The sequence below is a fragment of the Geotrypetes seraphini genome, chromosome 7 (genome assembly GCF_902459505.1).
Source record: "Geotrypetes seraphini chromosome 7, aGeoSer1.1, whole genome shotgun sequence".
Classification (NCBI taxonomy): domain Eukaryota; kingdom Metazoa; phylum Chordata; class Amphibia; order Gymnophiona; family Dermophiidae; genus Geotrypetes; species Geotrypetes seraphini.
Window position 1 is genome coordinate 106,463,608 of NC_047090.1, and position 455,179 is coordinate 106,918,786.

The window sequence follows — 455,179 nt, forward strand, 5'->3', positions numbered from 1 at the left end:
CTTGGTTCCTCATTGAAGTCCTATCTTCCCATCAAAGTCCTAGCCCTCCGGTCTTGCACATGCATGACCTGGTTGGCTCTCTATACTTATTACCTGGTTAGCTTCTATACTTGTGTTACATCCCAGCACCTATCTCAGTATCCCACGATCCCTTTATCCCTCAGGAATCCGTCCAATCCCTGTTTGAATCCCTGTACCGTACTCTGCCTGATCACTTCCTCCGGTAGCGCATTCCAAGTGTCCACGACCCTTTGGGTGAAGAAGAACTTCCTTGCATTTGTTTTGAACCTATCTCCCTTCAGTTTCTCCGAATGTCCCCTCGTACCTGTTGTCCCCCTCAGTCTGAAGAATCTGTCCCTATCCACCCTCTCTATGCCCCTCATGATCTTGAAGGTCTCTATCATATCTCCCCTGAGCCTCCTTTCTTCCAGAGAGAAGAGCCCCAGCCTATCCAACCTCTCGGCATATGGGCAGTGTTCCAGCCCTCTTATCAGTTTCGTTGCTCTCCTTTGGACTCTCTCAAGTACCGCCATGTCCTTCTTGAGGTGCGGTGACCAATACTGAACGCAGTATTCCAGATGTGGACGCACCATCGCTCGATACAATGGTATGATGACTTCCCGCGTCCTGGTTGTTATGCCCCTCTTTATGATGCCCAGCATTCTGTTGGCTTTTTTCGAGGCTGCTGCGCACTGTGCAGATGGCTTCAGTGATGCATCCACCAGTACACCCAAGTCTCTCTCAAATCTGCTGTCTCCCAACAATGCCCCCCCCCAATTTGTAGTTGAACAACGGGTTCTTTTTCCCTATATGCATGACCTTGCATTTTTCCACGTTAAAGCGCGTTTGCCATTTGTTTGCCCAGTCTTCCAGCTTGTCCAGGTCCCTTTGCAGGTCCTCACACTCCTCCCTAGACCTAACTCTGCCGAACAGTTTGGTATCGTCTGCAAATTTTATAACCTCGCACTTTGCCTCCTTTTCCAGGTCATTGATAAATATGTTGAAGAGTAACGGCCCCAGCACCGATCCCTGTGGCACACCGCTCGTGACTCCCTGCCAGTCAGAATATTGGCCCTTTACTCCGACCCTCTGCAGTCTACCCGACAACCAGTGCTTGATCCATCTGTGCACATCCCCTCCCACCCCGTGGTTCCACAGCTTCTTAAGCAGCCTTTCATGTGGCACCTTGTCGAAAGCCTTTTGAAAATCGAGGTAAATGATGTCTATGGGTTCCCCATTGTCCACCCGACTGCTTATTCCCTCAAAGAAGTACAGAAGGTTCGTTAGGCACGACCTTCCCTTACAGAATCCGTGCTGGCTTGTTCTCAGTAGGCCATTCCTCTCGATGTGCTTGCAGATGCCGTCTTTGATCATAGCTTCCACCATCTTCCCTATAATTGAAGTCAGGCTCACCGGTCTGTAGTTCCCAGGGTCACCCCTCGATCCCTTCTTGAAGATAGGTGTGACATTCGCCAATTTCCAGTCCTCTGGTACTTCTCCAGATTTCAAGGATAGGTTGCAAACATGCTGGATTGTGCCCGCTATTTCTTGTCTTAGTTCCTTCAGAACCCTTGGGTGGATCCTGTCCGGGCCCGGTGATTTGCCGCATTTTAACCTGTCTATCTGTTTGAGGACATCCTCCTTACTTACCTCTATGTGCTCCAATTTTTCAGCCTGTTCCCCACTCATGAGCTCCTCTGAGTCCGGTATATTAGATGTGTCTTTGCTCGTGAAATCCGACGAGAAGAACGTGTTCAACCTCTCAGCTACCTCTTTATCCTCCTTAATCACTCCCTTCCTATCCCCATCGTCCAACGGCCCCACCTCCTCTCTCGCTGGTCGCTTCCCCTTTATGTAACTGAAAAATGTCTTGAAGTTTTTCGCCTCCCTGGCCAGCCCCTCTTCGTATTCCCCTTTTGCTTTTCTAACCTCTCGGTGGCATTCCTTTTGGCATTTCCTGTGCGCCTGGTGATTTTCCTCCGTTGGGTCCTTTTTCCATCTCCGGAAGGATACTTTTTTGTCATTTATTGCCCTCTTTACTTTAGTTGACATCCAAACCGGGTCCTTTGACCGCTTGTTCTTGCAGCCTTTCCTGAAACTGGGGACGTACATTCTTTGTGCTTCCTGCAGGGTGTCCCTGAATAGGGTCCAGGCGCTTCCTACAGTCTCCATCCTAAAGATGTTTCTGAGCTTCCTCCCCACCATTTCCCTCATAGCAACATAGTTCCCTTTCCTGAAGTTGAGCGCAGTTGTTGCGGTCCTCCTTACTATGGGTGTCCCCCTTTCTAATGTGAATCTGATTGCGTTGTGGTCACTGTTGCCTAGTGGTCCTCCCACTTCTACCCTTCTTGCAGGCCCCCCTAATCCGTTTAGGATGAGGTCAAGAGTAGCACCCCCTCGTGTTGGTTCCGTGACTAGTTGCTCCATGAAGCAGTCCCTCACAGCTTCTACAAATCCTGTTTCCCTAGTGCAGCCACTAGGTTGGAGAACCATATCGGCTTCCTTTTTCTCTTGTTTTTATTGATTTTCTTCACATAAAGGTCCGTAGCCATTTTTATCGCTCCTTTCAGCTTAGACCACTGTCTTTCCACTTCTCTTATGTCCTCCCATCCTAACAGCTCTTTCTTCAGGTACTTTCCCATTGCATTAAAGTCCGTACGTTTGAAATCTAGGACTTTAAGTATCGTGCGGCCGCTCTCCACTTTAGCCATTATATCAAACCAAACCGTTTGATGATCGCTACTTCCCAGGTGAGCACCCACTCGAACATTAGAGATACTCTCTCCATTTGTGAGGACCAGATCCAATATCGCTTTTTCCCTTGTGGGTTCCGTCACCATTTGTCTGAGCAGAGCCTCTTGAAAGGCATCCACAATCTCCCTACTTCTTTCCAATTCCGCAGACGGAACATTCCAGTCCGCATCCGGCAGGTTGAAATCTCCCAACAGCAGAACCTCCTCTTTCCTTCCAAACTTTTGGATATCCACAATCAGATCCTTATCAATTTGCTGCGATTGAGTCGAAGGTCTGTAGACTACACCCACGTAGATAGAAGTTCCATCTTCTCTTTTCAGAGCAATCCATATCGCTTCTTCCTCTCCCCAGGTCCCTTGCATTTCGGTTGCTTGGATATTGATCTTTACATAGAGAGCTACTCCTCCACCTTTATGACCATCTCTGTCTTTCCTAAAAAGATTATATCCCGGTATGTTTGCATCCCATCCATGTGATTCACTGAACCATGTCTCTGTGATAGCAACAATATCTAGATCTGCCTCTAACATCAGGGCTTGCAGATCATGAACTTTGTTGCTTAGACTGCGAGCATTTGTGGTCATCACTTTCCAGCTATTTTTCAGCGATAATCTCCTTTTTCGTAGGGGCATGTGTTTTATTTTGGGGAGGGAAAATGAAAATACAGTAAAACCTTGGAATGCAAGTAACTTGGTTTGCAAGTGTTTTGCAAGAGAAGCAAAACATTTTATTAAATTTTAACATAATATATACAAGCAAGGTCTTGCAGTACAAGTACATACAGTTTACACACATCACAACTGGTTCTTTCTCTGACGTTTCAAGAGTGTAGTGACTGTTCTAAACAAGCAAGGCCTTGCAATATGAGTACATGCCGTATACATGCGTCACATCACCACAACTGAGCCGATGGTTTTTCTCTCTCTGACGCTGCAAGAGTGTAGTGACTGTTCTAAACAAGCAAGGCCTTGCAATATGAGTACATGCCGTATACACACGTCACATCACAACAGAGCCGATGGTTCTTCTCTCTCTGACGCTGCAAGAGTGTAGTGACTGTTCTAAATGAGCGAGGGCTTGCAATACAAGTACGTATAGTATTTTGTATTAAAGTTTTTGGGTTGTGGAACGAATCATCTGAGTTTCCATTATTTCCTAGGGGAGAATTTGCTTTGACATACACAGTGCTTTGGTTTACAAACATGCTTCTGGAACGAATTATGCTTGCAAACCAAGGTTTTACTGTATGTAGATTTCATTTTCAACTCCATGTGTATTATTTTTCAGTGGAAGAAGTGCCTGCAGAAAAAGCATCCATGGCAGTTTTCAGAGTGAAAGAGCATGCATGCTTTCACTTTGAAAATTGGTACAGAGTCCACAGATATAAAGTATCTATTGCAATCAGGTTTTAAAATAAACTCCTATACTAATTGTCATGTCTGAATCATAGTTCCCCCTTATATGTCCACAAAATTCCACAGCTAAGCATATTCTTCCTAGAAGATGGGCATTGAGTTCTTGTTTTCCTCACAAACTCAGCCATGGGAATGTACTGTGAAGTACCACAAGGTGGCCTCAGAATTCAAGAGCACATGTTTGGCTTTTGGTCTATATGAAATGAGCTTCTTTGAGTTCCTTGTAAATGGGTATTCATACTACTAAAAATAAGTACAAATATGGTATTAATTAGCACCCTTATTGGCTGTTTAAAAAATAAATTTAAACCCAGGCTTAAAATTTGGTTATTTCAACAGATTTCACTGCCCAGTTTTCCCTTCCTTTTCCCTACTTATCTTTTTTTTTCTTTTTCTCTCCCTGATTTAATATTTGCTTTCCTATCATTTGGTTTGTACTAGAGAATGACACGGGGAAAAAATCTGTCCCCATCACCGCCCCATCTCCGGCCCACCATCCTCTGCACCGCCCCGTCACCGCCGTTCCCTTCACCGCCCCATCACCGTCACCGCCATCCCTTTCACCGCCCCGTCACCGCCACTGTCATCCCTTTCACCGCCCTGTCACCGCCACTGCCATCTCATTCACCGCCCCGTCACCGTCCCCGCTGAATCCATATAAGCCTTAGTACTGTAATATTTAGCTTATTCCTTCCTTATAAATCAAAGTTCTGGCTGCTGAACTAGAGAAAGAGATGTTCAGCTGGCAGGGCTTTGTTTATAAATTTTTATCAACACAACTAATATACTACTTTATCCTAAAGTAAAAAATAAATAAATAAATAGAATTTTTTTTTCTACCTTTGCTGTCTGGTTTCTGCTTTCCACATCTTCTCATTCAATTCCTTCCATCCACTGTGTGTCTTCTCTCTGCGTCTTCCATTTGCTGTTACTGAGCCTCTCCCTTCACACCCCCCCCCCCAATTGGTCTAGCACCCATCTTCTTCCCTCCGCTCCCCCATAGTCTGGCATCTGTCTTCTTCCCACTCTGTCTTCCACATTTCCCTTCAGGGTCTGTTCCTCTCCACCCTCCTTCAATGTCTGTCCTATTCCTTTCCACCACCCTTCCCTCCCTCCTTTACCATCTGTTCCTATCTACCACCCTTCAGCTCCTCTTGCGTGGCCTATCTATCTACCTTCCTCCTTATTTTCATGGCACGTTACAATGTAATTTGTGCAAGCCTGCAAGCCTGCGAGCTCGGTCCCTGTCCCATCCCCACAAACCATCTCGCTTCTGTGCTCCTATTTTCCCCATTTCTAATATCTCCCCTATGTATCTGCCATTGCCCCCCCCCCCTGTGTCCATATACCATCCCCATGGCATGTCCCCTTTATGTCTCTGTCCCTATGCCCCATGCACATAATTTTCCCTCTTTCTGTTACCTTCCTGTGTCCAGATTCCCCCTATCTTCCTCTTCCATACCAGTGTGTTTCTTCTTTTCAACCCCATCTAGCTTTTTTCCCTCTTTCTTCCCCCCCCCTGCTTCTAGTATCTGGCTCACCTGCCTGTCCTTCCCTTTCTTTCCTGCTGTGGGTTTTTCTTTCCATCTTCATCCCCTTGGCCCAGAATCCTTTTCCCTTTCACTCCCTCCTTCCAGTTTGAGCCAGGAACATGGGCGATCGCACGGTCCCCGCAGCCCCCACCCGCCTGCCCAATCGATCCTAGTGTATAGCCAGCTCTCTCCCTTCTCCTCACCTTAGTTTGCAGGCTTTCTTTTTCGGCGACCTGCACGCTTTCCCAAAGAGCCGCGCACGCGCGGTTTCTCAGTGTTCAATCTTCTGCTCTGCTGCAACTTCCTGTTTCCGGTTGCGTCAGAGCAGAAGATCGAAACTGAGCAGCAGCGGGTGCGCGGCTCTTTGATAGCGTGCGGGTCGCCGAAAAAGAAAGCCTACAAACTAAGGTGAGGAGAAGGGAGAGAGCTGGTAATCACTAGGATCGATTGGGCAGGCGGGTGTGGGCTGCGGGGACCGCGCGATCCTTCATGCCTCACTGCGGGGACAAGACCAATCAGCGCTCCACGGGGCGGTGAATGGCCTTGTCCCCGTTCCCGCAGCGACTGCTAGTTTTCGTTCCCCGTTTTGGCGGGTTACCCGCGGCTAAACGCGGTGGCCGCGGGTAAACCGCCACCGTGTCATTCTCTAGTTTGTACTTCATTTCCTGATCTTTATCATTATTTTTATTGCAATTATGAAATGCCTAGTAGCATTTATGTGCAATTAGCGGTATATAAAATTACTCCTCTCTGCAAATAAGAGGGAAATTGAGATAAATTAGCAGGGAGATTTGAGAAGCTTGTACTGTTGGTGCCTGTGCTCTTTATTTCCTGTCTGGTAAGCATAGCCTTCTTAATTGGGAGTCACTGAGCTTAGCTATTATCTTTTACTATTTGTAAGTAATTTTTTTTCTTGTTGATTTACTTTTGCAGCAATTTTAACAACGCACCATTGGTTCAGTTTTATCAGTTTTGATTTTGATCCTGTTCTAATCTTTGTGTCAATTAGAATTTATTCTTGACAGCTGATATTAAGATTTCAAGTTTATTTGGCATCCCATTTCTTATAATGGTTTGTTTTCATTTTATATTTAATTGGTGAGTATATATTCTATGATATGCTTTACATATTCATGTTAACGCTAATACAGTATATTTTATATTAGTTTCTCAGTTCTGTTGATACAGATTTTTTTAACCCACTTTTTTCTACGTTTGAATGAATTGTACATTGCACTTTACAGTGCTATATTTATTGTGATTGTTTACTGATTTGGAACAATTACAAAGGTGGAACACTTTTTTTCCTCCTTTTTGTTGTATTGTTTTATTTTATGCACAGGCACACTTTCCAACTTTCTAGTTTTTTTGTACATTAGCCCCATCCTTTTATCAAGTTGCGCTTATGAGCAGCGCGAGCTAAATGCTGAGCCTACCCATTCTAATCCTATAGGCGGCTTGGCATGTAGTTCATTTTGCTTGGCAGTGCAGTTTGTTAAAAGGGGGGTTATGTTTTGCACTTTAGCATATCTTATTTTAACTTTCATAAATTTTTTTTTTTTTTTTACACATTGCCTCATTAAATAGTAGACTAAAGTTTGTGTATTACCATTTTTGTACATTTAATTGTATGCTATATATTTTTCAGTATTTTTTAATACAATTTATTGTATACATGTTTGATTTCTGTTTTATATATAATTTGCTTTTGTTTCGAAAGTTTCATTTAAGGCTATACATTAATTGCAGCTAGTGTTAATTATTGCAATTAATAATTAATAACATGCAACTGACTTTTGCACGCCTGCCATCTCAGTCAGTCTGTCAGTCATCTCTCCTCTATCCTTCTTCCCCCCAACCCAATGCTACTTGGCCTATCTTTAAATGTAGTCTTCAGTCCTGCAGGCCTACAGAAGGATTGCTTTTGGTCTATACCGGACCTTTGCTTCTGACATGGAGCCCCTTCTGATGCAATTTCCTGTTCTCAGAAGGGGCTCCAGGTGAGAAGGAAAGGCCCAGTGCAGGCAACCTTTCTGAAGGTCTGCCACTGGCCTGCAGGATCAAAGACTGCATTTAAAGGTAGGTTGAGCAGTGCTGGGGGGGGAAGGGAATGGAGAAATAAGCAGCCAAATTGGGTCCTGGGGTGGGGGATGGCAGCTGCATTGGGTCCTGGAGGAGGGAGTGAAAGGGAAAGCAGCCATGGCAGGGGGGGAGTTGGACCAGGGAGATGGGAACAAAGGTGGGAGCATGGAGATAGGGAGAGAGTTGGATCTTGAGGATGGGCATTGGAGGGAAAGGAGATGGGGGTTGGGAGACAGAGTTGGACTTGGGGGGGAGGAGGGGTGTAGGGTAGGGGAGAGAGCATTGGACCTGTGGGTAGATGAAAATAAGATATTAGGGTTGTCCTCAGAAGCTTGGTCCCCTTCTTTTGTACTCAGGCACCCTCCAAAGCTACAGTACCTTTTAAGTGGCTGATGAGGTAGCTGAAGCCCCATCAGCCAAAGAAATTATGCCCGATTTGCCCCCTACATCATACTGCCTCAGGAGCGAGGAAATTGGTGGCATACCTCCAGCTACCATCACTTGCACTCCCTACTACTACTACTTATGAACTGAGCATGCTTGGAGAGTGCTGGCATCGATGGCTGCTGACTTCATCACTCTTGAGGCAGCAGGAGGGAGGAGGTGGCATTAGCACTGGAATTATTTGGTGAGGTTAGACTCAGAGCACTGGTCTTTGACCTAAGGGCTGCCGCGTGAGCGGACTGCTGGGCACAATGGACTACTGGTCTGACCCAGCAGCGGCAATTCTTATGTTCTACATCCCAACCAGCACAGGTATAATTCCTACTGTGGGGAGGAGGGAGAAGAAATGTGTGCCTCCCCCCCAGTCCTTTCCTTTCAGCCATGCCTTTTAATCATGTGATTAATCATGATTAAAATTTTTAATTGAAATGTAACCCTAGTGTTTTTTTTTGGGAGACCTCTTACATAGCCACAATGCTGAAACGCAGCCCATGTTAGGTCTGTTAATAAATTTTGGTTCCACTCCATTTTTTGAGGCCACTTGTGCTTTTCTTTTGCTGCCTGTGGTACACACATTCTGTGAATAAATGATTGCTGCAGGCCCCTAAGGAAGATGGTTACACGTGGATATGAGTTTAGGAAATAATACACAGGTGCTTTTCAATGTATATGCCCCTAATTCGAATCAAATTGAGTTTTTTACTACTACTGGCTGCTTCTAATATAGTAGTGGCAGGAGATTTTAATACTGTTATGGATCCATTGATGGATAAAAAACCTAGTAAGATTTTGAAGTCATTGGGATTACAAAATTTAATACAAGCTTGTGGTTTGAAAGATATATTTCGGATCCTTCATTTTAATGAACGGGAATTTTCTTTTTGCTCCCATGTTCATAAATCATTCTCATGAATAGATTATATTTTCATTTCAGATCAATTAGTTCAGCAGATAACAAATGCCATCATAGACACAATCATTTTATCAGATCATGATGGAGTTTGAATTGAATTTAAATTTGCTGAGCAAGATAGTAGTAGACCTGTATGAAGATTTAATAATACATTGCTTGCAGACTCAAACTTTCTTGAAGAATTTCAGTTAAAAATGAATAAATATTTTCAGATCAATACCTCAGAGGAAGTCTCCTTAGAAACCTTGTGGGATGCTTTCAAAGCAACCATGAGGGGACAAATCATTTCATATTCAGCATATATTAGGAAACAACTCAAAAGGGAATTTTCTAATTTGAAACAAGAAATTAAGGTCTTGGAGTTAAAATTGGCTGGAAAATGGGAACAAATTATCTTGTAGGCCCTTTTAAAAGCTTAATGTAAGTACAATGAGATTTCTTCTAAATTGGTCAGGAAAGATTTGTTTTCTCAGCAGGCCCTGTATTATGGAAACTCAAATAAAATGGGAAGATTATTGGCAAATTTTCTCAATGCAAAGAAAAAAAAGGTAAAAATTGTTGAAGTTAAAGATGAGACGGGAGATACCCATTCTCAAATTGGATCTATTTTAAAACAATTTTTGGAATTTTATAAAGCTTTATACTCTTCTGAGTCTTATTCAAACAAGGAATTAGAAGGTATAGGATTTTTTTAATTAATTAAGGGACCAAAAGTTCCTGAGCATATAAAAAGAAGTCTAGAGCAGCCTATATCAATGAAAGAACTACAAGCAATGTTGAAATCCCTTAGAGTTGGATTGTTGATGGTTTCACTGTAGAGTTTTATAAATCATTTCAAAATACCCTATTACCACATCTATTAAATTTATATCAGGTTCAACTAACTAAGGGTTGTATTACAAGGTACTATGGCAGAATTTTTAACTATAGTTTTGCCAAAGCCAAATAAAAGATCCCATGTTGGTTTCAAATTACAAGCCTATTTAATTAATGTAGATGGAAAACTTTTGGCTAAACTATTGGCTATACACTTGGCCAAGGCTCTCCCTCATATCATTGGTATGCACCAAACAGAGTTCGTTGCTCAGAGACATTCTTCTAATAACACCAGATTGGCTTTTCATATGTTGAATTTATCAAAAGATATGAATGATCCAGCCTTCTCATTATCTTTGGATGCAGAGAAGGCCTTTGATCAGGTAGAATGGACCTTTATGTATCAAGCAAAGGAATGGTTTGGTATTGGTTCAGGATTTTTTCAAATGATTCAAACCTTGTACAGTTCCCCTTCTGCCAGACTGTATATTAATAATAATTTCTCAGAATGTTTTTCTCTGAAACGGGGAGTTAGACAAGGATGTCCGTTATCTTCTTTGCATTTTGATATTGTATTGGAATCCTTGTTATTGGCTATTCAGCAAGTGGAGGAGATAACAGGGTATTCCTTATGCAGGTCGGGAATACAAAGTATCTGCATATGCAGATGATATTCTACTTCTTTTGAGGAATCCTGAAACTACTATTCACATTTGCTGGATTTTATAGAGAAATTTGGGAAATTTTCAGGATATAAGATAAATTGGAGTAAATCAGAGGTTCTTCCGCTTAATGTACACTGTACAAAAGGTTTAGATGATTCATTCCCCTTTCTTTGGAAGGAAGGGGGCATAAAATATTTAGGTATTTGGATAAAAAATACGCTGGAAGAGACAATGAAAGTAAATGAAAAATCTTTATTGCTAAAGGTCACAGAAATGTGTGAGCAATGGAACCCGTTACATCTTTCTTGGTAGAGGAGAGTTCAAATGATAAATATGATGATTCTGCCTGTGGTTTGTTACCAAATGGGTATGTTGCCAGTTCTTTTTCAGGGGTCCTTTTATAAAAAAAATTGAATAGTATGCTGACAAAATTTATTTGGCAGGGTAAAATTGCAAGAATTGCTTTAGTATCTTTACAAAGACCAATTGTGGAGGGTGGAGTAACTTTTCCTAATTTTTATAGGTACCATCAATCCTATATTATGCATCAGGGTATGTATTGGATACTAGGTCCAATACCTCTCTCAGAATCGTTTCAAAATCTTATCATAGACACTAATTCATTGAACATTTTTGCATCAATGATATTATTATAACTTGTATGCTACGAATTGTATTAAGGAGAGAGCCTCAGATCCCTGTGCATTGCTAATTGTTTCAACCGCACTGAAAAGGGAATAATTCCTCATCGGCTCTTTATCCCCCTCCTACCCGCAAGATTGCTCAAACTTAAAGTTTAAAATTTTGAACAAATCAAGCCACTTAGCTGCAGGTAGGGTGGTTTAATGTTTTTAGAATGTCACTGCATCCCCGCCAGTCCTTTTATGTATTGGATCCTCCCAGAACTCATGGAACATCTCCCAGATTGGCTAAGGTTAGAATGGCAACTCATGTCACCATTGAGATTGAGTCATGTGTTAAGTATCAAGATGCCCAGGTTATACAAGGACAATAGAATACTAGTTGACACATGGAAAACATTAAAATGTGTGAATAATTTAACACCTATTCAAATTAATAAATCAACTTATCAAACCATATGGCTGAACTTCAAGATTCAAATTGGCAGATTTAAAGTCATCTGGAAATATTGGATGAAGGTGGGTATATGTTGTAACCACCCTGTAGCCCTAGGCCAGGGCTCAGCAGCGCTCTCTGTGGTTACCAGTGAAAGCACAATAGCGTGTGACCCAGGATAGAGTCGCCCTGCAGGTTCTCCACAAATCCTAATTAATGATTCAGACACGGTGGGTTGAATGGCAAAAAGTGAAAACTTTTACTTGTTCAAAATAAAAAACAAGAATGGCATACAGATCAAAATAAACCATCAATGTCCCAACAGGAAAGAAAAGTCAGAGGAAAACTCTGATGGCCTTCAGGATTTGTATTTCCCCAAACAAACAATTCACTCTGTACTGCCTTCTCACAGAGCAGCTTTATTTCTCCACTTTCTTTTCCCAAAAATCTGCTCCTCAGCAGCACTCAGGTAAGTTCATAATTTCAAAGGTTCCCAGAGATATTCTTATTCATTCAAACTCTCTCTGGTCAAACACACACAAAAATCAAGCTTCCAGCCAAAAATCTGTAACAGGGCTGGGTGAAGAGGAGTCCATTAAACTTGCCATCAAAAGCACACAAAAGCTTTCAAACTTCCCTCCCAGGTCTTGGCAAGCTTCTCCCCACTCATTCTTAGCTTCACACAATAATTGTACAGGGTGTCAGGTCAAAAGCGCGCCGGGACAAAGGTGCGCTCAGACAATTGAGCGCAGCGTGCGCTGCTCTAAATTACTGTTTTTAGTGCTCCGACGGGGGGGGCCTGGGGGGGAACCCCCCCCCCACTTTACTTAATAGACATCGCGCTGCGTTGTGGGGGCATTGTGGGGGGTTGTAACCCCCCCACATTTTACTGAAAACTTCACTTTTTCCCTGTTTTTAGGGAAAAAGTTCAGTTTACAGTAAAATGTGGAGGGTTACAATCCCCCAAACCCCCCATAACGCCGGCGCGATGTCTATTAAGTAAACTGAGGGGGGGGTTCCCCAACAAAACCCCCCATCGGAGCCCCTAAAAACTGTAATTTAGAGTGGCGCGGTGGCGCGCACTGCGCTCAATTGTCAGCACGTGCTTTTGTCTTTCGCACCGTTGTCTATGAACCATTGTACAGTCCTGAAAAGTCTTTGCCAGTGACTAGGAGCAGAAAAGAACCTAGCCACAAAAATAAGGAAACCCCCCCCCCCCCAAACTCACAGTGACTCAGCACCGGCTCAGAAACAGGAGCTGCTAATCTTCTCTTGCAGCAGAAGGTGGTGTGGTCCTCAGCTTCTTCCACACCGGGGTTTAAGGCATTGCCCCACCTTGCCAGCCATGCCTAGCTTGGGAAACCTCTTAACTTCCTCTCACCTCCTTTACCAAGAGCAAACTAATGACTTTTAAACAAAAGAGGCCACGCCCTACTCTACCTGCACCTGATCTCCCTGGGCTCCTCTCTGGCTCTCCTCAGTGGGCTTTAATAAAACACCAGGACCAAGGCAGGCATGGAGCCTGACCGGTCACAATGTATTCGGGATGATGTATTTCTGATGGTAAGCTGCTTGAATTTTCACAATTGCAATACAAATTTGGTCTTAATAAATTACAAAATTATAGATGGTTGCTGTTGAAGCAGGCCATTCAGGTAGGGTTCCCTGAATGAAAAAATCTTATATCAGTATAGTTTGCCGTTCTTATGTTTTCAGGTAGACTTCCTGGGACACCAGGCCGCCCAGTGGTATAAATTAATATCTGGATTTTTAAATAAGAAACCGAAAACAGGTCTAAGAGACATTTGGAGCATTGAGATTAAACACCAAATTACTGTCTCTCAGTGGCCACAAATTTGGGCTTGGAGGATGAGATGTACAGTGTCTACATCTGAGACAAACTTGATTTATTCTTTTGCATAGAGCTTTTTGGACCCCAGTTCGTTTACAGAAGTTAGATAGCTCTAAATCTAATAGATGCTGGCACTGTCATCTTGAAGCTGGAACATTAGATCATTTACTATTCTATTGTTCATTGATTCTTTTTGGAAGTTAATTTGGGGGCAAATAATTTGCTGGAAAATCCGGTTGCATTAACTTATGATACTGTGTTATTTGGCACATCAATGAGGGCCAAGAGCCAATTATCTTCGAACAATAACAAGCTATTACTCATCATGACAGGGGTTGCCATATAACAGATCATGAGAAATTGGAAAAATTGGGATAGATTGAATTATATAGCTTTTGGTGGCACTCCCTATGTTATATATTTAAAATGGAAAGAGTAATTGCCATGCAGCAGGGGAATTTTAGGAAGTTTCAGGATATTTGGGAACCATTAACAAAATATTGTAATGAATGAATATCATTTTTTCCCCTTAAATATTCACATACAGGGTGGGGAGAGAAGAGTGTGTGTGGGGGGGGGGATTTTGGTTTTCTTATGAGTGCAAATAATGTGGAGAGGGGAGGGTTATTATATGTCTTATGTTTGAAAGTCATTGTATATGGGGGAGCGAGGGTTATGGGATCTGAATTAAATTTTAATAAGATTAAGTGATATATTTAAATATAAATTGATGTATGCTGTTGCATGTATTGTAAGTTTTAAAAATGAATAAAGAATATAAAAAAAATAAATGGAAGATTTTATTTTTTTCATATTTAATTCCCTTTCCAAACCTGAGCTCAAACCAAGTTACATTTACAGTATGATAGGTAGTTATTCAATTTCTAGTGTTTTCAGTCACTGTTCATGATCAGAAAATCATCAGAAATGGAAACTTTGAGTTAAAAAGGCAATTCATGCAACTGGAATGATCTTTTAATGTAACATAACATAAAAAAAATTATTTATATACCATAGTACCTTAGGAGTTCTATGCAATTTACAAAAGAAAATTGAAATTATGACAATAAAAACAAATGACCTAGAAATTACAAAAATATCTTAAATAAGTATGTTTTCAATCATTTTCTGAACTGCTGGTAAGAGAGAGAGCTAACAGATTAAAAACTATCACAAGAACCTGCCTGAAAAGATAGGAGTCTTTGAAAATAGCTCTTATTAAAACAACCCTTTAACAATGGAAAAGCAAACATAGAAACATGATGGCAGATAAAGGCCAAATAGCCCATCCAGTCTGCCCAGCCGCAGTAACAATTATCTCTTTCTCTCAGAGATCCCACATGCCTATCCCACACCTTCTTGAATTCAGACACAGTCTCTGTCTCCAGCACTTCTTCCAGGAGACTGTTCCATGCATCTACCACCCTTTCTGTAAAAAAAGCACAGGGAAAACCAAGGCTGGCGTGGCCAGCGAGGAGCAATCAGGATCAGGGTGGCTTTCACCGTTTTCAGGTGGACCAGCGTCAGCAGGATCAGAGGAAACGGCGGAAACGCGTACAGAAACCTTCCCTCCCAGTCGAGGAGGAAGGCGTCGGCCTCAAGTCGGTCCGGGGAGTGTATCCGGGAGCAGAAGAGGGGCAGTTTGTGATTGTGGGGGGATGCGAACAGATCTACTTAAGGCGTCCCCCACTTTCCGAACACCTGTCATAGGGTCTGAGAGTGCAGTGACCACTCGTGTAGCTGGAGGAGGCGGCTGAGTCTGTCCGCCAGACAGTTTTGTTCTCCTTGTATGTACACCGCTCGAAGGAAGGTGTTGTTGGAGATTGCCCATTTCCAGAGGCGCATGGCTTCCCGGCAGAGGGACCAAGACCCTGTCCCCCCTTGTTTGTTTACGTAGTACATTGCTACCTGGTTGTCGGTTCGGATGAGGACCACCCGGTCATGAAGCAGATGTTGAAAAGCTACAGCTGCGAGATAGATGGCCCGGAGCTCTAGCACGTTGATGTGACAGCGGCAGTCTTCTGCTGACCACATCCCCTGAGTGCGGAGGCCGTCCAGGTGGGCTCCCCAAGCGTACTCCAACGAGTCCGTGGTGAGTACCTTGCTGTGGGGAGGGGCGAGGAAGAGCAAACCTTTGGAAAGATTTGAAGAGTCGGCCCACCAGCGGAGCGATCGTTGCAAGGAAGGAGTCACTGTCACGGGACGATCGATCGGGTCCCGGTCTTGACGCCATTGAGAGGCCAGGGTCCATTGAGGGATTCTCAGATGGAGACGGGCGAAGGGTGTGACATGGACGGTGGAGGCCATGTGGCCCAGGAGAGTCATCATCTGTCGAGCTGATACCGAGGTCATCAGTGAGATCCTTCGGCTCAGACTTACTAACGCCTCTAGACGCGGAGGGGAGAGGAAGGAACGGAGGCGAACCGTGTCCAGCGTGGCCCCGATGAATTGTAGGGGCTGCGAGGGGCATAGTTGGGATTTTGGGAAGTTTATCTCGAACCCCAGACTCTGTAGGTAGGTAATAGTCTGTTGGGTCGCTGAGATAACCCCTTCCCTGGATGGGACTTTGATCAGCCAGTCGTCCAGGTAGGGGAAAACCTGAAGATCTTGGGAGCATAAGGTAGCTGTGACCACCACGAGGCACTTGGTGAAGACCCGAGGTGATGATGCTAGGCCGAAGGGTAGGACTCGGTATTGCAGGTGCAGGTCTCCCACCTGAAAACGCAAGAACTTGCGGTGAGCGGGGTGCACTGGAACATGTGTGTACGCCTCTTTCAGATCGAGGGAGCAGAGCCAGTCGCCCTCGTCGATCAGGGGGTAGAGGGTTGGCAGGGAAAGCATCCGAAATTTTTCCCGTACCAGAAATTTGTTGAGGCGTCTCAAGTCTAGTATTGGGCGAAGGTCTCCCGTTTTTTTCGGTACCAGGAAGTAACGGGAGTAGAAGCCCTTCCCCCGTTGGCCGGGGTGAACCTCCTCCACTGCTCTCAGGTGAAGCAGATCTCGAGCTTCGGAGAGGAGTAGGGGTAGCTGTGTCCGGTTGGGAGGGCACTTCCTTGGAGGGTTGTATGGAGGAATGGCCCGAAAGTTGAGAGAGTATCCTGATGAGATCACGCCAAGGACCCATGCGTCCGACGTGACTTGTTCCCAGTGAGGGTAAAAGGCTTTGAGGCGACCCCCGATGGGAAGGAGGCCTGGGACTACGGCGGAGGGGGCCCGCCCCCTTCCGCGTATCCCGTCAAAAGGACGGGGACGGTTTGGTAGTCGCAGGCGGTTGGGACTTGGGCAGGGCCCGATGGTGGGCTTGCGGGCGCCTGGGTGGAGGCCGCGAGAAGGCAGGAGTGGATTTTTGTGGGTAGCGGCGCGGAGGGGCCCTGAACGGCCTGGACGTGGGCGGTTTAGGCTTTTGCCGCACGAGGGAGGCAAACGAGCGTTCGTGTTCAGAGAGGCGTTTTGTAGCCGCTTCGATAGTGTCATCAAACAGTTCTTTACCCACGCAGGGGAGGTTAGCCAACCGGTCCTGTAAGTTGGGGTCCATGTCGACCAGGCGCAACCAAGCTAGTCGGCGCATGGCGATAGCAAAGGCTGCCTCTCTGGAGGAGAGTTCGAAGCCATCGTAGGCCGCGTGGAATAGATGGAGGCGTAGGTTGGAGAGGGACTCTGCAAGCAGGCTAAACGCTCCTTGGCGGGAGGCCGGTAAATCAGTCTCAAAGGCTCTCAGTAGTCCAATGAGGTGTTTGAGATAGGATGTGAAGGTGAAAGTGTAGCTTTGCACCCTAGAGGCCATCATCGCATTTTGATATAGTCTCCTGCCGAACTTGTCTAGGGTTCGGCCTTCTCGGCCTGGGGGGACCGCCGCTGAGACCCTGGAGGGGTGAGCCTTCTTCAAGGAGGATTCTACTAACAGTGACTGGTGGGAGAGCTGCGGTTGTTCAAATCCCGGGAATGTTACTGTACAGTACTTAGCCTCCATTTTGGAGGGTACTGCTGTGACCATATAAGGTGTCTCGAGGTTCCTGAAGAAAGCCTGTTGGAGTACCGGGTTAGGCGGTAAGCGAAGGGACTCTCTGGGCAGTGATGGCATATCCAGCTCCGCTAGGTACTCTTTAGAGTATCTGGAGTCGGACTGGAGGTCTAAGTCCAAAGCGTGGCCCATGTCCTGGACAAAGCGAGAGAAGGATGGGCGAGATGTTCCCGAGGCGGAGGCTTCCCTCGAGTAACGAGGCTCCTGTTCCGATCCACGCTCCGAGACCGGGGAAGCACTGTGAAAGTGTTCCGGGGTCGTGGATCTCCGACGTCTCGAGGAGCCCCTCGGAGACGATGCCGGGGTTCGGGGTACCGATCGATGTCGAATCGGTGACCTCGACCCGGACTCCCTCGGTGAAAGTCTGAAACCTCGGATCGGAGCCCCGGTCCGAGGGGGAGTTCGGAGGATGCGCGGGTTGGAGAGTGATAGTTCCGTCACCCTCAGCGGTCCCGTATGAGGTGTAGGTGAACGGCCTCGTAGAGTGGGGGAACCTCGGGCCTTCTTGGAGGTACGGCGGTTCGAGGTTTCTGTCGTTTTAGCACAACGTTTTGCCCCGCGGCGGTCTGTGGAGGGAGAGCGCCTCGGGTGTCTCGGCGAGGAGTCCGAGGAGGATGGGATGTGGCGAAGCTTGCGCGCTTTTCCTCGAGGTGGCTCGACGCGAGGCTCAGGCTGGTCTGGCACATGCGGGGTCGAGGTCGAGGCCGGTTGTAGATGGGCCATTGCAGCGGACAGCTCCGATGAGATCATCGCTCGGAGTAGGTCCTGGAAAACGGGCACGGACAGCATCGAGGGCATGTCCACTGCCTCGGTGCGCTCCACCGGGGGCGACCTCGTATCAGAGTATTCCCGTGTGGTGGAGGCACGGCCCGAAGGCTTGGAGGGCTTCGCCGGGGCTGTGAGCATGGGACTTCCGCCATGCGTCGCCGGTGTCCCCGAGGCTGGCTTCTTCGCTGTTGCGGAACCTGAAGAGGGAAGAGGGGACTTACCCGGAGCCGAGGCTTTCTGTTGTCCCGAGGACTTCGTATTCGAGTCTCGAGGCGATGCCGAGGTATTCGGGGCTGAGGTCAAGGCCGGGGCCGACCTCGAGGCCGAGGTAGAGGGTTGGTCGGCGGCGAAGAGATCCTCCATGCGGGCTTTTCTTCGGCGATGGGCCCGATTCTGGAAAGTAGCACACTGGGGGCAGGAGTCGGTTGGATGAGCGGCCCCCAGGCAGAGGATGCACCGGCGATGCGGGTCTGTGATGGAAAGAAGCCGCTCGCACCGGGTGCACTTTTTAAAGCCGGTCAAAGGCCGGGACATAGAATCGAAAGTGGCCGCGGCTCGGGTAGCCACGCGGCCATGGGGACCTGGAAGCCTCCGGGTCAGTCAAAAGCGAAGCAGGAACAAGTTGAACAAGAAAAAATTCGCGCACAGCCACTTAATTGAGAAAAAATAAGAAAATCGCGGTGCTAGAAGGCAGTTGGGGCAGAGCCTGAAAAAACACGACTTCTAGGCTCAGCGGAAAATTTTGAACTGGAGACCACGAGGGGATGCGCTCTCTAGTGGAGCAGGAAGGCACGCATGCGTGGAGCAGCAGAGCAAACTTAAATCTTCAATCAAGTTTGCTTGAAAATGCTTCCGCATCGGGGCTCCATAGATGACGTCACCCACATGTGAGAATATCATGCCTGCTTGTCCTGGGATAAAAGTATTTCCTTTGATTACTCCGGAGCCTATCACCTCTTAACCATCCTATACCCTCTCATTCCAGAGTTTCCTTTCAGATGAAAGAGACTCAACTCATGCGCATTTTCGCTACATAGGTATTTAAATGTCCTTCCTCTCCCTGGGATGCTCTCATCTCCTCCACTTCCAGGGCAGCATACCGGTTCTTTTGTTCAAGGGCGAGTGGAGTAACAGCACCAATCTTACAGGGTTCTTAGAGAAATCATTTCAGCTGTCTTCCCTCAGCACAGCCTCTTCTTCCCCACTGCTAGAAATATTTGACACCTCATGGACAATTTCATTGATGTACCTCTCATTCTCACAGATGCTTCTCAGTCTTGCCACCAACTTTCTGTTCCTTTACTTCCTTAATGAGGGATTCAAGCTGAAGACAGCTGGCACATGGAACCACTCCCTCTGCCCGGGCATTGTGAATTAATGAATAAAAAATGATCCACAAGATAATCAGGTGCTAAACCATGTAAGTGTTTATAGCATATACAACCAAACTTAAATCTGACTCTGGCAATGTAGTCTTTGGTAATAAGGTGTGACGTGATCTGCTGTATTTTGTATGATGCAGAGTCTAATGAAGATTTTTCTGATAACCTGCTAAGTAAACTGTAAAGTAAGTATACTCTTGAAGATTTAGTTATAGGATAATGCATTTATGTGAACGAAATGAGTATGTTTGCAGTGGAGGATGTAGGAGAGTTTATGGATCTTTTCTATCAAACTGCTCTAGCAGTTGTAGCATGGTGAGCCTCGCTGAATGGCCCGTGCTGCTCTCGACACTCATAGAGTTCCTATGTGCGCCGGGAGCAGTGCAGGCCATTCAGTGTGGCTTTCTGCGCTAAAAACTGCTAGCGCAGTTTGATAGAAGAGGCTATATTACATTACATTACATTAGGGATTTCTATTCCACCATTACCTTGCAGTTCAAGGCGGATTACAAAAGAATTATCCAAGATGTATTACAACAAGAACTTACAAAAAAAAAATTGGTCATTTTCAAAAGGAGTAAGAAATGGGTAAGGTTATTTGTTTGGGGTAGTTGGCTTTAGTGAGAGGTGGAGTTTGAGACTTGCGGTATTATTTCTTTTTTCAGAGTTTTCTTGAAGAGTATGGTCTTTATTTCTTTTCTAAAAGTCTTGTAGTCGAGGGATGCAGTCAGTAGATTGGCGATTTGGTTGTCTAGTTTGGCTGCTTGAGTGGCCAGGAGGCCATCATATAGTTTTTTCCGTTTGACCTCCTTAATTGGGGGGTATGAGAATGGGGTGTGAGTTTTCCTATGTCTGGTTGCAGTGTTGTGGATGAGGCGGTTATTCAAGTATTTTGGACTGTCTCCGTATAAAGTCTTAAATAGTAGGCAGTAGAATTTAAATTGTATTCTTGCTGGGATCGGAAGCCAGTGCGATTGGAGATATGCTTCTGTAATGTGATCATGTTTCTTTAATGAGTAGATGAGTCTTAGTGCTGTGTTTTGGATAGTTTGTAGTTGTTTTGTTATGGTTGTAGGGCATGGGAGGTAGAGGATTTTACAGTAGTCAAGTAGGCCTAGTATTAAGGACTGAACTATGAGCTGGAATTGAGTTTTCTCGAAGAATTTCCGAACTTGTCTTAAGTTTCTCATGACTAAGAATGACTTTTGTATTGTTTTATTGATTTGTGGTTGCATGGTGCAGCATCTGTCGATAGTTATTCCTAGCAGTTTTAGGGTGGTTTGTATGGGGTAGTTGATTGCGTTGATTTCAATGTTGGTTATGGTTGGTATTTTGTTGTTTTCTAGGAGGATGAATTTCATTTTATCTGGGTTCAATTTCAGTTTGTGATCTTTCATCCAGGTTGCTATTGATTTTAGTGTTTGGTATATTGTGTTCGTCATGGAGAGTTCAGGTTGATCGAAGGGTATGAGAATGGTAATGTCATTGGCATAGCTGTAGGAGGTTATGCCTTGTTTGTCCAGGTGAGAGCTGAGGGAGGCTGTATAGAGATTGAAGAGAGTCGGGGATAGAGGGGATCCTTGGGGAACTCCGCAGGGGTTTGACTAAGGTTCAGATTTTTGTTTGTCTGATTTTACTCTATAGGTTCTTGTTTTAAGGAATCCTTCAAACCATGTGTATACTTTATCTGTGATACCTATTGTATCCAGGATTTGTAGTAAAATGTTATGGTCCACCAAGTCGAATGCAGCGGTAAGGTCTAGTTGTATGAGCATCATTTTTTTTCCTGTGCTGAGATGTTGTCTGGCTGTGTCCAAGAAAGATCCTAGTAGTGTTTCCGTGCTGAAGTTTTTCTGAAGCCGGATTGTGTGGGATGGAGTATGTTATGGTTTTCTAGGTAATTGGAGAGGAATTTGGCAACTAATCCTTCTATTATTTTGACGTAGAGTGGAATAGAGGCAATGGGTCTGTAGTTGGCTGTTTGGTCTATCGGTCCTTTGGGGTCTTTGAGGATCGGGGTGATGATGATTTTGCTGAGGTTGGTAGGGTAGTGGCCATTTATTAGCGAGATTTGTATCCAGTTTAGAAGATGAGCGCGGAATTTTGTGCTGGATGTTTTTAGGAGATATGGTGGACAGTTGTTGAGGTCACAGGATGCATGGCTGTATTTTTTGTAGTATTTGTTGAATTCAGGCCATTGTATGTTGGGGAATTGAGACCATATTCTATCTGCTGCAGTAGAATCTCTATCTATGGGGAGAATTGTGAATTCGTTAGGATGGGTAGAGATGTCATTGAGGGTAGCTCTTGCATTGGTAATTTTATTTTGGAAGTGTTCTGCTAATAGAGTGGCTGAGGGGGGTAGTATTGTTAGTGGTCAGGTAGGGTTTGGTGTCGGTTAGGGTTTTTAGAATTTGGAATAGTTTTTTGGTGTCTTGGGTTTCAGTGCCTATTAGGTTGGTGTAGTGTGCTTTTCTCTTGTCCTTTAATTGTGATTTGTATTGTTTGTTGATTTTTTTTCCAGGCGGATTTTGTATGATCCGAGTTCAATTTTCTCCATTTTCTCTCTAGTCATCTACATTGTCTTTTGAGTTGTAGCAGTTCGGAGTCGAACCATTTATCTGATCTCCTGCTGGGTCTGGATTTGGTTTGCAGTGGGGCTAAATCATCAAGGGTGTTGGAGCAAAGTCTTTCCCAATGTAAGATGAAGTCCTCGAGGTTGTTTTCTAGAATAGTTTCATCTATTTTAGACCAGAATATGGAGGGTTCAATGTGTTTGCGTGAGGTGTATGTTGCTTTATTGAGTTTTGTTATAGTTTTTTTGTTGTTTTTGGTCCAGTTGATGTTGAAAGTGTAGGTGTAGTGGTCTGACCAGATGGATCTGGACCATGTTCCGTTAGATGTATGAATTTCTGTTAAGGATGGTTGGTGGGTCATGAAGGCTGCAATATCAAGTTGGGGCTATTCTCCCTTGAGAAGCGGAGACTTAGAGGAGACATGATAGAAACCTTCAAGATCCTGAAGGGCATAGAAAAAGTGGACAGGGACAGATTTTTCAGATTATGGGGAAGCACAAGTACAAGGGGGCACTCAGAGAAATTGAAAAGGGACAGGTTTAGAACAAACGCTAGGAAGTACTTTTTCACCCAGAGGGTGGTGGATATGTGGAACGCACTTCCAGAAGCTGTGATAGGCCAGAACAAGTTACATGGCTTCAAAGAAGGTTTGGATAGGTTCCTAGAGAACAAGGGAATTGAGGGGTACAGATAAGGATTAAGGATAGGGATAGGAGTAGAGATAGATTATAAAAATAGTCAAGGACCACTGCTCAGGCAATGGGCCTGATGGGCCGCCGCGGGAGCGGACCACTGGGCGCGATGGACCTCTGGTCTGACTCAGCGGAGGCAACTTCTTATGTTCTTATGTTCTTATGAAGAATCTTACTTCCTTTCAGTGTTAACAATCGTAAAAAGCCAACACTGATTTAAAATGTTAACTGACACCACATTGAACGAACGAGATGACGTGTGCAGGATGCAGCCATCTAACCCACTGTCAGGAAAGGGTGGGAGTTACAAAAATGCTTACCACTCTATTTTGCTATTTAAACCGTTTGGATAGAGGGTATTCAATTTATAGATCCACCGTTGTTCACAATTGTGGATTCGTGAACAACGGTAGATCTATAAATTGAATACCCTCTATTTGCCGAAAGGAAATAAGATTCTTCATGTGAGGATATTTCATCTGATAGGTACCCTCCTTATATACTTTTGCCAGCAGTGCTAAAATAATCTACTATATTTTGAAAGATGTATGTATTTACCGGTTTTTATTTTTATTTGTTATTAGAGTGGGCATTTTGAATGAGATTCACCCTACTCTTCAGAGCAAAGGACTTTAATTAAGGGTTCCTTGAGAAAGCGAAGAAACATGGTCCGTATCCATGTATAATATCAGATTTAGTACTTAGCTTAAAAAAGCTAAGTACTAAATCTCATATTGTATATAACTTTTGCACATAAGTTGATTCAGTTCAGTGAAGTCACTAATTTAAAATTTTTAAATGATTTAAAATATTTTCATTTGTATTTTCCATATATTCAATGATTGGGTGGTAGGTCTCGCTATAGGGACTTCTGGTCCTTGGCAAGATTACACAATTCTGAGCATTTTTAGTAAGTTTCATTGTGTGTATCACTGTATAGTGAATAGGGATCATTCTGGTTCACGTTGATTTAATACACAGGTAGCATGGCTTCTGGTTCCATTTTTCTGATTGTGGTTCTCCCTGAGTCTTAGTTAAATCACTCACTGTAATGATCAGGTAGGCTGATGTGACACCATGTGCCAATTTTAGAGCAACACTTCATGCTCTGATAACTACTAGAGTACAAAAAAAGATAATTTAATAGTTTTCAGAGCATGAAGTGTTGTTCTAATATTGGCACAAAGTCTTCAACAGCCCATCTAACTAATGTGTTATGACCGAGAGAAGTTAATGTGACGTACAGACCTGTACCAAATAGCGTATTTTATTTGGCCGAATATGGATATCAAATACAAAAAAATGAGCATTAAGCTTTAACATAAATGAAAAAAGAAGCAATGTATAATCCAAGATCAAGGGCTCCTTTTACTAAGGTGCGCTAACCCCAGCGCTATGCGGAAAATACTAACGCCAGCTCTATGGAGGCGTTAGCGTGTAGCGTGCGTTAAAACTGCTAGCACAGCTTAGTAAAAGGTGCCCCAAGTGTTTTTGGGTAGGGTTTAGCACAGTAGAGCCTTGAATTATTCGAATTTAAAACTGAATACAAATAATGTATTTGGGGCACTATTGGGGGATGAACTTGAAAAAAAATGCAACTTTTGCTTTTATTCTTTCCTATTTTTAAATGGAGTTCTTTTCTTAATGAATGTGAACTATACATTGTAAACCGCTTGGATCCTTTTTAGGCTATGTGGTATATAAAGTTTTTAATAAACATAAACACTATGGATATGCTTGAATATGCACATTACGCTTTGCCTCTAGATATTACTGTAGGCAATTTCCCTTCAGCACTTCCATCAAAATCCAAGGGGTATGGGCAGACATCAACCACTTCTTCCCTTTCTCCACTCTTTTGTTTTTATTGTAACCTACCCATTCTCTTCCTTTCCCTATGTTTTCAATTTTTTTTATTTTTATCTGTTTGTCTCCCTCCCCTTTCTCTTTTATTTTTTTATATACATTTTTATATTGTAAACTGCTGAGATTTTAACCTCAGTTTTATATTTGCAGTATATCAAATAAATTGAACTTGAATATTCGGTACAGCTCTATGTGTTATATTGTATAGCACTTACTGGAAGTTTAAGTATATTTTTGAGCATCTCTATTTGTGTTTTAGATATGCTTAAACCGGCATTTAGACGTTTATGTTGCATAAACATCTATGTTACATTTTTACAAAGCAGGGCTATGTACAACTAAAACTCAAAAATATGTTTATGGGTGTTTTGAACGGGTGAGCTATAAACATGTATGTTCCTCATTGTGGAAGGAAAATAGAAACATATAGAAACATAGAAGATGATGGCAGAAAAGGGCTACAGCCCATCAAGTCTGCCCACTCTGCTTATCCACCCCCTGTCTATGCCCTAATGACCCAATTTCCTTATCTTGACCCTCGTAGGGATCTCACATGGGTATCCCATTTATTCTTAAAGTCTGGCACGCTGTCTGCCTCGATCACCTGCACTGGAAGCTTGTTCCAATGATCAACCACTCTGTGAAGAAATACTTTCTGGTGTCGCCATGAAATTTTCCGCCCCTGAGTTTGAGCGGGTGCCCTCTTGTGGCCGAGGGTCCCTTGAGAAAGAAAATATCATCTTCCACTTCGACACATCCCGTGAGGTACTTAAATGTTTCTATCATGTCTCCCCTCTCCCTATGTTCCTCGAGAGTGTAGAGCTGCAATTTGTTCAGTCTCTCTTCGTATGAGAGACCCTTGAGCCCCGAGATCATCCTTGTGGCCGTCTGCTGAACCGATTCAATTCTGCGCACATCTTTACTGTAATGTGGCCTCCAGAATTGCACACAGTATTCCAGATGAGGTCTCACCATGGCCCTGTACAACGGCATTATGACTTCAGGCTTTCGGCTGACGAAACTTCTATGTTCAAGATCAGCACTGGGCAGTGGCGTACCAAAGGGGGGCGGGAGGGGTGGTCCGCCCCGGGTGCCAGCCCTGAAGGGGTGCTCCCGGCCTTGCCGTTCAGTCCCCCCACACCCCCGAAGGACCGCTCGCCCCACTGACCTTCCTGCACCACCTGTGAAGCAGCAAGCAGCAGGATCGCGAGGTCAGCTATCCCTGAGCTGCTTGGGCGCTGCTTCCTGTGCCGCGGTCCCGCCCCTCCTCTGACATCAGAGGAGGGGCGGGAATGCAGCGCAGGAAGCAGCGCCTAAGCAGCGCAGGGATAGCTGATGTCACGATCCTGCTGCTTGCTGCTTCACAGGTGGTGCAGGAAGGTCAGTGGGGTGAGCGGTCCTTCGGGGGTGGTGGTGGTGGTGGGGACTGAACGGCAAGGCCGGGAGCATAGGTAGTGCTGCTTCATAGGTGGTGCGGGGAGGCCAGGGGGGCGAGCGGTCCTTCGGGGTGGGGCAGGTGGGCAGGCAGGCAGGCAGGCATTCAAGGGGGAGGGGGGTGACAGGCAGGCAGGCCTTCAAGGGGGGGGACAGGCCTACAAGGGGGAGGGATAGGCCTTCAAGGGGGGGGACAGGCCTACAAGGGGGTGGGACAGGCCTTCAAGGGGGGTGCAGGCCTTCAAGGGGGTGCAGGCCTTCAAGGGGGGACAGGCAGACCTTTAAGGGGGGACAGGCCTTTGGGGGGGTCCCTGGTTTAGAAGTACACGGAGGGAAGGGGGTGTTCAAAGAGACGTGCATATGGCAAACTTTGGGGGGGGGATGAAGAAATAATGGGTCTGAAAATAGAGGAGAGGGAGAGAAATGATGGACCATGGGATTTAGGGAGGGAAGGAACTGAAAGGGAGAGAAATTGGACACAAGGGATGGTGTGGAGGAGGGATAGAGATACTGGATAGGACGGTAATTGGGAAAAGAAAGGGAGAGATGGTGGACTCTGGGGTGGTGGGGAAGGAGGGAGAGATGCCGGATGAAAGGGTAGTTAAGAAAAGGTGGATCTGTGGAGGGAGATGAAAAAAAGGAAAGATACCAGACTTCCTGGGGAAGGAAGGGAAATGGAAAGGGAGGACAGAGTTGGCAGATGGATGGTTAGCACGCAGAAAGAAGAAAGAAGGAGACCCTGGCAAGCAAGTTATCAGAAGAAAACCAGAGCCTTGGACCAACAAGATTTGAAATATAACCAGACAACAAAAGGTAGAAAAATTAATTTTATTTTCTGTTTTGTGATTATAATATGTCAGATTTGAAATGTGTATCCTGACAGAGCTGGTGTTGGACTGCAAACGTGAGCTAGGATTTAACAGAGAGAGGAAAAGTCCTTTTTGTTTCTTTATTTTATTTACACCACAGCGCCAGTGTGGTTAGGAGAAGCCAAAGGGGGTGAAAAAGCTATTAAACCCACCAGGAGTTTTGAAAAAAATCACCCAACTGGGCAGGAAAATCGAATTGAAAAACCAATTCAATAGGCTGAATCGAATCGAAATTTTTTTTCCTGAATCTGGCAGCATTAGTTTGCGCTACTGTCTTAGACTTTAGGACCTGGGATTGGGGAGAGATGGCATCCTCAGTACTTTATAATGCAAGTGAAACGAGGATTTGGTCAGACTTTTGAAGGGTCTGCAGAAAAAAAATATTGTATAGGCCGGGGACATGAAACAGCAGGAAATGGGAACTTTTCTTCCTTCTATTTTTATGAATGGAAAGGCTGAGGATGTCAGAGAGTTCAGTTAAAATATGTGCTTTATAAGAAAATATAATAATGTGTTTTATAAAGTTTATAGCATAGCTGGCCTACCCAGTGAGGTGTTTCTAGTGGTGGTGGTGGCAGCGTGTCAATGTGTTGAGAGGAAGAGGTGGTCTGGGAAATTCTGCTGAGCAAACTCCGGGCCCATTTCCACCCCCCAGTTAGTCCACTCCACTCAACTGGTTCACACACTGAGTGGGTCTTTGGGTGTTGTGTTGGGATCTCTTCCAGTGGTTTATCAGTATCTCCTTCTGGTCCAAGGAAGGAAACTTTGTTATCCTTAGCATTGACCTACAGAATATGTTTGTAACATCGCTGCTTGTGTGGCATTAGGCTATGTAGTGATCGAAAGAAAAAAACAGACCTTTGCACATTTTTGCACTATATGGTGGGTGTATGAGGAGATTCACATTTCCTGCACAGCTAAGTCCATGTGAAGTTACCTTGTGCTGTATTTAACATCTAGCAAGGTCTCTGTTTGAAAGGAAAGATCTAAACTTAAAAATGAAGTGGCCAGAAGTTATGGTAAAAGCAGATAGTGTAGCTGGTTTTAAGAAAGATTTGGACAAATTCCTGGAGGAAAAGTCCATAATCTGTTATTAAGACATGGGGGAAGTGTCTGCTTGCCCTGGATTGGTAGCATGGAATGTTGCTACTCTTTGGGTTTTGACCAGGTATTAGTATCCTGGATTGGCTACCATGAGAATGGGCTACTGGGCATGATGGACCATTGGTCTGACCCAGTTAGGCTATTCTTATGTTATGTTCTCATCTGTAGGGGCCTTTGTTTTCACTTCTTATTTTAATGTATTTTTTTTCTGGGAACTTATCAGTGTTTTTTATAATGGGAACAAAAATGGAAGAGAATTAATGTGTGTGGGATGAGGGGGTAACTAATTTCTTCAGCTAAATAATTCAATCCACTTCAAACAGACATAGGAGAACTCACGCACCATTCACACACCCTCCAACCAAAAACGTCAAAAGAAAAAAACTGTTTGACAACCTCCTAGCCATTCGAGCTGCAACACTCGACCCCCAACCCTACAACCAATTGACATCGACCACATACTGCAAAACCTTCAAAAAGAAATAAAAACCCTTCTATTCAAAAAACACATAAAACCGAACTAACACAATCAGAACTGTCCCAAGCATCACCTGCAACTACTCCATATGTACTTCTGATGTCATGACAATTCAGACATAATTTATGTTATGTTATGTTTGGAATATAAGAAAATTTTCACTGCCTGTTTCTATTCTGACCATTTATTCCGTTTCATGGTCATTACAAAAAAATATTTTTTTACATGGGGGGGGGGGGGTGTCAAAAAATGATGGGCCCCGGGTGCCACATACCCTAGGTACGCCACTGGCACTGGGCTTTATACTTGCTACCTGATTAGTGTGTGAGCCCTTCGGGCCGTGTTCTATAAATGGTATCGTAAGTTAAGCGACGGTAGGTGCCCTATCGCTGCCTAATTTAATTGTTTTAATTATCTTTAATCAGCGTCATAATTGACTTTCATTTAAAACTGATTCAAACTTGTAAAAAAAAAAAAAAAAAAAGGTGCCAGGAGGCATCTACAGTGAAGGCGGTGTAATCTACAGCAGGATACCTAATGGTTCCTTACATCTAAGAGGGTGTGGTTAGGGAGTGGAGCAGGATGTTAGCTGAAATTCACTAAAGAACTTCGGTGTCTGCAATGTAGGCCAATAAAACCCTGGCCTACATGCAGATGCCTACATTTTCTGGTAAGCACCGTTGGCTACGATTTTTTAAACAGTGCCTAAGTGTGATTGACAGTGGTCGGTGCTATTTTTTTGTAGGTAGCTGCCGATTTATGTGGCATTTACAGAATCTGGCCCTTACCACTACTTATTTTGTAGGCAATAAGTGCTTTCATGATAGCGGCACCATTTGTGGCCATTAATTTGGAAAAAGGAAAATTGGCTATTTTCTGGCATGCTAAGACCATTTTCTACAGCAGCTCTGTAAAAGAACTCCCTATATCTGAATTGACATGTATCTTGCACATACATTTGGAAAGGTGAAGCCCCGCCCCCTTCTTCCCAGAGCCAGCATTGCCTCTCTTCAGCCCTTTAAAAGTCTCTGGGCTCCAGTGGTTCAACTTCCACCTTCAGCACAGCCAGGCAGGCTGCTACTGAAAGCGGTATCCCATTTCGTAAAGCAAACTACATTCAAGAACTTCTATTGATTTCTCATACTCTAATCTAAGGGCTAACATGGCCGATGTAACAGGAAAGTTTTCAGCCTTTCTCATTCTCTACTTGCTAGGTACAAGATGTTGGATCTCAAGAGCTTTAGCATTTGAACCAATTACAACTCACCTTACATGGGATAGAATCACCAGGTCTGAAAAAAATCTGACCGCCCCTCTCGCTTCTTTCATGATTGTATGGAGACAGGTCCTTTTCCAATCCCTACGGTCAACCCCTCCCGCCATCCCTTAAGACCAACGCACAAAAGAAAACGATTCCTAAAAAACTTACGACGTTCAGAACCTTTGGCTCCTTTGGAACATTACAATCTCTCTGGAGCATACCTGAACATTCGTTCAGTCAGGAATAAAGCACAACTGGTGAATGACTGGCTGGAAGAAACCCACCTAGATATATTACTTTTAACTGAAACATGGTTAATTTCCGACCAGGATATTATCATAGGTGATATACTATCTTCAGATTATAAAATTATTCCTTTATCAAGAAACTCAAAAAGAGGAGGTGGTTTAGCAATAATTCTGTGAAATCATCTTGAGTTTCAAGTACTAGATTCTAAACTAACCAATGATCTTGAAATTCTCACTTGTAAAATAACCAAAGAGGATTGCAAAGACAACCTGATTGTCACTATATTTATATTCCCCCTAACAAATGGCACCTAGCATAAGAGGAATTCTATGAATTCCTCCTTGCAAACTCAGTAGCTGGTGCCTACAGCTTTTTAGCTGGTGATGCCAATTTACACCTTGAACAGGAAGATAACTCCAACGTAACTGATCTATTCTGCTTTCTTACATCATTGAGTTTTTCCAAACCATCTCCAACTAAAACCCATCAGAAAGGCCACCACTTAGATCTGATTACATTTCTCTCTAATGTTTCAGTCACTCCTAATATAAGTTTCAAAGGCGATGCTTGGACTAATACTCCTTGGCCGGACCATCTTCTATGCAATTTTGAATTATGCAAGATCAACAGACAACTAAAAATGAAACCTAGAAACAATTTTAAAGAAAAAACTATTTGCACAAGAGGACAACTAAACCCAGTAGAATTTTGGTCACATTATAGCTTAATATCTAACTCAGTTTTTGATCCAAACTTCATTTTAGGATGGAAAAATTTTAGCGATCAGGTTTTAAATGATATTGCACCTTTGAAAGAACATAAGAAAAGACAATGTTTATCTGACAGCTGGTATGATACTGATTTAACGGTTTTAAAGGAAGAACTGCGCAAATTTGAAAGAATATGGTGCAATTCAGGGAAAGATGAGGATAGACTTACTTGGCGACTAAAGGTTAAAGAATACAAAAGAATGATTAAAGAAAAGCGTTGCAAACACTATTCTCAAAAAATTAATTCTCCCACCTTAAATAGTGTAAAACTTTTCAGAATAGTCAATTCCTTCCTTGATATTGACTTACACCCCCTGCTGTGAACTTAGCTGACTTTTTTGCTACAAAAATCCACAACTTGAGATCATCTCTTGTAGGTTCAAGCACAGATTTACCAACCACTCTTAGTTGCTTAGAAAAAGAAGGTTCAGCTGCTGAGATGATCTGAAACCATTTTGAAAATCCAGATGGGAACCAATTTCTCAAGCTTTACTGAAAATATGTAAAATCCAATTGCCTATTGGACAACTGCCCACCAGCTATTATGAAATCTGCTCCTATCACCTGCAAGGCTGAATTATTTAATTGGGTTTCTTCATGTATGTGTACTGGCAAATTTCCGGTGGAACTTGGTCATATCCTTGTGACTCCCATTATCAAAAACTCTAAGGAGTCTGTTTCCTTGACTGCCAACTACAGACCTATTGCCAACATACCATTTTTTCTTAAACTAATGGAAGGACTGGCTAACATCGATCTCATGCAATACTTGGAGAAGTTCAGCATTCTTCATGATTCACAATCTGGCTTCCGTACAAATTACAGTACCAAAACAGTTTTAGCTTCCATGACTGATCATCTTTTCCATTTGTTTTCCCGAGGAAAAAGCGCACTGGTATTGCAGTTCAACTTGAGCAGTACCTTTGACCTTGTCAACCATGACACTTTGCTTAGTTGCCTTGATTCCATCGGCATTTCTGGACAGGTACTAAATTGGTTTATGGGTTTCCTAAAACACCGTACCTACCAGGTTTACAATGAAGGAACTTTCTTACAGGCCTGGTGTAATCCCTGCGGAGTGCTAAAGGGCTTCCCACTCTCCCCTTCACTTTTCAATATCTGTATGGCATCATTGGGAAATATGTTATCTGACTTAAAACTGAAATTGTACATATATGTGGATGACATTACAATTGTCATTCCCATAACCTCACTGACTCAAGAGACAGAACAATTCATTTCATCTGTCCTCACCAAGGTAGAACAGTGGACTACAAAATTCAAATTAAAACTAAATCCGGAAAAAACTAAGATTTTTCTGGCAAGCTCTAACAACAAGATCACGAATACCTCTGAAACTAAGGCCCTCTTTTACAAAGGTGCAATAAGTATTTTAGCACGGATTTAGTATGTGCTAAATCAACATGTGCGCTAACCGCTAATGCGTCCCTAGGATAACATGCATGCATTGGCAGTTAGCTCATGTTTAGTGTGTGCTAAAAAGCTTACCGCATCTTTGTAAAGAGGGGGGTAAATGGGTCAGATTACCCGATTAACTCTACAATCAAAATCCTTGGCGTCACCTTGAACCGAAGCTTGACTTTTGAAGCCCACACTGTTTTTTCACTCTGGAAACTTCGTACCATTAAATATTATTTTGATTTCTTCTCTTTTCAGTTGCTGGTCCAATCTCTGATCTTAAGTACCTTAGACCAGTGGTTCCCAACCCTGTCCTGGAGGAACACCAGGCCAATCGGGTTTTCAGGCTAGCCCTAATGAATATGCATGAAGCAAATTTGCATGCCTATCACTTCCATCATATGCAAATCTCTCTCATGCATATTCATTAGGGCTAGCCTGAAAACCCGATTGGCCTGGTGTTCCTCCAGGACAGGGTTGGGAATCACTGCCTTAGACTACTGCAATATTATATACTTGGGATCTTTCAAGAAAACCATCAAACGACTGAAAATCATTCAAAACGCTGCAGTTTGTCTCATTTATGGCCTCAAGAAATCGGACCATGGAAGCCCATATTACAAAAAACTACACTGGCTGCCTGTGGAAGCAAGGGCCATCTTTAAGTTTGCTTGCCTTGGCTTCAAAACCAGAACAGGTTCAACCCCAATCTATCTATCTCATCATTTCGCATTTCCAAGCACAACTTGTACACGTAGTGCCTACTTGTTCACTTTCCCATCCTTGAAGGGCTGTATCTACAAGAGATTCCTTGACAGAACATTATCATTCCAAGCAGGCAAATGGAACCAATGTTTAACCAACTTTATCTCAAACACACTTTCTTATCAAACTTTCAAGAAGTCAATCAAAACTTCTCTCTTTGATAAATTTCTCTGACCCCACTCCTGCTTTGATGTACTTTTAGACCACTTCCAGATAAATTTGACCCATCTTAACATTCTAACGTATCTTAACACACTAATGTAACCTTGAAAAGCTTTCTGTTATATTGCTGTTTGTATACAGTCTCTTCCTCTGTAAACTGTTTTGAACTGTTTGTGGTATAGCGGTGTATAAACATAAAGTTATTATTAAATCTACATTTAAAGTTTTCTGGGGCCAGTTTTCAAGTTGTCTAAATTGGGACAAAATCTGTGGATACTTTTTACCTATGTTTTTTGCACTAGTTTTCAAAGAGAATAGTAGCTCCAAATGCATTAACAGCGGGATATGTATTGGCCCGCTCTCTCTCCCCCACCCCACCCACCCCTAAACTCCCCTCATTAATCACACCACTCACGTATATGGATAAATAGCCGCAGCTCTGTTATCAGGAGGCAGCCCCGCGGCGGGAACTTCAAACCCGCCTATCGCTAAGCTGCCTCCTGCTCATCGACCTCCCCCCCCCCTCGCGCGGAGCGCTCGTCTCCATGGGAGGCTGCGTGGGCCCTCCATCCCCGCATTGCAGCCGCCCATCGAGACGAGACTCTCGGGCTCTCCTGTGCAAACTGAAACACCTGAAACTTCTGTTTCCAGTGGGTATTTTATTCCAAGCATCTGTACCCTTGAAATAGCCCTTATTTCTGCTAAGTGGACTAACTTTACTGATGGAATATGTAAGAATTGAATGCTTTCTGACTGAAAACAGTATATCAGTTTATAGATCTTTAAGACCCTATTAAAATACAAAGGAGCTTCTATACTGTAAATAAAGCATGGTGTATTGAAACTGATATTTTAAAATATACCCTTCACAAAACTGGTAGCTTATGAAAAGAAACCGAATAAGGGGTGATATCACAAAATAATGCTCCACATAACAAAATATTACCGTATATCAAACTAACTCAAATGTTTACATTTCTTCTAGGATCTCAGCGATGACAACCAATGGTGATCAAACCTTCATCTATCACCAGGGATTTACACATCAAATCTTCGATACACACACAAAATCTTTTTAATTGTCTTTTATTGCATTTGGCTCGTGTCTAAGCAATAGTACATCAAAAGCTTTTTTTGACTAGCAGCATTACTTTAAAAAATGTTTTTTGGCATGACATAAATGTCTTCTTTAATCTTTCATATTAGCTACTTAGCTTTTATATAGTCAAAGAGGGGCTGATTCTACCACATGGCTCATATTTCACTGGAGTAGCTGTATCAAGGTTCACCCCCTAGAAAACAAATGATCGCATGTAAACATTTATTTTACAGAGCTCATATGTTCAAAACTTATCTTCTTAATCATACTGTAAATATACTCAGAAAACCAATACCTCCAAATTTCTCTGCTGACATCTATTGCTCTTAAAACTTTCTAAGATGGCACTGGCATTTTTTAAAGTGCTATATATTTAAATTCTTCAAATCAGCTGATTTTTAACAATCACAGAGTTCTCTCATCAAAACAATGGAATGCATTCAATTTCTGCATTAAGCCCTGATGGAATGACTGAGTTAAATTTAAAAATCCAGTTCTGTTCCTACAGACCACCAACTCAAGCACAGCAAATCGATGAAGATCTTGTTACAGATATCCAAAAGCTGGGGAATAAATGAGGTGCTGTTACTGGGTAATTTCAACTACCTGATGTGGATTGAAATGTTCCAACTGCAGAATTGGAAAGAAGTAGAGAAATAGTGGATGCCATTCAAGGGGCTCTGCTCAGACAAATGGCGTTGGAACCAATAAAGGAAAATGTGATACTTGATCTGGGGCTCACAAATGGGGAAATTGTCTCTAATGTCCAAGTGGATGCCCACCTGGGTGGTAGTGATCATCAAACAGTTTGATTTGATATAACAACTATAGTGGAAGGCAACCACAGAAAACTCAAGGTCCTCGATTTCAAACAAGTGGACTTTAGTAAAATGGAGGAGTATCTGAAGAAAGAGCTAATACGATGGGAGGACATAAGAGAAGCAGAAAAAGCGGTCCAAGCTGAAAACAATAAAAATGGCTACCGACCTTTATGTGAGGAAAATAAATAAAAACAAGAGAAAAAGGAAACCGATATGATTCTCTAAACTAGTAGTGGAGAAAATAAAGGCAAAAGAGTTATAATTCATGAAATATAAAAATACTGAAAAACAGGCGCACAAAATGGAATACCAATTGAAAATTAAAGGAGCCAAGAGAGAGAGAGACATCTGATGAAAGCACAGGCAGAACAGCAAATGGCTAGAAATATAAAAAAAGGGAGACAAAATTTTTTTCAGGTATATTAGTGAAAGAAGGAAGATGAAAAATGGAATTGCAAGACCGAAATAAACTTATGAACTGCTATGTGAAGAGTGATGAGGAAAAAGCAAACATGCTAAACAAATATTTCTGTGTTTAAGAAAGAAGATGCTGGAGAAGGACCATGATTGGCAGGCAAAATTACATGTGAAAATGGAGTGGAGACCACGACATTTATAGAAGAAAGTTTTTATGAACAATTTGAAAAATTGAAGGTGGACAAAGCCTTGGAACTGGACAGGATTCATCCCAGGATATTGAGGGAGCTCAGAGAAGTTCTGGTGTATCCACTTAAAGATTTGTTCAATAAATCCCTGGAGGTGGGAGTGGTTCCATGAGATTGGAGAAGAGTAGATGTGGTTCCTCTTCACAAAAGTAGTAGCAGAGATGAAGCAGGAAACTACAGGCCAGTAAGCCTCACTTCAGTTATTGGAAACAATAAAAGCATTGCTGAAGTAGAGGATAATGAAATTCCTAAAATCTAATGGGTTACAAGATTTGAGACAACATGACTCTACTTAAGGTAAATCGTTCCAAACATATCTGATTGAATTGTTTGACTGGGTAACCAGAGAATTAGATTGAGGAAGTGTGTTAGGTCCTATATAATTTACTTAGATATCAGCAAAGCCTTTGACACGGTCCTTTATAGGAGGCTCTTCAACAAATTTGACCAGCATAAATTAGGACCCAAAGTGGTGAACTGGATTAGAAACTGGTTGACGGACAGATGCCAAAGGGTGGTGGTTAATGGAATTTGCTCGGAGAAAGGAAAGGTGAGTAGTGGAGTGTCTCAAGGATCGGTGCTGGTTCAATATGTTTGTGAGCAATATTGTTGAAGGGTTAGAAGGAAAGGTTTGCCTTTTTGCAGATACCAAGTGTAACAGAGTATGATAGGGAGGGAGAGAGAGAGAGTGGAAAACATGAAAAGGATCTATAAAAGTTGGAAGAATGATCTAATGCCTGGCAACTAAAATTCAATGCAAAGAAGTGCAGAGTGATGCTTTTAGGGGGTAGAATCCTGAGGGAGATGTATGTGCTGGGGGTGAAAGACTGATATTCATGGATGGGGAGAAGGACCTTGGGGTAATAGTGTCTGAGTATCTGAAGGCAATGAAACAGTGTGACAAGGTGGTGGCTATAGTCAGAAGGATGCTAGGTTGTATAGAGAAGCATAACCAGTAGAAAAAAAGGAGGTGTTGATGCCCTCATTGGTGAGGCCCCATTTGGAGTATTATGTTCTGTTTTGGAGGCCGTATCTGGCCAATGATATATAAAGATTTGAAGTGGTCCAGAGGAAAGCAGGAAAATGGTAGGGGATTTGTGCCAAAAGAAGTACAAGAAGAGACTAGAAAACCTCAATATGTATACTCTGGAGGAGAGGAGGGACAGGGGTGATATGATATAGACATTTAAATATTTGAAAGGGTGGGTGTTGGGGGGGGTTAGATTGTTGGAGATTCTTTTGCATTTCTTATGAAACTTGAGCTTCCAATTATCAGTTTGTTTTTTCTGTATCTTTGCTGTGTTGAGCTCAATAAAAATTATTTGACAATAAATATTTGAAAGGTGTTAATATAGGACCAAATATTTTCCAGAGAAGGGAAATTGGTAAAAGTAGAAGAAATAAATTGAGGTTGAGGGGTGGTAGACTTAAGAGTAATGTTAGGAAATTATTTTTCACGGAGAGGGTGGTGGATGCCTGGAATGCCCTCCAGGGAGGTGGTGGAGAGGAAAATTGTGATGGAGTTATAACAAGCATGGGATGAACATAGAGGATCTCTAATTAGAATATGAATTTTCATAGTCTAAATCCCACAAAGGAGATGGTTTGGATAAACTGGAGTGAGCTTCAAACGGCAACTCCAATAGTTGGAACTTAAGGAGAGTACCGGGTGGACATAATAAAGAAAAAAGACATTTTAATTTAATCATGCAATTGTAATGCATGTAATTACAGGGCAGACTGGATGGAACGTTCAGGTCTTTATCTGCTGTTCTTTACTATGTTACTAATATGCCAGATTATGTCATGTCCCCCCTCCCCCTCCCAAAAAAAAGCTTTTGATGTACTGTTGGTTAGATAAGAGCTAAATGCTAGAAGAGAGGATAAAAAAGTATTTTATGGTGTGGATCAGTGAAGATTTGATGTGTAAATCCCTGGTGATAGATGAATGTTTGATCACCATTGGGTGGAATTGTTGAGATCCCAGAATAAATGTAAACATTTATTTGCATTAGTATGAGATAGTAATTGGTGAAATATAACTGACTCTGGAAATTACATTGGAAGGCTTATAGCTAAAGCATAGAACTTCAAGATCGCAGCAAAGAATACGGTATGTCAATGATGGACATGGGGGAGAAAAAAAATATTTAAAAAATTGAGACTGTATACTCTTTTGGTGTAGTAGCAGGAACCATATGAAAAAATATACAATCTGCCCACAAGTTTCTCTGATGAATTCTAGGTAAAATAGTTTTATTATGCAAAAACATTAGCATTTAATACACAAAAATAATTCACATTTATGAATGTGCCACATAATTACCATAGAATTTCTGAAACGTTGCCACAAGATACTCTAACTCTTACTGCAGAATCAATTCCTAAGATGCCACAGGAAAATGGGGACAGTAATTAGGAAAGAGAATTAATGAAAGATCAATTTGTTCGGAATAAAGCCTGTGCTCACAGTCTGGTGAACTGCAATTGTATTCAGTGCTGCTTGGGTGTTGCTGATTTGTATAAGGTCACCTAAATAGAGAACATGTTGGTGGCAGTGTTGCTGTATGAGCATTGATGTGCAGAGACGTCGTTTACCAGACTGACAATGTATTGATTTTACATCCCTCTTTGTAAATAAGAGCTCGCCTTGCAAAGGGAAACAGTCCTCCAGGTAGCAGCTGATGCAGACAGTCCTGACAGCATTTATTACCAAGAATGACTTATGCAAGTGGGTTGGAGGAAGAAGAGGGAGGGGTAATTGAGGCTCACACACTCATACCAGTGTTCTGCTGTTCTTTCCACACTGCCTCCCAGGAGAGAGTATTACTGTGACAGACTGAAAGAAATATATCTATACCTATACATATCTAACGACAAAGAAATCTTTCTTTGCTATGTTGACCAGAAGGCAAAATCAGCTTGAAGGGTTTAAAAAAACCCAAAACAAACATTTCATTCATCTTTGTTCTGATAAAGGAAAATATTTTAAGTGAGTATATCCCCAGCATCCAGTGGATGGGATATGATGAGGCCTGCTGTCACTGGCAGTACATAAAAACTGGAAAAGGGTTGTAGGGGCTGAGCTGGCAATCAGGCCATGACCTAGTAATTAGTCTTTTTAGTGTTGTTAATACTGGTGTCATGTTGAAGGTGCTATGGCAGTCCTGCAGCTTTGAAAAGCAGGAAGAGGAGAAATGGCTGGACCATGGAGGGGGAAAACATTGAAATGGAGAAAATGAAGGCAGATAAAGACAATATGGCTTATCCAGTCTGCCTGTCCATACCATCTACTTTCCTGCCTCTCCTTTAGAGATCCTATATACTTGTCCCAAACTTTCTTGAATTCAGATACAATCTTCCGCACCATCACCTCCACCAGGAGGCCATTGTACAAATTCACCACTCTTTCCATGAAGAAGTATTTCCTTAGGTTACTCCTGAGTTTGTCTCCTTTCATCTTCATCCCATCCCCCTCCTTCCAGAGATTCCTTTCAAATAGAAACATAGAAACATGATGGCAGATAAAGGCCAAATGGCCCATCCAGTTTGCCCATCTGCAGTAACCATTATCTCTTTCGCTCTCAGAGATCCCACATGCCCATCGCAAGCCTTCTTGAATTCAGACAGTCTCTGTCTCCACCACTTCTGGGAATCTGTTCCACGCATCTACCACCTTTCTGTAAAAAAGTATTTCCTTAGATTACTCCTGAGCCTATCACCTCTTAACTTCATTCTATGCCCTCTCATTCCAGAGCTTCCTTTCAAATGAAAGAAACTCAACTCGTGCATTTATGCCACGTAGGTATTTAAACGTCTATCATATCTCCCCTCTCCCACCTTTCCTTCAAAGTATATATATATATATTGAGATCTTTAAGTCTGTCCCCATATGCCTTATGATGAAGACCACACATCATTTTAGTAGCCTTCCTCTGGACCGACTCCATCCTTTTTCTATCTTTTTCAAGGTGCAGTCTCCAGAATTGTACACAATATTCTAAATCAGGTCTCACCAGAGTCTTATACAGGGGCATCAATACCTCCTTTTTCCTCCTGGCCATACCTCTTCCTATGCACCCTAGCATCCTTCTAGCTTTCCCAGTCACCTTTTCAACCAGTTTGGCCACCATAAGATCATCACAATTACTGTGCATTTATGCCATGGAGGTGTGTGTATGTTCCTACTCTGTAAACTGCCTAGTTGTAGACGGTATAATAAATTTTTAAAATAAATAAAATATCTCCCCTCTTCCAGACTTCTTTAAAAGTATAAATATTGAGGCTCTTAAGTCTGTCCCCATATGCTTTAAGATGAAGATTACAGACCATTTTAGCAGCTGCCTTCTGGGCTAACACCATCTTGTTTAATTTTTTGAAGGTGAGGTCTCTGAATTATGCATAGTACTCTAAGGTCTCACCAGATAGTTACACAAAGGCATTATCACTTTTTTTTCCTGCTGACCATTCTGCTCCCTTTTCACCCAAGCATCCTTCTAGCTTTTGCCATTGCCTGTTCTACCTGTTTAGCCACCTTAAAATCATCACAAACAATTACACCCAAGTCCTGTTCCTCTTTTGTGCACAAAAGTACTTACCCACTCCTGGTTTAGATGTGTCAAATATGATGTGCCCTTGAATTTTATGCAGCCTATAAGACCATGGGAAGTGTAAACAGCAAATGTCATTAACCAGAGTTTGGATTATTTAAAATACTGTAAAAGTATAATCATTAGCAATTTGTTTACATCATTTCTAGTTAAATTTTTACTTATCTATGCACAAAAAATCTGTGAATATGTTTGAATTAAAGCAATTCTACAAAGAAGAGTGGGCTAAGTTTCTTCAACAGTGATATGAAAGACTGCTATAGGAAAGGTTTGGATGCAATCATTGTTACTTAAAGATAATGTAACCAGTTTTAAGTTTAGAGTGCAGCTACTATTTCATATGGGTATTGGATAAATTTGTTCCTTACATAAATGAAGTAATAATTTAAAAGCTGTGTTATTTACGAGTTATTTACTAAGAATCCATTTGTTTAAAGATCAGAAACCAATCCCTCCGACATACAATATATGCAATAATAAGGGAAATCAGGTGGCAGGTGAGAGAACTTTACTGTGAAAAAGCAAATAGGCATGAGGTGAATCTCTTTCAATTGAAAGGAAACTCCAGAATGAGAGGGGATGGGATGAAGTTAAGAGGTGATAAGCTTAGGAGTATGCTAGGGAAATACATTTTTTACAGAAAGGGTGGTAGATGCATGTAATAGTCTCCTGGTAGAGATGGTGGAGACATTGGGGCAAATTCTATTAATGGCGTCCTGATTTTAGGCAGTGGTAGGCGTCCTACCACTGTCTAACCAGCCAAGCGGGATGCACGTTTTTAGAAAAATCCTACCCAAGGCAGGCAACCTACACTGTAGGCATTTTCACAGGTCTAGGGAGCTGCATAGGAACACCTAAGCTCCCCCAAGGCTGCGCATCGGCGTGGCTTCAACCAGAAGTGGCTTTGGATATCTCCCTAGAACTGCGACAGACATCTGAAATGTAGGTCATTAAATGCTGGCCTACATTTCAAATTGACGTGGTCACTGAGCTGATCGTGGCAGGAAATCTACTTGCTGCAATCAGCTGAGTGGTCGTGGCAGGAACCCCCCAACCCTGCAAAGTCGGTTAGCAGGAAGGATGCCCACTCCCTCTTGCCGAACCCCCCCAAACCTCCATGCAAAATTGGTCAAAAGGAGGTTATACCCACTCCCTCCCGCTGGAATCCCCACCTGTGAAGCAAGTCAGGCAGGAGGGATGACCACTGCCTCCTGTTCTGAGCCACTCCTACCCCCTGAGGCAAGCCTGGCAGAAGGGATGCCCCCTGAACCCATGATCCCCCCGACCCAAACCCTCCACCTTGGCACCCCCCCCATACCTTTTATAATATGGTTGGCCGGAGGGATGCCTACTCCTGGCCACCAGGTCTGCCTCTTCACAATGGCAGGCCTTCCCCTTTCCAGTGCATCCCATAGGAGTCAATTCTCTTAGTCAGGCAGTGTCTTCATTCTTGTCATCCTGTACATGTTCCACATGTGGTGCAAAAGGAAGAGGAGACAAAGAGAATAAGTGAGCACCAGGTGTCTTCTCAGGATCTTTAGTGTCTTCAACCTCATCATCCTGTTCATGTTCAGTATGTAGTGCAGGAGGCAGAGAAGATGAAGGGGGTGCCTTCTCATGGGTGGTTGATGTGGAAGAGGTGAATTGAGAGGCAGGGACTCTGTATCTTCTGGAAATTCAGTCTGGCTCTTCTGCTTCATTTCTTTTTATATATATATATATACTGTGTGTGTATATATGTATTCATGTATGTAGACATTTTTGCTTTTGTTACCTCCTTCACCTTCAAGGCACATACCATGGATGGGTCCATGACAGCATTGAATCTATGTGTAGACCCTCTGCAATATTGTCCAATGTAAACTTGTCTTCTAGCACTTGTTCTTCTCCATCCTCTTCTTCATCTGGTTTTGCCTCTCCTTCAGGAACGGACAAGTCATTTAGGTCATCTTCTGTTAATTCATCGGCTCTGGTGTCTATTAGGTCTTGAATATTCCCCAGCTCCATATCTTGAAACCTTCCCCACCCACCTTCTTTGCCAAATCCACAATGTCTTTCATAATTTCTTTGACTGGCTCTGTGATAAAGGCATTGAACTCCTTTATACATTCAGGCCAAATATTCTTCTAGCACAAGTTCACTGTTTCTGGTTTGACAGCTTTCATCTCTCTTTCAATAACATTAATGGCATCAGCGCCAGTGAAGTTCTTCCATATTTTTATGATGTTCTCCATGTTGGGGTCTTCGTCCATTGCATGGACAGTTCTGTCTATTGAATACCGTGTGTAGTGTGCCTTGAATGTCCTTATTATCCTTTGGTCGGGAGGCTGGATGAAAGTTGTGTTGGGGTCATGTAGACAACCTGAATATCTGCATTGTGGAACTCATGTGGTTTTGGGTGTCCAGGGGCATTGTCCAATACCAGCAGAACCTTGAATTTATTTCCCTTACTGGCAAGATATTTTGTTACTTCAACAACAAAACACTGATTAAAACAATCAAGGAACAGTGCTCTCATTGTCCAAGACTTCTTGTTGTGCACCCAGTAAACAGGCAACTTTAACTTATCTTTTCCCTTCAAGGCTTGGTGGTTTGCGGCTTTATGAATCAATGTAGGCTTTATCATATGGCCTACTGCATTTGCACAAAGCAGCAGGGTTAGTCTATCCCTTGCAGCCTTGAAGCCTAGTGCTCGCTTATCCTCTTTGCTAATGAAAGTCCTCTGTGGCATTCTCTTCCAAAATAAAGCGGTTTCATCAGCATTGAATGCCTGTTCAGGTTCATATCCCTTCTCTTGGTTGGCAGATGCCGCTTCTCCTGTCACTTTCACATTATGTAGGCCACACCTGTGCCAGAATTTATCAAGATCCGCAGAAGGTTAATCTACTGAAACAACCAACCATCTAATTCAATGGTAATAATTCAAAATGAAGGAAAAGATCTCAGAATTGCCACTCCCAGGATAATAATGATATTGTCCAAAAGGGAATTGTGGCATGTGGTATCTTTCATTGATCAAAAAACCTTCATTATTATTTATATATATGTGTTTGACTTAATTCGTCACTAATCACAAAAATTTATTGAATGCTGCCACTCCAAAGATAGCAAATTTATATTTAAAATAGAAATAAATTATTTTTATATTTTTTAGTTATAAAGAACTGTGCAAAAAAGCCTAAAGTGCAAACATGCCTCACTCAAAATTATGCCAATAGCATTTATGCTAGTGCAAACCTAGCCTACTTATGCAAACAGGCTGTGCAAAAAATGCAAGATGAAACATCAAAGAAAGCCTAATAGTGGCACTTATCTTTTAAACTTGATGTAACATGCAACGGGATACCACGGCAAAATTTATCTGCCGTTGCATGTTACATCAAGTTTAAAAGATAAGTGCCACTATTAGGCTTTCTTTGATGTTTCATCTTGCATTTTTGCACAGCCTGTTTGCATAAGTAGGCTAGGTTTGCACTAGCCACTTTACATAAATGCTATTGGCATAGTTTTGAGTGAGGCATGTTTGCACTTTAGGCTTTTTTGCACAGTTCTTTATAACTAAAAAATATAAAAATAATTTATTTCTATTTTAAATATAAATTTGCTATCTTTGGAGTGGCAGCATTCAATACATTTTTGTGATTAGTGACGAATTAAGTCAAACACATATATATAAATAATAATGAATGTTTTTTGATCAATGAAAGATACCACATGCCACAATTCCCTTTTGGACAATATCATTATTATCCTGGGAGTGGCAATTCTGAGATCTTTTCCTTCATTTTGAATTATTACCATTGAATTAGATGGTTGTTTGTTTCAGTAGATTAACCTTCTGCGGATCTAGTTTATAGTGGTTAATCTTTTCTCCTGTTTTTGTACTATTTTTGATCCAGAATTTATCAGACCACCCATTATGGGTCTGAAAGCCCATAGATTGCAACAATTCCCCTTCCTTCAAGTTATCATACAAAGACTTTGCCTTTTCTCTTATCAAGACAGAGTCTACAGGAATTCTCTTAAAGCCATCCTGCACACACATAAATGTTGCAGTTTCCATACAAGAGAGATTGCTATCGCGCACATCAGTGGCGTACCTAGGGTATGTGGCACCCGGGGCCCAACATTTTTTGACACCCCCCCCCCCGTGTAAAAAAATATTTTTTTGTAATGACCATGAAACGGAATAAATGGTCAGAATAGAAACAGGCAGTGAAAATTTTCTTATATTCCAAACATAACATAACATAAATTATGTCTGAATTGTTATGACATCAGAAGTACATATGGAGTAGTTGCAGGTGATGCTTGGGACAGTTCTGATTGTGTTAGTTCGGTTTTATGTGTTTTTTGAATAGAAGGGTTTTTATTTCTTTTTGAAGGTTTTGCAGTATGTGGTCGATGTCAATTGGTTGTAGAGTTGGGGGTCGAGTGTTGCAGCTCGAATGGCTAGGAGGTTGTCGAACAGTTTTTTTCTTTTGACGTTTTTGGTTGGAGGGTGTGTGAATGGTGCGTGAGTTCTCCTATGTCTGGTTGAGGTGGATTAAATTATTTAGCTGAAGAAATTAGTTACCCCCTCATCCCACACACATTAATTCTCTTCCATTTTTGTTCCCATTATAAAAAACACTGATAAGTTCCCAGAAAAAAAATACATTAAAATAAGAAGTGAAAACAAAGGCCCCTACAGATGAGAACATAACATAAGAATAGCCTAACTGGGTCAGACCAATGGTCCATCATGCCCAGTAGCCCATTCTCATGGTAGCCAATCCAGGACACTAATACCTGGTCAAAACCCAAAGAGTAGCAACATTCCATGCTACCGATCCAGGGCAAGCAGACACTTCCCCCATGTCTTAATAACAGATTATGGACTTTTCCTCCAGGAATTTGTCCAAATCTTTCTTAAAACCAGCTACACTATCTGCTTTTACCATAACTTCTGGCCACTTCATTTTTAAGTTTAGATCTTTCCTTTCAAACAGAGACCTTGCTAGATGTCAAATACAGCACAAGGTAACTTCACATGGACTTAGCTGTGCAGGAAATGTGAATCTCCTCATACACCCACCATATAGTGCAAAAATGTGCAAAGGTCTGTTTTTTTCTTTCGATCACTACATAGCCTAATGCCACACAAGCAGCGCTGTTACAAACATATTCTGTAGGTCAATGCTAAGGATAACAAAGTTTCCTTCCTTGGACCAGAAGGAGATACTGCTAAACCACTGGAAGAGATCCCAAAACAACACCCAAAGACCCACTCAGTGTGTGAACCAGTTGAGTGGAGTGGACTAACTGGGGGGTGGAAATGGGCCCGGAGTTTGCTCAGCAGAATTTCCCAGACCACCTCTTCTTCTCAACACATTGACACGCTGCCACCACCACCACTAGGAACACCTCACTGGGTAGGCCAGCTATGCTATAAACTTTATAAAACACATTATTATATTTTCTTATAAAGCACATATTTTAACTGAACTCTCTGACATCCTCAGCCTTTCCATTCACAAAAATAGAAGGAAGAAAAGTTCCTATTTCCTGCTGTCTCATGTCCCCGGCCTATACAATATTTTTTTTCTGCAGACCCTTCAAAAGTCTGACCAAGTCCTCGTTTCACTTGCATTATAAAGTACTGAGGATGCCATCTCTCCCCAATCCCAGGTCCTAAAGTCTAAGACAGTAGCGCAAACTAATGCTGCCAGATTCAGGAAAAAAAATTTTGATTCGATTCAGCCTATTGAATTGGTTTTTCAATTCGATTTTCCTGCCCAGTTGGGTGATTTTTTTCAAAACTCCTGGTGGATTTTTCACCCCCTTTGGCTTCTCCTAATCACACTGGCGCTGTGGTGTAAATAAAATAAAGAAACAAAAAGGACTTTTCCTCTCTCTGTTAAATCCTAGCTCACGTTTGCAGTCCAACACCAGCTCTGGCAGGATACACATTTCAAATCTGACATATTATAATCACAAAACAGAAAATAAAATTAATTTTTCTACCTTTTGTTGTCTGGTTATATTTCAAATCTTGTTGGTCCAAGGCTCTGGTTTTCTTCTGATAACTTGGGGTCTCCTTCTTTCTTCTTTCTGCATGCTAACCATCCATCTGCCAACTCTGTCCTCCCTTTCCATTTCCCTTCCCTCCCCAGGAAGTCTGGTATCTTTCCTTTTTTTCATCTCCCTCCACAGATCCACCTTTTCTTAACTACCCTTTCATCCGGCATCTCTCCCTCCTTCCCCACCACCTGAGTCCACCATCTCTCCCTTTCTTTTCCCAATTACCCTCCTATCCAGTATCTCTATCCCTCCTCCACACCATCCCTTGTGTCCAATTTCTCTCCCTTTCTGTTCCTTCCCTCCCTAAATCCCATGGTCCATCATCTCTCTCCCTCTCCTCTATTTTCAGACCCATTATTTCTTCCTCCCCCCCAAAAGTTTGGCATATGCACGTCTCTTTGAACACCCCCTTCCCTCCGTGTACTTCTAAACCAGGGTCCCCCCCCAAAGGCCTGTCCCCCCTTAAAGGTCTGCCTGTCCCCCCTTGAAGGCCTGCACCCCCCTTGAAGGCCTGTCCCCCCCTTGAAAGCCTGCCTGCCTGTCCCCCCCCTTGAAGGTCTGCACCCCCCCCGAAGGCCTGCACCCCCCTGAAGGCCTGTCCTCCCCCCCCTTGTAGGCCTGTCCCCCCCTTGTAGGCCTGCCTTCCTGTCCCCCCCTTGAAGGCCTGTCCACCCCCCCTTGAAGGTCTGCACCCCCCCCCGAAGGCCTGCACCCCCCTGAAGGCCTGTCCCCCTTTGAAGGCCTGCACCCCCCCGAAGGCCTGCACCCCCCGAAGGCCTGCACCCCCCTTGAAGGCCTGTCCCACCCCCTTGTAGGCCTGTCCCCCCCTTGAAGGCCTGCACCCCCCCCAGGCCTGTTCCCCCCTTGAAGGCCTGTCCCACCCCCTTGTAGGCCTGTCCCACCCCCTTGTAGATCTGTCCCACCCCCTTGTAGGCCTGTCCCACCCCCTTGTAGACCTGTCCCCCCCTTGAAGGCCTGCCTGTCCCCCCTTGAAGGCCTGTCCCTCCCCCTTGAAGGTCTGCACACACCCCCAAAGGCCTGTTCCCCCCCTTGAAGGCCTGCCTGTCCCCCCCCTTGAAGGCCTTCCTGCCTGTCTGTCACCCCCCTCCTCCTTGAAAGCCTGCCTGCCTGCCCACCTGCCCCACCCCGAAGGACCGCTCGCCCCCCTGGCCTCCCCACACCACTATGAAGCAGCACTACCTATGCTCCCGGCCTTGCCGTTCAGTCCCCCCCCCACCACCCCCGAAGGACCGCTCGCCCCTCTGACCTTCCTGCACCACCTATGAAGCAGCCGCAGCAGGATCCCGACGTCAGCGATCTCTGCGCTGCTTAGGCGCTGCTTCCTGCGCCGCGTTCCCGCCCCTCCTCTGACGTCAGAGGAGGGGCGGGACCGCGGCGCAGGAAGCAGCGCCCAAGCAGCTCAGGTATCGCTGAAGTCGCGATCCTGCTGCGGGCTGCTTCACAGGTGGTGCAGGAAGGTCAGTGGGGCGAGCGGTCCTTCGGGGGTGGTGGTGGGGGGAATGAACGGCAAGGCCGGGAACACCCCCTCATGGCTGGCACCCGGGGCGGACCGCCCCTCCCGCCCCCCCCTTAGTACGCCACTGGCGCACATGCAATGTCTTTCACTCGCTGGTGTAGCTGCAGTGATGGCTTCACAGATTGGCTTTTCCTTCTTCATGTACCAAATGGTAGATTCATTAATGCCATAATGTTGAGCAACAGCGGAGGCTGACTTTACGAAGCATGTCCAATAAGTCAACTTTTTCTGGTAAGTTCTTCACTTTTTTTTCCCCTCGTGGGAGCACTTTCGGTAGCACTAGAAGCCTTACACTTTGTAGCCATACTGCGCATATGGAGGGGGACCTGACCTGTTCCTGAAGGAGAGGCAATACCAGATGTGTGAAATTTAGGCACCAGGGAGGAGGCTAGTATTGGACAATGCCCCCAGACTTAATACAGTATCTTTGGTGTAGCTGTAGCAAAACTCACAGTCATACACTTCTCCGATGCTGGTGTTTTGTCCAACCATGCTGAAGCAAAGGGCTGAACTTTTCTCTCTGCACCCCAGCAAAACACACAGTTCTCCAACGGTGCAGTTTGCTAGACCACACTGAAGCAAACACACTTTTCCAATGCTGGCGTTTACCTGATCATGCTGAAAAAAGTGCTAAACTTTTCTCTTGGCACTCCAGGATGATATCACTCGGGGGGGGGGGGGGGGGGGGGAAGGGGCAGAGTCAGCAAGATGAAAACTGCAAATAATCGAAGTCGCGAGTGCCGAATCCGCGAATATGGAGGGAGACTTGTACTGACTTTCTGTGGTTACAAACAAAGCAGTTAATATTCTATGTGTAAACTTTATTTTGGACCTGGAACAATGGAGGGTTAAGTGACTTGCCTGGAGTCACAAGGAGCTGTGGTAGGAGTTAAATCCAATTCCCCGGGTTCTCAGGCCACTGCACAAACCATTAGGTCACGCCTGCACTTATTGGTTTCTATAGGACTTTCAACTCCTGTGAGGCTTCTCTTTATATCTTTTACTTCTGTGCCTTCTCTGAGTTGGTTTACCCTAGATTCAAACACCACTGTCAGTTCCTTTTACTTTACAGGATTTGATTTCTTGCTTCCTCCTAGGTGGATTACAAAAACCATACTTGATAAAAATATATTAATAAAGACCATACAAACAGGTTTCTCACTTCCACCCATCTCCTTTGCTGCTGCCAAATTGTGTCTATTAAACAACATTTGAACATGAAATGTTAAAAGGGATACGAAAATTTTAAAATACCTGCATAAATATGTTTAAAAAATATTTCCTAAATTGTACAGTACCACAATAGGGTTGCAATGCTCCTGGTAGTACAGTCCACAAAAGTGGCCCAGCCATCAGCTCAAGTTTCAGCATAGAAAGTCATGGTTACACCAGGAATTGACAATTAACACAAGTAGTGCAAAAAGTGTAAAGATGCAAATCTCTGTGTTGATCATAGGGCGATCCTTTGTGTCCTCTCTTCCTTCTCCAGACCAGGATCCCCCATTGTTTCTCCTATTGCTCCACTCCTTCCTCCTCCTAAGAAGTTGTGGTAGTGGCGAACTGATTACAAGTCCCATCTTATGTTTCCAGGCAGTGCAGAATAGAAAGAAATAGTGAGCAGTGACAGGTTCACTGAGGCTTCTGCACTAGGGTTACCATAAGGCTCCAGAAAAAGGAGAACGGATTGAGACATCTGGATTTTATGTCCATTGAAAGCAATGGAAGTAAAGAGGATAGATTGAGACATCTGGGTTTTACTTCCATGGAAGTAAAACCCAGATGTCTCAATCCGTCCTCCTTTTTCTGGAGCCTTATGGTAACCCTAGTGCAGAAGCCTCAGTGAACCCGTCACTGTTCACTATTTCTTTCTTCCCTCTGATACAATGGCCGAGCCAGCCAAAGACCTTCTTCCCCTTGTTCAGAATCTAGGGACATTTACAAGTACAGTATTTTACTGGAATCACTTGAGGCTTCTACTATCCTCACAATATATAACCTTAAAGGTCTCTTCACTTGTATTCCTCAATTGCCAGAGTTTGCACAGGTTGTCATCTATATCAGAGAGCTAGTAGAAGAGACGCTATATTCTTCATGTCACTTTCTCTGTAGCTGTTATTCAACTCATATCTGTCTTACTCATGCTCTTCTTAAAAATAGCTTCACATCTTGTTCTGGGTGCCACAGGATATGACCGATATACATACCTTCTTATTCCAGTGCATCACTCTGGCATATCTGCAGAGAAGCATTTCAATGAGGCTAACCACTCTGCTTGTTCAATCACCAAGCACATTTTTGATGTTTTAAAAGTTGCTTCAGGTGACTGGTGGTGTCTTTTACTACGAGTTAGCTGAGATAGTGCTGGCCTGTTGTATCCTCCACATATCCTTTGAAGTCACTACTTCCTGGTCTCATGACCATGCAGTGTCTTCAGCGGGAGAGTCGAGGCTGGAGTGAGCAGGAGGTTGGTGATAATGCTTGCATCGGTGAAGAGCCAAAGAGGCATGGGAGGATGGAGAGAAGGAGCAGAGCAGGCATCTCCACCAAGGCAACACCCAGGGTGGGTGGTCCCCTCCCTCCTTGCTATGCCATTGGTGACTTATCTAGAGTCACAAGGAACTGCAGTGGGAATTGAACTCACAGCCTCAGGGTGCTGAGGTAGCTATTCTAACCTCTAGGCCACTCCTCCTGCATATAATATGTTCAGTGGGGGAGAATGTGGCGCAGTGGTTAAAGCTACAGTCTCTGCACCCTGAAGTTGTGGGTTCAAACCCATGCTGCTCCTCGTGACCCTGGGCAAGTCACTTAATCCCCTCATTGCCCCAGCTACATTTGATAGATTGGAGCCCACTGGGATAGACAGAATGTAAACTATTCTGAGCTCCCTTGGGAGAACAGTATAGAAAATTGAATGAATAAATAATCGCATTATAGAATAGCATTATAGAATTGATTAGTAGTAGTATTAGGGCACATACAGAAATAAAAATTGTATCACTGGAAAATTTGAGCTTCATAAAGAAGCTTAAGAATTATCTAGGTATCACTGTAAAATGTAACTTGAACCCAACAAAATTGTTTTTAATTTTCTGTTATTATTATTTTAAAATGAATACAACTTAAAAAAAAGAAGAAATAGTATTATGAAAAAAAATGTACATACTAAAGCAATTTTGCAATACTAACCAACTTTACAAGGAGATGAAAGAAAAAAAAAAAAAAAGAGTAAAACATAAACCAACTAACTACAATCAAAGGAAACTGTTAATCTCATTTCAGTGCCATCAATCCATAAAGGACCCCTATACACATCTCATCCAAAGAAAACTCCCAAGTTTTCATTTTTCTGTGTGTTGAATTCCCCCAGGAGTACGAGAAGCCACTGAAAAGTTCTCAGCCCAGCCAAGAGCAGAATGATGTGGAGCCATGAAATTTACGTTATTCCACACTTTTCATTTCAATGATAAGAAAAAGAAAGTGTGGAATAACTTGCAAGTTTCATGGCTTCACATCATTCTCTTCTTGGCTGAGAACTTTTCAGCGGCCCCTAGTAATTCTATCTAGGAGGTGATAGATGAGGTTCATTACCTTCCTTGGCTCCTAAATTGTGGAATGGACTGCCTCATTCAATCAGATGCCTTCCAACTTTTCCTTGTTTCAAAAAGGCTCTGAAGACTTTTTTTTAATTGAGCAAAGCTTTACTTACTCCCCCCCCCCCCTTTTTATGAACATTAGGCTATTTTTTTTATCGCCAGCCAGCTGCATCAGGCTTTTTTTATCGCCAGCTCCGACACTCATAGAATTTCTGGGGTGGTGGGGGTAATCTTCTGGGGCTACCTATCGGTCTCCTTTAAAGAGAGCACAGGACTTGATAAGGGTTGTTGTTTTTTTAAGGGATTTTATAAATTTTAAGGTTGTGAGTGTGTATCTTGATTGTTTGATTCTGTCCTTTAAATTAATGGTGCTCTTTTCTGTCCTAGATTGTACACCATTTTGACCTTCCTGGAATTGTGGTATAGCAAATGTTTTAATAAATAAAATAGGCAGGCACTCAGCATTCCATATCCCTAATGATATAATTTGTCTTGAGTGATTACTGGAGACATATCAGAGGTGTTTAGTACAGCAGAAGACCTTTCAGTGGTATTGGAAGATAATCCTTTATTCACCGTAATGGAAGAAAGAATAAAGAAAGAAATATGTTAGATACCAGGAGACTGGAATCCACTATTTTAGATGAATCTTGAATTAAGGTGTCAATCACCCAATGATATTGTACAAAAGCAGAAGCACAATGCCTTAGAATCATGTTTTCTTTGAAAAGAAGCTTTATCTATCACTACTGTGCCTGAAAAAAGTACTTGAGCCTGCATATGGTGTTAGTGTTTGAAATGAAAAGCTCTTCCAGATAGTTAGCTGTCAACGGAGAAAATATATAGTTTAAAAAATCTATTATGTCTCTGTGATTGTGCTGGTACAAGGGTGAGCTGTCCCTCAAGAGGAATAAGGTAAAAAATACAGCTTTCAATAATAAAGAGAATGTGGAGGAATGAAGAGAATAACCAGAAACTCATCATACTATAAGGAGCAGATTAATTAGATAGAAGGGTTTTCCTTCCTTCCAATGAATTTGAAAATTAAAACACAGGGCTCGAGCAACCATTAGGCAAGACCAGGCATTTACCTAAGGCAGCAGCTTGTGAGGGGTGGTAAAAACTAGTGCAGTCAAAGCAAATCTAAAGGTCCTGATGGCTCCATTAACTCAAAGAACCAGCAGCACATTCTTTTAACTGCAAGGAACTGCAAAGAACATACATACAAATCAGTGTTTAATATTTAGAAGTTTGATACCCAATTAGGCATTTTTATAGGATTGCTGTGGGAAGGGTGGTATTTGAATGATCATGATTGTTGAGTTAAATTATGAAAATCTCAGGAGTGGGAGAGTGGCATAAGGTTGAAATTTCACCTTGAATGCCCAATACCTTTGCACCAGCTTTACTATAATGGTAAAGGAAACTATATTCTTTCCCCCAGAATCCATTGAGACATCACCACTGCTGAAACACAACTGGATTTTCACAATGAATATGCATGAGATTGATTTGCACATAGGCCCGGATTGTCTAAACGGCATCGGGTTTTCAGGCGCCGGTAAGTGCCCAACTAAGTGAAAAACATTTTAAACTGATTATCAAGGTGACTACTGGCACCTTAAAAACCAGCACCAGAATCATGCCTCAAAGGTAGGTGCTAGAAATGTAGGCCTGGAAAACCCTGGCCTACATTTCTGGTGCCTACCTTTGCCGGAGGCAGGATTTTCTAAACGGTGCCATCGCATGATTGACACACGATTGGACAACGATGCTAGTTAGAGAATCTGGGTCATACTGCTTCCATTGTATGCAAACAGGTCTTATGGATATTCATTGATATCATTATGGATATTCATTGAAATCTTGAAAATCATTGTGGTCCTGGAGGACTGTGGTTGCCCACCATTGTGCTGGCCAGTTGGGATTTTAGGATTCCCACAAAGAATATTGTGACGGGGGAGGCGTCCTGTCACCAGAAATCCTGAAGTTCAGGACAACAACAAGGGTGCAAGAGTGGTCTATTTAGTCCAACTTCTACCTGGGGTGGTACAAGTCATTGTGGAAGACTAGGTGGGTGATGGTAGGATTAGACTACCCCTATTTCCCCGGGGTGTTGCTTTCCTCAGTAGCAGAAAAGACTGGATGATATCTACATTGGATTTGATGAACTGATTTGCATACATATTTGCAACATTTTACATCAGCTTCACTCAGGACACGACGCACTAAATTTCATAAGAATCGGCTGAGTTCTGTGGAAGATTTGACAAAAAACATTTTGGTGTGGTTTTTTTTGGTTCACAGTAATATATATATAGAAACAATCTGTTAATAATATTTTACAAAAAGCAAAGAAGACGGAAGCCAAAGTATAAAAATATAAAGATACATGGAAAGAAGTATGATGAATCTCCAAGGATCAGTGTGATCTAAAATTTAACACCCCCCCCCTTTTTTTTTTTAACTTAACTGCGGTAGAGGATTCTAAATTCTCCGACACTCATAGGAATTCTATGAGTGTCGGAGCATTTAGTGCTCCAGCCGCAGTAAAAAGGTATGTGTATGGAGGTGGGGGGTATTATTGAAGGACCCAACATCGGCCATGTTTTTGGCAAAGGCCTGTGTCAGGGGTTGTAGTTATGGAAGTCAAGTTCTCAAAGCTTATTCCTTATATAGCATTCAATATGAATACAATTACACTAGTTGTATGATGTGATACTGCAGTCAGCCCAAAGTATCAGACAACAACAACAATTAATTATTTCTATAGCGCTACCAGGCGCAAGCAGCGCTGGACATTGTACATGAGACGGTCCCTGCTCAGAAGAGCTTAGACTCTAATTATGACAGACACACAGAGGGGGGCTAAAAATTAGGAAGGGACTAGTACGGGAATGACAGACAGATATGTTGCTTGGCTCAGTGTTTAAACACAGCATCAAATAAGTGGGTTTTAGTCTGGCTTTGAATATTGCCAGAGACGGAGCCTTCAGCATCAAGCCAGGCAGGCTGTTCCAAGCATGCGGCGTAGCAAGGTCGAAGGTACAGAAACAGGAGTTGACGATAGACGAGACGGGCACAGAGAGCGGAGTTCCCGGGAGTATAGGGAGTAGCAAGAGAGGAGAGATACTGAAGAGGTGCAGAGCGAGTACACTTCAACTTCTGTACGAGGAGTTTGAATTGCATGAGGAGATGGACTTGGGAGCCAGTGAAGTGACCTGAGGAGAGGAGCAATGTGGGTATAATGACCCTGGCGGAATATGAGGCACAGCAGCGTTCTGAACAGATTGAATTGGAGAGATATGGCATTGCGACACCAACCAATGACACCAACATTTCATCTTTGAGTAAAACTCAGCAGTGAGGAAAAAACAGAACATTATTAACCAGCCAGTTTTTATTGATGTAACTGCTGTGATTAAACTTTTCATATTAGATTTTAGACTAAGACCCAGAGCTCAGTAAATGGAAGCAGAACGCCTCTGTTTTCTCTCACACTTTGCTTTGAGGCAAGCCATTACCAGAAATAATAAACTTCTAATCATTTTCCCATAATGAGTACAATTCAAATACATGAGAGAATATTTATTTCTGAATATATACATCTATGCAAAAGGGGGAAGCAAAGATAGCATAGAAATACAAATAAAATATGCAATTATATTTCAAATGTGCCTGGCTAGAGGATGTGTTTCTAGGAAGATAGCAAATCAGTTTGGGATGGTAATAAAGCTTTGGCGGTTTTTAGCTCTCTGTACTCAGAATCTAAGGATGTGATGTTGCTTTTGTCTGGCCCCTCTCTAAAGCAGGAGTGGGATGACAGTAGTCTGGGCCCCCAGGCAACAAGGTCATGGGTCCCTAACCACCTATCAAAAGTGATTAAACTAAATGGAGGCTAGGGTGACTTCACAATGGACTCTGATTTTAACATGGCGGTAACTTGCATGCTCATTGCTTGTAGCATGTTGTGGTTGTTTTCCAGCGACAGTTTCGCAGTAGAGTTGCGCACTGCGCTGGCTCCATCACGAGGCTTTTTGCCTTGGCCCCTTAGATTGTAAACCCTTTGAGGACAGGGAAATACCAATGGTACCTGATACCAGTGAAAAAGGTATGATCTCAATCCAATTTGTATAAGTACTAGGGGAATAACAAATAAATAAGACTCCCACATTTATGAGCCCCTTGCCCGAATAAATGCATGGAAAACTAGCACTGAAAATGCACAAGGAGAGGCGATGATCTGCAAGCACTTACACAGGTAGAAGACAGAAAGCCGATCAAGTGTATCAAGAAGTATACGATTTATTAATAAAAAGACCCAACGTGGCCATGTTTTGTCCTCAGGCTGTGTCAGGAGTAGATGTTAAAATGGGGTTACATATACACTTCCATTAAAAGCAAAAGCTCCGTACTGTACTGTATACACAAATCAAGTGGGCCAAGGACGACTGACTCATTTACATGCCCACAATTACACCAGGTCTATAGCTAGTGCCATTCAGATGTGTAAATTTAAGGCACACTAATACCAGGTTAGGCTACACCAGAATCTGGGCACTCAGATGTCATTCTAGAAAAGGCTCAGAGAATAGTTAAGCTCTGGAACACATTGCCAGAGATTGTGGTAAGAGCGGATAGCGTAGCTGGTTTTAAGAAAGGTTAATTGGTAAATATGAGGCAACCATAATGGAAAAGAGAGGCACGAAGGCTAAATTTAAAAAGTTGTGGTTACCTATACAAGAATATGTAGACAATGGTTGAGTATTATTAAAAAATGGATAAGTATGAATGTATGTATATATAGTTTTTGACTCTGCAAATGGGGTGGGATGGGAGAGTTTGGGGATAGTTCTTCTCAGAAATTTCATGAATACCCTTTGCATTGTTATGATATAGTTTATAAACAAGCTTTTCAGAATTTTTATTCTCTCCTGTTTGAATGTATGTTTATTATATAAAATTTCAATAAAAAGTTTTGGAACTAAAAAAAAGAAAGGTTTGGATAAGTTCCTGGAGGAAAATTCCATAATCTGTTATTGAGAAAGACATGGGGGAAGCCACTGATTGCCCTGGATCAGTAGTATGGAATATTGCTATTCCTTGGGTTTAGCCAGATACTAGTGACCTGGATTGGCCACCGTGAGAATGGGCTACTGGGCTTGATGGACCATTAGTCTGACCCAGTAAGGCTATTCTTATGTTCTTATGCTCCCACCGGGCATCCTCAGGGTACCTAAATGGAGGTGCCCAGTTGTAGAATTGTCCACAGAATGACTCAGGAATTCCAAACTTTCTTGAAACACTAAACCATCCAGTAACATTCCAGTTTCTAATATTAGTGAACTTGGTGTTTTAAAGACAATTTTGTTATTACTGTAGCCCCATTTTTCTCTCCCATCTTCATCTTTCATTCTTTTAGGAGTCACAGCCAGTCTAATCCCACTGATCACTATGCAGCTTTCTTGTGGACACAAACATCCTAATTCTATATAGTGTAATAAAAGCTATAACTTTAGGTGCAAAAATGGAATTGATTTGCTAAATAGAGGTAAATGGCAGCATGGATCTGATGAAATCACTTGTGTTCACTGGTGTGCCCCTTACATTTGGTTCTGAGAAGGGCACTGTTCCCAAAGATAAGTTAATCAATGCATTTTGTTCTGGACATTCTGATATCCAAAACCATAAGAATAAAAAGCCCGAGAGCTTGTCTCGACTGGCGGCTCTAACGCGGAGCTGGGAGGCCCGCGGAGCCGTCCGTCGGGTAAAAGTTAGGAATGGGCGGTTAGGCAGGCAGGGAAGCTAAATTGAGGGGAGGAGGTCTTTCCTGCCGTGGGAGGGACCTCCTAAAGGGTCGAGTCGGGGCCGCAGTGTAGGGTGGGGAGGGGGTATATAAGCAGGGCTCTCGGAGGACCGTAACGGTTTCCGGTCCTCCGAGGCTGCTTTGGTCGGCGGTTCGCGAAGTCCTGCGGCCTGCCACGTGGTCGGTTTCGATTTCGGGTGTCCGAACTGCGGAGGGTGTCGGCAGCAAGTGTCGGGTCGGGAGGATGGCGCGTGCACCCACCTCCGATGCTGCTGATCCCACGGAGCTGTCCCTGTTAGCCGGAGACTCGCTGGACGAAGAAGACCGGGAGCCGGTGAGTGCCTCTGCTGGGGGGGGGTGATCTTTACCTCCTCGGCGCTCGCGTTTGGCTGCCCGAACGGCGATAGCGCTGGAGGTAGGGGGGGAGGTGCTGTCTGCTAGTGGCTGCGCGGGGTCGGCCCGCAGGGGCAGAAGCAGGCTACAGGGAAGCCGTGGGAGGGGTAGAGACGTTCCTCGAGCAGGCTGTGTGCCTGTGGAGCCTTCAGCAGCTGCTCCTGATGGAGCTGGGAGGGCTTCTGCTACTGGGAGTGTGCCTTCTATTGAAGTGCCTTTAGAAGCTCCGGGTGGTTCCAGGGGAGTCTGGGCTGGGTTCGAGCCTGGCCAGCAGGGTGGGCCGGCTTATTCCTCTGGGGTGAGGGGTGAGGTTGGGGTGGATACCCCCGTGTTTCCCTCCACGTCCGGGTTGGGTCGTGGGTCACCGGCGACCTCTTGGTGGCCGCCGTGGGCGTTTGGGCCTTGGGGTTCTCCTTGGGGATCCGGCCCCTGGGCTATGGGTCCTCCTCCATTCCCTGGAGCTGTTCCATCGCTGTCTTGGGGCTCTAGCACCTCTTTTGGGGGCGGATCTCGGAGGTTGGAAGGGGGGGGGAGATCAGTTGGTGGGGGCTTGGACCCCAGGGTTAACTTCTACTCATACTGTGCAGGTTGCTGGCCCCTGTCTGGATTTTTTCCCCCAGGATCTCGCCGCTGGACGTGAGCGCTTCATGGAGCCTTGTTCTGCCGGAGTTTCGACTGGAGGTCGGATGGAAGCCCCGCGGACCGGAGTTGAGGAGCCAATGCAGGCGAGCCAGAGCCCTGTTATGGTGGTTGCTTCGGAGGGCGCCACTCCTGGAGCAGCAGGTGCGGGAAGCGGACCTGGAGGAGTCAGGACCACGGGTAACATGGCCTTAGCGGCTGGGGTTGGGGACAAGGGGGGGAAGCGGAAAGAGAAGAAAAAGGGTAGGAGGGGCCGTTGGAGTAGGGCTTCTTCTTCTTCGTCCTCTTCGTCTTCTTTAACCTCTTCTTCCTCTTCGACGTCGTCTTCCTCGGCAGGGTCACCTCGGCGGGGGGCGGGTGAGAAGCCAGCGCAGGAGGGGGATAGTCGGGGGGCTCTGGCTCTCGTGGCGCTGTCGGAACTGTGGGAGAAGGTTCCGCGGTCTCTCCGTCGTAAGATCCGGAAGTGTACGTGTGTTGATGTTTTTCGGCTTCTGGAGGGCAGAGTGCGTGGGCGGAAGAAGAAGAGTCAGAAGGAGGGGGGGAAGCAAAAGGTGGGCTTGGTGTCCCGCAATTTCGTGAATTGGACGCGTGCATTTTTGAGGTTGGTGAGTGTCTGGAGGCGGGAGCGTCCTCAGGACTACGGCCTGTTGCTGGCCTATGCTGATTCCATCCTCGACGCTTCTCAGCGGTTCGGCGGGTGGTCGTGGCTCAACTACGATGAAGCGTTCCGCGACAAGATGGAGGAAAACCGGCACAAGTCCTGGGGTACGCAGGACATCAATCTGTGGCTCACTCACATGTCGAAACCTGCGGGGTCGGGATTTAGTGCGTCGGGGAAGCCGGGGTCTCAAGTCTCAGGGGGGGCTCGTTCCTTTTGTCCCATTGGGGGCCCGGGGGCTGGGGGGGGTCCTGGCCTTTGCTGGCAGTTCAATAAATCTTCCTGTTCCTTTACGGACTGTCGTTTCCGTCATGCCTGCTCCTTGTGCGGGCAAGGGCACTCAGCGCTCAAGTGCCCCAAGAAGGGAGCTGGGCCACCTCCCACCCTGGCTAAGTGAGGTCGGGGTGCAGGGGTTGCCCACCCCGGTCCGGGTGGGTGCCATGAGGCCTTGGTTGGACCTCTACAGTGATGCGCGGGCCGCTGCAACGCTTGTCTGGGGCTTTAGTGAGGGTTTTGTTATTCAATATTCACTTCCTTTGGCTAATGTGCAGGCGTCCAACGCTTCTTCGGTGTCTCAGTTGCGGGTGGAGGTGCGACGTAAGTTGTGTGAAGAACTGGATCGGTCGCGAATTGCGGGGCCCTTTCAGGAGCGCCCGTTCCCTGTGATGGTATTGTCCCCTCTGGCGATTATCCCTAAGAAAGAGCCGGGCAAATATTGCCTGATCCATAATTTGTCCAGGCCCGTGGGGCGCTCGGTGAATGATGGTATTCCTCGCGATCTTTGCTCTGTCCGCTATGCCTCCTTCGACTGTGCCTTACATCTTGTTCGACAGGCGGGCGGTTGTGCTTTGCTGGCTAAAGTGGATATCGAGTCAGCCTTTAGGTTATTGCCGGTTCATCCGTCTTTGTATCCTCTGCTGGGTTTTCGGTTCGAGGGTGCCTTTTACTTTGATCGCTGTCTGCCGATGGGTTGTTCCGTCTCTTGCGCATTCTTTGAGTTGTTCAGCTCCTTTCTGCATTGGGTTACTGTTCGTCGAGCGGGGAGGGAGTCGGTGGTTCACTATCTGGATGATTTTCTTTTCGTTGGTGGGGCGGGTTCTGGTGATTGTAGTCTGTTGAAATCTACTTTCGAAGCCATGGCTGCTGAATTTGGGGTTCCGTTTTCTGCTGATAAATCTGAGGGGCCCACTACTTGTCTCACTTTCTTGGGGATCGAGATTGACTCGGTGGCTATGGTGACACGGCTCTCGTCGGGTAAAGTGTGACAGTTGTTAGCTTTGATTTCGCTTGTTCGGGACACCCGTAAACCTACTCTGAGGGTGGTTCAGTCTTTGTTGGGGTCCCTTAACTTTGCCTGTCGGGTACTGCCTATAGGCCGTGCTTTTTTTCGTCGTCTGGCGGTGGCGACGTCGGGTATACATGATCGTAGACACTTCGTACGGATTACAGCGGGGATTCGAGCGGACTTGCATATGTGGTCTTTATTCTTATCCCAGTTTAACGGGTCGCTCCCTATTCAGCGTCCCGACGTCTCTACCGTGGATCTCGAGCTGCAATCGGATGCTGCTGGCGGTGTGGGTTTTGGTCTTTATTGTCAGGGGGACTGGTGCGCGGCAGCATGGCCTGAGGGTTGGCGTCAGGCGGGTATTACTCGCAATGTGACCTTGCTGGAACTTTTCCCCTTGTTGGTGGCGTGTGAGTTGTGGCCGGAGAAGTTACGGAATCGGCGTTTTATTTTCTGGTGTGACAACATGGGGTTGGTGGAGGTGGTGAACCGGCAAGCTGCGAAATGCTTGAAGGTGAACGCGGTGATGCGGGAACTTGTCTTACGCTGTTTGCATCTTAATTTATACATTCGGGCTCGTCACGTCCCCGGGGTTCAGAACAAGCTTGCTGATGCCCTTTCTTGATTTCAATTTTTGCAGTTCCGGCAGCTGGCGCCGACAGCGAAGACGGACGGGTCACCGATGCCGGAGCACTTGTGGAACCTGGTGGTGAGTGGATCTGGAGCCTGTTGCAGCAGTCCGTAGCTCCTGCTACTTGGACTCGGTACAATCGGGGTTTTGTCACAGTGTTCAACTTTCTGCATCCGCGGGGTTGGGTCCCCGGCCCTGTCACTGAGGTCTTGTTAGCGGACTTCTTAGCTGATTCCCTGTCTGCGGGCTGTTCCCGTAGTGCAGCGGCGGGTCATCTGGCAGGCTTTGCTTTCTTTTGTAGGGCCTTCGGGTGGTTCTGCCCAGTGACAGGATTTTTGCCACGCAGGATGCTGGCGGCCTGGGATCGGGTGGCTCCCCGGATGCCTATCACGTATGCATTGTTATCCCGCATCTTAAGGGTTTTGCCTGGGATTGCACATTCGGGCTTTGAAGCTGGTTTATTTAGGGCGGCTTTTTCCTTGGCGTTCTTCGGGGCTTTACGAGTGGGTGAGTTGCTTGTTCACCCGTCCGACTTACGGGGCATGCGTGGTCTCCTGCATAGTCAAGTGCTCGTGGATGGGGATACAGTGCGGTTATTCATCGCCCGGTCTAAGTCGGGTCAGCTGGGCAGGGGGCGCACAATAGTATTGCACCGAGTGGAGGGCCGTACTTCGTGCCCCGTCCAATCTCTGGCTGCCTATATGGCGGTTCGACCTGATTCGGACTTGGCGTTGTTAATTCATGCCGATGGCACTCGCCTTACTCGTTTCCAATTTCTGGCAGTTTTGCGTCGGGCACTGGGTCGTTGCGGCGCTGAGCCGATGCGCTTCGGCACGCACTCCTTTCGCATAGGGGCTGCTACTAGTGCCTTTGAGGCGGGGGTGCCTGCGGAGGTTATTAGACGGTTGGGTCGTTGGTCCTCGGATGCCTATCGTGGCTACATCCGTTCTTCAGGAGCCGGGCGGGGGGGGGGGTTCTCCGTCGGGTCTGTCGAGTGGGTAAGGGTGCTCCTGAGCCGGTAGGGGGGGTCCAGGGCAGCTTGGTGGAGTGGCCAGTTTGGGAGAGGGGCTGTTTGCTTTTGGGGTCAGTTGGGTGGGTTCCCTGCATGGCCTCCTGTTACTAACTTTTAAGGTGTCTGGGGACATTGGCTTGACTGCTGGGCTTTGCTTTACAGGTGCCGCTCGACGGGTCCTGTCGGTTTGGATCATCGGGCACTCCTTCGTCCATTGGGCCGGGGAGCGTGCTGTGGTCCGACCGTGTGGTCAGCACTTGGGCCTTCGTCTTCGTGGAGTCTATGTCTCTTGGTGGGGACAGCGGGGTATGCGTTGGCACCAGCTGCTCCCTCTTATGGACGATCTTCGTCATCGTGCCCAGCGTCCGGTTCTTTTAATTTTTCACCTTGGGGGCAATGATGTTGATTCACTTAGTGGAAAATTTTTAATTGATATGGTCATAGGAGATCTTGGAGTGATTCAGGGTTGGTTTCCTGGTGCTCGGCTCGTTTGGTCCGACATTATTCCGTGACCGAAGCGGTTGGTGTCTCGTAGATGGACCAGGGGGCTTATCAAAGTGAATCGACAAATTGGGAGGTGGGTGGAAGCTCGGGGCGGGGTGCAGATCAGGCATGCTTGGGTTGATGTTTCTTGTTCAGGGTTGTTTTACAGGGATCAGGTACATTTGTCGGACATCGGGTGGGATCTCTTGCTCAATGATTTTGCTTCTTGTTGCGAATGCGTGTTAGACCTCTAGCCGCAGCTCTGTTCATTGTTGGGGGCGGGGCCTGTAACGAGTTTCAGGCCTGTGGCGGTATCCCGAGCTACTGGCGGCTGGTCTCATCATGGGATGAGTGGTGGGCCGGCTGGGAGCCGTGCCTGGTGGGTCTGATGACCCTGGACAAGGGGGCATGTGGGGTCATGCCACCCCTCGGACCCTTGCTTAGACGGCAGGGTCGGGGGCCATTTTCATCTAAGTCGGTAGCTCGGGATCAGGGTCACAATGGTGATACCATTGTGTGGGTTTAATCAGATAAACTGTTATATAATGCTGTTTGTATATGTTGTTTACTATATGTAAATGTTATTTAAATATGTTTATTTTACAATAAACAGGGCTGCGGCCAGGTTTCTCCACTCAGGTATACGTGTCTTTTTTTTGGGGGGGTTGGATTGGGTTTCAAGGTTAGGATGGGTATGCTTCAGGGAAGCGGGCCGCTCCAGCTTCCGCTGTTATGTCTATCTTACATCATCAAAGATGCAGTTCTTAGAACTCAGCAAAGTCTCTCTCAATCCAAACTCCAAAGTGGCTAGGGTAACTTGACCAAAAATCTGTTATGGCTGCACAAGAAGTCTGATGCAATGGTTGCAAAGTGATTGCATCAACTAGGAGGATCGCAGGCATCTTCTTTGCTGATGTGCAGGCCTTAGCAAATCTTGAGACAAAAAGATCACGCTGTTAGAAATTAGAGTCACGCAGCTAAGGCAGAAGGACTTTTTGGCCCTTAAGCCACAACTTGTGACAATAGGAGTGTCGTTTTTCCTCCAATTTTCATGTACATGTTTTGGTAAGATTGAAGCCAAATAAGTTTTTACATGACTAATTTAAGAATTTTCTAGAGGCTAGGAGGGAAATTCTATAAACAGCGCCAAAACCCTACCAGCATCTAAATTCATTGGGAAACACTGAAATGGCAAGCAACGTCAAATTTAAAGTGCCTACTGGCGCCTAAACAAAAAGCACCTACAGGTGCATAATGCCACTATAAGCGTGGCTAACACTTGAAGTGGTGTTAGGCGTTGTAAAGTGCCTACGTAGGTGTGATTCATGGCAAAGATAGGCACCAGAAATGTAGGTTTTGAAAACCCTGGCCTACACTTCTGGCGTCTATATTTCTCGAAGGCTTGATTCTCTAAACGGCACCGTCACATTAATGATAATGGCCACTTTTTAGGCAGCTGCTGATATCTGCACCATTTAGACAATCCAGCATTGATATTGCCATATTTTCCTCCCTCCCCAGCTCTCATCCCCACTTTACAGCTTCTCTCTTCCCTATCTTCAACAACCTCCCACCATCCTCTGTCAATTTCGGTTTTCACTTGTTACATAATTGTTTATTTGTTTGTAAATCTGCTTGAAAATGTAGATCCTAATCTAATTGATGTAAACCGCCTAGAACTCGCCGGGTATGGCGGTATATAAAAAAATTAAATTATTAAATTATTATTATATTGACCCCCCTGCCCCCTTTTATGAAGCTGCGTTAGCGTTTTTTTATCGCCAGCCTTGGTGGTAAAAGTTCTGATGCTCATAGGAATTCTATGAGCATTGGAGTTTTTATTGCCATGACCAGTGATAAAAAAACGCTAACGCAGTTTTATACATGAGGGAGAGGGAGGGGGAAGTTGTATTGTTATTTTCTTTATATAAGGAATAATTTTCTTGTGGTCAAAAAAATCTTGTTAATTAATTTGTAAAAGAAGAACATAAGAATAGCCTTACTGGGTCAGACCAATGGTCTATCCAGCCCAGTATCCCATCTTCATGAAGGCCAATCCAAGTCACAAGTACCTGGCAAAAACCCAAATAGTAGCAGCATTCCATGCTACCAATACAGGGCCAGCAGTGGATTCCCCCATGTCTGTCTCAACAACAGACTATGGACTTTTCTTCTAGAAACTTGTCCAAACCTTTTTTAAAACTAGCTACATTAACTGCTCTTACCATATCCTCTGGCAACGCGTTCTAGAGCTTAATTATTCTCTGAGTGAAAAAAATATTCCCTCCTATTGGTTTTAAAAGTATTTCCCTGTAAGGGAATAACAAGTCTTTGAAATTTTTGGCAAAGTATAAAAATCTATCCACTTGTACTCATTCTATACCACTCATCAGGATTTTGTAGACCTCAATCATATCTCCCCTTAGCTCTTTTCCAAGCTGAAGAGCCCTAACCTCTTTAGTCTTTCCTCATATGGTAGGAGTTCCACCTCTTTGTCATCTTGGTCGCTCTTCTTTTAACCTTTTCTAGTTCCACTATATCTTTCTTGAGATAAAGTGACCAGAACTGAATGTAATACTCAAGGTAAGGTTGCACCATGGAATGATACAGAGGTATTTTAACATTCTTAGTCCTGTTTATCATCCCTTTCTTAATAATTCCTAGCACCTTGTTTGCTTTTTTGGCCACTGCCACACATTGGACGGAAGGTTTCAATGTATTGTCTACGATGACACTAAGATCTTTTTCTTGAGCGCTGATCCCCCAAATATAAATATAAAATTTTTAAAAATGTCCTGGTAAAAACACAAAATGTCATGTTTTATCAGGGTTGTTAATAGAGTGCACACTTCTGAAAGAGTGTGTACTCTTTGAAAAATAGGTGAACTTTTTGTGAATAGTCCACACTTTTGAAAAAAGCACACACTCTTTCAGAAATAACACACACTATTTAGCTCCTGTAATGAAAGAAAGCCAGAAACCCCCAAACAAAATAAGGCATTCCTGTAAATGATACAACATGGGAAACGATACAACACAAAAATTTTCAAACTTTACACGTTTGTTGAACCATTCAAGATACAAAGACAGTGGTAATGAAAGGATTTACCCTAGGGCAATGGTCTTTACTAGTTTTTAAGTCAGGGCAACTTTGGATCCAAATGAGCTGAAGGAGAGCCACCAAAATATCTTCCCACATGAGGCCACAATAATTCAAGCCAGTGTGTGTCAATGACATCTATCCCTTCTATCCCACCTCTTCTGTAAGATGAAATATGGGACTTGATCTATAGTTTTTTGTTGTGAGGCGCTGGTAGCCTCTTTGTAATTTTAGGAGACTTTACATTATCATTATTATGTTTTATTGATGTTCTATTTGTTGTAATGTATGTGATTTTGTTGTAATGTATGTATTTTATTGTGACCTGCCTTGGGGAAAGTGGGGGTCTAAATAAATAAATAGAAATAGAAATACTTCAAGGAGGTGAGTGTTTCCAAATCTTCTGCTGAGAAATGCCTGACCTTCAAATAAGCGGCTCTTCCCCCAATCCACGTCACCATTTCTGTCACAAGTTTGGATAGAGGTAGAAAAAAATGAATGATGGGGACCACCCTAGGGTTCTCCAGATGTTGCTATTGGTCCCCAGGTCTTGCTTTGAAGAACACTGCCCGAGGGTATCCATGTCTTAAAGCTGCATATCTGCTAACAGGAAAACAATTGACATACTCTTAAGGGACTATCAGCTACCATCACTTATATTCACAGGAATTCAGGAACTGCCTAAAAACACATCTGTTCCTGAAGTATCTAGACACCTGACCCATACATCTCTTTCCCCTCAATATCGGTTCTCCTGCCCTATCAACCACTCGCTCTCACATCTTTTAAGTTCATTCAATTTGTACCTTCTTTTATTCTTTTGTAAACCGCATAGAACTTCACGGTAATGCGGTATATAAACTGTTATTATTATTATTATTATCGCGCGCCAATGGTAAAACCAGGCAGATCATCAGCCAGGTGGTTTATCTACTGTGATAGTAAACTGCTGCTCAACACTGAGACCTTCTTTGCTTCTCACGTTTAAAAAAGCTAATTTCTGCAAGGCGTCTAGTTTTGGTATATTAGTACTAGCATCGTTTCTGAATAGAAAATCAGAATTGAATTTAGTTTGTCCAAGATTTAGGGCTCCTTTTACGAAGGTGCGCTAGCGTTTATTAGCGCACGCACTGGATTAGTGCGCACTATAGCGCGGGCTAACCGATAAACTACCGCCTGATCAAGAGGAGTTGGTAGTGGCTAGCGCGCGTGCCATTTTAGCACACGCTATTCCGCGCGTTAAGGCCTTAATGCACCTTCGTAAAAGGAGCCCTTAGCTTTTTAGACCATAGGTTACTATAAATCAAACTACTCTTGCATCGTCCATTCCCTTGGGGAATCACTCACACTAGGCTCCTTTAAATTTATAATTTATTTTGATGTGCATTTATTGTTTGAACATTTGTCAACTATGGACTTTGTCTACCAAATACATTCAATTGTCTTTCAGCCAAAAGTGCTTTTTTTATTTTAAACACCTAGACAAAAAAAACCTAGACCAATCTCCAGAAAACACGAGTAAATCATTGCAACATGACCTGAATGACAATAGAGAGAAGATTTATATTCGACGGCAGCAACAAATGCAGGCAGTACCTCCTGCCAGGGATATATATATATATATATATGCTGCAAGACACAATGAAGATCATAAGTAACGACTGCAGTATTTACTGCAGACCTAAAGCTAAGCACAGCCCTTTCAACTCATCATAAATATAATAATTCTTCTATTTAATCAATGAGCTATTCATCAACAGCATTAAAGTAATTCTATTTTGTGTCTTTACAGTGCTTTTGGCCACTTTATAGGAAGGCTGATGCGCTGCCAAGGTCGTAGTTGACAAGTGTCTAAAACTGAAATTGTACAACAGCATCTGATAAAAGAGAACGAACATATGGCTGGAATCATCAAGGGTTTTCTCATGGGTACTGGAGAATGATGAATCATAGCCTTCATCTAGAAAATTCCCAAAGGTGCAAGCAGTACAGTAAGTTTTCTGTATTAATTACCATTTTAATTTCACACTTGTCACTAATGGACTAAGAAATTCAGTCAACAAGCAAGGCAGTATTGGATAATGCTTCCTAAAGGCTGTCTTAAGTAAAATACATAGGCGTAGCCAGCGGGGTGCAGTTGCACCCCCCTAAATGACCAAAGACAAATGCAATGCTAAATGTTTTTAGCCAGCCGCACCGGGGCCTTTCCTCTGCTACGTCAATTCTGACGCAGCAGAGGAAAGATCCTGCTGGGGCTGGCCACAAGCAACTTCTTTATAGTGTTTCCTTTGCTGGCCAGCTACCAATGCTGCTTTGGGAAGGCCTGTGGGTGATAAATATCAGCTCTACACGGGGAGAGGGATCAATTGTAGGCCAGATCCACACTGGGGAGGAAGGGGGTGGTCAAGTCAGGAGCAGGACGGCAGGAAGATGCCATGGGGAGGGGGGTAGTCAGTGAGAGAGGGCAGACCCGCAGGAGGAGGGGAGGGGGATGGGAAAGATAGTGAACCGCAATTAGGGGAGGGGGAGAGGAGGGGACATGGATGGTGAGCCCACAGGGTGAAGAGGATGGGAGAAGACAAAGATGGATGCTGGACTCATAAGTGTGTGTGTTGGGGGGGGGAAGAAAGTGACCCAGACCAGAAAGGAGGATGGGAAGGGAGGAAGAGATATGAGCGAGAGAGGTAGTGGGGTGGAGTGAGGGGACATGGATGCTTCTACACTGAAAACTTATATAAAATTAGTGCTTTCTGCTCCTGTTATTCAATTTCATTCCAACTTTGTGAAGTGACTTGCAGCAGTTTAGTGTAATTACTTGGCTTTTGGCATTGTAAGTGAAACAATGGATATAAGGCAGAGGATCGCTTGAATGTGCTGTGTATGTTGAGTGTGCAACTGTGACAGGGTGAAGCTCCTGTCACTGGCCAGCAGAGGGAGGCCTCAATAGTGGTAATGAAGTTCATTTGCAAATAAGATCCTGCAAAGGCACCTGGGAGCTGTCCATTCAACCTTAGTGGAAAAGGATGCTGAAAAGAACACTTCCAGCACAGAGAACTAGGAAAAGCAAGTGTTCTTTTGGGAAATTGGGTGACCCTTGAGAGTAAGAATGGTGGCTTTGGCATAACCCTTGGTAAGCCTGATTTAGACTGACCTGTCCATTAGAGCTTAGAATGATCAGAGAGGGTCAAGCTTGATGACCGGCAGAGGGCCTGATGGCGAGAGACTGAGCGACGAGGAGAATCCACTGGAAGTGAAGATTGAGCAACCAGGAGAGTCCTCAGTGAGAGTGTCTGATGGACTGGGAGAGTCCTCAGAGAGTGACCAGCGTACCAGTGGAGTCCTAATTGATAGTGGCTGGTGGATTGACCAAGGGTGACCAGAAGTGGAACCAGAGAGGCAGGCAACCAGAGAGACCAGTAGGGACCCAAGAGACCGGCAACCAGTGACCAGCAATGGCCCCAGAATGAGTGACTGGTGGTGAGCAGAGGGACTGGCTACCAGAATATCCAGGAATGATTGGTGGTGACCAGAGGTATCTGTGGAGGCTGAAGCAATCTTGGTAGCCAGAGAGACCAGGTCTCAAAATCTCTTAACCATTCCCTCTTTAAAGCACATCAATACTATTAGATCTAACAATTTTGCTGTAACCACCCCTTCTCTTTTTAACTCCATCCCTAACCATCTTTGTTTAGAAGTATCCCTTTCTCATTTTAAAAACAAGTTAAAACATTCTTATTTCAAGATACTTTTGATACCTAACTGCCCTTATTAGAGCTAAACTTTTTCTGATATTTATTCAGATCCCTCTCCTAACGTGTCTTTCCTTTCTTGTTCACTTTCCTCTGATTATTGTAGTTCTTCCCGTTTTTCTCTCTTGTTCCTGTTTGTCTAAAGTTTGTATATTATTGTCTTACTAACTCCCCATTTTTAAAATTATTTGAAGTTTGATTGAGCGGTATAAAATTTTTTTTAATATAACTTGAAACTTGTAAATGTGTGGATGAACCTGGTCATGTTTTTAGAAGTGTCTCAGTGAAGTTTTTGTAGAAGAACTGGAAGAAGGGAAGAAAAAGACCAGAGGAGCGATGGAGTGATGGGTGATGACCGCTCGGCCCATTCACATTTGTAGCAGTGGTGGGATTTTGAAACCGCCCATCACAGCATTAAAAGGTGGTTCGGGAAAGAAGGATAGAAATAGAAGAGCAAGTTCTGGGAAGTTTTAGCACAGATAGAAGAAAAATTGTTTTAGTGTAAGTAGCAGACTAAGGACTCCTTTTACTAAGGTGTGCTAGCCTTTTTAACGCATGCAGCAGATTAGCGCGTGCTATCCCCATGCTACGCGGCTAGAACTAATTCCAGCTCAATGCTGGTGTTAGCGTCTAGCGCGCGGGGCATTGTAGCGCACGCTATTCCACACGTCAATGCCCTAACACAGCTTAGTAAAAGGAGCCCTAAATTTAAAATAAAAAGTTTTTCAATATCATATTTTGTCATGTCCTCCAACCTTCAGCCTTTTTTATTTATTTATTTTTAGTTAAAAATTTCTTACTCACTACATCTACAATTCTGAGCGACTTACAAGTAAACACTCATAATTTAACAAATAAACAAACAGACAAAAACCATAATAGAAAACAGAAAACATTAAGGGATATTACCTAAACACCCGTTCCGTGAGAAACAAAGCCCACATAATAAATGATTGGATACTTCAAACAAAACCCGATCTCCTGTTTCTGACAGAAACATGGATGATCTCTGACACCGACACTATCATGAGAGAATTTCTACCTCAGGGATATAAAATTATCCCACTATCAAGAAACTGGAAAAAAGGAGGAGGACTAGCGATCATCCTAAAAGATCACTACAATTACACCATGACCGACTCCAAATCTTCAGATAACCTCGAAATACTAACTTGCATAATCACTAACGCACAGTTAGAAGAATCATTAACCACAACTCTATTCTACATCCCACCCAAAAAATGGTCAAGCGCGAAAGAGGAATTCGCCGAATTCCTTACCTTATCTAACCTAAAAGGCTCATACAACCTGCTTCTGGGTGACATAAACACTCACCTAGAACAAAAGACAAAACCAGAAATAACTGAAATCGCCAACCTCCTTATGTCACTGGACTTTCCATACCCAGACACAGAAATAACCCACGAAAAAGGACACAAACTAGACCTAATCACCTTCTCCCACAAAGAAATACTAACCCCCAAAATACAATACCACTCAGGTCCCTGGGAAAAATGTATCTGGTCAGACCATTTCATTGGCAAGTTCAATCTACATTGGCAGAAACAGAATACACATCAAAAACACAAAAACGCAAATTCGAACACAGTAACCACCCGTGGCAATATTAACCCAACCGAATTCTGGACCCATTACGAGTTACAACCCATAAACAATGAAATTCAAGACTTCCCCGCATCATGGGAAATCTACAGCAAAGAACTCTTAGACCTAATAGCACCATATAAAACATACAAAAAGAAAAATAGACCACCAAACGAATGGTTTGACTGTGAACTTCTAACCACCAAACAGGAACTAAGAAAATTGGAGAGAATCTGGCAAAAAACAAACAATGCCTCAGACAAGACAAACTGGAAACAAAAAATGAAAATATACAAAAATCTGATCAAAGAAAAACGTACTAAGCATTATGCAAATAAAATCGGTACATCAAAAATAAACAGCAAAGAATTATTCAAACTAGTAAAAACTATAACCGATACAACACAAATACTGAAAAAGGACACTGAGCAAACTCCATCAGCACAAACCCTAGCCAACTTCTTTCAAAACAAAATCACCGAATTAAGAGCAACTCTACCCACATCCACATCAAATGCTCTCCAATTCCTGGATCCCCATGACCAAGACACCAGAGTAGACATGTTATGGGCAGTGTTCCCTCTAAGCGGGCGGGTGTTGTGAGCAAACTTTTTTCACCGTGAGCCAAAAATATCGGGCGCCAGCAAGTTATGAGCCAACTCGCCCGATTCTCCTCTCGCCGCCCTGCCATCTGCCGTACGCCTCTTCCGATCGTGCGCTGTGACGAGAAACGTGTGCGCTGCGATGTAATATTTTGTGCGCCAGCGCACGCCAGCGCAGCTTAGCGGGAACACTGGTTCAAATGGTTTTATTTATTTCCCCAAATTTATTTTTGTTATACGCATTGAAAATATTTGATATTGCGTTTAAATCAAAATCTCAATAAACTTGAAACGAGTGCCCGTGAGATTGTGGGAGGGTTAAATACTCAAAACTTAGAAGTTTTTGCTACGCCAGCTTTCTGGTATCTTTACATACAGTGGCGTACCTAGCATATGTAACATCCGGGGCCCATCATTTTTTGGCACCCCCCCCCATCTGTAAGAAAAACATGATTTTTAGTAACAAACCACACGTCACACATGAGTACCTAGGAAAAGGCAGCATCTTACATATTGCAGTGAGCAGTACATCAATACACCCATTGTAAAACTAAACAAGCCAGACCAGCACAGATCAATCCTACACCGTCAATCCTAACAGAAAACCATGTCTTTCGAACACACAGAACACAGAAAACACCTTCGCCTAGTAAGGAATATGTAATCACAAACTAACCCCTCCCTCTTTTACAAAACTGTAGTGTGGATTTTAGCTAAGGAGGTAACAGCTCTGATGCTCATAAAATTCTGAGCATCAGAGCTGCTACCACCAAGGCTGGTGCTAAAAACGCTTCACAGTTTTGTAAAAGGGGGGATAAAATAAAAATACATAGACAAAGGTTAAATTGAACCAGCAAGAAGCTGGACTCTGCATACAATGCTTCACAGAAACAGTGACACATGTCTCCTAAAGCAATAAATAAATAGAAATTTTTTTCTACCTTTGTCTTCTGTGGTTTCTCCTTTCCTCATCTTCTTGTAACTCTCTTCCTTCCATCCACTGTCTGCCGTCTCTCTTCCCCTATATGGTATCTTCTCTCCTTCTATGCCCCTTCCAGAAACTGTATGCCTCCCCCTTCCATCTCTCCTTTCACCCCATTGGTCTGGCATCTCTCTCCTCGCCTTCCCTCTCCCACACCTCTCCTCATAGTCTGGTATCTCCCCTTCCCTGATTCTCTGGCATCTCTCTCCTTTCCTTTTCTTCCATCTTTCGCTCCCCCTCCATGCTCTCACATCTCCCCCTTCCTTTTCCCTTAGACTGGCATACCTTCCTCCTACGCTCCAAGCCCTGGCATCTCCTTTAATTCCCTCCCTCATCTTCCTTCTCCCTCCAGCTGGGTACCGCAACACTCTTCCCTGCAGCTCTGCACTTCCCCACAATTGCCATGCTTCGGTTCCTCTTCTTCCTCCCCCCCCCCCCCGCGGGACCCTGCGGCACCATCAACTCTTACTCCCTCTAATGTCGGCCCTGCAGCTCCAGACTTCCTCGCACCTTCTCCCCTCCCCCTTTGGATCGCTATTATTTTAAATGTTATAGCCGCGGAGCTGTATCCATCAGTGGAGATGTCTAACCTCGGCCTGCCCCGGAACTCTTACTGCAGCAGCCGCCCGTCTAGGCAGGAACAGGAAGTCACTGTTGCAGTAAGAGTTCCGGGGCAGGCCGAGGTTAGACATCTCCACTGATGGATACAGCTCCGCGGCTATAACATTTAAAATAATAGCGATCCAAAGGGGGAGGGGAGAAGGTGCGAGGAAGTCTGGAGCTGCAGGGCCGACATTAGAGGGAGTAAGAGTTGATGGTGCCGCAGGGTCCCGCGGGGGGGGGGGGGGGGGAGGAAGGAAGGAAGAAGAGGAACCGAAGCATGGCAATTGTGGGGAAGTGCAATCCCCCCAATGCGTCCCCTTACCTTACCGACGCGTGTGTGCGCTGTGAAGAGAAACTTTGCGCTGCGATGTAATATTTTGTGCGCGAGCGCAGGCCAACGCAGCTTAGCGGGAACACTGGTTATGGGACCACCTCGAATACCCTAACTGGCAGCAATTCCTAAATTTATTTAACAAGTACACCAAATCTAACTGCCTACTTGATACATGTCCCTCTAAAATCATGACAACTGCCCCCCTAGAATTTAAAAAGGAACTTTTTGCATGGCTAACATCCGCCCTTGCAAACGGAACACTAAACAAAAAAATGGGACATATACTAATCACTCCAATCCCCAAAGATCAGAAAGCCTCCCCAGCACTGACACCCAATTTCAGACCCATAGCAAGCATTCCCCTCTTCACAAAGATACAGGAAGGATTGGTCAACCTTCAACTAGTCAATTACCTAGACAAATTTAACCTCCTTAACGATCACCAATCAGGATTCAGAAAAGGATACAACACAGAAACTGTCCTAGCCTCCTTGCTGAACCACCTTTATGATCTCTTTAGCAAGGGCAAAAGCGCACTGATCCTACAACTAGATCTCAGCAGCGCGTTCGACCTGGTAGACCACGAAATCATGCTACTGTGCCTTGAAGCAATGGGAATCTCGGGAAAGGCAAAGAAATGGTTCCAAGAGTTCCTAACAAATAGATCCTACCGAGTAATCAGCAATGGAAACTACTCTAAACCATGGAAAAACCCTTCAGGCGTACCTCAAGGTTCCCCCCTATCCCCCACACTTTTCAATATCTATATCGCCTCCTTAGGTCACCTACTACAAAAACTAAATTTAATATACTACATTTATGCGGATGACATATCCATCCTCATACCCTTAAACGACATCACAAAAGAAATTGTAGATAATCTCTCAAACACAATGACCGAAATCGATAAATGGACCACTAATTTCAAACTAAAACTAAACGCAGAAAAAACAAAAGTCTTTCTGGCTAGTCCCAATGACAAAATTACGAGAACATCGATAAAAATAAATAATCACGAATACGCAATTTCCAAAAACATAAAAATACTGGGCATCACTCTTGACACTCACCTTACTATGACCGACCACACAAACTCACTAGTGAAAAAATGCTTTTACACGCTATGGAAACTAAGAACCATAAAAAAATACTTTGACCCTTCTTCATTCAGGTTGCTGGTACAAGCACTGATCCTATCCCTCCTTGACTACTGCAACATCATCTACCTAGGCATCCCACAAAAAACAATAATAAAACTGAGACTAATACAAAACACCGCCGTTCGCCTAATTTTTGGACTAAGAAAAAACGATCACATCAGCCCCTACTACAAAAAACTACACTGGCTTCCAATAGAAGCGCGAATTCTATTCAAATTCGCTTGCACCTGTTTCAAACAAGCCTGGGGACTAGCACCTTCATACCTACAAACTCACTTCACCCTATACAACCCCACAAGAACGACCAGAAACAAAAACATCTTTGCATACCCAAAGATTACAGGCTGCAGATACAAATCCTTCTTGGACAGAACCTTCCAGTTCCAAGCGAACAGACAGCAAACCTGGCTGAAAAACCACATAAACGAACCAAACATGACTTATAATACTTTCCGCAAATCGATCAAAACCACCCTATTCGCTAAATTCATTGGCTAAAACGGTCCCCTCCCCACTAAGACCCCTCTCACGGATGTTCTAAATCTTTCAGACACTCATTACCCTTAGATCTCCAATTAATATGTAAGTTACCATTTAGACTATTGTACTGCATCTAGACTCTTTATTCGGTACTGTATTTAAACTTATTGTATGTTTTGAATTTGGACTCACTCTACTGTATTATATGTGGATTTACTGTATTGTATTAGCATTGTACTGTACTTGTTATTCGCTGAATGTCCAGCCTTCTTACAATGTAAACCGCCTAGAAGTCGCCTGACTATGGCGGTATAGAAAAATAAAGTTATTATTATTATTATTATTATTATTATAAACTTTCAAAGAATCTAAAAACCAGCCTCAATACAACAGGCTTGAACAAAAAAGTCTGCTTACTTAGCTTATACCCATGTATTCAAGCTCAAGTCCAATCCCAGTGTAGGTCTCAGTCTAAGATTGTTTGCACCCTTTGGTCGGATCCTGGTGCATGAGGAAAAGATATCGGTCACCCAGCAGTGGACTATTCAAGATAAACTTTATTTGGTTGCAGCACAGTGTTTCAGCAATTATGCCTTTATCAAGAGTCTAACCATAAAAATACACATAATAAAATAGAATTTATACTTTAAAAATAAATTAAAATGAGACATGAAAAGGACAACAATAGTATACAAAACAAATAAGCTAAAGCCAAACCATAAACAAAGAGAATAGATAAGATAAAAATTGGACCATAAATCCCAGATGTAAGTTTTATGAAAAAACTTTGGTGCAAGTGGTATATGAAGAACCTCCCCTCCCCAAATGCCAGTGTAGACACTTATTTATTTAACAAACTTATACCCCACTTAAACCTAAGTGCTTCACAGTTTTGAAAAACACAGTTTTGAAAAACAATACAATGAATATTTTTTTAAAAAAATTCTCCAACAGTATTATTAAAGTGTGCAGCTTTCAAGGAAAGGCCTCTATAAATAAAGTAATTTTTAACACTTTTTAAAAATCTCTGATTGTCAGAGAGCATCCTAAGTGACCTGTCAGATTATTCCATAGTAGCACTCCTGCCACTACGATTACCGAAGCCTTCATTTTTACATAATGCACACTTGTCAGCCCTTCACTATCTACCTGTAATATCCCCTCTGACCTCAGGGCTTGACCTGGTTGATATACTTCCAGCACCTGAGTCGGGTACCAGGAGATATGAAAGTGTACCACTTCAAAAATCATCAAAAAAACTTTATAAACAATCCGATATTTCACTGGTATTCAATGAAGTTGTTTCAGTAAAGGTGAGATATAATCAAATCTGCTTCCTCCACAGATCATCTGAGCTGCTGCATTTTGAACAACTTGCAAAGCTTTACATTTGGCAGCTATAATCCCCAGATACAACAAATTACAGTAATCTAATTGTTGAACGATAATAGTTTGCACAACGATCCTAAAATCACAATGTAGCAACATCACTTTTAATCTACTAAGCACGTGCATCTGGAAGAAAGCAGACCTGATCACAGCCAAACCCTGTGCCTGCATACTCAAGGTGGCATCTATCCAAACCTCCAGTATCTTAAGTTACTCTTGTATTGGAATTCTCATATTAATGATTTCAATATATTGTGGCCATCTAGTCTTCCTCCTTCCCAATCAACATCACATCAGTCTTTGTAAGACTGAGTGCTAACTTGTGATCCATCATCCATGTATTGACAGCTTGTAAAACACATAGACACACATAGACAATTTTGGCTGTAGCTCCATTGTCTAGTCATCCATTGCAAAAAAACAAAAACAAAAAAAACCCCAACCCCATAACACCTGAATATCATCTGAATAGAAGCGATAGCTCACTTTTAAACGTTGAAATACATTTCCCAATGAGACCAAATACAAGTTAAACATTAATGCCTACAATGCAGAATCCTGAGGAACCCCCTTGCAAATGGGCACAACTTCAGATACTTGGTCATTACTCTGTACGCGAATTGAGCATTGTTGGAAATAAGGAGTTAGGCGCCTACCAAAAATTATTTTTTTTTTACATTGGTTTTTAATGGCAATGTTCAATTAACAGTGCCAATTGAACCAATTAAAAAATTAAGTTAGACATCTAGATTGGCTAGGCACGTTTTTTATAGAATCAGGGCCAGTGCTTTTTTTTTTTTTTTTTCAACAATTATGCAGTAGGGAGACCAAGTTCCTGGATGTTGTAGGTGATTGCTTCCTGGAACAACTTGTCAAGGAAAATACGAGAGGAAATGCAATTCTGGACTTAATTCTAAATGGACTACGAGGACTGGCGAAAGGTATAGAAGTAGTAGGGACGCTGGGAAGCAGTGATCACATTATGATCCACTTCAACCTGGACACAGGAGCAAAACATCGATCTAGAACTGAACCTCTGAAAAGGGAATTACGAAGGGATGAGATTCATGGTGGGGAAGAAGATTAAGAAGAGGATAAGCAATGTAAAAACACTAGAGCAAGCATGGTCCCCTTTTAAGGACACAGTCACCGAGGCGCAAAATCTATATATACCGCGTATCAACAAGGGATCCAAGAGGAAAAAGAACAAGGAACCAGCGTGGCTCACTGTAGTGGTGAAGGAAGCAATCAAAGACAAGAAGACTTCGTTTAAAGAATGGAAAAGGTCAAAAAAGGACAAAAACTGGAAAAAGCACAAACAATATCAAAGCAGGTGCCATAAGGTGGTAAGAGGGGCCAAAAGAGACTACGAGGAAAAAAATAGCCAAGGAGGCAAAAAACTTCAAGCCGTTCTTTCGATATATTAAGGGGAAATGACTCACGAAGGAAGGGGTGGGGCCGTTGGATGATCATGGAATAAAGGGAGTGCTAAAGGAGAACAAAGCCATTGCTGACAAACTGAACACATTTTTTGCGTCTGTATTTACCAAAGAGGATATACACAACATACTGGAAGCCGACAGGCTATAAGCAGGAAACAAAAATGGGAAACTGACAGGGTCGATGATCAGTCTAGAAGAGGTATGCAGGCAGACTAATAGGCTTAAAAATGATAAATCTCCAGAACTGGATGGCATCCATCCGAGGGTAATCAAGGAATTGAAAGGGGCATATAGCTGAACTGCTTCAACTAATAGCCAATATGTCAATCAAATCAGGAAGGATTCCGGAAGACTGGAAAGTGGCGAATGTTACGCCGATCTTCAAGAAAGATTTGAGGGTGAGATCTGGGAAACTACAGATCGGTGAGTCTGACCTCGGTATAGGGAAAGATGGTAGACGCGCTGATAAAGGACCACATCACTGATCACCTTGACGGACACAATCTGATGAGGACCAGCCAGCACGGCTTCAGCAAAGGAAGATTTTTCTTGACGAATAAACAGGCAAATAGACAAGGGTGACCCGGTCGACATTGTATATCTGGATTTTCAGAAGGCATTCAACAAGGTTCCACATGAATGACTACTTCGAAAAATTGCGAGCCATGGAATTGAGGGTGAAATACTCACATGGATTAAAAACTGGCTGGCGGAAAGGAAACAGAGAGTGGGGGTAAATGGACAATACTCGGACTGGAAAAGCATCATGAATGGAATGTCGCAGGGTTTGGTGCTTTGACCTGTGCTCTTCAACATATTTATAAATGACCTGGAAATTAGTATGACGAGTGAGGTGATTAAATTTGCAGATGATACAAAGTTATTCAGAGTAGTGAAGACGCAGGAGGATTGTGAAGACCTGCAACGTGACATAAACACGCTTGAGAAATGCGCTGTGACATGGCAAATGAGGTTTAATGTGGATAAGTGTAAGGTGAAGTATGTCGGTAACAAAAATCTTATACACAAATACAGGATGTCCGGTGCAGTACTTGGAGTGACCCCCCCAGGAAAGAGACTTGGGAGTACTGGTCGACAAGTCAATGAAGCCATCTGTGCAATGTGGGGCAGCAGCAAAAAGGGCAAACATAATGCTAGGAATGATTAAGAAGGAGATCACGAACAGATTGGAGAACGTTATCATGCTGCTGTACAGGGCCATGGCACGCCCTCACCTGGAATACTGCATCCAGCATTGGTCGCCGTACATGAAGAAGGACACAGTACTACTCAAAAGGGTCCAGAGAAGAGCGCTAAAATTGTTAAGGGGCTGGAGGAGTTGCCGTATAGTGACAGATTAGAGAAACTGGGCCTCTTCTTCCTTGAAAAGAAAAGACTGAGAGGGGACATGATTGAAACATTCAAGATAATGAAGGGAATAGACTTAGTAGATAAAGACAGGTTGTTCACCTTCTCCAAGGTAGGGAGAACCAGAGGCCACTCTCTAAAGTTAAAAGGGGATAGATTCCGTACAAACGTAAGGAAGTTCTTCTTCACCCAGAGTGGTAGAAAACTTGAACGTTCTTCCAGAGGCTGTTACAGGGGAAAACACCCTCCAGGGATTCAAGACAAAGTTAGACAAGTTACTGCTGAACCAGAATGTACGCAGGTAAGGCTAATCTCAGTTAGGGCACTGGTCTTTGACCTAAGGGCTGTCACGTGAGCGGAATGCTGGGCACGATGGATCACTGGTCTGACCCAGCAGCGGCAATTCTTATGTTCAGTGCCATAAATAGAATTTGTCCCACAGTGAATAATTAAACCACTGAGGGCTAGATGCACTAAACACGGTCGTTAAGACTGTGCGAGTCGCTGTTGGCCAATTTTTGGGCCAATTGTAGAAGAGCGATTGATGTTCCAACAAGTTGCTATGCAAATGATTTGCATGGAGGTTTGCCATAATCCCCTTGGACCAGTCACTCTGAGAGCGACTGACACATGTGCAGAACCGGTTTGGGGAAGCTTGAATAACTGAGCGGCAGGGGAAGTCCCAAAGCAGCCTCCTGCCACTCAGCTGTTGGGGCTTATTTTCTTTTTTAATGGCATATGCCTCATTTTTTAAAAATGCCTGTGTCAGACCACCCCCTCCACCAATAATAGCCCCCTCCGATGACCCACCCTGGAACCAGAATGGAGGCAGGAGGGATGCACACTCTCTCCTGCCCACTGCAAACCCCGCTCACAAGACCCTCCTTGAATTGACCCCTTCCCTCCCCTGCTCCCCTTCCTAAAAAAAAAAAAGAAAATTGGTAGGAGAGATGCCCACTGCCCAGTCCCTCCTGCCACCGGCTGCTTCCTGAACCCCCACCACCACCCTGAATCCCCCGTATCTGTAAATTAGTTGACAGTAGGAGGGATGCCCAATCCCTCCTGCTCCTCAGGCCTGTCACTGTAAAATGGTGGGCCTTCACCTTCCCGCGAGAGTGGTGTGGTGAGGCGGAGAGGTGCCAGTGCCCCTACCGACATGGCACCTTGGGTGGTCCGCCCCCCCACCCCCCTCTTACTACGCCACTGATCCCAGCTCTAATCTATCCTTGAACTGGCAACTTATGCCCAATGGCCTGCAGAAGGCATTTCTGTGGGAGGTGAATGAGGGCATAGATTAGCTGCTGTCTTCAGTTTTATTTTACGAAACAGCAATTAATAAATGTAAAAGGCCTTTTCAATATTGCTTATACTGACCTGCATGCTGCTAAACCTGACAGCCCTCATGTGACTTATTTTTCATTCAAAAGCAGTTGGATTAAGGCAAGGTGAACTGCTTTGTACAAGTCGTTTAGGCAGCATAAAGGTAGTTAGGTCTGTGCACTGCATTTCAAATTCTGCTGGCTTTATATACAAGGTTTTTATAAAATGCACAATGCTGCCGAAGACTCATGTATTTTATATTTGGTGCCATGCACACAAGGGAAAGCCATTTTATAAATGAACATGTTCAAAAAGTGCCGTCACTAGGGGATTTATAGAGGCTGTGATGGAAGATGCTAACTTGGATTTAGTGCCAGTCACTGAGATGTGATTCATAAAGAACCATGCCTGGCATACCATTATACCATATTATAATCTATTGAAAAAGGACAGGGTAGGAACAAAGGGAGGAGGACTAGAACTATATGTTAAAGATAATAGTAAAGGAAGGACAAGGACAGTGAAGCAAACAACAGAAGGAACAAACGGGTGAAGCCAAATATGGGAGGAAGCAGCTTTTACTGCACCAGACATGACCTGTGTTTCAGCAAGTGTTTACATCAGGGGTCAAAGTAATGTTAAGCCTGTGTCAGGCTGTGTTGGGTCCAATATAAGCTGTTTCCTCCCATATATAGCTTCACCCAGGCTTACTAGACTTCCGGATTTCTCCAGACATGTCCTCCTTTTGAAGACATGTTCGGGGGTCTGGATGGCTTTTTAAAACCTGGCACTTTGTCCGGGATTTTTTTTTTTGGGGGGGCAAGGGCAGGGCGTAATGGGGCATAGATGAGCAGACTAGAGTTAACCCATATGGTCTTTATCTGCCATCATTTTCTGTATCACTGTGTTTCTATGAGGATAATTTTATAATGGGCTGCCTATGTGTAAAGAGCATGTAGACAGGGCAGGATTAACCAATAGGCCAAGTAAGCACGTGCCTAGGGCCCGAAAAGGTCAGGGGGCCCCGATGAAGGAGGGCATCAACATTGTTTTTTCCAAATGGCGATGGGCCCCTCCAGTATCGATTGGCAATGTGGCTCCCCCCATCGGCAATGTGCCCCCCCCCCCCCATCGACGGAAAGTATGATAAGCAAGCAATGCGGGTAAGAAAGGCAACGGGAACTGTAATTGTGCAAGCGGTGCTGCTTGCCCAAAGCTTCCCTCTGACGCAGCTTCCTGTTTCCGCCTGGGCACATGGTGGGGTGGGGCGGTGCAGGGGGCCCAGTGTACTTGTGTGCCTAGGAGCGCTTGACGAATTAATCCTGCCCTGCATGTAGACACCAATTTTAAACTTATTTTATAAAGACACTTGGGTTCCTATATGTCTTTATAAAATGACAGAACAAAACCTGCAAAAATCAAAAGTAATATCAACCCACACCTGTCACATATAAAAACTAGCATTCTAATCAAGTATGCTGAATATGAATGTCTATGGAAGAGAAGGTAGATCAGCAACCACAAGGTGGCAGCAGTCACAGGGGAAATCAAGCTTAAACCATAACTCCTGAAATAATAGTCAAGCCCCTATTGCCTATCCCACAGGCCTAGTTCCTATTGTTGGGGCATTGTGAGAGAGTCATTCTGAAGAGACTGCAACACTCAATTACTCCTTTTCTCATACACTGGAGGAGCATTGATATTCAGTTTTGAGATATTTAGACTGATCCTTATGAAAATGCATTGAGGATTTTGTTAAACTGTTTTTCCATAAAAATAAAACAGAATGAGAGTGAATTGGGATGATTATAATTAAAACAACAACAACAAACAAACACCACATGATCAGTCTGAGGTAATATGATAAGACAGAGTTAGTCTGCTAAACCTGCAGATCTCCAAATTCAAAAGATCCTCATTGGGTAGCATTCAAAATACCAATCTGGTGGCCTGTCTAGCTCTAACACCAGTAGAGAAATCCCTTCTTGTTGGAAGTAACAGGGTCACCTTCATTAGCATATATCCTCTGATTGACATGTCTCATTTCTCATTTGGGAAAAAAAAAAAGAAACTTTAGTTTTTTCCCTCCACAAGAAAATTCACTGCCAAAGACTATGGCAGGAATAATATTTCAGAGCATAGCAGACCGAGAAATCATAGAATGCCTGCCATTAGCTAACCAGTCAAGTGTGACAGCTGCTACCTTTCTTTCCCCTTCCCCATAAGAAATCTGAGAAAATCAAATTTTGGTGACAGGGACTCATTTTCATTAGCAAGTGTAATTCTAGCTGAGAAGGCATGTGTGACGCCAGCCTTTGTTCAAGGCACACAGTAGTCTGATAGCAGGAGAGCTCCCAGGGCTGAGACGCCAGATACAGATGACTGCGCTCAGAGCATAGCCCGGAGCTCTGCCTCTAGACCTTGAGAGAACACCTATTAACGTAAAACACTTGTTGAAGTAACATACATTTATGTAGCATATATTTTTATCCTTGGTCCCTAGTCTATGCTCACATTGGTAAATGTAAGTGATAATTCTTTAAGAATTGTGAAAAAGGCAGTCCTGCCTGGGAATCATTAGGAATGGAGAATTTAGCATTTCTGAGTACTATCTAGGGGCAGAAGCAAAGCTAAGCTTTGACATCAGGGAGGGATGATTGTGTAAAAAGTAGGCACCAGTGTGAATAGGTTTTTTTTTTTTTTTAATTCTTTATTTATAATTTCAACATTTTTACAAGAAAGCATAATGTTACTTCACATTAGATACATTTTAAATAGAAGTGTAACTTTTAATCTTTCCTTAGACCACCATATCAGGGGAGATTACGGCTGAAAACTGAAAAGTTACTTTAAACAATAAAGAAAATTTTTGGAGGAACAAGCTTAGCACTAAAATTCTGCTCTATACTTTTCACTCGTTCATTTTGGGGCAATTCTCTTTAGCTCCAAAAAAAGCCTTCAACTGCTCTGGCTGGAAAAACACATATTTTACTTGATACTTTACAATGCGCTTGCACAGATACACTAATAAAAACAAAGCGCTCAGGGATTTAGTTTCTTGTCTTAAAGATAAGAATTGTTTCCTCCTTTCTTGAGTGGATTTGGTAACATCCTGATAGGCCAGGGATCTCAAAGTCCCTCCTTGAGGGCCGCAATCCAGTCGGGTTTTCTGGATTTCCCCAATGAATATGCAGTGCATGCACATAGATCTCATGCATATTCATTGGGGAAATCGTGAAAACCCGACTGGATTGCAGCCTTCAAGGAGGGACTTTGAGATCCTTGTGATGGGCCTATATCTTTTTACCAAAGAATAATTTTTTGAGGAGCAAAAGTACTGCTTCATGAATGCCTCTAGGTCTTGCTGGAAGACAAAGGATACCAGGAGTGTTGCCCTTCTAGAAGTATCTGTAATGGACTCTTCCAGGATGGCAGATATATTTTGTATGTCACGTTGAGGAGTTTGACTATTTTCTCTTTCCAAAACTTCTTGGGGTTGCTTAATTGGAAGGTAGTATATCTTATAAGTGAGTAGGTTTTTAAAACTGCATAGGTGCTGTTTTTGTTGGAAGTCCATTTAGGAAAGCAGATGCTCCCATTATGTGTCGTCCCCCCCCCCCCCCCAGCTACGCCTATGTATATGAGACTTATGAGTAGTGGGATGCTAGTAAAGCAGGGGTGTCCAATGTCGGTCCTCGAGGGCCGCAATCCAGTCGGGTTTTCAGGATTTCCCCAATGAATATGCATGAGATCTATTAGCATACAATGAAAGCAGTGCATGCAAATAGACCTCATGTATATTCATTGGGGAAATCCTGAAAATCCGACTGGACTGCGGCCCTCGAGGACCGACATTGGACACCCCTGTAGTAAAGGATTCAGCCAAACCCCGTTTACATGCTGGTTTTCAACCCATTGAGATGTTCTGCATTTTCTTTCAGGTTCCATCTCTGGCAGTACTTAAATCTATGCTAAAAGCCCACTTTTTTTTTTAAAGCTGATTTTAAGTCCTAACTCCTACCCATTTGTAAAGCACCGATCTGTTTATCATTCCCTCTATAGTCCCCTTATCATGCCCTCTGTAATTCCCTACCCGAGCAGGGTGTATAGATTCATTCTTTTTATCCTTTTTGTTATCATTAGACTGAAAGCTCTTTCGAGCAGGGACTGTCTCTTAATGTACTGCGCTGTGTGTGGCTGGTAGCGCTATAGAAATGATAAGCAGTAGTAAAATGGACATTTATGCCAAATGCACTCAGCTCATAAACATCCATTTCTTCTGTATTTCAGAACAGCCTGTACGTCAGCAAGTTTTGTTCTAAAATACTACTCCTATTAATTATTTCTATAGCACTACCAGATGCACGCAATGCTGCACAGAGTCACAAAGAAGAAGAAAACAGTCCCTGCTTACAATCTGAACAGACAAGACAGACAAACAGGATGTCATGGATACAGTTAAGGGGGAACGGTTAATCAGCTGGCTGGGTTGGAGGGCAGTAGGGAGCATAGGACAATCGAACCATTGTGACATCACTGATGAGGTTGGCTCGTAGGCATTGGTGGAATGAGGCATTATGACATCACAATCTCAGCTCTGCTTCCCAAAGACTGAAATTCTTCACACTACTACTATTACTATTAATTATTTCTATAGTGCTACCAGATGGATGCAGTGCTGTACAGAGTCACAAAGAAGAAGAAAACAGTCCCTTCTCGAAAGAGCGTACAATCTAAACAGCCAAGACAGACAAACAGGATGTCATGGATATAGTTAAGGGGAACGTTTAATCAGCTGGCTGGGTTGGAGAGCAGAGGAGTAGGGTTAAGGATTGAAAGCTAGTGAAACTTGAGACATCCTGATCTGAACATCTCAATTCTGACTTCTTTGTCCTTTCTAAAATGGGGCTGTTCATGTTTTACTTATTTCTTTAAATCTATATTTTATGAATTTTTATGTGTCTTTTTGTAAACTGTCTAGAATGGAATACAATGTTCTTGAATTTATTGTAGGATAACGTCAAATACATTCACAGTGTTGAACAGCTGACCCCGTTGGTGGCAACGGACCCGACACAGTCCATGTTTTGGCTCGAACAAGCCTTACTCGGGGGTCCAAAGCAGTCGTAAAACAGTCAAAAAGAAGAGTGGATGTGTGTGCAAAATCAAAAACCTCCTTACGCGAAGGAGAAGTCTCGAAATGGGACAGGGAGCAGCTGTGGCACAGTGGCTATAGTGCAAATAAATGTTGCATTCTTCTGACTCCAAAACAGGGACTTTACTTCCTAATTATAGGAGCGGTCTAAGTACTGAACCCTTGATCTAGGCCAGGGGTGGGCAACTCCGATCCTTTAGGGCCGGAATCCAGTCGGGTTTTCAGGATTTCCCCAATGAACATGCATGAGATCTATTTGCATGCACTGCTTTCAATTCATATTCAATGGGGAAATCCTGAAAACCCGACTGGATTCCGGCCCTCGAGGACCAGAGTTGCCCACCCCTGATCTAGGCAGATGGACAGTGAATCAAGCCACACCCTGGGCTGCTGTGTGATCCAAATCGTCTCAAAAATCTAGAAGATGAGCCCAAGTAATAGGATCCTAGAGGAGGGCTATACAGAAACCTGGCTCTCGACCATCAAGAGTCATATTCCCTCACTCCTCTATAGCCAATATTGCGCAGAGTTACAGAATGCTTTAATTACTGTGACTAACTGACAATAGTTAGGCACAAACATTTATACCAGCTTTTGACAGGCATAAAAGATAGTGCCTAAAGTTAGGGCTTCTCAACACCCACACCATCAGATTTTCAGGATATTCACAGTGAGCTAGATACTAGAGAATGACACAGGGACAAATTTTTCCCCTCTCCAGGGGGATCTCTCCAGCCCAGGGGTGGGCAACTCCGGTCCTCAAGGGCCGGAATCCAGTTGGGTTTTCAGGATTTCTGCATATTCCAATGAATATGCAGATCTATTTACATGTCCTGCTTTCAATGCATATTCATTGGGGAAATCTTGAAAACCCGACTGGATTCTGGCCCTCAAGGGCCAGAGTTGCCCACCCCTGCTCTAGCCCAATCCTGTCTCCGTGAGCTCTATCCCTGTCCCTGCCCTATCCCTGCAAGCTCTGTTCTCATCTGCACAAGCCTTAAGCACTTTAAAATCATAAGTGTGTGGAACTGTGGTTAGAGCTACAGCTTCAGCACCCTGAAATTGTGGGTTCAAACCCCACGCTGCTCCTTGTGATGTTGGGCAAGTCACTTAATCCCCCATTGTCCAAGGTACATTAGATAGAGTATGAGCCCACTGGGAAAGAGGGAAAAATGCTTGAGTACCTGAATATAAAAACCACATAGGCTATAAGTGGTATATAAATACTTAAATTTAGCAAAAATAAAAAAATGTATTTGAGGCTTGTGCAGTTAAAGCAAAGCTTGCAGGAATGGGACAGGGACAGAACTCACGGGGACAGGATGAATATTGAGATCCCGCAGGGACAGGGACAAATTTGTCGCCGTGTCATTCTCTAGTACAGGGCTGCCCAAGTCCGGTCCTTGAGATCTACTGGCAGGCCAGGTTTTCTGGATATCCGCAATGAACATGCATGAGAGAGCTTTGCCTGCACTGCCTTCTTGGTATGCAAATCTCTCTCATGCATGTTCATTGTGGCTATCCAGAAAACCTGGCTGCCAGTAGATCTCAAGGACTGGACTTGGGCAGCCCTGCTCTATTAGATATGCATGCACTTCCTCCTTGGTATGCAATCTATCACATAGTTACTATGGATGGGTAGACTAGATGGGCCATTTGGCCTTTATCTGTCATCATGTTTCTATGTTTCTATATCCAGAAAATCCAATGGGACTTAGTGTACTCTGAGGACTGGGTTGAGAAGGCCTGAATAAGCTAGCAGCTAGCATTCTATACAGACTAGGGCAGTGGTTCCCAAACCTGTCCTGGGGGACCCCCAGCCAGTCAGGTTTTGAAGATATCCCTAATGAATATGCATGAGAGATATTTGCATACCTGTCACTTCCATTATATACAAATCTCTCTCATGCATATTCATTAGGGATATCTTGAAAACCTGACTGGCTGGGGGTCTCCCAGGACAGGTTTGGGAACCACTGGACTAGGGTTACCAGACATCCGGATTTCCCCGGACATCCTCCTTTTAGAGCAGGGGTGTCAAAGTCCCTCCTCGAGAGCCGCAATCCAGTCGGGTTTTCAGGATTTCCCCAACGAATATGCATGAGATCTATTTGCACGCATTGCTTTTATTGTATGCTAATAGAGCACATGCATATTCATTGGGGAAATCCTGAAAACCCCGACTGGATTGCGGCCCTCGAGGAGGGATTTGACACCCCTGTTTTAGAGGATATGTCTGGATGGCTTTTTAAAACCCGGCACTTTGTCTGGGTTTTGAAAAGCTTCCAGCTAGGAGAGACGTCAGGACGTCATCTGCGCATGCGCGGATACAACACGGTGATGTCACGCGCATGTGTGGAACGGGCCATGACTCAGGTGGAACTGGGAGGGGCTCGGCGGGGCCACAGGTTTGGATTTTAGTTCCAGAAAATCTGGTAACCATAATAAAGATGGCTCCACATGGAATGGTCTTCATAGAATTCACACTTTCCCCAAGGATTGGCTTAGTGATTAGAGGTGCTATCTCAGCATTCAGAGGCTGTGTGTTTAATCCCAGTGCTGCACCTTGTGATTTAAATCTTTATTGCCCTAGGCACCATAGTTAGATTGTGAGCCCACTGGGACAAAAAGGAAAGATACTTAGAGTACCTGTCTGTTATTCTGTCTGTAAATGGTATATAAGAAAAATACTGTATGGTGCCCAAAAGGAGAAGTGGGTCAGGCACTGGCATACCTAGCATATGTGACACCCGGGGGCCCATCATTTTTTGACCCCTCCCCCCCATCTGTATGAAAAACATGATTTTTAGTAACAATCCACATGTCACACATGAGTACCTAGGAAAAGGCATCATCTTACATACTGCAGTGAGTAGTACATCAATACACTCATTGTAAAACTAAACAAGCCAGACTAGTACAGATCAATCCTACACCATCAATCCTAACAGAAAACCATGTCTTTCAAACACACAGAACACAGAAAACACCTTCGCCTAGTATGGAATATGCAGTCACAAACTAATCCCTCCTCTTTTTACAAAACTGTAGGGCGGTTTTTAGCCACGGTGGTAACAGCTCAGATTCTTTTTTATTATTATTATTTATCACTTTTCTTATTTACAATCAAGTATAATATAAAACTACTTGAATTAGATCAGTAATTTCCACAGAGAAAGAAAAAAAACAAGAAAGAAAAGTTTCTGTTCAATTATATCGACCACAATACTTTGAGAATGGACTTCAGGAAATAAACAAAAAATTATACAATATCAAGTGAGAAAACAGCAATACTCAGCACAACAGCCGGATTTATATCTTAAAAAATGCTCTACAGTTTTGTATAAGAGGGGATAAAATAGAAATACGTAGACAAAGGTTAAATTGAACCACAAAGAAGCTGGCCTCTGCATACAATGCAACACCACAGAAACAGCGATGCATCTCCCCTAAAGCACACACAAAAAAAAAATAGAATTTTTTTTTCTACCTTGCTTTCTCTGGTTTCTGCTTTCCTCATCTTCTTGTCATTCTCTTCCTTTCATCCACTGTCTACCCTCTCTCTTCCCCTTCTATAGGGCAACTTCTCTCCTTCTATTCCCCTTCCAGAAACTTTATGATTCCCTTCCATCTCTCCCTTCATCCCCATTGGTCTGGTATCCATCTTCTTCCCTTTCTTCCTCCAATGGTCTGGCATTTCACTCTCTCCTTTCCCTTCCCCCACTTCTATCAGCATCTGTCCCCTTTCTTTCCCTCTGACCCAATTCCCTCCAGTATACTTTCCCCACACATCAATTCCATCAGCATCCCCCTTTCTTTCCCTCCCATCCAAGTCCATCCAGTATCCTTCTCCCTTATGTCTCTCTCTCCTTTCCCTGCACACCAATTTCATCAGCATCTGCCCCCTTTCTCTCCCTCCACCACCCTTCTATGCTCTTCTCTCCCTCCAAACCAGCAAGGTCCTGCAATGACTGCTTTTGCTGCCTTTGCCTCCGGAAGATGTAAGTGACGTCGGAGGGGGTGGGCCGGAAGACGCAGGGAGTTGCGGCAAGGTCCACCAATGACTGCGGCTGCTGGTCCACCCCCTCCGATGTCACTTACGTCTTCCAGAGGCAGAGGCAGCAGAAGCAGTCATCGTGGGACCTTCCTGTACTTCAGTGCGGCTGCCAACTCTGCTTCAGAATAAGTACGGCAGCCGCGCTGAGGTACAGGTCCTGTTGAAGAGCAGTGCGGGAGGTTCCGGATCAGGCTGGCACCCGGGGTGGTTCCGCACCCCCCCTCTCTGCCCTTGGTACGCCACTGTGGTCAGGTGTGTTCCTAAAACCTGTGTGCGTTGTTATAAAAACTGGGGATGTGCACATAAATAGGGTTACCATAAGGCTCCAGATAAAGGAAGACGGATTGAGATATCCTGGTTTTACTTCCATTGCTTTCAATGGAAATAAAACCCAGATGCCTCTATCTATCCTCCTTATTTCCATTGCTTTCAGTGGAAGTAAAATCCAGATGTCTCAATCCGTCCTTCCTTTTCTGGAACCATATGGTAGACCTAACACAAACTGAGTAATGAGAATTACACCTGGTTTTAGCAAGTGTAAGTTCTAACTCCCAAATCTGGGTACCGATATTGGCATGCGGTGCTATTCTATAAGAGTCTTTGAGTGCCCATTATAGAATAGCATTGAGTGCTTTTTTTGTGCTGATTTTTGAACGTTATTCGCTGAATCTGTCCCCATGTACCTTATCAACTCTTCTTTCCTCCTTGCCCTGTACACTTCTCAAGAGTAAACAGCTCTACTTCAGTTGCATTTCCTGCCCTCACAAGCCTAAGGATGAAACACATAAAGCCTCTGGTTAACATGTGGTCAATATTGATTCTGGAAGACTCAAGTGACATTACAAATCTCAAAACAATGAACCTACTAATATAATTTGCTATATACTGTGGAGTCTATTAAAGATCTATACCCTTATCCATTCTGCTTTTGACACATCCCTGAATTACCAAAGAACCAGATAATCTTCTGTGCTAGAAATTAGTGCAGGCTTAGATAAAAGTTTTCACCTGGGGCAGTGGTAAAAATTCTCAGGCTGGATTAAAGTACCTGTTTCATTTGGTTAGCTGATTTTGGTTTTTATTTAATCAAGTTATGACCGGTGTATGCTGTTAGCAGGTACAAAGAAAGGATTAATTTTTTTTGGCCTGGCTCATCTTCCTTCCTAATAAAGCTTTCAGTCATGTCAGAACCAGTCCATTCACTGACATTTTTAATAGGAGGAGACTGAAGGTGAGACGCCTTGGATCTTTTTTTTGTTTTTACCCACCAGGAATTTTCCTCATTTGGGCTCAGTGGCAATTTTCTGCCAGATCAATGATCTAGAGCAGGGGTGTCCAACCTTTTGGCTTCCCTGGGCCGCATTGGCCGAAAAAATGTTTCTGGGGCCACACAAATGCACAAACTTTGCCGCAAGACAGAGGAGGGAGCTGGCAAGATGGTAAACACCCGGGGAGCAGCAGAGGAAAACACTGCATCGCCCTCGACCAAAATACTTCACGGGGCCGCACAAAATACTTCACGGGGCCGCAGGTTGGACACCCCTGATCTAGAGCCATCCTGATCTTGCTTCCTTTTCCCTTAAGGTATAGAGGAGTGACCTAGTGGTTAGCGCAGCAGATCTTGGTCCTACCAAACTGGGTTCAATATCCAGTGCTACTCTTTGTGATCTTGGGTACGTCACCCAAGCCCCATTTCCCCAGGTCCAAACCCCCCCCCCACCTTAGATTACAAGCCCACATAATCTGTAGTACTATATAAATGTTTATTATATGTAGTACTATTTCTGGTGAAAGGGCTGTTAGCCCTAACATGGGCCCAAAAGCATAGCTAGGTTTTGATGTCAGGGGGAACATACCTTTGGCAGGCCCAATATGCATAGCTGCACAACTGGATTAAGGCACAGGCAAACTAAGCATGTGCCTTGGCATCTGGAAAAAGAGGATACGTGGACCCACCCCATTCTGCCCTAACCCGATCCTGTTCCACCCCCCACCCCCAGCCCCACGCAAACCTTGTCTCTTTGGGCTGAGTCTGGAATGCATCTGCACGTGTGTCAATGCGACTTCATGATGTCGCACGCATGCATGTGATGTCACTGCATCGCATCCGCACATGCGCAGACGCACTCCAGACTCGGCCCTGGTCGCAACAGATTTTCAAAACCAGGAAAAAGCGCCGGGTTTTGAAAAGCCTCTAAAAAGAGGACATGTCCAGGTAAACCCGGACAGTCTGGTAACCCTATGTCTTGGGCTCAAATGTTCAGGGGGGACTCTGTCAGATGTGCTCATGATTCAGGAGGCTGGATTGTAAACTGTCTGGATTTTTTCAGGATTCTAAAAAGTTGTAAATTATCGGGCTCAAAACCAGGATGGCTAAGTGTATGGATATTTTTCAGACTTTAGCCCACTAAAGCTTTCCATGCTCCCCCCCCCCCCTTCCACTGCATAGACTGTGGTAGACGCCAACCAATAAGAAGTCTGCTCTATTCATAGGAAGGAGGGGCTGGGCTGCAAGGTCTGTGGTGGGGAAACAGAGTTTTTTTCAGAGGGTCTTTGAGGGAATCAGTGGAACTAGTAAGTGATCTGGGGGTAGGGAGTAGGAATGTGAAGGGTTTGCTGTCAGCTGAGGGAAAGAATTGGCCAATTGGTGGGCAGACCAGATGGGGGTACTGCCTGAAGGAGCATATGAGCAATAGGACAGAACTGAAAAAGAGAGCCAGAGTGCATGCACTTGTTTTTGTTTCTATCTTTGGAGAGGATTGTCTCATAATGAAGATTCCCTTTGAAAATCTGGGCTGGAATGGAGAGGTTCATTTGGTATATGTGCATATACTAAGTGAAGGGAAGGCTTCAGCCCAAGGAATTTATCTGTTAACTATTAAGAGCCCTCTTTACAAAACCATGGTAGCAAGTCCACCATGCCAAATGCATTAAAGCCCATAGGAATTGAGTGGGCTTCAGTGGATTTGCTGCAAAAAGAATCGGTACTGAAGATTTGTAAAAGGAGCCCTAAATTATGTGGGCAAATTCCTTGACCAGTCTCCTAATATTGTCTCCATTCTGCCTATATTCTTTTAGAAACATAACAAAACAAGTAAATATGTTATTTTCCTGTTTCTATTTGTGAACCTTTGTTTCACTTAGAAACATAAATTTATATCTTGTACACACCGCCTTCAAATTTCACTCTTTTGAGAAGTCTACCCTTGGGAATCTCTGGTTTGCATTAGAAGCAATGGAGATTGAAAATGACTTGCCCAGCTTCCCCAATTTTCAGCCCACAGCTGCAGCTGTCAAGTTACTCAGCTCCAGGAGGGAGACTTTTTAGTCGGTCCTATTTTTTAATTTATATCCCAATTCAGTGTTTTATTTGTAAAACCTGATGCCACCAATTGAAATCGGCACTACAGTTTCCATAATGTACTAGGATGGGGTTGCAGAAATCCAGGACTGGAGTTTCCCCTTTTTTGCCTAAGGCCCAATATAGATAAACTGGCCCTGCATATGTTTATTGTATATTTGATACCCCCCTGAATGTCGAGTCACAGCAGGGTGCAATTTCATTCAAAATCCACTTGGGTAACTATGCCTTTGCATGGCACCTTTAGTCCCTTCTCCTGCCTTGGAAGCTAGATATTTCAGTGATAGATCCTTAGTCAGGGGCCACAATGTTGAACTGCTAGAACTTTCACCCAAGAAATGAGGACAACCTCAGAAATAAATTATCTCAGAGCATGACAAAGGAGATTTAAAAATCAGACTGAAAACAAGAGCCAAGGAGCAGGACTGCAGATACTTTTAAAAAGTCTAATAATTTATTCAAAGAATAGAGAAGGCACAGGACACATAGAATGCACATGGTAACCATTTTGTAGCTGGTCCCCTGTGAACCCCCATGCTTGGCAAGGCAGCTTACGGGGTTACAGAACAGATTTGTGTGTTTCTGGGTCCTGATGATATGGAAGGTAGGGGGCATCTATCTCCAAGGATCTTCAAACTATCTGTTCCACGTTCAGATTCTCCTGCTGCCATTAGTCATTTGCCAGGGTAGTCTGAAATAAGTTCAAAGCTCATACACTCTGGAACTGGAACTAAAAGTCCCCCATACTAAGCAAATCCCCCAAATCATAACTAATGAGGTAGGTAGCTTTCTGTAAACTTTAGCTCAAATTCCCGGTTTTTTTTTTTTTCCCAGAGGGGTAAAGTCACACATTTTCCGGCGCTATTTGACCACTTTCACACACCTGGAACTCCACTGGTTCTCTACTATCCACAGTTATCCTACATCTGTTTTCCAAGGCTCCTCTGAACTTCTGCCTTGCTAGCATTAGACAGATTCCCCCCCTCTCCTTCAGTATTAGTCCCATACCACTGTACTAGGTGGTAGGAACACCTCTGGGACAACTCTTGATTAAACATTAAGCAAAATAAGCACATGCTTAGGGCACCAAGGGATAAGCAAAATAAGCACATGCTTAGGGCACCAAGGGAAGGGGAGCACCACAAAGTTTTGCTTCCTGGCTATCATGCCTTTAACTCTTTCACTGCTGTCTGCTATGCACATTATCCAACATGAATTTCAGTGTTTCCCTAACCCCTGTCTGCTTTAATTAGATTGTAAGCTCTATTGAGCAGGAATTGTCTTTTACATGTTAATGTACAGTGCTGTGTACATCTAACAGCGCTATAGAAATGATAATTAGTAGTGTTTTTCTAATCATTATATATATGCTATGCTTTGTACAGTTGTACAATAATATAATTATCAGCACTTCCCGAGTCTTATGTCTCATTGGTTAAGGAATAGAAGGGCTGAGGGGCACCATTGGGCTGTTCTTTGGGCAACAGTTGGCTCTGGGGAAAGCATATAGACCCTCTCTTGGATTCTCTTGAATTGTGAGGTCTGGGAAACACCCCCAATAATTTACTTTTATTTGTCTAGCCTAGCCCAGAGCCAGAGAGCCCACTCAGCTGGGCAAAAATGAGTCTCCATGAATCAAAACGGGCTGGTACATGGAGCCAAGATCCTACATGGTTATCAAGAGGCTGTATCAAGACTATGCATAGGGGAGCAAAGACCCTATTCCCTCCAAAACAACCTCTTTGGTTTCTCCCTTAAGCTCTCTCCATATTGGGAGTCCACCTAGAAAATTCTTAAGGCCATAGTCCCTTGGACTGCCTCTATGGCAGATCCTCCAGGGCTGGCATTATTGGAGGGGGGGGGGGGGGACGGGGAGGTGTGAAAACAGGGCAATTGCCCTGGACTTCCATACTTTATGAGGCCCCAAGTGTTCCTGAATGAAGAAGACAGTTTGCTAGTGAACCTTGGGTCCACTTCCAAATTTCTGCTGTGGCCTCAGCATGTTTAACACTGGCCCGGTGGTCCCCCCCGCCCCCTCTCAAAAGGAAAGATTAACCTCTAGCCCAGCTGCAAAGGGTTAGATCACATTTTTGTGGGTATCTGACCCTGCAATGTGGGGGATGGGGGGTAATTCTCAAAAAGTCCCTAAGGTTAGAAGCCAGGATGTTGCGTGCATAATTGTTGTTACAGAATACTAGAGGAAGTTCACAGTTGTATGCCAAACTTTAAACCAAGCACTTATACTAGCTCAATGGCTGATGTAAATCATTGCACCTAACTGCTGCCAGGTGGGTAACTGATAGAATTCTATAACCAGGGCAGGATTAACCAATAGGCCCAGTAGGCACGTGCCTAGGGCCCGAAATGGTCAGTGGGGTCCGATGAAGGAGGGTATCAACATTGTTTTTTCCAAACGGCAATGGGTCCCTCCAGCATTGATCGGCAATGCGGGCCCCCCCCCCCTGATCGGCAATGTAGCCCCACCCCCCATCGACAGAAAGTAAGACAAGCAAGCAACGCGGGTAAGAAAGGCAACAGGGACTGTAATTGTGCAAGTGGTGCTGCTTGCCCAAAGCTTCCCTCTGACGCAGCTTCCTGTTTCCACCTGGGCGCATGGTGGGGTGGGGCAGGACAGGGGGCCCAGTGTACTTGTGTGCCTAGGGGCCCTCGACGAATTAATCCTGCCCTGTCTATAACCTGTGTATTTAACTATTGGGCATGCCCCTGACCTGCATAGGTCCATGCCCTCCTTGTAGCACATTATGGATTTTGTATGCACAATTTGTAGAATTCTGACTGAAGTAGTTAATGTGTGAATATGCAAATTAGTGCCAAGTAACACAAATTATAGCCAAGTATTGGTTGTTAATGCCAGCTAGTAGCTAATTTAGCAATTAAGTTACACACATAACTGGCACTCTTCTATTACTTGTGCATGCAAGTTTGTGGGCTAAGCCTCAACTTGTGTGAATTAGGGGGGAGGTGGCTGAAAGATACCCCTTTTGAAGTCAAGACAGCATGGTCAAAGAATGGATTGTAGAACATTAGGCAGTTGCCTAGGGTGGCAGCTTTTGGGGTGCAGCAAAGAGCAATTGCAGTCAAAGTTAAAAATAAGTTTGGCTGCCACAAAAACTCAAAGAACCAATGAGTAGTTGGGGGTGGGGAGGGTTAGGACATTTGCAAATAGCCTTTATCTGGGTATATGAATTATGGAAATGGCTGTCATAATGTATGTACACAGGAAGCAAAGTTTAATATTTATAAGTATGATGTCTAATTAAGCATTTTTAAGGAATGGTTTGGGAGGGAAAGTGTTGGGGTTGTCATGATTGCTGAATTTAATTTTTAAGGAGTGAGGAGGGGGCGGCCTTGAGGACTGAAAGAGGCACAGGTTTAAAGGTTTGCTTAGGACTTTTAATACACTTGCAGCAGCCCCGTCTGGATGGGCACACTAGATCCTGAAGTTGTATTTGCCATTTTTCATCATCGGCAAAGCAGTTTAAGAAAGCCAACATGCTTTGATTGCACTGCAGTGCCTGCTTTAATGTTCTAGTCTGAAATGGACTTTGTTTTTTGCCTTTGGCAAGCCATTATCTCAGGAACTTAATTAATAGAGTGGTGACTTCTCCTGCACCTCCCCATGCTTTGCAATGCAGTTCCATTCTGCTGCATTGTTTAACAATGATGGAAGGACCAGGCTATAACAAAAATGAGAAAGCCAGGGTTGACTTATTAGTCTGCTGGAGGTGCTATTTCTGGACTAGCTGTAAAACCAAAGCTCTTTCTCATAGAACACTTCAGATTTTATGACAACCTATAAAAGAGAAATGATGTGTATCCTGCCACATCTCTGTTTGGGCTCATGAATAGTTTGTGGAGACATAAATAATTGCCTGGTTTCCAGTAAGCTTCCTCTCATAAAAGCAACAAACAGAGACAAAACAAAACACAAAATCCAATGGAACGAAGATAACAGGAAAGGGGAGTAAAATAAAAGGGCTTGCTTTTGACATATAGAGCCTTAAGCTTTGCGATTCTTACTTATTACCTTTAATCAGGTAAGAAAAAGATTGATTTGTATGTATTCTAAAAAGATTTTTCCTTATGCTACCAAGTCATTGAGTTCTTCATGGATTTTCCACTTGAAGGGCTAATGAACAAGGGTCAAAAATGATCAAATCTACTTTATATTTGAAGGATCTGAGTCGCAAGATGTCCACATCTTCTGCTATAGAAGGGACTGCGGTCAGTTTGGCCTGTCACTTGAAATCTCAAAGGGAATGCTGCTGAAGATCATGAAATAAAACACTGAACAGCAATAGAATGGATTGGACATCCCCTTTATCAATGACTGGAATCTTTGGGGCTTTAGGACCCTGCAGATTTTCATGTCTCTTTTTCTGCTCTGCAGGACTAAGCAGTGAGACAAGAGCTAAAACAAACAGCTGTGACTAGAAGAGGCAGCCAAGAGAGAGAGAGAGAGAGAGGAAATCTTAACACCGTCCCACTTTTTCTCACTGCATTCTCTAAAAATCCCATCCTCTGGCTATTGGAGGGGTTCAGTCTTCACTGGAGCTCTCAGGATGAGGCGGATTAGGGCTAATGCCATTGCAATCTTGACTGTAGCCTGGATTCTAGGGACTTTTTATTACTTATGGCAGGACAACAAACCTCATTCAACAGCATCTAGCCGCTATCCGGGCAAGAATGGACAGAGGTCAGCTGGGAGGCTGGAAATCCACAGAGAAGACAGGACCATCCCGCTAATTGTGAGTAGAGGAAGAGAACGGGCATGCAGAATATATGTTTCATTCCGGAGGAAATCATATAGGTTTTGGATGAAGGTGATGGTATTACTGTGTACCAGAGCGCGATGGAGCAGGACTGGGGGGGGGGGGGGGGGGGGAGACAGGCTAGGAAATGGTGTGCAAGGATTACAGAGGAAATGATGACCTGAGACAGAGTGATAGGCGCAGTTAGCCTTACATTGATTGTTTTGTATATATTTTAGAATTCTTGCTGGTAACCATGGCAACGTTTACAATAGGGCAACCAAAACGGGGAGGGGGAGGCGGCTTAGGCAAGAGAAATGGTCGGATGGGAAGTATTTTAAGTTTTGCCACTGAATTTCAGAGTCTCTGTCGTAGTAACATTGGGCTTTGCAGTTTCGTCTTAGTAGAAAAATGTGAAATCAAGTCTGCCATGTCATTTATTTATTTATTTATTTATTTGTTTATTTGGGTGGGGGGGGGAGAGGAGAAGGAGATTTTCTTGCCACACATGATCGCACCAGAGCAACCTCCTTCTCCTAGGAAAATTAAATTCTTATGCAAAGGTCTTGAGAAAAAAAAAAATCTCTTTCCTTGGAAAATATGACAGTGATTTGGGTGATGTCAGCTGAGAGGTGCCCCAAGAGAATAACACACTAGGGACGGGCTGTCACTTGCAACCACATGGGAAATGTCAATATCCCATGTGGTCGCATGTTATTAACAAATGAAAATGAGCAGATAGAGTGTGCAGTATTTGCAAAGAGGGTGCCCTCTTCTCCTGATAGTGCGTCCTTTTGAACCATCATGCATGTATGAACCACCACACATGCGCGAATAGTGCACACATGCACACACCGTCGGGAAAAGAGTTCACTGTTTGTAAAGCTGGCTCACTCTTAAAAGAAGAAAAACCAAACAAAAACTGCAGACAATGTACACGATGCAGGCAAGAATTTATTGTACCAAAGTTAAAATGCAGTAATAAAAAACCTTTTTACCAACCAAGAGACCCAACACGGTCCGTGTTTTGGACAACATGCCTTCGTCAGGAGTCCATGGTAAATAAGGTATACAATGTACCGCAAAAAATGAAGGTAACACCAAGAGCCGCTGCCAAAAACCAAATCACTCAAAAGCAGAAAATTGAGTGATTTGGTTTTTGGCAGCAGCTCTTGGTGTCATACACAGGCATTTGTTGTTACCTTCATTTTTTGCGGTACATTGTATACCTTATTTACCATGGACCCCTGACGAAGGCATGTTGTCCGAAACACGGACCGTGTTGGGTCTCTTGGTTGGTAAAAAGGTTTTTTATTACTGCATTTTAACTTTGGTACAATAAATTCTTGCCTGCATCGTGTACATTGTCTGCAGTTTTTGTTTGGTTTTCCTGTTTTGGTGGTTTTTCTGCAGATTCGGCTGGATTTCTTTTTTTGTTGTTGTTGCTCTTTTTTTTTTTACTCTTAAAAGAATACACACCTAATTACTTTGCTCCCATAATGACAAAATGGCCAAGCAAAAACAAATAACGATCCTTTCCGGAACAACATGAAATTAAAATTTTTCTGGCTGCCCATCCCTATCACACGTATATCTGGGGAGTAAATGCTCCATATGTTCCATTTCAAAAGCATGATCCAACAGAGAGGCAGAGACCCCCCACTGTCCCCCTTCCCTACACTCCCTCACTCTTGTTCTCCCAAGGAAGATCTCTTCAGATATAAGTGGAAAAAAAAGCAGTATAAGCTGGGGATGAAAGGTTAAGAAGAGAATCTTTTTTTTTTTTTTTTTTGCTTCTGCATATCTTCAGGTTCGGATTAACTTTTCAGATTCTCTTTGAAATTCCAGACCCACCCTTAAAGAAAAAGTGCATTTTGGGGTGGAGCGGTAAGAAGAGATGTCCATTTTCTACAGACATGTTTATTGGGTGATATAGAATAAACTATCTATGTTCTGAGAGCAGATCCAGGTTTTCTTGGGAATGAATATTGGATTTAGCTTACACCTTTTTCAGTTGTAGCTCTAAATGAGTTACATTCAATTATACTAGGTATTTCCCTGTCTATGGAGGCTTACAATCTAAGGGGCCCTTTTACTAAGCTGCACTAAAAAATGGCCTGTGGTATTAATAGAACAGAGTTTTTTGTGCACTGAGGCTTCTTTTAGTGCTGCTGTAAAATTCTCCCATTAATGGCCGCACACTGATAGTGTGGAAGCCCTTACAACACTTATTTTCTAGGTTGTAAGGGCTGTCTTGCTAACCATGCACTAATTGATTAGCAAGTGGTGATGCAGTTGCCCTAACCAATTAGCGCTGGGCACACCTACTCTTCTTCCCAAATATATCCAAGTTTATTTTGAGTTTACTATCTTGCCTAGTGTTTCCCCGAAAATAAGACAGGGTCATATTAATTTGTGCTCATAAAAACGCACTAGGGCTTATTTTCAGAGAATGTCTTATTTTCGGGGAAACAAGGTATCTACCCTTGACACTTGCCTTGTTATACCTATCCCTCCTATCCCTTTGTGCACTGAAACACCACCAACATCACTGATGACATCATCAGTGATGCAGCAGAGGGAAGGCCCTGGCAGGGAAGGCCGTGAAGCAGCCTGTTCAGATCGCTGCCACCGGTTTTGAGGGTTCAGAGGCGGTCGATGGTGTTCCGGTGCACAAGGGGATGGGAAGGAGGGATCATAACTAGGGCTTATATTGGGACCTACCCCGAAAATCATGCTAGGGCTTATTTTCGGGGCAGGTCTTATTTTCAGGGAAACAGGGTAGAATCTAAATCAGGGTATAGGGAAAGAAGAGTTGTGAGGGGTAGACATAGATATGAGTGTGGTGCAATGGTTAAAAAGCTACAGCCTTAGCACTTTGCAGTTTTGGGTTCAAGCCCATGCTACTCCTTGTGATCCTTGGAAGGTCACCTAATACTTTCCCCCCTCCCCCTTTTGCTCCAGGTATATTAGTTAGATTGTGAGCCCACTGGGACAGACAAGGAAAAATGCTCGAGTGCCTGAATAAATTAATTTTATACTGTTCTGAGCAACCCTGGGAGAACAGTATAGAAAACTACATAAGGAAGGAAGATAGAACTACAAATGCATAATAGGAAGATAATAGGGGAAGCAATCCAGTCCTTATAAGCTCACCCCTGGGACCACAAAGAAAATGCCAACAGAGGGAGCAATTTATGAATAAACATCTTTGAATAGGAGAGTTTTAAAATCTGACTTGAACTTATTGAATGATGCTTGATGTCAAAGAGATAATGGAAGGGAGTTCCAGAGCTCTGGGCCATGAACGGAGAAAATAGATTCACAGATATACTCATGTATCGTGTCTCGATAGGTGGGAACCGTGAGTTGATTTTGATGGGCAAATCTGAGGGTTCTTGATGGGTCATAAGTTTCAAGTTTAATAAAAATTTTGATTAAAAGGCATTAACATATGTTCAATGCGAGGTACAAAATATAAAATAGGGTATGACAAACATAGTATTTTTTTTGGGGGGGGAATACTGGAACGTCGACTAATACACTAACAGGGACAAAGGAAAGAGTGTGGAAGTACAATTCTTGACGAAAAGAAAACATATAGGGAAATAACGATAGGTGAAAGCACGTGTAACTTGTTGACCTTGTAACTTAACTGTTCTAATGCATCTTTAAAAAGAAAGCATTGGACCCAACACGGGCCATGTTTCAGTAAAACACCTTCCTCAGGGGTCCAAAATGAAGGTTGTAGCTGACCAAATGTGGAGAAAATGCTGGCACTGCTCCGCATCGACTTACATTGAGAACACCGAAACACGACTCGTGTTGGGTCCGTTCCATACCAATGTGGACAGTGGTTTTAGTCTTTATGAGGAAACTCGCAAACAGGACCCCTGAGGAAGGCTTAATTTGCTGAAACACGGCCTGTGTTGGGTCTAGGCTCAGTGTTCGTTGGTGTAGTTTTATATTTGAAATAAAACATTTGAACCTTATACTCCTGTGTCCAGGAACTGGCTCCAAGTGGTGCGCTCTGTGGACGTCTTTTGTAGACTTCAATCATATCTCCCCTCAGCCATCTCTTTTCCAAGCTGAGGAGCCCTAACCTTGTTAGTCTTTCCTCTTACGAGAGGAGTTAAATCCCCTTTATCATTTTGGTTGCTCTTCTTTGAACCTTTTCTAGTGCCGCTATATCTTTTTTGAGATAGGGAGACTAGAATTGAATGCAATACTCCAGATGAGGTTGCATCATGGAGCGATACAAGGGTATTATAGCATTTCTAGGCTTCTTTACCATCCATTTTTTAATAATTCCTAGCATCTTATTTGATTTTTTGGCCACTGCTACACATTGGGCAGAAGGTTTCAGCATATTGTCCACGATGACACCCAGATCTTTTTCTGGGTGGATCCTAGCATCCGGTAACTATGATTTGAATTATTCTTCCCAATCTGTATCACTTTGCATTTGTCCACATTAAATTTCATCTGGCATTTGGACGCCCAGTCTTCCGATTTCCTAAGGTCTTCCTGCAGTTTTTTGCAGTCCGCATATGTTTTGACAACTTTGAACAGTTTAGTGTCATCTGCAAATTTAATCACCTCACTCATAGTTCCAATTTCCAGATCATTCTCTATAATAAACCCCTAAGCGCGCATGCGCACTTACAACGCCGTGATCCCTGACAGCGTGATGTGTGACTCTGTGGCCGTGTTTGCTTTTCAGTGCACGTGTCAGCTTGCGGGACATGCTTTGGCTTGTGGCACGTGCGGAGGTTTGAGCGGTGGCGAGAGCAATGGTAGGAGGGTGTCCTTCGGCCTGGACGAAGCCGACAGAGTTCGGGTGCTGCAAGGCGTCCGGCTGTTATTGCTGCACAGGAAAGTGGAGGGGGAGAGGGAAAAGGGGCTGCTTTGGGGAGAGGGGTGTGCTGGGAGGCAGGCAGCAATCTTGGTTTGCTCGGGGGCCAGAGAGAGATAGGCAGGGGGCCAGGGAGAGAGACAGAGAGACAGACAGAAAGAAAGACAGACAAGGGGCCAGGGAGAGACACAGACAGAAAGAATTACAGACAGACAGGGGGCCAGAGAGAAAGACAGAAAGACAGATAGTGGCCAAGGAGAGAGAGAGACAGAAAGAAAGACAGACAGACATACAGACAGCGGCTAAGGAGTCAGAGAGACAGAAAGAAAGACAGACAGACACATCTATTCTAGTACCCGTTAATGTAACGGGCTTAAAAATTAGTTTATAAATAACTTAAATAGCCCCAATCCCAGTACACATCCCTGTAGCACACCACTATTTATCCTCCTCCATTGAGAAAAATGGCCATTTAACCCTACTCTTTGTTTTCTGTCTGATAAGCAATTCTTAATCCACAATTGAACATTGCCTCCTATTACTCTTTAAGTTTATCAGGAGCCTCTCATGAGGAATGTTTTCAAAAGATTTCTGGAAATCTAGATACACTACTCACCTTTATACTCAACTGGCTCACCTTTATCCACATGTTTATTCATACCTTCAAAGAATCCCTTGGCTGAATCCATGCTGACTGTTTCATTAAATTATGTTTGTTTACATGTTCCACAATTTTATTTTTTATAATTGTTTTCACTATTTTGCCTGGCACTGAGGTCAGGCATACTGGTCTGTAATTCCCTGGAACCCTTTTCTTTTAAAAAACAAAACAAAACCAGTGTAACATTGGCCACCCTCCAATCTTCAGGCAGTACAGTTGATTTTAGCGACAGGTTACAGATCTCTAACAACAGATCAGCAATTTCATTTTTTAGTTATTTCAGAACCCTGGGATGTATACCATCTGGTCCAGGTAATTTATCACTCTAACTTTTTTTTTTGTTTAATTCAATAATCTTTATTAAAATTTTTAACAACATACAGAGGTATACTGACCATTTTCAATAATATGTAACAGGAAAGAATATAAAGGATCAATATACTATGGTTAACAAATCCAAAAATTAAAACAACAATAAACCTTTAACTAATATCCCGATCAGTCGTGAGTGTGTACAAAGTGAAACAGTACCATGATAACATAGCTTACATTCTGAGAGCAGAATGTTATATTATAGCTCTCTAAAAACTATAGGCTAGATTCACTAAGCCCACCGATCGTGTTTGCGATCGTGTACTTACCCGATTTTCCTCCTACCCGATTCACTAACCTCCGATCTTATCCGTGCATGCAAATGAGGGGGCATGGAAGCAAAGTAGGAGGGAGACGATTCACAAAACAATTTCAAAAAACAAGCGATTGCTGAGGACCAGTCACTTGTTTAAAAACCCCTGCTCTCTACCGTGATTCTCCTGCTCTCTGCTCCAATTCTCCTGCTCTCTGCTCCAATCTCCTTCTCTCTGCCCCGACTCTGGTTTTAACCCACAGTGCAGCTCTGCTTTCAACCTACAGGTTAAAACCATGAGCTTGTGAAAGTTTCCAGCTCTGTGATAACAACAACAAAAAAGTTTCAAGCTCTATCTTCACGGTGAGCATGCGCAGACTATCTCCAGGCAAAGGAGATGATCTGCGCATATGTCAGGATTGCTGGAGAGCGATCAGTGTGGTCGGTGGGGGGCGTCCCTACGATCGCCCCCATTTGCATAAGGACATGTTGAGAATTTGTCTGCCTGCCACAGATCGGACACGATCGAGAAGGTAAGTGAATCTAGCCCTATATGCCCTTATTGGTGTTAATGATAATCTAGCTAAAGGAGCCTACATTCTTTCCAAAGATCGGAGTGAATTTTTCCGTTCAGCAGCAATTCTTTCGTATTTTGCGGTCAGGCAAACCACACTCCACCATTCATTATAGTTGATATTAGTAAAATCTTTCCAATTTGTTAAAATTATACAGATTGCTATTAACATTAGCAAGTGCACCAGTTTTAATATTTTTGGAGTCAAGGACAGTTGAGTGTTGGTTATACTAGTAAGCAGCACAGAATAGGAAATTCCATCCATAGAACCCAGATCTATTTGAAGCCCAAACTAAGCTCAAAAGTAGACCTGGTTTTCATTTGCCTAAATATAGCCATGATATGGACACCCTAGGTCGCTCAGTGTTATGTAAATGAATCAAAGGGCACCCAAATTGAGTCACTGCCCATACCACGCCCATTCCACGCCCACACCTATTGAGTTAGGCATGAGTTTTAAACATGGACGTCCATGAAATTGTGGCTGCGTCTACAAAGTGGCATCTACGTCCTTTGGATGCTTAAGTACCAATTATCGCTTGTTAAAGACCCTTAATTGGATCATTAACTACTTGGATTGGATGCCTAAAGCATGCCTAACTTTAGGCATGACTTAGACGCCCTTTATAGAATCAGGGCCCAGGGCCTTAATGCGTCCCATAAGCATATCCATCCCGTATCTTCTGGTCTGTTAAAGTCAAAGTATTCTTTGATTGTAGGGTTACGTGTTCAACAAACTGTGAGTCTGATAGTAGTGAATTATTGAATCTCCAAGTTGAAAGTTGCAATACGTGTTAGAAAAAGTTCAATAGATGCATGGTCTGATATAGCGATTTCATTTATTTTAGTGTCCATTATGTTTTTTTACCATATTTTTGTTTATCAAGAGAAAATCAATTCGGGAGTAAGAATTGTGTGGCGTCAGGTGAAATGTGTATTGTGACTGAGAATTGTGTTTAAATCTCCACGCATCTACTAGATTCAATTGAGAAATCATATTATGGAGGGAGTGCCAATGCTAATGCTGTATTGTAGTTAGCTGAAGATTTTTCTGTCTATTGATGGTTCCAGTACTAAATTAAAATCTCCTGCTATTATGTGGGACTGAGAATTGTCATTGATAGCTGTCGACAAAACTTCACTGAAGAACTCTGGATCATCAATACTGGGTGCATAAATGCAAATTAAAGTTAATGTATTATCCCCTATTGATGATTTAACTGCCACCCGCTTACCATTTGTGTCACATTTTTGAGTGAGTATCTTAATATCTGCTCTATTTCTAATTAATATGGCTGTACCATTTTTGCTTTTGTTTGATGGTGAAAAAAATACTGGTAATGACCAATTAGTTTTCAATTTGACAGATTCTGTAGCCATAAAGTGTGTTTCTTGAAATAGTATAATGTCAGGGGATTTCCTTGAAGCATAACTCAAAATCTTTTTCCTTTTGATTGGATTGTTAAATCCCTTGACATTTAGCGATAACAATTTCAATGGCATAGTGATAAAGAGAAAGTGAGATCTAACATATTATGTTTCCAGACAGCTAATTGTGATAACAAGAAGTTATCTCCATTTTTAACTGAATATATAATATTATGCAATACACTCACGACTGATGAACCAGACTTCCTACTGGCCATTTACACAACTAAGGACTCCTTTTACAAAGGCGCGCTAGCGGTTTAACATGCGTAATAGGGCGCACTAAACCACTGGCTGCACTAGCCACTACTGCCTCCTCTTGAGCAGGTGGTAGTTTTTCGGCCAGCGCGGGGGGTTAGCGTGTAATTAAAAGTCCGCTAGCAGGGCTTTGTATAAGGAGCCCTAAGTTGAGGCCGGAGGAAAAAAATAAATAAAAGTGTCTGTGGAAAGCGAGAGAATAGGAACAGTATATCTGCATCTACAGCGGTTATGCCTAAAAGGAGAATCACTAATTCTTATGTTTTTCCCTCTTTTTAAATTTCCTGTAAACTGTGCCGAGCTCTTTCTTTATAGAGAAGATGCAGTATATAAGCTTAATCAAAAAAAGGGGCATAATCAAAAAAAGCGTCTAAGTCCCCTTTTGGCCTAAGTCCCTAAACGTTCAACCCAGAAGCAGGGAAAGTGTCCATAACCAAAACAAACGTCCATGTTTTGATTATGGCCTTCCTCTGCCTAAACGCCCAATCTCCACTACGTCTACAAGTACCCCCACAGCACGTCTACACTTTTTAGCCATAATGAAACAAAAACACGCCTAGGCCACAAACGTCCAACAGAAGGGCTTTTAGGCGAAGGAGGAGCTAGTCCTTCGCCCAAAAGCTGGATTCTGTAACCGGTGCCTGTCAAAAACAACACCGGTTACAGAATCCCCCCCCAACGATCCAGGCAGGAGGGTGCCCAAGCCCCCCTGCCATGTCAAATCGCGACCCCCCCCCTCCCGACAACATCGGGGCAAGAGGGAGCTCAAGGCCTCTTGCCCCCCCGACTCCCCGACTCCCCGACACAATCGGGGCAAGAGGGAGCTCAAGCCCTCTTACCCCCCAGACTCCCCGACACAATCGGGGCAAGAGGGAGCCCAAGCCCTCTTGTCCCGCTGACTCCCCAACTCCCCAACAATATCGGGCCAGGAGGGAGCCCAAGCCCTCCTGGCCCTGGTGACCCCCCCCGCTAGTTGTTCGGGCCAGAAGGGAGCCCAAACCCTACTGGCCACGGGGACCCCCTACCCCCACCCTGCACTACATTACGGGCAGGAGCGATCCCAGGCCCTTCTGCCCTCGACGCAAACCCCCCTCCCCCCAATGACCGCCCCCCCCCAGAACCTCGGGTTGGGCCCATGTGCCTCAGGCCCCACCCCCAGGAGGGGCCTAAGGCTCCCGGGCCTATTCTGATTGGCCCAGGCGCCTTAGGCCCCACCAGTAGGCAGGGCTTAGGGACGGATGGGCCAATCCGGCCTCATTCCGTCGTTGGATGCCTGCCGGACAGGCGGGTTTGGCTCCCGTCTGTCCGGCCAACTAAACCAAAGGTACGGGGAAGGGGGGTGGGGGGTGTCGTGGGGGTTGGCCAGGGGGGTTGCGGGTCGGCTGGGGGGGCGGTCGGAGGTTCTTGGGGGGGGCGGTCATTGGGGGGAGGGGGGTTTGCGTCGAGGGAAGGAGGGCCTGGGATCCCTCCTGCCCGTAATGTAGTGCGGGGTGGGGGTAGGGGGTCGCCGTGGCCAGGAGGGTTTGGGCTCCCTCCTGGCCCGATGTTGTCGGGGGGGGGGGGTAGGATCGGCTGGGCCAGGAGGGTTTGGGCTCCCTCCTGGCCCGAACAACTAGCGGGGGGGAGGGTCGCCAGGGCCAGGAGGGCTTGTGCTCCCTCCTGGCCTGATATTGTTGGGGAGTCGGCGGGGCAAGTGGGCTTGGGCTCCCTCTTGCCCCGATCGTGTCGGGGGTGCCGCAGTTGGCTGGGGCAAGAGGGCTTGAGCTCCCTCTTGCCCCGATATTGTGTGTGGGGGGGAGTGATGCATCGCGGCAGGAGAGATGCCTCATCTCCCCTACCGCGATGCCATCACTCTTCTACCTGAACTGCCGCGGGTCGTGGCAGTTCGGGTAGAAGAGTGATGGCATCGCGGTAGGGAAGATGAGGCATCTCTCCTTCCACGATGGTTAGGTTGCTGGGCCGCTGAACTGATGGCGCCAGCAGCCATCAGCTCAGCGGCCCGTTTTTCGGCACTTAGACCTGGTTTTATTTCATCTAAGTGAAAAAGATCTAAGTGCCAACTAAACTGTATTGGTTATACCTGTTGTACGGCTAGGTGTAGGTCGGCCCACCTCCCGCCCTCTGCCCGCCCTTTCCCCTCCTCTAAACACACCTCTTATCTCTCTGTGCGTTTAGAGGCAGGGGAAAGGCCTAAGTTGGTTTTAGATACGTCTAAAAACCAGCTTTGGTTATGGGTACTTGGACGATCAGGCTTTTTGATCGTCCAAGTAGCCATTTAGGACACTTTTTTAGACTTTTTTTATTATTATTATTACCCCCTTAAGGTTTAGTTTAGTTTAAATTTGCTTTGTGAACTTTTAGAGTTAAACAGACCGTTTTAAAATGATGCAACATAAATTCTGGTCTGTTTGTTTTCTTTGTGGAGATGGGGGTGGGGCATGGGGGGGGGTTGGAATTCCAGTTTGGGTGAAGTGTATGCAATCGGGAGTGGGCAGAGTGGGGGACGGGGGTCTATTTCCAAAACTTGTCTTGTACTTTTGGTTTTCTCGACCTTGTTATGCTTTTGCTTTCTTCTGTGTGTTTGCTGATTGTACAACAATAAAACACGATTTACACTAAAATAATCCAGCATAAAGATACAAGAAACTGTATAATTATCTATATAAACAACTTGAGACAAGAGAGGTAAATAATGATAACATTTGGTATCATGCATTGCAAAAGGAAACATTTCATGAGTGGTACAGTAGATATTTGTTATTAGAATGACCAGCAATAATGCATACTGATAATAGACCCTAGTCATTGCCTCTGTGAGGGGGTGATAATTATTACATACATGTAAAAAAGATGGGCTTATAAACTTAAAAGACAAGTAAAAGCAACTGATACATGACACTTAATATCTTGAGATGATAGGACCCCTAATGAAAAATCAATGAGGTTAAGCATGTATGCCACCACCTCATTAATAGAAAGAAGTACTATGCGTAGGTTAGTATATGCTAAGACAAAATGAAGCATGTTATTTGCAGTTATATGGACTTAGTATAGCCTCCATTTAACATGTAACAATTAGGTATTCAGAATAGTAACAGCAATGATATATTATTAACCCAAATGTCTCCCATTATGCAGTATACAATGCAACACACAATATTGCTTTTATCCTGATTGTCACGGTATATGTGATAGACATAGAGATGGAAATACTTAGCAGTTAAAGAATCCCTTTGCAAGGGTAGATTCTATTATCATACATTGCAAAATATACATTACTTATATATGTATATGCAGCGAAGATAAAAGAATTGAGGTACCAGGTCTTCTAATCAGAGATAGGAACATATAGATGTGCACTTGATACTGCCATGTGCACGAAACATATGCATCTGCAAAACTTTAGAACTAAGACATCAAGGCAAAAGAGGCCAGAAAGTAACCGTAAGTAATTATATTACGTGTCAACAGCATACAGTATTAGTAATCTTGCATATTATATTTTTATGACAAACCTACTGTCCACACAACATGACTACGTTAAAAGATACAGCTTAATGAGCTAGCAAACTGTGAAAGCTAGCGGTTCCTGCCAACAATAACAGTACGCAGGCCTTGCACACATCAAGAAATAAAATAAATAGCATGGTGGCTTGATCTTAATAATATGGCTATGAAAGAGGCTGTTTATTATGCTTTGGTTACTCGACAGACACATATCTGTCAAGACTAAGTGAATAAAATATATAAAACTGTTGACAAACAATCGGTACAAACCAAACATCCAAGAATATAATTGCCTAGTGAGGCATAAATTGCAGCGAGATCAGCGATTAGGGAATCCGTCCAAGACTTAACTCCAAGCCAGAGACAGCGGACCAGTCAGTATAAAATATTGATGAAGCAGGAATAACATTTCGTACATTGCGAAGTTAACGGTTATTAGCTCAGACCACATCAATGTTAGATGGCTGTATTTATATTGACTCGCATTCTTGCTGGGTACATCATTCCATATTTTGCCTCTAAATCTTTCAGCTTTGGTCTATATCCAAGTAACTGCTTTCTCAGATTTGCTGTGTTTCTGCTCAAATCAGGTACAAATAGAATATTGTAACCCTTAAATTTCAGAGGCGACTTTATCTTAGCTCTCGCCATGATTTCAAGAATTTGGCTGTACCAAAGCAGACACACTACAATTGGCTTTGGATATCGTGAGTTAGTGGTTTTGTGCTATGACACCCTGTGTGCCCTATCTGTTTTGAATTCTTTGGTGAATTTTAAGTCCAGAATCTTTGGGATGAAGGATTCAAAAAATTTGACCATATCCGGGCCTTCTTGACCCTCCGGTATACGCAAGATTCTGAAGTTATTCTGCCGTGACCTCATGACCTTCATGATCTTTTACAAATTGTGTAACATGCTTTAACTGAATTTGTATTTTCTGGATATTTTCTTGGGCTGCAATCTTGTCATACTTTCATATTTTCCATGTGTGATTGAAATTGTAAAATATCTTCTTTCATTTCGGTAAGTAGAGCCCTGCGTTCCGCCATGATGTTCTGGGAGCTCTCTTCTTTGGAATCAAAAGCTGATTTTTTACACTCTGGTTTATGGCACTTTCTAACTTTGGCATTAGCCATGAAGTTACTGCTTCAGCTGAATATTTTTCTAGGTGAAATCAGATATTAATCAGCGAATGTTGATTTGAGAATTATAACCGCTGGAGCTCCGCAGTTATGCTGCCATTTCCTAAGCTGTTCACTAGCGCCCCACTCTAACTTGTTAATTTGGCTTAGTATGTCTTCAAGGTTCACTGAGATTTCTTTCAATTCCTTTGCCTCATCACCCTTGAAAACCATTTCTGGTTCAGGAAGATTTCTTACATCCACTTCCGTAAAGACCGAAGCAAAGAATTCATTCAGTTTCTCTGCAATGGCCTTATCCTTTCTGAACGCACCTTTTGCTCCTTGATAATCCAACGGTCCCATGGATTCCCTCACAGGTTTTCTGCTTTTGATGTACCTAAATAAATTGTCACTATGAGTTTTTGCCTCTTTGGCAAGTTGTTCTTCGTATTCTTATTTAGTTTTCTTTATCAACACTTTGCACCTAACTTGTCAGTGCTTATGTCTCCTCTTATTTTCTTTATTCTTTAAAGGATATTTTCTTGGCTGTAACAGCCTCTTTTACTTCATCTTTTAACCACGCTGGCTCTTGTTTCCTCTTCCTTCCACCTTTTTTAATATGTGGAATACATCTAGTCTGGGCTTCCATGATGATATTCTTAAACAACATCCATGTCTGGTTTACACTTCTGACCCTTGCCAAAGACCCTAGTAGCTTCTTTTTATCAATTTTCCTCATTTTGTCGTAGTTGCATTTGCGAAAATTAAATGCCGCTACAGTAGATTTCTTTAGCAACATCAATCCAGTTATCAGCTCAAATTTGATCATGCTATGATCACTGTTTCTCAGCAGATCCATCACAGCTACCTCTCTCTCATGCCCTTCTCTGCTTTGCAACTCTGGATCACCAACAGATGCTATTTGAAACATGCCCAGGGTAAGCCAAAAGTGTTGCAGGAAAGAGAGCTGTCAGGTCCCGATGCTCAAAAGCTTTCTGTGCACATAAGACTGTTAAAGCCAGTCTTACATGCAAGGAAACTCAGTCTCCAGTGCTCAAAAGGGGTTTGTTTGTTTGTTTGTTTTTTGTTGGGGGGGGGGATTTTAACTGATCCTGATAGCAGCCACTGAGAACCCTATGTAAAGGAGCTCATTAGTATTAAAATGAGCACACCATGTAATGCTCAAAAGGGAATACCCACTTTTTAAGGGCAAAATTTTACAGCAGGTCTGGAGCTGCTGATAGCCGTTTGTGCGTGTGTGTTGTGCCTCCATATCCAGTGCACACAACAACTTTGCCAATTTTAGGTTAAAAAAAACAACAACAACAAAAAAATCCCAAGCTCGCAGTTGAGCCAGCAGCCGCTGAGCTCCATCTACCAGCTCAGCTGATTGTGGCTCCACGCTCCCTGTGCTGGCTCAGCTGATCAGCTCAGAAAAGCTGTGCTTAACTCCCACTCCCTGTCGGATATCTATGTCCATCTTATCATTCTCTCTGCAAGAATCTCCTCAACCCCTATCTATCCCATTTGTCCTGTCTGTTCTAATTAGATTATAAGCTCTTCTAGGCAGGGAGAGAGAAAGAGATAATGGTTACTGTGGATGGGCAGACTAGATGGGCCATTTGGCCTTTATCTACCATCATGTTTCTATGTTTCTGTGTTAAATGGACAGCATTGCAAATGCTTTTCAGCACTATAGAAATTATAAATAGTAGCAATAGTAGTTCCTCTCCCCCTCCCCCCACCTTTTACTGGGCTACTCCACATATATAGCACACATATGATTTGCAAGCAATTTTTGCTGAGCATAACCCGGCAAAACCAAATCGCTCCTAACCTGTTTTTGGTTTGTTTGTTTTTTACCAGATTGCCAGAGTTTTGTGCATCCGGGCCTTCAGTTTGACTCCTTGTTAATTCCCTCAGGAAATGCATCTTTTTTTAATATGATGGGACCATTTAAGTCATCTTTTCCCCTTACTGTACAGCTGTCCTCCTACCCGAGGGGAATTTGAGTCCAGCTGTACATAGAGGACATTACTGTTGAATCTCTCTTTCACACATGTCCATGTCTGAGCACTCCTAAAGTAGAACTTCAATGAGGCTGAATAGCATTATTAAAATATACTTTTTACTAAAATGAAAGAACTCCAGCCTTCATCAGAGATCCTTGTGTATCTGGCCTGATCTATGATAATTCCTGCAAAAGATCAAAGAGTAGCAAGACCTGTATTAATGCCATGAAATGACAAACTATTTATAAAGGTGTTTAGTTGGGATTTAAAAAAAAAAACAAAAAACTTTAGCACTAAAGGATAATTCTATAAGGAGGACTGAAAGCATTACAGGTTCTGATGAATTTAGCATCTAGACTGATTAGTGGAGTTACAAGAACATCACACATAACTCCCATATTGAAAAGCCTTCATTGGCTGCCAATTGAACAAAGAATTCACTTTAAAGTGTTATCTTTTGGTGCATCAGATTCTGTATCAATCTGCACCTTGTTGGTTTCAGTTTCTCTGGAAGGTATACAGACCAAACAGAGCCCTGCGATCAGAGGGAGAGGGGGGCAATGTGAATATAAGGTATGTGGCTACAAAATTGAAAATGTTTTCATTATGGGTATATCTCTTTGGAATAAGTTGATTGGCCAATTTAGGCTTTGCACTGATCATTACAGCTTTAAAAAATCGATAAAAACCAAACTGTTTGTAGATGCTTAATTGTGAACTACTTCCTTAGAAGTTGCTTTGGTTCCTCTGCAATATTATATTATCTATAAAATTGACGTTTTTTTAGATTGCACTTTTATCACTTGTAGGAAGTGTACGGAGCAATTGTTTTAGGGCTATGTGTAATTATTAATTGTAAGATCTAAGTCTATTATGTGTGTTTATTATATGGAAACCGCTGAAATTCCAGGCGGTATATAAATTTTTTAAATAAATAAAATAAATAGCGGTCTGGTTTCGGTGCCTGAACTGAAATGGAAACCAGAATACGGTTGCTCTCTAGGTTGCACTTACAATGCAGATGCCTTCTGGGCATGCTATGCTTATATTCTCAAAAAATGTAGGTGCCTATTTGTCTTTATAGAACAGGGACCAAGTTGGCATAGTGTAGGCCAGTGTCTCTCAAACTGTGTGCCATGGCACAGTGGTGTGCCCTGAAGAGATTCTGAGTGTGCCATGAGTGATTCTGGGGTAGGGGCAAGTTTTCAGTGGGGGTTCTGGCAGGAGGGACTGAGCATCCCTCCTGTCGTTGACCTTTGCAGCAAATATGATGCAGCCCATTCAGTTCCTATGGGCTGTGTTTGCATTTGCCGCGCTGGTACTCACTAGTGCGGCTTTGTATGAGCACTGATTGAAGAGTAATGAGACTAGGTTTTTTTTTAAATTCAAAATCGGATGACTCCAGAGGATCTGAACATTTTTTTTTTCTTTCAAAGTAGCATCCTTCACATTCAATACATTTTTTGCAGCATTTCAAAAACGATTCAAAGAAGTGCAGTAGACTGTTTTGTGACATCACTTTTAGTGCTATGGGTGTGGCGTTTTTCATTTCATCATCTGAAGAGAATGTCTTTCTGTGCAGTTCGTTTTGCTTTCTGTAACATTTTAAGAGTTCCATTACCGCTCTTTTCAAGTTTAACACAAAATTCAATCATACACCTCTGATGTACTTTCACCGGCACAGCTTCCTCTTCTGCCAAGATGAAACGCACAAAGTTCTTCCACTAACTGTGACCCCCAACAATGAAGACTATAGCAGTCCAACTGCAGGTTCAGAAATGTTGATGTATGAGCTTCACAAGAACCAGCACAGCATTGCCATGTCTTCTTTTTGGAAAGTAGACCAGAAGCAGTCTCATTACTTTTCAATTAGCCCTCGTAAAAGGGGTCCTTAGTGGCCATTATGCATACTCAGAGCTACCAGTACGTGTACATACCAGCACTTACAAGTTCAAAACCCCAACTGATGCCACTCTGCCTTTAAATTCTTTTCAACCCAATAGAAACTGGAAAGAATTAAATAAAAAGGATCAAGAATGTCTGTCTGCCTGCCTAGGGGCAAAATAATTCTCTGAAAATGTAATAAATTTGGCATGTGGAGAAAAATGATAAATGGATCAAATTGGATTGGAGATTCCAGAGAAACAAGTCCAAGGGTACTTAAAGAATTCAGACTTGAAATTGCTGATCTGTTAGTAGTGATCTGTAACCTGTCCCAAAAATCGTATAATACCTCAGGATTGGAGAGTGGCCAATGTAATGCTGATTTTTAAAAAGGGTGATTCTGGAAATTCTGACCTTGGTGCCAGGGCAAAATAGTAGAAACTATTATAAAGAATACATTTCTGTTCATGAATTAATTTGTACCACACAAGCTTTCTGTCGCTGGTATATTTTTGTTTAAGATTTTTATTTTAGCACTGTCTGTTGATAATTTTTAAAAGTTTAATTTTGATATGTCTTATGTATATATTCATGTACACTGCCTAGAATTGACAGACTGTGCAGTTTATAAATTTTTTAAATACATAAAGTGGTTCAGTGTATTTCTATGTTAGGAGTTTCACATTCTGTAGCATAGAAATTTATATAGTAAAATATAGCAGTTAGGAGATTCTTCCTTTCAAACTGCCTCTCTCTACCCCCAAACTGTCCTAACCTGAAAAACTAATCCCCCCCCCCCCACCGCAACTAGTCTGCTCCTCTGCAAACTACCCCATGCCTTAAAACTATCTAATAACTGCTCTAACATCCAGCAAATTGCTCCATTCCCCCAAAAAAAACATATTTGCAACTGTCCCATCCCCAAATCACACACACAGGAGTTGGAACGAATTCTATTAGCCAAGCTCTGCATGCTTTCCCTACTTTTTTTCACGTTTCTTTGTAAAATGATTGATCCCACTGTTTGTGCTACAAACTACACATGTATTTTCCACATCCGTAAAGGTAATTTACAAAAGGATCTGTGTTCAGCAGACATTTGGTAAAATACTTTGAAAATTGTGCACAACATGATTTGGGACATCATTAAATGTACGTATTTTTAGAAATGCTTTCCGTTACATGTGCAGGATCCAAAAGGTAGACAAATCTCCAAAGTCTCAATGCATGGCGAATACAGTGCTATAGGGATGAAGTATTTAGATCTGTTAGAAATTGGGCAACATTCTGGGAAAGAGAGAGCCTACTCTGAAAGGATGAACTCTACCTTAACTGGGTGGAACCAGGCTTCTGGCACTAATATTTAATAAGGAGATAGATCAGCTTTTAAACTAAAATGGTAGGGGGGGGGGGAGCCAACAGTTACCTAGGAATATATGGTTTGATATGGCATATCCTTGAAGGATACTATTGAAACAGAACATTTAGGGAAATCCAATAGAGAGATTTTAACAATGGTGAAAGGAAACCAGGAGTGCTGAAGGAGAAAGAATACAAATTATCCCTGTCAACTTCTAAGCAGCCTGTAGATGCAGGGAAAAAACACATTTTGAAGTGTCTGTATAAAAACACTAGAAGTCTAAAAAATAAGATGGGAGAGTTAGAATATATAGCAACAAATAGAAGAGGTAGATATTTATAATAGGTATCTCAGAGATCTGGTGGAAGGTGAACAATCAATAGGACACTATGTTATCAGGGTACAAATTATTCTGTAATGATAGAGTGGATTAAACTGGAGTGGGGGTTGTGTAAAATGTTAAAGAGGGAATTGAGTCAAACAAAATAAACATTGTACCTGAAACAGATAGTAGCATAGAATCTTTATGGACAGAATGAATACACAGATGAAGAAATGTTTACAAAAATTAGGAAAGCTAGCAAATAGGCCAGAGCACAGTACAGGGGTTCAAGGAAGGTTTAGATAGGTTCCTAAAGGATAAGGGGATTGAGAGGTACAGATAGAAGCAGAGGTAGGTTATAGAAATGGTCAGGAACCACTTCACAGGTCATAGACCTGATGGGCCGCCGCGGGAGCGGACCGCTGGGCGCGATGGGCCTCTGGTCTGACCCAGTGGAGGCAACTTCTTATGTTCTTATGTTCTTAATATAATGGTGATTTCAAATACCCCAATATTGACTGGATAAATGTTTCATCAGGGAGTGTTAGGGAGGTAAAATTTCTAGATGTAATAAAGGATTGCTTTTTGGAGCAATTGGTCCAGAACTCAATAAGTGGGAGAGCTATTTTAGATTTAGTCCTTGGTGGAATTCAAGGCATTGTACAAGAAGTAATGGTGTTGGGTCCTCTTGGAAACAGTGATCATAACATGATCAAACTTGAGCTAAGTCACTAAGTAAATCTACTGTAGCAGCATTTAATTTTCAAAAGGGTAACTATGAAATGAGGAAATTTGTTAAAAAGAAACTCAAAGGATCAACTGCAAAAGTTAGGACTTTAAATCAGGCATGGACATTGTTTAAAAATGCTATTTTGGAGGTGGGGGCGGAGAAGAGGGTGGGGAGGGGCACATCTCACCCTCGCTATGCCACTGATGGCCATTTTTCTCAATGGAGGAGGGTGAATAGTGGAATGGGACCAGTGCTTTTTAACATATTTATAAATGATTAGATATGCATTTGTTTCTGAGCTAGAGCAACTGATATGAGGGGTACTCTTGTCAGTCTGTGCGTGACCGGAACCAAAGTGGCCACTTTCAGTATCTAAAGTACTAAACTGGTAGAAAATTTAAATTTGGCTTATCTCTATAGTTTTTGATGTTGAATTCAGATACAGTATACTGATGGAATTACCTAAATTAGATAACTTTTCTCATTATTGTCCAGCAAAATGGGCCAAATAATTCATCACATAAAATGAGGCTCATACTTTGGTCATCAATAACTGAAAATATTTTATCAAATGCCTCATAATTTTACAAGTATATTAACAATACTGGTTTCTATGCATATATAAATTATGAGTTGTCCAATAAGATTCCCTGCAAAAATATGGCATGTTAAATATGTCCTCATAAACCTGTGCTTTAATTTTGCCTTGTTTTCAGGGCAAAATATCTCCATGTGGGAGCATCTTTTCTTCTATAAAAGACAATGGTCAGCATCTTGCTCCCAGCCATTCTATGGCTTTTAAAACTGCTTGAAACAAGCATATTCCATGATGAATTGCATATTTAATGCTGTGTCTAGAACTTTGGCTAGTGTGGAATAGAAATATAGAAAATAAAATGAATAAAATATATATTGGATTACTGTTACAGGTTCTCATCATCCTTGCATTGGTTTATGGTGGCTTTTGCCATTGTCAATTCAATGACCCGGTAACCCCATTGCCTAAGGGTCACACCTGATGGCCAGGCAAAGCCATCCACGGATCAGGGATCAGTATTCACCAAATGAATGGAAGATGAATTGAATCATCATCTCCCTAAAAGGATATTTAATGTGGGTTCCTAAGCCCAGTAAGTTATTGCTAGTGGTTTCCAAGTCAGTAAATGTGGGTTTCTTACTCAAGGTTCTCAGAAGGAATGATTTAGCAAGGGTCATATAGTGGCAGGGACAAGGGAAAGTCACTACTTTAAGCCTGTTGTTCCCAGCAGCATTGAAGTAAGTAGCTTGTCTGGTGGTGATGTGTCCTTTGTAGCCAGTCTCTTTGAAACATAACATGATGTACCATGCTTGAGCGTATTAGATTTGCAACCTGGACAGTCCATTGCCTGCATGTATGACAAAAATTGATGGATTGCTAATATTTATGAAATTTCTTTTCAGGAATGTGATATCTTGGTCAGGGCAGGATTAATTCATCGAGGGCCCCTAGGTACACAAGTGCACTGGGCCCCCCTGCCCCGCCCCACCCCATCATGCTCCCAGGCGGAAACAGAAAGCTGCGTCAGAGGGAAGCTTTGGGCAAGCAGCACCGCTTGCACAATTACAGTTCTCGTTGCCTTTCTTACCCGCGTTGCTTGCTTGTCTTACTCTCTGTTGATGGGGGGGGGCCATGTTGCCGATCGGGGGGGGGGTCCCATGTTGCCGTTCGGGGAGTGGGGGTGGGGGGAGGCGGGGGTCCGCATTGCCGATCGATGCTGGAGAGGCCCATTGCCGTTTGGAAAAAACAATGTTGATGCCCTCCTTCATCGGGCTCCCCTGACCATTTTGGGCCCTAAGCACGTGCCTACTTGGCCTATTGGTTAATCCTGCCCTGATCTTGGTGAGTTTTATGCATCTAAATGGACTTGCTACATTGTTCCACTGGCCTGTTAGGGCAGATACATTCTGGGTGCCAGAGCAGCATATTATTGCAACTCTTCCAGCTCTTACAGCCAGAACAATGGAGAGTCTGTACAGCTATCCAGATGCAATAATGACAAGAGTAGAAGAAATATTTCATTTAAAAAATTGTAACACGAAAAAGACAAGCAATAGAAAACGTTTAAAAAATTTTTAAAAATTGAAAAGATATTTTTTGTGATTTAATTTTTATAGGACTTTGGTTTGGGAACCATAAAGAAACCTATCTGAGACTTGGGGACCTTGAGTAAGAAACCCACATTTACTGCCTTGGGAACCACTGACAAGAACCCACTGTGCTTAGGAACCCACATTAAAGATTCTTTAGGGAATGATGATTCAATTTGCCTTCCAATCATTTGGTGAATACTGATCCTTGGCACATGGCTGGCCTTGCCTGGCTATTGGGCAGGGGTGTCAAAGTCCCTCCTCGAGGGCCGCAATCCAGTCAGGTTTTCAGTATTTCCCCAATGAATATGCATGAGATCTATTTGCATGCACTGCTTTCATTGTATGCTAATAGATCTCATGCATATTCATTGGGGAAATCCTAAAAACCCGACTGACTTACGGCCCATGAGGAGGGACTTTGACACCCCTGTTATTGGGTGTGACCCCTAGGCAATAGGTTACCAGTTCATTGAACTGGTTGTGGTAAAGCCACCATGGACCAACACAAAGATGATGAGAACCTGTAACAATAATTCAACGTATATTCAAACTGTGCAGTTCATCATGGAACATGTTTGTGTGTCAAGCAATTTCAAAGGCCATATAGAAAGTCTGGGAGCAAGATGCCAACCATTGTCCTTTGTAGGAGAAAAGATGCTCTTTCTTGTGATATAAAAAAGATAAAAAAATCTAAGATGGCCTACATAGAGATATGTTGCCCTGAAAACAAGGCAAAATTAAATCACAAGTTCACAAGGCCATATTTTTGAAAGAACTTTTGCAGGCTCATAAGCACAGAAACCAGCAGTGTTAATATACTTGTAAAGTTATGAATGAAGCATTTGACAAAATATTTTCAAAGTTATTGATCTCCAAAGTAAGAGCCTTGTTTTGTGCAATGAATTTTTTGGCCTATTTTACTGGGTAATAATGAAAAAAGTAATTCCATCGGTATATCTGAATTCAGCATAAGAAAACTGTATAGATAAGCCAGATTTGAGCTCTCTACCATTTAAGCACTATAGATATTGTAGATACTGTAGATCAGGGGTGTCCAATGTCGGTCCTCGAGGGCCGCAATCCAGTCGGGTTTTCAGGATTTCCCCAATAAATATGCATGAGATCTCTATATATGCTAATAGATCTCATGCATATTCATTGGGGAAATCCTAAAAACCCGACTGGATTGCGGCCCTCAAGGACCGACATTGGACAACCCTGCTGTAGATACTTTGGTTCGAGTTGTTCATAGACTGACAAGAGTACCCTTCACATCGAATGCTCTAGGGAACAACTGTATATCTGAGTCTAATATTTTGCACAGCTTAGTTTAAGACCTTAGGCTACTCATGTTTCAAAATTGACATGGAATGAAACAAAAATATTCTAGCTGGCCTGTCAATGAGGCAGTTCAGCATAAAGGGGTCCTTTAGTGAGGTGTGTTAACCGATTTAGTGCACGCTAAAGATTAGCGCACGCTAAATGCTAAGGTGCCTATAGAATATAATAGATGCCTTAGCATTTAGCGTGCGCTAAATTGGTTAGCGTACCTTAATAAAAGTACCCCAAAGTTACAACTGTCACTAAAATGGTTCAAAATAATGCCCCAGCTTGGAGAAATTTAAATTCCCTGACAGATCTGTGCCGAGGGACAGTATCTATAATGCTTTGCCACAAATCAGTGCATGCATATAAAATGCTCTGTGTCTTCAGATTTTCTTCCATTCAGCTGAAGGGGATATTCTGCAGGGAGCTGTTATATAAATTTTCCGGACATTAGGTGTTGTACTGTAGTATAGTTCTTCAATGTTTGAATGGAAAACCCAATTGTGTGTTCCAGCGCCTTCAGTAATTTATCTACATGCAAACGGGTAGATTTACAGTTGAGCTGGTTAAAGTGCTTTACTGTTAATAGGGTTTTTGTTTTTGTTTTTATACATTCATTAGCATTGATTAGTAAACGTGAGAGAGAATAGTGGAGTTAAAATACTCTGACTTTTTAAAGGTCATTGAACAGTGAAATGGAGAAGAAATTCAAGCTGAATAAAAGACTGGGCACCTCTGTGGAATCATACAGCCTGAAGCCTCCAGATTTACACGGTACAGAGAGAGAGCTTTTTGATGTTACTGAGAAAGAAAAAGCTTTGGGGAGTTTAGATTTGTATCAGATGTGGAAGGGCCTAAAATCAGACAGTTGTAATTAATTTTTCCTTGTGCCTTTTAATGATTTGTCAATTATAACATCTTCCTCCATATAAGAAAAATACATGCTACTGTATATTTTATGGAACAAATCGTTGCACTCCTTGAATAGACACATAGAAACATAGAAACATAGAAATAGACGGCAGATAAGGGCCCACGGCCCATCTAGTCTGCCCACCTTAATGTCCCTCCCCTACCTTTGCCCTGTGAATAGATCCCATGTGCCGATCCCATTTGGCCTTAAAATCAGGCACGCTGCTGGCCTCAGTCACCTGTAGTGGAAGACTATTCCAGCGATCAACCACTCTTTCAGTGAAAAAGAATTTCCTGGTGTCACCTCGTAGTTTCCCGCCCCTGATTTTCAACGGATGCCCTCTTGTTGTCGTGGGACCCTTGAAAAAGAAGATATCTTCCTCCGCCTCGATGCGGCCCGTAAGATACTTGAACGTCTCGATCATGTCCCCCCTCTCTCTGCGCTCCTCGAGCGAGTATAGCTGTAATTTGTCAAGCCGTTTTTCGTATGGTAGATCCTTGAGTCCCGAGACCATCCGGGTGGCCATTCTTTGCACCGACTCCAGTCTCAGCACATCCTTGCGATAATGCGGCCTCCAGAATTGCACACAGTATTCCAGGTGGGGCCTCACCATGGATCTGAACATAACTCGAGCTCCAGCTAAGAAAGGAGAGAGTGAAATCCAAATAAATGAAAAAATAAATAGATATAGGGCTCCTTTTACAAAGGTGCGTTAGGGCCTTAACGCGCGGAATAGCACGCGCTAAATTGCCGTGCGTGCTGGACCTTAACGCCAGCATTGAGCTGGTGTTAGTTCTAGAAGCGTAGCGCAGGTTTAGCACGCATTAAAATGCTGCTTGCGCTAAAAATGCTAGCGCACCTTGGTAAAAGGAGCCCAAAGTTTTGCATTAAACAATACACTAAAGTCCTCCTTTACAAAGCAGCGCCAGGATTTTTAGCGCCGGCTGCTGCGGTACGAACTCCGATGCTCATAGGAATTCTATGAGCATGAGCATCGAGTTCTTTTCTGCCGTGGACGGCGCTAAAAATACTAGCGTGGCTTTCCCCCCTCTTCTACGAAACCGCGCTAGTGTTTTTTTAGCGCAGGGAGCCACGCTAAATGACCCGCGCTGCTCCTGACGCTTAAAGAAACTCAAAGAATTTTATTCATTGTTGCTCTCAGCTGATTCCTATAAACATTTTAGGAAAAAGTTGAAAACTTAGACTTTCTCTAAATACTTGACTACTTAATCCATTCTATTGCATGGATCATGTTCATAATTAATAATCTTTTGTAAACCGCATAGAACTTTTTGGTGACACGGTTAATAAGCACAATGTAATGTAATGTAATGAGCAGCATGGGCCATTCAGCATGGCTCTCTGCGCTAAAAACCGCTAGCGTGGTTTCATAGAAGAAGGAGTAAACTATTTCTCTGCCCATGGTGGCATCCACAGGCAGGACTGGAGAGCTGGGGTGAGAGAAGGCTACTCCCGTAGAGATCATGCAACACTGTCCCAAAGCAAGCCAAATCCAGCTCTTTTTTAGCACTGCTATTCCTTCAAATTGTGGCATCCTAGGCAATTGCCTATTTTGCCTGCACCTATATCTGGACCTGTGACTACTTGATACATTTTATAAAGAAGTCATAATAAATACAAAAATTTTATCTGTGTATCAAACCTTAGGATGTAGGGTTTGTAGATTACGGTCGTTCTTGCTTGTAAAACTGCACTACTGAAACATAGAAATATGACAGAAACATGACGGCAGACAAAGGCCAAATGGCCCATCTAATCTGCCCATCCGCAGTAACCATTATCTCTTTCTCTCTCTGAGAGATCCCACGTGCCTCTCCCAGGCCCTCTTGAATTCAGACACAGTCTCTGTCTGTTGCTTCCTCACATACCTTAGACTCTAGCTTGGCTCGAGATTTGCATGTTTGACCTGCAGCAGAACTCTGTTCGCAGCAGCAGAACTGAGCATCTAAAGATAACACACACACCGGCCCTGATTTAATGTATTTTAATCCGAAACTCTGATCTTGCTGCGTTGCGCTTTCTGCGGAAGGTCAGGAGGAGGTTAACTGATAAAGCTGTAATGCAAAACTAATTACATTAAAAAATGATATAATCAAGTTCGCGTCTTTTGAATTCTCTGAAAGATATCATCGTGCTCCTTTTATTTCTTCTGTGCATACTGCATTGATGCTACAGAGTCTGTGCAGATGTGGACAGGCGATACAAATTCTGGAAGGCTTTTCGTATAGTTGGGGGGGGGGAGGGGGAGGAGGAGGGATGGCCGAGAAAGGAAAGCACACCATTCCCTTTCTTTATGCAGTTAGAACAAGAAGTAATGTTATTCTCTACCAATATTTATTGTCAAGATAATCTATTTTTTTTTTTTATAAATCTTTATTCATTTTCAAAATTACAATAAGTGTTATATATGTTCAATCACATTAACAATAAATACATCACTTAAAAACTATCATTGGTATCTTACATAAACTCTAATCCCTCCCCCTCCCCATCCCTCCCTACCATATATTCCATTATCTTATCAATTAAACTAATAAATTAAGGGAAACAATGCCAACTAATCCGTACAATATTTTGTAAATGGTTTCCACACATCCTGAAATTTCCTGAAATATTCCCGCTGCGTTGCAATAAATCTTTCCATTTTATAGATATGACATAAAGAGTTCCACCAAAAATTATAATTTAATCTTCTCCAATCCAATTATATGTAATTTGTTGAATGGCAACACCAGTCATTATAAGTAATAATTTATTGTTGTTCGCAGAAATCTGACTTTTTGCTCTCATTTCCATACCAAATATCACAGTATCATATGATAATGCCACTGGGTTATCTAATAAATTATTAATTTGGTCCCAAATTGATTTCCAGAAATTCATAATAAATGGGCAATAAAATAATAAATGATCTAAAGTTCCTGCTTCTAGATGACAGTGCCAACATTTATTAGACAAAGAGCTATCTAATTTTTGCAACCAAACAGGGGTCCATAACGCTCTATGTAACAGAAAAAAACAAGTTTGTCTCATAGATGCCGATAATCTAATTTTCTATTTTTGCGTCGCTCATACCTAGGTAGGCTCAAGGCGACTTAAAGAGGGGGGTGAGGAAGGAGAAGGGGGAGCAGTGGTGGGAGAAGAGAAGAGGAGGGGAGGAGGGGCAAGGGAGAAGGGCGGAGGGAGGAGGAGAGGATACAGGTGATTAAGTATCAAATAGATGAGTTTTCAGTTTCTTCCGGAATATGGTGTAGTTAGGTAGTTTTCATTGGTGGATTGTTTTCACTGTGGATCATCGAGTCTCCCCATTTTTCGTAGTTAGGTTCCGTCCTGGTCATTTCAGTAAGGTCATTCCAAGTTTTTACACCTAGAAAGGTGAACATGGAGTGGAAAACACGTTTGTATTGCTGATTTTTTTGTGGAAGGGAGATTTAGAAGTATTCTGTTGCCTTTTACTAAGCTGCGTTAGGGCATTAACGCATAGAATAGCGCGCGCTACATGCTAACGCCAACATTGAGAAGGCGTTAGTTCTAGCCACGTAGCGCGCGCTAATCTGTTGTGTGCACTAAAAACGCTAGCGCACCTTAGTAAAAGGAGCCCAGTGTTTACTACTACTGTTACTACTAAGTTAAGTTAACGGAGCCACATTGCCATAACCAGACTGTAGAGTTGATGCTCTAGACTCCTACCCTATATGCGCTTCTATTGATTCTCCACTACCTGACGATGTAAAAAAAAAAAAAGAATTGGTTGCTTACCACAGTAAGGATGAAATACAGCTGTAGCCAACTGCAGAAAGGAAAATGGATGATGAATGAATGTTCATACTGTGCTTTAGGTCCCTCTAGGCAGAGAAAGGAGATATGTGACCTGAAAGGGAGATGTTTCTAGTATGTAACATAGAAACATAGAAACATAGAAAGTGACGGCAGAAAAAGGCCGAGGCCCATCGAGTTGCCAAACTTGCCACTCCTACTAAGAAGCAGGACTGAATATGGAAAATTTATAAAAACGACCAGCACAGAACAACGCACACCAAACACAATACAGCAAAAAATAAAATAAAATAAAAAAAGCACAAAGGGCCTCATTGAACAGGGATTTGTCTTTATTGACACAACACAAACTGTGTTTTGGCGTACAATGTGTGCATCAGGGGTCGGCCAATGAGCAAAATACAATTACCAAACTTCGGGGATCAGAATCAGTACTAAAGTCCGAGCACAGAGAGCAATCTCTTAGTCCTGTTTTGTTTCAGCAGGAAAGTGAAAGTGAAATTTCACATAAACACAGGAACGATGTTCGTTTATCCATACGTTCAAACATCTTGTGGTCTTGCCAACATACAATTTATTGCATGTAAACTTATAGTTTTTCATTGACTGGATTCACAAAACAATCAAGTTCATCCATCATATCACAGGACATGCAGGATCCACATATATGGTGGCCCTTAACATCAGTGACCACTAGTGCTGCCCGATTCAGGAAAAAATATTTTGATTCGATTCAGCCTATTGAATCGATTTTTTGATTCGATTTTCCTGCCCGATTGGGTATTTTTTTCAAACAAACTGGTGAGTTTATTTTATAGCCTCTTCATCCATTTCATAGTCTCTTCACTCCTCTTTATAGCCTCTTCACCCCTTCTTCACCCCCCTCTCCTATCCACACTGGCGCTGTGGTGTAAACAAAACAAACAAAAAATACTTTTCCTCTCTCTTTTAGGTCCTAGTTCACACTTGCTGTCTAACACCAGCTCTGTTAGGATACATTACATTAGTGGTTTCTATTCTGCCTTTACCTTACGGTTCAAGGCGGATTACATAAGAATTGTTAAGATATTAAGAAGTACTTAGGGAATAGTTTGAACATTTTCTGGTTTGCTAAGGAGTAGTTGGTATTGCAGGAGGAGTTCGGAGTATGTTTGGTTGTGTTATGTTGGTTTTATGTATTTTTTTGAAGAGTAGGGTTTTTGCTTCTTTTTTGAAGGTTTTGTAGTCTGTGGTCAAAGTCAGCAGATTGGTGAGTTGTGATACACATTTCAAATCTGACATATTGTAATCACACTCTGGTTGTCTTCTGATAACTTGCTTGCCAGGGTCTCCTGCCCATTTGTCGTTTTCTTCTTTCTCGGTGCTAGCCATCCATCTTCCATCTCTGTCCTCCCCTTACGTTTCTCTTCCTTCCCCTGGAGGTCTGGCATCTTTCCTTTTTTTTTGTCTCCATCCCCGCAGCTGCAGCGATGAACCCCCACCATCCCCAGATCCACCATCTCTCCTTTTCTTAACTACTCTTTCATCCAGCATCTCTCCCTCTTTCCCCACCACCCCAGGATTCACCATCTCTCCCATTCTCTTCCCAACTACCCTCCTATCCAGTATCTCTATCCTCGCCCCCCTACACCATCTCTTGTGTCAAACTTCTCTCCCTTTCTGTTCCTTCCCTCCCTAAATCGCATTGTCCACTTTCTCTCTCTCTCTCCTCTGTTTTTAGACCCATTATTTCTTCCCTCCCCCAGTCCGGCATATGCACGTCTCTTTGAAACCCCCTCCCTCTGTTTACTTCTATACCAGGGACCCCCTCCCATGAAGGCCTGTCCTCCCGAAGGCCTGACCCCCCTGAAGGTCTGTCCCCCTGAAGGCCTGCCCCCCGAAGGCCTGCACCCTCCCGAAGGCCTGACCCCCCCGAAGGCCCGCCCTCCTGAAGTCCTGCCCCTCCTGAAGGCCTGCACCCCCCAAAGGCCTGCATGTTCCCCACCCCCTGGCCTCCTGATCTTACCTTTACTTAATTACAGTAGCGGAGCAGCCTGCAGAGAGGATCACCGGTGCTGTAGCAATCCATGCAGGCTGCCGTTGTCCTCAGGAGCACGTTCCCTCTGCCGCAGTCCCACCCCTCCTCTGACATCATGGGCAGGATCGTGGCAGATTGAATGTGCTCCTGAGGATGACAGCAGCCTGCAAGGATAGCTACAGCACCGGCAATCCTCTCTGCAGGCTGCCATATTATCTGAAGGTAAGAGCGGGAGGCCAGGGGTACTTCACCAGACACTGCAGTACTTCCTGACTGACCCTCCCCTTCCTCGCCCCCTAAAGCAGGAGCGGCAGTGGCAGTGGATGGCCAGCAAGAGGCAGCACTGCTTTAGGAGACCTGAAGGTATGGGGAGGAGAGGCCGATTTTTATAAAATACAAATCAATTCGAATTGATTCACCCAAAGTGAATCGGTTCGAATCGGGAATCGGGCAGCACTAGTGACCACATTGATGTCCTGGAGAATAGTGGCTTCTGAAAGCATTGCTGGCCTGAGAAGCCTTTTCAGATTTTTCTGCCTAAAGAAAGCTATCCTCAGTTGATGTCCATTAAAAATGGAATGTGTTTTCATAATGTCCCAAATTTTTAAAGATCCTATAGATGGGCTAAGTTTTCACCTAAGGAGTGGTTGAATCTTTGTTTCTTCCAAGAGGACAATGTGAGTATGACTGACACATGTGTGATGTGGTATTTGACAGGTGGGGAAGGGGTGGCAAGGATCTTAAGAAAAAACTTTGATATTATGAAAACATACAGTACTCCATTTTTAGTGGACACCAACTGCGAATAGCTTTCTCTAGGCTGAAAAAACTGAAAGAGTTTCTCCACAATGCTATTAGTCTGTGTGGGAATATTAAGCTGTAAATTATTGGACATTTAGGGGAAAATTCTATAAGGTGCCCAACTTACCCCCTCCCCTCTTTATCAAGCTGTATTAGGGTTGTTGTTTTTTATCACAGGCCACAATGGTAAAACCTCTGATGCTCATAGGAATTCTATGAGCATTGGAGTTTGTATCACTGTGGTCTGCGATAAAAAAAAACCCTAATGTGGCTTGATAAAAGGGGGAGTTAATTAGTAAAATGGTAGTGATAGGTTCCTATATTCTTAGGCAGAATTCTAGTAAAGGTAGGGTACCTATCACAAGGTACCTAGTGGCGCGTAAGTCCAAATTGTTTAGGGGCAGAGAAGGCACCGCTAGGCATAATTCTCTAAAGGACTTAGGCGCCTATAATGTAGGCTTTTAAAACCCTTGCCTACATTACAGGCGTGATTCTGTAATAGGCACCTAAGTGTGATTGACAAGAGAAAGGCGCCTATCTTTTTAGATGTCATTTATAGAATTTCTCCCTTAAGGTCTTTCCTCCATTCCAGTTTTGGGTTAAGTTCATATAGTAAATGGTGAATTTAGATTTCAATATTTATGGGTGGTTTTCAATATTTATCCATAGACACAACATGGCATATGAGCCCATGCACTGAACCAGTCCTTGATTTTTAACTCTCCTTGAAAGATTTTGTGTCCTCTGTAATCCTATGTGATCAGCAGGAAAACAGGACTAGAAATTGCAAGATTCTCACTTTCGCAAATTGCTGGGTTTGTAAGATAGAAAGAGTACAAACCTATGCACAATAGAATTCAAACTTGCCATTATATCCTTGTCTTTGATTTTTCCAAGACTGTGAACATCTTACAAATATGTAGCCCCTTTCTTGTGATTAAAACCCCTCTGGGGGGGGGGGCCATTGCCGATCTTGAGTGCTGGGGGGAGGGCGTTGCCGATCTTGAGTTGCATTGCGGGTGGGGGAGGGCATTGCCGATCTTGATGCCAAAATCGGAAAAAAAGGTGAGAGGAAGGGACAGTGGCGTACCAAGGGGGGCAGCAGGGGGGGGGGAGGTCCGCCCCAGGTGCAAGGACCGAGGGGGTGTACAGCTGGCCACTTACCGGGGAATAGGCTGCCGCCGGGGAAAGGCTGCCATTGCCATCATCAGAAAGAAGCCGGCGCCAAATTCTCCCTCCCTGCTTCTCTTCCCCGAGCCGAGCAACTCTAGCCATCCAACGTCAATTCTGACGTCGGAGAGGACAATCTGGGCCAGCCAATCGCTGCCTGGCTGGCCCGGAACGTCCTCTCCAATGTTAGAATTGACGTCGGGCAGCCAGAGTTGGTCGGCCCGCGGGAAAAGAAGGAGGGCGAATTCGTCGCCGGCCTGTTTCCGATGGCCAGTGGCAGCCTTTCCCCGGCAGTGGTGGCAGCATGGTGGTGCTAGCGGCGGTGGCATGGGGGAGGGAAGGGAGAAAGAAAGAAAGGGAGGGAGCCAGGGAGCCAGAAAGAAAGCAATGGGGGGGGGGGGGGGGCAGGGATCCAGAAAGAAAGAAAGGGGGCAGGGTGAAAGAAAGAAAAAAAAATGGGGCATGGGGAAAGAGAGAGAAAGACAGACATAGAGAAAGAAAGGGGGCACGGAGAGAGAAAGAAAGAAGGGGACAGGATGAAACAAAGAAAAAGTTGGGGGAGGGAATGAGGTCTGGAGGAGAGGAAGCATACAGGAGGCTGAAAGAAGGGAAGAAATATTGGATGCACAGTCAGAAGAATAAAGTGCAACCAGAGACTGATGAAATTACCAAACAAAGGTAGGAAAAATGATTTTATTTTCAATTTAGTGATCAAAATGTGTCCGTTTTGAGAATTTATATATGCTGTCTATATTTTGCACTATGGGGCCCTTTTACTAAACTGCAATAGCAGTTTTTAGCGCAGGGAGCCTCGAGAGCAGCGTGGGGCAATCAGCGTAGCTCCCTGCGCTAAAAAACGCTATCGCGGTTTAATAAAAAGGGAGGGGGTATATTTGTCTATTTTTGTATAGTTACTGAGGTGACATTGCATAAAGTCATCTGTCTTGACCTCTTTGAAAACCCGCGGAATATAAATGATAATTAACATTTTCTCTGCGTACAATGTGCTTTGTGTTTTTAAAATTTTATTGTTGGTAGATCATTTTGACTTGACCACGAAGGTAACGGGGAGGGAGGGAGGGGAGCTGCAGAAAGACATCTAGTAATCCTTGCAGGCTTGACTGCAGGGAATTATTTTTGTAAAATCATGTTTTTTTATGTGACTGCCATTATTTAGACTTTAATTTCTATGAATGAATAGAATGAAAATGATATAAAATTACTTGCTTGTTTTTATGTGCGTGCGCTGAAGGAAAGTGGAGAGAGAGTGGGCTGAGGACGCTGAAGGGAAATGGGGAAGATAGAGTGGGGAGAAGACGCTGATTTATAAATTGACAATTGTACAGAATATTGGTTCTTTTTATACTTTAATATAAATAATTCAAGGCTTGTGTGGATGGAATCAGGTGGTTTGCGGGGATGGGGACCGAGCTTACGGGGATTAGTCCAATAAAATGGTATTTTTTTATTTCTCATTATTTGTTTTATTTTTATTTGTTAATTTGTAAAGTGCTGATTATTATGTATCAGTTTTTTCAAATTTACATCTACTATCTTTATATTTTGCACTGTATTAAAGGACATGTATTACTGTTTTTGTGGTGTTGCATTGTATCCAGGGTCTGGTTTCTTGGCGGTTCAGTTTAACTTTTGTCTACATATTTCTATTTTTAGTTTGTGATTATTCCATATTGGGCGAGGGTGAAGAATATAGTTTTCAGTTGGCATTGACTACAGGATCAATTGACTGTGCGGGATCTGGCTTGTTTAGTTTTACAATGTATGTGTTGGTGTTCTAGTGCTCACTGCAGTGTTTAAGATGCTGCCTTTTCCTAGGTACACTCTTGTGCGATATGTGGATTGTTACTAAAAATCATATTTTTCATATAGATGGGGGGGTGTCAAAAAATGATGGCCCCCGGGTGCCACATACCCTAGGTACGCCACTGGGAAGGGAGAGAGATGGGCCTGTGGTGGATGGAGAGATTGAGAAAAGGGGGCAGATGATGGAAGTGGCGAGAAGGGGGAGAGAGAAGAGGGCAGATGATGGAAGTGGGGAGAAGGGAAAGCAAATGCTGAATGTAAGTGGAAAAAGAGAACACATACTGGATGGAAGGAGGGATAAAGAAAAAGGACATATGCTGGATGGGAAAGAAGATAGAGTTAGTGAGATAGGGGGGTGAAGGAAAGGGGTGTCATGCTGTGGGTAGACAGTGAAAAGAGGGAAACTGAGGACTGCATAGCAAGAAAGAATTTAATTTAGATGGAGGCAGAAAATAAAGAAGGAAGACCAGAGAAGGAAAGGGAAGAGAGAGATGCCAGAGAACAGGGAAGGAGACAGAGATATCAGATCTGAGTGGAGGAAATGAGAAGAGAGAGATGCTGAAAACCACAGGGGGGGGGAAGAAAGATGAAAGGAAAGAGATGCCAGACCTTGAGGGAACAGAGGGAAGATGATGGATGCCAGACCAAAGGGGTGGGGGGTCAAGAGGAGAGATGGCAGGGGGAGACAGACAGTTTCTGGAAGGAGCCAACAGTGGATGGAAGAAAGAGAATGACAAGAAGATGAGGAAAGCAGAAACCACATGACAAAGGTAGAAAAAATTCTATTTTTTTGCTTTAGCATAAAGTAGTATTATAGCTGTGTTGATAAATGTTTAGAAATAGAAAATGGAAATACGGTGATCATTTTATTGGACTAATTTTAATACATTTTTGACTAACTTTCAGAGACCAAATTCTCCTTCCTCAGGTTAGGACAGGATATTGTAACAGTAGTATATTTTACTGACCTAAGGAAAGAGGGTTTGATCTCTGAAAGCTAATTAAAAAATGTATTAGTCCAATAAAATGGTATTATCTTATTTTCCATTTTTTGTTTCATTTTTAGTTACATTACATTACATTAGGGACTTCTATTCCGCCTATACCTTGCAGTTCAAGGTAGATTACAAACGAGCTAACTGGACATTTCCAGTGAAGTTAATTTGTAAAGTGATTTGTTATTTCTCTTTTTTTCAAATTTACATCTGCTATCTTTATATTTTGTTCTGTATTGGAGGGTATGCACCACTGTTTCTTCATCCCTTAAACTGTACCATTTCTTCGGTTTGTAACACAAACCAGAATGCTGAATGCTCTGCACTGCTCCGATGGCCACAAAATTCCTATGATCATCAGAACAGCGCAGAACATTCAGCCCGCCAGGCCGTGCTAAAAACCTCTTCTGTGTTTTTGTAAAAAGGGGAGGGGGGGTTAGTTTGTGATTACTTATCCATACTGGGTGAGGGTGGTTCTGTGTCCAGTGTGTATGAAAGACATGGTTTTCTGTAAACATTGACCAGACGTGTTTGGCATGGTTTCTGGGAGCTCCTTAAATAAACCTGATTTGAATCTCCTTATTGTCTGCCAATCTTCTTTTCTTCCACGTTGGATTCTTTGGTGGACCGCTTACCTTGTTGTTTTGTTTCAAATTAACATACATGGAGTGGAACGTACCAGAGGAGTTACAGATTTGGTTGTTTATACATACATATGGGTTAAAATTGGACAACAGAGTGAGGCAGTTGAGAGGAGTTGCAAACTTGGTTATTAATATAGACTTATGTTTTGGATAGTATTACTGCTGCAAATGCATTTGAACACTTTTATATACGTATGGAAAGGGTTCAGAGTTAAAGTCTTGGGCAAGTAGGTGGGAAGGGAAGGAAAGGGGGATTTGTTCAGAGATGTTTGGGGCTTGCATTAAACTAAAACTACACTGGCACTGGTATGGTAATCTTTGTTGTTTTGAATTTTAAAATAAAAGAAATGCAAGTGGAAATAAAGAAGTGAATAAGAAAACAGGTAAAATGAATGGGGGGGGGGGGGGGGCAGGGGGGTTGGGATGTGGGCAGGGCAGGGCCATGGGGGGCCCAGTGTACTTGTGTGCCTAGGGGCCCTCGAAGAATTAATCCTGCCCTGGTTATGGTGACATGTTTACCTGTTACCCTTTATGTGAAGTTCACAGCAGTGCCCCCTAAGGTGTCCCACTGTTCTGTTGGCATGTCTGTGTGGTCAGTCCATTAAAATGCTAGTCCTTCTCACATCCAAATGGACTTGTTTGGGACATTTTGATTTTCAAAAATTGCTGAAAAAGATAGACATCCTAAATGCCAGGTTGTCTAGATGGGTCATGTTCAGGAATAAAAAAAAGTCGGATGACTTGTGGTTTTGAAAATGGTCATTTTGATACCTCGATTTTTGGACGTCTTGCAGGAGATGTCCAAAGTTGGACTTAGATGTCCTATCAAAAATGGCCCTCTCTATTAGAGAATGACATGGTGACAAAATTCATCACCGTTCCCGTCCCCGCGGATAACCGCGGGAAACCATCTTCATGTCATTCTTTAAGGAGAGAGAGAAGAATCAGAGTATGAATGGCCACAACCACTGACCCGCAAGCTTTGCTTTGAAGAATGCTGGGGTAGAAGGATTGAAGTTGAGATAGACACTACAGAATGACAGTCTCTGGTATCCAGAGCAGATATTGTGATGTCATAATGCCTCATTCCACCAGTGCCTAAGAGCCAATCACATCAGTGATGTCACAATGGCTTCATTATCCTTGGCTCACATAAGAATCAGAGTATGAATGGCCACAACCACTGACCCGCAAGCTTTGCTTTGAAGAATACTGGTGTAGAAGGATTGAGATTGAAATAGACACTAGAAAATGACATGGGATTATTTCCCGCGGTTATCCGCGGGGACGGGAACGGTGATGAATTTTGTCACCGTGTCATTCTCTACTCTATATCACTTAGGTCCCATTTTTTCAAGCCGTGTTAGGGTTTTTTTAAATTGCCGGCTGCTATGGTAAAAGCTCCGAAGCTCATAAAAAACCCTAATGTGGCATGATAAATGGGGGCCTAAGGGTTATATATGCTAAGTACATTATTGCATACGTTAGAAAAGGCAGTTTCCTGCAGCCTTCTCCCCCAAATACGAGCAGAGATTTCAAACATCAGGGCACCAATTCCTGCTGCCAGGAGTTCAAAGAAAAGACCCTCAAGCAAAATATCAGGTTTACCTCAGAAAAAATGGGTTCCTCTGCAAGGACTGCTTAGGTAGAATTTATAACACTACCTGCCATTTCTCCTGCTCCCCCCAGCAATGCCCACTTTACCTTCTTCTCTCTGGCTCAGCAGCAGGATGAATTGATGGGGTGGGGGGGGGGAGAGGGAGGCAGACAGTCATGTTCTCCTCCTCCCCATAAGCTGCTCTTACCATAATGAAATTGTCTAAAAAATAGGAGAAATCCTTTGGTACAGATGTTCTTAGTCCCACAGACATTTTTATTTGCATTTTCCCTTGACAAAAAAAACTTGTACTATCTTAAGCTTGTGCAGGCTAAATGAATTGAAGCATTAATCTCTTTCAGCAAGATCTATGTTAAGCGGTGTGCTGCTTCAAGAAGGCATGTTTCTGGCACCATGCTGCTGGAGCAAATGTTTAAATGAGATAAGCCATGGGCGAAAAGCTGAGATACTTGGGTTTTTGCCAACTAATTCTATTTTTGGAAAGAGGGTGCAAGCTGACATCTCTTTGAGAGAACCCATGAATTACCAGGGAGTTATGTACAGGTGTGGAGAAGAGGTTATGCAATTGTTATTCTTTTTGCTTAAATGTGATTCCTCTGATGCATAGTTTTAGTTGAACTGGAAACTTTCCCAAAAAAAATTCAATGAATAATTTGATGTATCTGCTTAATTAGGTAAAATCTGGTACAGCAGGTATTTTCCTGTTTCAGAGGGCTTCCACTCTGAGGTGATAGAGCAATGTCTCTCAAACCTTTTTAGCTCTGGCACATTAAATGGAGCAAATGTTTTTTCACAATTGAATTTTAAAGATCGCAAAACCAACAAAAAATTAAATTTGAGAGTTACCGTATTTAGTTAATGTTTCTTTAAGCTATGCATGGGTAATTGTAACAATGGTGAAACTAAAGGTAGATAGAATAGAATTGCTAATCAAATGCAATGGATGTGCTTGTTTTGAGTGCAGATTACTCAAAATGCAGCTCAATAGTCGACAAGCAAACCATATTTTCATCATCCACCATCTGCAATCATTCTATTTTTTGGATGTAATCTCTGTCGGAGCTGAAAATCCAAGTTTACAAAGATAAGATTGAAACGGTAACAAAGCCTGCTTTCTAGCCCATTACCGTACTTTAAATACAAGGCCATTCCTTCATTGACAAACAATATCTTGGTCATCCCTTATCCTTCACTCCTACAGCAAATGTGTTTTTATTTTATATTTATTTCTGAGCAGGAGATATAATTCTCCCGCTTTGGTAATAGTTCACATCAACATATCTTTAAAGCAAGCGTTCTCAGCCTATTCCTTAGGACACACCCAGAGTCAGGCTTTCAGGATATACACAATGAATATACATGAGATAGATTTGCATACAATGGAGATAGTGCATGCCAATTTATCTTATACATATTGATTGTGGAAATCCTGAAAACCTGACTGACTGCATGTGTCCCAAGGACTGAGTTGAAACCCACAGTGGGTTGGGGTAGTTGGATGTTAACTCTTGTATTGGTTCTCAGCTCTAGCCAAAGGACCAAGCAGCGACTGTTTTCAAGACATGATTCAGGGCTGTGCTTGGATCTTTACCAAAAGGCCAAGAAAGAATGACAATCAGTGTGTAAGACAGAGGACTCCCTAATCAAATATTCAGGATACCCACAAACGAGATGACGTTAAATAGATTGTGAGCCCACCGGGACAGATAGGGAAAATGCTTGAGTACCTGATTGTAAATCCGCTTAGATAACCTTGATAGGCGGTATATAAAATCCTAATAAACTTGAAAGGCAGTTATGCAGTCCATTTGATTCAAGGCGCTCTTTAACGTATCATTCTATGCCTCCACAATTCAATCCACCCTATCACTACAATGTAGCTTGTACCCTGGTATGACAGTATCCATTGGTTATCTTCCTTCTACCAGGTCTCAGAAATGCCTATTATATCTATCTTTTCAATTAGTACAATATATTCTAACTCTCCCAACATGTTTCTTAGGCTTCTGGCATTTGCATACAGGTATTTCAAATAATGTTTGTCATATCTATTTACAATTTGCTCAGCAGTTGGCATGGATAATTTGCAATCTTTAAAATCAGCCTGGCTTACTATGGCCTGTATTGCAATCTCACTATTGGGATGCTCTATCTCCCCTTTTATGATGATATATTTTAAAGATACCTAGTCCTGAACCATGCTGTTATGAGTGACTATTGGCCTTCCTGTATAGTTATGCACTGGAACACTTAGGGGCTCATTTTCAAAACAGAAAAATATCTAAAAACCAGCACAAATAGGCAGATGGCTGTATTTTTTATTTTTTTTTTTTGAAAAATGTCCATATTTCAATTTTTGAAAATAATTTTTAAGATGTTTATATATGCAGTTTGTCTAAATCTCAAGGAGACATGTTGGAAGTATGTTTTGGGTAGGACTAGGGTGGGCATACAATGTAGACATTGTTCTGCGATAATGGAACACTGTAAAAATAGCCAGGGTACAAAGTAGGATATTTTTGGCTAGACCTGTTTCAGTAACAACTAAGCACCAAAAAGGTGCCCAAGCTGATAAAGGCATGACCCTCCCCCTTAATTTCCCAGAGGTCATTGACCCCCTCCCCTCCTAAGAAATGAAAGTGACAGAACATATCAGGCTCTATGACAGATTTAATAGCCCTTCCTCAGAACAGCAAGCAGGTCCCTGGAGTAGCCTAGTGACCAGTGCAGTGAACTGTAGAGAAGGGGACCCAGACCCATATCCCACGATAACTGGTACACTTGTGGTGGAAAGTGTAAGCACCCCAAAACCCACCAAAAGCCTACTGAAAACTAATATAGGTGACACCTGCAGGCATAAGGGCTATTGAATTGGTGTAAAGGTGGGTACAGGATATATGTTGCTATTCCTGGAGGGCCCACCATACAATATAAGGGGGTTATGATATGATGTGTACTGGGACCTTTTATGTGATGTTCACTGCAGTGTCTCTTAGGCTGTCTCACTGCTCTGCTGGAATGTCTGTATGGCCAGCCTAGTAAGATTGCTGGCCCCCAGACTAGAGAATGACATGGGGACAAATTTATTTCCGTCCCTGCAGGAACTCAATTTCCCCATCCTGTCCCCAGGAGTTTTGTTGCTATCCCTGTCCCATTCCTGTAAGCTCTGTCTTAACTACACAAGCCTTGAACACATGATTTTAAAGTGTTTGAGGCTTATGCAATGAGGACCAGAGCTTGTAGGAATGGGAAGGACAAGAAAAGAACTCGCCGGAATGGGACGGAAAAATAAGTTCCCGTGGGGATAGGGAAAAATTTGTCCCCGTGTCATTCTCTACCCCAGACATTTGGCTTGTTTGTGCATTTTTTCTTGGACATATTTTTGTTTGAAATGGCCCTTAAGGAAAGTCGCCGCATTGAGCACAAAACCTAAAATAAAGCATTGCCTAAAATAGGGTCATTTTTCAAATCAAAAACATACATGTTTGTCTGGTTGAAAAATTACCATGTTTGGCAATGGATTTTTGGACATTTTTGCAAAATATTCAAAACTGGATTGAAATGTCCTTTTGGAAATGCCCCTCTTAGATGCACAGTTATAGAATAGCTCCTAAGTGTACTTAGCTGCCTGAGTACTGGTTTCCTCTCAGTTGGTGCTTAACTTCCATCTGGTGCCTAACTTAGTGCAGAGACTACAACTCCCAGGATGCTCCGGGTTCAGCAGTCCTGCTGAGTCACAGGGACGGTCCTCAGGTGAGAGAACTCCCGATTTTCCGTAGACATTATCTGAGGGCAGAGGCTGTGGGGAAAGGACTGATGCCTGTACTGTTTGGCTAAGGCAAGTCAAGCTAACTTTCTGTAAAGTGTGAGGCAAACTAAAAAGAATATAAAGTGTTTTGTTCGTATGAACTGGTATTTGGTCCCAACCTTTCCTGGGTGTACAGGCTAGCCTGCCACATGAGGTTAGCAGTATCAACATCACAGGCACACAAGTACCTTGTATGTCTAGAGTAGTGGTTCCCAAACCTGTCCTGGGGGACCCCCAGCCAGTCAGGTTTTCCAGATATCCCTAATGAATAATGCATGAGAGAGATTTGCATATAATGGAAGTGACAGGTATGCAAATTTCTCTCATGCATATTCATTAGGGATATCTGGAAAACCTGACTGGCTGGGGGTCCCCCAGGAAAGGTTTGGGAACCACTGGTCTAGAGCCATCTCCTTGCAACCCATTTTCACTCTAAATAATGTTATCGTCTAAAAGTTGATTTTCTTTCTTCAAATAGTTTTTCCTTACTCTTTAGCTGGAAAAGGCCTGCATATAGCAATTTAAACAATGTGCCAAAAGTCCATTATTTTATACTGTATTATATACAGTATATAATTTGTAAAAATTACATGAATGCATGCCAGAAATGTTAGTTCTAACAACTGTACTAATTGTTCACTCATCCTGCTGTTACTGTTGTGTATTTTCTCTATACTGAGGCTATTTTTGATGGATAACAACCACTTGCAAGCCAGAGAAAGTTATTTTATTATCTAGATCAAAATCTGTTCTGCTTTATTGCAAATTTTGCATTGTGTGACTGTGTATTCTGCCAATATTTACCCTGGCATAAAGTCAACTAACTTTCAGAATGTGCAATGAATTTTCATGAGATTGGCAAAATGAAAACCCACAGGACCATCTTTAGGGAGGCGTGAATGAGTGGAGGATCCTGTAGCAGTCATACCATCTGCAGAGATATAAAGACAGGAGGCCTCAGCATGGCCTCCAGTAGGTGCCAGCAGAGGGTTAAAATCGATTCTTTAGGACAGCAGTGGGCAACCTTGGTCTTCAGGGGCCGCAAGCCAGTTTTCAGGATGTCCCCAATAAATACGCATCGGATCTACCTGCATGCAAATCACTCTCATGCATATTCATTGAAGAAATCTTGAAAACCTGACTGTGTTACTATTACATATCATTTCTATAGTGCTACTAGATGTATGCAGCGCTGTACATTAGACATTATCAAAGAAGAACGACCAAGATGATAAAGGGGATGGAACTCCTCTCATATAAGGAAAGACTAAAAAGGTTAGGGCTCTTTAGCTTGGAAAAGAGATGGCTGAGGGGAGATATGATTGAAGTCTACAAAATCCTGAGTGGAGTAGAATGGGTACAAGTGGATCGATTTTTCATGCCGTCAAAAATTACAAAGACTAGTGGACACTCGATGAAGTTACAGGGAAATACTCTTAAAACCAATAGGAGGAAATATTTTTTCACTCAGAATAGTTAAGCTTTGGAATGCGTTGCCAGAGGTTGTGGTAAAAGCGGATAGCGTAGCTGGTTTTAAGAAAGGTTTGGACAAATACCTGGAGGAAAAGTCCATAGTCTGTTATTAAGACTTAGAGGAAGCCTTTGCTTGCCCTAGAATGGTAGCATGGAATGTTGCTACACAGTGGCCAGGTACTAGTGACCTGGATTGGCCACTGTGAGAATGGGCTACAGGGCTTGATGGACCACTGGTCTGACCCAGTAAGGCTATTCTTATGTTCGTAAGAAACAGTCCCTGCTCAGTAGGGGTTAGGGAGTTTCTCAGAGAGGGAATGATAAAACGGGCTTTAGAAGCGGGTGGGAGATAGGAGTCAAAAATAATCTCAAAAAAGTGGTCTTTTAGCCTAGATTTGAATACTACCAGAGACAGAGCTTGATGTACCAACTCAGGCAGTCTGTTCCAGGCATATCCAGTGGCGTACCAAGGGGGGGTGAGGGTGGGGGCAGTTTGCTCCGGGTGCACACCCCAAGGAGGTGCACAGCTGGCCACCCAGCGGGGAATAGGCTGCCGCCAGGGAAAGGCTGCCACTGGCTGGCCCGGAACATCCTCTCCAATGTTAGAATTGACGTCGGGCGACGAGAGTTGGTTGGCCCCGTGGGGAAGAGAAGCAGGGCAAACTCGGCGCTGGCCTGTTGCCGATGGCCAGTGGCAGCCTTTCCTTGGCGGTGGTGGCAGCAGCATGTTTCCCAATGGCGGTGGCATGGGGGAAGGCAGGGAGAAAGAAAGAAAGAAAAACAGGGGGGGGGAGACAGGGAGCCAGAAAGAAAGAAAGGTGGGGGGGACAGGGAGCCAGAAAGAAAGAAAGGGGGCATGGTGAAACAAAGAAAGAAAGAAAAAAATGGGGCATGGGGAGAGAGAGAGAAAGACAGACATAGAGAAAGAAAGGGGGCATGGAGAGAGAAAGAACGAAGGGGAGAGGGTGAAAGAAAGAAATGGGGCATGGAGAGAGAGAAAGAAAGAAGGGGGCAGGGTGAAAGAAAGAAAGAAATGGGGCACAGAGATAGAGAGAAAGAAAGACAGAGAAAGAAAGGGGGCATGGAGAGAGAAAGAAGGGGGCAGGGTGAAAGAAAGAAAGAAAGAAAGGGTGCACGGAGAGAGAGAGAGAGAGAGAGAGAGAGAGAGACAAACAGAGAAAGAAAGGGGCATTGGGAGAGAGAAAGAAAGAAGGGGGCAGGGTGAAAGAAAGAAAGAAATGGGGCATGGAGAGAGAGAGAAAGACAGACAGAGAAAGAAAGGGGCATGGAGAGAGAAAGAAGGGGGCAGGGTGAAAGAAAGAAAGAAAGAAAGAAATGGGGCACGGAGAGAGAGAGAGAGAAAGACAAACATAGAGAAATAAAAGGGGGCATGGGGAGAGAGAAAGAAAGAAGGGACAGGGTGAATGAAAAGAAAGAAATGGGGCATGGAGAGAGAAAGAAAGAATGGGGCAGGATGAAACAAAGAAAAAGTTGGGAGAGGGAATGAGGTCTGGTGGAGAGGAAGTATACAGGAGGCTGAAAAAAGGGAAGAAATATTGGATGCACAGTCAGAAGAATAAATTGCAACCAAAGACTGATGAAGATTACCAAACAAAGGTAGAAAAATGATTTTATTTCAATGTGTCCATTTTGAGAATTTATATATGCTGTTTATATTTTGCACTATGGCCCCCTTTTACTAAACCACAATAGCGGTTTTTGAGCGCAGGGAGCCTATGAGCGTGGAGAGCAGCGTGGGGCATTCAGCGCAGCTCCTGCACTAAAAAACGCTATCGCGGTTTAGTAAAAAGGGAGGGGGTAATTTGTCTATTTTTGTATAGTTGTTACTGAGGTGACATTGCATAAAGTCATCTGCCTTGACCTCTTTTGAAAACCTCTTTGAAAACATTTTCTCTGTGTATAGTGTGCTTTGTGTTTTTAAAATTTTATTGTTGGTAGATCATTTTGACTTGGCCACGAAGGTAAGGGGGAGGGAGGGAGGGAGGGGAGCTGCTGAAAGACATCTAGTAATCCTTGCAGGCTTGACTGTGCAGGGAATTATTTTTGTAAAATCATGTTTTGTTATGTGACTGGCATTATTTAGACTTTAATGTCTATGAATGAATAGAATGAAAATTATATAAAATTAGTTGCTTGTTGAAGGAAAGTGGAGAGAGAGTGGGCTGAGGACGCTGAAGGGAAATGGGGAAGAGAGAGTGGGGAGAAGATGCTGATTTATAAATTGACAATTGTACAGAATATTGTTTCTTTTTATACTTTAATATAATAAGTTCAATATAAAACAATTCAAGGCTTGTGTGGATGGAATCAGGTGGTTTGTGGGGATGGGGACAGAGCTTATGGGGATTAGTCCAATAAAATGGTATTTTCTTATTTCTCATTATTTGTTTTATTTTTATTTGTTAATTTGTAAAGTGGTGATTGTTGTGTATTAGTTTTTTCAAATTTATATCTACTGTCTATATTTTGCACAGTATTAGAGGATATGTATTACTGTTTTTGTGGTGTTGTGGTGTTGTATTGTATGCAGAGTCTGGTTTCTTGGCAGTTCAGTTTAACTTTTGTCTACATATTTCTATTTTTAGTTTGTGATTATTCCATATTGGGCGAGGGTGTATCTGTCTGTGTGTATGAAAGGAACATGGCTTTCTGAAGCATCGAGTGTACAGGATCAATTGACTGTGCAAGATTTGGCTTGTTTAGTTTTACAATGTATGTGTTACTGTTCTAGTGCTCACTGCAGTGTTTAAGATGCTGCCTTTTCCTAGGTACACTCTTGTGCGATATGTGGATTGTTACTAAAAATCATTTTTTTCATATAGATGGGGGGGGGGGAGAAATATAAAAAAATGATGGGCCCCGGGTGTCACATATGCTAGGTACACCACTGGGCATATCCAAAACTTTTTTAAAACACTGCTAAGCTGCTTTCACCACATTCTCTGGCAATGAATTCCAGAGTTTAATTATACATTGAGTGAAGAAATATTTTCCTTGGTTTGTTTTAAATTTACTGTTTAGTAGGTTTATCACATGCCTCCTAGTCCTTTTTGGAAAGAGTAAACAAGTGATTCATATCTACCCATCCCACTCCACTCAGTATTTTATAAATTTCTATAATATCTCCCCTGAGCTGTCTCTTCTCCAGGCTGAAGAGCCTAAGCCACGTTAGCCTTTCCTCATAGGGAAGTTGTCCCATCCCTTTTATAATTTTCATTGCTCTTCTGTGTACCTTTTCTAATTCCACTACTGTATATCTTTTTTAGAGATGCAGCGATCAGAATTTCACACAGTATTCGAGGAGCGGTCGCACCATGGAGCAATACAAAAGCATTATAACATTCTCATATTTCTTTTCCATTCTTTTTCTGATAATTTCTAACATTCTTTTTTCTTTTTTAAATCTTTATTGATTTCCCAAACTACAACTGTGCAAAACAAATATATATATATACGTATAATAGTACAAGAAAAGCACATTGATCTTGCAAACATAAATAAGCAACTATTTTAACCCTCCCTCCCACCCAATAATCAAGAAAAACAAATACATAGAATCAATCAATAACTTTCCCATTTTAAGATTGCAATGCAAATCCCACCCCTCCCACCCTGGATGTGTATGTGTATATTAAAAGGGCTATAAAATAAAATCAGTTATCAGTCTTTACAGAATTTTGTCAATGGTTTCCAAACATCCAGAAATTTCCTATACTGTCCCTGTTATATGGCCATCATACATTCCATTTTAAAAATATGACACAGAGATTCCCACCAGAAAGTGTAATCCCAGTTTTTCCAATTCCTCAAAATAAGTTGTATGGCAACCCCTGTCATTATAAAGAGAAGTTTGTTACTGCAAGAAGATATTTGACTTTTAGCTCTCATTAACATACCAATTAAGATGGTATCGTACGTCAATGCCACTGAATTTTCCAATAATTTGTTCACTTGATCCCAAATAGATCTCCAAAATTTAAATATTAAGGGACAAAGTACAATAGATGATCCAATGTCCCAACTTTGAGATTACAGTGGCAGCATCTATTAGACTTGGAACTATCTAATTTCTGTAAACAAACAGGTGTCCGAAATACTCTATGTAACAAGAAAAACCATGTTTGTCTCATAGATGCAGATGCCGTACATCTCATCCTCCAAGTCCAAATTCGTGGCCATTGAGACGCAGTAATCCGGTGCTTTATCTCAATGCTCCAAATGTCATGAAGACCAGTCTTTGGTTTCTTATTCATTAATTCAGATATTAATTTATACCACTGAGTGGCCTGATGTCCCAGGAAACCTGTCTAGAAGCATAGGACCAACAACAACACACTCCTGATTTGCCAAACAAATCCTAAACTAGAAAAAACAAGGAAGGCAACCAAGTCACATCAAGGTCTGCGTGGGGGAAGCTCAAAGTGCCAAACTTGGCTCACAACTTACAAGCCAAATACAGTGTAACATGTCAAAAAGCATGTCACACTGTATAATGTTGTAGGGCGCTCTCAGTGTGAACCCTCAGTGATAGGAGCGCAGCTCCGACACTTCACTTCTGGGTCAAGGCAATAAGCCTCCACCCGCACACCATCATCGAGCGCCCTGTGTGTGCAAGAATCAAACCAATCAACAATCAAAGTGAGTAAATGAAACTCAACACAAACAACCTGAGCGACCCCCACACAAACCCTGCCAGCCAAACCCCCTCAAAAAGCACGCACAAAATCACAAACAAAATCAAGAACCATACCAAAAAGTGAAAAACATATCCAAAAATAAGCAGTACTTATCCAAAACTGTCACACAAACGGAAAAACCGCGTCAGGAGGAAAGGTTCAACCGCGCTGGTTTCGGGAGGAGCCCTTCTTCAGGAACCTGGCTCCAACAGAACACGAGCAGAGAGGACGGCTGGAGGGCGGGGTGCCCGGGAGGGAGAGCACACCGGCTAAAACAGATCAACAGGTGACATCATGCACGAACCAACCAATCATGCTGTGCCAGCACTCAACACAATCAGAACCACAAAACAGGAAGAAAAGAAAAAGAAAGAGGGAGGGAACAAGGAACACCCACCAATAGGAACACCACAATCAAAAAAGTTCCCCCCCCCCCCACACACACACACAAGCACACCTCACACTGCATCCAAAATCCATTATCCAAAGGGAGCCAAAACCCTATTAAACAATGGTATTCCATTCCACACTTTCGTTAAGGCCATTCGGCTGAACAGATTGTAATTGAAAAATCCAATATTGTTCCCTGAGATTCAGATGAGCCTGTCGATCCCCCCTGAAGTCCCAAGGGACTTGCTCAAGCACGAACCAAGATAGGTCAGTAAAACAGTAACCAAAATCAACACAGTGGGGTACCAGAGGGGCAGACTGAGATCCAGTACGGATCCGGCTTCTATGTTCTTGCAGTTTGACCCTAACACTTCTGCTGGTACGTCCCACATAGCACAAACCGCACGGGCAGATGATAACATAAACTACCCATTTAGAATCACACGAAGTTTGCGCTCTGAGGTGGTAAGTGCGTTGAGTCCGGGGATGTTGCTAGGTAGAAATTGACAGAGATAAATGACACATATCACAGTGTCCACATGGTTGATGGCTGCCCCCACTGTGGGCCCGACTCCTGGTAGCCAGAAGGTCCTTCAAGTTCTTAGAACGAGCGAAAGCAATACACGGGGTCTCCTTAAAAATAGTATGGTGTCCCAAAACATGCCAGTGCTTCCTCACAATATTGGCTATCTGGTGGGCTTGATTGGAAAATGATATGACACACACTTGTTGCTCTAAAGGCTCGTGGCTATCCTGAATGGATCATCAGAAGAGCGTACCGTAGAGCCCGCTATGCTAACCCTGAATTGTTAAGGGCTCCTGCCATACGGCCACCTTTAGAGCAACAGGTGTGTGTCATATCATTTTCCAATCAAGCCCACCAGATAGCCAATATTGTGAGGAAGCACTGGCATGTTTTGGGACACCATACTATTTTTAAGGAGACCCCGTGTATTGCTTTCGCTCATTCTAAGAACTTGAAGGACCTTCTGGCTACCAGGAGTCGGGCCCACAGTGGGGGCAGCCATCAACCATGTGGACACTGTGATATGTGTCATTTATCTCTGTCAATTTCTACCTGGCAACATCCCCGGACTCAACGCACTTACCACCTCAGAGCGCAAACTTCGTGTGATTCTAAATGGGTAGTTTATGTTATCATCTGCCCGTGCGGTTTGTGCTATGTGGAACGTACCAGCAGAAGTGTTAGGGTCAAACTGCAAGAACATAGAAGCCGGATCCGTACTGGATCTCAGTCTGCCCCTCTGGTACCCCACTGTGCTGATTTTGGTCACTGTTTTACTGACCTATCTTGGTTCGTGCTTGAGCAAGTCTCTTGGGACTTCAGGGGGGATCGACAGGCTCATCTGAATCTCAGGGAACAATATTGGATTTTTCAATTACAATCCGTTCAGCCGAATGGCCTTAACGAAAGTGTGGAATGGAATACCATTGTTTAATAGGGTTTTGGCTCTCTTTGGATAATGGATTTTGGATGCAGTGTGAGGTGTGCATGTGTGTGTGTGTGTGTGTGGGGGGGGGGGGGGGAACTTTTTTGATTGTGGTGTTCCTATTGGTGGGTGTTCCTTGTTCCCTCCCTCTTTCTTTTTCTTTTCTTCCTGTTTTGTGGTTCTGATTGTGTTGAGTGCTGGCACAGCATGATTGGTTGGTTCGTGCATGATGTCACCTGTTGATCTGTTTTAGCCGGTGTGCTCTCCCTCCCGGGCACCCCGCCCTCCAGCCGTCCTCTCTGCTAGTGTTCTGTTGGAGGCCAGGTTCCTGAAGAAGGGCTCCTCCCGAAACCAGCGCGGTTGAACCTTTCCTCCTGGCGCAGTTTTTCCATTTGTGTGACAGTTTTGGATAAGTACTGCTTATTTTTGGATATGTTTTTCACTTTTTGGTATGGTTCTTGATTTTGTTTGTGATTTTGTGTGTGCTTTTTGAGGGGGTTTGGCTGGCAGGGTTTGTGTGGGGGTCGCTCAGGTTGTTTGTGTTGAGTTTCATTTACTCACTTTGATTGTTGATTGGTTTGATTCTTGCACACACAGGGCGCTCGATGATGGTGTGCGGGTGGAGGCTTATCGCCTTGACCCAGAAGTGAAGTGTCGGAGCTGTGCTCCTATCACTGAGGGTTCACACTGAGAGCACCCTACAACATTATACAGTTGGAAGCATAGGACCGGCAGACTATAGTGATTTTTAACATTTTGCCAATCAGAGAACCCCTTCTGAATGACTTACTTCAACTGCAACCATTTATTACTTTGAGACTTAGCAATGCCAAATGTGTGTTGCAATCATGAAAAGTCAAGCAATTTTCCATCTGATATTACATCATCCAGGGTACGTATGCCCGCCTGCATCCAATGCTTCCAGATGACTTTAAACCCGCCAATTTGAATCTTGGAATTATGAATCGGAATAGGTGTTAAATTAGTAATAAATTTTAATGTCTTCCAAGTGTCTAATAAAATTCTATTGTCTTTATATAAAGATAGCAGATGTAAATTTGGTAAAGCTGAAAAATACCAATTATCACTTTACAAATTAACTAATATTGTAGGAATAAAACAAAAAATGGCAAATAGGAAAATACCATTTTATTGAATTAATCTGTTTTTCAGTTAGCTTTCAGAGGCCAAAACCTCTTTCCTCAGGTCAGTACAGTATGCTGCTGTTACGGTATCGTTAGCGGCACTAAACTTAAGTAAAAAGGATCCATGGGGTAAATTCTATATATGACACCTATAAAATCGGCGCTGAAAAAAAATGCTCAGCACTATTCTATAAATGGCACTTAGACACAATTTATAGAATAGTGCATATGCCTAGGAATTGCTTAACTTTAGGTATGTCCATTTGCACCAGCTGAAATGTTGTGCAAATCCTCGCATCTAAATTTGGCACAGATCCCCCTTATTCTACAATTATGCACATAAATCCAAGGAACACCCCCAATATGCACATGACCCTCCCATTTCCACTCTCCTTTTTTGGGTATTGTCCTAGACTCATCACTCACATTTCATGAACAGATAAACTCTTTGGTAAAAAAGTGTTTTTTTAGTTTATGTATGTTAAGAAAAGTTATATCGTTATTTCATCAAGATCATTTTTCAGTGCTGGTTTAGTCTATTGTACTTGCTTAGTTGGATTATTGTAATTCTGTATATCTAGGTATCAAACAGGGTAGTTTAAGAAGACTTCAGTTAATACAAAATTTGGCAGCTAAATTCTTTTTTGGGAAGAGAAAGTGCCATCATGTCTCCCCTCTATTGAGAGAGCTTCATTGGCTCCCAATCCATTTTAGGATCCACTTTAAATGCGCCTGCGTCATTATTAAGCTTCTCTATGGAATATTTAGTCCTTTGGTTCCTTTATATTGGAATACCCTTAGATCAGGGGTAGGGAACTCCGGTCCTCGAGAGCCGTATTCCAGTCGGGTTTTCAGGATTTCCCCAATGAATATGCATTGAAAGCAGTGCATGCAAATAGATCTCATGCATATTCATTGGGAAAATCCTGAAAACCCGACTGGAATACGGCTCTCGAGGACCGGAGTTCCCTACCCCTGCCTTAGATATTGCCATTCAAGAAATACACAGAGATACAAATTACTGTTCCCTTCCTTCAGAGGAATTAAATTGGCAGGGAAACTCAGCCAATCTTTCGCTTATAAATTGGTAGAAATGTGGAATGGGTTTTCTGACTCTGTCAGATTGATAGGTCAGGTACAACAATTTCGTAAAGTCCTAAAAACTTTATTATTTACACAATACTTGAACAGTTTACCTAAAGATTCAATGAATTGATTGCTGTACAGCACTTATTTTCTCTTATGCTCTTGTTTGCTTTTTTTGCTGATCTTTAATTACTTGTAAACCGAGTTGAGCTCCGCTGGTAGATGACCCGGTGTATAAATCGAAGATTAGATTAGATTAAAATCTAGGTGCGTTTCCCGTGCCTAAATCTAGGCATATAACTTTTAATTAAATCCAATTAGTATTAATAATTGTGTGTTAGGATGTCAATTATCAGAGCTATTTGGTCCATTCAATTAAGTATCATATGCAAATTGGGTGCATGCCCATATTTGTGAGTTTAGTTCAAAGCGCCTTATATAGAATTTACCACTTAGTGTTCACTAAAATTTTAAGGCATACTAGTGAACCAAATTCACACTAACAAAAAGGACTAGACCTCTTTTTTCTTTGTTCTTTAGTTTGGTATTCAGGACTCAACTGTCATTAAGCTACTACTACTTATCACTTCTATAGCGCTGAAGGACATATGCAGCGCTGTACATTTTGACATTCAATAGACGATTCCTGCTCAGAAGAACTTATAATCTAACTTGACAGAAAGACATGACATATAGGGTTGGGGATATAGAACCCAAGGTGAGAGGAGTTAGAAGTTGAAAGTAGTCTCAAAGAGGTGGGCTTTTATCTTGGACTTGAACACTGACAGAGGCAGAGCCCACAGTCGGGATTTGGGCAGTTTGTTTCAGACATATGGCACAGCGAGACAGAAGGGACAGAGTTTGGAGTTGGCAGAGGAGGAAATTCATGGAATCTCTTACCCCAATATATAAGAGATCTAAAAGATTTAACTTTATTTTAAAAAACGGTAAAAACATTTCTTTTTAAGGACGCTTACGACTCCTAGTATATTAAATATCAATTTTTTAAAGCAGCTAACATTTCCCTCCTTTTTGTTTTTCCCTTTTATGTTTTTTCCTTTCATCTATCCAAACATTGTAACTTTTTCCCCTCTCACCCTCACAATTCCTGTTAGTCTTAACCCATAAACATTATTTTAAATGTACGTGTTTAGTATGTTAAGTTTTATCTCATAACAAAAGTTATTTTACATGTTAATACTAACATTTTTCACTTGTATTTTTACTTGTATATGTTTTTAAGTTGTACATCGCCTAGCAATTTAAATAGGCAATTCATCAAGAACAAATAAACTTGAACTTGAACTTGAACTTGAAAAGAGCACATATATGAGGGACTTACCAGGTGAGTGGAGACAAAGAAAGAAAGGGGGCAGGGAGACAGAAAAAAAGACAGCAAAGAGAAAGAAAGTAAGAAAGGGGGCAGTGAGACAGAAAGGAAGAAAGGGAGAGGGCAGGGAGAGAGGAAGGAAAAGGGGGAGGGAATGGAGTGTGTCAGGTGACAGGGGGCAGGTAGGGAGAGAGGAAGAAAAAGTTGGACTCATGGAAGGACAGAGATGTTGTTTGCGGAATGGAATAGGGTCTGGAGGAGACGAAGCATGCAGGAGGCAGAAAGGAGGGAAGAAATATTGCATGCACAGTCAGAAGAAGAAAGTGCAACCAGAAACTCATGAAGTCACCAGACAACAAAGGTAGGAAAAATGATTTTATTTTCAATTTAGTGATCCAAATGTGTCAATTTTGAGAATTTATATCTGCTGTCTATATTTTGCACTATGGCCCCTTTATACTAAACCGCAGTAGTGGATTTTAGCGCAGGGAGCCTATGAGCATCGAGAGCAGCGCGGGGCATTCAGTGTAGCTCCCTGCACTAAAAACTGCTATCGCGGTTTAGTAAAAAGGGAGGAGGTATATTTGTCTATTTTTGTATAGTTGTTACTGAGGTGACATTGCATTGACCTCTTTGAAACCCCCCCCCCCCCCAAATATAAATGATAATTAACATTTTCTGTGCGCACAGTGTGCTTTGTGTTTTTTAAAATTTTATTGTTGGTAGATCATTTTGACTTGGTCATTTTAAAAGTAGCTCGCAAGCCAAAAAAGTGTGGGCACCCCTGGTTTACATGAATTTATTCAGGTACACAAATATTGTTCCCTGTCTGTCCCTGCGGGCTCACAATCTATCTAATGTACCTGGGGCAATGGGAGGATTAAGGCCCAAATTCTGTAACCAGCGCCTAATGTTAGGCACCTATTTTGGAGGCGTGCATCTAGATAGGTGCCTATCTAAATCGAGTAACAAGCTCGATTAAGCTTTTTAAATCATCAATAATTGAAATGTAGGCGCCTATCAAGAAAGAGCGATTCTGCAACAAGGTGCATCTAAAAATTTAAGCGGCCTTAAAAAGAATAGGCGTTATGCATGTTAGGAGTGGGCGTGGATACATGTTAGGCGCCTTGTTACAGAATCACTGCTCTTAAGTGTGCTTAAGCGCTCAGCTAAGCACCTAACTTTTAGTTTTGCCTAGAGCTGGCCTATTTCTTGGGCGCCTCCAAAATAGGTTCCGCTCAGCGTGATTCATTAAACAGCATCCAATTTTACTGGAATCGCGCTGAATAGTGCCTAATTAGGCACCTAACTTTTGGGCGCTTCTTATAAAATTTGCCCTTAAGTGACTTACCCAGGGTCACAAGGAGCAGTGTGGGTTTGAACCCACAACCTTGGGGTGCTGAGATTATAGCTTTAACCACTGCACCACACCCTCCCAAAAATTTCATCTAAACTATTGCTTTTTATGCCAGTTAATGACCTACTCAAATCTCCATATTTCCTCTCCTGGGTTTCTAGGAAGGGGATGTGTCTACAAATCTACTCCTTCCTATGACATCCCAAGCTACCAGGGACAAGTGGTACCTCTGTAGCACTCATTTACCCTCAGATCTTCAGATGATGAATTAATCTCAGAAGTCACATGCTCTGCTTACGTCTTCTTACACTGGAAATATTTTCAGAGCCCTGAAGGCTCTCTGTGAAAGGGTTCATTTATCACAGGGGTACTCAAACCAGTCCTAGGGGTCCACAGGCCAGTTGGATTTTCAGTCTATCCCTAATGAGTATGCATGAGAGAGAGATTTGCATTCTTGTCACTTTCATTATCCCCTGAATTCTATAAAAAGTGTTAAAAATTGCATACACAAATTTTGGCCGTGTGCCTAATTTGCACAATAAATTGAATAATAAGCCAATTATCAGCAATAATTGGGATCTTAACAAGCAATTATTGGCGCTAATTAGTTTTAATTAAAAGTTACCTGCATAAATTTAGGCACAGGATCCGTGCCTAATTTTTACGTGCGACTCAAAGAAGGGGTTTGGAAATGAGAGAATCATGGGTGAATTGGGGACATTCCTTGGATTTACATGCATAGATATAGAATAAGGGGGATCTGCACCTAGTTTAAGTGTGATAATTTATACCACATTTCAGCTGGTGGAAATGGATGTGTCTAAATTTAGTCACAGTTCCGGGCATAAGTCTATTCTATAAACCGTGCCTACCTTTGAGCGCCATCGATAGAATTGCACTCAGTTTTGTTTTCAGCACTGATCTTTTAAGGCGCCATATAGAGAATGTAGCCCTAAATGCAAATCTTTCTCATGCAAATCTTTCTCATGCATATTCACTAGGGATAGCCTGAAAACCTGATTGGCTTATGGACCCCTTTGAATACCCCTGATTTATCACATTGTTTCAGAAAGTTATATGTGTTTTTTCTGCATTTGAGGCTATTGTACAACTGGAATGTGTTTTCACTTGAAATGGATGTTATTAACATTTTATTTATTTCGTTTTCTATCCCGTTCCCCCCAAACAGCTCAGAATGGGTTACAGTCATATATAATATACAGTTAACAGGTTACAATTTGCCACAGTTTCAGGATAAATTTTTTTGATATAAGTTTTATCCTAATTCGACACATACTAATGGATCTAATACCAATATGCATAATATACAGTTTACAGGATAAATTTGACATAGTTGCAGTGTAAGATTTATCAATATAAGTTTTTATCCTGTGTGATTCCATGCCATTTCATGTTCTTTTAAACAGATATGAGAAGAATAAATCTGAAGTGTGGTTTTTTCCTGTGTCACCAGTAGGGCACGCTATCGCTCAGCAATATGCAGTAATTATCAATAAGTGCACTAATGAAAAATAGTGCTCACTAGTGCACTATACTGTGTATAATTGAGTAATGGAGTGTTCTATTGAGTAAGTGAACGCACTGGCATTGCAAGGGAGCGTGGGGGGCAGTCCGCCCTGGGTGCAGTCTTTATAAAGGGCGAAGTCACCCGCTTCCTCTCTGCCCCCTTCTTTCCGACCCCCACCCCTCGCCGGGGGCCACTTCCCTTCCCTTGTACCTCATTCATTTTTCCTGCGTGAGCAGCCTTACAAACGTGCTGCCTGTGTCAGTGTCGCCTCTTTGAGTTAACTTGTAGGAAGTGACATCAGAGGGCTAGCCGACGCGATGCAGGCAGCAAGTTCATGCTGTTGCTCTTGCCTGGAAAATTAAAAAGGTATGGAGGAAGTGAAAGGGGGGCACGTGCAGCAGGGAGGGGTGGTCGGGAAGGAGTGGGGGGTGGAGATGAGATGCGGGAGGGGCACCACTTACCCTCGATGCGCTACTGAATGCTATTTGAGCAACAGGTCACATTATTGATGACCGCCTCTGAAAAGAAAAAGTTTAAAAACAGCCAAAACTGAAAAATCCTGCAAACAACACAGGAAACTAAACAAGACACACAGTACTGGCCTGCCCAAGCTGCCTCATGTACAAAACAGTAAACAGCATTGTGGAAATGGGCTGCCAACTTGTGAAATTTTTGCGCAGCACTGGCTCATTTAAATACTATGCGGTAGATATTTAGGGTAGTGAGTGCGTTTTAGGCACCAAGAGGGAAATTCTAAACTTAGGCCTAAGTTCATTAGCAAATGCCTTTGAAACGGCGATTAATGTAACATTTAAAGCGTCTTCCAGCGCCTAAACAAAAGGCACCAGAATCATGCCTCCAGAAATGCCTACCAGCGCCTAGCGCTACTAAAGGCGTGGCTAGTGCCGGAAGTGGCATTAGGCGTTGGTAGATGCCTCCAGAGATGCGATTCATGTAAAAAAAATAGGGGCTAGAAATGTGGGCCTGGAAACCCCTTGCCTATATTTCTGGCGCCTATCTTTGCTAGAGGCATGGTTCTCTAACCAGCGCCATCACGTGATCGACATATGGTCGGAGGAAACTTTTAAGGCGGCTGCCTTCATGGGCATCAGTTACAGAATCCAGGCCTGACGGCATAATACTTGGATATTCAGTGCTGGGCCAAATCCAAGCACCGGCATTAAATATCTTTTATGCAGTTGGCTCTCTCTTATACTGTTAAGTGTGAAGTGTGATATTTAGTATAAAGCAGTGGTCTCAAACTTGCAGCCTGGGGGGCCACATGTGGCCTGCCAAGTAATGTAATGTAATGTAATTTATTTCTTATATACCGCTACATCCGTTAGGTTCTAAGCGGTTTGTAGAAAATATACATTAAGATTATAAATGAGAAGTAAGAAGGTACTTAAAAAATTCCCTTACTGTCCCGAAGGCTCACAATCTAACTAAAGTACCTGGAAATTAATAAAGAAGAGAAAATAAAGATGGTTGAAAAAAGAAAAATTCTATGTGAACTTATAGGATGGAAATTAAACTGACAGTGAAGAACTGTATGAAAAATACATATGGAATGCAGTTAGAGAGGGTAGGTTACAATCTATTTATGGTATTTGTTTAATTGGAAGGTGTTAAGGTGGGTAATTTGTATATCTATCATAATCACAAAAGTAAAATAAAACAGTTTCTTGATCATATGTCTCTTTAGCTATATAAATTACAATATTATTATTAAGACTTAGCCTAAAAGAAAGATTTATACTTAGCCTAAAAGAAAGATTAAGACTTAGCCTAAAAGAAAGATTAAGACTTAGCCTAAAAGAAAGATTTATAAGCTATAAAGAGTTTTACCTCATGCAAAATTGTCATTTCTTTAATAAGACACTATTTTTTTCTGCGGCCCTCCAAGTACCTACAAATCCAAAATGTGGCCCTGCAAAGGGTTTCAGTTTGAGACCACTGGTCTAAAGGTAGGAATGGAGGAGCAGAGAATGTGGTGTAGTGGATAGAGCTGCTGCCTTAGCACCCTGCGGTTGCAAGTTCAATTCTAGCCTGCTCCCCGTGACTCTGGGCAAGTCACTTAACCATTCATTGCCCCAGGTAACACAGTAACATTGTGAGCCTGCCAGGAAAGAGAGGGGAAATACTGCAGAATACCTGCTTGCTATTCAGGGTATTATAAACCAATTTGGGTGAATCTCTTCATGAAAAAGCAGTTAATATATCTAAAATAAATTGTTTATATGCAGCTCAATTTAAGTGCTAATCTTAGGCGGTTAGTGCTGAATATTGGCATTTAACTATATACCGTAATTGCTGACTCTGTCCCTAGACTGCCCCCCAAATAGCCAGCTTTCAGTTTAGTAGTCTGTGGTGTTATCCAGCGACACTAACCCTTGAAGTGCCACTGGAGTATCAGTAGATAGCCCCAAACAAGCAGGACCTGTTTTTGGCCAGTTAAATGGCTTTGAATATTTGGCCTTTATGCAAATTACTTCACAGTCCAAAAGTCTGCAAAACACTTCCTTGAGATATAGTCAGACAGCATACTAAATTTCAGTTTTGCTCATGCATAATTGCTTATGAGCTGATTTGCATGATTTTTCAGCTCATTAGATAATTGTGTATAAATTATCCTAATCCTCTTGAGCTGTAGCTGGTGAATTAGTTATCTCGTTGGTGAAGGGGAAAGGTGAGGCTTTTAAAAAAATATTTGCAGCATGTCATGAAAGCATACCGAAAAGACTGTCAGTTATTAAAAGCCTTTTTTTCTTGTTTTATTTTTGTACAATATTCCAAGCCATGTTATTTCTCTCCTGGGATTACTGTAATGTACTATTTATTTGTCTTCCTTCTGCCACACTGAAATCTTTAGAGTTTGCTCAAAATATATCAATACATATATTATCAGGCTTGGTTAGATGGGAACATAGCATGTCCTGGAAGCCACAATTATAACTGCTACCCATTAGCATAAGAACAGAAAAATAGCCATACAAATACAGGGTCAGACCAATGGTCCATCTAGCCCAGTACCCTGTTTCCACAGTGGCAAATCCAGGTCACAAGTACAGTCATAGAAACATAGAAAAATGACGGCAGAAAAGGGCCACAGCCCATCCAGTCTGCCCACACCAAAGACCCACCCCCTATCTACCTCCATAAAGAGATCCGACATGCTAATCCCATCTTTTCTTAAAATCTGGCACGCTGCTGGCCTCAATTACCTGCTGTGGAAGATTATTCCAACGGTCAACCACCCTTTCGGTGAAGAAATATTTTCTGGTATCGCCATGAAATTTCCCACCCTTGATTTTCCATGGATGCCCCCTTGTCGCCGAGGGTCCTTTAAGAAAAAAGAGATCTTCTTCCCCCTCGATACGGCCCGTGACATATTTGAACGTCTCGATCATGTCTCCTCTCTCTCTGCGTTCTTCGAGTGAGTTTAGCTGCAACTTATCCAGCCGTTCCTCATACGGGAGATCCTTGAGTCCTGAAACCATTCTGGTGGCCATTCGCTGAACCGACTCAACTCTCTGCACATCCTTTTGATAATGCGGCCTCCAGATGGGGTTTCACCATGGATCTGTACAATAGCATAATAACCTGGGGCTTACGGCTGACGAAGCTTCTGCGGATACAACCCATGATTTGCCTAGCCCTGGAGGAAGCTTTCTCCACCTGATTGGCAGTCTTCATGTCTTCGCTAATGATCACGCGCTGAATGCCCCACGCTGCTCTTGAAGCTCAAAGGCTCCCTGCGCTAAAAAACGCTATTGCGGTTTAGTAAAAGGGGGCCATAGTGCAAAATATAGACAGCATATATAAAATCTCAAAACGGACACATTTTGATCACTAAATTGAAAATAAAATCATTTTCCTACCTTTGGTAATTTCATCAGTCTCTGGTTGCACTTTATTCTTCTGACTGTGCATCCAATATTTCTTCCCTTTTTTCAGCCTCCTGTATGCTTCCTCTCCTCCAGACCTCATTCCCTCCCCAAACTTTTTCTTTGTTTCACCCTGCCCCCTTATTTCTTTTTCTCTCTCTCCATACCCCCTTTCATTCTGTATGTCTGTCTTTCTCTCTCTCTCCGTGCCCCATTTTTCTTTGTTTCACCCTGCCCCCTTTCTTTCTTTCTGGCTTCCTGTCCCCCCCCCCCCTTTCTCTCTTTCTCCCTGCCCTCCCCTATGCCACCACCATTGGGAAAATGCTGCCACCGCCACTGGGGAATAGGCTGCCACTGCCGCCTTCGGGAACAGGCCGGCGCCGAGTTCGCCCTGCTTCTCTTCCCCGCGGGGCCGACCAACTCTCGCCACTCGATGTCAATTCTAACGTCGGAGAGGATGTTCTGGGCCAGCCAGGCAGCGAGTGGCTGGCCCAGAACGTCCTCTCCGACGTCAGAAATGACGCGGGTGGCGAGAGTTGGTCGGCCCCACAGGGAAAAGCAGGGAGAACTGGGCACCGGCCTGTTCCCAATGGTGGCGGTGGCACTCAAGTGGCTAAAGAGACGCAGTTTGCCAGCCTAGGGAGAACACTGGAGGGTGGCCAGCTGTGCACCCCCTTGGGGCGTATACCCGGGGCAGAACACCCCCACCCCCACCTTGGTATGCCACTGTCTGTACCTCACTCCCTCCCTATGACCAAAAATTCTCCTTTCTTCTATTCCCCGTGTACACAACCATCTCTTTCCCTCCCTTCCTCTCTCCCAAGTCCTTGCCTTCTGAGTCCAAAAACACATTCCCTCCCCACCTCAGCATCTGTTTCCCTCCCTTCCTCTCTCCCAAGTCCATGCCTTCTGAGTCCAAAAATGCATTCCCTCCCCCACCTCAGCATCTCTTTCACTCCCTTCCTCTCTCCCAAGTCCATGCCTTCTGTGTCCAAAAACCCATTCCCTCCCCCACCTTTCCCTCCCTTCCTCTCTCCCAAGTCCATGCCTTCTGTGTCCAAAAACCCATTCCCTCCCCCACCTCAGCATCTCTTTCCCTCTCTTCCTCTCTCCCAAGATCATGCCTTCTGTGTCCAAAAATGCATTCCCTCCCCCACCTCAGCATCTCTTTCCCTCCCTTCCTCTCTCCCAAGTCCATGCCTTCTGTGTCCAAAAACACATTCCCTCCCCCACCTCAGCATCTCTTTCCCTCCCTTCCTCTCTCCCAAGTCCATGCATTCTGTGTCCAAAAATGCATTCCCTCCCCCACCTCAGCATCTCTTTCCCTCCCTTCCTCTCTCCCGTCCATGCCTTCTGTGTCCAAAAACCATTCCCTCCCCCCACCTCAGCATCTCTTTCCCTCCCTTCCTCTCTCCCAAGTCCATGCCTTCTGTGTCCAAAAACCCATTCCCTCCCCCAACTCAGCATCTCTTTCCCTCCCTTCTTCTCTCCCAAGTCCATGCCTTCTGTGTCCAAAAACCCATTCCCTCCCCCACCTCAGCATCTCTTTCCCTCCCTTCCTCTCTCCCAAGTTCATGCCTTGTGTCCAAAACGCACTCCCTCCCCCTTTTGTGTTCCCCATTTGCCTCCCAGCCCATCTTAGCAACTTTCTCAGCAAAATGTAGCTCGAGCCGCGTAGGCTTGTCTTCTATTTCCTGCCTGTCCCGCCGCACACACATAGCCGACCAGAAGTCTTCCCCGACTTCAGCGCTGATGTCGGAGGGCGGGCTTTGCTTAAGCCCTCCCTCCGACGTCAGCGCTGACGTTGGGGAAGACTTCCAATCGGCTGTGTGAGCGGCAGGGCAGTCGGAGTAGAAGACGAGCCTCGCGGCTTGAGATATTTAACCCCGCGGGTCCCCCATCGTCCCCATTCAGCTCTCTCTCCTTTGCATCCCCTTGGGGCGTGCACCCGGGGTGCACCGCCCTCCCCCCTAGGAACGCTACTGGCCAGGGGCCCCCTGTCAGCTCCGGGCCCCTGAATGCAGGACTGGTAGTACTGCCCTGATGGCGGCCCTGCATGTTGGAGAGCTTCTGAGCCCACGCAACCGAGCGCCGTCCCACCTGCACATTGCATATGATCACGCACAACGTCAGTCATCGATGTTATGCGTGTTTATACATGGCGCACATGTGGGACGGCGCTCAGCTGCGTGTGCTCAGGGGTTCTCCAGCGTGGTGCGGAGGGCTGGCTGGTGGATAGAGGAGGTGTCTCCTTGAGGTGGCGCTGCCTGAAGCTGTACAAGGACCCTGATGGTTGCATTAAGCTGGCCACCCACAAACTACAGCACCCGGCACACGACACCTGACAGATACACACCCCTGGGTCACCCCTTGCTACTACCTCCCAGGTCCTTGGCATCTTTTGGGTGTGGAACGAATTGTCAGCATTGCCAATATGGCCTATGGGGAAGTTGCTTTGATGTACGAGTACTTTGGATTACGAGCATGCTTCTGGAACGAATTATGATCGTAAACCAAGGTACCACTGTACCTTGCAAAAACCTAAATACTATTACATTCATGCTACTGATTCTAGGGCAAGCAGTGGCTTCCCCCATGTCTGTCTCAATAGCTATGGACTTTTCCTCAAGGAACTTGTCCAAACTTTTTTTTTAAACCAGGACTACTAGACCTATTAAAATCCATGTGAATGAGCACAAATCCCATGTTAACACTCAAAATATTTCTGCACCACTGGTGCAGCATTGGATACAATTTAAACAATGTGTTTCTGATATATGATGGTGTATCATTGATTGTGTGAAACAAGGATGGCAGTTATGAAAAAATATTGAATATTAGAGAGCCACCCTGGATTTTTGAATTAGAGACTGTCTCCACAGGAACTAAATGAAGAAATGGATTGAATATCTCTGATCTAATGTTATGCGATTGGCTGTTTGGAACTTTACATTGGTGATGTCAGATGCCATCACCATTTTGAAATGCAATAAATGTTAGTGTGAAGAGTGGTTGGAAGGAGTTTATATTTTCACTGGCTTTTAGTAGACTTGCTTTTCTGAAGTAGGCTGTGAAAACTGTAAGGCTGTTTCTAGCTATTCTGCATGCTGATTTAAATTCTTTCATTTGTAATTTTTCAGTTTGTATTTCATATCTGTTCATTACTTTTTATTCTTTAACCCTCTCCCCTTTTAAAAAAACTGCAATAGCAGTTTTTAATGCAAACCAACTTGCTGAATGCTCTGCGTTGCATCCAATGCTTATAGAGTTACTATGAGTGTCGGTAGCAGCACGCCAGCCTGCTCTAAAAACTGCTATCTTGGTTTTGTAAAAGAGGAGGTAATTTTTTTAGGGCTACATTTAGATTAAAATTTGTGGGCTCCTTTTACTAAACCATGGTAGAACTTCATACTCCGGGCTGGCGAGATAAATGCTCTGACACTCTTAGGAATTGGAGCATTTACTCACTGGCCCGTGGTAAGAAGCTCTACCGTGGTGTAGTAAAAGCCAGCATGTAATTGTAACAACTCCCATAGACCCAGAAGTATGATTGAATAAAAATCAACAATATGACTCATGTGACCAGTACAAGAAAAAATGTCTCATACTATTTTGAATGGTGATGTGATGTTAATTGCACAGATTAAAAAAATTATTTAAATTTGTAATCATGATTAATTGTGCAATTAAATGTATATAATTTATTTTTTTCCCCACTGCATCTCCTTCTGATTCTGGGCAGTGGAGTGTTAAATGACTTTCCCTGAGTCACAAGGAGCTGCAGTGGGGGAAAAAAATAACATACCTTTAACTGCGCGATTAATCGCAATTAAAATTTTAATTGAAATGTAGCAAGGTTCTTCCTCTTTTTAAAAAAAAAACCTCAAGTCATTACTGACATAGATGCCAATATTTTAAAATAATTGTGGGTACAAAGCACAAAAAAAGGTTACTCCTCTCTGAACGCAATGAAGGCGCTTGCTTGATATGGAGAGCAGGGGTGGAATGACAGTGTTCTGGGTAGGCCCTCAGACAATAAGAATCATTGGCCCCTGGGCAATAAAGGTCATGGGCCCCTAACCACCTATCCAAAGTGATTAAATTAGATGGCATCTAGGGGAGAGAGGGCCCTCTATTGCTGTGGGCCCTCTATTGCTGATGCCTTATTGTCCCAATGGTCAGTTTGCCCCTGATTGAGGTTGCTCAGCACTCTTTACATCTACTAAGCTGTCTCCTATTGATTCTGCATGAGGCATTTAGATCTTTTGAATGCCACTGCAAGGTATGCTGGTTGTGTCATCTATGCATCTAGCTTGTTGTGTTGCCATGCGACAGAAAATATTCTCTGTAGTGGCGCCAACACTTCAGAACACGATGCTTGTGGCACTGGGACTGATGTTTGCCTTTGTACAAAGCATGTCAAGGCTTTGTTGTTTGAAGAATCCTTGTAAATGGATAAAGTTCCCCCCTCCCTCCCTGACGATAGCATTTGTAGGCTATTCTTAATTTATTTTTACTTTGTAAGTTTCATGCTATTTCATGCACTTATAAGTTTGTCACGTAACACCGTCTTGTCATAGGCAGATTCTAAATTGTATTTAGCAAATAAGTTTTAGCTTTGCAGATGCTAAATTTTCATGTTAAAAGCCAGTAAACAGCAAATTAAAATTTAACAAACACAATGTGCAGCTTTGCACATTGGACTTCAGTGTATGAATTAACTGTATTTTTCTTGGCTGTACTGTCCGCGTTAGCTTTAATTAGCCATCTGGCTTATATGTAACTCTCTGAAGTGATGTATACATAGCTCCATCTCTGGGCCTGATAAACTGACATAAATTTTTACACTGTCTTACAGACTATAACATAAGAATCTCATTAGAAATACACTTCTCCTCCATGAAGCTTGGTCATTGATCCTTAGGTGGAATGATTTCATAAGTTTCATCCATAAATTGGATTTAAGAGGTTTTAATAGGGTTATCATCTGGTTCCAGATTTTTGGGACAGACTAATCCTTTTACCTTTAAACAGATGTATATGAGATAGCTTTCATCATGTGATATAAGCAAATTTAGGAGTCCTTTTACTAAAATGTTAAAATCTGGGTTTCACACATTTTAACATGGGATTTTTTGTGTGCTTTAGAGCTTTTAAAATAATTTATTTTGCAGGTTCCATTCTAATTTTTCCATTAATCTAATTAATCCACAATTTATTATTCATACTATACCAAAAAGGTTCAAGGCGATTTACATCCACAGAAGCCATAAAATTTACGGGACCTGCTAAAAAAAAAAAAAAAAAAAAAAAATTAACACTATTTAGGAGGCACTAAGGCCTAGACTCTGTATAGGACGCCCAGGACAGGCGTCCTATACAGAATCGGGCCTACACCCACCCAAACTAAACCCAATTCTGTAACCGACGTCCATGTTACAGACTCTAGTTACAGAACCGGGTTACTTTAGACACGGCCACTATACTTAATCGCGGCAAGGGATCTCCCTGCCGTGATTAGTATAGTGGCCATAGCTACGGCCACCAGTCTTCCCTCCCCCACCCCTTAAATGATGGATGCCCAATCCCTCCTGCTGAAAGACCCCCCACCCGCCCCCGACAATCACGTGCAGGAAGGTGCTCAACCCTTCCTGCCCGTAGACCCCCCACCCCCTGACGATCGTGGCAGGAGGGTGCCCAATCCCTCCTGCTGAAAGACCCCCCCATCCACCCCGACAATTGCTGGTAGGAAGGTGCTCGACCATTCCTGCCGGTAGACCCCACCCCTCTGAAGATCACTGGCAGGAAAGTGCTCAGCTCTGGAGCAAGCTGGAGCAAGTGGGAGAAGAAGAAGTTCTTGCCACCAAAGGTCCCTTGTAGCTAGAGAGGCATAAGAATTTTGGGTGGGCCTGAGCCTACAGTGGGTGGTCTGGGTCCACCCATGGCTACCCCATTGTTCCGGCATGGGCAGTGGAGAGAGTGGGATGGCAAAGTCTATTAACATGAATAAATGTCACATAGAACATGTTTATCCTTTAAAATTAAGCCAAATACACAATTCCCTTTTTTTAAAAAAAAAAAAAAATAAATAAATAAAATGCAGAGATTAAAGGGAGAGTATATGGAGAAACAACCTTTGCCTAATTTATTTATTTATTGCATTTATATTCCTCATTATCCTAAAATTTCTAGGTGGATTACAAATTAACATTCATAATAATAATTTATAGCTCAATAGGTGATAAACTTGACTTAGTATGAAAATTTCTCTTGAAATGGATTTCCTGTTGTTTTGAGCCTAGTTCTTGTTAGTCTCGGATCTGTAACTGTGAGAATGGAAGAGACAGGGTTTCTCTGTGCTGGCCTGCCACCAGTTTCATGAACTACAGTTCTTATTTCATACCACAGCTGTTCCACTGGAGCTTGAGAATGCAATAATTAAAAATGCCCTGGAGTTCATTGAAGCAGCCATGGGACCAAAAAATTGCTATGGATTTCTTCCTGACAGCTGGTGCAGCCCTTTTTTTTTTTTTTTTTTTTTGAGCATGTGGTTGAACTGCAATATTAACAAACATAAATAATTAACAGATTAAGAGACTAGGCAGTGGTGATGGTTTTCCTTTATCACATGGCCAGTTGCAGTCATGGGTTTGAGGCAAAGCAGAAAATTAATGTTTCATGAGAATGTGCCATGGCCAAACCTTAATGTGAGCCAGCACCATTAGAAGAAGCTGAAATCGATTTAAAGAGACAAAGAGCCCTATGTACTAGACATATATCCCTGAAATCAGTGGCATAGTAAGGGGTTAGGGACGGGGACTAACCACACCGGGCACCATCTTTTTGAGGCATGCCGGCTCCTCTCCGCCTCCTGCTTACATCTTTAAATGTTCGCTGGCATGAGCAGCATCTTACACTTACTTCTCACGCCGGCCTCAGCTCCCTTCTGACATCACTTCCTGGTTGCCCTGAGAGTGCCTGGAAGGAGCCTATTCTACAAAGGAGCACAGGTGCCTACATTCCATTATACAATACAAGTGTAAGAGTGAGTGGGTGGCAGTGGTATAGTAAGGGGCTTGGGGGTGGACTGCCCCATTCTTAGTGGGGGTGCTGGCACCTCTACTCCTCTCTGCCCCCCTGCTCTTTCCCATTTCTCCCCTGTTGTGTGCGCGCCTTCACTTATCCCCTTATCCTGCGATCAGGAAGTGACATCAGAGGGAGAGCTCAGGCCAGCACAGGCAGCAAGTTGGAGATACTACTCATGCCAGGGAAGTTAAAGTTTCAAGTTTAATATTTTTCTTGATTAATCGCTTAATCAAATTCTAAGCGATGAACATATTAAAATATAGTCAAATAGAGACAAAACATTACAAACTTTAAATAATAACATTGGGTAGATAACTAATACATTATACTCATTACATAAGGTAAGATAGGGGTTTGAAATACAATTAATAAAGAAAAGCAAAACAAAGGAAAAATACAATAGGGAAATAAATACGCACGGGGAAGGGAAGGGGCGTGTGCATATGGCGGGGGGGGGGGGGGAATGTCAGAGAAGGAGCAGGGATGGAGAAGAAGGCAGTGGGTGCCATTTCCCTGGGAACCTCTCACCTTCACTATGTCACTGGTGGGTGGTAAGGTGTTGACTTTGTTTTTTGATTTCTTGACTAAAAGAAGATATTGTGTAAAAGGAGCTAATTTAAATTCTGATTTTTGGTCGACAGATTATGGGGTTCCATAGGGTTCACCAGTTTCGCCCTTACTTTATAATTTGTATATGAGCCCTTGGGGGGGATGGCTAACTAGGAATATTTATCTTATCTTATATAGATGATATTTTTATTTTGAGTTCAGTGTTAGAAAATTTTAAGGAAGCTTTTAGATATATTCAGAATACAATAACATTAGTTGATAATTGGGCATCTATTAATTTTTTAAGACTGAATAAACAGAAGACCAAATTGGTTTGTTTTGGCAATCCAGAAGGTTTTAAGGGTAAAAAAAAAATAGTATTGTCTACTGGCAAGATACTCACCCCCTCTTTTACGAAAATGCAATAGCAGTTTCTAGCGCGGGGAGCCGCACTGAATGGGCCGCATTGCTCTTGACACTCATAGGAACTCAATGAGCATCGGGAGCATCGCAGGCCATTCAGCACAGTTCCCTGTGCTAGAAACTGCTATCACAGTTTCGTAAAAGGAGGCCTTATGGTTGAGGAGAAATCTAGGAGTTTGGGTATTATACTGGATTGTGGTTTCACTTTTGAGAAGAAAGTTAATGAATAAGAGGGGGGAAGGGATTATTACGTCAACTATGTGCAACACATTCTGTCCCCTCTACAAATAGTTTTCAAACAATAGTTAGGGCAATTATTTTACCCCAGTTAGATTATTGTAATTCATTGTACTGTTTTATTACACTGAAGTTGACATATAGGTTGCAATTGCTTCAGAACACAGGGATGTGTCTGATATGATCGAGTAACTCCATTTTTAAGTCAATTGCATTGGTTGGTGGCTGAAAAGAGAATACATTGTAAAATAGTTACATTAATATATGAAATGTTATATAGTATGGGACCTGAAGGTTTAATAATGCTGAGTTTTACTAAACGGTGCTAGAGGTTTTTAACGCAGGCTGGCGAGGTAAATGCTCCGATGTCCATAGGAATTCTATGAGTTTCGGAGCATTTACCTCTCTGGCCTGTGCTAAAAATATGTAGAGCTGTTTAGTAAAAGGAATCTTAAGATATTTATCCTTTCCAGTAAGTAGGATTGCTTCTCGTTTCCAGCATTCTTTGAAGCTCAGTTATTCAACAAGTAAATATATTCATTTGAAGTCTTTGATGAGTAAATATTTTGAATTTGTAGGAACCAAACTTTGGATTGATTTTCCTACAAAATTAAGGAAAGTTTCTTCATATTATATGTTTCAAATTTTTTTTTTTTTAATTCATTATTGTAATTGATTTATTGTAAATGTGCTGAAAACTTTGATGTATTATTTTTAAATATTATTATGCATCTAGATATATCTTTTTGAACTATTGTTATCCATCTAGAATCTGACTGGAGATTAGAGCTATGGCCCTTTTCTGCCGTCATCTTCTTCTATGTTTCTATGTCTATAAATGTTATATACTCATAGAATAAAATACAGTGGTGCCTCGCATAACGAACGCCTCGCACAGCGAACGCTGCGCACAACGAACTTTATGTCTTGCTCCCTACAACGAACTTCGTTTCACACAACGAAGTCGCCCGAGCTGCATCCTTCCGCACAGGCACTGCGCTTAACTGCCCTCTCTCCGCCTGGCTCCCTCTTGCCCCCCCGACTCCCCGACACGATCGGGGCAAAAAGGAGCCCAAGCCCTCTTGCCCCGCCGATTCCCCAACTCCCCGACAATATCGGGCCAGGAGGGAGCCAAGTCCTCCTGGCCACGGCGACCCCCTAACCCCACCCTGCACTACATTACGGGCAGGAGGGATCCCAGGCCCTCCTGCCCTCGACGCAAACCCCCCCTCCCCCCAACGACCGCCCCCCCCCAAGAACCTCCAACCGCCCCCCCAGCCGACCCGCGACCCCCCTGGCCGACCCCCACGACACCCCCATCCCCCTTCCCCGTACCTTTCTGTAGTTGGCCGGACAGACGGGAGCCAAACCTGCCTGTCCGGCAGGCAGCCAACGACGGAATGAGGCCGGATTGGCCCATCCGTCCCAAAGCTCCGCCTACTGGTGGGGCCTAAGGCGCCTGGGCCAATCAGAATAGGCCCGGGAGCCTTAGGTCCCTCCTGGGGGCAGGGCCTGAGGCACATGGTCGGGTTGGGCCCATGTGCCTCAGGCCCTGCCCCCAGGAGGGACCTAAGGCTCCCGGGCCTATTCTGATTGGCCCAGGCGCCTTAGGCCCCACCAGTAGGCGGAGCTTTGGGACGGATGGGCCAATCCGGCCTCATTCCGTCGTTGGCTGCCTGCCGGACAGGCGGGTTTGGCTCCCGTCTGTCCGGCCAACTACAGAAAGGTACGGGGAAGGGGGTTGGGGGTGTCGTGGGGGTCGGCCAGGGGGGTCGCGGGTCGGCTGGGGGGGCGGTCGGAGGTTCTTGGGGGGGGCTGTCGTTGGGGGGAGGGGGGGTTTGCGTCGAGGGCAGGAGGGCCTGGGATCCCTCCTGCCCGTAATGTAGTGCAGGGTGGGGTTAGGGGGTCGCCGTGGCCAGGAGGACTTGGCTCCCTCCTGGCCCGATATTGTCGGGGAGTTGGGGAATCGGCGGGGCAAGAGGGCTTGGGCTCCCTTTTGCCCCGATCGTGTCGGGGAGTCGGGGGGGCAAGAGGGCTTGAGCTCCCTTTTGCCCCGATCGTGTCGGGGAGTCGGGGGGGCAAGAGGGCTTGAGCTCCCTCTTGCCCCGATCGTGTCGGGGAGTCGGGGGGGCAAGAGGGCTTGAGCTCCCTCTTGCCCCGATCGTGTCGGGGGTGCCAGGGACCACACGGAGTCACCCACCGTACCACCCGATTCGGGTAAGCGCAGGTATCGGTGGGTGGCTTATATGCGGGGGGGGGTGCCTTATTTTACATTTTTTTCTAAAAAGGGGGGGCTGTCTTATTTGATGGCCCTGCCTTATCATCGGGGAAACACGGTAGAAAAAAAAAAAAAATGAACAGTTAAGTCCCAGTTTTTGCCGCTGAGACTCTGCCCTCTCTCACTGTAAAATTAGACTCTACTTAGTCTGTCTTTAAATTTAAAAAATGTGTGTTGTTTTAAAAAACAATTATGTTTTTAGATGTATCTAAATAAAAATAGTAACCAAAAATTTATCTTTTTTTATGTCACCTTAGCATATTTTATGCTACAGAACGAATTATTTTTTTTAACATGTATTGTTATGGAAAAACGCGTTTCACATAACGAACTTTTCGCATAACAAACTTGCTCCTGGAATGAATTAAGTTCGTTGTGTGAGGCACCACTGTAATAATTTATTTCTTGTATACCGCTATACCAGAAGTTCGAAGTGGTTCACAACAAAAAAATACATAGTCAATATCTAAAATACAGAATAGAACATACACATCTATAAGTCAGGCAAGAGCACTTATGCCAGTTACAGAACTGGCTTAAGTGTGTGTGCCTAAGTTCCGGTAATACACAGAGAAGCCAAATCTCACTCATTAGGAGAGTGTGACATTCTTTGAGCCCTATTTCTCACTCATCAGAGCTTCAGTACCAGTGCACTGATCTTGATCACTGCTTTCATGAGAGGGAGGCCTCAGAGAAGTAAACCAAGTGGTCCAACCAGTAGGCAGAAATCTGAGAACACCTTTCTGCCTACTCCTTCCCCTTGCTCTGTTCCTTTTCCCTTTACAGAACAAACAGGCAGACGATCTGCAAGATCCTTGAGATCCATTACAGCACACACACACAAAAATCAAAGCAGACCAGTAGAATATGATTTTTTCCGCTACAGCACCCACACTTTGGAATTCTCTCCCACCTGACATTCGATCAGAAGAATCCCTTGACAACCATGGAAGTGAGCCTTGAAGATGTACATAGGCAGATAGATAAATTAAAAACAGACAAATCCCCGGGTCCGGACGGAATCCATCCAAGGGTTCTGAAGGAATTAAAGGAGGAGGTAGCGGAACTACAGCAGCAAATTTGCTAACTATCCCTGAAAACAGGCGTGATCCCGGAGGACTGGAAGATAGCCAACGTTACGCCCATCTTTAAAAAGGGATCAAGAGGTGACCCAGGAAATTACAGACCAGTGAGTCTGACCTCGGTTCCGGGAAAAATGGCAGAAACTCTGATAAAAGAAAAAAATCGATGAACATTTTGAAAGAAACGAACTTCTGATAACCAGCCAACACGGTTTCTGCAAGGGAAGATCTTGCCTAATGAACTTATTGCACTTCTTCGAAGGAATTAACAAACGGATGGACAAAGGAGACCCCATAGACATCATATATCTAGATTTCCAAAAAGCCTTTGACAAGGTGCCCCATGAATGCCTACTCCGGAAACTGAAGAACCATGGGGTGGAAGGAGATGTACATAGATGGGTCAGAAGCTGGTTGGCGGGTAGGAAACAGAGGGTAGGAGTGAAGGGCCACTACTTGAACTGGAGGAGGGTCACGAGTGGGGTCCCGCAGGGCTCAGTACTAGGGCCGCTGCTATTTAATATATTCATAAATGATCTAGAAACAGGGACGAAGTTGAGATAATAAAATTTGCGGATGACACCAAACTATTTAGTAGAGCTCGGACTAAAGAAGACTGTGAAGAACTGCAAAGGGACTTGAACAAACTAGGGGAATGGGCGACGAGATGGCAGATGAAGTTCAATGTTGAGAAATGTAAAGTATTACATGTGGGAAACAGAAACCCGAGGTACAACTATACGATGGGAGGGATGTTTTTTAAATGAGAGTACCCAAGAAAGGGACCTGGGGGTAATGGTGGACTTGACAATGAAGCCGACGGCACAGTGCGCAGCGGCTGCTAAGAAGGCAAATAGAATGCTAGGCATCATCAAAAAGGGTATTACAACCAGAACGAAAGAAGTTATCTTGCCATTGTATCGAGCGATGGTGCGTCCGGATCTGGAGTACTGTGTCCAATATTGGTCGCCGTACCTTAAGAAGGATATGGCGATACTCGAGAGGGTTCAGAGGAGAGCGACGCGTCTGATAAAAGGGATGGAAAACCTTTTATACGCTGAGAGATTGGAAAAACTGGGACTCTTTTCCCTGGAGAAGAGAAGACTTAGAAGGGATATGATAGAGACTTACAAGATCATGAAGGGCATAGAGAGAGTAGAGAGGGACAGATTCTTCAAACTTTCGAATAATAAAAGAACAAGAGGGCATTCATAAAAGTTGAAAGGGGCAGATTCAAAACGAATGCTAGGAAGTTCTTCTTTACCCAGCGTGTGGTGGACACCTGGAATGCGCTTCCAGAGGGCGTAATAGGGCAGAGTACGGTACTGGGGTTCAAGAAGGAATTGGACAATTTCCTGCTGGAAAATGGGATAGAGGGGTATAGATAGAGGATTACTGCACAGGTCCTAGACCTGTTGGGGCCGCCGCTTGAGCGGACTTCTGGGCACGATGGACCTCAGGTCTGACCCAGTAGAGGCATTTCTTATGTTCTTAAGAGCAAACTCAAAACATTCTTATTACTGGATGCATATCTGAGATAAGAACACTCCTACCACCCCTCCCCAGATCAATGATGAAAGTGAATCACTTTTAAGAAGCGACCTCCTGTTTCTTTCCCTCCCCTTTTCACCGTCCTTTAAATTTTTCTTTTTTTTTTTTTTACTTCGATGTATTTTTTTCCCAACCTAAACCCCAGTACCTTATGTATCAAACCAGTCTAAGTTTTGTCAGTCAATTATGTAATATTTAGTAAATGACCTTTTCATTTTAGAACTATATTTTAATTTTAATACTGTAATTAACATTGTAATTTTACTCTGTAAACTGACCAGATACTTACTGATGGTCGGTATATCAAATATAGAATAAACTTGGAACTTGGTAATACCAGGATATGTAAAATTTGTTCACTATAAATGAATCCAAGCGTAAAACACTCTCAACCAGTCCGATATGGTCGTGTTTCGCCCCCATTGGGGCTGCGTCCTAGAAATGAGTGGCAGCCAGCAATGTGATATCACCTGACTGGTGGATACAAAGTAGCAGAGTCTTCAGTCAACAGCAAGTTGCTTGTATCAAAGCCTGCCGCAGCTCCAGTGGGGACGAAACATGGCTATATCGAGCAATTCAACAAATGGAAGGGTTACATCAAAGTATTATTACCCAGCTTTGGGCCCTTTTCTCGGATATTTACTAATATCGATTCTAATGTTGTGTTCTTGGATAAATGGTTGAATGTGTTGAATTACAGATCTCTTCATTGCATTACCTCATCTATTTTATTTTTTTTTTAATCTTTATTCTTTTTCATATCTTACAACAAGTGTGTAATATTCAATCCAAAATAAATTTTACAAATCACTTGACATTCTTACTTATAATCATCAAAGCATAAAAGAATCCCTCCCCACCCATCCAACCCATCTATTAAAGATTTCTTAGCATTGCATTTGAGGATGCAAGGAGTGGAAAGTGTATCCAAAGCCCTATATTTGCAATTTTTGAACTTTCCCTCCACTCATTTATTTGCACCAGAGATTCTTTCACAGAAATATTTTAAGGAAGACTTGAATATTACCATTATGGATATATCTAATTGCTATAGTATTCCCTTAAAATGTCAGGTGGCAAAGAAGTTAACTTTTAAAAATGTTTGGAGGTGCTAAATCCAATGGAAATTATCCTTCCATGGACACAGTCGGTGATTTTGCTACTGGGTCAGACCAATGGTCCATCGAGCCCAGTAGCCTGTTCTCATAGTGGCCATTCCAGGTCACTAGCACCTGGCCAAAACCCAAGGGCAAGCAGTGGCTTCCCCCATATCTTAATAACAGCCTATGGACTTTTCCTTCAGGAAATTGTCCAAACCTTTCTTAAAATCAGCTACGCTTTCCACTCTTACCAAAACCTCTGGCAATGCCTTTCATCCAGAGCTTTATTCTCTGAGTGAAAAAAATATTTCCTCCTAGTGGTTTTAAAAGTATTTCCCTGTAGCTTCCTCGAGTGTCCCCCTAGTCTTTGTAATTTTTGACAGAGTGAAAAATCAATCCACTTGCACCCGTTGTACTTCACTCAGGATTTTGTAGACTTCAATCATACCTCCCCTCAGCCATCTATTTTCCAAGCTGAAGAGCCCTAGAAAAGAGTAGGCTGAGGGGAGATATGACTGAAGTGCTCAAGAATCCACAGAGCTGGCTCCTATGGGTGGAGTTAACTGAACATAAGAACATAAGAACATAAGCGTTGCCTCTGCCGGGTCAGACCAGGGGTCCATCGTGCCCGGCAGTCCGTTCCCGCGGCGGCCCCCCAGGTCCATGACCTGAAAGTGTTCCCTACCTAACCTAAAATATCCATACCCTATTTGCTCAATGTCCTGTAAGGTAAACCTCTATCTGTACCCTGTTATCCCCTTCGCTTCCAGGAAGTCATCCAGTCCCTTTTTGAACCCCAGAATTGTACTCTCCGGGAAGCGCGTTCCAGGTGTCCACCACCCTCTGAGTGAAGAAGAACCTCCTTGCATTCGTTATGAATCTGTCTCCTCTCAGTTTTTCTGAATGACCTCTTGTTTTAGTTGTCCCTGCTAGTCTAAAGAATCTGTCCCTCTCCACCTTCTCTACGCCTTTCATGATTTTATAAGTTTCTATCATGTCCCCTCTCAGTCTCCGCTTCTCCAGGGTAAAGAGCCCCAGCCTGTCCAACTGAAGATCTTAATTCTGTTGCCTCTCGGGCTTTTGATTTGACAGATTTTCCGGAAGATGCACAGGGTACTATTTCTACACTCTTGTTACTTTTGCCTATGAAAAAGATAAAATGGCTGTTTTGTGGACGTATGTTTTGCTCTTCCTGAGATTACCTCGCGCAGAATTTTCAAAATTTGTATGCAGAATTCTGCCATGAGTAAGGGATGCAGGCATAGAAACCGATAGACAGTCACAATAAAAGCAACAGGTGCTTTCTTCACACATAAAACAAAACAAAGGATTTTAAACTGGACAAGAACACATATTTCAGTGTCCAGACTTTCCTCTCCCCTTCTTGTTGAAAATACATTAGCAACATTTGGTCTAAAACCTATTAGTACTATACTAGCTGACAAAGATTTTTCCCCTTTTTAAACAGGTTTAAAAAACAATCCTGAAATGCAGGGTTTCAATAACGACAGTCTTAATTTTCCCCGTATGTGATTTAGTATAATACTCTGCACCTCAGCAGGAGCTTCAGAGATCCTTTGTGTCTGGTTCCACCTACTAATATTTACCATCAATCACAAGCGGATGTGTTTTGCCTTCCAAATTATTAGAGTGAAGCTGTAATAGCTACTTTCTCTGTAAGGAGAGTTTTGCTGCTAGGCATACTATTAGTAATATTAATGCTAACCCAGTGTTTGTTGCATTTGGCATGGTTCCAGTTCTGAAGCCGCGTGGATTCTGTTTCTGCAAAAGGCAACAACGTACTGCTGAGTGTGTCCCAGTGGGTCTCTGTATGGGCTAATAAAGAAAATGACAATCATGTTTCTTAAAAGCTCTTTAGCCAGCAAGTATAGCTTATAGGAACATGCTTCAAAATGCTGACCCGATTTTAAAATCCTATAGTAAATCCTTCCCAGGCTATGAGCCTGGCAGTACTCTTGGTTTGTCCAGGGTTTTCTTTTAGCCATCTTTATCATTTGTGTGCTGTTCCTGGGCTGCTGGCGAGAGCAGAATATGAAACATTCCATTACACTGGCGTGATTTCATCATTCATGAATCAAATAATATTAAATCAAGCACCAAGCTCCCATCGGTATAAATCCACAAAATAAAATCTAGAATGACTGATTGCGGCAATCATTCCCTTCTCTTGCTTTCTTTTAGCATGGCGAGCTATTCTCATAAACAAGGCCGGACCGAGTCAGTGGCGTACCTAGGGTATGTGGCACCCAGGGCCCATCATTTTTTGCCCCTCCCCCACCCCATGTTAAAAAAAAATATATTTTTTGTAATGACCATGAAACGGAATAAATGGTCAGAATAGAAACAGGCAGTGAAAATTTTCTTTTATTGAACCTCATATATGTAACCATTATTCCAAACATAACATAAATTATGTCTGAATTGTCATGACATTAGAAGTACATATGGAGTAGTTGCAGGTGATGCTTGGGACAATTCTGATTGTGTTAGTTCGGTTTTATGTGTTTTTTGAATAGAAGGGTTTTTATTTCTTTTTTGAAGGTTTTGTAGTCTGTGGTCGAGGTCAATAGGTTGCAGAGTTGGGGTTCGAGTGTTGCAGATCGAATGGCTAGGAGGTTGTCGAACAGTTTTTTTCTTTTGACGTTTTTGGTTGGAGGGTGTGTGAATGGTGGGTGAGTTCTCCTATGTCTGGTTGAGGTGGATTGAATTATTTAGCTGAAGAAATTAGTTACCCCCCATTCCACACACATTAATTCTCTTCCATTTTGTTCACATTATAAAAAAAACACTGATAAGTTCCCAGAAAAAAAATACATTAAAATAAGAAGTGAAAACAAAAGCCCCTACAGATGAGAACATAACATAAGAATAGCCTAACTGGGTCAGACCAATAGAAACATAGAAAAATGACGGCAGAAAAGGGCCATAGCCCATCTAGTCTGCCCACACTAAAGATCCCCTTCTCTAAATTTATTCTCCCAGATATCCTATATCTCATTGAGTATGCCCAGTAGCCCATTTCATGGTAACCAATACAGATCACTAGTACCTGGTCAAAACTCAAAGAGTAGAATAAGAACATAAGAACATAAGAAGTTGCCTCCACTGGGTCAGACCAGAGGTCTATCGCGCCCAGCAGTCTGCACCCCCGGCAGCCCATCAGGTCCATGACCTGTCAAGTGGTCCCTGACTCTTCCTATAACCAATCTCTACTTCTATCCATACCCCTCAATCCCCTTATCCTTCAGGAATTTATCCAAACCTTCTTTGAATCCCTGTAGCGTGTTCTGCCCTATCACAACCTCCGGGAGTGCGTTCCATGTGTCCACCACTCTCTGGGTGAAGAAGAACTTCCTGGCATTGGTTCTAAACCTGTCCCCTTTCAGTTTCTCCGAGTGCCCCCTTGTACTTGTGGTTCCCCACAGTCTGAAGAATCTGTCCCTCTCTATCTTATCTGCCTTTCAGGATTTTGAAGGTTTCTATCATGTCTCCTCTAAGTCTCCGCTTTTCCAGGGAGAACAGCCCCAGCTTTTCTAACCTGTCAGCGTATAAGAAGTTTTCCATACCTCTTATCATTTTCGTCACTCTTCTCTGGACCCCGTCAAGTATTGCCATGTCCTTCTTGAGGTACGGCGACCAATACTGGACACAGTACTCCAGATTCAGGCATACCATTGCACGATACAGTGGCATGATGACTTCCTTCGTCCTGGTCGTGTTACCCTTCTTGATGATACCCAGCATTCTGTTTACTTTCTTTGCTTTCTTTGCATTCCATGCTACGATCCAGGGCAAGCAGACGCTTCCCCCCATGTCTTAATACAGACTAGTAACATATACATAGTAGATGACAGCAGATAAAGACCCGAATGGTCCATCCAGTCTGCCCAACCTGATTCAATTAAAATTTATTTTTTATTTTTTTCTTCTTAGCTATTTCTGGGCAAGAATCCAAAGCTTTATCCTGTACTGTGCTTGGGTTCCAACTGCCGAAATCTCTGTTAAGACTTACTCAAGCCCATCTACACCCTCCCAGCCATTGAAGCCCTCCCCAGCCCATCCTCCCCCAAATGGCCATATACAGACACAGACCTATGGACTTTTCCTCCAAGAATTTGTCCAAACCTTTCTTAAAACCAGCAACGCTATCTGCTTTTACCATAACTTCTGGACACTTCATTTTTAAGCTTAGATCTTTCCTTCCAAACAGAGACCTTGCTAGATGTCAAATACAGAAAGAACAAGGTAACTTCACAAGGACTTAGCTGTGCAGGAAATGTGAATCTCCTCATACACCCAACATATAGTGCAAAAATGTGCAAAGGTCTGTTTTTTTCTTTTGATCACTACATAGCCTAATGCCACACAAGCAGCGCTGTTGCAAACATATTCTGAAGGTCAATGCTAAGGTTAACAAAGTTTCCTTCCTTGGAATAGAAGGAGATACTGACAAACCACTGGAAGAGATCCCAAAACAACTACCCAGGCACAACACCCAAAGACCCACTCAGTGTGTGAACCAGTTGAGTGGAGTGGACTAACTGGGGGGTGGAAATGGGCCCGGAGTTTGCTCAGCAGAATTTTCCAGACCACCTATTTCTCTCAACACATTGACCCGCTGCACTGTCTGCTATTCTGGATTAACACAAAAATTGCTGGATTTACAAAGAGGAATAAATCAAAAATTGTGTGTCCTGATCGCCCGTCAGCAATTAAACCCGTTCATGACTTGGAGAATCCAGTTCCAATTCCTCCTTCCACATCTGCAGATGAAGAATGTGCCTCTGCTGCTGTGGAGGAGTTGTATGAGCCTGAAATGGATGAAAAACAACCTCACCTGCTAACTCAAGAAGTTCTTAATGATCTGGTTAGAGACTGTCACTGTCAAAGGAGAAAGCAGAATTGTGTGGGTTCAAGGCTGAAGCAATGGAATCTTTTAAGGCAAGACACCAAAATATGGTTTTTCCATGATCATCACACTATCCTGGCTTCCTTTTACCAAATGGAAGGAAACATTTGTTTCTGTACTGATATTAATGGTCTCATGCGTGAACTGGGATATGAACATGTTTCTGACGAATGGAGACTCTTCACTGATTCAAACAAAGCAAGCCTTAAAGCGACTCTGTAAACAGCACCTAAGCATGACTGACACATGGCCGGTGCTATTTTCTAGGCGCCAGCCGATTTAGGTGCTGTTTACAGAATCCGGGCATTAGTGCCAGCTGCTCTTCAGATAGTACTGCTAAATATATGGATATTTTATAACTGCCAGAGCCGATGTGTAATAAAATATTGACCATGGTAGTTGAATATTGACCCAAATGTTATTTTTCATACTAGCTGATGCTGAAGAAGAATTCCATCGTGACCAATTTTTTAAGCTAGTCACGTTGAATACTTCTTTGATTTCATGGTTTTTTAAATTGAGTTTTAATGATATTTTCTCAAAGTGACAGTGTTCCTGCTCGAAGGCTTTGGGGCTCATTTTTGAAAAAGGGAAACATCCTAAAAGTGGCAGATGTACATTTTTCTCACCAGACCCTTCCAATTCACTATTTTCGAAACCCATTTTCTCCATGGATTTCTAGGTAGTTGTCTGCAATAATCAAACATTTTAGAAAGCGTTAATGAGACTAGACCTGTTTTAACAATGAATAAGTGCCAAAAAGGTGCCCAAACTGTCTAGATGACCAATGGAGGGATGAAGGCATGACCCCCCAGACTCCCCCAGTGGTCACTGACCCTCTTCTACCCCCACCCCCAAAGATGTAGTTGAAACAGTACATACCTGCCTATATGATATCTTCAGATATTATAGCCAGTCCTAGTAGAGAAGCAAACAGGTTCCTGGATTAGTCTAGTGGGTGGTGCAGTAGACTGTAGAGATGGGGATCCATGCCCATATTCCACTCTAATTACTACACTTATGGAGAAGAGCGAACAAGAAAAAGACCTGGGAGTACTGATAGATAGAACCCTGAAGCCATCGGCGGCAAAGAAAGCTAACAGGATGTTAGGCATGATAAAGAAAGGAATCACGAGTAGATCAAGGGAAGTCATAATGCCCCTTTAAAGAGCAATGGTCAGACCACACCTGGAATACTGTGTCCAACACTGGTCTCCATACCTGAAGAAGGATATAACACTACTAGAGAGGGTGCAGAGAAGAGCGACAAAGCTAGTAAAAGGTATGGAGAACTTGAGCTACAAAGATCGCCTCAGAAAACTGGGACTATTCACCCTTGAGAAGAGAAGACTGAGAGGGGATCTGATAGAGACTTTTAAATTGCTAAAAGGGATCGACATAATGGAGCAAGCTCACTCACCAGCAGGGGGAAAGGATGGTGAGCAAGAAACAGCGTTATTCACATTGGCAAATGTAACCCAGTCTCGGACCAGAGGTCATGGCCTGAAGTTGAGAGGGGAGACGGCCAGGACAAACGTCAGAAAGTTCTGCTTCACACAGCGAGTGGTGAACGCCTGGAACTCTCTCCCGAAAGAGCTGGTGGAGGAAACCACCATTCTAGGATTTAAGGGAAAATTGGACGCACATCTTCTTGCAGAAGACATTGAGGGATACGAGTGACCAGTGTATTCGCCAGGGTGTGCCTGGCTGAGCCTCCGCGGTGTGCAGATCGCCGGACTAGATGGACCCCAGGTCTGATCCGGTGCAGGCATTTCTTATGTTCTTATGTTCTTAACCCACCCAAATCCCACTGTACCTACATATAGGTACTGCTGTGGATAACCATTGAGCCATTTTTCCTTTTCATGATATGAAAATGTTTCTCTCCTTGATTTCGCACACTGTTCCATTGAACTGGTGAATGTATTATTCCACCATTGGTTCCAGTGCTTATTAGCACATCATGCCACATGAGCTCTGAAATGAAAAGTGGAGAAATGGATCCCAGCTGCAAAGTTACTGTAACACAGCTGAAAAAAACCAGCACTGACAGTGGTTAGTAATCCCAGAACTGTGCAGTTGATCAGATGTGAAGGCTGAGTCTCCAGCCCCTACACATGTTCCAGCAAGTTTCTGATAGTGTTCCTACTTTTGTCATTTGCTGCCTTTTGGAAAGTGATGGGGTGAGCCACATGCAGACATCTGGCATTTGGAAAATCATTGCAGCAGATCTTGAGCTGTTATAAAAAAAAGTATAAGTGAAGGAGCCTCAGCTTCTCTTCTAGCTCTAAAGATTGTTAAATAATAGAGTTTTCAGTTGGAGACATTATTGTTTATTTTATTCTTGATGTCCCGCTATTTTTCTATATATTGTTTAGATCAATGCGTTTTACAATTACTCATTCAAAATAAGAAACGATAGAAAATATAGGAAAGATAATGCAATCATACACATGAATACACAAGATATAGGTTTAGAATAAGACCAGAATGAAACAATTAGAACCAACAAATAAAACAAATATGTTTGTCCTATTCTCCAGGTGCCAGTTAGGAAAAAGAGAAGAGAGGGTAAAGATGTGTATCAGAGAGGCATGTGGTTAAAAGCCTTATCAAACAAACAAAACGAGGCAAAAGAGATGTCGTGAATCAACCCAACAGTTACTTTATTAATACAAAACGTTAAAAAGACATAAAAGTCGGTGGTTGACCAGTCTTTCCATGAAAGATCTTGACCGTGAAAGACGTCATCCCGTACCGGCTGAGTCACTGTTATTTTACAAAACTGTTCATTCCATTTCATTGTTACAGTGATCTCACAATCCCCTGATGAAGGCATCACCTGATGCTGAAACTGGGATCCTAGTTGGGGTATTTTAGAAGACCTTCCTTTTATAAATAGGTCCTCAATTGCAGACTTGGATCTTTCATAGAAATACCACCAAGCATTCATAATGAGCCAAGGTTCTTTATGGATCCTTAACAATAGCATGTCTGATCCCCCCTCCCCCCCATGACTGTCTCTGGAAAAAGTCCTTTATGGTTCCAACAACCTTTTTCTTATCTTATCATTCTCTCCTCCTGTGAAACAAAATAATTATATTTTCTGTTCTACATATAAGGTACTTATGCTATTTGACGGTGCTATGAAGATCAGCTGAAGTACTCTATGCTTATCTCACTATAGAATAATAACACTTTCAAAATTAAAAACATTGCCTTGAATTGGCCTATTTGGCAAAATTGTGATATATGGTCATTACAAGATCTTCTAGGAAATAATCGCTGGTTGTCCTTTGATGAAGTTTGTGACAAATTTTGCTTATCTGTCAATCAATTTAATAATTGGCTCCAGTTGAAACACTGTGTTTGTGCTTCTATACCTGATCTCCTTAAATTGAAATCTGTTCCTGACCTTCTTCAATATATTGTCACTATAACCCCACTTAGGGGTGTAGCCTCCAAATGGTACACATTGTTGAGACAAACCTCCTCAGTGTCTATTATCACAAATGAGTGCATGTCATGCTGATTTTGAAATTTCAGCTGATGATGAGATATGGCAAAAAGTGTGGACTAGGGTACTTAAATCCACTCGATCGGCAGCAATTTACTTTTTACTGCATCGGTCATACTGGACACCACAGAAAATCGCTAAATTTTCAAATAAAGGCTCCAATCTATGTTGGTCCTGTGGAAAATTTGTAGGCACGCTACCTCACATGATTTATCTATGCCTACATCTTAAATTGTATTGGGAAAAAGTCTGGAACACTATATCCACCATTTTAAACATTAAAGAACCCCTACACCTTAAAATTATTATTCTTGGTCAACAGGACCTTGCACATTCTTTGTCTGAATTCAATGCCCGTTTGCTTAATATATTACTGGTTTTGACTATAAAAAATGTCCTGCATTGTTGGAAGGACTTATCTAAAGTAGAATTCATCGTATGGTGGAACACGGTATGCATAATTACCAAATTTGAAAGTGTTATTGTTCAAAAACATAGCTCTACTAGTTCTTTCCACCAAATTTGGAGCCCTGTCCAAAATTATTGTACTTTGGATCATTGACATGTAGTACTTCAGTGTTAATATATGACTTATCAAATGAAGCTATTCTTTGAAGCTTGTTGGGAACTCTTTATGCATACTATCAGCCATAGTTAAATGTACTGGTCTTATATATTGGATATGAGACACTAGTTGTATGGCCTTATAGTCAACATCATTTTATGTACAGTAATTCCCCGATATTCGCTGGGGTTCCGCTCCAAGAACCCCCACGAATCTTGAAAAACCACAAATACGGTTTTTCATGGGGGAGACTGGAGAGGGCAGTGGGAGAGGCATGAAAGAGCAGCTGGAGCACCGACGAGTGCAGGAAATCACTCACTGTATGCTCCGACCGCCTCTTCCTACACTAAGTCGGGCCTTATCCAATCAGGAGCTGCTTTGACACGCAGCTCCTGATTGGTAAGGCTCGACTTTAGTACAGGAAGAGGCGGTCAGAGCATACAGCAAGTGATTTCCTTCACTCGCGGTGCTCCAGCTGCTCTCCCGCTACCTTCTTCGCTAACAGATCAGGTGCATGCAGCAGCGATTGCACAAGCCTTCCCCCCCTCCCCCCACCGGCAGGCCCCGCGGCACTCTGGCTGCTCTCCCGCTGCCCTCTTCAGTCTCCCCCATGAAAAACTATATTCGCGGTTTTTCAAGATTTGCAGGGGTTCCTGGAACGGAACCCCCGTGAATATCGGGGGAGTACTGTAGTTAAATAATGGGTCAGGCGAGGTCTAGGGAGCACCAACCAATTTGCATTGAGGGAATGCTATGAACATGATAAGGTATAGGGAGAAATTGGTGTTGAAAGATAAGATGATTGACCAATGTGAAGAGATTTATGAGTGAGAGTTAGAATTTTAAAGAGAATATGATAGTGTATGGGCAGCCAGTGAAGGTGTAAGAAAAGCAGGGTCAGATGGTCAGAACGGCGTGCTTGACAGAGAACCTAGTTCCAGATTTGGTTAAAATAGCAAGATAGCCAGAATGTGTAAGGAGTACAATTTTCTCATTATCTGACAGCAATCTGTACCTGGTAATTAAAAAAAAAAATCCAGTTCCACAATAATGAGAAAAATTTCTTCCTGACTCTAAACTTGACTGACTCAGAATTACTGGATAAGCCGTATTATTATACTTACCATTTTTTCCCTTGAAGTTTGTCCAATTTACTTTTGAACTGATTTATTATTCTCGCCATAACTACTTCTGCCAGCAAAACATTTAGTTATATCACCACTCTGAGTGAAAAATGAAACTGCTTCCTTTGAAGGCGGTGAAACCTTTTATCCCTTAATTGTAAAATGCTTGGTTTTTTTTATGTCTGTAGGTGCTTTGGTGAGAAAATCACAGGGAAATGTTTCCAAATGGCTTAGTTTTGCACATCACAAAAAAAACAACAAAAAACCCCAAAGTTCGACAATTCCATGTCAAACAGACCAGAGTAAAAGAACAAGTGGAGAATGGGACTGTACTCGTCAGGCTTGGAAGCAATCAGCTTTATTAAATGCAAACACAAATAAAAAATTGGGACTCCTTTTACGAAGGTGCGCTAGCGATTTTAATGCTCGCACAGGATTAGCGTGCACTATAAAAAAACTACTGCCTGCTCATGAGGAGGCGGTAGCGGCTAGTGCGCTGGGCTATTCCGCGCGTTAAAGCCCTAACACGCCTTCGTAAAAGGAGCCCTTAATACATGTATATGCACATGAATATAATGTCCTTTTTCTTTTTGACCCAACACGGTCCATGTTATGGCCTCCAGGGAGAAGCCTGCCTCAGGGTAGTAGAGTCAATCCAGTGGATGGCTCTGTGGCTTAGAATGAAAACTCTGAACTAGTGCTGAGATACACAAAGGGTAGTAGAACGCCGGGAAGCCTAAACAATCGAAACTTTGAGCTGTATGGGTACAAAATGCAGAAGCTGGGTTGACTCCACTACCCCTGAGGCAAGCTTCCCCCTGGAGGCCGAAACACGGACTGTGTCAGGTCAAAAAGAAAAAGGACATTATTTCCAAGTGCTTATACGTGTATTATATTTTTATTGTGTTTGCATTTAATAAAGCTGATTGTTTCGGAGGCTGACATGTACAGTCCTGTTCCCCACTTGTTCTTTTGCTCTTAGTTTTGCACATAATGTGTCAGGATTAAACCTCACTGCTAAGTCAGGGTATGTCCTACGTCTCTCATATAGTGCTTTAAACATACACATCCAGGGTGGGAGGGAGGATAGAGGGGTTTGCATTGGAATTGATTCGGGGATTTTTTTAGGTAGTTCTTGTGGGTATTCATTTTCTTGATTACTAGATGGGGAAGGTAGGGGAAAATAATTGCTTATTAATATCTCTAAGTTTATTGTGTTTTTCTTGTGATACTAGTATTTTAGCCCATTACATTAACGGGTGCTAGAAGTCTGGCCAGCTCCCTTAGTCCCTTGCCCCACTCCTCCTTCCCTTCCTGCGGTTCCGACAAACCTGCCGACTCTAGCAGCATCTGCAGCACTCTACACACGCTGCTTCGTGGCCTACTGTCCTGATGTACTCAGGCACGTCCCTGATTACATCATCAGAGACACGGCAGAGCAAATCAGGGCAGTAGAAGTCCCCGAAGCAGCGTGTGTAGAGTGCTGCAGACAGGTTTGGAGTCTGGACCGTGGGAAGGGAAGGGGGGGCCGGTCAGACGTCGGGAAGGGATAGTAGACTACGAAAAACTTACTGTTTTTTTGCTGCGAGATAGCAAGGAGTCCAGTGCTGGCAGCCAGTCCTGCTGCAAATGTAGTTAGGTACTGGAAGGCTGGGGACTTGCGCCTGCGCACTCCTGCCGCCACAGACATACACCTCACAGATCAGGGAAAACGGAACACGCAGGTAGGAGTGCACATGCACGGCTAGGGTTTTATTATATAGGATGATTATATGTACATGAATTATTTCCATGCATAATTGTAGTTTGAAAATTTAATAACGATTAAAAACAAAAACAAAAACACTTGCATTGTGCTAAAGTGTACTATAGTAACTTGGAAGTTTTTATTTTTTCATTCTTTATTTCTTTATTACATTTTCATATAGTTTACAAGATACTGTATTTCTTTCTGTTTTTCTGAAGCAAGGGTTAAAATAACTTTAAACAAGTAGGTAACAGTATTTCAGTGGTCCCCCAACCCTGTCCTGGGGACACAGCCAGCCGGGTTTTCAAGATATCCCTAATGAATATGCATGAAGAGATTTGCATACCCTGTCACTTCTATTATATGCAAATCTCTCTCATGCATATTCATTAGGGATATCTTGAAAACCCGACTGGCTGGGGGTCCTCCAGGACAGGGTTGGGAACCACTGCGGTATATCTTCCGCAGACCACAATAAGCTCAGAGAGAAGATCCAGATATAGTGAAGAGACGCTCAAATTAGAAGAAAAAAGGAATGGATTTAACAGACAGTTCGCTATTTAAACTGCTGTTCATTTATTGCAGTGGTTCCCAAACCTGTCCTGGGGGACCCCCAGCCGGTCAGGTTTTCAAGATATCCCTAATGAATATGCATGAGAGAGATTTGCATACCTGTCACTTCCATTATATGCAAATCTCTCTCATGCATATTCATTAGGGATATCTTGAAAACCTGACCGGCTGGGGGTCACCCCAGAACAGGTTTGGGAACCACTGATTTATTGCTAAACATTCCCCGCTGATAATTTCTTCATATCCAGGAAAGCTTACAGCTGCTTGGGTAAAAAAACAAAGAAAGGTATTTAACTCCAAGGAATTTAACCAAATATTTACATGGATGGGCCCAAAGAAAAGTTGCACCCAAAGTCACTGTTTCAATTCTCATGGCCAAAAATAATTTTCTTCATTCTTGTGTTTGCCTGGTAACATCCGAGTAGATACAAACTTTTTCCCCTCAAAGAATAGAACTTGTGAATTATGAAAATATAATCTAAAGAATGCATTCATATCTTGCTCAGATATGAATGAAACAAATAATGTAACTCTCAGAAGTATAGGATATCGTAGTTTCAAGCAAGTCCGTAAGATTCAAAGGCTCCCCTGCAATAAAATTTCTAACTCCTTCATCTGGGATGGCTCCTATTTCTTTCTTGAAAGGTCATTAATATATACAATTAACAGGCATAATATTTTCAGGGTTTCTTCTTCAAGAAGAGTTAATCATCCTTCTTTTCTTTTGTTCTCTTTTTCTTTTATTCTAATTTCTTTATGTCATTTCCAACGGCTTCTTTTCTCTCCGTTCTCTTTGGTTTTCTTCTCGCCCATCCTATTGTGCTTCCCATATTTGTCTTCTTTCCTATCCGATATTGTATTTCTTTCCCTCCTCTCCTTTTGTTGTGGTAAGTCCTTTGCATCTTTTGTAAGCCTGATATATGGTACCCATTGAATGTTGTAAATTTTCATCAATGTTCATCGCTTTGAAGTATGATTAAGCGATTTATCAAATTTTAAATAAAACTTGAAAACTATATATTAAGGGGAAACGACCAGCGAAGGAAGCAGTGGGGCCGTTAGATGACCAGGGAATAAAGGGAGTACTAAAGAAGGACAAAGCCATCGCCAACAAACTGAACACATTTTTTTGCATCTGTATTTACCGAAGAGGATATATCCAATATACCGGAAGCCGACAGGCTATACACAGGAAATGAAGATGGGAAACTGACAGGGGCGACAGTCAGTCTAGAAGAGGTATGCAGACAGATTGATAGGCTTAAAAATGATAAATCCCCGGCATCCACCCGAGGGTAATCAAGGAACTGAAAGGGGTTATAGCTGAACTGCTCCAACTAATAGTCAATCTGTCAATCAAATCAGGAAAGATTCAGGAAGACTGGAAAGTGGCGAATGTTATGCCGATCTTTAAGAAAGGTTCGAAGGGAGATCCGGGAAACTACAGACCAGTGAGTCTGTCTTCGGTACCGGGAAAGATGGTAGAAGTACTGATAAAGGACCGCATCATCGATCACCTTGACGGACACAAACTGATGAGGACCAGCCAGCACGGCTTCAGCAAAGTAAGATCTTGCTTGACAAACTTACTGCACTTCTTTGAAGGAGTAAATGGGCAGATAGATAAGGGTGACCCGGTCGACATCATATATCTAGATTTTCAGAAGGTGTTCGACAAAGTTCCGCATGAACATCTACTTTGAAAAATTGCGAGCCATGGAATCGAGGGTGATATACTCACGTGGATTAAAAACTGGTTGGTGGATAGGAAATAGAGAGTGGGTGTGAATGGATAATACTCAGACATGAAAAGCGTCACAAGTGTCATGCTGCAGGGTTCAGTTCTCAGGCCTGTGCTCTTCAACATATTTATAAACGACTTAGAAATTGGCACAACGAGTGAGGTGATTAAATTTGCAGCTGATACAAAGTTATTCAGAGTAGTGAGGACACAGAAGGATTGAGAACACCTACAAAGAGAAATAACTACGCTCGAGAAATGGGCCACAAAATGGCAAAAGAAGTTCAACATGGATAAGTGCAAGGTGATGCATGTCGGTAACAAAAATCATATGCATGAATACAGGATGTCCGGTTCTATACTCTGAGAGAGCCCCCAGGAAAGAGACTTGGGAGTACTTGTAGACAAGTCAATGAAACCATCCACGCAATGCGTGGCAGTGGTGAAAAGGGCAAACAAAATGCTAGGAATGATTAAGAATAGGATCACAAACAGATCTGAAAAGGTTATCATGCCTTTATACCGGGCCATGGTACGCCCCCACCTAGAATACTGCATCCAACACAGGCCACCGTACATGAAAAAGGATATAGTACTATTCGAAAGGGTCCAGAGAAGAGCGACAAAAATAGTTATGGGACTGGAGGAGTTGCCTTACAATGAGAGGCTAGAGAAACTGGGCCTCTTCTCCCTTGAAAAGAGGAGACTGAGAGGGGACATGATTGAAACATTCAAGATATTGAAGAAAATTTACTTAGTAGAGAAAGAGAGATTGTTCACCCTCTCCAAGGTGAAGAGAATGAGACGGCAATCTCTAAAGTTGAAACGGGATAGATTCCGTAGTAGAAATCTGGAACGCTCTTCCGGAGGCTGTTAGAGGGGAAAGCACTCTTCATAGATTCAAGACAAGGTTGGATAAGTTCCTACTGGAACAGAACATATGCAAGTAAGGCTAGACTCAATAGGGCGTTTGACTGAGGGCCGCCGCGTGAGCGGACTGCTGGACACGAAGGACCCAGCAGCGGCAAATCTTTATGTTCTTATGTTCAGCACATAAAATAAGTACTTTTTAAAAAACATTTCCATAGGAGTCACTCCTGGAGACTTTGGAAAATTAAGGAGACGTACCTTCAACCTACGGTTATAATTCTCTAGTTGCACTATTTTTCTATTAAGCAAAACTTTGTCCTTAACTATTCCAGAGGATAAAGATTGAAGATCTTCCACCTTCTTCTTGGAAGCATTTTTTAATCAGGCTGATGGCACCTAATACAATCTTTTTGATACATTTTGGTTGGTCCCTGATTGCTTTTGTTGGTACTTGAGAATCTTCTTTTCCACATATAGTACAGAACAGCTATATAGATAGAGCAGGGGTGTCCAACCTTTTGGCTTCCCTGGGCCGCATTGGCCGAAAAAAATTTTTCTGGGCCCGCACAAACGCGTAAACTCTGCAGCAAGACAGAGGAGGGAGCCGGCAAGACGGTAAACACCCGGGGGCAGCAGAAGAAAACACTGCATCGCCCTCGACTGGGGCCGCACAAAATACTTCATGGGGCTGTATGCAGCCCTCAGGTCACAGGTTGGACACCCCTGAGATAGAGGAAGAGATAATAGTTACTGCGGATGGGCAGACTGGATGGGCCATTTGGCATTTATCTGCTCTCATGTTTCTAGGAGAAAAAGGAACAGTCCGTGCCAGGGAGGGACTGCATTTCCCAGGATGATCAGGAGCTGCAGAGCACTGGGAGGGGGGGGAACCTGGTTGGGGGGGAGAGCAGCGGTCACATTGATTAGTTTAGGAATCAGCAGTCCACATACTCTGGTAGCAGAAAATGGTAAGTGTGCTATGCAGCAATGCTTCCTCCTTCCCTGTGTTAGGAGGCTTAAGAGGAGAGTGTGGCGCAGTGGTTAAAGCTCCAGCCTCAGCACTCTGTGGTTGTGGGTTCAAACCCACGCTGCTCCTTGTGACCCTGGGCAAGTCACTTAATCCCCCCATTGCCCCAGGTACTTTCGATAGATTGTGAGCCCACCGGGACAGAGAGGGAAAACTGCTTGAGTACCTGAATAAATGCATGTAAACCGTTCTGAGCTCCCCTGGGAGAGCGGTATAGAAAATTGAATAAATAAATAAATTTTATGCAGAAGTATAGCTGTAAAACCCTGACCCAACAACTAAAACCTACCGACAGCTCCAGAGCTGTCGGTAGATTTTAGTCATTAGACCACAGTGTTTTTTGTGAGCTAGTTGTCTGAGCACTAGACGGTCATCGCTAATGAGCTCATTTTAATACTGAGAAGTTCATTAACATAGGGCTCTCGTTCACTGCTTCCAGTCTAAATGAAATGTTGCAAGCTTGGTTTGCTTTGCGCATCAGGCCCTGTATCTGAATTCAGGGCACAGTGAGGGTGAGTGGCGCCCGGGGCGGTAGCACCCCTCCTCCGCCCTCTTCTCTGCCCCCCTGCTCCTTCCTGGCCCCTTCCTCTACCGTGCGCATGCCCCTTCCCTTCCCCGTCCCTTTTTAATTTTCCCATTGCGAGCACAGCATCACAAACTTGCTGCCCGCATCGTGTCGGCTCTCCCTTTGGCGTCACTTCCTAGGTTCGGGACCTCAGAAGTGTCATCGGAGAGTCGAGAAGGAGCAGGAGGGCGGAGAGAAGGGCAGAGAGGAGGATGGGTGCTGGTGCCCCCACCAAGATGGCATCCAGGGCGGACTAACCCCCTTATTACGCCACTGCTTGGGACAAGTAAATAGGATCTCTAAAGGAGAGGAAGGGTTAATAGATGGCACGGATAAACAGACTGAATAGGCCATCTGGTCTTTATCTGTCATCATTTTTCTATGTTTCTATACATAAAAAGATGTATCTAAGGAGACCCTACTGTAGGAAAAGAATGCAAAGCCAAACTGTACTGACACTGCTGACCTAGCTGGGAAGAAAATAATGACCCTAATATTAAACAGGATGTAGAAGGGGCACCCGAATGATGATGTCCTGATGGTTTCTGCAGATTTAAACCTAAGAGGTAATTCTATAACGTTGTATGCCAGTTTTGGTGCCCCCATTGGCACAGAGTAAGTGCCAAATCTATTACGCCACTTGGAGCCAAGATTCCATTCTAGAAAACTAAGGCAATCGATTACTCCTGCCTTAGACACGCAACTACTAGCAGGTTAGTGCAGCAAGAACGCACGTAACTTACACAATTCTGTAATGTATGTACATCAGTTGATGCCCCGTCCATGTTTTGCATGAATTTAAAGAATGGCGCTTTGCTCACTTATGTTCTTAACTGCCAATTTTCTCAGCAGTGGTGTGTGTAAGCCACATGTAGCCGTAGGCTCCAATTTATAGAATTGCTTTCATTATTATACAAGACATAGTCCTCAGGACCAGTCCTTTTGTTTATCGTTTATTAAGCTTGATATACTATCTTAGTTGCAGCACAATTCAAAACAGTTTACAATAAAATAAAATAAAAAAGGAACGTCATTAAAATAGGATAGTATACTACTTTCATACATAAAACATAAAACCATTCATGGTCTATCACTGCAAAGATGTGATAACAAAATGCACGTTCCAGACGTAAATTAGATGGTAAAGAGTTCCATAAGGCTGGAGCTATTGCAAAGAATGCTGAATTTCTAGTTCTTTCTCATTTTGTTTTTGAGGGATGTGGGATTACTAGTCAATTGTCCCATAAAGTTCGAAGAACCCCTTGATGGGGAATATGGAATAATTAGTGGTAGACAGTTTCTGCTGCCCCGAGGGAGAGCTGGGTGCAGACTCTGGCTCGCAATCTTGCCCATTATCTGGCAAGACTGGGAGTACTGCTAAGGTGCAGCCTGTCATTTTTCACTGCACTGCTAGTGATTTTTTAGTAATTTATTTCCAGAACATGCTCGTAATTCTTTTGTATAATATACATGCCATCAGTGGGGGAGGATGCTGCCAGAGCTTTCTTCCTCTTCTCCCATAGGGCTATTGTCTAGCAGGGTTATAGATCTATACAGTTTGATTACTCTCGGTGATTCAGCAGGGGCTTTATGGCCATGTCTACTGTCAACATAGATGGAACACTGTGACAAGGGATTAGTATGGCCAAAGTATTTTCAGTGCACTCAACAGCCCAAGCTAAACATGTGAATCACTTTCAAATCAAACCTTTTCCCATTTTAAAATTAAAAGAAAAAATACTAGGACTAGAAGGCATGCGATGAAGCTAAGTAGTAGATTTAAAACACACCAGGCCCTCCTGCCCTCGATGCAATCTCCCCCAACAACCACCCCCCCGAACCCCCAATCGGCCCCCCTGCCGACCCGTGACCTACGCGCTGACCCCACGACCCCCCCAACGCCACAGCTTTTAGGTGAATCGGGGCCTTAGGCACATGGACCCAACCGGCCCATGTGCCTAAGGCCCCGCCCACAGGAAGGGCCTAAGACAACTGGGCTGATTCCGGTTGGCCCAGGCACCTCAAGCCCCACCTGTGGGCGGGGTTTGAGCCACCTGGGCCAATCAGACCTTAAGGCCAGCCATTCCCGAGATGGTTGGCTTGTCGTACAGACTGGTTTGGCATTCGTCCATCCGACCAACAATTTTTAAGGTATGGGGAAGGGGGTGGGGGGGGGTCGTGGGGGGTCAGTGGGGGGTCACAGGTCAGCATGGGGCCAATCGGAGGTTTGGGAGGGCGGTCGTGGGGGGAATTGTATCAAGGGCATGAGGGTCTGGGATCCCTCCTGCCCGTATTGTAGTGGGGGGTGGGGGTTAGAGGGTGTCGCCGGGCCAGGAGGGCTTGGGCTACCTCCTGGCCAGATCGTGTGGGGGGGAGAGGGGTTGGAGATTGCCGGGCCAGGAGGGCTTGGGCTCCCTCCTGGCCCCATCAGACTCGGCGGGGGAGGGCGTTTGGGGATCGTGGGGCAAGAGGACTTGGGTTCTCTCTTGCCCCAATGTCAGCAGGGGGGGTCGCGGTTCGCCAGGGTAGAAGGGTTTGGGCTCGCTCTTGCCCTGTTTGAGTCGGGGGTTCGGGTGTGCCACGGGGCAGGAGGACTTGGGCTCCCTCCTGCCCCGATAATGTGTATGTGGGGGGGGGTGATGTATCGCGGCAGGAGGGCTTGGGCTCCCTCTTGCCCCGATGTCAGTGGGGGGGGGGGGGTCGCGGTTCACCAGGGCAGGAGGCTTGGGCTCCCTCTTGCCCTGATCGAGTCTGGGGTTCGGGGGTGCCATGGGGCACACTCCCCCCTTTCTGTTCCCCCATATCAGTGTGAGCAGCCACCAACATGCTGCCCGCATCAGCTTTGGCGCTCTGTCTGATGTCACTTCCGGGACCCTCGCCCAGGAAGTGACATCAGAGAGAACACCGAAGCCAACATGGGCTGTAAGTTGGTGGCTGCTCATGCCGAAGTTAAAAGGGTACATGGAAGGGGGCGTGCATGTGGCAGGGGGAGCGGGAGCGGGGGAGGGTCACACCTCCTCAGGCACCACTCACCCTTGCTATGCCACTGTATGAACGCCAAAAATAACTAGACGCAAGGATCTCAAAGTCCCTGCTTGAGGGCCGCAATTCAGTCGGGTTTTCAGGATTTCCCCAATGAATATACATTGAAAGCAGTGCATGCACATAGATCTCATGAGTATTCATTGGGGAAATCCTGAAAACCCGACTGATTGCGGCCCTGAAGGAGGGACTTTGAGACCCCTGAACTAGAGACAAGGGTGTCTGCCTGACAGCATTTGTACATAAAATGGCCACACAGAAGTTCTGCAGAGCAGAAGGCAACCTAGAGGTCAGTGCAGTGGACTTTAATCCAGGGTAGCCAGGCTCCTATTTCCCTGGAACTCTTTTATTTTAAATGCTGAACCCTGCAGAGACAGGGAAATACCTGAAGGTGCACCACCTCAATTGTCCTAAGGCTTGCAGGTGTATTTAATATTTAGGTACAATAGGGCTCACATTTTATTTTTAATTTTTTTTTATAATTCTTTATTAATTTTCAAAACTCCAACAGCGCAATGCAACAAATGCAACGTGTAATGATACAATAAAAGTACATTCAACTTTCACATGTTCATAATCAACCATTTTCCCCCACCCAACCAATAATCATTCAATAAAATACAAAAACATGTATCTTACTCTATTCTGAATAATGATATCTCCCATCCATCTCAAGTGTGAATATGCAAAAAATCAATTTATGACATAAATAACCCCCTCCCACCCTTCCCTGGATATGTACCAAAGTAAACAACAAACTCACATTTTAAAGATTAGCAAAAGAGCAAGAGAGCTGAAGTTGGATTTGAACTTGGATCCCCTGGTTTACAGTCCATTGTACTTAACCACTAGGATAACCTTCAGATCTGCTGCCCTCAATACTCGATGCTGTCAGGGAGCCCAGCTTCCCTTTTCAGTGTCATTTTTAGGGGCGAGGGCTGGGGACAGTAATCACTGGGGGATTCATTAGGGGTCATGCCTTAATCCCTTCTGTGGTCAGCTACCCTGGATGTGATTGAAACAGGACTAACTTAGGATGCCCTTCAGTTTTGACTTGGATATTTCTTCCCATTTGATTAGCACTGTTGGATGTCCTAAATTTGGGCCTTCCCTATTCTTGCTCTAACCATGCCCATAGCATGCCTCTTTGCTATTTGGATGAACTGCAGTGTAAGATGTCCAAATTGTACCTTTTGAAAATTGAGGTTTGGGATTTTTTTGGGGGGAGGGAGGGGCATTATGAGTCATCCATCTGCTTTGAAAATGAGTGCCAAAGCTTTTACATAGCTATTACATGCTGACCATTTTGCAGGCACAGGGTCCTTCTTTTATCAGTCAAAGGCACACTGTGACTGTTGTAACATATTTTTCTCAAATTATTATTATTATTATTTTTTTTTTTTTAAGTATTGAGAAAAGTGTGGAATAACTTGTAAATTTCATGGCTCCACATCATTCTCTTCTTGGTTGGACTGAGAACTTTTCAGCGGCGTCTCGTATGTTTTGCTGCATGGGATGTGATTACTGCCTTTGTATCTTTGATCCTCACTGGAACAGGAGTCAGAGCCCTGGCTTGGAAGTAGGACATAAGAACATAAGAAGTGCCATCTCCGGAACAGACCCTAGGTCCATCTAGTTCGGCGATCCGCACATGCAGAGGCCACGCCAGGTGTACCCTGGCATAGTTTTAGTCCCCATATCACTCTAAGCTTCTCATAAGGAGATGTGCATCTAGCTTACCCTTACCTATGTCACCTTATGCCACTCATAAGAAGATGTACATCTAACTTACCCTTAAATCCTAGAACGGTGGATTCCGCAATTACCTCTTCTGGGAGAGCATTCCAGGTGTCCACCACCCGTTGCGTGAAGCAGAACTTCCTGATATTTGTCCTGAACTTGTCCCCCCTTAGCTTCAGTCCATGTTCTCTTGTCCGTGTCACATTGGACATTGTCGATTCCTTTCAGTATTTTGTAAGTCTCGTTCATATCCCCTCGCAGTCTCCTCTTCTCAAGGGAGAACAATCCCAGTCTCTTAAGTTGTTCCTCATATTTCAAGTTCTCCATGCCCTTTATTAGCTTCGTTGCTCGTCTCTGCACCCTCTCGAGTATTTTTATATCCTTCTTTAGGTATGAAGACCAATGTTGGACGCAGTATTCCAAGTGTGGTCTGACCATCACTCTATAAAGCGGCAGTATTACTTTCTCCGATCTACTCATGATTCCTTTCTTTATCAAGCCTAGCATTCTATTCATGTTCTTCACTGCCGCTCGGCTTCAGGGTCCTATCGATTAATACGCCCAGGTCCCTTTTCTGTTCGGTTTTTCCCAGAGTTGCACCTGACATACTATACTTGTGTTCCTTATTTTTTCTGCCTATGTGCATCACTTTGCATTTTTCCACATTAAACTTCATCGGCCATTTATTTGCCCAATTCTCCAATTGGCTCAAGTCACTCTGGAGTTCCTCACTGTCCTTCTGCGATTTGATTGCCCGGCATAGCTTTGTGTCATCTGCAAACTTGATGATATCACTGGATGTTCCATCCTCCAGGTCATTTACCCTGAGGTTGTGAGTTCAAGTCTCTCACTGCTTCTTGTGACCCTGGGCAAGTAACTTAATCCCCATTGTCCCAGCTACATTAGATAGAGTGGGAGCCCACCAGGACAGTTAGGGAATAATGCTTGAGTACTTGAATAATTTGTAATCCACATAGAATTGTAGGCTACACGGAATATAAATTATATATAAAAAAAGATAATCTGAAAACATGAAAAGTCTAATAAGATGGGAAACAAAGCAAAAATTTTAGCCTACGTATATAAATTCTAAATATTACTTCAGAGGACATTTTAGGAGCTGACTGGTGAGATGTCACTGAGTGGTTAAAATGGTAGGTGGAAAAGAGGGGGGCAGGCTTGGGGTAATTTGCAGTAGATACAGTGTCTCCTAGATGTTTTCTGGGAATGAGTGGGTTGACATTATCATGTTGTCTTTACCAAGAAACTGATGTAGTCTGCAACTATTTGTCTTTTGAGCCAAAAGCTGATTAATTTGGTTAATTGCATGAGATTTCCCTTCTATATCTTGTTGATTGTGGTCAACTCTTCTGTCATAAACAGATTAAAGGAAAGTTCAGTGAGCAAAACATCCTACTTGATAATGCATAATATATCACTGTTGCATGCTGACACTGTATTAGGTACTGATCCATTTAAATAATTAGGTGCAAAGACACTCTTCAGTACCCACAACAACTCCCCACCCCCAGCATTTTAATGCTTCACAACCATTTTACTGGTGGAAGGTGTGAAAAAGTAATGTACTGTATTGTAGTCTTAACTGGATACTATAGTATAAAAATCTTTGCAAATCTGATGGAATGTATAATTGAACTGTTACCATAAGTCACAGAGAATGAATGTAATAACAAATACTAAAAAGATAATTTTCATAAAAGTTTTTTTTAGTGCATAAAGTGCTCAGACCTACCACCAATGTGCTCAATGGGTGCGAGCATTGGTAGCAATGGGACCATCATAACACTTCAGTGGTCCCAAACCACCAGAAAAATAAACTCACGCAATAAACAAAACGAGTTTTTTGTACTTATCTTGGTGACACAAAATGGCCAAGCCGTATTATATCCAGCAGTCTTCAATTCTGCGACCTTTGAATGAACCCTTTGTGATAATAAATAATGACGTGAAGCTTTCAAAACCTTGGCCCCCCAGCATTAACCCCGTGACCCGGGTTTCGCTATGCTTCATCAGGAGGGGAACTAAAACACAAACAGAAACCAAACAAAACAAAAGAGAACCTGATCAAAGTGCATATTATGCTAATAAAAAATTTTCACATATAAACATGATACATGTGGAGGGGCATAATAAAAAAAAACGACTACCCGGTAAGTCCCCTTTTGGCCTAAGTCAGTAGATGCTGAAGTTGGCAGCAGGGAAATGTCCATTCTCAAAAAAAATAACAACATCCAAATTGAGGGTTTTTTTGAGAATGGCCTACCTGCAAGTTCAGCAATCTACTCGCCCAGACTGCCACTACGCCTATCCTTACACCACATTCCCGACCAAAAAATCGCCCAAGTCCCAAACGCCCAAACACAGACTTTTTAGGTGAAGGAAGGGCCAGTCCTTCGCCTAAAAGCAGGATTCTGTAACCGGCGTCTGTCAAGAAACAACTTTGGTTGCAGAATCCTGTAACTGCCCCCGCCTAATCTCTTCTGCCGCGATCGCGATCCCCCCCCCTGACAAAACATCGAACCGACAGGAGGGATCCCAAACCCTCCTGCTGGCACCTCCCAACCTGAACCTGAAGTTGCAATTGTGGCAGGAGGGATCCCAAGCCCTCCTGCCAACACCCCACCTTCACAAATAGTGGCAGGAGTGAGCCCAGGCCCTCCTGCCGCAGATGACCCCCAACACCCCCCCCCCCTCGACAATGCCATCAGGAGGGATCCCAAGCTCTCCTGCCAAAGATGGCCCCCTAACACCCCTGACTATACCGGCAGGAGGACTCCCTGAACTCCCCAACGCGCCCCCGGATCTCCCTCCCCCCCAACTAACCTAATCAGATGGCCAGATGGACAGGTCCTCTGGCTGGCCAGCAGGCCTGCTGTCTTCCAAATGGCGGACCTGCCCCTTCCTGGTGCATTGTAGGATGCACCGGGGAGGAGCTTTGGACCTGATTGGCCCAGGCGCCTAAAGCCCACCCATAGTAGGGCAGGGCCTTAGGCACCTGGGCCAACCGATATCAGCGCAGCGCCTACTGACACCTACCTGGAAAGTAGGCATGGAGAATGTGTGGTATGACTTAAGAAAACCCTGGCCTAATATACCGGCGCTTAACAGGATGCATAGTGACACATAAGTCAAGTTAGGCATTGGTAGATGCGATTCTGTCAATGACGCCTAGCGGTTGATTGATAGCTGTGCCAACTGGGGCCGCTAGGCTCCGTTTATAGAATCTGACCCCAAGTGTTTAACCTTTTATGTAGGTATTGAGAGAGATGATATACAGTATTTTTGCAACAGTATTTTACAAAATATGGGTCAATTTTATATCAAAACCACATTTCTGTATAAATAGTTATTAGTTATTCTTCTTTCCTTCAATCTGCAGAACAAAGAATAAATACATAAATAAAAGGCAAGCAGACCAGTATTATAAAGTCTGAGGTCTAAACTAAATTCTCCATTGCTTATTTTTTTACTATGTCACTATGTTTTAAAGTCAATTGGGCCCAATATTGAGACTGAGGGAGGCAGCCCGGCTACCTCCCATGGTCAGCAGCAATCCCGGATGTTCAATGCCAGGGCCATATCTGGTCACCAGTATTGAATTTCCAAGGTAAAGTTTATCGCTGTGGACTTAGCCAGCCAAGCTGATATTCATCAGCAGGCTGGCTAAGGTCTAGCAGTCAAAGATAGACCTGCTTTGTAGGCAGGTCTCTCTGGTCAGGTGCCTTAGCCGGTGAGCCAATGAGTATTGGTGGTGACCGACTATGTCATGTAAAATAGCCAAATACTTTCTAAAACACTGAACCCAATATAGAAAGAATATATGAGTAATACAAAATGCAATTTTTTCACAATAAGCTAACTAAGAAATATTATTTATTGGTAGCCACACTATCTTTGCTCTAACACAAATGAATAAATTGTGTGAGTGTGTAGGTCAGGGGAAGGGAACTCCGGTCCTCAAGAGCCATATTCCAGTCGGGTTTTCAGGATTTCCCCAATGAATATGCATTGAAAGCAGAGCATGAAAATAGATCTCATGCATATTCTTTGGGGAAATCCTGAAAACCTGACTGGAATACGGCTCTCGAGGACCGGAGTTTCCTACCCCTGGTGTAGGTCCTCAGTATTCAAAACTCATATACAGGAACTTCCTGCTTCAAGAGTTGTTACGTTTGTATTATACCCAAATGGGTAATTAAGTGTGAAACATCCTTGGACCTTCATGTGTGTTTCATAAACCAATGATAATGTGCAAAATAAACACTTGTGAAGTCTCTTAAAGTATTCTCTCTTAAATACCATAATTCTTTAAATTAGAGTCCAATCTCCTGATGATATCCTTATCTAGATGGTCACTATGTCCATACCACAATTACTGAAAAAAGATTTTTACTTATCTCGAACATCAGAACGATAAGTCAATGTCCATAACGTGTGAGTAAATCATCCTGCTCTACAGAGCTCCATTTCAGAGGGCAAAGCCTCCTTCTTCTGGAGCAATCACACACTGTTCAAGATGAAAATGACGGTCATGAATAGAGCAATTCAAGTTTGGTAATGGCGCTTCAGATATTCTGCGAGAGATAGCTGGCTAAATAGCATTGAATATATCGGACTGAATATTGGTGGATAGCTGGCTAAATAATCCTGAATATCAGACTGAGTTACCTCTAGCTATTTTAAGTTTGCGATCTGCTTTTTTTTTCCCTGCAAAATCTGTCATTTCCTAAGCAACATGATTTCTAAAGATCCTGCCCAATGTTCCTCCATAAATCTGATGACTTTACTGAGAGTAGCAATTGCTTCAGTAGGTGACATTTTTGTAGTAGACACATCATCATCATTACTGGTGTTTTCTAGGCAATCATGATGTGGTTGAATAGCCTGTATTATGTCACCCTCTGATAGAAATGCCATATTAGGAACACCCACACCATTATTTTTGTCCTACTCTATCCAGTCACTTATCATTTCAGCAGAACTTTCTATATCAAAGTCTTAACATATTATAGGCAGCTATTTGTCTGATTAAATGTATTGACGATATCTGTTTTAGTGAAGCCTTCTACTACTACTACTATTTATTATTTCTATAACACTACCAGACGCATGCAGCGCTGTTCATTAAACATGCAAGAGACGGTCCCTGCTCAATAGAGCTTACAACCTAATTATGACAAACCCACTGGACAAAAATAGTGAATCAATATATGTGGCTCATGTAGGGAAATACAAAGGGATGAAGAGGTAGAGAGGGTAGATGACTACAGATAGAATGACAAATATGGTGCTTTACAAGTTGGTAAGGTTAAGACTTAAATGCAGCTTCGAAAAAGTGGGCTTTTAGCCAGAGACAGAGCCTGACATACTGAGTCAGGCAGATTGTTCCAGGCATAAGGTGCAGCAAAGCAGTTGGCAGTTGACAATAGAAGAGAAGAGTACAGACAAGAGAGAGTTTCTGGGGTGGAGTATAGGGAGAGATAAGAGAGGAGAGTTATTGAGGAGCAGTAGAGTGAATGGGGTTAATGGTGGACATGACAATGAAGTCGACGGCACAGTGCACAGCAGCCGCTAAGAAGGCAAACAGAATGCTAGAAGGGTATTACAACCAGAACGAAAGAAGTTATCCTGCCATTGTATCAAGCAATGGTGTGTCCGCATCTGGAGTACTGCATCCAATATTGGTCGCCGTACCTTAAGAAGGACATGGCATTACTCGAGAGGGTTCAGAGGAGAGCGACATGTCTGATAAAGGGGATGGAAAACCTTTCATACGCTAAGAGATTGGAGAAACTGGGTCTCTTTTCCCTGGAGAAGAGGAGACTTAGAGGGGATATGATAGAGACTTACAAGATCATGAAGGGCATAGAGAGAATAGAGAGGGACAGATTCTTCAAACTTTCGAATAATAAAAGAACAGGAGGGCATTCAGAAAAGTTGAAAGGGGACAAATTCAAAATGAATGCTAGGAAGTTCTTCTTTACCCAACGTGTGGTGGACACCTGGAATGCGCTTCCAGAGAGCGTAATAGGGCAGAGTACGGTACCGGGGTTCAAGAAAGGATTGGACAATTTCCTGCTGGAAAAGGGGGTAGAGGGGTATAGATAGAGGATTACTGCACAGGTCCTGGACCTGTTGGGCCGCTGCGTGAGTGGGCTGCTGGGCACGATGGACCTCAGGTCTGACCCAGCAGAGGCATTGCTTATGTTCTTAAGTGAATACACTTGAAGGTTACTAAGAGGAGTTTGAACTGTATATGGAAGTGAATAGGGAGTCAATGAAGCAACTTGAGGAAAGGGGTAACTTGACCATAATGACAATGGTAGAATATTAGGCATGCAGCAGAATGCTGAATAGATTGAAGGGGAGAGAGATTTCTTAGTGGAAGCCCTATGAGAAGCACATTGCAGTAATCTAGGTGAGAGGTGATGAGAGCGTGGATGAGGGTCTTGGTAATGTGCTCAGAAAGGAAAGTCTGGAATTTAGCAACATTATATAGAAAGAAGTGGCATGTTTTGGCAGTCTGGATATATGAAGAGAAGGAAAGAGATGAGTTCAAGATGATCCTGAAGTTGCGAGCCAATGAGATAGGGAGGATGAGAGCATTATTCACTGAAATAGGGAATGGAGAAAGGGGGAGAGGCAGGTTTAGGAGGAAAGATAAGGAGTTTGGTCTTGGCACATAGGGAAAGGAAACCCGATGTACAACTACACAATGGGGGGGGGGTGATATTGGGGGAAGGCAACCTAGAAAAGGACTTGGGGGTTTTGGTGGATAAAACAATGAAACCAGCGGCACAATGCGCAGCGGCCTCAAAAAAGGCGGACACAATGTTGGGCATTATCAAAAAAGGTATCACTACCAGAACCAAGGAGGTTATCCTCCCGCTGTATAGGTCAATGGTGCAACCGCATCTGGAGTACTGCGTTCAATACTGGTCGCCGTACCTTAAAAAGGATATGGTGACACTCGAGAGGGTCCAGAGAAGAGCAACAAAAATGATAAAGGGCAAGGAGAACCTTCCTTAAGTTGAGAGGCTGGAGAAGCTGGGGCTCTTTTCCCTGGAAAAGCGGAGACTTAGAGGGGATATTATAGAAACTTACAAGATTATGACAGGTATAGAGAAGGTAGAGAGGGACAGATTCTTCAGACTGGTGGGGGCAACAAAAACTAGAGGGCACTCAAAAAAATTGAAGGGAGACAGATTCAGAACAAATGCTAGGAAGTTCTTCTTCACTAAGAGGGTGGTGGACACCTGGAATTCGCTTCCAGAAGAGGTGGTAGAGCAGAGTACGATTTTGGGTTTCAAAACGGGATTGGACGAGCTCCTGAAGGAAAAGGGGATTGAAGGGTACAATTAGAGGGTTACTATACAGTACAAAATGCTTTGGAGCATTAGATCACTTACAGGTCATTGACCTGGGGGGCCGCCGCAGGAGCAGACTGCTGGGCATGATGGACCTGTGGTCTGTCTCGGCAGAGGCGATGCTTATGTTCTTATGTTCCAGATCTGGGATGCTATTGTCACTTGTCCTTGCTGAATGTGGTGCAAATCTATATAAAATGGTGGTTTAAAGTGGAGTGATGAGCTTCTATTGTTCTTGCTGATTGGAGTAGCCCACAGATGAATTTTGTGTGAAGGGCTTTTGTTTGATCTTGCGGACCAGAGATGACTTTGGTGTGGAGGGCTTCTGTTTGATCTACATCCTCTTAAAGTTCTGTTTAGCTCTGAATAGATGTGCTTAATACTTTCTGAAGGCAGTTAGCTCAGTCCTTGCTTTTGTAATAGGTGCATTTAACACAAAAATTAGCTTCTATTGTTCAGACTGGGGTAGTTCAGACTCAGAGATGAATTTGGTCTTCTGGGGCCAGGTACTTAACACTTTCTGAAGGCAGTTGGCTCAAAGACCATATCAGAAATACACTTTTTAATCCATCTTAACTCCAAGCAGAATTCTAAAAACATATCATTTTTACTTTAAGTCCCTCAGAATAAATGATCCATTGGGTCAGGCAATAATTCACATTCAAAATTCATAACTTCAATAACATTAACTATATCAGGCTACATATTTTAAGATCATATCAGAATTATAGAATCAATGAGGGAAATGGTAAGGAAGAAACTTAGGAACACTTCCAAAAAATGGCAAACAGTAGAACATGCCTGGTCTTTTTTCAAAGACACAGTGAGCGAGGCACAAAATCTGCACATCCCCAGATTCAGAAAGGGGTGCAAAAAGGGTCGAACAAAAGACCCAGTATGGATGACTAAAATAGTGAAGGAAGCGATAGGCAATAAGAAAAATTCATTCAGGGAATGGAAAAAGGACAAAACTGAAGGGAACCAGAAGGAGCACAGGAAGTATCAAAAAGAATGTCACCGTGTGGTTCGAAAAGCCAAAAGAGAGTATGAAGAGAGGCTAGCCAGGGAGGCACGAAATTTCAAACCGTTCTTCAGATATGTTAAAGGGAAACAGCCAGCTAGGGAGGAGGTAGGACCGCTGGACGAAGGAGACAGGAAGGGAGCGGTGAAGGAGGAGAAAGAAGTCGCAGAAAGACTCAACATGTTCTTCTCGTCTGTATTTACAAACGAAGACACAACCAACATACCGGAACCTGAACAAATATTCAATGGAAATCAAGCAGAAAAATTAACATCCATGGAAGTGAGCCTTGATGATGTACACAGGCAGATAGAAAAACTTAAAACTGACAAATCCCCGGGTCCGGACGGAATCCATCCCAGGGTCCTGAAGGAATTAAAGGAGGAGATAGCGGAACTACTGCAGCAAATTTGCAACCTATCCTTGAAAACAGGCATGATCCCGGAGGATTGGAAGATAGCCAATGTCACGCCCATCTTTAAAAAGGGATCAAGAGGTGACCCGGGAAACTACAGACCAGTGAGTTTGACTTCGGTTCCGGGGAAACTGACGGAAGCACTGATTAAAGAACACATCGATGAACATCTGGAAAGAAACGAACTTTTGAAAACAACCCAACATGGTTTCTGCAGGGGGAGATCGTGCCTAACGAACTTATTGCACTTCTTCGAAGGAATTAACAAACGGATGGACAGAGGAGACCCCATAGACATCATATACCTTGATTTCCAAAAAGCCTTTGACAAGGTGCCTCACGAACGTCTACTCCGGAAACTGAAGAACCATGGAGTGGACGGAGACGTACATAGATGGATCAGAAACTGGTTGGCGGGTAGGAAACAGAGGGTAGGGGTGAAGGGCCACTACTCGGACTGGATGGGGGTCACGAGTGGTGTTCCGCAGGGCTCAGTGCTCGGGCCGCTGCTATTTAATATATTCATAAATGATCTAGAAACAGGCACGAAGTGTGAGATAATAAAATTTGCGGACGATACAAAACTATTTAGTGGAGCTGGGACTAAAGAGGAATGCGAAGAATTGCAAAGGGACTTGAACAAATTGGGGGAATGGGCGGCGAGATGGCAGATGAAGTTCAACGTTGAGAAATGTAAAGTATTGCATGTTGGAAACAGAAACCCGAGGTACAACTATACGATGGGAGGGATATTATTGAATGAGAGCAACCAAGAAAGGGACTTGGGGGTAATGGTGGACATGACAATGAAGCCGACGGCACAGTGCGCAACAGCCGCTAAGAAAGCAAATAGAATGCTAGGCATAATCAAGAAGGGTATTACAACAAGGACAAAAGAAGTTATCCTGCCATTGTATCGGGCGATGGTGCGCCCGCATCCGGAATACTGCGTCCAATATTGGTCTCCGTACCTTAGGAAGGATATGGCGTTACTCGAGAGGGTTCAGAGGAGAGCGACACGCTTGATAAAAGGGATGGAAAACCTCTCATACGCTGAGAGATTGGAGAAACTGGGTCTCTTTTCCCTGGAGAAGAGGAGACTTAGAGGGGATATGATAGAGACTTATAAGATCATGAAGGGCATAGAGAGAGTAGAGAAGGACAGATTCTTCAAACTTTCGAAAAATAAAAGAACAAGAGGACACTTGGAAAAGTTGAAAGGGGACAGATTTAAAACGAATGCTAGGAAGTTCTTCTTTACCCAACGAGTGGTGGACACCTGGAATGCGCTTCCAGAGGGAGTAATAGGGCAGAGTACAGTACAGGGGTTTAAGAAAGGATTGGACAATTTCCTGCTGGAAAAGGGGATAGAGGGGTATAAATAGAGGATTACTGCACAGGTCCTGGACCTGTTGGGCCGCCGCGTGAGCGGACTGCTGGGCATGATGGACCTCAGGTCTGACCCAGCAGAGGCATTGCTTATGTTCTTATGTTCTTATGTTACAGTTGCATAAGTATAAAAAGGTAGTATACAAGCCCTAATCCCTTTCTCTTTCAAGGCCAGGTCCAGTTGAAAGTTGCAGTATTCCCCTGTCATATTGGGAAGGGACTTCCCAGAGATACCTGTGTTTCCCCGAAAATATGACCTATCCTGAAAATAAGCCCTAGCATGATTTCTAAAGATGCTCCTAATATAAGCCCTACCCCCAAAATAAGCCCTAGTTAAGATTGAGCCCCCTGAAGCTCCCCTGAATGTCCTTGACACTCTCTGACTCTATCCCTGATACTAGTGCTGCCCAATGGTCAGTGGGGTTCTGCTGCACAGGGGGATGGGAAGGAAGGATAGAAAGATGCTGCAGAGGGAAGGCCCAGCCCCGGTGGAGAAGACCGCAAAGCAGCCCTTTCAGAGTGCTGCCGCCACTGCTGTTTTTGGAGGCCTCAGAGCGGAGGGTATGCCAATCTTACTGTGGGAGGGTCAGTAGGGTTCTGCACAAGGGGATGGGAGGGAGGGATAGAAAGATGCTGCATAAAGGGATGGGTGAGAGAGGAGGAAAGATGCTGCACATGGGGGGGGGGGGGGATAAAGGAAAGAGGAAGAACTGGGGTGGAGGAGAGGAAGGGAGAGATGGTTGTTGACATGAAAAAATAAGACATCCCCGAAAATAAGACCAGGTCTTATATTAATTTTTGCTAAAAAAAAAAAAAAAAAATGCACTAGGGCTTATTTTGGGGGAAACACAGTAGGAGCTGTCTGGGCCCAGTTAACCCAGACCTCTATGTAATTTGACAAAGGGACGGTTCCTGGGATCATCCTCCTGGATGATACAGATCTCTATGTAATGGACCCAAAAGGACCTAAGCCCCACTAACAATGACAGAGAAATGTACAGGATAAACAGAATGTAGGAGGTATAGTGGATAAGGGACTGAGTCTGTAGAAAAGGGGAGCCCTGAGCCACTGGACAACCTATCTGACTGGAGTAGCGGGGGAGCTCCTGAGGATTTTAAATGGGCCCAAGTAGAGGATGAGAAGCATGGGCCCGAGCAATGAAAGTGGATGGGATCCAGGTACAACAACAAAACCCTGTAAAACTAATCTCTCCAAATTTCAAAATTAAACAGGATTTAGTTTACAGAATAGATAAGGGTACTCTAGAAGGGGAGGAAATAGAACAACTGTAAGTTCCCCAAGGTTTCCGAAGGCAAATTAAGCAACTGGCTCACAATCATTCATTGGGGGACACTTGGGAAAGTTAAAAACTAGGGAGAGGATCTTGGCCAGGTTCTTCTTGCCAGGCACTTGCAAACAGGTAGAAAGATTTTGACAGTCCTGCACATTTGCCAGTTGAGCAGCCTATTGAGTGTTCCACCAGGCCATCTCATACCTATGCCTGTGGTTGATACTTTTTTTTTTTTAATAATCTTTATTCATTTTAAAACATTTTCAATAAGTGGAAACAACATAGATTATACATTTAACACTTTAAACATCACTTATGATTTTACAAGATTCATACAGATCATTACCCTCCCCACCCATCTTAATCTTTATCATTAAAGTAATTATAAAATTTTATCATATGTTCCAAGATATATTATACATATTTTAAACATAAGTTATACATATGTATACATATCAGACTTATTTATTAAACCAAAAAAAAACCCCATCCTTCCCTCCTATTATCATCTATATAAATAATTAATAGACCTTATAATCCCCCCTCCCCCCTCCCTGGATGTGCATTTTATCTAACAATAAAATCATAACTATAATAATTCTACAAAAGACGACAATGGGCCCCAGATTAATTTAAAGTTTTTTGTATTCCCTAACAAATCAGTGTTCATTTTCTCATATTTGTAAATTAGACATAAACATGCCCACCAGAATGTAAAGTTGAGACGATCCCAGTTTTTCCAGTTTCGTGTAATTATTTGTATAGCTGTACTAGTCATAATTAATAAGAGACGTCTTTTATATTTATCTAGGGGATCCTTGATATGTAAAATGGTACCACAAATTACTATTTCATAAGTTAATGGAATCTCAGATTTTAAAATATTATTAATATGTCCCCAAATTGATTTCCAGAAAATCAGTACCTTAGGGCAGTAAAACAGTAAATGATCTAATGTTCCTATGTCTAGATGACAGTGCCAGCATCTATTAGACCTAGAGTTATCTAACTTATTCAATCTAATCTGTGGTTGATACCTAAGCGTGTAGCTATGGACTTTGCTGGACCTTTAGAGTATACCAAATGAGGCAACAAATACGTTCTTTTGGTTCTAGATTATGCCACCAGGTATCCAGAAGTGGTAGCATTACACAATATGAAAATTACTACTGCAGCCACAGCTATATAGGACATCTTCTCCCGGGTAGGGCTCCTGAAGGAGATATTGACAGACCAAGGAACCACCTTCATGTCCTGGGTTATGAAGCAATTATGTACTCTGTTATGAGTGAGGACCCTATGAACCTCTATGGATTGATTGGATGGGAAAACATTAGGGAAGTGGAAAAATTGTGGTCCAAGTTGAAAGGTGTAATAAAAAGAGCTACTGACCTTTATGTGAAGAAAATAAATATAAATAAGAGAAAAAGCAAACCGATAATGATTTGCCAAACTAGTGGCAGAAAAAATAAAGGCAAAAGAATTGGCGTTCGTAAAATATAAAAAAAAACCTCAAGAAGTGGAGTACAGAAAGGAATATCGAATGAAACTGAAAGAAGTCAAGTGAGCGATACGTCTGGCAAAAGTGCAAGTGGAAGAGCGAATGACTATAAATATAAGAAATGGAGACAAAAATTTTTTCAGGTATATTAGTGAAAGGAGGAAAACAAAAAATGGAATTATGAGACTAAAAGAAAATACAAACTGCTACATGGAAAGTGATGGGGAAAAAGCAAATATACTAAACAAATACTTTTGTTCAGTGTTCATAGAAGAAAAATATGGAGAAGAATCGCAATTGGTCAGCAAAGTTGCACCTGAGAATGGAATGGATACTGCATTGTTCATAGAAGAAAGCGTTTATGAACAACTTGAAAAACTGAAGGTAGACAAAGCTATGGGACTGGACAGGATCTATCCCAGGATATTGAGGGAGCTCTGAGAGGCTCTGATGGGTCCTCTTAAAGATTTGTTCAATAGATCTTTAGAAACAGGAGAAGTTCCGCGGGACTGGAGAAGAGCGGATGTGGTCCCTCTTCACAAAGTGGTTGCAGAGATGAAGCGGGAAATTACAGACTGGTAAGGCTCACTTCGGTTATTGGAAAAATAATGGAAACATTGCTGAAGGAAAGGATATTGAAATTCCTAGAATCTAATGGATTACAAGATCTGAGGCAACATGGATTTACTAAAGGTAAATTGTGCCAAACGAATCTGATTGAATTCTTTGACTGGGTGACCAGAGAAATGGATCAAGGACATGTGCTAGATGTAATTTATTTAGATTTCAGCAAAGTCTTTGACACAGTTCCTCATAGGAGGCTCTTAAACTCCATCGGCTGAAATTATGGCCTAAAGTCATGAACTGGATTAGAAGCGGTTGATGGATAGAAGCCAGAGGGTGATGGTTAATGGAATTCTCTTGGAGGAGGGAAAGGTGACTAGTAGAGTGCCTCAGGTATTGGTGCTAGGACCGATTCTGTTTAATATGTTTGTGAGCGACACTGCTGAAGGGTTAGAAGGTAAGGTTAGCTTTTTGCAGATGATACCAAAATTTGTAACAGAGTGAACACCCTGGAGGGAGTAGAAAACATGAAAAAGGATCTGCAAAAATTAGAAGTTAGAAGAATGATCTAATGTCAGGCAACTAAAATTCAATGCAAAGATTTGGGGGGGGAGGTAGAAATCCGAGGTGCTGGGAGGTGATAGGCTGATAATCACTGATGGAAAGAGGGACCTTGGGGTGATTGTTTCTGAGGATCTAAAGGCATCTAAACAGTGTGATAAGGTGGATGCTAGGCTGTATAGAAAGAGGAATAACCAGCAGAAGAAGGGAGAGTTGATGCCCCTGTATAGGTCGTTGGTGAGGCTGCACTTGGAGTATTGTGTTCAGTTTTGGAGGCCGTATCTGGTGAAAACTATAAAAAGACTTCAAGCGGTCCAGAGGAAGGTGATGAAAATGGTAAGGGGTTTGAACCAAAAGACGTATGAGAAGAGGCTGGAAGACCTAAATATGTATACTCTGGAGGAGAGGAGGGACGGGGAGATATGATACAGATGTTTAAATACTTGAAAGGTATTAATATAGAACCAAATCTTTTCCAAAGAAGAAAAAATGGTAAAACTAGAGGGCATAATTTGAGATTGCGGGAAGGAAAACTCAGGAGAAATGTTCGGAAATTCTTTTTCAGGGAGATGCCTGGAATGCCCTCCTGAGGGAAGCGGTGGAGAGGAAAATGGTGATGGAATTTAAAAAAGCAAGGGATAAACAGAGGATCCTTAATTAGAAAATGAAGAATGCAAATTAAAGAGCTAAGGCCAGTACTGGACAGACTTGCACAGTCTGTGTCCCATATGTGATGACTTGGTGTAGGATTGGGCTGGGGAGGGCATCAATGGGAACTCCACTAATTTGGAACATGAGGATGTTACTGGCTAGACTTTATGGTAGATATCCTGCAAACAGGATGGTTGGATAGGCTGGAGTGAGCTTGATCAGCAACTTCAGCATTTGGAACCTAGGACAATACAGGTGGCCTTTACAGTCTATGACCCAGAAATATCAAAGAAGAGACAAGTTAATTTAATCATGTATTTTTAATGGGTAAAATAAATGGGCAGACTGGATGGACCGTTCAGGTCTTTATCTGCTCGTGTCAAAGATGGGAAGAACTGGGATTCCCTTCTGTCTTACATAATGTTTGCTTTTCAGGAGGTAACCAAGAGTTCAACAGGATTTTCACCATTTGAATTGTTATATGGATGAAGACCCCAAGGGATCTTGGATGTAATTTTAGAGACCTGGGAAGAAGAACCTAGCCAAGGTACAAATTTGGCTGAGTTTGTCCTGACCATGCTGGAAAGAATGAAAAAGGCTGAATAGGCAGCCAAACTTTGCTTAGAAAGATCCCAGACGTGGCAAGCCACAGTTTATACCACTAAAGCAAGACAGAGGACCTTCCATCCAGGAGACCCAGTCTTGGGCCTCCTACCCTCATCTGAAAATAAATTGTTGTGCAAGTGGCAGGGCCCCTATGTGAAAATAGTACAGACCAGACCTGTCAATTATAAAGTATCCCAGCTAGAAAAGAAAGATAAATCCAAAATATTCCATGTCAGTTTGCTAAAGGAATGGGTCCCGCTAACCATGGCCCTGGTTCAAAAGGATGACTTTGGGGGAAGTTCCTCCTGATCCTTAACAAGTTCCCTTTGTGGAAAAAACCACGCCAGCCCAGAAAGCAGACCTAAAATAAAGGAATGGATGGATGAGAATGTTCTGAAGCTAAATATACAGAAAACAGAATTGATGTTCATTGGGAATGAAGATCTATTGAGGGTGAAAGGTGTAGAACTACAAGATAAAAAATTGGTTATTACTCTGGGATGAGATTACTAGGTGTTTACCTTGATAGTCACCTGTTAATGGAGAATCATATATTGCATGTGACATGACCTCATGTTGCATCCGTGCCTGCTCGGAGGCCAGACGCATCCCTGAGCTCGGGAACTTCCAAAACCCGGACAAACTACAGGGTTATGGAAATCCCCCTGGGCACCTGGACAGTCCTCGAAAAAGAGGACATGTCTGGGTTTTCCTGGACATCAGGTAACCCTACTTAGGAACATCCTGAAGTTTCTAGCTAACTCAGCTTCTGTAAAGCAGTACAAATTTGGCTTTTCATTAGTCCTTTTACCTAGGGTAATTTTATAGTTGAGACATTTAACCAGATTGTATTTTCCTGTTGGGGTGGGTTTTTTTTGGGGGGGGAGGGGGGGGTTAAGGAGGTTATTGCAGCTATTTTGTAAATTGTTTTGTATGATGACTCCGCAGTGTTCCCGCTAAGCTGCGTTGACGTGCGCACGCGCACAAAATATTACCTCGCAGCGCACATGTTTCTCGTCACAGCGCACACAGTGTAGAGCACAGTTCTTCAACCGCCGGTCCGCAAACAAAATCTTGCCGGTCCGCGAAGGATTCGGTCCCCGCCGCAACGAAAGGCCGGCGTCAGCTGACTTGCAACTTCCTGTTGCAGTCGCTGTGCCGGGACTCCTGCCTTCCACCGCGTTTGCCTCCTGCCTTGTCTCCGCACCTCCAGACCAGCAGCGGCAGCTGTGTATGCTTTTAACTTCGGCACAGAGCTGCCCCTAATCAATAGTTTAGCGCGGTTTCATAAGGCAGCCTCGGGGCCTTTGCTAGGCCGGCCCACATCGCATCATCGAAGCGGGCCGGCTATCAAAGGCCCCGAGGCTGCCTCATGAAACCGCGCTAAACTATTGATTAGGGGCAGCTCTGTGCCGAAGTTAAAAGCATACACAGCTGCCGCTGCTGGTCTGGAGGTGCGGAGACAAGGCAGGAGGCAAACGCGGTGGAAGGCAGGAGTCCCGGCAGTTAAAAGCATACAGAGCTGCCGCTGCTGGTCTGAACTCTTGGGCCGCTGAAGGAGGGCAAAAAGCAGCTGTCCTGGAGGTTTCCCTTCCTCTCGCCTTTACAGGTTCCTTTTTTCCACCTTTTTTTTTTTCCTTCAAACGGCAACGGGCCCCAGCATCGACATCAATCAAGTAAGTTCCACTGTCAATCAAGCGGTTCTGCTCGGCCAAAGCTTCCCCTGTGACATGAGCCACCCTCAGGGGAAAGAAAGTGACCCACAAAGGTGAGGGGAAGGGGGGCAGATGATGGAAGTTGGGGGGGGGGGGGAGAGAGAGAGAGAGAGAAGGGGCAGATGATGGAATGGAGGAGATGAGAGAGAGAGAGAAGGGGACAGATGATGGAAGTGAGAAGAAGGGAGAGAGAGCAGAAGGCAGATGGATGTCAGTTGAGAAGGGAGAGCAGATGCTGAATGGAAGTGGGGAAAGAACACATACTGGATGGAAGGAGGAGATAAATAAAGGGGGAAGAAAATAGTAAGATAATGGAGGGGTGAGGGAAAGGGGTGACAAGCTGTGTGTAGACACAGTGAAAAGAGGGAAACGGGACTAAATAGTAAGAAAGAATTTAATTTAGATGGAGGCAGAAAATAGAGAAGGAAGACCAGAGAAGAAAAGGGAAGAGAGAGCAGAGAATGATCAGATCTGAGTGGAGGAAATGAGAAGAGAGATATGCTAAAAACCACAGGGGGGAGGGAAGGATAGAGATGCCAGACCATGAGGGGAACAGAAGGAAGATGATGGATGCTAGACCAAATTGGGGGGTGGGGGGGGGCAGGAGGAGAGATGGCAGGGAAAGACAGACAGTGAATGGAAGGGGCAGATGCTGGACTGAAGAGACAGAGAAGGTTATCATGCTGCTGTACCGGGCCATGGTACGCCCTCACCTGGAGTACTGCGTCCAGCACTGGTACTTTAAGAAGGACACGGTACTACTCGAAAGGATCCAGAGAAGAGCAACTAAAATGGTTAAGGGGCTGGAGGAGTTGCCGTACAGCGAAAGATTAGAGAAACTGGGCCTCTTCTCCCTTGAGCAGAGGAGATTGAGAGGGGACATGATAGAAACATTCAAGGTACTGAAGGGAATAGACTTAGTAGCTAAGGCAGGGAGAACGAGAGGGCACTCTCTAAAGTTGAAAGGGGATAGATTCCATACAAACGTAAGGAAGTTCTGTGGTAGAAAGCAACATATTTATTTGGCTCATAACTTGCTGGCGCCCGATATTTTTAGCTCACAGTGAAAAAAGTTTGCTCACAACACCCGCCCGCTTAGAGGGAACACTGATGATGAGTACAATTTATTGTAAAATGATTTATTGTAAACCACTTTAGTACTTTGGTGTTGATAAGCTGTATATCAAGTGAATGAAATCAAACAAATGCACTCTGAGTCTAGCCAGCGCATGCAGTCCCTGAGGAGTTATAATTGCTGCCCCTGCAACATCTACAGATCTTGCCAGCTTAAGAAGCAGAAATCAGGCTCTTGAATGGAATTAGGGTTTCCCACATGGCAGCTCCCAGTTTTTCCCCTGAACTATCAAGCCAACTCTTTCCTTGTCTGTTGTTTTTATTCTTCTAGCTCTATTCACACAGCATCGTCAATCTGAATTCCCTCTAATACTGTTAATGAACTACTACTACTATTTATCACTTATATAGCACTGAAAGGCGTACACAACACTGTACATTTTGATGGTCCCTCCTAAGAAGAGTATACAATCTAACTTGGACAAACTGACATGACATATGGAGTTAAGGATGCAGAACTCAAGGTGAGAGGAGTCAGGACTTGAAAGCAGTCTCAAAGAGGTGGGCTGTTAACTGAGCCTTGAACAATGCCAAAGATGGAGCCTGCCATAGGGATTCGGGCAACTTGTTCTAAGCATATGGTGCATCAAGTAGAAGAGACAGTCTGGAATTGACAGAGGAAGAGATGGACACAGATAGGAGGGACCTACCAGCTGAGCTGAGCTCACGAGGGGGGGGGGGGGGGGGGGGGCGCGGATCATAGGGGGAGATAAGTGAAGAGAGATAGTGAAGGGCAGCTGAACTGCTGATTTGAATCATCCCTGATGTATCTCCTGCTTCTGCTTTTACCTTTGGATTCTAGCTCTATTGGAACAGTCTTCTACTGAGCCTTCATTCACAACTAAGTACTAAATTTTTATATTCCCCACCCTCCTCTAGCCACACATTATAGCGACAATCCTTAGCTAGAAACCACAAGCCATGAATCCCTTTGGAGCCCAGATAATATGGACCCTATACTTGCCACTAGGTATTATCATCAATACTGGCTGAAGCAACTTCCCCAGGGCCAGCAAATTGTGCTTTTATAACATTCTCAGTACCAGCCTGGCCTGGGAATTTGACACAGGTTCTCTGCATGTTACTGTACAGTACTTGCCACTGTGGCAGCACTATATATGTTTTATGGAGGAGCAGTTGTATACAAGCTAGATAGGGAACAGAATTCAGAAAAAAAAGCTATGCACCTTCCTCTTCTCCTTCCCCCTCCCCCCCCCCCAGCAGTGCTTTTGACAAATCTCTCACAATATGCCCTCTGTTTGTTCTGATTATGTGTCAATCCTAATTCGTTTTCATTTTAAGATGTCACTGGAAACTATTGGCAGAATTACAGTCCCATGCACGCTGGTTTTCCATCCATCAATCTTTATGTAGCCTCAAGTACATCTTATTAAAGTTCTAATGACAGCCCTTCAGTTAATTAAACAGGGCACAGCAGAGAAGAATGGATAGAAGTTGAGAAAGAAGCAGGACTGCGAGTCTGAAAAGCAAAATCACAACGTTAAGGCCCTGTGAACCTGACCTCTGCTGCGGAATTGCTCAGTCCTGGCTTGATCTGTAAGGAGCTGCTCTTTACTCTGGGTCATACTAGAGTTGATATTCAAAGCAGGAGAGACACCTGGCTAGGGTTACCAGATGTCCAGGAAAACCTGGACATGTCCTTTTTTTTTTTTAGAGGACTGTCCGGGTGCCCAGACAGATGTCCGGGTTTTGGAAAGCCTGAGCTCGGGGCCGCGTCCAAGGGGGGCCTCCAAGCGTGCTTGGATGCGATGTGATGTGACAACTTCATCACAATGCATCTAGGCATGCTTGGAGGCCCTCCAGATGGGGCCACGAGCTCAGGGAAGACGACGAAGGTTTGTGTGGGAGCATGACTGGGGGTGGAATAGGCGGGGATGGGGGCAGGATGGGGTGGTGTCAGGGGCGAGACAGGGCAAGAATGAGGAACAGAATGAGGTGGGGCCACTTGTCTCTCTTTTTTTATTTTAAAAAACTGGTAACCCTACACCTGGCCAGTTAAATAACTTGTGCGAGGCAATCTACTGTGGCACTTAACTGGTTAACACTAAAGCCCTGATTCTATAGATCAGTGATGGCTAACTTTTTTGAGCCCGAGTGCCCAAACTGCCGCACAAAACCAAAGAATTTCCTCAAAGTGCCAGCACGTCAATTAAACCTTAATAACAACATTTTAGTATCTAAAAACTCTTTATAAAGTTGCCTGAACTATGTAACATCATTTTTAAAGGTTGGAATCTTTGTATTGTCAGAGAATCAATTTGATTCACAATCCTTTGGTTTTCATTTCAATTTATTGGCAATTTATAATGTTTTAATGATTTCATTCATGGGCCGAATACACACATACTTTTCTCTGTCGCCGCACTCTTTGACCAAAAGATTTGTAAGCCTGCAACCACGTCAAGGTAGACTCTTTCAGCAGCTCCCCTCCCTCCCCCTTACCTTTGTGGCCAAGTCAAAATGATCTACCAACAATAAAATTTTAAAAACACAAAGCACGCTGTACGCAGAGAAAATGTGAATTATCATTTATATTCCGCGGGTTTTCAAAGAGGTCAAGGCAGATGACTTTATGCAATGTCACCTCAGTAACAACTATACAAAAATAGACAAATATTCCCCCTCCCTTTTTACTAAACTGCGATAGCGGTTTTTAGCGCAGGGACCTGCGCTGAATGTCCCACGCTGCTCTTGAAGCTCATAGGTTCCCTGCGCTAAAAAACGCTATTGCGGTTTAGTAAAAGGGGGCCATAGTGCAAAATATAGACAGCATATATAAATTCTCAAAACCTGCACATTTTGATCACTAAATTGAAAATAAAATCATTTTCCTACCTTTGGTAATTTCATCAGTCTCTGGTTGCACTTTATTCTTCTGACTGTGCATCCAATATTTCTTCCCTTTTTTCAGCCTCCTGTATGCTTTCTCTCCTCCAGACCTCATTCCCTCCCCAAACTTTTTCTTTGTTTCACCCTGCCCCCTTCTTTCTTTTTCTCTCTCTCCATACCCCCTTTCATTCTGTATGTCTGTCTTTCTCTCTCTCTCCGTGCCCCATTTTTCTTTGTTTCACCCAGCCCTCTTTCTTTTTTTTTTTTTTTTTGCTCCCTGTCCCCCCCTTTCTTTCTTTCTCCTTGCCCTCCCCTATGCCACCACCATTGAGAAAATGCTGCCACCGCCACTGGGGAATAGGCTGTCACTGCCGCTATCGGGAACAGGCCGGCGCCGAGTTCGCCCTGCTTCTCTTCCCCACGGGGCCGACCAACTCTCGCCACTCGACGTCAATTCTAACATCAGAGAGGACGTTCTGGGCCAGCCAGGCAGCGATTGGCTGGCCCAGAACGTCCTCTCCGACATCAGAATTGACGCGGGTGGTGAGAGTTGGTCGGCCCCACAGTGAAAAGCAGGGAGAACTTGGCACCGACCTGTTCCCAATGGCGGCGGTGGCACTCAAGTGGCTAAAGAGACGAATTTGCCAGCCTAGGGAGAACACTGGAGGGTGGACAGCTGTGTACCCCCTTGGGGCGTAAAACCGGGGCAGACCGCCCCCACCCCCACCTTGGTATGCCACTGTCTGTACCTCACTCCCTCCCTATGACCAAAAATTCTCCTTTCTTCTATTCCCCGTGTACACAACCATCTCTTTCCCTCCTTTCCTCTCTCCCAAGTCCTTGCCTTCTGTTTCCAAAAACCCATTCCCTCCCCCACCTCAGCATCTCTTTCCCTCCCTTCCTCTCTCCCAAGTCCATGCCTTCTGTGTGCAAAAACCCATTCCCTCCCCCACCTCAGCATCTCTTTCCCTCCTTTCCTCTCTCCCAAGTTCATGCTTTCTGTGTCCAAAAACCCATTCCATCCCCCACCTCAGCATCTCTTTCCCTCCCTTCCTCTCTCCCAAGTTCATGCCTTCTGTGTCCAAAAACCCATTCCCTCCCCCACCTCAGCATCTCTTTCCCTCCCTTCCTCTCTCCCAAGTTCATGCCTTGTGTCCAAAAACCCATTCCCTCCCCCACCTCAGCATCTCTTTCCCTCCTTTCCTCTCTCCCAAGTTCATGCTTTCTGTGTCCAAAAACCCATTCCATCCCCCACCTCAGCATCTCTTTCCCTCCCTTCCTCTCTCCCAAGTTCATGCCTTCTGTGTCCAAAAACCCATTCCCTTCCCCACCTCAGCATCTCTTTCCCTCCCTTCCTCTCCCAAGTTCATGCCTTGTGTCCAAAAACCCATTCCCTCCCCCACCTCAGCATCTCTTTCCCTTCCTTCCTCTCTCCTAAGTTCATGCCTTCTGTGTCCAAAAACCCATTCCATCCCCCACCTCAGCATCTCTTTCCCTCCCTTCCTCTCTCCCAAGTTCATGCCTTCTGTGTCCAAAAACCCATTCCCTTCCCCACCTCAGCATCTCTTTCCCTCCCTTCCTCTCCCAAGTTCATGCCTTGTGTCCAAAAACCCATTCCATCCCCCACCTCAGCATCTCTTTCCCTCCCTTCCTCTCTCCCAAGTTCATGCCTTGTGTCCAAAACGCACTCCCTCCCCCTTTTGTGTTCCCCGTTTGCCTCCCAGCCCATCTTAGCAACTTTCTCAGCAAAATGTAGCTCGAGCCGTGTAGGCTTGTCTTCTATTTCCTGCCTGTCCCGCCGCGCACACATAACCGACCAGAAGTCTTCCCCGACGTCAGCGCTGACGTCGGAGGGCGGGCTTTGCTTAAGCCCTCCCTCCGACGTCAGCGCTGACGTCGGGGAAGATTTCCGATCAGCTGTGTGAGCGGCAGGGCAGTCGGAGTAGAAGATGAGCCTCGCGGCTCGAGTTATATTTAACCCCGCGGGTCCCCCATCGTCCCCGTTCAGCTCTCTCTCCTGTGCACCCCCTGGTAGTACTGCCCTGATGGCGGCCCTGCGCGTGCCAGCTGCAAGGCCTTCGCGTGCCACAGTTGGCACTCATGCCATAGGTTCGCCATCGCTGCTATAGATGGTGCTTAACTATTAGGCATCATTGAATGCAATTGTCAGTCATCTGCTAGGCACCATTTACAGAATCACACCTAGCAGTGCTTAAACAATCTTAATCACCAGCAGGCATTGAATCAGGTGCATTGCCATTTAGGCCAGGATTTTCGTGGCCTAAATGAATGTGTCTAAGTGAAATCATGCCTACTTACTGGTAGGTGCCTTGGTGTAGATGCCTACTTTGAAATGGTAGGTGCCTACCAAGCTAGACGCCTACTGGCTAATTTTTTTAAATTATTTTTTAATGACGTTTTCAATTATCAGCACTGATTAAGCCAATTAAGAAAATAAAGTTAGATGTCTAGATCGGCTAGGCATGCCAGTCTAGGCACCTAACTTTAGGCTTCATTTATAGATTCTGGGCCTAACTGCTAAACTGAAGAGTGGCTGTTTTGTGGGCGGTCTGGGGGCGGAGTCAGCACTCATGCGGTTAAGTGCCACTCTTGAGCACCAAGTAAACATTCAGACCGCATAAAACTCAGTCCTATCTTCGTCTGGTTTCACTGTGGTGGTTATGTGCTGAATATTGCACTTATCACCCTATTTGGTGGAGCAGTTTGAGCTAGCTATCTTTTCCCGCGCCACTCGTAATGTTAACTGTTTTGTTTTTCCTGCTTTACGCGGCAGGTTTAGACAACGATGTGTGGACAAATTGTCTTCCTTTCAGACAGTGCGATTGTGGGCAGAGCTTTTTGATCACCTTCTGTCCTCTACTTCTTATGTTGCCTTGAGGCGACTGGTGAAAACGTATTTATTTGAAAAGTTTGAATTACAGGTTGTATAATGATTTGTTATTACTGTTATTTTGTATGTATCCGGTGACTACTGTTTGTTTTTTTATTGTGAACCTTTCAGAACTGTAAGGTTGTGGCAGTATATACATAAATTGTTATTATTATTAACTACATAAGCTGCACATAGATGGATATTCAGTGCTGTTTAGGGCCTGGCAGTGAATATCTAGGCTTAACACCATCAGTGGCCAAAAACTGCTGGCTGATGCTGGCTGAATATTAACCTCATTATGGGTCATTATGGGCTCATTATGGCAAAGGCAAAAGAAATACAATAGGAACTGAATGGGCTTCGGTGCATTTGTCGTGGGATAATCGCTACTGCTGCTTTGTAAAAGAGGCCTTAAATCTAGTAAACAGGTCTTGTTTTGGTTGAGGATGGGCTGGGGAGGGCTTCAATGGCTGGGAGGGTGTAAATGGGCTGGAGTGAGCTTTGACGGAGACTTCAGCAGTTGGAACCCGAGCACAGTACCGGGTAGAGCTTTGGATTCTTGCCCAGAAATAGCTAAGAAGAAAAAAATAAAATTTTTTTTACATTGAATCAGGTTGGGCAGACTGGATGGACCATTCGGGTCTTTATCTGCTGTCATCTACTACGTTGTGCCCTTAGAATGATGGGCACATGGCGGTAAATTCTACACAGGTCTCTAAAACTGGGCGCTAAGCTAATATTCTATAATAGCACAGGAGCACCTCAAACTGTTAAAGAATGCTAATGTGAGTCTGCAGTTATGTGCCAAACTTTAGGTGTGACCTCATATGCCAAGTCTAGGGCTGGTATCAATGGTTGCCTCTAAATGTGGCAGTTGGGGGGCATAAATGGAACTGTTTTATAAAATACGTGCAAGAATAGTCAGACTGCCCCTGACATGCACATGCTTCTCCCACATTAAAGACACCTTTGAATTTGCACATGAGAGAAGTTAGCATACAGGCGTAAGTTTTCTGAGTGCGCAACTGCTAATTAGCACCAATTATTTATTTATTCATTCATTCATTCAATTTTCTATACTGTTCTCCCAGGGAAGCTCAAGCATTTTTTCTCAAATGAATGGCATTTATCATCAATAGCTTGCCAATTTGGTACAAAATAGTTAAGAATAATATGAGCGTAATTTGTCTTATTTTGTAACAGTGCCGAATTATGTATTCATCTAACTTTTGGTAGTGAAAATGGGAGAAACACCTTTCCAGGATGAAAGTCACCACAAAACACAGCAAAGATGGCCAAGGGTGCTATGAAATCTTTATTAAGTCAAAGGGACCCGATACGCACATGTTTCGGCCAACTGGCCTGCCTCAGGAGTCTAAAATGCAAATGTAATAAAAATGAATATAATAAAACATAATGCCACAAACATATTAAAACATATACAATCATTAATATATAATGTGCAATTGTATTTTTTAAATAAAGCATGATATATACATAAAACCTACAGAAATAGAATAAAAATGAAAATGAAACAATCCAGAACAGAAAACATTTTTGAGATTAATAGTACACTGAAATTGATGGTGATATATACAGAAAGGCACTTTTGGTGCCATTTATAGAATTTGAGAGATGGTGTGTTCTGTGATTATTCAGAACTCTATGTAAAACAGCACAATTATGCTATGGCATGGGAGATTTTTTTTTTTCCCTTCCTCTCCAGCTCCCAAGATTTTCAAGACCTCTAGCAGAGAATTGCAAAATACATAACAAAACAAAGCTCCCCCCCCCAAAAAAAAAAGGATGGCAGAGAGCTACAGAAATCATAGGCATGTTTATTGCACATGAGGGAATTGTCCTTTCCAATGCAGAGACTGCCTGCATAGCAAGTTATTATTGCCAGAAGACCCTAATTAACCCACTCAAGTGGGGTTTTTGTGGGAAGAAATGGCCTGTGACTGATTTTGAGCCTCTACCCCATCCCAACAGTTTGCGTTATTAATCGGTCAGCTTCAGGCTCTCTAGATGCCTTGGGGCCATCAAAGCTGTTTTGGAAAAAGAATAAGAATTCTGGATTTAGTTGTATTAAGAAATCCAGCATATGGTGCCAAGGAAGTGTTTACAGAGTGCATTGCTGAGTAGCAGTAGCAGTCACACATGTAGTCATGGATAACAGCCAGACATTAATATTAAGGTCAAAGAACATCTGTAGAGAAAAACAGGGATCATTGAAATCAACAAGTGCCCTGGAAATTTGTTCATGGAATCACAAAGGAACAAATTTTCATGGGTTGTTCAGCTATTCATTGTAGAGATGACAATATCATGTGTGTTCTGATTATAGCATAATGCTACCAGCTAAAGGTATGTAATCTAGAGCCACAGTGATCCCTAGAGCCCCACCTCCCCCCAGAAGAAGAAAATCCCTGGTGCTAGGCAAGTATACTTAAGAAGGCAGACTGGTACTTTTTCTTCTGTAAGGGAGTTTCAGAATTCTCACCCCTGCTTCCAGCTGAGACATAAAAGAAAGAGAGAGAGAGATGGAGATGGAAATCGAAATGGAGAAACCTCCCTCTAGTTCTTTATGTTGTCATACTGTTCTTGAGGATAGTGCATTAATGTCTTTTACTAGTGATGCTAATGACTCTAAAGTAGGGGTTCTCCACCCAGTTTTTGAGATACATGAAGCCAGTCTGTTTTTCAAGATATCCACAATGAATATGCATGAGATAAATTTGCATGCGTTACCTCCATTTATCTTATGCATATTCATTGCATATCCTGAAAACTTGACTAGCTGGGTGTGTCCCGAGGACTGGGTCTGTTTCTGTATAGGACACCTGGTTTCAGCAGCTGCATAAGCGGCTTATGAGAATCGCACATGGGCATTCTATAGAGAATCGCATCTGTCCGTTAACCCCACCTAATCACCCTGATTCTCTAACCAGCATCCATGTCACAGGCTCCGTTTAGAGAATTATGTTGCCGCAATCAGCTGAGAGTCAGCCAAACCCCACCATAAATCAGTTGGCAGGAGGGATGCCCACTCCCTTCCGAAACTACCACAGTACCCCCCACACACACTGTCCGTGGCAATTGGGTTGTCCAATCCCTCCTGTCAGAACCCCTGAAACAATCCCCGACAGGAGGGATGCCCACGCCCTCCTGCCGGCACCTCCCCGAGCACATGACCTCCTGAACCCCCTGAAACCCTGACCCCCAAATCCCAAAGCCTACATGACCCCCACCCCCCATACCTTATTTAGCTATTTTCCCTTTAAAAGAAAATTAATGGGTAACAATTCCCTATCCTAATGTTCTAACCCTATATGTTCTTTTTTCTACTAAACGTAGTTCAACCTTTTTCCTTCTTGTTTCATGTATTGTCAGTCTTAAAGTATGCTTTTCTACTAAAACCCTGTTTTTATATTTCTAAATCGCTTTGGATCATGATATTGTGATCAAATCAAATTTTAAATAAACTTGTACACTGACTGGAGGGATGCCTACCCCCTCTAACATATTCTAATCTGTACACTACAAATTTACAAGGGAAGAAGGAAGGGCTCTGCAGAATAAGGAGTTCTGAGAAAGGCTAGGGCTTCTTCTTTGAGATAGTGGGATGAAGGAGGAGTTCTGGTGCACAGGATTTTTTTTTTCCTGCTGGGAAGATGAAAGAACAAGCTATAGGGATCATTGTGGCCCACATTGAACCTTGTATTAGCTCCCAGAAAATTTAAACAGACACAAGCTAGAATTTGGGAGTGGGAGGGGGTCAGTGACCATTGGGGGAGTACGTAGGGCTCATTGCTTAATCCCTCCAGTGGTCATCTGGTCAGTTTGCGTAACCTTTTGGCACTTAGATGCTTCTCAAACAGGTCTAGTTGAAGACGTCTACGTTCCGTCTAGGGCATCCTGGGAAAGGCTCGAGTATAGCTCCAGGATGTCCAAGACTTATCATTCAACTCTTTAGTGCCTTTTTATCAGATTTTCTGTGACTTAAATTTGCAGTATTGGCTGTATGCTGAAGATATACAGTTTTTCTTTTCCTTCGATCAATTTTTCTCTGAGGCAATGTAGAGAGAATTCATTCAGTCACTTCTTGGATTGCCACCAATCGACTGACCTTGAAGTTGGCCAAGACTGCGATTCTGGTGATCAATTGAGAGGTTTCTTAAGATCTGCCTGTATCTTTAACTTTTTAGGACATGCATCTCATGATTACTCAGAGGGACCCTAGGTTGTGATTCATACTGATAAAGAATGGCCAAGCCTTAACAACAGCCAAAACATATTTCTCTCAATGCATTGAAAATAGGCAGTCATTTCAACCATGCATGTATTCAGCATTGTAAATGACTTACTTCACAACATAATCCACAACATAACTAGACTGCCCATTCTAAACTGAATGGAAATGATATTGCTGCATACTTTGGAAACAAAATTGTCTCCACTAGTGAGTTAACCAGGGTCACATAAAGGGAAAGGGATGGGACTTGTATGCTACCTTTTTGTGGTTATACAACTACACTGTATTTCAAGTATTTTCCCTCTCTGTCCTGGTGGGCTCACAATCTGTCTAATGTACCTGGAGCAGTGGAGTTTGAACCCACAACCTCAGGGTGCTGAGGCTGTAGCTCTAACCACTATGCCACACTCTCCTCGCATAAACTTATGGGACACTTTATTTGGTACTTTCTACATCGCTTCCGTAGGTCAACGCGGTGAACAATAACAGAGGATGACATTGACAAAATCCTGAGAAGTCTTCGACCAACCATGTGCTTCCTTGATCACTGCCCATCAAAGACAGTGCAGCTGGAAAGCAGGAGTTTCATAGAAAGAGCCACAAAAATTGTGAAATCCTTTTTCTGATGGAAAACTCCAACATTAAAAAGGGCAGTGGTGAGCCCTATTGCTAAAGAAGAACAGCCTTGACCAGGACAAGTTTGCCATGATGCAACCTCATCTGGACTATTGCGTTCAGTTCTGGTCTCCTTATCTCAAGAAAGATATAGTGGCGTTAGAAAAGGTTCAAAGAAGAGTGACCAAGATATGAGGAAATACTAAAACGGTCAGGGCTCTTCAGCTTGGAAAAGAAACGGCTGAGGGGAGATATGATTAAAGTCTACAAAATCCTGAGTGGAGTAGAATCCTGAGTGGAGTGGATCGATTTTTCACTCCATCAAAAATTACAAAGACTAGGGGACACTCGATGAAGTTACAGGGAAATACTTTTAAAACCAATAGGAGGAAATTTGTTTTCACTCAGAGAATAGTTAAGCTCTGGAACACATTGCCAGAGATTGTGGTAAGAGCGGATAGCGTAGCTGGTTTTAAGAAAGGCTTGGGCACGTTCCTGGAGGAAAAGTCCATAGTCTGTTATTGAGAAAGACATGGGGGAAGCCACTGCTTGCCCTGGAATGGTAGCATGGAATATTGCTACTCCTTGGGTTTTGTCCAGGTACTAGTGACCTGGATTGGCCACTGTGAGAACGGGCTACTGGGCTTGATGGACCATTGGTCTGACCCAGTAAGGCTATTCTTATGTTGCTGGCCAGCATCTAACATCCTATTTCTAGGAAAACTATAGAACAGTTTGTGTTCAGCTCAACAACTGGGTAGAAGAGAGAATCTAATCCATGTCAAAGAAACCGAGACTGGGGGCTCTCCTCAGTACTTGTACTGCTGGATTTCTCAGCAGCTTGTAACACTGTGGACTATAATATCAAGCTAGCACGAGTGGCAAACAGGTATCAGTGGTACAATATTTGCCTGGTGTAGAAACATAGAAACATGATAGCAGATAGGGTGCCTCCTACCCCTACACTGCCACTGCCTACAGCTCTACATAAACTGACTACCTGCATAACAGCAATTCAAGAATGAGCTAAAAACAACAAACTTTGCCTGAACCAAAGTAAAACCGAGCTCCTGTGGATCCTTAACACAAGCAGTTACATATCTGACATCAAAATCGCTTGTGGGAGTTACAAATTCGCTCTTAAATCTTAGGTCAGGAACCTTGGGGGTACAGCTAAACTTACACTAATCCCCCCCCCCCAAATCAAAGCAACCTTCAGCAAAACCATTTGCTGTAACATAGAGAGAAGGCATGTCTTGTCACAATTGTTTATATTCTGATAACATCAAGGTAGGATTGAACTGACTACAAAGGTTTGCACCAGAATACCACAGCACAACTGATAGAATCTAAGTTAATCAATCTAATCTAATCAGTAGGATGATCAATGTGCCAGTAAAATAAGTAGGATGATTGATTATGGCATAATCATGCCGGTATAAATAACTGTGTATTGTAACACCTCGCAGTAGATCTTTGTAAGTCTGTATGGTAACACCTTTACAGAAGCTCATGTAAACCGCTCTGATCTGACTCCCTAGTCATTAGTTGCGGTATAGAAGCTCTCAATAAACACAAACATCTTCCGCTATTTTTCAATTCAGATTCAGAGCGGATTACAAGAAGAACCCTACATTAAGGGGAGCGCATGTACTTAGAAATTATTGCACAACAAAAGATAAAGAATCAAGAATAATATTTACCAAAAAGGTAGGTCTTTAAAACTTTATGAAAAGTAACATACACATTCAGGCAGCTTATTTCTAAAGGAAGATGATTCCATGTCTGAATTGTCTGATAAGAAAATGATCGTATCGGTTCACTCTTCCTAATTACTCTAAAATCACTTGGAAACTGAAGGTTGTAAGTGACATGATCATATCACACCATTTCTGCAAAAATTTTACTGGCTACCAGTACAATTCAGGGCTAAATGTAAAACTCAGTGGGGTCCCTTTACTAAACTGTGGTAAGCATTAATGCTTACCATAGGATGAAAGGGGTGGGAAGGGATGAAGGGAAAGAGGGGTAATTTTTTTGGGGGGTGGGAGGGACCACAGGAGTTTTATTAAAAAAAACAAACAAACCATAAAAATGGTTATACGGGTCTCGGCCTGATAATCAGCCATTACCTGCATAACTCTTATATGGCCCTGACTGAATATTAACCATGTCTGGATAAGCTCCAAGAGGCCTGGCCACCCGAAATTGAATTATTCCCCAATATTCAGTGCCAGTGTCCAGACATGGCCTGACACTGACTATCAGGGGATAATGTAGCCAGCGATGATCAGCATTTTAAAAGAAAAGCCGACTACCACCAGCTGAATATTGGGGGGTATATCTTCCTTGTCTTTTTTTTTTTGAAAATGCTGAAAATGTATTTTTTTCAGAAAGCATTTCCTGTTGATTCTTGAATGCTTTATATTTTGATCTCGGTTTGTAGGTCTCTTATGTCTGCCAGTGGACCTATGAGTCAGGATTGGGCGATATGGCTGTCAAACAATAACCTTCTTTTCTATCCTATTGTGGAATGGAGTTCTTTTCTGATTTTATTGTTGTGTTTGTTCTTTGCCTGGACAGATCTTGTATCCTTGGGCGGTTAATAAAATCTGATAAACCTGAACGTGATCTAACTCCTGCTATTTTCTCTTGTCAGTCTTTATGTTACACTTTCACTTACACCCTATGCTATGTATTAAGACGTTTTTTAAAAAATGATTATATAATCCTACAGTGGCGTACCTAGCATATGTGACACCCGGGGCCCATCATTTTTTGACACCCCCCCATCTATATGAAAAATATGATTTTTAGTAACAATCCACATATCTCACAAGAATGTACCTAGGAAAAGGCAGCATCTTAAACACTGCAGTGAGCACTAGAACACCAACAAACTAAATAAGCCAGATCCTGCATAGTCAATTGATCCTGTATAGTCGATGCTATCAGAAAGCCATGTCCCTTTCATACACACAGACAGACACCCTGACAGACACCCTGACCCAATATGGAATACTCACAAGCTAAAAATAGAAATATGTAGACAAAAGTTAAACTGAACTGCCAAGAAACCAGACTCTGCATACAATGCAACACCACACCACAAAAACAGTAATACCTGTCCTCTAATACTGTGCAAAATATAAAGACAGTAGATGTAAATTTGAAAAAACTGATACATAACAATCACCACTTTACAAATTAACAAATAAAAATAAAACAAATAATGAGAAATAAGAAAATACCATTTTATTGGACTAATCCCCGTAAGCTCAGTCCTCATCCCCACAAACCACCTGATTCCATCCACACAAGCCTTGAATTGTTTTATATTGAACTTATTATATTAAAGTATAAAAAGAAACAATATTCTGTACAATTGTCAATTTATAAATCAGCATCTTCTCCCCACTCTCTCTTCCCCATTTCCCTTCAGTGTCTTCAGCCCACTCTCTCTCCACTTTCCTTCAGTGCATGCACATAATAACAAGCAAGTCATTTTATATCATTTTCATACTATTCATTCATAGAAATTAAAGTCTAAATAATGCCGGTCACATAATAAAACATGATTTTTCGAAAATAATTCCCTGCACAGTCAAGCCTGCAAGGATTACTAGATGCTTTCAACAGCTCCCCTCCCTCCCTCCCCCTTACCTTTGTGGCCAAGTCAAAATGATCTACCAACAATAAAATTTTAAAAACACAAAGCACATTGTATGCAGAGAAAATGTTAATTATCATTTATATTCTGCGGGTTTTCAAAGAGGTCAAGGCAGATGACTTTATACAATGTCACCTCAGTAACAACTATACAAAAATAGACAAATATACCCCCTCCCTTTTTACTAAACAGCGATAGCGTTTTTTAGCGCATGGAGCCCCAAGCTGCTCTCGAGGTTCATAAGCTCCCTGCGCTAAAAACTGCTATTGCGGTTTAGTAAAAGGGGTCATAGTGCAAAATATACACAGCATATATAAATTCTCAAAACAGACACATTTTGATCACTAAATTGAAAATAAAATTATTTTTCCTACCTTTGTTTGGTAATTTCATCAGTCTCTGGTTCCACTTTATTCTTCTGACTGTGCATCCAATATTTCTTCCCTTCTTTCAGCCTCCTGTATGCTTCCTCTTCTCCAGACCTCAATCTCTCCCCCAACTTTTTCTTTGTTTTATCCTGTCCCCTTCTTTCTTTCTCTCTCCATGCCCCCTTTCTTTCTGTATGTCTGTCTTTCTCTCTCTCTCTCTCTCTCTCTCCGTGCCCCATTTCTTTCTTTCACTCTGCCCCCTTCTTTTTTTCTCCATGCCCCCTTTCTTTCTCTGTCTGTCTTTCTCTCTCTCCGTGCCCCATTTTTTTCTTTCTTTCACCCTACCCCTTCTTTCTTTCTCTCTCCCCATGACCCCTTTCTTTCTGTTTGTCTTTCTCTCTCTCTCTCTCTCCGTGCCCCATTTCTTTCTTTCTTTCACCCTGCCCCCTTCTTTCTTTCTCTCTCCCCATGCCCCCTTTCTTTCTCTATGTCTATCTTTCTCTCTCTTTCCCCATGCCCCATTTTTTTCTTTCTTTCTTTGTTTCACCCTGCCCCCTTTCTTTCTTTCTGGCTCCCTGTCTCCCCCCTTTCTTTCTTTCTGGATCCCTGTCCCCCCCCCTTTCTTTCATTCTGGCTCCCTGTCTCCCCCCCATTTCTTTCTATCTCCCTGCCCTCCCCCATGCCACCGCCATTGGGAAACATGCTGCTGCCACCACCGCCGGGGAAAGGCTGCCACTGGCTATTGGAAACAGGCCGGCGCCGAGTTCGCCCTGCTTCGCTTCCCCGCGGGCCGACCAACTCTCGCTGCCCGACGTCAATTCTAACGTCAGAGAGGACGTTCCGGGCCCGCCAGGCAGCGATTGGCTGGCCCAGAACGTCCTCTCTGATGTCAGAATTGATGTCGGACAGCTAGAGTTGGTCAGCTCGCGGGGAAGAGAAGCAGGGAGGGAGAACTCGGCACCGGCTTGTTCCTGATGACGGCAGTGGCAGCCTTTCCCCGGAGGCAGCCTCTTCCTCGGTGAGTGGCTAGCTGTGCACCCCCTTGGGCCGTGCACCCGGGGTGGATCGTCCCCCCTCCCCCTCTTGGTACGCCACTGTAATCCTATATAATAAAATGATAAGCGTGCATGCGCATGCTTACCCGTGTTCCCTGAACTGTCGGGCTGTGGCAGGTAAGAGCACGCATGCATGCATCTAAGTTCCGGCGGCAGGTAACACGCCGTGACTCCCCCTCCCACTGCCGACCCTGGCACACCACTAACACGCTGCGAATCCCCCCCCCTCCCCGCCGACCCTACCCGGCACACCAGAAACCTCCGTTGACCCTCCCAGCCGACCCTCCCGCCGCTAGACGGCTGACAAACCTCGGAGCTCCAGCAGCGTCCCAGGCACAGTAAACACGCTGCTTCGCGGTCTTCTACTGGCCTAATTTCCTCTGCCGTGTCTCTGCCGGGTAGGGTCAGCACAGGGGGGGGGTTAAAAACATGCTGCTCAGGGGGATAGGAGGCAGGCAGGCAGGCTGGCATCGAGGGGGTGGGGGTTTCAATGTAAACATTCTGCTCAGGGAGATGGGAAGCAGGTAGGCAGGCTGGCATGGAGGTGTGTGGGGATTTCAATGGAAACATGCTTCACAGGGGGATGGGAGGCAGGCAGGCAAGCTAACATTAGGGGGGGAGTTTCAATGGAAACATGCTGCTCAGGGGGATGAGAGGCAGGCAGCCAGGCTGGCATCGGGGGTGGAGGGGTGGGGGGTTTTTAATGGAAACATGCTGCTCAGGGGGATGGGAGGCAGGCAGGCTGGCATCGGGGGGTGGTTTAAATGCAAACATGCTGCTCAGGGGGATGGGAGGCAGGCAGGCAGGCTGCATCAGGGTCAAGGGTGGGACAAAGTCTGGAAGATAATGATGGGGACATAGGAAGGAGGCACTGGAGGCACTAAGGACATAGAAAGGGGCACTGAGGGCACTAAGGACATAGGATGCACTGAGGGCACTAAGCAGGACAGAGGCACTGGGGGGCACTAAGGACATAGTGAGAGACACAGACAGAAAAAATGAGACAGGCAGGCAGCGTGCAAGGAGAGAGACAAAGAAAAAATAACCCCAGACAGACATCTACTTTAGCACCCGTTAAAGACTAGTTATGATATAAACATAATAAACAAAGTTATATCCATGTTCACAGAAAAGTAAGTGATGCAACATAAATATTGTTCAAAGAAAGGAAAATTAACCCCCTCTCTTACTAAAGTGCGCTAGCCCATTTAGTGCGCGCTAAATGCTAATGCATCCATAGAATATAATGGACACATTAGCCCATTTAGCACATGCTAAATTGGCTAGCGCGCCTTAGTAAAAGGACCCCAAATTATTAAGTAAACAAACTATTTCTCATCCACATAAATCCACAATTCTCTCTCTCTGTCTCTCTTAGATGCATGCATGCGTACTCTTACCTGCCACAGCCCGACAGATCAGGGAACACGGGTAAGAGTGCGCATGCACGCTTAGCATTTTATTATATAGGATTACAGTGGCGTACCAAGAGGGGGAGGGGGGACGATCCACCCCGGGTGCATGTCTCTCTCTCCTGTCTGTCTCATAGAAACATAGAAACATAGAAGATGACGGCAGAAAAGGGCTACAGCCCATCAAGTCTGCCCACTCTGCTTACCCACCCCCGGTCTATGCCCTAATGACCCAATTTCCTTATCTTGACCCTCATAGGGATCCCACTGGGTATCCCATTTATTCTTAGAGTCTGGCACGCTGTCTGCCTCGATCACCTGCACTGGAAGCTTGTTCCAATGATCAACCACTCTCTCTGTGAAGAAATACTTTCTGGTGTCGCCATGAAATTTTCCGCCCCTGAGTTTGAGCGGGTGCCCTCTTGTGGCCGAGGGTCCCTTGAGAAAGAAAATATCATCTTCCACTTCGACACGTCCCGTGAGGTACTTAAATGTTTCGATCATGTCTCCCCTCTCCCTAGGTTCCTCAAGAGTGTACAGCTGCAATTTGTTCAGTCTCTCTTCGTACGAGAGACCCTTGAGCCCCGAGATCATCCTGGTGGCCGTCCGTTGAACCGATTCAATTCTGCGCACATCTTTACTGTTATGTGGCCTCCAGAATTGCACACAGTACTCCAGATGAGGTCTCACCATGGCCCTGTACAATGGCATTATGACTTCAGGCTTTCGGCTGAAGAAACTTCTATTGATACAACCCAATATCTGCCTTGCCTTAGATGAAGCCTTCTCCACTTGATTGGCAATTTTCATGTCTGCACTGATGATTACTCCTAAATCTCGTTCTGCTGAAGTCCTAGTTAAAGTTTCTCCGTTCAAGAAGTAAGTCCTGCATGGATTTCCGCTTCCGAGGTGCATGACCTTACATTTTTTAGCATTTAAGCCTAGCTGCCAGGTTGAGGACCAGCTTTCCAATGTAAGCAGGTCCTGCGCCATATAATTCTGTAAACTGCATTCACTTACTATATTACATAGTTTGGCGTCATCGGCAAATAGTGTTATTTTACCTTGAAGCCCTTGAGTCAGATCCCCTATGAATATGTTGAAAAGGAGTGGACCCAGGACCGAGCCCTGCGGCACTCCACTGGTCACCTCCGATGTTTTAGAGAGGGTACCATTAACCACCACCCTCTGAAGTCTGCCACTCAGCCAATCATTGACCCATGCAGTTAGTGTCTCTCCTAACCCCATCGATTCCATCTTGCTTAGCAGCCTGCGGTGTGGGACACTGTCAAAAGCTTTACTGAAGTCCAGGTACACGATGTCCAAAGACTCTCCCAAGTCCAACTTTCTTGTTACCCAGTCAAAGAAGCTGATGAGATTGGATTGGCAGGACCTACCCTTGGTGAATCCATGCTGACTGGGATCCCGAAGATTCCCTTCATTCAAGATCGTGTCCAATTTGCTTTTAATTAGTGTTTCCATGAGTTTGCACACTATTGATGTGAGACTCACCGGTCTATAATTCGCAGCCTCTGCCCTGCAACCCTTTTTATGCAGAGGAACGACATTAGCTAATTTCCAGTCCAGGGGAACTTTCCCCTTACTTAGGGAGAGATTGAATAGCTCAGCCAACGGTTTCGCCAGGACATCGCTCAATTCTCTGAGCACTCTTGGGTGCACATTGTCTGGTCCCATGGCTTTGTTCACCTTGAGTCTTGCCAGTTCACTGTAAACTTCACCTGGTGTGAACTCAAAATTCTGAAACGGGTCTTCTGTGCTTTGTGTTGCCTTCAACTGCGGACCATGTCCCGGTGCCTCACAGGTGAAGACTGAGCAGAAGTATTCATTCAGTAGTTCGGCTTTATCGGAATCTGCTTCCATGTAACTTTCGTCCGGTCTTCTAATGCGTACTATCCCGCCTGTGTTCCTTTTTCTGTCACTAATATACCTGAAGAAGGATTTGTCCCCCTTTTTAATGTTTTTTGCCAGAATTTCTTCCACTCGAAGTTTTGCCTCCCTAACTGCCATTTTGACCGCTGTAGACCTGGTCCTATATTCTACTTTTGCCTCTCTTTTCTCCGTGCGCTTGTAGGAGGGAAACGCTTTTTTCTTCTCCTTAATGAGGTGCGAGATCTCCGCGGTGAACCATTGGGGTTTATTGTTTCTTTGTCGTTTATTTACTGATTTTATGAAGCGGCTAGTTGCTTCATGTATGGTTGATTTCAGTGTTAACCACTTAGCTTCTACATCATCGGTCTCCGCTTGGTCCTGCAGCGTCCGATGGACGAAATCTCCCATGCGTGCGAAGTCTGTGCCCCGGAAATTGAGTACCTTTGTTTTCGTGTTTGATCTAGGGAAGCCTTTCCTAAGGTTGAACCATACTATGTTGTGGTCGCTGGAGGCTAGCGTATCTCCTACTGAGACCTCTGAGACGCTTTCCCCGTTGGTGAGTACCAGGTCGAGGATCGCCTGGGCCCTACACCAAATCTAGCACCGTTGTCTCTCTCTCTTATCTCTCTCTCCTGTCTGTCTCCTCTTTGTCTCTCCTGTCTGTCTCTCCTCTCTCTCCTGTCTCTGTCTCTCGTGTCTGTCTTGTCTCTGTCTCTTCTGTCTGTCTCTCCTCTCTCTCCTGTCTCTGTCTCTCGTGTCTGTCTTGTCTCTGTCTCTTCTGTCTGTCTCTCCTCTCTCTCCTGTCTCTCTCTCTCCTGTCTGTCTTGTCTTTGTCTCTCCTGTCTGTCTGCCCTCTCTCTCCTGTCTGCCTTGTCTCTGTCTCTCCTGTCTGTCACTCCTCTCTCTCCTGTCTCTCTGTCTCTCTCTCTCCTGTCTATCTCTCTGTCTCCTGTCTCTGTCTCTCTCTCTCTCTCTCTCTTATCTCTCTCTCCTGTCTGTCTCTCCTCTCTCTCCTGTCTCTCTCTCTCTCTCTCTCTCCTGTCTCTCCTATCTGTCTTGTCTCTGTCTCTCCTGTCTGTCTCTCCTCTCTCTCTTTCTCCTGTCCTATCATTGATGTAGTTCCTTTCTTTATATATTTTATGTAAACCGCCTTGGTGGCCTTGCAAAGGGTGGTATATAAGCACCTTAATAAACATAAACTTTCAATCCCTATGGGCTTCAGTGCATTTGCCACGGGAGAATTGATACCGCAGCTTTGTAAAAGGAGCTCTTAGTTTGTGATCACTTATCCTGTATTTGCAGAGGGTATATATGTCTTCTGCATGTGTGACTTAGACCTTGTATTGTGTTAGCATTTGGTGTCTGTAGGGATTGGTAGTAATCCGGCTTGTTCAAGTTTCTCAATAAGAATATTGATGTTCTGGGCTCACTGCAATATTTACAATGCTGCTTTTGCCTTGGAAGCTCCTTGTTGGTGCTGTTCTAGAGTGTAAATTTGATCTATAGGTCTTCAGTGACTTTGTAGGGTTTTGTAATAATTCATAATAGTTAGGGACAACCCTGACATGTCTTTTTAGAGGACTGTCTGGGTACCCGGAAGGATTTCCAAAACCTTGCAGTCATATTGCAGGGATAATCGAAAGTTTTATGAGGCTGCCTGGATGGAACTTATACATTGTGATTTAGACCAGTGTTCTTCAACCTTTATACACCCATGGACTGGCGGAAATAAAAGAATTATTTTGTGGACCGGCAAACTACTAAGACTGAAATTTTATAAAACCATTTCCGCCCCATCTCCGTGAGCTTGGTCCCCGCAAACCATCTGATCCCATCTGCACAAGCCCCAGTTATGATTTTATATTGAACGTATTTTATTAAAGTATAAAAAGAAACAATATTCTGTACAATTGTCATTTTATAAATACAAATATACAGAGCATGGACCAACAAAACCCCTGTCTCCCCTCCCCCTTCACATATATCCCGTCTACTATCAAGAAAACTGAACAAGCCAAGTTATTACAGAATGCTACAGTATACTGAAGTCACACATGACAGGAATAGTGTTAGGGGAGTGCCCCCTGGTCAGAGAGAGCCCTAAGCCAGCTGGAAGCTAAAGAAGCACTGCCTGGGCTTTGCAGTCCCTAGTTACGTCTCTAGCAGGATATATATTTCAAATCTGATATATTCTGACAAAATAGAAATAAAATTATTTTTTTCTACCTTTTGTTGTCTCTGGTTTCTGCTTTCATCTTCTCTTCACTCTCTTCCTTCCAGCATCTGCCTTCTCTGTCTCTTCAATCCAGCATCTGCCCGTTCCATCCACTCTCTGCCCTCTCCCCCTTCCATATGTATCTGGCTTCTTTCTATGCCCCTCTCCCCTTTCCATCCAGCCTGTGTCTCCTCTCTCCTTTTTGCATCATTCATTCCAGCTTCACTGCTTTCTTCATTTTTATCTCTCCTACACCAAATCTAGCATCGTTATCCCTCTCTGCTTATTTCTCTGATGACCCCTTCCCATCATCAATCTCTCTACTTTCTCATGCCTGTCTCTCCCCTTCCCCTCCTCTAATCTCCCTGCCAGCTATTTCCTTCCTTTTTTCCTTCTCCCTTCTCACCTCCCCCTATCCAGCAGTAACTCTCTTCCCTTATCTTTCCCTCCTCCCCTCCCAGCAGCATCTCTCTTTCTCCTTCCCTCCAGATCCAGTAGCAGCTGTCCCTTTTATTTCCCTTGTCCAGCAGCTTCCCAGACTCCTTTCCCTCCTCCCCTCCCAGCACCATCTCTTCCTATCCCTCTACAGGTCCAGTAGCAGTTGTCCCTTTTTTCCCTTGCCCAGCAGCTTCCCAGACTCCTTTCCCTCCTCTCCTCCCAGCAGCATATCACCTTCTCCTTCCCTCCAGGTCCAGGAGCAACTGTCCCTTTTTTTCCCTTGCCCAGCAGCTTCCCAGACTCCTTTCCCTCTTCCCCTCCCAGCAGCATCTCTCCCTCTCCAGGTCCAGTAGCAGCTGTCTCTTTTTTTCCCTTGCCCAGCAGCTTCCCAGCCTCCAACAGTGGCTTTCTCCCCTCCCAGCAGCTCTCCTTACTTGCCAGCGCAGCGATTCAGGAAGGCAGTCTCGGGTCCTTTGTTGAGTTGCACCGCCTTTAAGGAAAGAGGAAGTTGCATCATCAGAGGCGGACGCAACTCAGCAAAAGCCCCAAGGCTGCCTTCGTGAATCGCTGCGCTGGTAAGTAAGGAGAGCTGCTGAGAGGGGAGAAAGCCACTGTCGGAGGCTCCCCATGATCTCTCTGGCCCAGCGTGGACCAGATGGAAATATCTCGTCGATCTTGCCGGCCCTGCGCAGTCCTGCAGGAAATTGAAGTTAATCAATCTCGCCGGTCCAACACGGATCGGCAGAAATTTCCTGCGGACCAGCACCAGCCAACGGACCGGCGGTTGAAGAACAGTGACTTAGACGATGTAAAACCAGGTCTAAAGGCTAGATTCTGTATAAGTCGGGTTGCTGCTGAGATGATCGCAGAAAGAGAATCTCCCTGATGCCCAGTCCCTCCTGCCGGAACCCCCAAAGCAACCCCCACCCCTGAATGTTCGCAGCTGAGGAATGCTGAATTCCTCCTGCTACCACCTCGCTAAGACATCCACCCATCAGGAGGGATGCCCACTTCCTTCTGCCAGAAACCCTCCTCCCACCTCCTGTAAAGATCATCGGCCGGGTAGATTTCTCAGCGAGGTGGCAGCAGGAGGAATTTGGTACTCCTCCTGCCACGGACATTTGGGGGTGAGGGGAGTGGCTTCAAGTGTTCCGACAGGAGGGACTAGGCATCCAACGTCTAAAAGGTCTTGTTCTGGACATTTGGGACTTGAACAAATTTATGGTCTAGAATGTGGTATAAAGATAGACATAGTGGCGGTCTGGCCGATTAAATGCCTGGTAGACAATTTTCGAAAAAAATATTTTGGACATACTTTTCAGGAATGGACATTTTGCTTCTGCCGACTTTGAACAACTAGCGCCCTAAGTCCAAATTGGACTTAGATGTTTCTTTTGATTATGCCTCTCCACATTTATAGCTTACATCTTATTGACAAATATGACAACTTTGTGAAATGTGCTTTGGTTCCCTGAGGATCAATCAAGCTTGAAAGTATGTTTGAAATTTTTTTTAAAAGGGAAAGAAGCACTTCTCTAGGGGTCTCTTACTTTTATAGAGACTATTGTAGCCACCCCAGCAAGGGGACGTTATAGCAGAAAAGAATAACCTCCTTTCTATATTAATTGGTATAATTCTGAATTAAGGAGCATACTGGATTAGTGAGGGTCTTGAAAGGATCATTAGATTTGAAATATGTGAGCAATGATGTTATTGCTAAGACTTCAAACTATTTTACTGTCCAATCACTCACTTTGCAGAAGCATTCGGTCCAGCGTCTGTCTCACAGAGCTGTAACCCCACCAGAAATACAATTCCGCCCTATTGAAATTCTAATTTTCTGCCTTAGAACAAGAGTCTTGTCTTTGAATCTTCTTTCACTTTGCCTAGTACTTATTTCACTGCTTGTATCTGGGAGATCGATACAGGGATTGAATGATTCTGAGAAGTGAGAAATTAAAATGTAACACGGTTTGAAGGCTTAGGAAGGGTGTCACTGCTCATAAGTTTCAAATGTGCCAATTCAACCATTTTTCAGTGTGCTTTAATATGTTGAGAACTGACAGACTGACTACCTTTATGGTACAGCACCAGTTTCCATCCTTCACACAACAAGAATACCAATGAACAAAACCAAGGCCAAGAGGCAGTTATTTATCACTATCTATGATTGCAATTCGGTAAGACCTGCCCTCAGTAAATTCTATGGATTATGGGCAGCATTTGAGGCTGAAATTATGGATGACAATATTTCTGGAGAGGAAACAAGCTCCAGTAAAGCACTTAGATCACAAAACAATCTAGACTGTGATCTCATGTTCTGAAGAGACTTATAATAAGCTGCAGTCTATGGAACATAAGCAGCATTTTATGCTGTGAGACTAAACTGATTGCTTACTAAATTTTCATTAAGCCTTATGCACATTGTTAAAATTTGTAACATCAAAAACCTACAAATTATGGGAGGCTGGAGTCATAGCTGAGCAGGATGGACCTCTGGTCTGACTCAGCGGGGGCAACTTCTTATGTTCTTATTGTGGGAGCTGGGGCCAGATGGGCAGGAGCAGAGGGGAACTACTTCTAGTCCAACCCTTGGAACTATTAACAATCACCTCTAGGTAAGAACTAGGCAGTGATGAGGAGGCCTAGAAGGGAGGCAGAGGGGAAGTTCAGAATGCTACTGGTGGGTGGAAATTTGGTTCAGGGAAAGGACCTGTTGAGTTGTGATGTTAATGGGGGGAGGTAGGGAGATCAAAGGAGTATACTTTCACGGGATCTTAAATATAGTAATTGTAAGGGTTGTGGGGGATGGGTGGTTGGGACCTTGAATTGGGAGAGTATCAGTGTAGAATCCCCTAGTGGTGATGTGATGCAATTACATTACAATTTTAATTATTGCAATTAAATTTATGAGATGTCATAATCATGGTCAGATATGTCAATAGGTTTCCTGTTTAATTCACACCAACACAGAGATTAAACATTTAAGTATTTGCATATATTTATTGCAACTTTAAAAAATCCCAATAACAATTGAAGGACAAGGAAGACTAAATAGGTATGTCCAACAATAGTTATTATCAGATGTTGTTTAAATTAAATTAAAATATAAATGAATAACACGGCTAATTTACCATTCATGTGTGATTACATTTACATTGATTATTCCATTATAGTTAGTGATAATATTCAAACCTCAAACAAACATATCAAGCCTTTCAGTTTAATGCTATCTTTGTTCCAGGATTTCCAGAACCAAATGTAAGTATTTGACTAGATAACTCTTAAAATTAGAGTGTTTCTCAGTCCAAAAGTTCAATAAAATACAAAATTACATATATATGTATGTACACAAAAATATTCAAAAAATCCTGTTTTCACTGGTATCACTGCTTTCTTGCATTGGGTACCACTGAGTTGTTGTCCTGCCACCTGCCTGGAACTAGCAGCTGCTCTGGAGATCGAGATGTTTGCTACTATCCTATCTGTAAACAAATGAAAGGAAGCAAAACCCGAACCTCCCTGGATTATTGCAGTGTCTTCTTAGACTAAGACCATGTATTTTTAACTAAGCTGTAATGGAGAATTGTACCATGGCCCGGGGCACTAAATGTTCTGCCACTGCATCCCTCCTACTGGTGATCTATAGGGGGTGGGGGTTCTGGAAGGAGGGCTTGGTCATCCCTCCTGTTGTGTTCATTCGTGGGGGGGGGGGGGGTTATGGCAGGAGTTATTGGGCATACCTCCTGCCGGCGATCAACAGTGGGGTGGTGGGTTCTGGCAGGAGAGATTGGGCATCCCTCCTGCTGCATTCATTCAGGGGGTTGGGGGTTCTGGCAGGAGTTATTAGGCATACCTCCTGCTGGCAATCTACAGGGGCATGGGGGGTTCCGGCAGGAGGGATTGGGCATCCCTCCTGCCGGTGATCTATTGGGGGGGGCCTACTACTGCCTACAATTGGGATTCTGTTTACAGATTCCAGCCCTTAATGTCAATTACAAGTTAATTGACAGTTATTAATGCCAATTAAACTTTTTTAAATAATTAAGTTAGGCGCCTAGATTGGCTAGGTGTACCAATCTAGATGCTTAACTTTAGCTGTCATTTATAGAATCTGAGCCTTCTAAAAAAAATCTCTGTACCCATGAATCTGTCTCCCAGGCTCTATCATTGGCTCATTGGCTGCTCATAGCCAGACACTGTGTCTTCAAGGGTCTGATACTAGCATTCAAATCCTTGCACAACATGGTGCCAGGCTATGTGACGATCAAGCTTCTTCCGTACGTGCTCCCAGGATGAAACATGCCACAAAAAGCCCCTTGGCCATGCCCTACAATTGCAAAACACCAAACGAACATTCCTACCATTGCCACTGGAATCAACTGGCCCCACAGATCAGATCCCTTGAAGGACTCCTTAGTTTTGGAAAAGCAATAAAAATATACCTCTTCACCTAACTCCCCTGCCCATGACTGATGGATTACAAAAAAATGTACTGTATATTGGTACTAGATCCTGGTATGTGTCACAGTAGGATTAAAACTTGATTTGAAAATTCTTCCACGGTAACTATAGAAAATTTAACCTGTAAATTGTACATTATGGGGCTTATAATCAAAACTGAAATATGTCTAAAAGCCTGCCCAAGTTGGCACTTGGATGATCTAAAAGATAGGTCATCCAAGTGCCGATAATCAAAACGGCTTTATAGACGTATCCAGGGACTTTTTAGGCCTCTGAATCTTACTGTGCACCCAAAGCTGAAAGGGGCATTTTTGGAAGAGTGATTAGGGTGGAATGTGGGCTAACTTAGACTTAGTCTTCCTGCAGGGATAATCGAAGGTTTGATGAGACTGCCTAGATGGAACTTATATGTTGACAATGTAAAGACATGAATAAGTGCCCAAAAGGTATCCAAAGTGACTAGATAACCACTGCAGGAACAAAATAAATACTCCCCTCCTCCGTGTTCACTGACCCCGTTGCACCCCCACAAAGTTCAGAATAAAAACATGCATACCTGCCTCCGGAACTCAGCACTTGCTATAGAAAGGCCTAGTAGAGCTGCACAGAGGTGGCATAAGTAGTCTATGGGGTAGGCCACTGAACCATAGAGATGAGGACCCAGGCCCATAAGCCACTCTAACCACTAATGGTGGAAATGTGAGAACACCAAACCTCCCCCAAACCCTACTGTACTGCTATATAGGCATGAGATAGATTTGCATTTCAAGGAGGCAGTGCATGCTAATCCATCTCATACATATTCATTGTGGATATCCTGAAAACCTGATCTGGCTCCAGCTCTCGAGGAATGGAATTGCCTACCCCTGGTATGGGGTATAGTATATAGGAGTACAGCTATATACTATACCCCATTTGGTTGTGGACAGGTGGGTATGGTGGGTTTGGGAGGGCTCATCATAACCTATAAGAGAGTTGTGGTGAGATATTTATATGGTACCCTTTTTGTGAAGTTCACAGCAGTGCCCTGTAAGGTACCCCGCTGCTCTGTTGCCATGTCTGGGTGGCCAGTCCATCACAATGCTGGCCCCTCCCACGTCTAAAAAGTCTTGTTCTGGGCATTTGGGACTTGGATAAATTTTTAGTCGCGAATGTGGTATAAAGATAGACGTGGTGGCAATCTGGATGATCAAACACCTGGACATATAGATAGACCATTTTTGGAAAAAAAAACAATATTTTGGATGTACTTTTTGAGAATGGACATTTTGCCACTGCCGACTTTGGGCGACTAGCGCCCTATGTCCAAATTGGACTTAGACGTTTCTTTTGATTATGCCCCTCTATGTCTATTGGTATTAGAGCCCTAGTATGTGTCAAGTTAGAATAATAACTTGTATTGAAAAAACTTGCACTGTAAGGATAACTAAGGCAAATTGTAACCTATAAACTGTATATTATGCATATTGGTATTTGACCCCTAGTATGTATCGAGTTAGGATAAAAACTTGTACTGTAATTATGGCAAATCGTAACTTGTTAATTGCATTTTATATATGTTTTACCTATAACCTGTTCTGAGCTCTTTGGGGTAAATGGGATAGAAAATGAAATATATAAATAAATTTAACTAAAATTGCATACTGCGTTCACAAAGCTGCTTATTGTCTTAATTTGCTTTTATTTACTGTGTTTCAATATTAATGTCAAGCCAATACAGAATTTATGGTATGGTATGGGGCAGGGGTAGGCATTTGCGGTCCTCGAGAGCCGGAGCCAGGATATCCACAATAAATATGCATGAGATAGATTTGCATTTCAAGGAGGCAGTGCATGCTAATCCATCTCATACATATTCATTGTGGATATCCTGAAAACCTGTTCTGGCTCCAGCTCTCGAGGAATGGAATTGCCTACCCCTGGTATGGGGTATAGTATTAGTTAGGCCTATTTTTAATAGCAACTCACAAGCAACCAGAAACTACATTTATCTGGCATCTACCAATCCGCATGGGTGCCAGTTAACTGAGAGTCTACATGTATATTATAGATAATTCTAAGCATCTGAAAAGATTTACGGCCTCTTTTACAAAGGCGCGCTAATGTCCCCGAAGCCCATAGAGATTTAAAGGGCTTCGGGGCCGTTGCTGCGCAGCTTTGTAAAAGAGGCAGATAAACTGTCCCCTTTCCAGACCTGGCCCAAATGGTTTAGTCTAGCATTTATCCAACCAGAAGTATATGGAGAAAAATGAACAGGAGCTAGCTGAGAGGCAAAATGTGAGATGATTTGTGTCTTCATTTCCAATTTCTTTTATAGCTTGTCTCCAAGGTTTTAAAGTGTGAGATATGATGGGGTTAGACCCTCCAGTTTAGCTTCCAGAAGGATAATGAACTAGAGCTGCTAAATAATCAGTTCATCTGTGTCCACCCATCCTCACCAACATACTATTTTGACAGAATAATAGAAGGTATCAGAGATACAAGTTAGGAGTCTCAGGGCTACAGAATATTTAATTTTAATATGCAATATCCTTTCATTCCATATAAAAGAAGATAAATGGTTTCTTACAGCAGAAAACACGGATTTAGGTATATCTCAGGGCATCTATTGAAAAGAAAAGCTTTGGCAATATAACCATCTTGCTTAAGTTAATCCTACTGAGCAGATAAGTAGACGATATTGTTGATCTCTCTAGAGCTACGTTTATTCATCTAAGCTCAATCTAGCTTCAGTTTGTTAGTTTTATTCTCCATACAAAGCCAATGTGACAGAAATTTGGTTGTATTCAGTCCCCTTGTAAGATTATCCCAGACAGCATTTATCTTTTGTTTTATTGTATTTGTTGGGATTTATAAAGAGATTCACCCAAGGCAGCGTACATACAGTACAGCAGGTACAATTTGACATTAAAAAACAATAGTACAACGACCAAATATAAGCATAAATATAATCAATATGAGTTTCCTGGAGGAACACAACATCAACATGATGTTGCCGGAGCCAGGTGAGAATTTTCTTATGCTTAATTGGAGAGTGTATACCAGACAATTGAATTAAGAGTGGCGCTGTTTTCCTCTTCTTGGAGGGAGGAGATAGCGCTGTTCAGCGGCCCCAAACTCTCTTTGGCTACTGCACTTGTCTTTTGGTATATCATAGGTGGGGGGTCTTGGGCTCCTCCTCCTCTTTCTTTCCTTTTATGGTCTTTGTATTACTCATATATTATATGCTGTTGCTGATTGTATTGCACTGTTACCAGCCGTTTCTGTTTGCATATGTTTTTACTATGTCCCGCTTGTTTCTCTGGTTGACACTAATAAAAATGATGTTAAAAAAAAAAAATATATATATATATATATAGTTATATATAGTCAATAAGGTAAAACTGGAGATGGCAAATTGAACCATACATGATACAGCATCTGAAATATAAACATTTAACAATACTGAAAAACAATCATATATCAGAAATATGAAACATCTCAGCAGAATAGGAATGATACAATAATAGGCAACATGGAAGAAAATTCATGTAATATACCTCCCTTTTAACTAAGCTGAGGTAGATGGTTCTACCACGGCCCAGAATGCTAAGTGCTCTGACACTTATAGAATTCCTATGAGTATTGGAGCAGTGTCGGAGCATCTTCCATGGCTGAATAAAAGGGGGGCAGAGATAGATAAAGTACTCATGATGCCAGTTCAATACAATTGAAACATCTTAATAGGTAGGGTTACCAGATTTTACTATAGTAAAATCCAGACCCCTAGACCCACCCCCCCAGGCCTGCCTAGTTCCACCCATCCCTGCCCCGTTACGCCCCAGTCTCTCACCCCTCCTGCCTAACGTGATTTCGAGGAAGTTTTTTTTTAAAACCCGGACAAAGTTCCGGGTTTTGAAAAGCCGTCAACATCCCCAGATATGTCCTCAAAAAGGAGGACATGTTCGGGGAAATCCAGACATCTGGTAACCCTATTAATAGGGAATATATTAACATAACATAGTAGCAGTAAATGACAGCAGATAAAGACCCGAACAGCCCATCCAGTCTGTCCAACAGTCAAGCACATTATTAATTCATGATTCAATTGTCTGTCTTTGGCAGTTCTGAAACATAGACCATAGACGTCTGCCCGGCACTATCCTCGGAACATTCAAATAACACAGATACGATTAACTCAGTGCCAGTATCATACAAATTAAACACGAATAGGTACATATTAGAACATTCAAATAAAATAGATACTTATTTTGGTTATTTATTGATTTATTTACCACCTGTGGTAATGCGACTGGTGGATAGGCAGGGCACTCAGAAACACAGGCAGGCCAAGGGGAAGAATAAACAAAATAATCTACTGATATAACTTTCACCAAATAAAACAGTATCATTTTTGCTTCTTGTGAAATTACCCGTGGACTGTCTTACTAGGGCTGACCCTGCCATGCCCCAAACACAGAGGACCCCTTTTATAAAGCCACATTAGGGTTTTTTTTTTTATTGCCGGCTGCTGTGATAAAAGCTATGACACTCATAGGAATTCTATGAGCGTCGGAGCTTTTACCGCAATGGCCGGCAATAAAAAACCCTAACGCGGCTTGATAAAAAAAGAGGCCAGAGTTATAGTTTCTCAAACTAACCCAGCTCTATACACAGACTTGCCTTCAGCCTTTCACAATTAGTATCAAAGTCTTCAAAGAGAAAAGAGATGTATCAGCCTTGATAGTCTGTCTCACATCCTCTTAAGGGCCACTCTGCTTCCCTGGGCTTCTCCTCAATCCACACCTTGAGAAGATCTCTCTTCATGGAGACCTCTTGCCTCATGGCCTTCCTGAACTACTTCACTCTAGGGCAGGGGAAGGCAATTCCGGTCCTCGAGAGCTGAAGCCAGGTCAAGTTTTCAGGATATCCACAATGAATATGTATGAGATGGATATGCATGCACTGCCTCCTTGAGATGCAAATCTATCCCATGCATATTTATTGTAGCACCCCTGCTCTAGGGCATATGAACTCCTCCCTGCCTGAGTCCCACCCCCTTGACTCAGCAGAGATGGCTTCCTCTTAGTCCCTGTGAGCTAGCTCACCCTGCTGTACTGTGGTGTAATTGCAGTATCAGTGAGGGAGTGCGCTTTACTATTCTACTCACTCCTTTACACCACCTTTTTGAAGAAATTCACTCAAGATGAAAATAAGTCAAATATAAGTAATAGACAATAACTATACGAAGTATGGAGTAGTATGCTTCTATATTGCAATGTGAACACAATACACAATAAAACATTTTTAATAGACAGCATAGGAAGTAAGCAAAGATGAAACAGGAGTAAGAAAATAGAGGCCAGAAAGGTGCTTGAATATTACCTTAGGGTAAGAATGGATAAAGATATTCTGCAGCTGGTGTTACTCCTTGTGTGTGTGACTAGCAAGTTAGTTACTTCTTCCATTAAAGGCCTAGTTGAAGAGCCTTTAATAGCATTAATACAAGACAGAGCGGGACTCACAAGGACTAATGGCAACCATTTAGGAAGTGGCGCGGGGCCAGGCTGGAGCGCAAAAAGCTCATTCCTGGCTGCGAGATTGGAGGAGGCAGCCGGCAGCTGTCCAGCAAGGGAGAGACAGAAGCGAGCCAGGATTTTAAAAAGGTACAAGGTGGGGGGATGAGTTTAAAAGGTATGGGGTTGGGGGACGAACGACTTAGTGTTGATGTCCATAGATAGGCCGCCCCATTTATGCAAGCCGCACCCAATATGCAGGTTTGCAAAATCAATGTATAATCTGCGGCCTATCGTTGGGGAAATACGGTAAATACATTTTGGAGCGTTCACCATACAATATAAGGGAGTTATGGTGAGTTATGTACCTGGGACTTTTTATGTGAAGTTCACTGCAATGCCCCCTAGGGTGCCCTATTGCTCTACTGGGATGTCTGTGTGGCCAGTCTACTAAAAATGGTAGCCCTTCCGACATCCTAACGGTTTGTTTTGTGCATTTTTCTTTTGAACTTTTTCTTTTTATAATGGCTCAAAAAGATAAGGACACATCTGAAAAATGGCCATTTTTGAAAAAAACAACATAAAAACATAAGAATAGCCTTACTGGGTCAGACCAATGGTCCATCAATCCCAGTAGCCCGTTCTCACAGCGGCTAATCCAGGTCACAGGTACCTGGCCAAAACCCAAGGAGTAGCAATATTCATGCTACCGGTATAGGGCAAGCAGTGGCTCCCCCCATGTCTTTCTCAATAACAGACTATGGACTTTTCCTCCAGGAACTTGTCCAAACATATAGTTAAATTTTTTTTTTAATTAAAACAAATATGTAAAATCTCAAAATTGGTGAAAAAAGCCCAAATATACTGAATTTTTGTTTGACCTGTTCATGTCCTTATAAACCTGAATATAGGAGACTTTTTCTTCCAAAGCTACTTGATTCCCCCAGGAGAAAGTCTCTCAATGATTCCTTCTATAGTGGACTCAGGTTTATTAGCTTCTTGATATACTGCCTTTCTGTGATACAATCAAAGGGGTTTACATATTACATATGAGTACTTCTGTGTCCCTAGTAGACTTACTATCTAACTTTTCTGCATGGGGCAGTGGAAGATTAAGTGATTTCCCCAGGGTCACAAGGAATTGAACCTGGTTCCATCAGTTCTCAGCCCACTGTACTAACCATTAGGCACTCCTCTCCATTTATATATAACAATGAACTCTCCCCGCAGCTTGAGCTGGATTTTGCAAATTTGATATATGAAGGACCTAGGACTCCTGTGAAGGAGTGGGTGGTATAAGGCCGAGTTTCCATAAGAATTCTTCCTCACTGATATGAAACCACCTTAAGATAGGTGGAGATAGCCTGCTGAATTAGGAGGGCAGAAAAGAACAGGGAGGGCCCTGAGTAAGGCCTATCCCAAGGGAGTGGCCACTAGGACTGCAGTACTTGAGGGGAATCCCAGAGAAGGAAGAATGGCCCTGAGTAAGGGTCCATCCAGCATTCTAGTTAGGCTACAATACCTGAGGGACATTCCAGGAAAGAGGAATGGCCTTAGCTCAGTTATTTTCCCTATTGTGGGAGGCAGTCCTCAAGCTTCTGCTCGTTTTGTAAACAAAGTTTTAAGGAAGACTGCCAAGGTAGGAAGTACCCTTGACTTATATTTTGGAGAAACTAATTCTGTGTGTGTCCAGACAGGACCCAAAACAGTGTTATTACATGACTATTCTGAACTGTTACCACTGTGTTTGGGGCTGGCCTGAAGTCAGCCATATTAAGGCTATTTGCTGTGATTTTGAGAAAGTGATTGCATTAAGCCTGTGAAGCAACAGAAAGGGAAAGGAGATAGGATGTGATATTGCCTTTCTGTAGCTACAATCAAAGCAGTTTACATATCATATACGAGGGGGCGCTGAAAAGTTCTCAGCCCAATTGAGATGAGAATCATGTAGAGCCATGAAACTTACAAATTATTTCACACTTTTCATTACAATGATATGATATGAAATGAAATGAAAAGTGTCAAAAGTGTGGAGTAACTTGCAGGTTTCATGGCTCCACATCATTCTCTTCTTTTGTTGTTGTTTTTTTTTAAATATGTCTTTATTAGCAATTGCGAAGTGAACATACAACCAATAGTGAAGAAAGCATAAAAACGTTTTTATGCTTTTTTCATTCTCTTCTTAGTTGGGCTCAGAATCTTTCAGCAGCCCCTCATATAGGTACTTATTTTGTATCACTCTTCCACTATATTTAAAAATGGAAAAAAACTTAAAAAAATTTAAAAGCAACTTAAAATGTTTCCTTTTTAATGAAGCTTTTAACTGAAAAAAAAAAAAAAAAAAAAGAGGCACATTTTAGAGATTAAATAATTAATATTTGTTTTTAACTTATAACCCTCCCCCTAATTCCTTTCGTGTTTACCTTAAATGTTTCTTATTTTTATTTTATCAATTGTATTTCTTACCCCCTTTACCAATCGTGTCTATTGCATGTCTGTCTATAATTACCCAATACGTCAGCCATGTTGATCTTAAAAAGTTTGTATTAAATGTTTTATTACTTTTTTCTGTAAAGTTATTTTTATTCTGTACAACGCTTTGAAGAAACGAAAAAGCGTTTAATCAAAAATTGAATAAACTATAAACTATAAACTATCTGGGACAGTGGAGGGCTAGGTGACTTGTCCAGTCACAAGGAGATGCAGTGGGAACTGAACCCAGTCCCCTTGCTTTTCAGGCTTGCACTAACCACTGGGTGGCTACTCCTCTCTAACTAGCTTCAACCGTGTATATCTTATTGCAGAAATAAAGTACATTTGTGTTACCTGCAAACCCTTGTGTGGTTGTAATTGTGAAGGTTCCATGCCCGGCTGCTAGCACAGGCCCCTAGAAGAATGTAATATGGTGCTATTGTGGAGGTTAGTTTGCTGTACTAGACCTTCACGTGCCTCTTTCATTTTTTCCATCAGTAAAAGGATGTAAATTTTAAAAAATTCCACCGTCTCTTATCCTGTCAGGCAGCATCCTGGGACAAAGACTTAAATCTCTTAATTATGACTTCCAGCACTTATTTAGATTTCAGGAGGCATTTGAAAACTTATTTGTTCACCAAGTATATAGGAAACTGATCCCCCTCCTTTACTAACGCATAGCACGAGTTTTATCACTAGCGTTTTTAGCATCGGCCGCCGCAATAACAGCTTGAACGCTCATAGGAATTCTTTGAGCATCGGCGCTGTTGCCGCGGTGGCCGGTGCTAAGAACGCTAGCGTGGCTTTGTAAAGGAGGGGGTAAATTTACAAAGGCCAAAAATGATTGATTTATTGGGATTTATTAACCGTCTTTTCATGAAGAAATTCCCCCAAAGCGGTTTACAATACATTAAATACATTGAGCGTTTCCCCTATCTGTCCCGGCAGGCTCACAATCTGACTCCCAGCATTTAAGAAAGCTCTGAAAACCCACTTTTTTGACCAAGCCTTTAATGAACTAATTGAAAGATGGCTGACTGGGAATGTGGTAACTGCTCCGATGTCCTATGAGCGTTGGAGCGGTTGCTGCTGCCGCCGGTGCTGAAACCTGTGCTACGCGTTAGTAAAGGAGAGGGTAAGTTATTCTATTCAATTGTAACAACTTTCCCTTTTGTAAACCGCATAGAGCTTCACGGTCCTGCGGTATATAAGCAGAATGTTATGTTTCTGCTGAATTATATTTGCATTCCCTGCCCTTCTACAGGCCACAGAACACATATGCTAACGTCTGTAAGCAAAGGTTCCCGTATGACAGTGTCTCTCAAACTTTTGTAGTTCTGGTACACTAAACAGAGCAAATGTTTTTCACGGCACACTAAGGGCTCCTTTTAGTGCACGCACAAGATTAGCGTGTGCTAGCTGAAAAATTACCGCCTGCTTAAAAGGAGGCGGTAGCGGCTAGCGCGCGCTATTCCGCGCATTAAGGCCCTAATGCACCTTTGTAACGAGAGCCCTAAATGGAGCAAAATGTTTTTCGTGGCACATTATAATCGAAATTATAAAATTGCAAAACCAACAAAAAATTAAATTTGAGAGTTATTTAAAGTTCTTTAAGCTATGTATAGGTAGCTGTAACAACAGCGAAACTAGAGTAGATAGATTAGAATTGCTAATCAATGCATTGGATGTGCTTGTTTTTCAGTGCAAATTAACTCAAAACGCAGCACGATAGTCGACAAGCAAACATGCATTTCATCATCCACAATCCGCAGTTGTTCTCTTTTTTTTTTTTAATTTAATTTCTATCAGAGCTAAAAATCCAAGTTCGCCAAATAAGAAAATCCAAACAGTAACAAAGCCTTGATTGCTTCGTTCTTTAAGTTAGGATAACTACTGCATAAAAATAAAACTAAAATGACTTGCCATTAGTTTTCAAGGACCAATCACATCAAAGAAATGATGCTTTTCTGGGCAGTTGTATCCTTACGCACACTCATGTATTCTAGTGTATACTTATGAAGGGAATTTTTAAAATTAAAAGTAAAATTCTGGAATCTCTCTTGGCACACCCGGAATCTCTTTGGGGCACACCACTGTGCCTTGTCACATAGTTTGAGAGACACTGCTGTATGAAGAGAGATTATCCCTAGCTCGTTTACCTGGCAAAGGAAACCAGAGCATCCTGTTTGCCACACCACTCAGTCCTTTCACTCCCTGTTCACAGTTAGCTAGTATCAGAGCTCTCATTGCTGTAAGTGAAATGCACAGTGATATAATTATATATATTTTTCCATTGTTTGACAAATTAATACACACAAGCCCACTTTGCGGTGTTTTATGAGCTTGAAATAACATTCATTAAATTTGCCCACATTTGAACACATCCAGATGGAGTTGCCAGCCAGGAACAGAACTCTTTGCCAAGGATCATATCAGTTCAAATAGACTGCAGTAGGGTAAGCTGAAATCTTCAATTAATGTGCAGATTTAGTTGAAATCAAATCCGTTAATTTTCACTTGGCTCCTAACACTGCGATTTAAACTCTATGAGACTCATAATCGAAACAGAAAAAACGTCTAAAAACCTGTCTAAATCGGTACTTGGATGATCTAAAACACCAGTTGTCCAAGTGCCGATAACCAAACCAGGTTTTAGACGTATTTAAAAACGACCTAGGCCTTCACATTGCTGCTGAATGGCCAGAGCTAAAAGGGGCGTGTCAGGAGAAGTGTCGAGGGCAGGATTTGGGCGGGAAGTGGGCCGTCCTAGACTTAGTCATACTGCATGTATAACCGAAAGTTTTACAACACTGCCTAGACGGAATTTGGACATTGTGACTTAGGCCATCTAAAACCAAGTCTAAGTCCACAAAAGGTATCCAAAGTGACCAGATAAGCACTGCAGACACAAAGTACAGACCTCCACACACTGCCCCAGTGATAACTGACACCCCCTCCCCATAAAAAATGTACAACATTTATTGACAATTCCTTCTCTCAAGATCTTCAATACTAGACCACAATTTATTTTTTCCGTTATGGTCTGGAACTCTCTTCCTATCTATTTGAGAGAATAACACAATCTTGATAAATTTAAGACTAATTTAAAAACATTTCTTTTCAAAGATGCTTTTGAGTGATAATTCTCCCTCTTGGATTTATTAATTGTGTTGATTTTGATTAATGAATTTTATATCCCCTACCTTGTGCTTTTTCCCCTGACTATTCTATTTATAATACTTTGTAGTTCAATTCCCTTTCTCCCTTTTTTCTTGTTTGTGAAGTTTGTTAATAGTCTGGTTTGATTTTAAGCCTATGTTAAATATTGTATTACTCCTTAATATTGTAATTTTTAATGTTTATTATTTATGTTCATCGCTTTGAAGTATGATTAAGCGATTAATCAAAAACACTAATAAACTTGAAACTTGAAACTTAATAACAACTTTACATATCTGCCTCCAGAACATCAGCATCTGGCAGCCTGGCATAGGAAAGCCTAGTAGAGCTGCATAGAGGTGGCTTAAGTGATCTGGGGGGTGGGTTAGTGAACCATGGAGAGGAGGACTCAGGCCCGTAAGCCACACTATTCACTGCATTCATGGAGAAACATGTGTACCCCCCCAAACCCTTTTCTACTGCCATATAAGTGGCTCCTGCAGCCATAAGGGCTATTGGGGTGGTAGATAGGTGAGTCTAGTAGATTCTGAGGGTGTTTGGGGGGGTCACCATGACCTATAAGGGAGCTATAATGAGATGTTTATGTAGCACTCTTTTTGTGAAGTTCACAGCAGTGCCCTGTAAGGTATCCCACTACTCTGGTGCCATGTCTGGGTGTTCAGTCCCTTACTTTTCTGGCCCCTCCCACACCCAAAAGGTCTTTTTCTAGGCATTTTTTTGTTAGACAAATTTTTGGTCGAAAATGGGATATAAAGATGGACGACTTAGCGGTCTAGACGATCCAGACGGCTGGACGTATAGTTGGCCAATTTTCGGGAAAAAAATATGCTGGACATATTTTTCAAAAATGGACTTTTTCCCCTGTCCGACTTTGGACGACTTGCGACTTAGGCCAATACGGACTTAGATGTTATTTTACCAACTTTCTAAAAGTTGCCCTGTTATAGAATTAGGGGTTATTTGATTTACATAAAATCAACTAAATGTAAATTGGCATGGGAACTTGGGAACTGAATGTGGAACTTGGGTTGCCTCAAACAAAAAGGTGTTCTGGTGCCTCAGGAAGAGGGGAGGGAAGAGAGAAGGTGCTAGACTGGGGGGTGGGGAGAGGGAGGAAAGAGAGAGGAGAGATTCTGAACAGCTATGGGGCACCAGAAATCCTAGCACTGATTCTGCAGATATTGCTAAGCAATGAGACCAGAAAATTCCACTTTGATATCATAATACCCCAATATCGTCTCCTATATGCAGGCAGTGTCCCTTAGGTGTTAAAAAAAATGATAATTGTAATTTTAAGCCTTACAGTGATGTTCCATACCAGTTTCTTTAACTCATAACCACTGACTTTGGAGGGACCGACCCAGGCAATATCTTACTGATACCAAACAATTGTTGCTTTACAGTAATGGACCTCACAGTGTCACAAGATATATTCAAACACAGTTAAATTTTATTTTATCTTTCCACAGTTGATGATTTGAATGAATTTTATCCCAGAGTTCTTTTGGCAGTGCCATGTTTGGCATGTTTAGACCTTTCCTTCAAATTCCCTTCATACAATAGAAACAGCTTGGCAGTCTTGTCCAGGAATATTCTGCTCAGCTCAGCTACTATGACTGAACACAGATGGCCACTATTTAACTTGTGGTGGGCTTTCGTGAGGCAGTTTTGGAAAATGGAGCTAATTTGGTTGTGTGAAGCCTTAGGCAGTCAAGACTTGTTGGTTTCCTATTTTTAATTACTTTTTGAATGTATCTGTAATTGTTCTTTTATGTTAAAAGGGTAGCATATGTTGTGTAGATCTGTGAAACAAACTAGTGCATTTTGAATTGTGTGTTCTAGACAGTAGAATGTGACAAATATGCCAGAGTGTGAAGATTTTTACAAGGCAATTTTTAGAGACGGCTCATTGTCACCTCCATTTTCCACTATTGTAAAGACCTGGAAGCAGAGAACAAGGGAGTCTGTTATTAAGGCTCTTTTTAATCAGGGAAAAAATGTAAGAAGTTGGAATGGATTTATAGAAGGGTTTGGGGGATGAAAAGATTAGGATTTGTCAGGAAATTACTGCTATGCTATGTATTTGCTGATTAATATCATTTTGCAAAATATCAGAAAAAGCACCAAGGGCCCCCAAGGTTGGGATAACAAAGGGGTCCTTTAATGAGAGACCCAACACAGGCCATGTTTCGGCATAAACACCTGCATCAGGGGTCAATTATTGAGATCCACTCTGTCAGTAAACACCATACAATATACTGAAAGCTGATTAATTAATAGTTCACCTCACCAGGCCTATTTGAAATTTCATTTTCACTGGCAGAACGATTCCCTCCAGTGCTCATAGCAGAGAGAAGCAAAATTTAATGAACACCTAAAGAAGAAATTCATAGATCCTTCCTCCTGCTCATTCTCCACGACTTTTTCATTCCTTTCTGGCAGTTTAGAGAGGGAAAAGTAATGGAGAATTAGCACTAGCCAGCTTAAAATAGGAATAGAAACAACATATTTGCTAGTCAGCTTAAGATATAAAGAACTAAACAACTTATTCACCACACTATTCAGAATTCCATATTAGGAATAGAAAAAAAGAAGGCACGTAAGCACAAAATCCCCTTACTGTGTCGAAGGACCCTTACTGTGCTCGGATGATTAAAGAACAATAGAGAGGAACTTCCTCCAACCATTATCACAGGTTCTATTCTCTTGGTTTTTAATTAATGTAATGTAATGTAATTTATTTCTTATATACCGCTACATTAAGAAAAATAATTTGAGAAAGCACATCTCAGATAATTACAAAGAAGCTCTAAAGGAGCCCTCTGAGAGCTGGTGATAAATGCTGTACTGGCTCACGTGCACACATTAGGTTTCAAGCACGGGCATTATTAGCGAATGAGTATTATTGCAGTTGAAACTTAGGACAGACCTAGCATTCAAGAGCAATATCAAGAAGAGATCTTGGACTTATCAGAGGGACCAAAGAAAGAAGGACAAATAGTTTTTCATATGAAACAATCCAATAGAAAAGATAACAAAAGCCTCCTTTAATTAAGTTGCATAAGGGTTTTTTTAATCGCAAACTGCTGCGGTAAAAGCTCAAATGCTCATAGAATTTCTATGAGTGTCGGAGCTTTTACCGCAATGGTCTGTGATTAAAAAATCCCTTACACAACTTAAAGGGAGTCTAAACAAAATTTCAGAATCTGGGCCAAATACAATCCCTGAGACTTAAACCTTGTTTTGAATTTCAAATGAACATTGATCTCTCTAAGGCAGTGTTTCTCAACTTGGTCCTGGAGTACCCCCTTGCCAGTCAGGTTTTCAGGGTATCCACCATGAATATGCATGAAAGAAATTTGAATACAATGGAGGCAGTGTATGCAAATCAAGTTGATGCATATTCATTGTGGATATCTTGAAAACCTGACTAGCAAGAGGGTAACTCCAGGACCGAGTTGAGAAACGCTGCTCTAAGGTATCATGGCTACCCGTGGCATAGTGAGGGTGAAAGGCACCCCTCTCCCGCACTCTTATCTACCCCTAGCTCCTTCCCCATCCCCCCCCCTGCTGCACGCGTGCGTGCATCCCTTCCCTCCCCCGTACCTCTTTAATTTTCCCAGTGCGAGCAGCATCACCAACTTGCTGCCTGCATCGGTGTCAGCTCTCCCTCTGACTCCACTTCCTAGGCATGGGACCCAGAGGGAGAGAGCCAATGCTGCCAGACTGCCTGAATCAATGTGTCGTGCTCCCAAGCTAAAGGCCCACTTTTTGGAATCTGTGTTCAACTCTTAACTCCCCCTCACTGCTGTCAGATACTTAGACCCTTCTATTAAACTGCACTAGCAGTTTTCTAGCGTGGGGAGCCATGCTGGAAGGCCCACGCTGCTCCCGACTCTCATAGAGTTCCTATGAGCGTTGGGAGCAGCGTGGGCCATTCAGCACGGCTCTCTGCACTAAAAACTGCTAGCGCAGTTTAATAGAAGAGGGCCTGAATATTTCATGGGGTGTCCTAATTTTTTCACATGACTGTAGGTGTGATAAAGGATGCTTAGCACCAACTCTATAACGACTTTAAGATATGCTTAGCTCACTTTAGAATGATTTGGTTCACCAATAGTTAGGTATGACTGTTTATGCCTAGGGTTACCATATGGCTCCAGAAAAAAGAGGATGGATTGAGACATCTGGGTTTTACTTCAATTGCTTTCAATGAAAATAAAACCTGGATGTCTCAATCCATCCTCCTTTTTCTGGAGTCATATGATAACCCTATACCAGGCCAATAAAAAGCACAAGCTGGCAGGTCTAAGTGTACCTTGCAATATGCGCATCTAATACTAGTCTATAAATGAAGTGCACACATTACTAGGCGGAACGCCCATGCTCTGCCAACTGGTACAGCCCTTTCATTGATCCATGCCATGTGACTGGCTTGCTAGTTTTATAGCTCGCATACTAATTTGTGACATTCATACTCGTGAGTGCCCCTGTTCTCTAAATTAGTGCATGCAATTGGTTAGATTAAGGTGCCCTGTATGGAATTGCTTTGCATATAGTTTGCTTGCTTTAAATCATTTGCATACATTTCATAATGGCTCTTATTTTCTGAATGGGACATATTGAGACCTAAGTGTGCTCCAAAGTGTCTGGCATATCACAAAACTCCAGGAAAGGGATAGTGAATTAAAATAGTCAAAAAAGTGCTCACTGCCTACTGTTGCTGTCCATTCAAATGAACCCACTTTTATTGGGTACTAGCACTGTACATGTTTTATTTGATACGGGTCCCTGAACAATTTCCTTATATGTTACAATCAAAACTGTTCACATCCAAATATAGAAATCTTTTCTCTATTTTTGGAAGTCTAGTAATAATACCAATGCGGGAAAAACAAACTGTCAGGCTTGGAAAGCATGTATCGATCCTCCTTAACTTGGCAGTAGAAGTAAATTCCTCCAGGATGAGGTTTTTGGAAGCCCAGAAAGAGTGCTTGTTTCGACCTTATGTGCCTGAAACTAGGGTTTTCCTGCTTGAAAAATGTTTAAACATCAAAGCTTGTGGCTTTAATTCCAGAAGTATCAATAGGTTAAGTTACTTTTCACATGGGTGATATGGGTGTTGGCTAACTTTGTTCCTTAAATAAAAGCTATGTTATGTTTAAAAAAAAAAAAAAAAAATAGGTTAAAGATTTTGAAATGGACAGATATAATTGTGCTTTGAAAGATGTCCTGGGTAGATATACCATGATTTGCTATAGCAAATACTAATTGCTCACAAGTACTCACAAAATGTGAGCACTGTGAATGCAAGGAAGAAGCTAAACCCCCTTCAAATATGGCAGCTGAAACAAAAACTCTACCAAGAACTGTAGGGTCATGAAATGGTTAACTGTTGTTTGAAATACTGCTCTGGCCTACATAGCTGGAAACAGTGTACAATCTGCTGACATCATCTGCTTGAAATGTATGTCCCTGCCTTACCACATTGTAAGCTAAATAGATAAGAGTTTGAGCCATGATGTACCCTGCCCTCCTGAACATGTAACAGTTAGAACTGCAAGGCTTAGATAAGCAGGTAAATGAACTAGCTTCCTATAGGACTATAAGTTGTACCCCTGAACCTATCGCAAGTGCTGGCTTAGGACCAATAATAATTGTAGAAAAGTTATAGAAGTAACAAATGAGAAGTTTGTAGATTTTGCAGTTTGTGAAAAGGGCATAAAAGTCCATGCATTTTCTGTTTCTGGCACTCTTGTAAGCAGGCTGCTCACTGCACAAGAGTCCAGCATGCTGTAAATAAAACTCTTGTACTTTCTTCACGCCTCTGACTTTGTGTGTCCAAGTGACCTTTCAGAACTGGGGAGGGTTTTTTTTAGCCCATTTGTACATTCTTCCCAACTAATCTGGAGTGACTCCCAGGTTTACTTTACCTTAATCTACTTAGGCCTCTACTCCTGCCTAACCAGTGCTCCTACCGATCATCTGTCAGGAGCTGGGAAAATTTGGCAGTCCATTTGCATATTTCTCCCTGCTTCCTCCAGGGTGACTCCAGGTCCACCTCGATCCATTCAGGCCTCTACTCCTGGTACCCGGTGCTTCTACTGGCTGCATGCCAGGTGCTGGAGAGGTTTTGAAACGCATTTGCCTATTCTTCCTAGCATCCTCCAGGGTGACTGCTTGGTCCACCTTGATCCAATCAGGCCTCCATTCCTGCTACCCCATGCTCCTGTCAACTATCTACCAGGTGGTATATACTTGCACATCCAAAAAAAACTCAAACAAGAGAAAAAATAAAGATAATAACTAAATTCTCAGATATATGTAAAACCAAAAACAAGAGAATTTAGATAAATATTATTAAATAAAGAATCAATATGCATAAATGCATAGATTAAATTAGATTAAATGTGTGCTCAGTAAAATCAACATCAATCAATGCCACTGGAAGGCTGAAAGAGATGTTTAACCATCTACATCATAGCACACACCCTCCCTACCTCCATCAAGCAAGCTTGTACATGTACAATGTAAAAAGATAAGAAAAGTACTTATTTCAGCTGTTTCTCCATAGTCCGGATCAGGAAGGCGGTGATAGAAATGCTATGACGCTCAATGCCAGCTGACAAGTAAGTCCATGTGTTCCCATGTCCCTAAATGTCCTCCGTGAAAAAAAATCAAGATCACATCAAAAATAGTCCATACATACTCCATATCCACAACAGTAAAATCCAAAATAAACACGAATTCCACTTCCTCGACACAGATCGTGGTTCAAACTATTCTTTCTCAAGAGGAAGAATCCAACGCTGAAAATGAAAAACACACACAAAAAATCAGCACAAAACTCAAAAAGCTATGCCTTACCTAGATCAAAAATCATTCAAAAACAAAATAGAAAAACAACTACCAACTATCTTACACATGCCATCTCCGTGGGTTTGTATTTTCCCTTGGCTTCAAAACACTTTCTCTTCCTCATACTAACTCTTCTCAATCTTATTCCCCATCTCAAATCACTAAATACTTCAAGACCACATTGCCCATTTTCTATCACCTCACAATCCATTTTGTCTTGTACTTTTTTCTCAGCTCCCAAGCTTCAACATTTTCTTCCTTTCATTCAACCATCTCCATTCTGAGAACATCTCATCTTCGTCACTGTTGTCATGCCTCCCCTACCTCTTTTTTGCAATCTCTAGCACCTTCTCCTGCTCTTTATTGGAGATGTCAATTCCAATCCTGGCCCTCCAAATCAACTCTAACCCTACCTGTACAGGTCAAATCACAACATCTCCAATCGTATTTCTATTCCCGCCCTCCTTCCTTCTCTTTCCTTTCTCATGTGCCCTATGAAATGATTGCTGTGTGTCCGATAATTTTGCCTATATTCATGACCTCTTTATCTCTCATACTTTCCATCTTCTTGTTCTAAATGAGATTTGACTTTTCTCTGAAGACTGCTTCTGGTGCAGTCCTATGCCAAGGAGGTAATGTTTTATCCCATGCCGTTTATCTGGTTGGCCATGGTAGTGGTGTCGGGCTGCTACTCTCACCTTTATATAGATTTCAACCTTTTCTTCCACTTCACTTCTTTTCTTTCTTTCTTGAAGTCACTCCATTACCTTTTCAGAGAGTGGTCATTTATTAACCTCTTGATAAGTCCTTCTCTTTATTTGTCACTGACTTTGACTCCTAGTTTTCCTTCTTAAACCATCCTCTCTTTCCCTCTTTCTTGGGTATTTTAGCATTCATGCTGATGACACCTCTGACTCTTATACCTTTATGTTTTTTGCTTTAATATTCTCATTCAGTCTCCAGCTATGCTTCACTGTTTCTACTCACCAGCATGGTCACTGTCTCAATTTTGATTTCTTCTCCAACTGTTCTTTAATTTCTCCACCTCAGTTCTTCCCCTCTAATCATCTGATACATTTCATACTTAATCACCCTCTCACTCAATCTACCAATCCAATCTCTACCAATTTACAGAATAGCATTTAGTTGGGAGGGGGGGGTTCAGTGCTGATATTTTAGGTGCAATATATAGAATTCAGTTCTAAATTTCCAGTCTGCTCTTGAGAAGATTACTACATCCAACAGATTGCTAACACCTGTCATTTCTTTCTCTGTAAAATCATAAAAATTCATCCCTCCTTTCTGAGCACACTACCAAAACCCTAAACCATACTCTCATCATCTCACACTTAGATTACTGCAACCTGTTTTTCACAGGTCTTACACTAAATTATCTCTCTTCTCGTCAATCTGTTCAAAATTCTGCTGCATGTCTTATCTTCTGCCACTATGTTCGCATAACCCCTCTGTCCAAGTCACTTCATTGGCTCCCTATATGTTACTGTATGCATTTCAAACCCCTCTTAGTTGATTGATTGATTAATTAATTGCCATTAAGTTGAAGCTGACTCCAGGCAACCATACAGATTGACTTTCTCCAGAACGCCCTGTCTTTTATTTGTGTGCAGAGGCTTTTAAATCCATTTTACTGCTAATCTTCCATGCCCTTTTTTTCCTTCAGTCTTTCCCAGCTTAATTGCTTTTTCTAGGGACTCTTGGTGTCATGTAATATGGCTAAATTATGATAGTCTTCAATTATCTCTCCTCTCTTAACTCTCTCTACACCCATCCCTAGGAATTCCATCCATCTGATAAGTTGATCTGTACCCTTCTCCTCCAATGCCAACTCCGGCCTCCGTTCATTTTATCTTGCTGCGCTGTATGCCTGGTATAGACTTCCTCAGTCAATACATCATGCTTCAAATCTGGCCCTATTCAAATACATGCAATGAAAAGCAACAAGCAGTTTTGAGAACCTCAAAGCTGAAGTCTGCTGATATGATAGAATGTCACGGCACATTTCACCCTTAATGTGTGACAGTCAAGCACAATTTTAATTCCCCCGAAACGTGGTCCACGTTGGGACCCATTAGACTTTACAAGCTAAGTCACAAGTCTTTTTTAAACTTTTTGCAAATGATTATTTATTCACTAATTGAATTTTTTTTTCAAATGATATAAAGTATTTACAGTATATATTATTCCAAAAACAGTGACTGGGTGATGGATTCGGCTGTTGGGACTTTGGTCCTAGGCTGAATTACACAATTCTGAGTGTATGTGAATTTAAAGTTAAACTTTACTTTCAAGTTAATGTATATTCAATGGGAGACCATTTATGTTTAGATTCAAGATTTTTTGATTTCCACATTCTTACACATCATTTTTCCTAATATATTTCCCTACTTGTTCTATTTTTGACTGTGCCTATTCAAATATAGTCTGAAAGCCTACCTTTTTGAGGTTGCTTTTAAATCTTAACTCCTATTCACCTGTCCAGTACTCATGTCTGTTTTAATCATTCCCATAATCAATAATTCCCTAATCCCTTATTTGTCCTGTTTGTCTGTCTTAAATAGATTGTAAAAGATTTTTTCTGCATTTATTGTCATTTCAAGCTGCAAGGTGGGACACTGAATTTTGCCAATTATTGGCTGGTTCTACCTCTTATGTGCACTGTGGGAAATTATCGAAAGCTAATTATTTGTGAGATTTTTGGAAAACTGATGAGTACTTCACTGTGATTGTACAGTCCTCTTTCTTTGTGAAATCACATAGAACTGTAAGGTTTTGTGGTTCACAAATGTGATTTTGTTGGGCAGATACTGTCTCACATATTCATGACCTATTCATATATTGGGCTCTGTTGGGCAGATACTGTCTCACATATTTTGTGTACAGCTCCATGTAGGTCCAGTAGTGCTTCATATCCGCATGGGGGGAGGGTTGGGAGGGAAGGAAGGAAATTAGAATGGGGCTTTGCTTCCAAGGGGTTTGAGAGGGATCTGAAGGGGAGTTGCTTCTCTGCTTCTGGAGGGTGGGAAGGAGAGGGGTTTGTGGGCACATGCATCCCTTATGTAGGTCCTGGCTGATATTCAGCTGAGGCCTGCAGAAAAGTATTATGCAAGTCTCGGTTGAATATTGGCTGGGACACACATAAGCTCTGGTGGCTAGCACCTGAACAATTAGCCCTGACTATTCAATACTGGATCTTGGACATGGCCTGGCATTGAATACCTGAAACTAATTCTGCCCGCAGCAGTCGGCGTCACAAACACATTAACTCTCTCTGGCATATCAACTGACTAATGTTCATGACTGACGGGAGATATGATAAGAGGTCTATAAAATCCTGAGTGGTGTAGAACAAGTAAAATTGATTCAATTTTTTACTTTTTCAAAAAGTAGAAAAACTAGGGAACACTCAATGGAGTTACAAGGTAATACTTTTAGAACCAAAAGGAGGAAATACTTTTTCACTCACTGAATAGTTAAGTTCTAGAACTTGTTACCAGAGAGAGGATATGGTTACAGCAATTAGCATATCTGGGTTTAAAAAAAGATTTGAATAAGTTCCTGGAAGAAAAGTCCATAGTCTGCTATTGAGATAGACATGGGGAAAACCATTGCTTGCCCTGGGATTGGTAGCATGGAATGTTGCTACTATTTGGGTTTCTGCCAGGTATTTGTAACCTGGATTGACCACTGTTGGAAATAGGATACTGGGCTGAATGGACCATCAGTCTGACCTAGTATGATTCACTTTTGGTAGAAATCCTTGTACTATAGTATACGTGCACTTAAAGAAATCTCTGATCTGTGCGGTTTTAAATAAAATTCTTTCAGTTGCTCAAAAAGTTCTTTATTGCTGTGAAAGCTATTCCTATATTTATCCTGTATAAAATACACTTTGTTCCTTTTACCCTATCAGAACATGTTCCCATTTATTATTCTTTGAGAAGTGCCTTGCTATCTGTGCAATAATTGGATTGCCTACTTTCCAATTAATATGCTGTACTATTATTCCCACACTTCAGTTTCTGAAGTCTCAATAATGAAGCATTGTAACCCCTCCAGATATGCTGATTCTGTATCTAATGCATTTCCATATGTAGCCTGCTGAGTTTCTGCCTTCAAATTATATTTCTTCTTGTAGTGTGGCCCATAATTCACCACTTAACATAGCTTTTGTGGCATCCCATTTCGTTGTTATTGGTATCTTAGACCCCCTTTATAAACAAAGTACTTCTTGATTGCATCCCCATTAACTTCTGAAACTCGTGTTCCCCAGGAGGCCCAAACTGAACCTCCAAAGTGCACTTTTTTTTTTGTTTGTTTATTAAAAAGTATCCCTCAAAAGGAATTGGGGGGGGGGGATTTGTGATTTTAGCTCTTGCTAACCAGATACCAGGCCTCTATATTATGAAAGTTAGTGTTACTACCATGGGGAGGGGCAATTTTGATACCAGGAAATAATCAATCCTTAGTACCGTATGTCTGCTGTGGAGAAGAGAATATATGTTTTCATCCAGTAGATTGTTTTAATCTCCAAAGATCTACATGCCCACCCTTACCCATTATAGCAGTCTACAGTATTGCAAACTATGTGCCGTGGCGAGATTCTAGATGTGCCACGAGATGCCAGCAAGGAGGAGAGGCACCGGCACCGGCTTACTGCTTACAGGATGTGCCTCTCACTTTCAGAGGCGTGTCCTGTAGGCAGTCAGCCAGCGCCGGCACCTCTCCTCCAGCACCCCCCCCCCCCCACCGGCTTAGTAATTGCAGGTCTCCATCTGGAGAGCTTCCACACATGCGCGGACATTGATGCGATGATGTCACACATGCACGTGATGTCATAGCGTCCATGTCTGTGCATTTCCCGATGCCTTCCAGCCACGGCCCTGAGTTTAGTGTGCCACGGCTTTACAAAGTTTGCGGGACACTGCATTATAGACTGAATCATTTGCCAAATCTTCATAGGCTAGTCAAGTTAATATCTATGTACTGATTAAATTCACCTTCTGTAATAACCCCAGCATTATTTGTAGAAGAATTTAAAAATAAAGCTTCGGAGAATCAATTGTAGGGCCATACTTAATCATTATAACTATATTACTCATATCCCCAATTCCAGCCTATGCTCATCTTCCATTTGTATTGTTTTTAGAAAGTAAGCTCCTAAAACTTAAAAAATAGTATTAATATTGTCTTCCATTTTCTTTTCCTATAAACAAGATTGAAAGCAGACTCCTCCCACCCACTCTGCTTTGTGGAGTCTTTCTATGACAAATGTTTCCTGTAGCAGCACTACATTCCAGATTTTACTTCTGTAAATAATTATGCTTGTTCTTTCTCTTAATTCATCCCATTAGAATTGAAAGGTATTAACTTTACATTAATATTCATCATTACATGAATATGACTAAAATTCAATTTCCAGCTGTTGCTTCTCATTCAATCATTCTGGCATCTTCCTCTGTGTTTCATGCCCTCCTTGTACCTCACTCTCTTCCATTTTTTCATCCTTTTATAAAATCTCTTTTCTTATACTGACCTGTTTATCATGTCTCTTTTGATTAGTATTCTTTTTATTTGTGATTTTTTTTTCTTCATTATGTGCTTATTGTCATGGTAGTGTTATCCAAGTCCTAGAATGAGTACATTGCTCCAGCTGAGGTTTGACCTCATTCCTTTCACACACAAGTTCTCCTCCTGAATAACAAGATTCTCTGGAATCTTTTAAAAGATGGTCTTACCAGGGATTAGGCAAGATGGCAACATTCCTCCCCTGAGGGTTCCCCATCTCTAGCTTATTTTAGCAGTAGAGGCTCTAATTTCACCTACTTTATCCATTAGGGTGAAGAAAAAAAAACCCAAAATACTATAGTGTTTGTATCCCTGACCTCTGTTTTTTACCTGTTATGTACTTGGTCTTGTACAACTGTATGTTTTATAAACTGTGTATGTGAATTGTGAGCCGCTTTGGTAAAAAAAGTGAAATATAAATGTTTTAAATAAATAAACAATTGAATCTCAAGTTCACAGTTCAATCATATCCAGTTCAGCATGGGGGAAAACTTCTCTGGTCTGAAAGTCTCTGTATATGGTGATTATGCAAATTAGTTTATATGCAAATGTAAGTTAGATTCACCCTGAGTCAAACTGCATTTGGGGCAGATCAAGATAACCTGATGCTCAGGTGACAGAGCTCACCACAGTAACTGCTCTGTAAGCAAGGGAGAAATTCATCACCCACAGGAACATTAGCAAGGTTTTCCTCCCCCAATTCTTCCTTGGATTATGAACCTATTTCCATGCCACTCTCTTGATCTTCCCCTTCCCCTACAGGACTTTCAATTTCCTCACTAGGGGATTCCCAGATCATTTCCTCCTCTTCTAGGTTGACACCTTCACCCACCATTTCTTTAGCTGAGGACCTAAACTTCCTGGATTCAATCTGTACTCGTCAAGGTTCCTGGAGACAGGAATACTTATGAGGGAGTGATGCCTTCCCTGGGTTTCCTGGCCTTTGAAATCCCTTTCATCCTACTGAAGGTGTACATGTTAGAGGATCAGAGAACTGATGGGCCTCCGGGAGGTTTCTAGTTAAAAGGGGGCGCCTCCTATCGCCTTTCTCCATGGGTAACTTACTTATTTCCTTCATCATATTACTCTTACTTAAACACATATAAAATGAATACCTGTCTTCCAGCTCAGTAATGATGGCCCACATTAAACGCTTTATGGAATCATCTGTGATAAATAACAGTAGATATCACTTTTTCTTCTCTTTTAAAAATCAATTTTGCATACATCTGTGGTTTTCTAGAACAGAACAAAACAAAGACTTGCTGGACCTTCCACCAAAATAGAAATTACAATTCCTTAACCCATCCATAACCCATGGACAGGCCTATTTACTAAACTGTTAGGTGTTTAAGGTGAGAATTACTGTGAAATATTAACAAGAGCTACACTAACATTACTGTAGCACATTTACTGTTAGTGTGTGGTAATTCCCATGTTTAATGGATAAAACTGTATACACACATAGTAGCTGTTCTGTCATGTCTGTGAACTGTGTTCTGGGCCTGTATAACCTCTGTATTGGGGCTTCTCTCTCCTGTGTGCAAGAACCCTCAGAAGCAACAAATTGCTTCCAGTCCTGCTTCTACCTAGTGGCGTACCTAGCATAAGTGACACCCGGGGCCCATCATTTTTTTACACCCTCCCCCCATCTATATCAAAAATATGATTTTTAGTAACAATCCACATATTGCACAACAAGAGTGTACCTAGGAAAAGACAGCATCTTAAACACTGCAGTGAGCACTAGAACACCAACACATACATTGTAAAACTAAACAAGTCAGATCTCGTACAGTCAATTGATCCTGTAGTCAATGCCAATTGAAAACTATGTCCTTTTCATACACACAGAACAGAGATACACCCTCGCCCAATATGGAATAATCACAAATTAAAATAGAAATATGTAGACAAAAGTTAAACTGAACCGCCAAGAAATCAGACTCTGCATACAATGCAACACCACAACATCACAAAAACAGTGACGCATGTCTCCTAATACTGTGCAAAATATAAAGACAGTAGATGTAAATTTGAAAAAACTGATACATAACAATCACCACTTTACAAATTAACAAATAAAAATAAAACAAATAATTAGAATTAAGAAAATACCATTTTATTGGACTAATCCATTTTTCAATTAGCTTTCAGAGGCCAAATCTTTCTTTAGAACAGTACAGTATACTGCTGTTATGGTATCCTGTCCTGAGGAAAGTGATTTAGTCCAAAAAATTTCCTTATTTCCATTTCCTATTTATAAACTTTTATCAATACAGTTACAATACTACTTGATTCTAAGTAAAGCAACAAAAAAATCTTTCTACCTTTTGTCATTTCTGCTTTAATCATCTTCTCTTTGCTCTCTTCTTTCTATACGGTGTTTGTCCTCTCTCCCTTCCATACAACATCTGCCCTCTCTCTCTACCCCTTCCATCTACTGTCCACCCTCTTCCCTCTTTCTATGTCCCTTCAATAAACTGTATATATGGGGTCCTTCTCTCCTTTCCACATGATTCATTTCAGCTTCACCCCCTCTCCATTTTTTTGTCTCCACCCCCTCCCCTATGCTTTGGCATCTTTCTCTTTCTCTTCTTTCCTTCCTTCCTTCCCACTCCACACCATGGTGTGGTATCTCTATCTCCTTTTCCCTCATGCCATGGCATCACTTCCTCCCCTCCATGGTCTGGTATCTCCTTTCCTTTTTTCCTTTCCCTCCCTCCCATGGACTTGGCATCTCTGGTTCCTCTCCCTTGTCTTCCTTCTCCCTCCTTTCCTCTCTCTCCCCAATTGGGTGCTGCAACAGCAGCATTTCTCTCCCCCCTTCCCTGTGCAGCAGCAGCATTTCCCCCCCCCCTTGCCTGTGACATCAGAGAGAATGCTTCCGACGCAGCCGCGGATCGCGCGAGGAGCGGATGCCTGTGGCTTTCAGCAGGAGCTGGCCAGAAGCTGAACAACGCCAGTGAGCACCCGCGGACACCCCTGTTTACTGTCGCTGCTGCTGGTTAAGGAAAGGCAGCAGTGGCAGAATAGGGAGGGTGGCCAGCTGTGCACCCCCTTGGGGCATGCACTCGGGGCGGACTGCCCCCCCTTGGTACGCCACTGCTTCTACCCACCGCCATTTGAAACTAGTACCCACCACTAGTTATGGAACAGGACTCCACACACACAGACACACACAGGTTAACAGGGCCAGATACATACACACACACAGTGCCAGATGGACACACCCAAAAGCATGTGCGCACACAAACACACACACTAGAAGTTGAATAGAAAGATAGGGCTGGGGAGGGGGAGAGGGCATGGAGGGAGTCAGATTTTTAGAAGCTTGGAGAGGGTGTTTCGTAGAAAGGGTCAAAATAGAGCCGAATGGGTATTAATGAGTCTGATGAGGGCAGATAGATTAATGGTTAGAGGTTAGGTGAGGCCTGATCACACATTGAGACACCAACCAGCAGCACAATGCACCAATCAATGCATTCTGATCAAATGAAGCATCTTCTCTGCATACCTGGTGTACGTTTGGGCACGTCTTTTATGTGTGTTCAAGTTTATAGACCACTTCCTCTGTGGTTGGTTGCTGCTACCAATCACTGCATACTGCATTTTAGGGCACATACATATATGTGACATGTTGCATATGTACAAACCTGTTTGGAGTTCTAGAATAGCGTTCCTGGCTTTTAGGCAGCCAGATGTTGATTTGGGCATGTAAATGGTGCCTAATTCTTATGATATTATCAGCAACATGTATTAGTTTCTTTCTCTTCAGCTCCTGTTTTAATTCAGTACCTACTTTGGGCCTATTTCATATAGACATAAAAGCACCTGTGTGTCTTTATAAAACTTATCCCTGAAAAGTTATAGAAATAATGGCTAAAAGGAAGCTAAGAACATTTACATCTGCTTGGGTGTAAGTTTCATGTGTAAAGTATACATAAGCACATGTATTTATAAAGTACATGCGCAAATTGCAATTCTGCCCATGCTGCACCCAAAACCTGTCCCTAGACACACCCACATTATAAGTTAGATACAAATATGTACATTTACTTTTTCACAAGGGTGCTGCTACTATACTTATTATTTCTATAGTGCTACTGGACACATGCAGAGTTCTATACATTATATGCAAGTACTTTGGGCTGGATTCTAGTAACAGCATCCACTTTGGCTGACGACTCCAAAAATGGCACTGTCTGCATGTCAATTACACGTAGGGGCTATTAAGAGAATCATGGCTTATTTCTAACACAGGCACCAGTAATGTAGGCCAGGATTTTGCAGGCTTACATTACTGGTGCCTCTGTTTGACGAGAATCATATCTTCAGAGGTGCCTAGTGGTGCCTAAGGACATTTCTGGTGTAAACCACACCTACTTTGACCTTAGGCTCCTTTAGGTGCCTCTGTAGACGTTATTACAGATGTTTAAATACTTGAAAGATATTTCCCGAGGGAAGTGGTGGAGAGAAAAATGGTGATGGAAATCAAAAAAGCGTGTGGATAAACATAAAGGATCTCTAATTAGAAAACAAAGGATGTAAATTTAAAAAGGATGTAAATTAAAGAACTAAGGCCGGTATTGGACAGACTTGCACGGTCTGTGTCCCATATGTGGTGATTTGGTGTATGATGGGCTGGGGTGGGCATCAATGGGAACTCCACTAACTTGGAACATGAGGATGTTACTGGCCAGATGTTATGGTAGATATCCTGCAAACAGGATGGTTAGATAGGCTGGAGTGAGATTGGACGGCAACTGTAGGTAGATTTATGGGTGTAATAAAGTAGCACTACATAAACAAGTTACGTGTGTCTAGTTTTCTCTAGGGGAAACCATAAACTCCTTACCCAAGGTTCGTTATATTTGCCAGTTTATACTCAGACAGAGACCAGGGCTATATGAAATATTTATTATATAAATAGAAAAATATAATTCATAAGCCAACAGCAAATAATGACTAATTATTGTTCACAATGTCTCTGTACATACATATCTCATTACATAATTATTACACAATAATCCCTAAGTAAATGAGTAAAACTAATTCTTACACACTAAATAATTCCTTATAATAATAATAATTCCTGATTAGCAGCAACTCTAAAAATAGCTTATCACCAAGAGTAACTTCACTTCCTTGTCCCATACCACAATAGAATTCTTCTATCTAACCCCAGCTGATAAGATAGATAAATTTCCTTTTCTCACCATCCGATTAGGCCTTCGCACAGAATCAGGGGAAAGAGAAGATATGAATTCTCTGATCAGGAACAAAGTCCGGTAGTCACTGGAACAGCTGTAAATTAGGTTGGCAGCAAAGGTTTCCTTTATGTGATGGAATCCAGATCTGTATAAAAGTCCAGTTTCTCTCTCTCAGGAAGAGAGTCACAAGAGGTAACTTATCAGTTCTTAATTATTAGAAGGTATCCGTGTAGAGAAACCTATGTTAAGATGCAAGTTCACTCACACCTCAGCATAGACTAATTAATTAATTAGGCACCTTCTACTTGGTTCTCGCCAGATGACCTCTCAGGACCAATCCAGAAACAGAACTTAGATGAATAGCCTTTCTGTATAGAGTCTCACACAGGCTGGGCATCAGAGGCGCCTTTGAAGATAAAACAGCACAGAAGCTGATGACTCCCCCAAGATTCACACAGGCTGAGCATGTAAGCATAATCAGATGTCCTTGACTAGAATACAGTTCTGGTACATACCCAGAATGCATCAGGCAGGTAGAACAGTAAAGTTGATTTCTTCTTTTTCTCTTCTTGCATGGTTCATGCTGGAAAGATTTCTTGCAGACAATGGTTCAGGCTTGATGACATCAGAGAGACCTAACCTTCAAGTGTGAATAAGGAAACACCCCTACACAATTTCAGCATTTGGAACCTAGGACAATACCAGGTGGACTTTACAATCTATGTCCCAGAAATATCAAAGAAGAGACAAGTTAATTTAACCATGTATTTTTAAATGGAATAACTAATGGGATGACTGGATGGACCGTTCAGGTCTTTATCTGCTGTCATTTATTATGTTATTATGTTACTCTTTTGTAACCTACTTTTTAAAAAATTACTTTGTAGTTGGTTTTAAATAATGCAATCAGTTACCATGCCAATTAACACCAATTAATACAATTAAGTTAATTTAAGGTGCTATTTAGAGAATTTGGGCCAGAGGGTTAAGTGACTTGCCCAGGGTCACAAGATGCTGCAGTGGGAACTGAGCCCAATTCCCTAGGATCTCAGCTCAATGCACTAACCTTTAGGTTACTTCTCCACTCTAGTTTTATTACTAGCATTTTATGCATAAATATACTGTCATATGTGTGAAAATGCTTGTTTTAAATCTCCCTTTCCCTCAGTGTAGAGATAATACTTGCTTCCTCTTGTGAGAATACTTAATAAAATCCTTTTTAAATTTCCTTCTGCATCTTACTTTTTGAACAAGCTCATTGTTTATATTTTCAAATGTAATAACCTGGCAACACAATACTTTGCACAAAATCCTTTTCAAAAATTAGTTCTAATAGTTCTGTTACAAAATTTCTCCATGAATCCTTCCAAAACTGTCTTTTATACATCCATAATTAAATTAATTGATTAATCCCATCCTTCCTTCCTGTAGTTATCCCATCCTCCTGGCAATGCCTAGAACAGGTTACAAAATAACATTTATGAATGATAAAACAATGCAAGAAATAAAATAAATACAATAAAAATTCACAGCAGTTCCAGCCTATGATACTGGCATAGTTAGGACATTATCTTCTTGCAGGCTGTATCCTCTTCTAGACGTTGATATCTTTCTGGATGACATTTTTGTTCAACTGCTTTACCTCTGAAAATGTTTTGAAAACCCTCCAAGAATCAGTAGGTTAAAGTTTGACTCCCAAAACCTTTGGTACACTTCAAAAGGATTCTTTTTTTCTCATCCCAACTTGGAACTAAACTGAATTGAATATCATTTTGTTAAGGCATCTAAACATCCATCGAAAGACTTTTGGAAGGGCTTGGCTTTCTAATGGCATGGTTCGTTGCATGCTTATGCTTTCATGATGCCAGATATAGTTAATTTCATTTGCACTAGATGGCTCCCTGCAATTTAAACCAAAAAGGAAGTGGGGAAGGGACACAATCAACCAATTTCTTTTTTATTTCATTTGATCAATAAACATTACTATTATGATATATTTCTTCTCTATTACATTCATTGTGAATGTATATGTTCTTATTATATTACTGTAAATGATAACTTACACTCCTCTGTATTCAGTATTTTCATAATTTGATCCTTTCATTGTGTTTATATATGTTTGTAGATATCAGGGGCAGCGGAATGCTGTGTTTGGGGGGGGCCAAGGCGCCTGCCCTAGCCCCGACAAAATCGTGCGGCAGCTTCAATGTTAAATGATCGGGCAGCCACCGCGCAGCATCAAGAAGAAGGCCTGCCCCCAGAAGTCTTCATTCTACTTCCGGGGGTAGGCCTGTTCCTTGAAGCTGCATAGCGGCGGAGGGTGGGCGGGTACCAGTCTTGGGGGCGGCCAAGGCCCTTGTGACCTCCCATGTTCCGATTCCAATGATAGATATTTTATTTGCTGTTCTGTTCTATAGGCTACATTCATACACCCCTGAAGAAGGCTATCTTAGCCGAAACACGGACCATGTTGGGATCCAGTATGAAAAAAGAGTTGAAAGATTCCTTGTTATGCCTGCTTTGTTTTATGTATATGTTATATATGTATCATTTTATGTATATGTTATATATGTATCATTTTATGTATATGTTATATATGTATCATTGATTTACAACATTTAAATAAATTGATTGTCCCAGAAGTTGGTTGATTGTGTCCCTTCCCCACTTCCTTTTTGGTTTATATTTTCACACATGTGGTTGTGTTTTTTTCTTTGTATTGTGGGATTCCCTGCAGTTTAATACATACCGTACATTTCCAGTGATGAGGAATAATTGTAGCGCCTGATTCTCTGGTCCACATCGTTCCTTTTAATATTTCTTTATTTTTGATCTAGAGATGGGGGAAAGACAGGTGTTAAGGAGAGAGAAGCAGTCATTCTAAAGTATGGAAGGTATTTTTAGGTTGCAATTAATTGGACCAAAATGTTAATAAAACATGGAGAAGAAAAATATCTATGCAATGATGCTCTGTGCCTAGAACTCTGTACCCACACCACATGAATTGAGCCAAAGCACATCATCACCTCTCAGCTATAATGAGCTATACAGGCAGAACAGGGCTATTTACCAGTTAGAAACATCAACAGGCCATTCTCAAACATCATGCAAGAAGCGGCCTCACAGCAGAAATAAGTCTGGGGAAACTATCAACATAGTGATGCCTGAAATAAACCAAAAGCAATATTCACAAGAAGGCTGTGAATGTAGATGGTAAGTGTTCTGAAATAAAGCTCCCCCATCTGAATTACTGTTTTATTTTGTTTTTTAATTAAGAAAGTTTCTAATATATATATCTAGTACAGGAAAAAATAAATGAATATAGGGTACTGGGGGGGAAAAAACGATTTCCAAGCAATCAAATTCCTCCAAACATCTAGGCCGCTTAAAGGAGATTATTTATTTAATTAGTTTTTTTTTATTTCAAGGATTTGTATCCCATTTATCAAGGAAATCTAAGTAAGTTACAACCTTACATACATTATAAAATAAATAATAAAAAAAAATCCAAAAACGCTCCCACTTTGGGGTATTATCCCAGGACAAGCAGGCATGATATTCTCACATGTGGGTGACGTCATCTACGGAGCCCCGATGCGGACAGCATTTCAAGCAAACTTGATTGAAGATTCAAGCTTGCTGTGCTGCACCACGCATGTGTGCCTCCTGCTCCACTAGAGGGCGCATCCCCTCCTTGTGGTCTCCGGTTCGTTTTTTTCCGCAGTGCTAAGAAGACACGTTTTTTCTTAGCTCTGCCCCAAGTGCCTTCTTTGCACCGCGATTTATTGTTTTTCGTCATTAACAGTCGCTGTGCGTATAATTTCTTTTTCTTCTTCTTCTTCCTGCTCATCGCGCTTGACGCGCTTTCTTTCGTGATCCGGGGGCTCCCGGGTCGTCGTGGCCGCGTGGCCTGATAGGCCGCGGTCGCCTGAATTTCCTATGTCCCGGCCCATTACGGGCTTTAAAAAGTGCACCGGGTGCGAGCGTATGACCCCATATAAAATACTGACGAGATGAAAAGTACATGCCAGTAGGCTTGCACAGGATGGAGACTGTGGGCAGAGCACACCAGTATACAGGTAGATTACAAAATGTAATCATTTACATGGGTGAAGATATTTATACCTGCCCTACGTAGGTACCTTCTTACCCTCTAATCCTAGGCACCCTGCTATAAAAAGTACCCTCTATGGGGGAAAAGGCTGCTGAAAAATAAAGGTAGATTTCGAAATATCAAGACCATCTAGGGAATTACTGCTAGATCTCTAGCGGTGGTAGAGCAATAATACTGCTAGAAGTCACCAGTTCCATTAGGAAAGAAAATGCAAGTGAGGGCAATAGCAACTGGGAATTGCTCCTGCCCGCACCATAAGAATAGCCTTACTGGGTCAGACCAATGGTCCATCAAGCCCGTTCTCATGGTGGCCAATCCAGGTCACTAGTACCTGGCCAAAACCCAAGGAGTAACAACATTCCATGCTACTGATCCAATTGCTTCCCCTATGTCTTTCTCAATAACAGACTATGAACTTTTCCTCCAGGAAATTGTCCAAACCTTTCTTAAAACCAGCTACGCTATCCGCTCTTATCACATCCTTTGGCAACGCGTTCCAGAGCTTAACTATTCTCTGAGTGAAAAAAAAATTCCTCCTAGTGGTTTTAAGAGTATTTCCCTTCATCGAGTGTCCCCTAGACACCAGGGTTTGTATGTTTTTTTGGTGTTTTTTTAAATTCTTTATTTATCATTTTAAAATATTTAACAAAATCAAAACATTTTGTACAGAAAGATTGTCAGATCAAACACAAAATAACGAGAAATCTTTTACAAATATTGAAAAATTCTAGTCGAACAATCTCAAGTCCTCTATAATGTGATCCAAGATTTATATGAGTGAACTTAAGGAAATCAATTTATTAAAAAATCTATACAAAAGAGACAGTATCGTGTGACTGGCTGAGGAGTTTATTCTATTATCAAATCCAGTAATTGTTACTATTGTGTTGTTGTTATTGTAGTTGTTGTTGTTCCTTCTTTTTCCAAACGTTTCAGTGTCAGAAAAGCTGTAAGTTGAGCTGGTTCAAAAAACACATATTTATTATCTCGATACCTTATTATGCATTTACATGGGAAACGTAAAAAGAAAATTCCACCCAGCTGTGTAACTCCTGCTTTCATCATAAGAAATTGACGCCTGCGGTTCTGAGTTTCTCTACTAACATCTGGAAACATTTGTATTTTCAAACCCAAAAACTCTTTGTTCTTATTCCTAAAAAACATTTTTAGAATCCAATCCTTGTCCGGCAACAACGCCACAGATAGCAAAAGAGTTGCTGGTTTAGCCAAATCTTTATCTGATGTTTCCAGAATTGCTGTCAAGTCTTGTTGAAGGTCTTGCATTTCGTGTTTCTTATCCTCCGATTGTTGATCCCTTGCTTTAATAGGCAAGTAATATACTCGAGTGAGAGGAGGCAATGAATCCTCAGGAATATTAAGTATCTCCATAAAATACCTTTTTATCATCTCTCTCGGGTTTATAGAAAGAATTTTAGGAAAATTCAACAATCGTAGGTTATTAGTCCGATAGTTATTTTCCATAATTTCCAATTTTCTTCTAATAATTTGATTGTCTTTTATTATTGTAGATTGAACTTGTTTGATTGTTTTTACTTCATTTTCAATTTCTCCCACTTTTTCTTTAATATTAGAAATTTCCTGTTTATTTTCTTCTATTATCTGTTTTTGAATTTTTATATTCTTTTCACCTTCTTTAATTTGTTTAGTTAGTGAGTCTCCCAGTTTGGAAACTAAGTCCCAAATTGAATCAAGAGTCACTTCAGCTGGTTTTTCATGTTTAAAGAAAGTCTCATGTAAAGTTTGAAAAGGCTCACCTTGACTGCCTTCTGTCTGTTGGTCTGGATTTTCTCCTCCTTCTGCTCTATCCGCTGGAACTATCTCTGGGCTTAACAAAGCCATAGAGACTTCCCCTTGCTGGCTCCCCGGTGTTACAGCCTCTCAGTCAGGGAGTGCTGCAGCTTCTGGCCCATTCCTTTCACGTGGGGAACTCGCACTCAGCGGTTAGGGAGGTGGATTCCTCTGGTCGGGGCTCAGTGTGGTATCCAGCCCCAGGACTTCCGGTTCGGCGTCACTCCATGTCACAGAGTCCAGCGGGCGACTCCCCGACGCCACTGACTCCCTCTGGAGTCGCTGAAGAAAGTGTTCTATTGAGGCGAGAGGGGGGTGTTCAAGACGCCACGAGGCTGCAGCGGCGCTCTTACCCCATCTCTTCGGCATCGCGACTGACACAAAATCTAATCGCTGTGAAAGGTAAGAAGCGGAAATTCCCTTAGCGTCTCACCAGACACCGGTACAGATCGCCATCTTGGATCAGTTTGTATGTTTTTTTAGCAGTGAGGGTGGGTCTGGGGATGCGGAGCATGCTCTGTGCTAATCGGCTCTACGTTGCCCTACACTAACCAATCAATGTGTGGTTAGCGCTTGAGCTCATACCGCCTACCCTCCAAATCACAACCAGAATCCCCAGTCACAACACACACAAACCCACACAACACCAGTAGTTAGAGAATTGGAAGCAGGAGACTTGGAAACAAAGCTCAAAGACTTAGAAGATGTGGATCACTTGAGGGCACCTCAAATCTGAGGGTCACAGTGGTTGTAAAGCTTTTCATATTGCACAAAAGTGGGCTGTTCTTATCCAGCAGGTGGTGCAACTCAGCGTAAAGTGCAGAGATGATATGTTACCTAGCTCAAAGAGGGAGATATTTTGTCCAGTTCTGTTTTTGAACACCCCAAAGTAGGGTTACCAGACTTTGATCCAAAGAAACCTGGACACATGGCCCAGCCCTGTTCCACCCCTAGCCATACCCCATTCTCCCTCTAGCCTCACCCCATTCCATCTCCAGCCCCGCTCCCCTCAAAGCCTCATCTATGTTTGTTTTTTTTTATCTCCGGGCCATGTCTGGAAGGTCTCCGGGCATGCGCGGATGTGTATGACATCATCTGCGCATACTCAGAGGCCCTCCAGATGCAGCTGGGAGGTCGGGGGGTTCCAAAACCCAGACAAACTACCGGGTTATGGAAAGTCTGTCTGGGCTTTCCCGGATGTTTGGTGACCCTACCTCAAAGCAGCGTGGGATTTATAATTCCTGATTCTATCCATTGAATCCTGCTACAACACTACTATTTATCATTTCTATACCACTAAACATGTATGAGACCAGTGGTGTAGTGAAGGAGGGTGGTAACCAGCATTGCTATGTCATGCACTTCCTACTCTTCCCCACCACATGAGCACCCCCTCACCCCCCACGTACCTCTTTAAATGTTCACCGGTGATAGCATCTTCCACCTGCTGCTCGTGCCAACCTTGGCTCCCTTCTGATGTCACATCTTGGTCTCTTGACCAGGAAGTGATGACCAGGCTGGCCTCAGCTCTCTTCTAACATCACTTCCTGGTTAAGGGACCAGGGTGTTATGGCAGAAGGGAGCCAAGGTTGGCACGAGCAGCAGGTGGAAGATGCTGCTTACGCTGGTGAACATTTAAAGAGGTACTCAGGGAGGAGGAGAGGAACAGCGCCCCTGCAAAGATGGCACCTGGGTCGGTCAACCCCCCCATCCCCCATTACTATGCCACTGCACAAGACAGTCCCTGCCCAACAAAGCTTACAATCTGTTCAAGACAGACAAGCAGAAAAATTAAGGGATAAGAGTATTATTTATTGTGGGAATGATTAGAACAGACATGAGTACTGAACAGGTGAGTAGAAGTTAGAAGTTAAAAGAAGGAATCAAATGGAGGACTGGGCAAGACAACAACGCTAAAGCAACAGGAAATAGGGCCAGAGGCTTTGTAGGAATGCTCGAGCCTTTCTTGAGCTGTTTCCTTCTGGGTTAGTGAGGAAACAGAAACTAAGATTACCAGAACTCTAAGACACTTCTCAGCTAAAGCCAGACTCAAAAGAGGCAGAATAGGTCCTTAATGAGATCAGCTACTTTCCAACCCAAGGGTTTTGCTTGATAGCTGTTAATGCTGGAAAGAAAAATCTGAAATTTACTGACAGTGGGAAAAATCTGATGTTTCATGACATGGGAAATGAAACATACATACATTCCTACCGATTAGTGACACTGAAAATCAACAAGTCACACTATTGAGATGCAATTATCCAAACACCAAATACTGCTATCTGGATAAGAGCGTTTGAATATTGGACCTGATATTTTAGTGCAAATATCTTTTCTTCAGTACTGGATGGCTTTACTGCCCAGGCAGTGCCTTGCAAAGCATCTTGAATCAATTCAACTTTTATTTTTAGCTCAATAGATGACACCTTCACGGTAATTGAAAATGTACAAGCTTAGCACCATGACTTTTGGGGGCTTGTGTTCGTATGCATTCTAGAAAAATAACAAAAGGTCAAACAAAATTTGCATCATCAGCGTAACATTCTCTGTCACTCAAGTGATTTATTAAGCAAGTTGCAATGGGGTGACTACACATTGGCTGATAGAGTAGTAGCCATCAATGCATTGAGACTGACATTATGTATAGGCACTATTACATACAGTATATGATATTGTGATTGGATTGAGAAGGGATTTATGGTAAGAGTTAGCTTGGCAATGTACCAAAATGTTCATTAATAAAAAAATCCATTTAGTATACGTAAACTTTATTGTACTAGAGGACTAAGACATTGTGGCTAGAATGGATCTTAGGGAAGAAAAAGGCTAAGAATTGGTGACTCTTTAGAACAGCTGCAGTAAGTGAAGGTTAAAGAGAGGTGAAATTTACCATGTTCCTTAACTTTCAGAGTGCAAATATTTACTTAAAAAAGGGAGTCTGAGCCAGAGTTGCATAGTTGCATGCTTTTGCATTTCATTTAGGATTATTTGGCTCAATGAAACCTCTGACTCTGCTACAGGTGACAAGAAACCCCCAAGTGGACAAAAACAAGCTGAAGGGCTTTGACGAAAAGGCATACTTGTCCTCAAAAACGCTGAAGCCTGGTGAGGACCCCTACAGACAGCATGCCTTCAACCAACTGGAAAGCGACAAGCTGAGCAGTGACCGCCCCATTCGGGACACCAGGCATTACAGGTATGGGACTGATATAGGGTGAGGGGTTTTTCCCCTCTTCTATATATATGGCTGTTTATAAATACTCCCTTTCAACAAAGTTCTTCCGTTTCTGGTTTCCCTGGGTGTGAGCTCACTGCTCTAACTATTAGGCTATTCCTTCAAAACATGTGAAGAATTTTAAACCACAAGTGACTTTACTCATCAGATTATAAAACAAGCCCAGAGTAAAAATCCACTGGATGGTAGCATGCATGGTACCAGTGATCTTGCAGCCACATGTGGGCATTTGAGTTAGGAAGCAGTTGAGAGTGTGCATCAGGAGCCTGAGGGGTGTACAGTTGTTGTCATGGAGCAATGACTCTTATAAATATCTGTTGTGTCATTGCAGATGCGCCTCTGCTCACTATAACGCTGACCTGCCAGCAACCAGTATCATCATCACTTTTCATAATGAGGCTCGCTCAACACTTCTCCGAACGGTGAAAAGGTAGGTGCCAAGAACAGGAGGAATTAGCGCTAGTAGACCTTAGAACAAGGTTAGAAGAGAGAGTATACTAAATCTTGTATTTGTCTTTATAATTATTCATTCTGAAAAGGTTTCTTCCCTACAAGAAACTACTAATAGAGATAGATGGAATGTTAGGTTGGAGGTTTAGTCAGTGGTGTAGAAAAGGAGAACAGTGCCTGGAGTGGCAACATTCCTCCCTCACCCCCTTGACGCACATACACCCTTCCCTTAGAAACATAGAAACAGAATATGACGGCAGAAAAGGGCCGACGGCCCAACAAGTCTACCCACTCAAGAACCCTTCTTCCCTGGAGTATCTATCGTTTGAGCATAACTCTGTAGTACTCCCACCTGTTTGTCCCATCGACTCTTGAAGTCGAGCACGCTACTGGCCTCGACCACCTGGCGGGGAAGATTGCATTACATTACTGACTTCTATTCCGCCTGTACCTTGCAGTTCAAGGCGGATTACATCAGATGATGACTGGACATTTCCAGGAAAAATTACAATTTGAGGAGCTGGTTACGTAATAGAGTCGTGAGGAGGGATTAAAAGATAGGTAGAAGACTAAGGGTTACATTTCAGAGAAGTTACGTAGTGGATGCTGGATGCTTTGATGAGTTTTAGGGGAATAGATCATTCCATCGATCAATTACCCGTTCGGTGAAGAAGTATTTTCTGGTGTCGCCATGAAATCTTCCTCCCTTAAGTTTTAGTGGATGCCCTCTTGTCGCCGTGGGACCTTTTAGAAAAAAAATTTCCTCCTCCACTTTGATGTGACCCATGATGTATTTAAATGTTTCTATCATGTCCCCCCTTTCTCTGCGCTCCTCGAGAGAATATAAGCGCAGTCTGATTAGGCGTTCTTCATATGGGATGTCTTTAAGTCCTGAGACCATCCTAGTGGCCATTCTCCGTATCGACTCCATTCTCTTCACATCCTTTTGATAATGTGGCCTCCAAAATTGGACACAGTACTCCAGGTGAGGTCTCACCATGGATCTGTATAACGGTAGTATGACTTCCGGCTTTCGACTGATAAAGCTCCTTCTGATGCAACCCAGCATTTGTTTGGCCTTTGCTGAAGCTTTCTCCACCTGTTTAGCAGCTTTCATATCTTCCCGGATGAGAACTCCCAAGTCCCTTTCTGCAGTAGTTCTTGTTAAGTTTTCACCGTTCAAGGTGTATGTTTTGCATGGATTTCCGCTCCCAAGGTGCATTACTTTACATTTCTTGGCATTAAAGTTTAGTTGCCAAGTACTGGACCATTTTTCCAATACAAGCAGGTCTTGCTCCATAGTGTTGGGTCTGGTTGGGCTGTCAGGTTCTGAGGCCCTGCCCACAATGCTGTTTAGCGTCGTCGGCTAATAGTGTAATTTTGCCTCGAAGTCCCTGAGTCAGATCCCCTACAAAGATATTAAATAGCATCGGGCCCAAGACCAAGCCCTGCGGCACTCCACTGGTCACTCTCAACATTTTTGAGGGGATACCGTTTACCACCACTCTTTGAAGCCTGCCACTAAGCCAGTCTTGTACCCTGCTGTCAGTGTTTCTCTTAGTCCTAGCGAGTTCATCTTATTTAATAACCTTCAGTGTGGAACACTATCAAAAGCCTTACTAAAGCCCAAATACACTATGTCCAGGGACTCACCCTCATCCAGTTTTTTTGTTACCCAATCAAAGAAGCTTATAAGATTGGAATGACAAGACCTTCCCTTTGTAAAAGATGCACTGGGTGTTGAACTCACAACCTCCGTATGACGGCACAGGACTTTAACCCATAGAGCTACATCAGCTTCTTAACCCATAGAGCTACATTTTTAACTTCTCTGGTGTGAACAGCATGCCCCCGTCTGTGTTGGCTAGCCCTTTGACATCACTTCCTGGGCGTGGGTCCCAGAAGTGATGTCAGAGAGAGCACCAATGCCGACATGGGCAGCAACCTCGCACCGGGAAAGTAAAAAAAGGTATGGGGGAAGGCATAGGGCACGTGTGCGCAACAAAGAGAGGAGCAGGGCGGGGGGGAGGGGGGGCTGCACACTTGGGAAGACTATGCCCAGAGTAAACTACCCTCCCCCACTTCCCTTACTACGCAGGATAGGCTTAAAAGTCTAAGGAACAGTTTCTCAGAGGTGGGAGAAGGGAACTGATTCAATGGCTAGGCTTACTTTTATCAACCGGAGAAGAAACATCTTCGTCTTTTTATGAGTTATTTTCTGTACCCAAATCTACATGTGATCTATGTTCAGGAACATGGAACTATGAGATATCAACATTTTTCTTGACCTAATATAGCAATGTTTTCTCTAGACCTGAGATGTCTTAGTTTCGGTAAATAGTTAATCCACCAGAAATGTATGATTGGCTAATTATTTCATAGTAAATTATGTTCCAGAGATTATTTTTTTATGATCTGACCCCCTCAATATTCAAAACTATTTAACAGGCCAGGAACAGCTCCTGGCCAGTTAAATAGCTTATCGATGCCTAACAACAGATATTCAGTGGGAAATAGCCGGCTATCTGCTGCTGAATACTCAAGATTAGCAGCTTGACTGGTGAATCACAAACTGTGTGCCATGGTGAGATTCTGGGTGTGCTGCCAGGGATTGAAGAACACATGACATATACCAGTGGTCTCAACTCAAATCATTTGTTGGGCCACATTTTGTATTTGTAGATACTTGGAGGGCCTCAGAAAAAATTAGTTAATGTCTTATTAAAGAAATTACAATTTTGCATGAGGTAAACTCTTTATGGTTTATAAATCTTTCCTTTTAGCTAAGTCTTAATAATAATATTGTAATTTATAGCTAAAGAGACATATGATCAAGAAACTGTTTTATTTTACTTTTGTAATTGTAATAAACATACCGAGGGCCTCAAAATAGTACCTGGCGGGCCGCATGGGGTCCCCGGGCTGCGAGTGTTACTTCCAGCGTTGGCATCTCACCTCACCTCAACTCATTTTCACTGACCTCAGGGTCATGGCTGGAGGTCCTCCGAGGATGCACGAACATGCATGCTCGGAGACCCTTCAGACACGGCCCCGAGCTCAAGGAAACTGAAACAAGGTTCGTGCGGGGTAGGGTTATGAGTGTGCCCCAGAAATACATTTGCTCCGTTAGCGTGCCGGAGCAAAAAAAAGTTTGGGGAATACAGGGCTAGATGCTAACCAGTAGAGAATGACACGGGGACAAATTTTTCCCTGTCCCAGCGGGAACTCATTTTCCCGTCCCATTCTGGTGAGTTCTTTTCCTGTCCCTGCCCCATTCCTACAAGCTCTGTCCTCATTTGTATAAGCCTCAAACACTTTAAAATCATAAGTGTTTGAGGCTTGTGCGGTTAAAGCAGAGCTTATAGGAATGGGGCAGGGACAGCGACAAAACTCATGGGGACAAGGCAGGAAAATTGAGTTCCTGTGGGGATGGGGACAAATTTGCCCCATGTCATTCTCTGCTAATCGGCTATATCATGAAATATATTGCTAGCTAGGAGTGGATATTCAGTACCTAACCAGCTATGTTTAGCAACTAAAATAGGCTGCATAAATAGGGGCCTTTCTTTAGCTGCTAATCACTTAACTGGTTGCTGATGAATATCGGCATAACTGGTTAAGTTGCCATGGCTAAAAATAAAACTGAATATTCATTGCTGGTCGCTGGAAATGGCCCAGCATTGAATATCTGGGTTAAATGCTGGCATCCAGCAGACAGCATGCTGTCAGGCACCGGCTAAATATCAGCTCCATTGTGTTCACTCAAAACTGTCTTGACCCTTCTCTTCTAAACTAGTAGCAATGTCCGTGATATACGGTAAACACCACTGCAAAAATGCAAAGCAAAAAGAGAGCAGTGGAAAATCTGCTACGGGCAGCCAACTTCACAAACAATTAAAGGGGTCCTTTAACTCAGTTGTGGTAAAATAGGCCATAGCTCGCCTTTATGTGACTTTGATTTGATGTATTAACTTTATTACCATTACAAAGCTTTTTATATTCCGCCAAAGCCCTTATGAGTTCCAGGTGGATTACACTAAAGCAGATGACCAGAAACAAATCCGGGTAAACAGGCAATATTGAAAAAAAATCATAAAAACAATCAGTTCAAAAATTTCTTGAATAAAAAACTGTTTTTAAAAGCTTTCTAAAAACTAAATAATTAGTTTCTGATCTAACTGTGAGAGGAAGTTTATTCCAAATAGTCAGAGCTTGATAACTAAAAGAAGCACTAAGTTGACAGAATAGCTTAATTAATTTAGGCGATGGAAATTGTAAACAGAATTGATTTTGTTGTATATAATACTGACTACCAATCATTAAGGAAATTAAATCCAGCATATAGGACGGAGCTAGGCCTTGTAAAATATTAAAAGCCAATGCATAGAGCTTATAAATTATCCTAGCAGAAATTGGTAACCGATGTAATTAAACAAAGTAAAATGTAATCCTTTCATATTTGGGAATCGAGAATATATACTGCTTTGAATAAAAAGTTAAATGCAGTAACAATGATAAGAAAAACAACTAAAATTCAATACAATCAAATACAAATCATCAAAACAAAATGTTATATAAATGAAAATAAAAAGAAATCCACAATTTCCAAACTCGTGTCAAAGAGAATAAATCATTATGATAGATTAAAAATATATATATTTTTAATCCATAATTTTTGAGCTTGAATGCCAAAATAGTCTGCAATTTCCAAATTTCCAAACTCAAGTGTCAGAAAAAAGAAATGAACTACCGGGTCAACAAAGCCTTCCAAAATTTATTTACGTACTACCTATCAAGGTGGTTTACAATCAGATATTCAAGCATTTTCCATATCTGTCCCAGTGGGCTCACAATCTATCTAATGTACCTGGTGCAATGGAGGATTAAGGTCCAGATTCTCAATACTTTAACGCCATCACTGAACTGTTTACCGACGGTTTAGCCTTTACGCATTTTAGCGGCGGATTATAAAAACGTATTATCTCTGTCAATAGGGAGATTTCTAGCAGTCTCAGACAATGACATGCAAATGGGATCTTCAACATTGAAATGAGACCACTAGTTGATTCTTTAAAAATGCCAAACCATTTTCTAAAAGCGATGTCGGCTTTTGGCAACAAAAATAAGCGACTGGTCTAGGGGTGCCGGTCAGTGTCATAGACTACTAGAAAGCCTGTGTTGTGATGCAGCAGGAGAGATGCTGACTCTCCTGCTGCGAAGAAACCCATGCCACCGGCGAACAACCCCCTGGTACGGCGGTGACACCCCCACCTACAGCAGGAGAGATGCCAATTCTCTCCGGCTACGAAGAAACCCATGCCGCTGCTGGAAACCCATGCGGCTGCGAAGAAACCCACCTCCCTTCCCCGAATGATGGCGACACCCCTACTTTCAGCGGGAGAGATGCCGATTCTCTCCTGTTGTGAATAAACCTATGCTGCTGGTGAAAACCCCCTGGAATGGCGGCGACCCCCTGCCATAGAACACCTCCCCCCGCCTCCGATGCCCTCTCCCCCTTACTTCCAAATAAATGCACGTAGGGACGTGGATTCCCTCCTCCAAGCTGGCTTGCATCTTCAAAAATGGGCCTTCCCCTTCCCGGTGCATCTTGTGATACACCAGGGAAGGGCCTGAGGCTCTGATTGGCCCAAGTTGTACAACCTGGACCAATCAGAGCCTCATACCCCTCTCCAGATGCACCGTGAGGGGGGCCTAAGGCTCTGATTAGCCCGGACGACTAAGGCCCCTCCCATGGGAGAGGCCTTAATCAACTTGGGCCAATCAGAGCCTCAGGCCCCTCCCCGGTGCATCCCAAGATGTTCTGTTGCAGGGGGGGGGAAGTTGCCACTGTTCTTGGGGGGGGGTTTTGCATGGGTTTCTTTGCAGCGGGAGAAAATCAGTTTGTTAGTTGACAGCAGGGAGAGATTGAACATCTCTCCCACTGTTGTTGTGGGGTGGTTTTGTTTTTTTTTTGGGGGGGGGGTTCTTTACGTATTTTTCCTGTGCATGTGCCCATCGCTATCACCAGTGGGCGGTACCACTGCACCTTTACTATGCCACTCTTAATATGCCACTGCACAGCAGCAGTCACTACCATGGCTTTGTCAAAGGAGCCCTAACTGTCTTAACTGATCCAAAAGATAGCTACCTTGTGTGTATTATTTGTACACATACATCTATATGAGTGTGCATATGTGAGTAAGCATATGCTACTACTACTACTACTACTATTAATTATTTCTATAGCGCTACCAGACGCACGCAGCGCTATACAGAGTCATAAAGAGTAAGAAAGCAGTCCCTGCTTGAAAGAGTTTACAATCTAAACAGGCAAGACGGACAAACAGGATGTCATGGATACAGTTAAGGGGAATAGTTAATCAGCTGGCTGGGTTGGAGAGCAGTAGGGATGGAATGAGGCATTATGACATCACAATCTCAGCTCTGCTTCCCAAAGACTGAAACTCTTCACACTACGACTACTATTAATTATTTCTATAGTGCTACCAGATGGATGAAGTGCTGTACAAAGTCACAAAGAAGAAGAAAACAGTCCCTGCTCGAAAGAGCTTACAATCTGAACAGACAAGACAGACAAACAGGATGTCATGGATACAGTTAAGGGGAATGGTTAATCAGCGGGCTGGTTTGGAGGGCAGAGGAATAGGGTTAAGGATTGAAAGCTATATCAAAAAAGGTAGGTTTTCAGTCTGCTTTTAAACAAGGGAAGGGGCTTGGCGGACAAACTCGGGTAATTTATTCCAGGTGTACTAGATGAAAGGAACGAAGTCTGGAATTGGCAGTGGAGGAGAAGTGCAATGTTAAGAGTGACTTATCTGAGATGCCGCTGGGATACAAGAATCTCATCCCTCGCACCTGTCCGACCATTAGACAAGATTAGGCAGTTCCCTAGGGCAGCAGCTTCAGTCTAAGTAAAATAGCAGGTCCTGAGAACTACACAACCTCAAAGAAACAACAGGAGGTAATTTTAACAGCAGGGAGGGTGGGCACTTTTCAAATAGCCCATTCACCCAGATTATTCTGAGGAGTGTGGTATTGGGGGTGATCTTAACTGGGCCAAGAGAAGAGTTACCAGAGTTTATGATCATAAAATCCGGACCCATGGCCCTGCCCCAGGCCCACCCACGCCACATTCTGTCCCAGCCTCTCCCCTCCCACCTCTTCTCGTGTTTGGAGCCGCGTTAGGAGTGCATGGGACGTCACTGCGTTGCATCCGACATGTTCCCCAGCCGGAAGCTTTTCAAAACCCAGCCAAAGTGCTGGGTTTTGAAAAGCCTTCCGGATGCCTGGACAGTCCTCTAAAAAGAAGGCACGTCCAGATAAATCCGGACGTCTGGCAATCCAAGAGGCCTAATTATGAGGGGGAGGGGCACACAACACTAAAAGTTTGCCTAGGGCACCCAGTAGCCTTGGACTCATTATCAGTTAGAAAATCTTGTGTGTCCAGTAGATGGTTAGCTATTATATAGTCCAGACTGTGACTTTGCTAATACCTTGTTTTTCTTTGCACTAGTGTTTTGAACCGCAGCCCTGCAAATTTAATCCAGGAGATCATTTTAGTGGATGACTTCAGCACTGACCGTAAGCCAGTCTTTCTCTCTCTCTCTTTTTCTTTGCCCTCTCCCCCATTATGTATCACCCTGAGTGACATGACCCTCCTGTCTCATTTCCTTCAGTGACACCTAATGGTGAGCCTGGAGCTGAACACAGGTATCCCCTGCAGCAAGGCTTGGCAAGCCTGGAGAAATGAATATATATTAGTCCTGGTTTCTCTAACTCATATTCTATTGCCTGTAATCCTCCTTTCCTCAGCTGGATTTCAAAGTGAGAATAAAAGCTTTGTGTTTAATAAATTATTGGATTCTATACAGGCCTGTGAAATGTTCTCATGGTAACAGCTATGTAAAAGTAACTTTATGCATGATAATACATTGTGATTCAGAACTTGGCAGCTAAGCAAACTGATGCTGATGGATCGTCACAGCTGAGCAATTATGGCACCACAGTTATATAAGTATAAGAGATATGAAATTATATGATTCCACCATTGCTTTTAATAAGCTTATTACAACACAGAAGCGTTAGAAGCAAATATTTCTACAAATGACACATCTAGCAGCTGGCTCAGTGACAGCTCTCTTTACTATCATTTAACCAGATCTATCCCAGTTCTGGAAGCAGCAGAATCCTTATTTAGGATTTGATAGGTACTTCCATGTGATGCAAACGCTCACCGCTGGAGGCAGGATGCTGGGCTTGATGGACCACTGGCCTAATCCGGCCTGGTCTATCTTTTGTTTTAATGTGAGAGACCTGATTTTATTCTTGAGCTTTGCATCACAGCTTCTGAAGGTGACACTGCGTAGCCATGTGTCCTGGACTCCAGAGAGCACTGCTGTCTTTCGCCCCTGGCCAAGAACTGCTGATTCAATAGCCAACAGAGGGTATTCTATGAGGGGAAGTCAATGGAACTGCAAATGAAAGCTCATAGTGCTATAGCCCTAGTTCCAGTTGAGGGGCATAGTTACCAAGAAAATGGGATTCGTTATGTTAAATCTAGAATATCTATTTTCTCACTTGCCAGTAAAAATCTCTGGAATTCAATCCCAGGTGTAATGAGATTATGCGAAGAGCGTATGTCTTTTAAGAAAATGTTAAAAACACAATTATCTGTGGATGCCTTTCTCTAACTCTGTGGTTATTATTGGTTTTAGATTTAAAGAATTCTGTATTAAGGAAGTTTGTGGGGAAGATTGATTTATTTGTTTACAGCATTTTATAACGTTTGTGCTTGAGATTGTGGAAGTAAATGTTTTGTACATCACCTAGATTTGAGCGATTCATAAATTTTTTTAATAAATATGGGCTACCATTATGTAAATGTTATTGTTATTCCTGGTTATTATTAACTAGGTCTCATTGCATAAAATGGGACTTATGCTAAAATAGCATGAGCTAGTGGTAAAATAACATGACTTAACAGTATCCTACACTTCCCCCTCTTTTACAAAGGTGTACTAAGCTTTTTAGCACACGCTAAACGCTAATGCATGCATGTTATCCTATGGACGCGTTAGCGGTTAGCGCACGCGTTGATTTAGCCCTGATCTTGATCCTTCTGATTATCAAGTGTTTGGACTCTTGAAGTGCTCTTGAGAGGGCAAAGATTTGGAAGCGATGACAAGGTCAAAGAAATGGTGTATTCCTGGTTGAAGGCGCAACCAAAACCATTTTTTTTTCCAATGGTATAAAGTTGGTGCAATGTTGTAGGAAGTGTGTCGAAAAGGTGGGTGATTAAAGTATAAAATGATTGTATTATATGCTACACTTACTGTGAGTTTTAAAAATGAATAAAGATTAATTCAAAAAAAGGAGGTTGATTATGTAGAAAAACGACACATAATCTAAACTAAACTAAACTAAACCTTAAGTTTATATACCGCATCCTCTCCATGAATATAGAGCTCGGCACGGTTTACAAAAGTTTAATAAAGGAAGAGAATAGCACATTGAGTTTGGTGGATTGAGAATAGGGGGGGGGGGAGGAGAGCGTTACGTTTTTGTGAAAAGACTGGTTTTCAGATGCTTACGGAATAGTTGGAAGGAGACCTGAGTCCGCAGTGGGGTAGTAAGGTTATTCCAAAGCCCTGTAATTCTGAAAAAGAGAGATTTTCCCGATTTTCCTGCATAGAGGGGAAGGAAAGTTTAAGTTTAGTGAGGGGAAGGAAAGTTTAAGTTTTTGGGTGGGCCTGGTATTGTCGGGACTCGGGGAGTTCCAAGATAGAGGGATTAGAGGAGGGAAGATGCCCTGTAGGATTTTAAAAGCTAGGCAGGAGCATTTAAAATGAATTTGTATCTCTAATTGAATTATATATCTCAAAAGATTCAATTTGCTGTTACTTTTTGAAATGCCCTCGTATTTCATGCGTATTTGTTGTGGATATCTTGAAAACTAGGCTGGCTTGAAGTTCCCCAAGAAATGGGCTGAGAAACTCACTTGTCGCTGCATGAAATCAGCAGTGTTCAGCATTTGCACATTTTAGGCACTGTGATGAAATTGTTTTCTCTTCTCACAGCCCTCTGCTGTGAAATAAGACATCTTTCCATTTCTGTTCAAACCTCATGCGATGCTTTATTTTATTGCTAAAGGATGATCAAATCATAGTCATTGTCAAAGGCTTGCAAGCATGGACATTTCTGTCCGGCATCATTAAGCCTTTGTCCCATAGGCATACATATGAAACTTGTGCCTCATCACACAGTAGGTGTCTTGTGGATGGGGGGCAACAACGCACAGCCCTGCTGTGTTTTATTGTTACAATATATTGTATTGATCCTGCTGTGGCAGACCTGGGGACATTAGCCTGTAGCCCTGGATGTGCCCTGGCAGTTCAGCAGACAGCAACTGTGCCAGCTGAATGCGGAATCATGTAGCTGAGGAGAGGGTTTGATAAACAATTTTATTGTGATTAACCTTTGAGAGAAAAGGTTAGAACAAATGGTAGAATTTGAGCTGGGGAGTAGTAGGAAGAGGGCTCTTGCCTTGCTCTCTTTTACCCCACGTCTCCCCCCCCCCCTCTTGTGCTTTTCACTTCCAAATAGAGAATGGCACGGGGACAGATTTTTCCCCATCCCCACAGGAACTCAATTTCGCCGTCCCGTACCCGTGAGTATTGTTGCTGTCCCTGTCTCATTCCTTTAAGCTCTGACTTAACCGCACAAGCCGCAAACACATGATTTTAAAGGCATGTGCAGATGAGGACAGAGCTTAGGCATTGGTGGAATGAGGCATTATGACATCACAATCTGAGCTCTAGAATGTTGCTACTTGTGATTTTAAAGTGTTTGAGGCTTGTGCAGATGAGGACAGAGCTTAGGCATTGGTGGAATGAGGCATTATGACATCACAATCTGAGCTCTAGAATGTTGCTACTTGTGATTTTAAAGTGTTTGAGGCTTGTGCAGATGAGGACAGAGCTTAGGCATTGGTGGAATGAGGCATTATGACATCACAATCTGAGCTCTAGAATGTTGCTACTTGTGATTTTAAAGTGTTTGAGGCTTGTGCAGATGAGGACAGAGCTTAGGCATTGGTGGAATGAGGCATTATGACATCACAATCTGAGCTCTAGAATGTTGCTACTTGTGATTTTAAAGTGTTTGAGGCTTGTGCAGACGAGGACAGAGCTTGCAGGAATGGGGCAGGGATAGGAAAAGAACTCATTGAGAGGAGACAGGAAAATGAGTTCCCACAGGAACTGGGAAAAATATGGCCCCATGTCATTCTCTACTTCCAAATTAATAGTTCCTTATATATAAGCAGCAGGATTATGACTAAGCATCCATGGAAAGAGTATTGCCCAATGTTTGGGAATGGATTTGCGCAGTCCAGCAGGTTTGTCTAGGCCCACTATCACTCTTCCCTCTAACCTGAACGGGAGTCCTCCAACTGAATTGTTGACAGTAGGGGGTGGTGCTTCAATATTGTGTTTTCAATGGTTCATAGACAATTCGGCGAAAGACAAAGGTGCGCACTGACAACTGAGCGCAAGACGGAGGCGTGCGCCAAAGAAAATTACAGTTTTTAGGGGCTCCGACGGGGGGTTTTGTTGGGGAGCCCCTCCAGTTTACTTAATAGCGATGGCGCCGGCGTTGTGGGAGGTTTGGGGGGTTGTAACCCTCCACATTTTACTGTAAACTTAATCTTTTCCCTAAAAACAGGGAAAAAGTGAAGTTTTCAGTAAAATGTGGGGGGTTACAACCCCCCACAACCCCCCACAACGTGGCGCGATCTCTATTAAGTAAAGTGGGGGGATTCCCCCTTCACGCCCCCCCCGTCGGAGCCGTAAAAAACAGTAATTTTCTGCGGCGTGCGCCTCCGCGCTGCGCTCAATTGTCTGCGCGCGCCTTTGTCCTGGCGCGCTTTTGACATGACACCGTTTTCAATCACTAGGGACAGGCAGGTTCCCGGAAGTCCTATAGAGCTTGCCTGTCCCTCACTATTAAAAATGTGCTCGTGTAAGAGCACCCACCACTGGCAAGACAGTAGGTGGAGCCTGCTCAGCTTATTGTAAGGTTACCAGATTTTGCATCTGGAAAAAGAAGATGTGTGGCCCTGCCCTGTTCCACCCCCCCCCCCCATTCCAACCCAGCCTCACACAAACCTCGTCTCTTTGGACCAAGTCTGGAGTGCATCTGCGTATGCGCAGATGCGATGTGATGACATTGCACACATGTGTGCATGCATGTGACGTCACTGCGTCGCATCCACGCATTCACATATGCACTCCAGACTCGGCCCCCATCTCAACAGCCTCTCAAAGCGCCGGGTTTTTTAAACGCTGTCCGGATGCCCAGACAGTCCTCTAAAAAGTACTAATCCCAGCTTAGAGGGAACCGTGCCAGCCCACCACTGAGAGTAGGATCAAGATCATTAACCTGATTCATTAGCTAATATATGGAGCCTAAGCAATCCTGTATGGAAATATGGGAAGAACTAAGAAAGACTGCCCATTTGGCCTAAGTACTTTTCTTCCTAACCAATCTTTTGTGCTAATTTTCTGCTTTCCTCCATCTTTCTTCAGCCGAAGACTGTCAGTTGCTTGTGAAAATCCCAAAGGTTAAGTGCCTGCGGAACAGCAGAAGAGAAGGTAAAGTTAGGAACTTATCAATTCCAAATTTACTTGTTACAAGCACCAAGCTTTTCAGCTGTATCAGCGCCTGCAAGAAATTTGCAGTGACAGCAGAGGAAAGTTTTCAATTGGGAAAACTCTCGGATACTATTGTATGACACAGCAAAAAGATCTTATCCCAATCTATGTTCAAAGGGACAGATTCTTCAAACTTTTGAATAATAAAAGAACAAGAGGGCATTCAGAAAAGTTGAAAGGGGACAGATTCAAAACGAGTGCTAGGAAGTTCTTCTTTACCCAACGTGTGGTGGACACCTGGAATGCGCTTCCAGAGAGCGTAATAGGGCAAAGTACAGTACTGGGGTTCAAGAAAGGATTGGACAATTTCCTGCTGGAAAAGGGGATAGAGGGGTAAAGATAGAGGATTACTGCACAGGTCCTGGACCTGTTGGGCCGCTGCGTGAGCGGACTGCTGGGCACGATGGACCTCAGATCTGACCCAGCAGAGGCATTGCTTATGTTCTTAATGCATTTTTACCCTAGAACATAAAGGGCCTCTTTTATAAAGCCAATTAGTGCAGGCCACTGCAGTAAATGCCCCGAAGCCCATAGGGATTTAAAGGGCTTCTGGGCTTTTGCCATGTGGCATTCGCTAGTGTGGCTTTATAACAGAGGCCTAAAGATATTGAGAGCGTCCTTCTTTTACACACCATCAGTAGTAGTGTCCTGGTCTTTTCAACTTTTTTGTCAACTACTTTCTCTTTATTGTTTTTGCAGCAAATTGTATTCCCATCTACTTGGCAAGTTAACACTCTCTCATTCCATATTGCTTGACCCTTGTATGACACACTCTTCATTGGACACTGTTACATGACCAAATCGTAAAAAAAAGATCAAGGAGACAGCAGAGCACAGAGGACCGTGGTGTCAAGACAATATGAAAAGGGAGAGCAGTAACTTTAATAAGAGAAATATAATATAAATTACTACACTTCTCCCTCCGTATTCGCTGTGATAGGGGATTAACAAAACCGCAACTACAGAAAAACCGTGAATAACTTTTTCATATGTTATTCGCTGTTTTCTATTAAAAACCATTGTGAATATGGTGAAACCGCCAATAACTTGGTGGGAGACCTGGCCTGTTCCTGAAGGAGAGGCAAAAGACGGTGAAGAAAGTGCCTGGAATCGGCGATTTTCTCTGGAAATGCTTAGAATCAGCAATTTCTCTTTGCAAGCTGATGTAATTTGGTGGGAGGAGCCAGCAAGCTATAAACCGTGTATAATCAAAACCGCGAATGCTGAAACCGCGAATACGGAGGGAGAAGTGTATTTATAGTATTTATATACAACTTATAGCCTAAGTGGTTTTACATTTAGGTACTCAAGTGTTGTATTCCCCTATCTGTCCTAGTGGGTTCATAACTCATCTAATGTACCTGGGGCACAGGGGGATAAAGTGACTTGCCCAGGATCAGCATGGGATTTGAACCCACAACCTTTTTGGTCACCTTATTTAAAATAATCTTCTGTATAACCAGGACAGTTTACCAACTACATGGTACATAGATCCAGGGTGAGAGGAGTACCTTTGAATTAGGGGATAAATGGGTTTCGAACATTGCTTAAAAGACTAGTAGAGAAGAGTTTTAGGTGCCAAGTGATGATGTGAGTAGGGAAATGGTGCAGATATGGGATGTAGCTTGGCTTGTGCGTGGGATGGGTGTAGAAGTGTGTGACTGTGAATAGAGTTAACAAAGAGCAGAGTAATGAGGTATGAGAAGACAGTTTAAAAAACACATCCAGGACACTTCCTCTGACAAAAAAACCTAAATAATATTGAATCTCACAAGAGCACCATAAGGCAGCTTTTCTGCCATACCATGTTAAAAAGGTTTGGTTCTTCATAAGTCTGATGTCATTTTATCAGCTCAACGTAAGAATTGTCCCAAATATTTATAAGTTTGAATTTGAGGGATCTTTTACTAAGCTGCAGCTTAACCACAGGATAAAATCTACCACCATGGGGTACGCTCGGGCATCACACAGTTGTTTTGTCTTCAGCATGTGCTATCCACAGGCAAAAGAACAGAAAATACTTTTTAGCGCTAGGGGTGTGTTTCTGAGCGGAGAACAGGCATGCTCAGTGCTTATCAGTTAACACAGCCACTTTGCTGCGAACTAACCAATTAGCGCATAGTTAGTGCAGCAGTCCTTACCGCCTAGTAATTAGGTGTTGGTAAGGGCTCCTGTGCTAATGACCACATGCTGAGAAATTAATACATGGACATTAATGGGGGAGGGTGAAGTGGCCACAGCGCATGAGAAAGCCCGACGCTACTGATACCGCAGGCCACGTTTTAGCACCGCTTAATAGAAGGGCCCCTTGGTTTGTTAGCATGCCTTATCCCTGGATTCTATAAAGGTCGCCCAAATGCGCAATATATTTGAAGAAATTTTTCTCCTGTTTGGGTCCATTTATTCATTCTTTGGTTCACAAAAGCTTAACTACCGCTTACGTCCCACTCGCTTGGAAAACAACAACCGTTACGCCCATAGTAAAAGACCATAGAATTAGTACAGAAGAAGTCTCAAATTACCGACCCATAGCCAATATTCCTTTTCTCGCTAAAATCACTGAAAGACTTGTCTTTAATCAACTTTCTGACTTTGTAGAGGCTTCAAACGTTCTCCACCCGAACCAAACTGGTTTTCGGAAATTTCACAGTACTGAGCTATCATTAATTGGAATGATTAACAACATCCATTATTTTTTAGACCATCAAAAATCAGTTGTTTTATTTTCACTCGATATATCAGCGGCTTTTGACACTATCGACCATGCTCTTTTATTAGAACGTCTTGAATCAATTGGCATCAGTGACGAAGTTTTGAAATGGTTTGAATCTTTCCTCTCTAATCGATCCTCAACAGTCTATTTCAACAACGAACACTCAAAACCTTTCTCAACCTCATATGGAATTCCACAGGGCTCTATTCTTTCTCCTCTTCTCTTCAATATTTTTTTGTCCCCTCTTCTAAACATCTGTCAATCTATCGGTTTTACATCTTTCGCTTATGCCGACGATATTCAATTATTGCACCCCATCGATCCAGGAAACCCAGACGAAATTTCTATAATCAATAAGAAATTAAACTCAATAAAAGAATGGTTGAACACCAACAAATTGGCTTTAAATATCAAAAAAACAAAATCTATGATATTCCCCTGGAAAAAGGACATTTCACTGGACACTGCCTTTGTCCTAGACAATGTTCCTTTAGACTCTGTTTCCTCATTAAAAATTTTAGGTATTATCGTGGATGACAAGCTTTCATTTCACGAGAACATAGGGAACACCGTTAAATCATGCTTCTATAAATTACGTATGATTCGTTCTATATCCAAATTTCTTAAACCTAAGTCTATAAATATATTGATCCATTCGTTGATTATTTCCAAAATCGATTACTGCAATTCCTTTTTTTTCAATATACCGCAAAAAGAAAAAAGGAGGCTACAAATCATTCAAAACACTGCAATCAAACTAATTTATAACGCAAAAAAATTTGACCATGTCACCCCTCTGTTGATAGACTCCCACTGGCTTCCTATTGCTCATCGAATCCCGTATAAAATATTACTGCTAGTTATTAAATCTTTGAACTATAATGAACCTCAGTTCATTACTAGACTGCTCATTCCTTATAACGCATCACGGAACCTTAGATCAGCATCAAAAAATTTGTTAACTGTTCCATCTTTAAAAATTATTGGTACGAGAAGACAAGACATGTTTTCAATTATCGCCCCTACCTTATGGAACTCAATACCGCAATACATTAGAGATATAAAGGACCTCATTTCTTTTAAAAGAGCTTTAAAAACCTATTTTTTTAAGGAAGCTTGTAACATATGAATCTTAGATTTATAAAATTTGTTTTATTAATACTAGGCTTAATATCCCTTAATTTCGCTTTTTTCCCTTCCTTATTTTCTCCCTTAAATGTATATTTTCCTCTACAAATATATTGTAACTTTTCCCCTCTATCCCCTTGTTTCATGTGTGTTAACCCAGTATGTTTTTTTTTTAGTTTAAATGTTAATGTATTTGTATTTAAATTTTATCTGAATTGTACATCGCTTAGGTATCTAATAAGCGATTTATCAAGCACTAATTAAACTTGGAAACTTCTATACAGTGGCGTAGCGAGGATGAGAGGCGCCTGGGGCGGTGGTGCCCTCCCCCCTCCCCGCCCTCTTCTCCACCCCATCCGCACCTTCCCCACCCCCTCCTGCTATGTGCGCATGCCCCTTTCCTTCCCCCGTACCTCTTTGATGTTCATGGCACGAGCAGCAACCTGCTGCTCGCGTCAGCCTCAGTTCTTCCTCTGATGTCACCTCCTAGGTGTGGGTCCGGGAAGTGGCACCAGAGGAAAAGCCCACGCTGGCGTGAGTAGCAGGTTGAGGTTGCTGCTTGCAACACGAAAGTTAAAGGAGTACTGGGGAAAGGAAGAGGCATGTGGTAGGGGGGGCAGGGAAGGAGCAGGAGGGTGGAGAGTTGAACAGGTGCCAGCGCCCCCACCAAGACAGTGCCCAGGGTGGACCCCCCCCCTTACTAAGCCTTTAATTCTATAAATATAAACTAAGGAAAGACTGGAATTACATACATCTGTAAGACACAATAAACCACATTCCAGTAAACTGGCATATACGAGATAATCACAGAGAAAACGTCAAGCTGCCTTATAGCGTTGAGTGGGAGCATTTCTCTGCTCCAGAGGATCTTAAGCCCTGATACAGCAGCAATATAGCTGTGAAACGATGGCCACTGTCAGGGGATCCTGTGCTTTCTTTAGATAAGCAGGCAAAACAGAAGAGCCCCTCGTCTTGGGATACAGGCAAAAACAACAAGGAAAGACAAGGGACATGTCTTAAACAACCAAAATAAGTCTTTATTCAAAATAGTAAAACCCTTGTTCAAAACATGAAGTCCCAACAAGGATCCTAGTTTCGGCATTTCGAAGATGCCTTCTTCAGGGAACATTTTGCTGAAGATGATGCAAATACAAACTAACTGCATAATCAGCTCAGCCCGGATTTTTCTGCTTATGCAGCTGTTCTGTATTTGCATCGTGTCCCCCTGAAGAAGGCGTTTTCGAAACGCCGAAACTAGGATCCTTGTTGGGACTTATTGTTCCCCTTGATTTTAATGACTATGATTCTGTGAACCGCTTAGACAATTTTTTTTAAGCAGAATATCAAATTTCAAATAAAACTTGATAAACATATTAGAAAAGGTTCTGAGTGCCTTCTGAGGCTTTTTTTCCCTTCACCTAGATTTTCTCTCTGATTGTTAGTACATATATACCAATTTACTGGGCTATTCTATAACACTGCATGCCTAAATTGTCTTGCATGCAGTTTTAAAGGGGATATGGTCAGGGAAGGGGCATGGGGGATTGGGGTGTTTCCAAAATATATGTGCAGTGTTATAGAATAAGGTCGTTAATGCGTCCAGCTGCCTTTGGTTGAGCACTAGCATTTACACCATGTTTCAGCAGGTGTAAGCAAAGGCATAGTAAGGGGGTGTGGGGGCGTGTGGGTAGGGTTGCCAGATTTTCCAATTGGAAAATCTGCCCCCCCCCTAATCCCGCCCCCAGCCCCGCCCTAGCCCTGCTGCCTGCTCTTGACGGGTCTGGGAGGAAATCCACGCATGCGCGGATGCCATGTGATGACATCGCATGGGAGCGTGTGATGTCATCACGTGGCATCCGCACATGCGCGAACTTCTTTCCTGCCCGAGGCGATATGGGGAGGCTTTTCAAAGCCCGTAGAAAGGGTTCGAGACGTGTCCGGGGAAATCTGGACATCTGGTAACCCTAGGTGTGGGGAGTGGACCATTCTAGGTGCCATCTTGGTGAGAGCGGATGTTATTGACTGAGAGTACCCAAGAAAGGGACTTGGGGGTAATGGTGGACATGACAATGAAGCCGACGGCAGAGTGCGCAGCGGCCGCTAAGAGAGCGAATAGAATGCTAGGTATAATCAAGAAGGGTATTACAACCAGAACAAAAGAAGTTATCCTGCCATTGTATCAAGCAATGGTGTGTCCGCATCTGGAGTACTGCATCCAATATTGTTCGTCATACCTTAAGAAGGACATGGCGTTACTCGAGAGGGTTCAGAGGAGAGCGACACGACTGATTAAGGGGATGGAAAGCCTTCCATACGCTGAGAGATTGGAGAAACTGGGTCTCTTTTCCCTGGAGAAGAGGAGACTTAGAGGGGATATGATAGAGACTTACAAGATCATGAAGGGCATAGAGAGAGTAGAGAGGGACAGATTCTTCAAACTTTCAAAAAATAAAAAAACAAGAGGGCATTCGGAAAAGTTGAAAGGGGACAAATTCAAAACAAATGCTAGGAAGTTCTTCTTTACCCAACGTGTGATGGACACCTGGAATGCAATTCCAGAGGATGTTATAGGGCAGAGGACGGTACTGGGGTTCAAGAAAGGATTGGACAATTTCCTGCTGGAAAAGGGGATAGAGGGGTATAGATAGAAATTTACTGCACAGCTCCTGGACCTGTTGGGCCGCCGCGTGAGCGGACTGCTGGGCGCGATGGACCTCAGGTCTGACCCAGCGGAGGCATTGCTTATGTTCTTACCTCTCCGCCCCCTGCTCCTTCCAACTCCTTGTCTGTCACGCACTTGCCTCCAATTCTTTAGCTTTTCGCAGTTGGAGCAGCAGCTTTTGTGCTGCTAATCTCACTCTGAAATGCTTGTTTTTTTGTGCTGCAGGGCTGATACGCTCAAGGGTTCGTGGAGCTAATGTGGCTTCTGCTGACATCCTCACCTTCCTTGACAGTCACTGTGAAGTGAACAATGAGTGGCTGCAGCCAATGCTTCAGAGGGTCAAAGAGGTAAGTCATTATTTAATAATATTTATAGCACGTTTTATTAGCAAGGTGTGTAAAGTGTGGAAACATTACATTAGTGATTTCTATTCCGCCAATACCTTGCGGTTCAAGGCAGATCACAAAAGAAGTTATCTGGCCATTTCCAGAGGAATTGAAGAGTAGAGCAAGTTGATTTAGATAATTGGGATGAGTCTAGCGGTGTTAGTTTGTTTTCAAGGATTTCTTGAATAGGATGGTTTTTATTTCTTTTCTGAACGATTTGTAGTCTGGAGTCTGGTATAGGGAAGGAGGAAGGGGTGTGTAGGATGAGGTAAGTGCAGCGCAGAATTGGAGGATCAGGTAAATTTGTCGAATAGGTGGGTTTTTAGTGATTTCCCGAAAGAGTGGTATGTTAGAGAGTTCAAGATTAGGTCACTTAAGGTGTTGTTCCAGATCCCTGCTTGAAAGGAGAGTGTTCTGTTGAGGAATCTTTTGAATTTGCATATGTGACACCCAATGCAAAAGAATGGATATCACACATTAATTATATTTAGTTAGCTTCATTTGTATGGCATATATTTGAGGAATGTATACTTTCCCCACTGTGGATGCAATATATTACTGGTTTAAAGGTAAAAGATAAACTGAGAATAACATTACATTAGGGACTTCTATTCCGCCTATACCTTGCAGTTCAAGGCGGATTACAAAAGAGCTAACTGGACATTTCCAGTGAAGTTACAACTGTTTTGGGGGGGGGGGGGGTGTTTGGTTACAAGGGAGGAGAGGTACCTGGATTAATTCCGGAAGAACTTGCAAATTGGATATTAAATTGACTGTACATTACTGTGAGAATGAAGAGTTAGTTACTCAAGCTTATGGAGGAAGAATGGAGGAAGCCTTCCAGGGGCAGTTGCTGACCTGGCATGCCTGAGTCATGTGCTAAAGGACACTTTAAGAGCTGGGGCAGGCCATGGAGCTCTCAGGAGAAGGAAGAGATGCTTACCTACCTGAGTGTTTGGAGAAGAAGAAGCCTGACCTGGTGCACCTGAGTAATGACATAATAGCACTCTCTAAGAGTTGAGGAAGGCCGTGTAATGAGGCCCGTGGATGTGTGTCCAAAGAGGCAGCTACCCCGCTTCAGAGCTCCCTGTGGAGCCAACTGTGGTAGAGCCAAGAGAATTTTGTGAGAGTGCCATTTGAAGCTGAACAATAAGTACTGAATTCCTTCTGTATTCATCGTGGAGTTTGTACAATGGAGAAGAGGAAAATTAAAGCCGATTTTGTTGCTACTTCTGATCCAGATGTCACTTCCTAAGTGCGAGACCCGGAAGTGATGTCAGAGAGAGCTGACACAAAAAAATTAACTTCTCAGAGCTCCAATGATCGGGACTTCTACTGGGCATGTGCAGAAGAGCCATGTCTACTGCTTAGCTTCTCTGCATAGGTGCCAGGGTTAGTTCCTCTCCTTTTCTCTGGGATACTCAGCAGAAATAATGTGCATATGATTTGCATGCTATTTGTGCTGAACATAACCCCGGAAAATCAAAATTGCTCCCGACCTGGTATTTTTAACCGTGTTGCCAGAGCTTTGTGCTCTGAATATTTACCCCTGAGTTTCTAATCCTTTCACCATATATTTCACATAGTGAAAAAATGACTACTACAGATCAGAAGGGCCCACAGATGTATAATGTGGAAAAGGAAATTTGCATGTTGGAATTAGAGAATGACAAGAGGACAAATTTTTCCCCGTCCCCACAGGAACTCATTTTCCCATCCCATCCTGGCGAGTTCTTTTCCTGTCCCTGCCCCATTCCTGCAAGCTCTGTCCTCATCTGCCCAAGCCTCAAACACTTTAAAATCATAAGTGCTTGAGGCTTGTGCGGTTAAGGCAGAGCAATAAAAAGGGAAACCTTACGGTGCACCTAATTAATCCGTGAAGATGCCCCCCTCATCTTTGAAACCTTGAAGTCACCAGATGATGCGGAGGCAGGAGAAGACAACCATGAGTGGGTGAAGGGAAAGGAAAGAAGCAACAGTGGGGTGGGAGGGGCTATACCTCTCTCTTTCAAACCTTGAAGTCACCAGATAATGTGAAGGCAAGAGAAGAAAACCACATGTGGTGAAGGGAAAGAAATGAAGCACCGATGGGGTGTGAGGGGCTATTCACCCCCTCTCTTTCAAACCTCACAGTTTCAGCAAGGTAAGCACTCGCCATTACAATGGCCTCTAGAAGTGAGAAGCTTTACCTCTTTAATGAATTTCAGGAAACTGATTAAAACGATGTTGTTCAAGCATCATTATTCATGCAGCTAGGAGGGATGAGTTAACATTTTGTGGTTGAAGACTTGTATTTTCGATTGCCTTTGAGTATTGTTGTCATTTATTGATAGTGATTGTTTAAATGGTTTATTGTTTTGTATGTTAAATCATAAATTGTGAGTGTATTTTGTAACTCGCTCAGAACCGTAGGATACAGCGAGTAAGAAATGTTATAAATAAATAAATAATGAAACAGCCGTGCTGACCTGGCTGTGCTGAACTGTTTGTGCTGAGCTGGCTGGGCTGAATTGTCCTAGACCCTTGGTGGAAGGGTGTGTTGCTCAACAGTGATGTCTATCTGCAAGACTCCAAATCCATGTTACCAAGGGCTAGATTCACTAAGCAAACCGGTCGTGTACCGATCGGTTTACGACCCCTTTGCGACCCGATTTTACTCCAGCCCAATTCACTTACCTCTCCTCCGATCCGTGCATGCAAAGTAGACAGGGACGCGATTCACTATAGAAATCTTGCAAACCGACTGGGCTGGCCCATCAACACAAGAAGCAACTGCTGAGGACCAGTCGCTGAGGTACTTTCTGACTGCCCTGCCTTCTGCCACCCTGCTCTCTGCCCTGCTTCTCTGCCCTGATCTGCTGCCCTGTCTCAGTCCCGATCTCCTGCCTACCATGATCTCCTGCTGTCTCCTGCCTGCCCCGATCTCCTGCTCTGCCCTGAATCTCTCCTGCCTGCCACCCTGACTCGCTGCCCTGCTCTTGCCCCGAATCTCTCCTGCCTGCCACCCCAAATCGCCGCCCTGCTCTGCCCCGAATCTCTCCTGCCGCCCTGACTCTCCTGCCCTTCCCCGGGATCACACACTAGTGATCTCTGCGGTCGGAGGGAGACGTTCCTCTGATCACCCTCATTTTAATTTTTTGTTTTGTAAATTTGGCAGGCCTGCACAGATCGAGAACAGCAATGGAGGTTAGTGAATCTAGCCCTAAGTCTTCAAAGGAGCTTTGGCATGGAGTTCTTGCAGTAGGGATGCACTGTTATATGCAACTAATGAGAGGAAAAACAGCAGCAACTATGTCAGCAAAAACCTCACAGAGGTTTTAATCATTGTACTAAACCATTAGAAATGGTTCATAGCAATTTTAACTTGGTTTTTAAATTGGAAGACTTGAAAAAAGATAAAAGGAAAACCAGAAAATGTGGTGCACTTTGGATGACTTCACTATAACTGTGTTTTTTCTTTTTTCAAGTTTTGCAATTTAAAAACCAATTTATAAAATGTTTTTGAATGATTTGTTATGGTTTACTACAATGATTAAACCTCTGAGTGTTTTTTCTGACATCCTTGATGCTGTTTTTCCTCTAATTATGAGCACTTAAAAACCTTTTTAATATTATATTTGATTGCTTTAATACTGATTTGGGGGTTTTTCTTTGATCACAATCTTGTAATTTTTCTCCCCTCTAATTACAGTTTATTCATTATCCTCTGTGTTTTATGCTGTAATTTGCAATGACATGGGAAATTTGTTTTTTTAATTTTATTCTTCTAACATTTCAGTTTTTACAATCACTTCAACATATCCATGATAATAAAATTTCAGTAATATAACAAACACAAATCAAATAGATATCAGGAAAATAAAATCCCAACAGTTCATAATCTTTGGATCCAAGATGCATAGAAATAATCAATTATAGGAAAATAAAAAAAAGAAAAAATCTGGAGTCTCATCTCATTTCATTGTCTCAGCCCACTCTCATAGCAAATGGGAGTTATCTCTGGTACATAAGCTGATTTCATATGCGTAGCGCAACGGGATATCAGATATGACCTACGAGTATTAGCACTCTTCGGTTTGTATTTATGTCATTTCCTCATTCATCCCTGCGTAATGCATTTTTGTATATGTTTTTTATATAATGCTTTTTTTTTGTGATTTTCTTATTCTTTTATACTTAATTAAATAATTTAAATAGTTTAAATGAACTTATGTTCATAGCGAACATGCTTCAACTTTAGAATGAAGCTCCCCAGTGCCAGTGTTTTAAACTATTTAAATTATTTAATTAAGTATAAAAGAATAAGAAAATCACAAAAAAAAGCATTATATATAAAACATATACTAAACTAAACTAAACCTTAGGTTTGTATACCGCATCATCTCCGCAAGCGCAGAGCTCAGCACGGTTTACAGAGGTTGAGAGGAAAGGAACTACAAAGATGGATATAGGAGAGGGAATAAGAAGATAGGGAGGGAACAGGGTACTAGAGAACGGGGGTGATTAGATTTTTGAAAAGAGCCAAGTTTTCAGGTGTTTACGGAAGGATTGGAAGGAGCTAACATTTCTGAGCGGGGATGAGAGGTTGTTCCAGAGTTCTGTGGTTCTAAAAGGGAGGGATGTTCCAAGTTTTCCTGCGCGGGATATACCTTTTGTAGATGGGAAAGATAGTTTCAGTTTTTGGGAGGATCTAGAGGAATACAAAAATGCATTACGCAGGGATGAATGAGGAAATGACTTAAATACAAACCGAAGAGTGCTAATACTCGTAGGTCATATCTGATATCCCGTTGCGCTACACATATGAAATCAGCTTATGTACCAGAGATAACTCCCATTTGCTATGGTGTTGTCGTATTTATATATTTATCATAAATATTAAAGAGTGACGAGGATCAGCCCACTCTCAGCATACATTTCCAAATTGGTAAGCTATAGAGTCACCTTAATCTCCTCTTTAGCTACAAGAAAATCCTGTAGCTATTTTGGGTCAAAAAAGTATAAGAAATACCCTAAAGGAAATTTTAATACAAAATTGGCACCTAAAGCGTTCACTCTTGGTCTAAAGGCCAAGAATGACTGTGGCCTCTTTTGTGTATCTCTAGACAAATCAGGAAAAATCCAAATAGTTGATCCCATAAACTGCTGATTGAAATTGCAGAAATATAAACACAGAACATTATTGCGATCTAATTCTAAAGCAAATGTTACATTTAGAGTCAGTTTCTGGGTCACTATTTCAAGAGATGATTCAAGAAAATCAGTCAAGTTCACCATCGATTCTGGCCTTCCCGAGTTCCCAGCCCCACCCGTTTCTTTCCCAGAAACATATTGAGCTTTTACAAACTGAGGGGGTCTTTTACTAAGGCGTGCTAGCCAATTTAGCACGCGCTAAATGCTAACGCATCCATAGAATATAATGGGCGCGTTAGCATTTAGTGCGCCCATTATAGACCCCGTGAGTGAGAGCTTCATCTGGTATCTTAAGGGGTGGCAGGTCAAAAGCGCGCCGGGACAAAGGCGCGCGCAGACAATTGAGCGCAGCGCAGAGGCGCGCGCCGCAGAAAATTACAGTTTTTACGGCTCCGACGGGAGGTGTGTGGGGGGAACCCCCCCACTTTACTTAATAGAGATCGCACCGCGTTGTGGGGGCGTTGTGGGGGGTGTGGGGGGTTGTAACCCCCCACATTTTACTGAAAACTTCACTTTTTCCCTGTTTTTAGGGAAAAAGTTAAGTTTCCAGTAAAATGTGGAGGGTTACAACCCCCCAAACCCCCACAGTGCCGGCGCGATCTCTATTAAGTAAACTGGGGGGGCTCCCCAACAAAAACCCCCATCGGAGCCCCTAAAAACTGTAATTTTCTTCGGCGCGCACCTCTGTCTTGCGCTCAGTTGTCGGCGCGCGCCTTTGTCTTTCACGGGGTTGTCTATGAACCATCTTAAGGACCTCTTTTAATTATCGTCTCACCAAGTCCATTGATGATATCAATGAGAATTTGGGAAAATTCACAAGACACAAATTATTCCTCCTTAATTGATTTTCCAAATATTCGATTTTCCGTTGGGGTAAGATCTTATCTTTAAGCAATACTGCTCTTAGATTCTGTACCTCCTCAACCTTCTATTCCAAAGATGTTACCTTATCCAATTGCTGAATTGAGTTTTGGGGCTGAGAAGCAATTTGTTCAGTAACATTCTTTATTTCACTTTCCATTCTATCAACTTTTCTCAAAAAAGAAGATTTTAGGTCCTGTATAGCCTCCCAAAGCACTTCAAAAGTTATAATGGCTGGTTTCTTACTTTTCACACCTGCAGTATTTTCAGAAGGATGTTTTCCCACTTGCCCCACTCACGGTTTCAAAATCTGCAGCTTGGACCAAACTTTGTTGTGAGGGAGAAAATTCTATCGGAGAGAGGTTCCCAGACAGCAAGGAAGAAGTCTGTACTTCTCCCAGACTTTCCTCTGCTGTTCTCCATCAAATAGGCTCCTTCCAGGCTGCAGGGGTGCCATTCTGTTCTTGGGACTCAAAGAGATCCCATTGAACTAGCATCGCTTACTTGCGCGTGCAGCACTGGAGCAGAGGAGACATTCAGCATGGGTCCGGTCGGAGTTCTGAAGTCCTCTAAGGTAGTTTGCCTCATCAGCAGTACTTGGCTAACCACTGGGACTTAGATTTTCGCCATTCCCTTTCTTATACCCATTATCTGGGTAGAGAACCGTTGCACTCGCCACCCCAGAGCTTCAGAAAAGCAAACCTCACAGGCGCCTCAGCAAGACGCCATCTTGGATCTCCCCTTTTTCTCACCAATGACATGGGAAATTTCAACAACATATCCCTTGTAATTGCATGTCATTAACAAATGAAAACAACCAGAAAAAACCCAAACAAACTAATTTTTTGGGTTTTCTTTGCTGTTAATAGTGCATAATCTCGGCAAAGAGGGCACACTTTTTCCCAATAGTGTATGCCTGTGCGAACTGCTGCACATCCATGGCACTATCGGAAAAGAGTGCACACTCCTTCTGAAAGTGTGCACTCTTAATGACATTACCTCTGGAACAAAAATGAAGGCAAGCCATAACAAAATGAACAATGCTTGCAAATAACATAGGAATTGAAATGAAGCTAAAATTTTAGACTGCCCATTGCTACACTGCAAAGTTGGGTTAAATGCACTGGGGGGGAGGTTTGTTAGAAAAATAGATGTAAAAATCATGTGTAATTGTGCATGAAGGTTCAGGCACTGTAGCCTAACAGAGGATGCTCCAACTGAAAGCCTAAAGGAGAAAGTGCAAATTGCCAGGTCAGAAAAACAGCAAAGAAGGCTGTGTAGCATAAATAGAGAGGAGAAATCTCTAGAACCTGGTTCTCCACTAACCATGGAGACTGATTCACCTACTAGGCCAGGGGTAGGCAATTCCAGTCCTCCAGAGCCGGAGCTAGGTCAGGTTTTCAGGATATTCACACTAAATATGCCAGAGATAGATTTGCATCTCAAGGAAGCAGTGCATGCAAATCCATTTCATACATATTCATTGTGGATATCCTGAAAATCTGACCTGGCTCCAGCTCTCGAGGATTGGAATTGCCTACCCCTGTCCTAGGCAATGCACATTTTCTTTAGCCAGAATCAGGCATCACCAGCAGTGATGGAGGATATAAAGAAAGAATTCTGGTTGCTCTAGTAACATACCCCCTCTTTTATGAAACTGTGATAGCAGTTTCTAGCACAGAGAGCCATGCTGAATGACTCGCGCTGCTCATAGGAACTCTATGAACATTGGGAGCAGCATGGGCTATTCAGCGCAGCTCCCCGCACTAGAAACTGCTAGCGCAGTTTCGTAGAAGAGGGGAATAGGAAATGATGACAGATAACCTGACTGGTCCATCCAGTCTGCCTAACAGTCATACACATAAGAACATAACAGCGGCCCTTTTGGTCAAAGACCAGTGCCCTAACTGAGACTAGCCGTACCAGCGTACATCCTTGTTCAGTAGGAACTTGTCTAACTTTGTCTTGAATCCCTGCAGGGTGTTTTCCCCTATGATAGCCTCCGGGAGAGCGTTCCACTTTTCCACCACTCTCTGGGTGAAGAAGAACTTCCTTACGTTTGTACAGAATCTATCCCCTTTCAACTTTAAAGAGTGCCCTCTCGTTCTCCCTACCTTGGAGAGGGTGAACAACCTGTCCTTATCTACTAAGTCTATCCCCTTCAGTATCTTGAATGTTTCGATCATGTCTCCTCTCAATCTCCTCTGTTCGAGGGAGAAGAGGCCCAGTTTCTCTAATCTGTCACTGTATGGCAGCTCCTCCAACCCCTTGACCATCTTAGTTGCTCTTCTCTGGACCTATGATTCATTTATGATCAAATTGTCTTTTTTTGTGTGTGACATTTTTTGTGACATAGACCAGTGGTTCCAAACTCTGTCCTGGAGGGCCTCCAGGCCAGTTGAGTTTTCAGGATAGCCCTAATGAATATGCATGAGAGAGATCTGCATATAAAGGAGGTGCCAGGCATGCAAATCTGCTCCATGCATATTCATTAGGGTTACCCTGAAAACCAGACTGGTCTGGGCAGGGCTGCCATCAGGGCAGTACCATCAGTCCTGCATTCAGGGGCCCGGAGCTGACAGGGGGCCCGGGCTCCCCCAGAGTCCTAGGCCACAGTCTAGGGGAAGGGGCGGTCCGCCCCACGTGGACAGGAGAGAGCAGGACGGGGGACCCGCGGAATTCAATACATCTCGAGCCGCGAGGCTCGTCTTCTGTTCCTGCCTGCCCTGCCTCTCACATATAGCCGATCGGAAGTGTTCCCCGATGTCAGCGCTGACATCGGAGGGAGGGCTTAAGCAAAGCCTGCCCTCCGACGTCAGCGCTGACGTCTGAGAATACTTCCGGTCGGCTATTTGTGCGCGGCAGGGCAGGCAGGAACAGAAGACGAGCCTCGCGGCTTGAGCTTCGTTTTGCTGAGAGAGTTGCAAAGATGGGCTGGGAGGCAAACGCGGAACACAAAAGGGGGGATGGAGTGCGTTTTGGACACAAGGCATGAACTTGGGAGAGAGGAAGGGAGGGAAAGAGATGCTGAGGTTGGGGAGAGAATGAGTTTTTGGACACAGAAGGCATGGACTTGGGAGAGAGGAAGGGAGGGAAAGAGATGCTGAGGTGGGGGAGGGAATGCATTTTTGGACACAGAAGGCATGAACTTGGGAGAGAGGAAGGGAGGGAAAGAGATGGTTGTGTACATGGGGAATAGAAGAAAGGAGAATTTTTGGTCATAGGGAGGGAGTGAGGTACAGATAGTGGCATACCGGGGGGGGCGGTCCGCCCCGCCCCGGGTTTACATCCCAAGGGGGTGCACAGCTGGCCACCCTCCAGTGTTCTCCCTAGGCCGGCAAACTGCGGCTCTTTAGCCACTTGAGTGCCACCGCCGCCATCGGGAACAGGCCGGAGCCAAGTTCTCCCTGCTTTTCCCTGTGGGGCCGGCCAACTCTTGCCACTTGCGTCAATTCTGACGTCGGAGAGGACGTTCTGGGCCAGCCAATCGCTGCCTGGCTGGCCTAGAACGTCCTCTCCGACGTTAGAATTGACGTCGGGTGGCGAGAGTTGGTTGGCCCCGCGGGGAAGAGAAGCAGGGTGAACTCGGCGCCAGCCTGTTCCCAATGGCGGCAGTGGCAGCCTATTCCCCAGTGGCGGTGGCAGCATTTTCCCAATGGTGGTGGCATAGGGGAGGGCAGGGAGAAAGAAAGAGAGTGGGGACAGGAAGCCAGAAAGAAAGAAAGGGGGCAGGATGAAACAAAGAAAAATGGAGCACGGAAAGAGAGAGAGAGAAAGACAGACATACAGAACGAAAGAGGGTGTGGAGAGAGAAAGAAGGGGGCAGGGTGAGAGAGAGAAAAACAGACATACAGAAAGAAAGGGGGTATGGAGAGAGAGAAAAAGAAAGAAGGGGCAGGGTGAAACAAAGAAAAAGTTTGGGGAGGGAATGAGGTCTGGAGGAGAGGAAGCATACAGGAGGCTGAAAGAAGGGAAGAAATATTGGATGCACAGTCAGAAGAATAAAGTGCAACCAGAGACTGATGAAATTACCAAAGGTAGGAAAAATGGTTTTATTTTCAATTTAGTGATCAAAATGTGTCTGCTTTGAGAATTTATATATGCTGTCTATATTTTGCACTATGGCCCCCTTTTACTAAACCGCAATAGCGTTTTATAGCGCAGGGAGCCTATGAGCGTTGAGAGCAGTGTGGGGCATTCAGCGCAGCTCCCTGCGTTAAAAACCGCTATCGCGTTTTAGTAAAAAGGGAGGGGGAATATTTGTCTATTTTTGTATAGTTGTTACTGAGGTGACATTGCATAAAGTCATCTGACTTGACCTCTTTGAAAACCCGCGGAATATAAATGATAATTAACATTTTCTCTGCGTACAGCATGCTTTGTGTTTTTAAAATTTTATTGTTGGTAGATCATTTTGACTTGGCCACAAAGGTAAGGGGGAGGGAGGGAGGGGAACTGCTGAAAGACATCTAGTAATCCTTGAAGGCTTGACTGTGCAAGGAATTATTTTTGTAAAATCATGTTTTGTTATGTGACTGGCATTATTTAGACTTTAATTTCTATGAATGAATAGAATGAAAATGATATAAATTACTTGCTTGTTTTTATGTACGTGTGCTGAAGGAAAGTGGAGAGAGAGTGGGCTGAGGACGCTGAAGGGAAATGGGGAAGAGAGAATGGGGAGAAGACGCTGATTTATAAATTGACAATTGTACAGAATATTGTTTCTTTTTTATATTCATCCATAGCTGCATGTTAATGATGTGCTCATATGCACTTATTTATCATCATAACATGTACATCATCATTAACATGCAGCTGTGGATGTGTAAGGACAGGCTGAGGAGGATGGATGGGAAGGAAGGAAGGTGCACATATCAACATATCGTACATTTTTAACATGCATGATGCAGCTATAGGCAAGCAGAGGAGGATGGGATCATACAGATGTGTATGTTCAGATATGCGTTCAGATGTGTAGTTTTTTCTGATATATTTATTAAGCTTACAGTATTTATAAAAACACATTTAATACTTGTTACAAAAAATATTGTGCAATTGTGATCTACTTCTGGCCTATAAAGGTCAAAAGAAATCCTTAACTGAGATTTTACATTCAAAAGTGAATTATAGCTACTAGCACTATTATTTATTAGTTATTTATTATGCAGATGTTTGTTAGTTTGTTATTAGTTCAGTTTTAGACATATGTTAGTTTAGAATAGATAGGTATAGATTAGTTTAGGTTAGGTTAGGGCCCTGCTGAAAGAATCTACCTTGACGTGGTTGCAGGCTTACAAATCTTTTGGTCAAAGAGTGCGGCGACAGAGAAAAGTATATGTGTATTCGGCCCATGGAAGAAGGGGGGTGGTTGGAGGGGGGGGAAGTGGTGCGTGGGGGGCCCAATAGGATTGCTCAGTAAGGGGCCCAGAAATTTCTGATGGCAGCCCTGGGTCTGGGGGTCCTCCAGGACAGGGTTGGGAACCACTGACATAGACCATAGAGGTCTGCCCTTAGGTTCCAACTATTAGAATTGCCATTGAAGTCCACCCCAGTGTACCCAAACCGTCTTGTCATATATGGGACCCAGACCGTAAAAGTCTGCCCAGTACGGTCCTCACTTTCTGAATTATTGGAGTTTCTGTCAAAGCCCTCTCCTCTGAATTTATATTATTTATTGCTATAGTGCTACCAGTAACACGCAGTACTGCACAGAGTCACAAAGAGCCTGCCCGGTCCTTCACAGCCGGAGTTGGCCTCTAAGCACCATTTGACACATCAAAAACACATGCTACAGGGCTTCCCGAGTCCAGTCCTCGAGATCTACTGGCAAGCCAGGTTTTCAGGATATCCATAATGAATATGCATGAGAGAGATTTTCCTGCACTGCCTTCTTGGTATGCAAATCTCTCTCTCATGCATATTCATTGTGGATATCCTGAAAACCTGGCCTGCCAGTAGATCTCGAGGACCGGACTTGGGCAGCCCTGACATAACCATTTAAGTTTTGATTTTTATACCGCTCATTTTCTAATTAGTGATCCTCTATTTCTCGTTGCATATTTCTACAGTTCACTTCAGAACAAATTCTCTTGCTTCATTTGTGAAATTAACACATTCGTGAGGAACAAAATCATCTTCCAGTGTGTACATAAGAACATAAAATTTGCCATTGCTGGGTCAGACCAGTGGTCCATCATGCCCAGCAGTCCGCTCACGCAGCGGCCCTTAGGTCAAAGACCAGTGCCCTATCTGAGTTTAGCCTTACCTGCATATGTTCTGGTCCAGCAGGAACTTATCCATCCATTTCTTGAATCCCTGAAGGGTGCTTTCCCCTATAATAGCCTCTGGAAGAGCGTTCCAGATTTCTACCACTCTCTGGCTGAAGAAGAACTTCCTTATGTTTGTACGGAAACTTTTCACATCTAACTTTAGAGAGTGCCCTCTCATTCTTTTCACCTTGGAGAGGGTGAACAGTCTCTCTTTCTCTACTAAGTCAATTTCCTTCAGTATCTTGAATATTTCGATCATGTCCCTTCTCAGTCTTCTCTTCTCAAGGGAGAAGAGGCCCAGTTTCTCTAGCCTCTCGTTCTATGGCAACTCCCCCTGTCCCTTAACCATTGTTGTCGCTCTTCTCTGGACCCTTTCAAGTAGTACTATGTCCTTTTTCATGTACAGCGACCAGTGTTGGATGCAGTATTCCACGTGGGGGTGTACCATGTCCAAGTATAACGGCCTGATAACCTTTTCAGATCTGTTTGTGATCCCCTTCTTAATCATTCCTAGCATTCTGTTTGCCCTTTTCACCGCCGCCGCACATTGCGTGGACTGTTTCATTGATTTGTCTACAAGTACTCCCAAGTCTCTTTCCTGGGGGCTCTCTTGAGTATAGCACCGTACATCCCCTTGCAAACTCTGAAATTGAAGGGCTGCTGAGCAAGAGAAAGGTTGCTTCTCTTCAGTCATTAAATGCAGTCTGTCTCGCTAATCCCGAGACTGTTAGAAACTGCGCTCTTATCTGCACCTTAAAACTTTCAGATAAAGAAGCAAATCAGAAGATTTATCATCAGGTGCTATTTGTGCCCAGATGTCTGGATTTAACCAGGTCTGACTGAATCTGCACCTGCATCTGTAATATGATCAATTATAAGGCAGTTCCCTTCTCCCTCTAGCTATTGCTTAGTCTCGGTATGAGTTCCCCACAGTTTGGGATTAGCATAGCATTTTATTTCTCCTGAAGAAGGACATAAAACATCCTTTCTGGTAGCCCTTGGGCTTTGCAGTCAGGGAGATTATTAAAGCAAATGACTCATATTAGCATCATCTGTATTCAAGAAGAATGTTCCCCCTGCCACTCAAGCGAGGAATAGCCCTAGTGCTGAAAGAAATATGTACGTTTCACCTTTCAGCAGTCATCTGAAAGCAAACATGATTTTTCTCATGCAAACAATGTCCAATTAGTTTAAATGAACGAATGCAACATAGCCAGCTTTTGACAGTCAGGTGTGTTTCTGCTCTTCGCTGACTGACTCGTCCTTTTGTTAATGCACTTATTCCGAAGTTGTAAATCTCATCGTAGACAGTGTTAAAATCGTGGATTTGCGTATCTTGAGTTTGTCACGGCTGTGCAGTCAGTTTTTCTTGATGGTGGCAGGCCATGAAGGATAATGCTCCTTGAACCTTGCTGGAGGTGCAGAGCCACGACTGAGAGCTGACAAACAAAAGCCTTGGTTTCAGTACATAGACAAAGAAGGAGGAATAACAGAATGGGAAAAATATACCAGAAAATAACTAAAATCATGAAAGAGAAAAGAAATACTATATACTAAGAAACATGTGACAGACCTCTCAGATATAACCTTTATAGAAAGGATAGAGATGGCTGAAAAGGCGGATGAGTAGCGCTATATGTAAAAAACAGTACAGTATTCAAGTAGCTCAAATACAGGAGTCCTGGGGAATGTATCAGCTTGAAGAGAGAAGATGGAACCTCTATACATGCAGGGGTCATCTATAGGCCTCCAACACAAATGGAGCAGCTGGACAAAGAGCTGGTTGCGGACATTAAAAAACTGAGTCTGAAAGGGGAAATGATGTTACTAGTAAGGGGGGGTGGTCTGCCCCAGGCGCCATCTTGCTGAGGGTGCCAGCAGCCATCCTCCTCTCCATCCCCTGCTCTCCCCCCCCCCCGACCCCCCACTATCGCATGCCCTTTCCCTCATATCTCTTTAATGTTTGCGGTGTGAGCAGCAAGCCCAACCCGCTGCTCATGCCAGCATCGGCTCTTCATCTTACATCACTTCCTGGATCCACCTAGAAAGTGATGTCAGAGGACGAGCCGACGCTGGCGTGAGCGGCGGGTTGAGGTTGCTGCTCACACCGCGAACATTAAAGAGATATGGGGGGAAGGGAAGGGGCATGGGTGTGCACGGCGAGAGGGAGCGGGTGATGATGGGGGTGGAGAAGAGGGGAGAGGTGCCTCAGCCCCAGGCGCCTTTCACCCTCATTACACCACTGCTAGGAGATTTCAACCTTCCTAATGTAGACTGGAATGTCCTGACTGCAAAATCAGAAAGAAGCAAAGAGATTATGGATGCCCTTCAAAGTGCTCTGCTCGGACAAATGGCAATGGAACAGACGAGGGAAGGGAGAAACTGTGTCTAATGTCCAGGTTGGTGCCCACCTTAGTAGCAGCGATCATCATACGGTACAGTTTGATGTAAGAGCTAAAGTGGACAGAGGGCACACAAAACTCAAAGTCCTGGATTTCAAATGTGTCAATTTCAGTAAAAAGAAAGAACTGGCGGAATGGGAGGATATAAGGGAAATGGAAAGGCTGTAGTCCAAGATGAAAGGACCTATAAAAATGGCAACCGAATTCTTTGTATGGAAAGTTAATAAAAGCAAGAGGAAAAGGAAACCATTATGGTTTAACAGGTGGCTGAGAAAAATAAAGGCAAAAGAGGTGACGTTCAAGAAATACAAAGGAACTCAAGAAGAGGAACACGGAAAAGAATACCGGATTAGATTCTTTGACTGGACGACCATAGAATTGGATCAAGATTCAGCAAAGCCTTTGACACAGTTCCTCATAGGAGGCTCTTGCATAAACTTGACAGGCTGAAGTTAGGGCCCAAAGTGGTGAACTGGATTTGAAACTGGTTTATGGACAGACACCAGAGGCTGGTAGTTAATGGAATTCACTCAGAGAAAGGAAAGGTGAGTAGTGGGATTCCACAAGGATCAGTGTTGGGGCTGATTCTGTTCAATAAATTTGTGACATGCTTGAAGGATTAGAAGGTAAGGTTTGCCTTTCTGCAGATGACATCAAGATTTGTAACAGAGTGGACACCCCGGACGGAGTGGAAAAAAATCTGCAAAAGAATGGTCTAATGTTGGGCAACTAAAATTCATGCAAAGAAGTGCAGTGATGCACTTGGGGAGTAGAAATCCAAGGGAACCGTATGTGCTGGGAGGTGAGAGGCTGATCACACAGTTCATTCGAACCTACTTTGTTTAAAAAAAAAAAGTGGGTTCAAATGAACTGTATGATTTTGCACTAAAACACTTTATTAATCTCTTTTTGTATCTTTGCACTTTGAACTTAAGGTAGTTAAAAGTTTAAAATCGGGAAGGTGAGGTATGATGTTTGTGGGTAAACCCTATAGTGCTCTCTAGGGGACACTTGCATAGTAGATAGACCAGGGTGAACTCTCTAATTTATTTTAAGAGGTTCCCTCAGACTGACAAAACCTCCTGGTGGAAGTAATGAATAGTTACTCCTTATTGAGTAAGTGTTACCAGTAACATCAGGGTGCAAAGAAGAAGATTTAAGAGCTAGTCTTTTTGTATTACTATTACGGAGTTGACCCCTCTTGTATAACGGTAGACTATTCATTGATCTTTGTACCCAAGGCTTTTTTTAGCGCCAGCCGCAGTGGAGCTAATACTGCTGCGGCTTCACAAAAGGAGGGGGGGAGGGTGTTAAATTAGTTTCAATAAAGTATCAAGGAGGTTCGGTGGATTTATAATAGTCTCCTCTGAGCAATGCTCTCTCCTCGGTTCTTTTGGATCTTTCATATCTCGTGGCTGCCTGGATGGGTGATGTATCCCTCACTCTTCTGTAAGTGACTTTTGTCTCTTTCAAGTTTGTCAGCAGCTTCTCTTCTCTCTGTCATTCCATTATAGTTATATTCCAGCTCCTGGGCATAGGCCTGAACCCTGTAATTCACTATTTTTCACTCTTTGCTAGGCAGAGAGAGTGAAAACACTGGTTTTCTGTGCTTCAATCACACTCCTCTTTCCGCTGTCTGACAGCTCTGTGTTCTCCATTTCTCCCTTTCTCTTAAATCAGACAGGTCAGGTGACACAAGATCTGGGCCCTACCCATAGGTGCCAGAATGAGGGGGGCAACAGGGACCGTGGCCTCCCCAAAAATTGGCAGTGACTCTGCCCCCCCCCCCCCACCTACCTCCTCTTTTAGCTGCTCTGTATTCGTGGGGGATGCGGGCGGACCATAGGTGCGAATATGGAAAAACCATGAATAACTTTTTTAATGTTATTCGTGGTTTTTTGAAAAAGCCTTTCATTTTTATTATTGGAACCGCAAATAACTTCTACAGCGATTTCTGGGCAGGCATGCTGGGAAGAAGCCTTTCTCTCTGCGGATGCTGGGAAGCAGCATTTTCTCAGTCAGTGGCGTACCAAAGGGTGGACAGGGCGGGGGTCAGTCCGCCCGGGTGCACGCTTCAAGGGGGTGCACAGCCGGCCAGGTCCAGAACCTCCCGCGCTGCTCAAAACTGCACCTCAGTGTGGCTGCCATACTTATTCCAGAGCAGAGTCGGCAGCTGCACTGAAGTGCAGGAAGGTCCCGCGATGACTACTTCTGCTGCCTCTGCTCGGAAGAGGTAAGTGACATCGGGAGGGGGGGGCATCTACCGGGAGCCGCAATCATCGCTGGACCTTGCTGCAACTCCCTGCATCTGCCGGCCCAGCCCCCCTCAAACATAACTTACCTCTTTCGGAGCAGAGGCAGCAGAAGTAGTCATCGCGGGACCTTGCTGATTTGGATGGAGAAAGAAAGGAGCATAGCAGGGTGGTGGAAGGAGAAAAAGGGGGTCAGGGTAGTAAGGAAGGGTGTGGAAGGTGAGAAAGGGGGTCAGGGTTTTAAGGAAGGATTTAAAGGGTGAGAAAGGGGGTCAGGGTGGTATGGAAGCATGGTGGAGGGAGAGAAAGGGGGCAGATGCTGATGGAAGTGGGGGGAAGGGAGAGGAGAGAGTAAACTGACAGACCATCGGGGTGTGGAAGAGGGAATGAGAGGAGAAGAGATGCCAGACCATTGGAGGAGGGAAGGGAAGAAGATGGATGCCAGACCAATGGGGGTAAAGAGAGAGATGGAAGGGGGAGGCATAAAATTTCTGTAACGGGAATAGAAGGAGAGAAGATGCCATATAAAAGGGGCAAAGAGAGGGTAGACAGTGGATGAAAGGAAGAGAGTGACAAGAAGATGAGGAAAGCAGAAACCAGAGAAGACAAGGTAGAAAAAAAAATCTATTTATTTATTTTTTTTTTTGTTTTAGGGGAGACGCATCGCTATTTGTGGTGTTGCATTGAATGAGGAGTCCAGCTTCTTGGTGCTTCAGTTTAACCTTTGTCTATGTATTTTTATTCTATCTCCCCATTTACAAAACTGTAGAGTGTTTTTTAGCATTGGCATCTGAGTGTTACCAGCATAGCTAAAACCACACTACAGTTTTGTAAAAGGGGGAGGAGTTAGTTTGTGATTACATACTAGGTGAATGTGTTTTCTGTGTTCGGTGTGTTCGAAAAGACATGGTTTTCTGTTAGGATTGACTGCGTAGGATTGATCTGTACTAGTCTGGCTTGTTTAGTTTTACAATGGATGTATTGATGTACTGCTCACTGCAATATGTAAGATGCTGCCTTTTCCTAGGTACACTCTTGTGTGACATGTGGATTGTTACTAAAAATCATGTTTTTCATACAGATGGGGGGGTTGTCAAAAAATGATGGGCCCCGGGTGTCACATATGCTAGGTACACCACTGTTCTCAGTGCACACTGGGAAGCATGGAAGCAGTGGCATACTTAGCATATGTGACACCCGGGGCCCATCATTTTTTGACACCCCATCTATATCAAAAATATGATTTTTAGTAACAATCCACATATCGCACAACAAGAGTGTACCTAGGAAAAGGCAGCATCTTAAATAACACCAACACATACATTGTAAAACTAAACAAGCCAGATCCCGCACAGTCATTTGATCCTGTTGTCAATGCCAACTGAAAACTATGTCCTTTTCATACACACAGAACAGAGATACACCCTCGCCCAATATGGAATAATCACAAACTAAAATAGAAATATGTAGACAAAAATTAAACTGAACCGCCAAGAAACCAGACTCTGCAACACCACAACACCACAAAAACAGTGACACATCCCCTAATACTGTGCAAAATATAAAGACAGTAGATGTAAATTTAAAAAAACTAATACATAACAATCACCACTTTACAAATTAACAAATAAAAATAAAACAAATAATGAGAAATAAGAAAATACCATTTTATTGGACTAATCCATTTTTCAATTAGCTTTCAGAAGCCAAATCTTTCTTCAGAACAGTACAGTATACTGCTATTATGGTATCCTGTCCTGAGGAAAGGGGTTTAGTCCCAAAAAATTGCCTTATTTCCATTTCCTATTTATAAACTTTTATCAATACAGTTACAATACTACCTGAGTCTAAGTAAAACAACAAAAAATCTTTCTACCTTTTGTCGTTTCTGCTTTAATCATCTCCTCTTTGCTCTCTTCTTTCTATACAGTGTTTGTCCTCTCTCCCTTCCATGCAACATCTGCCCTCTCTTTGCCCCTTCCACCCAGCTTCTGCTCTCTCTCTACCCCTTCCATCTGCTGCCCACACTCTTTCTGCCCCTTTCATCTACTGTCCACCCTCTCTCTCTTCCATATGGCATCTTCCCTCTTTCTATGTCCCTTCAATAAACTGTATATCTGGGGTTCCTTCTCTCTTTTGTACATGATTCATTTCAGCTTCACCCCCTCTCCATTTTTCTGTCTACATCCCCTCCCCTATGCTTTGGCATCTCTCTCTTTCTCTTCTCCTTTCCTTCCTTCCTTCCCACTCCAGACCATGGTGTGGTATCTCTATCTCTTTCCCTTCCCTCATGCCATGGCATCTCTTCCTCACCATCCATGGTCTGGTATCTCCTTTCCTTTTTTCCTTTCCCTCCCTCCCATGGACTTGGCATCTCTGGTTCCTCTCCCTTGTCTTCCTTCTCCCTCCTTCCCTCTCTCTCCCCAGTTGGGTGCTGCAGAAGCAGCATTTCTCTCCCCCTTCCCTGTGCAGCAGCAGCATTTCTCCCCCCCTTGCCTGTGCAGCATTTCTTCCCCCCTTGCCTGTGCAGCAGTAGCATTTCTCTCCCCCTTGCCTGTTCAGCATTTCTCCCCCTTGCCTGTTCAGCATTTCTCCCCCTTCCTTGTGCAGCAGCAGCATGTCTCCTCCCCTTGCCTTTGCAGCATTTCTACTCTCCCCCTTCCCTGTGCAGTATTTCTACCCTCCCCCTTCCCTGTGCAGCAGCAGCAGCATGTATCCCCATTGCCTTTGCAGCATTTCTCCCCCTTCCCTGTGCAGCATTTCTACCCTCCCCCTTCCCAGCCCAGCATTTCTACCCTCCCCCTTCCCTGCCCAGCATTTCTACCCTCCCCCCTTCCCTGCCCAGCATGTCTGGCCAGTTCCCCTGCTGAAAGCTGCGGGCATCTACACCTCACCGATTCGCGGCTGCGTCATAAGCCTTTTCTCTGATGTCGTGACATCAGAGAGAACACTTCCGATGCAGCCTTGGATCGCACAAGAAGCAGACGTCCGCGGCTTTCAGTAGGGGATTCAGCCAGAAGCTGAGCAACACCGGTAAGCACCCACAGACACCCCTGTTTACTGCCGCTGCTGCTGGAGTCAGCTTCTGAAAAATCACGAATAAGCAAATCTGCAGATACGAAAACTGCGGATACAGAGGGTGAAGTGAATTCCTTGCTATCAAGCCAGGGCAAGCAGTGGCTTCCCCTATGTCTTTCTCAATAACAGACTATGGGCTTTTCCTCCAGGAACTTGTCCAAACCTTTCTTAAAACCAGCTACGCTATCCACTCTTATCACATCCTCTGGCAATGCGTTCCAGAGCTTAACTATTCTCTGAGTGAAAAACTTTTTTCCTCCTATTGGTTTTAAGAGTATTTATCCCAGGACAAGCAGGCAGCATATTCTTAACACATGGGTGACGTCACCGACGGAGCCCTCGGTACGGACCTTTTTAACTAGAAGTTTCTAGTTGGCCGCACCGCGCGTGCGCGAGTGCCTTCCCGCCCGACGGAGGAGTGCGTGGTCCCCAGTTTCTTCGTTTCCGCGGAGCGAAGAAGACGCGTGTGTTTTTTCAACGGCCGTTGAAACCACTTTTTTGCCTTCCCGCTCGCGCTTTTTTCCTTAATTTTTCTCTCTTTAACCTTCGGGTTTATTTTTCTTTGATTTGCAAAAAAAAAAAAAAAAAACTTTGCTTTTTCCCTTTTTTCTTTCGTTTTTGCCCCGGCGGGGCCTGTTGCCAGTATACAGGCCTCGGGCTTCGATTTTGCGGAGGCTATCTTCCCCTTCATGCCCCCGCAGGTCGGTTTTAAGAAGTGCCAGCGGTGTGCACGCCCGATCTCCATAACTGACCCACACAATTGGTGTTTGCAGTGTCTGGGTCCGGAGCATCGGGCGGACTCCTGCACCCGCTGTGCCACTCTTCAAAAGAGAACTCTTAAAAACCGAAGGATTCAACACCTTCAACGGCGGTACCTCAAAAATCGGCACCGTCGACCTCGACACCGACCGACCCCACATCGGCGTCGCTGGCGCCAGGTAAGCCGGCTAAGAAGCCTTCCTCTTCCCTCGAGCGCCCTCCAGCTACGGTGGCGACACCGTCCCTACCGGCATCGCACCGGTCCCGCAAACGCTCCGCCCCGATCTTGGTGAGTGCCTCGTCATCGGCCTCCTCATCGCCGGGGCGTGGAGCGGCATCCAAGGAACCGAAGAAAAAGAAAGCGGTTCCGATGCCACCCCTAGATGACCGTATCTCGGCCATCTTAAAGGCTCAACTCCAGGAGCAGTTGAAGAAACAACTTGAACAACTGTTGCCCACTATCCTGGCACCGCTCCTTCCGGTACCAGACCGGCCCGAGCCCCGTACCGAGCCCCCGGTGTCCACCCCTTCGGTACCGGTGAACACCTCCATGCCGATCCTTTCGGCCCAACAACTTCATGGCGATCCGGTGGTTCATTCTCAGGCCACATTGGATCCTCCTCGGCACCAGGCGGTACGGCATTCTTCTCGGGACCGAGATCGACGCCGGTCGTCCTCCCCTGGTACCGTTTCGGTGCGCTCTGGAAAGTCTTTGTCCAAGACTCGCCATACCGCGCCCTCCACCCCGGTGTCTCGACATGCACCAGAGGTCAGGGACCCTGACTTATGGGAGGAAACTCCTCTCGGTACCGAGGAGGATCCCTCCTCATCTGATGAGGAACCATCGGCACCCGATGCCACCTCTAAACCAGAGCAGTCCTCATTTTCTAAATTTCTGAGAGAAATGTCTGCTGCCCTGTCCCTTCCCCTAGAATCTGACTCAAAAAAGTCTCAAGCCTTTCTAGAGGCTTTAGACTTTGAGCAACCTCCTAAGGAGTTCCTCAAGCTTCCCGTACATGACATCCTACGGGAAACGTTCTACAAAAACTTGGAAAATCCCCTCACGGTACCGGGAGCCCCCCGTAAACTGGACAACCTTTACCGTGTCATCCCTATTCCTGGATTCGACAAATCTCAATTGCCCCATGAGTCCCTTCTGGTGGAATCCACCTTAAAAAAGACTCAGGGCTCCAGTGTCTATGCCTCTACCCCTCCTGGCAGAGAAGGGAAGACCATGGACAAGTTTGGCAAGAGGCTTTACCAGAATGCCATGCTTGCCAACAGGGCAAACAACTATTCCTTCCATTTTTCTTTCTATCTGAAACACTTGGTCCAACAACTGTCTGCCCTCCAGAAGTACCTTCCTGAGCGCAAGGTCCCGCTATTCCAACAACACATCTCTGGCCTTCTCCAAATGCGCAAATATATGGTCCGCTCAATATACGATTCCTTCGAGCTCACCTCTCGGGCCTCTGCCATGGCCGTAGCCATGCGTCGCTTAGCCTGGCTCAGAGTCTCCGATCTGGACATCAACCACCAGGATCGTTTGGCCAACGCCCCCTGTCTCGGGGATGAACTCTTTGGAGAGTCACTGGATTCCACCACCCAGAAACTCTCGGCCCATGAGACCAGGTGGGACACCCTGATCAAGCCGAAAAAGAAGGCTCCGCCTGCCCGACCCTATCGGCCTCAATCATCTTACCAGCGGAGGTTCTCAGCCAGGCCTCTCAATCCGCCTCCCCAACAATCTCGGCGACCCCGTCAACAGCAGCACCATGCCCAGGCTCGATCTCAGGCCACTCAACCCTCTAAGCCTCCTCAGCCTGCTAAACAATCTCAGCCCTTTTGACTCTTCTCTCCAGGGCATAGCCAGTCATCCACCCTCGCTGCCTCTTCCACAGCCTATCGGGGGTCGTCTCACCATTTTCTCCAGCCGTTGGGAAGTCATCACGTCGGACCAGTGGGTCCTCAACATCATCCGCCACGGCTACTCTCTCAACTTCCAGACTCTTCCACCGGACAACCTTCCCGTAGAGTCTGCTTCACACTCATCTCAAACCCCCCTCCTCCTGAGGGAGGTTCAATCCCTCCTCCTTCTCAATGCCATCGAAGAAGTACCTCCAGATCAAAGGGGTCAGGGATTCTACTCCCGCTACTTCCTGGTTCCCAAAAAGACGGGAGACCTCCGTCCCATTCTCGATCTCAGGGACCTCAACAAGTGTCTGGTCAAGGAAAAGTTCAGAATGCTCTCCCTTGCCACACTTTACCCTCTTCTTTCTCAACACGACTGGCTATGTTCCCTGGACCTCAAAGAGGCCTACACTCACATCTCCATCAATCAGAACTCTCGCCGCTACCTGCGGTTCCAGGTGCTACACCACCACTATCAGTACAAAGTGCTACCGTTTGGCCTCGCTTCCTCCCCCAGAGTCTTCACCAAGTGCCTTATAGTGGTGGCGGCCTTCCTCAGGTCTCACAACCTCCAGGTGTTCCCCTACTTGGACGATTGGTTGGTGAAAGCACCTTCATCTCAACTCGTGCTACAAGCTACTCATCACACCATCTCTCTCCTCCACCTCCTGGGGTTCGAGATCAACTACCCCAAGTCGCATCTGCTTCCCACCCAGCGACTTCAATTCATTGGAGCAGTTCTGGACACCACGCTGATGAGGGCCTTTCTCCCCTCCGATCGCCAGCGGACCCTGCTCCATCTCTGCCGTCAGGTACTCATGCATCCCTCCATTCCTGCCCGACAGATGATGGTCCTCCTGGGTCACATGGCCTCGACGGTGCATGTCCTTCCTCTGGCACGTCTCCACCTTCGTACACCTCAGTGGACTCTCGCCAACCAATGGTCACAGACGACAGATCTTCTTTCTCATCCCATCTCTGTGACATCATCTCTTCAGCAATCTCTCCAATGGTGGTTGAACTCCTCAAATCTTTCCAGGGGTCTACTTTTTCATCTGCCCCCCCACTCTATGATCATCACCACCGATGCGTCCCCCTACGCGTGGGGAGCTCACCTAGGAGATCTACGCACCCAGGGTCTTTGGACCCCACAGGAGCGTCGTCATCACATAAATTTCCTGGAACTCAGAGCCATGTTCTACGCCCTCAAGGCTTTCCAACATCTTCTCTGCCCTCAAGTCCTCCTCCTGTGCACAGACAATCAAGTCGCCATGTACTACATAAACAAGCAAGGCGGCACCGGATCTCGCCCCCTTTGTTTGGAGGCTCTGCGCATCTGGACCTGGGCCACGGACCGCAATCTCTTTCTCAGGGCGGTCTATATCCAGGGCGAACAGAACTCTCTGGCCGACAATCTCAGCCGCATCCTTCAACCTCACGAGTGGACGTTGGACCCTCCGACTCTGCTCTCCATCTTTGCTCGATGGGGCACTCCGCAGGTGGACCTCTTTGCAGCACCTCACAACCATCAGCTGCCCCAATTCTGTTCCAGACTCTTCTCTCCTCACCGTCTGGCTCCGGATGCATTCCTGCTCGACTGGAGGGATCGGTTCCTGTATGCCTTCCCTCCACTTCCTCTGATGTTGCGGACCTTGTCCAAACTCCGCAAGGACAACGCCACCATGATTCTTATCGCACCTCGGTGGCCTCGCCAACACTGGTTCTCACTCCTGCTCCAACTCAGCTCCAGGGAACCCATTCTCCTTCCTGTGTTTCCTACTCTACTTACGCAGCAACATCAGTCTCTACTGCATCCCAATCTGTCTTCGCTCCACCTGACAGCTTGGTTTCTCTCGGGCTGACCTCTCCAGAGAACCTATCTCAGCCGGTCCGCCTCATCTTGGATGCCTCCAGGAAGCCGGCCACCCTTCAATGTTACCATCAGAAATGGACCAGATTCTCCTCGTGGTGTCTCCGGCATCGTCAGGAACCCACCTCCTTAGCGGTGGAAACTGTATTGGAATATTTGCTCTCGCTGTCCAATGCTGGCCTCAAAACTACCTCCATCAGAGTCCACCTCAGTGCCATCACTGCGTTTCATGAGCCTATTCTCGGAAAACCCCTCACGGCTCATCCTCTGGTTTCCAGATTTATGAGAGGCCTCTTCAATATCAAACCGCCTCTCAAGCCTCCTCCTGTCGTCTGGGACCTCAATGTGGTTCTCTCAGCACTCATGAAACCTCCGTTTGAGCCTCTTGCCACTACTTCGCTCAGGCTTCTTACCTGGAAGGTGCTTTTCCTAATTGCCATCACCTCTGCCAGGAGGGTTAGCGAACTGCATGCACTGGTTGCTGACCCACCATTCACTGTTTTTCACCATGACAAGGTTGTTCTGCGTACCCACCCTAAATTCCTTCCCAAGGTGGTCTCGGCTTTTCACCTCAACCAGTCCATTGTGTTGCCCGTCTTCTTCCCTAAGCCTCACTCGCATCCTGGGGAACAGGCGTTGCACACGCTGGATTGTAAGCGTGCCCTTGCTTACTACCTTGATCGTACCAGAGCTCACCGAACATCCCCTCAGCTATTTTTATCTTTCGATCCCAACCGTTTGGGTCGTCCTGTCTCCAAACGGACACTTTCAAATTGGCTTGCTGCCTGTATTGCATTCTGCTATGCTCGGGCCGGTCTCTCACTGGAAGGTGCTGTCACGGCCCACAGAGTCCGAGCTATGGCTGCTTCTGTAGCTTTCCTCCGTTCCACGCCCATCGAGGAAATCTGCAAGGCGGCCACTTGGTCCTCAGTTCACACGTTCACTACTCACTACTGTCTGGATGCGTTCTCCAGACGGGATGGACACTTCGGCCAATCTGTGTTACAAAATTTATTTTCCTAATGGCCAACCATCCCACCTCCCTCTTTGTTAGCTTGGAGGTCACCCATGTGTTAAGAATATGCTGCCTGCTTGTCCTGGGATAAAGCACAGTTACTTACCGTAATAGGTGTTATCCAGGGACAGCAGGCAGATATTCTTACGTCCCACCCACCTCCCCGGGTTGGCTTCTTAGCTGGCTTATCCTAACTGGGGACCACGCACTCCTCCGTCGGGCGGGAAGGCACTCGCGCACGCGCGGTGCGGCCAACTAGAAACTTCTAGTTAAAAAGGTCCGTACCGAGGGCTCCGTCGGTGACGTCACCCATGTGTTAAGAATATCTGCCTGCTGTCCCTGGATAACACCTGTTACGGTAAGTAACTGTGCTTTCCCTGTATCTTGGAGATTCTTGGATTGTCAGGTTTATTATTTTATGATTGTTCTCTCTGTATTTCTGCCACATTTACCCCTTCCTATACGAAGGGGTATACGCGTAGCGCGGGTTTTAGCGCTGCCAACAGTGGTAACTGCTCAGATACTCATAGGAATTCTATGAGCGTCATAGCAGTTACTGCTGCTGGTGCTAAAACCCGTGCAACTCGTTCGTAAAGGAGGGGGTTAGTGTTTTGTGACACTTGTATGTTTTTCTTTTTTTATGGACTTTTTTTTTCCAAGCAATTGGTCCCAGTTTCTTTTTTCTGCTTTTTTTTCTGTCTTTTCTGCCTTCTTTTCTGTCTTTGTCAACTCTTTCTCCTCTTTTCTCCTATGTTCTTCCATTCCCTTGCTACATCTGTCTTGTGACATATTTCTTTCTCTTTTCTGCTTGTCTGCCCGTTTCTCCGCTCTATCTTCTTTTATTTTGACATCATTTATATTTCAACTTGGAGCCATACAACTCTAAAGAACTTTATAAGCAAAACACTTTTGTACAGCAGTTTATTAAAAACAACAACTCTGTTTTCTACAAAGCAATCATATATAAATGTATTTACTTTTCACCTATCAACTTTCCTCCGTGCACTCCAATTTCTCCTGTCTCATACCTTCCCCAGCCTTATATTCTCTTCTATCTTTTGCCTACTCACCATTACCAAACTTCTACCCTCTGTACTCACCATCTTTTTTTCATTCATTAACTCAACAAACCCATGCCACAGTGACAAAAAGGCAGTACACAAGTCCCCATATCCACATCATTCTCTTCTTGGTTGGGCAGAGAACTTTTCAGCACACCCTCATAGTAAGTATGGAGGAACAATTTACATCTTTAAATTGCAGTATTGCACTGCAAAACAATAATGTGGATGATTGAACTAGCTGTGATGTACTCTCTCAAATACAACTTAAAAACTAATAGTAGTAGTGCTGGTGTCCACACACAAGCCCCGATATTCTTCCTGAAGTTTCTATGAGCTGCAGTCCTTCCCTGAGTTGCCTGAAACAAGCTGTGCTTATCATGCTTTCAAATCTGGTGCATAGAACTAAAACCAGAACAAGTGATCTCGGGAAGTAATGCAGCTCACAGTAAATTAAGGAAAAAGGTTGGGGCTTGGGTGGTCACTTCTTCTACCACTGGGCCTTACTTCCTGCTGCCATCCGACTCTCGGAGCCACTGCCGTGCTTGCACTGCCCCCACAACACCTGTCCTGCGGCTGTATATTAGGACACGATATATGATATGAATATTATTCTGGAGATTAAAATATAGGTTAGGAGCTACTGTAGTAAAGCTGCATGCCAGTTAAACTTAGGATGTATGCATGTACCGATGAGCTATTGTAAGAAGCGTTTGCTACATTTTCCATGCAAACGTTTAAATAAGCATAAGGATAAGTCATCTGTTTTCTCAAACCCTGATCTTTTAAGGAAATTCCATGAAGCAAGGAGACTTCTAAACCAGTGTCTTGCAAACTTTTTCAAACCCCAGCACAATAAACTCGGGGCATTCAGAAAAATTAAGAGGGGACAGATTCAGAACCAATGCTAGGAAGTTCTTCTTCACCCAAAGGGTGGTGGACACCTGGAATGCGCTTCCAGAGGGTGTGATAGGACAGAGTACGCTATTGGGGTTCGAGAAGGGATTGGATGATTTCCTGAAGGGAAAGGGGATCTAAGGGTATAGATAGAGGATTACTATACAGGTCCTGGACCTGATGGGCCGCCGCATGAGCAGACTGCTGGGCGCGATGGACCTCTGGTCTGACCCAGCAGAGGCACTGCTTATGTTCTTATGTTATGGCCACTGCAGGGTCTCTGGGCATGCGTAGACATGAACACAATGACATCACGTGCATGTGTGAAATCATCACGTTGACATCTGCCCATGCACGAAAGCCCTCTAGATGGGACTTTGAGTTTGCTAACACTGAAATGGTTACACCAGGGAGGGGGGAGGGTGTGGAGAGAAAGAGAGGCGCTGGCGAGGAGAGGTGCCAGTGTCGGCCGACTGTCTATAGGACGTGCCTTTTGTGGCACACCCCAAATCTTACCGTGGCACAAAGTATGCAATACACTGTTCTAAACCCTGCCATAGTGTTCATTCCAATATCTGTTTTAGGGTTAAATGTGAACACAATAATAACCATACTGGCCTGGGTCTGTCCGATGGTCCATCTAGTCCAGTATTATGCATCCAACAGTGGTCAATCTAGGTCACAAGTACCTGGCAGAATCCCAAGGAGAAGCAATAGCACATGCTACCAACCCAGGGCAAGCAGTAGCTTGACAAATAGTTGTGACACTAGCAGCATTCTTAAGACATTTCTTTGATTCTATCTGTGCCCTTCTCCTCCACTGCCAATCTCCAGACTCCATCCCTTCTGTCTTGCTGCGCCTTATGCCTGGAACAAACTGCCCAAATCCCTAAGGCGGGCTCCATCTCTGGCAGTGTTCAAGTTAAAAGCTCACCTTTTCGAGACTGCTTTCAACTCCCAACTCCTCTCACCTTGGTTCTGCATCCCCAACCCTATAAGCCATGTCTGTCTGTCCAAGTTAGACTGGAATCTCTTCCGAGCAGGGACCGTCTATGAAATGTCAAAATGTACAGTGCTGTGTACACCTTTCAGCGCTACAGAAATGAGCAATAGTAATAGTACTAGTAGGAATGAAATCCCATGTTTCTCTGTAGGTCTTAGTCATCAGCCCCCCTCTCCCACTTCTCATTATCTATGATACTGAGGTTACAGATATTTTGTGTTATGCTGCTGATAGTAGATGTTTCAGCATTTCCTTGATATTGTCCTGTGCAGGAGATATCTTTCTGTTTATGCACGAGATGTATTTGAATAATTTATAAATATAGATTAATACGATGCCTTTGTTACAGTGAACCTCACTGGCAGTTGGAACATTTTTTTTACATGTTGATATCTTCTATTCTTGCCAACTTTCTGAAGTCTTTGCAGGCATCTGTGCTGGATTAATTTATGACTGTTCTTTGTTGTTTCAGGATTACACGAGGGTTGTGAGCCCAATCATTGATGTCATCAGCTTGGATAATTTTGCATACTTGGCGGCGTCTGCAGATCTGAGGGGAGGTGGGTGTATGACTGGAATCTGCCCTGGTTAGAGAAAGTTGATAGTGAATATTTTAGACACCAAAACAGACACCGACAGGCTTAGAAACAAAGCTAATGATAAAAAGGAGTTGATGGTTTGTTTAAAATTCGCTTATGGGTAAATGCTTCTCTTATTTCCTTGTCTTATGCCTAGAAAAGGAATCACAGCCCAGCCAAAGATTCAGTCAAGTTTTCAGTTTTGGCAGTCAAAAATTTCACGTATCAACCATTTTTGAAGCAATATTTCATGGAAGTCAAAATGAATGCCTAATTTTTTAAAATCAATCAGATCAATATTGAGCTGGCCTGGTCAGTGTTTTTATAACCGCTGACTGCCATGGGCTGATTTAGACCTGGATATTGAATCCAAGGACAAACAGTGACTATCCAGGTCAGCAGCAGTATCTGAAAGCTATTTGGGTATGGCCAATATTAATAGCTAACCGGGCAAAAATAGAACTGCTGTTTATATCACAGCAATCAGAGTTAAAATGCCAATTAAATGCCACTTAATATCCCCTCCTGGCTTACTCAGCATGATTTAATGGGCAAGAGACTCTCCCACTTAGTTAAATTGCTTTGAATATTGAGCCCAATCTTTACGTATCTTTTTCCTTTTCTTACTTTTTTTTTTTTAAATAAAATCTGAATGTTGGTCTGGTTCCAGTCAATCTCAGATTCAGGTCTTGTTCATGCTAGGTGGGGATGCTGAAGAGACAATATTTGCACCCCTGGTCATTGCTCTGGGGTTCCATCTAGGGGCTGTATTCTGAGCCCATGGCTGCAGGGTTCTCAGAAAGAGCCTGGGGCATGGCTCTTGGCCCAGGATCATTGTTGTATTATATTGCAGGGGTGAAAGCAACAATATATATATAAAAAGGAAAATGATTCCCAGATGATTGTAAATCAAAGTTTTCATAGCACCAGGATCCTAGTTTTGGATATACAAAAGAGCAGGAAGAAACTGCTTGAACAAAAGTAAAATAATAAATGTAATAGTGCATGTCATAAATTCTATTTTTTGCCTGGTGGTTTTCTCCTTCGCCTTTTATGGACTTTGGGCCATATTCTATAAATGGTGTCCCAATTGTAGATGGCAGTAGGTGTCCTACCGCTGTCTAACCAGTCAACTGAGACACATATTTTCTATTAAAAAAAAAACCCAACAACCCGAGACAGGCCGCCTACATTGTAGGCTTCTGTCACGGTTGAGGGAGACATATAGGGATGCTTAACCTCTTCCAAGGCTGCGCATGCACAGATACCTTTCCAACGCGGTCCCGAGGGCAAGAACAGATTGAGGGGAGCGAGACTAGGGCGGAATGGGGCATGACTTGGGTGTAATGGAGCGGGGTTGGGTGGGCCTGGGGGCAGGGCTATGGGTCCAGATTTTACCGGAGTAAAATCTGGCAACTCTAGTATGGGCTACATACTACAGTATAAGCCTGGACTTGCCGCATGCTAACGGTTAATTTTGTAGTTTACACAGGCTCACTTAGCATCTCCTCAATAGGAGGCACTAAGGGTCACATTCTATAAACTGTGCCAAATGGCGCCTACCTTATAGGTACCGCTCGATGCGATTGTCAAGCAAAAATATGGCACCATTTCTAGGATTATGCCTAGTGGCTGGCTCTTGGTATGGGCCTAATAGGGTTGACCCGGTCACTGATTCTGGATCAAGCGTCCTGTAATAGAGTTGGCGGAACTGGCTACTAGACAGATACAGAGACTCAAAATGAATAACCATAAACAGTTTTATTCACTCTCTCTTTTGCAAATATTCAAAAATGGCTCATCAGAAGCATTTAAAGGCAACTAAAACAAAAACACAGGATCTTCTCCTTTAGCAAACTTGTGCTGTTATCTTCACAACAGTTCATAACGTAGCATTGTTGAATTTAAACTTTGTTCAAAAACAGAAAAATACTTCTTTCATAAAAAACAGTTCATGGACTTGACCATAACAAATTCTGGCCAGAGCTAGGCCTCCTGCTTCAGCTCTGCCTCCTTACTTCCAAGCTCACTGGAACATACTTCCGCACACAAGCCCTGCTGGCTCACATAACTTTAACCTCATGTTAAAGCACAGCACTGTTTTAAACCAGCTTATGGGATCATTCCGCCCTTTGGTCTGCTATAGATCCCTCCCAAAGATATATATTTTTATCCCATTAGATCTTTACAGCAGTAAGTAACTTCAATTCAGTCAGTTTGCCTATTGCCAGCAGTTCCAAGTTTGCTTACACAGTTCTTCTTATTTGGCTGCTAACAGTCCTTTTCAGTGTAAGTTTCTTAAGCTAAACTAAAAACAGTTTCCTTCACAGATTCCTGGAGCTTAGTTTCTCTCAGCACAAGTTCTGCACACAAAAATTCTGTTTCACTTCAATAGGCAGTATTTTAAAGTACCCAGTGTCCATTTTAGCCATTTCAAAAATGCTTTCCTCATTATCACTGCCTTCAGACCAGCCTCCCTATCTTCCTGCACTTCCATTAGTTCTGCAGGTTCAGAACCAAGGGACCACTGCATTTCCTCATTTGCTGATTATACCTGTGATTCTAGTAAGGTTGGGTTCTGCTGTTTGTAGCTTGTAGCTGAGTTCCCCACTCTGCTTCCTCTGGGTTTAGCTACTGGTCATTTCTGCTGTTCTCCTCTGGTAGGAAAATAACCACTACCCTTCTCTCTTCCCAGACCTACCTGATTGCTATCAGCCTCAGCTGTGGCCCTCTCTCTGATTGGCTGGAGGTTCTGCACAGCTCTGCTCAGGACTGAAACAGTTCTCTGTGTAGCTATAGGTGTCACAGTTTGAGCTTTAGGAATTAACCCTTTCTGTACTGTTTCGCTAGTGAGTTTTAACTGAGCAGTGACAGGGTTACTTTTAGACCTGTTTAATCCTAGGCTGTACAGTGACTCTGGGCATTATTTCCTTCTTGTGCATAGCTTTAGGTATGCTTTTCTGTTGTGGCTGAACAGAAATGTGTGTCAAACCCCTAGTAGGACCCTCTGTAACTGTGTTCTCTGTTAACTTCCCATCACTCATGGAGTGTTCCCTGCCACACTAGGCATCCTAGACATACAGTAGGTGCCGCTCCATTAGGATAGCTTTTCACTCGCCTCACTCAACCTCACCTATTTGCCCATAACCACACCTACTTTTTAACATAAGCGTCGTTAGGAGTGAAAGGGCACTTCCACTTAGGTGTTGCTAGGCACGGAACTCTTACATTGCATACTTAATTTTTTATTTTTTTTTGATTGGCTGAAAACCGGCATGGTCAATTACCACGCTGATTAAGCCAATTAAAAGTTAGGCGCAGATCCCAAACTTAGGCGTCGCTAGGTTACTGCAATCAGGGTGTCTTGCAGCATCTAATGTGGGCATCGTTTATAGAATTCCGCAGTAAGTGCATCCACCATGTTAACTGCAGTCAGGTTTATATGTGCTAGTGCAGTTGCTGGTGCAGAGATTGCCGAGGACATTCTGTGATGCTCCCAATTATTATACAAGCCTTTGCACTTTGCTTGCCTTAACAGCAAAAGTTACATGCTAAGTTCAAAAGTGCAAAAGCACCCACATTCAGTTCTGTCAGCTTTGCAACCATGTCATTCTCAGCACTAATGCTAGTGAGAAGTACAGGCAGGGCAGGATTAACCAAAAGGCCAAGTAGGCACGTGCCTAGGGCCCGAAATGGTCAGGGGGGCCCGATGAAGGAGGGCATCAACATTGTTTTTTCAAACGGTGATGGGCCCCTCCAACATCGATCGGCAACATGGCCCCCTCCCAATCGGCAGCGCAGCCCCCCCCCCATCAACAGAAAGTAAGACAAGCAAGCAACGCGGGTAAGAAAGGCAACGGGAACTGTAATTGTGCAAGCGGTGCTGCTTGCCCAAAGCTTCCCTCTGACGCAGCTTCCTGTTTCCGCCTGGGTGCATGGTGGAGTGGGGCAGGGCAGGGGGACCAGTGTACTTGTGTGCCTAGGGGCCCTCGACGAATTAATCCCACCCTGAGTACAGGAAATGTACCATAGTACAATGGGTAATTCCAGGAGTACTCAATATCTGATATTTAACCCTTCTCTTTCTCTTAGTTCTTCTTTTAATGTGCAGATTTGTCAAGAGACACTTCCTAGTTTTTTGTAGAGGAACTTGAGATTTTGGAGAATGTATCGAATGTTTGACATTGGGAACCTTGCCAGGGCTTAAACTCAAGCTGAAATTTTAATCATGTTTTCATTAACCAGTGACAAGCTTGCAAAAGAAATTGGAACTTATGAAATCCTTATCCAAAGTGTACACTGATATCCTATAATGTTGATTAACATCTTGTAACTTCTGTGGCAAATGAGGCATGGAACAGACTGGACAAGAATACATGTTCCAAAATGTAGTGGCACTAATTGTTCTGAGATGCTGGCAGCAGCCTACAGATGATAGGGAATGAGAGTGAGTTCAGCAGGAGCTCAGTGGTGGGAAATACGAGAGTAAAGAGCCCAGCAAGAATCTGTGATTAGGAGGTAACCTTGGACACCTGCCCTTTGGTAACAATAGAGGTCCTGTGGGCTAGACCTTCAGGGCAGCAAGAGTATGTGATTAGGGAGTGACCTTGGACACTCAGAGCAGCAAGAATTTGTGATTAAGTTTCTAGTTTTCAAATTTTTATTAAAATTTGATTAAATCACTTATCTATTTCCTAAGCGATGTACAAAAATAAAATAGGGTAAAAAATTACAAATTAATTAGCGAACAGCAAAATCACAGAAATGACAAAAAACAAACAACAAGAACCAGATGGAAAGGGGGAGAAATACATTTTGTAATAGGATAGGAGAACAATTAAGGAAAATCCAAAATGGTTGGGGATTAAGAGAATAGATGATAGGAGTTAAAAAGGAGCACCTCCTTTTAGTTATTCTAGATTAAAGGCATCCTTAAATAGATAGCATTTCAATTTGCATTTAAATCAGACCAGCATTTTTTTCTTTTCTTGTAGGGTATTCCACAGCTGGAGTGCTGTTACGGAAAAGATATCAGGGCGTTTTGTACTGATTATCTTAATGGAAGGGATAGATAGTAAATGTTGATCAGTAGATCTAAGTGAGCATAAAGGTATATGTGGAATTATGAGTGACCTTGGACACCTGCCCTTTGGTAACAATAGAGTTCCTGTGTGCTGGAACCTCAGGGCAGCAAGAATATGTTCTTCAGCCATATTATATGGTGGACCAGAAAAAAGCCATCTGGAGTAACATCCAAAGTCTTGATCAGAGTCCGGGTGTTTCCCATTAGACAAGGTCAAATGAGTCATGGGTCTGAGACTGCAGAAACATCATTTGATAAATACGTAAGTCTCTGATACAAGTGGATTTACTACATCTTTTCTACATAATCTCAAATTGTGATCTACTGAGTATTGGCCACCAGCCACAGGATGTTAGTGGGGTTCTGATCATGATTTTCTGGCACATTTCTGAACTGAAAACAAAAAGTGAATTCTCCATCAACTAACCTATTGCTGACTTGTTCAATGTTCACATTCTTATAATTGCAAAAAAAAAAAAAAAATTGTTTAAATATTCAAAGTACGAGGGGCCACTGAAAAGTTCTCAGTTCAACCAAGAAGAGAATGATGTGGAGCTATGAAACTACAAGTATTCCACTATTTTCTTGACACTTTTCGTTTCATTTCATATCATTGAAACGAACAGTAGCAAGAAAAGTTATGTTATGTTAATCAGGTTTTCTGTTCCAACTTTACCTATTCAGTTCAAGGTCAGATTACATTACAAGAGATTGGGTCAGTTACCCTGGAAGTTACAATGGACAGTTTGACATGGGCATTCTATAGAGTTGCTAGTACAGGTGGATGAGTACAGCTATTAATACAGTTAGGTCATAGTTACAAATATATAGATACAAGTACAAGTAGGTCATCGTTGGCTCTTCATTTTGTCTCAGGAGTTGCATCAGACATTTTAGAAATAGGCTTTTACAATTACCATTTCAGTTACTTCAGGGTTGGCTCCCTGTCTTGGTAGAGAAATGCTTTTAAAAGTTTTCTGACCCTGAGATAGTGTCCACAAGATCATAGTGTAAGCGGTAGTTGGTTCCAGCATTTTGCTAATTGATATTGGATGGATAAGGTAATTTGCCAGGTAGACTTTATATTGTTACATGCTGGGAATTTTAAGTGGAAATGATTTCTGGTGGAATATCTGTTGGAAGCACCCTGGAGTAGGATCACCAGCTCTGTTAGGTAGTCAAGGGCATTCCCTCTCAGGATCTTAAAGGCAGTGATGCCTAATTTAAACTTGATCTTTGCAGTTATGGGCAGCCAATGCAGTTTCATACAGTAGGGCTGTAAGTGCTCTGATTTCCATAGTCTGTATATGAGTCTTACTGCTTCATTTATACCTAGTTGTATTTTATTTATTTTAAAAAATTCTATACTGTTTTATATCAAAGTGATTTACAAAATGGTTACATACATAAATGTTAAAACAAATCAGTCACGGTAGCAACATTTTAGAGCAAAGAACAAGGGTTACATTACAGTAGTCTATTTGAGATATGATTGGGGATTGCACTAAAATTCGGAAAGCCTCTGTTTCAAAGTATTTTTTGATGGATCTTAGCTTTCTCATCACAAGGAAAGATTGTTTTATTATTTATTGCACATGACTTTACATGGATAGGTGGTTATTAATTTCTACTCCTAAGATTAAGGATTGTAGTTGTAATGGAAAATCTATATTGACTACTGTAATCCTTGGAATGAAGTCTGGGACATTTGAGGGTTCTAGCCAAAGGAATTTGTTTTTGTTCTTATTTAGTTTGAGGCAGTGGGTTGAGGTCCAGTTTTCTACGATGTGGGCACATTTTTTACAGTGGTGAGAGTATTGACTAATGCAGCCGTTACAGGTAGTATGATCATTATGTTGTCTGCATAGGTTAAATGTTTTATTCATGCAAGATCCAGGTTGGCTCCCGAGGATTACAATAGGAGGATGAACACTGATGGTGAAAGTGAGGATCCATGGGGGGACCCTGCTGGGAGGGTGCCAGCTATCAGAAAGTTCACCATCCTTACATACAGCATAGTGCCAAGTGGTTAGGAAGCCTTGAAACCAGGAGAGGACTGGGCCACTAAATCCAAGATCACTGAAGATCTTGGACATTTGATTGTAGTCTACTAGGTCAAATGTGCTGCTTAGGTCAAATTGGATTATGATTGCACTATGACCCTTGCTTAGTAGTCCTTTGCCATAAGTTACTAGTGTTGTAACCACTTTCTCAGTGCAGTGATTTTTCCTGAATCCTGATTGTAAAGGATAAAGAATATTGAAGTATTGTAAGTAGCATTTGAGTTGTTCTATGACATGTCCTCCCATCATTTTGATGAATAAGGGGATGGAAGATACTGGCCGATAATTGGTCAAGAATATCAAAGGGGCTGGACACAAGATAATTCCTTCTCCTGATTTGGGGAAAAGGCCAGTTTTTAGGTAATGGTTGAGCCATTGAATTATTTTTCCTATGGTTGTTGGGGTGACTGCTTTGATCAGGTAAGGTGGGCAGCTGTTGAGGCTGCCGTATGCTCTGGAATATTTTAGAAGAAGTCATTTTGTGTTTTTGAATGTAATCTCTTCAAAACCATTCCAAAATCTGTTTGCTGGTATTTCTAAAAGTGGTCTAAAGGTTGCAGTGGGTCTAGCTGAATTTGTGGTGGTGGTGGTGGTGGTGGTGGTGGAGGGGGGGGAGTAGCTGGTCTGGTATGGATTGGATCTTTGTTTTAAAATAGCTAGTTCGGAGGCTGTTGGAATAGAGGGGTTGTCGCCACTTGTGATCTTGTTTGTGTTGGTTATGTTGTCTAATATTGAGAAGTTTGTTGATTTTAAGATTAGTGTCTATAAGTTTCATGGCTCCACGTCATTCTTTTCTTGTTTGGACTGAGAACTTTTCGGCAGTCCCTCGGGAAGGAAAAAGTCTTAGAGAATCAAAGAATCTACTTCCATTGCTCACTATCAATCACTGGCTAAAAACCTTTCCTTTTGTAACAGTTTTAAAGCCATTCAATATAAAAATTTCTTATTCACTTCATATACAAAATGCATTTACCAGTAACTTGTTATTATCAGGTTTTCTCCAAAGGTGGCCAATATTTCACAGTCTATAAATTTACCACACCACTTCTTCAGGGATTCACTTGTATCGAGATGAATTTGTCTCTCCAGTGAACTTACAACCTAGAGCAACGAGTTCCTTGGAGAGACAAATTCATCTCAGTACAAGTGAATCCCTGAAGCACTGGTATAGTAAATTTATGGACTACAAAATGCTGGCCACCGTTAGAGAAAACCAGATGAATACAAGTTAAGTGCATTTTGTACATGAAGTGAATAAGAACTTTTTATTCTGAATGACTTAATAAAAAGGAAGATTTTTAGCCAGTGATTGATGGTTTATTACAATTATAAGTGTATGAACATTGATTAAGTCAGCAACAGGTTTATTGGTGAGAGTTCACTTTTTGTTGTTGGTTCAGAAATCTGCCAGAAAATCATGATTCAGAGTGGGTTAGTTGGTGGAAAGTTCATTTTTTGTTTGGGTTTCTTTGCTCCACTTCCTTTAATCTAATTTGTATTTCATTACATCTCTGAGCTCTGATCCTGCAGAATTTCGTAGTCTAAGCAAGGAAGGTCCCGATGTACACAAAGTGCTTCTAAAATCAATATGGGAAAAGGAAGACAATTGTCCAGGATCACCATGCTACCAGGGGCCCTAAACCTGGCCGTAGTTATCTGTCAATTCAGGATTACTTGTGTTACAACTATTGAAAAAGGACCATCATTAGTCAATATCAACCATTACCACAGATGGTTACTTTAATGAATGCATATTTGTCCTCTGGTCCTTATTGTCCCATTAGAAAGCTAGTATGGTGGACTAACATGCATAGTCATCAAAATGGATTCAATTAGTTGGTGAAAGACAACTTTTTGCATATAAGTTTCAAAAATAATTTACACAAATGTTAAAGATGATGAATGTCAGTTGTCTACCATCCTATGCTACCAGGGGAATAATGCATAAGAGACAGGTAGATAAGATACACAATAAAAACAAATAAGAGACTGTGAGTTAAAATGGCAAAGGCCATGATAGGGGAGATCAGAGGCATAATGAGGGTGGGATGCTCCTTCCCCATTCCCCTGCCGCACACATACGCACGCCCTTTTCCTTCCTCCGTACTGCTTTAACTTTGCCGGCATAAGCAGCTTCTCCAACCTGCTGCCCATGCCAGCTTCGGCTCTCCCTCCAATGTCACTTCCTGGTCCCGCAACCAGGAAGTGACTTCATAGGGAGAGCCAAAGCCAGCGGTACTTTGTCTGGGTTTTGAAAACCACTGAGGTCAGGGCCATATCTGGAAGCATCTGTACATGTGCAGATGCTTTCCAGACGTGGCTCAGAAGAGATGGGCTTTGTGAGGGGCTAGTTTGGTGGGGTGGAGCAGGGCAAGGCCGTGGGTGGAATGGGGTGGGGCCAGCTGTCCTCTTTTTTTTTTTTTTTTTTTTTTAAGGACAAAATCTGGCAACCCTACTCATTCCGCATGCATTCACACCGTACCCCTTCCACAAGGGTCACCAATACCACCCTGACAGTCTGGGTGAAGGAGTGGAGTCAACAAAGATCTCTGAGGAATTATGGAAGCAAATTAAAATTGGTGCTCCAGTTATAGATTTGAAAGGATGAACGCTGATAATTTAGGGCATGGTAATATATTTAAATTGATATGGGGTCCATTGACATCTTATGTTACCTCACTATAATAGGTTTTTGATTGTGAGTCAGTTTTTGTTCATTTTGGTGCACATCCAGGGAAGGGTGTGGGGGAGGGGGTTATTTCTGTCATAATTTGATTTTTAAATATTTACACAGGATGGGTGGGAGGACGGAAGGATATGGCTAATAGGGTAAGGTTATTAGGGAAATCTATGTTTCTGTGTTTTATTAAATTATCATTAGGTGGGTGGGGAGGGGGAGGGGGGAGGAATTGGTTGGTTATGTTTATTTGAAAGTTAAATGTGCTTATATTGACTTATTATATATGATATATTTATGTATTGCACTATTGAAGTTTGTAAAATCAATAAAGATTAAAAAAAAAAAAAAAACCCACAGAAAGGGAAACAATTTCTTTTTCCTTCCCAAACATACAAAGAATAGCTCTATGTTTAATGGAGGCTCCAGGAGATTGTAGTTATAATTGTTACTAGTGTTCCCTCATGCAAGTTCCTTCATTCAAAGGGTTTGACTGGAGCCTTCATTTCAAATGGGAACAGATTCCCATAGAGCAGAAGATGTCCAGAACAGACCCAACTATGTCCATAAGGTAACAATCTCTTTTTTTCTTATTCTTATGTTCTTATATTCTTATGAACTGTATGCAGTTTTATAGTACAAGGTATTTAAACTCCCACAGTATCTACCCATGGAGGTTTGAGACTTGGAATCAGAGATTGAGTAATGGGAAGTGCAATGGAGAGCTGAGACTAAGAAAAGGACAGAGGGTGGAGGTTCCATTAAAGGGGTAAGAGAGAGGAGATATAGAGGGTGAGAAATAGAGATAGGAGTGGAGAAAGAGGAATGAAACCAAAGAAGAGGGAGGGGATGAAGAGGTCCAAGACATAGATGAAAAATGTGTTGAGAGACACAAATAAGGGGAAGGAATTTAAACAGATATGATGGGAGGAAGTCAGACAGAGAAACAGAGAGACAATATGAAATGAGTATGTGAGAGAAAGATGCCAAAATGGATGGGAGGGAGAGAGAAGGAGGAGAAATACATGCCAGGAAAGAAAAAAAAAAGGGAAAAGAGAACCAGGAAAAGGAATCAAAAGAAGACAGGTATTATGGGAGAGACTGAGAATAGTATTCGGGAAACAAGGGTAAAAAATCACATGTTTTCAATTTAATTCTCAGAATATTTGACTGCATGTATTAAATTAAGATGCATTGCATGTACAATTGATTTTAAGAATTGTATATGTAATAATTGATTCATGACACTTTCCTACTTTTCTTAGCTTGATCTACTGTCTTTCTTTGCCTTCCTCTTGTCATACCCCAAATAATCTGGTTTCTCTGAAGTAAAAAATGGAAATATGGTCCGCCTAGGGGAACAATTCAAACTGAGGCACGTTTAGTCTGTGCTTATCTTTTCTGAGTAAAATTTAGGGCTCCTTTTACTAAGGTACGCTAGCATTTTTAGCGCATGTAGCGCACGCTATACCACGCGCTATGTGGCTAGAACTAACGCCAGCTCAATGCTGGTGTTAGCGTCTAGCACGTGGGGCAATGTAGCACGTGCTATTCCGCACGTTAATGCTCTAACGCAGCTTCGTAAAAAGAGCCCTTAGTCTAGATAGGGTCTGGGTAGAAGATTGAATCAGGATCCAGGTCATTATATCTGGAATTTTCCGTCATGATCTAAGGCTGCTCGTTCAGCTTCAAAGTTTTATTTTAATATCGTTATTATTCAGTTTTTAAAAATTGCTCATATGTATCCATTAATTGCATCAGCTAGATCAGAAGCAATTGTCAAGCTGAACTCCATTTCTTCTCTTGTAAGTCTTCAGCTTTGGAGAAATCCACACACAAACAGTTGTTGCCTGTGAGGTAGAGAGTTGCATGGGGACAGAAATCCCACCCATCCCTGCCCGTCCCCGTCAGGATCCTCTCCGTCCCCACCCGTCCCCGCCATGATCCTCTCCATCCCCACCCGTCCCCGCCAGGATCCTCTCCATCCCCACCCGTCTCTGCCAGGATCCTCTCCGTCCCCACCCTTCCCCGCCAGGATCCTCTCCGTCCCCACCCGTCTCTGCCAGGATCCTCTCCGTCCCCACCCGTCTCTGCCAGGATCCTCTCCGTCCCCACCCTTCCCCGCCAGGATCCTCTCCGTCCCCACCCGTCTCTGCCAGGATCCTCTCCAGAGCATACAGTGGTACTTGTTATAAATAAGGCATGATATTATGTAGTAATGCAGTAACAATAAATCTATTGTGTCCCGGTTGGGCTCATTGAATATGCTTGTTTATAAAATGTGAGACACCGACTAAGATAGTCTCTGTAGTACTGTGTAGAAGATTAGCCTGCATTCCTTATATAAGTTTTCCTTCTTTAGAGGAATATTTGCTTGTTCATTACCTAATTGCAGAACACCAGTCATCGCTGGAGGCATCTTTGTTATAGACAAGTCATGGTTTAACCATTTGGGAAAATATGACATTCAAATGGATATCTGGGGTGGCGAAAACTTTGGTGAGTTGTGATTCTCTTTTGTTCGTGCGACTTCAGTTTAATTATCCTATAAAGTAAATCATGGCAAATCAAACCACAATCTTACATGTATTAAAGTGCAGTAAAATCTGGGCTTAGCACATTTTAACCCGAGACGTCCTGTGTGCTAAGCCCAGATTTTAAAACACTTTTAGGGCATTTATTTGTATGTCATTAGCTTGCGGTATACACTAAATTAATCTGGGAGTGCTTACTGCCTCCTATCTAAGAGGTGCTGGTGTTCCCATGTTAACCCTATATTATCCAGTTAGCTCACACTAGACATAATGCACTAACTAGGTAATGTGGGAATGCTCACTGTCCAACCATGACATATCCCCTCCCAAACATATTATCAGATACCACATGCCAACAGGCAAAATACCACACAACATTTTAATGTGTTTTGTGGTAGCCTGTTGGCGTGTGCTAACCATTCATTAAGGACTTAATGCCCTTTAATTTATCAACAATATTTGAAGTAGTCAAAATGGAAGCTAATGATGGGGAATGACAAGAAGTGCCTGAGAGCCTGGGAAACTGGACCTCTAAATGGAAGATGAAACTTATCCCTGGATTCTATATATGGAACCAAGATTTCTGCATCCAGTTCATTGCTTAATGAGCTCAATGACATCAATAATTTGGGTTTTCACAACCATTGATGCTACTTGGCACATTAATATTTGCGTGCACATCTGGCTCATGCTATTCTACAGTATAATCCAGTACGCCTAACTCCCAGACCCCCAAATTCTGTTTATAGTGCCATGGGTAGCACATGCAAATTGGTGCGCACAGCTGATTAATTATTGAACAAGACCAATTGGTGTAGATTGGTAATTAATACCTCATAACTGACGCTACTTGGCACTAAGTAAAAGTTATGCGCACAACTTTGCCGGCGCATTCTATAAAGTGCAGTGCGTCAGTTCTAGTGTGTTAATCCCAAAAGGGGGAATGTCCAGGGGAGGAGCATCCATAAAAGTTAAGCACACTGTTATAGAATACGCCCGAACTGTGCACACTTAGGTGCAGGTATTTATGCCTGCTTTTTCTTGGTGTACCTAAATGTTAGTGGCACATACGGCTGCTAAACATGATTCTATGGATGGTATGTACCTTCTATACAATTGCGCTAAGCGCCATTATGATCAGCACCGATTTTTCTAGGCATTATATACAGAATTAGACCCATAATGTGTATCTCAAAAGGGGGTGTGGCCATGGGAGAAGCATGGGTGTGTCAGGGGCATTCCAAAAATTTGCAAGTATAGTTATAGAATACTGGGTAAGTGCACCTAACTTACACCAGGTTTCAGCAAGCATAAGTCTGGTACCCAAATTCCCCCTTTTACAAAACCGCGCTAACGTTTTGAGATGTTACCGCCACAGCCAGTGCTAAAAACCTTGCTACGATTTTGTAAAAGGGGTGGAAAGTTAAACACCAGGGGGTAATTCCATAAATAGTGCATAGGTTAGGTGCTGGTAGGCCCCCTTATTGGTGATGCCTTGAGATGCCTAGCCAAAATCCACGCACAACTTAATTTTTTTTAATTAATTTAATTGGCATGGTAAACTAATTTAAAAAAATGTTTTAAGCGATTAAATTTTTGCATGGAATTCTGTGTGGTGCCTAGCAGCACCTAAGTTGCGATGCCTACTTGGGCCTAACGATGCCTACCTGAAAAGTAGGCATAATTAGGGGCAAAGAATAGGCATGGCATGACTTAGGCATCATTAGTTGTCTGTGGTTGGCGCCAGTTAATTAGGCCAGAAAAACTCTGGCATAATATACCAGCGCCCACCACTAGGATGCCTAGCGACATCTAAGTCTGCTTAAGTGCCACTAGGCATGATTTGGTAAATGGCGCATAGTGATTGATTGACAACTGCGCCAAGCAGCACCTAGGAATTAGGCGCCATTTATAGAATCAGCCTCAAGACCTGTACTTAAGCACTATTCTATAAAGGACATGTGCCCTTTACAGAATAGCATTTAACGCCAATTTTATTCATGCACCTAATCTTGAGCACCATTTATAGAATCCAGTCCTTAATGTGCTGAAGTGCAAAGTGATGCACATAGGACAAAACATCCAAACAATGGATACTCAACACTAGGGGCTCCTTTTACGAAGGCGCGTTAGGGCCTTAACGCGTGGAATAGCACGCGCTAGCCGCTACTGCCTCCTCTTGAGCAGGTGGTAGGAACTAGGAATTATTTGAAATGGAATGGAATAAAGCAGGAAATATATTATTACCTCTGAATTGATCAGTGGTTCAAATGCACCTGTGTGCAGTGCAGTTTGCAACATTTCAGAAAGATATAGCAGACCTAGAAAAGGTTCCGAGGAAGGCAACCAAAATTATTAAGAGGTTGGAATGTCTCCCTTATGAAGAAATACTCAGCAGATTGGAAAAGACCATTGAATGGAGAAGTGATACATTACATTACATTGTACTTGTTCACCGCGTAACCACAAGTTCAACATGGTTTACAAAAGACTATTAACAGTAAACATAATGCGGAAGATGGAATAAGTTAGTTAATCAGATACTTAGAGAAAAGGTAGGTCTTCGGCTGTATTTTAAAATGTTTATAGGAATAGGCTGTGAGCAATAATTCTCAGAATTCTTTGTCATGGGAAGCAGCTTGGAACGCTAGAGTGTGATTAAGACATTTCCTGCTTCTACAACCCTTAACATAAGGAAAATTAAACAAGGGTGGGTTTTTCTACTATAATTATATGAAGCTAAAGAAAATCTGTTGACCAAGTAAATTGAAGCTATTCCATATAGGGCCTTATAACAGAAGCAACCCAACTTGAACTGTACCCAAGCCTCCATGGGCAGTCAATGTAACTCACAGTAATAAGATGTGACGTGGTCATATTTCTTCAGGCCGTAAATCAGCCTGACCGCTGTATTCTGTATTAGTATCAGTCTCGCTAGTTCTTTCTTAGTGATTGTCAAATAGACAATGTTACAATAATCAAAAAGACTTAATAGCAGTGATTGTACTAATGATCGGAAGGCAGCAAATTCAAAATGATTGTTGTAACTTTTACGTACTACTGCATCTATCTGAGTCTTCATACTAAGGTGCTGATCTAAAACAACTCCTAATATTTTAATTGTTGGATGAACTTTATATGAAGTTGTATTTATACTAATGGAGGATTCAGAAAGAATTTTACTAGGAGACGCCACAAAAAACTTTGTTTGGTCAGAATTTAGTTTGAGTTTAAATTGCTGCATCCAAATGGTCATCTGTTTCATTATAGTCTCAATTTTGATTGTAATCTGAGACAGAGCTGAGGTAAAAGGTATGACGATATCGTCAGCGTAACTGAACATTACAGTATCCAAGTTACTTAGAAACAATCCTAACGATGAGAGATAAACATTAAATAATGTAGGTGAAAGAGGAGATCCCTGGGGGACACCACATGGATTTTTCCAAATCGAAGAAAGCGGAGTCTTAAACCTAACTTGATAAAGTCTGGTTTCCAGGAATCCTTTAAACCACAAATAGACATTTCCATGAATACCTAATGCATCCAAACAGATCAACAAATTGGTATGATCTACAAGGTCGAAGGCACGACTGAGATCAAATTGGAGCACCAATGCACTGCCCTTGCTTAATAAGCTTTTTAGGTGGTTCAACAATTCAGCTATTACTGTTTCAGTAGTGGGATCTAAATCCTGATTGTGAAGTGTGAAGTAATGAGTGTTGCTCAAGATGTTTAGTTAGTTTAATATGGATGTTGTTATCCATCTGGGAACAAATGACCTGGCCAACAACTCCACACTTGCAGCACAGAAAGCTTTTCGGGAGCTTGGTGAGGGAGTGAAACCTTTTGTAAAGACTTTAGCTTTTTCTGAAATACTGCCTGCATATGGAAAAGGAGAGCAAAGAATGAAAAACACAGAGGACTTTAATAGATGGCTCAGAGCCTGGTGTCATCAAGAAGGCTTCAGGTACATAGGAGGATGGGGAAATACATGGAAGGACAAGAAGCTATATTGCACTGATGGGCTACATATTACTACAGCAGGAAAAAGAAACCTTGCAGAGAAATTTAGACAATATTTTTCCAGGCATTTAAACTAGAAGGTGGGGGTGGTGTATGTACGAAGGACAATTATAGAGACCACCCCCGGCAAAAGAAAAGATGTGATAGTAGTAAAGGCTGCAACATAAGCAATATCAGCAACTCATTTCTTAGTATTGCAACGGAAAGTGAAACGACACAAAAATCCATACGAAAAAGGAGATTATCGCTGAAAAATAGCTGGAAAGCGATGACCACAAATGCTCGCAGTCTAAGCAACAAAGTTCATGATCTGCAAGCCCTGATATTAGAGGCAGATCTAGATATTGTTGCTATCACAGAGACATGGTTCAGTGAATCACATGGATGGGATGCAAACATACCGGGATATAATCTTTTTAGGAAGGACAGAGATGGTCATAAAGGTGGAGGAGTAGCTCTCTATGTAAAGATCAATATCCAAGCGACCGAAATGCAAGGGACCTGGGGAGAGGAAGAAGCGATATGGATTGCTCTGAAAAGAGAAGATGGAACTTCTATCTACGTGGGTGTAGTCTACAGACCTCCGACTCAATCGCAGCAAATTGATAAGGATCTGATTGTGGATATCCAAAATTTGGAAGGAAAGAGGAGGTTCTGCTGTTGGGAGATTTCAACCTGCCGGATGCGGACTGGAATGTTCCGTCTGCGGAATCGGAAAGAAGTAGGGAGATTGTGGATGCCTTTCAAGAGGCTCTGCTCAGACAAATGGTGACGGAACCCACAAGGGAAAAAGCGATATTGGATCTGGTCCTCACAAATGGAGAGAGTATCTCTAATGTTCGAGTGGGTGCTCACCTGGGTAGTAGCGATCATCAAACGGTTTGGTTTGATATAACGGCTAAAGTGGAGAGCGGCCGCACGATACTTAAAGTCCTAGATTTCAAACGTACGGACTTTAATGCAATGGGAAAGTACCTGAAGAAAGAGCTGTTAGGATGGGAGGACATAAGAGAAGTGGAAAGACAGTGGTCTAAGCTGAAAGGAGCGATAAAAATGGCTACGGACCTTTATGTGAAGAAAATCAATAAAAACAAAAGAAAAAGGAAGCCGATATGGTTCTCCAACCTAGTGGCTGAGAAAATAAAGGCGAAAGAGTTGGCGTTCATGAAATATAAAAAAAACCCAAGAAGAGGAGAGCAGAAAGGACTACAGGGTGAAACTGAAAGAAGCCAAGAGAGAGATACGTTTGGCGAAGGCACAGGCGGAAGAACAAATGGCTAAAAATGTAAAAAAGGGAGATAAAAATTTTTTCAGATATATTAGTGAAAGGAGGAAGATAAAAAATGGAATTGCTAGGCTAAAAGATGCTGGGAACAAATATGTGGAGAGTGATGAGGAGAAAGCAAATGTGCTAAACAAATACTTCTGTTCTGTGTTCACAGAAGAAAATCCTGGAGAAGGACCAAGATTGTCCGGCAAAGTTACACGAGAAAATGGAGTAGATTCTGCGCCGTTCACGGAGGAGGGTGTTTATGAGCAACTTGAAAAACTGAAGGTGGACAAAGCGATGGGACCAGACGGGATCCATCCCAGGATACTAAGGGAACTCAGAGAGGTTCTGGCGAGTCCTATTAAAGACTTGTTCAACAAATCTCTGGAGACGGGAGTGATTCCTGGGGATTGGAGGAGAGCGGATGTGGTCCCTATTCATAAAAGTGGTCACAGGGATGAAGCAGGAAACTACAGGCCGGTGAGCCTCACTTCAGTTGTTGGAAAAATAATGGAAGTGTTGCTGAAAGAAAGGATAGTGTATTTCCTTGAATCTAATGGGTTACAGGATCCGAGGCAACATGGCTTTACAAAAGGTAAATCGTGCCAAACGAACCTGATTGAATTTTTTGATTGGGTGACCAGAGAGCTGGATCGAGGACATATGCTAGATGTAATTTATTTGGATTTCAGCAAAGCCTTTGATACAGTTCCTCATAGGAGGCTGTTGAACAAACTTGAAGGGCTGAAGTTAGGACCCAAAGTGGTGAACTGGGTCAGAAACTGGCTGTCTGACAGACGCCAGAGGGTGGTGGTTAATGGAAGTCGCTCGAAGGAAGGAAAGGTGACTAGTGGAGTCCCTCAGGGTTCGGTGCTGGGGCCAATCCTGTTCAATATGTATGTAAGTGACATTGCTGAAGGGTTAGAAGGAAAAGTGTGCCTTTTTGCAGATGATACCAAGATTTGTAACAGAGTAGACACCGAAGAGGGAGTGGAAAATATGAAAAAGGATCTGCAAAAGTTAGAGGAATGGTCTAATGCCTGGCAACTAAAATTCAATGCAAAGAAATGCAGAGTAATGCATTTGGGGATTAATAATAGGAAGGAACCGTATATGCTGGGAGGAGAGAAGCTGATATGCACGGACGGGGAGAGGGACCTTGGGGTGATAGTGTCCGAAGATCTAAAGGCGAAAAAAACAGTGTGACAAGGCAGTGGCTGCTGCCAGAAGGATTCTGGGCTGTATAAAGAGAGGCGTAGTCAGTAGAAGAAAGAAGGTGTTGATGCCCCTGTACAGGTCATTGGTGAGGCCCCACTTGGAGTATTGTGTTCAGTTTTGGAGACCGTATCTGGCGAAAGACGTAAGAAGACTTGAGGCGGTCCAGAGGAGGGCGACGAAAATGATAGGAGGCTTGCACCAGAAGACATATGAGGAGAGACTGGAAGCCCTGAATATGTATACCCTAGAGGAAAGGAGAGACAGGGGAGATATGATTCAGACGTTCAAATACTTAAAGGGTATTAACGTAGAACAAAATCTTTTCCAGAGAAAGGAAAATGGTAAAACCAGAGGACATAATTTGAGGTTGAGGGGTGGTAGATTCAGGGGCAATGTTAGGAAATTCTACTTTACGGAGAGGGTGGTGGATGACTGGAATGCGCTCCCGAGAGAGGTGGTGGAGAGTAAAACTGTGACTGAGTTCAAAGAAGCGTGGGATGAACACAGAAGATTTAGAATCAGAAAATAATATTAAAGATTGAACTAGGCCAGTTACTGGGCAGACTTGTACGGTCTGTGTCTGTGTATGGCCGTTTGGAGGAGGATGGGCAGGGGAGGGCTTCAATGGCTGGGAGGGTGTAGATGGGCTGGAGTAAGTCTTAACAGAGATTTCGGCAGTTGGAACCCAAGCACAGTACCGGGTAAAGCTTTGGATTCTCGCCCAGAAATAGCTAAGAAGAAAAAAAAAAAAAATTTTAAATTGAATCAGGTTGGGCAGACTGGATGGACCATTCGGGTCTTTATCTGCCGTCATCTACTATGTTAATATGGACCAAACCTTCCATAATTTTTACAAAGAAGGGGATCTATGCTATTGGTCTATAGTTAGATGACAAAGAGATGGATTCTGTAGTATTTTTAATTATTGGAGTAATAATTATTTTTCCATCCTCTGATGGAAATCTTCCAAGATCTAAGGAATCAGTGATCCATTCAAATAATTTCAATTTAAAATTTAGAGGTGCAACAGTCATCAGGTCAGGAGGGCAAGAATCAAGCCAACAGTATGATTGTGCATATCTTTGAAATAATTTAGTAAAATCTTGCCAGTCCAGCTTATCAAATGATAAAGGTCTGTAGAATCATGAGTGTTATGGAACAAGTTGGTAGGGAATGAGTCTTTCTCTTACTACTAGTAGCAGATTTAAAATGAATCATAATTAAACTGGAATGTGTTGTTGGAGATGGTGGTGACATCACAATAATAATGGTAGATTTCATTTACCTCAGTACTTACCAGATGAATGTCTCATTGGGATATGCAAGGGAGATAAAGTTTCTAGATGCCATAATTAATTGCTTCTTCTAATCAAAGAACTGACAAGAGGTGAAACCTACTCTAATCTAATCTAATCAGGATTTTTTTAATCGCACTTTTCCAGAACAGGTTCAAGGTGATTTACAAAAATGAGAAGCCCATACAGCAGTGTGTCTCAAACTTTTTTAGCCCCAGCACACTAAATGGAGCAAATGTTTTTTATGGCACATTATATAAGTTGAAATTATAAAACTGCAAAATGAACAAAAATTAAATTTAAGTTATTTATTTAAAGTTCTTTAAGCTATGTATAGGTAATTGTAACAATCGTAAAACTAAAGTAGTTAGAATAGAATTGCTAATCAATGCGATGAATGTGCTTGTTTTTGAGTGCAAATTAACTCAAAACGCAGCTCGATAGTTGACAAGCAAACACACATTTCATCATCCATCATCTGCAGCCATTCTCCTTTTTAATATAATTTCTGTCAGAGCTGAAAATCCAAGTTTGCAAAGATACGAAGATCCAAACGGAACAAAGCATTGATTGCTTTGTTGCTCAAGTTAGGATAACTACTGCATAAAAAAATAAAAATAAAATTACTTTCCGTTAATTTTTAAGGATCAATCATGTCAAAGAATGATGCTTGACTGTGCAGTTGTATCCTTACACACACAGACACTCATAACATTGAATGACAGACTCTTGCATACGCGACGTACATGTCTTCTACTCTAGGATCATTTGCCTCTGTGCTGCTCTTTGTCAAACCTTGTTTCACTGTTTCTCCTGCAGAGCTCTCCTTCCGAGTCTGGATGTGCGGTGGCAGCTTGGAGATCGTACCCTGCAGTCGAGTGGGCCACGTGTTCAGGAAGCGACACCCATATGAGTTTCCAGAAGGGAATGCGTTGACTTACATAAAGTACGTGCTCAGCCACCTGAACCATGTCCTATGGGAGAGGAAAGTGAGTGCTAAGAACCCCTTCGTCCCAGTGCATTCTGGTACTTCAAGTCTTGCTTGTGTGGATGAGAAAATCATAGCTATTAGAGAGATGCTTTCTTAGCCCTGGAGTGTGACTTATAAACAACAGACTAGTCCAGTTGTCCTAATTAGAACTGCTATGGATAGAAACAGCAAATTTCAAAGATTTAAGATAATAAAACCAATAAAATTGCTAATTTACTTCAGTAAGAATACTTTGCTAAGGAATGCTACTCATAAAAACTTCATGGCACGGTATGATATGTGACTGTTCCCACCGGCAGGAACTTGAGATGATGTGAAGGGGGTGGAAAAATGAGGCTATAATGGGTAATTTATGGCATAGCTCAAAATTCTGGTAGGCCTTGAGAGATAAAATACCCTGTCACCAGAACAAATATTATACTTTTAACTGAAATACAGACAGAGGCAGGCCGAGAACCCCATCACAGACCTCTTGTGGTTAGTCCTTTGCCCCTATCTGCTGTCTGTTAATTGTGTTTATTCATTTTTGACACTGATCATATTGTGGCTGAATTTTTTTTTTTCTTCCATATATAGGAATACCAAGCGTACAGCTGAAGTGTGGATGGATGAGTTTAAACAGTTTTATTATGAGGCCCGGCCGTCTGCCATCGGGAAATCTTATGGAAGGTAAACAGCTGTGCAGATTTGAAATGACTGCTTGTTAAGTCTATATGACTTACAGATAAGCATCCTCATAAAATCCAGAGTCACCTGTAGGTCTGCGGTGAGCACAGGTAGGGACTCCTCATTAATTTCTTATCACTTAGTCAGTGAAAAGTAATAAAGATATCCGGAACTAGGTTTGGAAGTCAAACTCTCTGATAATTGCAAATGCCTTTAAAGTGTTTTTTTCTATTTTTAAATTTATTTATTTTAGGTATTTATCAAGAAGGCCTCACTTTTGGGACTTGCACACCAAAATTCAGTATGCAAGCAAAAGCCATTTTGTGCATGCTAAAAATAGCTAATGCTGAACAAGTTTAAGTCTGTATTCACAAAGGCTTATATTGTAGTTATTGAGGTATGATTCATTATTTTAATTAAATGAGGGCAAATGAAAAATTAAAGGCAATTGATAAATTACACAATAACCAGAACAGAACTAGCGAAATGCAACATATGCACTTGTACATTGTCTATTGGATAGTTCATCCATGCAAAGTGCAGTGCTTGGCCTTCAGTTGTGTGGCAACCACGAGGTCAGAAACATGAACGCTCCATTGCAAGATTGCACAATCGAAGAACAATGTGCAGCAGTGTGCTTTCTTTGGGAGGAGGGAGTGAAACCTGTGGAAATTCACCATCAGATATTGACTCAGTATGGACACAGCACCATGAACCAACGAAAGGTTTATGAGTGGGTAAAAAGGTTTAAAATGGGAAGAACAGTTATAACCAACAAAGGTCATTCTGGTCGCTCATCAACATTGTGCACACAACAGAACATTGACAGGGCGGAGGCCTTGATTAGGGAAGACTGATGGATAATGATATCTCAATTGGCTGCAAATTTGGATATCAGCTGCGGATCTGCATTTGCCATAATGCATGATGTCTTGGGATACAGGAAAGTCTGCGCTAGAGAATGACACGGTGGCGGTTTACCCGCGGCCACCGCATTTTAGCCGCGGGTCACCCGCCGAAAACGGGGAAGAAAACTAGCAGTCGCTGCGGCGACGGGGACAAGGCCATTCACCGCCCGCGGAGCGGTGAATGGTCTTGTCCCCCGCAGTGAGGCATGAAGGATCGCGCGGTCCCCGCAGCTCACACCCGCCCGCCCAATCGATTCCAGTGTCCATCCAGCTCTCTCCCCTCTCCTCACCCCAGTCCGCAGATCCTCCTCCTCGGCGACCCGCACGCTACCAGAGAGCCGCGCACACCCGCCGCTGCTCAGCCTCGATCTTTTGCTCTGACGCAACCGGAAACAGGAAGTTGCAGCAGAGCAGAAGATCGAAGACTGAGCAGCCGCGCGTGTGCGGCTCCCTGGGAAAGCGCGCAGGTTGCCGAAAAAGAAAACCCACAAACCAAGGTGAGGAGAAGGGAGAGAGCCGGCCAAACACCAGGATCGACCGGGCAGGCAGGTAGTGGCCGCGGGGACCGTGCGATCGCTAGTGTTCCCGGCTCAAATTGGAAGGAGGGAGTGAAAGGAAAAAGGCTTATATGGATGCAGCGGGGACGGTGACGGGGCGGTGAATGGGATGGCAGTGGCGGTGACGGGGCGGTGAAAGGGATGGCGGTGACGGTGACGGGGCGGTGAAGGGATCGGCGGTGACGGGGCGGTGCAGAGGATGGTGGGGCGGTGACGGGGACAGATTTTTTCCCCGTGTCATTCTCTAGTCTGTGCACAATGGATTCCCAAACAGCTTATTGATCTGCACAAGCAACAGCATGTGGAGATTGCGACCCAGTTCCTGAGAGGGTATGAAGAATATCCAAGTACACTTCTCCCTCGGTATTCGTTGTGATAGGGGATTAACAGATCCGCGAATACAGAAAAACTGCAAATAACTTTTTCATATGTTATTCGCTGTTTTCTATTAAAACCCATTGTGAATATGGTGAAACTGTGAATAACATGGTGGGAGACCTGGCCTGTTCCTGAAGGAGAGGCAAATCACGGTGAAGAAAGAGCTGGGAATCAGCGATTTTCTCTAGAAACGCTTGGAATCAGCGATTTCTCTATGTAAGCTGATTTGGGGGGAGGAGCCAGAAAGCTAAAAACCGCGAATAATCGAAACCGTGATTGCTGAAATCACGAATACAGAGGGAGAAGTGTATTCTGGAGAGAATTATCACTGGTGATGAAACATGGGTGCATCACTGCAACCCAGAGAGCAAAAGACAAAGCATAATGAAGTGCACGATGCAATGCTCACCTAGCTTCTGGAGCAGCCGAAAAACTTCTTCTCTGCAGGAATGCAAAAGCTAGATGAACAATACCACAAATGCATTGTCTTGCATGGGAACTATGTGGAAAGTGATATGTTTGATTGCTCACAGTTATTTCAATTAAAGCTCTTAAATGTAATTTGCCTTTACTTTTTGATTTACCTGTATTATGAAATTTATTAAGCCAATGTTCAGCCACACAATCAATTATAATTTGAAGCCAGGGCTGTGGAGTCGGATCTAAAGTACTGATAAATGTAATATTAGAATCGGGACAAAGATATGTATATGAGGGGCCACTGAAAAGTTCTCAGCCCAACCATGAAGAGAATGATGTGGAACTTTGAAACTTACAAGTTATTCCAAAGTTTTCTTGACACTTTTCGTTTCAATGATATGAAATGAAACAAAAAGTGTCAGGAAAAATGTGCATTAACTTGTAAGTTTCATGATTCCACATGATTCTCTTCTTGGTTGGGCTGAGAACTTTTTTGCGGCCCCCTTGGGTTTAGACAGGAAGACTTCTTAATAACAAACTGCCCAATATTTAAAGCCATTTAACTGGCCAGGAGTAGCTCCTGGCTAGTTAAATGGCACTTAGCCAGCTGTCCAGCAATATTTAGTGGGAGATTTCCTGCTGAATATTGCTGGTTAGCGCTTAGCGGGAAAACTGCTTGAGTACCTGAATAAATACATGTAAAACATGTAATCATGAGCTCCCTTGGAGAACGGTATAGAAAATTGAATAAATAAATAAATAATATTGTCGCTATTCAGTGCAACACTGGCTAGGTTTGATGACCAAATTAGGCTGCCAATATAAGTTGAATATCTTTGACTGTTTTAAATCTAACCAGCCAGTGCTGAGTATTGGCTTAGCAGGTTAAATTTAAACCAGCCAAAAAAAAACACAACCCCAAATATTAAATGCAGATTATTGGAAATGGCCTGGCACTGAATATCTGGCTGACTGCCGACAACGGAAGTCAGCCCAGATGACTCTCTCAGTCTGAATTTTGGCCACAGTTACCATTTATTAGACTTTCTCTGCTCTAAACCACAGGCTTTAACTCTAAGCAGCAAAACCACAGCTCTTGGCTTTAATGGCAAAATTTACAGCTTGTAACTTTCTCTAGCAGGTGGGTTTTCTATACCTCACACCCTAGTTAACCTTTTCAGGGGCAGATAACAGGGGAGTATTTTTTGGATGTAGAGTAGGGTACTTAGCACGGTAGTGTAGCAGTTCTGGAGGTAGTTTTTAAGGTTAGGGTAGGGGTGGGCAACTCCGGTCCTCGAGGGCTGGAATCCAGTCGGGTTTTCAGGATTTCTTCAATGAATATGCATGAGATCTATCTGCATACACTGCTTTCAATGCATATTCATTGGGGAAATCCTGAAAACCCGACTGGATCCCGGCCCTCGAGGACCAGAGTTGCCCACCCCTGGGTTAGGGCAGTGTGCAAGGGGTGGTAGTTTTGGGGGTGGGGCTTGGTTTGTGTGGTGGTAGCAGTTGATGGAGGGTAATTTTTTTGGGGGGTTTAGCAGAAAGAGAAGTGAAAGAGCAGTTGTGAGGAGCTTGGTTTTTTTTTTTGTTAAGGCAGTTTGTGGCATGGTGGGACAGTTGCAGGAAGGAGTTTGAGATGGGTCAGTTGTATGAGGGAGGCTATGGGGTAGGGTGGGGGTAACTGCAAGTAAATTATGGGTGTGGGGCTGTTTGCAGGATGACGCAACATCAGTGGGAACAAAATAACGGTAAAATTAGGTTTTGGCAGTAAGCGAGTTGGGGCAGTTGGGGTGGAACAATTATGTGCAGAGGATTTTATTTGGGGGTGGGGCATTTGGGAGGGGTAATTCATGAGGATGGGGGCAGTTTGCAAGAGGATGGGACAGTTGTGAGCAGGTCATTTAGGTGGTGTGATAGCTTGCAGGATGGTGGCAGCTCTCTCTAGTGATCAATCCATGCTATACTTCAAAACACAATATACTTGAATAATTTCAACCTGCTATTTACATGGACCACTTAGACGTCTAACTTATATGCTTAGTGGCTTCTGTAGAAACGGTGTGGCAATATTCAGACCACAGGAGGCAGGCTGACTAACTCCCATGGTCGGTACAGATTGCTGGGTCAATTTCGGTGACCGGCATCGAATATCCAGTTTATTTTTGGCCGGCGTAAACTTAACCGACTAAGTCAATATTCCTTGCTGGCCGGTTAAGTTTATCGTGGCCATGCTATTTGCATGGCCCAATTTGGCTGCTAAATGTGGCCAGTCAGCACTGAAAATTGCCAGTTATCCTGGGTCATAGCAGGTTAAATTTTAGCTGCTAATGGGGAACATTCATGCTGATTATTTGCATTTAACAACCTAAGCACTATGTAACCAGTCAGTGCCATTTCTGGCCAGTTAAATAGCGCTGAATATCAGCCAGTGTAAGTTTAAAAGTTAGTCTGCGCACTAATTGCAGATTCACACTACCATAATCATTTCTTTACAAAATGGACCAGAATCTCTGCCTGGGGGGAAAAAAACACGCCAAAACTTTAACAGAATGGGATGAAACTTAACATGAGGGGAAAAAAAACCTGTAAAAAGACACACATTTAAAAATTGACCAGGGTTCCAGAGAAATAAGTACCTCTCCCCCAAAAAATGACCAAATGCATTTCTGGAGAGAAGTTCCAACGTGTGTAATATAGAAAAATAAACAGAATGAAATGAAACTTGGCATTTGGGAAAAACCAGTAAAAGACACACTGGGGGAAATTCTGTATAGGACGCTGGTTTCCACAGCTGCCTAAGAAGCGGCTGAAAATCTCACACAGGCGTCCTATATAGAATAACATCGGCCCTAAGGAGCAGACACCCAACCCCGCCTAACTGGCCCCTTTAACTTGTGCCTATGTCACAGAAGCCGGCTAGAGAATCGCGCTTGATCCATAAGAACATAAGAAGTTGCCTCTGCTGAGTCAGACCAGAGGTCCATCGCGCCCAGCAGTCCGCACCCACGGTGGCCCATCAGGCCCATGACCTGTACGGTGATCATTGTCTGAACCCTTAAATCCCCCTTGGTCTCTATCTATACTCTCTCTATATCCCATCTCTACCTCTATCTGTATCCCTCAATCCCCCTATCTTTCAGGAATTTATCTAATCCTTCTTTAAAACCCTGTAGTGTACTCTGTCCTATCACAGCCTCCGGCAGTGCGTTCCATGTGTCCACTACCCTCTGAGTGAAAAAGAACTTCCTAGCATTGGTTCTAAACCTGTCTCCTTTCAGCTTCTCCGAGTGCCCCCTTGTACTTGTGGGCCACATTAGTCTGAAGAATCTATCTCTGTCTACCTTCTCGATACATCTCATGATCTTGAAAGTCACTATCATGTCTCCTCTGAGTCTCCGCTTTTCCAGGGAGAAGAGCCCCAGCCTTTCTAACCTGTCTGCATATGAAAGGTTTTCCATGCCTTTTATCATTTTCGTCACTCTCCTCTGGACCCTCTCAAGCATCGCCATATCCTTCTTGAGGTACGGCGACCAATACTGGACACAGTACTCCAGGTGCGGGCGCACCATCGCTCAATACAGCGGCATGATGACTTCCTTCGTCCTGGTTGTGATACCCTTCTTAATAATACCCAACATTCTATTTGCTTTCTTTGAGGCTGCTGCACATTGTGCCGTTGATTTCATTGTTGTATCCACTAGCACACCCAAGTCCTTTTCAAGGTTGCTTTCCCCTAGCACCGATCCCCCCATTTTGTAGATGAACATCGGGTTCTTTTTCCCTATATGCATGACCTTGCATTTCTCTGTATTAAATCGCATTTGCCATTTGTTTGCCCACTCTTCCAGTTTGTTTAGATCCCTTTGTAGGTCTTCGCATTCTTCCGCGGTCCTAACCCTGCTGCAGAGTTTGGTGTCATCTGCAAATTTTATAACCTCACACTTCGTCCCCGTTTCCAGGTCGTTTATAAACACATTGAACAGCAGCGGTCAGAGCACTGACCCCTGTGGAACACCGCTCGTGACCCTCCGCCAGTCCGAGTATTGTCCCTTCACCCCAACCCTTTGTTTTCTGCCTGCCAACCAGTTTTTAATCCATCTGTATATATCCCCTTCCACCCCGTGGTTTTGCAGTTTCCTAAGTAGTCGCTCATGGGGCACCTTGTCAAAGGCTTTCTGGAAGTCAAGGTAAATGATGTCTATGGTTCCCCTTTGTCCAACTTGCTGTTTATACCTTCAAAGAAGTGCAGTAAGTTTGTTTGGCACGACCTTCCCCTGCAGAAGCCATGTTGGCTCTCTTTCAGTTGTCTGTTTGTTTCCATGTGCTCACAGATGCTGTCCTTTATCAGTGCTTCCATCATCTTGCCCGGAACTGAAGTCAAGCTCACCAGCCTGTAGTTCCCGGGGTCACCCCTTGATCCCTTTTTAAAAATAGGTTTGACGTTAGCTATTTTCCAGTCCTCTGGGATCTCCCCCGTTTTCAAGGATAGGTCACAAATTTGTCGGAGTGTTTCCGCTATTTCGTTTCTTAGCTCTTTTAGAACCCTTGGGTGGATTCCATCCGGGCCTGGCGATTTGTCGCTTTTCAGTCTATCTATCTGCTGGAGGACATCCTCATGGCTTATCTCTATATGCGCCAGTTTTTCTTCTCGATCTCCACTTATGATCTCTTCGGGTTCTGGTATATAGGATGTGTCCTCGCTTGTGAAGACCGACGAGAAGAATTTGTTCAACCTGTCAGCTACCTCTTTTTCCTCCTTTACCACTCCCTTTCTGTCTCCATCATCCAACGGTCCTACTTCCTCCCTCGCCGGTTGCCTCCCTTTAACGTATCTGAAGAACGTTTTGAAGTTTTTTGCTTCCCCAGGCAGCCTCTCTTCGTATTCTCTTTTTGCTTTCCTAACCACTCGGTGACAGTTTTTCTGGTATGTTTTATGTTCCTTCCGGTTTTCCTCGGTTTGGTCCTTTTTCCATTTTCGGAAAGATTTCTTCTTGTCACCTATCGCCTTCTTCACTTCATTTGTTATCCATACCGGGTCCTTTGTTCGATTTTTTTTGCATCCTTTCCTAAACCTGGGGATGTACAGGTTTTGTGCTTCTTGCACCGTGTCTTTGAATAGGGACCAAGCTTTCTCTACGGTCTCCATTCGTATTGAGCCTTTTTTTAGTTTCTTTCTCACCATTGCTCTCATAGCATCGTAGTTCCCTTTCTTGAAATTGAACGCCGTTGCTGTGGTTCTCTTCACTTTGGATGTTCCTACCTCTAATTTGTACCGGATCATGTCGTGGTCGCTGTTTCCCAGTGGTCCTCCTACCACCACTTCCTTTGCAGGTCCCCCTAGCCCATTGAGGATTAGGTCGAGAGTGGCATCCCCTCGCGTTGATTCCTTGACAAGCTGTTCCATGAAGCAGTCTCTCACAGCCTCCAGGAATTCTGTTTCCCTCGCGCAGTTTGAGTTTCCAAGGCTCCAGTCTATCCCGGGGTAGTTGAAATCCCCCATCACTATCACCCTTCCGCTTTTGCATTCCCGCCTCAATTCTGCTTCCAGCTCTTTGTTGTTCGCTTCCGTTTGTCCAGGAGGGCGATAGTACAGTCCCAATTTTATGTCAGCTCCATTTCCTCTTGGTAATTTAACCCATAATGATTCCAGTCCTTCCGCCCTTGCTGCCGTATCCATTCTGGTCGACTGAATGGTGTCCTTTATGTACAGTGCTATTCCTCCACCCTTCTTGTAAGTCCTGTCTCTCCTGTAGAGTTTGTACCCTGGCAGTACTACGTCCCATTTGTTGTCCTCAGTCCATGTTTCAGTGATTCCAATGAAACATGGTGAACTGAGGACTGAGCCACTGCGACAGGGAACCCCAGTCAGCTGAGGAACTGTGACAGGAACCCACAACACCCCCCCCTATGAACTCAGCCGGCAGAAGGAATGCCCAATTCCTCCCACCTCCATCCCTGAACCCCCATCTGATACTATCCACGGCAGGAGGGATGCCCAATCCCTCCCACCACCACCCCCGAACCTTCCCTCTAAGTCCCCCAACAGGAGGGATGCCCATTCCCTCCTGCCAGAACCCCCAAAGCATCCCCCCCACCCAAGATAGGCAAGAGGGATACCACTCCCTCCTTCCATCAGACCCTCCCTGAACTCATGACACTCCCCCATACCCAAACCTCCTACCCAGGTACCCCCCAGACCTGAACTCCCTACCCCGGCACCCCAAAACCAACCCCAACACCCGTCCAGTACCTTCTAAACTTCGGTCAGCCAGAGGGATGCCTACTCCCTCTGGCCACCAGGCCCGCCTCTTTACATGCTCCAAGCTGGACATTGTCAGGAAGAAGAGGAGGCTTTGTGGGTGCGAGGCTTGAGGCAGAACGGGGTGGGGCTAGAATCAAAAATGGGCAGGTTGGAGGCGGAACTGGGTGTGGGTGGGGCAGAAAAGGGTGGGGCTGGAGGCGGAACAGGGTGGGGTCATGTGCCGGGGTTTCCCAGAGAAAAATATGGTAACCCTAATTTTGTAGAAATATGTCCTCTAACTGCATTGCTACCAGTGTGAGGTAGTGTTTCAGTATTGTGCTTTCAGTTGCTGGGGACAGGCAGGTTCCCTGGAGTCCTGCAGAGCTTGCCTGTCCTTCATTACTGAAAATGTGATAGTGAAACAGCACTTCCCACTGATAGTACTGTAGGTTGAGGATTCCCACTCAGTTTAGAGGGAACAGTGGTTGTGTGCAACTTATTTGCACGAAATATGGTAAGTCGGTTTCCAGTAGTCTTATATTTTTTGGCTTGTTGTCAGTGGTGTAGTAAGGAGGGGGGCGAAGGCGGACCACCCTGGGCGCCATCTCAGTGGGGGCACCAGCACCTCTCCACCCCCCACGCCATGCTCATGCCCTCCCTTCCCCGCCCCCTCTTTAAAATCTTTACCAGCGCTAGCAACTACTCTAGTCTGTTGCTCGCGCAGGCCTGGCTCCATCTGAAATCACTTCTAGGTTGCGAGGCCAGGAAGTGATGTCAGAGAGAAAGCCAGCACAAGCAGCAGGCGGAGAAGCTCCTCATACTGGCAAAGATTTAGAGGTACGGGGGTGGGAAGGGATGGTGCAAATGTGACGTGGGGATACGGAAGCAGCAGGGGGCATAGGCGCGGGTACCTCTGCTCTTGCTACGCCACTGCTTGCTGCTGTATACTTTTAGGAGTTTCCATTTTCACTTGATGTGAGTGAATGTCTCCTATGTGTTCTGATCAGTTTGCTTTAATTTCAGTGTCGCAGACCGAGTGGAGCTACGCAAGAAAATGAATTGTAAAGCCTTCCAGTGGTACCTAGAAAATGTCTACCCAGAACTCAAGTGAGTTAGTTGTGTACCTGAGGTTTCATCATGACTACACAGTAATTAGCATTTTCCCCAAGCACTAATTTCAGATTCAAGAGTTAGTATTGGAATGAAGTATTTTGCACTACAGAAGGAGCCAGTCTTGCTGTTCTTGAGTGTCATCTACACAGTGGATCCCTAAAGGGGAAGAGGATGTAAACCAAGCCTAGAGTACTGCAGCACAAAAAGCAGTGAAATATTTTGCACTTTTTAGAAGACTGGTGGGAGGTAAATTGTAGGGAGAGGCAGTTACAAAAAACAAAACAACCCAACCTTAAAAACAAAGGCATTGAAGAGGTAACTTGTACGGACTGACGGTTACAATATTAACTACCTTACTGAGCAGACTGGAGAGGTCGCATTGGTCTTTATCTGCCATCATTTACTAAGTTACTATGGTATCTGGAAACCTGATTTCATAGTAATATTGCACTAGTACTATCAGTCCATGAGGTTAAGATTAGATATTAGGTCTCATGCACAGTATATAGAAAGCATTTCTATAACCTGACACTACAAGTTAGGTGCCATGCACTAAATACAAGTTCTGCAATGGCATTTTGGTGCCAAGATTCCATTATAGAATGTTAATGTAAATTGCCATCAGTGCACCTATATTTAGGGGCAGCCACTTACGCCAGTTCTATGGCTGTGGCAAGATGGTGTGCCTAAACGTACCATGCAATGTGCACTAGAGAGATGCATAGGAATGGGGACGATGGGAATCCCGCGGAATCCGTGGGGATCCCGTGGGGTTCCCCCTGGAGGCATGGGAACGGAAGCACCTTTTGCAGGGCTCCTGTTGTGTACCTGTCTCCTGGCTCAGATGTCCACTTAGGCCTTCTCCTCCTTCCTTTCTGCCGTACTTGTTTCTTCATAAAGCTGCAGACAGCAGTTCCTACATACTGTCCATGGTTGATCCGAAAGCCTTCCCTGGACACAGAAGGGAGGGAGGGAGGGAGGGATGGAGCATGAACTTGGGACATAGGATGGAAGGAGGGAGGAAAAGAGATGCTAAGGTGGGGGAGGGAATGAAGAGAGAGAAGTTTTGGGCATGGGTGTGTGAGTCAGAGGAAAAGAGAGATGGTGCACATGGGGAAAGTAAGAAAGAGGAGACTTGTTGGGCATAGGGAGATAATTGTTGGACATGACAGTGGGAAAGAAGTGAGGTAGAGATGCATGGGGAAGAGAGTGATGAGAAGAATAAATGTTGGATGTGGTGGTGGAGAGGGAACAGTGGGAGAGATGGAAAGGGATACAAGAGAGAGGAATGTTGTACAAGGTGGTGGAGGAAATGGAGGGAGAGATGTGACATGGTGCTGGAGAGGTATAATACAAGGAGAAATGTTGTGAATGGGGTTGGTGGGCAGGAGTGAAAGATGCTGTATAAGGTCCAGGGGATGAGAGAGGGAGAACTGTTGGATGTAGCAGTAGAGGGGGTGGGGAGGAGAGAGATGCACCCTAGTTCCTTCTCTCTCTCTCTTTCCCTTTTCAGCAAAGGAGGAAATAAGAGAAAGAGAGAAGGTGGGCAGTGAGAGAGAGGGAGGCATATTGTACATGGGGGTGGAGAAGAGAGAGAGAGAGAGAAAGAAAGAAATGCTGTGCAGGGGTGGGGAGGGGAAAAAGAGGGAGCTTGATCCAAGTGAGGAGGAAGTAAGGATACTGTGCAATGGGAGGGAGGGAGGGAAGAGAGAAAAGCTGGACCATGGTAGGAGGAACCAATGGACATCAACTGCTTTGAAGAAGAATTTGCAGAAGACAGGAAAGCAGAACAAGATAAACTGGAACCAACTTGATGGAAAAATAAATCTCCAAACAACAAAAGTAAAAAAAAAAAAAAAAAAGGAATTTATTGACTGAAATATGTTAGCTATGGGAAATGTGTATAGCAGATATCTTTGTATTGTGTTCAACAGAAAAGGAAATGCATTTCTGGTTTTATTTCTCCAGTGTTGAAGTACTTGTTGACCCTTGCTGTAGGTGGTGGTGACCTTTTCCAAAAGGTGACTAGAACTCCCTTCTACCAAGTGCAGCAGTCACCAGCAGCATCCTTGAACCTCTGAAGTGCCAGCATCTGTGGCTTAGGGACGTTACTGCTGCCTGTCAAGCTTGGTAAAAGGGATCTTTGGTCATCTTCAGAGGAAGCCTTCAGATGATATAGCTTTAGGGCCTCATCACTGGAGTATTTATATTTTATATTTACATTAGAAGCTCTGGCAAGAGACCCATGTACAAAGTGTTGTTTCTACTAGAACCTCTAATTCAGTAGCATAATTAAATGAAATAACACAGAGAAAAAATTTGTCTCCATTCCATCCCCATGAGCTCGGTCCCCGTCTCCTCCCCGTCCCTGTGAGCTTGATCCCTGTTCCTGCCCCTGCCCCACCCCCACAAACTGTCTGATCCCAACCGCAGAAGCCTCAAATAGTTATCATTTTATATTGAACTTATTCTATCCGTTATAATAATACCCTTAGCGCTTATGTGAACTTCAAAATCCGTGGGTCCGTGATCCGTGGCACCATGCCTCCACATGCGCAGTACAACAAGCATGTGGCAGTTTGCGTACAGCGGTTTCCCCAACGACAGTTGTGTTTTGCCTGCGGTGGTTTCCCCTGCTGAAAACGGAGCCTGCGGCAGTTGAGATTTTAGTGCGGTGGTTTCCCCAGCTGCCTCCTGCCCCTACCAAAGCTGCCTCCGAAAACAAGGGACACTTCTCAGATAAGTCTGCTTGGGGAAGGAAGCTATTTTGCTTTGCTTTGGGGAAATAAGTGTGCTAGGGGAGCTGTAAACGATCTTTCATTGGTTTAGGGAATGGGGGTGAGCTGGGAAAGGGGGGCATTGAGCGATCTTGCTTTGTTATGGGGGGATGGGTGTGATTGGTTGGGGACAGGGAGCGATCTTACTTTGGGGGAAGGGGTGTGATTAGTTGGAGATATAAAGCGATCTTGCTTTGTTTGGGGGAGGGGTGTGATTAGTTGGGGCCATAGATCAATCTTACTTGGATTTGGGGGGATGGGTGTGCTTTGTTTGGTCAGGGAGCAATCTTGCTTTGCTCTGGGGGGAACGGTGCGATTGGTTGGGGACAGGGAGCGATCTTGCTTTGGGGGGGAAAATGTGATTGGTTGGGGTCATTGAATGATCTTGCCCCTCTGGCAGAGGTGACTTGATTTGGGTGTGTGAGTGGTACAGGGATCTGCTGGAAAAAGTGGAAAGCAAACATTTTTTGAGAACCGCAGCTTACAACAATAAATAAGAAAAAGAAAAAAAAGTTAAATACTGAAAAAAATGTTTACAGCTTAGAAATCAACCGTACAAAGGATATTAAAGCTTCCACGGTAAGTGTTCAGTAAATTTTGTGGCCTGTTAAGTGTACGCATCTATTCTAGCACCCGTTAATGTAACGGGCTTAAACACTAGTTAAAGTATAAAAAGAAATATTATTCTGTACAATTGTCATTTTATAAACACAAATAATACAGAGCAAGGATCAATAAAACCCCTGTCTCTCCTCCCTTTCACAAATATCCCCCTCCACTATCAAGAATACTGAATAAGCCAAATTATTACAGAATGCTACACAGAAAAATCATGCTAACAGAATACCACAGTCACACGTGACAGGAACAGTGTTAGGGGAGTGAAACTAGGGCAACTGCCCCCTGGTCAGAGAGAGCCCTAAGCCAGGTGGTAGCTAAAGAAGCACTGCCTGGGCTTTGCAGTCCCCAGTTATGTCTAACACCAGCTCTAGCAGGATACATATTTCAAATCTGATATATTCTAATCACAAAATAGAAAATAAAATTATTTTTTCAACCTTTTGTTGTCTCATTGATGGGGATAATTATATTATGCAAATATAAGGGGGGATAATAAATATGGTCTCAGGCGCTGGTCTCTGTTTTCTTTGGTCTTCTCTTAACTCACTTGCCAGGGTCTCCTGACCATTTGACATTTCTTCTTTTTCCATGCTCACCATCCATTTTCTATCTCTGTGTATGTATTGTTCAGCATCTCCCTTCTCTATGTCTCCTATACATCCCTTTCGAGTATTTCCCCTGTGCCCATCTCCCTGCCTTCATCTTCTCACCATTCTATGATCCCCTCCCCCTGTGTACAGAGAATGGGGAAAGAAAGAGAGAGAAAAATCCAGGGTGCATTTCTCCCATTTCCTCTACTGCCACATCAAACATTTCTCCCTCTCTTATCCCTCGGATCATGTGTAGTATTTTTCACCACTGCCCACCAGCCACATGCCCAACATTTCTCCTTCTATCACCCCTCTCCAGCACCATGCCACACCTCTCCCTCCATCACTATGTCCAATATTCCTCCCCCTTGCATCCCCTTCAATATGTCCCTCTTCACCAGCATATCCAACATTTCTCCCTCTTCTCTTCCCCATGTATCTCTACCTCACTCCTCTCTCTACGCCCAACAGTTTTCCTCTCTTTGCCTATCCCCATGTGCACCATCTCTTTCCCTCTCACTCACATACTCATGCCCAACAATTCTCTAGTCCCTCCCTCCTATGTCCCAAGTTAGTACCCCCTTCCTCCTCCCTTCTGTGTCCCGAGTTTGTGCCCCCCTCCCTGCCTTCCAGCCTTTGTCCCAAATTCGTGCCCCTCCCATGTTCCAACGCACTCCTTCCCCCCTCCTTTCTCCCTTTGTCCCACATTGATATCCCTTTTCTCCCTTGCTTGCTCCAGGGCTGCACTCGCACCCTTCAGAGCCGTCCAGCTGGGCTGCTTCTTCCTGCCTTCAGACACACTCACCTGCCTTCAGACACACTTTCCTATGAAGTTAGTTCTGACGTCGGAGAGATGAATTCCAGGTCAGCCACTTGCAGCGTGCAAGTGCCACTGCCTGCGTCCCTACAGAGAACAAGTGCAGCTGAAGGCAGGAAAAACCAGCCCATCTAGAAGGAGGACTGTTGAGGTAACTGGGATCCCCGGCTGATCCGGAAGGCTTCCCAGCTCTGACATCGGAGGGAAGCCTTCCATGTCGGCTTCAGTGGAGGGGGACATGCAGCTGGAGGGCAGGGCGGAGACCTGTTTACAAATGGGATCCCCAGCAGCAGCGGCAAATGACAAGTGGCTCCACATTGGGGAGAAAGGGGACGGGAGACCCACGCAGTGCCGCAAACTCCCCACAAGCAGTTAATGGTGGTAAGAAAGGAGTGGGTGTGCTTCCAACTATGGGGACAAAGCTTTTCGCCATTCTTACGGGCGGTGAAAAGTTTTGTTCCTGTGTCTGCATCAAGTCAGGTTTTGGCGTCTCTGTAGTCGCAGGCAAACCATGGCCCACTGCAGCTTGCCACAGTGTTTGTTCACCATGTCCTTCTCTATTGTGTGCGTAACTAAAAGGCACACACAATCCCATGAGGAGCCACCCACACATACACTCCCCTATAGTTGCACACTATAGCACTTACATCAGTGATCTCCAAGCTTTTTCATGTAAAGGGCCACAATGTGAAGACAAGAAAGCTCTGAGAGCCACCAAAAGATTTCAGGCTTACACATATTACTTATTTTGTAAACTGCCTTGACCTGCTTGTTCAGACTAGGTATTAAACACTGGGACAACACTTCAAGGATATAGTTTAAAAACGCACTTTATTTTGAAATGTCAACATTAGCCAATTCCATAAATGCGACACTTGAGTAACGCACAAGAGATTGTTTGCAGTTACTATATCACCTGGGCAAGACTGAAATTAACCCATTTACAGGATTTTAAGAGCATTTCAGCCACCTGTTTGAGGGTTGCAATCAATGGAGTAGCAAAGGTAAAAGGTGCCTAGGGTGGTGGTGTCTCCTCGCCCTATTTTCTGCTCCCTGCCCCCACCCCGCCATGCGCACGTGCCCCTTTCCTTCCACTGTACCTCTTTAACTTCATTGGTGCGAGCAGCATCTCCAACCTGCTGCCCACGCCAGCCTCGGTTCTCCCTTTGACATCATTTCCTGATCCTGCAACCAGGAATTGACTTCAGAGGGAGAGCCAAGGCCAGCGCAAGCAGCATCTTAGAGCTGCTGCCCAAGCTGATGAAGAGCTAGAGGCACTAGGGGGGGGGGGGTGGCAAGGCACTAGGGGGGGGGGGGTGGCAAGGCACTGACGCAGCGGGGAAGGACCAGGAGGGGTGAAGAGGAGGAGAGCTGCTGGCACCCCCACCAAGATGGCACCTGGGATGGTCCGCTCCCCCACTCCTTACACTACACCTCTGGTCACAATGGAGGACTTCAAAGGCAACATGCAGCCCTGGAGCCACACATTGGAGACCACTGACTTACATGATTCCTTATAGAATAGCGCTTGGTATATCGCACACATAAGCACCAGTTAAAGTGTCACAAGTCATGCATAACTGTACACATCCAGTTGTAAACTTGCCCTGAAATTTGTACTCCCATGGAGTGCCGACACGTGAAAGTGCCATTTTGGCCTCAATTGTAGATCTCATACCTGTCTTCCCCTTTCTCCCGCAGCAGATCTTTGTTTTGCTGTTGGGGTTTCATAACCTCCCTCTCCCCTATCATGTCTGTCTCTGTCACTGGCTCCCTGACCTGCCTATGTCCCTCCTATAGCCACGCCCCCTTTTCATTTCATATCATTGAACAAAAAGTGTCACAAGTGTGGGATAACTTGTAAGTTCCATGGCTCCACATTGTTCTCTTCTTGGATGGGCTGAGAACTTTTCAGCAGCCCCTTGTAACTTGTGCTCACTTCAGCTACATCAAGTAGGCACTTTCACATAAAATTGACCCTCCCTATGTCTACTTGGAGTTGGTTGGTTTATGGTAAACAAAATACCATTTAACAAATGTAACTAAAATTTGAAAAATCTAATTTTAACTCCCTGTTACTGCCTGAGATTCATGTTTCCTGCTCTGGCATTTATAATCAAAATATCTTTGATATGGATTACACGTTTTTGTGTACTAACTCATGTAAAGAAGATCTGAGTGCAACGGTTATTCAGAGGATTGAGATGTCATGAGATACCTTACTGCTTTCAAACTAAGAGTGCAAACATTTGGCAAGCAATAGTAATATAATTAAAATCATGCTGTTATATTGGCAATGATATACAACTTTCAGACAACCAACTAAATTGCTGTTCCCATGCAGGATTCCCGAGAAGGAGGTGGTCCCTGGGATCATTAGACAAGGTGGGAACTGCTTGGAGTCTCTGGGACAGAGCACAGCTGGAAATTCCTTGGCTACTGTGGGGGCCTGTAAAGGGACAGTTAACAACCCCTCCACACTTCAGGTAGGCCAGCTTGGTTTTACCTTAGGAAAATGGTACTGTTTGCAGTTCTCCTGTACTCTTGGTCTGTGGTGTACTGTATACCAAACCTCTCATTCCAAAACTGTGAGCACCTAAATGAACACACCTTTTGTGCACTCGGGCCATGATTTCTATAAAAGACACCTCAAGTTTGGTGCATAAATTGGCACACCGAGCCAATTTATGAGCTTAACTTAACGGTCCTTATACTAAAGCCGACAGTGCGGGTCAGCACAGTAAATTCTCCGACGCCCATAGGAACTGACTGGGCATTGGAGCATTTGCTGTGCAGCACTCAGCTGCTCGGCTTTGTAATAGGAGGTTTAATTATTTAATTAGCATAATTGTTGATAAGCTTATTAGGCTCAATATATAGTAACATAGTAGATGACGGCAGATAAAGACCCGAATGGCCCATCCTGATTCAATTTAAATGATTAGCTTAAATTAGCTGGAATAGTCTTCCACTTCAAGTTATTGAGGCCAGCAGCGTGCCTGATTTTAAGGCCAAATGGGATAGACACATGGGATCTATTCACAGAGAAAGGTAGGGGAGGGTCATTGGGGTGGGCAGACTAGGTGGGCCGTGGCCCTTATCTGCCGTCTATTTCTATGTTTCTATATTAAATTAAAATTTACCTGCTGAAGTGCAGCATTGGGCATGCCTTAAGTGTTGGCATCTAAATGCCGACTTGCTAGTATTCTACAATGGAATCTGGGCATCCAGATGCTGTTATAGAATATGCGCTAAGGGCCTGATTCTCAAAACGCGCGTCCCTATGGCAGGCAGCGGTAGGCATCCTGCCACTGTCTGGCATCCAATCAGGACGCACGATTTTTTTTAAAAAAAGTGTCCGATGCAAGCGTCTACATTGTAGGCCTCTGTAGCACGTCTATGGAGACATTTATCCAAGCTTAAGTATGCCCAAGGCAGGGTGTGGGCATGGTTTCACCAGGAAGTGACCTTGGGCAGGCTTAAGCCTCAGTATGCAAAATGCTGACCTACATTTAAGGCATCTGCCTGGGAGGATAGACACGATTCTGACTAGGATGTCGATGTGTGATTCACACGCAATTGGCATCTGCAAATATAGGTGTCCTGTACAAAATCAGGCCATTAGTGAACAGCATGCTGGTGCCTAACCTTTGGCACACTTTATAGAATTGTCTCCCAGATGATTTTTAGGTGAGACAAGAACATACATTGTAGAACAATGACTATAAGCAGCTGGGAATCAATGAAAAGTAACTTGCAGAAATATTTATTGTAGGCTTGCTTTGAAGTAGGTTGTGAAAACTGTAAGGCTGTTTCTAGCTGTTCTGCATGCCGTTTTAGATTCTTTCATTTTCAAGCGTACGCATCGTTTTACCTGTGAAGACTGATTAACAATAAACTGTTTATCAAGACCATTGTCTCCACGGTGCCATTTTGTTTTCTGGTTGCTCCCTTTGGACTGTGGAACTATTTGGTGATTTTCTTCCGTTTGCCTAGCAAATGATTGATAATTCTGCTCAACAGTCCAACTCCCAGAATATCTCCTTACCTTCCTTCTTTTGTCCAGATAAAATTTTATCCAGATAAAATTTAAATTCTACTGTATACTATTTAAAACCATAAACGGAGTCAGCCCAATCTACCTAAACAACCGCCTCATCCAAACAACTTCTACCAGGCATAGAAAAACACACACCCCATTCATCTATCCTCCAATCAAAGAAGTAAAACGGAAAAAACTATACGACGGCCTACTAGCCACTCAAGCAGCAAAAATAGATAACCGAATCTCCAACCTATTGATAACAACCCCAGACTACAAGATGTTCAGAAAGGAAATAAAAACTATACTCTTCAAGAAATCCCTTAACTAAGCTTAATACCACGAATGCCACTTCTTACCTTCCCCTCCCTTACCCCTGATCCTACGTATCCCTCTCTTGGAAAATACCTTTGATCTAAATTTGTAACCCTTCTTCCATAACTCTTTTGTAATCCACTTTGAACTGAAAGGTAATGGCGGAATAGACATCTGTAATGTAATGTAATGTAATAACATCTGGGTGGTCATTTAAAGTTCTGGATTGGTCGGAATTTGTAAAGCGAAAAATGTATCCAAAGTTAATCCTATAAATGGGACTTGTATACCACTATTTTTTGTTTTGTTTTGTGGTTACACATTCAAAGTGGTTTACACATATACAAGTACTTATTGGAGCAGCACTGGGATTCAGTCTCACAACCTCTGGGGCAGAGGCAGCAGCTCTACCACAGGACCACTCCGTACCCTACATTTTAGATTTGGACTTCTCTGTAGGTAGTTTGTGTTAGTTTGCTTTATGTGAGTTGAAACTGATGTGCCAGGTTCATGGATTATAGAAACAATTCACTTAATCCCCCATTGCCCCAGGTACATTAGATAGAGTGTGAGCCTGCCAGGACAGAGAGGACAAATGCTCAAGTACCTGAATATAAACCACTTAGACTATAAATGGTGTATAAATACTACAAATGAATAAAATAAATAAATATATGCCACGCATGTGTAAAACTCCATTGATTTAAAAGACTGTATGGCCATGTCGTGATCTAAGAGCAGAGGCCAGGCGATTGATTTACCATTGTCCTAGAAGCTTGAGAATATACTATCAGTATAATGAATGACTTTTATTCCCAAGTTTATTCAAATTTGATATACCACTTAAAAATTGTCAAAGGGGTTTACGTTACATTTTTAAAAAGTATAAAAATTTTGGGGATATATAATTAAGACGTAAACCAAAACAAGATAGACTGAGACACATAGGAAAGAGGGGTAGAACTACAGTTGTAATAGGAAAGAAAAACAAAGCGGGTTGACGCATTGGGGGAGGGAAGCTATGCTCTTCCTTATTTAATTTTAAGGGAAGTAGGTGGTCTAGGACGGAAAGGCTATCATATGTCGTAAGTGTCCATGAATAAAAAAGATTTTAGGTTTGTTTTAAATTTATCAATATTTTCTTCCTTTCTTAAGTAGAGTGGTAGTGAGTTCCAGTGTACAGGTGCGGTAACTGAAAAGATACGCTTCGGGGTGGTGTCGTAAAAAAGGTGTCTAATGGGTGGAACATGTAAAAGGAATTGATTGCTACACCCTAGAGTTCTTGATGAGCCCTAGGGGACAAGTAATCTATCAATAAAACCCGGAATATGCAAAATTTGTGTTTTGAATGTAAGAATGTTTTCTCTATTCTTTACCATCTAGGAGTGGGTTTTCAGTGATCCTTTAATCAGACAACAGGACAAGTGTCTCTCGATCACATCCTTCTCTACTGGATCCATGGTCATGCTGGAGTCATGCAATCAAAAAGATGGTAGACAGGTACCATACTCTTTTATTGGATTAATGACACTTACTGCCAAACACAAAACCGAAAGCATCAGGTTGTGTAATTTGGCATCTAAGCACCTGCGAGTCTCTCTGTACGAATGAAATGCATTGTCCATTATATATTGTTTTGAAAATACAGTATTCGCATACAGGGAAGTGGTGATGACTGAAGCTCTTCGGTTTCCAGTATTCCGGTGTGTGTGTCAGCTACAGAGTTGAATGGTGTGGGAGTGTGTGGTGCAGTGGTTAGAGCTTCAGCCTCGGCACCCTGAATTTGTGGGTTCGCACTGCTCCTTGTGACCCTGGACAAATCACTTAATCCCCAGGTACATTAGATAGAGTGGGAGCCCACCAGGACAAACAGGGAAAAATGCTAGAGTACCTGAATAATTTGTAATTAATATACCAGAAATATAAAGCCAAAGGTAAATCTAAGCGGTTTACAATAAAAATTTAAAATAAGTAAATATAAATATTAAATAGGGTAGGGAACAAAAAAATAAACAAAACATAAAATACAGTTAAAACAGTCGAACCAACAAAAAAAATATGAGGAAAGGAAGGAGTCAGTAAGTTACAATAAGCAAAAAAGGTCGGGGAAAGGGAAGGAATGAACAATATGGTAAGGGAAAAAGCTAAAATTTGTTCTGCCCACATTAGTTGAGACAAAGCCAAAGATGGAACCTTAGAGAAAGATTACCTAGAAAATTAAGAACTGAAAGCCAAGGAGAAGTGGTATGCCTTTAATTGTGTCTTGAAATTCACAAATGATTTTTCTGAACGGAGATAAAAAGGCAGAGAATTCCAGAGAGTGGGAGCCATGACAGAGCTCATTCATGAAAAAGCCCATTGAACACAATCCAAGGGGAGGGTTTTTTCCCCCCACTGTGATCCAATAGGTTTCCATTCACACTGCATCCAGTGATCTGAAGACACTAATGAGCACTTAGTGCCACTGGGCTTAGGAAAGCAAGTTAATCATATTGTCACTTGGGAAAATACTTTTGGGGTTTTTTTAAACTTAAAAGGAACAATGATTATAAAGAATGGCTTGACCTTGTGAGCTATGAGTGTCAGTCAAACTATGTGTACCCCATTTATATAGCACTAATTTCCGTGAAGAACTAATGGAGCCTACTTTCCAAGATGCACACATCTGTGATCTATATATGAAGCAGGATCACCAAAATGACCCTCTAGATCCACAGAGAAGAATATTCTGGATCATGCTTCTAACTTAAACTCTATCTGGCAGTATGAATAATGGAAACTGAACTTGCTAATCATTAGGCTGGAGGAGTCCCCTCTTCAAATTAAGTGCAGTATAAAGGGCCCTGCAGTGAGGAACCTGAGGTCTTAGAACATAAGAACACAAGACTAGCCTTATTAGGTCAGACCCATCTTCACGATGGCCAATCCAGGTCACTAGTGCAACATTCCATGCTACTGATCCAGGGCAAACAGTGGCTTCCCCCATGTCTGTCTCAATAACAGACTATGGACTTTTCCTCCAGGAAATTGTCCAAACCATTCTTAAAACCAGCTACGTTAACTGCTCTTACCACAACCTCTGGCAATGCATTCCAGAGCTTAAATATTTCCTCCTATTGGTTTTAAAAGTATTTCCCTGTAACTTCATCGAGTGTCCCCCCTACTCAGGATTTTGTAGACTTCAATCATATTTCCCCTCAGCTGTCTCTTTTCCAGGCTGAAGAGCCCTAACTTCTTTAGTCTTTCCTCATACAAGAGGAGTCCCATCCCCTTGATCATCCTGGTTGCTCTTCTTTGAACCTTTACTAGTTCCACAATATCTTTTTTGAGATAAGGTGACCAGAATTGAACACAATATTCAAAGTGAAGTCGCACCATGGAGCGATACAGAGGCATTATGACATTCTTAGTCTTGTTAACTATCCCTTTTTATATTAATAATTCCTAACATCTTGTTTGCTTTTTTTGGCCGCAGCCACACACGGGGTAGAAGGTTTCAGCGTGTTGTCTACAATGACACCAAGATCTTTATCTTGGGTGCTGACCCCCAAGATGGACCCTAGCATCTCATAACTATAATTTGGGCTATTCATCACTTTGCATTTTCCAAATTTCATCTGCCATTTGGACGCCCAGTCTTTCAATTTCCTAAAGTCTTCCTGCAGTTTTTCACAACCTGCATGCGTTTTAACAATTTTGAATAGTATAGTATCATTTGCAAATTTAATCACCTTACTCATTGTTCTAGTTTCCAGATCATTTACATATCAATAAGTTAAATAGCACCAGTCCCAGTACAGATCACTGTAGCACCACTATTTTTCTTCCTTCATTGAGAAAGATACCCATTTAATCCTATCCTTTGTTTTCTATCTAGCAATAATCTTCAAAGACCAGCTTAATTGTGCTGTACTTAACACCAAATCCTCTCCCAATGCAGAAATACTAGCCATCTCCCTCACCTCTAAATCCCTGGCCTCCTCGCTAACTATCACTCTATTTTATATCCCGCCCAAAAAATGGTCCCTAGCCAAAGAGGACCTCGCTGATTCCTTATTAACTAACTATCTAACAAGTCCTTACAACCTTCTATGTGGAGACATCAACATCCACCTGGAGCAAGCAGACCAACCAGAAGTTTCTGACTTCTGGTCACTCGCCTCCCAACTAGGCTTCTTCAAAACCCCCCCCCCCCCCCCAATCAAAACTCACCAAAAAGGCCATCAGCTAGACCTGGTTACTTTCTCCTCCAACGAGCCTACCAACCCAAAAATATACTAGAAACAAGCCAACTGGACAGACTCCCTATGGTCTGACCACAGACTATGCGACTTTTCCATGGGCTGCCAACAAAAACACTCAAAAAACAGCAAAACAAGAAACATCACAACCCACACTACCAGAGGAATGATAGACCCAGTGGAATTCTGGTCTCGCTACTACACGTACATAAAACAAAACGAAGAAACAGATCAACTCATGTCCGCCTGGATCATTGACAGCACAAACATTTTAAATTAAATTGCCCCTATAAAAACCCGCCACATCAGAACCACAAATCAGGAGGGATGGTTCGACTCAGAGCTGCTACTGTTAAAGAGGGACCTCAGAAAGTCAGAAAGATCATGGATAAAGTCAGGAACCCAGGAACTCAGAACTGCCTGGAGACTCAAACTAAAAACTTACAAAAACCTTACCAAGGAAAAACGAAAAAAATTCTACTCCCACATAATTGGTAACATTACAACCAACAGCAGCAACCTCTTTAAACTCGTCAATAACCTTTACAACATCGAAACACTTACTAACAACCATGAAGAATCAACACTAACCGCCAACACCCTAGCGAATTTCAACTCCAAGATCCTAAAACTAAGATCATCATTACCTACCTTGACCAATCCCCTGGAGCTCTTTCCCATCCTCCCTGACATCGATATAGCTAAACCAGACCAAGGGTCTAGATCCAACTTAAACTGGAACCAATTTACCACAATCGACTGGAAAACCTTCAACAAATATTATAACAAATACACCAACTCCTTCTGCAAACTAGATACCTGCCCCCCAAAGTTATGAAAACGGCTCCGATCCACTTCAAAGCAAACATGCTATCATGGGTCAACTCCCTACTATCCGCAGGAAACTTTCCATCAGAGCACGGCCATATCTTAATAACCCCAATCATAAAAAGCATAAAGGAACCTTCCAACTCACCTTCCAATTACAGACCAATTACTAGCATACCGCGATTCACCAAAATTGCGGAAGGGGCAGTAAAAGCAAAACTCTCCGCATACCTGGAAAAATTCAATATCCTAAGCGACAATCAATCGGGCTTCCGCACGGACCACAGCACAGAGACCATTATAGCCTCCTTACTTGACCACTTGCACATACTCTTCAGTCGGGGCTCCAGCGCCCTGATCTTGCAATTTGACCTGAGCAGTGCGTTTGACTTAGTCGACCACACTATTCTCCTGGAATGCCTGGCCCACATTGGCATCTCCGACCAGGTCCTCAGCTGGTTCCAAGGGTTTCTACGAAACAGATCCTACAGGGTACGCAAAAATGACAATTTCTCCTACAGCTGGGTTAACTCCTGCGGTGTGCCCCCACCCTGTTCAATATCTACCTCGCCTCCCTCAGTAACCTCCTTCACAAACTCAAGCTCAAATTCTTCATCTATGCAGATGACATCACAATTGTCATCCCTCTAACCAGCCTATCCCAGGAACTTCTCACCTACATCACTAGCATACTCAGTCAGATAGAACTCTGGATGCTCTCCTTCAGACTAAAACTAAACCCGGACAAAACAAAATTCTTCCTGGCCACCCCCAAAGACAAAATCAAAGACACCACAATCCAAGTGAAAGAATTGGTTTTCCCATTCGAACAAACATTAAAAATACTAGGAGTCACGCTTGACAAACATTTATCCCTAGAAAATCACACCGACCTCACTGTTAAGAAAGGCCTTTCGGCGCTCTGGAAACTCCGTACCATAAAGAAATACTTTGATGACACCGCATTCTGCCTACTGGTACAATCCTCTATTCTCAGTATACTGGATTACTGCAATATCGTTTACCTGAGCTCCACAAAGAAAATCACCAGAAGACTAAAACTGATTCAAAACACAGCCGTCCGCCTCATTTTCGGCCTGAACAAATGGGAACACATCACTCCCTTCTACCACCAACTGCATTGGCTACCTTTCGAATCCCGAGTCCTTTTCAAGTTCGCCTGCATTTGCTACAAAACAGTATTTGGTCTTTCACCAAAATACCTCTCCCCCCATTTCACTATGTATTGCACCAATAAGAAATCCCGCAGAATTCAGATGTTTGCCTTCCCCTCCATAAAATTATACCAGCTCAAAAGATTCCTCGACAAAACCTTCGCCTTCCAGGCGGCTAAGCTGAACCCTTGGCTAGCCCAAATGATGCTTGAGGCCTCGACCTACCTCGACTTCAGAAAACTTCTCAAAACATACCTTTTCCGTGAACAGGACCCTTAACCCTTATTCCCCGCAACAATCCAACTCCCCCCACCCCCTCCTTTCTCTCCCCCTCCCCTCCCTTGGTTCCCTCTCCCTCCCTCATCTCTTCCAATCCAACTATGCTAAACCTCTGCTAAAACCCCAATACTTCCTTCCTCGTTGCTTGTAATTCCGACAAAATTTTGTAAATCCGTGTTCAGATCGGATCCTAATTTAATTGATATGAACTGCCTAGAACTCTTTGGGTATGGCGGTATATAAGAACTTAATAATAATAATAATAATATCCGATATCCAATTCCTAATCCACAACTGAACATTGCCTCCTATCCCATGTCTCTTTAATTTTCTTAAGAGCCTTTCATAGAAACTTTGTCAAAAGATTTCTAAAAATCTAGATATACTATATCAACTGGCTTACCTTTATCCACATATATATTCACACTTACAAAGAAGTCAAGAAGATTGGTAAGGCAAGATCTCCCTTGGCTGAACCAATGCTGCCTCTGTCCCATTAAATCATGTTTGTCTATGTGTTCTATAATTTTATTTTTTATAATTTTTTTCACTATTTTGACTGGAACAGAAGTTAGGCTTACCGATCTGTAATTTCCCAGATGGAACTCTTTTTAAAAATTGATGTAACATTGACCATCCTCCGATATTCAGGTACTACAAACAATTTTAGCAACACTTTACAGATTACTAATAGCAGATCAGCAATTTTATGTTTGAGTTCTTTCAGTACGCTAGGATGTATACCATCCGGTCCGGGTGATTTATCACTTTTTAACTTGTCAATTTGGCTTAATACATCTACCAGATTTCACTAAGATTTCTTTCAGTTCCTCCGCGTCATCACCCTTGAAATTCAGGTAGATCTTACATCTTCTTCCATAAAGACCGAAGCAATGAATTCATTCATCCTTTCCGCTATGGCCTTATCCTTCCTGAGTGCCCATTTTGCACCTTGATCATCCCATGGTCCCACATATTCCCTCGCCAAGGGGTTTAGGGCACAAGGGCAGCTATGGCTGTGTATAAGGGGTGGTGCATCTTAGATGAACAGCTTGGTCATCTGTTAAAGACTACAAATATCCCACAAGTGGACAGGCTTGACCAAGCTATTGCTCAGTCAGTGGGCCAGTCAGCAGTGATGACCACAGTCTGTTCTGTTATGATACAGGGGTTCCTGGATCAGAAGCATTAGAACCATTACTAGATTGCGCACCTCATGCACCTCTGAAGGAGTGGATCAGAAAGAATACAAGCTCCTCAAGAGTGTCAGGAGATGTAGCAGCAAGACGTTTACATGTGAGGAGTGGACAACTAGATTCAGGTGGACAGAAGTAGAAAGCAACGTGGACCCAGAGACAAATAGTCAAACTAACCTATCTCTGCCTCACTACTTCCAAATCTCTTGTCATCAACAGCTCTGCAGGAAACTGGAAAAAAAAAAATCCAGCAGCAATCCACTATAATTTTGTCTTGTGCATCCAGAAATAGAAGGTGAAAGAACATTGGTGGCTTCAGAATGTTATTTTGCTGAAGAATTAAAGATCTAAAAAAATATAGAAATTGACCAAAGATCATCAAGAATTCAATGTCAGTAAGGAAGAAGAAACAATTCAGGAGTTGTGCCAAGCCTGGTAGAGATAGACGGGAGGCATCCAGGAAGCACATAAAGCTGCAGCCACCACCTCTAATGTTAGGGAGAAAGGAAGGGACCAAAGAGAGATGCTTTTTCAGCCTCCACTATTCATCTATCCTTTACCCATGCAAGAGCTGGAAGAGATAGAGAAAAATATGTGAGGAAGGTGGTGTGGAAAGGGGGAAAAATGACTGGAAGGAGAAAGAAAGGAGAAAATGGAGAAAGGGGAGAGAATGGAAAGAGAAGGGTCAAAATGCCTAGAGGGAAAGAGAGAAGGAGAGATTGGAGGGAAGGAGGGAGGGAAGGATCAGAGAAGGCTTGGAAAGATGGAGAGGTGTGAGATGAAAAGAGAAAAAGAAATGGCAAACATTGCATCATGGGAGTAGAAAAACCATAGAAGTGTCGGTCAGTCCTCTCACATATGGGAGTTGTATGGGGAGATGTATGGCTGGTGACTCTGTGGGGGGATATAACATCACCACTTGCTGATTTCATTGTACTGTTACTGTTTGCTATGCAACAAAGCTGTGGAATTAGCATCGGTCTGCAGGGACCATTAGCCACAACCATTGTGTATGCTGAACATTCTTTTTTCTGTAAGTCATGGCAAGCTGCTCTGGGAAAAGTAAAATGGAAAAAGCAGTGAATTACCAAAGAGCATTAAGGTAAAAGTGACTCTGTGGGGACAGGAGCTCTCTCTCTCTCTCTCTTCCATCTATGTTCAGGTCTGGAGGAGTGTTACTTTTCTTTCCAACTCCTATCACACTGAAGAGCTACCAAAGAGGGTAAGGGTGAACATTTTTTTTTTTAATCTATCCATGTGGCCTGTGGCAATATGGATGCTCGTAGACTGGCTCAAAGCAGAGCCCCAGCTATTTTCATTGAGCATTTTAACCATTTTTAAAATTACTTTTATGTAACATTACAAGTGCGGAACAGGCTGAAAAAGGTGATTTCAGACGTATTCAGCACCAAGGTTGGTGTTGGGGGAGGGGGGCAAAAACTGGGCATTGCTCTATGTCAGCTATAGGAGCATAGGGCAATGTATCTCAGCTTGGTCCTGGCGTACGCCCTTGTCAGTAAGATTCTCAGGATATCCACAATGAATATGCATAAACTTGATTTGCATACATAGCCTCCATTATATGAAAATTTCTTTCATGCATATTCATTGTGGATATCCTGAAAACCTGATTGGCAAGGGGGTACTCCAGGACCGAGTTGAGATACACTGCCCTGTGCTCCTATAGTTTAGGAAGCCTAAGCCTGTCCGAAGTTGAAGAAGATAAAACCTGCCCATAGGTTTTGAGCCCCTTACAAATTTCTATTCTGGATCCCAGCATGTCTAATTGCAACCCTTCTTGACATTTGAAGGAAATCTACTTTTTTCTGATAGCTGAATAAGTTTCCTATTTTCTATCTCATACCCTCCCTAAAGGCTGTGCTGTGGTGTGGAAGCACGATACACAGAAAGTTTGAGTCTTATGGCTAAGGTTACCAAATTTTGCATCTGGTAAAGGAGGACACATGGCCCTCATTCCACCCTCAGGCCTGCCCCCGTTCCACCCCTAGGTCTGCCCCATTCCACTCCCCAACCCCAGCCCCACTCAAACCTGGTCTCTTCAGACCAGGTCTGGAATGCATCTGCACATGCGCGCATGCATGTGAAATCACTTCTTCGTATCCATGCATGCACGGATGCATGCCACACGCAGCCCTGTCTTTTGAAAAGTCGTCTGGATGCCCAGGCAGTCCTCAAAGAGGACATGTCCGGGTAAATCCAGGCGTCAGGTAACCCTACTTATGGCTTTGAGTAACAAAGCTTATGGATTATTGCTTATCACTAATATGTCTTTTAATATTTTCTATTGCTTTTGGAAAAATTTTATTCTACTCAGTATTAATATAAACAGTCTGATATGTATGATTTGTAGAAATGTGCGTAATGTAGGGAGATCAATCGAGGGAGACCATCTTTGATAACTTTTACCCAAGATGCCACTTGCCCTAGAGCTGACTCTGACAATTATAATTTGTCAAAACAATCATAGAGCACTGTGAAGTCTTGTTGTTGCCATGGCTTTCTATTAACATCTATTAGTTGCTGTCATGTCAGTGCAAGTTGTTTTGTTGTTTCTGAGATAATGGCCCAGTGCCCATATAAATTTGTTCCAAATTTTGAGTTACATTGTAATTGCATGATTGCTTCTTTCAACATGCCTTTAGGCTGGATAGGAACACATTGTTCCAATTTTACATCATGCATTCTGCACCCTTCTAAAGCTTGGTAAATTTTGTTTAGTTTTCCTATATTTTATGTATGGCCATGGGGGAGGGGTAATATTTAGGGCTACATGTTAATTACAATTAATGGTGTGATAAACATGTTAATTATTAATTGTGATAAAAATTAATTGTGTGCAGCCCACTTTCTGCCTCTCTTCCACCTTAACGCATGGCCAGGTATCTCTCCCTCCCCTCCCCTCCCCTCCCCTCCCAGACCCATTACAGCTCGCTCTTTCCTCCATCACACCAGTACCCAGCGTACCTTTGAAGCCAGTCCTACAATGCCAGTGGCAGCCATAATGAAAAGCTGCCTGCAGGCTGCACTAAGCCTTTCCCATGACCCATCCTGCCCCTTTTGATGCAACTTCCCGTTTTCAGATGGATGGGCTTGGTCAGAGGAAAAGGCCCTGTGGAGCCCATAGGAACCTTTCAGTACAGCTGGTGCTGCAAGACTGAAGATTGACTTCAAAGGTATACAGTACAAGGTGCAGAGTGCAGGGGTTGGAGAGAGTGAGTTGTAGTTGAGTCTAGGACAGAGCGAGTGAGCTGCAGCTGGATCTGAGAGGGTATGGAGAGATGCTGAACAAGGTGTGTGTGTGGGGGGGGGAGGAAATTAAAAGAGAAATGGGGCAGGGCCAAGATGAGAGGGAAGGAAGAAAAGCCCCTGAGGGAGATAAGGCTGAAGAGATTGAAGGGGAGGGAGAAAAGAGAGAGAGAGAGATGACCAGATGGTAGTGGGGAGAGAGAGAGTTAGATCTGAGGGTAGAGGGGAAAGAAAGATAAAGAGAGACTTAGATTGGGTGTGTAGAGGAGGGAGAGAGAGAAAGTTGGATCTGGGGGTAGAGGGGGTTGAAGGGAGAGAGAGAAAAAGAGTTGGACCTGGAAGGAGGGGGAGGGAGGGAATGAGAAATAGAGAGAGAGAGAGAGAGAGAGAGTTGGACCTGGGGGAGGGAGAAAGGAAGTTAGGGGGAGCTCTTGGAGATCTGGGCTCCTCCTTTGGGCTTAGCCCCCCCTCTAAAGCTGCAGTACTTGTTCAGTGGCTGGTGAGATATCTGAAGCCCCAGCAGCCGAAGAAATCTGCTGCCTGAGTCGCCCCCTTCATCCTCATACTGCCTCAGGAGCAGTGGCGTACCTAGCATGTGTGACACCCGGGGCCCATCATTTTTTGGCACCCCCCCCCCCATCTGTACGAAAAATATGATTTTTAGTAACAAGCCACACGTCACACATGAGTACCTAGGAAAAGGCAGCATCTTACATACTGCAGTGAGAAGTACAACAGCAATACACCCATTGTAAAACTAAACAAGCCAGACTAGTACAGATCAATCCTGTAGTCAGTCCTAACAGAAAACCATGTCTTTCGAACACACAGAAATAAGAAAACACCTTCACCTACTCTGGAATGACATCACAAACTAACCCCTCCCCCTTTTACAAAACTGTAGTGTAGATTTTAGCCACGGTGGTAACAGCTCTGACGCTCATAGAATTCTGAGCATCAAAGCGGCTACCACCACGGCTGGCGCTAAAAAACGCTCCACAGTTTTGTAAAAGGGGGGATAAAATAGAAATACAGAGACAAAGGTTAAATTGAACCAGCAAGAAGCTGGATTCTGCATACAATGCAACACCGTAGAAACAGTGACACATGTCTCCTAAAGCAATAAATAAATAGAAAATTTTTGTTCTACCTTTGTCTTCTCTGGTTTCTGCTTTCCTCATCTTCTTGTTACTCTCTTCCTTCTATCCACTGTCTGCCATCTCTCTGCCCCTATATGGCATCTTCTCCTTCTATGCCCCTTCCAGAAACTGTATGCCTCCCCCTTCCATCTCTCCTTTCACCCCCATTGGTCTGGTATCTGTCTCCTCTCCTTCTGCCCTGCTCTGGCATCTCTCTCTCCACTCCCTTCCTCCTGTTCTTCCCTGGTCTTCCTTCTCAATTTATTTTCTGCCTCTGTCTAAATTCTTTTTTACTATTCAGTCCTCAATTTCCCTCTTTCACTGTGTCTACCTATAGCTTGCCATCTCTTTCCCTCACCCCTTCCAGTATAACTCTATCCTCTTCCCTCAATCCTGCATGTGCCCTTTTTTTTCTTTTTCCTCCCCACTTCCTTCCAGCATCTGCTCCCCCTTTCCCTCACACTTCCATTCAGCAGCTGTCCCTCCTCTCCCCCACACTTCCATTCAGTGTCTGTTTCCCTCTCTTTACCCCTTCCATCTACTGTTCACCCTCTATCTCGTCCCTTCCATTCACTGCTCTCTGTGCTCTTTCCATCCAGTGTCCACTCTCTCTCTCTCTCTCTCTTCCATATGGCATCTTCCCTCTTTCTATGCTCCTTCCATAAACTATCTATCCCGTGCCCCTTCTCTCCTTTGTACATGAATGATTTCAACTCTGTCACCTCTCCGTTTTTCTCTCTCTGTCACCACCCCTCCCCTATGCTCTGGCATCTCTCTCTTCTCCTTTCTTTCCTTCCCACCTCACGGTCTGGCATCATCCCTTCCCTGATTCCCAGCATCTCTCTCCTTTCCTTTTCTTCCATCTTTCCCTCCCCCTCCATGCTCTGACATCTCCTCCTTCCTTTTCCCTTGATCTGGCATACCTTCCTCCTTCCCTCCATGCCCTGGCATCTCTTCTTCCCTCCAAGCCCTGGCATCTTCTTTCATTCCCTTCAGTTGGGTACGTCAAATTCTCTCCCCCTCTGCTCCCTTTCCTCCTTCTGTCACCCAAGGCAGCAGCAGCATTCACAATTCACTGCTGTTGCCTGCTTCAGGCCTTTCTCTCTGTCGGGTCCTGTCTTCATGAAAACAGGAAGTAGGCAGGACCAGGCAGAGAAGAAGGCCTGAAGCCGGCAACAGCAGCGAATTGTAAAAGCTGCTGCTGCCTGAAGAAGGTAATGGCGCCAGGCCTTTGAGCACCGAGGCAGACGCTTGTCCCCCCTCCCAGCCGAACCCCCGCTGACCCTCCTATCTCTCCCCCCCAAGTGAACCCTTCTGACCCTCCCAGTGAGAGCAGCAAACCTCCCTCCAGTAGCATCGACAACCACAGCGCTAAACAGGCTGCTTCGCGGCTTTCTCCTGCCGGTGAAGCATCACTGATGATGTCATCAGTGACGTCATCAGTGATGCTTCACCGGGAGGAGAAAGCTGCGAAGCAGCCTGTTTAGCGCTGCGGTTGCCAAGCTACTGGAGGAAGGTTTGAGCTCTCGCTGGGAGGGTCGGAAGGGTTCACTCGCTGGTCACCTTAAGTAAGGAGGGAGGGAACGCGATAGGGACCGGGCCAGCTGTGCACCCCCCTAAGGCTTCACCCGGGGTGGACCACCCCCCCATGCCCCTCCTTGGTACACCATTGCTCAGGAGTGAAGAAGGCAGCAGCATGCCTCCAGCCACCAACACTTACACTCTTCAAGCATTCTGAATTCATGCATGAACTGAGCATGATCAGGAAGTGCTGGCATTGGCTTCCCACTGAGACCGAGAAGCAGGGATGGAGGAAGGGAAGGAACAGAGGGCCAAATCATGGGCCAAATCTAATTACCCCGTGGGCCTGAGTTTGATACCCCTGATCTAGAGCATGGGTTTAAAAAATAGTGAATTAGAAGGGATTGGCAAGAGAAACATGTCTGCCACTTTGTAGATGTTTTTCTTTTTTGAAAATGGACCACATAGTCTTCATCCTTTAGCCCCACCTATAACAGTCTTATGTCCCCTGCTCTCCCTCCCCACCAGAAATATATCCATATAACCAAACTCACAGTAACAATAGAAAGCTAATTTTAAAAACTTACAGTTCCCTGATGATTCTTGCTGACCCAATAGTTAAGATTTGTGTTTGTTTTAAAACTAATTGTTAAACATGACAAATAAGACCATTTTTAGCTCATATGCCTTTAAATCAGCTTAATAATTGTGGCCCTAGAATAAACTCAGTCCTCATTTGTGCCATTCGTTTTCAGCAGTAGAATAGTCTGTAATACTAGATACAACGGAGATAGTTTGGGAGAGAAAGAGGAAGAAGGAAGAATCAAAAAAGCACTTTACTATTCATGTTGAAACGTTTTGACAAGCAGCCAAATAAGCTTATCCCTTTTCTCAAATCCTATGACTATGGACGTCAGCAGCTCAGAAAGAAACTGAAAACAACCACCAGCAAGCTTACCATTTTCTCTTGTGTAGAGGAAATAGATAGCAAAAAAATTGGAGGCTTTGAAAAGTTAGTGTAGTGGGCTTTGATCCTGGCATAGCCAGGCAATGTCACTACAGCTCCTTGTGACATTGCCAAGTCACTTAGGCCCAAATTCTGTAACCCGCGCCTGTTAGGCACCTATTATGGAGGCACCCATCTAAACTGAACAAGAAGCTCAGTTAAGCTTTTTAATTAGCAATAATTGAAACTTAGGCGATTCTGTAACAAGGCGCCTCTAGAAATTTAGACAGCCTTCAAAAAAATAGGCGCTATGCATGTTAGGCTTGGGTGTGGCTTTGTGTTAGGCACCTTGTTACAGAATCGCTGCTCTTAAGCATGCTTAAGAGCTCACATGGGCGCCTACCTTTAGTTGTGCCTAGAGCTGGCCTATGTATTGGGCACCTCCAAAATAGGTGCCCCAAATAGGTGCCGCTCAGCGCGATTCAAAACACCGCACCCAATTTTACTTGAATTGTGCTGAACAGTGCCTAACTTTTGGGCGCCTCTTATAGAATTTGCCCTTTAACCTTTCATTGTCCCAGGTACAAAAACTTAAGATTATGAGCCCACTAAGGACAGGTACCTGTATATATGTGTACAGCACTGCGTACCTCTAGTAGCACTATTGAAATGATTAATAGTAGCATTCAAAGGTCAAAATAGAGCTCAGAGAGAAAGAAAGAGAAGGGCAGCAGTCTTGAGAGAGGGTTCTATAAAGAGTTACCAATATATTAGACACCATAAATGCACATAAAATGCCCAGAATACTGACATAGACCCCCCTTTTACAAAACCGTAGCATGGTTTTTAGCGCCGGATATGGCAGTAACAGTTCTAAAGCTCAGAGTAATTCTATGAGCATCAGAGCTGTTACTACTGCAGCCAGCACTAAAAACTGCGCTATGGTTTTGTAAAAGGGGGAGGGGGATAGTTATTTATTAAAATGCATGTAAACAAATAAGATAGCTTTGTATCTGAATAATGCTGCTGAAAATCTGTGGATGGTCCTGGGGTATATTTTACATATAGATAAAGACACACACATCTGTTAGATCAAAAATGTTTTCATCGCAATTAATCAGATTTGGATAGTGTCGCTGAATATCCCCTCTGACCGCTGTGGCATCATCTGGGCTGTCAAATCGATAGCGATGATGTTCAGCCTACTACCTGATTAGTTAACCGGGTAGTGGACTGAATGTTGGAGGGAGGGTTATTTTTGCCGATCCCTTCCATGAAGCACCCCCAAGAGCTTCTCCCCACTCAAAGTCCTCACATAAGAGCATCTGCCTCCCCCTCCCATTTTGTGGATCCAGCAAACAAGATATTAGTGTCATCCCATATAGTTAAATTCTCAGAAAAGAGAGCGTCCACTGACATTGATAGCATATGTCTCCTAAAGATGCAACCATAATATAAATAATTCTATTGCATTTTATTTCTGTCATGTTCTTTTTCTTTGTAACGCTGTACCTTCAAATGGATTCAGAAGATAGTGTATTTAAGTACTGGCAAAGCTCTTCCATAGTTTTCTAACGACTTGGCAGATTTCTTTAAGACTCTAGCCAGAAATTTGTTTCCTCCTTGCTATTTTGTTCTCCAGGTTAACCCTTTCTTGTAGTTTTAGAAGTGAAATAAATAAGATCTGTTTTCACTAGTAATTAAAGTCAAAGGTTAGCTTGCAACATAAAAACAACATCACTGTCCTTCTGGAGGAAACAACAGAGACTAAATGATGTCCCTATAGCGTTGTGACTGATGACAAGAGAAGTCTGCCTGCCTGTGCATTATATTAGTTACTTGGCGGTGTGAATGACAGGTGGTGACACCGAAGGCATTTCTAGAACCAAACACACACCATGCAAACATGTAGAACATCTGTTCATGAAACTCTGTGGAGATCGCTTGACTACATAATGAACACAAAGGCTCGAAAGCATGATCACTCATCCATCTCTGTTAATTACCTTTTCTCTAATGGTATGGTTGGTGTTTGTACGGTTAGATTTATTCTGCTCAACAATGGAATTGTGTTGTTGTTTTTTTTTGGGGGGGGGGTGTAGAGTGAATGTTTCTTAGTATGTTTGCTGTTTATATAGCTCAACTACCAAAACCAAAGGGACTGTGTATGTGTATAAAACTTTAAAACTGGGATGGCGCACAGAACCTTGTGTTAGTAATGAAGTCACAAATCGGGGACAAACCCCTATAAGTGTTTTCAGTGTTCTATCATTGCACCATCTTTATCGGTAGAAAGATAAGTACTGTGTTTTCAATAAAACTATAAGTGGTGATAAATTCAACTCTTAGTTCATTTATCTCATGGAAAAGCTCAACTTAACTTAAATGGGTGGTAAGGAAGTTGTCTCACTCCAGCGGGTCCTGACGCGTTTCGCCCGTGGCTTCCTCAGAGAACCCCCACTTGCTGGATATGTTAAATGAGTAAAACTTCTTTCTAGCAAAAGAAAGATAGAAAGCCAATTAATGTGTAAATAGTTAGTGAAGTTTTCATATAGACTCACTCTTCGGGGATTTTTTTGTTTACTTTTACCCAGTAGTTTGATTGGGAATGCTGTTTATATGGGCCAGGTCTATACTATCTAATAATGGAGTTCTTTTTTTATATTTATTTTATTTTACTTTTATTATATTCTGTAAACCACTTGGACCAGTGAAATGAACAAGCGGTATAACAAGATTAATAAACCATAATACACTTTCAAAGTTGGGTTCCAAAGCTAATATTAGCAGAGGATCCAGTGCGTAGTGAAGGTGAGAAGCATCCAGGGCGGTGGTGCCCCTCCTCTCCCCTCTTCTCTGCCCCTCTACATGCTCCTTTGCCACCCCCACCTGCCGCGTGCACGACGCTTCCCTTCCCCCATACCTCTGTAACATTCCTCGCATGAGCAGCAACCCCCCAAGCTGCTGTCGCGCCAGCATCTGCTCTTCCTCTGATGTCATTTCCTAGGCACGGGTCCTGGAAGTAACATCAGAGGAAGAGACGATGCTGGTGCAACAGCAGCTTGGGGGGGTGTTGCTTGCGCCAGGATCGTTACAAAGGGAAGGGAGGAAGGAAGCAGCATGCACACATGGCATGGGGGGCAGAGAAGGAGGGGCACCCAGGGTGGACCACCCCACTCCCTGCCTCCCCCTTACTATGCCACTGATAGGATCCAGTATTCAGTAGAAGTTATCCAGATAACAGCAGCTTCTGCCTGGATAAGTCCTGCTCACTGAGTCACACACACATTCTCAGCAACTACTTGTGTAAAAGAAAAAGAGTTCAACTCACTTCTCTTTTAACTTAATGAGCATTCTTTATTATAAATGTTAAAAAGAAATATGTTTCAGGAAGATCCAACAGTTGTTCTTCACTGTGAGACTCCTTATTTCTCGAAGGGCTTTTGATCACAGTCCCTCTCTATTTGGCTCTGTGTCTCTGATTTATGGTTCCAAAAACCTTCTTTCAATGTGGGCACTTGCTCACCTGAGTTCATTCAGGAAAAGGAAACAGAAACAGAAAACCAAAAGATTAGCCCATCAAAATCTAGCTCCACAAAACCAATTCAAATGTTTACCTGGGCAGGGATTGCACAGTCCTCCTCTATTCTTCTGCCCTTCACCTGCTCCTGGAACAGGATACACTACTCCAAGCCTTTTAGTTAGACTGCGGCCTAACTCAGGCCTTCTCAAATAAGTGGTGAGAACTACACTCCATACAAACTTTGACCACTCTTTCATTGTCAAAAATAAACCTGATGAAATACTGCCTTTGAGTTCTCAATGCACTGCTCAAAGGAGTAGGTTCTGCCACCCAGAATTATTCTGATGTACCTGAACCCTCCCAAGAACCCTGTAGGTTATACACTACAATCCTTAATTGGTTTACATCAGATTTACTCAGCTGGACCCTCTGGTAATATCATCTTTCTTCATCACAGTTCTTTCAGAAAGGGTCCAGTTAGATTCCTATAGGTTGCTTTCACATGGAAAGAGAAAAAGAAAACTTTTATATTCAGAGGTATTGCCAGCCAGCCAGCCATCTGGTTTCACTTTTACAGCACACTTTAACTTCCAGCAAGTTTCCATGGCATATTTGGTGGTTTATATGCCCTCTCCAATCCAGCTTTACCAGCCTTTAAGCCTTGTCAATTGAAGAGTCTTTCATTGAGCACCATCTACTGGGCTGACCCCTGAGGAAAGCTTCTCTACAGAAGCCGAAACACAGACCGTGTTGGGTCCATAAAATTCACAAGACTTGGACTTTTATAAGGCTCAGTTTTACATATATGATATGATTTTAAAATTGTATTTGTTCCTTAAGGTTGATGTGTTCAGCCCCTTCCCCACGCCTTTGGTTTACCCAGCTCCAGGTGATTGCCTGCCTCCAATTAGCGTTGTGCAAAGAGGTGTGTCTGCCTGGCTACCCTTAGTTTTCTGCCTAAAGTTTGTACTTTGGCACAATATGTTCCTGCTTTATTTCCCTTTTCTGGCACAAACCTGGCTGTTTTGCCCTGCCCTCTTTTGGTGTCTCTTTAGAAAACAATAAATAGGAATTGTCAGTTTCTATATTCTTCTGTCAAATGTCTGGGCTTGGAAATAGGTGGAAAGCAGCCAGCATTTGGCATCTCTGAGTGTAATTCAGGGTTCACAGGGGCTCCCCTGTGACAATGTTGACTTAAGTGGCTATGTGTTAGCTGGCACTGCATAAACTGGATGCTCAGTGCTGAAGCCCAGACGCGGGCAGCATTGAATATCTGGGAATAATGCTGACAGCAGTCAGCAGAATGTTCACTGCTGCCGGATGAATATTTATTGCCCCTAGGAGCTTACGTTTAGGCACACTTCCAACATGTCAATAGAAGGTATAAATGTGCATGCCGGAATACAGCATTTTAATGTATAACATAACATTCCATAAATTATGTGTGTACATGTTGGACACTCCCATACCCCTCCCAGATTCCTCCACCTGTGAACTCAATTTAAAGTAATGCCAGTCATAGGGATTAAATATTATAGAGTAAATTTTAAGCTAAACATTCACCTAAATTTAGACTCTTAAATCTTTGAATCCTGCATTTAGGCCTTCCTGTTCCTAGGTTTAGGTTTTCGAAGAGTGTTATTTTTGATATGAAGTCTAAGTCCATATTGAGACAATTTGATGAAACGTCTCAAAAATTCATCTAGCTTTCAGCTATAATTGAACAAGAAAAACATCTAAATTTCTGGTTCAATTATGGCTTTGAGCTAGATATTTTCAGGCTGAACATGTCCATCCGTAAGCACCATTTCTGAAAGAAAGAAAGAAAAAAAAAAGTCCCATGGAAAAAAACAGAAAAAAGCCATGGGGATGTTTGGCAGCATTCCTAATGAACTGGCCACATAGACATCCTTATAGTGCAGAGGGACAGTCTAATGGTCAGTGTAATGGACTTCACATAAAGGGTCCCAGGTACAAATCCCACTTAAACTCCTTCTTATTGTATGGCGGGCCCTCCAGGAACAGAAAAACCTATTGTACCTCACAGGTCCACCACTACAATAGCCCATAGACTTGAAGGTCATTTATATATTTAGGTAGAGGATGTATTTCTGTGTTCCAGGAGGGCTTATATATGTGTACTGAAATGAAATAGTTAATGTGGGAATTTAGTCTGGGTCCCATTGTTCACTGTCCATTGCACTAACCACTAGGCTACTCCATCCACTTCCTTAGGAATGGCAATAATAGCTGGAGATGTCATACAGCCTGGTATCTACTGTCACATCTTTGGGAGGGGGAAGGAACAGTAACCACTGGGAAATTAAAGGAGGAGGGGTCATGCCCAATGTGACCATTTATTTTTTTCATCAAAATAGGACATCTATTAATATTCAGTGCCGCCCCCAATCCCACCCTAGCCCCACCCCCACCCCCACCCCCCAATTTAGAAATAGAAGCATAGAAATAGACGGCAGATAAGGGCCACGGCCCATCAAGTCTGCCCACTCCAATGACCCTCTTTATCTATCTTTGCGGATAGATCCCACATGTCTGTCCCATCTGGCCTTAAAATCTGGCACGCTGCTGGCCTCAATAACCTGAAGTGGAAGACTATTCCAGCTATCAACCACCCTTTCAGTGAAGAAGAACTTCCTAGTGGCATCATCTTCCATTCATTTTCATGTACACACAATATTTTATTAATTCATAATGGTAAACATAAAATATTTTAAAAAAAACCACAAAGCACACTGTACGCAGAGAAAATGTTAATTATCATTTATGAGTTTCAGGGTTTTTTCAAAGATATCAAGGCAGATTACTTAAAATATGCAATGTCACCTCAGTAACTATAGAAAAATAGACAAATATAGTGCAAAATATAGACAGCAGATATAAATTCTCAAAACAGACACATTTGATCACTAAATTGATAATAAAATAATTTTTCCTACCTTTGTTGTCTGCTGATTTAATGAGTCTCTGGTTGCACTTCCTTCTGACTGTGCATCCAATCTTTCTTTCTTCCTTTCTTTTGCATTCAACATTTCTTTCACAATCCAGCCCCATCCCCTTTGGGTCCAGGTCTCTCTCTCATTTCCCTCTGTTAACCTCCCCAGATTCAGTGTCAGTTCTCCTTTCTACCTTTGTTCCAGGTCTCCCTCGCTCTCCTCCTCTGTTTGAACCTCCCATAGTCCTGCATCTGCCTCCTGTCTTTCCCCTTTCATCCAAGCCTTTTTCTCTGTAGTCTTTCTAATGTGCTTACAACCCCCCCTTTCTCTGACTCTTTCTCTCCTTTCCTTCCTCCCTCCTTCCCTCCCAACAAATTTTAGCATAGCTCTCTCCTCCTTTTATCTCCTCAGATCTAGTATCTGTCTCCTTCCTCTTTTCCTCCTCCCAGGTCTGGTATCTGTCTCCTCTCCTTCCCCCCTGCTCTGGCATCTCTCTCTCTACTCCCTTCCTCCTGTTCTTCCCTGTTCTTCCTTCTCAATTTATTTTCTGCCTCTGTCTAAATTCTTTTTTACTATTCAGTCCTCAATTTCCCTCTTTCAATGTGTCTACCTATAGCTTGCCACCTCTTTCCCTCACCCCTTCCAGTAACTAACTCTATCCTCTTCCCTCAATCCTACATGTGCCCTTTTTTCTTTCTCGTCCCCATTTCCTTCCAGCGTCTGCCCCCCCTGTCCCTCACACTTCCATTCAGCAGCTGTCCCTCCTCTCCCCCACACTTCCATTCAGTGTCTGTTTCCCTCTCTCTACCCCTTCCATCTACTGTTCACCCTCTATCTCTCCCCTTCCATTCACTGCCCTCTGTGCTCTTTCCATCCAGTGTCCGCCCTCTCTCTCTCTCTTCCATATGGCATCTTCCCTCTTTCTATGCTCCTTCCATAAACTATCTATCCTGTGCCCCTTCTCTCCTTTGTACATGATTGATTTCAACTCTGTCACCTCTCCGTTTTTCTCTCTCTGTCACCACTCCCTCCCCTATGCTCTGGCATCCCTCTCTTCTCCTTTCTTTCCTTCCCACCTCACGGTCTGGCATCATCCCTTCCCGGCATCTCTCTCCTTTCCTTTTCTTCCATCTCTCCCTCCTCCTCCATGGTGTGATATCTCCTCCTTCTTTTCCCCCTTCCTTTTCCCTTGGTCTGGCATACCTTCCTCCTTCCCTCCATGCCCTGGCGTCTCTTCTTCCCTCCAAGCCCTGGAATCTCCTTTCATTCCCTCCAGTTGGATACAGCAACACTCTCCCCAATTCTCTCCCCCTCTGCTCCCTTTCCTCCTTCTATCACCCAAGGCCTGGTGTCCTGAACTTCATCGGGCAGCAGCAGCATTTACAATTCACTGCTGTTGCCGGCTTCAGGCCTTCCTCTCTGTCGGGTCCTGTCTTCATGAAAACAGGAAGTAGGCAGGACCCGGCAGAGAGGAAGGCCTGAAGCCGGCAACATCAGTGACGCGGCAGAGGGACTCATCAGCAGGAGAAAGCTGTGAAGCAGCCTGTTTAGCATACTGTGGCTGCTAATGCTACTGGAGGGAGATTTGCTGCTCGGTCATTTCGCTGGGAGGGTCGGAAGAGTTCACTTGGGGGGGAGAGATAGGAGGGTCAGCGGGGCCCAAGCGATGATGCTGCCGCTGCCGAATCCAGGCAGCGATCCCCTGTCCTGTTGTCCCCACTCACAGCTTCGGGATGCCCTCTCTGAAAATGGGACATTTTGGTGTACCAAAGCTGTGAGTAGGGAGAATGGGACAGGGGATCTGAAAAAGGGACTGTCCCATTCAAAATGGGACGTATGGTCACCTTAGTCATGCCTTCATCCCTCCAGTGGTCAGCTGATCAGTTAGGGCACCTTTTTCAGACTTAATCATGACTGAAACAGGTCTTGATAAAAAATATAATTCTTTTCTACCCTATGCTTACATAGGTATTTTATGGTGTTTAATGCCACTGTAGGCATGGCTAATGCCAGAAGTGGCGTTAGGCACCGTAACTTGCCTACGTTGACGCATTTCATGTCAAAGGTAGGAACCAGAAATGTAGGCCTTGAGAACCAGAAGGCATGATTCTCTAAATGGCGCCATTGCGTAATTGACATGCAATTGTAGGCCGCATTTAAGGCTTCCTTTGAATACGGCACCCTTTAGAGAATATGGGGCTCATAACCGAAACAGGAATATGTCAAAAAACCCGCCCAAATCGGCACTTGGACGACCTAAAAGGCAGGTCGTCCAAGTGTCGATAATCAAAACGGAGTTTTAGACGTATCCAGAGACTTTTTAGGCCTCTGAATCCCATTGTGCACCCAAAGCTGAAAGGGGCGTTTTTGAAGGAGTAGTTAGGGTGGGATGTGGGCCGACCTAGACTTAGGGGTCCTTTTATCAAGCTACGGTAGGGGTTTAACGCGCGTAATACTGCATGTTAAACCGCCTGTCGCGCTAGCTACTAACGCATGCATTGAGCAGACGTTAGATTTTTAACCGGCCGCAGGGGTTAGCACGTGATGAAATGTCCAACGCGCTAACCCCGCTAGCGCGGCTTGATAAAAGATCCCCTTAGTCGTCCTGCAGGGATAATTCAATGTTTTACTAGACTTCCTGGACGGAACTTATACGTTGTGAGTTAGACAATGTGAAAACAGGTATAAGTGCCCCAAAAGTATCCAATGTGACCAGATAACCACTGCAGAGACAAAGTAAAGACCCCCACACACACACCCAGTGTTCACTGACCCCCTCAAACCCCCACAAAGATCAGAATAAATACGTACATACTTGTCTCCAGAACATCAGCACCTAGTATAAGAAGGGCTAGTAGAACTGTATAGAGGTCTCTTAAATAGCCTGGGCTAGTGAACCATACAGTAGAGAGGAGGACCCAGGCCCATAAGTCACTCTAACCACTAAATGTGGGTAGAACATGTGCACCCACCAAAATCCCCCCAAACTCTACTGTACTGCCATTTAGGTGGCGCCTGCAGCCATAAAGGCTATTGGGGTTCTAGACAGGTGGGTATAGTAGGTGTTGGGGTGTTTGGGGGGACTCAACATGACCTGCAAGGGAGTTGTGGTGAGATGTTTATATGGCACCCTTTTTGTGAAGTTCACAACAGTGCCCTGTAAGGTGGCTCACTACTCTGTTGCCATGTCTGAGTGGCCAGTCCATCACTTTGCTGGCCTCTCCCACATCCAAAAGGTCTTGTTCTAGGCATTTGGGACTTGATGATATTTTGGACGAGAATGTAGTAAAAAGATAGACATACTAGCGATCTGGACGATCAAACAGCTGGACGTAGAAGCAGATGATTTTTGAAAGAAAGAAATTGGACGTATTTTTTGAGCATGGACTTTGGACGCTTCTGACTTTGGGCGACTTAGCGCCCTATGCCCAAAATGGACTTAGACATATATTTTGATTATACCCCTCTATGGGTATAAGTGAATAACGTCACAATTCTTCTGCTTTTATGAAAATTTTAGTTTTTAGATGTTTTTGGTGAGAAAAGGTAATGAACCGAAAGGTAATGGCGGAATAGAAATCTGTAATGTAATGTAATGTAATGTAATCTACTGCTTTTTGCCACTTTTTAGATGTTTTTCTCTTTTGAAAATGAGCACTTACTAGGTTCCTAACACCGAAAATTAATAGTAAGCTCTTAGCTTTCTGCCCCACCAATAGCCACCCACTTTATTTAGGGCCTAGTGAAACTAGAAGCCTAAAATGTATTCATCTAGCCCTAGTCAGTTTTCAAATAGGCCAATTTAGGATCCTAACACTAAATCCCTTTGAAACTCGGTTTCAGTCTGTTGAATTGACTTTCTTAGTTCTGACAGTCCCTTTACTTGCTTGCCATTAATTATTCTCATTTCCCATGAGCCCTTTCGTCAGCTGTGATGATCAATGGCTGGAATAATTTTAAATAATGCTGGCTTAGGAAGAATGTCAAATGACTGATTCATCTGAAGTGCTTGTGACTATGAGGCTTGTAATGAAATGGAAAATAAATCCCTGGAATTGCACAGAAAAGCTAAATTGGCTCTAGTTGAGAAGAATCCTTTCTGTTTCAGTTGTTGGGCATGAAACAATACACTGTGCAGAATCCGAGTTTAAAAAAGACAGGATGAATGTTCATAAGAAATGGTGGTTGGGCTACGCATAGCAACACAGCTTTTTAAACATACCTCAGAGCCTGAATAAGTAATATGCATTTAACGTGGGTTATCCACTTAGGCTAGATTTATTAAAATGAAGTACTATATTAAAGAACATTATTAATAAATAGGTCCCATTGCATAAAATGGAACCTGCAGTGAATAACATTTGGTGTTATTGCATATTAACACATGCTAATGCGATAGTGCACTTTAGTAAATCAACTCCATTAACAATAATGGGGCTTGCGTGCTTCAGATTTACCAGGATATGTCCTCTTTTTAAAGGACTGTTGGAGCGTCCGGACGGCTTTTCAAAACCTGGCATTTTGTCTGAGTTTTGAAAAGCTGTCGAGATCGGGGCCGAGTCTGGAGTGCATCTGCGCATGCGTGGATGCAGCAGGGTGATGTCACACGCCTGCATGCATACATGCAACATCATCGTGTCTCATCTGCGCAGGGGCAGATGCGCTCCAGACTCGGCCCGAAGAGACAAGGTTTCGTGGGGCTGGGGTTGGGGTGTGGAACGAGACCAGGCCGTCAAAACCTGGTAACCCTAGGGTTGTAGTAACATATGTTCATACCATACTTGCCTCAAATGGGTACAGGTAGTCCCAGAGGTGAGTATAAAGAATCAAAAGTGGAGAAAACACAAAAGTATTAAGGGTTTAGCTAGCACTGGAAGGCAGTCACCTGAAGGGTTTGGGTGGGGTAGTGCACAAATGAGCAACACAAGCTTAGAAACATCAGAAAGGGCCCGATTCACTAACCTGCCCGATCGTGACCGATCCGTGTGTGATCTGGGCAGGGCTGGTTGATTCTAGAAACCAGAATATTCTAATGGGGGTGATCGGAGGCACACCCCCATCTGCCGACACGGATCGCTAGGTAGCGATCCCGACGCATGCGCAGACCATCTACTTTGCCTGTAGATGTTCTGCGCATGTGTTTGCTTTCGGGGGGAGGAGGGGGTTGTTTTTTTACTGGCCCCGACTCACCTCTATGCCGCCCTTCCCTGTAGTGTGAGCCCATGATTTAAACCCGCAGGTCTAAAGCGGGTTAAAACCACGGGCTCGCACTGCAGGAAAGGGAAGCAGAGAGCAGGAGAGTCGAGAGAGGCAGAGAGCAGGTTGCGGCAGAGAGCCGGGGAGCCAGAGAGAGAGAGAGAGATTCGGGGAGCCAGAGAGAGAGAGTCGGGAAACCAGAGAAAGAGAGAGAGTTGGGGAGCCAGAAAGCAGGTTTATTTCAGGGCTAGCAGGACAGTCAGAATAATAATAATAATAATAATAATAACTTTATTTTTCTATACCGCCATAGTCAGGCGACTTCTAGGCGGTTTACAATGTAAGAAGGCTGGACATTCAGCGAATAACAAAGGTCTTAGTACAGTACAATGCTAATACAATACAATAAGTCCACATATAATACAATACAGTAAGTCTAAATACAATACTATACAATAAGTTTAAATACAGTACCGAACAAAGAGTCTAGATGCCGTACAATAGTCTAAATGGTAAACTTACATATTAATTGGAGATCTAAGGGTAATGAGTGTCTGAAAGATTTAGAACATCCATGAGGGGGGTCTTAGTGGGGGAGGGGACCGTTTTAGTCAATGAATTTAGTGAATAGGGTGGTTTTGATCGATTTGCGGAATGTATTATAAGTCATATTTGGTTCGTTTATGTGGTTTTTCAGCCAGGTTTGCTGTCTGTTCGCTTGGAACTTAAAGGTTCTGTCCAAGAAGGATTTGTATCTGCAGCCTGTAGTCTTTGGGTATGCAAAGATGTATTTGTTTCTGGTCGTTCTTGTGGGGTTGTGTAGGGTGAAGTGAGTTTGTAGGTATGAAGGTGCTAGTCCCCAGGCTTGTTTGAAACAGGTGCAAGCGAATTTGAATAGAATTCGCGCTTCTATTGGAAGCCAGTGCAGCTTTTTGTAGTAGGGGCTGATGTGGTCGTTTTTTCTAAGTCCGAAAATTAGGCGAACGGCGGTGTTTTGTATTAATCTTAGTTTTTTTATTGTTTTTTGTGGGATGCCTAGGTAGATGATGTTGCAGTAGTCAAGAAGGGATAGGATCAGTGCCTGTACCAGCAACCTAAATGATGAAGGGTCAAAGAATTTTTTTATGGTTCTTAGTTTCCATAGCGTATAAAAGCATTTTTTCACTAGTGAGTTTGTGTGGTCAGTCATAGTTAGGTGAGTGTCAAGAGTGATACCCAGTATTTTTATGTTTTTGGAAATTGGGTATTCGTGGTTGTTTATTTTTATCGATGTTTTCGTAATTTTGTCATTGGGACTAGCCAGAAAGACTTTTGTTTTCTCTGCGTTTAGTTTTAGTTTGAAATTAGTGGTCCATTTATCGATTTCGGTCATTGTGTTTGAGAGATTATCTACAGTTTCTTTTGTGATGTCGTTTAAGGGTATAAGGATGGATATGTCATCCGCATAGATGTAGTATATTAAATTTAGTTTTTGTAGTAGGTGACCTAAGGAGGCGATATAGATATTGAAAAGTGTGGGGGATAGGGGGGAACCTTGAGGCACGCCTGAAGGGTTTTTCCATGGTTTAGAGTAGTTTCCATTACTGATTACTCGGTAGGATCTGTTTGTTAGGAACTCTTGGAACCATTTCTTTGCCTTTCCCGAGATTCCCATTGCTTCAAGGCACAGTAGCATGATTTCGTGGTCTACCAGGTCGAACGCGCTGCTGAGATCTAATTGTAGGATCAGTGCGCTTTTGCCTTTGCTAAAGAGATCATAAAGGTGGTTCAGCAAGGAGGCTAGGACAGTTTCTGTGTTGTATCCTTTTCTGAATCCTGATTGGAGTTCGCTAAGGAGGTTAAATTTGTCCAGGTAATTGACTAGTTGAAGGTTGACCAATCCTTCCTGTATCTTTGTGAAGAGGGGAATGCTTGCTATGGGTCTGAAATTGGGTGTCAGTGCTGAAGAGGCTTTCTGATCTTTGGGGATTGGAGTGATTAGTATATGTCCCATTTTTTTGTTTAGTGTTCCGTTTGCAAGGGCGGATGTTAGCCATGCAAAAAGTTCCTTTTTAAATTCTAGGGGGGCAATTGTCATGATTTTAGGGGGACATGCATCAAGTAGGCAGTTAGATTTGGTGTACTTGTTAAATAAATTTAGGAATTGCTGCCAGTTTGGGTATTCGAGGTGGTCCCATAGCATGTCTACTCTGGTGTCTTGGTCATGGGGGTCCAGGAATTGAAGAGCATTTGTTGTGGATGTGGGTAGAGTTGCTCTTAATTCGGTGATTTTGTTTTGAAAGAAGTTGGCTAGGGTTTGTGCCGATGGAGTGGGCTCAGTGTCCTTTTTCAGTATTTGTGTTGTATCGGTTATAGTTTTTACTAGTTTGAATAATTCTTTGCTGTTTATTTTTGAAGTACCGATTTTATTTGCATAATGCTTAGTGCGTTTTTCTTTGATCAGATTTTTGTATATTTTCATTTTTTGTTTCCAGTTTGACTTGTCTGAATCATTGTTTGTTTTTTGCCAGATTCTCTCCAGTTTTCTTAGTTCCTGTTTGGTGGTTAGAAGTTCACCGTCAAACCATTCGTTTGGTGGTCTATTTTTCTTTTTGTATGTTTTATAAGGTGCTATTTGATCTAAGAGTTCTTTGCTGTAGATTTCCCATGTTGTGGGGAAATCCTGAATTTCAGTGTTTATGGGTTGTAACTCGTAGTGGGTCCAGAATTCGGTTGGGTTAATAATGCCACGGGTGGTTACTGTGTTCATATTTGCGTTTTTGTGTTTTTGTTGTGTATTCTGTTTTTGCCAATGTAGATTGAACTTGCCAATGAAATGGTCTGACCAGATACGTGAGCAACTGGTCCCAGCAGTCGCTGGACAAGTTATTCTTGTTGATCAGCCAGCCTAGTCGGTGTTCATGAAAAAAGTGTAGTGAATCGCATCCTTGCCTACTTTGCATGCCGTTTCCCCTCATTTGCATGCATGGATCAGAATGGTACACAGGTTAGTGAATCGGGTCGGAGGGAAATCGGGTCGCAAACCAATCGGTACACGATCGGTTTGCTTAGTGAATCTAGCCCCTAGTCTTTATTGGTGATTCTCCACAATAAAATATGTGCAACATAAAATCAGAGTAAAAACAGCCACCGCAAACCAATCACACAACCATACTTACACCACACTTGCTGTATCTTGTGTAGGGGTTTCTTCGGAAGAGGTTCTATGTTCTTATGACAAAAACTTTCTGGGGTCAAGCGGGGGAACTGGGCTGTTCTCCTAGTTGATGAGCTTTGTGAGCGCGGATGGGAGATATGTGCCGCTCACTGTTGCTGATCTCTTGGACTGGGGAGCTGGTTCTGTTCTGTAGCCCCACCCGTTTCTTGATTGTTCTAGTTTTTTTTCCACTGTACATTATGTACCCTCTATGCCAGTATTATGTTCTCTGCTGGTGCTGCTGCTTGTTATGTATTGTTTTTTGTACTATTCCCAGCCGCTTGTACTTATTTGCCTTTGTAGTTCTTGTATGCAATGGCGTACCAAGGGGGGGGGGGGCGTGGGGGGCGGTCCGCCCCGAGTGCCAAGCCCTGGGGGGGTGCTCCCGGTCCGGTTCCTCCCCCCCCCCTGCGTCCGGTTCAGCCCCGACATCTCGCATCTGGATTCCTCCCCGCACCATTTACCTGAAGCAGCCTGCAGCAAGATCGCGATCCCAGTGATCTTTGCACTGCTTCGGCTGTTTCCTTCACCACGGTCCCGCCCTCCTCTGACGTCAGAGGATCGCGATCTTGCTGCAGGCTGCTTCAGGTAAATGGTGCAGGCAAGCTGGGCGGATGAGCGGTCCTTCGAGGTGGTGGGAGGGCGAGTGGTCCTGCGGAGGTGGGGGGTGCAGGCCTTCAGGGTGGGGCGGGCGGGCAAGCCGGCATTGGGGGGGGGGAAGGAGACAGGCCTTCAGGGGGACAGGCCTTCAAGGAAGGGACAGGCAGGCAGGCCTTCAAGGGGGGGACAGGCAGGCCTTCGGGGGAAGGTGCAGGCCTTCAAGGGGGTGATAGGCCCTCGAGGGGGGGTGCAGGCCTTCAAGGGGGGGTGCAGGCCTTCGAGAGGGGGTGTAGGCCTTTGAGGGGGGACAGTTTTTTGAGGGGGGTGCAGGCCTTCAAGGGGGGGTGCAGGCCTTCAAGGGGGGACAGGCCTTCAAGAGGGGGGTGCAGGCCTTCAAGAGGGGGTGCAGGCCTTCGAGGGGGGGTGTAGGCCTTCAAGGGGGGGTGCAGGCCTTCGAGAGGCGGTGCAGGCCTTCAGGGGGGGGGACAGGCCTTCAAGGGGGGTGCAGGCCTTCAAGGAGGGGGGACAGGCCTTCAAGAGGGGGGGACAGACCTTCAAGGGGAGGTGCAGGCCTTCAAGGGGGGGGACAGGCCTTCGAGGGGGGTGCAGGCCTTCAAGATGGGGTGCAGGCCTTCAAGGGGGGGTGCAGGCCTTCGAGGGGGGACAGGCCTTCGAGGGGGGGGGCAGGCCTTCGAGAGGGGGTGCAGGCCTTCAAGGGGGGGACAGGCCTTCGAGGGGGGGTGCAGGCCTTCAAGGGGGGTGCAGGCCTTCAATGGGGGGACAGGCATTCGGGGGGGTGCAGGCCTTTAAGGGGGGGACAGGCCTTCAGGGGAGGGGGCCCTGGTGCAGAAGTACACAGAGGGAAGGGGGAGAGGTTCAAAGAGACGTGCATATGCCGGACTTTGGGTGGGAAGAAATAATGGGTATGAAAATAGAGGAGAGGGAGAGAGATGATGGACCATGGGTTTTAGGGAGGGTAGGAACAGAAAGGGAGAGAAGTTGGACACAAGGGATGTTGTGGAGGGGGGGAATAGAGATACTGGTTAGGAGGGTAGTTGGGAAAAGAAAGAGAGAGATGGTGGGCCCTGGGGTGGTGGGGAAGGAGGGAGAGATGTTGGATGAAAGGGTAGTTAAGAAAAGGTGGATCTGTGGAGGGAGATGAAAAAAAGGAAAGATGCCAGACATCCGGGGGAGGGAAGGGAAACGGGGAGGACAGAGATGGCAGATGGATGGTTAGCATGCAGAAAGAAGGAAGAAGGAGACCCTGGCAAGCAAGTTATCAGAAGACAACCAGAGCCTTGGACCAACAAGATTTGAAAAATAACCAGACAACAAAAGGTAGAAAAACTAATTTTATTTTCTGTTTTGTGATTACAATATGTCAGATTTGAAATGTGTATCCTGCCAGAGCTGGTGTTAGACCGCAAACGTGAGCTAGGATTTAACAGAGAGAGGAAAAGTCCTTTTTGTTTCTTTATTTTATTTACACCACAACACCAGTGTGGTTAGGAGAAGCCAAAGGGGGTGAAAAAGCTATAAAATAAACCCACCAGGATGTTTGAAAAAAACACCCAATTGGGCATTAAAATCGAATCGATAAACCAATTCAATATCGAAAATTTTTTTCCTGAATCTGGCAGCACTAGTTTGTGATACTGTCGTACACTTTAGGACCTGGGATTGGGGAGAGATGGCATCCTCAGTACTTTATAATGCAAGTGAAACTAGGATTTGGTCAGACTTTTGAAGGGTCTGCAGAAGAAAAATATTGTATAGGCCGGGGACATGAGACAGCAGGAAATGGGAACTTTTCTTCCTTCTATTTTTGTGAATGGCAAGGCTGAGGATGTCAGAGAGTTCAGTTAAAATATGTGCTTTATAAGAAAATATAATAATGTGTTTTATAAAGTTTATAAGCATTGCTGGCCTACCCGGTGAGATGTTCCTAATGGTGGTGGTGGTGGCAGCGTGTCAATGTGTTGAGAGGAAGAGGTGGTCTGGGAAATTCTGCTGAGCAAACTTCGGGCCCATTTCCACCCCCTAATTAGTCCATTCTACTCAACTGGTTCACACACTGAGAGGGTCTTTGTGTGTTGTTCCTGGGTAGTTGTTTTGGGATCTCTTCCAGTGGTTTGTCAGTATCTCCTTCTGGTCCAAGGAAGGAAACTTTGTTAACCTTAGCATTGACCTTCAGAATATGTTTGTAACAGCGCTGCTTGTAATGTAATGTAATATATGAGGTTCAATAAAAAAAAATTTCACTGCCTGTTTCTATTCTGACCATTTATTCCGTTTCATGGTCATTACAAAAAATATTTTTTTTACATGGGGGGGGGGGGTGTCAAAAAATGATGGGCCCCAGGTGCCACATACCCTAGGTACGCCACTGCTTGTATGCCCTTTGTTACTTTGGTTGACCTCAATAAACATGATTTACAAAAAAAAAAAATCAGAGTAAAAACAAACAAATAAAAAACATACCAGGTTTCTTAAACCAGAAAGTCCTACAGACAGTCCTTAATTCAGGTCAGACTCTGTCACTTCCCACTCCAATTCCTCTTCTGAGGAATCCCCTCTCTTCTTTCTTCACAGGGTCCCAGATCGGTACCCTAGACTCTTATCAGCAGACTCTGTAAAAATACTCACTTCTCACAGTTAAAGGTTTTGTACTCAAGTTAAATACTGCCAGTGACAAATGCCCTAGAATTTAGGAAACAAATCCACAGAGGGAGACATATTTATGGTATTTTCTGTTATCCCCATAAGAGCAAATTTCCCTAAATACTCTTTTACCAAAAGAGCAAAAATTAGAAATTCCTTTCAGCAAAAATCTCCAAATCCCTCTGTCAAGGTATTTGGGATGCATCAGCATATCCAGTCCCTTGCACTTCAACAGTGGCAGAGAACGTGCATTGAACGGAGCCCAATTGGACCTTTGTATCACTTCAGTTTAATTTTCTATATTTTTAAATTTCTAATTTTCTTAAATGTACTTTATTTTTAATGGATATTTGTTAGGATATGTATATATATTTTGTATCTATCTGTCTCTACCTTTCCTGTCTGAATATGTTCAATGGAGTTCCTTTCTGTATCTAATTGTTACATTGTAAACCGCTTAGGTCACCAAAATGCGGGAGCGGTATATCAAATTCTTAATAAACGTAAAAGTTGGGATGCCTCTTTTTGGTTCCACTCGCCTCACAGGCAAAAACAAATCCTAAGGCAGTTGGACCCTGGGGCTTCTCTGTGCCAAGTCTATAGTACCCTCTGGTCCTGAATCCTTTTCATGACTGTTTGTCCAGCCTGGATCCTCCCACCTCCTTCTCTTCATTGTCAAATTTCTCCGTGATGAAGCCTAGCCTGTTTAGGGGTAATGGCTCTGCCTAAGAGTTGACTGAAGAGTCTAGTAGGCAACCCTCATGGAGGCTACTCCTCTTTGCTTCCTCACCTCCTCTCCTTTTGTGTGGACTGTAGAGTTCATGCCCTCAGGCTGTTTGCGTCCAAAATTAATGGAGGAGACATCCAAACCCCTTTTGCTGCTTACTTTGGCCTTATTCCAGCATGGGTGTTGAGGTGATTGCCTCCCTGCCTCACTTAGGGCTTCTTTTACTAAGGTGCTTTAGGGCATTAGCACATGGAGTAACACGCACTAGACGCTTACGCCTCCATAGAGCTTGCATTAGTATTTTCATCTATCGCATGGTATAGAGCGTGCTAATCTTCAGCACGCACTAAAAACGCTAGCGCACCATAGTAAAAGGAGCCCTTAGACTAGAGAGTTGCGCGGGGACAGAAATCCCACCCATTCCCGCCCGTCCCCATCAGGATCCTCTCCGTCCCCACCTGTCCCCGTCAGGATCCTCTCCGTCCCCACCCATCCCCGCAAGGAATTACCTCCATCCCCGCCCGTCCCCATAAAAAGCAGCAATTACTTCTGACAGGATCATCAATTCCACAGTTTCTTTTGTGTTTGCGCTGCTGTTTTCCTTGTGGAATCTCTTTGGCGGAACCCTTTTTTTGTTTTCTGTTCAGGTAATTAACTTATAACCCCCCCTCTTTTACTAAGGCTTATGTGTCCATTATATTATATGGACGAACCCTGCTTCCAAAGCCTTCCATCCCCACGGGAGTCCCGTTGGCTAGAGGGGGTTCCTCATGGGAGTCCCGTGGGCCAGAGGGGGGTCCCCTTAGGAGTCCCGTGGGTTATGGGGGGATTCCTGCGGGACCCGGGGGATTCCCGCGATCCCCGTTCCCGTGCAGACCTCTACCTTAGACTCTTAATACTCTTGTGTTGTCCATTTTTCCCAATCATGAGCAGGAACTCTAGATTCTTCCTCATTCAGATTGAGAAGATTGTGGTGTTCTGCTGCATCATGTTAACACATTAGTAAATCTAGCTTTCAGTTTCATAGTCACTAAAATCAGCTCTCTGTTCAACCATTTAGTGTACTATTTGATGTGAGCTGATTCCATTTTCAACTAGCTTTTCATCTTTATTTTCCAATACCTGGATATCATAATTGCTTTTACAGTGGAGTCTCAATTATCTGATTTAAAAAGGACCAACAAGTTGTCAGATAACTAAAAATTCAGATAATCTCATGCAGCATTTTAATACTGTATACAGTGGAGTCTATATTTTCCCTCTCCCCCTATCTCTGCCACAAAACTCAACGTATCCCTCCCTCCCTTCCCCTGAACAGCAGCCCCTCCCCTTCCAGACCTCCCTTCCCCCACCACAAATAGCACACAATGCCAGCTGGCCCTAAACATACTGACTGGATCGCTGTTGGCCGAATCTCTGGCCGATTCTTGTGCAGCAATCGATGCGCTATCAAATTTGCATGCAAATGATTTGCACGCAAATGCAACCGATCAGTCGCTCAGTGAGTGATTGACACATGCGCAAACCCTAACAGCAGTGACAGGGGAAGCAGCTTCCTGTCACTGCTATTAGGGCTTCTTTTTTTTTTTTTAATGGCACAGATGTTGTGTGTGTATTACGCAGTCTGCTCCATTAAAAAAAAGAAAAAAGCTTTCCCACGAAGAACAACCCTGCGTCATGGTTCCCCCTGCACCAGGCACCCATGAGCCACTGTCCCCCTGAACACCCCCCCAAAAAAAAAAAAAAAAATGGCAAGCAATGTTAGTGCATCAGTCGCTTGGCTAGTTTGCATGGCCGGATCAGAAAATGGGCGTTCGAGAGGAAAAACATGTGGTGAGCCATTTTGTGCATCGGGTTGGTAAAAGTGATCATCGCTAAAGCTGTGAAAACAGGTTTAGCGACAATCATTGACTTTAGTACATTTAGGGCATAGTGCCTTATGAACTAAACACCACAATTTAAACTTACCTCTAAAGGGCATTGGGAGCCAGTGGTATTTTTTGTACTGTGGAGAAATGCTCAAAAGTTTTCACATTACCCAATAGTCTAATACTCTGTGCTCATGGAATTCCTCCTATGAGTGCTGGAGCAGCACTGGAGCAACTTGTCACACCTAGGCGCCTACCCGGCTTGGTTAGCGCATTGGGCTGTGACAATCTTCTCCCCGGCATGCCCTCTATAGCTTGAGGGTCCCCTTCAAGACTTTTACCAAACTAGGCAACTGCCTAACAGTGCAGGTACAGGTAAGTACAGCAGACTTCTTTCAACAAACAGACACCCAGTCAGAATGGCTTCAGAACATAATAAAGATTTATTCTAGCCACTGGCCAAATCAGGTTTTCATAAATAAACAATTGTCATGAGTATTGCCAAAACAGTTCAAATGCAATACACAGTTCTCAATCTCTGAACAAAAAACAAACTTGACCAGACTGTCCCAGTTAGCTTCATTTGGAAGATCAGAAGAGAGTCCAAAAAGTAACACAATAATGTAAAGTAAATGCTTCACCAAAATTATTATGCTCTGGTTTGTAAATTCCAGCTTGGGTTTGCTGCTGAGCTGGTTTGCACACAACATGCTCCAGGCAGTCTCTGCCAGCAATTCTTATGAGCACCTCCCCCACACTCAGGCAGTGAAAGGGAGTGCTCAAGGCTTTTAGCCACAGTTCTTAATTGGCAGACAAAAACAGGCAGTATATTTCTTAAGAGTGTTATGATACTTAAGCAGCGTTAAACCCCATGTAGATTGACTCATACAGAGAATGGTGGAAAATGTTAGCAGCAAACAGGACAGCATTCAGCTCTCAGCCTACAAACCTCAGTCTGCTACTGGTCTCCGTGGCAAACACTCTGATCAACACAGCTGAATGGAGCACAATAATCAGCACAGACGGAAAAGTACCCTGCTACCAGCATGAAACAAATTCAAATACAGTGGTACCTTGGTTTACGAGCATAATTCGTTCCAGAAGCATGCTCGTAATCCAAAGCACTCGTATATCAAAGCAACTTTCCCCATAAGAATTAATGTAAACTCAGACAATTCGGTCCACATCCCAAAAACTTAATTACCATTAGCGACGCCTACACTGCTGCCTCTGCCACGGACCTATCCACACGACTCCTCCAGTCCTCTTGGGGAGGCCTCTGCTGCTGTTCGTTGCCTCTCACGTAGCTCTGGGAACTGAAGAGGGGGCTGTACTGCAAGGTGCTCATGTCACTGCGAGTGGTGATGGTGTGCCCCGGCTCCAGGGTGCTGGCTGTAATCAAACTGCCGCCGCTGCCACTAAGCCCAGATAGGCACCGTTGGCCCTGCTGAAGGTACCTTTTAGGATAAGGCCCTCCGTTAGTAGTGCAGAGACTTGAGCCAGAGACTGAAGAGATTTAAAAAAAGGCTTTTATTAAACAAGCATATATGCTGGACTTCTGGGCAGAACTGGCTGCATAAACAGAAGACCCCGAGAATTTCGGACACAAAGGTTATATAGGGTCCTAACCAGTCCAAACCAGTCTAACCAGCTCTGACCAAAAGGTAAGAGCAGAGAGAAAAACAAAACCATAAATCCATCCTATAATCTATACATCAATGGCTATCTAACATCAACATCCTGTTGCCTCCTGGCCGTGCCAGGCACTAAGACAGATACATAGAACAGGCCTGTATGTATACGTGATTTCTCAGAGCAATAAAATGGAGTCACAGGTTGTTCTTTGTACTAATTATGACCCACTGATCTAAAATGGAGTTTCTTCATCTACACCGTGACCCAGCTATGTCAGCTAGCTAGGGATCCTTCATTCCCAACTTTTCTTCTGTAGGCTAGCTGACTAGCTGGGTTACGGGAGGTCAGGGCCATCTGTATCAGAGGTGGGGACTGGGTGATAGGAGGAAAGGGCCAGGACTAGAGCGGTGGTACTTTTGTCAATCGTAGTCCTAATAGTACGGTTAAGGGTTTTCAATAAACATGGTAACAGGCAAGGAAGAACACAAAATATGACAGAGAATACCAGGAAAATTATGGTGAGGGCTTTAAAGAGTCCCGGTTTGGAGGCCCAATCAGTCAGTGAGTTGAGTCCAAACATATCAGCAGAAAAACCCTTCCAAGTCTGGACAGGAACGTGAGCTAATCTGGTAATTTTATCTATGACCTCTTCAACCACAAATCCTTCATCATCCAGTTGTAGACAGCAGTTGGAGAGATTGAATTTGCCACATACCCCTCCTTCAGCGGCCAATAGATAGTCTAAGGCCAGTCTGTTCTGATAGATGGCGGTACGCATCATAGTGTTCGCTTTGGCCAGGGCTCCCAGGGCCCTAGCTGTTTCATTGGTGATAACTTCTAAAACCGCCTGCAGTCGTATGAGGTGGTTAAGCATGTAGATTGGGGTCCGGTACCCAAACATACCATCATCAGCCCAAGTAGCAGGACCGTAGACAGCAATGATGTGCTCCGGGGGCCAAGTGTCTTCCCATTTACCAATTTCCAGGCTTCTTTCAGAACGGGCCCGTTGATCGAATACTGGGACAGCCAGATGTTCTCCTTCGGATAACGGGAGGAGGAAGAAGGCTGGTTTGATAGTGCCCAGAACACAAGTGCCAGTCCAATTTGAGGGTAGAGTGGGGTATGCCGTTCTCCCACAGATCCAGTAGTATCCTTCTGGTGCAGCCCAAGGGGCAGAAGCAGGCAGGTTGAGGTAGACATTTAATGTGGTAGCATTGCCAGTAGTATTCCATCGTCTGGGTATTTTTAACTTAGGATCTCCGGTCCAATAAGTCCATCCGGGCTGAGAGGTACTGTTTTTAGTCCATAAGGATTGGCACTGCAGGTGTCCAACACGAGTGGTAAAGGATGGTCCGAGACGCTGTATGCAGTGTTTTGCCAGAATGGAGTTTTTCAGGGGCCAGCTGGGTGCCCGCTGTAAGTTGGGGGTGTAGTTGAAAGACGGGAGGCTGGCCAGCCGGAGCATGGAAACCTGTTTAGCCTCCCATGGCCATTTCTCTCCCATATTTGTGCCCCCGCAGACATAACAGTTTGTCAGATTTAAGGTGGCTCCTATGGCTTCAGCGAACTGTATGAAAAGGTTGCGGGTGGTGGCAGAGGGCACAAAGTCTTGTTGGTCTAGTTTCATATGTTCATAAAAGTCGGGAAACACAATGCTGTGTTGTTCAGGGATCCGGTGTCTCTCAACGAGTTTGATGTGTAAGACAGTACCAGGGTCTGTGCCCTTACCGTATATCTGTAGGCCCACAAGATAGCGAGCTTTCCGGAGGCTATCATCGAGGTTCCATTTAAACGGCTGTAGGATAGTGAAGTTAAGTGGATTACAGTTCTGGAGGCCACAGTCAGAGGTAGTCACCCCTTTGGATAATATGGCTCGGGTGGTAGGCAGTCGGGTCATACCCCAAGTAGCCCAGGATACACATTTCCAGTAGTTACAGTAGTAGTGTTCGGAAGACCCTTCACAGTGGGACGGCTTCTGTCCCGCCAGGCACATGTATTTATCATTGTGCATATATTCCCTCCTCCATGCTAGGGCACCACAACGTCCAAGGAAGGTGGGGTTTTGGTCCATGGCATAGCAAGCATCAAAGAGGACTGAGGCCGGGACATAGGGATTAGTGACCAGGGTTTGTTGAATCAGGGGGCCCTGATCCCAGACTGACCTGACCTCTATCCAAGTATCCCTATTAGTTGCTTTGGGGTCGAAACAGATCTGTGAATCTCCATTATTACATATAGAATATTCAACCTTGTTATATATACATACAGGGGTCACTAGTTGACCCTTACACTCATAATTAGTTTGAAATCTAATAACATTTTCCGTTTTGCCCCCATTGTCCACTAGTGCCACACAAGGGGCACACCCAGGCGTGGGAGGGGTAGGGGACATGGACAATGTTGGCAAGACGTAAATCACAAGCAGTAAATATACAACAGAGTTCATATTAAATATCTTGTCAGATCTCCGGATCAGACGTGCGTGATTACTCTTCCAGAGTGTGGGGCAGCCGCGTGATTTTCAGTTGAAGGTCAGTAGGCCCTTTTTCACAAATATACTCAGCAGCGGGCTTCACACGGCTGTAGTGAATCCAAGACTCGTGGCGGGACAATTTGACAGCTGTGGGGGAAGCAAGTAAGACAGTGAAAGGCCCTGTCCAAAGGGGTTTCAGCGGTTCTTTCTTCCATACTTTCAGCCACACTTGATCCCCAGGTTTGTAGAGGTGGACAGGGGTTGTAATTGGCAGCGGGGCTCTAGAAATGACCCAGTTCTGTAATTTCATAATGGTCTTTCCTAGCTGCTTTATCTCTGCGTCTGTGATAGCGTTCCCTATCTGTTCAAGAGACTCAGGGTCTGGGCTGACTATCGGCGGGGGTCGGCCATACATGAGCTCAAATGGGGACAACCGATTGCGTTTACCTGGGGTACAGCGGATGCGAAATAGAACAGAAGGAATCAGTTTGGGCCATGGCAGGCGGCTTTCCTCTGCCGCTTTTCCGAGGAGGGTTTTAATAGTTCTGTTGATGCGTTCAACTTGGCCAGAGCTCTGGGGGTGATAGGCCGCATGTAACTTCCAGGTGATTTGCAGAGCCCGAGAGACAGCTTGTGTGACTTGTGATATGTAGGCGGGGCCATTATCGCTGCCAATCACTAGGGGCAGGCCATAACGAGGGATGATGTCATGGAGTAAAGCCTTTACTATTTCCCTACTTTTCTCTGTGCGCACTGGGTAGGCCTCTGGCCACCCAGTGTGGGAATCAATGAAAACCAGGAGGTAACGGAACCCATGGGAGGGGGGCAAGTGGGTAAAATCAGTAGAGAGGACTTGCATGGGGTGTGAACCGATAGGCTGGTGACCAGGAACGGGGGATCTGACAGAAGAGGGGTTGTGTCGGAGGCAAATGACACAGCGGAGCAGGACATGGGAGATGAGTTGAGAGAGATTCGGGATATAGAAATTCTGTCGGAGAAGAGTGCGGAGGGCTGGGTTACCGGCATGAGAAAAATCGTGTGCACGCTGGACAACAGTGAGGGCCAGGAGTTGTGGAACATACAGGAGGGGGGTGGATGTGTGGGAGGAGGGTATAGTAATCCATCCGGATGGGAGGGTGCAATGGCCAGGTTGCTGCGTGGCCCACTTGCGCTCGGGGTCAGTGTACTGGGGGGAAAGGGAATGAAGGAAAGGTTGAGGGGAGGAAAGGGATAACAGAAGAGGGGGTGTGGGCGGACCTTGGAGGGCCGCCTGGCGAGCCGAGCGGTCAGCCAAGGCATTACCGCGGCTGATGAAATCACGGAGGCGACGGTGGGCCCGGCAGTGCATGATAGAAACTTTGGAGGGTAGCAAGATAGCATCCAAAAGGTCCAGGATGAGTTGGTGGTGTTGGATAGGGGATCCAGAGGAGGTGAGGAAGGAACGCTGGCGCCAGAGGGCAGCGTGGGCATGAACAGCTAGAAAGGCCTATTTAGAGTCAGTGTAGAGGTTGCAGGTGGAGTTAGCACAATATCGGAGGGCAGCTGTGAGGGCCACAAGTTCGGCTGCCTGGGCTGAGGGGGCAGGAGTTAGGGAACCCGAAAGGATAACTATGTCTGTAGTGGTCACCGCATATCCGGAGCGACGAGTCCCGGACTCGTCCAAGAAGGAGGAGCCATCTGTGAAAAGGATATAGTCCGGGTTGGACAGTGGGCGATCAGAAAGGTCAGGGCGGGAAGAGTAGACAGAGTCGATAGCATGAAGACAGTCATGTGACAAGGAAGAGGGGGCTGCAGTGGAAAGGAGTACAGGAAGTAGGGTGGAGGGATCAAGGGGGCTCACAAGGACGAGGGAAAGGGTGGGGTTCTCAGAGAAGAGCGCAGTATATTTCAGGAGACGCTCATTTGATAACCAGAGGTGGGCCCGATAGTCCAGGAGGGAGAGGACATCATGCGGGACATGAACCGTCAAGTGCTGACCAAAGGTAAACTTAGAGGCATGGGCCACTAAGTCAGCGGCAGCGGCTACGGCCCGGAGGCAAGGGGGCCAACCAGAAGCGACAGGGTCAAGTTGCCGGGAGAGATAGGCAGCAGGGCGTTTCCAAGAACCGAGGGACTGCAGAAGGACCCCTGAGGCAATTCCGGACCGTTCATAACAGTATAAGTGGAAAGGTTTCTCAGGATCGGGGAGGCCCAGAGCAGGGGCCGACAGGAGTGCAGAGCACAGGGAGTCATGGGCGTTTTGTTGGGCGGAGGTCCAAAGGAAAGGTGAGCGATCAGGCCCTTTGGTAGCCTCGTAAAGGGGTTTAGCCAGAGTGGCAAAGTCAGGTATAAGAACATAAGAACATAAGAACATAAGAAGCGCCATCTCCGGATCAGACCTTCGGTCCATCAAGTCCGGCGATCCGCACACGCGGAGGCCCTGCTAGGTATTCACCTGGCTTATTTTATAGCCAACCATATCTTTATATGCCTATCTCAAGGAGATATGCATCTAGTTTGCTTTTGAAACCTAGGACTGTCGATTCCGCAATAATCTCCCCTGGGAGAGTATTCCAGATGTCAACCACTCTCTGTGTGAAGCAGAACTTCCTGACATTAGTCCTGAACTTGCCCCCCCTTAGCTTCATTTCATGTCCTCTTGTCCGTGTCAAATTGGACATTGTAAATAATCTTCTCTGCTCTATTTTGTCAATTCCTTTCAGTATTTTGAAGGTCTCGATCATATCCCCACGCAGTCTCCTTTTCTCAAGGGAGAACAATCCCAGTGTTTTAAGTCGATCCTCATATTCCAGTTTCTCCATACCCTTCACTAGTTTAGTTGCTCGTCTCTGCACCCTCTCCAGCAGTTTTATATCCTTCTTTAGGTAGGGAGACCAATGTTGGACGCAGTATTCCAAGTGGGGTCTGACCATTGCCCTATAAAGCGGCATTATAACTTTCTCCGATCTACTCGAGATTCCTTTCTTTATCATGCCCAACATTCTATTTGCCTTATTTGCCGCTGCCACGCATTGTGCCGACGGCTTCAGGGTCCTATCTATCAGTACACCCAGATCTCTTTCTTGTTCACTTTTCCCCAGAGTTGCACCTGACATTCTGTACTCGTATTCCTTATTTTTACTGCCTAAATGCATTACCTTGCATTTCTCCACGTTGAACTTCATCTGCCATTTCTCCGCCCATTTTTCTAACCGACACAAATCGCTCTGGAGTTCCTCACTGTCCTCCTGCGATCTGATTGCCCGGCAGAGTTTTGTGTCGTCTGCAAACTTGATGATCTCACTGGATGTTCCGTTTTCCAGGTCATTGATATAAATATTAAAAAGGATCGGCCCAAGTACCGAGCCCTGGGGCACACCACTAGTCACTCTCTCCCAGTCGGAGAACTTCCCATTTATGCCCACTCTCTGCTTTCGGTTTTCCAGCCATTTGCCTATCCATCTTTGTATATCTCCCTCTATGCCATGGCTTTGTAGCTTCCTGAGAAGTCTTTCGTGTGGAACTTTGTCAAATGCTTTCTGGAAGTCCAAGTATATTATGTCCACCGGCTTTCCACTATCAATTTGCTCGTTCACGGTCTCAAAGAATTGGAGTAAATTCGTCAGACACGATTTCCCTTTCCTGAATCCATGTTGACTGGGTTTCATCAAGTCGTGTGTGTCCAAGTGCTGAACTATGCTATCCTTGATCAGTGATTCAATCATCTTGCCGGGGACAGACGTAAGACTCACAGGTCTATAGTTGCCCGGTTCTCCTCTCGATCCTTTTTTGAAAATTGGCGTGACGTTCGCTTTCCTCCAGTCGTCTGGTATCTGACCAGTTCTGATTGACAGGTTTGCAAGTTTTTGCAATAACTCTCCAATTTCAATCTTCAATTCCTTCAAGACTCTCGGGTGAATTTCATCCGGTCCAGGTGATTTGTCACTTTTAAGTTTGTCGATCTGATAGTATATCTGGGCTAAGTCCACTTCAACTGTGGTGAGGCTGTCTTCTATTTCTCCTGCAAACACTTTCTCCGCTTCAGGTATTGTTGAGGTGTCCTCCTTCGTAAAAACGGACGCAAAGACGACAGTACCCAGCTATGCCGAGGAAGGTGCGGAGAGATTTACGGTCAGTCGGGGTGGGCAGAGAACACAGTGCCTCAGCCCGGTCAGGTGGTAGGGAACGCTGGCCCTGTGAAATGGTGAAGCCGAGGTAGGTGACTGAGGGCAGAGAAAACTGAGCCTTCTTGAGGCTGACCCGATATCCACAGTCGTATAGGTGGAGGAGCAGGGAAAGGGTGTGTGTGTGCGCTGAAGAGAGGTCAGGGCAACAGAGGAGGAGATCATCAATGTACTGGAGAAGGCAGGCAGGGGGTGGAAGGGAAAAGGAGCTGAGGTCTTGGGCTAATGCCGTACTGAACAAGGTTGGGCTGTTTTTGAAGCCCTGGGGTAATCTGGTCCAGGTTGCCTGGGTAGGGGATCGGGAAGGGTCAGGGTCCGGTCGCTCAAAGGCGAAAATGGGTTGACTGACCGGGGCCAGTCGGCAACAGAAAAAGGCATCCTTAAGGTCCAAGACCGTGAAGACAGTGGCAGAGGGTGGGATATGGGACAGGAGGGTATAGGGGTTGGGAACCAGAGGGTGGATATCAGTGGTGCGAGAGTTAACTGCACGAAGATCCTGGACAGGGCGGTAGTCAGGGGGATCTCCAGGTTTGAGAACCGGGAGGAGGGGAGTGTTCCAAGGGGATGTACAGGGGCGAATAAAGCCATCTCGGGCAAGGCGATCCAAATGAACAATGATAGAGGTCAAAGCCCGTTTAGGGATATGATACTGTTTGATTGAAACTGGGGTGGCAGCAGGTTTCAGGTCAATCACGAAAGGAGGAATGTTGTGTGCCAATCCAGGAGACCCAGACTCAGCCCAAAGATCAGGAGGAACAGTAAGGAGGTAGGACGGGACAGCGGGATGAGGAGCCGGTTCCCCGGAGGGAGACTGCATGAGGGAACAGAGGCGGGAAGACAAATGCCGATCTAGGGGTTGACTAGCGAGGAGAGGATCGTCAGGAATGTGCAGGGAAAATCCTCGTGTGGTTATGGAAATGGAAGCGTGCAAGGCCTGTAGGAGATCGCGGCCCAGCAAGGGGATAGGGCAGGAAGGCATATATATGAACCGGTGAGGGATAGCATGGGGGCCGAGGGAAACTGGCAACGGTTCAAGAATGGGGGCAGCGGCTTGGGATCTCGTGGCGCCAGAGACCTCAATTGTATCTGGGGAGAAACGACTGAGGGGTTTAGTGAGAACGGAGTGCTGAGCACCTGTGTCAACCATCATGGTGACTTTGTGATTCCCTATTTGGACATCGACCAAGGGTTCAAGGGAACCTAGGGAGTAGACGGGCAGGACATGGGTCAGTCGTACTCCCGAAACCGGTCTGTCTCAGTATTCATCATCTGAATCAGGGGCAGTGTCCTGGACCATAGCGATACTAGGGAGTGGTCGGGGAGCCAGAGAGGGACCGGCACGGGGTCCAGGCCTACCGGAAGCGGCTGGGGGTCCGGATCGGGGATTGAACCGATCCTGAGAGGGTCGATTGGGACATTCATTTTTCCAGTGTCCTGATTGTTTACAGTAAGCACATTGATCTCGGGCCAGATCAGGGCGGGTTCCTGGACCCGGTGTGAACCCTGGACCAGTGGAAACAGGAGGGGGGCCAACCTTATAGGGAGTGCGGAGGGCTAGGGCAAAGAGGTCTGCCTTTCGGCGGAGACAGCGATCAGCTTCCCGCCGAGCGGCAGTGTCGCGGTTCATAAAAACACGCTGAGCTATTTCTAGTAACTGGGTAGTTGTCATGCCAGCGAATCCCTCTTGCTTTTGAAGCTTACGGCGGATGTCAGGCTGGGCTTGGCTGACAAAAGAGGTATTTACCATGCGTAGATTTTCAGGGAGTTCCGGGTCAAAAGGGGTATAAGTACGATAGGCTTCGGTCAGGCGTTCAAGAAACGCAGCGGGAGATTCATCAGGTTTTTGCATGATTTCGGCTACACGAGTAACATTTATGGGTTTCCGAGAACTCTGAACTAAGCCCTGTATAATATATTTGCGATACGAGTCTAGTAAAGTCATGTGGGCAGGTTGGTCAGGTTGCCAGGAGGGATCTGTGTCGGGGAAATGTATCGTAAGCCAGTGGTCAGGATTCAGGTCCGCGGAGGCTAAAGTTTGGGCATGTTTCCGGGCCTCAGAAAGGGCTCGGCGCCGTTCTTCAGTGCTCAATAGGCAGACTAAAAGTTGCTGACAGTCTGCCCAAGTGGGCAGGTGGGTCTGGAATATGGAGGTAAGGAGATCAATAGTAGCTTGAGGTTTTTCAGAGAAGGGCGGACAGTTTGTTTTCCAATTATAAATATCAGTGGTTGAAAAAGGGGTGTATACCAGATGGGTTATCGGAGGTCGGGGAAACCCTTGGTCATCCGGGAGCTGGGCGGTGAGAGTATGTCGGAGGGGAAATATGGCAGCGGGCTTATCAGGACGATGTCGAAGGCGAGATTGCAAGGGAGGGCTGAAGGTTGCCTGGGGGTCAGGTTGAGGGTAGAGGGCCTGTTGGGGAGGTAAATCAGGGGGTAAATCGGGATCCTGAATATCACGGTCACCAAGACCGACAGGAACATTCAAATCGGGTCGAGGGGTATACGAAGGAGGGGGCGCTGAGGGTTCCAACGGATCCGGTCCACTATCTAATGGCTCGGATAAAACTGGGCAGTTTTCCTGGACCTTCCGTCGGAGGGCCATTACATGCACTAAGGTAGCTTTGTCCAATTGGGGTTTAAGCCAGGAAGGTTTTAGTCGGACCGTATCCAACCAACTATCTATATAAGGGAACTGATCAGGATGTCCCTCAGTGGGACTGGTGACACGGATATATACCTGACGTATAATATTCAAGTCCAGAGTACCCTCGGGGGGCCATCCTACACCGAAAGTGGGCCATTCATATGCACAAAATTTAGTGAGGGTAGATTTTGTCATTTTAGGGTCGCCATAATCGCCAGAAAAGGCGGTAGTAAAATGGTTAAGCATAATCTGAAGGGGGTCGGTGGGCTTGGTGCTGCTCTGACCCATATTATACAATCTGTATATGCACCCAACAAAAATTCCAATTTCCAGAAACTAGAATCCTATATACCTCCCCGCGCTTCACGTCGGATTAAGAAGTTACTAGACAGGAAAGGTGGAGACAGGATAGAGAAGAAATCAACTTCTCACTTACCAAGACAGGTCCGGTACCGGCACAACAAAACCAGGAGCCAGAAATCTCCACCGATTTGTTCCTTCTCGAGGTGCAATCCGTTGTCTTCGACGAGAAACCGTTCCTGGTCAACCACCAGGTTAATGCCGGCTATTACGGGTCTCGTAGGAGGCAAGGTTTGAAATCCTCCGAGGGAGACGATCGTGCCAAACAGGCTCAAGTCTGTAGATCAAGTCCCTGTTCGGGCGCCAAATGAAGGTACCTTTTAGGATAAGGCCCTCCGTTAGTAGTGCAGAGACTTGAGCCAGAGACTGAAGAGATTTAAAAAAAGGCTTTTATTAAACAAGCATATATGCTGGACTTCTGGGCAGAACTGGCTGCATAAACAGAAGACCCCGAGAATTTCGGACACAAAGGTTATATAGGGTCCTAACCAGTCCAAACCAGTCTAACCAGCTCTGACCAAAAGGTAAGAGCAGAGAGAAAAACAAAACCATAAATCCATCCTATAATCTATACATCAATGGCTATCTAACATCAACATCCTGTTGCCTCCTGGCCGTGCCAGGCACTAAGACAGATACATAGAACAGGCCTGTATGTATACGTGATTTCTCAGAGCAATAAAATGGAGTCACAGGTTGTTCTTTGTACTAATTATGACCCACTGATCTAAAATGGAGTTTCTTCATCTACACCGTGACCCAGCTATGTCAGCTAGCTAGGGATCCTTCACCTGCCATTCATGTGCATAGCCGCTCCCGGACGCTTCCCCCCTGGATGCCACTACCCCCTTCCCCCCCCCCCCTCTGCTGGGACTCTCAGGTGCTGACCCACTTTTGCTGGACTCACCCCGACTCCCATGCTCCCCCTGAGGCCATAGGTGCTGCTATCGCCTCCTCCCTTTCCCCCCACTGTCCAACCCTGCCTTACCCATGCGCCGCCGATGTTAGAAAGTGCCTGCTGCCGGTTTTCTTCTGGGCTGCTTCTGGGCCTTGAGCATCTCTGCATGGTCAAGGCCTTCTGGATCTCACCCTCTCTGAGATTCTCATGAGACTCAAGATCTCATGAAAATCTCGGTGAGGATGAGATCCAGAAGGCCTTGACCATGCGCAGATGCTCAAGGCCCAGCAGCAGCCCAGCAGAAAACCGGCAGCAGGCACTTTCTAACACCGGCGGCGCATGGGTAAGGACAGGGCCGGTCAGTGGGGGAGGGAGGAGGTGATCGCGAAGGAAGGGAGCAGCGCCAGTAGCCTCGGGGGGAGCAATACTGCCGGTTCCTGGGGTTGGGTCAGGTGGGGGCTCGCAAATTGAGTCAATGCTCGGTTTGCGAGTTACAGTTTGCTCGAGTGTTTTGCTCGTCTTGTAAAACACTCGCAAACCGCGTTACTCACAAACCAAGGTTTGACTGTACTTTTGCTTCTGTACGTGCTTTTCCAAAACACTGTGCTTTCTTATGTTACAAAACTCAAATCCTTTCTTAGTCAGCAGGTCAGTAGAATGAGAGAGGAACATAACTTACAGGCTCAATCAATCTGCAAAACTTCTACAGCTTCAGGGAACTCAAATAGGCCTTCTCCAATTACCATAGCTTCTGGCATTAAGTTAAACTCAGTAGCTGGGTTAGGAGGAATTTCACCCACCTCCTACATATCCTAGTCTGCTGGTTTAGCTTTAGTAGGCAGCTCCTGCTGGTGCCTAGCTGGGCTCTTAGTCTGCCTGCTCTCAGACACTCTCCTTCTGAAGTCCCCTGCTCTCTGTAGCTCTTATCCCTGCTCTTCCTCCTCCTCTCTGTAACCTGAGCCAGACTTTAAGCAGCTCTAGGCCATGCCCCCTAAGCCAGGGTGGGAAAATTGTATCAGGCACTTCATACTGAGAAGCAAGCAAAACATCCCTGCCTCTAGAATCTGAGTGCCTTAAAGGGACAGAACCTCAAGCATAATCTTGTGCAAATCCTGGCTATTCAAGGGAGAAAACCCTGAATTTGTCCTGGATTTGCCACAATATATTAGGAAAAGCTACAATCAAATCTGCTAAAGTTTTGCAGGTAATGTCCCACAGTGCCCTTGGGATGTCTGGTGGGCAGTAAAAAAAGGGCAAAATAGATTGGTTGAGAATTAACCAGTTTTCTCAGAAGCAGTTGCAATTTATTTCTAGTTTATATTGAGTGGAGAAGAATAAAGACAAGCCTCCTCTTTGAATTCCTATTTTTTTTATTCAATTTTCTCTACCAGGGGAGCTCAGAACAGTTTAATGAATTTATTCAGGTACTCAAGCATTTTTCCCTGTCTGTCTCAGTAGGCTCACAATCTATCTAATGTACCTGGGGTAATGGGGGGATTAGGTGACTTGCCCAGGGTCACAAAGAGCAGCATGGGTTTGAATCCACAATCTCAGAGTGCTGAGGCTGTAGCTATAACCACTGCGCCACAACTCCTAGTACCAGAAATGAAATTGTAACCCAGAGGAGCAGAACCCAATAAATAGTGATATTCCCCAGGGTCTCATCCACATCTCTATCATGGCCATTATGTGGATATTGTGCTCTTTAATCATTATGTGGATATTGTGCTCTTTAATCATATCTGAGATTAACAGAGATTTTGCTTTTACCTCACTTGTTGGTTTTGCTAACTGTGTCCAGTGGGCGTTTACAATAAAACATGAAAACAAAATATAAATCCCAGATACTGGTAGACCAGCTAATCTTATGACGTTGTTTTTCTTTCCTCCTTAGAAATGGAAGTTGAAAGGACAGTTTGTCCAGCACCTCATCAGTGGTCTCTGCCTGGACAACCTATCAACCAGAGTTGTAATGAACCCATGCCAGCCAGATTTACCCAGTCAACAATGGGAACTATTGCAAGCCACATGATGGTGCATGGAGCACATTCCATTTCATTTGCATGAGACTGTGGGAACGAAGGGGAGGGACGAGGACCGACACATTTCTTGCTCATGACATTTTTAATTGTGATCAACAGCAAGTCATTTCAGCTAAAAATGAAGTGTTAGAGAGACTTTAAGAAAACATGCCAGCATCATGCAAATTGACCTATCTTCACTCCCATGAGTGATGACATCATCATATCATGTGACAACTTTCATTGTGCATGGATCTGGGTAGAGCCTAATTGATGACTCAAGACTGAAAGAATGAGCAGTATAAGGCTGCCCTTTTGTTTCTTCATTTCAACATACGTGGCCTTCAACTTCATGGACTAACTTTTTCAGACTGAAAGAACTGTTATGTGAACTCTTTGTTGATGACCCTTTTTTTTTTTTTTTTGCTTTGCTTACTTTGTGTAGTGACCTATTTGTGGTCTCTTTGACTGCATCATGATTTTCATGAGGAAACAACCCTTACACTGCATAAAGAGGATGAGAGGAAAGTCATATTGAAGTTTAGATTTTTAACATCATTCCAGTTTATTCAGTGATAACCCCAACTGTTTCCAGAAACATAGAAAATGAAGGCAGATAAAGGTAAGTCTATCCAGCTTGCCCATCCATACCAACCTGCAACAAGCCAGGAGAATTATAATATAGCTGCAAATCTGTACGGGCTTTTGCGTGTCATGATTGGAGTGCTGTGAATTATTTGCAGTGCCTATGCAGTCTACAGTACATTCAGGGTTAATGCTATGATTTCACCAGATCCTGACTATGAAACTTAGCAGGGCAACCCACTGCATTGTTTGCTCCAGCTGAATGTGGCAAGTTGGATTACCAGAGGCTTCTTAAGCTAAAGCGTGAGGAAAACTAATGGGTAGAGGGGAATAGAGCAGTCTAGCTACAAATCATAAGACTCCAGAATGCAAACTTGGAATAGTGTATTTAGAACCTGCTTTGTTATCTTTGGGCTAGTTTCCTAATCTATGTTAAGGCAATACATGTTATTGATATTTCATGTACATTATTTGATGCTGACCCTACTATTGTTAGTGGGGGTCTACTTAATAATAATGTGCATAAAATAACGTGTTTAAGTGCAATGAAGATATTACACCCTCCTTTACAATAGCATGCTAGAATTTTTAGCGCTGGCCGCCACAGTAACAGCTCCAACGCTCATAGAATTCCTATGAGTGTCTGAGCTGTTACCGCTGTAGCCCCCGCTAAAAATGCTAGTGCGGCTTTGTAATGGAGGGGGTTAATGCAATAGCATAGGTTAGTAAATCTAGTCCCTAATTCATGGTCTATCTGTTATTTGTCCATTTGCCTAAAAAATATTTAAATACATTTTTAGTTTCTTCTTCCTATTGCACATTACATTTTTTTATATCTCCAAAAAGCAGTTGCAAGCATGGAAGAAGAAAATCCAACTGTTTTGTAAAAGTCTTATTTTTAAATCACAAATAAGGAAGAGGCATACAGCAGAAAACATTTTTTCTTTAAAATTTTTTTTAAAAAATACTACCCATATACAGTGCTTGAAAAGTTAAATTCATGAATTCTGATTTTTCATGGTGTGTGTGTGTGTGTATGTATATGTATATACTGTATATACGACTACTACTACTAATTATTTCTATAGTGCTAATAGACATATGCAGCACTGTACATCAAAACACAGAAGAGACAGTCCCTGTTCAAAAAAGCTTACAATCTAGCCAAGATAGACAAACTGGACAAGAAGGTGTATCAATACACAGAGGGAATGATAAAATAGATGTTGGTGCTTATAAGGTGGGTTGGAGTTTGGGATTGAGACTTTGAATCCGGATTTGAATACTGCCAGAGACGGAGCCTGACATATCGAGTCAGGCAGTTTGGGAGGGGCCTTAGGCGTCTGAGCCAATCAGAGCCTTAGGCTCCTCCCTCCGTATCCCTTGTGATGCACAGAGCGGGGCCTAAGGTCTGATGTCTGAGGAAATCAGATGTCAGACCTTAGCCCCCCCCCCATTCATCACATGGGATACAGAGGGAGGAGCCTAAAGCCCTGATTGGCTCAGATACCTAAGGACCCTCCCCGGAGAGGGGAAGGCCCGTCTTTTTCAATGGGCGGAACTAGGAGCTGAAGGGACCGTGCTTCCCTCCAGCTCCCAATGTTTAACAAAGGTATGAGGAGGGGGGTTTCAGGGAGGGGGGTAGTTGGGGGAGCATCCAGAAGCAGGAGGAAGTGGCATCCCTCCTTCCTTTATGGGGGGGAGGAAGGGGGAGGGTAGGGGATAGTTCGAAGAGGGGCCTCCGTTGGCAGGAGGGAGTGGGCATCCCTCCTGCCAATTTTCTCTTGGGGGGAGGGGATTCCTGGTGCCACGTTCGTCGGGGAAGGTTGTCATCGGTGGTGGGGGACTTTTTCATTTTTTTTATGGGACAGATATTTTGCTTGTGTAACACATGCAAAATATCTGTGCCATTGAAAAAAAAAAATGAAACATAAACCAGGCAGACCTCTCGGTAACACAGTTACCAACAGATCTAGACCATTCGGTTTTTCCAGCCTCTAAACCCCCCTTTTTTTCGGGGGGGAATAGCCAATCAATGTTAGTGCATTAATCACTTGGCTACTTTGCATAGTGTTTTAGCTAATTTGTATGGCCAGATCGGAAAATGGGCGATTGAAGGGAAAAACACGCGGTGGGCCGTTTTGTGCATCAGGTCGGTAAAATCGATCGTCGCTTAAAGCTGTGAAAACAGGTTTGGCAATGATCGCTGACTTTAGTGCATTTATCCCATAGACTGAGTCCCTATGTGTTCTCATATTGGCCATACCTTCTCTTGGCTTATATTAGGGGGAGGGGAACAAGGAGTGGAAGAGGGGAACAAATGCTAGAAAGTTCTTTTTTACCCAAAGGGTGGTGGACACATGGAACATGCTTCCGGAGGGGTGATAGGCCAGAGCACTTTACAGGGGTTCAAGGAAGGTTTGGGTAGGTTCCTAGAGGATAGGGGGATTGAAGGGTACAGATAGAACTAGAGGTAGGTTATAAAAGTGAGCAAAAACCACTTTACAGGTCACGGACCTGGTGGGCCACCGCGGGAGCGGACCGCTGGGCGAGATGGACCTCTGGTCTGACTCAGTGGAGGCAACTTCTTATGTTCTTATGTTCTTAAGAGTGCTTGCTAGTTCAGCCCACAGCCCATGCACCTTCACAACATATCACTACCACTGCCATTACCAAGGTCAGGCCTTAGACTAGCTTCTGCTTCAAGAAAAAAGGGCTGCGGGGAAGAGAAGATTGTGATGGGGAGATGTTTGAAGGGGATTTGATTGTAAAGGAGAGAGAGAGATGAGATAAAACTGGTCACCTTCTCTGCTGCAGCCTATTTTAATTTTTCAATGTTGGCAACCCTAATTAATGGTTTTATTTATTTATTCAATTTTCTATACTGTTCTCTCAGGAGAGTTTGGAAAGGTTTACATGAATTTATTCAGGTATTCAAGCATTTTTCCCTGTCTGTCCCAGCGGGCTCACAATCTAGCTAATATACCTGGGGCAGTGGGGGGAATAAATGACTTGCCCAGGGTCACAAGAAGCAGCGTGGGTTTGAACCCACAACCCCAGGGTGCTTTAACCACTGCGCCACACCAGCATTAAGGAACACAAAATACCACCCACGCTTTAAAAGCTGTGGGGAAAGCAATCAAGCGTGAGGGGGATGAGCTAGATTAAAATATTTATGTGGGAGAGTTAGAAAACTTAAAGAAACAACTTAGATGAAACAAGTATTAAAATATACACTGTACCAGCCATGAAGGACCCATCTAGTCAGCTCAAATTAAAGGTCATTGTAATGCCCAGTTGATCTCGTCTTCCCACTTATCCTGTAAGAACTAAGGATTTCTTGCGCTTATTCCACATATTTCTGAATTCTGTCATTCTTCTTTCTACTTCCTTTACTGGGAGGCTTTTTTCCATTCATCTACTACCTTTCTGTGGTGAAAGACTTTCTGAAAATACTTGTTTCCAGCTTTGGAGCTTCTTATCATGGTTCTTTGTTTTAGAATTTTTTTTATATGAAAATATGTTTTGTGTCTTGTGAATTATTTATACTCTTGAATTTATTCGATTATTTGTTGAGCTAAGTACAGCTTAACCGCCAAAGAATGGCGAAAGAAAAGACACTGCCCCCTTTCATTCCCATGACTGTATAAATCTTGGTTTGTATTGACTGAAGAAAAGTGTCAGCTGCGGCCTAGAAATAGTAGACCTTGCTCTTTCTCAAACTCCAGTGAGAATGACAATACCACTCCTCCTGGCCTGTCACCAGAAGACAATACATTAATGACTTTAATACTTAAACCAGATTTCATCTGTTCATTGTACTTCAGCTCTTACTCTACAACCTCTGCTCTCTGGAAAAGTTCTGATAGGCTGTTTTTGAAGGGATTCATCAAGCTGCATTAGGGTTTAACACATTAAACCCCTTAGGTATACAATGTAGTGCAGTGGTTAAAGCTACAGTCTCAGCACCCTGAGGTTATGGGTTCAAATCCACACTGCTCATTGTGACTGTGCAAGTCACTTAAGCCCCCCATTGCCTCAGGTACATTAGAAAGATTGTGAGCCTGCTGGGACAGACAAGGAAAAATGCTTAAGTACCTGAATAAATTCATGTAAACTGTTCTGAGCTCTCCTGGGAGAAAAATATGAAAATTGAATAAATAAATGATTCCCTTAACACACATTAAAGACACATTAAGCCCTAACACTGCTTGATGAATCCCCTCCTTAATTTGTCTCCCCATTCTAGTTAAACTAAACTAAAACTTAGTTTTATAGACTGAGTCATCAACCAAGAGGAGCTCGACTCTGTTTACAATAATGTAAAACATAATACAAAAATTTGGCAAGAAAAAGTAGACTGAAATAGTTAATTTCCAAAATGTTTAGCCGCCAAAAAAGTTTTCCGAACTTTCGGGAATAAAACAAAAGAACCTAAACTTCTTAATGCATCCCATTTGTGCTAAAGAGACCATTTTTATTTTCTATGCAAACTGATAAATATTTTCACTATTTTACATATAATATAGAATACATTTCTCTGATATATAGGGTAGAGAATGTTTTCATAGCAGCAGTTATCTCTTTCATCCTATTATTGGCATACTTTTGGATGAGGGATTGAGTGAACCACGAGAGTTGCTTTGATTCAATTATTCAGACCATAGTGGACTCTGACCTGGTACAGTCTGAATCTGACCTGCTTGACCCAACTTTGCCAACATTCAGCCTTCTGGAGATTTGACCTTGCTTGTTGAGTTGCGATCAATTTGATGTTTGATTTAGATCAGGGGTGTCCAATGTCGGTCCTCGAGGGCCGCAATCCAGTCGGGTTTTCAGGATTTCCCCAATGAATATGCATGAGATCTGTGTGCATGCACTGCTTTCAATGCATATTCATTGGGGAAATCCTGAAAACCCGACTGGATTGCGGCCCTCGAGGACCGACATTGGACACCCCTGATTTAGATAATAGCTAAATAGCTGGAGAATGATTGCAATCAAGATATTGGGGCTAAGCTGTTGGTATTTGGCTATGACTTTTGGTATTTAGTATCTGATTTTTGTAAAATTTCTGCCAAAAGCAAAGGATTTAGGTAGGCCTTCCCTCTTCAGTCAACACAATAAAGTTCCTATTAAACCACTTTTTAAAAAAAAAAAAGTCAAACAAAAATGAGTTGTACAGCTCCATTTAAACCACCATAATCATTTCATAAATAATGCACACTATTTTTTTAAAATTTACATGTTTTATTTTTTTTTTTAAGTATTTCTTTACAATCCTTCAATATAGTCTCCCTGTTTTGCAATGACCGAGTTCCAACATCTGGGAAGCTTCATTATTCCATCCAAGACACCATTTTTGTTCAGTTGCCGAATGGCTCGGGTACCAGTGGAAAAAAGCTCTTCCAGAAATGCAAAAGATGTCCACGTATAGGTTGTTTCAACTTTGGAAAAGGTCGAAGTCTGGTGGACTCATGTCTGGACTGTAGGGAGCAAGAGGTAACACCTCCCAGCCGTATTTACATAGTTTTTCAATGACAACATTCCCTATGTGCAGGCGAGCGTTGTGAAGAATGAGTGGCCCAGCCAAAAGCAACTGAGATCGGGTTTTGTGCATTTTTCTACGCATTTTCTGCAAAAAATCACGATAATACACTGCTGTGACACTTCTTCAACATGAAACTTTGTAATGATGATGCCTTCGTGATCATAAGCAAAAATCATCATTTGTTTGACTTTTCATTGAGGTCTTCAAAATTTTTTTGGTCGTGGGGAAGATGGAACTCTCCACTCATCATTGAAAAACTACACAAATACAGCTGGGAGATGTTACCTCATGCTTCCTACAGTCCAGACATGAGTCCACCAGACTTTGACCTTTTTCCAAAGTTGAAACAACCTATGCGTGGACAGGGCCGCCATCAGAAATTTCTGGGCCCCTTACTGAGCAATCCTATTGGGCCCCCCATGCACCCCTTCCCCCCCCCCGACGCCCCCCTCCTTTTTCTATGGGCCGAATACACACATACTTTTCTGCTAATGCTCCACCTAAGCCAGTCCCATAAAATCTTCTCACGTCCATTGGGTGATTTGGCATAGAGGAGATATTCATAAAAAGAACGTCCGTCAAGATCTTTACTCATAGACTGTGCCATTTGCTTTAAATCATCTTCCATCATTAATCCAAATTGCACAATTCTTTCTCTGTCTTTGTTCTGAATGGCATCTGGCCACATTGCTGGATCCTTCCAGTCAACAAATTTATGAGCAGGCGCGGAGAACGCATTTTTAAACAAATGTCATTTATCCTTGTACTCCTTATGTAATTTTAATCATCTATGGATATGTTTGTATGTTTATTGTTCAAATGGTTTTATTTATTTCCCCAAATTTATTTTTGTTATACGCATTGAAAATATTTGATATTGCATTTAAATCAAAATCTCAATAAACTTGAAACTTGAAACGAGTGCCCGTGAGATTGTGAGAGGGTTAAATACTCAAAACTTAGAAGAATAACAATTTACTTAAAGTTTTTGCTACGCCAGCTTTCTGGTATCTTTACATACAGTGGCGTACGTAGCATATGTAACACCCGGGGCCCATCATTTTTTGGCACCCCCCCCCCATCTGTAAGAAAAACATGATTTTTAGTAACAAACTACACGTCACACATGAGTACCTAGGAAAAGGCAGCATCTTACATATTGCAGTGAGCAATACATCAATACACCCATTGTAAAACTAAACAAGCCAGACCAGCACAGATCAATCCTACACCGTGAATCCTAACAGAAAACCATGTCTTTCGAACACACAGAACACAGAAAACACCTTCGCCTAGTATGGAATATGTCATCACAAACTAACCCCTCACTCTTTTACAAAACTGTAGTGTGGATTTTAGCCACAGTGGTAACAGCCCTGACGCTCATAGAATTCTGAGCATCAGAGCTGCTACCACCACGGCTGGCGCTAAAAAACGCTCCTCAGTTTTGTAAAAGGGGGGATAAAATAGAAATACACAGTTTCAATGCTCTAGCTCAGAGGTGCCCAAACTTTTTGAGCTTGTGAGCTACTTTAAAATGACCAAGTCAAAATGATCTACCAACAATAAAATTAAAAAACACAAAGCACACTATACGCTGAGAAAATGTTAATTATCATTCCTATTCTGGGGTTTTTTCAAAGAGGTCAAGGCAGATGACTCTATGCATTGTCACCTCAGTAACAACCATACAAAAATAGACAAATATACCCCCCATCCTTTTTATTAAACCACAATAGCAGTTTTTAGCGCAGGGAGCTGCGCTGAATGCCCAGCGCTACTCTTGACGCTCAAAGGCTTCCTGCGCTAAAAACCACTATTGCGGTTTAGTAAAAGGGGACCATATTGTAAAATATAGACAGCAGATATAAATTCAGAACTGTGCATAGTAAGTGAAGGGAAGTTTTCATCTCTGGGAATTTACCCAGTTAACTATTAAGTTATTTGGGCAAATTCCTTTGAAAACTGTGGTAATACTGCCTCCACTTTGCTAAATTTAAAATAAAATCATTTTTCCTACCTTGTCTGGTGATTTCATGAGTCTGTGGTTGCACTTTCTTCTTCTGACTGTGCATCCAATCTTTCTTCCCTTCTATCAGCCTGTATGCTTTCTCTCCTCCACACCTCATTTCCTCCCCCAACTTTTTCTTCCTCTCTCCCTGACTTTTCTTTCTTTTTTTCTTCTTTCCTTCTGTTTCCCTGCCTGCCCCCTTTCTTTCTTTCTCCCTGCCGTTCCCCAAGCCACTGCCGCTGCCATCGGGGAACAGGACCCACCAATGGATAACAGGCTCCAAAGCCGACGCCGAAGCATGCTCTCCCTGCTTCGGGCCGATCAGTCTTCCTCTCCCCGACGTCAAATCTGCCGTCGGAGAGGAAGTTCCACCCAGCCAGGCAGCGATTGGCTGGCCCGAACTTCCTCTCCGACTGCAGAATTGACGTCGGGGAGAGGAAGATTGATCGGCCCGATAGATTAGATCGCCAAGACAAAGTGAGTCTGGGTGATCGACTCACTTTGCCTTGGCGAGCTCTGGCGCCCCTGCCTTAGAACACTGCCTAGGACCCTGGGGAGCCCGGGCCCCCTGTCAGCTCCGGGCCCCTGAATGCAGGACTGGTAGTACTGCCCTGATGGCGGCCCTGTGCGTGGACATCATTTTGCATCTCTGGAAGAGCTTTTTTCCGCCAGTACCCGAGCCATTCGGCAACTAAACAAACATGGTGTCTTGGATGGAAGCTTCCCAACGTTGGGACTCAGTCATTGCAAAGCAGGGAGACTATATTGAAGGATTGTAAAGAAATACTTGGAAAAATAAAAACCATGTAAATTTAAAAAAACAGACTACAAATCGTTCAGAAAAGAAATAAAAACCATCCTATTTAAGAAATCCTTGAAGACAAACTAACACCGCAATTCTCTGAAGCAACTTGTTCTACTCTTCAATTCCTCTGGAAATGGCCAAATAACTTCTTTTGTAATCCACCTTGAACCGCAAGGTATTGGTGGAATAGCAATCACTAATATAATGTATTTATAAAATGACCCTCGTATAATAATTAATTTTCAGGTCAAACTAAGTTATAGTCAGGTTTAAAACACAGCATAAATTGAATCTGGGATGTATTTTATAGACATTGCTACAGGTTTGTCATTCCTTACAGACTATTCACAACTATCAACAGTTGATCTCCATTAAAACATTTCCTTATTAGCAGAAACTTTGATGACAGTTGTGGTCATCACTAAAAGTGGCCACCCTTAAAACTAAGAAAATGTACGTTCCAAAATGTACCACAAGCAACTGAAAGGGTTGCAACATCTGAAGTTCAGGTTTTGATTTAAAAGAACCTTTGTTTTTGATTATAGAATGCACTTTTGCCAAACTGAGTTGTGTGTAACACAATATTTTTCTTTTCTGACCAAAGCATGTGCCACAGCCTGTCTATGAAGAACTTGTATGTATAAATTGCTTGGAATTAAACTCGATTTGAAAACTTATATTGTTGTTTCTTTGAATGTTTTGTTTCAGTGAGTACCATTGTTTCCTAGAATCAATAACATCAATTAAATGATAACAAAAAGTAATACGAGTAGCAAGAAACCAGGTTCTAATAGTGAGATGAACTATTATTATAGTTGAAATATTATTTAATCTAATGTTTTAGGGACAGGAAAGGGATTTGGCTCATGTATTTCTCAGTAGTTATTTTACTGTCTCTGGAGGACTTATAAACTAGGGAATCATTTTACAAAACTGCATTAAAAGCAGGCCTTAGTGTGCTCTTATGTGGGTCTTTCCCACATGTTAAGGTCATTTTTGCCACAGCCATAAAATACCCTAATTTTGTATTTATTTAATTAAAAACAATGGGCTAATGTTGCTATTAGCACACGGCCATTAACTGCAGGAGCACTTATCACCATCTATGAGTTTTGTAGGCAGTAAGGGTTCCCTGTTATCCATGCACTTAGAGGGGCATAATCGAAAGGGTCGTCTAACTCCATTTGCGTCCAACTCGCAAGTCGTCCAAAGTAAAAAAACAGCCTAAGATACATTTTAGAAAAATACGTCCCAAATTTTTTTTGTTTCAAAAATCATCTAATTATATGTCCTGCCGTTCTGATCGGCCAAGTCGCTAAAGCATCCATCTTTATACCACATTTCCATCCAACTTTTCGTCCAAGTCAAAAATGCCTAGAAGAAGCCCTGTTGGTCGTGGGAGGGGTCTGCAAAGTGATGGACTGAACACCCAGACATGGCACCTAAATAGTGGGGTACCTTACAGGGTGCTGCTGTGAACTTCACAAAAAGGGTGCCATGTCTTCATCTCACTACAGCTCCCTTATAGATAATGGTGAGCCCCCCAAACCACCTCTAAAATCCCCTAGACCCACCTATCTACCACCCCAATAGCCCTTATGGCTGCAGGAGCCACTTATATGCCAGTACAAAAGGGTTTGGGGTTGTATTGGGGAGTGCACATGTTTAAGTATCAATGCAGTGATTACAGGGGCTCATGGGCATGGGTCTTCCTCTCTATGGGTCCCTAACCCACCCCCAAAACAACTTAAGCTGCCTCTGTGTTGGACGACTAGGCTTTCCTATGCCAGGCGGCCAGGTGATGATGGTCTGGAGGCTGAATTTAAAGGTGTGATTAATATTTTTATGGGGTGGGGGGGGGGTCGGTGATCACTGGGGTAGTGTGTGGGGGTATGTTTTATGTGTTTGCAGTGCTTATCTGGTACGACTAAGTCTAAGCCCAACTCCCGCCCTCGACACTCCTCCTGAAACACCCCATTTAGCTTTGGCACTTTGAAGGCCTAGGTTGTTTAGAAATACATCCAAAACCCGTTTTTAGTATCAGCACTTGGACGTATTTGGGAAATGTTCGTCCAAGTGCCGACTTAGGCCGGTTTTTGGACGTTTTTCTCTTTCAATTATGAGCCCCTTAGCATATGGTAATGCAGATGCGCTAACTGGGTAGTGCAAGAGTGCCCACTCTCTGCCCCTGACATACACCTTTAAAAAATACAAAACAATGTTTAGTGGCTGCCCACCCCAAAACTAGCATGGGATACAGCGCACCCTGCATTAGGCTTCTTTTTTTTTCTGCAGTGTTAACCACATGTTAGCACATAATGCAGCATAGTAAAAGATATTGGTTTGTACCTGGAGCAGCGGAGAGCTGGGCAAAGTCCAAGATCTCAAGAAACCACAGTAGGATGTGAATTGGTTTCCTTGTTCGTAGCCCATTGCTGTAACCGTTAGGCTACTCCTCCACTCCTAGTGCCGTGTTATGATTTCTGTTCTGCTCCCAATGCAGCTTGTGAGTAGAAAATATGATTCATGCTGAGGCTTTTTTCTTTGTGTATTTGAATTTGGGGTTCTAATTATCAAGGCTTTCAAGAGCGTTTTATCTGTGTTTGAAAAATAAGGGGCTCATAATTTTAAAAAAGTCTAAAAACCCTCCCAAGTTGGCATTTAGATAACCTAAAAGACAGGTTATCCAAGTGCCGATAAACCTATTTTATGGATGTATCCAGGGACTTTTTAGGCCTCTGAATGCTCCTGTGCTCCCAGAGCTAAAAGGGGTATATTTAGAGTAGTGGTTGGGGCAGGATGTGGGCTGATCTAGATGTAGTCATCCTGCAGGGATAATTGAATGTTTTACTAGACTTCCTGGATGGAACTTATACTTTGTGAGTTAGCCGATGTATACAGGTATAAATGCCCAAAAAGTATCCAAAGTGACCAGATAATCACTGCAGAGACAAAGTAAAGACACACACACACACACACTGTTCAATGACCTCCCCTACACCCCCACAAAGATCAGAATAAAAACGTACATACCTGTCTCTAGAACATCAGCTCCTAGTATAGGAAAGTCTAGTAGAGCTGCATATAGGTCTCTTAAATAGCCTGGGGAGTGGGTTATACCACTACATATGGGTGGAACATGTGTGCCCACCAAAAAAAACCCAAACCCTACTGTACTGCTATATAGGTGGCACCTACAGCCATAAGGGCTACTGGGGTTGTAGACAGGTGGGTATAGTGGGTTTGGGAGGCTCACCATAACCTATAAGAGAATTCTGGTGAGATGTTTATGTGGCACCCTTTATGTAAATTTCATAGCAGTGCCCTGTAAGATACCCCACTGCTTTGTTGCCATGTCTAAGTGGCCAGTCCATCCCAATGCTAGCCCTTCCCATATCCGAAAGGTCTTGTTCTGGTTGTTTGGGACTTGGGCAAAATTTTGATTGAGAATGTGGTATAAAGATAGGCGTCCTGGCGGTCTGGATGAACAATAGTCTGGATGTCCAGATAGATGATTCTCAAAAAAAAAAAAAAAAATTATTTTAGATGTATTTTTCGAGAATGGACATTTTCTAGCTGCCAACTTTGAGTGTCTAGCACCATATGTCCGAATCGGACTTAGACGTATCTTTTGATTACACCCCTCCACATGTATAAGAACATTTTGATTACAAATGATGAAGTTTTGACTAATATAGGGGTCCTTTTACTAAGGCTTTGCTAGCCATTTTAGTGCATGCTAAATGCTAATGCGTCCATATTTAGTGTGCACTAAAACTGCTAGTGTGCCTTAGTTAAAAGACCCCATAATTAATTGTAAATGAACTTTGGAATTTTTATATTGATTTTTTAAATCTTTTTTTAGAATCGAACAAAATTTTTATTATTATTTTGTTTTCTTCTTATTTTCTTATCATGTAATTTTTTTTATCATTTGGTCTATTTTTTGTCACATTCAAGTCTTCCCCCTTTTTGGGCCTATAAAATAATACAGGCATAATTATCTTTATATCTTTCACAAATACTTTTACTCAGGACATTCTGCTAAGCAGACTGTGAGTCAGACATGACAGTTTTCAAGTCTTGGCTTGGCTTAACTTTCTCATGTCTAGCTGATGACAGTCTCATATAAGAGAAAAGGAAAGAATGTAACATTTTCTTTTATTTTTTGGAACTGTTACCCATATAACTAATCTCATGCTCTTTTCCATGACTTTCTCCTCATTCTACATGACTTTTCCTAGCTCAAAATAAAGGAATGTTAAGATGAAAAGTATACCAGGGATGACAAAGAATGCATGACCAATGTTTCAGTTTCCAGAATGAACTATCATGAGGCACAAAACACCATAAGCTAGTGTAGTGAATATTTGCTCATCTCCATCTGTGTCCCTCTTCTCAACAAACATGAAAGCCACCTAAATTGCATTGTCATTGTATCATCAAAGTGTGTAGGATGCCACAAATCATGCATTTTGGCACTTATATAGATATTTTATGGCCTACATGCTTTTGATGTTAGCATAGTAATGCAGTATAGGTGAATCTTTGTGTTTGTGGAGAGAAGAGACACAGGGGTAAGCACAGATCTATATAAATAATTTTTATGTATTTTATTCTAAGAACAGAATATTAGGATATGGGTTTCAAATAAATGTTGATTTAATATTATGCTTTCTTTGGATTGCCTGGTGTAGTGTTTTGTGGGTTTGTTTGTTGTTGTTTTTTTTTGGGGGGGGGGATTCTCATGGTTTTACCCCACCCCCACCCCTAGTACTGAATGAATTCTGAGTCACTGTGCAATACAGACAATACAAGTATACAGAAGTCAACTGCCCTGCAGAATTTCAATGTAGTGCCCCACTAGAATCCCTGCTAAAGGATTGTGTCCCTAGAGCAAAGTCATAACAAGCAGAGTAAGTGAAGCAACTCTTAACATCTAATAATTTCTTATATATACTGCATGCAAGCCCCAAAGCTATAGAAGCAGTGTGTATTCTGCAGTGGTTATTAGCAAGAGACCCCTGCTGAATGGGTGGACATTTTAAGTGGGTTTTGTGAATACGAATGATCTCTTCCCAGTTTCCTCGAGGAATTTTGAATTCATTTTGGCTAGACAAAAATGATTTTTGATTAGTGTGCTTTGTTTTAATATTTTGGGATCAGCCTTTGACACAGCATGAGCAAAATTTGGCCCATGTCAAGCCCAAGTCTCTAATAAGAGACACACTTTCTCAAGCTAAGTACCTTTATGGGTATGGATTATTGTGAAAGATTTTTTTTCCCCCACAAATGTGTATTTTATGAGTATTTAACGAAGCAATATTTGAAGCCAATGAAGAGTTAGGTAAATCACGGGCAGAGTGGCTCATGTGAAACTAGTCACCACTGAGGTTTCTGAAGATTATATCCTGGATGAAGATTGTAGCTGTGCTGTATGTACAGGTGTAGTGGTGCTGCTCATAATTACACATTCAAATGGAATAAACGTTTAACCAACTTTATCTCGAACGCACTTTCTTACCAAACTTTTAGGAAGTCCATCAGAACTCCATTTCTGCCATGATGTACTTCTAAAACACTTCCAGGAAAAATTTGATTAATCTTACCATGCTAATGTCATTTTGAAAGTTTTTTTGTACTATCGCTGTCTGTATACAGTCTCTTCCTCTGTAAACCGCTCTGAACTGTTCGTGGTATTGCGGTATATAAAAATAAAGTTATTATTATTATAAGGTTTGGCTGTAATTGCTCCCACCAGAAAGAAAAATTCTGTGGCCTGATCAACTTAATTCGTTATCTCCCTCTTTTACGAACACATAGCACGGGTTTTAGCGCCGGCAGCAGCGGTAACTGCTCCGATGCTCAGAGGAATTCTATAAGCGTCGGAGCAGTTACCGCCGCTGCCGGCGCTAACACCCGCACTGTGTGTTCATAAAAGAGAGGGTATATCTTAAGTGCAAACAAACACTTATACTAGCAATGGAGCTGCTGTAAATATTTGTGCCTAGATTATGAAAATACACAAATAAAAGCATTTTATAAACTCTACATGCGGATGTGCATCCCACCCTTGCTGTGCCCAGACTCTGCCCATCCAATATTGATGATATATGCATTTTTGCAGAATAGTATCTAAGCCAAGAAATGGTGAAGGAGTAGCATGAGAACCGGGGGAGCTGGATTCAATCCCCGTTGCTGCTCCTTGTGACTATGGGCAAGTCCAGGGGTCCCCAAAGTCCCTCCTTGAGAGCCGAATCCAGTCGGGTTTTCAGGATTTCCCCAATGAATATGCATGAGATCTATGTGCATGCACTGATTTCAATGCATATTCATTGGGGAAATCCTGAAAACCCGACTGGATTCTGCCCTCATGAAGGGACTTTGGGGACCCCTGGGCAAGTCACTTAACCTTCCATTGTCCCAGGCACATAATAAGGGGTCCTTTTACTAAGCTGCGCTAGCATTTTTAGTGCGCGCTAACACCATGCTACACGGAAAATACTAACGCAAGCTCTATGGATGCGTTAGCGACTAGTGCGCGCGCTGAAATCAATAGCGCAGCTTAGTAAAAGGAGCCTTATTATGTGCCTGGGACAATGGAAGGTTAAGTGACTTGCCCAGGGGTCCCCAAAGTCCCTTCATGAGGGCAGAATCCAGTCGGGTTTTCAGGATTTCCCCAATGAATATGCATTGAAATCAGTGCATGCACATAGAGCCTGAATATAAACAGCCTGTCTTTCTCTGGTTAATAGTTTTGTGGAAGCTGGCAGATAATTTCTCTAAGCAGCTATACATATAGCTCTGGGGATCAGTGTCCCAGAACCCTGAATTTACTGGTAAAGGGGAAATTTCTGTTTGTCCTATTTACCCGATAGTATTCTTCTGGCCTGCCTCCTGTGCACATAATCAGTGATAGGTCAAGGATTACACAAATGGCATCTGAACAACAGAGACCTATCCCAATGAGTTTACCTTAATTTTGGTATATTTTGCAGCACTCCACTCTAACCACTATGGAGCCCTCTGATTGCTGTAGCAGTGGCAGAGTGGCAGGCCCCTTCTGGTTATTCAGACAGGTCGTGACCTGTTTGGGCCGCCGCGGGAGCGGACTGCTGGGCAGGATGGACCTATGGTCTGACCCGGCGGAGGCACTGCTTATGTTCTTATGTTCTTATTTGAAAATAAACACAAGAAAAAAAGTCTGAAATAGAAACTAGTTTTTAGTGCAATGCGTCTAGTAGTCCTAAATGCTAGGGTTATCAATCTGAACCCACAAATAGCTTGCAGAATGCTGTCAACTATCTTTTCAACTCTGCCCCCTTCTCAGCCAGCTACTCCTACCCTCTTAGTTTTTTCTTCTGTAATTAAGTTGCTCAGATGTGTTTCTGATATGCTCTGTGGTTTTATTATTTTCAGATTTTTTTTTTCTGTTGTTTTATGTTTGATGCTCAGTGCCCAAAGATTCTCACTTGTTAGGACTTCTGCCTGGGAGAAGGTACAGACTCACTCGGTGGAAGTCTGCTGCTAGCAGGATCATATCTTGGGGACACCTGGTTAGCCAGCCTGCTTTAATATTTTTGGAGCTCAGGAGCCATCCACTGAGGAACTGCTCACATCCCTGATTTATCAGAAGCTGTTTGGCTCTATCCTAGCTTGACTGGGATTAATTGTGGTCTGGCTGCATGATCCTAATCCCCCTCCTCCCCCCCCCCCCCATTGCAGCGTGAGATTTTCCGAAGGTTGAGGCTCAGTTTGGCATTGGTCCGACTGGCAGCCTGAAGACCAAGTTTATAGAGCAAACTTGTGAGGCAGAGTTCTTCTCCATTCGTCCCATCTGCACATCTGAGCTGAGGCTCTCTGCTCTCTTTCCAATGGGAGCTGTCCATTTGTCCTTTTTGCACTTTCTTCCTATCTTCTTTTATTCATTCACCATATCTCTCTCTGACATATTTCCTCTTTCTTTATTTTCTTTCTATCTGCCCACTCAAATTTCACCCTCTCATTCTATATTTTATTACTTATAAAGTAGTCAGGGTGGAGGGTGATGCATTACCTACTGGTATCAGGAGGTCGCTAGGAGGTGAAGATGAGTTGAGTGATGCCCTTAGGAGGTGTGGGTTCTCATTATGGGGTCATATTTGATCAGGGGGGTTGTGGGAGTTTATCACATGCTGGGAGGACTGTCTATTTTAGAGTTTAGTGCGTGGTTAACGCACGCTAAAACGCTTAACGCACCTTTGTAAAAGGACCCCTTAGTTTTTTTGACTGTGTATATGGTATTTACGCACTATTTTATGCATTTACATTGTTGCCTATTGTATATGAATACCCTCTTTATATGCATCCTAAATAATTCTAGTAAATAATGTATGCTGTTCAAGATTACTGTTTTATATATATATATATACTAGCTGATGGCCCGGTGTTGCACGGGTATTTAATTATAGCAATAACACTGTAAATGGATTCAAATAAAGATACTTTATAGTGGTGAATGAAATTATTTTTTTACAGCTTTATAAAAAGTACAATATTCAAATTATAATGTGAAATATTTGACAAAATGAATACAATACAACTAACACAAAACTTGATTATAAACAACATTTTTAGTTTCACCTCCAGGAGCAAGAACATATAAATTCTTGGGTGAACCCACCCTTGAGCAAGCAACATAGAGTTGTCCATGGGAAAAACAGGGGGATCTTATATCCACTCCACAGTATGTAATAGTCTGTCCCTGTGATTTGTTGATTGTGATAGAGAATGCAAGTCTCACTGGAATTTGCAATCTCTTAAACTGAAAAGGAAGATGTGTTGGAATAAATGGTATCCGCGGGATAAATACGGTTTCACCTTGTCCCTGTCCCGAACAAAAGTTTCAGTATTGATTTAAACAACTAAATATGTGGAAACTCAGGTTGAAAAGAAACTCCATGCAGGTTTTTCCCGGTTCAGAATGGAACCTGTGTTCCTAGTTCAGCATATGTGAGTACTCATGTAATGTAATAATATTATGAACTGGGGTGCATGAAGGAAACAGTTACAAACACAGTTAGAACATACAAACTCTATATGTATGGTGTCCGTGGTAGAATAGTAACGATGTCCCTAGTGGTTATAGTGTCATAAAAAGTGTTTTATAGTTGGAATTACTGTGAGAATGGCAGCTTTTTACATTTTTTCCATTGACATGAATGGGTGAAATCAGATTTTCTGTTTGTAGCTCCGCCCATGTGTGCAGGTGGGCCGCGAGACCCGCAGAACATATCACCCCAGGTAGTGAGGGATCTGCATACCAAGTTTCGTTCAAATCGGGCAAGCCGTTTTTGCGTTGGCAGCTTTTTACATTTTATCCATTGACATGAATGGGTGAAATCTGATTTTCTGTTTGTAGCTCCGCGCACGTGTGCAGGTGGGCCGCGAGAACCCCCAGAACATATCACCCCAGGTAGTGAGGGATCTGCATACCAAGTTTCGTTCAAATCGGGCAAGCCGTTTTTGCGTTGGCAGCTTTTTACATTTTTTCCATTGACATGAATGGGTGAAATCTGATTTTCTGTTTGTAGCTCCGCCCACGTGTGCAGGTGGGCCACGAGACCCCCAGAACATATCACCCCAGGTAGTGAGGGATCTGCATACCAAGTTTCGTTCAAATCGGGCAAGCCGTTTTTGCGTTGGCAGCTTTTTACATTTTTTCCATTGACATGAATGGGTAAAATCTGATTTTCTGTTTGTAGCTCCGCCCACGTGTGCAGGTGGGCTGCGAGACCCCCAGAACATATCACCCCAGGTAGTGAGGGATCTGCATACCAAGTTTCGTTCAAATCGGTCAAGCCGTTTTTGCGTGATCGCGGCACATACACACACACATACATACACACATACCTCCGATTTTATATATATAGATATATAACCGAGTAGTCTAAATAACCAGTACACTATTAATAATAAATAATCCACTCTATCAGGGGAGTCTACAAGCTACATACGGCATTAAATAGCCGATTTGTTCAATTTTATTTCAGGAAAAAGGCCTCAGAATCAGGAGCACTACGCAGGTTATATCACTGACTGACAATATCAGCGTAATGAAGGTGAATGATTCCGCTCCGTTATACAATCATTGGCCAAAAACCTGAGCATTAGTTAATGCCGTATGTAGCTTGTAGACTCCCCTGTTAGAGTGGATTATTTATTATTAATAGTGTACAAGATTACTGTTAACCATTCTAACTTAATATACTCTATTTACATTGTCCCAAATAGGTTTACCATTCAACTAAGTAACTGTACTATATTTACATGCATCCTAATTCGCCCTATTTACTCTTATTCTAGTTACATTCATCCTAATTTATTATAGTTCCGTATACGATCACAAGACCATGGGGATGATGCTGGAGGGCCTTTCTGGACTAGCACAAAACTGATTTCTTTTTATATCTGCAATTCATCACGTCTCTAGGACTCAAGCTTGAGTTGATGGCACCTAATAACATGCTATCTTCATCATTAAACATTTCTATAAAAATCTATTGTGTGTGTACATGTCTTGTCCTCTTAATGTGTTGCCAGCCTGCTTCCCCCCACCCTCTTCTATGTTGCTTCGTTCCTCTGACAGTTCACAGTTTCAGATTGACATACGTAGTTTGAGAATAGGATAGTCTTTATCCCTTTCTTGAATTTTCCGGGGTCCTTTTCTAGCTTTAATTCCTTCAGCAGGGCGTTCCACCATGTTGGAGCCATTACAGAGAACATTCTTGCCCTGGTGCTTTTGTATTTGATGTCTTTGAAGGAGGGTATTTGTAGTAGAAACTCTTGGCTTGAGCGCAGGGTAGGAGATGCAGGGTGAGTTATACAGTCTGGCCGCTAGATATTGTGGTTCTGAGAAGTGAACAGTTTTGTGCGTCAGCAGTAAGCTCTACACTGTATATATGCTTTTGTATGCGTTCTTTACCACATTAGATGGTTAACCTCTGTCTATAAACCTTTTCAGAAAATTTTAGCCGACTCTTTGTATTGATCATCTAAATCCCATATACATCAGTAGCTTAATAATTGAGAAAAGAGAAAGCTATTTTTAGTATGAAAAAGATAAATATTTCAATAACTCAATAATGTATTCCTATCGGCTTAGCATACACATTAATTTTAAAATATCCTGCTTCCCAAGTGATTGTTGATTTTCCCCTTTGATCATGCACGTCTAGGGAGGGTGGGGAGTTATTTTTATTTAGAATTCACTTGTTGGTTATTTATAAAAAAAAATTTCATCGAAAATGAAATAATTATTCAATAAGGCCAACTTGTAAGCTCTTTCAAAAAATCCAAAGGTACTTGCCAGGCTTTGGGACACTGATTTAATACTTGTTCCACATACGTAAAGACTTCCATTTGAGGAATTACTGTGTATAAAGACTGAACATCTAATGTAACCAAAAGAATATCACTAACTGGTGTATGGATCTGACTTAAAATATTCAAAAAGTGAGCAATGTTTCTCAGGAAAGACGATATCGGGGCAACTAAAGGTTGTAAAAAACACTTATCCATCATAAAAGAATTATATACTAGTAAGTCTTGAGAACATAATGAATTCACTTCCATCACCACAAAATACAAATCTAGGCATAAACAAACAATGACAAAAAGCGAGCATTATTTCTATGGCTAACCATCGCTGCTGACAACATTTCCATGGAAACACATAGAAAAAGCTTCTTAACTCATTTTGATACTGAAATTATACATGTGAAAATATGTGATTAATCTCTCCACCTCTATCATCTATTTTCTTTGCTTCTCCGCATTAATTCTTTTATTTCATGATTTGTGGGTTTTTGGCATGTCTTTATTATCAGCAATGTGTTCTGCTGTTCCCACAGATTCAAATTAGATGAAAAGATGAACTGTATAAGGACAGACTGAAAGATAGGAGATTTATTCAAAGTATACACTGTATATTTTTATTTATTTAGGGGCCCTTTTATTAAAGTGTGCTAACAAATTTAGCGCACGCAAAATCAGTTAGCACACCTTAATAAAAGGACCCCTTAGTAATTGTAACAAACCAGTCTCCTTATATACTCAGTTCAGTTTCATCCCTAGATTCAGTATGATGGCTGTCTTCAATGACATCCAGCATTTATAAATAGACTTTTGATTCCGTATGACCCCTCGAGAGTTCTCAGATCTACTTCTCAGTTTACCCTTAACGTCCCTTCCCTGAAAATAATCGGAACTCGCTGTGCTCTTATTTTTTCTGCAACTGCTCCAATGACTTGGAACTCTCTTCCCCTATATTTAAGAATGGAATGAAATTTGCAGAAATTTAAAAACAGTTTAAAGAGCTTTCTTTTTAAAGATGCCTTTAACTGAAAATACAATGCTTTTAGCTAAAAACATATTACTTATCAATTTTAGTAATTTCTAAAATTGATAATTTTAGCAGTTTCCAAATTTGACATATATCTTTGCCAGCAATCTTTCTTTTCCCACCTCCCTTATGTATTTTCCTTCTATGTACTTTTTCTTTAAAATTGTAGTTCTCCCCCTCTTTCCTATTGTTTCTTGTGACCTTATAAAGCAGTTACCCAAGTATGTCTTATAATGAATCATGTACGTTTAATTTCTTAAAATGTTAATGTTCTTTTTATTTTTTTTATTTTTTTTTTACTCTTTGTACAACGCTTTGTACCTTTGGATAAGCGTTTAATCAAAAACATGAATAAACTTGAAACTTGAACTATGTGCTGGAGTTTACAATGACAATATTTTAATATGTGCATATTAAAAAAATGTTAACATTTACACTATAATGACATGTGAGGAGTAATGTTACAAGAGGTTGCCTAGGTTGGCAAATTAGTAGGCACCCATTTTAAACAGTTACTGTAAGTGGTTTGTTTTTTAAATAAAATACCAGCACAAAATCAACTAAAATTGTGTCTAGAAAACAGAAGCTGGTTTAAGTATTCACACTGCGGAGAACCAGCTTTTGATCCGTACTGCTTTGGGAGATGCCCCTGAGGTTGCCCCTAACGAAGGACACGAAACGGGGCTCTGTAGGGCAATCAGCTGGCACCCCACATGAAAACACAAAACAGCAGTTTGCAGATAAGTTCCTGTTTTGCAGCCATTTTATTAAGGGTTTAAAATTCACCAGGCTTTATACTTCTCAGGAGCTTTTACCAATGTCATTTAAAAGCATTGTTGATTGATTTATTTAAATCCTATTTAAATTTAATTCTCCACACTATATAGACACCAGGGTTTTGGGCGATTGATAACAATTCTTGCATTAATTTATAGCTTAAAGAGAAAAAGTAAAAAAAGCAGTTTTAAAAAATATTTTGCACTATGAATTATTGATTTTTAGACTAGCCCACAGAGTGTTTCAAAATGATGTGAGTGGGTAATGTCTGCCAAGCATGTTGGTGCATTTGGCGGTGTTGAACCCTGGTGAACTCGGACAAAACCTTTTCACAGGAGTTCCCACTTACTGATGTAACATTCTGTTTGTAATATCCAAACAAACACTTGGCATAAGGGGTTCAGCTAACCCAAAACCCTTCAGGTGCCTGGAGAATAGAGAGCTGGTCTGGTTTTTGTAGTTTTAAGTGTACACAAAACATCCTTAGGTGTATTTTTTTAAAATAACCTAAGGGACATATTCTATATAAGAAGTCTAAAACACAGGTGCCAAAAAGGCCAGTGTTTAGCACAAGTGTACTGATTTAAATAAGTTTGTCGCTGTTTTGATCTCTCCCTGGGGATTATCAGTTAAACCCCTTAGCACTGTAGTTCCAAAAATATTCCAAAAACCAGACCTGCTCTCTATTCTCCCGACACCTGAAGAGTTTCGGGCTAACTGAGCCCCTTATACCAAATGTTTGGTTGGAAATTATAAACAGAGTGTTACATCAGTAAGTGGGAACTCTGTGGAAGGTTTTATCCAAGTTCACCAGGGTTCAACACCACCAAATGCACCAACGTGCTTGGCAGATATTATCCACTCACATCATTTTAAAACACTCTGTGGGCTAATCTGTATAGTGCCAGCTGTGGCGGTAACAGCTCCGATGCTCATAAGAATCGTATGAATGTCGGAACTGTTACCACTGCAGCCGGCGCTGATCGTACAAAGTTCAGAAAAATGCACATCTTCGCTCCACGGAGAACAAAGAACTGAGGTATCATGGGCCTACATTGGGCGGGAAAGCACTCGCGTATGCGCAGTGCGGGTAATCGTGAAGTTTCTTAAAACTTAAAGTGACAGTTCACTTTTCATACTGTCCATACTGGGCTCTTTGGATGATGTCACCCATATGTGAGAATATGCTGCCTGCTTGTCCTAGGATAAACTAAAGAACAAAATAAGTTGCAGTAGAAAAAAATAAATCAGTCCAAAAACAATACATCTTTAAAACTGGAAAAAAATAACATTGGCAAGTGTGGCATTGTGGTTAGAGCTACAGCATCAGTACCCTGAGGTTTTGGGTTCAAACCCCATGCTGCTCCTTGTGACCTTAGGCAAGTCACTTATCCCTTCCCCCCCCCCCCCCTTTTACAAAACCGCAAAAGCGGTTTTTAGCACAGACCAGCAGCTGACCAAGTTTTACAAACCTGCCATGTAAGTGCCTGGGAGAGACAGAATGTACCTCTCCCTGCCTTTGCCCTGCATCCAACTGCAGCATCTCTTCCCTGCCTCCTTCCTTTGCCCTGTGTCCAGGTGAAACCAGCATTTTACCCCTCCCTCCATGTTCAGCATCTCTCAACCCTCTCCTGCATCAAGAATCTCAAAAAGGCAGTTAATAACCCCAATAAACAGATAGATAGATAGAAAGATAGATAGATAGATAGATGTAGTGTATTTCATTTGAGCTGTCAGCTTGTCAATATGCTCAGTTATGCAAAACTAGTTGCTGGCTTTTAAAAGCTCTTATATCTTTCAGTCACTGGCAGCCATAATGATTCAAGTTGCTGATGTTTATTGACCTATTTGCTCATTGTGTTGGGCTGTGTTGGAAATGCTGCTTTAAATTAAAGAATGATAACTCTGGTACTTGTAATATAGAAGCTGTTGGGAACCTGCTGCTCTCTCTTTAAATATGAAAAATTCAGTGTCTGCATTTGCAAACCAAACTAGTGAAAGAAATTTTATGCCCTAGACACCTGAGACTTAGGCACCCTCTCCTCACTTCACAAGGGATGCAGAGGAGAAGTGGCTTGTGGAACAAAGGAATGGTGAATTGCATCAGCTTAGGCTGGGCTCGCTGGCTTGAAATTCACTTCCCAATTTGTACTCATATCTGGAGTCCAGGAGACAATAACAGGAATGAAACTAGAAAGAGAGCTGCCCCAAGTTCAGTCTGAGCCAGTGGCTTACTTCAACTTATCTGGTGCTCAGGAGCTAGTGCTCCAGACAACCTGAATGCTTCCTCTCCTTCAGGAGGTGGGGACAACCCCAAATACCGTGTTTCCCCGAAAATAAGACAGTGTCATATTAATTTGGGGGTCCAAAAAATGCATTAGGGCTTATTTTCGGGGGATGTCTTATTTTCTTTCATGTACAATAATCACCTCTTCCTTCCTCTCCTCCACCCTAATTCTTCCTTTTTTTAAAAATATTTATTTAATTTTTCAAATACATTTCCAAGCATAATCATCTTGAACAGAAAGATTGACAGAAATTTTAAAATCTCAAAACAAAACAAAGAATCAAATTTCAAGAAATCAAACAATTTTCTATCATTCTCAAGTCCTCAATTATAAAGGTTCCAAGATTCACTAAGTGACTAAACATAAAACAATCAGAATACTTAAATCAAAGAAAAAAGACAGCCTATAATGGTAGGAGATTAATTCTACATTTTGAGATTAAGATTGTTATAACTTATGCTTTATCAAGGTGTTTTAGAGACAAAAAAAGCAGTCAACTGGGATGGGTCAAAGAAAACATATTTAAAGGATTTATATCTAATTATGCAATTGCACGGATAGCGCAAAAAGAAAACTCCACCCATAGAAGTTACTGCTGGTCTCATCCACAAAAATTCTCTCCTTCTTCTCTGAGTATCTTTAGAGACATCCGGAAACATCAATATTATTTGTCCCCCAATTTTTTTTTTTACTTATTTTTGAAAAATAACCTCATTATCCATTCCTTATCAGGTGCTAAAGTCACTGTTACTAATAATGTTGCTGGTTTCACAACAATTTGGAAACATCAAGAGGCTTGTCCTGATAATTTTGATTTTGACCTGATTGTTCCTGTAATTTCTTGTCAGGAAGGTAGTATACTTTAACAAAAGGAGGTAATGATTGTCCTGGAACATTCAAGACTTCTAAGAAATATCTCTTCAGCATATCTCGAGGAGTTGTAATAGGATTTTTAGGAAAATTTAAAATCTGCAAGTTGTTAGCCCGACAATAATTTTCAAGAGATTCTAATTTTCTCTGAATACTATTACTATCTTTAATTTGCATTTCCTGAAAATTTTTAATTGTTTTCAATTCCATATTCAATTTTTGAGTCTCACTTTTACCTATTTCAACTTCTTGTTTCAATTGCACAATTTCTTCTTTCTGTATCTTTAAATTTCCTTCAATCTCTTTAACTTGCGGGGAAAAAGTTTTACCCAAATTCACTACTAAATCCCAGATGGTCTCCAATGTAACTTCTGGTGGTTTTATTAGCAAGAAAAATCTTGCAATGGCATTGCAGGCTTACCAGATGCTGGTTTTGCTTCCAAAGTCCCTTGTACTCGCTCCTCAGAAGATCTTCCGGCCACAGGTAGCTCCAGGGAATCAAATTCCCCCGCTGACTCCAACAACAAGCTCTCAGATAGGCTAGCCTCTCGCGGTGTGAGCCCTGTCTCTTCGGGCATGCTCGGTTCTTGCGGAAAGCTTGTTTGCTGTGGCCGTGGGGGTGGATCTCTATGGTCTGGGCTCAGCGTAGCATCAAGCCCCAAGTCGTCTGCTACAGCGTCACTTGCCGGCATCGGTAGCAGGCGATTCTCAGACTGCTCCAAACCTCTGGTAAGACACTGCAGGATTTCATCTATCGTGCCACTAGAAGGGATCCCGGGATATCGGGAGGCTCCACTGGTTCCTTTCCCCCTTCTTTTCGGTATGGTAACAAATGGAAGAGGTATGAGATTGGAAAAAATCCCTAGGCGTCTCTCCCATTAACTGGCTGCCGTGGCCATCTTGGATCCCTTCTCTCCTAATTCTTCCCTTTTCCTTGCACCCATCCCCTTGTGCAGCATCTTTCTATCCCTCCCTCCCATCCCCCTGTGCAGCAGAACCCCACCGACCCTCCCACTGTGAGACTGACATACCGTACCTCCGAGGCCTCAAAAAACAGCAGTGGCAGCAGCGTTCTAAATGGGCTGCTTTGCAGCCTTCCCTGCCGGGGCCTTCCCACTCCATTGATCTTAACTAGGGCTTATTTTGGGGGTAGGGCTTATATTAGGAGCATCTTTAAAAATCATACTAGGGCTTATTTTTGGGATAGGTTTTATTTTCGGGGAAACAGGGTTGTACAGTGTCAGATCCTGGGGAACTGGGTTTGATTCAATATTCCAAACACCTCGGGGATACACTCATTTGTTCCCTAATTAAAAGGAATTAACTTTCAATATAATGTTATGCTATCATAATATATTCAGCTCAAAGGATACCATAAAGAAAGGAGGAAAGAGCCTCAGACTCCCAGCCTGCCACTGCTCATTAGCTTTCAAGCAGGCTGTATTCATGAGCTACCTCATTGGCTCAAAAACCTCCTCCTCCCTATATTTCTTTATTAATTTTATAATTTCCTATCGATTTTTTAATTTCATAATCAAACAATTAGTTTTATAATTTAGTAATAAATCATTTTATAATTTTCAAATAAGTTTTTATATTAAAAAAACCTCATCAGAGCTAAGCACTACATTCCAGACTTACTTTCTTAAGCTGGAGGGGCCTAACAGAAGTACTCGGGAGTTGACCATAAAATCACTTCCCGCTAGTGTGTTAGAACTGCGATCGGATGAGTGCACAAAAATCTTAAGCTACTCCACTTATCTCTATCCCTTGCAGTTCCTTATGGTATCCTTTGAGCTGAACATATGATAGTATGAAATTATATTTAAAGTTCATTCCTTTTAATTAGGGAACAAGTGAGTATATTCCCAAGGTGTTTGGAGTATTAAATTGTTGATTTCCTTGGGGTTGTGTGATTGTGGAGTGTTGAACTGGGTTTGATTCCCACTGCAGCTCCTTGTGATCCTGGTCAAAAGACTTAACCCTCCAGGTACAACCCCCCCCTCAAAAAAAACACCAAAAAAACCCTCCAACTACAAAAACAACAACTTAGATTGTGAGCCCACTAGGGACAGAGAAAGTTCCTGCTGTGCACATCTAGTGGCGCTATGGAAATGATAAGGAGAAGTAATACAATCCTTTTTGTTGCTGGGTGATAGCTCAGCAAATTGGAACAAGATCTGGTCCCTATTTTAGGATGATATATCCAAAAGGATAAAATTAACCAAAGCTGAATGATAACATTTGTTGCTTTGCTGCCGGTGCTCTGGCTCAGCCTGCAGCGGCTTCCTGATAGGCTCAGCCAGAGGTGGATGGCAGGAAGGCCTGAAATACTCCTTTTTTTTGTTTTTGTAAATCTTTATTGACATTTCAAACTTTTATAATGTATACAATTGAAAGAATCAGAAAAACTATATGAAAATACATTATTATCATTACAATTATTACCTTAAACAATTTTTCCACCCCTTCTTTGTGTTGTGAAGCTAAATTTACCCGTGACAGGAAGATGTTACAGAGAGAGTACATGCACCATAGGAACAATAAGACCCTAATTATAAAGAAAAATAGAACTTCAAATTTAATTATGCTTCTGAGACTGATATGGCACTATGGCCTAGATTCACTAAACTTACCGATCTGGATCATTGTTGGGCGATTCTTGGCTGAGTTTTGCCAAGCGACTGATTCACTACAGATTCTACATGCAAATCGGGCACATGCCCTATAGCAATCCCACTGATCGCTGTAAGAGGGATCGAAACACATGCACTAAGTATCCTTGTTGTTTATTGATGCAATTTACGCATGCGCTAGCTCTTCACCCTTACTACGTAGTTAGTGGGCGGGGTTTATTTCCGCACATCATTGGCGGCAAAGCACAAGCGAGCTCAAAAGAAAGGGGGAAGGGTAGCTGCAGTTTACTTTTGCTGGCCCTACAAGTTGGACATTTTTAAAAAGGAATGATTTGTGACCGACGCAGTGAATTATTTTGTGTAGCCAGATTATCGAACAGAACACGCTTTAAAACTGCGGGTTGAAACCACAGGTTCACAATGCACTTTTTACAGAATATATAAAAAAGGAATTCTTACGCATATGTAAAGATATTTTACAGTTCTATTTTTAATTTTGAAGGTTGTTTTATATGGGGTTGTAACCTTGATACTGATATTTCAGGGTGGAAAAGGGCAGTCGCTACTTTTATGGATTGGCAAACCCAATTGGTGTTTCTTCTTCTGCTTAGTGAATCGATGGCTTCCTACTTTTGCATTCCATTTCCCCTCATTTGCCGGGTCGGGGAACGATCGCAAAACCAGTAAAACTGGTTTTGCGATCGTTGGGACAGGATTGGTAAGTTTAGTGAATCTTGCTCTATGCTCCTTCAGATTAGCTAGACACCACCATTTTGGGGTACAATAATTCAAACCTGGTTATATCATTTTGCATTAGGAGACTTGCAGTCTTGCTTATCTTAAAGTTATCAGACCCGTAAGTCCATGCGAGCAATATCATAAAATCAGGACTGGATCAGTCTGTGCTGAAGAAATGATATCAGTTAGTAACCCTACCATAATCTAGCTGATTTTGTTTTAGGTACATGTGACTATAGTTATAGCACCTAGCATAGGAGCCAGCTCTGGGGGTGCTTGAGCACCCTCAATATTGAACAAACTCCCTGACAATGTCTAGGGATAGGTCATTTATACTGGGTTTAGCATCCCCAATAATTTTGAAAAGTTGGCTCCGATAGCACCTAGGGAGTACAGTGTTCCCCCATGAATTTGTGGTTTTCTCATTCGCGGTCTGCTCCGACCACCTCTTCCTGTAGTAAAGTCGGGCTACACTAATCAGAAGCTGCTTTGGCACGCAGCTCCTGATTGGTGTAGCCCGACTTTAATACAGGAAGAGGTGGTCGGAGCAGACTGCGAAAGATTTTCTTCACCCGCCGGCACTCCAGCTGCCTCCCCTGCCTTTTGACAGGCGAAAAACCGCATTTGCGGTTTTTAAAAATTCACAGGGGCGATTCTAGAACTTTGCAGCGCACGAAGATGGCTGGGTAGAGGATTAGCTCTGTTGTGACAGGCAAATTTTATTAAGATTTTGGCAGTTAAAATTAAAGAAAAGTGAAGGAAAAGAGAGAATTGAAGTAAGAAATGGCTTCGGGTAAAACTAGTAAAAGTAATCCGGTGAATTCAGGAGCAGGAAGTAAAAAAAGAACAAAAATTGATTCGGTATCCCCGACAGCGGTCCCTTTGCCTCAGGAAGAAATTGATAACAGTGATTTGATGAATGAACTTCAGAAAATTAAAGAAATAGTAAGTGATAACGCTAAAAATATAAAAGATGTGAAGAAGGAAATAGAGAGTCTGACAAATAGAATGCAGGCAGTTGACTTCAAAATTGAGCAGTTAGAAAAGCATGCTGAGAAATCTGAGGCAGAGATGCTGGTGTGTAAAAAAGATCACAGAGAAATAGAGGCGTTGAAAAAGGATTTTGAAGACTTATCAAATCGTGAAAGAAGGAATAATTTGCGTCTGATTGGGATACCTGAGGGGATTGAGCAGAATGATCCTATTCAATTTGTGACTAATTTTATCCCAAAGATCTTGCCATTTAAAAGTTCTTTTCCTTTGGAGATAGAAAGAGCACATCGGATACCGATGAAAAGATCAAATAGTCAGAAGGGTCCCCGTCCAATAATCTTTAAGCTGCTAAGACATCAGCAGGTGGTAGAGATTATAAAGCTGGCTAAAACAAACAAGGATCTTAAATGCCAGGATTCTAAGATCTTTATAGTACCTGACTTTGCAAAAGCTACAGCTTACAAAAGAAAACAGCTTTTGGATTTAAGACCTAAACTGAGAGCAATGGGAGCAAGATATGGATTGATATACCCTGCTATTATGAGGGTAACTTATGAGAATAAAACTTATAATTTTGAAGAAGCAGGCAAATTACAGGAATTTCTAGATCAATATAATTTGCCTATGGTTTCATGAAATTATTTAGAAAATGTAATAAATAATATACTTAGATTATTTTTGGTTTATATTTTTGAGTGAAAATTGAAAGATATTTTATAAACAAGGAAAAAGTGGAAAAAAAATAGAAAAGGAGAAAATATTTTCTAGAAAATTGTTGCAGTTAGGTTTAAGGGGGATCAACATTTCAAACAAGATTTAAAGAAAAGAAATGAAAAATTTTAAAGAGACAATAAGAAAAGAAGAAAAGAAGATTTTGACAAGGTAAGAAGAGGGATGGAGCATATAGGAAGTGAAGAAAATATGAGGAACAATTATAAGATTTGGATGGTTTCTTAATGTGAATTTATAATTTGCATTTGAGCGTGACTGAGATAATATGAGGACACATAAATGCTGCATTGGAGAAATGTGGGAACTTAGAATATAATAAGATGAAAAATACAAAAGACTATTGATGTAAAGAGAAGAAGATGTGAAGATGGACTGATGGAAATGACTTGAGCATTATTTAGATTTACAATTTGCATCTGAAATTGACTGAGATATAAGGATGATGTTGCAAAAATACTTTATTGGAGAAAGATGAAATAGCAATCTGCAAGAAGATGGAATAAGAGACTGAAACAGCAGGATGAAGATGTACAAGTGTTACAGTTGTGCAGAATGGAGAATAGACTGTAATAGATTGAAGATGCAATGAAAATTAATGAGAGTTTTAAAAAATATGAGGTCTGCTTGGTTGAAATGTTTGATCCTTCTTTTGATGTAAGGTTAAAAAAAAAAAAAATGAATATTATAGGATGGAGTGATGTATGTTCCATTGAAGTTGTGAGAAACTTAGGTTAAAAAAAAAATAATAATAAAATAATAATATTAATCTTGGGGGGGTATATATTGTAAGAAATGGTTTCCAAAATATTGGGTATATACTTTTATAAATATATTAGAGGTATAGGATGGAAGAATGTTTGGAAATTTGAATGAGAGGGGAAGTATATAATAAAGAATTATAGTAAATATAGGTATTTAGGGTATTGAAGAATGGATTGACTGCAGGATAATTTAGTGTTGGTTGTTTGAAAGATTAGAGAAAGAAAAATGAGTATGTTATTGCCTGTGGGGAGTTTATTTTTGCTCAGTAATATGTGCGTTTCGAAGTTTGCATTTGTGTTAGGGGAGGGGAGGGTGGGGGATGGGAATAGGGGGGATGGGGAAAGAGGGGAGGGAGGGAGACTCATATATTGGTTTAAGGAAAAAGAAAAAATGTATATTTTATGTTTGAGTGGATTATATATGTATTTTATATTTTATTTGTAAAATGGGTTTTAAAATTTTTTCTTTGAATGTAAATGGCCTTAATCACCCTATAAAAAGGAAAAAGGTATTGGAATATATTAAACAACAAAATATAGATATATGTTTCTTGCAAGAGACACATTTGTCTGGAACAGAGTCTATGAAGCTGACAGATAAGTGGATAAAACAATGTTTATTTGCACCAGCGGTAAAAAAGAAGGCAGGAGTAGCAATATTGATTAATAAAAAATGTTCAGCAACATTTAATATGGTAAAGGCAGATCCTCAAGGAAGGTGGGTACTTGTTGACATGAGCATGGGCAGTAATACAATGGCGTTACTAAATATATATGCACCTAATTCGAATCAAAGTGAATTCTTTAAATCTCTACAACAATTAGTTTTACCACTGGCTACTACTAATTTAGTGGTGGCTGGGGATTTCAATGCTGTTATAGATCCAATAATGGATAAAAAGCCTAGTAGAATTATGAAATCAATGGGATTAGAAAATTTGATACAAGCATGTAATTTGAAAGATATATGGCGTATTCTTCATTTTAATGATCGGGAATTTACATTTTGTTCACATGTTCATCAATCGTTTTCAAGAATTGATTATATATTTGTTTCAGATCAGATTGTACAGCAAGTTGTAAAAGCTGACATAGAACCAATAGTAATATCTGATCATGGTGGTGTGTGGATAGAAGTTAACTTATTAGATCAAGATAATTCCAAACCTGTATGGAGGTTTGATAATACTTTGCTTGCTGATTCTAAATTTTGCACTGAATTTCAGATAAAAATGAATGAATATTTCAGACTTAATGACCTAGAGGAAATGTCGATTGGAATATTATGGGATGCTTTCAAAGCAACTATGAGAGGACAAATTATATCATATTCTGCGTATAAAAAGAAACAGATAAGAAAGCAATTTGCAAATTTGGAAAAAGAAATTAAAAATTTGGAATTAAAATTGGTTAATAAATGGGAACAAGAGACATTTCAATTATTGTTAAAAAAAAAATGTGAATATAATGAAATTTCCTCTGGATTAGTAAGGAAAGATATTTTTGCTCAGCAAACGATGTATTATGGTAGTGCAAATAAGGCTGGAAGATTATTGGCAAATTATTTAAAAGCAAAGAAAAGAAAGGAGAAAATAAGCATAATTAAGGATGAATTAGGACATTCTCATTCTCAAATTGGAAATATATTAAAACAATTTTTAAAATATTATAAGTCACTGTATTCTTCTGAGTCTTATTTAGATAAAGAGAAAGATGGGTTGGATTTTTTGAGTTTAGTTAAAGGACCTAAGGTTCCTGATCATATAAAAGGAAGTTTAGATAAACCTATATCATTAAAAGAGTTACAAATGGCATTGAAATCCCTTAGAGTTGGGACCGCTCCAGGTGGAGATGGATTTACAGTGGAGTTTTATAAAGAATTTCAAATTTCCCTTTTACCATATTTATTAAAACTATATCAGGACCAACTGAATAAAGGTTGTATATCAGGCACTATGGCAGAATCTTTAACTATTGTTTTGCCAAAGCCAAATAAAGATCCAACATTGGTGTCAAATTACAGGCCTATATCTTTAATAAATGTAGATGGTAAAATATTAGCTAAGATTTTAGCATTAAGATTGACTAAAGCTCTTCCGCATATAATAGGAATAAATCAAACTGGATTTGTTGCTCAAAGACACTCTTCAAATAATACTAGACTGGCATTTCAGATGTATTATTTAACAAGACAAATTAATGATCCGGCTTTTTCAGTATCACTAGATGCTGAGAAGGCTTTTGATCGTGTAGAATGGAATTTCATGTATCAAGCTATGGAATGGTTTGGTATTGGATCCGGATTTATACAAATGATTCAAGCACTGTATAGCTCCCCAACTGCTCGTTTATACATAAATAATAATTTTTCAGATGCTTTTAAATTGCAGAGGGGAGTTAGACAGGGTTGTCCATTATCTCCTTTGCTCTTTGATATAGTTCTTGAACCCTTGTTGTTAGCTATTCAACAGGCAAAGGACATAGAGGGTATTCCATGTGCTGGAGTGGAATATAAAGTATCCGCTTATGCAGATGATATATTGCTTCATTTGAGGAATCCGGAAACAACAATTCCATGTCTACTGGAGATAATAGATACATTTGGAAAATTCTCAGGATACAAAATAAATTGGAATAAATCAGAAATTTTACCTTTAAATGTGCATTGTACAAAAGGTATACTTGATTCTTTCCCTTTTATTTGGAAAGAGGATGGTATAAAATACTTAGGTATTTGGTTGAATAAAACACTTGAAGAGACAATGAGAATAAACGAAAAATTTTTATTACAAAAAGTAACAGAGTTATGTGAGCAATGGAATCCTTTACATTTGTCATGGTGGGGAAGAGTTCAAACTGTTAAAATGATGATTTTGCCTGTAGTTTGCTATCAATTGGGAATGATACCAGTGTTTTTTCAGGGGTCTTTTTATAAAAAATTAAATAGTATTCTGGTTAAATTTATTTGGCTGGGTAAAATTGCAAGAGTGGCTCTAGTGTCTTTGCAAAGACCAATTGAGGAGGGTGGGGTAAATTTTCCCAATTTTTATAGGTATCATCAGGCCTATATCATGCGCCAAGGTATGTATTGGGTCCTCCCAGAGCTTTTGGAACAATTACCAGAGTGGTTAAGGGTGGAGAGATCACTTATTTTTCCACTTAGGCTTGATCTTCTGCTTGGTATAAAAGTGCCTAGAATACGTAAAGACAATAGAGTATTAATGGATACTTGGAAAACATTAAGATTTGTAGATAAATTAACTAGTGATTCTATTTTAAAATCGAAACAGCAGACTATTTGGGTAAACTCCAAGATACAAATAGGCGGGTTTAAGATTGTCTGGAAGGATTGGATTAAAGCAGGTATAAGATCCTTAACGGAAGTAATTGATAATGGTAAGCTGCTTGATTTTTCACAATTGCAACATAAATATGGTCTGAATAAAAAACAAAGTTATAAGTGGTTGCAATTGAAGCAGGCTATTCAGGTGGGGTTCCCTGAATGGAAATCTTTAAATGATCATTACAGCTTAGAATTCTTATGTTTCCAGGCAGATTTTCTGGGACACCAGGCCGCAAAGTGGTATAAAATGATATCTAATTATTTGAATAAGAAACCAAAAAATGGATTAAGAGATATTTGGAGCATTGAGATTAAGCATCAAATTAATGCATCTCAATGGCCACGTATTTGGTCTTGGAGAATTAAAGGTACGATGTCGGCATCTATTAGGCAAACATGGTTCTTTTTGTTGCATAGAGCATTCTGGACCCCTACTAGATTACAAAAATTAGATTGCTCTAAGTCTAATAGATGCTGGCATTGTAAAATTGAAATTGGAACTTTAGACCATCTTTTATTTTATTGTCCATGTATTCAGGCATTTTGGATATCAATATGGGATCAAGTTAATATATTGATGGAAAATCATGTAGCATTATCCTACGACACAGTGATTTTTGGAATGTGTATGAGGGCCAAAAGTCAAATATCTGCAGCAAACAACAAATTATTGATGATTCTTACTGGAGTGGGAATTCAACAAATAACGACTAATTGGAAAGACTGTTCTAGATTGAATTGTAGTTTTTGGTGGAACTCAGTTTGTCATTTATATAAGATGGAAAGATTTCTTGCCGTACAGAGGGGATATTTTAAAAGGTTTAAGGAGGTGTGGAGGCCATTAATTGAATATTGTAATGATTAAGGGTTATTCTTTTTCCTTAGGGGATAATTTGTAAAAATGGGGGGGAGGGAGAGTCTAAATATGTATATGTTTGGATAAAATATTTTGTTGATAGGGGAGGGGATGGGAGGTGGGTGGAGGGAATTAAAACATGTGTAATAATATTGCTTAAGAATGTCAAGTGAGTGATGTGAATTACTTGTAATAATATTGTACACTTGTTGAAAGAAATAAAAAGGAATAAAGATGAAAAAAAAAAATAAAAAAAAATTCACAGGGGCTCCTCCTGGAACAGAACCCCCGTGAATTTCAGGGGACTACTGTAGTTCCATAACTGAGAGTCTCTATGTGGGTGCCCGGATACAGCACAGGGATGGTAACTATATCCTATAATGGAATCTGTGCACAGATTCTGTTTCAGAATACTAGCATAAGTCAGCAGACACTTGCATACATTTAGGCATGACCCCTTATGCCAGGTCTATGGTTGATGTAATTGAGCGCACCTAAGTGTACCACTTTGGCACATATTTTATAGCATTCTGTAAATTATGTGCATTGGGAACACAGTAAGAATAGCTTTGCTCTCATGAGTCACTTTTTTTATTTATTCAGTTCTCTATACTGTTCTCCCCAGGAGAGTTCAGAATGGCTTATACGAATTTATTCAGGTACTCAAGCATTTTTCCCTGTCTGTCCCAGCAGGCTCACAATCTAATATACCTGGGGCAATGGGGGGATTAGGGACTTGCCCAGGGTCAAAGGAGCAGTGCATTTAATTATTTAAAAATTTATATACCGCCCGGAGTCTCAGCAGTTTCCAAAATTACTTATATAAAAAATACAATCACATACCATTTTACAGTAATTGAACCCACAACCTCAGGGCACTGAGACTTTAACCACTGCGCCACTTGGTCTTGGATCTCTGGAGGCTGTTCTCTGATAATAATGAACAGTCCTCATGTCAGGGACACTTTGAGGACACCAGTAACTTCAGTGCTTTGGTGTTCATGGCACCATGCTCCAAAGAGGCACAATGTTAATACACACTGGCCTCTGCCTGATGCTCAGCATCAGAAGTCCTTGAAGTTGAGAATGAATTCTTCCTCTTCTTTCAACGTGACTGGGAGAAAATGACTTGGGTCTGATGGTCGACATTAGGGATGTTCAGTGCAGCATCTAATACAGGCCAAGGACCTATGGAGACTGATGTTTCTGATGCCAATATTGATGAACTGAATTTACTGGGTTTAAAAATGTGTTTGCATTGTTTGTCAGGAGTACAGAGACCTCTTCTGGACATCTGTGAACATATGTAATTTATAGCAAGAATCGGGGTTGGGTCCTAAGCCTTTGGAACATATCAAACTGAAAAATAGCCAAAATAAAATCAAGTGACTTGATTTAAAAAAATCCCCAACTACTGAGGTCCTTTGTGCATAAAGTAAAGGAAACTTTACAATGGACAAAAACCAAAGATGCTATGAGAATCAGCACCACAATGTAATGCCTAGGACTATGACAATTTACAATGTCCAATGTGACACGGACAAGAAGACATGGACTTAAGCTAAGGGGGGACAAGTCCAGGACAAATATCTGGAAGTTCTGCTTCACGCAACGAGTGGTAGACACCTGGAATGCTCTCCCAGAGGAGGTTATTGCAGAATCCACCGTTCTAGGATTTAAAAACAAACTAGATGCACATCTCCTTACGAGAGGCATAGAGGGATATGGGTGACTAAAATTATGACAGGTGTACACGTGACCCGTGTGCGGATCGCCGGACTTGATGGACCGAAGGTCTGATCCGGAGATGGCAGTTCTTATGTTCTTATGAAAAAAACTTACAAGATCTGAAATTTAAAAGAAAATCATGTCTTGACACGAGCTCCAGTGATACACAACCAACTGCCTGTGTGGAAAGGCAAGACAGAAGAGGTCCCGTGCAACAGAGGTAGGTGGGAAATGGTGTGAACATAAGAACATAATAATTGTCGCTGCTGGGTTAGATCAGTGGTCCATCATGCCCAGCAGTCTGCTCACGCGGTGGCCCTCTGGTCAAAGACCAGCACCCTGAGACTAGCTCAAAAGTTTTAGTTAATTTTAAGCAGGAGTAGCTTCGCATCTGAGCTCCGTTAATGCCATCACCTATGCTGTGGAAAAAAAAGATATTTCCATTGTCAGACCAAAGCGAGAAAAAATGTTTACGATACCCTACTAATAGGTTATTATCTGATACACGTTTTGAGCAAAATATTAAAATAACTGACACATGGAGTCCAATATAGTGCACAATGATTTGCGCATGATCTGAGTCTTCAAACTGCTTTCCAAAATGACCATTGTATATAAACACTGCAGCGTGGTGCAGTTAGACTAGCATACTTTTTATTGGAGGTGGAAGCCAGCTTGCTGATGACAAATAAGCATAAGGAAGATGATACTATTCTTTTAATTGATCCTAGCAAAGGTGACATTTCTCTGTTGTGTCTGGGCCCACACTAAAGGGATTCATCCAGTGTTGCAGCAGCTTGCATCTCAAGGGAGTGCAGCTGTGGCACTCCCTCCTCCTTCTGCCCTCAAGCAATCTAAATGCTAAGCAGATTTTCAAATAATTACAGGCACAAGGCTGAGTGAACCCCTGCTCTACAAATGCCTGATGCTTGTTAGTAATATGTGATGTGACAGATATTGCCTCTCCAAACTCAGACTTGGCAAAAGCTTCTGAACTGATGATTTGATGCTGGAACAATGAGAAAGCAATTTGGGCCCAAAGCTACCCTCTGCTCTCACATGTACTCACATTCTTCTTTTTACATACCTCTTCAGTCCCTAAGGTGGCATACCACCCTTTTGATTTTAGCCTCAATAAGTCCTTCTTTACCTGGTATAGTGAATTACAATAAAGTGGAATCTTGATATTTGCCTATCAGTGATCTTTACTGGTTTTCAGAAGGGGGTATGTTGACAAAGAAAAAATAAAAATCATTAGTGTAAGAGCCAGGATGGTCACAAGATAAAGGCCTAAACTCACTGATCCAATCCGTGGCCAAATCTTCTCAGGCAACAAATTCACTACGAATCATCATACAAATTAATGCACACCCCACAGATCGCTGCAGTGATCCTGACGCATGCATAGACCATCTTCTCTGCACATGCAACGTCAAAGGAGGGGGGGGGGGGGGGGTTGGCTTAATGGAACAGAACATGCTTTAGCCAGAGCTATATGGAACAGACCACGCTTTTAACCCACAGACTCACACTGCAGGGAAGGGTGGCAGAGAGCAGGAGAGTCGGTAGAGCTTGCCTTCTTGTGCTTTTTACACAAGGAAGATGTGTTTAAAATATTTTATTTTGTTGGTTTTATTTGTGTTTTGATACTGGGATTTCAGGGCAGCATAGAGCAGGAGTTGGCAAGGACGTGAGTGACTGGTCCTCAGCAGTCACTTCTTTTTGGATCAGCCAGCTCAATCGGTGTTCCTTCTTCTGTTTAGTGAATTGTCGCCTTCCTACTTTCCATGCCATTTCCCCTCATTTGCATGTGCGGAGCGGGCAGGTTAGTGAATCAGGTCGGAGAAGGCTCGCAAACTGGTCCGGACACATTTGGGGAGCTTAGTGAATCTAGCCCAAAGCAAATGGTGCTCTAGTCAAAAGTGGAGGATTGGTGGGAGGGGGCATTGCCTCTAATGATGTGATTAACCCAGCTGCTCAAGCACACTAAGGGTAACTTGTTTAATTAAAACTAGTTGCTCTCCCACTTTTTTTCTCTCTTTCAGCTTATCTTCCCAATAACCTTTGTCCTCTCCCAACATACACTTCCACTATCTCCTTACACATACTTTTTCTCCAAAACACCCCCAGTTCCCCAGTCACAAACAATGCATTTCTCCCACTCCACCATCTTCAAATGAGCTCTTTCCCATGGGATTAATGCACAAAGCATTAGCACAGCATTCACCCAGTTTTACTGTTGGTTTTCCTAGCCAAGCAATGCTTAAATGATTTCAGTGCAGGCATTAACTTATGCTGAAACCATTACCACAGACATTAACATACATTTAACTGCGGTCATCAATTACCCTACAGCCATGATAAAAAAACAACCACCACCCAGTTTCTCATGTTCGTTTGTACAAGAAACCTTTCACCACATCCGGAAAATTGAGGGTTGGTTGAGAGGAGAGAGATCAAATAGCACCCCTTCTCTCATGCCAACCCAATATCTTTCTCCAAACTGCTTCGTACATCAGCCCCAACCATCACCCATACTCAGTTTAAAAATTGTCCCTCCCTTAATATTAAAAAACATGCCCTGGTGATCTAGTAGCCTTCTGATCCTCCCTCTTTCGCAACATTAGAAAAGTGCCCTGGTGATATAGTGCCCATCCACCCTACCCCCCTTTTCCTAATGTTAAAAAAATGCCATGGTAGTCTAGTGGACCTTTGCCCCTCCCCCCACCACCAAGTCCCAAAACAATTTCTGGTAGTCTAGCAGAAATAAGGGGAAAAAGAAAAGGTATATACCAGTTCAGTGTATATTACTTATAATAATTTCATCATTATTTTGAGTATATTTTCTCAAAGATTAAAAATCTATTGCACATATCCATAACATAATCAAAAATGAGCACTTATTGAAATCTAAATGACTTGCACCTTAATAAAGTCCTTTTGAAGTTCTCAAGTACATATGTCTATATCAAGATCAAACAGACATTGAACGGATGATCCAAATGCTTGTAACTTGTTAAGAGTCCTTTAGAAATCCAAGGTTCCATTGAAATCCAGTCAGAAGTTCATTGGCAATCCAACGGCAGCTCTACCTTTTCACAAGTTGATTGCTTCAGCAGGGACAAGTTTTTGAAAATGAATCATGCATAATGTGCAAATTGCCAGTAAACTTTATACTCTTCAGTATTATAATTCAATCATAAGGAAATAAAAAATGCAACAATCTAAGTTTTTTTTTGCAGGTTTGGGGTCCTTATATATACTCCTTGTCTCATAGAACCTGTAGTATGATCCTTAATGCCTTTATTTAATTTACCTTGAGCAGTGAGGGGTTGACGGCCTTGGGGTGGCGTTTCCCAGGCCTGATTTGAGAGACAACAACTTTTTTTATTTTGTTTTGTGTTGGGGTGATGGAGATCTTTGGGGGGGAGGTCCTATGCATTGATTTTTGGGGCTTATCAGAGTTCAGGGCCCTGAATGTTACGCTTTCCCTTTGGTTTTGTTCCGACCTCCTCAGTTAGGTGGGTGGGGCTGCTTACTTTCTCTTTTCTTGTAGTGTGGAATAGGGGATGGGGGTGGGTTGTTGGGAGTGGGGGATACTTGTATACTCTTTGAGCAACTGTATATTCTACTGTATTCATTGTCCTTTTGTTCTGGTGTGTTCAATAAAAAAATTGTTTCAAGGAAATAACAAATTCCCTTACTTAGATATTCTAATCTGCAGGATACTGCATGTTCCTTGCAGTACCAGTACAAGCAAGGAACATGCAGTACCCTACAGATTGGAATATCTAAGTAAGGGAATTTGTTATTTACCTTACGATTATACTGACGAGTATAAAATTT

General features: G+C 43.2%; 1 protein-coding gene across 1 annotated transcript; it reads left to right on the forward strand.

The window, feature by feature from the left end:
* The first annotated feature begins 97,864 nt into the window (after positions 1-97,864).
* GALNT16 (polypeptide N-acetylgalactosaminyltransferase 16) lies at positions 97,865-414,679 on the forward strand. Its single transcript, XM_033950875.1, has 15 exons — positions 97,865-98,137; positions 274,722-274,897; positions 275,268-275,366; positions 282,921-282,988; positions 287,992-288,057; positions 294,846-294,967; positions 324,053-324,140; positions 334,468-334,552; positions 336,377-336,480; positions 345,144-345,270; positions 345,892-345,984; positions 355,515-355,598; positions 362,754-362,895; positions 366,150-366,266; positions 414,151-414,679. Exons 1-15 carry the CDS (start codon positions 97,952-97,954, stop codon positions 414,286-414,288), a joined length of 1,695 nt encoding a protein of 564 aa, XP_033806766.1. The 5' UTR covers positions 97,865-97,951; the 3' UTR covers positions 414,289-414,679.
* The last annotated feature ends 40,500 nt before the right edge of the window (positions 414,680-455,179 follow it).

Bases quoted from the DNA above. Each gene is read 5' to 3' on its own strand.
- GALNT16 (XM_033950875.1), top strand. From the start codon at position 97,952: ATGAGGCGGATTAGGGCTAATGCCATTGCAATCTTGACTGTAGCCTGG. The intron at 275,367-282,920 runs GTAGGTGCCAAG...TCTTTGCACTAG, and splicing joins CTTCTCCGAACGGTGAAAAG to TGTTTTGAACCGCAGCCCTG. The intron at 355,599-362,753 runs GTGAGTTAGTTG...GTTCCCATGCAG, and splicing joins AATGTCTACCCAGAACTCAA to GATTCCCGAGAAGGAGGTGG.